Source organism: Bactrocera oleae, chromosome 2, assembly GCF_042242935.1.
Source record: "Bactrocera oleae isolate idBacOlea1 chromosome 2, idBacOlea1, whole genome shotgun sequence".
Taxonomy (NCBI): domain Eukaryota; kingdom Metazoa; phylum Arthropoda; class Insecta; order Diptera; family Tephritidae; genus Bactrocera; species Bactrocera oleae.
In genome coordinates, this window is record NC_091536.1 from 72,130,205 (window position 1) to 72,705,909 (window position 575,705).

Consider the following 575,705-nt stretch of genomic DNA (forward strand, 5'->3'; position numbering starts at 1 on the left):
CTATTATATAACATATATAATTTTCTTTCACAGCTCAAACATCGCCCTAATATGCCTTAAATTTTTTAAAACGTAAATCACTTTCATTGATTTTGGCTTGCTACTGATGTTGTTTAATTATGCGCGTTTGTGCAATTTATTTTTTAAGTTATTTATTAACAAAAGAAAAAACAACGATTATACACACATCAATATAAATTTGCAACTTAAGACTGTCTGTAATTCGTATTTTGTTTAACATAATAGTATATTGTCTGCATGTATTTTTGTTATTTTGCCTCCAAAAAATTTCTAATTAGGATAGTTTCCAAATATAACTGACATTTTTATTAGCTTCTCAACTGAGATCAAAGCAATTCTCAGGCTAGCGCTTGACTCATAAAATCTACAGTATAACCTAGTTGACTAGAAGTTTCATCATAACATAAATTCAAGATTATTATCGTTTTAGATATGGCTCTTGTCATAAATTATAAAGCACATTTTTTCAAGAATGTTGACAAACATTGAGAAGCCAACGATAAAACCCAATACAGCAAATGATAAATATATTAAAGATGTTAATTAGCAAGTGATACCAGACACCTATAAATAAAAAAATTTAAGCATAAACGAAACAAAATTGTGTTTATGATTAGTTATACTGGCGTTTAGTAAGAATGTGTAAATTAGCGTTGTGAATTGATTGTTTAGAGGTGGATTATAATTATCTATAGCGAATGGGCGAACGTTGACCCACTCAGGCATAGATGACACCTTTTTTGTATTTTAGATTGGTTTTTACTTGGTTGAGTAGTTGGAAATAATTAGTATTTTTCATTTCAGAAATCATAACGTTATTAAAAAAGTTTTCGAAAGTATCCAGACTGTACTGACATAGCCGATGAAACTACGCCGTTATTTAAGGTGTTCCTATATAAGATTCTAAATCATAAATGTTTTGTTCGGATGGCTTCGGATTTATTTCATATTTTAAAACAATTAATGAAAAGTTTTTTTCCTCATTAATAATATGTAATAAACACACTTCTGAGCCCTAGGGACAGACAACAGTGATTCACCTACACATATATTTCAAAATTTGTTCGAATATAGAACTTTTTGAAATCAGGTTTAGCAGAGAAGTATAAGAAAAAGCAAAGTATGTACAACATTTTTTGTATTTTTGAAACTTTCGACATTCAAATAAAATTCCACTTCGTCCATTTCTCCACTTCACTTTTATGTTTTTATTAATTGAAATTGTCTGATGCAGTCAACTTTGGGTTTATCCCACTAGATTTGGTTTCATTATTAATTACAAGCGCTCAACAAATGAAACTTAACATTAGTATCAAAATTTCAAATTGTCAACAAATATTTCATTCAAATTGGTTGTCATGGTTGTCATTATTTAATAGGTCAAGGTCTTGAAAAATAACCAGGCCATGCCATAGCAATTATAGATTTACATGCATATATTTAATATGTAAATGATTATGGGTTGTAATCAATATTTAATAGCAGCGAGCTTAGTGAGTTAGGCGCCGAACTGGCACCAGCTATTAACGGCTGCTACGTCACTGAAATTAAAGATAACACAGTGCAGCCTGTGAAAAGTGAGGTTAGTTGCATTACGCATAGGCAAGCAGAGAAGATGAGAATAAAACATATCAATATACACATGTATGTTTGTATATAGCACAATAGCAGTCATTATATAATATAATATATTTTGTCTTGCAGTTGAGTGCATTTATATCAAGGCATTTACACCAGAACTCGATGTGGTTAGTTCTTACCAAGAAACGTTCAAAGAGCGGGTGTATATATGATTTGAAAATACTTTTTTTTTAGCATATCAGATTTGATTTTTTTAGCGCTAATGATATTCAAAATTGCTAAACAAATATTTTTCTTTACATTTGAAATTCAATAAAATATTGTCGGTTGAAATATCCACACTTTTCAAACAAACTTCTTTAATAACCTGCAAATTTATTTTAAAACATGAAGCATTCTAAAGACTTTGATATATTTTTCAATCAAAGCCAATCCTCTTTTAAGGCATTACCACTGTTAGCCTGGGTAGGTAGGGTAGGTAGGAGTGCTGCCTTTTCGAGCTCAATGACTGAATGCGTCATTTTGATGCACCGTGAGCCTATATTTGGATTATTTTCCTTTTTAGATTACTTCGGACTTTTAATTAGTGTTTACTTCTCACAGACCTTGAATCATCCAATCAGGTAATTTAAGCGAAAGAGCTACCATTTATTACCTATATTTTATCATCACCTTTCGTTATAATTCAATAACAATATTAACAATATTTGTTAAGAATAGTCCAACTTTTATTCAATATGGGATTTAGAAATTATATATAGTTTGTTTGAAATTACATAAATTTGTCTCGAAAATTACTTAGCAAAACAATGTTTAAGTTATGCTCTTATCGGGTATATTGTGGGAATATCTTCAACTATAGTACTAAAAATTCTGATATTCTTAAAAAAAAAACAAAGCTTAAAGTTTGAAGACGTAAAATGATCACCGCTTTAGAAATCATAGAAATATATAAAAATGTTTCACATTTCTGAAAGCACAAAAATCCTTGAAAAAAAAAATAAAATGACGTGCCAAATCGTCGAACTTGCTAAAGCAAAAGCATAAAAACTTCAAGATACTATCTTAATAGTTAATTATTAATTTCGACTGTAAAGTTATGCTATCGACAAGAATTCCTGAATTTGTCGCATGAATTTGCATAACTAAATTTTAAATGAGAGCAATTTATAACAAAACGGAAATGTAAAAAATTGAGCTCGATCATAAACGAAGCGCAGCGTGACTGAATTGTCAATGGTAGAAAAAAAATAAAATTGAATTTTTGCTAATTAGTGCATAATATAAAATATAAAAGTAATAAAATTTTTCATAACAAAATTAACATAAATAATTTTTTATTGCTTTTGTGGCATTTATAAAGTCGCCAAATTACGAATGCATATACGAAAGAAACGACTGAATTTAGCAAAGGTCAATAAAAGTGGAAGAGGGAAATACTTGTAGAACATTTTGTGAACAGTATTTGCGGTAAAGAGCTAATTAAAAACATGACTTTAAAATCTAAATATGCAGTTATTATTTTATAAATCTTGGTAGATGATGACCATGAATGATAGCGAAGAAAGAAAACAAATTGAAAAGACTAATTCCGATAATTTTTGACGAGGCTGAGTATCAATTCAAATCAAGCATTTATACATTTTCTTAAACTATTGACTTCAATTTGAAATATATATTATTAATTCCTACAACGAATTAATTTTTACCACTCAATTGACATTATGGTGGTTATATTTGTGTAGTACAAACAAGAAAAAGTCACCTAAGATAAAGGAACTTAACCTGAACAATAAAGTGGTTAGAAGGTGGCTTTTGTCCGTATGTTTGTCAAGCGTCTCTTTTGCGATTAAAGATTTTGTAATAACTTGACATTTCGGTAATGCTGATGCGACGATTGACGAAACTCTTTTAACGCTAGCGGACAGGTTAGTTTTTTGTTCAATCACTGCATAGTATAAGGTTCTTTGTGAGTTCTATTCTTACTCCGTTTACCATCGATGCTGTCTTCTTTAGGTAAGCACTCTCAAACCACCAAATGCATTTCTGTAATTTAAAAGCTTCTCACAAAATCTATTAGCCTTTCGGTGTAGGTTTAAAAATAGTAGATTCCTCTAGTAAAGAACAAGATTCGATAGATCAATTAAGTATATTCCTAAAACTATATAGATATTTTAAAGGTCGTGCATACCTTTCTTACCATTGCTTCGCTTCTACATTTATTACCTTTCGCTTAAGCCGTCTTCAGTTACTTCTGATATGGAGAGATAATTTTATGTGTTGAATGCCTTTCTTTGAGCTTTTGTGTTTCGATTGCCTTTTGATTTTCTTCGCCATTATTTGGTAGACTCTTTGTTCGTCGCTTTCAATGTGTAGTTTGGTAGCGAAAAATTTGTTTTGTTTCTTGTAGTCATAAAATTAGTTGCATTTAGTAAAATTAATTTTGTAATGACAATATATACATATGTATATTTATTCAACAATGTCTGTATATATGTAGGTGTATACCATTGAATAAGATAATGGATGTTAACTGATTATTTTTAAGTGACATAATACCTGGCGCTTATTTCGTGGTATTAATTGTTTACGTTGCCAACGGAAAATAAGCAACTTTAACAGTTTATGATAATCAGCGTAATTAATAATGACTCTAAATTAGCTAAGCATACACAAATGTATTAAGTATTAACGGATTTGGGCCGCATTTTTGTATAGTCAGATAAAGCCGATTTTACTTCAATCCGCTTGTCATTCGTATTAAAAATTTGGACTTATAAATTCTCTATGGGGTCCAGTTCTTTTTAGAGTTCGAAGCTCAACGCTGAACTTTTGCTCTAACAGTTGATGAGTCACACATACAAGTCTGTCGCGTCTGATACTGATTATTAGTCATAATCTATGCGAGTTTCAGTGACTTCTGCCGTAAACATATTGAGGTTTTTTTTTTACTATTTTTTCACCATGGGTGTCATTATTAGTTTATTAAGAAATTAATTTATGATAGAAAAACCGCTTGATACAAGCGCTAATCCATCTTTAACCCAAATTTGGTATATAGCTTCAGTTTTAATTTTTTTTTGTCACTACCAGATTATTTGTGTTTTACATATTGTTGTTTGCGAAATGTTATACAACAGTTCCAAGTATTTTCGGTGTTATTCTGAGAATTTAATACAACGCTGCCTTAAGTGAAATTCAAATGAGTATCGAAAAAAATATGTTCATTAAATGCAATCAATCACCGCTTGATTAGTTATGAAAAAGAGTTATGTAAATTATTAAACAAAATATCGTGGGACTATCAACCATTTGTAATATTTGAATTTAATCATAATGATATTAAGATGAAATACGAAATATTATTTACATATGTATATCCTTAACCGAAGTCCACTTTATAGCGATTCATTAGGTACTAAAAAATACTTACGGCCTAAAGACCGCGTTTATTATATTGTCTTTAATAGTTTCTCTCTTAATTGCTACTACATCCATTTATTAATCATTATGCATAGTGTCTGTAGTTAAAGTGTCGTTTTTCAATGACAGTTTGGGCATTTTTTATTTTATGATATATTTGTCTTCCTATTGACTATAATTTGAAATCTTCTGGGAACATTTCTCCATTTGTCAAAATTTATTATTTATTATATAATCAAATGATTTGTCTAATTATCCTAAATCTAAAACCAAATGTCGGGCGATGATTTTAATTTTTTTACAATAGAGTAATTTTAGGAAATGAACCTCTCAGTCGTTTTGGCATAATTTGGTATTACTTGTAGCATTGTTGGCTCCTAAAAGGGTTAGAGGAGAACAATTGAACTCTGCTTCATGAAATTTTCGAATGTGCTTGTTTTTATGATAATTGCAACTATTATATTTTAATCAACTATCGCCTTGATAGTATTAAAATTAATTTTTCCAGTAATTATTAGGGTGAGGTACCTGATCTCCACTCTCACGTGGAAGAATATTGTTTTAATTAATTTGTAAAAAATTTCCAAAGTTTTTTGTGGTAAATTAAAAGTTTGAATACTTAATAAAGCAGTTAAAGATTTTATCAAAATTATGATTGTTCTGGATAGTGAATCGTGGAAAAGTTTTGTGTTGATACGAGTATCAAATCGAATTATTTCTGAAATCATCTGGATTAATTTTCAGATAATTTAGATAAATATAGTGATAGAAGAAAGGTATAAGGTTGAAAAGATCATCCCATGATAGCAGATAACTGCTGGTCCTTAGAGAAAGATTGTCGACAGAAAAATTATAGACAGAGCTCAGAGCGTTTATTTTATTGAAATATGTACAACATATGTTTTCCACATCTGTCGATTTGTTTACTACTATACATTCTTAAACAAAACTGACATTAAAAATATATCTGTTAATATTTTCATGTTTTCTGATTTTTGTAATGTAATACAATAATAAATATTTAAAAATAAACGAGAGCAAATCTTACGAAATCTTTGACAGTTTCATGAACTTTGGGCACAAATATATCCGAAATCGATCTTATATCTAGAGCAACAAAACCATTGTATATTAGTATAATTGCTATAATACAAGTATAAACAAGCGCTGCATTAATTTCGCTCTTTCTAAATTGAACCGAGAAACTATATTAATGGGTCTGGTGGAAGAAGTGTGTTCTACCATTAAGTTCTCACGCTGCTGTCATAACTGTACCATTCGGCTGTGCCTGCAAATGAGGTCGATAAAGATAACTTTTTATAGCAAAGTTTGCTCAGAGAGGTGGCAGCTACAATCCCATATGTATAAGTTGGTTCCTATGCTGACTGGACTGAGGTCGTTCAAATTGATATCATAGTTGCCTCATCAGGCCTTGGAAAAGCAGGTTTTGTCATAGAATCTAGCAATATATGCAATTTTGTGTACAACTAATATTATAATAATAATCGTGCGTCGTTTTATCTACCCATCATTTTATATTTTTGCAACTTTATGCATATTATATAAAAATTATCTTTAAATGATGTATATGCGATATAAACTCAACTAAACAAGCTAAATTTGTTATAATGAGTTGATGTGAAAACCTCAACCAGAGGATCGTAATACATTATTTAAGGAATATAAGGTTTGGAGCAATGTCTAGGCCAATTTCATTCATATTCTGATACAATTTTTAAGAAAACTTGTTTATTTATTTTATTAAAGTATTACACATTTTTTGGTGCAAAGTCGGATATTATTATACAGGCTATATTGGGGACAGAGAAAGGTATGGACTAATTGAATTATTTATATATATATAGATATGATATACTTGAGATCATCTTTTCAATCAATTTTATAAATATAAAACTCACACATTGAACGACATGTTTGGCATAAGGTTTGTAAGAATATCGAATGTCATTATAGGTAGTAGTTGGAAGTTGGGGTAATTCGTAAATTCATATATTTTTAACTATAGTATATTCAATATTATACGTTGAACTATAGTATATTCAATATTAATCAGTTAATTTTGCTAAGATATCTTACATATTGACTGATAATACGCCAACAACTGTTATTGTATCGAATCTATTCAAGAAAGATTTAAAATTTTGCAAATATTATATTATATATTGCAAAAATTAAAATCGAAGCATAGTTTTAGGATCTACAAAACAGAAATTTCGCAAAAACATAAAAAAATGAACAAAAAGGCAGCGCCGACTCGCTATTGGTTGAAATTGTTTGGCAAAGCAGAAGAAGCATAAAGAAATGTGCAAACAAATATGGCGAAATGACAGCACGCATGCGCACAGACACACACCTGCAAAGTAAATACGAGAGCCCACGACAAAAACAAAATGAAGTGGCGGCGCTATTAACATGTTTTACATATCCATATTAACGCGTGCGTGCACGTATTATGTATATATGTGGGTGTGTGTGAGCGTTTGCGGTGAAACACACTGCATTTCTGCATCTAATATATATGTCGGATATTGGAAATTTTCCTACAATTTGTGTGTGTAGATGTGCGTTTGTAGTTATATATAATTATGCAGTTTTGGTTGTTGGGGCGTAGCATATTGCTACACGTGCTCGAATTCGAATGCAAATGCAGCTCAAGGTTTTTATACGCTTGCAACATGTTGCTACAGAGTATAATAGTTTTGTTCACCTAACGGTTGTGTGTACCACTTAAAACTTGAGTTAAAATTGAGATCCCCCAATGACTTGGTATACTTGTTCCTTGGCAAAAAAATGAGTACGAGTTCGTAGATGGGCGTAATCGAACCAGAGCCACGCCCACAAAACGCCATTAACCGAAGCCGCAAATTAAGATACAAAACTGTAATTTGGTGCATCAAATCCTAATAATAATAAGGACACATGTGTAAATTTTCAGAAAGTGGGAGTGGCTTCGCTCCCTAATAGGTTTAAGGTATATATTTCCCAAACCTTTTATATAAATGTATTCAGATACATTTTTGCCCAACAAACGCCTTTGAGGTGTGCCATCTCAAGTGTAACAAACGGACCATAACTCTTCACGCTCCCACTTACCAAAAATGTGGTTCCCAGTGCGTATAACTGACTTTTAGTCGAAAATAACGGTGCTTCTATGGGATATATACCTGGACCTCGGGTAAATTGTTCCATTGACAATAATATACCCTTACTTCAAAAATGGGTTCAATACTTCTCGAAAACTTACCTTAAATCAAATTAAGTGGACATGTTTTCTTAAAAGTTATAAAATTATAATTACTAAATATAAATGAAATTGGTTTTTGAATATTGCCAATACCAGAATGTTTTTTCCCTTTTGATTCTTACAAGTTGCAGGAGTATAATATGTTTGACTACACCCTAACTTAGCCGTTCCTTACTTGTTTTAATATATATTTATTTTTATTTTTATTTTTGGGAATGCATTTTATTAGTGCCATTGAAATTTTCCTGTTTTAACCTGCACAACATCTCGCACTTCGATACCACACTGAAGCACTCTGATCACATAAGGAATGTGTGGACAGCACGTGTGGTCTTAATTGTAGTAAAATTTTAGATGCAACTTTGTAACAGACCCGCTGCTGTAAAGAAATGGAAATAAACTATGTACCAATTAGATTTATTGGTGACACACATACAAACAAACAAATGCTGAATTTAATTAATTTATTAGATCGAACAAGTTTTGCTCTTGAAGCAGCTGCATTTAGGCGCAACCTGTGTTGGTGTAGTGCGTATGGCGACGGCAGCGGTATAATTCAGCAACCATGCGTAGCTGATTGCCTATAAATAGCGAGTGCGCGGCTTTGTTAGGACATAAACAGTTCGATACTCATTTAGTAATAAACGCTCCGTGGCAAAACCTTCTCTATAAACAACAAAATGCGTGTGATTGTGGTGAGTTTGCAAACAAACAAAATTATTGAAATGAAAGGATTACTTAAAAACAACGAAATAGTTACTAGAAATGGCTTAAAAAAACTCTAATAACTCTCCTTTCCTTTTCGCGCTTTACAGTTGCTTTGTTTGATTGCTGTCGCTGCTGCTCAATACGAATATGCCGCCAATACGCAGCCGCAAGTGGGTGCTGCTCCACTCTCCCAACCCGCTCAACCAACCAACGAATACAATAAGGAATACTACACTTACTCAGCACCCGAGCATGAATTCGATGATGCTGGCTCCGCTGACAATATCGGCAATTCGTTGAAGAAGAACTTGCGTGTCATCTTCGTTAAGGGACCCGAAAACACCGGACTCGAGAATGCTGCTTTACAATTGGCCAAATCGGCTGGAGATGAACGTACCGCTATCTATGTGTTGACCAAGCAAGCTGATATCGGTGATTTGGCCAACAAATTGAACTCTGTACAGAGCACAGGCAGCAAACCCGAAGTACACTTCGTCAAGTACCGGACACCAGCTGATGCTGAGAATGCCCAGCGTGCTATCCAATCGCAATACGACTCATTGCCCGGTGCATCGAGCAAACACAATGCCGGTTCCGCTCCCGTTTTGGACTTCGCCAGCAAAGCAGCTCCAGCTCCCGCTCCAGCGCCACTGGTCGCTGCCGCACCTGTACCCGCTGCCCCCGCGAACACCTACATTCCACCACAAACACAAGCATATTTGCCACCCGGCAGAAGGTTGTAAGCTACGCAAGTGATTTCCAGCGAATGTCGTGATTAACTGTTGTCTAGTTTTAATATACTTGTTTTTGTTTTTTTAGTTCTTAAGTTCTATTTCATATTAGAACAGCAATAGCTGTGTGTGCAGGTTAAATAAAAATGTGCAAATTTTGTAAAATATGAACGATTTTCTTTTCGTAAATTAGAAGGAAATATTCTGCTATTTATTCAGAAGTGAATTTAAGAGGCCTGAGAGAGATTATCAGGGGTTAATATATGTTAAAACTTGCTTATATATATATAACCAAAGTTAGCCATTTGTTAGAGCTTTTAAATGGCCTAACCTCATAAGTGCAAGATAATAATAATAGGATATAAATACTGTATAATATAATCTCCGAATTGATTGGGTTAAAGACCACCATCAAAAATGCCTAATTTCGTTCAGTGAGAACTAGATTCGAGAAAAATAATATTCAAAATATATGAATTTTAAGTTCGAAATCATATGAAGTATGCGCGACAGTTTTAGTTATAAAATCGTTAAAATTGCGATCGTTGAAAAAGCAATCGAGCTTGACAATCAAAGTCATAGATTTTAACTAAAACAGATTCATTAAAAATATACTTGTAGAATAAAAAAAAATTTTTCTAAATTCGATTTTATACTCTTGCATAATGTTGCTACAGAGTATAATAGTTTTGTTGACCTAACGGTTGTTTGTATTACATAAAATACTTGAGTTAGATATAAGGTTATATATTATATATATAAATGATTAGGATGATGAGTCGAGTTGAAATCGGAGTGACTGTCTGCCCGTGCAAGCGATAACTTGAGTAAAAATTGAGACATCACACGCGTTCCTTGGCAAAAAAGTGAGGACGAGTCCGTAAATGGGCGTAATCGGACCAATGTCCCGCCAACAAAATGTTATTAATCGAGAACCTATTAGTTGCAATAACTAATCCGTAATTAAGATACAAAACCTTAATTTGGTGCAACGAATCGCAATAATGATCGGCACCTGTGGGTTGAAAACTTTTAAAAAGCGATGGCGGCCCTATTAGGTTTAATTTATATATCTCCTAAACTATTCAAGCTATATCACCCAAATTTATACAGGGCATATCATATCGACATTTAATGCGACAGCATGAAAATAGGTGAAATCGGATGATAATTACGCCCATTCCCCATATAACGGTTTTGATAAAAATGCGTCACAGACATTAAATTTTATATCCGAGATGACTTAAAAGAGTTGGTGCCAAAATTGGACAATGGCCATGGTACCGCCTACATATTTTAAAAAAATTTAAAATTTGGTACATATAATTATTTTGACATTCCCATGTAATAGTGCAAAAATGAGCAACTGTAACCACGCCTACTTCCTATATAACACAACTTTGGACAAAATATGCCTTTGAGGTATGCCATATCAGGTCTAAAAATCATAAATATCGGACCATAACTGTTCAAGCCCCCCCATACCGAATGTGTGAACCAGAGTGCATATGTCTGAATTTTTTTCGAAAATATCGATCAATCTGTAAGATATGTTATTGAAATTCGGGGAGAGTATTTCTTTGATAATATATACCTTTATGTCACAGTCTTTAAATAGTGAAAGCTTCTTCATAACTCAAGGAGTTTGCTGTGTTCTAAAGAAGCTCACAGATGAACATTTTGGTAACAATTTTTTTGAATTTTCAACTTAAAACTATTTGTTTTAATATAATCTAATATAAAGTAGAATAAAGTACTCCAATACCAGTATTAGTTACACAAAAGTTTGTTATTTAAAAGGGCTTTTCCAAATGTGATTATTTGATGTTCGAATTAATGACATAATCCAGAATTGTTTCGAAACTAGAAAAAGTATATTAGTGCTCATAAAACGCCATACTGTACATATCATAAAACATGATTCAATTATACTAGGTTGTGTATATATATAATGTCAAATAAAGTTTTATATATTTTTCTCATACATATATTTTTTGTTAATACTTGTATGATTTTGGGTGTTTTACAATCTATTCATATTCATATTCTGTTACCACTTACACACATTTTTATTAGCTGGAATATTAATAAAATAGATAGTTCAACTTACGTTGCTTTGAGACGAATATTGTAAAATAAAAATGTAAATATCGTCATTTACGAACCGGGGTCCAGTGGCGTTACAAATACTAAATCGCAGTTTTTGAACACGTTACGGTTATCGGCGATCGCCGAATGCGATTTGCATATCTTGAAATTTGATTAGTGGTTGTGAATCGCGCTTTATCAGCTGGCGCCATCAAGTTGGAAAAAAGCAAATTTAACAAATACATAGAAGAAGACAAAAATACTAATTTATGCGCCTAAAAGTGAGCAACATTTTGGACGATCGATAAAGATATCCAGTCTGACATAATATCTTGGCAGTGACTGTTGTCTTAGTTTTATATCATTTAAAACTGCAGAGGGAAATTAGGTTGCTCACAAAAAATAATGCAGATACTAATAAGAGATGGGTAGCCAACACGGAGCTCGGTGGTCTTGAAAGTATAAATGACTAATTAATGTTTCCGTTATGTTTTGGGTGGACCAGGTGTTAAAAATGTTAAGGTCTTGGTAATCAAATAGCCTAAAATATGAGCTTCACATTGTTAAATGGTGATCGGTTTCAACCCAACTGTTATTCTCTCTATTTACTTTGCTAATAATGAATAAAGTAAAGTGATAGAAAATTAAATCTAAAATTATTATTAAGATAATGGATGGATTCAAAATTTAGTATCAGATATTAAATGTTTAAATGAACAGAGTAGAAATAGGCCATATAGACAAAAAAATTTTTATTAAATTAAATCAAATAAAATTAAAATAAAGTTAAATAAAATAAAATAAAGTTAAATAAAATAAAATAAAGTTAAATAAAATAAAATTTAAAAAAATAAAAAAAATTAAATTTAATAAAATGAAAAAATTAAAAAAAATTTAATTTAATAAAATGAAATGTAATAATATAAAGTATAATAAAATAAAATAATATAAAATAAAGTAAAGTGAAATAACATAAAATAAAATAAAAATAATTAAAGTTAAGTATATTTAGAACAATAACGTCCGTGTTAAATACTTATGTTCAAGCGAAAGATGATCTATTAAATTAACAAAGTTCAAAATTGCACTATTTTTATACCCTAAACAGTGTATATTAAGTTTGTCCGAAGTTTGGAACACCTAGAAAGAAAGGGGTCGGAGACCCTATAAAGATATCTTGATATATAAATTATAAGTGTGACAAGCTGAATTGTTTAGAGCATACGGCTGTCATGCAAACCGATCCAACCGGTCAAAATTAAAAAAAAAATAAACATATTGCAACACCCTTGTATGTTTCAAGAAATGCACCCGTGAATTTTGAAACTGTCGGAAGTGTTTTTTCTGGTTTAGAACTGAAGATGTAGACAACATTACTGACAATAAGGCCTCTACTACCTCAATATCAGCCGCTTAATTGTTAGGTGTTTTCAGCCATATTTTTGACCAAGCTTATGCTTGTATGAGTATCTATTGAAATGCTCTATAGGATCAAGTAACAGTTCCTGCATTGAACTCCACTCAGCTAAGATCAGAACACAACATGTACCGTGTAGTAGTATCGCACTCAACACATCTGACTACGGCAGTTGCGCTACATAATTTTTGATAAAAATCCGCCAGCCTAACTATTTAACATAATAATGTAATTATCTACTATTTAGTAAGGGAATAATGTGTAATTGAGTCATAAGACCATATAAAGTCGAATTGATTTTTGGTATTTACTAGCCTGACTAACTGTTGATAACGAACACGCGGACACGATACAAAATGCAGAAACTACAAAAATTATTTATTTTAATGGAAATTTTTCTTTTGCTATGTATGAAAATACATATTACTAATACAGCTAGGGGAGTAAGTGTAGCATGGGAAAATTTGGTAAAAATAATATTTTCATAATAAAAATATCTTTGTAATTTTGCAGCATAAATTATCAATCCAGTTTGAGCGTGTCGAATGTCGGGTTTATGACAAGGAAATCGTTAAGTCATTCAAATGCTCGCTGCTTAGAGACGACGCAACCAATGAACTATTACTAAATTCCGATCTTATATTGGCAAAGGAGGTCCATGATATAAAGCTACGCTTCAAACTTATCTACGACATAAAAGGTAAAAAGGTAAACTTTCCAAATGTGGAAGCCGATATTTGTGATGCGTTGACTCAGCGCTTCGACTTCTCTGTTCTGCGTATGGCGGCCGATGAAACAATCAAAAGATCGAATATACCGCTAAAATGTCCACTAAAGAGCGTGAGTATGAAATGCAGCTTTCAACTTATGTATCGACATTTGCTTAAGACGCAGCAATTTCTTTTCTTCGCAGAATTTTTTATATCATATGCGAAATTTCACAACTAACCCGAAATATTTCCCACAATTCTTACCGGATATGAAATGGTCGACTTACTCTAATTTCAGTAACGAAAAACGCGCCATCTTTGGTTTAGATGCTTTTGGCACATTGAAACGCAAAAAATTATAGTCGTTGAGAGAAATGTAAATCCATTCATTGGTGTCTATTTAATAAACTTATGCAGAAGTTAGGATTAAACTTATACTTAATAGCCAAGATATTTCAGACTTCATTTACTTTATTTTACATTTTTTTTTTAAATTTGCCTTTATGGTATTGCCAGGTCTTAAAATTGTCAAAATCGGATCATAAATATTCAAGCCCCGAGGAACTGGAGCCGGAAATGAGGACCCCAGTGAATTGTGAGATATGTTATTGAAATTACAAGAGAATTCTTTTCTTATAATAATATATCTGTATGTTGAAAATTGGTTGAATCGATTTAATATTTCCCTTAGCCCCCATATACCTAATAGTAAGGTTTTCGAAGTTCCAGCTGACCTTATACCCCATATATATATACATATGGGCCAGTATGTGAGTTATCTTAAATGGATAAAATCGGGTGAAAACCCGATTGTACTAACCCCCCTAGCAAAATCAACTGAAAGTATACTGGATATATAGTAAAGATTAGTTTAATGCCGAATATATTTAAAATTATAGTACAATATTAATTATAGTATAATAATAATTTCCGTTATTCTAACGAACGGCTGGTCTAGTCCTAATCTCATATCTCTAACATCATAAATTGCGATCTTCTGGTTGGCATTTTGCACATCCTCAATATATTAAATTTATGCTAGATATATCTGGTTTGGGAATGATTTTAATATAATTTTTGCTGTCTATGTACTATAATATAACTTAATAAAGTACCAAATTTAGTCGTAATTTATTTACGATTTCGTCGAATAATGAATGTTTAATTCTTTCCAAACATTTTCTATATGAAGTTTGCCAACAACTGAATTTCTTTTTAGGGATTTGGTTCTTGCAAGTTGCAAGAGTATAAAATGTTCGGTTGCACCCGAACTTAGCCCTTTCTTACTTGCTCTTAAGTTAATTTATTAAAATAAGCGTACAAAAATTGGCATGTCCTTTAGAAAAATCCAATTGTGTGTAGAGATGCTAAATAGATAGAAATCTTTAAAAAAATATTTAGCTCTATGTTTTTGATAACCTTTAGTTATTATACTGGCCGACCCATAAAAATAATTACTTTTTTTAAACAAGAGCTTTCTAGAATGACTTCAGTTCTAAAACATGCATAAATGGAACACTTATTTGAAAATTAAAAATTTCTGATATTTAATGACATTTTTTATAAATGTTGCTGTACACTTAATTTTAGCGGAAATTATAGTTTGAATAATGATACTTTGCCAAAAATTTCCGTTCCGTACAAATACCAAAAATTACAGGCTGAGATAAAAAATGTGAATAAGTCTAAAATATTTAATTGACATTAAGGTTATGGAAAGAATGCAAGATACTTTAGCAGCCATTTTAAAACGTTTAATAATAGCAGCCGAATGCATTCAAAATCAAGGAAACAGGGTGTGGTATGAATTGAAGCCAGTAGTTTTTGCATCGAATTGTGATTGGTGATGAAAAATGGATCCATTAAAACAACCCTTAACGTAAAACATTATATGTGAAACGTGACCAACCACCAAATCAACGGAAAAGCAGAATATATTGTACATGATATCTACATATATTTGGTGTAATCAGTAGAGAAATATTGCCAGAATGATGAGAAAATATTATAGCTTCAGATGGGCAATACTTTTAGTAATACTATTGTATACGCTTTTCTCAGTAAAAGGTTAAAACTAGGAAAAATAAACAAACGAATAGTATTATAGACGCAATATTTGTACCCAGTTAAGGAATGCAACTGCTTTGCATCAAATTCTGTTTCCTACCAAAATAGCTGCACATTAAAGAACACCTGCATTTTAATTACAATAGAGTCACGTATTCATTCGCAGCAGCAATCAACAGCATAGGTCAAGCTAAGAATGAATATGTAAAATTAAGGCAGACTAAAATTTGGAGTTCTACCTAAACGGTGAAGAGTAATTTTATTAGTTTACCCTGAACAGGGTATATTAAGTTTGCTGCGAAGTTTGTAAAACCCAGAAGGAAACGTTCTTATAACCAGCATGCCCAGTTGAGTCGATTTAGTTAAGTTTGTCTGTATATACGCAAACTAGTTCCTGATTTATTGAGACATCAATCTTAAATTTTGCACACGTCCTTTTCTTCCTAAAGAGCTGCTCAATTGTTAGAACCACTAATATAGGTCCACTATAGCATGTAGCTGCCATACAAACTGAACGAACGGAATCAAGTTTTTGTAAACAACCTTTTGTATTTATGAAGTGTATTATGGCCTCGGTGCAACCGAAGTTAACGTTTTTTCTTATGTTGTAATTTTTGGGTATATATTTTAACTCTTATGTTTCAACTGTATAAAATATTCAATTTAAGTATATAAATTATATCGTTTATTCTGACACAATTATTGGTTGTGATTATATTAGCAGGGAGGATAGATATCACATTTGATATATGCGAGCAATACTAAGTGCACATTTTCTTCAAGGTTTGTTCAGCAATCTTTCTTTAAGATAAGTCAAAACCATTGCTGAAATTATATGGTAAATTAAGTTATACGGAATGTAAAAGCGGCTGTGGTCAGAGTTTGCTCATTTTCAAATGATTTAAAAAGCAAATAGATAATGTAGTAAATTTTGATCCATTGGATTTTAATATACACTCATGATCAATTTTAATCCGGATATGTCCATATAAACTATGTGCGCAAGCCGAAACGATAAAAAAAATGTTCATAGATTGGTACAGTCCTTTTGATGTTCGTGTGAAGGTTGATCTATGTCAATTAGGGTGTGTTTGGTAGATGTTTTTTTATGCCGCGAAAGATGCGTCAGGCGATTTTTGCCATGGAAAAAGATTCAACAATGAGATTGTTTGAAGTTTTGTGTTTTCAATGAAATCACGGCTACGGAACCATTAAAAATGTTGCACAAGTGTTAAGGGAATCTATTTTACCACGAACACATGTATTTGAGTGGCACAAAGCATTCAGTAAAGGTCGTGAAATCAGCGAAAACTTGCTTCATGCTTGTTGTTCATCCACCTCTGTTAATGACGATAACAATGAAATTTGGCGTGTTTACATCAGAGAAACAACAGAAAACCTCTCTTATTGATCGACATCTCTTTTTGATCTACTCAATCATTTCTGGTTAATATTTTGGGTATGAAGCGTGTCAATGCTAGACTCGTACCAAAAGACCTGAATGTGCTGTCACATTCTAACATCATTGTGATTGACTTTTGGAGCAAGCATGAAACAACAGTCATCGGTCAGCCACCGCTTTCGACACATTTGGCGAGACGAAGGGACATACACTGTAATATCAATTTTTATAATGCATTATTTTGATGTAGAAACTATGTATGGAAATTATCTCAATTTGTTCAAAATTATATAAATGATCATTGTTTTGTTGGATAAATATCATTTGCAGCCAACTGACAGAGTAAATAACGAAACAGAGTTACCGACATATCGTTATCTAAAAATAATATGTTTTTTATAAGGTTCTTTCATAAAACTATTTGGTCATTTGGTAAATTACTTCTATAAATGTTGTAATATTTTTGCAATTAATATGGTAGTTTGATTTTTATTTCATAATTGGTAAATTACATATACATTATATTTATGTATATATTAGTGTGGAGCGAAAAGTTTTTATTTTATTTTTTGCTTAGCCAAAGGGTAAAATTTGTGGATTATAAAAAAAGGAAATTTTCGGAAAATATATTATATTATATATGTAGTTTATTAAGACAGCCATTCGGTGAAATTGCGGGTTTGTAAAGGGTGTTTTTTTTAGAGGTATAGAACTTTAAATTGCAATAAAACAACGATGGATTATTCGATTGACATGAATTTTATTTATCCGAAAGATAATCTTGTGGCATTACATTATAAATATGATTTCTGGCATAGTCCAATCTGGACGTCCAATTTTCGATGACTTTTTCCAACATTTGTGGCCGTATATCGGCAATAACACGGCGAATGTTGTTTTCCAAACGGTTAAGCGTTTGTGGCGTTACATAACCCCACAGAAAGTAGTCTAGCGGTGTTAAATCACAAGATCTTGGGGGCCAATTCACAGGTCGAAAACGTGAAATTAGGCGGTCACCAAACGTGTCTTTCAATAAATCGATTATGGCACGAGCTGTGTGACATGTTGCGCCGTCTTGTTGGAAATACAGCTCCTGGACATCATGGTTGTTCAATTCAGGAATGAAAAAGTTAGTAATCAGGGCTCTATGTCGATCACCATTGACTGCAACGTTCCGGCCAACATCGTTTTTGAAGAAGTACGGACCAATGATTCCACCAGCCTATAAAGTGCTACAAACAGTCAGTTTTTCTGGATGTAACGGTGTTTCGACATACACTTGAGAATTAGCTTCACTCCAAATGTGCCTGTTTTGTTTGTTGACGTGGCAGAAGTGCGCTTCATCGCATCATACGATAAAATGAACGTAGTGCGCGATACGTATTCCGCACAGACCCATTAGTTTCGAAATAAAATTGCACTATTTGCAAGTGTTGTTCAAGCGTGAGTCTATTCATGATGAATTGCCAAACCAAACTGAGAATAAATCACTTGACAGCTGTGAAATCGGTCGCCATCTTGAACAGTAATGTCAACTTAAAGTTCTTTACCTCGAAAAAAACACCCGTTATATATATAGTCTGTCTCAGATAACAAATATTTAAAACTAAGACGGTGACCGATCTTTTTATACGAGCTTCAGCACAATAATTGCACGGTAAAATTAAATTCAAAATTTTCATTTAAAAAAACAAATTCTAGGAAAAACAATCAATCACGTTCTACAAGTTTCGCCTTCGCCATTTATGTGTAGGGGCCCACCTGTCTTGTTAGTTGCACAATTTTACCGCGTTATACGTACATATTTAATAACAAATAATCATAAATCTGGAGGTGGCATCTAATTAGAACTGTTTGGGAATGCGCATCAAATTCAATAAATTCTTTTTAATTAGCACACTTTTTCTGCTAATTGCCACGATGCATGAGAGCGATAGCGCTAAAAAGGTAAGAATTTCCTTATTGTACCAAAAGTTTCCTTTTTTTTTACTAATAACTTTGTTTTCGGCATCAAGTGATTGTGCAATTTTGGCGCGTTGTTTGCCGAGTTTACAACGACACTATCATAGAGGTTTTTAATTGTTCTTTGGCTACGCAGGACAGAACCGTTAACCGATTTGAAGTTAAAAAACAAATTGTTGTTAGACCGCTCGGGCACCATAACCAAGTTATACGATAAGGAAATAAACGTTTGTACGGCATATAGGCAACGCTTTAACGCAACGCAATAGTTACATCGCATATCGAATTTGCCGTTACAGTGTCCGTTCAATGGAGTAAGTATTTCATAGAATTTGCACATAACAGTTGTTTCGTAACTCCATATAATATTCGCTACAAATAATATTAAGTTTATTTATATGAGTGCTTCATATTTCTTTCGGGAAATCTGTCGATGTGTTATTTTGTGCAAAGATGCTGAGTAATGTTCACGAGCTATCACATCTACCCCTAGCTCTCATGTACAAGAAATATTAGGTCAAGTAAAAAGTTCGTTCGGTTTTTATCTAAGAGATGGCGTTATTGTCCATAGTACTAGTGTTACGTGTCGCATCCGGACCTGACATCAAGTGATTACCATCTTTTCCTGTCCATGGCGAACGCGCTTAATGGTGAGAAGTTCGCCTCAAGAGAGGCCTGTGAAAATTGGCTTTCCGAGTTTTTTAGCAATAGGGACGCAGTCTTCTACGAGAGGGGTATAATGAAGTTGGCAACAAGTTTACGAACAAAACGGCGCATATTTGACTTAAATCGGACAAATGTACACAAAGTTATCATCTTTTGAAAAATCAATAAAAAACCGAACGAACTTTTTACTTTACCTAATATAATATATAATTGTGCTCTAATAACAAGTATATACAAGGTATTAATTGTTAATTTAATTTTCTGAATGTTTTATATTATCTGCGTAACTTTACGATCAACACAAAATATTTGGATGCTTTTGGTTCGGTCATGCGTGAAAAAGCACAGTCGGGCAAAGTAAATATTTTCTTCTCATCAATCTTTGAAAAGTAAAGTGCAATATATGATACATAACTACTTGAATCTATATTTTAAAGTAAAGGTATCGGTATGGAAATACTTGAGATGTTATAAATGCAGTTGTTTCTTAAGTGGATCGCAGTAGATTTATTGAACTACTTGCTCTTAGCATGGCTCTAAGCGGATAGTTTGCGTTAAGGGTAAAAAAACTTGTCGGTGGAAATAGAAATCTTGGGTAGGTGGAAGTACACATTCGTTTTCACTCCATTGTCCAGCTTTTGCAAAACTGTGACTAAAACATCTCGACAGTCATAACTTCGCCGAACCCGATGAAATAGCTCAAATTGATATTAGCCGCCCCAACAAATTTGTGACTGTCTTCGTCAAAAAGCTGTCTAAGCAAGAATTTTGTTGGTCTTTGTAACAACATCGACCTTTTAACCTAACCTTACCTACCTATAATGGCGTCGACACAACTCTACTACAGTCAAATTCCCTAGACCTGAAAACTTGTAAATGAAACCTATTGATAATTAAAGAGAAAGAGAACAAAAAATTACGAAAGTTGTACTCGATAATCAACTTGCTGACACTCGGGTGTAGCAAATTTTTATAAAGAAAAAAGTTATTGTCCATCTACTTATTTAGAAGACAAGTCTTTATATAAATTTATCTACGGAAAAACGCCATGAATCCATTGAGGCGATAGGAAAAAATGTATTGAATGAACTTAAGGCCATCTCGACGAAGGTCTTCAAAAAATAAGTGGAGAATTTATTATTTCTTTGCTTTGCTCAAAAGAACTTATTTTAGGGTCATTCCTGAGTGAGAGCTTTGCTTAAAAAGGCCTCTCTTTGACTATTTATTCTCAACTTAAGGGAAAATAGACGAAACCATTTTCAATTATCTTTTATATTGATATTTTAATAGAAAATGGCGGTTACTGGGCCAATCTCTGGAATTACTTTTTTTAGGTGGACCTATGTCAGCGACGGTGATTCTGAGAATTCGTATAACCCGCTTATAAAGTTATGTGCTCAAGCAACAACGTTCCTAGTCAACGAAGTCTTGGAATTTGCAGCGGATTGGACAGGAAAACATCCTTTTCACCATTCTACTAACTAAATAAAGTTTTTATAATTCTATAGTGTACTTAGAGCAAAAAAAAAAGAGTTTCGATTTTACAAAATCGTAGACTGATCTGATGTTAATATAAATATAAATATAAATATAAATATTAAAATATTTCAGTGTAAAGTTTTGAAGGTCAAATGTTTATTACAAACGCCCAAGCAATAGTGAGAAAATATAAACCAGAAGAATGCAGACAACTACCATATGAATGGGTTTTTTGATTTTATATTAAATTATTCTCTTTTTGTTTGCATAAAAATCCGTGCAATTAAAAACCTGAATGAATCCGCCTACTATTGTCGCATAAATTTGCATTTCTCATTTAAATGCAAAAATTAACACAGCGCCATGCTAATAGCCAGCGAGATGAACCATAATATTTTAATTTTTTGCTGTCTTGTGAATTTTTGATGGCTATGGTGCAGAGTTGAGACGGTGGCAAATGAAATGATCTATCCATATATATCAAAACTAAGTCAAACGCACTGCAATGAACTGACTAATGCCAAAAATGTTTTGCTCCGCTTTCTGAAAGCGTTCACACCTCCAACAACTTACAATGAAGCACCACACGGTCCGCTGCATATTTACATATGTACAAATACTGAATAATATCAGCTTGGTCTTTAAAGCAGTGTTGGTGTGTGTGTTTGCGCATGCGCTCGCGACAATATTTTATGTTATGGTTTGTAGAGAATTTTGGCATTTTCGATAGGACACGTAGTTATTATTAATATTAGTTTTGTTTCAATTGGTAAATTTGGACGGTAAACATTTTTATTGCATTCGAAAATACTTCGCGTTTTTGTACTGAAATATTTCTTGTATAAATTTAGCTGCAGTTTTGCTTAGACCAACAGAAAGCAACTGAACTGCAAACCGATACAGTCAATCAAGCTTAATACTATCTGCAAAATGCGTGCATTTTTGGTAAGACTTTCAAGTTTGACACGCCGTATTTCCGAATGAAATTAACTCATGCGCTTTCTTATCACTTTGCAGATCCTGTGCTCTGTCATCTCTGCTGCGTATGCCGCTGGCCTTGGCTACAACTATGAGAGCAACAATGGTCCAGCGCTTGCTGGTGGTTTTGTTGGTGGTCCCGTGCTTGGCGGACAAGCTCTTGCTGGTCCCAGTTATGCTGGTCAAGCGCTAAGTGGACCCAGTTTTGTTGCCCAAGCTATTGCCAGTCCCAGTTACAGCGCTCCGGCTCCAGTTCCAGAGGTTAACAAGGAATTTTTCAGCTACACTGCACCCGAGAATGAATTCAATGATATCGGTTATGCCGGTGACATCGCTAATTCGTTGAAGAAAAACTTGCGTGTTATCTTCGTTAAGGGACCACAGAACTCTGGACTCGAGAATGCCGCTTTGCAGTTATTGGCTAAATCGGCTGTTGAGGAACGCACCGCTATCTATGTGCTGAACAAACAAGCTGACATCGGCGATTTGGCTAACAAACTGAACTCAATCAATCATCGTAGCGCTTACAAACCAGAAGTACACTTCGTCAAATACAGAACACCAGCTGATGCTGAGCATGCCAAGCATGCTATTCAGTCACAATACGATAATTTGGGTGGTAATACTAGCAGCTACAATAGTGGTGTGGCGCCAGTTTTGGATTTCGCCACAAAGCCAGCCGCTCCTGCTGCTCATCAACCAATTGGTAGTGTGGAGGGAGCTTATCTGCCACCAAACAAAGTTTAATAAGTTCACCGATATATTATAGCGTATAATGATGTGGATTTATCAAACAATTTGTTAAATATTAATTTAGTCCTGATGTTCCTTGTTAGCTAAATGTATAAGTTTCTTCATAATTGCAAAAATATATGTTTAAGAATACCAATTTAAAATTAATAAATTTTTATTGCAACGGACTTCGATACACATTGTTATATACAACTATAATATAAACTTAGTTGGTAGTTGTTTCCAAAATATTTTGCTATCCCCAGCCTAATTGATCCAAATTTAAGTCAAATATTCGTAAATGATAGCCATTTAGAAAAGCTAAAAGTTATATGATTCAGTGTAGGCGTGCTGATTTATGTAGAATTTGTGTAGTTCCTGGTATTCAATATGCTATGCGAAGACTTTGAAAAACTAAATGGATGTCGAATTTATTGTCAAAAAGTGCTCAAGTTCTCTCATGACATATTTTGTCACATACATATAAAAGAAAGAGATTTATAAATAATAATAAATTTGGTATTGATCATATAATTTTATGTATGACATATAAGTACTTGAAGTATATAGGCATGAAAAAAGTATATTAAACAAACGATGTAAATATTTCTTTTCCAGACTAAAAGTCGTAAGTAAATAATATGATATAATTTCCACTCTTAACAGTGACAATATCATCCATAACTATTGCTTCAATAAAGTTTTCTTCACACTCTTTCAGTTTACAGCTATGTTATCGTCTTACGCAAACTGAGTTATTTCAAAATAATTTGTTTAGCAGTTTCACAATTTTTCAGGCTACAATGAATGTAATAAAATGATTGTGTGAGATGATTTTATTAGTTACTCTTTAAGCGACGGCCAACTTGCTTGTGGAGGCAAGAAATTTGAGGTCAATGAAATAAAGGAAACGTGACTACGAACGTCGCATCAGATTTAATCACGTCTAAGAGACAACGGAGGAAATTAAACAAATACAATATTTACTCTTTACCTAAAGGGAGAATAATGGACCATTGGTGGGTTATAGTATAGAAGTCGTTGTGTTCACCTAAGCGTCAGAATGTGAAGTAGGCACAAGAGCAAGAGCCCAAGTGGGCTACTGGTTTAAACAGAAAGTGTAGTAACATTCTTGCGAATATCAAAGCGGCGTAGCGCTGAACCAACATGAAATCTCATTTGGTATATGAAGAACGAAAACGCAGATGATTTGGTACGCTCTGGTAAGGCCGGGAACAGTTTTCATTATTGCTTCAAGAGGGTTATTGAAACAATGATGCTTGAGGAGTACCTTTGGTCCTGAATCACCACTTTAGGGTAGTGTGTGTGGTAAGTAGACCAAAAGGCTTCTTCGTTTAAGAAAGATCGAGTGACGTGGTAGGTCATCACGGTGCCCACCTAACGCGAGATCTTATCTTCAGAAAATAAGTGAAGGGGAATATACACAATGCAGAGCATACGCGAAGGCGTCTTCAGCTGGTTGAGAAGGGATAACTACCAATCTGAAAGTAATTGCTGAGCTTGGATGGCAAAGACTTCAGTGAATCGTGGAATGCTGATGTGGGTTCGCTTTCGGTTAGGCGTTATTTCGTTTTGATTTTCATATTAAATTTTAAACAGTTTGCTTTACTCCATAAAAATATATGTAAACCCTATAATTTAAATTAATTATAAGACTTTTATTAAATCTAAGCGTACAACAAAAACACATATATTATATTTACACACATAAATTAATTACCAAATAAAAATGAAATACTTCACTCCGCAGGCGGGAGATAGTTGAGTGGCGACGATGTAGCCGCATTTGTAACGGCATTATTCTCCGTCAAGCGCTGGCGTGGCTCTATGGCTGCCTGGGATTTAATAAAATTATGCGTTGGCACAACGTTTTCGAAATTGAAGTGATTGGGTCCATTGAGCGATTCGTATTGCGATTGAATAGTACGCTGCGCATGCTCAGCCTCCTGACGCGTGCGATACTTGATGAATATCACTTCGGGTTTTTGTTTTGCTGAGGCGGGTAATTGTTGTAATTTCTTAGCCAATTCAGCGGCACTATGTTGCTTCGTTAGCACGTAAATGGCCGTCTCTGGTTGCTGGCTGTCCTTCACCAACTGCAAGGCTGCTTTTGTAAGGCCGTTCTGTTCCGGCGCTTTGATGAAAACAACGCGAAGATTCTTTTTTATTTTGTTTAATTGATCATTGAAGTTATATGGGAGTTCATAGTTTTCCTGAGGTGCAGAAAGATAGTAGTACTCCTTGTTGTAGTATGCGGGTTCGGGTGCGCGAAGGAGTGCAGATGCCTGCTGTAAATGTATCGATTGAGCTGGCTGTGGCAAGGGCTGAGGGGCGGATGATTGTTGTTCTTGTGATTCGGGTTGAGACTGTAGTGAGAGTTGGGGTTGCGGTTGTGGATGCAGTAAAAGTTGTGGCTGTGGCTGTAGCTGCACCGTGGGTTGAACCTGCTGTACAAATTGAGGTTGGGGTTGAGACTGTTGGAAAAATTGCGGTTTAATTTGTTGCTGAGATTGAGGCAGAGACTGCGGGTCTGGTTGGTATTGAGCCTGAGGCAAAAATTGAGTTTGAGGTTGTGACTCTTCTTGAACTTGTGGCAAAGGCTCGGGTTGAGGTTGTGGCAGTGCCGAAATTTGCAACTGTTGTTGAACTGGCAGCGGAGATTGTATCTGTGGCTGGACTTGAGGTTGTGGTTGCGGTAGAGCGAGAGGTTGTGGCACGGGCAGGGCTTGTGGTTGGGACTGAGACTGTGACACCTCTGAAACCCCCTGTGATTGCGGTATTTGTTGCTGTTGTTGTCCGTGGCTTGCTAGTTGTATTAACTGATTGGCGAATTGCGAGCCTCCAGCTGGTGCAATATTATGAGTCTGAACAGGAGCTTGTTGCTCCGAAATGTTTGCGGTTTGTTTTTGTACGACTGATTGTTCATGTTGACTAGCGAACTGCTGTAGTATCTGTACTTGTGAATATGTCAAGGCCCCGCCATTATTGGGAGCGTAATTTAATTGATAGTTGTAGCCTTGTGGCGCCGCCAGCGCCACCCCTACAAATAGTAAAAACTGCAAAATTGAAACGGTTCGAAAATATATTAGTTAACTGTTTGCGACTAAGATTGTGAGAAATGTTTTTTTTTATTTTTTTGGTTTAATTGCTTAGAGTTTAATATTTATTTAATAATTACTTTTAATTTTATTATTGTTATTATAATTTTTATAATTTTTTTTTTCATTGTTATAAGAAGGAAACCCAAAAATTTATTTATTTTGTTTAATAAATTTACAATTTTATGATATTCACTTGACTTCAGTTTGTAAAAATCTCATGAGCATTATCTTTACAACAACAACACAAAAATTTCTAAATTATTAAAACAATTTTCATACTCACCACTAACAAACGCATCATCGAGTTTTTTGATATTCGTAAGTCTCCCTCCCTAAGTCTTTACAATGTGAAATTTGAAATGTAACTGTTAATCAAAAGAGACAAAAGTGCACTTTTTATATGTCGCCAAATTAGGGAAACACGGTATGTAACGATAAAGCGATAGTAATGCAGACCCAATCACAGCCAACATCATAAAAATTCAAAAACTAAAAAACACCATTAACTACAAAAACAAAGTTTACGATCTCCGAGTGATCAAAGAGCATTACTGGTGAACGTCAAAATGCATACATTTTTATTTCACATAATTTTTGTGCTTTATTTGTGCCTACACACATATGTACATACATACATATACTCAAAAATGTAGAGATTATACATAAATATACATATGTTCATATGTCTCCATATGGGTATCTACTGAGGGCAAAAGAAATTTTATGATCAAAAACAGAAAACTATAATTTGGCACAATTTTTTAATCCAACCCAGAAAGAGCATTTGCTGGAAGGTGAAGAAGTAGCTAGCTGCTAATCCAAACTCGGCGTCTTAGCAATTTGTAGCGAATTAGCAGCATGAGCGGGTGTTGACGTGAATAACCAAACGTAGCTTAAACTCCACTTAACCAAATGCATAATAAGTAATAATTTTGTTTGTATGTATGACTGTAGATCTTCTTAAACAAATGACGCGCGACCCCTGCTGAGCGGATAAATATTAACAGCAACACTTTCGATAACATCTGTAGATGCTTACAGTGGAGCAGGATTGAATAAATTGTGCAAACACATTCTTTTAACAACTCAATTTTGTACCGATAATTTTGATGTCACAGATGCATACATCGCTAGTGACTCGCCACAAGCTCCAGGAGCTTACTTTGTAGTACGGATCTGGTGCTAACTGACTACCGCCTGTTTCCGTCTAACGCGAATGATTTTGCTGGTGAAAAATTTGCCTCAGTGAAAATCGACTGTCTCAGTTTTTTGCCAATAGGGGCTAGATTTTCATTGAGACTATCATTATGCAATTACTAAACGGTGCATATTTGACCTAAATGGGATCATTCTATATAAATTCTCCAATTTCATCCAAAAATAATGGTTTCATAAACATATGGTTCCGTCGAGGAAGTTGTGTAACGTTCATGATTTAATGCCTAGAAAACATACAATTGTATTGGGAAGGGCTCGAGTAAAACAGACGACACCACCAAAATATATAACGTCACGATATTATAGTAAATGCGGATATCTCGACTTTGAAAATTTTTCATGTCGTACCAGCTGTAGGTAACAACATGAAACAGTTTTTTTCTCAGCTGGCAGAGCCATGTAAACAGTCAAGACAAAGATAATGAAGGGTTTCTTACTCCAAATATGTTAAATACATTTTTGTTAAATTTGTGAATATAATTTTAAAAAAATTTAGAACAATAATCCAGTATTTCTTAAATTTTTGTTATAATTCGTAATCAATACAGGGTTGCAACAAATTTACACGAAATCTAAATTTCCTTATTTCAATATTTTTTCTAATAATTAAATTGACAAAGGATTGTAGTCTTATTTTTTAAAATTGTTCGGTCACGCATTTCTTCCAGCGCATATTTTCATGGTATATATATTTTTATAGCTGATAAACACAACTTTTGAACACTGTTTGGCTTGTTTATTGGCTTAATGTTTGGAAATGATTTACCCTGTCGATTTTATTTATATTCGATTATATTTTATGTTAATTTAATATCGCATGTTTTGTAGTTTTGTATAACAACTTTTATTGAACTTTATTGGTTATTGTGAACAGAGGCGTTCGCAATGGGGTACAAAACTATTACCATGCTTTGCAAATAATATAAATAAAATATATAATATAGAATAATTATATATATTCCGTTTAATTTCAGTTTATATATAGTTATAATAATAATATATGTATATTAATATATATTGTATATAGTAATACAATATATTTAATTATCGGTTAACTCCAATTAAAATATTTTAATTTAGTTAATTTGAAATTTATTATTTACCTGAAATATATAAAAACTTCGGCTGCAACGAAGCTATAATAACCTTGCTAAGTGCATTGTTTATAGCAACCATATTAATATATGACAGCTACAGTATGGAGATGGTAGTGTTGCCTAGGTCAATGTTGTATGCTAAATTTCGTTTCGTGAAGATATCTTGAGAAATAAAAAAGTTTTCCATACAAGAGCTTGATTTTGATCGCTTAGTTCTTATGACAGCTACAGCTGGCAAAGCTGACAAACTTAAAATATGGTGTTTATACTATAAAAAATACAAATACTATACCGCGCAATTTGTAGAAATTAAAGAATGTGATGTTTCCAAAACTTTAGATGATTTTGACAGTCAATTAAAAACATATCCGGTATCTTATTAATTTATATTACTATATATAGATTACTCATTTAGCCTCATTACTATATCTTCTTGATTTCGATATCTATGTTAAAATCAACATAACTTACAGATATCCCTGTAAGTTAAATGCGTGATTTCATTTCACTCAGTTTAAGCATCAGAGAATTTATATCAAATAAAACATGGCCACCAAATTGTGTTGTGATATCTTACACATCATTATATTCGGAAAAAAGATGCTAAATGCTGGATTTTTTTGACTACAGTAAGACTACCCTGTGGTATTAATATTAATATAAATCGAGTAATTTTTGATATTTCGGTATAAAATCTGTCGTAAGTACAGATAACCTTATATTTGATATCTAGGAAGCACAACATATAAATACATATCCATATAACAAAAACTTCTTTGTACTCAACGTTTTTTTCTAGTTTTAGATGGATTTTTGTATATATTGTGAAGTAATATAGTCTAATGGCATTTAACTCAAGCCGCAGCATAAAGTAGTGAAGCAAACTAAATTTTGTTCATATTCCGAGTTACCACGGACGCCTCTGTATGTCGTCGCTTACAAACATACTCAAGTTACATCTGGTCAACATCATTTGCATAAGCTCACAGCGTTGAATTGTGTATTTCTAAGAAGAAAAGGCAGTACAATTTATGAGCGTTTTTGATGAATTCATACATAATGCGTTCGCACTCCATCGAATGCGTTTAAATGATCTAAACATAATTAAGTAGTAGTGAAGATCGATTAAGCGTTTTTTAAAAATATCGTAATATGGTAGCTGGCTGTGTGGCAACATGCCTATATATTTACATACGTAGGTGTAAAACAAAATAAATTGGATTGTCATTTGAATGGATTAATAGTTTTTTAGGGTCTGCAAAAAGTGGTGGACGATGATAGGTTAACGAAGAGATAAACATAGGTATACTATAACTTATCATTATAAATTTATTAATTATACATAAATGTATATATAAAGCATCCCTTATTGCATCACTACGAGTTCATTAAATTATTTTCACAATTTCTTTTTTTTTTTTTAATTATATATATTTTTTCCATTTTTTTAATTGCAAAATATAATAATTTTTGTCTGTCCTAGATATAGGCAAGCGGAGATATTTGCTTACTGTGCCCGCCTCTCACTGGCGAAACAGTGTATTTTCGTATGACATAATCTTGATTAGCCCTGAAATTCCTGCAAACGATAAATGTCAGTTGTCATTAGTGTGGTGCACAGCTGTCAAATGGCGCCAAACAGACAATTAAATTCACAATTTAAATGTTCAACCCTGCTGTGCAATGCTCCCTCATTCTGTGCTCTTGTCGTCATTTCATTTGCATTTCTAAACATATTTGGGTTTTTTTTATATTTTCTGAGGTTTCTTTATGTTTGTTTTTGCAAATTGTCAAAGCACACCAAATCGATTGTCATTTTATGCTAAATATTTATGGACAATAAAAAATAAAGTAATAAAAATTGCACCTACTAAGCAGTGGTGCCACATACAAAAGAGCAACAATAGCAAAAACATTGTTGATAACAAGACAGTTGAGCATAATAAAATAGTCGTTTTGAATGAATAGATAAATATCTGCCCTGTGCAGTTTGCGTCGACAGCACTGAAATTATGATAACGATTTGTGAATCTCGCAAGCCCATCGTATGTATTTGCATGAAATCATGTATAAATTGTATAAATCCGCTTAAAGATTATTTTTATACGCTGTTGATTTTTATTTGGCTTTCGCTATTGTTTTGTAGGCCAACAAAGACTCATTGTTGGCCATTTGTTGGTCACTTGTTGTTCGTATTGTAATTCAAATGAAATTAAATACATATTTATGATCTTTTTATTGATTATCGAGATGACTCTAATACCAATCGATATGTTCGTAGTTATTGTATTGTATAATTCGATGTCAAAGTTAACAGGTGGCAGTAAGTTAAACTGATGACTAAGTTAACAGTGGTGGTCATCGGAGTTGGGAGATGGGAAATGATGGTGCAGAATTCATTACAAAACAAGAAAAAACGTTTTCTTCGGCGGCACTGAAACTATATTACCCTTTGTAAGTGCATTTCTTCTAGTATAAAGGGGTAAAAATATATATTTATTTTGATTTTGGTCGATGAGTTTGTATGGCTAAATCGACCCAGTAAGTCACGCTGATTATTTATATATAGCGTGTTAAAAAAATAACGGGAATTTACGTTTTTTGGAAAAAAAATGTATTCCTTTGTCTGCATTAAAGGTTTCCGTCGCCATCGATATTGTGCACTTATGCCAGCACTTCTGCTTATCGTCAAAACTCTTCTCAAATTCGATTTTTGGTAAAAGCCTTTAGCTCTTTCAGCGATGTGCACTTACATGTTTCTGCGCTCGAAATTAAAAAAATATTGTGTTTGGTACCTAATAAATTTTTTTATTCAATTTAATGTCAATTAACTTCAATACACTTATTCCAATGATCCTCCAATAATTTTATGCCATCCCTACAAGTATAATGATTTTCCGGCAGCTCTGCAAAATACCCGTATCCGGCTGTAATAGCTTCTTCATTCGACGAAAAACGCTTTTTCCTAAGGAATTTTTTCAGGTGAATACGGTGGACGCTCAAGCAATTCGTATTTTAATTCGCTCAATTTTGTCAGTGTTAAAACACCTTTGTGAGCAGGTGCATTGTCTTGAAGAAAACTGATTTTTTGTGGTGCAAACCAGGTCTTTTATCACGAATTTTTTTATCCAAAAGTCTGCAATAATATTCAACGTTAATTTTTTTACCTTTCTTCAGCTGAGCAATCTTCATTGTGACTTCACCTTCTTTGCAGCTGAACAACCAATTTCAGTCCACTGTAAACGTTCTTGTTTCAATTTAGGATCATGGCAGTTTTTTCTTTCCAGCTATTTCTTGGTGAGACCAACTAACTTTTCAACCAACCTAATCATCTATGCTTGTAAAACGACGGCCCTTTAAGTTTTTTTTTATTTTTAAAAATAAGAAAAAGTCACACGCAGCCATGGCTGGCGAATATGGACGCTAGCAACAAATTCTTTGATCCATTTATTTTAACAAACGAAAATCGCCAAATTCATAAAAACACGTCTAACTTTAGCAGCTGCAACAGACAGCAATGATTACAGCTGAAAATTGTACCGTACTGCGGGTTCATGTATATCAACATAGTAAAAAAATGTTGACAATTGGACTCTCCAAACCAGTGAAATGTTAATTTTAGAATTCCCTTAGTCTTAGACATTTCCTTCTGGGTGCTACAAACTTTGTGGAAATCTTAATACAAAAATATATGTTTATACATTTTTTTAATTTGTTGGTTTGAAATCATATTTACCGGTTATGATTCTCAGTTCAGAAGTACCCGATGTGATCAACCGTTGGGATAAGCGATAATAAATTTCAAAGGTTTTTATTGGTCTCTGAAATCCGAACTCGATAACAGTCTTCCAGAGTTTCGTTTACTGTTGAGCAACAGAGAGTGCTCCAAAAAGGTCTAATTTTTAAATTCTTTGTCTAATATTAATTTCCTTTCCTTTCTTTTATCATCTTCAAAGAGAACATTGTAAGTTTAAGAATGAATACACATATGGTTAGCCAAATCGCTAAGAGTCTCATATGCAATATTTTCCAATTGCATTAGTACAGGACATAAAAAAAAAATCGATAAGACGCATTGAAAAATTATCGATAACGATTACAAAAGTAAGTTTCCTTCAATCCATTTACAATTTACCATAAATAGCAGAGTTACGTAGTTCCTACGGTTATATAGAGGTTTTTGTGTGACACTGCATATCAATTGAAATTCCACGTCTTAAAAATTTCAGCAGATTATTATTAAAACCTTTAATATTGGGTCAAGTAAAAAGTTCGTTCGGTTTTTATCTATGAGATGGCGTTATTGTCCACAGTACTAGTGTTACGTGTCGCATCATGTCATACTATACGGCGCTGAAGACGTGTTTATTTGCGCTAAAAGTTTGTTTTTGACAGTTTTTCGATTGATTTACTCAGTTCGTTGTGAGCGCTCGTCAAAGATGGACACCAACAAAGAGAAAATTCGCTATATTTTACAATTTTTCTTCGATCAAAGCGAAAAAGCAGCCAAAGCGGCTGAAAACATTAATTTAGTTTATGGGCCCGATACTGTAAACGAACGTGTAGCACAAAAGTCATTTGCTAGGTTCCGTTCCGGTAATTTCGATGTCAAAAATGTACCACGCGTCGGGAGGCCTGTCGTCGAAAATTGCGATAAAATCATGGAAATAGTGGAAACAGACCGTCACGTGAGCACTTATTTATGAGGAACTAAAGATAAGCCAGAAAACCGTTTGGAACCATTTGCATAACTTTGGATTCAAAAAGGAGCTCGATGTTTGGGTGTCAGACGAACTAACGCAATGATGGACCGAATTTCAATTTGCAAATCGCTGCAGAATCGCAACAAAATCGACCCGTTTCTGAAGCGGATTGTGACTGGCGATGAAAATTGGGTCACTTATGACAACATCGAGCGCAAACGGTCGTGGTCAAAGCTCGGGGAAGCGGCCCAGATGGTGGCCAAGATCTGATTGACTGCCAGGAAGGTTTTGCTGTGTGTTTGGTGGGATGGGCAAGGAATCATCTACTGCGAGCTCCTCCCCTATGGCCAAACGCCCAATTCGGCCCTCTACTGCCAACAACTGGACCGCTTGAAGGCAGCACTCATCCAGAAGAGGCCATCTTTGATCAACAGAGGCCGAATTGTGTTCCATCAGGACAACGCCAGGCCACACACGTCTTTGGTGGCTCGCCAGATAACCCATCTGGTGATTAAGTTACCAAAATATTTTTATGACGGTGTTGTTGTACAATGAAGGGAAATAAAATAATTTAGCTAATCATAAGTTTTTGACAAATGTCCAGTTGCCTTGTTAGTATTCAAATGAGCTGCACTGTTGTTGTTTTAAATTAAATTGAGAAATACCAGTGAGCATTTGTAAGCTATTGGTATGCTTTGTAAGTACAAGTGGTGGCTTAATTGTTTAATTGGATTTGTTCATCAGTCATTTGGTGCTTGCGTTTCAACACAGTAATTATAATATTTAATCAATTTAGTTTGTTTATTGATAACTTGTTTTCAATGTAATTAGTAGTGTTCGTACATTAGTGTTCCGAAATAACGAACACATTATTTGTCAGGCCACAATTCAAAGCAATTATGCATGTTACCTCAAAAGAAGTGTTTAATGTTCTAAAAAAGCAAATTAATGAGAACAAAATATTTGTATGTATATCAGTAATATAAGTTTCTATAGCTATGTAAAAAAATTTTGAATCGTCCTTTGCTTCGTTGGAATACGATTACATTTGATGACTTCTTCCTGAAGTTCTGTCAAAAAGTTTTATAAATTGTACTTGTAGGTAGATCATCTCTTCAACAAAATTAGCCTGCTTTTGTACCTAGTTGAAAAGGAAAAGAAATACAAAACATAAAGAAACATTATTATAATAATTGTTTTATTTGAATGTTTTTCATGTCCTGTTTGGTATTCTGTTTTCACCACTATTTTATTTATTTTTCAATCCTTTTTATATATGTCTTCTTCATGTTGTCTTTGCTTGTGCGTTATAAGCGGTTTTCGTTTAAACGAATACTCGTTATTTCGGAATACTACTATATATTGAAATGCTGCCTTCAAAAATTTTTAGGTTGAAATTTTGTATTACTAGGCTTATTGAAGTGTTTGTTGATATGAAAAAAATTTCGTAAAAATAATTTAAAAATCCATAAATCAATATTGTAACTATGAACGATTGCGATAAATATTTTTATGTTAATTTCTATATTTAAATTCATAAAATGATGCATTATGCTTGGTACTTAACCTAAAAATCTTGTTTAATAGTTCATCTTTATTATGCGTTATATCGTTAAAATCCGGTTCAATTTCAATGACAATATAAATTTAAATGTGATATTAAATCAAATTGTCTTGTACGGTGTGTCACTGAATTGACAGCTTAAAAATGCAAGCTGCATAGTGATATGCTGCACATTAAATATGGCAAAAAAATTTTATTAGTTAAAAAAATACCTGCTTAAAATATTAAAAAAAATGAAATTATTTTTTGTAAGAAAAATATTCAAATAAAACTAACTATATTAATAATATTCTTTATAAATGAGTGAGTTCTAAAAAAATGTAGAAACTTAATATTATCCTTAATAAACTACTAAAGAGAGACCAAACACATTTCGGTCGAGCTTAATGTCTGAATTCAAATCGCTATATTAAGCGGTTGGTCTTTTACTCTTCTTTTCTTAGGCTCGGTTATAAGATCTATGAGAGCATATAAAGATGGCTTAGCGGCTTAGGCTTTCAACCAAATAAATCCATACTAATTTTCTGATAAAATATTGGATATATTTTCGTATCTTATTTGAGTGGTACAAGCTAACAGTTGATTCTCACTTTATGACTAATTTTATATTTCTTGAATAAATACAGGTTTTATTTCAACTCTTTAGCATGGATACCGCATAAGTTATAAATGACTTATACCAAACCAATAAATATCCTTTGTGTCAGATGCAGAAGTAATTAAAACAATGAAGCTAAAAAATTAAATTAAAAGTAATTAGCGAAACGAACAAACCACAGGCGAAGCAAAATCGAAGGCGGTATATAATTTTAATGTGGCAATCCATACTCTCTTGTATTGAATTCAAATGCATAACTTTGTTACTTTTGCTCGCAAATTATTTGCAAAAAGAGGCCTGGCGAGCAGAAAAGTGGTATTATCGCGCATAATTCACTATGGTGTTTCTAAGGGCCAAAGGCGACAATTTTCGTTCATGAAGTTCAATTGGTAAACAATATACAGGTAATATTAGTTCAGAAGCATGTGTCAAATTCCTTCATAGATTGGAATATTCGAAATACTAGAGAATGGAATTCAGATATTTGAAAATGTATTCGATTTATCTTCAACGTCGATATGTTAGAGCAAGTTATCTTAACATAAAAGTTAAGACAATCACAACTTTAAAATCAAAGTTCTGGCAAATTGCCACTTAAATATTTGTTTACCGAAATATAGTAGTTCAACAAAAGTAACAAAATGACAGAGATATTTGGTTTGAAATTATATAAAATATCTCTATCATTTATTCAGTACAAATACTGAAAACCGCATTAATATAACATTTAATGACTTTCTTTAACCCAATATTTCTTAATAATAAACACTACAATTTTTATTTAAACATAACGAAACCGTTGCACATAATTTTTAGTTCTACACAGATTTTAATAATCCTCAACCATGGCATAGAGCACGATGTTGCAGTATGTAACTAGCAACATGTTGCTGAACTTCAAATGTTGTGCAGCTTGTTGTTGAGTGAATCGAAAAGAGAAAGAGAGAGCGAAAGAGCGTAGCAAGTGATGTTGCGCAGTTATGTTTTGGTAGCTTCACTTTTTATTTTGTTGTTGTGATATTTATGAGGGTCATGTTTAATAGCTGTTAACATGGCTAATGGCCAACTAAACCTTTTTAAGCATTTGTAGCGGGAACAGCGCTGATTTCACGCCAAAGCAGACGGTCAAACAGGAAAAGTGAAAATAAATGAATGGCAATATGCAAATTAGAATTATTCAAATACCAACTGTTGAGGCGCTTGTTGCGTTGCGCTTTTGGATCTTTTGTCTCCTCAGCTTTGTGTTTATATTAAAAAGATTTTACGAAGACTATAAAATAACAATAATAATATCAATTTTGCATTAAATTAACCATAAGTGACACAACTTTAACAATTTCATAATTCGGCGACGAAAATAGAGAAAAAAAACTTGCCCCAAACTGAAAAGAAGGTTTACAATTTTACAGTTTCAGGGTGCGAAGGCGCGTCTGCGAGTGGCGAGCTAACGCTGGCTTGGCTTGTTAGATAATCGATTAAAGTGATGCCAGCGAACGACCTTATGCTAAGTGGGATGCATTTTAAAATGGAATAGGGGACCGGTTGAGTGGTCGATTCCACGATGTGATAATCACGGTTATGTGACGATTTTCGGTGATACATGTAAAGGTCACACGGCCGTGCTGCGTATGCGCATAACGGTAATAACGGATGTGAAGCAGCTTCAGATTGGTGAATTAATTCGAATGCGAATTGATTCAGTTTGCTGAGAAAGATTTCGATTACCATTTGGTTCCCCAGCTATAAAAGCATTAACTGGTTCAGGGTTAGGTATCAGTCAAGCATTTGAACTTGTCAGAGAAAGCGAGTAGGATCACAGCGAAAAAAATTAACAAAAAATACTCAAATATGAAGGCAATTAGTTTACCATTGGTAGGTTTAAAGATAAGAAAGGATCAGCCTATGAACTTATTATCACCTATAACGTCAAACTTTAATAAATAAACAATTTTTCACCACATAGTATTTCACCGTACTCGCCGTGGTCAGCGCACAACCAGGCTACAAGTATCAACAACCACAAGTTGGACCATCTGCACCCGGTGTACCAGCTGTAAGTCATCAGCATCTTCACCATCATCATCATTCAGTACCGCAAGCAGGTCCAGATACACCTCTTTCCGGTCCCATTTCGTCACCATCACCACAAAAACCAAATGTACTCTACTCGCCGATCCAATCACCACCATTGCAAACATTCAATCCATCGCCATCGATTCCATTGCAACCACCATCACCACAAGAGATTCAATTGCCATTACCACAAGCGGCACCAGAAAAAGCCTATTTTCCACCGCCACAAAGCGCTGGTGTGTCATCAATCTCACAGAACCACCAGCAACAATTTTTGCAACAACAAGTAGTACAACAGCAGGCACAATTCGGTGCTGCACAACCACAACAACAATTAGGCGGCGGTGCTTTCGGCCTCCCCTTCGGCGGTCAAGGTGGTTTCCAACAGAACTTCCAATCATTCCAGCAACCACGTCCACAGACTGCCATCATCACCAAGGATATTTACATACACTCAGCACCCGATGATCAGGAAGAGACTTTGCTGGGTCAACAATTGGATAATGCACCAGTACGCAAAAACTATCGCATCGTCTTCATCAAGGCACCCACACACAATATCAAATTGGCCGGCGCTGCTTTGAAGCATGCCCAGAATGCTAACGAAGAGAAGACCGTTATCTATGTGTTGTCGAAGAAACCCGACTTGACTGAGGTGCAACAGCAATTGCAACAGGCTCAAGGTGATCAGAAAACACACAAACCCGAAGTGTACTTCATCAAGTACAAGACTCAGGAGGAGGCTCTACGCGCCCAACAGGAAATCCAAGCTCAATACGATGCTCTTGGCGGTTCTACACACATTTCCGATGAAGGTATTGCTCCCCTTACTTCCGTCTCAGGTGGCTCACTGAACTTGGGTGGCAACATTGGCCAGCAACAGTCGTCTTTCGTGCAGCAGAACTTCCAATCGGCTGGCAACTATAATTTGCCCACCAACAAATACTTGCCTATCAAGAAGAAGTAAACGAGTTCATTGGAACTCAGAGAATTTTACAAAATAATTTAGTTAATAGTATTTAAGACACTCACATCATCGCTGGCTTATTCATGTATTTTTCAATCTACACAATCTATTATGGCTTCCATTTTCCTCTGAATCTTCTGAATTATACGAGCTCTTCAAATCGTATCATTCATACGCCTTTTACACATAAATAGTTTGTATTAATTTATTTAATGAAATAAACCAAAATATTTTTTGAATTTATAATTCAGTCGTTTGCATTTTCAAACAATTTTTTTTAATCCACCACAGCTCAGAAGAACCTTATCTCTTTTTATATCGCTACTCTGGCTTTTTCTCTCAAGAGAGTTGCGTAATACCTTAAGAGGAATGAGGAAATGTTTAACCTGAAACTCTTCTTAAAATATAGAGTTAGGTTCACTAAAAGTGGTCTTGCACACAAGCACCCGTTACCTTTGTAATTTTGTAAGATTTTCCACAGCCAACGAAGAAGCCATTTGGGTCAATGTTTTCTCGATTGGTCTTTTTGAATATACACACAATTGTTTTGCATAAGTGTGTAATTATCTATTGTAGCTTTCCAGTTTTGATTCAATTTTAAGGACGTTTCAGATTCAAAAATTTTTCCGAAGAATTATTTACCGTCCGATCTATACAAACATAGTTAAGACCAAAACCATTTTACCTTATATTTTCGCTTATTTAATTTCGTGCTTCTTTTTACCGCATAAAATTAAATATTGTGAAAAATAATGTAATATATAGTGGCGCTGACGTCAAAATATTTCTTAAATCGTTATTTACATTTCGAGATAGTTTATATTTTAATCAAAGTGTATTAAGTTCACAGAAGAAAATATATACAAGTAAGAAATATATACTTGTAAGTGCATATGAATAAACTATAACGTTGGTATTTCAGGTGCTTTATATTCAAAGTTGTACATAAAGCATTGAAAAGTTGGAGTAATTTATATGCACATGTTGGCGTTTTCCATTCGGTGGGAAATTTCATTGCATTAATGCCATATTTATGACAGACTGCGTCAAATAATCCAATATTTTTTTGTGTTTTCTTTTTTTAAATTTAGTTACAATATTCTCTCGGTTTCTTCTATCGACTTGGGTCTTGATAAAATAATTGATTCACGCTCCGTAATAAGCCTAGATAGTCAAATAAAGAACTGAAACTACAGTAGTAACAAAAATTTATTTTTTTCTTACTTGTCATCATTAATTATTCTACCTATTATTCAATCATATTTGATCTCGTTAATAAAACATAAAACCTTTCAAGTTGGTATTTGTTTCAGTGATTTTTTTTTTTATTTGTATTGAACTATTATTTTATACTTGACAGCGGAGAATGTAATATATATGATAATTCAAAGTAGTAATCCGTACGCGCTTAAAACTTAACAACGGAAGTACACGAGCTTGAAAATATACATTTCCATAATTTCGAGGCATAATTTTAGGCTTCATGTCTTGAAATTTAATTTGTCGCCACCAGTGTAAAATGATAAAGAATTATCAATTAATGTGGAATATTAAATGAATACTATTTACTAAAATACGTAATTTCAAATTTCCGATACTAAATACCCGTAGTATTAAGCTCATTTTATATATATAATTAGAGTACTTAAGTTGTGTATTGACACCATATCATTACACAGAAAGTGAAATCATAAAAATATTTAATATCTTAAGGATTGGTACATTACATAGATTTTGGATTTCAGAAATTCTTTAGTTTTGCTTGCGCTTAAAGCGGTGTATAGGGAGCCGTAGCTTTTCGGTAGGAAAAAATTTAAAATCGCGCAGTGATTAGATTCTTTGTTTTGGAAGGTTTAAAAGCAAAGGAAATTTATGAACAATTGTCGACCACTTCTTACTAAGCCTGAAGACGACCCACGCGAAGGACGATCAAAAACCTCCACCACACCAGAAATCAATGAAGAAGCTCATAATACTTGTATTGTTAGTGAATACCCAAGTTTGACTAAGCGTGAAATTGCTATTGCCACTTGCATCTACCACCATGATCCTTAATTGAAACAAGAACGTTTACAGTGGACTGAAATTGGTTGTTCAGCTTCAAAGAAGGTGAAGTCACAACGATGATTACTCACCTGCAGAAAGGTAAAAGAATCAACGCTGAATATTATTGCAGCCTTTTGGATCAGCTGAATAAAAAAATTTGTGAGAAAATGCCTGGTTTGCAGCACCAAAAAATCAGTTTTCATCAAAACAATGCATCTGCTCACAAAGGTGTATTCACCTGAAACAATTCTTCGTGGAAAGCGTTTTTCGTCGAATGAACACGCTATTACAGCCGAAGACGAGTATTTTGCAGAGCTCTCGGAAAATAATTTTAAGATGGCATAAAATTATTGGAGGATCATTGGAATAAGTGTATTGAAGTTAAAAGAGATAATATTGAATAAAAAATATATTTCGTACAAAAATTAGTATTTTTTCATTTAAAGTGCAGAAAATTTTCAACCAACCTGTATACGAAATGAAGGTTGACTTCGATTCGCCAAAACTTACAGACTTGTAACTCGAAGAAATCACTAAGTAGCTTAAGTCAAATTCACTTTAATAAAGCTTTACATATTTTTATGTATCGAATTTAGCAAGAAAACTCTGTTGTTGCTTTCACATGTGAATTTGTGTACAAGAGTATTGTTCCGATAGCAATAAGTGCTTTTTTATACAGCTATTCGATTTATGCAACTTAGACAAAGAAAATAGGCACAAACATCAAAATAAATTATTAAGAAGGGCTTTTGTATGGCTGAGAATCTTTCAAAATCAACAAAATAAAAGCAGAATGGTTTGATTAATGGTTAGACGACATCAGTTGTGTCAAAACAACAGTAATGCCGTATTAAAATAGTGTAAAAAGATATTTGAAACCACATTAGTGCAATATTCCAAATTGAAACACAAAATCTATAAATAATATAATAGTTAGTCGAAATAGCCGATTGGTGCAAGAAGCGTTGGCGTATTGTTATGTTGTTATTATTTTAGCTACTTTTATTCATGGGCTATTGATGCATTTTTTATGACGCTGTTAGTTCCTTAAAGTTTGTTATTTATGTATTTGTTGTTTTTTCCACTACTAAAGTTTGTTGTCTTTGATAGGCAGTAATTCCATGCTTTTAACGATTATTGCATATTTTACCCGTTAAGCTAAGCCGCTTACGTTGTATCCAAGCACCTCATTCGCCAGCGTCGGCACCGGTGTTTTCTTTACGATTACGTGTATTTGTCCGCATGTTTATTGCATTGTTGTTGGCTACTCCCTTTAGCCCACTTTCGCAATAGGTATTACACTAAAAACGTGTAGCTCAAATGTTACAAAGGTACTATACAATTTGGAATTTTTAAAACCCACAATTTCAGTAAATATTTATATTTATATGAAGTATATTTCTGATATAGGTAGGGCGAGTTGAGTAGGCGAGCGATTTGGGAGATGATTGTGTGTGACACAGATATCGTAAACGTGTATTAGATAAATAAGGAAATTTGGCAAAAACCACCGCTAGGTAAACATAATTGTAGGAAACTGTGTCAAAGCATTTATTTTATGGATTTTTACCATATTTTATGGATGGCTTTAGATCTCAGGTGACTAGTGTAAAAATTATTAGACTGTTATGGAATAGACCAGGATTCGCGGTTGATAGCCTTTCAATAATCAAACTTGGTGATTTCACGGATTCAATATTTGTCATATTTTTTCTTACCAACTGATCTCATTTGACCCGGACTGACTATAAGCCTGGTCAGGAATGGCTTTCAGTGCCTTCAGAGAATCTTGATTATTTCGGTTTCGGCTAATTTTTGGATCGCTAAATCTTCAAAGTGTTTCGACCTTATATTCATAAACCTACGAGTTAAATTTTTTTTTGAACAAAATAATTTTTTTTTTGGTTTAAACTCTCCACATTATATAAAAATTACCGAATTTTTGACTCAGAATTTATTTTAACGCTTAAGGAAAGAATGTATTCGTTTAAGACTTTTTTTAAAACTATAATAATGACCACAACATTTCTTTTTAAAATGACAACTTTTAATTGACCAGAAAGAGGACTCTCCACAGCTTCTAGAACTCTTATCAAAATTGTTTACGAAAAAAAATTTTAATTCGAAATTTACTTTAAAAGTGATGTTAAAAAAAAATTGTTTGAAAAAAATTTTGGAAAAAATGTTTTTTTTTTTGTAGTCTACAAATTTTTTTTTCGCTCCACCCTACTGAATACACACTAATTGACATATGAAAAACAAACTACGCACGAAGATAAAAAGTATGGTATAGCACCATTTTTTTAAATGGACCAATCCGGATTAAATTTGACCAGCGATTTTTATTAATGAGATTATTTTATGTTCGGTAGCACTCGTTTTTGGTCGCGATAGTTTTCTATAAACGTGAAGAGCTTGCAAGTTAAAGCACTTACGAAAAGTTTTTAAAAACGAAGAGTTACACCTGTGGAGATATCACTGATTTCTTTAGTCTTTTATTGTACGATATATTAATTTTAAAAAAGTTTACAATCATTCGCAGAAGACAATCTGTCAATCAACATTGAGGAAAACTGTGAAACTAATTCTATCATAGGTATTACCCAATTAAGGAGTTGCTTGGTTAGCCAATCAGAGTTGTCAGAAAACGCCTGCCGCGCACTCCACCCATTAATTAAGTTAATGAAAAGTTGTATATGCCACATTCCATATGTATATTTCAATACTCGTACTTTCAAATCAACGTCCTAAATATACACCTTCAATCTGACCAGTTTCGTCGGTTGGCATGCAAATACATGCAGCATACTCGTACAAACATATCTACATAGTCAAACTAACCAAAAACCTCCTTAGTATTTTTTTGTCACAGCTCATCCATCGGCTACGCTTTTCTTGTGCGCAGCAAATTTTTAACTTTATGGAAATGTTCAAGAGGTGTTATGTATGAATTTTCGGTGTCATATTTATATTGCTCAGTAACGCTCGGATTATTCACAGTCATCACTGTCCGCTACTGACAGTCGGTTTAAGGCGCTCGCCAGCCACAGTATTCACACATGCCTATGCATATATTGACGTCAACTTCCTTATAGCACTCTTAAGCTATTCAAGTGTGACATTGACCCATTGTATGGACTTAGCGGTAACTTGTCGCGACCACAATGCAAATTTTACTGCCGAAAAGCGTAGAGTCAATACGACACGACAGCCGAACATTCCACAAGAAATGACTTCAGGTACGAGTATGCATGTATGGATGTGTTCGCTGTCTAAACAAAAGTTCAAGCGATGAGTTGAGACTTTTTATTGTTGTTTGCATGTTTGTAGCATTTTGTATGTGTTGAAAAAATATTAGTTTTAAAACAAAGCACCAAAATTGACAAAAGTAACCGAAAATCAGACAAAATTATGTCGTTTGAAGATAAGATGCACAAATACAATAGTTGCGGGGGATGCAATGTGCATTACCGTAATAGGTTTTCTTCAACATTTTCGAACGTTGTTTAACTAATAACTTGATTTTCATTTGAGTTTCATACGAGAAATATTTAAGAGCTTTGTTTTTTAATAAGATGCTAATTAAGTGTTAAGTAGTCTTTCAGTTGCCAAAGCAACTTTGAAATATTTTCTTATAGGTATAATATAAAGTTTAGTAGATGTAAAAATTTATTTCTCAAAAAAAAAAAAAAATCGTGCTATCAATAATTTGTAAGACTTTAATTGTCTCCCTGACATATTTATGACGTATAGCGTGAATATTTTGGCAACTGAAATTTCCGATTCACTAAATGTAATCGAGAACAGCAAGATTTGAGTTTAAGTCTACAAAAAAGCATGTAAAGGATATTGAAGAGAATATAAAGTTATACGACAATACTCTCTTGGTATTCATTTTGTTTATCACTCATTAAATTTTTAACGGTACTGAGAATTTTTTTATAATTATGTTTTGAGCAATTCAACCGAGTTTCAGCTTCTTATGAATTTATGTAACCTTCCTCCTTATATTAGGCCTAACTTGACCGGACTATAAGTTTTAAAGATTTTTTTCACCTGATCCGATTTCTGAAAAAATTTAGATGTGGTTAAGTTGAGGCCTGGAAGCTTTTGTGAATATACTTTCATTTATTTGGTTTGGTATTTATTTGAAATTATACAAAATAATTTCCTCCAGAAATTCTACTTTGTAATCACTAAAAATGTCAAAGATATTGTGTCGGCAGTATTGTTATGGTCACACAAACTTACCCTATATTAGTGACTAATTTGTTTTTTAAATGGTCTTGATTGTATTAGAAAAGATCACAGGCTCTCGACACATATCCAGAGTTGGTGCAGCACATTTTGTTAAGAAACCTGAATTTTTTCCTTAGACCACAGCTTCTTCGACAGATTTCACTCTCTAAACTCTTTGTGATCAATTTCAAGTTGCTTTACATTTGGTCCTTTTCGAAGGTCAATCTTTCAAGCACATTCTGGTAATGTTTTTGAAAATTCGGTATTCTGAATTCGGCTCAAATCTTTGAACAATTCTCCGAACTATTTGGGGATATTATTCTACCACTATAACAACAATAACAAACAAACTCATGGGTAATCAACTATTTGACAAGAAAGTGGTATATAAATGTATCCATCTGATTTCGTAAGCCGCCGAAGCAAACTGTTCAAAATCATTAGTTGAATATACGTTAGGAAAACATATATGCGGATTCCTTTCATTTTTGGAACCAACTATACTTCATTCGAGTAAACATCTTTCATTATTTCCATTATGATACTTCACTTAATGCTTGAGATCGTAGTATTCAGGATTCAGGGAAAGTGGCACAAGGTTATTCCGATGATTTTTGGTTAGCCTTGTCACATAACTGGGACATTATTTTTGAAATACTTTATTTGATTCTCTTTGTTGACACCGAATTTATCTATTTCAAAAGCAAATAATTTGATGGGGTTCATGTGTAGTTGAGTGGGTCAAAGAAAAAACGAATATTTGTTTTCTCTTGGTACTCTGAAAAATAAGTTTTTAAGCACGTCTACGAAAACCTCTTCAAGTATGAGCTCTTAATTGTTGCGGAAAGGTCCTCCGCCTTACAGTTTTCTATTTTTGCTTATTATCAGATAGAAACATGCATATCGCGCTTTCAACTATTTGAAAAAATAACTCGTTTCATTGATTTTGTAGGAAATTTAATGTTGTACAAAAATATATTTTACAATCTTTTGTAAATCTAATCGTTTAAGATATATTAACGATTGAAATTTGATTATATTAATGCAAAGTCTTGCATCGAACTTCATAAGAGTTTATAGTTTACGGAATATGCAATTTCTTACATCCATCATGAATTTGTTGAACTGATCCACACGTAAATCTACAATAACATCCTTGTGGATAATTTAAAGATAGTTTATTTTGATAGTGCTTTACGCAGCTTAATATGTATATTGCTTTTATTGACACTTTATTGAAAAAGTAAAAGCTCAGTTTAATGCTACTCTTTTTACTGTTACTTTTATGAGACCTTTTTTAATTTTCTAAAAATTAATTAAACGAAAAGTCAGTTAAAAGTTAACACTTATTACAATTCAATAAAATTTGTAATGCTGCTGCAAATCACGAGCTTCCTCTGCTCATATATATATGCACGCACCCATTGTTAACTGCGGCATCGTCTTAAGACAGGTCAGTTCGTGCTCTCGTATTTGGACAATTTCTTCTTCTCTTCTTGTTTCTCTTTTAAACTAAACTCATTTCAATCTGTTGCTACTTTTTTATTGTCATATTGTTGTATTGTATTGTTGTTTTTTTGTTTTATAATGATAAAGGCTTCAAAACATTGACATTTCGACATTTTCGCTAACGCCTCTCCTTCGTTCGCGCTTACTCAACACCATGCTAATTTCTCCGTGTCGAAATTCGGCGTTAGAAAATAAATTATGACATATCAAATTTGAAGGCAAACAATTAAACCGGTTTGGACTTTTTTTTACAAAATATAAAAATATAATTATATATTATTTATGCACAATAAGGCGCTGCGTGACGACGGCTTTTCTATTTTACACACATATCTACCGAAAATAGTAGAAAAAATGGCAAAATGCATATTTATTACATAACAACTTACAACTAAATTTGTATAGATACGTTTCTTTATAATTTAGTTGGCATTCATCGCTTCGAGCCTTGCCGATCGACTAGCGGCGGATGGCCGGCTGCAGCAGCAGAGACACGATCATTTATTATATATGAGTATACTCGTATATAAAGGCATAATGATACAAATTAAATTAACAGTAAATAACAAAAATTTAATAAGAAAACGAAAACTAAATAAATAAATCAACAAAAGAATATTTTGCCAAAAATATCAATTAACAAATTAGACAACAACAACAATGGTTGCATTGTGTTCAGAGCATTTATAAGCATAATGACACAGATACAAGAAGTTTAACAATAACAACAAAATTAATTAACAGACTTTATCATCAAAATAGGCAAAAATAACGAAAATCAACTCTGATTTGATTCGCCTGCATGCGGCAATGCAAGCGGATATAATCGAGCGAATATAAACGAGTGTGTTTGTAATGTTGTATATTTGTGTGTGTGTGTTATTTTCTTGTGGGTTTTTTGTGTTTGTGTGCGTGTATTTTGTTTTTGTGAGTCATTGTTTTCTTTTGTTGTGCCATAAAATCGCTTTCAGTCGATTAATTTAATATCGCTAAAAAAATTTAATTAACTAAATTTAAAGTCCTGTAATTGGGGGCAAATATTTGCCTAAACTGCCTCCTTCACTGCTGCTACTGCTGGCACTGCTGCTAGCGCTGCTGCTGCTGCTACTCGATGCGCTGGAACTGCTGATGCTACCGCCTGCGCCTGCGCCACGTGGATCCAGCGAGCCTATCACTGAGGTTACCGGTGCGATGCCCTCGTCGGAGACCTGTGTGGTGCCACCTAATTGATCGTATTGCTCTGGAATGTGGAAATTCAGTTAAAGTGTATAGTATTTTAATATACGATTTTTGTGCATTATTGATGATTTTATGTTGAAAAATATGTAATTTAATGAAGACGAAGTTTGGTTACGCTTTTGGGAATAATTTTAAGGACAGTATAGTATAAAATTGTTTCGATGACAATCATTTAATAATTTTATTATCTATGCATAATGAATTGAATTATTGAGATAATTATTAATTAAAAAATTGAAACCTAGTTGTAAAGATCAGAGAGGAGGTAAGCTCTCAGACGTCCCATATTGTCTTTCTAAATTTTGTCTAATTTATGTGATGTTTAACCTTGAATTTTAAAACATATCGTCGATGTGTCTTCTGAGAAGTGTTCACTACTTCTAAACTAACTATCTAACTATGCTATAAATAAGTTGTTAAAGCGTTCGTTTATATATATATAGTATAATGATTGAGTTTAAGTAAAAAATTACGCTGAAATATTGACCGATTCTTCGAGGGTTTTTCGGTATGTAGCTAGATGTCAGCTAAATGTCATAAAAAACAGCAAATGAGACGTCATATGAATATTAGAGACTGGGAAACTGAATTTTAGTTCGATTGAATTTGAAAGCGGTTTTAAATAGATCCCTTATATTAGACAATTTATAAATAGCGCGAAATCACAAATATCGAAAAAATTGACAATTGAATGGATTAAAAAGCTATCTGTAAGTCCTCCACATCCAAAAAAGAATTTTCTCGAGCAAATAAAATTAATTCATTACTGAACTTCCAAGTTAAAAAGAATGACAAATTCTTATTAACATAAGCTTTTTTTACTAAAAAAAAATTTGGAAATTATCTAAATAAAATCAAAATGCTTTGATCCTGACCTCACTTATTATTTGGTAAAAGAATATATTCGATCCATATTAAAAAGATAACTCAAAGTAGCTGCAATGGCCTTGAACATACAACGCTCGATTGTTTGAGTCAGCGGTATAAAGAAGTGCTTCGACCTATGCCAATAACAACAAAACCTCTTATGATTGCATACATATTATTGATGTAGATCAGAGATGCCGCTCGGCAGATTTGCATACAAATTTAGGAAATAATAACAAATTTACATAAAATGCCTTAGATGATTTAGTGAGCATTGGCAACGCCATTATAAATCGAGATTGTGCAACAAAAACAAAGCAAAGTTAAGAAAAACTGAACAACAAAGACATTATAGCTAAATATATATGTTGTTGGTGTTGCTAGGTGTGAAAATGATTCATCATATCGGCGTTGATTTGGCAAATTTTTGATGACGTTCTCCGTCATAAGGCGGCGTATTAAATTTGCATAACAAATGTCGCAGAACAGGAAATAAAAGACAAAAAAGCAACTTTTCGAAGTCAAAAATTCTGCATCGGAAATACAATCGGTTGCCAATCTAAACAGAAAAAAATTGTGGTGATTGTGACCTACCTTGGATGGTGCGTTGTGCATGTTGTGCTTCCTCTTGTGTGCGATACTTGATGAAGTAGACTTCCGGTTTGCTGGGCTGTTTGGGCGCTGCCTCTTGGTAGGCCGCCTCCAAGTCGAGTGGGTCCGGTTTGCGTGTGAGCACATAAATAATGGTCTTCTCCTCGGTGGGCGCTTGATTGATACGCAATGCTGCGGCGCTCGGTTTTGGCGATGGCGCCTTAATGAAAACGATGCGGTAGTGCTTGCGTGGTGGTGGTGGTGGCAACACTGGTCGTTGGTAGTGTTCCTCGTGCTCTTCGGGAGCAACATGCACATAGATGTCCTTGGTGACTAGCGATGATGGCGCTGGTCCAAAGCTGCCACCGCCTTGTTGATATTGTTGTTGTGAGTATGTAGCAAATGTGGCGGGCTGTTGCAGCGGTCCATGACTGGGTTGAAAGTTAGACTGAAATTGTGGCACTTGTTGTAGTGGTGCGTTCTGATAGTAGTTATTTTGTGTGGCAACGCTGGGCGCTGGCGCTGGTACTGGTGCGCTGATAAGCGATTGCGTTAATTTGGCATTTTCTAGCGCTTGTTGTAGGAAACCGGGTGTTTGCGGTGCGCTAGAGCTGTGCTGTTGTTGTTGTTGTGCGCTTGAAGTGCTGCTTATGCCAGGCAATTTGATTTGAAAGCTGTTCTGCTGATTCTGGTAGCTGCTTTGTTGGTTCTGGTAGCTGTAGCCCTGTGGCTTCGCGTACGCCGAAACGAGCAAGCAGAGTGTCTGAAATGGTGGGAAGTGAAGAGGAGAGAGGTGTTAATGACATCTTGATGTTTTTCCAGATTGTAGATCCCAGAGAAGTTTTGAGACAGTTTTTCATATCAGAAAAATAGTCAGTTACCTACTATTTGGCACTATTTTACAGTTTTCCACAGATTTTGAACTAACCGAACTGTTGTGACGAAATTAATATATTCTCATCTGGCGATACGGGTGTTCAAAAGTTCATTGTACTAATTTAAGTTTCCTTGCAAAATCTAGTTTTGAGCAATAATTCCAGGAGTCCCTTAACGGGTCAGTAAACTATTGGAGGAATCGTAAACCATAGTGAGATGTTGAAAAGAGGTATTCATTTTAAGAAAAAATATTGTTGTGAACTGCTTACAAAAAAAAAATCCTCCATCCAAAATCCATAAATTGGGATGTTATGGAATATTTTACATTTTTAATAATAATTAGAAAAACTATAATTGCAAATATTATTTAGAAACCTTTTTAGGATAATTTTTTAATACCTTTCCAGAAAATAGACGAATATAACAATTTTGCAGAATTGTTTTTTATTACCAGATTTTGAAAAAAAACTAAATTAAACTCTAAGTAAAACTTTAAAACACACATTTATTAGAAAACTCAAGAAGAGGAATTTAGTTAAACTCAAAAATTCCTACCAATAAGAATAAATAAAATAATAAAAAAATAAGAAAAAAATTTTTTTTTTAAATTTCATGGAAAAAAATCCAATTGAACAAAAAAAAAATTTTTTTCCTATAAAAAAGTTAAATTCATGTTTTTTCTATGAAAATAAGTTGTTTGAATTATTTTTCGGATTTAAATATTTTTTTTTTTAACTTTTGCGAGAGGGTAGACCTTTCTTTACATTTTTTTTTTGGCAAAATTGATAATATCACTTTTATTTTTATTAACTCTTATGACGTATCCATTTTGTAATCCGACTATTTAGAAACACCACAAATTTGCATTATATAGTGTATACATATAATATACTTCAATAATTTAATACATAATTTATTTAGACACCAGCTCCAACTCTTCTTTTATCACATTTTAAATATGTTTTTATCAACTTACAATAAGAGCGCGCATTTTTTCCACAGCACAAATAAATTTTAAGTAAAGACGTAGGCGTCACAATTTTCAACACAACCGAACTGGTCCAATTGACAAGCACAAATCAACTAAATGCTAATCAGTTGAACGCCAATCTTTTATATCACAGTCAAAAAGTAGCGCCACAACAACATTTTCGACAACCAAGACACACTAAAACAACAATAACAATACGCGCATAGTACAGATGTTGGCCAAAAAGCTAAGCACGTTACTTAGGTGGGCCATTGCAGCGGGAGATGAAGTCCGAGATGGCGCTCAAAGCGCGCAGATCAAGAGTGCGATCCAAAGTACCTGAAATGAGCGCTAAAAATTGCAGAGCCAAGAAGTGGCACTGAAGCAGCGAACAAAGAAGAAGAAGATTAAGAAACGCAGATAACGTTTGGCAGCTGTTGCAGAGAGTGCACGCGCATAAAAGCTCAGTTAACAAGCGATGCTGAAGACTTTACTAACGCGCTAGCAGTTTACAAGTGTATTTGTGTTGATTCACCATATAAATACATAAGTACTTGCGTATGAGTGTCAGCGGTAATGTAATATAAACAAATTAAGGCTACCGCTGCAATTCGCTGTCGCCGGAAGTCAAATTGCCAAACCAACGAGCACTGGCGCATTGGCAACCCTGCCCTGAGTGAAATGACAAACAGCTGAGTTGATTAATTTTCCCATCTTGAATTGCTTGAGCAGCGTCCCTTCTCCGGATCACACATGCAATTATCGCCTTGAGAGACAAATCCTCTGTTTCCAAGTTCGCTTATGCAACCGCCCGCCATATACTGGTTGCGTTGTATCGAATTTAATTGCACCGTCTGTGATTATTTTCAAGTTTGCATGCTTAAGCCCGCTTTTGAGTAGATCGCCGCGGTCAACTCTGCTCAAACGCTTACATTGCAACGTTGCCTCACCATAGGGCGCCCCAGGCATATAACACGATTGCCCAGTGGGTGTTCGGCGCTGTGCAAACTTTTTACAATCAAGCACTTTATAATGAGCGGAGTTGCGTTGCTTTCGTAAATGAGGCGGAACGATCAGCATACCTTGATACGGAAATTAATGCCAAGTGTAAGTCGTCCAGTGGGTTTTCGTTGATTTCAATGAATGACCGCAGACGCGCCCTCCTCTACTGAGATGTGAATGCGCAACCGCATTCAATTTGGGTTTTGTATATTTTGTTTCGTAAAGTAAGCATATTAGTCTCTGACATTGTCTGCTGATTGAGGGTAATGACTAGTCGGTGATGAATTGGATGCGAAGGCGGTTACTATTGCATATTTAAAATTTTAACATCTTAAACCAGACTCGAGTTTTATATATATATATTCATACGGTATAATAATCATTGAATACGTAATCATACGTCAAAAGTCAAAAGCCAATAAGCTTAATGAAAATATTTAAAACTGCTATTTTATTTTTTATTTTTTTCTAGAGATGAGCATTATATGTTTCCACGTGTATTTACGTTATGATTCGTTTCTCAAACGGTTTTTCGTTTTTTTTTCGTTTTCTTGCGCTTCTTTACCTCTCCTTTACTACCTTAGGTGAAGATTAAGAGTATATACCCCGATAGGTAGCGCTGTGTTCTAATTATTGCTAAATTATTATATATGAGATATATTTTTGCAGAGGAAACGGACATTCACTTGCAGAGTCTTGTACCATTAGTTGTTTCCAAGCCGATTTACTACGTAACAATAGGTTATTTTATTTGAATTTGGGAACATTATAACTTTGACAATTTTTAAAGTTTTTTTAACTTTGAACAGTATATATTAAGTTAGTCACGAAGTTTGAACACCCAGAACTGACCGTCGGAGACCCAATGAAATATATGCATAAATGATCAGCATGATGAGCTGAGTTGATTTAGCCATGTCCGTCTATCTGTATATATACGCACTAGTCCCTCAGTTTTTCCTTTCCTCTGCTCTTTCGGACATTATTGTGGTTCTGCGCACCTTTTTCGTGCATACAAAAATTACGTGATTCCCACTCTCAGGGCACTTCGCGAAATTATTCGAAAGGTTTAAAAAAAATCAAACGTAGACTCACAGTGTACAAAAGGTATAATGAAAACCTTCCATTGGGTTTCAAAAACTATTGGCGTAACCTCGAAAACAATGAAGCTACCAAATCCTCAGAAATCAGTTTACCAGCGGAAGTGAATGGGAGTTTGAAACATCTACTTCAACGTTATTTTCTGAAAATGATGATGAATAATTAAATTTATAGAATATTTCCGAAACTAAGAATGGAAATATTGAAAGGTAGAATATTTGATCATGGTCCTTAAATGCGGTAATTAATGAAAGAAAGATTTTAGCAAGGTTATGACTGTTCTGGAAATTGAAGCTTGGAATAGTTTATTATTGATTGGCTAGATGAGTTACGCCACCCCCCTCTATACACGCCACTGCGCGCCAACACACCACATCAACACGATCCACAACAAGACATCACACCACTCAAACCACCCACACATACACATCACATCACAACACAACTCTACACAACCCAACACTCAAAAGGGACTAACAGAGGACCAGATTCTTTCTTTTTCGTTAGCAATTCAAGCGATAGAGACGTCAAAATTTTCCGCCGTATCGACCGTGTCCGTTTGGTTTTTGGTGACTGAAAGTGAAAACAAGTGAAAAAAGGTGAGTGTGCAACCGGAACAATTATTTATTGATGGTCGAAAATTACATAGTTTACCCTTACTAACCAATTATGAAGAAATTTAAAAAATTTGCTGACAAACTTTCAAACTATAGGAGCAATTACGAGTATTTATTTAGACTATCTCCTGAAAATTCCCATAAAATTTTGTTCAGCATCATTGCAAATTAAACATAAGACATATGTCTAAAAATGTTTATGCAGAAAATAAAAACTAATTGAAGCGTCAAATAACTGCATATTTTCGGCTAAGACCTTCGCAGTAATTTGCTTTGCTATGGTTTATATTAATTGTGCACAAACGACCAATGAAACGAGTAAGATAGATCTAAGTTCGGGTGTAACTGACTATTTTATACTCTTGGAAATATTTTATATAAGAGAAATCTATTTAGGTGTTGGATAATATTTCATAATCAAAATATTAAAAAAGAATTTGAAAACCATATTCGATTTTCATGACTTGTATTGAAAGCGAAAATTATAATAAGTAGTACATGGGATTTGGGAGTAGTATCGACGCGATTTAACTATTTTTGCCAATACCACATACTAATAAAATGCTCCCAGGGTTTCATTAAGGTACCATCACCATCATATAGAGTAATGTCAACCGAATGATCGAAAATTTTGATATTAGTTAAATAGGTAAAATTTTCAACCGATTTTATCCATTTTAGGCACAAGATATTGGCCGATATAGGGTCACCCGGAAGTTCTAAAATCTTTACATTATCCATACATATTTTATTATTACATATCTCACACATTGACCGAAATTTTCGGTAAAAAGTCAACTATAGGCACTGGGTCCACATATTCGGTACTTAGGGGCTTGAACAGTTATGGTTCGATTTGGACAATTTTTAGTAATAACGTGACACACTTAAAATGCACTATTTGTGCAAAGTTTTGTCCTCTTATATTAATTGGTGGTTTATATGTATGTTATACTGAAATGTAAGAGGATCAGATGGATTTTACAATTGTGTTATGTGAAAACTAGGCGTGGTGGTAGACCACTTTCCTCCATTTTCGTACTGTAACATAGGAATAGGCGGTGTCACGCTCATTGTCGAATTTTGATACCGGCTAGTAGAAATCCCTCTTGTCCTGGGTGTAAAATTTAATATCTCTGACGCAATTAGTTATTGATTTATCACACTTTTAGTAGTTTTTAACAAAACCGTTATATGATAAGTGTGCGGGGTTGTTATCCGATTTCACCAATTTTCACACTATCATAAGGGTTGAAAACATTCGTCCTGTGCATATAGCTTTATTCGTTTAGAAGATATATCATTAAACCGCAAGCGCCCCTCTTTAATGTGATTCGTTGTGTCAAACTTGAGTTCTGTATCTTAATTTATGTCAATTATACCTATATGCATTTATTCGTTTCCGATTGATAGCGTTTCGTTAAGATATCTTAGTTTTTACTCAAGTTACAGCTTGCACGGTTAGCCGAACGGGCAGACAGACGCGTTCAACTCGTCTCATCATCCTGGTCATTTATATATAATATATATAACTCTATATCTATCTTGATTAGTTTTCGGTGATACAAACAATCGTTAAGTGAAAAAAACTATTATACTCTGTTGCAACATGCTGCAAGGGTATAAAATGAAACTATACACACAAACGAATGTTTGCCGAGTGCTATCAGTTGTGTGTTTATGTTAAAAAAAGAACCAAAAATTGTATTGCAATTTAAGCAAAAATTATTATTTGAACTCAAGTGATTTTATAATTAACGGAATGCAAGCATTCCCAACACTATTTTAGCATAACTATGTAGTTAAATTACATGAGCTTGCGCTCTTGCGGTGCATTTCAATGTCGAAATAACATTATTTCATACAATTAAATACGATTTATTGTTAAAGTCTTATGTCCAATTTGTATATAACACACTTCAACTACAACCTATTCACAGTTCATTGCTATCAAAACAATTCGTGGCTACAAATTCGGCTATCTCCGAAGCGATGACCCGATTTGCTGTCAATGACAGCTCTTTACTGACACTGACACACGACTAAGCTGGTTGCATTGCCAACCTCTGTGATTTGATATATTTGGTGTGATAAACACAGTACGCTATTTTTTTTCCTGCTGTGAAGTGACCCTCTCGCGGTTGTTATGAACAAGTGGATGGGTGGAATCATTATAGACTTGAAATAAAACACAAAAAGCTTGTAAATGAACGCAATTAATTGCACAATAAAATGGTATAATGAAAAAGAAGAAATAAGTAATGCGCGTCTTAAAATTAGATAATTGGAAGCGTGGAACACATTTTGGTATTAATGTGTTGGTCTTAGTGAAAGAGGTTTTGTACAATTCTATACAAATATCATAGAGAGTGATTAACAATTTTTGTTATTATTATTTATTTCGAAAACTTTAATAAAGCCTTCTTTATAAATTTTTAGAACTAACGCGTGGAAACTGTTGTCTATTTCCGCTTGAAAAAGGTTAAATTTTGAATTACTTTTGAATAATCACACATGCTGTGAGCTTTTTGAAATTTATCGAAATAAAAGGAGAAAATAAAAAACCCGTCAAAAAATCAAAAAAGTCTTCGGCTGAGTACATGTGTCGATGTATGAGTATCAATATTGCATCATTAAAGCAAGTGACCTAAAATATTATCTAACATGTACTTACATATAAGTATTGGTGCATTTGTATTTGATATCTTAATTAAAAATATATTTCGTATTTGCCTTTGACTTCATAGTTTTGATTTTGCTAGTAAAGTTTTGAAAACAAATTGAACGAATATATGATGACTAATGAAGAGTGTTACTCACTATGCTGAAAACCCCAAACTGCTGATATATACTTGTACTTTGAATTTAAATTGATCTAAAAGCTGTTAACTCTTATTACTTTGCGATGCTTATGCAATAAGCTCGATTACTAGTAGGTGACTATTTTCAATAAGCACCCCAGCTGGTATGACGGGCTTGAGTCAGAGTTTAATCTGTTACAGTATCCAGAATAAAGTTGTGCAAGTTTCACTCTAGATTCGCGAGACAATTCGAGTTCTTCTTCTGCTATGAGTGGTGATTTCCAAGGACGTCATTTACTGGAAAGGAGTCAAGGACTGCTATTTCGGCGTTCTAAGCACATTTTTATCTTGAGTAGTGATCGTAAAAATACAAAAAACACTTGAAATGCTATCTAATTGAATGATAAAAGAATAAGTGATAATCGTTAAAGATTCGGATATTATACAAACTCGCAGTTCGTAAGTAATATTTATAGATGGAAAACATTTTTTGTGGAAATTGCGAATCGTTTCATCATATTAGTGATGGGGGAAGGTGTGGACCGACATGGCTCATGTTCGTTTCATGTTATTGAAAAGTGGTTGACACTAACCATTAAATCGGTTTTGTGTAGTATCCACCATCGGTTTTGTGTAGTAGTTTTGTGTAGTAGACGAAAATGATGCTAATAGGTATTTGGGCGCTATTTGAAGACCTCAACTCAATATATATTTAAGATACCGGTAGAAAAATGAACTCATTTTAAAATATAAATGTACTTATCTTTTCGACCATATATGAAGTAATCAGCAAAATATGCCCACATTATTTGAATGGGATATTACAATCGTTACTGTTATATGGTGGCTGGAAAAACTGTGGACCACTTTTTGTTTTGTTTTTGTTACAAAAAAGCCACGTACTAGAAGCGTTATGAGAGTATTGCCCGGACATTCTCGATTCTGATTTTAGTTATCAAATAAGGAGTTTCGCAACAGATATAAGAATAACGTATGCAAAGATATTGCGATTCAGAACTTGGTTATACCATGAGTTAATGCCTCTTATACCATAACTTAATAGGTTGGGAATGATCGATCTAAGTAACTATAACGTTGGATGACAATTTTTATTGGCTCTCTTGTTTAACGACGACGTTCCCCGTTACTGTTATTTATCATGTATGGCCAAATCATGTCACTATCAAGTGCATTTTCGTTTAGGATATAAAAGTTCAATTCAAACTGCTATAAGCTTCCCCAAGGCTCACCGTGTATATGATCAAAATTTTAACAAATTAATACTAATCTGCTGTGAAATTAAGAAAATTAATTGCCGCCATAAAATTTCTCGGTGCAAAAAGCAATACACAAATTTGCAATTGTTAACTGAACTCTTGCGAGTGAAGGAAAGGTATAAAAAACAGCAATTTGTATGTGGTAAGCCATTCCACCCGCTGATGCTCGCTATCGGCTCAGCAAGGCGATGAAATATATGAGTACGTGTGTGTGTATGTGTGCGGCGCTTAAAAAGAGGTCAACCAAGCAGATATTTGCGAGACAGTGGGCTCAACACAATTACTTTCTGCGCTGTAGGTGTGTGTGTTTGTAATGCCAGACGTATATATTACAGGTTTTGATGGATGATTGAAGTTCAGAGTTATGGAGAAAAGTCTTACGTAATAAAGCGAAGGGAAACATATATGAGTAAGTATATAATAAATAGTGATGATGCAGAAAAAATTTTAAAACAAACTACAAATAGCAATAAAGAAAAATGCACTAATGAAACACACACAGCTGCACACGAGAAGCGCATATCAATTGCGTCAAAGAAATGTGTATGTATAAATGTGTATATATTGTAATAATCCGTCGAGCGGCAAGTAATTATTAACTGTTTGAATTTGCATGCAGGAAACAGCGGCTTAGTTGCTTAAAACTTTGCTGTTTCTTTATTTCGTTAAAAAAAAACTTTGTTGAGTGCTTGTGTTCATCAATAATTTTACTTTTGACATGCTAATTTAATGGCTAAAACTTAGCCATATTTATATAAACACTTGTAAGCAAAAGGTGCGAATATTTGGCTGGAATGCGGAGCAAAAATGCACAACTAACATGAGGTTTGTTGTCTCCGCAAACATTTTTTAACTATTATTAAATACGATTTTTTTAAATGTACTATTTATTTTAAACGAAAATAAAACGCTGGCTCAATGCTAATTTCTTACAATAGTTTTTTATGAAAAAAATCGCTGACTTAATTGAAGCATTTAATTGGAAATAAAAATTAAATTTCAAAATTTTATTGCATGTGATTTTTTATATATTATTATTTTTAATGAGAGTATATCGGTGACCTGATTGTAGCATTTAATTGAGAACAAAAGTAAATATTACAAAATTTGATTGTATGCGATTTTTTTCTATTTTTTAGTTTTTAATGGAAAAACCACCTAATTGTTTCATTTACTTTAGGAAACAAAAGCGATAATTTTAAAATTTTATTGCATGCAATTTTTTTAAGTTTATTAATTTTTAATGAAAATACATAAGTTGCTAACTTCAATGAAGTATTCAATTGGGAACAAAAGGTAATATGAATGTGGGAATGAAAATATATCGCTAACTTACTTGTAGCTATTAATCGGGAACAAAGGTCAAAATTTTTAAATTTTTATTGCATGCGGTTTTTTTGTAAATTGCTTTATTTTAATAAAAATAAATTAATAATTCAATTTACCACATTTTATTGGTAACAAAAGCGTGTATTTCAAAATTTTATTGCATGCCATTTTTGAAATTTCTTTGTTTTTTAATGAAAACAAATCACTGACTTAATTGTGGCAATTGATAGTAAAACCAAAACTAATGCAACCTTAACTCTTTTTTTTTTGTACTATTGCATAGTACGCATAACACTTTGGTTTAGGCTTTTGTTAAACGCGCAAAGGGTTCAAATAAACGCTCACAACGGAGCCAACCGCCGCAATCGCTAATTTTAGCCACTCAAAGACAAGATCATCAGCATTGAATGGGAGGAAGTCATAAGCATAAGCGCCATAAAAAATCTATTGCTCAATATTTTCTGAATTTTTATTTTTTTTTATAAAAATGTGTGTCTCTGTACAATTATGACAGGAAATGCTTTTCGGTTGATCCATTTTAAAGCTGACCGCAGGCCAACTAGGCAAGAAAGAGAATTAATGATTTGAAGGGGCAATAATTGTTCATACCACATTACATAATCGCAAATAAAACAAACGTGTTATTATAAAAAATTCCATCAAACAATATCGGGGCTCCTGTTCATAAAAAAGTGCATACAGTTGTATATGTATGTATGTATGTGCACACATCATTATCCCACTCAAGCGTTCACAAGGTGTGTTGTAACACCTCTCAAGCATGTCATTGAAATCGAGAAAGTCCCTGTGTACTTACATAAGCATATAAATACTGTTATCTACCTACCGTTATATTGCTATATTTGACGTTTCTTTTGATTAAAGTGCAAGCGAGTTTTTTTTTTGTTATGTGTCACACCCTCATTAATCGTAGCCAAGGGAGTAAAAAACCATCCACTTTTCACTAAAAAAACGTTGTGAAGAAAACAAAAGCAGTAAGCACTTATTCATATGTTAAGTAATAAGCGGTTCATTCGAAAATAAACGCACAATTTTTACTGAATGTTTGATGCCGCAGGGCCGGTGATTTGCTTTATTATTCATTTATATTCAAGTCATTAATATCAAATGGGTATATTAAATTGAGGTTGGAGATGAGAAAATTAATCGTTCTTAAATTAAATGTTTTTTGTTTTTTATGCGAAATATTACATGAAACATGGAATTTCAACAGGTGCGAGGGTGGTCCTAAATCCACAAACAAATTTCGTCGTGTGATGTCACACCGTTAGACTTTGTGCTGTGGGGATATGTAAAGTCTAAAGTATATGCGGACAATCCCGCTTTGATTCAGGCCTTGGAGCAAAACATCACGCTTGTCATTCGTTAGTTACCAGTCGAAATGCTCGAACGAGTCATTGAAAATTTGACTCAACGGAAGGACTATCTGAGACGTAGCCGCGCCAACATTTAAAAGAGATAATCTTAAAAAAATAAATGCCAAAGAATGTTCTTTCGAATGATAATAAACATTCCCTATTAAACTTAAATTTTCTGTATTTTTTCTTTAAAAAAGTAAGAAACCTCGATATGAATCACCCTTAATTTTCGTAAGAAGAAACACGCTTTTTGGTAACACAACCTTACATAATTTAGTCATGGCTTAGACCAAATGGACTCAGTACGGTTTTGCCCCAATATCAATGAAAAGCCTCAAAACAAATATTTATTGTCGACACCGCAAGAGTGAAATAAAGTAATAGAAAAAATACATAATAGCTGAACAAAAGCTAGAGATATAATTAAAAAACTGCTGAGCAAAATAAAAACGAAAATTCAAGATAATGAGCGTGCGAGGGTGGCGAAAAAACGCTTAATCATCGTTACGTAACCAGCACACACTAGATATATCGACAAGTAAATAAGTACTTATTTTGCAGAGATCACCGAAGACAAAAACGGAAAAAACGTGTTAAACCCAAAAATAAGAAGAGAAATTCGTATTCAAACGGTACATATTGGAGTCAACCAACAACAGCTAAAAAGCGCCCACACAATGACTTTTGAAATAAAAAATACCATATAAACAAAAACTCAAAATATTTGTTTTTGTAAAATTTATTATTTATTGTTTGTCAAAAGCCGATAGCTGATTGAACACAGCAGCTCAAATGATTTAGAGTTTCATTCAAACATAAAAACAAGAATAACCTAATTATGTAAGTGAGGCATTTGAGTACACTACTTACCCCGGTTTGGATGAATAGAAGAAATTTTGTTGCTATGAAGAAATTACTTTTAGTTGCAATATTGTGATTTCAATAAATACTTCTATATGCTAAAATAATGACCGTTTTCTTTACATTTGACATTTTTATTTGTTTAGTGAGCGATTTCAGACATTGGATCAAAATAATTGCTCGTTCGAGCTATTTATTTATCTCTCTATCGTACATAAGAGTGTTGCTCGCAGTTATGTTTACTCTTATTTTTATTTTTTATTGTAGATATATTATTTACCAGCTTTTTGTTTGAAGAAATTGTATTTTACACAAATCTTTTTCTGGTCTTATATTACTTTCTATTTTGCTGGAATCCAAATTTCATTTTGGGGATAATGAAGTTTTTTCTTAAGCCTTTGGCTTCAGTTGCGCTCAATTAGCTTTGTAATATTGCGTTGCCAAAAGCTTTTGATTGATAGAGGGCTAGTTGAAGAGGAATAAGCTACTTGTAGATATTATGCAATGAAAAAGTGATAATTTGTTAGGATTTTCGCATATTATAACTTAATTATAAAAAAAAGTTGAACCATATAAGGAAAGGCTAAGTACGAACGCGGATGAAAGTAAGTTAAACTCTCAAGTTTCGTTCCGATATCTTTATTGATTAAAAAAAGCGACTTTTGAGAAAAAACTAGTGAATCAATTGTTTTAATGTTTCCAATGTTTATTTATACATACACACGCATACAGTAAAATTTTTGAAAAAAAAGCCAAATTTTTTTAGAGCTATAGGCGATCTCCGAAGACGCTAATAAAAGTCCTCCTCTGCATCAATTATTTCAACCTGCTCCGTGGATGAGCCTTAAATAAAATTTTTTTGAAAATAACCTACGTACAACTTTCGTTGTGTTACCTCACGGTGCTCCAAAGCACAACGTATCAATACAATGCGTTGATAAGCGCCCCAAATAATACGAGCTATTTGCAAGTATAAATTTGGTTACCAGTGGCAGTGTGTCTGGGCAGACACTACCATCTTGGTAAGATTCGAGGCTGACCTAAAACCTCTTCCGTTTTCGGGTACGGAACCCAGTTGCTTTTTGAAACTTGTTTTTAGAACTGAAAAAACAGTTAGGCTGAATTTTCAGTTCTTCCTGCATTTAGGTTTCAACCACAATAACCTAGGCGGCGTTTAATAAATTCAAATTCAAAAAATGCTGTTTCGAGAAAATGAGTTTAAATACAAGTATAAACAAATGGCGCTGATTGCAATGAGAAGATACACTTTAGAAACTCCAACTCCAAACTCCAATATTGAAATAAAATTTTTTATTATATTTTTAAAGTAGATACTAACCAAGTATGCAAAAAATTTAAATTATTTTTTTCAAATTTTCAGACAAAATGTGCCCCTTAAGTTCACATCAATAACTATATATCAGATTATATAGCAAATGTTAAGCATTGAGGCGCTATGCTCGAGTGAGAGATACATATAAAATGATTATGATGCGGATTTTGGCATGTTAGGAAAATGCTTTATGTGAAGAAAACTAATGTACTCGGCGTCTGACATATTGTAAGAGTAAAACTGGAACGCACTTACTTTCAACTGAAGTTTATTGAGTAATTTTTTTTCAGTGAATTGTTCAATTTGTCTTTAGTGGCATTTTTTTTTAAACTTAACTCGTATACCTATACGGAAATATTACCGATGTTGGAATAAAGATTGACATATTCACAAAAATACCTATCTGATCAGCGTAAAGCCACATGCGACAGAAGTGAATTTGAGCATTGAATACAATAAATAGAGTATAAATCTGACTACCGTGATTTAAGTTAGTAATTTAATTAATTAAAATTTTTCATCAGGTAACAACCAGTAACCATTTTAAGGGATTGAAGTGAGTTTTTTTATATAATATTTCAAGGTATAAATAGTTCAATTAAGCAATTGTAAATAAAACAAATTTATGGGAACGATTAATTTTTTTTTTTCTTTCTGAAACCAATGTACCGTGTAAAAACAGAATTAGGTGTATATCATAAATGTTGCCCTAAAATTTTAAAACAACTGATAAAGAATTTTTTTTTTTTCATTTCCTAAAAATCATCTTATTTTAGGCGGTAACACTGGGAGGGCTCTTACATTTCGTTAACGTTAGTGCTGAGAGTTGCAACAAAAAAAACATGCCCCACGTAAAGTAATGGCAAGATTCAAGTGTGTTTGTACCATGAAAAAGGCAGCTATAATCCATTTGTTTTAGGCGGCCTCAGACTTTGATTTAAGTTAATTTTTTTAAATTATGACACTGTTATATAAAATACTGTGTTTATAACTTTTTTAAAATTAAGTTGAAAATTAAATAAAAAATATAATTAATTAATTAAGACGTTACATAGATATTTAAATGCATTGTTTAACTTAATTACTCATTAATTCGTGTATCATAAACCCGTTTTTATTCGGACATATATATTTTTGTAGGCATAGTTGTAATGTTTTCCACCTCTAATATACATATTCCTCGCATTAAAATCTAAACTGTTTGTGCTTCAAAAACTACAACAACATTCACGCTGTTAAGTACATCAATCATCAAATTGTTTATTCAGTGGCTTCAAAAGACATTATATGGATAAAGGCGTTTGTATCTAGTATTACGAGATGCTTGTCCAAGAAGTTGATTTTCTTTCTAAATATGTTTCTTTTCTTGTTTTGAATAATTATTTTTCCAAAACACAACTATTTACCAAATTTAACATCTCATAACTAGTAGTAGACGCTTTTTTTGTAGAAAATCAACTAAAGACTTACAGTGAACTACAAAAGTGTTCATAAAAACTGAATTTTACTTCTCTTGTTATATTTATTTCATTTTTAAAAGTAATCATTTTAGCTTAAAAAAATTAAAAAGTATAATATTGAACATATATATATATATATAAGGTTTTTAAAGTTGAATGAACTCTATTGTGACTTGTGTGTTTGGTGCATCGTCCGTTTTACTTTTTTTTTACTTATTATGATCGCCCTTAACTTTAATAATAAGATTCATTATCTGAGGCATATTTTCAAATAAAATTATTTAAAATTTGTGAGCTTTTATTTGACCAAGATTCATTGACGACCACTCAAAGTTCTACACCATTTTGAGGAACTGAATTTCAAATACCTAACTTTCCTTTAATATATTTCACAAATTTTCAATGGGTCGGTTTTGTCAGCGGGCACAGTCGGCCAGTTCATAACTGTGATTTCCTTGGTGTGGAGCCATTTCAGTGTAATTTTTGGCTTGTGTTTAGGGTCACTCTCTTGCATGAATAGGGTGTCCCCTAGTTCGCAGCCAATTTTCTCCAGACTCGGTAGGTAAGAGATCTTTAGAATAATAATGTAATCTTGGTTTTTCATTATTGCATTCATTTTGTTAAAAATTCCTTGTTTATTGCCCTGAAAAGCAGCTCTTAGCATAGAATAGCCGCCACCATATTTTAACCCCTGTTGACTGTTTCGTTAAGTTATTTACCATTTATCTTGGCCTAATCAGACCATGTAACCAGCTTTCATTGTTTAACATCCCAGTTTACATGCTTCTTAACCGTGCAGCTCTGTGTTTTGATGTAAGAAATAGTTTCTTGACTTTAGTTTTCACTTTCATCCCGGCTTCTTTGAGTCTGCTTCCAACAGTTTCGTTGCAGACATTATTATTTAGTGTCTCTAAAATAACTTTATAAGCTTCTAACAAAATTACGGCTCCCAACAACAATAATTGTTTCAATGATCTCTTTGCACACGGAGTTAGTTTCTGTGGTCTCTCATTTTGAACGATATTTTTTGGCATTTGTTTTTCGAAGTTTTTGAAACAAAACATACTTTTACTTTCCATTATGCGGTGCAATATAATTTTCGGCATTTTTTCCTATCAAAAATTTCATTAATAATTCCTTTAAAATTGATATAAGTAATATAAATTATTTAATCTGATTCAGCAATACATACACATATATATGATAAACTAGAACTTAAATTGCTCATAAAATACACAAAAAGTGAACTGATTGCACCAGCTACAAAAGTGTTCACAAAAACTTTGTAGTACCGTTAATTCTTGCGAAACCTACAACTATCATTAAAATGACAATCAATATAAGTGCGGCATGAAATCAGCAAGCATACCTCTCACAAAAATTTTTAACAATAAATTTCAAAAATAAATAAATAATAGGTAGAAATATCACTTTTAATGAACACTTTTGTGGCTCACTGTATATACATATGTATGTATGTATAAACGCTTGTCTGGGGTGCCAGAAAATTGTTTTTGTTTCGCTTGTGCACATCACTCACTCCCGAAAACCCATTGAAATGCAAAACAAACTTTTTTATGTATATTTTTTAAAATGTCTACAGTTTTTGTGCATAACGCTTATTTACATATATTATATTATTGTTGCGTCAAGTGCAGTACTTCAAAATTTGAACGTTGCAACTACATACGCACATAAACACATATATATATATAAGTAAGCGAGTTTTTATGGGTAGGTAAGACTTGTAGACATTTCCGGCAGATAATTTATGTTCATAAGCATGTATTACATAAGGAACTGCATAAGAAAATTCAATAGCATTTTAAGTACACCTAGTCATATCTGTTTAGTTGTTTTAGGCGTACATAGATTTTAAAATGCTTAAATAAACATCAGAGAAGTGAGGAAATTTAGCTTAATAGAAAATATTTAATTTTTTGAATTTATTTTCGATTCCATTATTTTTTACTAATACTTAGTAAATTATCGACAGTATAATATATACTAGCTCGTCTGTGACCATATCTTTATTAACACTTCCATTTAACTTTTTCGTATAGAAAAAATATTCAAAAACACGAAGAGATTATGAAGAATATTGAAGTTACAAGTTTCAAGAAATTTTCAGCTAATAAATCCTGGTGCATGACTAAATCAGAAGCAGCGCAAGTATATACATATACAAGTATTATACCAACGCTGCATTCTCCACTACAAGCCTGCTGAACTAAACCAAATTTTTAAATTTCAAAGCATAGAAATTCACCACTGCTCGTTTGTCCATGTGGCAACACTAAAAACTGAATACTTAAACCAATGAGAGCTTTTTGGTGCACAACGTAGCTTAAAGCCAGTTATGGAGACAGCTTTTGCTTGCCAATTGTAATGATGGTGAGTTTGTGGAAAGTTTCTCAATATATACAACGTACACAGTTTTTTGACTGGTTAATAGTAAATCGTTATTTAACTGTGTAGAAACTTTATTGTTTTCATCTTTTTTTAATATTTTTGTAACAAAAAAAATTATTAGTTAAATTTACCCAATTTAATAAAAATAAATGTAAAGATCTCCAAATATAGCACTCTCTGCGATATCGATAGTTACTGCTGTCAATAGTTTACGAAGAACTTTCGATTTATAGTAATCTATAATACGGCTGTTGTTTTTGCATTTTTGTTCTAGAATAATACGTAAATTTTAAGGGTACTGAAGAAAATAAAGACCAGGTTAAGTAATTCTATGATGTTTGTTTGTTTCAATACCTTTGTTGTTGTCTCAGTTGTATACAGTAAATCGCAGTAAAATCCAAATTTTTTTCTATGGAAAGTAGGTTTGATTTCGGTTGGGTATTTTCATGATGCTACATTTCAATTAAGTAGGTTAAGAATTTTATGAAATACAGAATATTACATTACATACATAATACAGAATTTGGCTGTCCTGTAACTTGTGGTGTATTAGCCGTTTCATATGGAAAACGAATTTAATAACCTGCTTATTATTTATATTCATACCATTTAAAAAGGTCGAGAAATACTTATTGGATTCGCTTATTCCTTGCTTGATATGTGGAAGCTTACCTCTTCTTTTAAAAAAATATACCTCAGAAAGCAACAAGAAAGTTTTCATATTGAATTCGCTACTTTTGGTGCCTTTTGACTTCATTAGACATAATCGCTTGTAATGTTATCAGAAGGGTAAAGCTTTCCAAACCTAGCCAAATATACTTTCAGCTTTTAGATGAAGAATATATAATATGTAAAATAATTAAAATACATAAACTCTTATACATCTCAAGCACATCAGTGGAATTAGAACACCATTTCAACAAGATTTTTTTCGATGTTATGGGATATAATAAAAAATTTTAAAATTTAATATAAAGTCCAATAAAAGTTCCAAAACATCTATTTTCGAGTTTTATTATAAAAACCTCAATGCAAAAACTAACTAAGTCTAATAATATGCAACTCCAACTAAAACAAAATATGTTCACCTTTCAACAAATTTGACGCATAAAATATGTAAAAAAAATTTACATATGCCTAAAGAAATGTTTTCTCATTTGCCTCAATGAATTTTAAAACTTCTTCATAATCGCAACTCAAGTAGAGATTGATTGAAACTACGCATCGACAACAGAAGTGGCTGTCCGGCTGTCACTTTAGGTGCTGCATAAGATAAATCAAATATTGGATTCAGTCGGCACTTTTTACACATAAGTAGAGTGTAATAAAACAGACATTGACAAGTAGCGTCGTTGCTGCCGGTTTTCGGAGGCAAAAATAACGCATGAAATTTCAACGCAATTTGCATAATACGATTACTGTTTAGCTAATAGACTATTGATATGTGTTTTAGTTACGCACATATATCCACATAGCACTTGTTGTTTTCGTTTTGCGGGATAACTTGACGTTGGTGCGTGTTTTGCCTGCGTGCGAAATACCCTCAGCGGTATTTTCTCATTTGATTTCCGCTTGGCGCGGTTTGTTGCATATTTATACATACCTATGTGTATGTGTGCGTGATGGCATTTGCGATTGATTAATTGCAGTCGTAATCAAGTGGCAGCATCCGCTGCGGAAAACAATGAAGTGGCATTGCAGCCCCCAAAACATTGACCCATATCCGACCAACTGCAGCGGCAGAGGGCTGACCACAGCTGCGCATGCACAGCCTGCTCGTGCCGTAGCTTTCGGCCAAGGTCAATATGCCTGCTACCGCAAATCATCGGCATTTGTTTCAACACCACAATTGCGCTCAAATATTTTGCGTACGCAATTACAACGAAACCTATTTTTTTCTCAATTCCATGCTCTTGGATTCATTTGCTATTTCATTAGCGTTAAATATTGGTGTACACACAAGTTTTTTTGTTTATTTGATTTCGTATTAATAATGGATTAATTCAAATATTTTGGATTTTGCGAGAGGGGAGTTATGATGAATAAATTAATAAAGTAGAAATTATTGGTTTTAGTTAGTTATTGTTACTTCAGTATCTGACGTCATTGCTTAATTGCGAATTACGATTTTTGTGATATTCATACAGTAAATGCCAACGCAGCCTTCAAGAAGTTTATTGTAATTTATTTCACGAGCGAGCTTATCGAGAATTCATCAATAATGCAAAAAAAACCTCGATCGAAAACTGAAAACAGCACCAAAATCGTGTATAGCACACCTTTAAATAGCTGTTCAAAACTATAAATTTGGTTTCATCTAAAAAACTTGGTACACGTGTTCCTTGGCAAAAAAGTGAGGACGAGTTCGTAAAAAGGCATAATAAAAATACTGCCACACCCACAAAACGCCATTAATCGAAAACGTATAAGTTGCTATAATCAAGAACTAAATTAATATATAGAACTAAGTGCGTGGCCCCGCCATCCAAAAGTTTTAATGTGCATATCTCCCAAACTATTCAAGTTAAAATAACCAAATTCGTTGAGAACTAATCACTTAAGAACTTTTACCAACACAGTCCTTTCCTGATGTATATACTAATATGTCTGCATGTCAAAAATGGATTGAATTAGGTCAATACTTCCCTTAGCCCCCATATACGTAACGGAAACATTTTCGACCTTCCGGGTGACTTTATACCGCATAAATCAGCCAATATGTGAGTTATTTTAATTAAATTGAGAGAGTCAATATCTCACACATATATCTCATCTGAAGGAGTTTTTAATATAATTTTAGCACACACAAACTAAAATTTAATCATAAAATTAAATCTAAAGTAATGATCTTCAATATAAGTCAAGAATATACCAAATTTGATTTTAATTTCTTCGAATAAATAATGCTTAATTCCATCGCAACATTTTTAATATGAAATTTTACCAACAACTGAAAGCATTTGATAATGACTAGTTGCAAGAGTAAAAATCTTCGGTTACATCCGAACTTAGCCCTTAATAAGTAAGATTATACTCTCGCAACAAGTTGCTACAGAGTATAATAGTTTTGTTGACTTAACGGTTGTTTGTATCAGCTAAAAATAATCGAGTTAGATGTGGGGTTATGTATTTATAAATGATCAGGATGAAAAGACGAGTTGAAATTCGGGTGACTTTATGTCCGTCCGTCCGTCTGTGCAAGCTGTAACTTGAGGAAAAATTGAGATATCTTTATGAAACTTCGTACACATGTTTCTTGGATAGCGTATAGGACTGCAGATGGGCGTAATCGGACCACTGCCCTGCCCACAAAACGCCAATAATCAAAAACAAATAAATTGCCATAACTAAGCTCCACAACAAGATACAAGACTCTTATTTGGTATACAGGATCACAATAGAGAGGAGCATCTGCGGTTTAAAATTTTTTTAAAAAGCGGGCGTAGTCCCGCCCCTAATAGGTTTAATGTGCATATCTCCTGAACCGCTCAAGCTATAATAAAAAAATTCACTACTAAAAGCGTGATAAAGCAAACAATAAACTCGCCAGAGAAATTCAATTTTATCTGTGAGATGGTATGAGATGACTTTATGGGAACCGCGTTCAAAATTAGACAGTGGGCGGGGCATCGCGTACTTTTAGGTGAAAACCCATATCTTGGGATCTGCTTAACCGATTTCAACTGAATTCGGTATAAAACATTCTTCTTATATTTCTATGTTATAGTGCGATAATAGGCGAAATCGGATTACAACCACGCCTATTTTCCATATAACACTATTTTAAATTCCATCTGATTCTTTACTTTCCACTATGCAAATCAAGCAAAGTATATAAAGAAATCTCAAACGAGTAAATCGTGTGACTTTGCGAGAGTATAAAATGTTCGGTTACATCCGAACTTAGCACTTCCTTACTTGTTTTTTTTTTTAATTCTCAAAATCGCCTTTCTTAGGCTGTTACACTAGATGTTCTCCTTAATATTAAAAATAAATCAGGAATAATAAATAAAATGAATTTTCCTACAGACCATATGAGTGCTGCGTAACCTCAAAACTAATGTATATCTATGCCAGCACAACACATATCGCTTATATAGGTAAGTATTTTCAGGCCTACATAGAAGTATCCTACAATAAATCAACTTAATTTTATTTGCTTGTCATGTTTTCAATTTACCAAAATTTCACAAATAAGCATTAAATTAATTAAGAAATACTTACAACAATAAAATTAAAAGCATACTTATGGTAGGCTATGTGAGCATGAAAAGCCGCAGAAACATAACACTGACCTGCCGCAAAGGTAACAAACACAAGACTCAAGCAACAAACCTACCAAATACAACAAAAGAAGTGAGCGAAATCAGATCGGAATAGAGCATACACGATAAAAGACTGGTTGGCGGAAAAGAAATATGAATAACTGCAATTAATAGCAACGCTTACCTTTTCTGTGTATTGCGCCTAATGAATCTACTTATATAAGTAGGCGACCTGAGGTCCGGATGGGTAATGCGCGGTGCGCGATAGGCTGAAAATTAGAAAACGGTATAAATGAGACATCATAAGTAATTCAATACATACAAACACACGTACATGTATTTGTGTGTACTTAGCAGCCGCAATCAACGCTTCAGCATCTTCCGCTCTCTGCTGATGTTGCAACAATTGCAGGCGCAACAAGTAGCTTGGAAGTACTTGAGTGGTATGACGGACACCAATCAAAAACAGATTAAAATATTTTCGAAAGCGAAAATATGATAAGTCTTAAAAAGAAAACCAACAACAGAAGCAGGTAAAAATCATCTGAAAGTTTTAACATTCGAAAATAATGGGAAAATGGTTTCAAGTGTTGCTCCAGAACGGGCAAGCATGTTACATACATAGATACAAATGTACTTATGTGCGGTGCCGCACAAATGGTTATATATGTGCATGACAATACAAGCGGTAAAGTATTGGATTAATGAAGCCAACATGATTACAGTGTCTATGATAAATGGTCGTAGCAGTCGTTAAAGCTCTCTAAAGAAATGCGGTGTATGAGTTGTTACTAGTTGCGTGCTAAATATATGAAAATGTAAATTAAAAAAAAAATTATAAATGAAATTTAATTTTGCAGTACATCAATGTTAGCATTTGTAAAATTATTAAAAATACATTAATAATAATTCTTATTGATTTAATCATTTCAAATTGATGATCGTTTGATCGCTTTATCCCGAATGTATGTTAATATAGGGTTATATATATATAAATGATCAGGATGATGAGACGAGTTGAAACCGGAGTGACTGTCTGTCTATTCATCTGTTTATCCGTTTATCTGTACAAGCGATAACTTAAGTAAAAATTAAGATATCTTGGTACACGTGTTCCTTGGCAAAAGAGTAAGGACGAGTTCGTAGATGGGCGTAATCGGGTCACTACCATAACTAGGCCATAAATTAAGATACAGAACTCAAATTTGGTACAACGAATCAAATTAAGAAGGGGCCAACGGTTTGAAAATGTTTAAAAAGTGGGCGTGGTCTCGCCCCATAATAGGTTCAATGTATCTTTCTCAGAAACCATTATCACCAGCAATATCACTCAAATTTGCACATAACAAATCATTTCAACATCTCATGCGCCAGCGTGAAAATAGGTGAAATGCGTCAGAGACATTAAATTTTACATCCGGGATGGCCAAAGAGGGATGGGCGTGGCACCGCCCACATTTAGGTGAAATCACATATATCCAGGCCTCGGACTAGTTTTACATTTTCATGTTATCAAAATTGGATTACTACCACGCCTACCTCCCATATAACATAACTTTAAATTCCATTTGATATTTTCACTTTCCAGTATACAAATCATGCACCAAAAAAGTTAAATAAAATCTCGAGCAAACAAAATTGGACTCAAACTCACAAAGTGCAACATAGCTCCTTTATGTAAGGCTATATATAATTCAACATAGTACCGCATGAATGCTATAAAATCTGAAGAGTCTTACTCTGGCTAATGTGTTAAGACCGAAAGTACTGATGGAATGGAATACACACTGTAAGCACATTTGTATTAAATTTAATTGGGTTTAAGTCACTCCAGCAACTAAGATTTTGCGGATTTCACTCGTAGATGGCTTCAGTTGAATTTTTAGGTTTGCTGGCGTAGTCCAAATGTAAAACACAAAAAGTTATGTGCTGTTTATGGCGACGAAGCCATAAAAGAACGGCAACGAATAGGATCGTCACAGTACAACAGGTGAGATTGCAGGAAAGTTTCAGGTATCACATACATGCATTGAAAATCACTTAAAACAGCTTGGCTATGTTCAAAAACTCGATACATGGGTTCCTAACGAACTGAAAGAAACGCATTTAACGCAACGCATTAACAGCTTCGATTTGTTAAAGAAACGTTTACAACAATATCGAGCGAAAAACAACGTGGAGCAGGCTAGGTGAACCAGCTCAAACAACATCAGAAGCTGGTATTCATCAAAAGGTTTTGTTATCAGTTTGGTAGGATCAGAAAGGAATTGTCTACTTTGAACGCTTACCGCCCAACCGAACGATCAATTTTGTTATCTAAATTGAACAACTAACGAAATTAATCAATGCAGTTGAAGAAAAGCGGCCCGAATTGATAAATCGAAAAGGTGTTGTATTGCATCATGACAATGCAAGGCCCCACACATCTTTGGTCACTCGGCAAAAATTATTGGAGCTTGGTTGGGATGTTTTGCCATATCCGCCATATAGTCCTGACCTTGCACCATCGGATTAATTTTTGTTTCGATCTTTATAAAACTCCTTAAATGGTTAAAATTTCAATAATGATGATAATGTCAAATCGTACCTGATTCAGTTTTTTGCTAGTAAAAAAAAGAAGTTTTATGAAAGTGGGATTATGATGCTGCCTGAAAGATGGCAAAAGGTCATTGATCAAAATGGGCAATACGTTACAGAATAAAGTTATTTAGTTCCATGAAAAAATTGTCTTTGATTTTTTAAAAAAATATGCAAATACTGAGTTGCCAACCTAATATAGATTTATGTTAGAGCGATTATACAGACATGAGCCTCAACAACATACTGGGCAGTGTCAGGTAACATTTTAGGAAAACAAAAGCACTCAACTTAAACTTAAAGAGACTGTACTGTTTCCTTGGGCTTAAATTCAAATTGTTTTTTGTCTTTTAGTGAACAGGTCAAATAAACCTTTTACAACTCTTTGTGAAAAGTGAAGAATTTAAAATTAGGCTGGTTGTTTTTCATAGCAGGTTACGTAAGGTTAGGTTCAGAGGTCGATCCCAACAGTAGTCTCACTTGGACAGCTTAGAACGGCGGTCCGTTGTGGTACCTAGTTATATACTATAGCAGAGGACTCTTACAAATCGGCAAAGCGCTTTAATCTTATCACAGTGAGACGGCTAATGTCAGTTTGGCTATATCTTCTGGTTTGCCGAAGGTAGGACTACCGATATGTCTTAGCCTCAAACTTTTTAGCCTTACCGCATTAATGCCTATTGGGTAGCAGTAAGATCTCCTACGATTGCGGCAAGATGAACTTTGCTCAAGTCAAGTTGTTAGGTAGATGTCCTGCGCGTAGGAGCTGATCTTTGATTACCGCATGCTAAGCCCCCGCGTGGTCCATTGAATCAGTGCTAGAACGCAAAACGTCAAGGGTATCCAACTAGATTCCATTCCGATGTCAACGGAGCAAGGGAGCCACCTCTGGCTAGCTTATCGGCTTTGCAGAGTCCAGCGATTCCGCTGTGATCAGGTACCCAAACGAGTCTGATGATGAAGTAGCTTGATGCTATTTCTAGTGGTGACATACTCTCCTTGACTAGCTTAGAGTACACAGTTAGCGAGCTTAGAGTTAGTATTACCGCTCTGCTGTCGGAGTAAATGCTCACCTCTCTGAAAGTGGAAGCACTTCATAGAAGTTCGTCTATGGCCACCTTGATATCAACCACTTCTGCCTAAAAACACTACAACAGTATGGTAGCCTAAAGCTAAGACTGACGGAGTGCTCCTTACAGAAAACTCTCCCTCCTAGCTTCGGCCCATCCGTGAAAAAGCTCAACTCGCTGCCCCATCCACATATTCCTCGCCGGCCGCGCCGAGTGGACTCTGCGACGCAGTGATCCAAGTTTTCAGCGGAGTAGATGAAGGTGGAGAGAATTTCAGATGTTTCATTAAAAATGTTGCTGCTCAATGAACATCCACTGCAGTAAGCAAATAATAAACAAAACCAATAAAACTGCGAATACTATCTCCCAAAAGTATGATGCATCAATTTGCTATCAGGACTTACATACATCGTTACTACTGTAAGTGGGGTGCAATTGTGGGAAATAAATTGTTGGCAAGATAAAATAAAATTGTAGATTCCAACGAAAACCAGCGGACCACACATACTTTTATATAAATTTAGCAACAGTTTGTGCTATTTCTGCAGTTTTTTGTTTTTGCATTCATAAAACCAGCCGCATACTGTTAACGCTGCATCGTTCAAATATGATTTTCAATTATTCCAACTGCGAATGCGTTCGAACAAACAAAGCGCAAATTGGCAGAAATCACGTTAACGCTGACCCATCAAAGCAGGGTGGCACAAAAATTGAAGTTCACAATGGAATTTTTTAATTCCTTTTGCGTTTTTGAATTTGTTGGCATTAAAATTATTAAAGTGAAAGTTTTTGGTTTACAAATTATTTTTGGATCTTCTGGCTATTTAGGTCGGCACATTTTGAAGGTGATCTTTGGGACATTCTTTTGGGAGCAGCAAAAATCTATATACTGGTTTAAGCTTGTCCATGTAGTTACATATAACATCCGTATACAATTTTACAAAACATTATTGGAAATAGACAAATAATTTAAACGAATAAGAAAATTACTATTTTTAGGATCTTAAATAATGATGGCCACTTCCGCACATGTCTCAGATATATTTTTAGGTAGTAATAAATTAGTCTTCGAATAACACTAAAGCAGTTCCGAAGAAGAAACTACCTTAAAAATTATTCGGAACTAATCCCTAAGTAATTGAATTGGTTTCCAAATAAAACTGGAACTAGACACAAACTTGTTCCAAATTGTACTAAATTGGTTCCAAAATGTATTGAGCAAGATGTTTTTTTGCGAATATTTCCAATACACTTAGGCAAATTATCATAGAAAAAACCTTGATTGATGACCTTTCAAGCTCCTTTGCAATTACAAAATAATTGACTCTCTATGTGGCTTACATGCCGTGGGTCCCTACATTTTACAACTAAAGTATTAGGTAGATTGTGACCGAATCATATAAAGACTTGGCCTGTCAACCGGTACGGTCGCAAGCGTGGTTACGACTGACGAGTTGACTATGCCTGCTTATGCTATCGGCAGGGCTGCATTCATAAAACATGAACATATTTTTGTGAGAAAGGGCTGAAAAGTTCATGTCTCGTTTCAAAATATGTGACAGGCGTATTTTAATTATTTACAATAAATAGAATGTCCTGAAATTTAAAAGTCGCTACTATTGTATTTTATGTTCGAAGAGATTAAACATGTCAGAAATAGGTCCAATCATGTATTTTTTTTCTTTTGATATGTTTTTATATTATTATTTAAGAACTCCTTTCCCTTTATTGATAAAATTTGCTGTATAAATATCCTTGTGAACTTGGCGTAGGTATCAGGATTGTTAAGTTCTCATATCTGAAACAGATTTCATGCAAAAATGTACATTAAGGACCCATTTGCTGAATTAATTAAAAAAATAACATCTTCAATAAACTACTAAACTACTCAAAATTTGTTTCTTAGTAAGAAAAAAACGTTAACTTCGGCTATATCAAAACTAAAATAGCCTCTAGCTAATAGCAACTTTATGTATGTATATATTGCTAAATCTGAGAACGTCATCGTCCAACGGTTTGCATACAACGATAAATTATTTGCTAGCATTTATAGGCTAGTTATTTGAAATTACCTAAAAAGAAAATAAGATCTTTTATGAAGACCCTCAGCTTAATTTCCATCGGTCAGTTTGAAGAGCAGCTACATATACATATATGCTATAGTGGTTCGATTTGGACAATTTGTTCTTAGATGATAGCTTTGGCTTGACCAAAAATCTGTGATAATTTTCTGAAGAAAAAATGTCAAATAAAAAAATTTTCCATACAAGGGCTTGATTTTGTACACCTTGTATGGCATCTACATTATTTAGTGAGTTGATATCGACAGTTTCAAATAAGCAGCTTCTTAAGAAGAAGAGAACGTGTGCAAAATTTCGGATGGATATTTCAAAAACTGTGGAGCTAGTTGGCGTATACAGAGACGGACATGACTAACACGTATCAGCTCTTTACGCTAAGCTACTTTATAAGGCATCCGATGTTTACTTCGTGGTATTGCAAGCTTTGTGGCAAATCCAATATAAGTGTATACAAATTTATATATTTGATAAAGATTTGAATGCAATATGAAATACCGAATAAACAGAGACACTGTTACAAGCACCTTACTTCTCTTTGTTTTTGTTCACACAATCGCTACTTGAAGATGATTTTAATGAGTCAGCAGGAATCAGCTTTTGATTCATAATTTATCTACCACTGTGATGGCATATGTAAATAATATTTATACTGAATTATAAACATGAATAAATATATGTATAACAAGCAAATGTGAATGGAGATCTGAGGCAAGAAGCCACTGGCTAGATGCCGCCCATTAACTTTGATTTAGCCCCTTTTCTTTTTTTTGCCGATAATTTCGATGCACGCGCAAGCATTTGTTCACGGTATCTGCTGAATCAACGCCGAGCTGTTAATGACAATTACAATTACAATTTAATGAAGCTTGTCAGATAAATTAACGTTTAATAAAAAATTTTGTAGAGCAAACGGCATTTGCACCGAATGTGCCTATAAAAACCATGTGTGATACCTTCGAGGTACATAACAACCCACACAATCGTTCAACCAGCAGCAACCAACCAAGCACGAACATGCGTGAACTTATTGTAAGTGCGGAAGACAGGAGCTGACGCTGAGCAAATTTTATACTATAATGTATATTTCTTATCTTTTTCTGCAGGCTTTTTGCGTATTTATTGCCATTACCACAGCAGCGCCACAGCAGGGATACCAGTATGCCCCCCAAATGGCTATTAGTGGAGAGTTGACGCGTACGGTGCCGCAGCCACATGTCCAGTATAGTGTGATGTCACCGGAAACTGCTCAATTTCTGAAGGATATGCAAACCGTCATGGCCGTGCAATTAGCCAATTTGGCACCGAACTTGGAGCTCAACTCCCAGCCGCAATTAGTTGGTTTCAATGGCGAGCAATATGCTGCGATCAATGGCGCTAGTGCCGCTGCTTCCGCGCAGGCTTCTGTAGGTCAATCGCACGCTTCTGTGGCGCAACCGCAAGCCCGCTACTTGGTACCCACTTCAGCAGGTGGAAACTCTGTGCAGCAGCTGCAGTCCCAACAATTGATTTCACATCAGTACGCTCAGCAACAGCAAATCCCACAACAGTTGCAATTGCAACAACAACCACTATCGGTGCCACAGCAATCAAGCCAATATACACAGCAACAACAGCAAACCGTCGAACCTGAGACAGTTATCTCGAAACGCTTCTATCTGCATGCTGCACCTGAAGACGATGATGAGGAAGTGAAACAGCATCATGTGACCGTTGGTAAACCACGTAAAAACTATAATGTTGTCTTCATCAAATCGTCCGACAAGTCCAGATCGAAGGCGTCGTTTAAAATCACGCCCGCCGTTAATGAAGAAAAGACCATTATCTATGTGCTGAACAAGAAACAAGATGCGGCCGACATTGATACACAGGTATATGAGCCGGTCACCACCACCGCCAAGCCCGAGGTATATTTCATTAAGTATAAGACAGCCGAAGAGGCGGCACATGTCCAACAAACTATTCAAACACAATACGACGCCTTGGGTGGTTCGACTCAAGTCACTAATGAAGGTGTCGCTCCGGTCAGCTCCGTCATTGGATCTCTAGATGCTGCTAAGCAAGCAGAAGCCGAGGCCGCCGTTGGCTCTGAAGTAGTCCAATCTGCGCCTAACGCTGAAGCTGTGCTGCCAGCTGCTGGCGCACAATCATTAAGTGCACAGCCAGAGGAGCAATTGCAGATCGTTGAGCAACCGCTCTCACAAGGTTCCAACACTAACAAAGGTTATTTGCCACCATCCAGATATTATTTCCGTCAATGAAAACGCTCATTGTTTCGTTCGTCGATGTTTATGCTCGTATTATTGCCATGTGAATACTATCGTCGCGATAGTTTCATCCGAATATTTGCTATATTGTTTTTGTTATATGACCTTGTTGTTGTTGTTGTTCTTATAAAGCCATGCTCTGCGGCTTAAATTAAGTTTGTTAAATATATTGTACTAAAAATGTAAAAAAATAAGAATACGTAATTTTTTCGGTTCAAAGTTATCGCGGTTTCGAGTGAGATTGTAAGAAAACGAACCGGGGTTTCACAGAGTCGTAGCATACACTAGATGGCTGCTACTATGATCAAGGTCTCTAGTTAAAAGTTGCACATATCGTACAGATTTTGCACAGATCTTTTAACTTCTACAAGATGGACCCGGTCGAATATTATTTTCTACGTTACGAACTTATTAGACTTACTTAGCTAATTAGAAATACTTAGCTTTGCTACATTTTAAAATATCTATAGCGTTTTGAACTTATTCATGGTCAGAAATGTTAGATCAATTCTCTGACGTAAAGTAAGCCTTTATCGCTACTAACTAATGTGATTCCAACCTAGCCGATATAGATCAACAGCAAAATTCAAAGAGAATAACATTCTGTACATCATATAAATATAGTTCCTGAAAAGGATAGCTCCTAAATCTGGAACATAAATGCCAGTTCTAGTTAAAAAACATTTTAGTACAATAAATAAAATGTATATATGTTGAAAACTTCGAAAGTTTAGATCTTATAGATTATCTCTGGAAGAATATTAGCAACCAATTATGTCGAAACTTGGGTTCTAAGTTAAAAGTAACTTGTTTTAGCGGCATTTGTCCTTCGACCTAACTTAGTTTTTCTATATTTGCTAGACCTGTAATTAAGCATTCTTCACTAAATTTGTAATTACGTGTCCGAAATGGAGCTCCAGAGTGTTAAGGATATTGTCGATTATAATACTGAGTTCTTGAACTTAGATTTTCCTGAAAAGAAATAATATATTATTTTGTTCGCGTTGCGCATATTTTTTCTTCCAAAAATTAATCCATTATTAACATACAATAAAGCCCGAACTAAGGCACAGTTATATGATAACTGTAAAAAAAAAAGTCTTACTACAAAGACCCCAATGGATTTTAACGCCCCTTTCAGGGTATCTACATAGTCTAACCTACAATTTCAGCATTCACACGTGTTGCACCATACCAAAATTTACGCTGTCAAAGTTCAAGTCCATCAATTGAATGCCCCTGTACATGAAAATGATTTGAATGAAGATATTAATTAATTTGCGATGCGTTACTAACATAGACAAAACTATGTAATTTCACGAACAAGGTCAAAAGGAGGGGGAAAAAGTGAATGGTGTAGAAAAAATGTGCAGAAAATCGAAACACAAATGATTAATTATGATTTTCTATTAAATTTGTGAAGCAATAAAAGCGAAAAATAATTGAAAGGCTAAACTTCGCAACCAAATAAAAAAATACCGAGTGAAAAAGTGGCGAAGCGTTGAACAGAGCTTCGTGTTATAAAATATAACTGCACTGTCAGCCGAAAGCTAAATAAAAGCTAAGCCGTGACAGCGATGAGAGCGAGAGGAAATTTGACAAATTACTTTAATGAATTTTTTTAGCAACAAAGCAATTTTTTTTAACTGTAACTTTGTTAAATAATAATTTAGTTCAAACATGCAACTGTGCGTTTATTAATATTAATTTGAAATATTTGTTTGCACAGAGTGAAATTTTTTAAAAATTATTCCTTCGTTATAAAAAACTAACTGTCAATTTATCACAAACTTTTTTGACACTTATCATTCAGTTTATTAGCACAGGTATGACAGCCATATTTGCTGTCACAGGTTACACATTTTATTGCCTGATAAAAAAAGGCAAAAGTATTAAATTTAATTAAAAAACTTTTGTTGCGTGTATGCGAACGCACTCACATATACAGAAATGCATACTCACACAATTATTTCAGTTAGGTCATGACATTATGAAACAAAATAAAAAAGAAAACAAAAATTAAATAAATTTTATTATTTGCGCATCCTATATTACCGTAATTAATTAGACAAACATATAAAGACCAGACTTTTTCTTGTACTCCACTGCGCAGCGACCAGCCTACAATAACATTGAACTAATTGTGTTTAATTTTTTATTTATTATTATTATTTTTTTTTTCTGTTTGTTTGTTTAAAGACGTTTTTGTAACACATTGTCTTGAATTGAAGCAGCATCGAATCTTTAATTATTTTCATAAAATTTAAAGCTACTTATTAGCAAAGACCTTACATTCATCAAATGCATCATTATTGGTGACGCAAAGTGGGTTTAAACTACGATGGCGAAACTGTCCACCCAGGCGCTCAAAAAGAGCGGAAAGCAGAAAATCCAAAGTTCGCTGAAGGCACTGAAGGTGATCTCAGCCGAGGATTATGGATATATTGTATTCAAGGCGATAAAATATTTGTGTTAAATTTTTAAAGGTTTATAACTTTTTATACCCTCAATAGAGTATATTAAGTCAGTGACCCTACAAATTATTATCCTACTATTCAGGGTATAAGAATGTCTTATTGTATTAGACAGACCTGCAGAATGCGGCTTTAGAAAAGGTTGGAAAAAGGAATTCTTGTGAACATAAGGAATGGTGGAAAAAAGGTCCCCTTGCGCTTAAACAGCTTATAACAGTTATAAAAAATCTTCTTTCTGCTGATGTCATATACCCAATTTGCAGCTATTTTCGGCTGCTTACTTTGCACGATAGAAACTTCATCGATATTCCAAATTCGAATTGAAGAAAATTTTGAAATATTTTTCATATTCCATTGAATCCTTTTATTATGTCTAAAGAAGTACCAGTGGCACTTAATAAGCTTATTTCCCTTTGATGCCTTTTTAGAAAGACACGCAGCCAATCTCTTCTAGCGCATTCTTTGATTACAGAAAATGGGTTCTCATCAATATTGTTTCGTCTTGCTAATTGGAAAGCAAGCTAGCGGACGTCATTCGAGTTAGTCCCCAAAACTTTGCCATTTTCTTTCAAATATCTTACTAGCTTCCCTTCCACATTCCGGTTAAAAACAGGCTTATATCCCAATGGCACGGCTAGTATGTCGTCGATTGCTTTATAACTGCGTGCAGCTCTTTACACCGTTACAAATGGCACAAAATACGCCAAAAGTATTCCCATATTTTCGCCTCTTACAGCCTGAATAGCCTTTTTATATATTTTCTGCATCTCACTATCGAGTTTCGCTGTTCTTAGGCTTAGTCTAAAGGTGTAATAAGGAATTGTTACTTTTAATATTTGCTTATAATAATTATATATTTAAAAATACCAAAATATTACGTGAATATAATCAAATATATTTACGTAAGAACCAAAGTAATTTTCAATAAACCAAATATATGTAAAAAACTCGGAGTAATCGTATATCCAGGCGCGGACTGAAATATTTGTGTCAGCACTACTGAAAACTCTTTTGCACGCTAATAGCAAACCAAAGCTTTAATACCATGCGTAATCTTGCCACAACAGGTTTTTACCGTTACCACGTTACGTACTCACGAAAGAACTTTGATCAAAATATGTATAGTTTTTGAAAAATGCGGGTGTATTACTTTAGCCCAACTTACTCTATCTAGGGGCTAGGTGAGTTGTAGAGTAAACAGATTCATCGAAAGGTTTTAAGTGCGATTATATATCAATTACATGTAATTATTTACCAAAAACAATTTTTGTTTTTATGGTATATTGAATTATTTCCAATTATTTAAAAAATTACATCTCCCTTAAATCTGCCCAACAACTATATGTTGCATGTTTCTGCGCTGATTAAAAACGTGTATTGATCATTAGCTCTAAGATAATATTTTTAGCATAACATAATTGTTGCAATTCAAGAGAATTTATTTAATCTCGAAAACACAACCATTTAACCAATGCAATAATCCAATAATAGTTATTTAAGCGTCTTAAAAACTTTCAGCGCTCAAATAAAGATTTATAGCATTTGATATGCATGAAAAAATGACAATATAATTATTCACGAAATTAAGATAAATTATTTTTTATATGCATACATATATACTCACATATATTATTTACAGGGTGCGTGGTTTGTATGGATATTAAAAACTTCAAAAAGCAATATTTTTTTTGGATGTGATTTCTTTAATTTATCTTTTTACATATGTTATTATGAATATATTGTATGTATAAGTCAAGCTAATAGTCTGCAACATGTTCGCTTTAACCTCTGGAGCCTCGGAGGATCGCTGACGTACGCTTTTCTTTTCAAATAACTTTGCAACCGTATGTCGAAGAGAATCAAATTTGGGCTTTAGTGTGATTAGGGGATTTTCGTTGCTCCGCAGTGTGTCATGGTGCGCTGTCTTGGTGTAACTAGTAACCGTCCTGCCGATTTATTAGCCCACATTCATTAATATCGATTTCTTTTGATAATTTTATATTGTATGGACATGCAATAGCGTTTCATGGATCCTAAATCCCTAAGTCGGGAAGTTTTTTCAAGTTCAGTGTCAACCATTTAATCGACTGGGTGATTGTATTGCAAGCAATCTGAAGAATAAGTTGTCTGTACTCGTTGTGGTAATTGTTTTTCAAAATCCCTCCAATCATTTTCAGTAATTCCAATGAGGTCAAAACTCAGAGTAAGTCGACGAAACGAGTGTGATAGATACTGGACAACACTCTTTCTTATGCTTTGAGTTTTTTTTGCCGTTGATTCATGTTTATCCTGTGATGACCTCTCACTGGTCCGCACGCAACTAAGTTCGTGACCAAACGTGTTTACAGATAAGCCTTCGGTCACGATATTTTTGCCGATATAACTGAATTCTGAAAACTGAATATATACATACATATAAAATGTAATCGTGTGAAGCGGTTCATGAGTGAAATTTTCGAAGTTTCAAATTTGTCTCATGAATACTAAAGTTATTCAATGTTAACAACCGATGCAAGCGAAGAAGCACCCTTTATGCCTACTATATATTATTGTTTGTAAGTTAACAAACAAATTGGCTCTTAGAAATAGCCAGTCTTCATTTGGAATGATTTAAACATAAGTTTATTTGTTTTGATTTTGTTGTCAACTAAAATGTTTTAGTATTGGCCATCAATTTTAGTGTCTTTTCATGACTAAGTTTCAAAATTTGTATACTCTTGCATCACGTTGCTACAGTGTATAATAGTTTTGTTCCCCCCAACCGGTGTTCGTATCTCCTAAAACTAATCGAGATATTCGTTATTTCGTCCGTCTGTCCGTCCATCTGTGTAAGCTATAACTTGAGTAAAAATTGAGATATTTTGATGAAACTTGGTACACATGTTGTTGTAGATGGGCATAATCGGACCATTGCCATGCCCACAAAACCCCGTTAAGTGAAAACTAATGAATAGCCTTAACTGAGCTCTACAAAAGGATACAACGCTGTTACACATGACACATTAACATTTTTTTAAAAAGTGGGCGTGGTCTTTAATAAGTTTAATGGGTATATCTCCTAAGCCGCTAGAGCTATAATAACCAAATTCAAACAAGTCAAATATTTTTAGCACCTCTACCGACGGTGAGAAATGGGGTGAAAGCGGATAATAAAACCACCCAACCTCCATATAACGGTTTTGTTAAAAACTACTTAAAGTGCGATAAATCTATAAGTAAATGCGTAAGAGGCATAATCTTACATCCGATATGGTATAAGAGGGCTTTATTAGAACCATTGTAAAAATTTGATCTTGGGCGTGGCACGGCTCACATTTAGGTGAGAACCCATATTTCGGGAGCTACCCTGCCGATTTTAAATTCGGTAGGTAACATTATCCTGATTGATGATTTTTTATGTTACAGTATTAAAAAGAGCGAAATCGAACTAAAACCACGCCTACTTCTCATATAACACCATTTTAAATGTCATCTGATTATTTCACTTTCCAGTATATAAATCAAGCACCAATGAATATAACAGGATAAAACATTTCACGAATAGTCCGACCTTATGACCAAAACTTGTCCAAATCGAACCAAAACTATTTATGCAAATAGGTATCGAATATGTGAACCCCGGTACTATTGCGAACGTTTTATCGAAAATAGCGCTCAATCTGGGAGATATATTATAGAAGTTCGGAGATATTATTGTCTAATTTAGCTAAAATTGGGTCAATACTACACCTATATCCCATATATTTGATAAAAGATTTCGAAACTTCTGGTTGGCCTTATACCGTATATATCGGTCAATATTGTATCCAAGATATCTTAGCAAAATTAACTTAATGAAAATATGAAATTATAATATACTACATGTAATAATTTCTGGTTGACGTTTTGCACATCAAATATTATATTAAACTGGAGAGGCTTCAGTTAAGTTTGTATTAAGTATATCTCGTTTGAGGCTAATTTTCGCTGACGTTAAGTAAAATATAGTTTCACACCTAATTAAGTCTATGACCTATAATATAACTTATTAAAATAACAAATAATAAATGTAGAATTCTTTTGAAAAATTTTTTAATATAAAGTTTGGCCAACACCTGAAGGTATTTCCCCTGCTTTAAGCATTGTTGTCAAGTTGTAAGAGTACAAAATATTAGGTTACACCCGTACTTAGTGCTTCCTTACATGTTAAATTTGTTAATTTTTTTATAAAAAATATCTATGTATTGATTTTGCATAAATGTCGGTAAATCATCAGATTATTTTAATAATATATAAGTAAATATAAAACGAATCAAAATGAGCAAATTGCAAATAAAAATCGAAAGCAACAGGAAAAACTATAAAAAACAATGAAAAATATAAAACTTATAAAAAACAGAACAAAATGGTAATCCAAAATAAGACAAAGTTATAATTAGTGCTCATAAATGGTCAATTTACGGTTAAACGACATAGGTATCTACAAAAACAATAATACAGGCATATTTTTTTGCAACAAAAATGTACAAAAATAATAAAAAAGTGATGATTTGTAGTTTCTCCAATTAAATGGAAATAAGTTAAAAGGCCAGTAAGAAAGAGCTAAGTTCGGGTGTAAACTAACATTTTATATTTTTGCAACTTGCAATGATTAAAGCAGGGGAAATACCTTCAGGTGTTGGCTCAATTTCATGTTAAAAAATGTTGCGCAAAAATTCTGCATTCAAATTTCGAACAAATCGTGAATGAATACGATCAAAATTGGTACTTTATTAAGTTGTACTATAGGTTATACACTCTGTTAGTTTTATAACAATATTTTACTTACTGTCATCGAAAATTATATTAAAATAATCCTCAAATGAGATATATCCGACATAAACTCAACCGAAAATTCTAAATTTAAAACACTGAGTTGATGTGTAAAACGTCAACGTCAAAGAGGGCAATTGATGATATAAGGGATATGAGGTTAAGACCAAGGTCTATATCAACTCCAATCATGTTCATCGGTTTGTTAGAATAACGGAAATTATTATTATATATATATATAATATATTATACACAGTATAAGCCGAGTTGTCACGATTTTATCTACTTTTGGCATTGCTACATATTACCAGAAGTTCGAAAACCTTTCAATTAAGTATATGGGGGCTAAGGGAAATATTGACTCGATTTAACCAATTTTTGGCATATATTACTATGAGGAAAGGATTCTCTCCTAATTTCAATGATATATCTCATTGACCGATAGTTTCAGTAGAAATTCAGTCATAGGGTCTGAGGTCCGCATTTACGGTGTCTGGGGGTTTGAAAAGTTATGGTTTGATTTTGAAAATTGTTATACCTGACATGTCATACAATAAAGGCAATATTCGTGCAAAGTTTTATCTCGATATATTAATGATGATTGATTTGTATACTGGAAAGTAAAAATGTATAGATTTATCGGAATTTTAGCAATTTCTCACCAAACCATTGTATCGGGAGTGTGCGCGGTTATAATCCGATTTCACATATTTTCACGCGGGCTCAAGAAATGTCGAAATGATTTGTTCTGTGCAAATTTGGGTGATGTAGCTTAAATGGTTTGGGAGATATATACATAAACCTATTAGGCGGCGGGACCTCGCCCACTTTTTGAAAACTTTCCTACCACAGGAGCTCCTCACAATTAGAGATTTGTTGTACCAAATTGCTGTTCTGTATCTCAATTTTCGGCTTAAATCAGGCAATTTATATGTTTTAGATTAATGACGTTTTGTGGACGTAGTAGTTATCCGATTACACCCATCCCGTTTATACTCTTTTGCCAAGGAACATGTGTACCGATATCTCCATTTTTACTGCAGTTACAGCTTGCACAGGCAGACGGACAGGCAGACAGTCACTCGGAATCCCACTCGTTTGCTCATCCCGATTATTGATATATATTTAACTCTATATCTATCTCTATTAGTTTTAGGTGATACAAACAAGCGTTAGGTGACCAAAACTGTTATACTCTGTAGCAGCATGTTGTAAGAGTATAAAAATATTCAAATTAAATACTGCAGGTACGATGACTTTACGTACATATGCCCTTATGTATTTGTTGTTGTGTATATGTATGCATCCAAGCTAAACGCTAAACTAATAAAACAAATTCGCTGATATGTAGTACATATCTGTATGTATGTATTTGACCAATTGCCGCAGGTTATATTATATATGTAAGTAACTCCATGCTTCGGAAGACGCGCGGCATGCGGGATAGCAAGGCAGTGGCGTTCAAATCTACACTAAAGCGAAACAGTTGAATAATTACTACATATGATGCAAGGCATGATATGGGTTTTGAGGCTCTGCTGTGTAAGCGTGTACTTATGTATGTATGTGCCCAATTTACTCACCACCTCATTCGCTATGTCCGAAATATTACGACGCTTATCTCTGATCCGCGCTGATCGCCAATGTTAACTAGGTGTCAGCCGAAGAAATGTTTTTGCAATGGTCGCTTCGAAACCGACCGCACTTAGCCACAGGTCATGGGGGATTTATAGAAATTAGTAGATTGAAATTAGAAATACCTTCGATACGCTAGATAATCAAAAAAGGTGACCTTTCGTTGGTTGAAGTGAGCTGAGTAAATGACGCAAAATTGGTTACTGCGGAATAGATTGGTGCAAGCAGAGTGCCGAAAATTGAAAGTCAGCGTTGCGAGGGCTGACAACAACAAGAGTAGGCAACAATAAAAGCGATAAGAAATCCATCAGCTGACGAAGAGCGTGGAAGTGCAACAACTAATACAATTTACTAAGCCCAGCAATGTGGCGAATGCTGAAGAGACGTTGCGGCTGGCTAGATGGTGCAGAGCGGTAGGAGGGCGTTGCAGTCGGGTTCATCACTTGCGTGACGTGATGTTAGACTTTACGTTACTATAAAAGAAGTACGTCGTGCCACAGTTCATCAGTTCAAAGCAAAGCTCCAAGCAAATCAAACAACTTCAGTCGCAACAACCACAACTATTCCAACTAAAAACACTTAAGCAGAGAAATGCGTGGATTAATTGTAAGCATGTCTGCAAAGGATTATACACAACATAGATCTCCGCTAACATCTCACTTAATTTTCTTATATCCTCCATCCAGGTTTTATGTTTGTCCGCCGTGGCCATCGCCGCGCCACAAGGTTACAACTATAACCCAGCTTCCGCTGGACGTGGTGGTGCTGGTGGTGCAATCGCACATGGAAATAGTGGCTTCGGCCAGTTCAGTCAGTCTTCCAGTGCTGGTGGTGGTTTTTTCGGCGGCAGCGGTATTTCAGGTGTTTCCAGTGGTGTTAGCGGTGGACAAGGTGGCTTCTTTGGACATGGTGGCGCTGGCGTGCAACAACAGCAAGCTGTGGTATCAAAACGTTTCTTCATCCATACCGCACCTGAAGATGCCGAAGAGCAGTACCAAGAGAAACACGTGACCGTTGGTGTGCCACGCAAGAACTACAATGTAGTCTTCATCAAATCACCAAATCGTTCGCAAACAAAGGCTTCCATCAAGATTACACCCGCAATCAACGAAGAGAAGACCGTCATCTATGTGCTTAACAAGAAGACCGACGGTACCGATATTGACGCCCAAGTCTTGGAGCAGCCCGCTGTTACCACCAAACCCGAAGTATTCTTCATCAAGTACAAGACCGCTGAAGAGGCTCAACATGCCCAACAAGAAATCCAGGCTCAATACGATGCCCTCGGCGGCAGCAGTCAGGTCACCGATGAGGGTGTCATCCCAGTGAGCTCGGTCATCGGTTCATTGGGCGGCGGCGATGGTGCTGGTGCTCATGCTAGCGCTGGAGCTGGTGCTGGTGCTGGCATCGGTGGTGGTTTCGGCGGTGGTGCTATCGGCGGACATGCCGGTAACAATGCATACTTGCCACCCAATTTCAAATAAGCTGAGATAGTTGTTGTTTGTTGATATTTTAGTACTGTTGTTAAATATTTTTATAATCGCTTTACGCTTTGCGTTGAACCACAAATGAAGCGCAGAGCATTGTTGAAATAGTTGTATTGTTTACACTTTAATACGCACACATTTTTCGTTTGTCATGCGAGTGGTAAAGAAATAAATAAGATTTTTGTATGAATTGAGACTTTAAGCTTTTTGCAAATCAATATTATTACAGGGCACACCAGTGACCCACTAGTATATCGGCTTCAAGCTACAGGTAGCGCAATCGAAAAAGAAACAATTGCGAGTTTCCAATTTTTTGGACTTTGCAAAATAGCAAAATCATAGCTTTGCCATTTGTTGGCTTTCCAGCGGCTATCGACGCCCTTCACTCAATATCTCGCTTCAAGTGACAAGCTTACCCGCCCCCACATCATCACTCACTGAAGTTTTGTTTACTCCTGTCCGACGTAATGCGAAGCGGTTCGTTCGCGGCGCGTTTGTCAATCAACTGCGGTCAGAGATATTCGGAAATATTCACAATCTGTTAAGACATATGTGGCCTAGTAATGTGTATGTCTGTTATATGTATGTGTATGGGTTAAGACTTCCACCCTTTTTTTACTTCTTTTGCAATTCGCTTTAAATGTAATTATTTTCTTACAAAGCTATAATGGATGCTCAATATTAATTTATTTTGCAAGGCAGCAGGTTTGCCTCCCCTATCCGCCGCTAATACCGAGGTCGGTCCGTTTTTAACGATTTCCAATACACAGGTGCCCCTTCTTAATGTGATTCGTTGTATTAAATTTGAGCTCTGTATCTTATTTTGCGGCTTAGTTATGGCACTGGTCCAATTACGCCTATCTAAGTGCTCGTCCTTACTTTATTAGCAGGGAACATGTCTACCAAATTTCAATAAGATATCCTAATTTTTAATCAAGTTACAGCGTGCGCGGACAGACGGAGTATATCTATTTCAATTAGTTTGGTGGTTTTTTACGTGATACAAACAAAACTATTATACTTTGTAGCACAAATTGCAAGAGTATAAAAATATTCGAATTAAATACTGCAGGCACGATGACTTTACGCTTATGTATGTAAGTATGTATGTATATGTATTTCTGTGTATATGTATGCCTCAAAGCTAAACGGTAAACTAAAGCAAATTCGCTGACATGTTGTACATATCTGTATGTATGTTTGTGACCAATTGCCGCAGGTTATTTTAAATATGTAAGTAACTCCATGCTTCGGAAGACGCGCGGCAAGCGGGGTGGCAAGGCAGTGGCGTTGAAATCTACACTAAAGCGAAACAGTTGAATAATTACTACCTATGACGCAAGGCTTGACGTGGTTTACTATGCGCTGCTGTGTAAGCGTGTACTTATAGGTATATGTGCACATACACCAATTTGCTCACCATCTCATTCGCTATGTCCGAAATGTAACGGAGGTGTCAGCCGAATAAATGTTTTAGCAACGGTGGCTCTGCAGCCGAGTGCACTTAGTCACTGGTCATTGGAGATTTGTAGAAGTTAGTAGATTGAACATGGAAATACCTTCGATACGCTAGATAATCAAAAAAATGGAGCTTTCGTTGGTTGAAGGGCGGCGAGAGCATCGAACTGAGTAAATAACCCAAAATTGGTTGCTGCGAAACAGATTGGTGCAAGCAGAGTGCCGAAAATTGAAAGTCAGCGTTGCGAGGGCTGACAACAACAAGAGTAGGCAACAATAAAAGCGATAAGAAATCCCTCAAGCGACGAAGAGCGTGGAAGTGCAACAACTAATACAATTTACTAAGCCCAGCAATGTGGCGAATGCTGAAGAGGCGTTGCGGCTGGCTGGATGGTGCAGAGCGGTAGAGGGTGTGGAGCGCGGTGTGCTGTAATGGTGATGCGTTACAGTCGGGTTCATCACTTGCGTGACGTGATGTTAGACTTTTTATTGCTATAAAAGAAGTACGTCGTGCCACAGTTCATCAGTTCAAAGCAAAGCTTCAAGCAAATCAAACAACTTCAGTCGCAACAACCACAACTATTCCAACTAAAAAAAAACTTAAACAGAGAAATGCGTGGATTCATTGTAAGCATGTCTTCAGAGGATTGTATACAACATAGACCTCCGCCAACATATCACTAAATTTTTTTATATACTCCATCCAGGTTTTGTGTTTGTCCGCCGTGGCCATTGCCGCGCCACAAGGCTACAACTATAACCCAGCTTCCGCTGGACGTGGTGGTGCTGGTGGTGCAATCGCACATGGAAATGGTGGATTCGGCCAGTTCAGTCAGTCTTCCAGTGCTGGTGGTGGTTTCTTCGGCGGTAGCGGTCTTTCCGGCGTTTCCAGTGGTATTAGCGGTGGACAAGGTGGCTTTTTTGAACATGGTGGTGCTAGCGTGCAACAACAGCAAGCTGTGGTATCAAAACGTTTCTTCATCCATACCGCACCTGAAGATGCCGAAGAGCAGTACCAAGAGAAACACGTGACCGTTGGTGTGCCACGCAAGAACTACAATGTAGTCTTCATCAAAGCACCAAATCGTTCCCAAAAGAAGGCTTCCATCAAGATTACACCCGCAATCAACGAAGAGAAGACCGTCATCTATGTGCTTAACAAGAAGACCGACGGTACCGATATTGACGCCCAAGTCTTGGAGCAGCCCACTGTTACCACCAAGCCCGAAGTATTCTTCATCAAGTACAAGACCGCCCAGGAGGCTCAACATGCCCAACAAGAAATCCAGGCTCAATACGATGCACTCGGCGGCAGTAGCCAAATCACCGACGAGGGTGTCATCCCAGTGAGCTCGGTCATCGGTTCATTGGGCGGCGGCGATGGTGCTGGTGCTCATGCTAGCGCTGGAGCTGGTGCTGGTGCTGGCATCGGTGGTGGTTTCGGCGGTGGTGCTATCGGCGGACATGCCGGTAACAATGCATACTTGCCACCCAATTTCAAATAAGCTGAGATAGTTGTTGTTTGTTGATATTTTAGTACTGTTATTGTTGTTAAATATTTTTATAATCGCTTTACGCTTTGCGTTGAACCACAAGTGAACTTTTCGTCTGCCATGCGAGTGGTAATGAAATAAATAAGACTTTTGTATGAATTGAAACTAAAAGTTCTTCTCAAATCACTATTATTACAGCGGACATTAGTTACCTACAAGAACATCGACTTTAACCTACAGATAGAGCAAAAACAAAATAAACAATTACGAGTTTTAAATAGTTTGGACTTTGCAAAATAGCAGCTATCGACGGACTTCACTCATTGTATTGTAGCAACATATTCGGCAATATCTCGCTTCAAGTGACAGGCTTACACGCCTTAAATTCATAACTCATTAAAATTTTGCTCACTCTTTCCATCGTAATGTTTCAGCAGTTTTTTCTTCGCCGTATTCAGCTTATATCAAGGTCGCTTATATCAACCGCTGCTTTATTTTTTCGGATTGTAGTGCAATTACGAATTTCTCTTATGAAATGTAAACAATTTCTTATTCTTAGTCCGTATTAAATTGAAAATATGAATCTCTGCTATTGAGCATTTCTGCATTTCGTAAAAGTATTCAGGTGCAAGCGAAGTAGTCTAGACGGACCAGATTCAAAACTCTAAAAACCTAAGTTTCGAGATTGAATTAACCGTATCCGTCGGATATGCTCGCTAAGTGAACTTAGGAGCTGTTTGAGAAAGGTCACCAATTTTAGCCGGTCTCAAGCGATTTGGGGGATAAATGACTACTTTTGGGTATTCAAGTTGGTGTGTCATGATATTTAGAGCTTAAGGTCCAATTTTAACTCAACGAAAGTTAAACCAATCGTCACGCGAAAATTTTGCCAAAAGCCGAGGTTACTGACGTCGTATACGCGTTGATTTTTAACAGACACACCAATAGGATCATTGGTTATACAAGTGTTTAAACTAAGCGGTTTAGTAAATGTTGTGTGTAATATCATTTTGAGAAGGGTTAGCAGCTGTTATTCTTTTTTAGTAAATTGTTAAACTTCACTAAGCACTCGAAAGTTATAAAGACATTATTGCAATTTTAGTATTAAAATTAAAATTAAAAGTGTTGCCATTTGTTTCTAAATTGAAATAAAAAAATAAATTCAATATAAGTACATCGGATCAAACGAATAGAAAGAACTTAAATTTCGTTATATATTAGAAAATCGTCTGTCTAAAGTATTATCATATAACTTTAATTACCACTAATATAAGACAATGGTCAGAAAATCTTAAAATGTTTGCAATTCTGACTAAGACTATAAACATGCACATAGTGTAGTAAGGAGTGAGTACAGGGAAGTACCATAAACAGTATAGAAAAAACTAAACGTATTGAAAAATTATTTACTATCTTATTATCATAAATTAGAGAATAGCCATTGCAGTCCCACAGAAACAAATAACATATACCAATCATAAAATGGTATATATATGGTAAATGAAATCATGCATGGAGTGTAGTCTAATACATCGTACTCTACGCATCAAAACCAAAATCGCTTTACGAATGTACATAAAGTTGTAATAATTACTGCTAACATAATTTCTTTTGTAATGCGGGTGCTATTGCTTTAAAAAAATATACCATTAATCATTACTGGAGTACTGAAGTAATGAAGTCGACGTCAGCAAACAGTTGAGCTCAGCGGTTAACAAATATGTATGTATGTATGTGTGATGGACTTATATAAATATCCTAACGCTACATATGTACACAATTAAATTATTACTTCCAAAAGTTCATTATATTTTTCGCATTCGCTTTTGCCAATGGGTCAAAGTGCTATTAGCTTACTTTCTTAATCAGTTATAATTGTTAAGAAAACTTCACATAATTGGTGAATGAGCTGGTCATTATTTATATATAGGAAATGATTAACGGTACTTGCAAGTATATATAATAAAGTATTATATGTAAAAACGTATGTGGATGTAAGCATGTATGTGGAAAATATGTCGAAATATAACAAATTGAATGCAATGACTAATTTCGAACTTGCTCTCCTGTGGTTTTTGTGTTGTGGAAGTATTAGCATTGCTTTTTTTTTTTGCTTTTATTTCCATATTAATATTATTGAAGTAAACATAAATAAACTGGGTTTTGTATGATGGGACATATAAGTATTGTATATGTAAAACTAGGTTGGTTTTAGCATTTCACTGATTTAATAACGGCTTATCTGAGCATCATTTATAATAATAATAATAAGACAGCAGATTTCACTCGAATAGAGTATTGAGTAATTGAATATTTTTCTAACTAAGCAAAGTTGTATGGGCCACACACTTTAGATACCAAGCAACATCTCTAGAGAACGAAGAAAACCATAAGGCGAAATCCATATTCGATATAATTAAATTGTCATCGCACACGAGGTTTGGCTTTCAAATACTGTTACTATAACTTGAAGAACTAGTTTGCTAGTCAGTATATAACAAACCGACATGACTTAATCGGCTCAGCTCGTCTTGCTGATCATTTATACATACCTTTTTATAGGACCCCTTGCGATTCCATCTGGATGTTACAAAGTTAGTGGCAAACTTAATATACTCTATTCAGGGTATTAAGATATGACAATAAGCATTTTCTATATACATACTCAAAAACACATCAGGTGTCTGCCGTTTTTTGTACCTTTCATTGCGACGATTTACGTGGGTACTTGCTGATGACAGCCTTACCCCACGGTGCTCAAAAGCACAGCTGATCAATACCAGGCATTTTTCAGTTCCGATTGGTAGCGTGGAGTGGACACACTAACCACATTGATAGGGTTCGAGTCCTGTCTAAAACCTTTGCCGTACTTTGGGCCTGGCAAGCGGATTCTTCCCGCATTCGGGTATCAAACCACAACCACTACAATACTTCCCGAAGGGCTGCATGAGCAGGTTGGAGCGAACTCCAAGGTCCCCTGCTTCCCGTGGTACCAGAATTAAGTTTTTGGTCAGACCTCGTAGCCGAAGCTAATACCTGTTGAGTTTCCATACTGTTCTGGACTGGTAACCAGGGATTGAACACCATATGCACATTTTATGCAAACACCATTCACACAAGAAGCTAACCCTAATCCTTAGTTAAACGCCTTCGCCGCCTAAACAACTTACGCGCAAATGACCCTAACTGTTCAGTATTCCGACTAGTGTAGATCACACCGCTAACATCTAAACGTCCATCAGTCCAGCTAACCCCCATACCGCCGAGATCGCTAATGTACTAGTACATCGGGCACTCCCCGATCACGTGAATCCAATTCTCACACCGCGCCCCACACAAACATCCCGAAATATCAATTAGGTGCCTCTGTCGGACATACGTATTCGGAATGGGTCTCCGTCAGGGACTGCCAATTCGACACCATTCCTAAACATAAATTCGGAAACGCTTTATGTCATTGCAAAAACAATAACGTTTTTAAAATTTCGATCCGACAAATGGAGTAAACCCTCCGCCATGCATTTCCCTGCAACTATTCTCATACAATCATCGACAAATATTCGCCATATTCCATATTTCAATAATTAATAGCAAGTTCCTTCTATCGACAATGGGTAGCAATTAACTTTTTAAGAGAGTCATTATCTGCATTATCGGCCTGATTTTAACGGTAATTACCCTAACTGTAATTAAATGTAACAATAGTGCGCGGGAATTAGCCTGTCAACATGTAATCACAAACAAATTTAGAACCCAATCCACAGACCTCCCGTCAAGCCAATGCTCTGAGTGTAACTGTTAAATAATTGAAACTGTAAATTGTCAATTTCAATACAATGATTACACCAACATTCAGCGACAAGGAAAACACGTAATTATAGCATCAAATGTGACAATTAATTACATGTCAATTGTGTGTCCGTTTAAACCCTTAAATAACTGCGTCACGGCGTTGCACAATACACAATAGAAATGGCCAACACTGCGACGATGTAATAAAACTCTCGACGCAGCAGAATAGACAATCAGAAAGCCAAAAGTCAAATATCACCACACAAAGAGCTCTAACTGGAACGCGTAAGCACTCGAGAGCCGGTTGACAGTCGCCTTGGTTGAAGTTGAAGTAGTCGTAGTCGTAGGTGATTCCCATATTACCACAACCGGCCCATAAGTAGACGTCGACTCAACGCAAACAATGCCTGAGGATTTATTTAGGATACAACGCAATTGTCTGCGTGTAATGGGCCACCAAGACATCTTCGATAACAATGAAGCGCCGAGCGATCAGCAAAAATCGAAGTCGAAGCAACAGCGGTGGTGCCTTCACCATTGCCAAACGTTGAAGTATGTGCTGTTGTTGTTGTTTATGGTGTCGGCACAATTGCCAATGATGGATTACATTATTTATCATATCGACGATTTGGCATTGGCGACGGCTTGCCTAAGTATTGTCTTCACCAATGTGCTGACGGTCATTAAGACCTCAACATTTCTGACTTACAAGCGCGAGTTCAAAAGCCTAATGGCCGAGTTCGAAAGTATGTACGATGAATGTAAGTAGGTAGCAGTGTGAGCAAGTGTAATTGGTGTTACATAACTTTCGCTCTTCACTTGTTTATTGTTGCTATATTTTGAATAGTACACGAAGCGGGTGCCAAACGGTGTCTGGTGACGGTCAATGTAGGTGCAAAGAGATTTGTCAAACTGTACTTTTACAGCGTCTCATGCACGGGCTTGTATTTCACAATAAAACCGTTGGTTAGCATGACTTGGGCAAAATTTCAAGCTAAGCCGATAATATTGGAGTTACCAATGCCAATGAGGTAAGAAAATTATAAAAAATTAGATTGCATTTTTTGATATCTTCGGTTTGAAATTAAAAAGTGTATCTTACGTTTATACACTTGTAACATGTTGCTACAAATTATAATAGTTTTGTTCACCTAGCGGTTGTTTATAACAGATAAAACTAATGCAGATAGATATATATATATGTTTTTTATATATATAACTGATCAGGATGGCGACACGAGTTAAAATCCCCTTTTGACAATTTGTCTGCGCAAGCTTTAACTTGAGTAAAAATTGAAATAATGTCACGAAAGTTTGTACACTTAGTCAAATCAGGAAGACGAGTTCGTAGATGGGCATAATCGGAATACTTCCACGCCCACAAAAAGTCATTAATCGAGAACGTATAAATTGCCAAAAACTAAGACAAAAACTAAGATACGAAACTGTGCTAGAGCGAATCGCATTAAGAATGGGCAACAGTGGTTTTAAAATCTTTTATAAAGTGGACGTAGCCCCGACCCCTAATATTTATATATTATTAAACGCTAATTTCGATAGGTCTAGCCTTAATGCTTACTAACCTTTTGAAACGAACTTCTTCTTCTGATTACTTTTCAAGACCTCGAAGTCCGAGTCTTAGTATCTATCATATTTGTCTAAGGCAGAAGATTGCCTATTTTAAGTGATATCGATTTCTGTTAACACGACCTTACGATCTCTTCATATACGATTTTAGACTTCGCATTACGACAGAGAGTATACGTCGTGTTAGGATATTATTTCCCATTCTCTAGTAAGTTGTAAGTGCTTGAATATATTTATTCTTCTTTCGGTCTGAGTGATGATTTCAATAATGTTATCTTATGCCTCAAGTCTAAATATCACTAACGGTACCATTGCCATGAACTATGATTTCAGGCTCGGGTACTGGTACGTAAACCGGCGAGATAGAAGACCAGTTTTTATGCCTACAACCCAAAATAATATTGACTAGAATGTCAATGCAATTCCCATTGCAGTCGGGTCTACATAATCGGGATGGTACCGAATTTATATTTGATCAAGGACTGCCGATTTGTCTGCCTCTTCCAATATTTTTGAAATTCTATCTGCCGCCAACAGAACAGTAGCTAGTTTAAATTAGCGAATTCTGTGAGCTTGTGGTGTTATTCCTGGCTTATATCCGTTGAGCTACCTTACAGGCAATTTTTACCATTATAAGCAAGTTTCATTAATCCATTGATTTGTCATATACATATAGCCTCCGGACTATAGTTTTTAAGATGTTATACTTTTGATCAATTCGCGTTCTCTTATATACTCCTATGAGTAATTTTTGCTTAAGACTTTTACTTAATTTTATTGGTTTTCAATAACCTCAATAATTACTTTTAATTGCATCGTTTATATTTTCCAAGTCATTAGTAACCTATTGCAATATACATTTTTTTCTACCCCCTTCCTAGGTTTCCCTTCGATTTCGAGTCGACGCCGGGCTATCAAATCGCCTATATATACACCATATTCATCACCATAGTGGTAGTGATGCATGCAACATCTGTGGATGGTCTCTTCGTTTCGTTCACCACAAATCTGCGTGGTCATTTCCAAGCTTTGCAGTATTTCATCGAGACAAATACATTCGACAAATCCGAAGCGCTCCTACAGCGGGAACTTCGCATCTACGTGCAGTATCACGTGCAACTGCTGGAGCTCTCGAAAAGCGTGCAGCGTATATTCAAGCCAATAATTTTCGGACAATTTCTGATGACATCGCTGCAAGTGTGTGTCATCATTTATCAACTGGTGATGGTGCGCGCCTAATACCCACTCCTCCACCCAACGCTTCATTTTACTATTGTGTTATGGTCATCTATTTTCTATACTTTCTTTCTTCTTGTTGTTGTAGAATATGGGCGTTATCATGGAAATGGTTATCTATTGTACGTTTCTCAGCTCAATTCTGCTGCAATTGCTGATTTACTGTTACGGCGCCGAGTTTCTCAAAATTGAGGTACACATTTTTTTGTTGCTATACGCTTATCTGTTTGTATGTATTTTTATTTTGGCAATTTCTTTCTTGACTTTTATTAAATTCGGGAATTTATTGCGGTGCAGAGCTCTGCCGTGAGTACGGCCATTCAGATGTCGCGATGGTATAATTTACCGCCTCGTCATCGCCATGTCTTTCGACTGATGATGCTACGTTCACAGCGTGAGATCATTATTAGTGCCGGGTTCTACGAGGCTTCGCTGGCCAACTTCATGAGCGTAAGTGCCACATAAAAGTGATGCGTCGTTTTCATACTTAATTGTGTGGCAAGTTATTGGATAATAAATATTTTATCTGCAGATTTTGAAGGCCGCCATGTCGTACATCACTTTCATACAATCCATTGAGTAGTGTGAGATCAAAAGCAGTGAAAGAGTGATTGCAAAAGCAGCTGCACGTGAGGTCACCAAAATCTAAGCCTGCAATTAACTTAAGTTTATTTATAATTTGGCAGATATTATGAGATTGAGGCAACTTAATCCTTTTGAAGCAGTTTGCATGGATTTAAACCTTCGGAAAAGTGGTTGATTTTTCAAGTAATATCAGAAGTTTCCGTTTGTTAAGATCAGTTTAAATTGAATTAGTTTAGATTATAAATGGATCAATATTCGAATAAAAATAATATATTGTCGGATTGGTATACGAGTATTGAATCAATATTGGAAATTTTTTAACAGACTTAAAAGATTGTTCGATTCAACAAACGCTGTCAACGAATACACATTACAAATATTGTATAATGCCGGGTTCCACGTTCAATTTTCATCCGAAATATGTATTATAATATCCTAGTACTTAAAGGCTTTGAGGGACACCGGAGATATTCTTGATTGAATTAGGTGTTTGTTATCAACTACTTATTCTAGTATTATTTAGTCACAAAAATTAAAGAGTTTAAGTAAACTCTATATAAGTAAATACTATATTGAACGAAACAGCAATATATAATGCTGCAGATCTGAAATTATGTAATAACCTTCGAAACTTACTTTAAGAAAATGGAGGTCGCTAAATTCTATTCTAGAGAAAAAGGAATTACATAAAGTCTTTAGAAAACAAATCGTTCTAATCAAAAATTAATTTACTGGTCGATATTTTTGGTGGCGTATCAAATCTATAACTTGAGCTGGCTTACAAAAGACACTTGGTGACCATAAAACTCTAAAAATATTGCCGTTTTTAATACGCCAACATCGGTACTATAGAATTTTTTTTAATCAAAAGGGTCACTGAAATTTCTTTTTCCTTGGAAGCTCAGTTGCATATTGTTCAATGCATTTGTAGTAGGCTTCATATGTTGTTATAATCTATTTCTTCTTCTATATTAAAATCATGCTTGAATGCGAATGCTTAATCGCAACTTAGGAAATAGAAAATTATGAAAAGGAAATGCTAATATGTAACTGTTATACACGTTCATAAATATTTAGCTGTGTTACGTACCGCATATGTAATTACCGTTCTTCAGTATGATAACTTTTTTTCGTAACATACTTTTGGGAGGTAATAATTAGAAATTCGGTGTTGAGTTGATTCACGACAAATTTCCATTTTTGCTTCTATTTGGCAATTAGCACGATTTCCTCAGTTCCGCTTGTGCATCCGTCCGGTGAAGTTGAATTTTTTCGGTCGTGAATATTTTTTTAATATTTTATAAATGTGAAAATTTATATATAAAACTTGGTATGCATAGAATTTTCATTAAGATTTGTATGCCGTGATATCGTGATCGAGTGTTGTTTGATAAGTATATTTTTGGCAAGAACTTCCTTAGAAGTTCTTTAAATGAGAAAATCATGTTTATAAAATGGCGGTCCATTGACATGGAAGCTAAAAATGCCTTGTTACGTAATTTTTTATTTAATTATGAAAAGTTCTTATGATGCATTGCTAATGTACATATTTTTGTATGTAGATACAAACATATTATAAAAATTATATTATATTGTTTGTATTATCAAAAAATATGTTATATAATGTATATAATATAAAAAAAATAAGATCTTTATATTTAAAATTTTTTTGACCAAATATCAACAGCTTAAATACATACATATCTTAACATAATCTAACGTTACACGTTGTATGCTAATCCAAAAATGAGGAAACTAATGATAAAGAAAAATAGGAAACTTAAAAACTGTTATACTAAGTGAGATTTGTTTCTATTTAGCCAAGCTTTCTACCTTTATTATGTCTGTTGTGAAGCGAGTGTGAAATTTTATTTCAACTTTTGCAAGCTATTTTTAAGTAAGAGGTTTAAGTTGAAAATCTAAAAAACTTAAAAAGTAATTGGAAATAAATTTCCAATTTTGTATTGATTTTTGAATTATCTTAATTTCTCCAGTTCCGTTTGTTCATTCGCCCGGTGAAGCTGTGATTTCTTTGATTGTGAGTTTTAGTGGTTCATATTCTGAAAATGTGACTTATATGTATAATTAAAAGTTTGGCTTAAATTTGTGTTCACTATAATATTAAGATCTGCAAGAACATAGTAATACTTTTGTAATGAATTAATTAGCGGGTATTACGTCCTTCTACGACCGGACCATAAACAGCTGATTGACTTGTGGCAAAGAATTAAGAGCAAGTAAACTGCGAATGATGGAAGGAAGTCAAGTCAAGTCTTTTGTATATGTTTAGTAGTATACAATTATTGGCTTCTACTTTCTTATTAAAATAATTTGAGTAATTAAGCATAAAAAAATTCAATAAAATTAAATAAAATTTGATAAAAAATAAAAATAAAATAGAGAAAAAAAAATATTGCAATTATTTTATAATAAATGTTTTTTTACACATTCATTGTAATATATCTACATATATTATTAATTATATAATCACTCGTTTATGGCAGCTTAATGAAATTAAACTATTTAAAATTGTATTGTAATTAATCGAAAGGAAATACTGCGCATTAAAGAAAATCTTTCCGGCCCATTTCTTCTATAATTGGTGGATGTAGTCGCTATAGACTTTTTTTATCAACTTTTTTGTTTAAATTACTATATACACATGTATGTACATTTTAACGAACATCGTCTTAGCCTCTTAGGCTAATTTATTCAAAATTCAGGTGCAATCTTCTCAAACTTTCCAGGAAAACTAGTTGAAGAACTGTACATATTCCCGTAAAATGTTTCAAACAGCTTCTTTGTTGACCCCAATTTCACCACATTCCTTAAAGCCTTTCTTATTTAGGGATTTTCCGAAATAAAATGAAGTTCTTTCGGCCTTCCAAATACCTATGAAGCGATCTGTAATTTGATTTCAACATCCAACTTGGACTCTACTTTGCGATGTGCAGATTTGCAACGCACCAAGCTTTCTACTAAAATCACTCTAGTGCGTGATTTCTTCGGAATAGCAAGTATTTTGTCTCCTAATAAATAAATAATGCGCTTTCGTCTATTATTGAACAAAGAAAATATTTAAATGTTTTTTTTTTGTATTAAAGTATATTCGTAACTTAAAATGTGTATCGAAAAACAACTCAATGCTTAAATGAGTAATTTTTAAAATAATTTTTACCATTATTTAATGTAGAAAAGTGGAATTTTTCATAAATAATTTTTTTTCCAACATTCTATATAAATTTTAATAAAATATTAAATTTAATATGTGTTCCCCTAAAAAATAATTCTTCACTATGACAACCATTTCCATATCGATAAAACAAATAACGGTGCATAAACGATCTGAAATAGCAATTTTGTGTGCATAATTCAGTGAAATGAAAGTGAGTGAGTGAGTGAGTGAAATACATGGAATAAAAAGTGTCCATTCGCTAGAGAGACTTTTATTGAAATACAAAGTGAGAAAACGGCAAACGTTTAACTTTTAAATGCAAAAACGGGAAAGTGAAACTAAAAACAGTGACATTTCCGATGGAAATAAAAAAATTGCAATTGAAGAAAACGGTAAATTATGAGCTGATGCGCCAAATGGACGCAGTGAAAATGATAAAGAAATTGAAAGAAATGTTGTAAATGTAAGAAAAATGACAGATAATAGCACAAGGGATTGTGATATTAACCCTGACAACGAAGGCGAGCACACTAGCGAGGATAATTTACTTGGGGACGAGGAAAATACTCGTGATATTGGACCAGACTGTGTTGTTCCTTGTGATACTGCATTCAATGTATGTGTCGTTGAAGAGAAATTGAATAGTGTTAGTCTCGACTGGCATTTATTGGACGATGTCGAAGTATATAGAATCGAAAAATATCACCGACGACGCGGCTGGGAGCAAGTCGCTTGGTAGGCACATTTAAAACAAATTCACACCATAAAGTATGACAAATATTTTCAAAGGGTAGGCACTGCACCTACGACCATTGAAAATTTGGCCGAGAATTTCACATATCGGTTGCGCATCAAGGGACAGCGCTTTTCTGAAGCGCGTGGACTATTTGAGGATTGTAAAATGTCACCAGAGTTTTTGGTAACTACCATTAAGTTTTATATATCCGTTCCTAAAACTTCTACTTCTAATATTTAGGCCACCACTTTGGCACCTTTGCCAACCACACTGTGCCTACACCGCGCTATCAAGAAAGGTCAACAGTTTTTAGTTAAACGTATACTACGGCGACGAGCCAGCTTAATGGATTATCCCGGTCCGAATAGTTACTTGCCGCTGGCGAATGCCATTATGAGCGGTCAACATTGTGTTACCGATGTGCTGCTGAGCCATGGCGCTAGTGTACATATCGGCAATCCGCTTAATGGACGCACTCCACTGCAGGTGAGTGTGGGTTTTTAGAAAGAGAAGAGAAATTCGGAGATAGTAACGATAAAAGCGTTAAGCTCACTTAACTTAACCCCTTTCCCAAAGTAAAAAACAAAAAAATATCCACAGAGCCTCCTCACGTTAACAAGAAGCGTTTTCGTTAAATTTATTTCGCTTCGAGCGTTATTTAAACCAACAACTTTCTGAATTTCAGAGCGACGAACTCTTTACCTATTGTACTGAAAAGTGAAAATTATGAGTTCCTAATTTAAATTATATATTTTACATATGTTGAAGATCAGTACAAACAAAACATTGATCACTTTCAAGAGTGCAAAGATTATTTTGCGCTCCCACAAATGAAACGCGTAAGAATGTTATATAGTATTACCGTTTAACAAATTTGAAATTTAACACATTCTAACTTCAAACGCGTCTCCTGGTCTCTCCTATGCATGCAGCTCGCTTTCTACCATGGCCGCTTGGCCGTCGCACGCATTCTGCTAAATCGTAAGGCACAGCTTGAAGCCACTGACATTAATGGCATGACTGCTTGTCATTTTGCCGTCGACGCTAATCAATTGGAACTGCTTAGATTTGCGCTTGAAAACGGTGCCAATGTGAATGCAGCGGATGCTTGCGGCTGGTCATTACTGTCACGTGCAGGTAAGTACAGTTCACGTTCGAGACGATTACTCAAGGCTGTTGCAGCACATTTGCATTTACAATTTGCCATTTACAGTTGTTATGGGCGCTGACGCTTGCGTTCTTAAGCTGTTGCTGACATACGGTGCGGATGCCAAGTCCGTGGATAAACTGGGCAAGACTTGCGTGGATTTGGCGAACATTTACAAGAACACTGTTGCGAGCGATTATTTAGTGAAGGCCTTGCGGCCTAAGTAAAATTAGTAGGTAGTAAGAGTATTATTTACAAGTTCTTATAAAAGTATAAAGTTTTCGTTTTTATTAGATATATAGTATAACCTTCTTGTGATAGCTAACTAATCGAGATAGATATTGAGTATATATATATATGTAAATGAAGGGGATGACTAGACGAACATTTACTTTGGCATCAAAAATGGCATGAAAGGAAACGGTATCAAAATTGGAAAATGCGCGGTGTCCCACATTTAGATAAAGGAATTGCTCAACTAATTTCAAACAAATTAGGCAGTTAACATTATCAAGTCATTCCTGTGTAACAGTCTTCTAAATTCCATATATTCAAGTTAAACACCAAACAATATATTGGGCACAATATACTATTCACAAATAATGCTTTTATGATATGCTATCTCAAGTCTATAATTGATCAGAATCGGATAATAATTGTACCATCGCCAGATACCGAATACTTATGTGAATATGCCGATGGCAGACTTTTAACGGAAAATATTGGTTAATCTGTGAGATATATTATTGAATTTCGGAGAGAGTGTTTTCCTGATATTAATGTACCCATGTATCAAAAATGCGTGAAATCGACTCAATATTTTTTCTGGCTTCCATATACATATAGCATATATATATATATATATATATATATAGATTATTAAAACTTTATGTTTGTTTACTGTATAAATTAGTCAATCTGCGAGGTTTCTTCATGAAATACATAAAAAAATATTTTTTTTTGGTTAAATCGCTCAATATTTAAGATAAGATATCAAAATTAGTATTAGATAGATTATATTTAGTTTAATGCAAAAAATGGGTAAAATTGGTCAACGAATTATCCCAACTACCATATATTACATACTTGTATAATGATTTTCGTTACTTTAGCAGACTTTATGCCGCATAAGTCGGTCAATGTGTGTTATCTTCAATTTCATGGAAACATGTTTCCGAATATACTTGAGTAATATTACACGTTAATGCAGTCAGTCCAGACCTTCTTCTAGCTCAAATACACCTGCTATAATGATCTCCATATTTGGAAAGAACTATCTTGCTGACTTTAAGACAGACTTTATTCAATAATTTCATAAAAATAATGTGGTTTAGCGCTGAATATAAATAAAGGTCTAGGATTCAATATTCCGAATATGAAGTTAAATAGAGTAATGATGCTTAGTGAGTCTAGAACCGCTAATTTATTAAGATACCAAACATAATTGTAATCCCTTCAGCCTCGTGTCGAATAATTAATGTTGAATTCTCTCGCAACATTTCTTAATATAAAGTTTGGCCTGCCCCTGAAGTTATTTCCAACGGGCAACGTAAACTGCATGAATAATATATTTAATGATTTGTTTACCACATGGTGAAAGTCGTAAAAGTACAATATCAACCTTGACAAAAAAAATTAAATTAAATATTAGTTTCGAACATGCCAATCCTAAGCCATACGATTTACGAGTATTTGACTTGTCTCTACAAAATGTGATTCTGTCAAAAAAAGTTCTTTCCAAATATGGTTTTACCGGCTAACATTCTAAATAGTGAAACAGTTGCCTGTTTACGATGAACCAGCATTTAATTTGTTAATAAAATAATAGCAGATAATATCTGGTGCTAGGAAGGTCTTCTTTGGTAATGCCCCACTCATTGCTGAGTATTACTTGATTCTAAAACGTAAGTATAATTTTGCCACATATAATATTAGTTTTCCAAAGTTCACTGATCATAATTCTTAAATATACTATATATATAATATTAAAAAAGCATTTCTTTGCATCTTCACCTCCTCATTTGTGTGAAACTTTTCTCTAGTTAGCGTAAGACAAGGAACAAGTTTTTTTTGGTTTGGATATGTATTTTTTGTATAGCCAAATATAAATATCTTCTCTTCGCTTTACTAAGTCTGTTTTCAAAGCTGAAAGCATCTGTCTAATGTACTACATAGGAAGCTACACAAAATAGCTTAAATTATTTCTTTCCGTGCAATACTCGTTAATGAAATATAGATTCAGATGTCATATACTTATATGTTTTCAAAGAGAACTAATTTACTCTTTTCTTGAAATAGTTGATTACAGTTTTATAATCTATTTCACATTTATATGATTTCGTAAGTGTATTCAAAGTCTTATCGATGAGTTTAGCAACATTTTGAGCTACTTTTTTGTTGTTTCCAATATTTGAAAGAATATTGCTATAGAAGTACAAAGCAAAACAGATTCAACAGATCGAAAAACAATGACAATACCTACATACATATATACATACGAAACTAAATGCTTATCACCCAAAGCAGCGGAGATACGTAATTGTATAGAAGTGAAGCTCACTGCTCGTTCGATTAGCTTAAGTTCGCAGATTAGCGCCACAGCGTGTCAGTGGCAAGTGACTAGTGGTGGCAACATTTGCATTGTATCAGCGCTCGTAAATTGTGTGTCACGCTTAAATTAATAAAGTGAAAATCGCGCACAAAATTTCAGAAATACTTCTAATATAGAGTAGAGCACAAGTCGAAAGTACACAAGTCACGCGCTTTATGTAAATAACCGAATAATTGCCAAAGTTTTTGACACAAATCAAAATTGAGTGGCCGCGAAGTGTTCACCAAAGAAGTGTGGTTAGCGCGCTACAGAGCCCAACTAAGTTTCGTAAAGTTGAATAAACTATTAACGGTTTATGTGAGTGATAGTGACGTGAGTGCATTAGATTTGTGATTCATAACAATGTTTTCGCTTGGCCAGAACATTCATCAATGTCGCCACGGTCACAGACGAAGCGCGCATTTGACACACAGCATCCTGTTAGGCGCTCTGGTGGCGCTCATGCTATGCCTGACTGTGGGTGGGGACGATTTGAGAGCATATAAATATGTTTCCAGAGCGCGTGAAAGGCAGCTGGAGAATCTGGCCATACGCATAAATGAATCCGTCAACCCAAATAGATATCCGTGTGAGAGCTTCTACGATTATGTCTGCAGTTATAGTAAACCGTTATTCACGATACTGGGTGAGTACATGCATATATACAAAGATATAAATTTACATATGTACATGCAACTTGCAGGTCATTTGCCCAAACTCGACGATCTCATGAAGCTATTTACCGAGCTGCAGCAAGATCCCGAAAAATTTACAGCCAAAGACAAGATGTTGGCTTTTTTCGTTTCCTGTACCTCGAAGAAATGGCTGGAGGATTGCTATCGTGAAACATTCGAATATTTTAAGCCACTCTTTGGTTACATCATCAACAAAAATCATGTCGGCAGCAATTCGGCCGAACATCAGACCTTCTTGCAACTACTGGATACTTTTCTGTACAAGGCCGCGCAAACGCACAACTTCATGCATCATCCAATACGTCATCGCTTGCTGACGTTGAAAGAGAAATTCCGCTTGCCGCAGATCTATTTGCGGCCGCACGAATTAAGCGAGGAGTACGAAACGTTAATGATGTATCCCGAGAGTTATAAGCATAATGTGCGTAATTTAGAGTTGCATCGCAGACGTAATTCCACCTATGAGTTGGGCGTCGAGCGTACCATATTGGATTGGTCATTGTATTTGTATCAGAGTCGCAATATGCCCATGTCCTATTATTATCCCACATTAAATGTACATCTGTGGATGACATTGTACAATACGACGGAGCGTGATCGTGAGCCGAAGCGTGTACATGAGCTCGCTGAGTGCTTGAAGTTGCCACCGTATGTACACGTGCTGGATGAGGCGCGCGTTTTGGCTCTGGTCTATTTGAAGGCTTTTCAAAATGCTTGGGTTGATTACAGTACTTGGATTAAGCCCGATCGTGCAAGTATAAACAATGACATCTATGATCATGAGAATAGAATACTGTCGCGCTATAAGTTGGATAACAAGAAGGTTTTCTTCATTTTATATGGACAGAATTTTTGTGAGTTCGGTAAAGAGTTGGCGGAGAATATCTTCTATTTGGGCATGAAACAGAATCGCGATTTCTCCGAAAGCTTCGATTGTGTATTAGCACCAGAGCCGCGTATGCCATGTAACGTATAGACGTGAGCTGTGTAACATTTACTAGAAATTAAATTATATAAAAAAAAAGATATTGTCAAGTTTACTTACAAACTCTGAATTATAAATATACAAATTGGATTTTATTCTTTCTAATGTCCTACTAAAGCGATATTTCAACCTACTGAGATTTGATATCAATCTCAGCTACTATTTCTTTGCAGAGAGCCTTCTTTATAGGAAACATTTTTCTGAGAGCAGGACACATTATTCTTTTTCATTTCTCTCTCTCTATCTCTCTCTCTTCGTATGCTGTGGAACTCGAGATCTTTGCAATTTATTTTTGAGAATTCCCGCTAACATTTAGTCGTTTATTAGAAAATGCCCCTGCACTGTCGTGAGTGAAAGGGATGTGCATGGTTTTTTCTAAAATTAAATCTTTGACTAAATAATTGGTATGATATGGATTTCAATCTATTCGGGCTTAGCTAGCATAGTGATTTGTAACATTTCCCTTGTCATGATCATTCTACAGGACTCTTGTTTGCATTAATTTTTCGTTTTTGACTAAGAGTTAAAAAAATAATAGCAGGAAATATAGCTGTAAAAAAACTTTATAAAGTCAATTAGTCGTTCTTTGATTTAAAATAAGTAAATCTCTTAACTTAGGTGATAAAAAAGTAATTCCCTGGATTCAAAGCACTTTTGTTTAGTAGTGCACTTAGTATTAGAGTTTTCATTCCTCTCCCATGTCCAATATACAATATGTATGTCCATTTACTAGCTTGTATCTCTGACACTAACCCTAAAAATCTAATTATTTCCTTGAATTATGTTGCTTTTCGGTTTTCTAGTTAGAATATTTATTAAATTTCAGTGAATAAAATACTTGCTGCATACAATTTTGGATCAAAAATTCCATACTTACAGTAAATATAGCACAGATGAGCACACATAACCTCATTTGACAGAAATTTACCTGCACCAATATACATACACAGCTGCATATATGCATATACAATTATCTGTGAGAGTTACATTATTTAAATTGTGTGTATTAGTTTTGTGGTATGCTGTCATTTTGCGGCTTTACAAGAGCCACCTACTGAGGTGCTCAACCGGACCGAATACAACGGACATACGAAGTGCTCTTTCAGACACAATTTGACAAACAGAAATCCACCTAACTGTACATGCACTTCAATACCGCTTTGCCTCTATGTTTGCTGCAAGTGTGAATGGCGTCTGTTTACCTTATGCAAGTCCCACTTTTGTGCAAATTCTATTTATTTAAGATCCAAGCCAGCACGCAGAGACCACTCGGAAGCCGCACCTAGATTACGGCACCATTTTTCGGCAAATCTCCATGAGCAGAAGCGACGGAACGAACTGAACTACTACAATTTAGAACTTAATTTTCCAATTTCCATATGAGGGTGCCAACGCCAGAGTTGGGAGTGAGTTGGGGAGAGGACGGTGGGTGTGAGAGCGTGTGGCAGAGGTGTAGTTCAAATCGCAAAAGGTTATGTAACATTTGTCTATGCAAACTATTTGCTATCAGTGTTGCCGTCGGTGCACACATATGTAAGACCACACACTGAAAAGTGCAAAGCTGCCGAGGAGAGGTGGAATTAGCACAAGAATCTGCTGACTAGTAGCGCGTTGGTGTTGAAAAGCCAAAAAAAACACTTTCAAAATGTTAATAACAAGTATGCAGTCTGAAATGTGAGTGAAATGAAGTGGGGCGTGAAGTGAAGTAAAGAAAGAAAGCTGCAGCACATTATGCCAAATATATCAAACGAACTAACGGAAAATGAAAAGGCATTCCGTTAGCTACTTATAAAGTGTGTGCATGTGTGGGTGTGAGCGTACGCGTTTGGCTGGACTGCAGGCAAGTTGCATACTTTATGGCGTTTAGCCAGCATGCTGCTGCATAGCCAAAGCCGTTAGCCTTACAGAAACACACAAAAGCGCACACACACATACAAACATGGTACAATATTATGCATTTTATTTTTATGTTCTCAAGTTAAGTTTTATTTTCGTTTTCGTTTTAAAATTTTTTTCCGAGATTTTTATTTTTGGCAGTTTAGTTTTTGTGTGGAACTTGAAATATGAGCACAAGGGAAATTGCATTGCCAGTATGCAGCTTTGGCTCCGCCACGCTTCAACTCTCAACTCTTTAGTTTGCCAGCCAAGCATGCAATTTGGAGGGATACCCATATCAGAGGCTTCCAACCAACAGTGGGTCCGCTAGTGTGTGCGTATGAGTTCCCTTTATAGAACAGCATAAAGACTCTTGCATATAACTCAACGGTATATGTAAATTGTTGTATATGCAAATATATATATATTATATGGTTGTTGTTGGATAAACAAAATATGCCCTGCTTGGTAACGGTTTGCTTGCTTTCTTTACTGGTAAATATGCTTATCATACTCATATCTCAGCATTGCACTGACGCCTTTTTTGCCAAAGTTAGTCATATAACAACGCACTGTTATGCAGCGAAGTGGAAGTAGACGTTCCGGCATTGGTGCACAAAATGAGCTGGTTGATAAAATATTTCTGGGAAATTTTATTTGGCTTTCAGTAAATCATATAAAAATGTCGACTACGTTTATCCATATTTCCTTTCAAAGCTTTGGATTTTCGTTTTGAAGGAGTGGTAGTTGAAGCACTGATTCGAGTGGTACGATAAAACATATCTATTGAACGATTTAAAAATAAGCAGTGAGATTTTTATTCCATGCAGAAAGCATAACTAGTGGGAAATTTTGAAAAAAAATATTTGTTTTATATTCCGAGAGTGTAACCCTTAAAAACTAACATACCTACAAGTATATTTAAAATTAATATTTAAAATATTTTTTGAGTTACAGCATTCTAAAGTGTAACCGCTCAGTTCTATTGTATTAGCCTAACCAGTTTATCTTTAAAAACGTTTTTCATGAAACAGCACTTTTCGAATTTGCTGCCGTGATTACTCGCAGACAAATGACCCGTTTTGTGAATTGATCAAAAAACCAGATTCGTAAATTTTTTTCGACCGTAGGTCATAGTGTGGTCAATATCTTCTAGTAGTGATTTTTTTTGGCTTTCATCTATGGAACAGGCCGGATCCACTGCAGCAGTGAAGTCGTCGAATACCGCTTACTTTTGCAAATGTCCGTAATATATTATGTGTTAAAGGCTGCTAAAATGGTAAACAGATTTAGCGTATGCTATAAATCGCTACAAAGCTCAACACCTTTTTGAGAGCATCAGTGATATTTAAACCACTTTTCGTAATTGTTCACAAACAAAAGGCGTTAAGAATCAAGAAAAGTATGAAAAGTGAGGAAATTTTAGATTTGATAAACGCGGAGACTTCGAGATATAGTCGAAACAGCTGTGTTTAATATCGATTTAGAGATATTAAAAGAAATTTTTGGTAATCAGATTAAGAGAACTTTTTATACTTAACTCCTCTCGCATTTTTCGTATTTCACGACGGTAAAATAGTGTTAAAATAAGTATTTGGTTGTTTTAAACATGTATTTAAGAATTATTATTAATTTATTAAACTAGAAATTTATGAAATTTAAACGCAGTCTTAACATAGTTAGATATCATAAGCTGAGTAACTGAAATAAGCAATTAAAGTGTAAAGGAATTATGTTGCTTTAATTTTGAAAAAGTTTGAAATATCTAAAAAATATCATCACACCGGAAAGGCGAAATTAGTGCAGAAGATAATAAAAAGTTTGAAATTAATTCGAACAATATATTAGTGTAGTTCCATAAATTGGTATTCTAAGCCTGATTTGGGTGGATAAAATACACATAAATTCAAATACGCAATTATACCACTGAAGTCTATGCTTTATGCATCTATAAGTATTTGGCAGCTTATTTAACCGTCTGTGATTCTTTAATCCTTTCCTGACCTATTTTGACACAGTCAGGCAATAGAATCTGCTCTTCGTTGTTAATATGTTAATGTTATTATATACCATATTGTATTTAATTGAAAGATATTAATTAATGAAAGACCATACATTGTAGTAATACAATAGCCTTACCTTACCTGAACTGAAGGTCTTACTTCATATAATCTTATAATATTTACCCAAATTTATTGCAACATCTTTTTTATTTTAGCTTTCCAATGGAAAAGTCAAACAACGAGGTTAATTTCATATGTTAATATTTGAAAAATATACTTGGCTCTGCTTCAAGTTTGTATAGTTCATAACTTTGCTAAAGGGAAATCGTAGCAACAGTGTATTATTTTTTACATACATTGAGCAAGAAATAGTTTGGATTAACATTTTTAATTAGTATTGGACGTTGTGGTCTGTATTTTCTTTAAATCATATTTCTTCAATATTTTAGGCTTCACGTCAGAGATAGAATTGTTTAATATTTTAAGTCAACAAATTTCTATTTAAAAATTTTCAATTACTATGTGAAGATACATATTTATACCATGAACAGGGTATATTAAGCTTGCCACAATGTTTGTAACACTCAAAAGGAAACGTCGGATACGCTATAAACCGCAAATATGGATGATCAGCATGACCAGTTGAGTAAATTTAGTCATGTCTATCTGTATATATACGAACTAGTCTCTCAGTTTTTGAGATTTTGAACTTTAAATTGATTTGAAATCTTAAACACGTCCTTTTCTCCCCATGAAGCTGCTCATATGTCGGAACCGCCGATATTAGACCACTATAACATATAGCTGTAATACATTCTGAATTAGCGGAATCAAGTGCTTATATGGAAAGCTTTTTTATTTGACAAGATATATTCATTCAATTTGGCATAAGTTATTCTCTAAGACAGTGGTGATATCTCTGGAGAAATTTTTCAGATCGGATCACTATAACATAGAGGTGTCATACGTACTAATCGATCAAAATCAAGTTCTTGTAAGGAATCGTTTGTATTTGTAAAGCTATAATACTTCGGGGCAACCGATTTTAATGTTTTTTTCAGATTTTTTTTCCAATCACTGAGTTACTTTATTAAAGCAATATATGCATAATCAATAATCTCACAAACCGCAAGGCTGACTTGGTTATAAAAAATGCAATTTACAATCGATATTTGCATTCGTAATCGAATATTACCCTTGTGGGTGAATTAATATGATTTACTGATTAAAAATTAATTTCGAACATTTTAATATGCAATCAGGCCAAAGGAACGCAGAAATGTCTTCATGTCCACAGCAAACAGATGACTGGTTTCTTAATTACGCTTTATTACAGCATTTTACCGTTAATGCTGTTAAAGAATACTTCAATTTTCACGAATGCATTATTTACCTTTGCTACAGTGAAATATTCATAACAATTTTTACGAAATGAAAAATTCATTTTAATCAAGTAATGCAAAGGTAAAGCTGAAGGCATAAGGTAAGCGAAAGCGAAACAAAAAAAAAGATTCGAGCACATGATGATAACGACGATTAAAACGAGTGAAGTGTGCTTGTGAAAACTGTGAAAGAAAGCAACTGATGAAACTCATGACACACAATAAGGTATGCGGTGTGTGAGTGTGGCTATGTGTGTGTGGGTCTGTGGCGCACAACAAGCTTACAAGGATTGACGCATTAAAAAGTCATTTACATTTGTCAATATCAGAACACACACACACAAACGCGCAGAATGTATCACGTAGCGTATAAGCGCGCGAGCGAATTGTAATATGAGAAGAAATGTGAAAAAATCGCAAGAAATAATACAAATGAGTACAATATGTGTATATAATATAAATACATACATACGTATATACATACATCATACACTTATACAGCTGGTTGTCAGCTATAGAGGTGCGCGCAAAATGTCCATCTGTCAGACCTGTAAGCCTTCTCTTGAAGCCTTCGCCTACCAAACTCGCGTCAGGACACACAAAAGTTAACACTCGCTCTCATGCGGAATTTAATTTTAAAAATTTTTGCTTCAATGGAAATTCTCGCAGACACACACTTTATTGGCGCGTGGTTGATAGCGATCGGCAGTGAGTTGTTGTGCGTAAAAATGGAAGTGCTTACACCCGCTTCAATATGTGTGCAGATGTATACTATATGTTGTGATGTTATAAATTACAGTTATTTAGATGGCGGCATTCATGATCTTGTTACAGTTATGTATTCATATTGGATTTGCTTTTCAGCGATTTGTCGCGCAGAGCGCCAACACAGTTCGACAATATGTCAATTGCGCGCTACTTTCACTCACAGAGTGGATGCTGCGTCTTCATGGATACCAAATATACCAAATGTAACGGTACCGCGCACAAAGACCTGCTGATAATAATAACATTGTATTTAAGATTATATAAAATAGCTTCCGTTGCGGCGCAGAAGTGCTTACAAAAGCCAGTGTGTTGGGTAGTGTATTGTCGCAAGCACCGTTATGTTACGGAAAAGGAAGCATTTACGCTGAGATGCGTGCGAGCGCCAGGCAATGGTGGCTGCTATGTTACCTGACTTTCCGATGGATTTTATGGTTTACACGCGCAATTTTCCTGCAAAAAACTTTTTATTTTTTTTATCATAACGATTTAGGAAATTAACGGTTTCCCTGAAAACGAGGAATGCACACACACTTATATTTTTGCACGCATTTTACTGTAAGTTCTTTTGTGCGTATGAGTAGCTTGTTCATGCGTGTTCCTTTTTGACAAACGCCACCTTTTGTGAATACTTTTGTCATTGTATTGCTTTTGCCATTTTCTCCACTTATCTTTGTCATTTCTTTTTCTGCTGATATATTCGAATTTCCTTTGTGGTGCACATTCCTTTTGTAAGCAGATAAGTTTTTCGTTAATTCTGTCATTTGCAGTAATCAAGGAAGGTTTATATATTCGTATTTCATAGAAGAAGTGAGGTTTCAATTCAAGTATATACTTAACCTCACTGCTGTGTTTGGCTACAAGTATACAAAAATTAAATGTTGACTTAAGTATATTCGGAATCGAATTCGATGCTCTAGTCACAAGAATATATTTAATGAGGGAACTTATAATTTCTAAGCCAATTTGTATAGGGTAGTCTCCACTGTAGATTGCAGCCTAATTGTGAGAACAGATACAGATTTTGATTAAGCACTTGATAAAGTGGTGTAAGAAAGGTAAGATAAGATAAGGTATTACTACCCGATTCCATAATCTTATAGATAATTTTCAATTGTCAAACTTCTTTCCTAGATGTTTCGTTTTATTTTACTATTCAAAATAGTTGTTTATATTAGAATTGGGGAGATAATTATTTATTTTAAGATTTCCTAAATAATACCTAATATGGCTCAAAGATGCATATATAAAGAAATTTTTATAGAAGTAAACCGATGTCAGAACCTAGGGTCAGATGGATTCCTCAATTATTTTTTATTAGGCTTCCAGTTACAAACGCATTTGATATTATACGTACACAGATAGTTTTGAGAGTTATTACAATTTTCAAAAAAATTACGAGAATTTCTCAAAATTGACATGTAGTTCCAGTGATTTACCTAAATCTCTGAGTACCTTATTTTTAACTGGAAATATTATATAAAAGACAAATGATGTATAAATTGGTAAATATTCTAACAGAGCAGACTTTCTATATCTAACTCACTCCAACTTATTTATAATTGAGGCTTGACTTTAACACATGATATCTGTGTACTGTAGGGTGCATGGCACCGTAGTTATTTATATAATGTTATTATACCTTGTACAGGGTGTATTAAGTTTGTCAGAAAGGTTGTAACAACCAAAATGAAACATCAGGGACCTTGTAAAGTATACATATAAATGATCAGCGTGATGACCCGAGTCGATTTAGCCATGTTTGTCTGTCTGTCCGTCTGTCTGTATATACCCGAACTAGTCTCTCAGTTTTTGAGATAATAATCTGAAATTTCGCGTACGTCCTTTTTGCTACTGCTTATTTATCGGGAACCAACGATATAAGACCACTTTAACATGTAGCTACCATGCAAGCTCATCGATCAAACTAAATTTCTTATATGGAAAACTTTTATATTTGGCACGATATCCTCACTAAATTTGGTATAGATTATTTTCAAAGACTATACTGCAATCTCCGACATCGGACTAGTATATTATATATATGCCATACATATTGACGGATCCAAGTCTAAAAAAAAAAAAGATTTTATAATAGATATTTTTCTGTTATAATATTATAACATTATAGCTTCGGTACAGCCGATGTTAACGTTTTTATTGTTACTTAAGTTCATTTCCTATAAAATAGTTAACTCATATATTCATCTCTAAACAAATTTTCAGTCTAAAAATCTACGTGTTTTTGCTGGAGTCGAAAAGTTTCTAAAAATAATTTCTACAGTCCTATTTATCTCTCTCTAGTTTCTTAGTTGCGAAGAATTCGCCAATATTTGATGAATCAGCTGTTCAGCTTCAATTAGAAGTTTCTATTACGTATTGCGCTGATGATGACATTTGTGTTTCCAGTAGCTTTTGATTTGTTTCACCGGCCAACAATCATTCAGTGGACTGCCAGTTAGACGCATGTGCGTAATGATGTATTCATGTTCCATCCATTGTCACAAATCACTGCCGAAACTCATTCTTATTTTGTTTGATCTGTGCCAGGTTGGCCTTTAAAAGTCGCATACGTTTATCCACTTGATCGATGTTCCAAAAACATGGCACTCATCGCTTGCAAATCATTTTAATTTGTCAAAATTTGTGAATGATATGATTCATGCGTTTCTTTGAGATGTCAAGTATACTACCCTTACTCAAAACATTTCATTTTACCAATCACTCAACATAATTTCACAAATTATCACAATGTTTTTGGGCGTCAGTGCTGCTTGTGACGTTCCTGAACTGGGTAAATGTTGGTACTGTTACCGGTAAATTTAGTAAACTAGTACCTAATGAATAAATACGCTGAAACTGATTGGCAGTAATACTTATTAAGCCATAACTTTGCATCAGCGCTGTTTTGTCGCTCTCAAATTTTTTTTTTATCAAAATACAAAATTACCTATCTACCGTAACCCAACAAAGAGGTGGCGTCTCTGTGTGACCAATGTCTTGAGAACGATGGGAAAAGTAAACGTGAGAATGTCATGAAGATTAAAAGGTACTGTGCTTGTTAAGATTATAATTCAATGATAATTGTAAAGATTTATTTTCCAAATATTTTTCAGCCCAAATAATATTTTGATAATAAATATAAAAATTTTAACTATCTTCTACCTATTTTCATAAAAATTATAAATAAGAACTTTTTTGGCGAAACCTGTATGATGTTCTATCATAAAAGATCTACTCAAACAATTATAGGTGGCATCTCGTTGAACTCCTCCGCCAATGATAGCCCAAAAGGAAACGTTGGATACCGTATAAAGTATATACTTGTATATATGTAATATGTAAATGATCAACGTGACGAGCTGTGTCGATTTAGCCATGTCTGTGTGTCTGTCCGTCGGTCCATCTGTATATATGCGTACTGATCCCTTCTTTTCCTCAAGGAGCTTCTTATTTGTCAGAACGGATCACTATAGCACATATATTCCATATATTATTATCAAAAACATCAATGCAATTTCTGAAGAAATTCTTAAGATCGGTTCACTATAGCATATAGTGCAACTGAAGTTAAAGTGTCTCCTGTTTTCAACCATCTTAGCTTCGAACAATTGGTAAATATGACAGTGGAACTTTGAATATAAAATTGGTACAAAGGCACAATCTTTAATTTTTTTCAAATATTCGTAAACACACGACATCATCAATCTTCACCCGTCACGCACCGTTTTATCGAAATATTCGGCAAGCCTTTGCATATATACGTACGTACAGACGTACCAGGAACTTACCATATTTGCTAATTTAAGCGCTTTAAAGGCGCCTCCTTATTGTGGTCGCTGCTGTGCAAGCAAGCCTCAGCGCGATGCGGGCGATTTAATCTTAGAGCTTAGGTGGATTTTGGCAGCCAAGCGCATAGGCGGCAAAATAGCGTACGCTTCACGCAGCTCACACACCCCCCTTCACCCAAAGGCGGCATTTATTCACACGGTAACCGTTTGGCTTCAGGAATTTAATTGCGCGCTGCCCTCGGATGTGCACAAATGCTTAGAGGCAAAACGGCGGCAGAGCTGCTCATAAATTTTCACCGCCACAATGCGAGGCATTAACGCCCAGCTGAGGAGGAGCTCGGCCAAACAAACAAAATGCCAAATTGGCATTTTAAAGTTGCTTCTCTGCGCACTTTAATGGTTGTAGTACTTTATACTGATTTTTTTTCTATGATGCTTGGGTGTGGCTAGGAATAAAGCAGAAATTATCTCATTACATCGTCATAAAAATTCAGTTTCCTTAATCGAGTCAATGCTCTGCCATAATTTAGTTTTGCCACATTAATGCCAAAAAATTATCGAATCAACAATCAATTGCATGGAAACATTAAATTTTACGCACGCAGTGCTCGTGCAGCGAATTCTCGCATTTTGGTTTTTAACAAAATTGGTAAAGAATATTAATGATAGATTCCATTCGCGTTGATACGACAAGCGTAGTTACCAGACTACAATTGCTTTACCGTTAGCCTGGTTTGCGCCATTAGTTGCCTGACTTCTGAGCTCCTCCAAGGAGACAACATAAATCTTGCTGTTGTCATTTATCAATGTTCATTGCGTACGCTGATATTTATCCGAATGCTATATATAGTTCCCATACCCTCCCGCCTTGCCTCGTCTGATTGCGACTACATTCCAATCTCATATTGCAAGTCGTCCATTAAGCTGCTTGTACTGCAACGCCTCTGCACGCAACGCCGCGTCGCCCCACGGCTTATTGGTTGGCCAAAGCAATTGGTATTACTGGTTGGTTTGGCGGCTTGGTTGACAGTAGCCGATGGCTGCGGTTGATTACCACATTTCTACTACTTCTCTTATTGACGTTCTCCAGAGAGTGTTCAAAGCTTCGTGATGATGCTGCTATTTGTAGCTTCTTTGATTGGGAAAATATAATACTTCTGCCGGAGCTTGTGGTTATTATAGCTATTTTTAATTCATTAAGATATATTTGGAGGAAAGAATATTGCTTTATATAAAAGTAAAGTCGCTTGAAGTGAAATTTAAAGTAAATTTGCGACGTTCGGGGCAATATATTTACGAAATACTTTTAAATTCTTTGAGCAATTAAAGTAGCTTTGAGTTGCTTTCAAAGATTTCTCAATGCAAATATCTATAATTTAATTATTAACAGATCTTCGGACATTTTTTTTATAAATTCCCAAATGTAGGCAATGCTCCCCACTTAAAAAATTCGAATTCATTGTCTAAAATATTGAAATCATCTGTTCTTTCAGTAACATTTATCAACTAAATATTAATAAGTAAATATTTATTTTCGACCTTGCAATAACGCAAATTTAGTAATTACTGTAGCTTTTGTCTGAAGTAACTGTTCGGTTAGCTATAATATTATTACTCACTTGGGTGCATGTCTACAATAAGAAAACACCTAAGTGTAAGCAATATTTACTTCGCAACAGTTTTGTGCGTGTAAAATTTTAAATGATAATGTGCTTATCAAGGAAGGAAGGTTTTCAGATCCCAAACACAGACATTCTGAAATAATGGAATTATAATGTTATTAATTACGCAATGTTGTGCAGAATAAATATAAATTGTATTGCCCACAACGTACTCTGAAATAAAATTGTAATATTTCGAAATTCCTTAAAAATATACAAGTATTATTTTAAATAATCCACAGAGGAGTAAATGAAATTCTTCATATGTTTTAGTTATTAGTATTTGGAAAAAGTTTTAGGCATATGGCTGTAGCGTTTGCGAGCTATGAAGATTAACCTTTTGGTCGTATTTTACATCCTTTTACCAAAATAACCAGTACATGCTGCATTAAAGGTACTGTTCACTCTAATAAATGACCTTGTCATGCAAACCTCACTGGAAAGTAACTTTTTCTGAAGGCAACGGAACCTGGGGTGGTTCTAGCGGGTTGTTCGCTCTCCAGATACACAGTACCTCGATGCTGATTGATGGGAAGTTTTGTAAATAAATTTCCACATTTTTTGAACGTAATTCTAGTGAAAATGTCGGCACGGTGCTTAGCCGTTTATTTATTTATTATTTCATCTCTTTTTCGTATTTTAGAAACATTCGTTTTTTAATTTCTCTGTTGAAGAGACTACAGTGGTTCTGCAACTGAACAAGGAGTTGATAATTTTTTTTGTTTACAATCAGTTTGCAAATTAACTCAGCTCTTTTTTCATAATGACTTTAATTTGATATTTAATAATTTTCCAAAAACTTAAACAAAATTAAAAATAAAATAAATTTAATTGTTTGTCTTGAAAGAATTTGCTCGTTAGCTTCATTGCATGTGTAATGTTGTTGCTGTTCTAAATCCAGTTTGAATTTAATATAACATATTTACACACAGGGATACAGACATGGTTTATACACAGTTATTCTCTGTCGTATTTTAAAAACATTATTCCATTTCAAAAGATTTATGAGCTGCAGGTAACCAAAAACTCACTACTCGCCACCGAAATTCCCATCGGAAGCATAAATCACTGAAAATATGTCTAATTAAGTTCGTGAAAAAGGGGATTAATGAATTTACACACACAACGAACATATATTTACCTATACACAGACAGAATAGAATTCTATACAGCATGTTGATTATGAAAGCGAGTGGATTAAAATTTTTTTAGTTTACACAGATGTTAATACGAATAATCTGATTTATTTTACACAAAAGCACTAAGCACATTCACAGGTTTATAATAGTGAGTCAGTATATAGTTGTTGTAGACGGTGTGTTTTATTAAGAATTTTTTATGAATTTATTAAACTAGAAATTTATGAAATTTAAGCTGTAAGCTTATAGGTATATCATAAGTGGGGTCAACTGCGTTAAGCCATTAAAGTGTAAAGGAATTTTGTTGTTTGAGTTTTGTAAAAGTTTGCATTGTGTTAAAACACACAGAAAGTTAAATCTGAGTGCAGAGGATGATAATCTAGAGGTGGGAATTCACTCAAACAATATACATATGTGCTAGTGGAATTTTATAAATTTGTATTTGAAGCGTGATTTGGGTAGGTGAAATTCAAACAAATTTAAATCAGCAGTTAGAGAGAAATCCTATTGAAAGGAGTACATTTCTCTTTCTCTTGAAATTTTCGCTATAATATACTAAGATTTCTAGTGAATACTCACCTCATAGTTATGTGTAGAAACTTTACACTTGAACAGTTACATTCTCTAATAGAGTTGTGTAATTTAGTATGACCTTGTATAAACTTGAAAAAGTATTGACAAAAATTGTTTTTTTCAAAGAATGGATTGGTGCACTTAAAAAATTTATTTAAAGTATTTTAAAAATTGAACAGAAGGGATGGCATTTGTGGACATCTATATAAAGATTCCATTTCGAGGTTCCCTAATTTTTTAAAATAAAAACATGGACAATTCAAAATAATTGGGGAATGTTTATAATCATTCGAAAAATATTCTTTGGTATTTATTTTATAAAGATTATCTTTTTAAATGTTGGCCGCGGCTACGAGTCAGCTGGTCCATCCGTTGAGTCCAATTTTCGATGACTCGTTAGAACATATCGACTGGTAACTGACGAATGACAAGCGTGATGTTCTGCTCCAAGGCCTGAATCAAATCGGGATTGTCCGCATTTACTTTAGACTTTATATATCGCCACAGGAGAAAGTCTAACGGTGCGATATCACACGATCTTGGTGGCAAATCGACCGGCCCAAAACGTTAAATTATTTGCTCACCGAAGTGTTCTCTCAATAAAGCCATTAACTAATGTGATGTGTGGCAAGTGGCGCCGTCTTGTTGAAACCAGAAGTCGCCGAGATCAGGAGCTTTAATTTCAGGCATCAAATAGTCGGTTATCATGGCGCGATCATTTTTGGAGAAATATGGACCGATGATTTCAGCGGCCCGCAAACCACAGTTATTGTTCTGGATGAAATGGCAGCTCTTGCATCTCTTTTATTTGCTCTTTGTCTCAAATGCGACAATTTTGCTTTTTTATATTGTACCAGAAATGGGCATCATTGCTGAACAAAATTTGGTTTGAAAACGGATCTTCGGATCTTCTTTGAACTTTACAAAAGCCCCCAGTTCTTGCACAAGCTGTATTTTGTACGCTTTCAATTTAAGAGCTCGATGTAAAAAGCGCCAAGTCGTTCCATACGTCATTTCGAGTTGCAGCGAACGGCAACGGCCGATATATTTCTTCACTGCATGCTGGACGTGGTCTATTCGGTCGATTATTATCCAATAATGAATGCTGGGTCTCAAGATGGGTGATGGTGTTGCAAATAGTACGCTCAGTAGCCCGATTATGTTGACCATAAGTTGAGCGAAGCGCGCTGAACAAATTCTTTACAGCGTGAATTTTGGTAATCAAGTTGAAAAACTTGTAAACGTTCTTTCGACGTAGGTCTTTCCATGATAAAATACCAAATAAAATTAAACAAAAATTGCATGACAGCTTGACACTACTCATGCGTAATCTGTTAAAAAAATTTGATTGAAAAAAGTACCTCTACTTGAATCATGCGTTACTACCAAATTTAATTTTCGTTATTCTAGCAGACCTTGTGCCGAATATATCGGTCAATATGTGAGTTATATTCATAAACTTGCGTGAAAACATATACTCGAGTATACTTTAATAATGTCAAAAGTTATAACAATCAGTTCAGACCTTTTTCTAACCCCAGTGTACTCAATATTCTGATTTCTAACATTCCAGCTGTCTTTAAATATTTATATATTTATTAAGTAACACTTGAAAATATGACACGGCTTTAATCTTCGTAAATTGCGTGAGTATAAAATGTTCGCTAAAACTCGAACTTAGTCCTGCCTTATCTGCGCTTATAATTGTTCTTTGCTGCGATCCTTATTCTCTTTATAATAATGAATACTTTATTACTGAAATTGAAGAACTTTATTTTCTTTTCAAAATTTGCAATAAAGGAAATTGTTATCAAATTATATTATAACATTGCACGAACTTATAATGTTTAGTGACCCAGGATTGATAAAGGACTATTCATTGTATTACCATATAGAAAAATTCAATATTTAATTAATGAATTCTCAAATCTACAAACTATTTAAAAATTATAAAGTCAAACCCCTGAATTCAACGAGACACGTTTATTCCGCATTAATTTCCATATTCCAACAAAGTATAGCAAGCCTATTAAATAATTTTATTTGCATAACACAAAAAGCTTCAAACTTCTCGCAAATTATACCCTGATAGTTTACCCATTTGGCAAGTGAGCGGGAGAAGGGATTACAAAAGTTGTTATTTTAAACCATTTCAACTGTTTTCAACGCAAATCACAGCGGAACGGAGCTGTAGAACAAGCCCCTCAACTCCATTGACACCTTTTTGCCATTGCATTTGGCCAATTGTTCGAGGGTGCAAAGCGCAAAGTATATGTATACTTGTGTGTAAGTGTATATGTGTGCGGTTATATGTGCGGTATGTGTGGTTGTAGCGTTTTGCGATTAAATTTGCAATTTCAAAAACATTTCACGAATTCAGCTCGTTAATTTGCATTGAGGCAAATTTAGGAAGTCGAAATTCGGCAAAACAACGCCGCTCACGTACACTCGCTTGTTTTGATGCTGCATGCTATGCAAATGGCGAATGGTGAATATTTTACAACATACACACACACACGTAGTCATACATATATCGCATGTTGTCTTGTCAGTTATATAACAATACAAACGGAAGCCTGGCTGCCGGCTGCCAATTTGTAACAGTGGCATTGCGAGGGCGTGCAGCACACCCGAAGTGCAATAACGCGCAAAACAACAATAAAAAAAAACAAGTAAGGAAGAATTAAGTTCAGGTGTAACCGAACATTTTATACTCTCGCAACTTGCAGCGATCAAAGCTGCGGAATTACCTTTAGCTGCTTCCAAAACTTGATATAAAAAACTGTTGCAAAAGTATTCAACATTAATTGTTCGACGAAGTCGAGAAAGGATTACAATCAAATTTGCTATCTTACTAACTTATGTATTTATATTATAAGTCAGACACTAACTTAGTTTTAAGTATTAAATTTTGCATGTCCGAAATATTAATATTGCGATCAACATAATAAACTTAAATGATATATGTGTGATTTAAACTCAATCAAAGCTACATTTCATATTTGGGCTATACTATTAGGAAAATATCAACCAATAAATTGGAAATACCAATATGTATTATATGGAAGCTGGGCTAATTCGTGGAATGATGGTTTACTCAATATTATATTTCCACTTAATCTGGTAAGACATCTTAAATATTGACCTATATATGGTATACGGTATAAAACTAACCGAAAGAGTAAAATTCTTATATTATTCTTCTCAAACTTTTGATATAAGGTATATGAGAGCAAGAAAATATTTTTACTCAAATTTGTTCAGTTTTGGCATTACGACATATTATTATCAGAAATGGAGTCTCTCTGAATTTTATTAAGAAACCTCACAGACTTAATCAATATATAAGGTATGCAGTCAAGCGGTTTTTTGAAAATCCCTATAATTGGTATTTGGGGACCAGGAGACCATTACCCTGATTTCGTCCATTTTAAGCATGAGGATATACTGTATTTTTAGAAAGATATTCTCTATAAATTTCATCTAGGTTGCTCACATATTGACCGATCGATGCGGTATTAAGTCAACCGGAAGTTCGAAAATAATTATATTAGGTATTAGGAAGTATTGAACCGATTTTATCCATTTTTGGCACAAGGGCTGTCATTTAAAATAATCTAATGGAATATAAAAGTCTGTTATATGGGAAGTAGACGTGGTTGTCCTCCCGTTTTTATCAAAAATTTGCTGTATAACTTTTACACCTACCTACACCCTTCACTACCACCTTGGTTGTGAAATTGAATACTTCTAGCGCATTTATTGAGTGATTTATCGCACTTGTAGTAGTTTCCAACATCACCGTTATATGGTGAGTGGGCGTGGTTATTATCTGATTTTATCCATCTTCCCACTGTATGAAGAAGTGCTAGGAGGGCAGCAAGTTTGCTTAATTTAGTTTCAGAGGTTTGGAAGATATTAAACTACAAGTATATAGCAGGCGGAGTCACGCCCACTTAAAAAAAAAAAATTGTTGTCCAAACTTGTCCTTCGCTACTGCCAAGCTCTGTATCAAATTATTGTTTAGAATCTCAATTAAGTGCTCGGTTATAACACTTAATAAATTTTCGTTTAATGGCGTTTTGTGGGCGTGGCAGTGGTCCGATTACGCAAATCTCCAATACCAACCTCTCTTGGGTGTCAAGTAATAAACATATGTAGCAATTTTCATAAAGTTAGCTCAATTTTTACTCAAGTTATCGCTTACAGACGGACAGACTTTCAGTTGGATAATAACTCGTTTTGTCATCCTAATAATTTATATATGCATATATCGAACTCCATATCTTTTCGATTAGTTTTAGGTGATATAAACAACCTTTAGTTGAACAAAACTATTATACTCCGTAGCAACATGTTGCAAGAGTATAGCAACAACTATGGGTACCAAAATAACCGCAATTGGTCGCTGCAAAATTGAAAGCTAACAAAAATGAGTTTTTCGTGAATTATTAAACGCATTAAACAACGTTGTAATGATGAACACCACTGAGAGCGAGCGGAAAGCTTTTTTTATAAATACCGCTACTTTAACTAAATGCTAATGTTGAATTTGATAATTTTTTATTTTTTACTATTTTTTGCATTTAAAATGTTGGCTAAACTAAAAGCCAGAGACAATGAATGTTCTAGATATGTGTATGTATAAGTGTGCGTATGTGTCAGTGTGTTTGTGTACTCATATACTGGATTATAGTTCGCTAAAATCGCTTCATTAATGCTGGCAGTCAGATTTAGCTACGCTCTTTACTCTGTGGCGCACTAATGAGCTAAATAACATCTCTGTAATTGCGGGGAATTCGCAGAAGCGGTTCTTTTGAAACATCTAGAAAATGCTTTCATCTGCGCTTTCGTTCTGTGAAATTAGTGCGCGCGTACAGCTGGTGGATCTTTTGTATGCAATCTCTTTTTTATTATTGTTTTTGTGCACTTTTGCGTGGTTTTACTAATTTTTTGGCTGCCAATACTAATGTAAGTGTTTGGAAACGCTTAAAATACATCTTCAAAAAGGACCGTTATACTGATTAGCCCTTGAGCATATAATAATCTTAACAATTATTCGAAATCGCTGGTAGCATTCATAATTGCTGATAAAGTTTAAAGTTAAAGTGATCAATATATCATGTAAGTTTAAGCATAGTAATTGCAGCTGTTTAAAAGCTTTCGCGAAAACTTCGCCTGAAGTAGGTTTGAATAATTGTTGAAATGCCATGATTTTGTGATGCTAAAATAATGCTTGGTTTGTAACTTAATTTCAAATTTAATAATTTTCCTGTACATCATCTTTTTGTGAGCATTACTTTTTAATTGGAACTTATCGCAAGCGCAATATCAGAATATTTACATAAAAAGTGACAAATAGTGTTTTATAATGAAAATTAACGTTTGTTTGACACTTTTGGCGATTTATCAAGTTTTTTGACGCTGTCAAAAGGAAGAAGAAAAGGCGACTATAAAACATCTTCTATGAGAATACAAAACAGTGTACAGATAAAGAGCCTCGACATTTAATCGAGAGTGATGAACTTCATCAAAAACACAGGGTGTTTCAAAATGGACGTAATAAAGTGAGAGGGTTTTAGCGGGGTTCACAATGGGCCTCCTAAAGGTCTAGGTGCTTTGTCCGACATCCACTCTACCTAACTACCAACAATTTTATGACTACTCTATATTAGTATTTCGAAGAGTTTCGACAAACGTTTGAAAATTAGAGTTATCATAACTATATGTAACTTGACCGTCAGCTTGTTTTTTCAAACTGCCGCCAATTCTGCCTGCTAGACAATTTTCATGTTCTGCTTCGGTAAAATTGTATAAAATTGTTGAAAGCTGTGGCCAGTGATAAAATGAACGGCTTTTAACGTGAGCATTTTTGGCAAGCGAAAATCATGTCTAAGTGACTGTGATAACGTATCAAATCCTTGAGAATGACCAAAAGTATTAAGCATTGCCGTATGTAGAGACTTCTTGTTTGACTTGCCGATCTCATGTTTGATGAAATACGGACCAATGATGCGCTCTACTCATAGAGAACAATCCTTTTTTGAGACTGTAACGGCGTGTCATCACTCCAATGCGACAATTTTTTTTATTAAACGCTGAAAAAAAATTTTCTTGTGAAAATCGGGATCGGTGGCCATCTCGTTTTGGGCCCATTCACCGAACGGGCGACTTGCTTGATCGTCGTTCGGCTTCAATTCATGCACGAGTTGGATTTTGTTAGCCCACAAACCAAGATCCTACCGCAAATTCTTCCATAAAGTGGTTAGGCACCGCTCCAATTGTTACCTGCAATGGCGGATGGACTCATTCGGGTCTTCTTCGATACTCTGCTCTACAGCAGCAAAAGCGTCTTCGGTGCGCTCTGTACAGCGTCTTTGAGGATGCGTATTATCTGCTACAGTAAACGTGGTGCGAAACTGAACTATGTTGGCTCTAATTATTGTCTCTAATGGTGATGGTGGGCGATTATATCGATCGAATATTGGACGCAGCGCGCGAACCGAATCGTTATTTTGGTAATAAATTTGCACTATTTGCAAATGTTTTGCCAAAGTAAGTCGGTTTATTATGAAATTGCAAACCAAACTGAGCACAAATAAACTAGGAAAGTTCAATCCAAAAATTGCAGCGAGGAAAAACTACATTCATTTCTTTGCTGTGATAAATGTTTCTTACATACGTACATACATAGATGCATAAATGTAAGTGTAGAATTATGACCATACATATGTAAATACAATTTCCTGAGCATTTCTTTTCGTAAGCCCCAGTGATGGCAAACTCGACATCGCATTTGTATGCATCAACACAACAACGCCGCCAACTAGCGTTTCTCTGACAGCGCCGTTGGTATAAATTGCATATTTCAATTGCATTAAATCACCGCTAAGAGCCAGATCACAGCTCAATGACAATCGAGTGCAAAAGAAATCCAACACTTAAGGCGATTTCGCTTTGCTGCTTCCGTTACTTCGGTTGCTGCAGACCACACCGCCAGCGCGCCAGTAGATCTCTGTTTGTTTTGTTTTGTGCCGTCTCAGTGTTGAAGAATTTTTCTACTTTGCTTTTGCGATTGTTGTTGCAGCGCAGTGGTGTTGTAAAGGGACTTAGAAAAATGTCAAAACTTTCGCAATTTCCGCCACAAACAAAGTGCAATCAGTTTGAAAGCTCAACAATGGCGAGCGCAAATGGAACGAAATGCGCCAAAAGTGGACCCAGAAGGGTCGGAGACGACGTGCTTGAGCGCGCACACATTGACACCAAGTTGAATGGCAGGCGTTTCAGTTTGTGTGTGTGTGTGTGTGAAAGGCGTGGTGTTGTTGGGCTGGTGGGCGGCGCTGAGCCAACAGTCAGTTGTGCGAAACCCATTTAAGATTTACTGCACTAAAGTGCACTTGCCACACTCGACTCACGGCTGCAATGCACGCTGATTTCCGCATCACAGCTGTTTGTGGCATGCAATCGCCGAAGAAGAACGCCCGGAAAAAGTGAGATTAAAGCGGTTTCAATGCCCAAAACAGAACGGTTGCCGCAGCAACAACAACAAGCAAGGGTTTATAAATATTGGCGCTGACTACAATTGCTTAGAAGTGGCAACAACAAAAACTGCCGCATCAGCAACAACAGCAGCCAGCGTCAGATTGTGCACACACCATCAGTTCGTCAAATAAAGTGTAAGTTTCAACAAAAAGTTTACAGAAAATTAAGCTTTTTTTTTTAGATTTTCGTGCAAATTTATCTCAAGAATTCGGTGTTAAATTGTTTTAATGTTTCACCCCAACGGCGTGTTTCACCACCCGCAGCAGGTAATGATGCCGGCGCAATGGAGTTGAAATGCAACGCTGCGCTTGCATCGGCAGGCGCATTAAATGAGATAGTGTTGCAAGTTTGCATTCGTCTTTCAGCAGCTTAGCCAACGTGCTGCTGCTGCTGTTGCAATCTACGAAAGTTTTACAACTTTCTGTTGGTCTTTGCCGGCTTTTAGCGCGCTCAGTATTTGTTTGAGACGGAGGGGAATTAAAATTTTCACTTTTGTTTTCGCTAGTTTTTGTGGTTCTTCGCATTCGTCAAATGGCAGGCGCAGCAACGAAAGAAAAACAAAAAGCTCGGTAATTCTTTCTGAACTAGTTGAGAGTAAATAATCCTTTGGCGTAGTTTTGGTAAACAGAAATAATTTATGCAATTAAATCGTGAGAGTAAAGTTAGTTTGCTTTCTAGATGTGTATACTTAAACGGGTCAACTTATGTTATAGTTATTTCTGAAAGAGTCCTATTAGCGCGCCTTAGTGATCTAGTTTTCCAAGGCCTTCATGTCTGTTGCGACATTTTAAAATTACCGACTGATTTTAGCTTAATATTCCCACACCGGTTCTTTACTATGAACTTAATACGCTTAAAAGCGATTATGGAACTGGCTGTGGTACAGAGGTTGTTACCAAAGATATTTTTAATTTTTAGATGAACATTGCTTGAGAATAAGTTCGAGCGCAATAAGATAATATTATTCCACATAAATCGAACATGACAATGTGTTAAGATTTCTAACATTAAAGGCCTCAATCTGTTAATCTTAAGGGGGTATTCCGGTTAAGAAATTTAAAAAAATCGATAAATTTTTTTTTTTGCATTTTTTTGTAGGATAACCTTTTAAGAATATGTCCCAAAAATTTTTTTTTATGCGCCGACAAAATCGACTGGCAGCTCGGCGCGAGCTTTAAGTTCGTTTTTTACAGAACTAGTTTTTTAGAAACGGTGTGCATGATATCTCAAGTTCTTCTCAATCAATTTACATGAAATTTTATACAGAGTTTCTTCATACATTATATTATCGCACAACGAGTGGACTTTTAAATAACAAAATGTTTTATATATTTAAAAAATTCCGAACGTCAAAAAGCAGGGAAATAACGAAACATATTTTTCAAACAGCCACCATGTTGTGAAACAATTTTTGTTCCAAAATTCTCTCGTAGTGCTATACCTACATTCCTCGTCTTTAAGGATCACTCAAAAATTTACATTTCAGATTACTCGAAGTTCATCAGTTTCCACTTTGCCAGCCTGGAATTTTTGGAAATTTTTTTTTTTTGTTTTTATAATATTGTATAAATGATTTGTATTCTTTAAATACCAATAAAAATCATATAAAAAATTTTACAGTAAAAATATTTGTTGTTTTTTTTTAACGGGTCCGAAAAAAAGCCTTAAATTCGGGCTTTTAAACCAGAATATCCCTTAATCCCCGTCTCCCATCGCGCCATCCTACAACTTTTCCTTAAGCCATAATTTCTATGAATGACGTCATTTGTCTACCATTGTTTGTCCGAGTGCCTTTGCAAATTTATCTTTAAATTTGCTCAAAATAATTCTAAAAGACGTATTTTAAACTACATTTAATAACCTTTCTTGCTAAAAGAATTTTAAAAAAATTGGTATAAGAAAACTATAAATACAAATTTCTTGCAATGAAGGTACTCATACTGAGAGACTACCAGTTATATTGAAATCATATATAATAAACGATATTTAAGTGATTTTTTTTTCCTAAATTAGTAAATCACGAAAATTGTGTACACTGCAAACAATATTTTTAAAAGTAAGTAAGTAAGTAAGTTCATCAATCTGGTGAATATATATTTCGCAAACGTTTTTATCATTACATATTTCTTAAATACGACTCTTTTAAAAGGTGCGATCTCAGCTCCATTTAGCGAGGTTTTGACTGAAAAATAATCAGCTGAAAGTTTAAATAAAATATATTCAGCATTTTTGGTTTTATTTCGAATTAAAACACAGATTAGAATATAGAACAAATTGCGGTATTTTACAGAGAAGTTTCTAACGAGATACTGTTTTGAACTTTAAAATAATAATTATTTGAATTTGATAATAATATGTTCGATTACTTAGCTGCTGTTTTTTGGGTTTCTTCTTTTATTTGGGAAATGTCTTGTGAAATTATTCCTGAAATGGTAAACAAGTTTTAAGCTTTCGATAACAGAATTTAATGTGGCTGTGGCTGTGTTTCTTGATTCTACAACAATTAAAATTTGAAGTAAAAGAAATGGTAGATTATAAAAAATGCCATTTCGAGTCGGAGTTGACATATCTGATATTGCCCGTTAAAAATATGTGACGATAATGGTGCTTCGAAGCTCAGACGGACTATGCGCTTCACAATTTAAACAAATAATTTTAGAACAGACATGGTATTTTTTAGTATCTAGTTGATTGCAATTGCTTTCTATTCAAAGTTTATACATTTATCCCATTGCCAGTTGAAAAGTGCCTGGGATGGTCTACTCGTATTTGAAGCATAATAGCTCGGTAAAGCGGCCTTGTGGGGTTTAGAACACTATCTACTTTTCCACTTTATCATTAGAACAGTGCTTTAAAACAACATATTTTACTAAGCCAATACAAATACTGACAATATTTTCGCAAAGTTTACCTGTCAAGCTTTTTTTTATTTCTGGTGTGAAATTATCTCCATGATTCGTTCACTATTATTTATTACAAATATTTAAACTATTAACAAAGTTTAAGAGTAAACAAACTTTCTGAAATTTTAAAATAAACAATAAGATTAATTATACTAATAATTAGAAAAATAGTTTAAATTCATTTTATATCCATCTCTTTATAAAAATCTCGAATATAGAATACAGTATATTTTTTACACTTATACATGTATATGTATGTATGTGGCTAAATTTCAGAGCAATAATGCAACATCATCTCACAGCTGGTGTCCAACAGCAGGCGACGTCAAAGGAGTAATGGCGGACAGCTTATAAGACAGATACATGAACACTTTGACAAGTTGGGTGCTGGCAAAGCGGCGTGTGGTGCCGTCATTGTACGAACTGGCGGAAGCAACGTGGACATAGGACAATGGTCTCGGGAGTTTTGTAAAACGATTACAAAGCAATTTACTTGCTCGTTTAATGGAGTCTTGTAATTCGATTATATGCGAACCAAACGAGCAGGACTCAAATGCTAAAGATACTAGGGCCTGGATGGTTGTATGGGTTCACAAGAGAGCTAGTGCGAAGATGTTGGCTATGCGTATTGCTTTGTAAATTTTGTAAACTTATTTTTTTTTGTTTTTTACGGAATGGAATGTGTGTGTGTTGAAGTTTATCAATCTTTGCCCATTGGCAGCCAACACTAGTACGGGAATGTTTAGATGTTGAGATCTGCTCTAACTTTACTAGGAATCATAATAAACCAAACGCTTGAGTAGAAAATTTTTACTAAAATATCATCCTCTACTCGACGACGTTTTTGCAAAAATTTACAAGTCTAGTATTTACACGCTTCCTACCCAAAATATTAATCAAAATGTGATGAGTTGATCTATAAGAGATATTAAAATCTTCAACTATCTCTCTGACAACAACAAGACGAATTTCAAACACTGTTTCTTTATCTTTCATCGATAATATCGAATGGTCATTAACAGATCTAGATGAACGAATCGCATGAGTCAAGTCTTCGGTGACTTAACAACCTTCTCTGAATGTTTTGACTAATTAACATATGGAGATCAAACTAGACACGAAAGGTTTTACCATTCTAGCAAACATTTTTTAACGATAAAGGTTATGCGCGCAGTGGACCAGTCCGATTCAAGCTGAGCAGATAATATTACTTCATGAAACGTAAGTGAGTCTGACGACAGCATTCATATCTCCACAGCGGGTCGACTATATACATGTATACATCTAGTTCCAACAAATACTGGATATTACGGGATTATATATTATATCTTATACGATGATAATTTTTCTCAAAAAATATTTATTTGATTATCAATTTATATTTTGTCGTCTTCAAAGTAGTCCACTTGTACCAACCGATATACCGACATTTTCAGCAACTTCCCTTATAGTGTTTCGACCATTCGTTTGAGATATCATAAGGGTGATTGGGCTACTGTGCAGCTTAGTAAAAGCGCTTAATGTTGAAAATTTACATCATGAAGGAAAGGGAATCGGTAAACATGATAGTCATTAACTATCCATAGTGCAAGTGCTCTTTATGCCGATCATTCGTTTGGAATGTGAGAGGTTTTACTACCATTCTGTACGTTGCGTGTTTAAAAACCAACGTCCCACTCTAACTTATGGGACACTCAGCTAAAAGACATTCGACGCGCGACGTCCATTTATTATTTATTAAATAGTTTAATAATTTCTCAACTGTATATAAATATATTATTTTTATTGCTGAGTCTCAATACCTGTGCTTACTGGGTTGCAGCAATGAGTTAGTGTGTTTTTTTTTCTCATACTAAGACTTTGTTAGCTTTACAAGAAAATGCAATTTAGCTTGAAAATATTGCCTGGTTTTGTTTTTTACCCCAACTAGCTGAGCACTAGCAAGAGTGCAGAGGGGTGGCTAAAACAAAGAAAAAATTCACGTAATGCCGATGCAGACCAGCAGACCAGCAGTTAACATTCAGCGTTGTTTGTTGTTGCCGACGGGCGAACGGCGAAACGGGTTAAACGAATTGATGTCCAGTACTTGTTAAGTCGTTGCAAATTGTCAAGGATTTTATTAGTTTCCAATCGTCTCTTAATAAATTTTGCTTAAACTATGGACATGCTACATTTTAATCATGCAAATCGAATTAAGCGCTGAGACAGGCTGTTGGAAAAGGATAACCGAGCAAACAAATTTGAAAGTGTCAGGAGTAAGTTCCATCGTTGTCGATGCAAGTAAAAGTGAGCGATATTAAAAACTAATATAATGGTGCATAAATAAAATTAAGACTCATAAGCTATGCAGCTTGTAATAGATAGCGGTATGATGGTTTTTTATGAACCCAGTGTGCTAGATTTTTATTGTTATGTGAGTACTTGCCTAAATCGCATCGTGACAGCCATAAAAGTGGTCACATGCGGACACATAATCGTTTTTAATTTTGCATGAATTGAATTTTCATGCAAATCCAATTGAATTAGGCCATTCCCAGAAGTGCCTTGAATGCCTTCGCCAGCTTCGGCTGACACAAAAACCGGTCAGTTTGTCGAAGAAAGTAGCGTGCAATGCAGGCAATATAGAATTTCAAAAGCGTGTCCATTCGAGCGTTGCTTTTGTCTGTCTCGCTTATTTCCCATAGGCGTCATAGAAGCTGATACAAATTTCAACAGAATTTAATGTGTCCAAATTCGGTTGCTAAATTTTTAAAAGCATTGAATTAGAAATATAAAATATTAATAAAAATACTTACGGTAATGTAAGCAGTTAATTTTTCAAGAAAACTCACATGCCCATACATATGTATATAAGTATATATAATATATATGCATGTATAACCGTTTGTGTAGAAATTTTGTTTAGCTGATGCATGCTGGGACTTTTATATTAGCCTAGTAAAAATTCCTATTTTATAGCTTTTATTCTTATTACTATGAATTCATTAATTTGACTACGACAACTTTTTGTGCGTATTTTATTTACTGCGTCATTTTATGAGCTATTTCCAAGCAAGCATGCCCTTTACTCGCTGTATTTCTGCTTGAGTTTTCAAATTCTTAACTTAAGATTTATTATTCTAATATGTGTATACATATGTACGTTTCGAAGTAGCTCCCTTACCATGGAATTCGAACTTTGTGAAGAAGTGATTTAAATCCTTTTGTGCTGAGAGTCGCATAATAAACCCGTTCTACATATATACTCAACGGACGATGTTAAATGAAATTCTTATGAAAAACTTGAAAAATGGAAAACTTACTTAAATAGAAATTGAACTTGAAATAAATGAAAATACAAAATAAAAGATATCGGCGTGTCTTCAAACCTTTAAAAAATTATTTCCTTTATTGATCAAAATGGCTTCGTAAATGAAGAAAAAAAGAGGGTTAGTAGATGAGAAAATAATGGTGTCAAAGTGAATAACTAGAACCTAATTTATGACTATGAAAATAGCTAATAATTCTCTCAATTCTTTTAACCAGATGTTGCCTGTATGATCTCACATGCTTCATTTGAGAATATAAATGATATATTTCGACGTTTGTTTCCGAGAACGGAATATCGAAAGAATATACTATAGTTGACATGATTATTGAATGAGAATTTTATATCATTCCACGATCCTTATACTTACTGAAATTTAGAGCTTGTAGAATCGCAAGCTGTTATACTCGTATGTAATTTATGTTAAACTACTGGAGCGTAAATCTCGTTGGATCTGCTTTTCATAACCATAACATGCGAACTTTTGTGGGCTGAATAACTGACTTAGCAAATTATTCTGGTGAGGAAGTTTATAGAGGCACTCCGCAGGGTGGAGTGCTGTCTCCGCTCCTATGGAGTGCTATCTCCGCTCCTATGGACATTAGTGGTGAATAAACTATTAAGGAACTTAGACGGAAAATCTCCAAAAATAGTGGCATATGCAGACGATATTGCCATATTAATAACAGGAAGGTGTATAAACCCCATTAGCCGTTATGACAGTCTCAACACAGTCCAGAATTGGACATGGTAAGAGGGTCTGAGATTAATTCCGTAGAAAACGCATTTCCATGGAGGTTCCCTTCGATACATGAGCACAACTCTCTCTCAAGGACGGAAAAAATAGTGAGAACGGCCCGGAATGCGTTATACGAGTAGGCAAATGATCGGCACAACCTTGGGACTTTCTCCCTGTCTCCTGCACTGCTGCTACACAGCTACTGTAAGAACTATTGTTCATCTACATTTTAATAACAGCAACAGCAGCACTTAAACAGCAGATCATAAGAGCAAACTTTTCTTTCCAAAAATCTATTTAATTAATTAAAAAATTTGTGAGGAATTACCGAAGCAAATAATGGAGGTTCCACAAATATTCCATAAAAACGATTAATGTACACATACATATTTCAGCAAATAAAGGTTAGGAAGATAATTGATTTAAGTCAAAATTGTTCCTTCCTGGAAAATACATCGACAACACAACCAAACACATGCGCTCAAACAATCGACAACCAAAATCTGGCAATAAGGACTTACAAGAAGCAGGTGGCGCTATTTGACATCTAAAACGTGGGAAAGATAGCAAGATGAATAAAATGAAGTAGAAAAGGAAGTAATAACTGGGAAGGAGGAACAAAGTAAAACACGAAATATGCTAACACATAAGGCTGCAGCTACTTTACGAGCCAAAACAACGGTGTAGAGTGCTCACAAAGCATGGTGGGAGGCGATGGGGTGGCAAATACGGCGGCGTTATGGCACACCAAAACAACCACTCACCCATGAAAGCGGTAAAAATCAAACAACAAAAATGAATACGAATAATGTGAAAAATGAAATCAGAGTCAAAAGCACAAGGAGAGTAAAACAGCAGGTGAAGTGAAGAGTGAGAGGCATGAGAATATACGCGAAGAGATGTGAGCGATGTGCTAGAAGCTAAAAGGAAAGGAAAGAAATTAAAAAGTGTGTGTGTGTGTGTGTAAGCTGCACAACACACACATAAACGGCGATACAAATCTAAATTACAACGAATATGAATGCAAACGCGAAAAAGCGAGCGAGTGTATGAGCAAGCAAAGGAAATCACTTAATTTTTGACATTTTCGCAGAGGCAGTGAATTTCGCCAAGCGAATGAAAAATATCAGCATATCGAAAACACCAAAAATTTTAGCAATAATAATAATAATCGTAAAATTATATTAAGGAAGTTTAATTCTAATAAGCGGAAGAAGGTTGTGTTAGTACTACGTGTACATATATATTCATATGTGTGTGTATGTGTATTAAGTAAGCGCTCATGTGTATTTAGTGTTGTTCTTATACAAGTAATGCCGTCGTCTCACTAAATGTTGTTAAAATAAGCGTGAATTAAAACGTCGGTAAAAAATTGTGCACAAAATAAGTATAAAGGTAAAAAATCAATGAATTGAGTTATCTGTAGTACGCCGTGTGCTGAGCAGTTATATCTCATCTACGTGTGTTCGAACACATATGCATGCTTTGTTCCGAGTTGTGGCACATTTATATGGCTTATATTTAGTGTAAATATATAATTTCATATCTGCCTGCATATATATACATATATGTGTGTATATATCCACAGACACAGTCAAATCAACGCATAAGCGAATTTGTACAGGTAATTACCGGCAGCGGAAGTAATATATAATTGCAGAAAAAATTTCTTTCGCCATTCATATAATGGTTATGAATTTTCATTTATATGCGCCTAAATATATGCTTTGAACTGTCGTAATTTACACTAATCTGCTTGTTTAGTGGCTATTACTATACTCCACTACCAAGTTTACCGCTATCGTAGGAAAATATTCTCAAAACATCAACAAAACGTCTAAAAATACACATTGCATTTTTATAAAATGTTACTATTTTCAAACAACACAATCAACAAATACCTAACCTCATAATCTCACTCACTACCGTCTGTCAGTACGCTTATTTATTTATTTTGTTTCACTGCAGCAAAAGCTTTCGGAAGCTTTTCGTTAAGCTTTCGGCAAAAGGATATGTTTACAGTTTTATTATAGTCCACTCTCTAACTGTCAAAATTGAAGTTTGACAATTGGCTGCGTCGAGAGACAGCCAATGACATAAGTAAAAATAAAATAATGCCGAAAACACGCTCCCACTAACACCCAAACGCCCAACAACAGCAACTGTGTGCGCCATTTATACTAGCAGAGGTTATTGACAGACGTCACATATCGGAGTATATGTACTTTTGGGTTGAAATGTGTGGGTAGTAAATGATGGTCAATTTGTTATGCATGCGACAGCAAGTAAGCAGTGAGCGTCGAGAGAACGAGGACCTCAGTGGCAGGCGCTTTTAACAAACTCAAAACGTAACAAAGTGCCCAGTAGAAATAAAGTTTGCTAAATTGAATACATTGGTTGACGTGATCTCGCTCTCTCGTTACGCTCACTCGTGGTTGCTCTGAACTGAGCTGGAATCCTGGATTTGAAAATTCTAAAAATCAGATTTGTTAAATATTTTATGGATTTCTATGATTAACGAGACTTCTTCGAAAATTTATATTCAAAAGTTGGCTGATGTCTCTCTGGTAGACTTTTCCAGCTCTTTGTTCTATAAAGCTCTGACTTTTACTAGTTTATTTTTTTGTTTTTTTGCTTGGGAACCAAAATAGGTACATCAAATGACAACTCTGGCATCTCTCTTAAGGAACCGTTAAAAAATGTATCATAAAAAAAGCTAAAGATATTAAATTGAAAATGTCTTAGCATATGACTCAGGAAATCTCTATTTCTTACTAAAATAAAAATCCATTGCAGACATTTAATGACCAAGTTTGAAAGATTTTATTTTTTAAGTTTTAAATTCTCAACGTATGAAACTGCTGCATTGATCGGAAATCGATGAGCTAACAGAATTGTTGGAGGATATGCTTTTCTAAGCAATCTTAAGTAATTTTGCCGAAAATAAAATATATTGTGTTTTTAGGAACGTTGGTATATTTATAAGAAGCTTTGTTAAAAAAACAACTTTAATGGTTTAAAAGCATTCGTGTAAAAGCTTCTGACTCGAACCTTTACTAACATATATAGAGATATAGTATATATCATATAACTTAGCTGCAATCTTTCTTTATAATTTTCCTGATCAATTTCCAGCAGGGTCTGACTTATTGCGCCATCTTTTCAAGTTTGTTTGTTTGCTCATTGCTTCACCTGATGTCCGCCTTTGTCCTTTGTCCTCTACTTGTACAGTACGGCTCTCTGCCTTCTAATTTCATGTTCTCTCTCACACTCATTTTGCCGCATTTCTACTCTATCGCTCTCTGCCAACACACTGTGATTTCATTTTGACAGCACATTGAATTTCTTGTTTTTGGCGCAGCGTGGAAAATGCAAAGGAAACAGCAGTTCAGCAGCAAAGTACAGAGTGATAAATAAATGTGTTTACAACAAAGTGCCAGTGGCAGTGTGAAGAGTAACTGTGAAAATTTTTATACATAAGCTAAAAGCCGACTTCAATAAAAGAAATAAGCAAAAAAAAAATATATATATATTCGAAGTAAAACAATTCTAATAAAATTTACTTTAACATACGCGGACATTGCATAAAAGGTCATTAGAACGAAAAAAAAGGGTAAAAAGTGTGTGCAGCGACAAAAGAGGCAAGAAACGTCGATATTTTGGAGTTGCTCTAGTGCTGGCAGTGGCCTGTGAAAGTTATTGTCGGCGCAACCAGACGAAAAGGTAGCTAAATTTTATTGTAGTGTGTGAAATTTTTGACGAAAATAGCTGGAAAGCAAGCGAAACTAGCATTTTGTGAGCAAAACTTAATTAGCAATAATAACAAAAACACCAAAAAACGCAAGCGCGTTACCAACTACACATCACCAGCACAACGATAAAAAAGTCTTCTGCTAGAAATTTTCAACTGAATTTGGTAGTAAGCAGCACTAAATGCATATCTAAAGCAAGTCGAAACACCAATATTTGAGTAATAAGTAGCGAAAATAGTTTTGGAAATTATTAGCATTTAAAAAAAATTGTTTGTATAGTTGTAAGCTGTATTCCCTGTTAACCAATAAAATAGTTTGTAGAATTCACGCGCAACGCACACACATAAACACACTCGTGTCTCCATAAAACGTGCCACACGTTGTGACCGCCGCGACCCCTTCCCCCACTACGACGACGACGACGTCATCATAACGCCAACAACAACAACGACTAATAACATCAATTTGCCGCGACACTATAATAGTTTCCTCTAACACATTGAAGCGCAATATAAAGCAGATAGCAAGCAGACACATTCGCAATTTCAGATACTAGAGCAAACTATGAGGGTAGTGCTGCTAACGGTAAATAGGGTGTAGCCGCCGCCGCCGCCGTCGCTAAAGCCGCTGAGGCGCCAAGTGTATTGTCAGAATTGTTGGCATAAAGCATTCACGCAATCACAACGCCTGAAGAAGCGCAAGGAAAAATACGAAAAATAACAAAAAATAAACAAAAAGTAAAGAACAAATTGCTGCAAAACAAAAGCATACAACAAAAGTGAGCGAAAAAAGGAAATGGTAAAGGAATTTCGTCATCAGCAGCGAACATTGTGCAGGCCCACACCCTTGAAACCTTTTCTCTGCCCGTCACAATCAGCGCTCACACACATACACACACACACACGGTTGCTTGTATGCGTTTATAGTTGTAGTTGTAGTTGCATTAAGTAGTTGACAAAAACAACACACTTGTGTGTATAACCTTCATCGCCAGCGCACCGGTTTATACAAAGCGGCGACCCACTAATCCACCGGCCTACCATCGACTTCATCGTCATTATCCCTAACTCCTCCATTTCAACTATCTTGCTGCTGTCTCAGTTGGCTGTGTGCTAACTTAAGCCCACGGTCGAATCGGCGCCTCAGCGACCCCGACCTCAGTCTAAAGTGCACGTCATCGCTAACGGTATTGCGTCGTCCTAGTCATCGTCAGCGCGAGCCTAGCCACATTGACTCTGGCACTCTCCGTAAGTCTAAATGTGTTGGTTGCTAGTTGTTGGTGTTAGCTGTTTCGGTGTGTGTTTGCGTGTATAGTTTTGTTGTTTTACATACACTTATACATACATATATACATACATAATATTTATTAAGCTGTATGTGTTGGCTTTTTGTGTAATTGTAAATTGTATGCATATGTGTGCCCACACACTATCGCACATTTGCGTGGTTGTACATGTAAACAATTGCCTCATTGTTAGGCTTATTCAAAAGGCCACTCTAAAGCCTCTTTATCAGCGATCGACCGCCAACGGAGAAAACCGCATTTCTGCAATTGTGTACGCACAGTGGTTATCGGTATAAAAGCTTACTGCTGTTTGTTTCTAATTAAAGATATTTGCTTTTTCTAAATGTTTTGACTTCGTGAGAAGAGGAAAAGAGGAGAATACAATTACTTACTTAAAAGAATGACGGAAATACTATTGAAGCAAACAAAAAATATAATTATTGTGGTTGCAATATTAATAATATTTCCAAAGAGATAATTAGGAATGCTGTTGTAGAGATAATTCCTATGCTTATGAGGAAAAACAGCATAACACGGTTTTGAGTATTTCAAAAATTATTGTTTTGGGTTTAAATCATGTTTTATGGTCTTATATCTTCAGATTATGATATCTCAACAATGTATCTATTTAAGCAAAATTAGATTTCTAAGATAAAATAATAAATGTAGCGAAGCATTTTTAACAATGTCGCACTCGTGTCTTCTTTTTTGAGCTTTGCAGTTATGCATAGAATTAATAAACATATTTTTGCGCTGCGCCAACCGTCGCCGCTATGCATCGCATTTATATACATATGTGGTTTGTTATATGAATTTTCATTAGATCCCACTGTGGATAGAAACACAATGAACCAAATCGTCGTGTTGAATGAGCACAATAACCATACATGTTTAAGGTCTACTACAGATTTGTTTTTGGGTGCAATGTTTTTTCATTAAGGTCTACAATTTTTAACTTTCAGATCGTTCCCTCGATAATTAGTTCAACCTAACTTAAATGGAGACTAATTTTAGTACGGCAAATGGATCTAGAGTTCCTTAAAAATATTGTTTGAAGAAAATTTTGTGCCGTTACAACAACAATAACAATAAATTGTGTGCTTTACTGCTAACTATGTTTCCAGCACTAAAACTTTAGTAAGATTAAATAATACTGAATGCAGTTCTATAAATGAAAAGTCAAGTTTAACACAAAGTCAGGCTTTAATTGACATAGCTTGGTAATCAATTATTTTCTCTATAGCTTTAATTTTTGTTATATTCGATTTTTTTTAGAGTTTCTCTTTTCATGCTCTTATTCGCTGATAGAACTATTCCCAGTCGGTACGATATTTGTTCCTCGACATATTTTCTACCTATGAACTATTATCAAAAATTCACCTTGTTAGGCGAATTGATTGATAGAACATTTGTACGATCCGATGCCACGATAGTCGAGTATACGAAACCGGAAAAAATTTTAATTTATATGCGGGTAAAACTGTCACTAGAGAAGTAGAGAATCAAAACATATATAAAAGAAATTATGTTATAGCTTTTGAATACAATTTTTTAAAGCATTCGGGAATTTCGCGAAAACAGTGTCGGTTAAAAAATTGCATTCCGGTTATTACCTGAGTTTACCTTCTTAAAATGTGTGACAGTTCTCCAATTTGTAGAATATTTTTCGGTTCCAATTCGGTGTAATTTTGTTCAAAATGGGAACCGCTTTCCCTACACCAAAATTTTGTTGGAGAAACTCATGATTTCAAGCACTATTTTTTAAAGTCAAATTCTATAATTATAATTTAATAACATTTGGTAAACAAGCAGAAATAACGGTTCTGTAAAAAATTACTATTTTTTAATAAAATAAAATTAATTAATTAAAATTGATTCGACGGCACCGAAGCAATTGTACCCTTCACAGGTGTATTTTTTATAGCAAAAAGGGGTCTAAATAGTTCCGTATCTTGATTTTAACCGGTCAGTTTATATGGGAGCTATAAGATAAAGTGATCCGATCTGAACAATATGTTTAGAGATTGTAGCAATGTATTCCATAATAATAATTGGCAAATTTCGTGAGGATACTTTGCTAAATAAAAAACTTTTCCATACACTTGATTTCGATCGTTCAGTTTGTATAGCAGCTACATATATGCTATACTAATCCGATCTTCAATTTCTTCGAAGAATACATTGTTGCCCTAGAAAATAACTTCTGCCAAATTTCGTTAAGATATTACGTCAAATAAACAAGTATTTTATACAAGTACTTTAGTTCGATCGGTCATTTTATATGACCGCTATATGTTATAGATATCCGATCTGAACAATTTCTTCGGAAGATAAAAACTTAAGCACTTGTTCGTTTATATACAGACAGATGGACATAGCTAAATCGACTCAGGTCCTTAATATACCTTGATCAGGGTATAATAAAAATTTTCACATACCGCTCCTTAAACTCTTGAAAATTTTTAAACATATTAATATTCGGAATTTCTGTATCAAATGCTAATGTTAATAAAATTTCTAAAATTTATTTATAAATGTTGCAATTTGTCCCACTGTGGGCGCACACTTTCATATATGTAATAAATTTACTCATACCCACGCATCGTCGCTGCGAGTGACTGTGGCGCCATCAAAAACCACCAGCACCACAGCTCGATGACTGCATCCGACCGCTTTATTCAGCTTTTGGCGTTTTCTGTCGATTTTTGTCGCTCGAAATCACAATGCAAATTCAAGCAAGCATATTGTTCTGCCCACCCCGCACTCGCGTGTAGGCGCTTTATTATGATTTTCGTAAACATCGATAAACTTTGTTTACATTTACCTCACAGCTTCAGCAAATATTAATCCTGTAAAAATTTGCGTAACAAATTTCGCACAATCGCCTACCAGCATGAGCCGCTTTTACTTCATGTTTCCTACACTCCCCGCTCTACTGCATTTATTTTTGCGTTAAAAGTATTTGCCGAATTACATGTTTACTTTGTTGCTGACTTATTTGCTTGTCTGCCTTGCACAGATTTGATTACTTAACTTACTCTTTGTGCTTTGCCTTATCCTGGCGTATTTTGCTTTGCTTCACATCTCCATTGTGTGCGCGTTGTTTCTTCTTCGCTGCTTCCGTTCAGTTATGCCAGTGATTTCTTAAGTCACTCTATATTTCTCCTCACGCTTTTATAACTCTTTCTGGTGCTTCTTCTTCTTAGTGGGTCTATAAGAGTCTATTTTGTGGAGTGAGTTAGCGAGTGTGTAAAGCATTCTTTCCTAAACTTTTCGGTATGCTAATTTTTCCGGTCTTCAGCTATGGCTTTTGTGCTGCGTCACTTTTTGAAAATCTTGTTTCCTTTCTTCCGTACCTTTCTTGCTCGCTTTATTGCCCAGGGTCTGCTTTCTTTGTTTGCATTGTTGTCATCTCTTTTATCGCTTAATTTGATTAAAATAATTTTGCTCAAAATTTCACTGTAAAAATTCAGCCATTTCACAAATGACTTCGCAAGAAATCAAAATTTTGCGAATTCGTAAGAGATTTTGTTGTAAAAGAATTTTCAATCGGCAAGTGACAAAAGCAAAAAGTGTCCCCCAATTTAAGTAATTAGTTACTAATTTGTATTTATTTGGCATTAAAGTTATGAAAAATATTCTTCAAATCAAGGAGTTCCTTGCAAAAATTTGAATAAATTTATGCTAAGTTGCTTTTAATATTAATTACATAGATAAAAGGCGATATTTACTTTTGATTTTCAGTTTATTTTTAATTATAATACTCGGAAGTATACATTATTTGAAAAGAGTATAATAGTTTTGTTCAATTAACAGTTGTTTGTATCACCTAAACCTATTCGAGATAGATATGGAGTAATAAATATATAAATGTCAGCATGACGAGATGAGTTGAACTCTGAATGACTGTCTATATTAAGTAAAATCAACTCAAAAAGCTAGTAATTTTGCTGCCAATAATAATGTGATTTTCTGATGAATTATGCAAGTAAATTAGATTGAGATCAATTCATTCTAATAAAACCTCAAAAATTTTTGTTAAAATTTATGTTCCATATATTATCTTTCCATTAGAGTAGCTAAGTGCGGAACAATACAGAAATCTGTAAGTGGAAAAATTCAATACTTTCTATAGACCCACCAACTACTGTCTATTATATATATATACATGCTATTAAAAATATATTTATAAATTTATATATAAATTACACGAAAAATCACATTGGCTGCCCAATTTCACTGCTGCACATAAAAAGTACCTACTCACATCCAAATAAACAGATTTGTGGGCTTTCCTTTCTCGGTTTTTCTGATTTGCCCTCATTTATTTATTTGGCATGAACATGGCCAGCTCGAGATGTCAGCGACACGTGATGTCCATTTAGGGTAAGCTCATCAATTAATGCAACATCTGTAGTGAACAATAAAAATAAGAATAACAAATAGTAAACGGATGATGTAAGAAAACTGATGAGAAAATAATGGAGCTGGCAAAACGGCTTAAGGCGTCAGTGACTAAAGCGAACGTGTCGGCCTAAATTGAAGCGTAGGAAAAAAGTGGAGAAAATAGAAAAAAAGGTAAGGGATAAACGTGCATTATTTTGACATATGAAGTAGCTATAGCTATATAAACGTGTATATATAAACGGGTGTTTGTAGGGTTATTACAGAGCAATAAAGAAATTAGTGGAGGGAAACAAATGCGGAATGTAATTTACAGAGCTCGGCAAACAAATTATATTTTTCTTAATAAAAATATTTTTAGAAAGATTTTAGCTCAAAAACTCAATGGAACTTCATATTATTGTTGCACAAAAATTTAAATATTTTCCTATGAATTTTGCAGAATAGTTGTAGCAATGTTCTGATTGATTGCTTTTATTCAAAACTTCGCTATGTACTTATAACTACTTATAACATAATCCATCAAAGTCTCTGATGCATTAAATTATATTATTACATTCACACACACTAAAATATGAGTGTGTGCACATTCTCATGTAATCATTGTGGAATCACCCAGCGTCAAGCTACCGTGGCGTATAAGTTACTTAACTGCTTTTCTATAGCATAATGCACATGCATACGACTACGCTCCCACTTTTAAATACACAACCATCGAGTGCGTTGTGAATGCAGATAGCACTTGACGTAAATTGAAAGCTTTTCTGCGCGACTAACGGCAAAAATAACGTTAAATTCTTGACAGAATTTCACCAGTCATCAGCGCCTACTTTACTCAGCGTTGCTTACATGCCATATGTTCGGCACACTAACACATATGTACATAAATGTTGACATACAACGTGCCCTTGAAAGTAAATGAGGGCATACAGTTTATCAGAGATGTTGCAAATGTTGGGACATTACAATTTTCTACTTAAGTACATAAATCAATAAAAATGCTCCCATACACATATGTACATATGTATATACTGCAACGAGTTTGTAACGAGATAGTGTGCAAGTATTTTAATTTCAATTTGGTCACATGTTTTGTTAGAGAAACACAAAAATTTATTTTTATATTATAACTAAAGAGGAAGAAATTTCTTTTCCTTTAGTCATAACCTCAAATCTATACAAAAATTACCTCGTAATAAGGCTTTCAAAAAATTACGAACCGATCGTAATCCTTTTAAGAATTTATTGAGGGTTGAAGCTTGACACACAAAATTAGTTCCACCGTTCAACTGCTGAAGATTCATCAGTTCCACGATAACTGAGTAAGCTCAGAAAAGAAGTAATCTCAAAGCGAAGCCAGTTCGTTGACCAATTATTTAATTTGAATATAAGCTCTTTCCCAACTAAGTACATTACCTGATATTAGGTTGAAAGTTTTAGGTTAATTAGAAGCAACGCTTCTCGTCTCCAATATCAAAGACTTACATAATTCTAACTCAATCTTTGGTAAGTAGCGTTAAAACATATCTCTTTCTTCATATAATTTTTGAAATATGGGGTAATGGTGTGGTCTCCTAAGCTTTTGCAAAAGACCTTCTCAAGTTTAAGTCTAAGCTCTGAATATTTGTCAGACTTTGAACAATGAAAACATATATTTTGTTGTTGTTGTTGTAACGGTAGAACCGAGTTGACAGTCCTTGGCCGGATAGAATCCGGGTCCGTTCCGGTTGCGTAGACTTGATTGTCGTAGGAACGGGGAAACTTATATTCTGATCTGCAACTGCGAGCTCTCATGAGCTTTAGTAAATGTGATTTTGATGCTTTTTTAATTTATCTAAAAACAAAGCAGTGTTAGTTTCATAAACTTGCTTTCAAAGGTTTTTAAAATTGTTTTTTTAAGCTTTGTAATTTTTTTAGGTGAAAGAAGTTGAGTTTTGTATGACAACTTTCTTAAATGACCTTTTGGAGCTTTGTTAGCGAAAGCTAACCCCGGTGACCCCTTATGAGCTTTCATTTCTTTTTCAAAAACTGAAAGCAATGCATGTTTGTGTGACTGCTATGAACTTAAAAGTAATTAGTTTCTTCGATATGCCTTATGTCAAATGAAGTCAGGTTTATTTTATTATCCCTAATATTGAAACTACTTGTGGTTGTCTATAAATTGCTGAAAATCTTAATTCAGCACGCCTTAAAAAAAAGTAAGAATATAACGGGTGTTTGTTTAGAGGTATATAACTTTAAGTTGGCATTACTGTTCAAGATGGCGACCGATTTAACAGCTGTCAAGTGATTTATTCTCATTTTGGTTTGGCAATTCATCATGAATCGACTCACGTCTGAACAACGCTTGAACATAGGGCAATTTTATTTCGAAAATAATGGTTCTGTGCGGAACACGTATCGTGCACTACGTTCATTTTATCGTGCTTAGCGATGAAGCGCACTTCTGGTTGAATGGCTATGTGAACAAATAAAACTGCAGCATTTGGAGTGAAGACGGCCCAACATGTCACACTGCTCGTGCCACAATCGATTTATTGAAAGACCGCCTAATTTCACGTTTTGGACCTGTAAATTTCTCTCCAAATCCAAATTGTGATTTAACACCGTTAGATTACTTTCTGTGGGGTTATGTAAAGTAATTGGTCTATGCGCATAAGCCACAAATAATTAACCATTCGGAAGACGAAATTCGCTATGTTATTGCCGATACACGGCCACAAATGTTCGAAAAAGTCATCAAAAACTGGATGTCCAGATTGGACTAAGTCCGAGCCAGCCGTGGCGGTCATATGCCAGAAATCGTATTTTAAATGTAATGCCACAAAACTATCTTTCAAATAAATAAAATTCATGTCAATCGAATAATCCAACGTTGTTTTATTGCAATTTAAAGTTCTATACCTCTATAAATAACACCCTTTAGTTAGCCCTAATAACCCTATCACATTGATATCAATGCTTAAAAGTGCTCATAGTTAGCCAGGGAAACCTTTTTTCCTGGTTTACTTCCTTTACATTTACTTATATCCGGCACTTACCAAGATAGTTGTCAATATTTCAAGCATATATTTATAAATTGCACACATTTCTCATACAGAAAATACATATGCACATATTTCTCTATCTCTTCTCACAAGCCCAACAGCTTTTTTTGCCACAAAATCATTTAGATAGTGTCTATCAATTTCCAATCGCATTGCGAACCCTTCATACATTCTACTCGCACAATTGCCAATTCTTGCTCGGCTTTTTCATTTTTGTGGCATTTAATGAAACCGAAACGGAAATTTCAATTTTGTGAACATTTGTGCAAATCAGCTGACAATTTGTAATAACCAGCAATGTATTTCCCACAACTTTACACTCACACCCACACTCGTCAACACAAAGATGTATGACAGAGTAAATGAGTTTGGCAATTTAGCCAAACCGAAGAGGACTGAAGGCCTTAGATGGCCATGTGCTTGTATGTGTGTCAGTTGCAGGCATTGTGAATGGCAAAAAACTTGTGATGAATCTGAAACACATAGTAGGGTATCAGAGACACGGTAGTAATGCAATCTCCTACAGCTAAGGCAGGCCCCACTCTGGTTCGAGTATTGTTAATTGAATTTTCATACATTTTGTGGAAAACCACAATTTTTTTTCTTGCATGGGGACGGGGCTTTCATCATAATTTTTCATGCATAGCTACCCTGAAGGAAATAGATGGGTGGGATGCAAGGTGATATTATTACAAATTTGTTACTCTGCTTATGGCTTTGATTGATCAAAAATATAAAGTTGATCAAATACCTACGAGGTCGCACGCGGCAAGTATGTACATGCACACTACCTTAGGCGAACACAGAGATGTGCTTCATTCATCTCTACTAACACTTGTAGTTGTTATTTGCTCTTTTTGCATTGTTGTTCGTTTTATTCCACAGTGTTGGCTTTTTGCATTCGCCTGCCCAGTTTTCTCTGTCTTTGACGTTCTATTCAACTCTTTAACGGAAATTAGACAATTAGTGTTGCCATCACCAGCACTTTGCAGTGCTTTGGGTCCACTCATGTGCTCTTTTATATTCGCTTGAATTGACATTTTTCCGTATTGAGCTTCAACAAAGTGTCATGGCCTGGCATGTTACTGTTCTCAGAGCATTTTTTTGTTTTACTTTTCTAAAATGTCATTCATGCGAGTACTTACACAGTAACCAAGACTTTTATGTAAGTGTTAGTAAGAACCTTCACTTAGTTAACCTTTTGCCTCACTTTCTATAGGCACTCGTGCTGAAAATACCCTTTTCACTTGTCAGACCTTCTAGAAGCGTCTTGCTGAGCATAGATCGCTGGGACACTTTTGATTTGCGCTACTTGCATGGGTGGGATTTTACAATAGTCTTGACAGGCTCATTATCTGTTGCCCGCGTCTCCTCGAACTTTTACAATACTGTTGAACGTAAAATTAGAAAAATATATTCAAGTTTTGGATGATTTAGATCAACTAGGTGACATAGGTTATCTCTATTTCTTTACAATCAGCATTTTTTTTCTAAGGCTCTTTGATATTCCTGCTTCTATATGTTTTTTGAGAATTTCAAGCCAATATTAAGCTTTTGTGAGCTTTTTGACTTTTGAACTGTTTTTAATAAAAGTAAATTTGTTCAATTTTGGTCACTGGAAAGTTTAATACAAACTGTTTTCTTCAATGTAGAGCTTTTATGAGCTTTTGGAACTTGAAATCCAGGCAAGTGAATGCATATTTATATGATTTTCACCACTAGAAATGTGCTAAAAAAATAATGTATCTATGCTTGTAAAACGACGGTCCTTTAGGTTTTCTTGAATTAGGAAAAAGTCACACGGAGCCAGTCTGGCGAATGTGAAGACTGGGGTATCATTACAGTGGTGTTTCTTTCCCTTGGTCTATTTTTTTTACCAAACGAAAATCGCCAAGCTCATAAAAACACATTTAACTTTAGCGGCTGCAGACAAAGTGAGCAATGAATACAGCTGAAATTTGTATAGTACTTTAGGGGCATTTATATCAACATAATAAAAAAATATTACAATTGGACCTTGCAAATAAACGAAATTTTAATTTTAAATGTTATTTTTTGAAAACGCCTCGTATTTCCTTCAAGGGTGAGCTTTTATGAGCTTTCTTAAAAAAACTTTTGAATGCTTGTAGTTTTGTCTAAGTGAAAGCAATGAATATTATTATTTGGACTACTGGCAGCTTTGAATTATGTTAATCAATAGGGAGCTTTTATGAGCATTCACAAATTTACTATTGAACGTGTATTATTTTTCCTAATTGAAAACAATGGATATTTGTATGATTGGAAACTGTGGAAACTTAAAGGTAAATTACTTACATCAATGGGAAGATTTTAAGAGCTTTTATAAATTAATACTTGCAATATTTCTTGAGTGAAAGCAATAGATATTATTATGGTTTAGACTACTGGCAGCTTTAGGTTATATTATTCAATGGGCAGCTTTTATAATCTTTCAAAAATTAACCCTTGAACCTTTGTAATTTTTCCTAATTGCAAAAAACGGATATTTATATGATTTGCACATTGGAAAATAAATTATTTTCTTTAAAGATGACTTTTCATGAATGAACTTTTGAATATGTGTAACTTTTTTAAGGGAAATCAACTGTTATTCATATGAATTAACCCTGTGAAACTGTGAAGTGGGGTATTTTGTGCAATGCAGATCATTCATAAATAGGGCTTAGAGATGTGTGATTTTAATAATTCCATGATTTCAAGCACTTTAAACTTTAAGATTCCTTATTTTCTTCAATGGGGAACTTTTATGAGCTTTCATAAAGAGCGTTGAATTTTTGAAATTTGTTTAAGAGAAAACAATGAATATTTGCATGATTTTTTCCATCGGAAATGTTAGCATAAAAGATATTCTTCAATGGTGAGCTTTTATTATCTTTTCTGATGAGCGTTTAGAGCTTTGAAACATTAGAAATTTGCATGCTTATGACATCTGGTAACCGTAAGATACATTTATCATTTATTTCTACTCATACTCTACCTACTATATACCCTGTTCAATATTAAGTTTATCACGATGGTTGTAACACTGAGAGCATATTTTAATGAAATTTGGCATGCGTTATTGCCTAAGACAATGATAGTTTTTCAGGGTATTACAGCTTCGGTGCAGCCGTGGTAAACGTTTCTTCTTGGTTTAGTATATATTTTTGCATCTTTTCGTATTTCATTCAATTATTTACGATTACCCCTTCTTGCTGAACACTATTTACACTTTCGTGATTTGTTTACCTTGATTGTCTTTGTTTACTTATATATTCCTGTTTTGACCTTTCGTGGCATTGATTACCTCGGAAGTAACCTCTGAGTTCATGCCCGCATACACATACACACTCTCACATAGCTTTACATACGCATATTGGCACTGCGCCAAGTCCCTTTAGAATTGAGATTGTTTGGCTTACTGCCAAATTTATCACGTACGCACGCACAGTTGCGTAAACAAAGTTGGAAAAAATTACAAAAAAAAAAATCGAAAAGTACAAGTGCAAATATAGATTGCGTGCCTATTCTCAGTGGAACGCCACGCATACGCAGGTATAAGCATACAAATCCAAAACTTGATATGCAGAAATGCAATGGCATGCAGCGGACAACACTGGAGCAATCAAAAATTTTGTGAACTTCACAGTTTTTCCTTTTGCGCGGCGCTTATTGACTTTCGATGCATATGCGCCGATGATTGCTGTTGCAGCTGAAAGTTACCTTGCTTACATTTGGCACGAAAAAGTACATCAATCACAAAACAAAAACAAAAATAAAAACAGATCCAAAAAAGTTATAATTCAGTTGTGAGGCATTTTTTTTAAGTATAACTGTAAATCTTTTTATAATTGTAAACTAAGGTATTTTTAGTATAATTGTAAAACCGTCCACTCTTGTTAAATGAGTGTGTGTTGTTAAATGTGGAGCAAACCGCTTACATAAGCGCACGCTAAAATCAAATGTGTAACAACAACATCACAAATTTGAAACTACCCTAGTAAAATGTGCCAACACAGACTTAACCAAATAAGCAAACAATAACATATTCCATTGTAATAAGAAATGGCAAAGAAAGCAAAAGAATAAACAAATTACAATAACAAATCGATACTGTGTGCCACATAAAATAAGTGAAGCAGCAGGCCACATTCACCACATTCCACCACACAGCCGCACTCATACATTGGTTGTTGTTATCGCATGCTCTAATTCTCTTTGCGCATGCGCTTGCTTGTTCGCCTAAAAGTATGCAATTGAATTGTAGCCCTAAATGCATTCGAAAGCTGATAAGCACACGCTGATAAGAGGTTCCCACTGTTGGCTTATACATGTGTATGTGTCTGTGTCTATTTGGCATAAATTTGAATGCATAAAGTTTCAAGAGTTGCCAAGTAAGTGTACTTTCCATTTTGAAGTGGGTGTCAGTGGCAGAATAATGAAGAAAAGTTGGTTGCGGCCCAAAGTATGTTTCGTTCGTAAATTAGAATTTTATTTTAAAAACTGAAAACAATTTTTTTTTTGTTAAACAAGCGTTAAGGATGATCATAAAATTTATTTTATAAAAAAATGCAATGCCAATTTTGTATGGACATTTTTTTTTACTATAATATTTTTTAAATCTATATATGTGTAATATTTAGAAACTTTTAAAAATAGAAATAATAATTACTCTCTTTTCCTTGAGCCAATAGTTCAGAACACAAATAAGGTAATAAGACATGAGTTACACTTAGGAACATTATACTCAGTTCAAAAGCAGTTACTGCCAGAAAATCTACACTTTCTGGATAGCATTTGATCCGGAAGATTTACAATTTCATCATTAAAATATCCGATTTTTATTTAAATTGGCTTCAGTTACGACTTGACTCACAAGGGTTCCACTTCACTCTCCGCCTCTCCCCATATATCAAAATACCAAATCAATTAGCAATAAATAAAAATAAATGCAATAAGTTCTCAAGCGCCTTTTTTATTGGTAGGAGTTATACCATGTGTATAAATGTATCTTTTGTAGATTATTGCCGAAATTGCAGATAGTTTCTGTAACTCCATTTCAAAGAATCAGTGAATATCATAATTATCATCATTTCGCGCTAAGAACTTTCTTAAATATTTTAAGTTTCTAATCTTTCCTGAAATAATAAGCATAAGGACTTGAGCTGGAATATTCTTACCATTAACTGAAGACATTTAATATGAGCGTCTTTATGAAGAATTAATACCAATGTTCCAAAAAAATCACTTAGAAAATTTTTTATCAAAATGGTAATTGTCCAAAAAATGTAAAATTTTAAAGATTTTGCGCTTCTTCCCGTTCTTAAATTTATTCAACTTGCTCCTAAATGTAGGCAACATTATGAATCCGTTAGCTTACCATAAATGGCATCTCTTAATACGAATAATTCGAAATTTTACTTGTAATATCAGATGTTTTGTGGCCAGAAAAGTTCCCTTAATGATTTTGTTTTTAATAATTCGTGATTCGCAGTCAAAGAAGTCCCGCCAAATTTTAAGTTTTTCTTACAAATAATGATAAAAATAGTATTTGAATTCATAATACTATATGTAGCTCAAGTCGGAGTATTTCCAAGTTAAAATATTTGAGATAAACTTAACAGAGTGAAATTAACTTACTCTCAACTGACTCAACTTGAGTTGAGTTGAGCGCCGAAATGAACTTTTTCCCCTTAAAGAAGCGCTGAGTAAAATGTGAGTAAAATAGTAATGGTAAAAATCTAGTTTTGAGCGCAAACCTGAGCTATGCCCACCCACATGCTTCTTCACCTTTTTGATAACACAATTGTTGGCGAAGAGAAACAAAAGCGGCAAAGACAGTAGCTGAAGCGTTTTCACAAATACAAGAACCTGCAGCCAATAAGCTTGCTTACTCACTCGCGCTTATAGCGAAGCTAGTAGTGCGATAAAAGAGCGCGTACGCACATCATAAAACTGAGAGTACCAGAGCGCCAATGTAAGGTTACTCAAAGTGAGGACTATTATTATTTTTATTTTACTCAATTTCGAGCTCCACATTGCGTAAAAGGCTTCGACATTTTCGAGCGAGTTGTTGTTGTTTACATTTCAAAAGCGTTTGGTATATCGGCATGCGAGTTTGTCGGTGCACGAACGTCGAGTGGTGGAATGAATGCACGTGTGAGCGAAGCGCACAATCGTGTCGTGCTCATGCGGACGGTGACGCCAATGCTTGACGGTCGAAAAGTATGCTTCGAGTTGAACATGTTTTTTCTTTGATGAAAATGTTCTTCGATATTTTGTTTTTGCTTTCATTAGCGTCGTTGCTGCTTGGCATACGAACATGTTATGAAACGATTGCTGTCGACACGAAAGCGCGCTATTGAACGGCGACGAGCGCTTGTTTGTGGTAGCGTTTGACGACGCATCGTCGATAATATTCGCTGTTAACGACGGTGGTAGGAAACAACGACAGTAAGGGCTTGTGTATATGTGTTCGCTGTTGTTGCCAACATCGTACTTACAATCGCTGTCGTCCCAATAGGTACCAGCACACATCGCTGCCTCGCAAACGGCCGCTTAACGGCGACAGCGAGACTGGCGAACACACGACCGAAAAGCCGTACTCGTACATGTGTTTGCATGGCGGTGCGCCTTACAGTTTTGGGAGCACTACCGTTAGGTGGCAGTAGAAGAGTGCGCACGAAGCAGAGCAGCAGCACCACATAGCCTCAGAAGCACAGTGTTAGACAGACAGAAAAGTGTATCGCACGGCGCACAGCGCACAGCATAAACTCGTATCGAATCCAATCGTCTCTGAACGTCAGCAACGAGCTCCTGCTAGCAAGCCAATAAAAGACAAACTAATTGAAAGCGTGTGAAGTAATCGCAAATTGAATTTTAAAATAGTCAAAAAAGAACAATATAGCTTACTGGCGAAACTGATTAGTACATAAAATAAGTAAGACAAAAAAAAATTCGATAAAATTGTTTGGTGTTTAAGAAGCGGCACGAAGCAGGATAGCTGTAAAACGCATCTAAAGCCGTCTTGTTTTCTATTCAATTGATATGGTGATTTGGTACTGCCTATAGCGGTAAAGAGTTTGCAAAGCCGAAAACAGTGAAGCCTTTAACGCAGCTCAAACATCATTTTTTTTCTTTCGGTTGGTGCATATGCAACGTGAGGTGAAGTAAACCACACAAGCCGGAGGACAACACGTAGTGAAAAAAATTTACGGTTTTTTCCGTTTGTTTTCTTCCATCTTTCCGGTTAGTCGCTTGTCATGGTTGTCTAATGCTTTTTGTATATTTTTTGTATTTTAAGTAATTTATGTAATTGCTGACTGTATAAATATGTGTGTGTAAATAATTTTTATTAATAGTTATATGGTAGCAATTTAACTAAAACTATGCTTAAAAATAACTTTCTTTCTATTGAACCCAAAAAAGTTTGCCTACAATTAGGCACAAATAATTAAGTTTTTTGAATGATTTGTAATTTCGTGACAATTTCTATTTACTTTTGCTGGTAGCTATATTTACAGTTGTGTTAAAGACAGGCTTGGGACACCTGGTCTCTTTTTAAAGTATGCCAAGTAGAGCTATTAAGTTTTATGTTTTTACGCATATATAGAACTTTATAATATTGTATATAAATCGACATCCTACTCAGAATTTTTTGTTATATTTAAGTTTAAGCTTAGGCGTTCTGAATGTGATTCTGTATATAGCTTTCATCTACGTCTACTTCTTTTTAGAAACTTTTAGCAACTTGTTTACTCCAGAAAATTATGAAATTTTATTGAAAAGAAAATCTACTTTTTCTACATTCAATTGTGATTATGGTTTTTCTACTAACTATCTTTTAAAAAATTGGCAAATAGGCTTGTTTGCAAAAAAATTCTAAGTACTTCATGAGTGAAGCTAAGACGAATGCTTATCAAGCTTTTATGTGCATACTTTTAGGTGTTTTTGTAAATAAATGTATATTGAATAGACAAAGGTTCCATTTTCGAGACATGAAGGAGACAACCTAAAATTCAGCTTGTTTCTTCCTTGGGGTTTGTTAAAAACCAATCATTAAAATAATTATACAAAAAATATAAAAATATTTGCATAACTAAAGGCGAAACCATAATTATTAATACAGCGTACCAAAGGTTTGGAGGTTAGATGAATATATTGAGACAATTTATATTATTAATTCTAGCTTCGTTTGCTGCTTTCCTGTTATTTCATAAATATCGTAGTTCACCGGATGAAGAAAATACTGAATAATCTCAGAAGCATTATTATTGCTATGAGGTATTCAATTTTATTGCAAATATGTTTAGTTTTGACATTCATAGCATTAGAATACTGGAAAATAGTTTATCAAACATGGAAATCATCAATGACACCCCAAAAGTATGCACTTACTTTCGTTAATCGTAGAAAATAGTATACAATTGAGAGTTTTCTGAAAATACAGGCTTAATAGAGTATTATTAGTTACAGAAAGTGAATCTACATATATTTTTTTATTATTTTACAACTACTATAATCGTTTAAACATAAAGTGATTTTTTAGATCCTAGATCGGTGGAAATATTTACAAGGGGTAATAACAATAAGAAACAAAATTTTATTTCGAGTAAAAATTATCGAAGTATTAAAAGAGGGTTTTAAAATAAGGTGAAATGTATCATCACTAACTTACTATTTAGTTTCCTAAAGGTATGCTTCGCGTTTAAAAAAATGTCTCTAGGTTATCAGAAATATTAATAAGAATTTTCATGAAATAAAAGCACCTCGTGAGTGGAATTTTTAGCTGCATTCTGGCTAAGTAGCAATAATTTTTTTCTACTCTTTGATTACTGCAACAATATTTTAAAATTTTCAAACTCTTTAATGTCTTTCTAAAACCTTAAATGAAAAGTCAACATTAAAGTCTACAACGTGCCACTCTTTAGATAATCAATTCTTAGCTAACCAAGACCCTTTCGCCTCTTACTCACACATTTTTTTCAAACCGTTTTATGCGCTCTACACTTTACCGTATTTTTCGCAAACAAAAATAATCGATTTGTACGTAGCATATGTTCACAATAAGCGACCACTGTCAGCTCGTCAGCTTACCTGGCAAATCACATGCTTTACAGCCCGAAAGTATGCCACAATATGTACTTTGACCGGGTTAGAGACGATAGACGACAACGCTATTGGTAAAAGGTGCTGGGTAAACGTAAATAAACAGCGAAAAAAGGGGGCAAAAAATGGTAGTTAAATACGCAACAAAAAGCTCGAGGTACTAAAGTATATAAAGTGCAGTAAAAATGGAGAGTAAGCAAATAAGCAAGCTGTAGCCACATTGGCGCAGAACGCTTCAACTTAATGCGTCGGGGCCACTCGCAGCGCACAAAGTGCACCGTCATCATCATTATGATCATCACGATGATTACCGTTGGTGGCCGCTCACCGCACACCCTGACCGGTGTTACGGCAGCACTCCTTGCTACTTTTGCGCCGCGCGCACTGTTGACGTTGCTTGCATTTTTGCACAGCATTTTCAAGTTTTTATTGCTGTTTTTGCCTTCTCTGCTAGCACTTTTTGCCATTGTAATGCCGTCGTCACCGCCGGTGCCCTTTCCCTATCACTGTTTATTTGTCATTCCAGCGGTTCTCTTGCTGTTTTTATTTTGTTTTTAATTTTTTTGTGCTGTTGTTTTTCTGTTTTCTAAGTCCGTTTTTGACGTAAAGTAGCAAAAATTTAGCTCAGGATTTTAATCCTTTTAGCAACCGGGTGCGCGCTCCAACTGCGTGACATCCGCTTGCCGCGCTGCGTGTGGCTTGGCCTGTCTCTGTGTTTGTGTAGGTTGTGCTCGTGTCTGTGTGTGTGTTGGAACAGAGCAACGCCACGGCGCACTTTAATGTTGGCGCAATTTGTTTGAAAGGCTTAGGAGTAAAACATCTTAATCCAATTAGTAGTAATGTTGTGCGATTTGAACGCCACTGATGATGCTGCGTTTCGTTTGCGGAAGAAAAATGAGGTAAAATGCCGGCAAGAAGTGCGCTGCTCACCGCTGACCTAGGCTGAGGTTTCTGGTCTTGTGTGTACTTCCGTGTGGAGGTATCATGTGATTTACAGTAAAAATTATTATAAAGTTGCTAATAAGAAATATTAGAAAGAAAAATTAAATTAGTTAAGCTCTTTAAGCTGCTTTGAAATAAGGAGGTTAAAAAAGAAGTTGCAAGTTGAACTCAGATACAAGTATAATATCATTCTTCGCTTAAGTGTTGGTATAATATAAGGAAGGGAAGAATTTTAGTTCCTTCGAGGCCTGAATTAATTCTGATTTTTTACATGTAAAGCGACTCCAAAACTATGCTTGACTGACTCAAAACTCAATTTAAAATTAAGATATCGACTTTTCGCTTAAGAGAACAGCTGACGCAAAATTAACAAAAAAAAAAGATACGTGTGGCACTCAGGGGCTACCGCGGTAAAGCTATTGCAAAGCACTTGTTTATCAACTTATGCAATTATAATTATTTATTTATTTTTTATGCAGTATTTTTTTTTGTTCATATAAATTCAAGTTTTTTCTTTGATATTATTTCAAATTACACTTGCTGAGCATGGTGACCGATAAGCAAACAAATTTTTAATTTTCTTGCCTAAAATATTTTTATTATCTTACAATACATGTAGGTTATTCAGGAATTTGTATCATTACAACTATAGGTATATTTTAATTGAAATAAGAAACATAAGTTTGAGACTTGATATCCGTTAAATATCTGAAAAAAAACCGCGGCAGTGGTGGTCCCATATTTTGTTATGTATTCTGGTGGATCATTATTGATTATTAAATTAATTTTTCCGAAAGAAAAGTTGTTAATTGCTCTGATTTTTTATCAGCGAAGTTGATGTTGAAATCGCCAGCCAAGATAAGTGGAAATTTATTATTATTGATAACCCGATTGAAATACCTAATTTTAATTGTATTGTTCAATTCAAACGAGATACTGTTCCAAAAGGTGGAGTAGCTGTTTACTAAAATAATAAGAATGTCACTTATATTATGCCTCCGAATGATGAATAATTTATTTTTTATTAATTAAATATTTATTAAATTCCATATTATTATTTGCCATTAAAGAAATTGTATCTTAAATACTATTATTTCTGAATCATCTTTCTTTTCAATTGATTTGTTCCGCTTGTGATATGCGAAAACGCAATATGCCCAAAAGTATGCAAATATTATGCACATACGTGATCGTGTTAGGTGTATTCCCGTTACAGAAGTACTTGATTCAGTCCCCACGCTCAAAACCCGCGGTAGAAGCTATGCAATAGCTTAGAAATATTTTTCTCATATAATGTTAGACTATGGTCTACTTTTAAAAATAACATACTGTAAGTTTCAATCGATAATTGTAATAGTTTTCGAGATATAGCCTTCTGAAGTATAGCCACTTAAACACTTTATTCTCGAAACAGTATTTTTTTTCGAATTTGCTGCGTCATAACTAAGGAACCAAACGATTTGATATTTTCTGTACATTTTTCCTTAAACTTTTGCTTACCTGTCGACTTCGATATTTTCTATGTTTTGTAATTGGACATCTTTCTACTAAATACATTAAATAAATATCTATTGAAATATTAGATCCATCATATTTTAATAGGTATTGTATTTTCAAGAGCTGTGACAAATTTAATAGATTCAAGTATAAAAGTTGTAACTAGTTAGACCTTTCTTTATTTATTAATATTTTTATAAGAGATACAGTGTCTTAGTTGCTTCTTCAAGCCAAAATATTGCAAATAAATCAAAAATGAAATTGCAATTTCACAATATCCAATTAAGGTCGTATGCACTTGCGCTTTTCAATATTAAGCTTATCCTTACAATACATATTGATTTAACAAAGTTAGCTGTAAATTCGACATTTCCAATTTAATGTTAGAACTTTGCTTAAGCAACGTATCTGAGCAACAATTCCAAGCGTTCTTGTTGCTTTTCTTGTTGCTTGCTTTGGCCCTTCGATTTCTAAACACAGTTGTGAAATACACAAATCGTTGGGAAAGCAAACACTAAATATTTTATTGTATAAAAAGTAAATAGACGCATATACAAGGGCATGAACACACATATATAACAGTAAATTTAGGCTACGAAGGCATATCAGTGCTGTCATTGAATATTTTTGGGAAAATTTATTGCATTTGTGATATTTGTCAGCAGCAACGCCCAACCCTAAACACTCCACACGCTCCTTATGCTCCATTCGCACCATAACCGTTATGTATAGATATTTGCAAAAGTCTGTAAATTTATATTTATATTTATTTATATGAATTTGCATGGCACACAAAATATCAAGTAAATCTAAGCGCACTTATGGGCCATGCAAATATATGAATTCATATGTAAAATAAGGCAACACGGCAATATATTTAACTGTCAGTTTAGCAGTCAAAGGATTGGCATTGTATTAGTTTATATGCATGCCGATATCGGGTGTCATATATTTATTTGTCTACATAAACATTTATTATTGTGCGCACACATATATTTTATATTGTTCAGTTTTCTATACAAATTGATTGTCTCGTGTGACATTTTAAATGGAAATTCTTGTCGTAGATTTTTTACACTCCAAACTGACATTTGACGTTTTGGTACAAACAGTACAACAAAAGCAGATAATCGTTTGCACGTGTGTACAAAATGGCACATTGGTATTGTTTGGCAATCAGCTTTTTGTTGTAACTACTTATGCAATCAGTATAATATTAGTCTAATCGATTCGTTTTCTTGCTGCTTTTATCAGCTGTCATGTAAATATCAAGAAATTGTTGTAAATGCAGCAGTTTGGTACATTTATTCAGTAGAATTTACGGAAATCTTAACTGACTTTCACCTTCTGTTGCTGTCAGAAACATTTCACTCTCACAATTGGAATGAAATTGATACCAAAATTGCTTTTATATTAAACAAGGTTAGTTGTTAGGATTCATAGAACATGATCTTTAATTCTCTGAACTATTAGGCATCTTTGAATCGACTCTTCCCTGGTCTTTTGTTTAAAAATTAAATAAAAAAAGTTTGCCACTCTCATAGCAATTCTCACACCATATTTCATTTCAAGCGATTTAGATATCTCTAAACTAATTTCAAAATCTCAGATAAACAAAAGTTTTCGACCAATTGAGTGGTATATTGTTGAGGTAAATAAAAGCGAAGATCAAGTTAATAATTTCTTTCAAATATATCTACATGCTTTCTTATTTTTTTAAGATTTCTGTCCACTGTTCAGAGAATAAGAGTTCGGTATAATTTTCATCAAGTCATTCAGTATAGACAGTAATCGTAAAATCATTTCGACACGATTTTTACTTAATGTCTTATTTTATAAAGAACAGATTTTTGCTCGATAACAAAATAACTTTCTCAAGTTGAAGGGCACACCTATACTGGGAAAAGTTTTGGAATTAAAAAAAAAAAAAAAAAATTGGATGAAACCTAAAAACAAAAATTCTCTGCTAGAAGTCCGCATAAAGATCTACGGATAAAAAAAAATTACAAACTGGCGGCGTTTTTTAGAAAAAATTATGAAATTTTAACAAAATTTTAGTCGAACTTGAGCTGTCAAATTTCATTTGTGGTCAGATCAAAAAACTGGTTAATCATTCTGTGTATTCTATATACAGAACATGAATTTGTTAATAATCTAATCATTTGTCTTCGAGTAATCACTCAGCAAACTTCAAAAATTTAGTTTTGAGAAAAACGAGTTAAAGGTAAAATTTAACTTACAAACTATCCGAGATATTGGCTTGAATTTTAGTATGCTATTTTTCGAACATTTCGAAATTATAAAATTAATAATTATTGCAGAATAATCAGTTCGGCTTTTTCACCAACAACTTTTGAAGAACTGTAAGTGTCTAGGAAAATCGAAAACACGCTTTTTTCATAATAAAATAAAGTTCTCTAGATTTGGGAGTATTATTATTAGCAGAAATTTATAGTCTAAAAAGTTATACCCCAACCTCAAGTGGCTGCTGGATATTAAGCGAAAATTTCTTGAGAGAGAAATACACAAGACGTTGACCTTTTCTTAAAATTAATCTGATAACTGAAGTATTGAAAGACATTTGAAAATTTTCAATTTTGTATTAGCCTCTATCTAAATCTATCTTTAAATAAAGTAGTTCCCCTATTGGTTAATTTTCATGATGTAGTAAAACATTAAATATAAAAAAGGAATGTAAGCATCTGCTATTTTTCTTGGCAGGACAGAGATATCGTATAACAAAAAAAAAAACAAGAAAGTCTTCAAAGTGATTTACTTATCACTATGCTGCATTATTGAAAACTAAAAATAAAAAATCTGTTGCTTTCATTAGTTATACATATACTTCATAGCAACAACAAACAGTTTCTGTGAATTGAGTTTTTAGTGAAAGATTTTCAAAAGACAATTTTGAAAAAAGAAAAGAGCGAGTATCCAAATCAAACCATTTACTATAAAATTTAATCTAAGTAATTATCTGTCAAGTAATCTATATTGTAAATAGCTTCTTAATTAAAAAACAAAAAACAATTATAAACTTGTTAAGTACCCTTTTTTTAGAAAAGTATGTAAGTTATCAAGAATGAAAAGAACTTTGTTGGAATTTCACAAAAGTCAGTCCAAATAATAATTGTTTAAGTTAAATACGAATATAATACCATCTATATTCTGACGAAAATATCATAATCTGTGTACTACCACAAGAAAGCCTCTTCCTTACAATAACAATATTGTTGCTAGACATTAACAGGAACATAAGTGGATTATATCAAATATTTACTAAATATTTCAAATATTATTTTAAATATTTACTCGGAATGACCCAATTATATTATGTCTGTATATAATAATAGCTTTTACTTATGAAAATACTATTCCTTGATTTGCCTAATCTGACTTAATAATTAATGCATGAAAAGCCGCCTCTAAGCTGTTGCTTTGTAATTTATCCCTCTTTGGCCACATAAGAAAGTGCACAAAAAAGGTAAGACTAAAATATGTTTCATTCTTTTACACCCGCCCTTACTCTCAGAACACTTACAAATTATCCCAAGTCGGCCTAATCCATGACATTAAGTATCTCATTTGTTTAAAAACGGCCGCATAATTGAATTCACTGCGTCGGGTTGCAACATGCAGACGCCGTTAATGTCCTTAGTGCGCTAATACAATGAAAGCGGCTGTGTGCGGCATTAAGATCAACGTATTGTCTATAATTTTTTTTTTCTGTTTGTGTGAAGGCGGCTTTGTTTTGCGTTTCGCACTATTCTCCACAAACGAGCCTTTCCTTCGCGCCGCAATTCTGTTGTCAAGTGTGGGACTTGCGGTCGTACGGGCAACACCAATGTCACTAATACAGTGTGGCAGCTTCCCATAGCAATTTGTTTCCATTTCGTTGGTTCCGTTAATTTGTGCAGACAAAGAACAGTGATCTTAGGGGAAAACAAAAGCGTGCCAAGAGAGTTGTAGTTGTACAAAGAGCTGCGAAAAAAGAAAGGAAGCAACGAAAAAAAAACAGAAAACCAAAAGGCACTTTAGCGCCCCATTAAATGACTCCACATACTTAGTACTCCTAGTAGGCTGTGAAAGTGGGGCAAAGACACGGAAATGAACACACCAGTGCGGCATGCAATGGTGCTGAAGTTTCATTGTGTGACATCATTGTGGCACTGTGATAGCTGAAAGTTGGCCATGAAAGCCGCAGAAAAAATAGACACATAAAGTGTTGACAGAAAAAAGGGGATTAACAAGTTAATCTGAAACACACATGGAGGGAAAAGTGGGAAAACGTGGCCGCTTAGTTCTACAACCATACATATGAGTACGTAGATATTTTCTAAATGTATTAAAAGTAGTGTATCTAGTTTGTAGGACAATTGCCTAAAGAAGATGAACTTTTACAAAGAAACAAAATCGGGCTTAGCTCTAAGATCACTAATACGAGCTTTGGTGTATGGTTGATCTCAGAAAAAATGGCAATATTAGATTTCTATTTCTTGAAAACTTAGCAAGTAAGTAAAATTTAGCCTTGCATATACTAAAAGCTTTTGAAGCTTTTCTAAAGCTTTTTAAAAGTTGTTTTTAAGATTTCTGAAGCATTCCTTAAACTTTCATGTTATTAGTTGCATACGACCAATGTAAAGCTCTATAATGCGCAAAAAAAAAACTGTTATAATGAATGCTTATGATTTTCTACTAATACAGGTATATATCTTGCTTGTTAATAGTAAACATAACAAAATCATGCTTCTCAAAACACAAAAGTTTGGAAAATACATTTTGAGAAGTTGCTAGCCGGTAGCCACTTGAAACTTTTAGAAGCTCAATTTTTAGTAACAAGGTATGGCAAAAATCATTTTGATATACGAGTCAGGAATTTCGATGGTCTTTTGGTGTGTGTGCTTGATAAAATTTAGTTTAATAGTTTTAAAAATGTCTAAAAGTTCGAACGTTTTTGAGATGTCTCCAAAAAGAGTTGTTAAAAAAATTTGCAAGAGGATTAAAATTCTCAAATATATGAAAACCAGCTTACATTAGCTTTTTTGGTGAAAGCTCAAAAGCTCTGAAACTTTCGAAACATTTTACTGCTGAGAATCTACTATTTTTTGCAATTCTCACATAGCATGCTTTCTTGAAGATGTCATGCTTTCTTGAAGAAACGTGGCTCTAATTGTTTTAAGGCAAATTCAGCTGTTTTAAGCGACGTTAAATATTCTGAGCACCTTTTGGTATTTATACTTTCTGTGCTTACAAGGTTTTGAGCTTTTTAAGGTTTAGTTTGTTTCTTTAGTAATTTTCAGATAAACTTTTACGTTTTAAAAAAAGTCAAATAATATTTTAAGTTAAACTAGGAAAGGATTATATTTCAAGTACTCAATGTTATATAAGTAATTTTATTAAATTTTATATTATTATATTTTTATATTATTACTGTTTTAATGTACATAACATGTCATAAAGCATAACATAATTTTAAAGTACTTCTCCATTGCTCATACTTTCAGCATCTATCTAGCTGCTGTCCTCTTCTCTGATAGTTTTCGCTGAACTTGACAGCCTCACTAAAGCTATCTCCAGCTCTTGACGCGTTTAGAAAAAAAAGCTGTGCTTTAACCACAATAACAACAACAAACGCATTAACTATACTAACTTCAACTAAGGCAAGAACTTTTACAACACAGCTGAGGTAAGTTTCTGTACGCAATTAAATACATGCAAATTTACCACATACACACAGACACACCTACATGTGCCGAAGTAAATCATACAATATACATATATATGCAAGCTCATTATGCAAACGAGTTGGAGACCAGCTAAAAGTAGACTAAGTGGAAGTTTAGAATATTTAATGTAGAACTTTCCAACTACAATGGAGCAGTTTAAAGTTGTCAACTATTAAAAACCAGAAGCGAAAGTGCGACTAAAAACCTCAATATGGCAGAGAAAAAAGAAAAATTATGAAAAATGAGCGCCATATATAATATTTAAACACTTGCATACTTTGTGGCGCTTTGGCGTAAGAAAGTTTCACTCGCACACTTTAAACAAAGAAATGACTTTCCTTTCTAACTAAAAAAGAAACTCTTGCATTAAATTTTCACGCGAGAAGTCCACAAAATAGAAATTCGACGCGCACATAAATAAGCATGATTTAATTGTAAGCGTTCTTACATGAATCAACGCACACGACAGCAATCACCGCTGAGCCCGCGGCGCCTCGCAGAGAGTGCGGCGAAATGTGTAGTGGCATCATTTATGCAGCGCTTGCCGCATAAAAATTTCATAATTTACAAAATTAAATGCAATCGCATGCAAATCCAGCGTATTCACTGCCTTGTAGAGGCTTGTAGAGACGAAGTTTTGGTTAGGTATGCAGGCACTTAGCATGCGGCAGCGTGTTTGCAGCAACTTGCAACATTTGCGGTAATGTGTAGAAGTGCCAGAGAAGCACAGCTCTTGCACACACTTCGCAAAATGTTCGTACGTCACGCAATTGCCGTTACGCGTTTTGCATTTTAAGTTATGTCATTTATACGCACACATACACATGTACTGTACTAAGTGAAAGGACGCACAAACCCTAGCGGTGGCAATCATTTGGCCATAAATTTCTGTAAAATGTTACTTTCACGAAGCGGTTGTGCGCTCTACGGCTGAGACGGTTCTTGTGAGGTATTCGTTATATTATACGCTCCAGTTGCTTGATGCTTAAAATTAATTTTGTCGTTAACCTGCTTTTCTTATACAAATAAATCTTAGCTTCATTGATGTTTCTTATGTCCTTGCATGCATCTCTTGAAGATCAATCACAATTGGGCTGAGTTCGTGCTTTAAATCCGTAATATCCTTATAAGAAATTATTTCTAGTTTTCTGCTTTACAATATTGTTTTGCATTTAGATCTGATCAGTGAATTTTAAACTTCATCGTTATAATTTATTCTTCTTCAAGCACTAGGTGCAAATCAGTTGTTTAATATATATTTTTTTACTAACTTTTCATGTGTGAAATATTTCAAATATGCAAGATATTGTACCTGAAACTAGTTTGTGCAATTATCAATAACATCGTCGTCACATCTTACCATATATTTCGGGAGAGCGTAACTTAATATTCTTGTCTACAAATCTTTTCTAAAGAATCAGGCCTCAATATGAGGTCGAGTACAGAGAATTCAATTGAGAGATACATCTATGAGAAATTATTATTGCATTATCACAATAAAATCTCTGGTTGCTTGTACTGGTACAAAAATTACTGATTTAAAGGGTAAAAGAGCAAAGAGAATATAGTAAAACTAAAAGTAATTTAGAAAGCAATTCACTTAAAGAGCTCTTAAACACTCAAATAAGGGTTACGTTGTAAGAACATATTATTATATTTTGTGTTATACAAAGAAAAATATAAACAATTTGTTGTAGTGAAAACTTTAGCAAACTTAAGCAAACTTAATTGCGCACAATCGCCAACTTTTTGCAGCCGTTTTATTATATTTACAGTTCATAAAATTTTCGCTTCATTTGACGAAGTTAATTATTACTGAAATAATTGACTTTTTCTTCCTTCTTCTTCACCACCCCTACAGCACCCTCATCACCATCACCCTCATCAGTGCTGTTTACCTACAAATTTTCGCCAACACACTTTAGACCAACAATTTTTGGCGTGTGTTACACCACACTACTCACCTCCGAAACTGTCGTGGCGTTTGCTTGCAATGAATTCCCTTTCAAATCTTTGTAAAATTTATGAACGCCAGAAAACAAAAAGATATTTATTTGACTTTTTCCACTTTTGGCGGCAGGCGGCAGCGGTGCCTTGTGGCATACGCGTGTGGATGTGTGTGTGTACTTGTGCATGAAACTGCCAAATTTAACGGCAGCGCCACGTCTCCTTTTGCTCTTGCTGCTGGCTGTGCTGTTGCTGCTGCGGCTCTTGTTTTTCGGCGAAAACTTTGTCTGCGTAACCAAGCGGAAGTCATTCAGGCGCCATCGCCACGACTGGGTCCTCTCACGCGCTCACACAAACAGTTACTTATGTGTGTGTCGTTCAACGGTGCACGCATACTCACGCTTGAATGCTTACTTTGCGCCGTTATGCCTGGCGAAAAGGCAACGGAAAACTAACATAAATATATTTGCGAAAAGTGAAAAATCAAGCAGCGCTATGGGGGTCGAGGAGGTGCGGCAAGTGCAATCATTTTTTATTTTAAAGTAATTCATACTTGTGGCAACATATTTCTTTTTAACTTTAAAGTGTGTTTTCGGTTTTTTTGGCCATTTTTTATGCGCGAAAATCAATACGAAATTTAATTTCCTTCGAGCGGAGAGCGGAAACATAGAATATGAGCGTTCGCAGAGATACACTCGTCATAACATGCCGTTATTCATGTTATGAATTGTATCACAAAGCTTTTCTTTTGTTAGCACGTAAATGAAGTGAGATGTGTGTGTTCAACGTTGCGTATACGTAACAAATGAATTTCACAATTCACACAACGCAGCGAATTGAATTTGTAGCGTAGGAGTTGAAAAATTTTATTAAACTCGTCAATATTTTTTTTATTACTTTATGCATCTGTAAAGGGTTTTCCATATTTTACAAATATTAATTTAAGAAAAAAAATTTAAAAAGATCGCAAAAAGTTTTCCTAAACTTGACAATTTTTTAGGCATGCTGAGAAAATGGCACTCGAACGAGTTGAATCGAACATATGCAGCTGGAACGTTGCCAACTACTTGAAAATTGAAAGTAAAAAAAACAAAATCTGACAATGACAGATTGCCAACTGAAAAGGTATCATCATGATTACAGTTAGAAATTTTATTAGAGGTGGGTTGCCACCTATATAAGCCTTTGAATGTAATATTTTAGGAATCCTAATTCAATGATATTTAAAGGATAAATATATTTATTTTAGTATAGGTATCAAACTAAAAAGGTTTAAAAAGTTTTATAGTTACAAATATATTGATTAAGCTTGCCAAAATTAAAAAAAAAATTATTACATTAAACTCAGCAATGGATAGCAAAAGAAAAGAAGCCTGAGAATTCAAATACATAATATATTTAAAAATATGTTTAAACAAACGTGCCACTTGGTCAAAAGTTTTCATACGAAATGATAAAATTATTGATATGTCATTTTATATTGGCAATATAAATAATTTTTGCATTACTGAATAAAAGTAGTTAATTTCCTATTGATTTTTCAATTTGTTATTGAATAAGTTTGGGTAAAAAGAGAGCTTTTGAGAAAGCTTTTCCGCATACATATACATCATTTTTAAACTTCGAAAAAATTTTTAAGTCACAACGATACATTGTTTTTTAAAAAACACGCTTTCTCGTTTTTGTTGAATTAGGTACATGGCGGCTAAAAAGAGGCTTCATCCGATTTAAAACTTTTCTGACATACAGGTATACTGTTATCAGGAAAGGACTTGCTCCGGATTGCCGTTATTTATTTAATTTTCAATAAATAACTAATACTTTGTAAATTTTTTTCTAACGTCCCGATTTTTAGGTTTTAAAAACATTTAAATTTGTGAAAATACACATCTTCTGGTGAAACCAGCTTTCTAAAACAGTTATATTCTGCAATGAATATTATATTACGCAAAAATTACGAGTTTTCGCTTATATTGGCAACTTTAAATTCCGCACAAGCCCAACGGAAGGCGTTTAAATTTTTTAAGGCGTCGAAAGAAATTTCGTAAATACAAAAACAAATACTTACTAACACCCCCACCGACTGAAATAGATATAGAGCAAACAGCCAGATGTAGTTGTTGTCGAATAAAGCGAAAAACTTTGCCGCCCATAACTCACAAGTGGCAACACACTGATAAACATATGCGCCCACACAAATGCACAGCTGCGGCACATAAGGTTACGGTCGCATTGCAGGTGAGTGCAATTTTTCGGCAGCAACACCCGACCAAATAGGAGCGTGTCACAAAGCAGCGCACCGCAACACACCATGCCAACAGATCAGCCACCTCAGAGGCATCTTAATTTGAACGAACTTTTGCGCAATATAGCCACACATACATACATATATTCGCCATTGTTTGTATGTGTGTGTGTGTGGCTGTAAAGTTGCGCTTGCCAAGTGCATACAAACCTACACACGGCTACTTATATACAAATTCATATATGTTTGTGTGCGTGTGTGTGTGTGCACACGCACCTGCGCAGCGTTCATCTGCAATTTTATGCCCCACAGCTACAATGCATTTATGGCCTTAAATTATTTGGTGTTGTTGCATTTACGGCGCATTTACGTGCCATTGCATTTCATTTAGCATAGGCGGATCTATGTGAACATGTGTTCGTATGTGTGTGTGTGCAATGTTGTACAAATGACTTGCTGGTTTATTTTGCGCCTCTGTCGCTCTCGGCGCGCTATAACCATTTCCGAAATTCACTTACTCCACTTTGACGTAACTCGCTGCTGTTGTTGTAGTTGTTGCTGCTTTTATTACTAGCAGCGTATTTGTGCTTTGGTATTTGCAATTGCGCACTTTGACATTGTCCCTGCCGCACGCCGTCCCCCTCCAGTTGGCTTGTTGTCGCCAGTTGGTTGTTGCTGCTGCCAGGGGACCAACATGCCAACGATTGCCGCATACATTTTTGACTTGCCACACTCACGCCTCGCAGTAGTTTGGCCATTTCAATGAAATGTGTTTTACAGATTTTCCATGATTTGCGGTTTTTGAACGGTATCTCCGGCAACGCTCGAGGCCTTGCCGTTTTGCGTCAACCCCCGCAGATTTTGTGTGTGCGCGCGCTCGCCTGCTTGTGGCCTTACTGCCACATATGGCGGCATTGCAATTGCATGCAACAGCAACAAAACAACACTTAACTACACACAATCAACAACAACAACAACAACTGACTTTCTACCAGTCCACCCAGCAGTACTTAGTTTAAACCGCTGTTGTAGCTTTCTGGTATGTAGTGTACGTGCGTTTGTATTTGTATATTTGTGTGAATTTGTATATGTGCATATGTATATGCATGTATGTGTGTGTGGTCTACCACCTACCGTATATCACTTTTATCGCAGCTCGCTTGAGTGCAATCCTTTGCATATTTTATTCAATTTATGTTACCAAAAATTTGTTGTTATCGTTGTTGTTGTTGTTACCGTGCTGGAAATTAAACGGTTACGTGACACGTTTGCATGCCCCAATTCTGTTGCGCCATTCATAGCCGCGTCGGCTTTTATATTTAGTTACACATACTGCCGATTGAGAAGTCGTTGCCTAGATGGGGGAATCGAGGTCCGGTGAACCGAGTTGCGTGTGTCTTATCGTCAGTTGTTGTTGCTTCAATAAATGTTGCGTGCATTCGTACAAATTGAAAATGAACACAAGCATTTAATTAATAGTATTTCACTTGAATATTAATTACAATATAAAATATTCAATTTGCGTGACTTAGAAAAAAGTCGGCGGCTTGGGGGGTGCATGAGCCGATTAACGTCTATAAGAGTATTAATTATGTGTTTTTAAATACACTCGAAAGCAAGTCGGTGCGGTAGTGAAAGGGTGCATAGTCATTCCCTGTTTACAAAAGACAAATTTTCACCGGTCAGCTGTCTTGAGATTCGGTAGCATTACTTACACAATTTAAAAAATTTCCATGCAATTGATCAAGAAATCAATCAGTATGTGACAAGGTAGCAAAATCTTAAAGGCTCGTATCGTTTAAAAAAAATTAAATTATTTAACCAAATTCGGTTTGAATAATCATACTAGCAATCTGTTGATACCATCTTTGTTATGTCATTGGACTTTTGCCACAATGTAGACTTCAGCTTTATAGTGACTATTTTCGTAGTTTTGACAAGAGCTAAAAGTGGCTGAGGTCTAAACAGACGACTATCGTGTAAGTAACCCAAAGCAAAAATAAAAGAATATTTTCATTGATTACATAATAATAACCCAACGGCCAACCGACGCGAGGGGCACAATCCGCATACGTGGGGAATTAGCCGAGTCAGAAAAGGCAGGAGAGTTTTTTAAGCGTTGAGATCTAAAACTGCTCAGCTACAGAAACAAAAATTTCAACAGCTAAGATCTAAAGTTACAATATAATAAATTGTTACATTTTCATTTATTAAGAGAAAACAATAAAGTCTTTTTAATTTTGAAAAGTGAGTCAGATAAGTCAAATGTGGAATGAGAACTAAAATCATGACATGCCGTATATGTATGTATGGAATGCCTCGTTTAGTTCAAAATCTTATCTACAGTATTTTAGCAGTAAAGGTCTAAACAGCCTCAAAAATTGAACCGGGATATTAAATTTAATTTCAGACAGGAGAAAAGAACTGCAAATTGTTCCATTCAAGATTTTCACTAAGAATATTATGCCAAGCATTTCCCTACGACTAGAAAGTGTAGGTAGATTAATAAGTTTAAACGACTAGTGTATGGAGATAGACTTAACCTAGAATTCCATCGGAAATGCGCTAAGGCGAAAAGTAAAAATTGTTTTTGAACAGACTCTAACTTGTCAGAATGGATTTGGTAGGTAGGGATCCATACAACAGAGCCATATTTCAATATAGGTCTAACCAAAGTTGTATAAAGTGTTTTAGTAATATACGGATCTCTAAATTCTTTAGACCAACGTTTAACAAAACCGAGGACAGCTTTTTCTTTCAAGACCATGTTATCAATATGAAGACTAAAATTAACCTTAGGGTCCATATTAACTCCCAAATCAACATAGTTAAAAATTTGCTCCAGAATATGGTGTTTTATTACATTAGAAGAGGGGTGCTCAGATCTACGCGAAAAGCACATCGTATTACATTTATCCAGATTCAATGGCAGATCATTTCTATCACACCATGCAACCATATTGTTTAAGTCTGTTTGCAACAGACACCTTTCCACAGTTGAAGTGTATGATTTAAACAGCTTTACGTCGTCAGCGTATAATAAAATTTTTGAGAATTCTATTACTAAAGAGATATCGTTAATAAACAACAAGAACAGAATCGGGCCAAGATGACTACCTTGCGGAACACCTGAAGAAACATTAATTGTATCTGAAAGTGTATTCTCAAATATCACTCGTTGTGTTCTATTATAAAGATAAGAAGCTATGCATTGAATAAATCTTGGCTGAAAGCCCAGCAGATATACCGTGTGTAAGAGAGGAATTAAATATCCTTGTCAAAGACAAGTAAATATATTTGGCACTATTTTTTAGGAAGCATGGTTTTAACTTATTTGAATAAAGTAGGACGTCTTCTTCAGAAATAATTGGAGCGTTAATTTAAGTATTCGAATTATTACAGTAGTTTGACTTGAAAAATTGTGCAAACATATTGGATATAATATAATTGTCACTTGAAATGATAGATTTGTATTTCATCACGGACGGAAATTTGGAAATCCTGCGTTTGGAGTTGACGAAATCATAAAACTTTTTTGGATTACTTACAACATTCTTTTTTACTTTATTTAAGTAATTGTTAAAACATTTTTTATTTTAGAATAGTCGACAAGTGAACCGGTTTTTTTAAAATGTTTAAAGGCTCGAGTTTTTCTGTTTTTCAATTTATGTAACTCTTTCGAAAACCACGGACTTCTACTTTTACTTTTATTAACAATTACTATTGGAGCATACTTTTCAAATAATTTTGTAATAATGTTATTAAAATGAGAGATACTTAATTCAATATCACCATTATAATTAGGCCATGATATTGTAGAAAGTTCTATATTTGCCTTTTTAAAATTAGCTTTTGCAAAGTTGAACCGAGTACAGAAGCACGAAGTTTGATAATTATTATCCCGTACTTCTTGTTGATTAGGCCATGGTTTCTTGACTTCATACTTCAATGATTCCAATGAAGTAGTCGTCGTTAATGTTTTTTGTTTTTTTTTTAACATAGTCTTTATTGTATACGTATATGGTTCGTTCGGATAACTATTGATTGAACTCCATTTCTACCATTGCTACATGTTGTTGCAAACACTCGGATTTATTACAACTAAGCAGCTAAATTCAACTTTTTGTTATTTTTCAATGCCTTTGCGCTCACTTTATTGAAGTTAGCTATCTCTACTAACTTAATTTCACTGTCACCCAAATGTAGATATTTTTGACATTTTCTTCTGAATCCTTTCTTATCTTTAGCATTCATATGGCCTGCATGGAATTAAGTAAACGTAGCGAGGTATCAGAGAAAATCAACATGCCATTTTTTAGCATCAGCAGCATTTTTCACCCAAAAATAAGTCGAACAACTCCACCAAAAGGGAAGTTTGGAATGAATGCTTTCTTATGGTTATATTTAACTACACAATATATGTATTGATTTTCAGTGGAGTGCTGAAATAGAAATATAACGAATTTTTATTAAAATGTCAGTTTTCCTGGTTTTTGTAATTTCCACATAAGCGAATTACGACTGTTCCGTAAAAACTTTTGGCAGCTTCTGTAATTTATGGCAATTAATATACTTTTTGCTTTAAACTTGTTGTTTTCTAAAGATAATAAAGTGAAGCACCAATTTTCGTTTATAGAAAATCACGAGTATTTCCATTAGTTTACTGGCATATCGGCGTCATTGTAGTAAATCCCAAATTAAATAAATAAGTATATATACTATTTATCAACATTTTATATTCCACGCGGCTACCTTAGTTTTGATCGGAGAGTAGAAGTTTAATTTTGCTTCCAAATCAACTTTCCTTCTATGGAACAGTTAAGGGGTTGTTCCGAAAACTGTTCTCAGTTAAATTTTACTCAGAAACATTAACATTGAGTATATCGTTTCAAATGTTCTTTCAATACTACTATAATAAAGCTCAAGCTAAACTTACATAAAACCGCTACACGTTCGCCTTATTTTTGACTACAATAATTATATAACTTCGTTTAAAACACTATTATTTTTTACGAATTTTTGTTACTACTTTTATTTTCCAAATATGTTTAGAGAATATATAAGAATGTATCTTCGTGGACTTAGCTCATAAAAGCTGTTAATGAACTTTTAAAATTTTTGTTGGAATTAATTCGAAAAAAAAACTCTCAAACATAATTTCCACACCATATGCTGTTGACTACTAATACCTATTTTAAAAAAGGGCGCGACAGTGTGGCTAAATTAGTAAGCTGTCACCGAATACCCATTCACAAAACCAATTCACTTTGGCCACCAACAGATAGCCCTAACTTAGTGCACGTAAATACTATAAGCCATTATCGCAGTCAAAGTATAACGGTAAATTCAAAAGCAAATAAATTAAAAATGACAAACTAAGTGAAAATATTGCGATGCCGTTAAGTTGATTTAAGCCACATCAAATGATAGGCCAAACAAAATTTGGCGCTATATATACAAAGGCATACGCAAAATGCCACCAAATCTAGCAACGAAAATGACAAGTGCCTGAAATTACAAAATAAACAAGCCAAATAATAGAACAGGGCAGGCGGATGCCTAAAATGTGCGCTATACTTATTGACGGCACGTTAAGCCTCTGTCAAATAACGCAGCTAAAGTCGACGCTCGAAGCTTTAAGCTTTATGTCATTAAAATGAGCGCTTAAAATAAACAAAAACAAAAATTTAAATACAAAAACAAAAACAAATACCAACGGCGAGAAATAAATGCGAATAATGAATTAGCAATTTAGAGAGCAGCGGGTGTGAAAAAAGTTTGGATTTTTATGAAAAGTTTTTGAAAATTCGCTGGAAAAGTATAGGGTATAGTGATATGCATATATTGTGTATATATTCGTCTTTATATAGAGCACATTAAGCTGGCGAATAGCCAAAGTATTGTTTGAAATTAAATTTAGTGTAAACTTTCAATTAAAGCGAACTAGGAAGCGGACATTCACGACTTTTACTAAAGTGTATGAAACAAAAGTGTGCTGATATGTGTTTGTGTATGTGCCGCTGTATATATGTAGATATATGTATGTATATACAACATATGCCACTGTCCATTGAACAGCAGAGCCAAAATGTAATTACACTGAGGTGGGAGAACAAAATTTATGTGCTGGGGGGCGGACAAGTTAACGGAAAAGGTAATGGCTCATAAAAGTTACGCTTGGCGGGTAGCCGAAAGTGTCAACTCGTGTCGCCATAACTTACAAATGTCGTATGCAAATGAGCGGTGCAAACAAAAGCTCGTTTGAAAAGGGTGAGTGGGAGTAGAAGAACAGCAAGTGAACCTAATTTTTGTGAAGTAGTTGGCCATAAAAATAGAATATACAAAAAAAATAAAAACATTTACACACACAATCACCACCACTTTATTACAAACAATTAAATAGAAGTCACGCAGTTTCATTTAGTTTAGTTCTTTAATTGCATTAGCACATATAAAAGTTTTAACTAGCCTTTTTCCATTAAATGGACTCAGTTGGTTTCAGCTGGAAAGCGTAGAAAACGCATTTGTTGCAACAATTAAGCTTGGCATATGCGCCTAAACGCACACTTCATACTCTATATAAAACAATAAAAGTCATAGAGCGTCACACATATTACATCACTTTTTCCGCATAAAAAAATTTATTTATAAACTGAAAATAAAAAATTCTGAAGAAATTAAACGCCTTAACGAAATGCCGGAAAAACGCGGCTCGTCTGTTTGTACGGAAGTGCGGCGCTGGCACTTGTTTAAATTAAAATATATATTAATTTATTGCCATTTCTTTTATCATTGCTGTCAGCATACTGACACCGTTAAACTGTTGAAGCACATAGTGCGTGGTAGAGTCTGTGCTTGGTATATTCTCTGAGGGTTTGGAGATACGTTTGCTGTTAACACTGAATATATTTGACTGTTGGTTATATAATATTATAAACTGATGTATATGCTGCGAGAATAACTGGAAATCTTAACAAATCATATTTTTACATTCTTTGGACTTTTTGCTGTTTTTTTTTCAGAAATTCATTTGGGCACGCATCTGATAAAGATTTTCTGACAAATAATTTCCGAAAAAATACTTAAATTTCTACCACATTTTTGAATATGCCAGCTTTAAAAGCATTCAACATATTTACCGTTTACTATGTATATGTCCCCATTTTTTCTAGCATAGATTTGGCTGAAAAATATAGTAGAAGTAGCTGGAAGACGTAATTTTTTTGAAAATAAGTAATTAAATTGAAACCTGTAAATCTTCTATATAAAACAAAGAAGAAATTTAAAGTCACCCTCGGCAGTAAATTCGAATGGTGTAGCTTTACTCTCAACCTACTACTGAGAGATTGTATTATAAAATAGTTTACCGACGGCTCGAACAAGTCGGAAGGCGTTGGTGTCTTAATCGCAGGGCTACACAATAAACTTTCCGTACCCATGGCACATTTTTCAAATATATTTCAAGCAGAAGTCTTTGCTGTCGGTATGTAGATATAAACATCCAGTTCAACGAGCGCAATGAACGTATTGTTATACTTAGCGCTTAGTCAAGCGGCTTTCAAAGCGATGTCATCTAACGAAATGAAATAGGTACTGGTGCCGTAACTACTGAACAGCTAATCATTCTGCAATCGAGTTCATTTTATCTGAGTGCCGGGTCCCAAAGGGGGAGACGGGAACGAACACCAAATGATAGCTATTCCGTAAAGCGGAGAGAGTAGTCAAGGAAAAATATCGGCAGAAATCTATAATCAGCCGAAGATGCTAATGAAAGGTTACAACCTGGTAAAGTTCAAACCAATGGTATAATAAACTACCACAGAGACGAATTGTGGCATTCTACTCGTACACTGGTCATCGCAGGCTCAAAAAACATCTTTCCAATATGTGTATATCCTCTTGTGAAAACTGGCAAAACTGGCGGTTTTGCGACATTAAGTCAGAAACTTCGAAGTACCAGATGGCCACAGTATGTGTCTTGGTTCTCTATACCCAAATAGCGAGCAAATTACTTCAATAGCGCCCAGTAGTATTCTGAAATTCATCGGAATGTTTCCACAAAATTTTAGTAAAATCACGATGTGCTTTTCCAAGTTACACCTTTATAACCAATTGCTTGAAGAAGTAAGAGAATGCGATTGATGTAGGATACTGTCAGATTTTCCATTGAAGATCCATGAAACGCTACTATATTACCAAAAAGATTCATTGTTCCGGGATTTGCATTTATGTTCATTCATAAGATCTGTCCTTAAGCAGCTACTTTCACACTTTTGTGTGAATTATGTTGTTCCAAACAGTTCAGTTTCAGCAGAAAAAATTCCTTGGCCATGAGATTAATCTGCCAGTTTTGCAAGGCAGACCTAACATTTCTCTTGAGGCATTATTTAAGAAGAAATCTGCAGAGCTAATGTGACCTGTAGTTTTTTGTAAAAAAAAAAAACGATTACGGAATATGCTGAGAAAGTAAAAACTGGACAAGGAAAATTATTCAGAACTAAGATACTAAAAAAAAAAATACAAAATGAAACAAGTATATAATTCTAAATATATTCAGGCATAATTTTATTTTAACCTTAAAATAACTACAGCAAAATTGCATTTCGAATTTTGGTGAAATTGTATTTTTAATTTATAAACTAACATTTGCTTAAAATACGAATTCATGTCATACATTTTCATTTTTAAAACCTATTTTGAACTCACTAACGAAGACACACTCACATATGTAGGTATGTACAATATGTGCATTGACTGCATGTAACATAAAACACAAAAGAAAAAAGTAGAATTTTTCGCAACGACGTGTCTATTTATGTACGTATTATTATTGCATAATAAATCCTTTTAAGTACCGAATATGAAAACACAAACTTACGGTAAAACTACATGAGTGCATTTAGAACAGCAAATTGCGCGCACACAACTGCACACCTGAAACTGCAAATACATAAGCAATAAAGGGTGAAATAGGTCAACAATGCAACAAAGAGTTGGCAGCGATTACACTTGTACATGCGTAAAATTTGATAAATTCAAATTTACATATATATATATACATATTTATATAGGCTTTTTATGCCTGTCGCTTCAAATGGTTTCAACAATTTGGCCATTTACCAAATTTATTTTTGTACTTTGGACAGCTTAAATTCGTGCGATGTCTGTGGGCGCTATTAAAAAATATCACAAAATAGGTATTTCGCAAATTTGAACTTTTGATAGGCAATCAGATGCCATTTAGAATTTTCCATGTTAGGAATTAGGAAATGCTGAAATAATTTTTGAGAGACATTTAATTATATTTAATAGTTTTTTGTTTTGTGGTAAGCCAATTATGGTTAAGCAAATTGTTTGTCACTCAATGTGGAAACAATCAGTACATTCAATCAAATGTGAATAATAAGTGGAATTAGGCAAACTTCAGCTTTTTTCTTTGATTTTATATTTATAAAAAACATTTTTAAAATTAAATTAAAAAATGATAAAAAAAAATTAAAACATGTTCAGCTCAAATAACGTTGAAATTAAAGAAGAATTGATCCTAGTTTAATTTAGATATATTTTATAAAATATTATAAATTTTTGCGACTGCATTTTACTCCTTATGCTTTGAAATTTTCGATTTACATGAACAGAGCAAGCTTTTTACCAACCTTTAGCTCAATATTTTACATTCTCTCCCAACATTGTTTATTCGAAATTAGTTTCTACCATTTTTTGGCTTTTCCAATTTCTCTCCAATTATCTGTGTACCAACTATTGTAGCTTGTCGGTCCTTAGTGGTCCAGCGTCATTCATGGTGTGTGTAAATATTTAAATGACAATAATTTCCCCGAACTCCCCAGTCGATCAGCTGGAATTCAGTTGCTGACATCAAAATTTCTGATTGTCACTGAAATGTCTGCCAAATGTGCGGCAACAATCACAACTTGACAATAGATAACACTGCATATATGTACGTTTACCAACATTTGTATTCACCCATTATGTAACGATTCCTGTTTTTGGGTTGTCGTAAATTCTGCAAATAAATTTTAGTTTGAATTGACGTAAAATTCTGCAACTAAAATGTGTCGAATCGTTTGACATGGCATTTTTGAATGCTTCCAACTCACACAGATGCAAATCCATTTGCACGCATAAAATCTTATCACGCACATACTCACACAAGTACTTCTACTCGTGTGTTGCAAGCGCTCGTTTTACTCTTTTGCGTCATCTGCACCTCGGTGCACATAGTTTCTGTGATATTTTCACAACTTGACAATTTGTAATGGTGTCATTTTAACAGAGAAATTCGGATTTTATTGGCATAAATACTTTGCATGTAGCCCCGGCAAGCTGTTACTGCATATACATACATACAAGTATGTATATGTATGGGAGAGTTGCGGTTGTGGTAGTGAAGTTCATGTTGGAAGCGCGCTAAATCGGGTTAAATAAACTTTACGTTCAGTTAAAATCAATTCATATTGAAACATATAAATTTAAGTTTTTGATGGAATTTCTAAAATTTTCCAAGTTTTTTTTTTAGAGATTTCTATTAGATTTAATATTTAATTAAGAAATGACGCTTATTTGCTTGTAAAATATTTTAGAAGAAATTTGTTTATGCTTCATTTAACTTATTTCTTTATTATTTCAACTGTTTTCCAATTGAGGTAAATTTAATTTGATTAATAAATCTTATTAACCGAGACTCTCAGCAGTTATATTTGACCCGGATTGATCCATATAAAAAACCGCAAACCGAATCGGTACAAATTTTTATTCTAGATCAGTACAACCTTTTTTATGTTCGTTTGAAGTTTGATCTCCATAAGTCAATTAGTGTGCTTTTGACAGCTGCTTGATTACGAAAAATTCGTTAGGCGATTTTTACCATGAAGAAAATAAGAACGTGATTGCTTGACATTTTGTATTTCTAATGAAATAACGGCTACGGCATTATTGAAATACCCGCTTTGGGTAGTATACTTTATTACGAACAAAAGTATTCGAGTGCCATAAAGAATTTATGAGTAAAAGAAAAGTTCTTGAAAATCGTCATGTTGGCATCAGAGAGATATCAGAAGATCACAACATCTCATATAGAACGGCTTAATATGATGCTATGGGTATGAAGCGTGTCAATGCTAGACTTGTACCAAAAGACCTGAATCGTTTGCAAAAACGACGTCGAGTAGCGGTCGGAACAGAGATGCTTGGCAACATAGCTTAGTGTATGAATAATTGAATTAGGTGTTGGCATGCTAGCATTGGCTCAAGAGCTTATTTTTTTTTTAAATAATTGAGTAAAAGTTTTAATTTTGTTTTTTGTCAGTATAGGTCAAATTTGATTGGACGATTTCACTAAATCTCAAATCCTTTTTTATTCATTTCTGCATATTGCAACTTTATAACCCCCTCTTGAAACTACTCTTATTAATACTAAAAAATATTTAATATAAAACTAGACTAGACCACTTATTTGGAAGAATTCGAAGATAATTTTCCCTGCACTCACCCTTAACTGTCCCGAATTTGCAAGATTAAGACTCAAACATCTAGTAACTTATTCTTTTAGCCATCCAGGCCAACTGGCTGGAATCGTTATGAATTACCTAAGCTGGTTTGTGTTATTTTCTAGGCGATTTATCGTTGTGTAAAGATTTATATTTATTTTGAGCAATTAGCAGCATCACAGATTTTTTTTCTTCAAATTATCCCAAATCCAAAAAACAATAAATGTATCTACAATTGATGAATATAGGTAAAAAGCAAAAGTATCGATCAAACGACGATAAAAATCTTATTACTTGGATCATCACCTGACCAAAATATCTAAAAATGTTGTGTGAAATTTTCGAGTCAATCAGTCAGCTCAAAATTGTCGAAGAATGTTTTCAAACATATGTACATTAGATACATATGAGATAAAATATGGTTTTTATATTTCGGGCTAGAATAAATACTAAACATTAAAAATCGCTTTCTTGTTTTTCAAAATATTCTCCATTAAGATCTATACACTTTTGTCACTGTGATTGAGATATCTCCAAAACATTGATGTTTTCAGTACTGAAAAATGTAGTTGTTTCAGTTGATGTGTGAGAACTCGCAATGTCGTGGTGAAGAGTGATCTGTCTTCGGCGGTTGGTTTTTCTGAGTTTTTGAAAGACATCTAGAAGCATAGAAATGTCGCAAAGTTCATCGATGCACTGTTGCTGAGTTAATACACGACGAAAGTTGTAAAAAATATTCGCGCGAAAATGTTCGCAATTTAATTCCATTTTTTGGTCGAAATGAATATTTTAAGTTACTGTACACAACAAAAATAGCGCACGTATGTCAAAATGTAATGAGTATGTAAAACATGAAAAATGTCAATCTTTACGTTAAAGTTGTGTGTTGCCAGATTACAACACTAGGGTTGCCAAATCCTGTAAAATAAAAGGCAAACTACGTATATGCAAAAACGCCGATTTTTTTTTAATTCTCAGGTGCATATAACCACTTAAGCGTTCTTACTGATTCTAGTCATGGATATTGCTGCAAATATTGCTTTTAGTCACTTTTAAATAACAACAAAAATTAATGATGCCATTTTTAAAAATTTTTATATATTTTGTTATCAGCGAAAGGTTTCCACCTCTCTTAAGCGTAGACTGCGTGGTTATTTGCGCTTTTAAAAAAAAAATTTTGGGATTCAATCATAAACTTAAACCAAATTCTATGCAATGCATTACATTTTCAATTACTTACATGGAACTGCCTGTCACAGCAACTCAATGGAGAAAACTAATATGCATTGATAACAATGATAGCAAAAAAAAAATATCGACTTTCAAAAGAGCAACTTCACGCAGTCAACAACTAGTGTAAAGTGCTGGAAAATATGGGTAAACATTCGCATTTAAGTATACAAATAGTTACAGAGTAATCTGAACTTCTCGGCCTTACAGCAGCACAATGAGTAACGAAGAAAACAAAAAGCAAAAACAAGAAAAATAGAAAAAAAGTAAATAAAATAAAAAAGGAAACAAATAGCAAAGCAAAAGTATTGAGCAATATAATGCACATCTATTTGCTCATGCTCATGCAAATGCCAACGAGACGTGCGTCCACAGCGTATACGTAACTTAGTTATACGAGCTTATACGTACTACGGTTGGCAAAGGTAAAGGTGAGTGTGGTTAGCTACTGCATCTGTTCTGCTGCCGGATATTTGCTTGGCACATTTTTACAAGTATTTGCTGAGAAGACGAGTATTTTTCTGCAATAACAAGTTATTTATTATTACAATTTTCCTTATTTTTTATTTATTTTTGCTGCGCTTCGTTAGCTTTATAAATCAAATAGAAATACAAGCATGTGTGGTTGTTGATCCTTAGGGTCGCACGGCACATAAAGCGCACATATTTGTATATATGCTTGCATACATATATGCACATGCGTTTACTATTTCATTGCGTTTCGCTGGCAGGCTCCTTTGCTGCGGCGCTGCGCCAGCCATACTCGCATACTGAATTAAAAAAAAAAAAAGAATTGAATTTGCAAAAAAACACGACTGCATTTGCATATTTTTATTGCACCACGGAGTGCATTCAAACACGTAATAGGGTGTTACACTATCTTGCCACAAGCATCCATTCAGCCATATCATACGCTGTTGATATGAGGGGTATGTGTGCGGTGGTGTAGCGGTGCATAGGGACCCATGCACAATTGCTGTTCTTATTTGCCATGCTACAGATTGTGCACAAGTCCCCCACACATATATATTTGTGTACTAGCACATCTACCCTCGTTATGTATGTATGTGGGTAGGGCTTGTGGCAGGGTGTAGCGGATGATCGATGTAAGCCGCTTAAGCATTTAGCTTTAAATTGAGTTTCATCAAATTTCCGGCATTAAGCGGACAACGCAGACACTTGAAGTAATAAACAGAACGGAAATGCAGAGATTTAAGCATTTTTTACGAAAATACCATTTTAGAAGAGAAACGAAGTTAGAAGAGATTTTTAAGTATTTACAGTGAAGAAAATTACAGCAAAAATGTTAAGTCAAAAATAACACGATTTTTGCTGAGTTTTTGTTAATAGGTTTGGAGATTTCTAAATAAGTTTATTTTAATCTTTGGAACATTATTTTTTGGAACTCTTTATTAACTGCTAATTTCAAAAAGGTTATTTTCAAGAATTAATAATTTATTGTATTTTGAATTTAATTAAACAGTTATGTGTAATTTTTCGTTATCTTAAGAAAACTGGTCCGTTCAGAAAAGTCAGTCTGACAATTTGTTTAATTGCTTTTACATTCGTTTAGCTAAAATGATACTCCGTCGGCCTTATAACGTTTTGCGAAAGGTATTGCCATTTGATCCTCCTTTTAAATGGCAAACTAAGCAACAATTTGATTTAGTTAGAAATATCGATTCATTATATTTTACTGTTATCTATTATTTTGGAGGATTGGTTTTTTAATCATTTAAGGCACCAACATTATCTTCGCTTATCTTATCGCCACCTTATTTTTTATTCTGCTTTAAAGAATTTTTTTCTAACTAGGATGTTTTTCTACTTATCAACCTTTCAAACTCTACTGTCTTCTATGTTCGACAAACCAGCTGTTATTTCTTTTTCTGCTCTCAATTATATTAATTTATCAATTAACGATGTTAAGATGGATTTAAGGGGAACATCTTTTCTATAAAACATTTCTCGTTGTACTTTTTAATACTCTATAAAAGTGCTCTCAAAGAACAATAGTTTAGTTTAACCGAATAAGAAGGAAATGTCGGAGACCCTATACAATAGCTTTTGAGATATCGATCTGATATTGCACACATCTCTATGTAATAAGGTAGCTGCTCATTTGTCGAAACCGTCGAAATCAGACCACTATATAATATAGCTACTATATAAATATATACAAATTTTTTATTTGACAATATATACAAGAATATAATCACGAATATACACGAAATTTGGCATATATTATTGTAGCTATTAAGGCTGCAATCCCCGAACATATTTTTTGGATATATGATAGCTGCCAAACAAACTGTCCGAATCAAATTGAGATAAATATCTGTTTATACCCATTAATACCTGTGAAGAGTATTAACTTCTGTGCAGCCGAAGTTAACTTTTTTCTTGCTTTATTTCATATCTATGTTAAAATGTTAAATAACTTCGCTTTTATAATGATAAAAGCAAGATCGGTGTATATGACAGAAGTTGGTGATGGATTTTCTCACACATCATAATTCTGCAATTAGCTGAACAGTTTCTTTTAGATGAACTATACACTTTCAAAACAACAAAAAATTTAGTTATTGGACTTGGTTTTTAGTATTGTAATATTTTCACTCGAAGTCACAATTTTACATTAAGCAGAGGTTTTGTTGAAACTATCACTTTTTAAGCAGTCAAAAAATATTCCCTAATGAAATATTACCACATCTCGTGTCTCCTCTAAGTAGAAAAACTTCTTTGAATTTGAAATTTACAATCTTGTATTTAGACTTTTCAAAATGAGGGAGAGAACGATATTATATAAAGTAATCAAGTATATCAGCTTTAATAATTTTACTTTAATAACGAACTACCAACACCATTTAAACTCTCTAGTACTCTTCACAGCGACCAACCGAAGCACAGAGCTTGTTTAACAATTCTCAATAAGTATTATGTAAGTCCACGTAAAATAATTTTTGTAAACATTTGCACTAAATTATGTTAATTATCCCACATTGCCTGCATTGCGGTTGCACCCCATGGCCACCAGCGAAGCGCCCAGATTAACAAAAACAATGACCAACAACCGCATGATCACAATAAATATCCGCGGCCCCAGTAGTTTCGAGTGCACTGCGGTGAAAAGTGAAATTACAAATTGTAAATTGTTCTCGCACTTGAACTTTCGCGACCAACTTTTCCAGCAGCACTGCATTGTTGCGGGTGTTTTTTTTTTTTTTTTTGCCGTTGACAATGCAATCATTTGAAACTTTTGCGCTTGCCATTAGCATTCACAGGCACCACCATTGTTGTTGTACACACTCAACTATATCTGCTTTCGCGGATTAACAGATTTTCATGTTAATTTCATTGTTTGTTAATGAGCGGCAGTTCGTCCATTGGTGGAGGGAATATAAAAGTTGATGGTAGAAAAGTTGGTACTGAGGACTGATATGAAAACAGCATATGTGGAGAGGCAACTAATGGCTTGATGGAGTTATGTTTGACTTCAGGGTTTTCATGTCTATATTATACAAAGGCCCCTTACAAGAACTTGATTAGGAACGTTCAATTTGTATGGCAGCTATATGATATAGTGATCTGATCTGACCAATTTCTGTGGAGAATAATTTATTGCCTTAAGCAATAACTCGTGAATAATTTCGTGAAGATACCTCGTCAAATAAAAAAAATTTCCATGCAAGCACTTTACTCCGATCGTTCAGTTAATATGGCAGCTATATACTATAGTCATCCGATCTGTAAAATTTTTTCGGTGATTAGATAAATGCTTTAAATAATAATACATGCCAACTTTCGTGAAGATACCTCGTCAAATGAAAGAGTTTTCCATACAAACACTTGATTCCGATTGTTCAGTTTGTATGGCAGCTATATGCTATAGTGGTCCGATATCGGCCGTTTCGACAAATGAACAGGTGCAAAATTTCAGATCGATAGCATAAAAACTGAGGGACTAGTTTGTATATATACAGACAGACGGATTCATCATGCTGATCATTTATGTATATATTTTATAGGGTCTCCGACGTTTCCTTCTAGGTGTTACAAACTTCATGGCAAACTTAATATGCTTAAACACTTTTTTTCATTTTAACACTTGTTAAATGTATTATATAATGTAGTAAATTTGCATATTTATAACAAGCGTGGTTGAGATTTTCAATCATGCAACCGAATTTCATTGTAAAACAGGAGATCGTAAACGCTGAAAGCGCAGCAGGCCTTGGTTAGTTAAAGGAAATTCTTCTAACATATGGTAAATGGACCATCACTACTTACGTCTATGATAGTTTTGAGTGGCGTTTAATTGTAAACAAACGTGAGTTTGTGTTGCAATTATTCAGATTCTTCTACTATCAAAGCTAAGAGGTTCGTAAGTTCATTCATTTGCTTCATTGGATTTTAAGGGTTTTGGTGCGTCGTCGTAATAAAGAAAAAAAATTCTGCTATATGTCTTGATTGACATATTGTAAATGTATAGCTTTTCGAAGGATATTTCTGGCAAAGAAAAAAACAGCTAAAAATTATTGCTAAGGAAGACAAATGACTTAAGTTCTAAATTTTTTAAACGTTAGTGTTAATGCTCACATCAAAAGCGTCTAAAAAGGTATCAAACCTAATGGCGTTTTTGTTTGTATACGCATAGAATTGAAACCATCTATCTATCTTTATTTGGTATTCTAGTCTAAATATTTAAAAATTAACCTAACTTTGACTATTTATGCTGGGAGTTAAGCAGAACTCGCTTTTGCTTTTTTTTTCAAACTTAAATATTTGTGAGTATAAAAAATTTTCTATATTGAATCTTGATACAAAATGACAGCCACTGAGGCAATCGTTGGAATCACATCACTGAAATCACACGAAAGGGTATCTATAGACGACGATCATTCTCTGAACTGCTGCTACCTGCAACGAAATATAAAAAGTGATTTGAATCTAAAAAAAATTGGTACTTTACTAGCAAGTAACCTGCTAAAGTGGATTAGCCAAAGCCTTGCTAGTAAATAAACAATTTTTTAAATTTACATACTTTCTCACAAAATGGGGATTTGTAAAAATATTGATATATTTTAGTAATTTTTAATTTATATTAATTCATATTTCATGATTACACAAAATTTAAACAAAATAAAATTTTTTTTAATAGAGTTATGGGAAGTAGAGGCAGAGATAAAGATTTGAAATATATAAAATCGATGGATTCTTGTTTTATACAAATTTCGTGCGAACCGACAAAACGTGGCGTCTTCTCAAAAATAAAAGTTGGTAATTTTCAAAAGCAAATTTTGAAGTTCTGAAGCTGACTGATCAAACCGCTTCGACACTACATCGGTTTGACCACTTTGCGGTATTCTGCCAGTTAAAAATGTTTCTAGGGAGTTCAGTGTACTTTCTGCTGGAAAAAGATCTCGATTTTCTTAAACTCCACAAAAAAATCTCCTAAAAAATATCTAAGACGTATGATAGTCATTGTTCAAGCAGCTTTTGTTCATATTTTGTTTCTGCGTTTTTGGAAATACGATTTCATATAACGATAGCTGTAAGCCAAACAACTGCTCGAAACGGTAATTTAATTATTCAACTGTCTGTCTGTGAAATTCAATTCGCAAATATTACAAATGCATTAACTGACATGACGCTGCCGCTGCTGCTGCTGCTGCCTTAGTTGGCATCGCTTTCGACTTTCAGTTAAATAGAAATATCCAACAAATGCAAAACAAATGAAACAAAGTGAGAGATAAAACGATGCAAAAATGAAAAACAAATATGCAGAAAAATAGAAAATGAATAAAATAGAAGATTGCATAATAATCCGAATTTGTATGAAATTAAATTTATCTGATGGTAGCGAGGCGCCAAGCTTGCAATAAGTTAAGCTAGCGCCGCTTGTGGTTGCGGAATGCCTGGTTACCGAACAGCCAGCTAATATCGCTCTGCGGATGTGTATGTGAGCTGAGCTGGATGGGGGTGCAAGGGGCGCACTTTTCCTAAATTCCACATCACTGGCATTTCGTTAGCACCAAAATCTACATTTTGTTACATAACATGGCATCAATGTGTCGCGCGAGGTAAGCGCGGGTGTCGGGTAGTGACAGTAACCGAGAGAATTACTGTCAGCTGGGTGGCAAAAAGAATATACAAGCTAGTACGTATATTTAATGTGAGGAAGAAAAGAGTGGCAGCCTGCAACGGCGGCAAAACTATGTAACTGTAATAAAGGATAACAAAGTGCTGCCAAAAAAGAAGTAAAAAAAAAAGAAGAAAAATGAGTGAAAAATATTTTCAAAAACGAAAAAAATGTTTGCGCAACAGCGGTGCAGCGGGGTGCAAACAAATGCTGAATGTGGCACAGTGAACTCGTTGCTGGCACGTTGAAGCGCGCTGGTAGGAAAACTTGGCAACGATCCAAAGCATAACGGCACTACCGAAAATGGAGCGCATCGAATGCGGATAAGAGCCGAAAACAACAACAGCCAGCATAGCCACATCCGAAGCCCTGCCGCTGAGGGAGATTGTAGGAAAGCGAGGGAGAAAAATACTAGCGGCCTCCACAATGGCATCAACATTGGCAACGACTATGATAATCAGCGGCCGAGCATACACGCACACACATACACACAGATACATGCACAATGCTGTCTATCTCTCTTTTGTTTGCCGGATTGTATGAGTTTCTTGCAAAAGTTGGCGCACACATTTATAAAATGCATGTCCCCACAGCGCGCGCGTGTGTGTGTTGGTATGTCGGAGGCCGTTAGTTTTCATACTCGAACGGAAGCGGATGCTGGGTGACGCGGCTGAACTCAGGCATAGATTGAAGGGCGCCGAAAAAGCGACAAACTTTCAATGCTGCACATACAACCTCACATACTCATACAAGCATTCAATATTATCTACATGCGCGTAAATGTGTTTACTTGCTGGTAGTTGCGGGTAAAAAATTCAGGGAACTGCGCCGCCACATGTACAGCTGTGTGTGTATGTGTATAGACTCACTTATTCATCATTTTCGTTTTGTTGAAGTTCAGAAAAAAAATTAAAAAAAATTTTTAAAAGGAAGAGACAAGTGATAGACTCAATCCACTTGACGCTGCGGGCTACGGTGGCACCCAAAATGTAATGACGTTGCAATCCGCACTCGCTCAACGTGCGGGCATGCAACTAACGATTACATGAAAGTTGAACCGCGACGCTGACATCAGCAGTTTCATTTCCTACCACTTCAGTATTCGTCTACCCACTTTGATAGCAAAAGCAATCACAAATATACAATCTAGAAGATCTTCATATATATTTTCCTTAGTATAGGCCAACATTAGCCTACTAGGCGCCTGCTGGTGTACCGCTTCCTTTTCCTTCTGCATTCCACTCTGGTGAAATGATGCAATCATTGATTTTTTGGCACTGCTGCCGTTCTAGTGATTTTACACATACATACGCGTACAAACAAGCAGAAAACACTTACCAGACACAAGGCGGCTGTGAAGAGTTAGGGAACTGCTGCAAAGTGCTTATATTAATTTTATTTTTTATTTTTTTAGATAAAATTTTTCTTCTCTGCATAGACACCACAATTAAATGAAATGTAAAAAATCTGAGAGAAGGAATTGTTGCTTGAATGTGAAGAACTTTTTCATTTAATTGGAGCGCCTGCATTGTAGAAAAGTTTTGAGTGCATGAAAATATAAAAACGAAATGCTGCAAACACTTACCCATATACCTATTGTATGCTTATGTATGCGCCAAAAGTTTGTGCTTGTTTTCCAGCCACATCAGCAATGCATCCGATATCGAAATAGTTGCTTGTGATTTATTTTTTACTTGGCAACGACCTACAATTGCTGCCACGAAAAAGTTGCCAACGCTTTGTGTAAACTTTAAGCGCACAATTAGTTTTTTTAAGCAGCGGATGAGCTACTTTATTGTTTAAGTACTGCCACAATATGTGAACAACTTGTTCTTGTAGAGCTTTTACGTGATTTAAGTACATCAAATGAATATATATTTGGGCATTTCGTATTACATAATTCTATATACTTTGCATTATGAGGATATAATGTGATTCTATGTAAAATGTGACGTTTTTAAATATGCTGGGAGTTGCCAAACTATTTCCAGATGTGTTTTTCTGACATGATATGATTGGTATACCTTGAAATGATGTGATGTATGACCAAAGATTCTTGGTAACCAATTCATTACTCATTCGAAAATTTGCTAACATAATTTGGATTGAAAAAATGTATTATATCACGTGATGTGATACTGTGACTTAAAAATGCCTTATAATAAATTCTTAAGCCGATCAGGCTATTCAACATTTAAGGTTCGATGGTCTTTTTCTAAATTTTTAGTGGATTTCTGATTGTTATTTAATAATAAATTATGATAATTGTCATGAAGACTTCATTACAACACAATGTGATATGATGTTATTTTAAGCACATTACGCTATTGTGATGAAATTCGGAACGAAGCATGTTGATATTATGAGATTTAAATCTTCAATACAATAACTATACATATGAGAGTTTTTACCTCAACGCTTTTAATGTTGATATCATAATGATATAATATAATCGATATGACAAGCTTTAAAATAATCTAATCCGTAATAATATGACCATTCGACAGGCCCTAAATCATGTTTTTATATCGTTGAGGTCATGTGATCCAAGTGATGTGATGTGATTATGTTATTTTTTTAAATGTTTTCGTCTTCATTACGAATATATTTCAGGTCATGAAAAACTGTGGGATATTATTTGGTATGTTAAGTAATACATAATGACACGTGGAGTTATGATGTGACTTCAAAATATTTTATAAAAATTACTTGTTATTATTAAAATCAGACCAAATTAATAAACCTTGTAAGCAGTGATGTGACTTGAAGTCTTCTGAATGATGCTTAAAAGTATAAAATATTTTTGAGTTGATTTGATCTAACCAAAGTGACTTTAATTGAGATGAGGTGATGTGATTTTTACATACATTTCATATTTTATGTTTAAATAGCGAATTGATGGTAGTTTATCTGTATAACATTATTTTGTACTTGTATGTAAAGTAATGCATGACATCAACGGAGGTTATAATGTGTTTAATGATCAATTACTGTTGATGTGCAGTAAATTCTTTAAAAAGGAGTTTAGTATATTTGCATTAAAGGCTGTCAGTTCTGAACATTGAAAAAAAGAGACCTACAGAAAAAAATATGTAAAGCTAATGTCATAATCCAAAAAAATATTCAACCCGCATCCTTACTCCAACTTCCTGCAGAATATATGGTATTCAAGCGAAATAGTTTTGTTGTTTGATCCAAAAGCGCACGAAGCTCCAACGCTTCATCGCCCGCAATATAATTTGCATTAGCGGTATAATAAATTAGCCAGCGTGGATGATAAATAGCAATGTCATTTAAGAGAAATTTATCACTTCGATGTGCTAATAATTGTAAGCGCTTGTAACCGCAAAATATATTATACCTTGAGCAGTCGAAAATATGCGTCAATAAGAAGAGCTTGCACAAACACCACGTTGCACTTCTGGAAACTATGTGAGGTTATATTACTAGGTTATACACTTATATACGCTTTGTGTGTTAGTAGTTGTGTGGCACTTTAAGTGACACTGTCAGCGGTGCGCACAATTTTCAATTAATCATTGTCAGGTTAGAAGCAATTTAATCAAAATTGAATTGCAAATTCATCAACATAGAATGCAAAACACTCACATATACGTATCCATACCTAAATGTGTGAAAATACATAACTCGTGTAATATGTGTTCAAGCTCAGTTGCAAAATGTTGGACCTGCGGGAATATAGTTCATAATGGAATTACTTTTTAGATGCTAATTAGTCAAGATTGCCTTTAATACATAATAAATATAATAGCCTAGTTTTAGCGTAGAGATGATCAAATATTGTATGTGGTTAAAAGTAATTCTGAATAGTCAGAGCAGTAATTACTTTTATTGCTAATGCTTTGTAGTGTTGCAGTGGGTTTATTTTTTTGCCGGACTCGGTATTCTTAGTAACGACGCTGTTTTCAAAAAACTCAGTGTCCCACGAAAATATCGAAGTATTTTGGAAGCGTTGAGGTTTAGGTTTTCGTGTTTTCAAAGAGGCTTTTCTTCCTATATTACCTTATTCTTAGGCTTCGAACTTCTATCAGAGAAAATTTTGTGTACTACTTTTAAAATAAAAATCAAAGATTTTATTGAGTGCGAAATGAAAAAAAAAAATTTAAGAGATATATTTAGGTGTGAAATATATTCAAATATGCTAAGTCAAGTTTGTGACCAAACAGATAGATCTTTTGGGCTCTTTATTCAGCAAGCACCAGAACCTTTTTTCTTTGATAATAAAAAATTTTTAAAAATAAAATTTTGGTCCAGTTTTTACAAGTTATATATGACAAATGCTTGCCTTAGCTAACTAATGTTAGCTTTATCATAAACTCTAGAAGTGAGAACTGTGGTCTCTCTTGCTTTATGAAAAGGTTGTCTCTGACATTACAATTTAAAAATTTTAAATACTTTCCAAAAAATGTAATTAATTGTTTTCTGTTAAAGACGGGTAATTTCAAAACAATAACAAATGTTCTAATCTTCTAAGATAATCTAACCCAATTAGTAAGACAATCTATTTAATCTAAATGCCAGCCAAGATACTTTCTTAATTAAACAATTTTTTCTCAAACCCATATTATTATATTACTAAGGGTAATACCAAAACAGGATTTTCGTTATCGTGACAATGTCATGTGCATAATGCAATTTGTATTGTTTACGTTATGTATGCTCTGCATACCTCAACATACCTCTTCTTATTTTTTTTTTTAACCTACATGCAAATATACATAGACTCGCTTTTGACAACCATTTCCGTTGCCGCTCTTAACTTTTGTAGTTTTTCATTATCTTTTATGTGGCAACATCAAGTAAAAGCATATTCACTTAGGCGATAAACGATGATACACTTGTATATATATATATATGAACGTCGGTAATATCGTGCTAACAAAGCCAAAATAAACGAAGACTAACGTAAATGCAGGAAGGCAGACAAAATGTCTGCCTCATTTAGATAGCCCCAAAATGTAGGTAATAAAAAGGCACAAGCAAATGGCTCTCCTTTATATGAATGCGTAAAATGTGCTCAGCGAGGTAACCGTAAGAGAGAGGTAATATAAAACAAATTTTAGTTGGAAGACAGTTTTGTTCGCTACAAAGCTGACCTGTCTGACACGTACGTAAATGCAGACTCATAAAACCGTTAGTTTAGAAAGCTGGCAAAACGTAAAGAGGCATATACGAGCTGGCTCATATAATCATATTACGAGTGTAAATAAACAAATGTGCATTTTTCTGTGTAGAGATCATAAACAAGCGCATACTCGCCGCTCACTACATACAAAGCGGGATTCTCATACATATATAAGTACACATATATATATATTTTTATATGTACATATGTGAATTTATGTTATACTTTCCATTCAACCTTTTCTTTGACCTTTCGTGCACAAAATTCTTCAGTTAGTCCGCTAAAGTTCACCATTCATTTTCATTTTATACCATTTATATCCTATTCACTGCGCTGATGTGTGCAAGCCTTAGAAAAAAAGTTTCAATTTTATACACTTTTACTTTTGCCATTCAAACACAATCTTTTTATGTATGCCAATTTTCTTATTATTGAAAATTCGTTAGCTTTGCTTATTTGCGTCTGCCTTTGCACGCATCAGTAACTATTGTGGTCCTTGTGCTGCAAGTTTAACAAGCAAAGTGTGTACGGCATAGTGCACAAGCCATATTGAACGCCCAAATGTAGGCTATGAAGATTATTGGCTTACCTATTTTAGTGCTTGACAGGCTTTTTGTTTATTTTGGTTGGAACTTTGAATACTTTGCCACACTAAGGAGCTACAGTAGGGCGTTTTTCCTGCTAAAACTGGAACTAGTTCAATTAGATATACTTTTTATGGAAATTTAGAGCGTGCATCAGAAGGCCAAGACAAAATCTGGAAGTTTGATCGAATATGATCATGGTACCAGTTAAACGAGTAGTGCGCTACTGCTACTGAAAAAAAATTACACAATTTTTGCAGAAATCAAAGTTGAACATTAGACTCTACGAAACCCTTGGAACTTTATGAAAAAAAAATTAGGTATTATCTAACCATCAAACATTTATTTTCACTACAGCGTGACCTGAACTCTGGCCCACTCCTCAAAGCAAGAATTCACAGCTATCATTGTCTACCCTTATTCTCCTGACCAATATTATTTCAAGTATACACAAATGGTTATGACCGACCATTTATAGAGGGCATAAAATAGTCAGAAGTTCTGAAATAAAGGCGTTGTAATGACATTGGCTATATTAAATGTGTCCAGCAACATTTTGCAACTCGTCTTTATGATTCTCTGCTTGTTAAACATACTTCCACTTTTCATTTCCAACCCATTCGACGATTACGCCCTGACTCACACTCCTGCCAAGGTTACACAAGCAGATCGTTGGTGAGTTGATGACTATCCGCTCGTTTGGAGTTTGCTTTATTTGTTCGTAGGGTGTGCCCTTTATTGCTTTATTGTCGCCGTTCAAGTTTATTCGAAAGTCATAGCTCACACAGGCAAGCGTATAAACACATATGAGGATTTGTATACACTATTGAAGGTGCAGCTGTCGAAAGCGATGTGGTATAACGGAGGTTTGTGCAACTTTAAATTCATTTAAACTGACGACTTAAGTAGTTTAATAAAGGTTTTGTATTATTTCTGCCTTTTTTTGTTAGGAGCTGTGATTAAAGTACTTAATCTTAGTTCAAAGTGATGTTCTAAATAACTACTTTTAGAGCCATAAGCTATCCAGTCTGACAGTTTGATTTGATATTTTCTCATGCTACACTTCCGAAATACTTTTTAAATTGCGAATTTATCGTTATGTGTTAATGTTTAAAATATTGCTGCTAAGCAGCTACACCGAGGGTTTGAGTCCAGTTTAAATGTCTTATTCAAAGTTGCTGATTATTCCAAGGAGGGCTATTTAGGCAAATATTAAATTTTCGATTACTCTTAATAATGCAAACGATTATTATACTTTAGTCATCAAAATGACTAACTCGCGGTAATCAATAAATATCCTAAATAATATGAAACACTACCATTACTATCTGATTATAATTATTATATATAAAAAAAAGTAAGCACAGAAAGATAAATAATTCAATTACTTTTTTGGCTTACTAACGATTACTTTAGTTGCATTTAATTACCGTTGTTACGTAACATTAAATTCTTATTTTTTTCAAAATAATCATAAATAAACGAAGGTAATCACAAAAAAATAAATAATTAAATTTTTCGGATTACTAAAGATTACTTTAGTTACATTTAATTACCGTTGTCACTTAACATTATAATCGTAATTTTATAAAGAATAATCATAAATAAACAAAAGTAATCACAGGATGATAAATAATTCGAAAGCTTTTTAGAATTACTTTAACTACATTTAATTACCTGCGTTACTTAACATTAAACTCGTAATTTTTTCAAGGATTTCTTAAAAGTAAGTAAACTAATATATAAATAATATTTAAATACTCTGATTAAAGATAAATTTTTAGCGAGACGTCAATAGTTTTCGAAGGTAGTCATACAGTTAAATTTTTTTTTTAATTAAACGAAGGTGACACAGTGAAGTTAATTTGGGCGAATTTATTTTTGGTTTCTAGTAATTTTAGAAGAAAAAAATAGAGAACCAAATAATGCTAAAAAATACTGCAAGTCACTTATTTGCAGGACGACGAACTAAGAATAGCAAACGATTGGTATATACACGGATTTGTGTTTAAATGTATAGACTGCCTAAACAACATTTACTATACTTGCATATATATGTAGATATATGTATATACTCTTACAGAGTTACAGATCGAATAGTAAATGAAATATGTGTAGCTGTATGTTGCATATGTATTGGCTAATAAAAGTGTTTCTCACCCCAAACAAACTCGCCTTACTATATAAGTATGTATTGTATATGGTACTAGTGTATTTATATACTTGTATAACTGTTATACACTCAACTGAATTTGTACGCTTTGTAATCTACTCGTTTGGCGCCACCAAAACCCAATAAATGTGCTTATATAAGATTCAAACGTGCAACACGGTGGAGGGAATGGTAAATTACAATAAAATAACAAAAAAATACTGAATAAGCTGTACCTGCATTACACAGTACTGTGTGTGTGTCGATTGTGTATGACATGTGAATATCAGTTTGCCTCTTTATGATCACATTAGTTTGTAATACAATTTTCTTTTTATTGGTTTTTCGTGTCAAAAGGTGAAATTTCTAAATTAGTTGCGACGACATTCGTTCAGGCGCTGCCCCAATTCAGCTGCTTTCAGCGTTTACGGCGCCGCGCCCTTTGATATTTCACTCAAATGTAACATACTGCAGTCTCTTTTCGCATACACACCTACGCACCAATGCTGTGCGAGTAGAGAGAGGAGGAATATTTGTGCATTTTATTTGGTTTGCTCATTGATGATGAGTGTATGTCACTTAGTCTCTTTGGCGTGTGTCAATATGTGCATGTTTGAGTATGTGCGCACACTGTAGTAATCAAATAAATGTTATTTTTATCAAAGTCATCACTTCGTATATTGAATTGCTCTAATGAATGAGTGTTTTTGTCGTCATTTTAGTTTCGATTATATGTTCACCAAGCATTGTGGTGTTCTCAGTCGGTTTGTCATTCCGTTGCTTTTATTTCTTTGTGTGCGTGTCACAGGTATTTATAACTGAGTATATTGCTATATTAACCGTATCAAGCGTGTGCTCTTTATATCACTGATCGATCTTAATTACCTTTAAAATGTGAGAGTTTGTATTGGGACGCGAAACTTTTTTATATAAGTTTATATCAAAATAAAGCATAATTTTGGTATGTCTGGTATTGAATTAATGGTTTCAAATAGAAAATGATTGATTTCTTGAATTATATCTTAAGTGTTAGTTTTAAATTGTTTTTCTAATGATTAGCTTAAATTTTGAAAATTTTTCCAAACAATATGATCCTACCCTACCCTATAAGTTCTCACTTTTATATAAAACAGCGCAAACTAAATTCACTCTGTATTTTTCGAAACGGCTTCTAGATCGCCTACTCAGACTTCTGCTGGTTTTGTTCTTTTGGAAGATTTTTACAGACTCTAAGTGACATTTCATTGGTTGATGAATTTTTTCGTAAGTTTTTACATATCAGAGAGGATTTCTCGATCCTTGATCACTTTTGAGGAAAAGATTATTCAATTCAAATGGTTTTTAAACTATATAACGTGATACTTATATAAAGTTTAAGGAAACTCATCACTCCATAATTCAAATTGCATACTTCTCGAAAACTTAACCCTGCAAACTTCACCAGAGTCTTCTCAACACACCTGAACTAGGACTATATATAAAAGATAACTAAGGTGAGTTAAATTTAATGAAGAAACGATCAAGACAAAAATGAAATGTTAATTTAAACACATTTCACCTGAAGTGCTTCAGAGAGACATAAATATAAAAAGAAAAGAAATACAACATTTGACTTGTTTTGAATTCACCTCACCAAATCTCACCACTTGAAGCTTACCAATTAATAATTGATGGTGCGAATACGCAAAATAAAAATTTTGAAATACACTCTACAAACAAAATTAATTTTTCATGGAAGTCTAAACGAAAACTGGCAATCATCTTTGTTCGTTTATTTTTTGCACTCACTGTTCTCTCTATAGTCAACTGCCACGCGCCTTAGTAAATATCATCAAAGCGCTTTGGAAACCAATCAAAATGGAATGCAACTAGCAGAGGCAACAATATATCACCTCTACTGGCTGAAATTGGAAACAAAATGCTAACGGAAAACAATGAAAGAATAGTTGTTTGCTTTATCGAAAAAATATGAAAGAAAGTGGGCGCTGTTTTTTTTAACCCACACTGCAGTTTGCTCTGTTAGTTTCCCATGCCATGTCAAAAAAGGTGAATTAACAGTAACAAACGTAGTAGAAGAATAGTAAAGGCAAACATTTCGCTCGGGAAATAGCGATAAAAATTAAAAAAAAATATTCAAGCAAGCTTGAGTTGTGGTAAAAAGTAATTGAATATTGGCGGAACAAATTAAAACATTTAGTGAAGTAGAAGATACTGAAAGTAATACGAAGGTAAATATACTTAATTGGCGAGTAGAAATAATTGCTTATGATAACTGTTGACAGTTTGGATAGTGGAAGAAATAATAAGTAGGAAAAAATAATTGAATTATTTGATCTCAATACAAAATATTTGTAATATTTACAGCAGTAAAAAAAACACTTTAAAGAAGAAGATGAAAAGAGATACGGGCCTTCTACTACTTAATAACATATCGAAATCCCTATACGAATGCCAACAATATGTTGATAAAAGCTATACTACAACAATTCTGCATTATGCCGACACAAAGACAGCGCAAAGCGGCTTTAAGGTATATAGTAGCTTTCGTTTGTATCATATCAAGCAAACGTAAGTGTACACCAAGAGCAGAGAAAACTCCAGCTGTCAAAAGAAAGTAGGAAAGGAAAGGAAAAAGGCAGAAGTATAACAAAAACATTTGAAAACAAGCAGTTTGTGTGCTGCTTGTCGTGAAAAGTAGCAAAGAAGCATTACATTTCGAAGGGTATACCCTGGCGTATAAGCAACAAAAAAGTGTTTAAGTTTCAAGTATTAGAGGACAACATAAAGAAGTCCACGGACTAAAACAAATTACAAATAGAGACATGAATAGAGAAACATCAAAGAAAAAGTATGAAAATGAAACTTTAGCTCATTAAATTCACAGAGAATAAATGAAGCTCTGGCATGTCCACGAGTGGGAGGAGTGGGATTCACAAAACAGATATTTCAACATAAAAAAGAAAAAATTAGTTCTTACAAATCGAGCACTTTAATTTACTTACCTTTCTTTAATGAAGTGGCTATATGGCAGAGCAATTGCGGAGCAGAAGGCAAAGGACTCAATCACTTTGCAGCCAAATGGCATAATATTTGTGGCAGGACAAAATCTTAAAGTTGTTAAAACAAGGGTGGTCAATTTTAAGAAATAGCAAGCGAAAGCAAAGGCAAAAGCATAAGCTGATTTGCTGTGACAAGTAAAATGAGAAGTAAAACAGAAAACTCGATTGGAGACTGTTTTGCAGCAAGCCACACGCTTAGCATTGAAAGGCAAAGAGCAACAAAAAAATTTAAAATTTTAATGCCTTTAAATTGGCAATTTCACTCGCGAGTAAATTAGCAAACGTTGGCAAGCAAAAAAATATTATAATCACAAAAAAAATTAAATAAAAAAGCCGCAAGCTAATTTAAGTTGTCTGCCACAATATTTTTGAAAGCCGGACCAGCAGCACAAAGTTACTCAAAGCCTTGTGCTGCAGTGGTATCAGCTTACAGCAAAGATTTTCGTCAAAGGTAAAGCAAATATATAGAGAATAATTAAATTGACATGCATTAAATGTGACAGTGAAATTCGTATACTTATGCGCTTCATTTGCTTGTGGCAAATTAAATTCGAATAAAAAATTGCGCTCACATGTCATACCAGAACCCATGTACTCAGAGTCCTTTACGCTTCTCGTTGACGTTCCATGGCAGTGACAGCGAGTAAATGAAATAGCAAAAACAAAAAATAAAGAAATAATAAATTAATTACATGCATCATTATTTTTGGCCACAGTTTTGCTGAAGTACATTTTAAGAAATGAATGTGCATATTTAAAAAGTATATACAAAAGTAACTCTGAGTAATAAAAGGCTGCAAGTATTTTTGTTACCTTGTGCAGGGTATATAAAGTTTGCAACGAAGATTTTAACCGGAAAGATTTCGGAAACCCTATAAATTATATGCATAATACTTGTATATATAAGTCAACAGCGTCAGTTGACTTAGCCATGTCCGTCTGTCTGTATAAAACCTAGGAACTGCTCATTTGTCAAAACCACCAATATCGGACCACTATCGCGAATAGCTGCTATACAAAGTGATCGGTAAAAATTAAGTCCGTGTATGAAAAGTTTTTTATTTGTGAAGAGTATTATAAATTCGGTTTTTCTAGCTTTTTTCTATAATGATTATTGAAATGTAAATAGAGAGCCTTTAGTGAAATGGTGACTAACGAGATATGAATAGGTATAATGAATTCGTAAAAAAGACTCTGAGTTAAATACATTTGTGCGGGCTGTACCAGATAAGATAGCAAAAGTTTAAAATAGAATCCAAAACCATTTCTATATATATTTATTGCTTGCTTTGTTTTTGTTTATTGCTCACTGACAAGCCGAACTTCTCAAGATCATATGGCTTATTATTTTGACTGTAAATTAGTACTTTGTGATATTTGAACAAAACTGCTTAAATTTTTTATGGTATAGTGGAATATTGAAGTTCATGCATTTTATTTAGTTGCTAGAATTGAAGAAGAAGTTATATCCTCACTATACATAACATGTATTTTACAGTCTCTGCTTTAGATGAGGCCAACTCTATCATAAACTCTTTGAACTCTGCTAATAAATATATCAGCTTTTTCCACGAAATAGCCTAAAACCATTTTGCTACTTTCTTCATTAAGTTGGTAAAGGAAAGGATATACAAATTTTTAATATTCCTGATTCTACATTGGATTATATTCTATGACCATCAATATAGACTGAGGCAAGACAATTATTTCATATAATATGAGATATACTCGTTCGTTTTGCATAAAGACTAACCGAAATTCTTTCACTACCAACATCCTTAAGGGGTTCGGTGAGTCCAGGGCCTTGAACAAAGGCCTAAGTTTGAAAATTTTACCTTGGAGTGAGGAAAAGGCTTCGGAATTCTCTCTTATAAGCTTAATTTATCAATATTTATTTATTTCACTGTATAAAGAAAGTTTATATTGGCATAATACTTCTGGCCAAAGAGACTATAACATTTAAATAGAGATTCATTAAAGCGCATGTTCCAACTACGAGTAAGTACGATTGAAATATTAAATCATTCGGGCGTGAAGAGTCCTAGCACATATCCGCACGCGCTAAATGAATATTTTTAATGTTTCCACAATTAAAGAAAATATACATACTGTATACATACACGTAATATTGATTTACTTAACTAGTATGCATATACGAGGTCTGTTCGAAAAATTAGGTGAATTTTAATTTTTCACCAAAATTTTTTATTTATTCATCAAAGTCTAGATTGTCCTCTTCAAAGTAGTCCTCCTCAGATATAATAAACTTCGGAGAGCATTTTTCAATCTTCGAAGCAGTCTTGATATGCACTTTTTGGTATGCCCTTGAGCTCTCTCAGCGATTTTAATCACAGTGGACTCACCGATCTATATTTTCGACAGCGGGAAACGAACACTTTTGTGCCTCTCACAAACAAAATAAACATGCTATATAGCTGAAGCTGTGATAAAGTTCACTTTATATTTTGAACAGACCTTGTTTGTTAAAGACAAATAAATTTCCTTGAACATTTTATGCCAACCGCAATTCATCTATGCCTGGAATTTCTAAACACGCCGCCATGTCAACAATACTACAGAGTATTCACACATACGCCAAAAAAATTTACATGCTAACATTAATACGCGTCAGCTTTGCATAATTTTAATATTTGACTGCCACACATGCGAAGTGCGCTGCGTACCGCGACGGAACGCGACTCCGCGCAACGTCACACGAAAGAGCAGCGAAACTTTATAATGCGCACTTTTACACACTTCATGCATGCATGATCATCATCATCGTCAACATCCTTGCGGCAATGATATGCGTGATGTATAACTGTGTGTATGTGCATGCGCGTTTATATTAAGGTAATTCGTTATTTGTCGCCGACACATTTTATTTACCTGTAACGGCATATTGTGCGTGTTTTATTATCGTCGCCGGTGTGGCATGGTGGCCTGTCAAAACGATGACAGTTGAACGCTTTACAGTCGCATGGCGGAGCCGTTAAGGGAAATTTACATATATCGGGTTTTCCAATAGGGATGATATGCTTTCTAAGTGTCATTTCGGTCATTTTTAATATATCATTATCTTTATTATTTTTTAATTGTGTTCAGTAATGTTTAAAATTTTATTATGGAGAGATATACACAAGAACAACGGTTACAAATCATTCAATTTTATTATCAAAATAATCGTTCTCCAATTGCAACTTTTCGTGCGCTTTTGTCATTTTATGATGGTTATGGTTATGGTGAGTGATGCAGTACATAAACAAAATTGCCAATTCTGGTGCAAAGAAAATTCACAAATTATTCATAAACAACCACTACATTCATCTAAATTGACAGTTTGATGTCGATTTTGATCTGGTGGAATCATCTGGTCGAATTATTGCGTGAAAGGTTTGGAGATTCGATAATTCCAAGAAATTGTGACATTGAATGGCCTGCAAGAAGTTGTGATTTAACACCATTACACTACTTCTGTGGGGTTTATATGAAATCATTGCTGTTTAGCAATAAACCAGACTCTCTTCAAGCTTTAGAAGTCGTGGTATTCCTGACATACGACTTGATTTTCTGGAAAAAGAACTCGAAAATTGAGTTCATCAAATTCGTTTCCGCAAACGAAGACATGGAGGACATTTGATAGATATATTCTGAACTTAATTATATCGACTGTACTTCACATTAAATAAAAAAAGCATTTAAATTTCCTTAGCAATTGGTGTGTTAAAAAAAAAAATATCACTCTTATTGGAAAACCCTATATATGTATATATATAAATATAAAGGTATATATGTGCTTAAGTTGTAAGAAAGTTTACATGCTTATAGGCCAAGCAGTGGCGCCACAAAATATGCCATTACACAAAGATGGCGTCACAGTTGAAGGAGCAGTGGCAACCACCAACGGCATTACCACACTCATTTTTATTGCGGTCAATATTTAATTTTAACTTCTCCCGTCACACGCATTTCAAATTTGTCTCGTTATTTTGCATTTATGAGCGCACAAACGCTCATACACATATGTATGTACAGTTATTTATATATATATATATATATATATATATATATAGCATATATATTTACGTATTTGCGTTTGAATTTGTATAGCACGCTTTTGATTGCCGCGGATGTGCTGGAAATGCGGGAAAAGCTTGTTAAAATTATTTTGCACAAACTCGTAATTTTCCGCAATTGAAAGCAAATGCAATTTAAATAATGAATATTTTTGCGCATTCTCTTTATTGACATTTTTCATTTTCTTCTCTCACTCTCTCTCTCTATCTGCTTGCAGTTACTCGAACTTTGCTGTGTCTTTGGTAAGTGGAAAATCATTTCAATGTGCAGGGAAAACAAATTACAAGCATTTGACAACAAAAACAAAGTACTTTTATTATTTTAGTGTAAGAGAATACAAAATATTTTGTACGAAACTAATGACAAAAATATAAAAAAAAAATAATATAAAAAAAATTAAAAATAAAAGAAAAAATATTTATTTTTACAAAAGTATAAAAGTACCTTTGCTATGTATGTGGCTTTCTAGTTAAGAAAAAATTAATGCCAACAGTTTCAGTTTCACTTACTAGAAATAACATAAAAAGCAATCTCTCATTTTATTGCTCAACTTTTGGTGCCTGACTTGACTTGACTTAATAAAAGCTCAAATCTTCTCTTATTACTCACACTGATTGACTTACATACGAATTAAATTTATATCTCTTAAATATAATACAATTTTACACTCAACGCATAACGCTTACTCATGTCTCTGGCAGAGTTATCAAAATTTGATTTGCTCATTTGGTTGATGGCTAGCGGTAATTTTGGTAATAGCCAATCAGTTCGTTTATAGACTTGTTTATATAAAAATTAATGTATTGCATTACAAGTAATCACAAATAATATAATTGATGATATCTGCTATTAACAACAGAGCGTCAGCAGCAATTGTTGGAAGTGTGCGTCAATCATATCAATCCTGATTCATATAATTTCGTTATCCATTACATACTTAAACATAATATATATCGACCAAATAATAGCCCTTTAACTAAATAAAGTTAAATAATTGAGGAACTGCTTAATTATATCTTTTATTACATGTTTTAGTTTCCTTAAGTTATAAACACAGCACACTTTATTAATTCAGTACAGGGTGTTGTTTAAAAAGTAATTACGGATACAAGAGAAATAAACACATTATTTACTCACACTAATCTGCATGACTTTAAAATGACAAAGAGTTCTTTTGAGCGTGTTTGTAACAAGTCACTCAATATTTATAGAAAATTAGTTTACTTGTCATAAATTTTGGCTAACATATTGAAACTATAGCACTACTTTACTCATACGTGCATTTGCTACTCCTCCTTCTTGTAAAGTAAGGTAGGTTACTAAATTAAAATAAAGGTTAGGTAAATTATACTCCAAAATACCGGCGGTCTTTCGAGAACCTTTATTCACTCATAGACCTGTATATCACTCAGAAAAAAATAACATTGAAGAAACATTGGGTAAATAACACGAAAATAACTCCAGATGTATGAACCAAAGAAGTTTGAAAATATGGTTTATTCTTTAACATAATTTCCATCAAGAAGGTCCGTTACACCTCGAACATTTTGCTTCCAATTATAAATATAGTGTGAAACTTTAATGCTTCCAAATAGGCAGTTATTTCCATCTTAACCTCCTCATTTAAGTGATACCTTCCTTTAACGCGCCATGTTTTGATTATGTAGTAACAAATAAAACGTTACATTCGGCTTCACCTAAGCTTAAATTCATTTCACATGTGCTTTTCTTATAGCAACTGTATGTAAGACTACTATATCTGAAAACGTAACCAGCGAGCGGCTCGCATCCAACAGAAAACATTTTTCTAGTTCATTTTAGCTACGTTGTTTGATAGAAGTAACCCTCAAGCCGAATTATGGGTAATGAATAAGGAAAAAATATCTTTAATTCGATTTTGATCGGTCAGTATATGCGAGTGCCATATGCTATAGTGGGCATATACGAACAATTTCTTCAGAGAGTGACACGTTGCCTTGAACAGTGACCAGTAACTAGTCCCCAATTTCTTAAGATATCTTGTAATTTAAAAAAGTTTTCCACTCAAAGACCTTATTCGAATCAATTTGTATTTATGGCAATTATATGGTGGTTCGATATCGGTGGTTCCGAAAATTATCAGCTTCTTCGAAAGGAATATACGTATGTAAAATTTCAGATCAATAACTCAAGAACTTAAGGATTAGTTTACGTATATACAGATAGATGGAAAGCCAGTCCGACATGGCTGAATCCACACAGTTCATCACGATGATCATTTATATAAGGTTGTCAAATATCTCCCTTCCACTTTTTTGCTCTTCATTCAATGCTTTATAAAAAGTGTTACAGTGATCGGATTTAGTTAAAATATGCGCCGTTTTGTTCGATGATGTTTCCATCTAGACGGCAACTTCATAATACCTTCCTCGTAGAAGCCCCCCTCCTTATTTGCGAAGAATTCGGACAGCCACTTTTCACAAGCCTCTTTTGAGTTCAACTTCACACCACCAAGCGCATTCGCCATGGACAGGAACAGGTGGTAATCACTTGGCGCTACGTCCGGGCTATATGGTGGATGCGATAAAACCTCCCATCCGAGCTCCCGTAGCTTCTGACGAGTCATCAACGAAGTGTGTGGTCTGGCGTTGTCCTGGTGGAACACTACACCCTTCCTGTTGGCCAATTCTGGACGCTTCTGGTCGATCGGCTGCTTCAAGCGGTCCAGTTGTTCGCAGTAGATGGTAGAATTAAGCGTCTGGCTATATGGGAGCAGCTCATAGTGGATGATTCCCTTCCAATCCCACCAAACACACAGCAAAACCTTCCTGGCCGTCAATCCCGGCTTGGCCACTGTTTGGGACGATTCACAGGCCTTCGACCACGACCGTTTTCGCTTGATATTGTCGTATGTGATCCATTTTTCGTCGCCAGTCACCATCCGCTTCAAGAATGGGACGAGTTCGTTCCGTTTCAGCAGCATATCGCAGGCGTTGATTCGATCCAGAAGGTTTTTTTGCGTCAAATTATGCGGCACCCAAACATCAAACTTTTTTTTTGTATCCAGCCTTCTGCAGATGGTTCAAAATGGTTTGGTGACTAACTCCCATCTCCTGGGCGATGTCACGAGATGCCATATGCCGGTCTAACTCGATGTATTCCATGATTTGATCGGTATTTGTCGTCACAGGTCTTCCGCCGGCTGGCTTATCCATGGTGTCGTTTTCACCGGCTCTGAATCGTCGAAACCATTCCTCCGCGGTTCGAAGTGATAGAGTACCATCCCCCAAAACACCATTAATCTCACGGAACGTTTCTCTAGCGGATTTGCCTTTAACGAAGGAAAACTTTAAAATAGCGGGAATTTCGGCGTTAGTGAACTCCATGTTTACACGTCTATAACTGTTGAACGCAATATCCAAACTAATCATGCATAGCGTTGTTTTGTAGGTTATGTCAAGACCTTTCAAATTATGTATAGTGTTGCCAGATACGAGCTCTGTAGCGCTTTGTACATAGCCGCGAAATTCAAAAGACAAAAAAGCGGATATTTGACAACCTTATATAAGTTTATATATTTTATAAGATCTCTGATCTTTCTTTCTTTCGGTGTTACGAACTTCATGATAAACTTTACATAATCTGGAGATAGCGCGAAATATGGCACATAAGGTTAAAGTAAGACGAGCATAGAAATTATTTGTTTGTATAAGGATCTTTTATCTAGCCAGAAACTTTGCTGCATAATTAATAAAAAATATTCTTAATAATGCCTCTTTTATTTCAATGGATTCAACTTTCACTCTGTGGTGAAGATTTTTCACTACAGCTTCTTAAAAAGATCAAGTTTCGATCTAGTAGTGCACGGGTATATACTCTTTGGCTCACTTCACTAATTTTTGCAGCTAGCCATACAGTTTTTTCATACCATACTTTGTGAAGGGAGACATATATTTCTATACATAGTTATTTTTATGAAAAGTCATTATAATTTTGAAAGTATCATATAGCAAGCATATTCGCTGAATAGCTAGTAAGGCTTCCAATTAAAAATCCAGAAAATAAATTAGCATGTTTTTCTCTACTATCCAAATAGTTCGCTCTTAAATCAAGTCTTTATTACGAAAAAATTAAAATATACCCACTCAACTAGTATAGCGGCTGACAATCGCCACTATCCAAAGCTGCTCAGTGCATCTCAAGGATACCTAATTAAGAAGCTTGGGCGAGGTCACACAACAAGGCTTTTGGTTTCCGCTAACAACAATAATGCGAACAACAACAACACAATAAGTATTGTCTTAAGCTCAGTTATTACCGCTATCTGCCAGTGTTGCTTAATGCCGCCAGCATTTGCGTTGACATAATCATGCTGCAGCAGCAACAGCAACAACAGGAACAAGAACGCTACAAGCACACAACAGCAATGGTCTATCTCATCATGCTAGAGTGAATTTGAGCTTCAGTGAATCTGAGATTTGCACAGTAGGAAGTGGAATTGTAATGCGAAATACGATAAAGAGTCGGGTATGTTTAGTATCACGAGGTTGGTTAAAAGGGATTGGAGTATGTAACAGAGGCAGACGCAAAGGCATAAGTGGGTTGTTAAACTAGTGTTAGTTTATTTACTTATACCGTTGTTTGTTTGCTGCCGGTTTCTGATACTCGTGGTGATGGTGGTGTTGGTGGTGGTGCTTCTTGCTAGCTTGCTGGGCTTTAAAGGTTTTCGCTTGACTAAATTGCAGTGAAATTGTAAATGCCACGACCTTCGGCCCAATGCAACTCATTGACACAGACATATTGTTGATTGCAATGTATTTTCTTGAATTTTTCAAGGCGATTCTAAGTGTGATTTCAAAAACAAAAAGTAAAATATTCATGAAGGTATTGCCGTTATGTGGAAGAACTTAAGAAATAAGTAGTGAAGAGATTTTTTTTTTGTGGGTTTTAAGTGAAAATTTTACAGATTTTCCTTTACAACGAGGTCACATAAAGTACATCAAATCTGCTTGGAAACCCATATAACTCGATTTCGGACAAATACACATGTACAACAAGAATTTTTAACGTGAAGTTGTAACATTTTCCAAAATTTGTGGCAATTCGCGATTCCATTTCAAAAAAATTGATTCCATTACAAAATCGTTTTTCAATGTGTTTTGGCTTTAATTCATTTGACACCCAATTTCCTTACTTTTGAATGTATGATGATGCTGTTAAGCGTTTTGAAATGACTGTCTGAGTAACTTCCAAGAATAATAAGAGCTTTTCTTGTGTTTGGCAACAATCTTCACCGAGTAATGTTTCCAGCTTCTCATCTTCAAACTTGTTGGCCGCTCAGAACTTTCTTCACCTTCCGAACCAAAATTTCCACTTTAAAATCGTGCAAACCAAATTTGGTACTTTCGCCCAGCTAGAGCATGTTCACAATAAACTTTTACTAAAATACGATGACTTTCGGCAGCGGTTTTCTTGATATTAAAGTAAGAAAAAAAGTTTCCTCGCATAAACACTTTTCAGGCACAAAATTCGACATACCTATTTGAGTGAAAAAAATTATTCTAGTTTCGTCATTCTCTTGGCAAACTCACGAATATAGTTATAGAACCGATAATTGCGCCTAAGAGCTTTCCACATTTTATGTGTTTTACTTAGAGTAAATGACTTTCTTTTGGCATTTTTTTTATATATTAATTTTTTCTATTCGTACTCACAAAACTTTCTTTTTATGGACTATTTAAAATTCAATAGAATACATCTACTCAAGTGCTTTGTAATTTAGTTTAGTGAGTTAATTATACTATATACGGTTACTTTGTTACGAGTAGTTGTCAAATGTCGTGAATTTGGTTTGGCACTCTACTAGCTTTCTTGCAACACAGGCGTACTTTTGTGCGGCTTCTTTGCAAAATAATAAAATTTTAATAACAGGACGAGGTATAGTCAAAGACTCCGTTAACCTACAAGTCGACTTGTTATTAAAATTTAAACGCTCAACGTGTGTTTAATTATTTCATTTTAATTATTTATATAACATATACAGGAGTAAAACTAATACTGTAAGGAAAGATTTAACGGAATATTCTGTTTTAAAATCTTAAAGCGAAACTTTACACAGCTTTAGTAATGATCTTAGTGAATCACATTTATGCCATTTAAAATAACTTATCTTCATATCAACCTATAATACGACGTATATATTATTATGGTATAACATAATGATGTTTGGTGATGCATTTTAAGCCCATTTTAACAATAAAGAATATTTTCTGACCGACATTTTATGTACTTTTTTTTTTTTACTTCCATATTTTTTAGACGCAATCACTTGTCTCACATTGAGTTTATTGATCCTCCTCTGAATTCTATTGCACAAGTGAATATTGCAGCGGCTAGACACATTGTCATTTTCCATAAATGACAAGCATTACCCATTATCTCCGTGAGTATGCATATATGCATATATACCTATATACTTTTCGTCTGGCTGTCCCTTTTATTTGATTTCTTTTCAAAGGATTCATACTTATTGACTGCTTCTAACCATTTGCAAATTGGCAATTTGCCTATGGCATCAAATTGATTGAAAAAGCAAAATTTTCAAGAAAAATAAATTCATTGCTACGATTTGTTGCTTAAATCACATATATGTATAATAAATATATTATATATGTATAACGCTTCACAGCTTTAAGTCATCACACTCAAGCGATTTTCAATTTGACGACTGCTGTAACATTTGCGCATAATGTTCATTGCATACTTTCAGGCGTGAAAGCATATAGCAATAATTCAGTACATTTTACCAAAGCGAAAATTCAACAGAGATATGTGTAATGGTATGAATCTTTGTTTGAAGTCGAAAAATATTGCGCATTTTATCAATGAAGTTCGCTTTACTTAGATACGTCTTCAATCGACCATTTTTGGCCAACAACGAAATATATTTGAACTTACGTTAGTCATGCAGCCAAATAAAAATCGACTTAACAACGAGACGCATGTGAAAACATATACTCGTAGGTATCTGACGCTTATATTTGTTTATGTTAAAGTAAAAATTCTACTCCCTCCTGTTGGTATGTGACACTGTGGCACAAAAATTTGGATTTAATCAAAGCAGAATTTTTGCGTTTATAAGACCGCAGTAAAAATGCGAGCAACATATTTGCGACGCAAACGAAAAATGTTTTCAATTGTTGTATTATTGCCTTGCAGCAGTTTGTGAAATTTATTTCTGCGCTTTTTATTTTATTTTATTTATTTTTTTTTTTTTGCTTGTTAGATGATTTTTTTTTGCTGTTCATTTTCAGAGCCAGTGTTTTATTTGTATCTTTTAAAATTGATTCAGATTGTTCAAATATATATATTGAAGTTTTGTTTGCTTGAAGCTTAATATGTTCTCTTTTGGATAAATATTTGTTCCATTTATTTTATATTTGACTGTTCGGAGTAGTGTTCTGGACTTTTCAATGGTAAATGTGTTTTGCTCCTATCCTCATGTTTTAATTTATAGGCATCATTTCTAAAGTATGAGAAGTGTTTTTTAAAGCATAGAACCTTTTAGAAGAGTAGTTGCCAAACAAGCTGACAAAAAAAATAAACACTCTTTAATTGAATTAAGTTTTTAATATCGTATAAATATGTTTTCAACCGTTTCGGCTTGTATGGCAAATTTATATACTTGAAAATCAAAATTCTCACACTTGGATTAAGAACAATCCCCATGCGAATTTTTCCATGTACAAAAAAGAGACATTTAGTGTGGTTTGGATGTCAAGTACATTTATTCACACTTTTTAATACTTAATGTGAAAAAAAACTATCGTCAACGACGAACACTACGGACATATTATCAACAACTTTTTGTGGAACGAACTTTTTATGACCGAATTATGAAATTGATCTACAATTTGTAGACATATGTCCAGTGAAGAGGCTTTGATGATAAACCAGCAAGCATTGAAAACTTGAATTTCAGCGAAAAAAAAAAAATATATAACACCTTATGTATTGCAATTTCTTTAAAAGATTTTAGCTTAAATAAAATTTGTTCTGAATACATTATTTCGAAAAGAATTGTAATAAAAACTAAATTTTTATACAAATAATTGAAGGTGCACACCGAGAGGACAGCCTAAAAAATGCGGTTTTTGAGCATTGAAAAAAAGCATTGTACTAATTATTTTAAAATTGTATGCTTAAATTTATACATACTCTGAAATGATACAACGTAAAATGTTTTAAGAAAAAAACTAAATATATTTAGATTTAAATGGAATCTCTGACGGCACAAAAAATGTACTTCATAGCTGCAATGAGTGAGACCTTCTCTCTGGATGAAGCCTTTGAAGAAATTCTCTTCTAAAAATTATTGTTCGTTTTTTTAAAGTTGTTTTAACCTAATATTTTGGCTGTTTTTAGCATGCCAAAATTCTATTTTTGATCCGATCAAATAAATGGTAGGTCAATGTATAGGGAACTATATACAGAGCACTCAAAAAAAAAGTACTAGTGATCGGATCCTTTCTATCTGAGAAATTATTCAGGCAAACTTCAAAAATATAGTTTCAAGATAAACTGATGAAACTGATTGAACTGTGCATCTGTAACTCTAAAACTATTTAAGATATCGATTTTCTTAAGATTTAACCTATTGAAATATGAAAAAAATCTACTTTTTTTACATTATGTGTGCAGTTTAAAATTGCTTACCAATCAGTGAGTGATTTAACTTTTGCCCAAAATAAATTTAACTCTAACTTGAACTTGAACATGAAGCAATTCTTAAACTTGGCGCTGCGGCGAATTTCATACTAAAATTTCACCAAATAGTTATTCGCAGATAAAATTTATAGAAATTACAATAAATTTCATTTCTTCTCATACCCTGCAGTTATTACGCAAATGTAAAGCTAAGCGAAATGCTTACACTTTTTTCACATCCGACGCACAAAGCACTCAAAGCTTTTATTAAAGTAATTGCAATAATTGCAGAGCTTAAACGCTTCAAACTAAAAATTTCAGCAAGAAAATAAATTTTCGCTGTTGGCTGTGTAAGTGATATCTCTCCCTAATTGCAAAGTAATCCTTTTTGAAGCAAAACCACACAAACACATATAGTAAATAATTATTTATATAACACCATAAATATATATATACATATACATGTATATATATATTTATATTAGTAAGCAGAAAAGTACTCCATATTTGACGAACATTGTCAAAATTTTGTCGCATGCTAGAAAAAGTGTCAACATTTCGCAACGTATTCGCATCGCATGTGCTGGCAGCGCGACGGAAGAGCATATAAATTACGTATACGCCATAGCAAATACACTAAGTCATACCGAAAGACACGCTCTTTTCTATATAAACCAAGCGAGTAGTGCAAAGGCAGGCAGCGTATAGTGTTTGCAATTTGCAATTTTCGTGCTGAGATGCAAAATTAAAAATTTCAATTAAACTGCCACAGGCGACTTCCCCTTTCAACCCACCGGCACAGTGGCAGTGAAGTGGGCGGCAGCTTCTTCTACTCGTATGTAATGCACTTCAGCACTATTGTTATTGTTGTTGTTGCTGCTGTTTCTGCGCATTATGTGCCCTTGAGTGCATTTTCGCGCTTGCAAGTTTAGAAACATAGTGACAAGACTTGTGCAGCCTGACGATGAAGCGAGAAGTTGAGGTTGCGCGCAAAAACAATGGTATGTTGCACATTCACAGATATATATACATACTTGTAAATATATTTAATATATATAGAAGGTAGAAAGAAACAACGACTCGCTGTAAGACGTTGCTCGCAACTTGAAAATCACTTGAGAGTCGCTGTGCTCAAAGATTGCTCTTTGATGGCTCTCGTGTTGCTTATGTGCTTGGGTAGAGTGAAGCGTTGAAAACAAGTACTGTAGCTCAACACGTTCTTCGAATATTTCCCGCGGAGTCTGCGGCGTTAATGCAATGACTATGGGAATTAATGAAAGTGTTGTAGTGTAGTGTAGCATATGAAGTATGCTCGTAAAACACAATAGACTGCAGGCAGATAACTAACGTGTTGCAAGTACATAAGTGGAATTTATAGTAATGAAAGTAGTTGTAAAGGGTGTTAGATTTAGATTGCTTCTTCAGTTTTTTTGTTTTGAGTTTATAACCAAATTTACCAATTTTATGATCACATTCAGAGATGCGATTTAAATTAAGTATACATTTTTAAGTGATTTTATGAGCAAAAATTAAAGAAATTAGTTAAGGTTCTATGTATAATCGTTTTGAAAAAGGAAACTTTGGTTTTGCGTTCTTCTAAAATGCTTGGCACTCAGAACTTTATAATAAAAAATATGATTTTAATGAGTGGGATATTAAAAAAAAAATCGCTTTTTGTCGTATTGCTATATACCTTTATAATTAACATACGAAAATTTATATACAAAATCTTAAATAGTATTTAAGTTGCAGCAGTCTTAAGTTTAACCGCTCAGTTCAATCAACTCTATCAGTTTTTCTTTAAACTCGTTTTTTCAAAGCCACATTTCTCAAATATGTTTGAGTGATTACTGCGATACAAAACACCCAAACACTATCAATTTTCTTTGCTTGTTTTGTATATATGCTCCCTTCCAGTTTTGTGATCTGATTAAAAATCGACTTTTGGCAGGCCAAAAAGGACCAACATTTTAATAAAATTCAAATGTTTTTTAAACGCAACCAATTTGTATATTTTTGTATTTTTGCGACCGTAGTTCACTGTATGCATAAAATCTTATAGTAAACAATCTTTTTATACCTTGAGCAGGGTATATTAAGCTTGCCATGAACCTAAAAGGAAACGTCGGATACCCTATAAAATATATATCTAAATGATCAGCATGATAAGCCATCATTCCTCTACACTAATGTTGTCGCCTTCAAAAGAATCCGCTTTCGATGTTATGCACTTATGCCAGCGCTTCTTCCAATTGTCGAAATACTTCTCAAACGCGATTTTTGGAATAGCCTTTAGCACTTTCAGCGATGGGCTTTGAATATCGTGTAAGTTTTTAAAATGATGGCTCTTTAAGCAACTATTTATTTTTGCAAATTGAAAAAAAGTCACAAGAACCCACGAATGGCGAATATGGAGGTAAGAATATAGTTACAGTATTTTTCGTGGCCAAAAATGCACGAACAAGCAACGAAGTGTGAGCTAATTCACATAAAATTATATTTTTCTTTATCCTAAGAAGTGGAACTATAATTACCGTCTCATCGAATTCTTGACTAGATAGGCTTAGAAATTAATTTATTGTCATTTATCCCCCTATTAAATAATAATAATCTAATACCTACAGAAGTCTTATTAAAGTACTTTTTAACTCAATCTATAGCTTAAGCTGTTTTACTATTTGCCGACATAATAAGATATTTAAATAATGACCTGATTACACAAGAAAGCTTCATTTATAGTATTTTAATAACTACTTCATCATTATTATTAAAATGTGTTGCCGCACCCTTCCATTTCTGAAATAGTAACACCTAGAAGGAAACTTCGGAGACAAACTGAGTGATCAGAGTCAAGTGCTTGTATTTAAAACTTTTGTATTTTTTTTCTTTTTTTTATAATTGGGCAACGCTCACAGAAAGCGAACGGAAAAACGACGAACCATTGATTAAAATTGTTCCTTCTGGGATATTAATGATCCTCACCTACTCACACACTCTTTAATACAATTAGTTGAATGTAATTAAAAGAACGGCTTAGTTAACTTTGCAAAAAAAAACATTGTAAGCTAAGATATAAATACTACATTCAAATTCAAAATAATTTAAAGTTGATCTCTTATGCCATTTTCCAAACCAATACAGAGTCATTTCAAATAATCTAGTCTGAAACAAAATTCACATTCTTCACATAAAAAGAATCACTAAAAAACTTATCTAGAAATAATAGAGCGCATACAGGACGTGAAGACATCATCATTTTTCGCTTAAGAGGAGCAACAACAAAGCACTGCGACAGCACGAAATAGATAAAACTGAACTACAAAAAGAAAAGAAACCGGAAAAATACGAGCATGAATTTGTAGCAGTAAACAACAAAAGGCAAATAATAACTGAAAAAAATAAACAAAAAACTAAATAAGTAAAAACAACAAGAAATAGAGCAAGCTTAGCAAGAAGACAAATGCGCAATTAAGACGCGCTGCGCTTTGTCGCCTTCGCCGCATGCAAAACACCACAAGAGAAACTGTAATTGTTTAGCAAGAGTGAGTTTGTGAGTATATGTAGGTGTGCATGTGTGGGTGTGTGACTGCGCATAGATGTCAGCTGCAATTTAATGGCGAAATAAAGAATTGCTGCAGCGGCGGCAAAAGTTCAAGGTTCATGCGCTAAGTAGTGTTGTAGTGCAAGAAAGTGAAGCAGTGTGAGGGAGTGAATGAGTACAAGTTGCAAAATGAAAAAAATATGAAGACAACTCCAAAGAGATTTGATGCCAGGAGCAAATGCTTTTCAAATTGATGCATAAAGACTTGCTTTTCAAATTGATGCATAAAGACTTGCTTTCATTTGACAACATTAAAAAATTATGAATTAAATGAATACGTACTTGTAAACAGGTACATATATATGTATGTATGTAGACATCTTTCATTTTGAATTTTTATTTTAATTCACGAAAATATATTTTTTTTACTATTGCTTTGAAATTAATTGTATGTCGTACACAGCTTTCGCTCTTATTTTTTTGCTAGCGATGGCACAGCTCTTTTTTATACTACAAGTATGGTTAAAGCATTGCATTGATGTATTTCACATTTCTACGAAAAGATATTGCCATAGGCAATCCGATGGGAAGGTTGAATATAAAGCCCAAAATACAAATTTTTTGACAGTTTTTGTTGGCCTCTTTTTATTTTAACAAACATTAATGATCCCTTTTTTTATTAAGTTTCTTTGGGTTGGCATATCTTTGGGGGCAATTTAATAAAGTCTTGAACATTGTCAAATCAAACTTTATTTTAATTAGAATTTAGTTTTTTTTTTTTTCTCTTATAGTAATAACGAAAATCAGCAAAAACGTTAACATCGGGTGCCCCGAAGCTAAAGTACTCCTCACAGGTGCTTTCCTAATAGCAACTATATGTATTAGGAAATCTCAAAACATAACTGTCTAACGGTGTGCATCCAACGCAAAATGTTTTTCTAGTTCTTTCTAGCCTTTCTAGATATTTGTCTAGATTTTGCTCACTTTGTATGACAGCTAAATGCTATAGTGGTCCGAGTTACCACATTTTCTAAAAACTTGAAAATAAAGAAGTAAAAAAATGAATATTCCTAATAACAACCACTAACCGTTAGGCATTCAAAAACTATGTTTATGTATGTTGAGTAAATAGTTATTTAAAGATCCAGAAAATTATACAATAAGGAGGTTTTCTGAATATTCCAAGCTTTTAGATATCATCTCAAAGATTACGTTTTTTTACTATCCCTAGACTAATGTTAAATTATCATAGTTTTCATATCATGGGTATGAAGGCGAACCGCCTAGTGCCGGAACTAATTGCTTTAATATTATCACATAACACATATAATATGTATATTATATTCATCCAAATCGAACACCAAAATTATTTAATTACAAGTATATGCATGAAAATGATCCAAACGTGGTAGTTAACCCTCATATAGCTTACTGGCGTCATGTCCAAGCTAAATCTACCTTAACTAACATACATTTCATGTATTTAGTTGGTTTTTCATATTTTCGCCATCAGTAATTAATTAACAACTCAAGAACCGCAAATTGGGTGCAATTAATACAACGGACACATGAGTACCGGCATAACGCACACACACGCAAATATACTTGCGCACACCGGCTACAGTTGTCAAAATTAATTTAATACCCACAAATACGGACTAAATTCCACACTAATATCAAACAGTGTAATTGCAGTCATTAACCAAGGATTAAATATACATTTTTAAATGCATTAGAATAGTGGCCACTAACTGTACATACATATGTTGGCAATGCACGCATCTATAACGGATATATATGTATGTATATGTTAGAGTTTGCACATCAACCGAGTCGTGTGTATTTATGTGCGTATATTTGAAATGCGCTGGCAATCACTTAGTCAATATTAAATTACATCGCTGTGGGAATTAGTTTAAAAGGTTAGCTGAAATATTGTTCGGTGTAGCGATGGATATTTGATATGTCAAATTGAAGTGAGCGTTGCTTGTGAATAATGGAGGCTATCATTGGTTGAATTAGGCAGACAAAGGCATATTTTAATATATACCCAAATACAATATATCGATGAGGTAATGTAACAAATTTAATTGGAACAATGTTAATTACGGCATTTGTAAATATTTGAAACTGAAATATTTGCCCGACTTCAAAGCTAAAATTTCAATTTTCGGTTTAATTAGGAAAAAAAAATTTTTTTATTACCAAAAATATATTTTAGAGTAGCAAAAGTCATTTCAAGCCAGAAGTTTGCTTAAAAGTGAATGATATCATCCATTTTACTATTTGACAATGTGCTATTTGTTTTAAATTTAGTTATTTATAAAAATAGTCAACTTCGATTTGAAACAAGTAATATTCTATATAATTTAAAAAAATATCTATTTGCTTATCCGCGTTTCTATATTTTTGCAGTCATTGTTAAGTTTATATTAGAGGACCGTTCTGTAATATTATGTGATCTTAGGTTTTTAATTAAAGGCATTATACCGGAAAATAAAAAATCTGAATAATCAATAGTATGACAGATATAAGTAATAGTTGTCCGACAAATGATAAGCACAATATAAAAATGAACCTGTGTATTAAATTTCATTTCGATATCTCAAAAATTAACGAATAAATTTTTTTCATCTTTAAAAGCTTAACTTCGCCTCGAGCATCGCTAGGTCGAAAGCGGTTTTAGACTACTAGTTTATTAGGCAAAGTTGTACAGAATGATCCATAGCATAATTTAATAATTTTAAGTAGTTTTTCTACTAACTTGAACATTTTCTTAAGAAACCACCATAAAAATGAAGTGACAGCCGTTTTCATTGGACTGACTGTAACTATCATTGCATTTGCAATAATGAACTAGATACATAATAAAATTTGCTTGCACAAATGTTAGTATCAATAAAAAATAAAAACAAATATTCATTATACTAAAAGTCTGAATCATATTTTTTACCCTCCTGTCGCAATATTTAAAGTTAGGTACTCCTTTTGCAAAATTTTGGCCTACATTTGGGATGATATAAATTGAGTAAGTTAGTAACATACAGTCTGCTAACTAGCTAGGCGTATTGTCGCACTTTTTGACAATTAAAACCGGGTCGAAATCTTTTGTTCCTACAGTTTTTGCCTCTAAGCCTTTTGACTTCTGAGAAAAACATATAGGTTATATGTCAGTGAACAGTTTTTAGTATTTTAACAATTAAAATCACGTGCTATTTTTCATCTTAAAATAAAACGAGCATATAGTTTTTTGGGGAATCATATTTAAAAAGCTTTGATTTCCATAAAACTAGGAAATTCATACGCAAAATGAAATGCAAAGCATTAAAGTGCCAAATATCATTTATTGTCACATGAGTATGAACAAAATTATAAACTAGTGTCAGGAAGCAGTACTTGAAAGTAATAAATGTTATTAACAAACGCAAAAATAAAAAAAAAAATGTCACTTTCATACGAAACTATGACAAAGAAGCACTTGCTAAAAATGCGAGAAATAAAACTGAAATATCTGAACTTTATTAAAAAGTATTACATTGCATTTATATGTATTTATAAAATTACATATATATACTTTTGCCACGTGCCGCTTATTGCAAGTTGCAAGTAGCACTCATGTCGGTATTAAAAACGTGCTTATCACTAGAAGTGTGCAATTTTGTTGCAATAAGTAGAGAGAATTGTTTTGCTGTAAGTGGCGAGCAATACAGTATAGAACAATTCACACATGCTGCAATCTTGTATTTGTGTGAGTATATATGAGTGCTGCAAATTGTGGCAAGTATATTGTTGATTTTTTTTTAGAAAAAATATAAAGAAAGCAAACAGAAACAATAACAAGAACTGAGAAACGGGATGTGCTTAGGAGCTTTTTGTTTTATTTTAATTCTACGAATTTCTTTTAAAATATGCGCAAATTAAATTGCAATACTTTTGTTAGTATTTTGCGCAAGTTAGTAAATCGAACTTTATTGCTGACTTTTAGCTTTAAATATTAATTTGCAATTGTTATCTCTAAATTCAAGTCGGTTCAGGTCTAGTTAACTTAAAGCTTTGTTGCCAATTAAGCTCGATTATTAAACCCCCATAGTGTTTAATTTAAGATGACTGTGCGTGTTCTTAAAAAAGTGCTAATTCTAATAATGCACTGTTACTTGAACAATTTTTTCATGATCCAGAAAATGATATACGTATAACAAGAATGAGTTATGGTAGTTTCTTTGTTTCGATTTTACCAAATCTGTGCTCAGTTTCGTTAGAGTATGCCAAGAACTAATATGACAAAGTCAAACATAAGTCAGAAACTTCGGAAAGCCTTTTTATTATTCGGGCTATTCATTGGTTGGAGTAAAATGTCTGAAGTATAGTTCCAACTACTTTATAGAAGCCGAAATACTTCTTGAAAGTTTACTGAGCAAAAAAAATAAAGATTGAAAATATGTAAAACGGAAAAGTGCAGCATAATATTAATATTATTTCTTTTTAACAGAGTCTTTCCAGCTGTAGACTTCTGAGGACATGTTTTCAAAAAGTTTAACTCTTCTGTAAGGTTTAAAATGGTGGAATTTTGTATATAATAAAAATTTGAATTTCGTATTTTTCAACCATCTCGTATTGAGTACAGAGTATTTCAATAGTTTAAATGCATTGCAGTGCATTTTTTTATCGCTACCTATAATTCATGAAGTCCTCGTCAGTCAACACCACTAATAAATTTCACCATGTCTTAACAATATACACACACAACTCTTTTCAGCCCACTATCGCAGTATGCCGAAACTTACTTGTTTAGTTAATTTATAAACTCTCTAAAACACATGATCCCGGTTTTTAACCCTTATCACTCTTTTCCTCCCTCGATAAACTTTTAAACTTTGTAATACTGTTATTTCTTTCAAAACTGTTAAAAGAGCAAACATTACACGGATATATGCAGCATTTATTCATGTAGATCAAGGAACCCTAAAATACCTGCCATAGCATAGCATACGCACACAAATTGCACTCGGTACGACTCGGTTGACTGTTAGAGCAAGTCAATTTATTAAAATTGCAGAAAAGTTGTCAGCAATTACAACGTTGTAACTAAATTAACCATCCATCTACCGTCCTCGGCTGGTAACTTATTCACACTTTTATAATTTTAATAGCTTTTTCATGTACTTAATTTTTCTTCATGTTGTTGTTGTTTTTGTTTTTTATAGTGTGTTTTTATTTTAGTTTCTCGTTCCTTGTGCAAAAGATAGCTGCCACACTGAATAAATAGACAATTACTAGCTGCGCAAAGGTCGCATTGCCCTCAGCTATAATTGCAACTTAAGTTGGCAGTGCAATGTGAAGGCAGCAAAAACAATACACGAGTGTGCTGCTAGAACTCACTTCAGTTTGACTTTTAGTTCGTCTTTTTGGCGCATTTTCGCATGTGCATGTATGTATGCGTGCTTTGTAAGTGTAAGTGCTGCTATTCGCACGCACACCTTCTTAATTTTATCAACTGTAATTGACAGCGCCGAAGGTGTAGGAATTCAAGAAAGTGCTGCAAGTTAATTGTGTTTCGCAGTAAAGTCATACCTGACACGACATTTTTGAAAGTCATGAAAGTAAGCCGTTATGTCAGCGCTTGCGGTGCCAAACCCGCACACATGAAGTCGGTGCATCATTATAAGCGTTGTGGTGGCGTAGAGCGCAACAATTTGTCAAATTGCAATGAAATGTTGCAAAAGTCATTGCTATCTCTCAATTATATGAGTATGTGTCTGCTTTATTATATATATATATAACTAGTACATGTCATTTGTAGTGAACAGCGAAGAGGAGAATAATAATAAAGCAGATTGAATGTGATCAAGGCTATGAAAATAATTATTTTAATTTGTTGTTCTTTCGTCGTATAGAAAACAAAAAGGGAAATAACATATATGTTTTTGTTAGATAACATAATAAATGTTTAATCATATAACTGAGTGTGCTTTCCGTATCAGAAGCTGTCAGGCAAGAGTACGCTTTACTCCAATTTGTATTAAACTCTTAAAAATCTTCATTAAAACATAAAAATAAATTAAGAGTAGATAAAATTGGGAGCAGTTGCTGCTAACCCGCTGCTTAGAGTGTAACAAAGTTAATGTTTTTAAAAGCTATGAAATATGATAACTAGTCTCGCCATAGGTGGCGCTGGGATCTAGGGATATAAAAGGTTTGCTCTTCCGATTGGTTGTGTACTACAGCCATAATCGATTCGCTAATTTATTTGCTCTCATGTTAAAAATGTTAAAAAATTGGCATAGAAAAATAACAGGAAAACTAAAAACATGAATTCCATACAAGAGAGTATGCGTATACTTAGCTTTGTTTCACAACTTTTTTTAGACAAGCTCTATTATTGCGAATGAGTTAAAATACAAAATATTACCAAATATGACGATTTTAAATACGTAAGACTTGACATATATATGAACACATCGGCCGATACTACTAACTACTTCTACTCTCAAGGTTTCATCCAATTTTTCATACACTTGTTATAAGCATCCACTGGGATAGGCTTGAGCGCCTTCTGCGAATCTTGGACAGTTTCCATATCATATTTATAAAATCACGTTTGGTTATTGATAATGATGCGTTTGATGAATGTAGGTTCCTCACATACCTTGGCAGGCAGATCTTTTGCGACATCTACCTGAACCCGTTTTTGCAAAAGATGTTGGCATTTATACGCTTCATAATCAAATAATTAACCAAAATGTGTTGAGTCGAGCCTTTGGATATGTTAAGATCCTCATCTATCTTTCTGACGCCAACACGAGGATTTTCAAGCGCTGTTTCTTTAAGTTTTTTAATTTTGTGTTCACTAAACGAGATGGATGGGCGACACGCTTCAGAAGCTTCATTGAATGCTTTGTGCCAATCAAATACTGTTGTTCGTAATAAAGTTCACTCCCCAAAATACCTTTGCAATATTTCCAACGATTCCGTAGACATGATTGTATTAAAAATACCAATATTTATGAAAACTTTAACAAACTTTTGTCTGCGTGCAAGATCAAACTTCACAAGAGCATAAAAAAACGTTGTACCAATCTTAGAAAAAATTAACTATCGCGAGCAGTTTAAATAGGTCAGTCTGGGTCAATATTGATCGCATTATGTTAAGTGAAGCCTTTGCGAAAAATATATTGCGGGTGAGTGTGATGAGTTTCACAAAATATACATATAAGTATAATAGTTGAAGGAAGTCACGGTATTGAAAAAATATGCATGACATTGGAATTACCATAAAGTCAAAAACACTATTTGGTAAAAGCTTTTAATGCCTGCAAAAGTTTCTCAAGCGTGTGAGTATATCTGATGATAGGTAAACAGAGCTTTATTAATTTTTTTTACAATTAATTTGAAATAAAACTCTATTATACGACCCTTACTTAAATCTCCTAAAATATTATTTGAATTTTCTAACTGAATCTATTAATTATATTTTAGTTCAGAGAAGAAAACTTTAAATTATCATGAACTTTAAGCTTTCTCCATTAACAAATTGATTGATTCATGCCACCCGCGCCACACATACATGAACGCGCATATCTCGAATGTATTTAACTAGTTCGCAAACACAGTTGGCAACTCTTACTGCACATAAATCAGGCGTTACAAATTGCGATTAGTTTGCTTAAGCATCTAATTAATTTCCAAATGCCTTGCCAGCGAAAACGCGCGCGCGTCGATCTGGGCCAATAAAATTTTCAGCCAACAACAACGCCATATATATACTTGTATACATAGAACTATCTCTTGAAATGCTGACCTTCTAGCGTTAAATAAACATATACATACACATACACGTATATATTTTATGGATTGGTGTTTGTCTATTGCGATATTGGTGTGGATGTGGGTGTGTGCGTGCGCCACTTTAACGACGTGATGGATTTGCGAAACTTTGCCGCGAGCTAAATTGTAATGAAACAAAGTGTTCGGTATTAAAGTGGCGTCAGCGCAAAGATGCAATGAGTTTCCCTTACTTAGCTGGAATTCAATTGGAGATTATTGCATGACTACAATTGCCACAGCGTTGCTTACGCTTCGTCCGTTGAAGGAAGGGAGTATACACATTAGGGTAGAGCGAAAAAAAAATTTTGTTTTTGCTTAGCCTGGGGGTAAAATCTGTAGATTATAGAAAAAGGAAATTTTTGGACAAAAAAAAATTTTTTTTAACATCTATTTTTGATTTTAACTCTTTACATTTATATAGAAATTACCGAATCTGACGGTTTTTGACTCAAAATTTATTTTAACGTTTAAGAAAAGCATGTTGTCGTTTAAGACTGTTTTTTAAAACTCCATTAATGACCACAAACATTTTTTTTAAGTTGATAACTTTTAATTGGCCTGAAAGAGGATTTTCCAAAGCTGTTAGAACACTTATCAAAAATTTTTACGAAATAAAATTTTTAACTCGAAAATTTACTTTAAACTTGAGTGCGCCGCCTCTAGATAGTCCAAAGTTTTTCTTTTTCTATAATCTACAATCTAAAAATTTTCTTTTTCTGTAATCTACAGATTTTACTGCCAGGCTAAACAAAAAAAAAAAATTGTTTCCGCCCCACCCTAATACACATATACTTTGCAGATACACACCCTACATACATATATTGAGCAGGAGCAGGCTAACTTGTAGAAAATCAATTGCGCTCAAAGTTATTGTTTTAATTCGCCCTTATTCTAACGCTCTTTACCTTCGTCTCCTTCTGCTAATTTTGCTGTATTTATTCACTCGCATTTTCATGTTTAGTTTTTTTTTGTTTGTTTTTGTAAAATCAGCGCTTTGTTGTATAATTTATATACATATTTTTTAATTTCTTCACCAGCGTAAAGTTCAGTCTTACGATTTTGCTGTTCATCTTATGTTTCTTACTTTCCTGTCTTGAGATAATAAATTTGCACCAGTCGCGTAGCTATGTGCGGATATGAGCGGAAGTCGGCGTTATTTTATTATTTCCTGTTATTTAAGCCGGAAGCAAATGTGTGCACATCCGTATATAAAAGAATTATCGCGCGTAACGGGTGCATTGTGCTGCTGGAGGCGTTGGCTGCAGCCGTCTTTCTCAGTAAATGACTGCAGTCGTTGGTGAGGATTTTTATGGCGCTTGTTTATATTGTTTTTAGAGTCTGTCATCATTTGTCACGATTAATCTTAGTTTTTGTTGCACCGTTACCTATTTTATTTAAAAAAAGCATTTGATGGCTATTATACATATTAAATATTGTTTAGCAAAAAAGCTGATATTATTTTGGGCTCTAAAACATCTAATCATGAGGAAAATGCCTAGTTCTCTTTTAATTTCACGACCCTTTATTCAGTCTACCATTTAAAGATTTAATTAAAAAAAATAAATAATAGTCTTCCGGATCTGTAAAGCTTCTTCGAATGGATTATTCGTTAATTCCAATTACGTCTTTGGTTTCGCATCAATAAAGATCAGTTTTCTACTGCATTAACTCATGTTCTGAAAAGCTTTCGCGATGAGCGAGTCTAAGAATATAAACGAAAGCGGATAGCTTTGTTACTTCTCCAGATCAAGTAAACACTGGCCAACACTGTATTCTGAAAGCCTACCATATATTCGTATGGTATCTATTAAGGTCCAGTGAAATATGTAAATATAAATTAACGGATATGCTGTCGAGGGTTATTATTATAGCGTATCATTTTTATGGTACAGCTTGTAAAAATAGCTCTCAATCTATGTGGATATATCTTCACTGGCGTTATGTTTATTTAAGCTAGCTTCTTCTAGGGCTCTGAGATATGGGAAAAATCTTTGGGGATCAGAAACCGAGAATATGGTGGCAACGAAAGCTGATTTATGACACAGTCAATTGATGGTTAGTGAGCTGAGCTTTGGCATTTCCAAATTTTGATGAATGATATATCCCATGCATTCCTCATTTAGGTATTGGCTCATCGGTTTCATTGCTTATATGATTTTTACGGAATTTAACATACCCCTAACGAGTCATACTGTGCATTTTGTATTTGTTTTAAGACAGTTTTTCAAATCAGCAGCTTGTCTTTTCATTAAAAACTCTTATTTATCTATTTTTTATTAAATACCAAACCGAGTTAATTCAAAATCTTATATCACAGAAATACATTTTCCGACAGTTACGATATTAATACACTTCTCTGTGAATGTTAGGCCTAACCACTGAACAAAAATTTTCAAGCTTGTTAAAAGTTGAATAGAAATGTTACAATTTTTTAGCCTGTTATGTGTGGTATACTCGATACTTTTTCCACACTCTAGAATAAAGGGAATATTTTCTGACATTTTTTGAAAACATACTTCTGATGTTTTATTTGTTCTATAAATTTTTAATTTCCGTTAAAAAGGCAACGAATTCGAAATTTATTTGTGTATTCACTCGAGGCAGTTAGTCTGATTTTTTTATACTGTAGCAACATGATGCTACAGAGTATAATAGTATTGTTCACCTAACGGTTGTTTGTATCACCTAAAACTAACCGAGTTAGATATAGGGTTATGTAAATATAAATGATCAGGTTGAAGAGACGAGTTGAAATCCGGGTGACTGTCTGTCCGTCCGTCTGTGCAAGCTGTAACTTGAGTAAAAAATTGAGATATCTTTATGAAACTTGGTACACATATTTCTTGGTACCGTAAGATGGTTGGTATGCTTATGGGCGTAATCGGACCATTGCCACGCCCACAAAACGCCATTAATCAAAAACAAATAAATTGCCATAACTAAGCTCCACAATAAGATACAAGACTGTTATTTGGTACACAAGATCACATTAGGGAGGGGCATATGCAGCTGTATATTTTTTAAAGTGGGCGTGGTGCCGCCCCATAATAGGTTTAATGTGAATATCACATAAACCGCTAAAGCTATAATAAGAAAATTCACTGAGAACAAATGCTTTTAGCATCTCTATTGACAGTGTAAAAATGGGTGAAATCGGGTGACAACGCCGCCCACTCCCCATATAACACTGCTGTTAAAAACTACTAAAAGCGCGAAAAAAGCACTAAAAAAGCCAGAGACATTAAAGTTTATCTCTGGGATGGTATAAGATGATTTTATTGGAACCACGTTCAAAATTAGATAGTGGGCGTGGTACTGCCCATTTTTAGGTGAAAATCCATATCTGGGGATCTGCTTAGCCGATTTCAACCAAGTTCGGTACATAACATTGTTCTCATATTTCTATGTTATAGTGGGAAAATATTTGAAATAGGATTACAACCACGCCTATTTCCCATATAACACCATTTTCAATTTCATCTGTTTTGTTCACGTTCCAGTATGCAAATCAAGCAACAATGTTTGTATCGGGCACTTTGCATGAATAATACGTTTAAAATATGCCACCTTGTGACCAAAAATTGTCCAAATCGAATCAAATCTGTTCAAGCCCTTAGGTACTGAATATGGGGACCCCAGTGCCTATTGTTGACTTTTTACCGAAAATATCGGTCAATGTGTACGATATATAATTAAAATTCATAGAAAAAAATAAATAAAGGAAACTCGCAATAATATTTTGTTTTGTGTCAAAAATGGGTCGAATCGGATCAATACTTCCTTTAATATAAAATTTTGCCAACACCTTAAGTAATTTCCCGGGTTTTTCAAGTTGCGAGAGTATAAAATGTTCGGTTACACCTGACCTTAGAAATTCCTTACTTGTTTTCAAATATTTTTAGTAGGTAGTAGTAGTAGGTAGGTTTCTAAGTGTTCGAAAAATATTCAGCATACTTTTGTGATTTTTGTACTCTTAACGGCCGGAAGGTTTCTTTATTGCGAAATAAATTGATTGGCAGAAATTCAAGATAAATTTATGAAAGCTATTAATTTAATCATAAAACAAGAGACAAAAGGCTACCTTTTGTTGCACCCAAAATATAATAACCTTCACAACAAAAATCGGCCAGTTTGTATGTCAGCTATATGCTACAGTGATCCGATGTGGAAAATTTTTTCGAAATATATACTATTTATATTATAACAAGTACTTCATCATATTTATACCCTGAACAGGGTATATTAAGTTTGCCGCGAAGTTTGTAACAACCATATATATAAATGATCAGCATGATGAGCTGAGTTCATTTAGCCATGTCCATCTGTCTGTCTGTCTGTCCGTCTACAGATACCAACTAGTTCCTCAGTTTTTAAGCTATTGATCTGAAATTTTGCACCTGCCCTGTCCTCACTAAGAATCCGCTCTTTGTTTGGAACGGCCGATATCGGATTACTATAACATATAGCTGTCATACAAACTGAACGATCGGAATCAACTGCTTGCATGGAAAACTTTTTTATTTGACGAGGTATCTTCACGAAATTAGATCGGAATCAAGTTCTTGTAAGGAAATTTTTGTATTTGTTAAGGGCAACCGAAGTTAACGTTTTTTCTATAATTTTTCGTTTAGGCAAACCCCTTTTTTTATTTTTATAAAAAGCATTCTTAATTCACTGAAGCTAGTTGGAATTAAACCACTAACCACTATTCCTTTAATATTCGTATTTCTTTAGCTAATTTTGAATATTTTTAAATAACCTCCGTTATCTGTTTATTCGCCATATTAATTAGCTTGATTAAAATGTCATCAAAAAAATTTAATCATTTTGCACTGCAATGAGCTTGCATAATCGCAGATTATTGTATGGTAGCCCAGAAAACAAAAAATATATTAAAATACGCTAATACACACACATGTAATGCATTTGTATTTATAGAATATTTTTGAGTGAATGTCATATTTCTGTGGGAACTATGCCACAACCCATAACACAGACATCTTTAATTCATTGTAATTCTACACGATTAAATATGTTTCCATATAAAATACAATTTACATTAATATTTAAGCATTTGCACACATACACAGTTAATATTTATAGATGAAACATTATGGACATTTTTTGTATACGAATATATTTATATGTCTATATGTATATATATATATGTATGTATGCCTATTCAAACCCAGAAGAACAAACAAAACCACTAACCGAATATCGTAGAACCACAAAGCTTCCACATAATCCGAGTTGTAATCTTATATATAAAAAAGTATTGAAAGTGTTCCCTTGAACCAAAGGGAAAAACACAAAACAAACAGTTATACATATTTATGAAATGGGTGTGTTTGCAAAAGCCTCAATATTGGTCATTACCATAAAGACTGTGGATGACAGCGAAAATGTATTTATAAGCGCTGCTTTATATGCTTACTTATGCATTGATATGTTTTATTTAACTGTATGTACATGTTTGTGTGTTTTGGGAAGTATTTGGGTTTGCATAGGCGCTACTGTTTGCCACTCATGCCTTTGCATTTCACTGAACTATGATTAAAAGCCGATTAGTATGGCGCCGGGGCAGGGGTAAAAGCTTTCATGTTTTTCGTTCCATTATCAAAACAAAAGCAAAAAAAAAAATAAGACTTTTTTTGTAGTAATACACCTGTGAGTGGGGCATATTAATGAGTTCTCATATATATACATTTGTACATCTGTATATAATAATATACTAATAATAATATACACTCCTTTGTGCCTTTCTGGCAGATTTCAATGGATATTTTAAAGATCTCTTAAATATTATTCTGTGATAGGTTTTATTAAGAGACAAAAATTCAGATTTGTGTTAAATAAATCTAAATATGTCTGCTGTAGGTTTCAAATCATAATTGTACAAATTGTATTTAAAATTTTCTTCCAACATGGTTCATCTAGAATGCATGAACTAGACCTACGGTTTTGAAAATGGTTACCTAAACAGTTTGTTTCTGATTAAAGGCTAAAAAAAGAAGCCAATGGTGGCGTTGACCGTTAAGATAACAATTGTCGTTCTCATATACACGTGTTCAGGATACATCTATATGTTGTACACAAATTTTGGAGCTACTCGTTATTAGCTTTTCATCAATACGATTTCTCTTCAGGAGTTTTTTAAAAAATGAAGGTTTTATATGTAAGACCTAATATCCCCTAAACCAGGTCTGTATCAAAATGTTAACTAGCTAAATTTATTATATCTCTCGGTACTGGTACCCATAATGTATTTTGCGATGAGCAATATTAAAATAATAATTTTTATGACTTTGAACAAAATTAATTTTAAGAGCGTCAAAATGCAGGGTACCAGAACAGCTAATATATCCACTTGAGCAAATTATATTTTTAAAGGCACACTTTCAAAAATTACAGCTCAATTTATGTCTTTAATTAGGAATATTATTTGTTGGCTGATTTAATGTGATACATCTGAATGTTATGCGCATACGCTCGTGCGCGCTATTAACATTTTCTTTTTTGGTTTTAATCAAAATTTATACTAATCCATTATTAACTTAATTTCCTTCTTTGCAGCTCGTAAACTTTGCAGTTATAACAAAGGTAAGTGCAGAAGTTGTGTGAGTAAAGTGAATTTAATGAGGCAATACGGAGGTTTACGACGAAATTATAGAAATGAGCAGGACTTTTAGCTTTAAACCATACTAATTGCTGGCGGGTACACGGCGTATAAGTGTATGGAGAGTGGTGTTGGAAAGATACACAGCGAGTGGTTAGTGAGGCCATTGAGTTGGATTATTAGCGATGCAGTAACGAAATTTATGTGAATGAAGATTTTATTGAAGAAAAGCCTTTGTATTGTCCACTTAGGTGGATATAGTAATGTAGGGTCTAAGGAGTGTATAAGACATTAACCGTTTTAGTGCCGGGATCCGATATATCAGCTCCAGCTGTACTTGCGAAAAGTGCCAGAGCCGATATATCGGCTCGCGCCTTGTAGCGGTTTACTACTCTCATTGCGGGAGAACTCTATCTCAAGATAAATTTGTAATACGCTATAAATGATCTAATTTCATTACAAGATAATTTAAAAAAATATTTTTTTGTTTGAACTTTTCGTGAACGACGTTTTGCCTGTCGCTTGGAGGTACCGAAATCTAACATAAACACCGTACCTTCAAGTTGTGTTTTGTGTTTGTTATTTAATAATGTTTTGATTGTTAAAAAATATGTATTGAAAATACAAGGTACCTATATACTTTATAATAGCCGACCCATATAAAATTATGATGAAAATATGACTGTTTGTATGTGGAAATCAGTTTTGTAAAATTCAATTAGTTTACAAACGTTTATACCTTTGTTTTTTCTATAATTTTCAAATGAGTTCGAAAAAACTAGTGGCATTGTTTAGTTTTGTTATTTATCCACAATACGCAGCTTTTTGAACCTTGTAAATATTGTTTCTCGTTTGGTTTTTACAAGCATTTTACCGAACCCTTGTAAAACTGTGCAATTCGGCTGGTTTTTTTCACATATGCACCTCTATTTCGCCCGGCACTAAAAGGGTTAAGGCTTAAGAAAAATTGTTAATCAAATATAAGTTATAGAATACGTGGCTATATTGATTCATGCCTAAAGTGATGGCTGATTTTTATTATCTACTTGTATTATATTTTTATACTCTCGCAACCTGTTGCTACAGAGTATAATAGTTTTGTTCACCTAACGGTTGTTTGTATAACCTAAAACTAATCGTGATAGATATAGGGTTATATATATATAAATGATCAGGGTGAAGATATGAGTTGAAATCCGGGTGACTGTCTGTCCGTCCGTCCGTCCGTCCGTGCAAGCTCTAACTTGAGTAAAAATTTAGATATCTTTATGAAACTTGGTACACATATTTCTTGGTACCGTAAGACGGTTGGTATGCATATGGGCGTAATCGGACCATTGCCACGCCCACAAAACGTCATTAATCAAAAACAAATAAATTGCCATAAGTAAGCTCCGCAATAAGATACAAGACCGTTATGTGGTACACAGGATCACATTAGGGAGGGGCATATGCAGTTAAAATAGATACAAGACTGTTATGTGGTACACAGGATCACATTAGGGAGGGGCATCTGCAGTTAAAAAATTTTTTAAAGTGGGCGTGGTCCCGCCCCTAATAGGTTTAATGTGCATATCTCCTAAACCGCTTAAGCTATAATAACAAAATTCACTGGAAGCAAATGCTTTTAGAACCTCTACCTACAGTGTGAAAATGGGTGAAATAAGGTGCTGTTAAAAACTACTAACGGTACTGTTAAAAACTACTAAAAGCGTGATAAATCAAGCACGAAACACGCCAGAGACATACAATTTTCTCTCTGGGCTGGTGGTATAAGATGATTTTATAGGAACAACTTTCAAAATTAGATTGTGGGCGTGGTACTGCCCACTTTTAGGTGAAAACTCCTATCTTGGGATCTGCTTAACCGATTTCAACCAAACTGGGTACGTATCATTCTTTTTATATTTCTATGTTATAGTGCGAAAATTGGCGAAATCGGACTACAACCTATTTCCCATATAACATCATTTTCAATTCCATCTAATTCTTTCACTTTCCACTATAAAAATCAAGCAAGAATGATTACATCTTTGCGTGAATAATACGTTTAAAATATGCCACCTTGTGACCAAAAATTGTCCAAATCGAACCAAAACTGTTCAAGCCCCTAAGTACTAAATATGTGGACCCCAGTGCCTATAGTTAACCTTCTACCGAAAATATCAGTCAATCCACAAAGAAATCTCAAACGAGTATACCCTTCCTAACTTATTCAATATATTTTTGATAGTCTGGCAACACTTTTTTCCTATTTAAATATTTTTTTCTTTATAACTTGAAACCTAATTGCTTTTCAAAAAAAAATCTTTGTCATCAACCCCTACCTCGCAATGCTTTCATTATCAATGCACTAAGCAAACTTTCCCAAAAAATATAAATATTTCCTGTCACACTAAAGGTGAATTCACGGCTAGTCATCGCTATTTGTATAAAGTAAACATTAGCTCGCCAGCCAGGACATTGTCGTCGGTCCGGCTGCGCTGCTTCCTGCGCCACCACTAACCCGCTTTTGATTTGACAAGTAAAATTAACGCAGACACACTAAAAATGGTGGAATTTTATCCATTGCTTGCTAGAGCGCTTTTTTTTGTTCAGGAAAAAATATTTGACATTGTTTGACATTTAGTGTGGTGGACGCAAGTCCGAAAGTAAAAAAGATTAGAAAACGGAACAAACACAACATAAAAGCGTTAAATTGCAGTCCGCCGCCCGCCGACCTGACTTGTGCTTAATGACCGCGCAGCAGTTAGATAATACACAAAAACAACAACTACATGGACTATGGAGTGTATACCTCCAAACAAACTTCTTTTCGCACTCGCCAAAAAAGTAAACAATTGCTTTGCCTGCTCAACTCGCTGACACGCAAGCACACAAGCGAGCGTTACACAACTCTCAAAGTGCTGTAAATTTACATAATTCAAATGTAATTATCAGCTGATATTGGCTGAAAGCATCCAAACAACGTCATGAAAGTTAAACTGAAAAAGCTGGCAGCGAAAGGCAGGGTCATTTCAAAGAAAAGTTGGCGTGTTTGCGCAGCACCTCAGAGATTCGACACGTCTGCTTTACTTACTCATCCTCAGAAGTAGGCAACACAAAGGATTATGGGTGAACCACTGACCCAAATACAAAATAAAATTTGAGTTAGGGTATCTACGATGATCTTTCCATGCCACTACAACCAGCTCGTGTTTATTTGGCGGCTTTAATTTGTTTACCCTCCACATTAGCCGCGAATGTCGATGGGCAGCGCGCGGATCTGTGGTAAAATGAGGGTGTCGAAAGATAAAATAGACCATGAGGGTAGTGGTACCACACCTTAATGCACTAAGTTTAAATTTCTCCAACTGTAATAATATGCACGTAGTTGTTTCTGTGTAGCTGAATTTATAAGTATGCGCACCATCAACACCGCTGAGAAAGCATATCAGCCTACTTTTAGTTCGTTCCGCGTTGTTTACCATTTTGTGTGTTTGTATGTGAGCTGCCAGCACGCTCTTCCGGCCAACAGCCATTAGCTACATGCGCTTGACACGCAAGACGGTAGCTGCTAAGCTCTCATACACGGCATACATTGGCAAAAAAATCACGTATACGCCATGCCCGTCGTCATATGTGCGAATTAAAAGCGTGAAAATTCAGGTTGTGACGTGGAGAAATATTTACGAAATGGTGAGAAAAATAATGAAAAACTTGGTGTGCTTACATAAAGCTAGCAAGTTTAGTTAGAAAGTCAGGCAGCTATGTCTACAAAAAACAAGGCGACTTCCTATCCGCCCGTCACAGCTAGCGTACATAAACAACTGCCGTCGCACACCCCTATGGTGACCTATTAATTTCCGCATTTTTTTAAGAGCGCTTTTTCTTTGTAGCCGCCTGTACATTTTTCTACTTCATCGAATTATCGCATGTCTAAGCGCCGTTTTTATTCGCTTTCCTATTGGAAATACAAACAAAGTGAAGTAATAAATTTGAAAGTAAAAGCAGAAAAAATACAAAACAACAATTTAATGCCGAGAGCAAGTACTTGTATATGCTTTAAGGCATTTTAATATGCTTTTTTGTATACTCTATTACGTAAACATAAACAGGTACAAAAAGCATGAGAGTAAAAAGTCACAAGTAATAAAAATTGTTATTTGCATTTGTAATTAACTTTTCATAGCGGGCGCAATTTTATACAGTTAATGAATGTTGTTGCTTTTTTTAAACTTATCACGCGGCTGAAAAAGTCTTTAAAGAGTCCTTAATATTAGCGCACATTCATTATTGGATTACTTGATTTTGAAGTTACCGTAACGTATATGGCTCGTTTTCTGAAACTATAAAGTTTCATAAAGCTTTCAAACTATTTATGAATAACTAAAATATCTAGCCAAATAAAATATCCATTTTTAACAAAGGCCTAAAATTTTTTGTTATGTTACGACCACAAACTTTTTGCAGCAGTATTGTATACTTGGCCTCTAAGTTTGGACATTCAGTAAAATAATTTTCAAGAAAAATCAGTGAGTTGAGATCACCTTCAAATACATTAGGAGGATAACTGCATGCTATATATACAATATTATCATCAATTTTACTATAGCCAATCTATAGGGCTTAAATTTCGCGGTAATTTGTTATTTTTCTGTTATCATGTTTAAAATACACCACAACACGACATTTATCTTGATAACCTCATCGACTAATGCGATTGTATTTATTTTCTGCGAAACTGAAGCTGAGCTCAGTAGCTATTATAGTGTCGATTATTTCTCGTTCTCTCCTAAATGTATGCTACGAATTATTATAGCTGTAAGTGAGTATGAGAATTCCATTATATATGTAAATCTTTTAACAACTGCTAAGCATATATTTCGGCACACTGTTATAATTATTTGAAAAGAGCAAGCAGTTTGCTAGGATCAAGTTATAACTCACTGCAAGTGAAATTATGAAATTTGAACCTAAAAGCGCATAAGCTTTGTATTATTAATATTGTAGTATAGCAATACTTGACCCTACAAAAGTACTTACTCTCTACAGTTGCTAATAAGTATTACGCCTAAATGTATGCTCTTAATAGCCAAGATATACAAGCCAGCAAGTGAATATGAAATATTACTAGCAATTTGGCCAAAATCTATCAGATAGATTCAATCAATATCAAACACTTTAACCGATTTCTCACTCCAATCTGCTGCCAACGCATTTAAGCTAATCTAAGTCTTCGCATTTGCAAACAAAAGAAATCAATTTATAAATAATGGATAATATAAAATCAATTTATTTAAAAAGTAAGTATTAGCTACTGTCTAAGCACAGTTACAGACAAATTTCCAAAAACAATAAAAGCGGAAATCAGCCGTTTGACCAATATTAATTTCTGCTAATCGAAAGCAGCCACACACCGGAAACAGACAGCAATACAAATTAGCATTACACAGTACTATTATTTCTTCAGCTACCCCACTCCGCTGTTAGATTGGCGGGCAATTACGCTTGATAAGCGCTTAAGGCGATATCAAGAATAATACTGAGAACTGGATAACATCGACCTAAAATGCAAAAAAAATAAGAAAACACGCGGCAACAAAAGGCGAAAACTGCTGAACGTAATTTACCCATGCAGGCCCTAAGCGCAGGCCACCAACAAATTTCGCTTTGAGTTTTTCCTTTGTGCATTATAGTTGGGCGTTCACTCGACGCCAACGGCGACTGGTCGCCGAAATTAATGACGTTTACTTAGCGAAATAATTCGTAAATTATGCTTATCAGCGTGAGTGGGTAAGAAAACGCGCACAGGCCGCAAAAGCGCTGAATTCACAATGTTTTAACGCCATTCAGTTGCTGGCGATTTCCAAAGCCCATCGGTGCATTGGTGCGAAAAAAGGTCGCTTAATGCGTATGCTGTGGCTGGCAATACCTGCGCGAGGCAAAACCAAAAACTACAAAACGTGCCAGAAATTGCCTCAAGTATGAAAAAAATTGTGTCTAATGCAAAATTATGTTGGAATCGAAATTCGGGGTATATCGTAAAAGAATGTGCACAATTTAAAGACTTTACAGTACATTTTGCCCGAGGAATAGCAGTGATTTCAAGGATAATGAACATGCAAACGCAATTGGCCAAAACGACTGGGAGTCTAAGGGGTTTACTGACGCGGATCGCCTGCAGCTGGACGCTCGCTAATATTTAATATAATGCTAAGCTAAGTTGTTGTTGCCACGAGCATAATTTAATTTAAAAGCTGCATATATACAATACTTAAATATTCGCATTGTTGCTGCCATATATTTTTACGTTGGGCAAAATTATGGGAAAATTGTTAAATCTTTTATGGTGTATGGGATCATAATCGTGATATGTTCTTCTGATTTTCAAAACACATTGGGCTCTTAATTTGATTATGTTTCCGTTTTATATTGTAAATGGGTGATGGTAAATTAGACTATTAATGTTCCAAAAATATTCAACCTAAAAACGAAAGACAACCCAACGTGCAGAATATTAGTAGCTCTGTCCCAGTCAATTTATAATAGTTATTGCCACACTAGCTTTGTTTTTCTAATACTGAAAATTTCCACAATTGTTTTTAAGAAACTTTTCTTCGAACGATTTCGGTTATGTGCTCTGAAGACCAGAACCTTAAAAGAATATTCTGCATTATAGCTTTTATAGTACTCTAAGTACTTAGTATTGCTACCATGATAAATCAAAAATTATGATTTTGACTAATCAGTATATTGAACATTATTCCAAGTAAAGATCACTCTTTAGCAATTATTCTCCACTTATGAGCCCTAAATACCCACTTTTGATACCATGATGAGTTCACGTCTAGAAGTTGTTAAACGAAAGCTTCGGTAGCCGTATAACCTGTAGAGAAATTATCAAGAAGCATATTCTGGACATTATATTATGGAAAACTCTATTGATTATGATTTTAGCTTTAGACTATGCCTCGAGGGAGAGATATTGGTGTACTTTGACACAGTTTGAGCTAAATAGTAGTTTTTCTCTAATTACATGTGGTTTCTTTAGAAGTTCCACCTCTTTTTAATTTTATCTACTCGAATTCGTTTTAGTCCTATACAAAGCAAACAAGATATTTACCTTCAGTCAGGTTTTGAACCACCCTCTAGCAGCATAGCTTCAAACCAGTTTTCCTTCGCTTTAAACAAAATCATTTTTATCTCCCTCTGGTTTATGTAATTTTTGATATACCCAGCATTATCTTTTATCAACCACACAATACGATTTATATAGCTCACATTTTGCGGCTGCTGCGTTGTTGTGTTGGCAATCGGCACGACCACACAGCGATAATTAAACATTCTTAAAACGTTTTTTATTGCGTGACAGTCGGTACTTTCAGCAACATCCGAGGAACATTTTTCAATGACTTTTTAAATTCCGTCTATTTTTTTCACTTTCCATTTAACTTTCGTGCATTTCTCTTTCGAAGCGCTGCCATTTATGTGCCACCATTTTGATGCTTTTTGCAATTTTAATTTTTCGCCATAAACAAAAAAGGAATAATAATAAAATAGAGAACTTAAAATATGCCAAGCATGGCGTCTACGTGTCATCAGAGTCATTTACGTGCAGATTTTTGTAAATTACTTTATTTAACGACAAACATCAGCAGCAATGACTACAATAACAACACCAGCAATTGCTACAGCGACAACATTCACTTCCTGCACGTGCAGTCGCGTTGCTTCTCATTTACAGCGCAGCGGCGTTTCTCACTCACTCACTGCTTGGTGTTGTTGTTTTTACGGCACATTTCGCGCGGCAGATAAGCAGCTGAGATATACGGCGAATGGCAGCCGTTGCACGTCCAACCATTCCGCATTCAGCGTAATTGCAACGTAGTATGTGGTAGGGACGAGTTTAAGAAATGGCGCATACTGAACACAAATGGCGCTGAAAGCCGTATTTTTGTTCACTCATCTAAAGCGTTGAATTAAAGTGGCGATAATTTTTAATGTCGCCAATGAAAAATGTACACCGCATCGCTTTTCTTAACTTTCTATGCGCGGGCGGGGAAGCGAGTGGTGCTGTAATTTTAAATGACACAACTTTGTTTTCGGCTACCTGAGGGCGGGAGCCTAATAGTGGCGGTGCTGTTGTTATACTTGGTTTAATTCCTTCTTTGATTTGGTGTTAAGCTCTGCTTTCCTTTTTAAATTTTAAGATTATTCTGACGCCAAACAAAATTGGTTCAGAAAACTTTATGTCCAATTTTTTTTAAGATATCATATCCAAAAAATTTGCGAAATAAATTATTTCAGGCAACATTTTGATGCTATATTTTTGGATTAAGTTGCTAAATAGAGTGTAATTTCGAGAGTCGGAGAATTTTTTTTATATAATAAAATAAATTCTCACATTCGAAAAAACGGATTCCAGAGATTTTAAATGTACAAAAAAACATATTTTTAAAGTATCAATTTCATCAGCTTAATGTGAAGTAAGACGTTTTTCACAGAGATTTTCCAACATTTCTTCTTCCGGATATTGTTAACTGAATTAGCTTTTTCGTGGTTTGGTTCCAAATATTTTGAAAATATATTTTTGACAATCGTTTACTTTTTGAGTAATTTAAAATTAAATTACTGGCATGAAGAAGAAGAAAGGTTGCGGAAAGCAAAGTGTTAATAGAACTCATATTAGCGCTGAAACAACACTACCAATGCTGTAAGTAAAGCTGTCCAGCTGGTCGAAAGCCAGATTCAAAAGAAGCACAGCAAAATCAGAAGGGCTGTATCCAAGTTTAATTCTAAGACATAAATCAACTGAGCACAGAAAAGAGTGTATAAAATCATATCCGAATAATATTCACCTTAATTACATATACCTCGTTAGAACCGAAAGACCAAGCGTTTTGAGTTCATTAATTTCCCATGTACTGAACTTATGATCACCTAACAGAGAGACAGTTTAACTTTTCCAATGTGAACTCATTTTAATACCGAGAAAATTACATCTCCTCCAGAGTTCCATACGTTACCTATGCCGTTTAGCAAAAAAATTGCTTAGAAGGAGTATTTCGAAGTCACTGAAAGCTCAGCCATACTCTTTTTCTCCGAAGTGTACTATGAGAGCGGTCTGTTACACAGCTTCACCGCATAATGCCGCCACTTTCGCCATATTTTAGAAAAATGTAAAAACAGCTAATTCGGTCGGACACATATTCTCACCACATATTCACCTCTTTAACGGAATTTTCCAAGTTTCTTGCGACTTCTTCTTGTACTCGCATCTAAAAAAAATCACACGTCGGGCAAACATTTGAGTCGATGAAGTAGTTATCGAGACCACGGAAATCCATTGCAAAAGAATCATCGAACTCAAGGGATCCCTATTATTCCAGTGTCGCGGTGTTTCGCAGCTGCGACGGACTAGATGTGCTGTAGCTTTCTGGAAAAAGGTAATAACCAGCCAGAAGACATGTAAATGACTCCTTGTTCAATCTTACTTTTATATAATTTCTGATATCGGCACATCTCTGCTTCAGACCTTATTGTGTTCGGAGGAATGCACTCCCTCACACACACACATGTATTCATGCGATTGTTATCTTGCATTTCATTACTTTTCACCATAGTGGCGATATGTACTTTAGAAACCTACCAAGTGACAATATCTCAGACATCAGCACGAGCTAATTTACGGTACAACAAATCAACAACAACACAACCAAATACAAATCAGTTTAAGTAACCAACCAATGTGGAAATCAAGTGGGCATAGAATTGTGGCCTACAGAGCAACCAACATGAGAGCGTTGGCACTGAAAGCAAAAAAAGCCGCTCACAAAATGAACAGCGGAGGCGACAACAGAACAGGCAGCAGCAGAAGTTTCCGGCCAAGCGCGACAGTTCTAATCGGATTTACTTATCGGCGATCCAAATGACAGTCGACAAGAGATGCCAAAGTAAGGCAGAGACGGCGGCTGTATGGGAGAGAAATGCTGGAATAGCGAGCAGCGTGTCGGTGAATAATGAATAGCGCAATATTCGCAAGCAACGAAGAAATACAAGCAACCACAATTTTGCTGGTTTAAGCTGGTGATCAGGGGTGCGTGGTGCGGCTACTTACGGCATGCCAACATTCTCAGCACGGAATTGCGTAAGTCTAAAAGTTGAAAATCATGGCGTGCATTGTGTATGAAAATTCATTCTCCCCATCGACCGCTTCATACACGGCGCTCACCTGCCAAACAACTACATATGCACTAGCACGGAAACTTACGACCCTCCTTGCTTGCTACTTTTTCGTAGAAGGTGGAGGTCTCGAGTATTGTTTATTTTGCAGTACTTTTAACTGCTGTGGCATTTAACTTAATTTGCGCCACATTTTTATTCAAGTTGTCTTCCTTAATGCCTTTCATCATCTTTATGCTCTTAGTTATCAGCTTATAAAAGTGGCGTCTATTAAGATGCTACCAGCATTCTGAGCGCGGTAAGGCAAGTTAGGCAAACTATAAGTTATTCAAGGCATGCTTAGGATGAGGCTTAGCGCACATCCCTGTGTGGTGTAGACATATGAGTGCTTATGTAATGCTAATGGGTGTAGAGGTTGAGTGGTTATTGAGATTATTGTAGCATCAAGTCTTTTCTCTGACAGTTTGACTTATTGATAACTTTGCTGTAGCTTCCTGACAAACTTAATCTGTCTTGACTGGCAGTTTTAGTTTAGAAAAACCGTGACTTCATGATGCACTGGTACCTTTAATATTTTGATTATGAAAAATTATGTCGTAACTTTAGTGAAATTTCTAGATTAGCAAAATATTAGATCGCGCTTAAATTTTGTTACTACTACCCTTAATTTCAATGCCCTTATAATCAAGGCCAGTTTCAGTATAAAACTTAAGTTCAGAAAAAATTGCTTTTCGGTGCATTTCATATTATATTTCGAAAGTATCCAGTATCTTCAAAGACACCACAAATAACGTTAACTTTGGTTGCACCAAAGCTGGAATACCCTTCACAAATAAAAAGAGGTTTCATACAAGAGCTTGAATTTGATCGGTCGGTCGTGCTGATATCTCGTCAAATAAAAAAGTTTCGCGATCAGAATTTCACGGATAGCTACACATATCAGCTATTTGCTATAATGATCCGATCTGTTTGAGGTTTGTAGCGTTGCCTTAGATAATAATCCATGATTTCATGAAGATATCTTGTCAAATAAAAAATAAATACAAGAATTTAAATTTTGCTTGTTCGATGGTGGTCTCATATCGATGGTTCCAACAGTGATCATCTTTTTGGGGAGAAGAGGATGTTTGCAAAATTTCAGAATGATATTTCAGAAATTATGCGACTAGTTCCCGTATCTACAGACAGACTTATATTTTTTAGGGTTTCCGACGTTCCCTTCTAGGTATTACAAACTTCGTGACAAACTTAATATACCCTATTCAGGGTATGACAATCCCATAAGCTTACTTAATAAGTATAAGTCACTCGAAGATCAAATATAGATTCTTTGAATAACCCTTTCTTTATTTCAAACTAATTATACCACTTGTTTTTTGGTTTGGATCCATTAAGGCTTTTTGTAAAGCAAACTGACCTGAAACAGTAGTAGATTTAACAGTTCCTTTGCAGATGCGTATGAGAATAGAGTCCGGTTCTGATATTGATAAAGAAAATGCGCGAAAGATCGTGAGAAGTGTAGATAAACAATATATAGCCCTGCTTTGAAGTGTCAGTGGAACGATTTACGATTCAAGTTCATCGGAATTTCATTTTCAGTATTAATTACTCTAAGTGAAGTTTATATCATGTTAAAACGGAAGGATTGTGTAAATAATTATACAATGAAATTTAAAATTTTTTCTGTCAGTGATTTTTATGTTTACGATTCTAAAAAAGTGATTTTAAATAAATATTTTTGGCGAAAAACTTACTAAATTGAGCAGATTAGTGAGTTTGCTCAATTAACAGCCCTGAAAAATGTATAAAGTTTTATTTTAAATATAATACATGTATTGTAGTCGAAATCGACGCGAAGGTTTTATTTTCATACATCCAAATGCCAGTAATGAATTTGATCGACATTTTTGCATAAATGACTTTAATAATATCCTGCTTATTCATCTTTATTGACGATAAAGGTGGTTTGGTAATAATTCTAAGCTTCTATTTACCTTTTCAGAAATTTGAGCGAGATTGTCAAATTTTTATGAAATTAAATGGTTCCTTATAGATAGTCTCTATACTGACTCAACTGCTTATGCGAATTCAAATATTTATTATTCCAGCTTCAGCAGTCACGGCATAACTTTAATTAATATGACTTACCTCACATAAGAATATTTCGTCATATTCAATTCTTGCGCATACAAACACGTGCGCCTGCTAATTAACAGCACCGTTCTTCCTCTAAGTTGCCTTAAGGCCTCTGCCGTGAAACTATCTGCGGCGCATGAGAAATACGCCTGTCCGGCAAGACATTATTATTAAATTATTCTACTTCGCTCCAACACCGTGCTGACCTTCCAGGAATAATCTTTATGTATATGTAGCTGAATATATTTGGTATATACCAGATATATACTATATACGGTATGCTAGAGCATATCCGTAGAGTTACCGTAAGCATATTGACGCTGGCGCTACTTCGTGTATCCTAAAACACACAAAACCTGCTGGTTAAGGATTTCCGCTCTTCATTAATTCATCTTCCCCATTCCTACACACCCAGCCACACTGACATTGCCACTCATCTCACTCAGTTTAATTAATTTATTCAAATTGTATGTAGTTTATCTCGATAGGGTATCACATAACTTTCAGCTGACAGTGGCGTTCACCATTCACTATTCACCTGCCCATAAGACTGGGCATTTGATTGCTGCCACTGCGGCTGTTAGCGACGTCGATGTTTACGTTTACACGTACACTTCCATACATATTTATTAGAAATAAACCTATAGTACCAATATTCCAAAAGCAAGAATATAAGCACCTGTCTGTGCTCTCGAGTCTCCTCGTTGCTTATGTTTGTATGTACCAACTTTGTTATCGGGTGTTGTTATGCATAATTTGCTTTATTTTGGTCACTGTGAATTTTACTTTGTAATTACGTCGTTCCGTGTTTCTTATTTCCCTCCGGTCCTATCTCGGTAATGTTGTTATTTTTGTTAAACAGGTGTGGGTACCAGTGTTGACAGCAGGTGTTACGAAATTATTAATATTTTTCAATTACATATTAAATGGGCTTGGTTTTTGTAATGGCCAGGGGCAAGGTCGGGACCATAAGGCTCAGCCGCTTTTTCCAAATAGTTTTTAACCGGCCGAGCCTTGACAAGGTGGAAAATAATTGCCTGATATCTAGATACAAATTCCAGGCGTTTATCGGCAGCCGCTCGCTTTAATTTGCTAAGTTGTTGTCGATAGCGTTCCCCATTAGTAGTTTCACCTAATTATAGAAGCTCATAATACAGCCCGCCCTTATGATCTCACCAAATACAGAGCACTATCTTGGCGTCATATTATATTTGGCTTTGTGCTGTATTTGGCAGGTTGGCCAGGTTTCACATATGATTTTTTGTGTTTCGGGTTGTCGCAATGGATCTATTTTACGAGTACATCATCTGACACAATTACTTGAGTAAATACATATCTTCATCGAGGAATGCTTCCAGTTCCTCATTTTCAAACTGTCTTATACAACCAGGACCTAATTCCTCTTCCAAACCAAAATCACCACTTTAAATCGTGCAAACCATTTTTGGCAGATTCGCTCAACTGCAACATGTTCACCATAAACTTCCAACAAAATGATGTGCTTCATATTAAAGTAATGAAGAAGCACTCCTTTTTCAGGAACAAAGTTCGGCATATTTGAGTAAAAAAAAATTGTATAGTTAACATTTCAAATTAATGACATGTTGTGAAAAAGCACAAAGGCAGAGGTTGCAAAACAGCCAAAATTACAGTTATGCTCCCATATATAGTATATTAGTATATAACTAATAATAAAATTATTTTGTAATGCTAATACAAATTGACATTGTCGATGCTATTGTTATTCTGCGAAACCTCTTTACATGAACTAGATTTATTCATTATAAGCAGCGTCACAGCTAAAATCAATTTTTGAATTGGTGAGAGAAGTAATGTAACTTTATTTTGTATTTAATATATTTATTCAACTACATAGACCATCATTATCATTACGCTCAGTTTCTTCTTATATTTCGCAGCTTAAAACTTCTTTATTTTAATGACGCTCTTATACTCAAATATTCCGAAAACATGTTCAGCATTTTTAAAACATGAAATCACCTGCCATTGTCTCGTGCTGGTAGCAAAAAACAATTATTATCAAAATAGAAAAAAACAAAAGTTCACATTTTGCTAGAGCGCAGCGCCTTTCCAATGGGGCGATGAGCGCACGGAAATGCAGTTGATAACAGTTAACTTTGCTTTTGCACTTTTAATGAACTTCCTGGGGGTCATTGCAAGCTAAATGCTCGAGAGTAAATGACTTGCAGGTAACTAACTGATTTGCCGCAATGACTTTGCCACTTTCGACATTTCATTTAAAACTTTTGTTTGCAACTTTGGAAAATTCTTTTTTGTATTATGGATCTTACTAATTTTTACTCACGATTTATCTGTATAAGCATAAAAGTTAAATATAAGTAATAAAATAAGTAAAGTTTTATTAATTAATACGTATTTAAATTTTTTATGCATTTCAAAAATTATATAAGTGATATTAGTGAGAGTAAAAGCTAACAAAAGCTTTTTAGTGGCAAGTGAAAGCTTACTTAAAAGTTGAATTAGTTTTATAAACAAATTTTAGCGGTTTAGTATTAAGCACATTCGAAAGCTCTAAACTGAAACTGCGGAATTTTTATGCAAATATATATGTCTTTTTATATTTATATATACTTTAGATTTACAATGTCATGCAGTGCAAACAAAAATTTGAATTAAAGCTTACAAAAAATAATTAATTGCAATACAAATTTTTCTTATTTAGTTGCTCTTAATTAAGAAAACATCTCTGAATGTATTTTTTTTTTAATTATTAAAAATTATGTTATTTGAGAAACTTTTCATTTACTGAGCGCTTAAAGCACATTCGAAAATTCTAATACATGTCAAAAAAAATATTTGGAAATGATATTAAACTTTTGATGCATTTCAGAAGAAATTTTTGAACTTTTCGAAAAATTATTTAACTTGTGTTAACTTTTTTCATAAACCAAAACTGTAAAATTTGTAACCAAAATCTAATTTCTGAAATTTCTACCATTTTTTTACCAAACTATTTTTTTATATATATATATTTTTATATATATTTTGAAAAATAAATAAAACTAACAAAGCAATTAATTATTAATTATATCCACATTCAAAGTTAATAGGTACATGTTTATATTATATAATATAAAATAGCCTCAGATAAAAAAGTAACCTTTCAAAAAAAATTAAAAAAAAAAGTTATTAAAATCAATTTATTAAAATTATTTTGGAATTCATATCAAACTGCATGCAATAAAGCAAATTTGCTTTGACAAAATGAAAAAGTGTGCAACTGCTTGGATTGTGATGCAGTGTACATGTTACGCTTACGCTCTGACGCGTTCGTCCGCACTCATGCATTGGAATTTTGTGCACAAGTACAGAAATGCCAGAGTTGATGGAAATAGCACAGTGACGTTGATGAAAAATTCCTATATGGAAAACGTGCAAAATTTCTTTGCTGTTGGAATTTAATAATTTCCCCTAACAGTTCAGCAGTTGGCAATAAGACTACAAACACACATACGACTATATAGCAAATGTTTGTATGTGTAGAGGGTATATGTAGGATAAATGGAGGAAATGTGTGTATTGGTGCGCCGTAAATATATATATATATATATATGACTGCTGTGACATGACTTGCACCACTGCGCCTTGGTGAACTTGGCCACTTTTTGCTTCGGCAGCCTAAATTTGAAAATTCAGCAAATAATTTACCAGCGTGGAAATTCACTGAAAAGCGAAACATGTTGAAGCAAGCTATACTAAAATGTAACAGAGATTTTTTGGGTTTGAAAATGGTTTGTGTATAACTTTGTGGTGACAATGTCTTTAAAGGTACTTCAGTATTTCAGAAAACACATTCAAAAGGAATGGTCAGAGTTGAAATGCTCGATTGTTATCTATATTAACAGATGCTGACTCCTTACGCCTATCCTCAAATGCAAGGATAACGTGTTGGCGTTTACTGGTTTCAGTTGCTTCAACAATATTTCCTTGTCTACCTGTTGTTCATAAGAGGTGATATTGGCTCACTTCTGGGCTATCGACTCTAACCAATATGTTTAACAGCTCCACAATTATAGCTCATCAGTCACCGATATTTCTCCCTTCCGTACATACCGCCCGTATCGAACCAAATCTTTTGTTTTCATTACACCAATGTTGCCTTTGTTCTATTTGTATACACGATTTTTCACATTTTTTTTAGTTATAATTTTTCATAATGTAAAAGCTCAAAACTAAAATCCAACTATTAAAAATAGTTTATCTATTTATAAATAAATGTATTCTACTGTGATTTTGAGTTATTTTCAGAATATTTCAAATATATTCAAGTTTACTTTTTAATTACTTCAAAATGGAATAGAGGTTGGCAACCCTGCGTTGCAAGAGATTGCTCTCTCACTCCCAGCTGACTCGTTTCAGTTACATTGCGCTCTCATAAGATAGGTCGTATCAGCTAAAGTACGCAAGGAAAGAATGTCGGTGACTGTTTGAACTATTAATTGATAGACAAGTTCAGTCTTGTCGATACTCAGCAGGCTACTGATTTTAAAAATCATTGTATTCAAATAGCAAAATTTAAATTCCATCGTCTTCGATTGTAAAAATATCGTAGTGGCTCCACTTAATCTAACCGGCGTTGAATAAAAGCTTGATATTAACTAGTACTCTCACTCTTTAAATATTGAAGCCAAGATTATAAATATTTTTAGGTACAAGTATATCTACCTCTGGCCATACTTATTCACACTTCCTTCTAAATGTAGGCAATATCAACTGAAGAGAAAAAACCTATAATACATTTAGCCAATATTAAATGATGAATAGATTTAGTGTTTTAAAAATGGTTTTAACATTATTCTTCGCTCAGGATACTTCTGTATTTTAATTTTTTCGTTCTGTTTTGCACCTTAAACCGCCTCTGTCTAAAACAAAAATATTAATTATTTATGCACCTTAATTTATGAGTAAAGCATCGCTTAGCTGTCACATGTCATTTTAAAATTTCAATGGTTTATATATAATATTATTTGAAACTTTCTGCGATATCATTTAGTCTTTTCACAGAGGTGTCGTTTACTTTTAATCATTCGTGAGATAAAATCTTTTTTGTGGCCGATATATATATAAAAAATAATAATAACTTTTTTAAAGTAATATTATACTCTTGACGCTAATAACTAGGCGTCACATTAAACGCGGAAGTAGGTAAAAATTGAAATCCCTTTGGCATGGAAAATAGAAATAAAATTTGAAGTATTGGCATTAGTCATAATTTTCCGCCTACAAAGGAAATTCGCTCGTCTTGTTAACAAATATAATATAATTGATTTCCCACAAGGAATGCCGACTCATTCACAAAAGTATTTTTTTGGAAATGAAATTAAATTGTGTATCAATAAATATAATCACAAAAGGCATAAGCCCCAAAAATGAGAAGACAAGAAAAAAATGAACACTTCACAGCAATTTCTGCCACTTCAGTGATAATACGCGCGTTTTCTTAACGTGGCAAGAGTAATCTGGTGTGACCTTTGCATACAGATACGGCGGGTATATTCAAGGCGAATACACACGTTGGCTTCTACAACATATATTAATATTGTGGTTAGGCCGCAGATTTAGCACTCGCCCATGCCGAGGATCTTCTCAACTTATTGTCGGCGTTGTGGTTTTGGTTGGATTACTTACATACCTTTGGGCACCCAAGCAATTCACAATATTCTGCGGCATTATCACAGGCCGCCTGTGTGTAGCATACATAAAATACGCATATATGTATGTAAATGTTGTGGTGGCCGCATATGTATGTATATGTAAATATGTATGTAGATGCTAATATGAACGCTTTTATACTTACACCTTTATCAAGTAAATATATATAATATATTTGTATAAGTATTTATAATTTCTTGAGGTCTTATTTTATGCGCCGGCACAAGTAGCTATATCCAGTTGGTTACTTCTAGTCTGCCGTTATTTACACTGTGTTGCGCAACTCAAATATATTTACTAAAATATATTATATACTCATGCGAACCTTTCCACGAAAATGCTTTGCCGGCTATTTTTGCATAAATCTATTTACCTCATTCCTTATTTAGGTAAGTAGCATTTATAGCGGTGGGAGTTTGGCATCGGCAGTACAAGCTGAGTTATTCCCAGAACTCCATTATATTTATTTACGAAGTCACGGATGCTGTTAGCTTGATTGCGAACAATTTACGTTTAATTCTTGTCCCCAAATATTTTCTTAAATACACATCTCAGTTATTGTTGACAATATTTTATTTGCACCTGAACGCAACGAAGTGGCAAAAAGGGGTTTGAAAATAAATTTATTCTTAAATTAGAGAGCACTCGTGCAACTGGTTTAAAAATGTGGGGTTTTTGTGAGAAAAACGGTTCAATTTAGACTTTATCACTGAGAACTTATCTTTATAAATTATTTGATAATGAGCGACAAATTTAAAATGGCCATTCTGTGAGGTTTTTTTTGTCTTTTGATTTGATAGTTAATGGATTGAAAACTTAAAATAGGGATTGTGCCAGATTTTTTGTGTTTTTGCCTCGCTCTAAGGTCCAACTTAGTTATGATTGTTCCATTATTCTAACTTCTTTCTGAAAATAAGCAATGTATTATTGAAACTTTGCGCATATTTTAGTGAGATATTTGGTTAGTTTTTCTGTACAAAGATTGCTTTAATTTCACCTCATTAGTTTGGCGCTTCAGTTTTACTTTTATTATTTGTCAAATAATGGACCCACTTCCTATAGGTAGCTAATGTAGTATTAAAAATTGCATAAGACCATTTCGGAAATCATATATTTTTGTTTGCTCAGAAACTTTCTACTAAAATTGTAAGTATTTTCTCGATATGGAAGTCGGTGTTGAGTTTCGGTATTGCCTTTGCTTATTCTTCACGCCTACTTTCCATATAACACCATTTTAAATGGTTTTTCACTTACCACTATGCAAGTTAAGCAAAATATATCAAGAAATCTCAAACGAGTATACCGTTTGACTTTGCGAGAGTATAAAAGGTCGGATACATCTGAGCTTAGCCCTTCCTTACTTGTTTCTTCCTACTTTGTATGTGATTTTATTTTTGGCCTACGCGGCTGTGTCCCACATAAATATTTGTGCACGATAAGCGGAAATAAATTTCCCATTTTTCGGGTACCTGTTATCGCTTACTTGTCGCATGACATTTTGCTGCAAAAACAATAAAAATGGCCAATAAATTATGGCAGCATATTTTTATTGCTTCAGCAAAAAAAAACGGCTATAAATTACGGTATATGGAATCCTTCAATATCCGTTTTTAGTCATTCGTCTGCTGTGCCCCATTGAAATATATTAGCAGAAACTCTTAGGTGCTTTTACCGTTATTATTTCATTATTTTATAGCAACTCATTCAAATCAATTTTCGGTCAACGAAAATTATTTATTTATTTAATTTTGTGTACAATGTTGAAAATTTACAAGAATTACATCTCTGCATTTGAATGAAACTGCATGAGGCAGCGAATATTTGAACCATTTTAATGGCATACTAACAGGCGATTTCTGTATGATGGAATTGCCATTACAGGATTTATTATATGTTTACTTTTTTTAGCCATTATTTAATTGGCATTTTTAGGATATTTCATGGTTTTATTATTATTTATTTGATGTGAGTGATATCTTGTTTATGTTTTATGGTATAGAAAATCGTATATGAATATAAATTTTACACAAAAAAAAACATAATATTTTATATAAAATATAAAGGTAGCTTGATATTTAGTTGCCAACATACCGTTAGGATTTTAAGCAATTATTAATTACCAAAACTACGTGCCATTGAAATTACGAATATCTAAAAATAGCTCACCATGTTTTTTTAGTGTAAAGTTATAAAAAATTTGCTTGTAACTACTCATGCCGGGCTTATCACTTTTTAACCACTTGAAACCTTGCGCTTTTCCATTTTCAATTAAATACGCATTTATTTGCACCGTATTGCAAGCGAAAATATTTTTCATTAATTCCAGATTTTTAATGCTTCTTTTAGTGGAAAATGTTGAAAAGATTACCACCATGCTGTGCGTAGGACTTTCGGTACTTAACTCAATCAACATTTATCGTACAAACGTACAAAAAGTTGCACGCGAGTTGCATAAAAAATGCGTAGCATGTAAAAGTTGAAAATACACATACTCTTACAAATGCATTTGCATAGCACGTTCGAAACCAATGCGTATTGAAAAAAATCAAATAACATAGATACATTTTTGGGTATATTTGCACACACACATTAGGGTGTGCGTTATTACCCAGTGGATTGTTTTCTTGCAAGCGCCACTTGAAGTGTCAGTCTTTGCCCAAAAAAAATTATCCAACGTAAGCAAGCGTCTTGTTTTCAGCTTAAATCGTGCCTAAATCATTTTACTTTTAACATATATTTCATATGGAAATTCTTCATCTTTTGCTATAAATTTGAGAGATATTTAAAACAAAAAAATGTACAACTTTGTAAAAGTATTGTAATATTCTGATACAAAATTTACGGTTCTACAAAAAATGTCTCTCAAAATTTTTTTCATACAAACATTCCTTTAAAAATTACATGCAGTTAAAGTTATGCAATTTGTATTGAAAATAAAGAGCATGTTTAAGTAGGATCTTTATTTTTAAGGCAAACACTGAAACTTCAGAAGGTGTTTGCAAAAACTATCAACTCAGTAAATAACGGACACCCTAATATCCAATTTGTTAGCTCTCGCTGGGCTAATTTTTTATATTGAAATATAAATTCTTTTAGCGAATTTCGCAAGTCTCCTATAAACATTAATATATTTTACACATTTTTTGCAATGCAAATCCATCAGCTTCAGCTACAAACCGTTAATGGTAACAAGCTTCCCGTTTTAATTCATATGCAGCAACTAAAAACCATTTTTTTCCCGAACGCTCGATTACAGTGCCTCCATTTTGTACAGTTCAATTAATCGGATGTAATCAAAACTCTTCGGTTTTACTATTTATTTTGATAGAGTATATTCATGCTTTAAATAACATTTGTATACTGGTTATTATATTCTGTTCTCGCCGCATTTGCTTTGGTAACAAAAAGACTGCGTGTGTATTGAGGTCACAGCAGTATAAAAGGGTGGCATATGTCGACAGTAGTGCTATTGAAGACAGACGGAACTCTTTAGTACTATTGTACAAGCCTTACTGAACTGCGGAAATGGTTCTTTAGTGCTTTAATCAATCATCGAATATTCAAAATTCTTCATAATTTGTAATAATTTCAAGAACATCGACCTAGGCTTACCAATATATCGAGAATTTTAACATATTTAAGTGAGATTCTTTCCACTTATTATCAGTAATATGGATTTCATTTTCTTTTGTCAGATAAAATAGATTTTTATAGCTTTATAGCCATTGGTTCAAATTTAATATCTGCTATATAAAGGCGTTCGTGATTAAGGCCCACAAAATAGTTAATTAATAAATTAATAGTTATAAATGTTTGTCAGAAAATATTACACAAATTGTGATTGGTTAGAATTTTTAGTCTCCCCAACGGTCATGTGTCAGATTTTAGTTAGCCTTTAACTTACCTGTTGTCAGATCTTCTGCGCTCCAATTTTACATGAAATCGAATTTTAACAGCCTACTGAGATTATAATTGATGATGATTGATATGATTTTGATAAAAATGTGAAATTTAAGATTTTACAAAGGTTAAGATTTAAATAATATTCCGTAATATTTTAATTTTTCTGAGCAAAATTTATCAATATACAATATATCTCAATTATTAACAAAATCTGAATATGCCACATAACTGAATATATAGTTTCGCCAGCCTTTAGGATCTCATAAAAAAACTTTAACAAACTTTTTAGTAACAAAATCAAAACTGAAGGTAACCACAAAGAAATCTGCTCTCCTGCTTAAAAAGCACCATCGTCATACTTTTCTTAGCTGCATTCTTGTTTATTACTTGTTTTTTATTTAAAGTTGTACTTTTTTGCTGCGTTTCTTTTGTTATACTATAATTTTTTGCTTTCGAAAACTTTTGCTAACAACTTCTGTTAACTGCGAAATACATTGCTCGATTGCTGCGCAGAGACTTAAAACTTTCAATTCGCTTGCTACACAAACTCAACCTCTCTGTGGCGTTATCAGCGGAGATAATGTCTCCGGCAGGCGCATATGTCGGCACCAACTTCCAAGTCAGCAGACGGCTCATCGACGATTTGTATCTCTCAATGATGGCATTAACTAAAACTTTTACGATACACTTGTTTTCGGCTTAAATTGTGAAACTTAAAAAACTGGTTTGTGAGAAAGTAATTTGTGCTTATCTATGTCGCTCATTGTATTGTGAATTATAAAGTATGGTGGCTGAATCTTTATTTCTGATGATGTATAACGACTTGTATATGCCTTGCTAAAGACTATGCAAAATTTTTGTCTCTCATTGTAGAATTAACGTGGTTTTGTGGACGGAAGCTAATGTAGAATTCTTCTAATATAATATGTGTCTGCGGACTATCGTGGTATGAAATAAAATAATTCTGCGTTTAAATTATAATTTATTGGGTGCAATTTAATATACTTCTATATAAAATTTATTACTATGATTATAATTATCATATATGTATATATATATATATAAAGTATATATATATATATGTATAAAGTAAATTAAATATTAAGCCAAAATCACAAGAGGTGTACGTCGCGTATGAGTGATATGAGACCCAACATATTTTCTTATTACCTTTTGTGTGGTCTTATATGTAAATATTAATATGATGTTAATAAAATATATTTATATCTTCGTAGCAATTGAAACGTTGCTCATTTAAACTCAAATTTATTCCAATATATCCCAATAAATATCCCTAATTACTCGCATAACGCCAATATCTGTCCATCTCAGTCTCCAACAAATATTTAATATGTTTGAAAGTCATATAGAAGTTGAGAGCAATGTCACAAGCAACTCTTTGTAAACACTTACCCACATAAAAACACATACGTTTAGCAAATACACGTATATACCAATATTTATCAGCACATCGAAAAGACATAATATATGTGTCTGCCTTGTGTGTCATCCTTGCACATTTGTCCAGTTGAGCGACTACGCTCAGTCTGTTAGATCTACATATATTATACGCAGTGCTTTTCGCGTTATTTTATTTTGACTTCTTTCAACTCGTTTCTCTTTACTTTATTTTTGTTTTCACATCTTACTTCCTTTATTTACTTGCCCCGGTTTATTCAGCTAATTTTGTCAAGCAACTGAGCGCACATACACAAATCGTGCTCAAATAAGCGAAGAACGTGCAGTGCTTTAACAAGTTGACTGATTGATGTGTCAATACCACGAAGGTAGGTGCATCGTGTATATTGGTATATATACAAAATGTAATTTTGTAGCCAAGTAGACTCATATGTGTGTCTGTATAAGACTGGTGGAAGTCAGCGTGTTCTCTTTTAATAGAAATAAAATAAAACGTGGACAATCAGCGTAAAGAGATGAAAGTACGAGTAAATAAAGACATAAATAATGGAGGGACATACCACTTAAATAAATAGCTTTTGAACTTTAATGGCTGAATTAATAATATGAATTAATAAACTAGGATAAGAAAATTATATTTAAATAATTTATTTTAATGACCTAACCCCACTTTTGGTGTTTATTGCCCCTTGGGAAGGTGTTTATTGCCCCTCGGGGTTACTGTAATAACGCATAGCTTAAAGCTTTATTTGGTCGCGTTATTAAAGAACCTGCTTTCAATAATGACCATTTTTACAGTTTATAATTGTAAACACATACAAATATCTAACTAAACTACAAGTGTCTTAAACACCCCATTGATAATATTTGATAAACTTGAGTTAAGGCCTGTATATGAATTATCTATTATTTTGTTTCTTGAGTCTCAATTTTTCTTGAGATCCACTGATAGATTTTAATAAACTCGAGTTTAGGCTGGAAAAAGTAAATGTATAGTTAAAATTGACGAAAAAAACAGAAAACTGGTCATGTTAAAGATAAATTATAATTCTAGAAAATATAATTTTTTATATATTTGAATGAAATTCAGCGGTTTTCTGTGAACTTCATACTTATAACTCCTTCTTCGAAAGTGAAAATAAGTGGATTTTATGTTTGTATACGACTTTCAAACACTTTTCTGATATTTTTTTATCCTTTTTGTCTTAATAATCTGATATATGTATATAAATAATTTTTATGCCCTTAACAGGGTATACTAAGTTTGCCACGAAGTTTATAACAACCAGAAGGAAACGACGGAGATCCTATAATGTATACAATTATATATAAATGATAAGCGTTGTGAGATAAGCCGATATATCCATGTTTATCTATCCATGTGTCTGTATATGCGAGACGTAGTAACGCAATTTTTGCGATATCTGAGATTTTGCAGCTGTCCAAAAAAGTTCATATCGGAACACTATAGAATATACGCTATCATACAAACTGGTCGATAAAAATAAAGTTCTACTAGGGAAACTTTTTTATTTGACAAATTATTTTCAAGCAACTTGACTCAGATTACTGTCCAAAGCAAACCTATATTGTTCAATCATATTATTCAGAGCACACCACAGTAACATAAAGCTGCTTTGATCACCTATCAAAACCAAAAAAATTGTTAACTTCAACTGCACTAAAGCTTTTATATCCTTAACAGGTGCATTACCTATAGCACAAAAGATATATATTATATAATATGCTACGCCTTGCGTAAAAGGGTATAATATGCTATGAGTAATGCACCTGTGAAGGATATAAAAACCTCAGTGCAGCCGCAGTTAACGCTTTTTCTTATTTTTATTAGTTTTTAAATTTCATAAAAATATATTTTTTTTAAATTTATGATTTTTTATTTTTCCACAGCTTTTCCGAAATGGCGGATAATATTTATTATGCAATTAAAGGCAATGTAATAACACAACTGTGATTTAAATGCGCTGACAATGTAACTATACGCTTGTGGAAAGCAGAGTAAAACTCAAATACCACAAAACTCAGTGCGTGCGGTTTATAAACATATATATACATACATATATTCATCTGTATATTTGTAGACATCTCGGCGGATTTAAACACAGCTAAGCATCTCTGTATATATACATATATATAATCGTATATACTCGTAGTATATGTATGGCTGCATTTACATAAATGTGTTTGATATCAAACGCATACTTAGCTTCACGCATACATACATACGAACGCCGCCATGTGGCAAGAAGCGCATTGCATGCCGCATTTGACTACTCAATCTATGCTTCGCAGCGTTTGCATTGGGGAATTTCGCACAATGATATTTGCTGGCCGGTTCTGTTTGCATTTAATACTGTCTCCAGTGAATCCAACTACATATGTATGTATGTACAACACATACGTATGTACAACAATGATAGCCAACTCATTTCAATAATTCATGGTCGCTGCATCGCTCGGTTAAACTTTACTATGTGTATTTAAGTGTAAGTTGCCTTTTAGCCCCCACTGTAACTCATGTGTGTTGGCTAATATGTTTTCACTGCAAATCTCGCTGTTGCTTTATGTTTCGGCCTTTCACTGTTAACTTGCTGGTTGTCTTAATTATGATGCATTATTGTGATTTATTTATGACCACGTAATGGTGCCATTTTACAAATACACTACAGTTCACACATATACATGTGTGTGAGTGATTATATACAAATATATTATAGCTCTTGGTATTCGACATATCGACTAACCGTATTAACCGCATAGGGCATTATTCGTATAATAATATTCGGTTTGCACTATCCGGAGCGTCGTAAGTTGTCGACTATTCGAATAGTAAGCATTCATTGAAAACATCAAAATAAAACAAAAAGGCAAATATGAAATACTGCTTGAATTTCAAACAATTTTCATTTATTCAAACGCTCGCAGCAGAGCATTATTTTCGAATAGTACTATTCGGTTAGTATTCGTACAAACGGTTACAAACCGGATATTCGAATAATCGGTTTTCGGGTTATTCGAATAATTTCAACAGCCCTAAAATATATATATGTCCATAGTAAGTGATATTTTATATACATGTAGATTTGAAAATACATCACTTGTCGGCACCCAACTATTGTACTTGCGGTTACACGTTTCGTGCATTAAAGAGGTGTTCAAATAAAGGATTTACGATCCACATATAAATCCATTAACTTTTTAAATGTGTTATTTAGGTTATATGTGAAAGTTGTTTTACTTTTTTTCATTAAAAAAATTTATCAAAATTAAAAAAATATGTATAAGTATAAAATACAGCTTTTTTTTAGTATTTTAATTTAATTTTAATTATTTTATTAAAATTTCGAACCGTTCTACAAAAATAACAGGCCTTTATATTTGCATATTTTTTTCGGAATTTTGTAATTTTTTTATTTAAAATCTTACTGAAATCAATCGCTAATGTATGTCTAAACTACATTTTTCCTTCGATATAAATTTTTTTAGAGCATTTTACTCACATTTTATTCGTATATGTCCATTTAGTTATATGCATGCAAAATTTTTTTTTCTGTTAATATTGTTTCAAAAATATAATTAAAATTTTTACATAGTTTTATAGTTGGCTAGTTACAGCAGCTGTTGTGTTTTTTGTTTTTGCAGTCGAAACAGGATCACAAATTTATGTAAAATAACGAAAAAAAATCAAAGATTGCAAATAGGCAATAATACAAGATACATTATATAAAAATAAGGTAAAAAATAAATAAAGAAAGCCGAAAAAATATAAATGCAAATATCTAGCACATGTCACCATAAATATGGTATTCCACAATGTGTATAATATATTTATGTGTCTTGGTTTCACATTTGCATTTTAGTAAAAATCGAGTTCAAGTTATTTTGATAGAGTTTCATAGTAAAGCAGCTCCACAACACGCAAAATCTACACGAGACAATATATTGCAGTCAAAAAGAAAAAAAGTAGTTGCAAATCATATTTAAATGAAAAGATTTTCCCATCACTATTGAATACCGCTAACTTCGGCAAAGTTATAATGTGAAAATTTGGGATGCAAACGAAAACGAAAATCCTTCCTATCTTGGGCTATTTGATTTATGAATTAATTTTTAAGCTCTGCGCTGGCAACGTCCAAGTTTTCTACAAACGAGATATTGAGTAAAGCAAATGAAAGTTGAAGCAGAAGTTTGGTTACTGTATGCATCTAGCGAATACGTGTGTTGCAGCAGTGCTGAGTTTAAAGATAAAGTGTGCGTTGAAGCAAAAATTTCTTTTTGTTTTTGAAGAGACTATGAATAATGATGACTATGTATACATACTTCTTTTAAATATAACCGCAAGCTTTAAAAATTAAAAATAAACAAGAAAAAATGTAAATTTCGGCTGGGCAAAGCTATTATAACCTTCACAGGTACATATTTTATATATATGCTATAATAGTCTGAGATAAACAATATGTTTGAAGATTGTAGCGAAACATACAGGCATACGGACATGGCTAATTCCACTCAGCTTGTCACGTTGATCATTTATATACATATGTATACTTTATAAAGTCTTGAACGTTTTAATTTGGGTGTCACAAAATCGTGGAAAATGTGTATTAAGTTCCCATTCCGGGTATAAAAGGCCACATTCCGTTATCACTACATATCTTTCATAATTTTATTAATACAACATCTGGTTTTAATATCGAGCAATTTTTCGATTTACTTCCACTTAAATATTCTATTGTACATTTTTCTTAATTTGCTATCATAAATCAAAAATTGTGACTTTCATCTACAAATATTGACAAGCTGACATATGTACACATATCTAGATATATTTTATAGACATTTATTTGCGTAAGTTTTTATAAATAGGTTACCTTTTGGGGAATAAGTTTAGTGAATTGTTTATGAGTAAGCAATTGACCTTTCGATGCTTAGCTTCGACTCTTATTAGTAACACTGCATGAGTGCTATAAAAGTATATAGTATATGCACAACTATCGCCTGTTTGCACGTATGAATTTTATGTCTAAACGTTTCAAACTAATGGCGCCCATAAATCAGTTGGCACATACCATACACAAACTCGGCTAAAAGTTGAACAAGATTACATAGGTACTTGCTCAAACAAAGTAAAATACAGACGCCAAAAGCTACAGGCTAAAGGAATAGATAAGGGAAATTGTAGAAAAGCAAGCATGTCCTGTAGGAATTATAATGACACAATTCAATGGGTCAATATTTCTTTCCATCAACTGTTTAATTAATTTTTAATTCGTTCTATAGCGGTCATGCTATATTCGAATGATTTTCTATTCCCTAAACGTCGTCGAGATGTGTTTCCTTTTTAGGGACTATTTTGAAAGCAGATCGTTGTTATTTCAGCGTAATGCTTCAGAGTTAAGCGATTCATGGTTAAAATTTGACGAACGAAGGTTTTCGAAACATATATCAACAAAACAGTGCTCAGTGACTATTAAAGCGATTCAATGTTGAGATTGCAAGACTGAAAAGAGTTGGAAATATTGCAAACCATTTTAACTATGGATACTTTTGAATCTATGAAGCACACTTTTTCGAATTGTTGGTCATATTAGATTAGTAAAATTTCTACGATACATATATTGCTTGTATTTTAATCGATGTGTTGTAACCACATTAGGTGCGTGACTTTGCTAAATGTTCAACTTTATCGTACAATGTGCTTAATTATAGGCAACACTTTGTCATTCCGGATTTTGTTGCTTGCATTTAGGAGAATTTTACAAAAATTAAAAGAGTACGGTAGTTTCCTGCTACAGCGTAACTTTGCTGCAATAAAAATCTATCTAAAAAACCAAATTTTGCCATTATGTGTCATCCATACGAATACATTTTCCCAGAAGCCCTTAGAAAGCATATAAATACGTACTTTTCAGCGCATACAATCACGCCGTTAAACGCAGGTGCTCCATTTTTGAAATGTAAGCGAGAATTAAGGGATCGGCGAGGGTCACACATGTTCGCACACACATTGTTTTTTCTGTATATGCGTGCTTACACGCATTCCTTACCTATATGTACATTAGGGTGGAGGGGGAATTTTTTTTTTTTATTTGCTTAGCTTGAGCAATTTGTAGATTATAAAAAAATAAAATTTTTTTATTATCTAGAGGACACTCATTTTTAAAGTAAATTTTGAGTTTTTGGTTTAAACTCTTCATATTTTTATAAAAATTACCAAATTTGAAAGCTTTTGACTCAAAATTTATTTTAACGCTTAAGCAAAGCATGTTGTAGTTTAAGACTTTTTTTTAAAACTCCAATAATGACCACAACATTTTTTTTTAAGCTGATAACTTTTAATTGGCCAGAAAGAGGACTCTCCACAGCTTCTAGAACATATATCAAAATTTTTTTACGAAATAAAAATTTTAACCCGAAATTTTACTTTAAAAGTGAGCTGGTGAGATTTTAAAATTTTTTTTCCAAATTTTTTTTTTATAATCTACAAATTTGACCCTCAGGCTAAGCAAAAACAACTTTTTTCGCTCCACCCTAATATACATTTATATATGGTATATCAATGTACGCGTTTTTCGGATTTATGGTTGTTATTTTCAACTTTTATTGTTTTCGTTCGCTTTTGTTTCATACTTTTCATTGTGTGTTTTCCGGGCCTTCATGGCGCAAAATGCATTTTATGGGCAAATGTCATGTTGGAAAAACATATTGGCACACAATTTGATATTATTTTAGCAGCGTATAAAACAGCTCCAGTTACACAGTGGATATTGAATTATTGTTATAGAGGTGCAGCACAACGGCGGCGAATTGTGTGTCAATTGTATTTCGGCGTTTTTTTGACTAACCAAAATCTGATGCCTAACTGGCAGCTGCCATTCACAATTGAAAATAATTTGAAAATAGATTTCTCCATCTATGGAATGCTTTTGATGAAAACAATACTTTTTATACATTAGATATTCAATACATATACAATACGTTTATTATAAATCACCATCAAATATAAATACCAAATTTACTTAAATTATTACATAATTTTCCTTAATTTTTTCTTTACAGAAATAAACCCCAAGCAGCCGTTCTTTAAATACTGTAATAATTTCATCTCAATTTAATTTCTCTATTTAAATTCAATCACGATGCTCAATTTAATGCTCAATTTAATATTTAAACTTTAAGCATTACCTACACTGTAATCCCACTTCGCTTCCCGCAAATCCTTTTCAATGATACTTGCGCTTTCTAAAAGACACCTTTCAGGTGTGGAAAAGTGATTCACTTGTTTTTAAGTGTTTTTCCAAATGTGCTGTAATAGATTTGTATTTGTATTTATTTTGGATTAAATCCGCCTTATACCACTTAAGGCAATCGGCAACCAGTTAAATGCAGTATTTCAGATTTATTGTCATATATATAGGCACTTATATAGGATTATATAACTACAAAATAACTTAAATAGAAGAAAATTCTACAGAAATTGCCGGAATTACTGAAATTACCATATCAAAATAAAATGCGTCAGTGGGCGTGTGAAATGACTTTTCTAGTCAGTGAGGGTAGCCAAATAAAGTCAGCGATATCAAGAAAATGTATTTCTATTTCACCCGAATGTGTGTGAGTTACTTTAAATAGCTTTTGTCAGCGTGTGAACTATAACACCTGGCAGCTGTGTGTTATGTGCTGAAAGAGGCTATTTTTGCTTGAAAAGTGTAAAGCTAAACGCTGCGTATACGCAACATTTGAATCCAATATATTATTCCAGCATTTCTTGTTAAATTTGGGGAAGGAACTACTCAGCGCGAATGTAATTTAGCATATTGACAATATTTGTTATATGTAAATAAAGACAAATAATCGTTGAGCAATAAAAAGAGAGTATTGAAAATAAATTTGTGCAAATAAAATGTAAAAATAGAAGTAGTACTTCAAGTGGCAGAGGCAAAAGTAAATAAAAACAAACAAGAATCTTCACTACATGACTCTCCAACTATTATACGCCATAGCTTACTCTACTATTGGCTGGTTGGCGTCAACCAGCTGCGCGTGACACATTAAAATATATATGTAAGCGTCACATTGTCTAGACGCTTGGCGCCAATGCGGGTGGCTGTCGATGCTGCATATGCGCGTGTTCCTCTACATTTATTGCTTTGCTGCCATTTCAAGTTTTTGATGCCACAGTCGTTACGATAAAAGCAAATAAAAAGATAGCTGGATATATACCAGGCGTACATATACATAAATATATATTATACGTGGTTATCTTTGAATTCAAATATGTGGAAGAGTTGAAGAGCTCACTGAAGTTGTCGGTTCTGTGTGTCGGAATGCACATGCATATAAAGATATTTGTATAATTTTGAACGAGCAGCAATAATGTTTGTCTCATTTCTTTATTTCCTTTTCATGTTTGTGCTGCTACTTATTTGCTTGTAGCTAAGACTAGATAATTTTTAATTCCATTCTGCATTTTGTGCAATCATTTATTCAGATATATTTTTATATATAGTACCCTACATTACGTTAGTCTTATCTTTGCACCAGGAAATATTTTAACCCAAAATAAATAAAAAATATTTACTGATTTATACATTTTTATAGAAGTTATATTTTATTTAAAGATTGGCACGGATTTTATAATGTATTCAAACCTGATTAATATTTTTTAGTTTAATACACTTTATTGACTTTACAAAATTGTTTGGAAGTACCTTCGATATATGACTTATAAAATCGCCAAAGGGTAGGCAGCTATACATTCCAAAATGTACTACTAATATTTTGACAAATTGTTAGTGTCTACATTTAGGGTAACGACCAGAATTTATTCGTTTGTAGTAAGTGTTATTTGGTTAAATATTTTGGTGTGTGATAATATAACCTCATATTTATATTTGTAATTTCAATATTATAAATAATTACAATAATAATTTATTTTAATTCATTGTTTTAGGTTTCGTTGGTATTCTAATTCAATATTAAATTTTCACTAATTTTCCTTAGTTTTAAAAGAGTCTACGCAATATTTCTTAATTTTTTATTTAAATGCTGCAATTAATAATCCGACTTTTCGGCTGTTTAATGCAAAAGTTTGACTGTCTTTTTGCCAATTTTATTAATTTCGAGATTCAACAACAATGCATATTATTGATTGAGTGCATCCCCTACCAACTAGCGAACGAAAAATTCTTTATTTTTCTATTACTCACATATTTACGTGATTTTTTATACCTACAGATTTTAAAATTTAATTTTTCTCTTTCGAGTTTTCTTGTTTACTCAAATATTTTTTCTTATTTTTCTCTAACTGAACGTGCTCCTTAGCGCATAAAATTGCACACAATGCCATAAAGTTGGCTATTCAGTCGGCAAATGATTGTCAGTTAAGCGAGTTTCGCACAAATCCCTTGTGACATGTTCTTATCCGTTCCATCTCGTCCCCTAAGTCCTGCTTTAACTCGCACACTAATACAGTTGAATAGTTGATTTATTGATTTTACATTAAAAGTAACTTGAACTTTCTCTTGAAATATGCAGAAGTATTATTTGGGGATTGTGGAGCAGAAATAGCACAGAATAGCGTCTCATGCAAATGTGAGTGATTTTGAAGAAAATTTAAGGAAAGTATATGAGGAAGTATTTTGAAAAAAAACAAGTAGATAAAATTTCTGCCGAAAATAATATGTGATGTGTTTTTGAAGCTATTTGACAGTGAAAATTCTTTTTCTAGAAAAGTTTCTAAAGGCGAATGTTGTTAAATAAATAGTCTAAAGTAATTTTGAATGACTTTACTATATTACAGCATAATTTTACAATTAATAAATATACTTTGATAGTAACTTCCAATACTTACTGTACTCTTTCTCGTTTTTGTTTTCTTGCAGAACTCATCACCGACAGCACTTCTCATCGTGTGAACGCAACGAGCATCTTCCGTAAGAATATTGTTTAGAAATATCCACCAATTTAACAGCAGCAACAACAACTACAATATTAGTTGCAGCAACAAAGTAGTAGTACATCATTGGAAGTAGATAAAGAGTAGCAATTTTTAGGTAAATAAATTAAGACAGCAACAATAACAGGCGCCTACTAGGAACTACCACAGGTATCTACAAAAGAAGCAAAAGTTGAGAGGAACCAAAACAGGCAGTGAATTAGAGGGAAAAAAGCAAAATGGCAGCATTCATAGCGAAACAAATGGTTGGCAACCAGCTAAGCGCCGTTAAAGGTAAGCTGAAATTAAAATTGTATTTAGTTTTGAGAATAATTGAGTGCGTTAGAGTTTAGATGAGTAAGTGGTGTAAAACTTGTGAAATTATGGAGTCAAATTTTATTAGAGTACCAGATGCTCCAATTGTTTGTAAAGAAGAGAAAAAAATTTAAGTAGTTTTAAATTTGAGTTAAGTCTTTAAGTAATTTTGATTTTTAGGTAATTTTTGCTTGTATAATATTATGGATACTAATAAGCGCAAAATAACCTTACCTTATTTACCATACTTGTATATATATTGTTAGCCAGCCTTACAGGCTTACTTCAAAACAAAGGTCAATGAATTGATATTTTAAGAGTCTTTACACTTCATCTTTTGGTTCAAAAGGAAGGTATCCTATTCATAATTTTAAAGATAAGCGTGGAAGCAGAGAAAAGGCTTTATTTGTCACTCGAGGGAAGGCGACCGCAACGCCATCTCTCTGGTCAACATTTCAACTAAATTAATTTTTTTCACCAGCTAGTATAGAATTTTGACCCAAGTCATAAGGTTGAATTTTACAAATTATTCGAACTCAATTGCACACAGCAGATAAATTTTGGAAAATCATACTACTATTCAGAACTAATTTAATGTTAGAAAATTAGTAAGATTTAGATTTTATAGTGACTCCAACACCATCTCGTTGGGTTATGTGTTTAAGCTTTCAAGAATGATATAAGACTACAGAATTAAGCCACGAAAAAAAAAGAATATATAATTTTTCCTTAGACATGTCCATTGTTTGCTATTAAGCCAATACCTTAACTCATCTAACTATGAGACTGCATTTAATGAAATATAACAGCATGTAGCCTTTCCGTACTCAAATAATTAAATTTCCTGCATATGGACAGACATAATTAAAACACCTCACCCCTAGAGCTGGTTATTTACACAAGGCATATGAAGCGTTTAAGGTTAAAGGCATACAATTGGCCACTTAGAAACCGCTTCGAGTAATCACTCATTATAGAACACTGTCTACCATGCTTTGACGCAATTGCCGCCTACACGACAAACCTACGGTATTCAGGCAACAACAAAAACAAATAGCTTCAAAAAAGCCAGACAAAATCGGTCAAACAACAAAACGTTCGCTGTCAACTCGGAGCAAAGCAATAGAAGCCCCTTCGCTGCAGATCCTGTCGAGTGTATCATGCAATTCGAGTGGACCCTTAAAATTCAAAAGCAAATGACAAGCGCAGAGTTTAGAGCTTAGCACCCACCGACCGAACAATCGAAAGACCGACCGACCCACTGACGGCTTGTCTGCTGACATTGTCGATGTAGAGGCGGAACGTTGGATTTGATAATAAGCGTAACGCCTGAAAATTAGAAAAACGAGTGGTGGTCTAAGATACCAAGTGAGGTGTGTGTATGTGGATAGCTGTTTTGGGCAACATAATTACGGAACTTTGAAACAGCCACAATGACAATGATGACAGTAACCTACAACAACGACCTCAATTGAATTAAGTGCTCGACTGACCTTGGGTGCTGTGCTTGAGTGGATGCATATTACTTTATGCACGTTGTGCAAAAGCTGGTTCAACAGCTGACTCGTTTGTACGGCACACATGGCACTTAACTGTAAGTGTTACTTGAAATCGCTGTATAAAACAGTGTGTGCCGCTGTATTTGAGGTACTCAGTTCATTTTACCGTACTGTTATTGGTAGCAGCAATGGAGGCGCGAAAATAACAACAACGAAATTTTTGTATGCTCAGATAAAAGAGATAAAACACAGAGGCACTTGAAGTGCACGAACACGTTCATTAGGATGTGCACAAAAGCGAAATCCTGTTTCTTATTGATCATTCGATTTCTTTTTATACTAAGTCAAAGTTTTATTTGAAAAACTAAGATTGCCGTAAGGCTCATAAATCTTTTGGAATAAGATAAAGATTTGTCATTTTCAAATTATTGTAAAAAATGTTGGTGGCTTCTTTTTCATTCAGCTTAAAAGTAGGCTACAATTATTTTTAAAACTTCGCTAATTTTAAAAGAAAACAATTTTTATCTGCAATAATTTTTACCATAATGATCATATCTTACTAAATTTAGGTAAGTTTTTTATTCCGCACGTCCTTGCTCACCTTTGTAGCTTTAAATTTCGAAAAAGTACATTATTATCACATCTTTGTTCACAAAATTTTGTTAATCTCTTTTTTCACGTTATAAGTAGGCAATATTTTTTTTTCAAAAGCAATCACCTCACCCTTAAAGTGGGTGACGTTTATTTTGAAAAAAAAACTCATTTACCCTAGTGTTTATATAAATTTCAAATGTATAACCCATCTACTCAATAGAAATAAATTTTTATAATTCCTTATCCGAAAAGTTAGTAGACTAATTCATTTTAAAATATTCATTCACCCTAATGTTTACCGATTTTCCTGTTTGTTTTCTCCCTGATTTTCCTAACCAACATTTGTGTTCGTAGAAACATGAGAAAAACTATAATTAACATCAGTCCATCGCCATAGCAAAGATACCGGCACATGCCTTGCTATGAGGAAGTAATGAAACACCTTGCTCGTGCTTCGTTATGCACAGTTATGTGCGATGCTAGTGCCGCAGGCCAATCAACACAAGTGTCTTCTACGGCGCCGTATTCTCATATTGAATTATTAATGCGACCGCAAGCTCGCAGAAAGTGGCTACATAAGTGTGTGTGTATATATGTATAGGCATTTCTAATATACCAAACAACCAAACATATAGGTATGATTGCATGCGTGGGTGTGTTGCCGGCGCTGTTTTTCATATATTTGCTTAAGAAAAGTGTCCTATAAAACATTAATGTAAATTCGAGTCAATTAAAGTGATTTGCTTCGCTTGAAATTAATTTTAATTGAGAAGAGAATACTATAGTATGGCGACAAAGTAGCAAGTTGGGGGTTTCTATTTAGGGAAAATAGTTAAGTTTTACCTAAAATAGCTTTGGGGTACATTTAAATCAAATAGTATAAACACTGAAGTTAATATTGAGAGATTCTATATAGAGAGGATACAAGTTAGGTTGGTATGTAATTAAAATATTATTATATATGAAATAAAAAAATATATATTTATTTAAAGCTTGTTATGAGATTTTTAATTTTATTCATTTTGCCAAATGACCAATGTAAAACCACATAATTCGATTTAAAAATGTTTAGATAAAAAAATAAAAAAGAAATTTTTCCTATTATTTGATATATACGTATTATATTTAACTAATATTATTATATTTAAAAATTAAATCCTTTTTTTTTGGTCAAAAATGTTTCATTTATTTTTATCTCTCAGCAATGTGACCCACATATAAACCAGTTAATAATTCAAACATACCATACATAAATAAAGCTTTAACTTAATTGCCACGAAATCTGCAAAAACGGCAGACTGTGTGAAAAATTTGGTTGCAGGACAGCTGACAGTTCATTTAAGAAATGAAACTATCGATTTTGGAGCGTTGCCAATTTGGCAGCCGGCCAACTGCCAATAGAGTACACACACACACACCCCATAGCGAGATAGCACTTACACACGCCTTTTTAAATGGTTTTATATACAAAGACTCACATAACTGTATTTGTGTATACACACAAGAGCTTATTTGTGTATGAATATAGCAAATGAGTGACCATATACTAAGGCATTAAAAAAATAACAAAAGCGAAATCAACAAAAATTGCCAAAAATATGCGACAGATAATGAAATTGCAGAGAGACAACAACTGGAAAATATGCAGTTCGAGAAATTTCAATTGTGTGTTTGAGAGTGTTTGCATAATTCTTTGCATTGGTCCATACATAGCCTGCCATTTTTCTTTTGTGTATACATATATACTCAAACAACAAAATTTTTTTGGATATGCATACAGGTTGGTTGCAAAGTTTCTGCTCTCATCAAGAAATAGCACTTCTAGCTCCAAATTTTTTTCTCAAATTGGTGCATCTGTCGTGAGAACATATGCAAAGTTACCAGGCATTCTGTCAATTAATTCCTTATTTTCAAGCTGCAGATAACATGTTGAAATATTTTTTGATTATGGTAAAAATTTAATATCGCGCAGTGATTAGATTCTTTATTTTGAAGGGCTTAGAAGGAAAGGAAATTTAAGAACTTTTATAAGAAGTGTTTAAGGAGTCCTCACCTTCAAAACACACCGTTGAATTTTAGGCTGGTGAATCTAAACGTGGTCGTATCAAAAACAGTATTTTTTCACATCGTGCGCGGAAACTTTTCAATCAATCTGTATATGCTCTCATAATAAAAGCTGTGGTTTTTTTGTTTGCTGTTTATTCGCTATTTTATGCAATTTTTCCAACAGAAGCCATAAATCTTTATAATAAAATGTAATAAATTTGGGAATAAATAGACAAGAAAAAAATTAACATGATTTTATTTTATTTTTTTTGACTCAATGTATATAAATATTTTTGTTCATATACCAAAATTTTAAATTAAAAAGTTACGTACATGTTAATAAATCTACACATAGTTATCTTTAATTCGAGCAGTACGTACTTCGCTTGTACTAATTCCATTATCAAATGTTATATTATATATATATATATATATATATATATTATAAAAAGAGACAATCGGCTGAAAATTTATTTATAATTTAATTGAGACACTTTTAACATTTTTTTCGTAAATTTAATTCTTCTCTGTTCCCTACTCAAACGTATTTTTTAGCCAAATTTCCTGCCGGGTTTTGCTCTGGGCTGGCGAAATATTTTTGTGTAGACATTTTCGTTGCGTAAGCGAACAAGTAGCATTTTCGCAAAAATAAAGTGCAAGCAAATGTTTTATTGTTAACAAACGCACATAACCAAGCCCCACCACAAACAGTGTACAGTGGGTTAAATGCAATGATATTCGTGTTTTCAAAATTTATTATAAATTACTTCCAACATAGAATATGTAAAAATTATTCGCAAAAATAAAAAGCAGAAACGTTAACTTCGTTTTCATCGATTCTATAATACTCTTCACAAATTGAAAAGATTTCATACAAGTTCTTGCTTTTGATCAGTCTGCTCGTATGGCGGTTATACGCTTTTCGTGAGACTTGTTAATAACAGTTACTCGTTTGTTACTGTAAACTGGATGTATAAGAACCTCTCAACCAAGCTTCCGGAGTTTCTGGTGAATCATTATCGAAATATCTGACCTGACGTTGCTCTGATCAAACACAACCTATCTCCTATGGGAAAGAGCTTGCCGCTGATAGACGTTGGCAGAACAACAATACTGAGTCAAGCAATTGCAAAACTGTCTGAGCATTTTTTAAGTACTACTACTTTTATCTATCTTTTAGCTATATGGCGAAACCCAATCGTATTTTATAGTTTTAAATTTTTGCTATTTCACACACCAACTCTAGAGCACTGTGCGATGCACAACAATGACGATGGATTGCCGTACATTGAAAATAAATATACCGCTAACATAAAAGCGAATAGCGAATAATGCAATGTTAACGTATTAGTGTTTAAGTGCCTCGTCAAATGCAGAAACAAACACACACATATATACATATGGTACATTTGCAGCAAATGGCGCAAGAAAGCGTTTTTGTTGCAAATTCAGTGTCTGACTTTTTTTTGCATTTCTAAAAGGCACTTCCCAATGCCGGCTGCATTTTATCGTAAGGATATTGTAAGTGCCCATCATCTATTGTTCTGCAAGAGCGATAATGGCACAGCGCGAATTTCGAAATACGAGCGGCAAATAGCAAGGCAAGTGAATCGCAATGAGGGCAGTAAAAATTTATTGATTTCCTAAATACGTTCAACGTTTAAGGTTCTGCAATTCAGCTTTTATACTATAACGATGCGAAAGGCATTAAGCAAGCTCGAAGCACGCCCCGTCAAATGCAATTGTGTGCGAAATTCACTTCAATATTTATTGTGCATTTCTATGCGCATATTTATATATATTTTCATAGGAATAAATAGATGTGAGAAATATATTTTCATCCGGTTGTGTGTGTGTGTGAATGTCGTTGGCAAAAGCTTTTACTGCAATTCGGTGGATCTATTGCGAAGCAAGTGGCTAAACTGAGAACTAACATACATATAAAGCTACCCAAGGTTTTGGTAAGATAGTAAAAAAATTGGCGATACAAATGCCAGCAAATGGTAAAGAATAAATTTAAATAACTGTGTTGAAAAGAGTTGCAGTAAATTACCCAGGTTGCAGTTGTGTACATAAAATGTATAGTAAGGGTGGCAAAATGCTCAGATATATATTTTTTTGAACCCCAAGAAATTAAACATATTAACAACAGTATATGCCTTTGCACTTTAGAAACTATAATGGTTTTCATCCTTCCGAAAAAAAGCATTTAGAGTTAATTAATTGCATATTCCCCATGTAGCTTAGTCGATCACAAATTTTACCAATAATAATAACCCGTTACTAAACAAATCCAAAGAGTTCTTCTAATTAGTTTGACACGCATTTTGCAATTTTCTATTTTAGATAGGTGGCAACTCTTTTAAAAAGTGTTGTCATCTTTAGGCTTTTTCAACCTCTTTAGTTACACATATAGTAGTATTCCTTTATCTTATACATTTTGTTGACTTTAAATAACGAACAGGTGGCAACCCTTCTGAAAAGTAATTTAGACAGGAATATTTCTTAAAATTTTTAAGTTTAATTTTTAATAACATAACTTGTTTTTCTACAACTCAATTGAATAAAACATTTAAAACTCCTCAAAATACAATTTGTTAATTATTTAATTTTTTTTTTTAGTTTTATTAAAATTCAACACTGCAAAGCAAACATTCTCAAAAGTATTTTTAACGCTTAGCCATTGAACCTATATTAATTTGGTACCCATATTTCTTACTGGTCTAACACATTTTCCATTTAAAGTTTTCATGAATATGGTAACCTATTTAAAATATTTTTTCGACAGAAATTTTCTGAACAGTAAATTTATTTTATCAATTTAATTTTTAACTCTAAACAGGTGGCAACCTTCTTAAACTATTTTTTATGAACAGTTCATTTAAAGCGCTTTTTTACATTCATTTTTAAAAATGTAATTTACTCGGTCGATTAGAATATAATTTAAACACAGGTGGCAACCCACTCAAACCAATTTTTAATTGCTAATCTTGGTGCACATATTGTTTAACAGTCACATTGTAATAAATTGTTTGTTTCTAAATTATATTGCAGAAAATTTGAAACAGCTGGCAACCCTGCTGAAAAGATTTTTTAATAAAAGCTCTCTCTAAACTCCCTTTCGTAATTGTGGTTGATACTGTTACTCAAAGCCTTTCACTTCCAATTAATTCACAAAAGTAGTTAATAAGTTATTCATTTTATGGTAAATTATAAATATTTATATTTTTTGAAGAGAAATAGATACAGATATACTACCCACATGGTCTTTCCTTTCAACGTCTCAATAATTTACTTTGTCACAAATTAAACTTTTCACACATTTTTATTTGCTTTTAATTTTTCTTGACAATATTTAGTTTCATTGCCAGTTTACTTTTCTTGTTGTTATTGTCGCCACTCCAAGCCAAATAACTGATGACGATTTTCCACTTCCTCAGCACAAACATTAATGCACTGTAACTTGTTGCAGTGCCGCACCACTCTAAACCGAAAGGATTATTTAAAGCCTTCAGCAGACTAACACCCATACATACATGAGAGCCACGCATTCACACTCCCATTGTAGCAATCGGCAACGCCACTCCTATTCTTTCCACACCCACTATGCTTATCGGCATTGTGTGCTATCCATTCTTCTCGTTACTTGCATTTCACTTCCAATTTAAAATGTTCGCCTTATTTGTGCGCACAAGCAATTTCTCTTCTCATTGTTCAATCGTTCGGAAAATGCATTGATTGGATTAAAAATTGTAGTCGTATTGTTGAAAGCTATGCATTTTATCAGTTGCGTAACACTCACGCATTTAGTTAGTGCTCATCTATTTACTTATACCACATATGTACATATATTCGACATACTTCAGTTGCAGGCAAGTGCTTGTGCTATGCGAAAATATTTGTTATATAAACTCAGCTTGTTCGAGTAACTTAAAAACTTGTGCCATGCACACGCACATACATATTGACTTTAAAATAAGAACTTTCAAAACTATCGATTTCATATACATGCTTTGTATAAGCAACTACTTGATATGTGTGATCAGGACAAGTCATATGCTCAGGGTTGATAAAAAAAAGTGAGGCTACGTTCTTTTGAAAATTTACTGTGGTCCAGCAATAGTTTTTGCTTGCCTTATATAACATTATGGCGAGCAAAGATATAAATATATCTATATATAAACATTCAATAGCCTCCGAAGACTGACCAAATTGAGGGATCGATAATTGCTTCATCTAAAAGATATTTTTATAAAGAAGAAGTAAAGAATACTTCATAGCCTACGAGAGCCAATGTAAAAAGTCTTAATTCATATCTATGAATGACTAATATCTCTTGACTCCACAAGGAAGGATTATATTTCACTTTAAATTTTTTTTTTACTATCTTGAGGCGGCCCACTTTCAAAGTAAATTTCGAGTTCTTTTGTCCAAAAAAAATTGATGAAAACATGATTTTTGATCTACAATTTTTACTATCAGGCTAAGCAAAAAAATTTTTTCGCTCCACCCTAATATATTATATATATATTAGAATGAATCGAAGAATGGGGAGTGTAAGATGGAGTCGGGAGCTCTCCAACAACTCTAGCTACCAAATCACTAAAGTGCCTTTCCTTGTCATCAAGCTAGTAGTAGTTGTACTGCTCCCAAATGCAGCTTACTTTCGAAAGGTGTGGATTTACTCATGCATACTTGTATTACAGGAGTGCTTAACTGCTCTATAATAGCGGCAGGCTACTTTATTATCCGTCTTATTTAGGTGGCCGATCAAAGCACCGAAAACTGCGCAACCGATGAGCCGGGTGGTCACTTGGCACATGCTTTTTGTCGTAGTTGTGTGGAGAAAGGGCAGTTGGCATCATTTAGGCACTTGCTTCTCTACTACTCCGAAGTTGCCCGTCTGTGATTGATATGTTTCGATAGACACACCTTCGGCGAACTTCGCGAACTGCCAGGGGTTGAACTGCCTTAACATAACCATAAGGAAGCTCACAACTATACAAGTGAAATCTTGCGGTAACTTTGCTACGAGGATCAACCCTACGACCTAACCTAAACTAGTTTACAAATTTGTACGATTTTTGGGTATTTAGATATCCACCTTCCAAAAAGGGGTTCCTTTTTAAAAGCTGTTATGTTGTTCTCAACTTATAACCTACCAACCGATTTATGCCTAGAAGCAATTCAACTACTACTATTGGATGTATCATTGACTTCCAAACTTAGCCTTAAACTAACAAATTTAATACTCGTTTGACCTATGAACTATCCAGTCAACCATTTGTAAGAATTAAAAGTATTATTTTCTGAATGAGATACTAATGAGATCACAAATAAGTTTTTAAGAAGTTAAAAATTATCAATAGTAGACTCTCACATTCTTTTAATTCAAATTTGTTCTTAAACTTATAAGAGAAATATATCTGATGAGTAGTGCTTTTGGTATCAGAAACAATGCCTGCGTCATACTCATGTCTTTCTTGAGTTCATCATAGTATATTGCCTTTATTTTCCCACAAATATGGGAAAACTATTATTTTTTCCAATAATACACTGTAAGTGGTTCATAAAACAGGGACACCACTAAATTCATTTTTCTGACATGTTACTAAATTATTACTTCTAATATACTTGTATTACTAATATTTCTAGAAAGGCCTAATAAAGAGCTCACATTGCAAGGTATGCCAACGTCTAAGCACTAAATCAAAACTGTTAGCACTAATGGAGAGGATATTAGCACATATTTCAGAACAATATCCGAGCTCCTTGCTTACCATACATACATACTTACACAGAAGCCCTCTATATTTTTTCAAGCAGAACTGCAGTGGGTGCATGACGCCTCTTGTTACATATCCTCTGGTTATTTATGTTCTAAGCCAAGTAACAGACTGCATATACTAACATACTTAAAAATATATATTTCATACTTACCTACATCTAGTATAATGTTTTCTCAAGTACACAAAATGTAAATATATAGTGGATTAAGTAAGTGTTCTTCACAAGCTAGACAACGTCTAAACAACAACCTTGAAATGCAGCTGTCCTTCAGAAATTTAGTATTTTTTAGACTCGCCATTGTTTTTAAAGCAAAGCGCCTACAGACGCTCGCCGCCTGCCTGCTGGCCTTGGTGAAATTGAAATGCCATCCTTGTGGCCCTGCAATTTCCGCACTTCCTCCGTTACCTCCTTAGCAAAACCAGCCTCGATGGTTGCTAGCCTTTCGCAAGCCCAGAAGCGTTGTTTTCTGTTTTGACTGCGTGGGTATGATGAATCCTTGCCTGACTCGCTGACCTGCAGCCGAGCATCTACTAGTTATGTGCTCGCTCGGCTGGCTTGATTTGGCTTGCTTGGTTGTCCGTCCGTCTGAATTATTACACGCGCTGTTTTCGCTATTTTCCTGCTTGGCTGACAATAATGGCGGCGCTCATCGCCAACGCCGCTCATTTGCCACTTGAGGCGTTCTGCTGCTGCCACTTATCGGAAGCAGAAATTTCTGCATGAACGCACCAAAAAGTGCTTCTTAAATCATTATTTCAACTAGAAAATATTGCACTCAATTTTGTACGCTTCGATGGCGCTGAGTTGAGTGCAACTCGCTGCTGCCACTTCACTTGCCGCTGCGTACGACTTCCGCTAGTTGAGGAATGCGCTTGTGTTGTGCGTTTATTTATATATATTTTTTATAGCTTTTTGTATTCTTTGTTGCTTTGCTCTTTTTTCTCTTTGCTGGCATCTTTGCTGCCTTTGTCGGCAATTTTATGAATTCTTTGTATGAGTTATTGAATAAGAAGTTTGCTAATGTGATGCCAAGGGGTTTACTAAATATATATCTGAATATTGGTGCCTGCAATTTATTGCCAGTTGCATTTCTCCTTTTTTCTCACTATATAAAGTAGCTGATCAGCCATTCTTTCCAGCATTCCCGCTAGTGAAAACTGCTAATTTCCTTAAGTGCTTCAGCACTTCCTCCACTGCATACTTCTTATAAATATGAATATGCAAATATGTCTGTAATAGCCGTTATTAGTCCTAATGGCTTAGTAGTAAATTGCAACCCATCGCTAAAGTTCGAGTGACACTTTCATCAAAAAATATGGCTGCTATGACATAATTATCATAGTAATTGCACACTGAGTGTGAAAGTCTTAATAGCTTTACTCCGGTTGCTCTATTGATTTCTCGCTATGAAAAATGTTTAAGTGCTTAAATACACTTAACGCGAAATTAGCAGCAAGTGCATTAGCTCAATACAGCACTTGGTAATTATTAAAATTATTAGCCGCCATTGATTCGTATAGCAGAGTAGAGTCAGATCAATAAACTCACAACATGTGATAGAATTAACAAAGTCAAATACATATGTACTCGCATAAGGTATAACCTATTGTCGATATGAATTATACAAGTTGGTTGTTCGATTCGCTACATGGAAAGTCTTGGAGAATCGAAGAAAGCTATTATTAGACAAAACAAATACTCGGAATTTATGCAGAACAATTTTTAGTTTGTTGAAAACATTACTTTCTGCCGTTGATACAAAATTAATGCTTAACTTGAGGTTTAAACAATTCCTTTTTAGTCCAAGGTGTCTAATACCAGTTTGAAAATGAACAGGCTTTCTTTACCTTTGCAATATCGAGCAAAAGTTTGGAACTACTACGCTTGAAACCATTAAAAATTACGACTAGCTTAGATACAGTTAACAATTGACTCATATTTAAGGAGTTTATCTCATGAACTCGTATAAAATTGTTATAAAAAAAAATTTGCCAAAAACCTTGCATGACACCACAGCAAGATGAGAGTTTGGAATGCCCAATTAAACCCTTTGTTATAAAAAATATTTATAATATTTTGCTAGTGTAATATTATTAGCAAGAGGCATTTACGGAACTGTGATCTAAATTTAATTGTAGACGCTAAAGTAATTGGTGAACTAGATGATGTCTTTGGTTCAGTATGACGTCATTTGTCTACTTGTTCGTCAGCTTTTGCCACTTCTTAACTAAGAAAATTGTTTGGTGCTTTTGGAAGTGAATTTATGTGTCTACTTCATAGTTCGAAACATTAGTAGGAATACTAGCGATGATGCTGCTTTTTATTTTGTGTTCTAAATAATTATACAGGTAGGATATATGTCATTACAGGCTCTGAGTTTGTACAGAAATCTAAATCCATACAAATTATATTTTAAAAGATAATTCTGAATTTTAGTTTATACAGATTTTGTTATTTTCCATATATTTTGTGATTCAATGTTTTCCTCATTAAATCGAATCAGTTTTCTATAAAATAAATGGTTATTGAAGCTCTGCTTTGAAAGACGGCAAGTAAAATATATTCTCATCTCATACCATCCCCAGTTTTAAGGTCCTGTCTTCATGCTGGCAGATTTTTGTTGCCAAATTTTATGGTTGTGCTTTCAAGGTTATACCTAGTTGCCCCTACATACCTCAGCTTCTAATAGGTTGTAGTTTTATATTAGTTTTTAGATATCGATCTGAAATTGTATACACGACCTTTTCTCTCAAATAATAATTTCTCTCATTTGTCGGAACCGCCGATATTGTACCACTATAGCATATTTCTGCCATACAAGAATTCATATTTAGATATTCTTATACACTTTTTGTCTATAAAAAATGAAACTGTGTATTATAGCTTCAGTGCGGCTAAAATTAAAGTGTTTTCTTGTTTGAACTACTTTTTCTTTTGTCCACTTATGTAAACCATACTTTTGCAAGCTTCCCGAAAAATATATAAGGCTAAAATTATTGTTCTAACATGTATCATGGTACTCCATAGTAATATAGTGACGAGTTAAGAACCCGCTAATGTTGAGAGACAGAGACTTGCAAAGCAATTGGTGTGAATTATATTACACTAAACTTCTCAACTGGTTACTAACTTAACTTAGTTCTTTTTGACAAGAGTTATTACAAGTTTGCACTCTCCATTTAAAGTTTACCAATAGTTTTTCCTCCGAAGTAAAGCTATCAATGTCAATTAACTACATAAGTTTCCGATATATGTATATGTAAGCACTTCTATAAAACAATCTATAAGTATACGCTTTGTTTCATTCATATCGCACGCTGCACCTGCGCTAATTTACGCCGAAGCAGCGTTCAAATATGCCTAGAACATATGTGCATATCTTCATATTTCATAACCATAATGATTAATCAACTAAGTGCACGAGTAGTGGATAAATGAGGGCGCCGCGCGGAAAGCCAATATTTTGGTGCAAGTTCGGCTAACTGCTAATGACATGCTATCAATTTTGGTATTAAGTCAAATAAGCGAGAAAATTTATTATCGCGGCAGTGCACGCGCACATCCACACAAACAGAGAGGCATGCACACATCTTTGTCATTGCCAGCGCCTAAATGCTGCTTCTGTCATTTGCGCCTCGTCCCTAAGCCATTAACTTGAATCGTGGAGGGGGAAATGGAGGCAGCGCGCTGCTGCTGCTGTACAAATTTTAGTTGCTATTGAAATTATTTAGGCTGTGGGTTATAGACATACATATATACTGCCTGTCAGTTATATTATTGGAATTGCCGAAATAATGCAGCCTTGATCGGAGTGGATTAAAAAAGTTTGGCCGCCGCAACGCTTCGAACAGCTAAATGAAAATTATCCATGTATTTTAGGCAAACCGCGCTTACAGTGTAGTGCCATACTTCATTGTAGCCACTGCGCGTGCTTTGCTGTCGCGTCCTGTCATTTGCATGTGGGCGCTTACTGTCCTTGCTGTCGGCTCTTCCTCTTGACTGGGCTTGGCATGGCAAAAGGTTAGCGCTGAAAGTTTAGAGCGCCGAATTTTTGCTTATTAATTTTTATTTTCTCTTTTTTTTTTTGATTTTGTGGATTTACGTTATTGACGTTTTACTGAATTTTCATGCTTGTGGGTGTGCGTGGTGTGGATTTTGCTGACTTCGCGTTTTTAATAAAACTTTTCACATTTTGCGCGAAGATAAGCTGCAAATTTTTGACACTGTGAAAGTTCGCTATGCATTTTCAATTTTCCCCAAAATTTTGGATTTTCCGTATTTTATGTTGTTGTTGTTTGCATTTTTGTTGTCAGAGACAGTCTTTTGTACTAGTTGAATGTATCGTGGATGGGGTGACAGCCGATTTGGTAATTTCTTTTATGGCATACACCAAAGCGCAAATGGTGGTTTAAGGCTTCATACAGCATTTTTCTAAGTAATATATCTATTGTATATATAATATTTTTGAGTGCATTTCCAGCTGTAAGTGCTGTATAAGCGATTACTTTTCCATTTCAGTTAGTTTGAAGTGGTTATTATCGCGCGAATTCCACAACAATAACATGCAATGCCATTCGTGCTAAGCGTTTGTTATTTTAACTATCCTTTTAATTTAATTTCTCTCGGAGTCACATAAAAAGTTCATATTATCATAGCCAGTATGCTGATTTTATCATTTTACTGCGCCGAGAATTGCAAATATGTGCAAAAGTTTCGTCCTTTGCCGCCCCCTTAAATCTATATAACACACACTCATATTGTCCTTCAACTTTTTTCGGTCTAATAGAATTTTCAGTGTTGCCGTTTTACGCCTTCTTCACGCCATAAACGCTGTCATCCTCGACTAATGTCATCTATCGTCGTTGTCACTTGCAGTTCCATAGATTCACTTCAGCGCTACTCGAGCGTTTAGTCACTCGGCGAAAGGACCTCGCTGCGCTGCGTTAGGTTTACACAATTTTTATTTTAATGTGTCGACAAGGCGCATAATTTCTCGATCCATTAAACTGTCAGCAACAATTTTTCAGCGCCGCTCAGTGGCGTACACTCGTGCGTTGTGGCACGCTTTCGACGGTGTTGGGGTGTGAGAGTGTGGCTATGTCTAGAAGGTCGTTTGCGTTGCATAAAGGTTTTTGCCGAAATTCACGTGTACTCAAGAAAAGCGTTAACTTCAAATCTTTTTTTGTTGTTTGTATTTAATCCCATTAACAAATAAGTTTTAGTGCTCTCTTCATCACCACATGCTAATTCACTCTTATTTAAGCAATTCGATTTTGCTAAGCTCAATTTCAATATCTGCCAGATATTTTAGATGAGCTTTTGAGCTTTGAAATTGGCACAAGTATGCTTTTAGGAAAATAAGCTTAGCATACCAGAGACTTGTTAAGCTAAAACTTATATTATTAGCATTATTTTGACATGATGGAACTATTTTAAAATAAACTTCGTGGCAATGTGGCATATATTGCTGTTGTTCTGGCATTATAATCTTCTAGAAATATTTGTGATTAAGATTACTTTTCTATCTTCCTCCCCATTACTCGGAGAATTCTAAGTTTCAAACACTAGTACTTGACCAATTTCAACCAGTGGTGGGTGCTTAGGATTGTATCAACATCTTTATATTATATTGTGAAAAAACGCGAAATCGGGCAACAGTCACGCCTACTTTCCATACATAAATAATTAAATTCTACATTATTAATTCACTTAAGGTACATAAAACGAGAGCCAATGTCATCGGTGCAAAACCTTGCACAAATAAATAGTTGCAACCGATACCGACCCCAGTAGCTATGGCAGCCTTTGTAGTATATTTTTGAAACTCAGATAGAACTTTTTCCTGATATTAAAGTGCCCTTGCGTCAAAACTAGTTATAATCGTCAATATTTCTCGTAGCCCCCATGTACCTAATATAAACATTTTCTAACTTGCGACTGACCGTATATATCGGTCAATAGTTAAGTTACTTTAATGAAACTCAGGCAATGTCTTTATCTGATAATATGTGCGCCATGATGCCAAAAATGTATAAAATTAGGAAAATACTAGCCGTAGCCGTTCGTTACTCTATCAGACTTTTTTCCGAGCATGTCGATCAGTGCGTGCGTTATATTCATAAAATGTGTCGAACTATGTTCTCGAGCATACTTGTACTCGAGTAATCTCAAAACTTAATGCAGTCGGTCCAGACCTTCCTCTAGCTCCAATCAAACTTTAAACTCTTAGTATTAGTCAAAATGTGTGATATTTAATTGAAATTTACTTGACATATTTTCGTTACTCTAATGTGGTCTAAATCCCACTGTTGGGTTAAGTTTTAAATCTTTAATAAAAGTATATGATATAGAAAACATATTAATATGATAGTTATAGTGATTTATTAAAACTTAAGTAGAAACGAAACATAATTTTTTCTCACATTCAAGTAATGCTCCAATATATATTCATTAATTCGTGTCTTCAAATACTCTTAAGCAAAGAAAACCACTCAGCGGTTGCACGCTTATTCATTTGACTACTTGGAAATTCGCTGAAATCAAACAGTAATTAAGGCTCAAAGACGCACAAAGTGCAAAAACGAGTAGAAGAGAGGGTGGAAGAAATGCACGTGACTTGCATTAATGTATGTAGGAACATGTCACCACCACATATGCACTCACTTAAGAGCTTACTGCAGGCAATGACCATGATTAAGGTCTTCAAGAATAAATTCGTTTAATTTATAAGACCTGTAATACATGCATTGAATTAAGCACTCACTTGTGTGTATGAGTGTGAGTGTGTGACTGTATAAGTGCCCGCATTTAGTGACCTGTAAGAATACCTACCCGAACTAAGGGACCAGAAAAGGGTATATCTTTTTGAAATATCATACTCCTCATATGAGTGGCTGATCGATATTATGAAGCAGTGAATATAATTTTTTTTTTTTAATTTTTATTAAATCACACAGTTTCGGCAATAATTATTATGATAAATATCACACCAAAAATAAATGATTTTCGCATAAGAAATAATAAGTTTTCGAAATCCGATTTTTATCTCAGAAATCACCGAACTACACAAAGTCATCGCATTCATCAAACTTCGGTATTTTCTAATTAATTTCTTAATTTCCTACGCACTTTTATGTTGTTCCCATAAACTTTGTAACTTTATGTATGTATGCAGATATGTTCCCATTGTATACATATTTATGGTTTATACATATATAAGTTCGTGTTACGCATAGACTGCTCAAGGCTCAAATTAATGTATTCCATTGCTGACTGAGACCGACAGCGGTCGTGTCCGCATCGAACTCGGTGCCAGGCCAACACCAACACCACAATACAGGCAAGGTACTTAATGACAACAACAATAAGAACAACAAAATATCAAGAATAACAACATGAATGAAGACAGCATCTATCGCAGGCACTTACTGTAGTAAATTCGCACGCCGCACGGCAGCAGATCGCCGCCATCGTAATTGGGCGCGGTCGTATGCAATAAACCGAAATTTCAATTGGCAATTGTGCCGCGTCCGAACCGCCAAGCCAAACCAGGCTATGCAATGCACTGACCAATAGTCTGCAATGGACACAACACATCATCACGCAGACAGACACATCGCAGTGCGGGATTACCGTGTGGTAATTTCATATGTATGTATGCGTTTGTTGATATTGGTAGCAAGCATTGTAAAGCCAGCTCCACGTGTGAATAGTGCATTGCGGATCTTGTAAATAGCCAACGTAATTGTATGCGTATTTATGTTGTGTGCATGTTAAGTCAGCGTTGGCCCACACAATCGGCTAATTGAAGCGGCAGCGTATTAAATTCGCAAACATAGATATGTATAACGACTGCAACTTAATTTACACACACAAAAGTATAAGGAAAATAAATACCATTAAAATATATACATTCTGCACATAAAATTGCTAGTTACCAGCCTCATTTGCGCCATTCACGCTGTCTATTTTTCTCTCATCTCTCCTTTAACCATACCATAAGTCTTGACTATAAGCCGTGTTGCCAAGTATTAAAATTTGATTTGGATTACTCTTAACTAAATCAGGCATTTTATTTCTTGTTCTTAATTATGTTTTTGTTTTTTAAAAGTGGTTGATGATAACGTAAGCGAAAAAGATAGCTTTAGTACTAATGTGGAATCTATACTTTACGTAACAATTTTTGAGAAGTCTCCATTCAAGAATACTGTTAAAGTTAGAGACAATTTCTACCAAATACGGTATAAGAATATATAATCTACCGAATTTTCAACTAGACATGTTGATATTTTTTTCGGAAACTCACTTTATCTTAAACCTTCAAAATATTATAGAAATTTTATTTCATCTCTGGAAATATTATTTTGTTGAAATTTTATAAAAAATGAAACATAATTACTAAACCGAACCCTATATATTAGTATATTATTTCTTGATTTTAAAGCTAATTTTATTTTTCAATGCTGTGGCAACACTGTCAACCCACATTTGCATGACATGGGCGTTGAGTGCTCTACATTTATTTATTTGCATAAGAGAATTGTAACGCACACAATGGCACTCATAAGTGAATAAACACACATACATACACATATTTATATATACGTATTCAATAACATATACATATGTGAATCTGTATGTGAATATACATGTATGTCATATCGTGCTTTTGTGCCTGCGCATCATTTGCGTGTGTGCATTTCTTAATTAAAGTCGTTAATTTCACTGTTGACTTGCAATGCTCGGTTGGCATTGAATAAATGGAAAGTGGCCACAATTTACTTGCGTTGCTTTTAATGCTGATTGCTGCCGCGCCGCCCTCCTGCTGACTACGCTAGAGGTAGGTATATGGTAAAGTTTAAAAATGAAAACGAAAATGAAAAGGAATTGAAAATTTCGTGAAAGCTTCCCGCTTACATAATGCTACAAAACAACAAACGAAGAATGTAACAAAAAAATTAAAAATTACATACATATATATTTACTCTAACCTTGCTTTTGCTGGAAATTGAGAAAAGCATCTAGAAATAAGCAGTAGCACTTATAATTTTTCTTTTCTATAATATGTACAGTTAATGATGAATGAAGAAACTTAGGGTATAGTAAGCTATTTATGGCAAGTTTTTTTTTTCAAAAAGAGACCAGAGCTATAATACCACACACAAACAACATTTATAAAAGCAAGTCAAAAATTGAAATGTGAGGAGCTCTAAATATTATAACGACCTTATAATACATGTTTTCCTAAATTTATGTGAAAAAGTATCGCAAACTAGTTTATGAAATATTTTGCTCCTAAATGTACTATATGAGTCCTTTGGATCCATTTACTTATGTATTAATATATTTTCTGAAACATTTTGCCCCTCAATGTCTTATTTTATCAAATATTTCTGGGCTCAAAATTAGTCACTAAAATACTATTAAAATCATAACATGAAATGTTCGTTGAAATAGACTTTCGAATATAATTGTATATACATTACAATTTATTTTAGCAAATAATTCCACATTTCATACAATTGCCAAATTTCCACTTCAAAAAGTTTCAAATTATAACCAAAACTAAAAGATATGAAAGGTCACAAATAAAACTATCTTTAGTGTATTTTGTCTACCGAGCTTTCTTCAAAGAAATGACTATAGCAGGGTGCCTTGAACTAAATATTCGTGTGCTCAAAATTAGCATAGGAAGCATTATTCTCACTGCCAGTAGGATTAGTGGAGCTTAATTTAGGCCAACACGGGGGCCTGGCCACAGTGAAATCGGTGGAAATCGAAAGCCTGATGTGCCTGCAAGAATAGGCACTATAGTTTAATTAACATTACAATAGAAACTGGTCCAGACGCTAAAGGCTAAGAACAAATTCTTACGGTTTAGAAATGTATAGGTAAACCTCACGTGAGCATGACAAGTGCTGGTCAACTACTCTTAGATGTGAATTGTAAAGGGTCAAGTAAGGAAGTAAGCAGTACATTCTCTTAGATAAAAAATTTTACCAAATGAAAGTTGCAGAATTTGCTTGGAAGACAACGAGGCGTACCACATTTTTTCAATTCCTCGCTTCTGCAAGATGAAGTCTTAAATCGGTGGAAACTGACGGTTTCAGACGTCCATTGAAGTTGTAGGAGTAGAAGTAAGACGTGTAAGCGGCGGATTTGTGATAAGCTCAAGGAGCATTTTTGAGACCTAAGACCTAAGATATATCCTTATCAGTTCAAGAGAGATGCAACCATTTTTAAGGATCCTTCCAGATCAATAAAAAAAAATTGCAATTAATATTTTCTGAAACAATTAAATTCCGAAAAACTCACAGAAGCACGAAGCCCTTAAGTTCCATTAATATTCGAAATCGTTCATAAATAAATACCGAAGACAAGCTTAAAAAATCCAGACGGGCTGATCACAACCCCTCGTGAAGTTTTTATATGTAACACACAATAATAAAATACAACCAATTTTCAAAGCAAAAATATGAAATTACAATTTCCATAAATACGTAGCTTCAACCGGAAGCACTCTCTTCCAGTTGAAAGTGCCTTTACCATTAGAAATATGTCGCGGTACTTCATTTGAAAACAATCGCAGCACAAGCAACTGAGCAACGGCGCATACTGTCTCTGCCACTTAAATGCACTTCATTAAGACACTCAGCACGCACTTTGCAGTAAGCGGTCAAAAGTGTCCGAGTGCCTGAGCAAGAAGACAGTATTAAATATTTGTTGCTATTGTTGTTGTGCCAGCTAACGCACTTTTGTGCATTTATTTCCACGCTTCCATTTGCACAACATTTTTCACTTTCAACTTTCGTCCAATAAGCGAAGTGGTAACATTCGTTGCACTCACTTGACACCCACAGTGCCAACAATAAGCCGTTACAATTACAACAAAGTGAATACTCACTATTACGCAATATTTTTGTGCATTCATTTCACATATTTTATTGCTTTTATTTTTTGTTTTTGTAAAATACTTGGCACTGATAAGGCCATAAGCACTTACTCGTCCCATTTATTGTTGCTATTATTGGTGTTGTTTTTGCACTTGCAGTCGTATAATTCAAAAATTGTTTCGTTGCAATCACTTTGTCATTTTGTCATCAACACGGTCGCCGGTAGTTGGCAGCTGCCGAGTCGCACTTAATGCATTGCGTGTTGCACTTTGCCACGCCCCAGCAGCTGATGTTGCGCTGTCATGGCATTCTGGCGTGCTTATGTGCAGCAGTGACTACTTTTGGCGAGCATTTAAATGTGAATTCGTATATATTTTTTTGCAGTGAGTCAGTAAGGCATGCACATAACTAAGTGACGTAAGGCAGTGATAATTTGTAGAAGAGATGAACTGCGAATTCATTTGTGGCACTTTGATGTTTTGAAATTATAGTCTAGCTTGAACTTGAAATTTTCCTAGCTTTATGCCATTTTAAAATATCTCTTCTCTATAAAGCTCTAATTTCATTTATAAACCCAAAAAAAAAAATGGATTACACTGAATCTATGAAACCCTTTACATATGCATTTCTTATAGCAACTGTATATATAAGTAAATTTGAAAACGTAATATATATGCTACAGTGATGGAATAGTATTATACCTGCAAACGGAGGATCGAAGGAAGACATCACCCGTAAAAAGAAGGCTAAGCAAGCTTTCGGAACTACAAAAAAAAATATTCAACTCCAATATTAAGTCCCCACTTGTATATGTTTGCGAAATATAGAAACTCATAGACATCCAAAAGCTGCAAGTTTTCACAAACCGATGCCTTGGCAATATTTGTCTCATTTTCTAACCCGTCACTGTCTCTAATACGGACATATGGTTACGCATAAGCCAAACACTCCTGTGGGCCGAATTTATCTAAACAAAGTAGGCCTCGATCGGGAATATTCTGAGTCGAGATCCAGACACAATCACCCGAAACATTATTCTCGATCAATACCTATAGGCATTAGGGTATGTTCGCTTTGTACTCCGGAAAACTTGTTGGTAAACACCTCTAAGAAAGTCTCTCCAAGTATGAGCTCTTGATTGCTAAATCATTTTAAATTGTAAACGTCTCGTAGGATATTTACTGCTCTACAAAAATGTTCTCTTTTTTCTCTTTTTTGCTTTTTTTCTGCTGTTTTTTATTTTCATAGGCATGTCGGTTAATATCTCGTAAACGCTCAACTTAATCGAAAAATTATGAAGATTATATATCCGGTCACACTAGAAACCATTTTAAATCGATCGATTGAATCTGTTGAAGTTTTCATCGCACTCTCTGCTATCGCTTCAAATCATCTGGAGGTGTTTTTTATTTAAAGCTTACAAAACGTAAATTAAAAGCTACTTATGATTTGCATACCGTTTGCATTGCAAAGCAATGGTTTTCAACAGTTCAGTTTCTTTAATGTATATGTGGAAGGTTACGTGAGATTCCTGAAGAGAAACTCCTGCAATCAAGACTGCCCTACTTTTGAAACACTAGTATAGTTTTACTTTAATTTAGTAGTTTCCGAACAATACCGAGGTAACTTTCACTAACAGAAGACGAAAAAGGTACATTAACTTTCATTATCAACTATGACTATAATATTTCTGTTCTTCATCTGCTAATGTATTCAATACACTCCAACATACACGCTTTTACTAAGCGATTTTAAGTCACATCACATGAAAAAGTGGGCATGTACTTCACACTTTCATTAAAAACACATCAAGCATTTTATGCTTTTTCCATTTTATGTGAGTGTGTTTTCATTTCATGTCTTTCGCTGTTGCCTTAAGCCGGTATATAGTAGAGTTTTTACATACATTTATGAATTTTTATGTAAATGTGCGACTTTTTGGTTGTTTCCACATCACGTGCCACATATCTTCCCTTAGACATTTCACATTATTGATGTTGGCACTGTTGAGACTACTGTGACGTTACAGACGTTGTATATGATAGATATTTTTTTGTATAGCATTTTTTAATCAAATGGAAATATATTTTATATATAAACATTTTTTTAATAATTTCTATATGATTTTATTCAGTTCTACTACATTCGTGACTACCAAAGAATTTTCAAAAATATTGCTTGTGGAGATTGACTGAAATTTTTGGTATTTTCATTGAAGCATTTTTTGAGCAAATTTTAACTTTTAATGCTGTTTTGAGAAGAATTGGCTTTTAAATTTATTATTGAACCATTTGGTTCATTTTTATTGCATATACTAGGTACACAAATATATATTATATTTGGATGTTTAAATGACGCTTTTAAAATCAAATCTATAATAAATGAAGCTATTGTGTGAATATTTATTATCTAAAGTTTGTGCGGCAAAAATACTATTCGAAAAGAAACACCATACACTGCTCTATCCGTAAATTATCCTCCAATAAATGTAGGTTAGCCTAATTGCTGTAAAAAACACATAAATAAACAACGCTTGTATAGGTACATATGCAACTAAAAATTTCTTGCTGGAATCTCTGCTGCCAATAGAAAATGAAAACATTTCAAATATGTATTCAAAATTTTACAAATTTCATTCACATTCAACTTTACCGAAATTTATTTAGGATTTTCAGTGCAAAGCGATATTTTGAGGCTTCCCGGTACATAACGCCTCCAAAGAGTGAAGCTATTCAAGCGTGCCAATGTAAACTACAAGATAATTTAGCAAAGCATAAAAACACGTACATACCTATATGCAAATTTAATTGCTTACGTATAGATGAATATATAAACAGCTCTATTTGAAGTCATAAAAATTAATGTGCGATGTTAAAGCAAAATAACAAGTTGTTAGAAGGTTTCAGCACTAAGCCACAAACGCCAGTGTGTTACTTAAATATACAGTGCTAGTCATGCAATTGTGTGCAACATATAATATAATATATATATGCATGTATATATGTGTATATGCAAGTATATATGCTTGACTGCACTTGTATGCAAGCGCTTTCGTTGCGAAAACATAGCCTTTACGCTTTGGCGCCCAGCCATTACATAAAAAAACATCTTTTGAATTTTAGCACATACACAAATACTTGCATATATGTATATACCTATATGTGTGAAAATACGACTGTATATAACCGAAAACTTGTGAAAAAGCAATGCAAGTGCATAATATGCATGCGGTATATGTATATGCTACTTTCTGTAAACACTTAAGTACTTAACTGTGTACGTTCTGATATAGCTATTTGGTAAGGGTTTAACTTAAGCAAAAATGCATGCAAATATACACGTATCTAGTTATTCATATGATTTTATAGCGCACGGATTTGAATTAACTTAAAAAAGAGCAGACAAGTTGCAGGCATGCTACATACCCATAAGCTATACATACGTACATAGATACTTACTTGCATGTTGGTTCTTGTGATATAACATTATCCTGCCAGTAGTGCATATATATACATATATGTAAAAAAATCTCACTTAATTTTGAATATTAAATTTCAGAGGTGATTTCTTGCATTACTTATAGCTTTTGGGTGCTTTTTAACAAAATTATTTTCCTAAAGCAATGTCTATTACGATATTAAATGAACATATAAACTTTAGTAACGACAGATCATAATAATGTATGTTCTGCCTAACAATTCCTCTTGTTTCGCACTCAATTTCAATCTAAACCTCTGTAAACTAGTTTATGAGCTTTGTAGAGTCAGTAAACGTATAATTAGGATTCAACATTAAATTATATTCATAGTTCAGCTTCATAAGATTTTATTTAAACCGAATTATCATTCAGTAATACCACCCAAAATATATTTCGCTTTCTTGCCCTGTCAAAACCAAATGATTTTCACAAATGCTGAGCTTAGCCTGAAAACACAGTGAAGTGGAGCACAATACCATAGTGAAACGTTGAGAGTGGAAGAGCTTAAAGACAATTTTTGTGCATGTTTTCTTGGTACTATATCTTATATCATTACTGAAAACAATTATATTTGTGCTTAAACTCATCAAGATCAGCAAGTTGGAATGTTTATACTTAAGGCTTGACTGAAGTGGAAGGGATGAAAAAACTTATTTTATGTTAATATTAGTTGCTTCTGAGGTTCTCATACACCTAATAATGCTCCAAAAATCATATGCTAGTGACACTGAAAGATATATATGCAATTAGGTATTTTGGATGGGATTTCCATTGAATTATGAGTGCTGGCTATTTTGACAAATAGTTTGAAATTTCTTCATTAAAGTCAGCAATTATGGAAATATTTATTATACAACCAGTTCCAAACGAAGAATTCTTTATACAGAATCTAGTAACTAGCTCTCAGGCTAATAATTGCCTTAAATGAGGGATCCGTAATTAAGAAATTACTAGCTACTCTGATTTAATAAGTTTTTAAATATTCTATACAAAATGAGCTGTAAAAGACGATAAAAGTCACACACAATAAAACTGAAAAACTAATTTTTTTTAAAACTTGTCATCTTAACTTACAATTCCCTATAATATTTACTTTTGCTTGCATTCTGTAAGCTCTACGTCCTACTTTGTACAGTCAAATGCCCGCCATGAATATGTATATAGTAAATATTATATAAAAGTGTGTGTAGGTATAAGATTACAGGTAAAGTTGAATAAAATGCAAATGAAAATTTTGAAATTTTATGCATCGTTAGTGGTGTCAGCGTTGGTCGTTCAGCGGGCGAAAAGGTAAAGAGCGAAAAGCATGCGAAATATTTTGAAAGAGCGCCATATAAACACAGGTGTAGCTTATAGTCATATATGGCTGAATGTATGTATATAGGTAGTAGTATGTGGTAGTATATATATATATATATATGTGTATAAAAGTTGAGCTTGCTAGAAACGTGCTACAGCCAAGCAAACAGCTAAGAGCCAGTACTAACCATTTTTAGTAGATGTGCGAATTTATATGCAGTATGCAAAGCATTTGGTAATTGCGGCGGAAGGGTGGAAAGCAAAAAGTAGCAGATTCATTGCCTCAAGATGCAATTTAGCAGATTTACACATTAAAAAATACGACAAGATTTACACTTACCAAACGGTTGAGAGTGTATATGAGAGTGTGATAGTATATACATATGTAGATATATGTGTCTGTGGATTAAACCGAGTTTTCATATTTTGCACGCCAAAATGAGTTTGTATGCAGATATGCAATTACTTAAAGGCACATGTGTGCCACGCGCACACATATACATCCTCGAATATCTGCAGCTATAAAAGTTCATTACACATACTATTGTATTTGCGCATACTGTAGGCAACCAACTTTTTAATACATTATTATTTATTTCCTGCTACAGCAAAAACTTTACACTTGCACTGAATAACAGTTTTTTCACTTATTTTTCTTCCATTTCATTGCAGGTAAGCGTTTTTCCATTGCCACAACACTTCAGGTGTACATATCTCATATGAATTGCGGAGTAAATGAAACTAACATGTATGTCTGTTTGTGTGTGCATACGCATAAGTAATTGCCAAACGCTCATATGTCACAAAAGTAAACAATGATAGTTTAATATGCATTTCGTACGGCTGTGTGCTAAGTGAGTAAAATATTGTGTATTTGTCATAAATTCGGAGCTTACCGTTACGTGCGCTGCAGCAATGAAATAATTCAAAAATTTTCCTCAGATAAAAGTGGAAAGTTTTAAGTTTTTATATTTGCAATGAGATAGGCAAGTGCATATATATATATACATATATTGCATGAGTGCTAAGGCGATTATGTTGCAAAATTTTAGTAAAATAAATTGCTTTATTTAAGGCAGTAGTGTGTGGACTTATGAAATGGAGCTGAATTAGACAATATAAGTGCTGAAAGAAAAAATCATTTATATCACTACCAATAAAACACCTTATTTGAATGGTAGAAATATAGATAATATTTTAAGTTGGAATAAACCAGAAAAAGCAACTACATTTGAGGTCAAAAGTTATTAATTTGAATTTCCTCTAAAATAATATTATTTTAGCACTTCAATTTTGTTTTGTATTGTGTTTTATATATAATATAAGTATTTAATAGTTAAACGAATTTACAATTTAAGATTTATTTTTTTAATGCGTTTTTTATTATTGTGGTGCTTAAAAGTTGATTACTATTAAAGTTATTGTTCAGTAGTCGATGAATATATAAACTGACATTTCAAAATAAATACCAAGGAATTAGAAATAATATCACAGGTGCAACTAATTAGGTTAATCTCTGTGTTATGCTTTTCTTTTAGCTTTATGCTTGTTTCAGAGAGAGAAGCACAAGTATATAAATTCCAAACAAAATTGCTGGCAGAAGTAGATATGTTTGTTTTTGAGACATATTTCGTGCTATCATTATCTTAAAAACGGGAGCCACAGTTTTGGTTCTGTGAAACAAACACATTTTTAAATATACCTAATTTCTTCTTTTATTGCAGTTGTCAGTTCTTTTCAACAAAGCTACAACTGCAAGTTATACTGAACCTCAGTAAGTAGTCAAAGATCTGTGCTACCATGTAGCTAAGCCAAATTCTCAGAGTAAAGTTCTCTTTATGTTGTGGTATTCCACTATACTGTTCCAATTTTGTTGAAAATCTTTGCAGAAATTTTGTAGACCCTCCCACATTTGGAAGATTAAGATTAATAAACGCCAATACTGACGCAGTTGTTACCAAAAAACAAACTTGAAGCGCTTATTGAGCAATTACAATTTGCTTACTCTTACCTCCTTTTTTTAGTTTAGCTTTGAGTTCTACAAAATGAAGTGACAACTCCACGCCACTTGAGCTGGAGTAAATAGTAAAAGAACGGAGCTACGTTTGAACCTTACCAAGTAGCCAAAGCTCATTTAATTTTCTTCAATGCTTGTTGATCGATTTTTAAAGAAACTGTATAATACAAGTTTTTTCGGTAGCTGTCTGGCAATTTTGGGAATTCTAAAAGAGCTTATTAGCAAAAAACACTCAAGAAGCGTAACCAAACGAGCTTAAGTTACAAAGTGATAACAAATGAGCTACTAAAATTTTTAAGACTATTTTTAGAAACTAATTTAAAGACAAGAAAACCCGTTACCTTCGTTTGCACCGATGCTGTATTTGCTTTCACAAATAGAAAGGTTCCTTACAAGAACTTGATTCCGATCTAACTTCGTGAAGATATCTCGTCAAATAAAAGAGTTTTCCATACAAGCGCTTTATTCTAATTGTTGAGTTAGTATGTCAGCTGTATGCTATAGTCATCTGATCTGAACAATATCTTCGGAGATTACATTGTTGCCTTACATACAACATCATGCCAAATTTTTTGAAGATATCTCGTCCAATAAAAAAGTTTTCCATGCAAGCACTTAATTCCGTTTGTATGGCACCTATATGCTATATAGTGGTCCGATATCGGCTGGCTCTTGGCTGGAAGAGAAATACAGTTAATCAATTTTTAATGTTCATTTATGCCGCATAACTGATTAAGGTAACGTCATTTTAGCTTAAATGCCAACCATTGCACAAACTAGTTTTATCACATGAGTTTTTTGTACGTCTGTCTGTATATGCACGAGATAATTCCTCAATTTTTGAGATATTGGTCTGAAACTTTGCAAACGCCCTTTTCTCCCCAAATAGCTGTTCATTTGGCGGAACAATCAAAAACTAATTCTGGTATAAAATTTTTTTTATTTGACGAAATATCTACTTGAAATATAACATAAGTTTTTATTCAAGACAACGCTACAATATTTGAAATTTTTTTCCACGTTGGACTACTTAACTTATAGCTGCCTACAGAGTGAACGAAAAAAATTAAGTTCTATATAGACACTTCTTTATTATGAAGAGTATTCTTGCTTCAGCGTAACCAAAGTTAACTTTATTTTATTTTTTTTCTCTCAAGATGTCAAAATAAACATGATGTCAACATGAAACAGATTTACAGAGACCTAAAAAAGGATTATAGAGAGAGTCCAATTGCAATTTACTGAGCATTTGAAACTCAGTAGTCAAAATAGGGAACTCTACATTAAGGACAGGAAACCATTAAAATAACATTGAAAGGGAATTTTATTGCGGAAATATATTACGCAATTCAACGACGCACGACGTCCAGAGGAAATGACAATTTTCTTTCACCAAGTAGCACAGGACGTATGAGTGATTTTATTTTGGTTGGTATGACACTGCGTATGAGTGATACGCAGTGATTGCCACTATGCAGCATTAAAAAAGAATACTCCTATTACCAAGCTTACGTTCATTCAACTCGTTTTTACACAGATTTTACTTTGCTTTACCTTCGTCAGCTTGATGTTGACATGCTTGTCAATTTATCTTTTTGCGGCCACTCAGCGCCGCCACAAACTCTTCGCCGCTTTACGCTGATGCTTGCTGGCTGTAATTTTATATGATCATTTTTTACAATCCTCCAGTGCTGTGTGCCAATTTAGCAATTTACTGCGCGCATTCAGCACTTTGCCACTTACGCTTTCCTTTTCGTCGTAATACTTCATTACACTTTGCGAAAGCGATAAAAAAATTCCAGCGAACTTCTTGCAAGTTTACCATTTTGCATACTTCTGTGCACTCGTAAGTTATCTACAGGCATTTTTTGCTTAGAGCTTGCAAATAATTTGCACAACACTTCGGCGTAATCCGTTTCAGGGCACTCAATGCGTTCTTCGGTAACTTTTTTACTCGCTTCATAAAAGTATGCGCCCAAATGTATGCTTCTCTTTGCTGCTATTTTACAATTTTTCGTATTGCTTTGTGATTCACTTTTACTTTCAACACGTTTTGTTGCAGCAATAAATTTCGCTTCATTTTCTGTTGTTATTTTTGTTGTTGCACATAGTGTTAGTTTTTATTTCAAATTACTTTTCGGTCGAGTCAATGGCGGTTTGCGGTTTCGAATTTGTTGGCATTTCACTTTTTAGGGCTGTAAAAGTTCGCAGTTGCGGCGCAGTTTTTTGCGCTCTGACTTACAATATGGAAGTTTTTTGTATCATTTATTATAGTTTTATTTTTATGCTTTCGCACGAAAGGATTTTTATATAATATATTTACATCTTCAGTTTTTATTTTGTTAGTACGGTCGTAAATGAAATTTATTTTAGATCCAGCTGGCACCTGACACACAGCAATTTAAAGTGTTAAAGCTACGAAGAAATAAATATTTTGTCAAGAAGTGTTTGTGAAATTCTTTTAATGAAATTATGGAAAAATTTCAGGCTTAAAATAAAGTATTTTAGTGTACTATGCTTTATTTGAGTTCAAAAATCTTGTTAGGTCTGGAAAATATGGGACCGTAAGCTGAAAAAGCGAATAGAAATCAAAAAATAACGTTCTAGTTTTCCAAAGTGTGTGTAACATTTAATGGGAAAATGTTTTAATTATAGAAAATGCATTGGTTTTTACTGCTGACGTTTATTCAATACTTATTCCAGTCTCCCGCGTAGTCCATTGTAGTCTGACATCCTGCAAGTAAATTTACCACATATTCCACAAGAAGCAACTTTCAGGTATGTTGGAGTTGCCGAATAAAAACTTTTGTTCACGCAAAATGTTTTCTTGATATCTTGGCTTTTATTTCAAAGCCCAAGTATTCTTTATTGAGTGGAGTATTATGACTGTGATGGCCATTTTAAATAAACGATATGATTCAATTAATCACATCATAGCATACGTAATTATCACTCAACCTACATCGTATGATGTTAGCATTAAACTAAACTCCATGAAATGGTTAAAAAATTGTTACATCTGAGCCTACAAGTGACACCACTTTTTTAAAGGCACCCAGACCTTTTTCAAAGCTTAAAATAAAAATCACACCATCCCACTCTATAGTCGCTATCCTCTATATATTATTAGATTATAGTATATATAATAGATCTTATTCATATTATTATAGTACGCACTGCATCTGCCATCCATTACGGGTTTTAAAATTGGAAAGTCGCTTAATATGACATCACATCACCCTATTGAAAAACCTTCTTTCCATCAAGTATAAATTAGGTTATATCATTTTGCAGCGATAACATCTGTTGTTTGATTACATCACATGATCTGTTCATAACTTCATAACACATTGAGTATATGTTTAAGTGGTATCTTATATAAATATAAATATACAATTATTTATTATTATTTAAAATAATGAATGAATAAATTGCTTAGCTCAAATCACTAAAATAACTTTTTGTCATTATTTAAATAAGTTATGAATATATGAATTAATTAGAATCTGTGTTATTTTCAAATTCCTCTGCATATTTTATGACCAATTGAGCTTGATTTGAGCACAAATGAACCCACACCATTAAAGAAGCACACTTTCTACGTAACAACTTTTTTCCGAATAGCATATTACGATTTAAATTTTTTTTAGATTTTTTTTAAATACAAGCTTAATTAATCTTTATCCACTTACAAATAAAATACAAACAAGTTTGTAAGTGCCCTAACGGCACACTATTGCCAGCAAACTCCATACTTACTTACGGTTACTGAAAAAGCAAACACATTCTTTCAATTTAGTATAAGCTATACACTTTGTTTGGGCTTAAATAAAAATGAATAAATGTTTTCTTTCTTAATTTCCATTACGGTTACAAACAACGCCACACTACCCTAGCTTACCTACCGCTCTCACACCGGAACAATCACTTTATGCTCACAGTTACCAGCATCGCCGTTAATAGTATTTTCATGTTCACTCACGCACACTGACACACACACACCTCAGTTACGGCACAAATAAATTTCACCTCTTATAAGCACGTAAAATTGCCGCGTTCATATGCTGAGGATATGAGGACCTCATGTGACATATGCCTCGCTATCTTCTGCAAATGTGCACACCAACACACATATACATCCATGTTGTTGCATGCGGAATTAAACGTAAAAGTCCACAAGCACAATGGCCGGCAACAACAACAGCACAGGCGATATTCCATTACTATCTGCATACCGTTAGCTGTCACTGGAACACAAAAACCGAAGCGTTTTATTTGTTCACACTCACTGCTGCAGCGCCGCTTATTTTTTCAGCGCTTATTTTCAGGTTATTTCCGCTCGTGGAACTTATCCTTCCATTTGCGGCCACTACACTGACCTGTCATTTGATTTTTTTCTTTTAGATTTTGTTTCTTTTTATTGCCGACAGTACTTCGAGTTTTTGTCTGAGTTTTGTGCAAATTCTTTTTGTTTCTTTTTCTCTGTTTGAATTACGCTCGCATTTGTTTTTGTTGTGTCTATTTGCTTTATTGGAAGTTTCGCTTTCGTTATTTTTTTTTGTTGTTGCGGTGTGACTCAGGAGATTTTCTGGTTTCCGCTGCTTTTCGATTTGCACTCCGCGGCCTTGCCATTCCTCACTTTTATACACAATTCATATGAGCATAGTCTACAACAAATAAATATAAATGTGTATGTTTGTGCTTGTGTGTGTGCTATGACTTTTTCCATTCTTCTTTACCAGTTTATATGCATCTTTATTGCTTTCAGTATGTATTGTTTTAAAATTGTATTCTCTTCATTTATACTGAACTCATTCTCAGCTTGTGTTTTGTGGTTTCACTTCGACTGCTTCATTTGTTTTGAATTAGAAAAATTTAAATAAAAAAATGTATTGCTTTTCTATTTTAGTGTGGCAACTCTGACCTCAAATCGCAATTTTCGATTTTTACAACGACTTGTTCTTATTCGCATGAATTTTCTTGAATGTGGAATGGTCAGTATCACAATAAGCCCTCAGCCAATCTACTATTCTCTTTAATAACTTACTGATTTAATTAAAATTCCACAAGTTGCAACCAAATTCCAAGGAAAAATAAATTAAAATTTAAACTGAATTGGTTTTGTGCAATTATTTCGATAGTGATGCAGTTAGCTATTTTGAAATGCATATTTTATTTTCATTTATTAAAACAATAGTCGGAGCTTTGTTCAACATGTTATGTCTTCGTGAACACATCTTAGCAAAAAAATTTAATTTGTTGATTTACATGTATAAATAGACACCATGCTCGAAAATAAAAAAGAATAATTGCTAGGTTCTTGAACTGTTGTGACGTAGGTTTTATAAGAGATAATTTTGGAAAATGTTGGGTCCCCATCAAACTAAGGCTATTTGGATCTGTTCTGCCTATTTGACTAAAACTATTTGTAAGAAAGTTGGTTTCCGAAAATTCGAACCAGCTTTTTTTCGAAATCTATTCAAAAATTTGACCGTGGTATGTTTTCACCCTATTTCTAATTCAATATTTGCCAGTGTTATCTTATTAAGTGCTTTCCAAGCGGAAAGCGATTTTATTAGAATAAATTGCATTATTTACCATTGTTATTGCAACGTTATAATGACTATTTTTGTTTTTATGTCTAAAAAGACCTTTATATTAGCCATTAAAAGAGTTCTAAACATACCGACTGAACCAATTTCGTCAGAAACACGTTTATATGAGCAGAAAAGTGCATGTTCAATATATTCCATGCAGCCAGATTTTATTTACTTTTTAAGAACTCGGATAATTTTTTGACCACTTGCATTGAATTCTAGAACCAACCTAGACAATATGTATGCAAAGTCCTACATTCAAGTTCTGACTCTACATGTTGATAGAGGAAACGTGATACTTTATTTGTCAAAAATAAGATACATTTACAAGAAACAACAAAAACGTTAACTTCGAATGCACCATAGCTATATGTTAGTATCCATCACAAGTACATTTCCATCAGCAAAGGATAGGAGGGTATTAAAAGACCTTTATCTTGGTTTTGATCGTCAATTTTGAGGGCGGCTATAAGCTAAAGTGGTCCGATCTGAACAATTTGTTGGCATATTGTAAGGTTGCCTTGGATAATAATCTGTCAAATTTAGTGAGGATATATAATTAATTGAAACAGATTTATACACAACGAACGAACAGTTTGTATCGCATCTATATCCTAAAGTGGTACGATACAGCAGTTCCGACAAATAGTTTCTTCAGAAGAAAAGCTAGTGTGAAAAATTTCAAAACGATCTCGCAGAAACTGAGAGACCAGTTGGCGTATATACAGACATACAGACGGACATGGCTAAATCCACTCAGCTAGTCACATTGGTCATTTATATATAAATTTTATAGAGTCTTCGACGTTTCCTTCTGCGTGTTACAAACTTCGTGGCAAAATTAATGTAATCTGTTCAGGGTATAAAAAAGTTTCATTTTCTAATAGAGTTATCACATATATCATAGATAAAAATTACGCTGAAAGGAGTGACGGTGCTGCCACCTATGTACCAGATTTGGCATCGTCCAATTCATTTTCAGTACAACAATTATTATATTACATATCTTTGATAAATATCAACCGATTTGTATTTTCTAATAAATATATAAGCATCAGAGACATCTAAATTGAGGGAAACTTGAGAAACCTATATATTTTCTAGTATCACAATTATCATACTACATTTTAAATCTTCTTCGACAGTAAAACTGAATCTGAATTCGAACTCAAGAGTACATGGAGGATCTTTAAAACTGTTAACCAGAGACTGTGGAAGTTCTAAGCAAGTTTCCTTGTTCATTAATCAAGTGGCTGGCAGCCCTGCTTCCAGTAATCAAATGAAATCTTCAATTGCTAACGGACATTTTTCCTTTTACCACTCAAGTAGCAAAATGAAATAAAATCACGAACGATTTCAACATTTTCAGGGAAGTAAAAAGGAAACGGAAAAATAATAAGAAATCCATTTCGTGCCTACAGAAGTATAATGATAACGAGCAAAACCAAAAAATGAAACCTTCTAAGTACTAAAACCCACCCACCAGCACTTGCGCTCACATGCCATAACTTTGGCCTGCGCTTCAAGTCCGCATAAATCAGCATCAACATCAAATCCTGGCATTTGCCAACAACTTGGCCTCCACGCATATCCATTAGTGCGTCAAATATGTACGAGTGCCACTCACATTGTAATCATTTTGAGTATTTCGGGTAGGAATTCATTTTATTTTATTGCATTTTAGTATTAAAACTAGACATTTCCTTACGCATTCCCTCGGTATGTAGAAGATGAGAGAGAGCAGTATCGTGAGTGGTCAGTTAGCGTGAGGAATTGTTGGCGCGTGAGCGGCGCTAAGCTGACTTTATTGAATTAATGCGACTGGCTGAGTAGCTTAGTTGCCGAAAGTAAACGATTTTAGGCGTTTTTTTTTTTTTTGTATTCAGAGGAAGGAAGAATAGATTATTATAATATTTTCTGACTTTGTGACTCAGATTAGTTGTGTATGATAAAGAAGCGCACTAAATACCTTTAAAAATGCTGCCCCATATTGTTTTAAACTTAAACAATTTGTTATATTTTAATATGCATAAGCATAATGGATATAGATATAAGTAAGTGGACATTCAGAGAGTTGTAATTGTTTATACTAGAAACATATTTAGGTTAGAATCAGCTTCTTTTTTTTAACAAGTAAAACACTGAAATATTAGAGCGAAAATCTTTTGAAATTTGGCGTTACAATAGAATTTCAGACATGTGCTCATGGCGACTGAACTTTATGAAGAGCCTACCTTACCCTGTCGGTTTAAATTCGCTCATCTCCAGCATAGCTAAATTTATCTTATCTGACTAAGTGTGCTCCAAAAAAAAATGCGATGAAGAGTTAGATGATCTGGGTGCCATTTAAAAGGCCCGTTCACTGATTTGTTTTCCATTGTCAAAAGTTAGACCCAGAAGAGTGTTGACTTCACCAGCTGTATAGAAATTATTTGGGACACCAAAATAATGTCCACTCCACACTTGGTTAAAAAAAGAATTGCATCAATAATACCATCGGCATGTAAACAACACAAGACAATAAATGTGTCTAGGGGACGTGGAAGATCCCTTTGAAATTTTCGCAAACACAAAAATTTGGTTTTTAGGCACCCACTTTTAGTTACACCCATGTTTTGTGCATAGAACACTACTTTTAATAAACGTTAAAAAGGCACGTTTCCTAAATTTTCTTCACTTTCAAGACTTCACAATCGAAATGTCTGAAGTGTTAAGCTTAAATGTCAAAGCTTAAGTGTCAAATATAAGTACTTACTTTGACAACTGATTTGACAGCTATCCCTGTAGGAAAATATATGCCTCTAAATGACAGTACCAGGGTTGAGAAGAATTTTACAAAAGTATCCTAATTTAATAATCGGATTTTAAGACTTTGCTCTCATAGCTTCTTATATTTTATGTCTCAGTGCTTTCACTGTATCTGCTTGGGAATCAGCAGGGAGAGTGATGAGATTGATGTGAGGAGCCAGCCTTTTATATGGGCGTCGATTATTTAAGCAACAGATGTTCTCACAAAATTTGCATAAATTGAGAAATATACCATTTAGAAAATTTTCGAACTTTTTTTCCAAGGTAAATAATGCATCAACTGTAATCTTAAAAAAAAAAAATATAAATAAATAAAACAGCCTTTGTAAAATTTCGCGAATATAAAAAAATAAATCTATACATAGTTGATTTATAGCATAGATCTTTTAATCACTATATAATATAGCCCCCAGCTCTATTCCCGTCACAATAGCATTTATAACTGTAATATCCCTCAATTACTGCCATTACTTAGAATTAACGCCGAATTTGAGAAACTTGGCTTGCCGCCACTTGCCATATATTACCACCTACTTAAGTTTTACGCCCGTGCTAATATAACACATACACATTAGGGTGGAGCGAATTAACATGAGGGTCAAATTTGTAGATTATAAAAAAATAAAATTTTCGGACAAAAAAATTTTTTTTTAGAGCAGTTTTAAGTAAATTTTAGAATTAAAATTTTTATTCCGTAAAAAATTGTTGATAAGTGTTCTAGAAGCTGTGAAGAGTCCTCTTTCTGGCCAATTAAAAGTTGGCAACTTTAAAAAATCTTTTGTGGTCATTATTAGATTTAAAAAAAAACGTCTTAAACGACAACATGCTTCCCTTAAGCGTTAAAATAAATTTTGACTCAAAAACCGTTACATTCGGTAATTTTTATATAAATGTAAAGAGTTTTGCGAAATTGTTTCGCTCCACCCTAATACACATATACATATACATATAGGTAAATACATATATCTACACAAACGGCAAACATTAAGTACGATTAAAACGTAGTCAACAATGTAATTTGCCAACAATGTACGGTGTAATCAATATTTAATATTTACACATACACACTTAAATAACTACATATATGTATATATGTGTGTTTGGGTGTAAAGTAACAGTAACACATGTGTTACCGACAGCTAGCACACATGCCGCAAACAAAGTCTTGAGACAACAAATTCACATTTTCACACATGTTTGCATACATACATACAAATACACACATAAATGTATATGCAAGTGTGTTGATTCATTTATTTAACGGCAAAATTAATGCCTTCTATACACACACCCACACATGCGAACTGCTGAAACAAGCATATGTACATGTCTTTAATGAGTTTTCCGATTAAGTTTACTGTTCTACGCGCATACATAAATACACACACACACGCCCATACAAAGCTTCATTTTCACCTCAAAAATAAACCTGTCTTAGACGCTCGGTCGGTTGGTGAAAAAGTCCTTCGAAGCTTTCTGCCTACCAGTGTCCAGTTCGCCTTGGCATTTGCAATTTAATGGCAACTCAACATTTTCTTCGAACACACACACATGCACGCACCTTTAGCTGTACAGGCGCAAGCACATAGTTTTACACGCATTCACCTTCAAGAAGCGTGTACTTAATTGTACAAGTTGCAAATTTATAGCGTCATTTTGGAGTTTATGGAATCGTGCAGCAAATGTGTGTGATAATGTGCGTGCGTGTGAGCTAAGGCGGCCTTCTTTGAGAGCGTTAATAAATAAGTTGCTGGTCGTGTGGGGTTAAGTGAAAATGTAAAGTAGCTGCTGTGGTTAAATTCTTGCGGCAGCAAATCTAATTAGCTTTTAGGAATTATGTGGCAGGTTTAGATAATTAGACAGTAATTAACAATACATTACATTTATTATAAGCAGATGCTATTTTTAGTGCAAAGTGGCACATAATTTGTTATTTCTATTAGTTTTTAACAATTTTGATAAAAAAAAAATAAAATTGTTGTTATAATTTAACTTTTATTTACTCTTAAAAAGAAAATCTCATATTTACAACAACAATAAAAAAACCACGTTTCTTGGCTGATATAAAAAACTTTTATATTACTTACCAGAGTTAACCTTTTTTACTCAAGGACACACTATTATCAGGTAAGGGTTCTCTCTGAATTTCAATCATATACCTCTGAGTTTTACCGGTATTTTCAATAAAAAATCAGCTATTGACACTGAGGACCACATGTTCGGTATCTCGGTAGTTGAAATATTTTGGTTCGATCTCGAATATTTTGGATATGATATATTATTGTATATCTCAGGGGCACTTTCTGCTCAAGATTTTATATTTATTTTGCTTGATTTATATTCTATAAAGCGAACAATTCATATAGAATTTAAAAACTTTTATATATTAAAATGTAACCGCATTATCATTATATAATATATTGAAGTAAGCTGATATACAAAATTTGGTTAAAATCAGTCTATTAGTTAATGGGATATATGTTTCACCCAAAGTATGGCGGTACCACGGACATTATCCAATTTTGTTACCGACTTCTCTGAAATCCTGACGTGACGTATTTATTTATTCAAGTTTTAATATCGCCTTCAAAAAAGGCTCCTTAGCTGGCACAAGCGTGCTCAACATTTAAACCAATTTTCCGTACACTTGTTATAAGCCTCGGCTGGTATGGCCTTCAGTGCCTTCAGCGAATTATGATTTTTCGGTTTCGCTTAATATTTGGAACACTATTTGCTAGATTTTTGAACAATTTGGACGTCGTATTCATAAACTCACGTCTCGTTACCAATAATGAAGCGCTTAATGAACGCAGGGCCTTCAGTTACATTGTCAGTCATTTCTTTTGCGACCTCTACTCGACGTCGTTTTTGCAAAAGATTCAGGTCTTTTGATATGAGTCTAGTATTGACACGTTTCATACCCAAACCAATAACCAAAATGATTGAGTCAATTCATAAGAGATGTTGAGATATTTTGCTATGTGTTTACTACCAACATGATGACTTTCAAGTACTTTTTTTTTTAACTTGTGCGTTATTATCGTCATTGACAGAGGTGAACGACTCGCATGAGACAAGTTTTCGATGACTTTACGACCTTTCCTGAATGCTTTGTGTCACTCAAATACTTGTGTTGGTGGTAAAGTAGACTAACCAAAGTGATTCTGCAATATTTTCAATGATTTCGTAGCCGTGATTCCATTGGAAACACAAATTTTCAAGCATTGTACAAATCTAACGAAAATATATTTAACGATTCGATTTGTCTGGGCATTTTAAATGGACCATACGCAAGCGAATTTGATCAGAAAGTTAACCACCTTAATTACTGATTTCTGGAAAACAATGCGCACTAATCACTGTTTTCAAGCAAGTAATACATAAAAGAAGAAGCATTAAAGCAACAATAATTTACGAAGCATGAGCAAAAATTTAATGCAAAATATTTTCCTATAAATTCGGCACAATTTAAGTTCCTATAAACTGGATTTCAACACATATATATCTGTATATGTGTGTATAAGGTATCTAATTAACTAAATATACTCGAGTCATCTATGTAAGTAATTTTAATTAAACCGGTTTCGCCGAGATTCCATGTAATTTGCATATCAAAAGCATATTTAGCAAATTTCAACCAAATCGAATTTAGTGGATTAATTTCAATTTAGCAAGTTATTGTAGCAAATTTCACTTAATGCAGAGCAGAGAGAGCTTTAAATAAATAAAATAAAATGAAATGAAATGCAGAGAATAAACTGAGATTTGCTGAGCATTAGAATGCATGTCACACCGCTTGTTTAGCAGTGAAAATTGTGCATATTACACACACACACACTAACACAAGCACGCGCATACAAGCAGACAAGCACATGTAAGTCCATAAACATCTGTGCGAAGCATTTGCGTCTATAAACACATACATACATACATACTCGTTCGTGCACTTATGCAACTTGCATACAGATTAGTGATGTGTTGCATTGATTTCCATTCATTATGTGGCATAAAACTTATTATATGCAGCGCTGCAATTGAAATAAGCCTAGGCAAATTTCAATTATTGCATAACTATTAATAAATAAATCATTTGACATTTCAATTTGCGTACCTCCAACCTACGGATAAAACTGAAATTGCAAATAAGTACTGACCGTATATGCCTATTGTTAACTGCAGGAGGGCGGTTGCAAGCATATTGTAAATATTTAAGTGGCAAATCAGCATAAATACAGCAACAATGCTCGATTGTTGCTAGTTAGCCATAAAGTTATTGAGCCGAAGCTGCAACACAAACGCTTACGTTGTGCACATAGCACTCGTACATTTTGAGGTAAATTTTATAAATTCGTACATAAATTATATACAATTATCATAGGTTGCTCTGAAAAGTATGCTTAACCACAGAATCTAATTATATTTTAAAATCAATGTTTGCTTCCATAAAATATAACAGAGTTCAAGTATTCGAAATAATATCATCCAATGTTGTGCATGTGGCATAGGAATGTCAGGATAATGTTACCTATCGAGTTTGGTTGAAATTGTAGCAGTTGTTAACAAAACCGTTATATGGGGAGTGGGCGAAGTTATCAACCGACTTCACTTATTTTGACACTGCCCTAAGAAATGTCGAAAAGATTTGTCTTGTGCAAATTTGAAAGATACAGCTTAATTGGTTTGTGACATTTATACGTTATACCAATTTGGAGGCCACGCCCACTTTAAAAAAATTCTTCCGTAGATGCCTCTTTCTAATGCAATCTGTTGTACTAAATAACAGTCATTTACCTTATCGTGAAGCTTAGTTATGGCACTTTATACGTTTTCGATAAATGGCGTTTTGTGGGCGTGGAAATGATCCGATTCTACCCATCTGCAATACCAATCCTCCCTGGATGCCAAGAAACATGTGTTCCAAGTTTCATCAAGATATTACAATTTTTACTCAAGTTATCGCTTTCCCGGACGTACAAATGGACAGACGTACGGACGGACGTACAGCCAGACAGTCACTCGGAATTCAACTCGTCTCTATATATCTATAACGATTAGTTTTAGGTGATACAAACAACCGTTACTAAACCTGGTACTAAATAAGGAAATAATATGTTCACAAATTCACCTTAAAACGAATAACACTTTCCAAGACTTCAAATTTTTCAAAGAAATTTTGTTTAGTTGCAAATAGATTTTCTTAAAGCAAACATTAAATCCGAACTATAAACTCTTGCCGTTATTTTCACACAGCCATAATAGCATCTTTTATTTCTGCATATTTCCCACTATTTTTTCGTCTTCTTGTCCTTGTACTCACTATGATGTCCTACACAGCTGATCCTTGTCATTTGTGTTTACTTTTTATGATTTCGGATTAAGTGCGTGTGTAGTGTCATAAATTAGACTTAAGTGCACATGTGAGTATGTTTACACAAACACACATACAAACTATGGTAAGCACACACAATGAGCACGAGCAGGTCTTTGTGTGTATGGTTTAGTGTGGTTTTAATAGAATTACATTTTGGTTTGGCTTGGCTTCGCAAAATGCAGAGTGTCAACGTCCAGCAGCCATCATTCTTGGTCGTCGATCCAGAGGCGGCTAAGCTGTTTGCCATTTATGGTGACTTATTTGTATTTGTGTGTGTGTGTGTTTATGTTGCTTATGCTTGGAATATGTGTTGTGGCAGTGGCTTAAATGCAATTTGTAAATAAATTCATTTTGCGGTTTTAGTGCAAATATTTTATAGAGCGGAAATAAAATTGTGAGCGCACACGTATGCAAAAGCGTGCATGTATTTGTGTGAAAATATGACTTAAGATGCTAAATACTTCACACATTGAAGCGTAGAAATTTGAAGTTATATAGAGAAGCGTGCATAATTACATTAGTTGATATGTGCATAACATTTATGAAAGTTTCCTTTTTCTCCGAAATTAATTAGACGTGACTTTAATTAATGGTTATGCTTTGTGGCAATCACTCAGTTGCCTGTCAGCACACTTTTATGTGGCCACATAAGTATGTACGTATATATATACGCGTATGTATACATTTCAACCGCACTGGCCCTTTGTTTCTCATTTTATTGTTATGGCTGCTTGCTCTTAGGATTTTATTACAATCTTTTTTGATTTTTACAGTTTACGAGCGTTTCTGCTGCTCCCTATAGCTTACCTACTTTCCGATTTACTACCTTTTTGACGCTTTCGGACTTAATAGTTTTTGCTCCATTGCTTCTATTTCTAATCCAGCTGCTTATAAGATATATACTATATATGTCGAAATATGTATGTGTGTGTGTGTATGTTCTTCTCATTAACGGTATTCTGTGAAGCGTTGCTTTTCCGTTATTTCACAGCTCATTTGTGTTAATAAATGCAGTTCGGAAGTGATTTTGTCGCATTGGCGTTATTTGGCTCGTTGATTTTTTGATTGTTGCCTCTTCCCAAATTACCAATTTTTGTAAAAAGGCGGATTCATTTATCAGCAATTAAATGAAAGTGAAGTTGCTGGCATTGGCAACTTGGTGTGAACAGCTTTTTAAATAGTTCAGCTGTTTTACTTTTCATTACGTGACATTTTTGTTTTGTTTTTGGGACTTAATCTCCTTTAATTTTAAATTTTGCCATCTACTTGTACAATATATACTTAAATTTCATTGTTATGTAATATATGTAAAAAAAAACTTCGTACATAGTTCAATTCAGTATAGCAATATCATTCTGACTATTAATAAAAAATATGTCCGCACATTTTTAGACTCTCGGAACTTATTCTAACTTGAAAAAGACTTCAGTTCCTTCAACAAAATTCGAGTCATGGCTCGGCAAACTTCGGAGCGCATAGCGCACCTAGATGAAAAGCAGGAAGTTTCTTATCACTTTCCTAAAATACATATGCTAGTCGCACGAATGTCCGATTCCTCTATATCAAATTTCACCAAATTGCCCAATTAATTTCATATACTTCATCGTAAAATCCAAAAGCTCAGAGTTATTAAGTATGCATATACTTAGATCCAGATAGAATCAGATTAAAGTGTACTTATAAAAGCGTCGAAGAGGAGTTCGTTTCTCTCAGATGATGAGACAGTTTTTAAGTAAATATTCGTGTAAATTAGGTCTGAGCACAACTTCTCAGCCGCTGTTCTTCAAATAATTTTTAAATCGTCTTGCAACATGAGGCCGAGCATTATTATGATGGAAAATTATTATATTCCGGGCGTCATCTCTTGAAAAATCGCGGAAATATACAATTTTTTAAAAATATGTTTGGACCGTCAGCCATAAATTGTGGCGTTTTTAAAAATCCTTCATAGACAAAAAGTGAATGAGAGGCAGAAATGTGCTACGAGAGGGAAAAAAGGAGCAAAGAAAAAAAAGTGAAGGAATGTGTTCAATCACCCAACCAATGTTGCTCATACCACATGTGGTACCTTATACTGCGGTTTAATTTTTATGAAAACTGGCAAGACTAACCAAATTTTTGAAAAGAAAAAACACCTTTTAGTATATTGTAAATATGGAAAATGTTATTTTCGAAATCTAAAAGAAGAAATGTGCACAAATTTCGTAGAAAAAATTTCACTGCTGTTATTATTATTGTTGTGGCCATCATTTAGTTATCAGTAGCTGCAATTGTTGTTATTGTGGCTTGTATTTGTTAATTCATTGGTGTTGCTGGTATTGCTTTATCTCAACAATAACACGAAATGTAGTGACAGCAGCAGAACATGCATTCGTCAATTACAATAATAACAACAATATATGAATATGCGATGCCAAGAGCAACACGAGTAAAACAATAGCACTTGGACAGCAGAAATCATGCTGCATCGCAGTAGCGAGTGTAGCAGCAGGCGCAAAACATGACAACATCACTACAACTATGTTTAATACAACTTCACCTGCACAACAGCATATGTGTTTGTGCATACGAACATTTATATATATTTACATATATAGGTATATATATATATGTATACATACAGGCATATGTGTGTCTGCATAGATGCCACATTTGCTTGTGTACATTGTGTACACTTATGAACGGATATTGTTATCCTGCGGACATACATGCCACAACAATAACAATAGCAGCAGCACTGCCACCGGCCAATAGAAGTGCATTTACAAGTGCAAAAACAACAACCCCAAGTAAAATACACAGAGCAAATAGAGCAGAGAACCCAAAACAACTTGAGCATAAAGAAAAGCAAACACTCATAACTACCTGCATACACAGAAATTTGTACACGAGCACACGAATACACATACACACACACACATACGTAGAGCATTTGCAAGTAGATTTGCTTGGAGTGTCTACATGACAAACAGCATGTACATTTCTGGGGTACATGCGAACAGCTGAAGTGGCAGTTTAGAAGTGCTCGCCAACAGCAACAACAATAAGATGTACATAAGCAATGACTGTGTTAAGAATGTTAACGCTATGCATGAACAATACAAGTTAACTTACATACATGCATACAATGTGTATTCCCAGTATTGTATTTTTTATAAGTATGTGTGTGTTTGAACACATTGGCATCAATACTACATTGATTTTCATTGAGTTGTTCAACTGTCCGTTATATTTTTTTGCTTTTTCTTAATTCCTGTATTTTTCTTGTCTAGAATTCCTTTGAAATCGCTACTGTTGGATTATCTTTTTGTTGTAATTATACACGTGTTTCGACACTTCGTAGCAGCAGCACACCTCAGGCAGACAAAAATGCAGATACATACGAGTATGTTCACAAGAAATATAGCACTTTATTTTGATTTGGGACAAGTTGGCTGCTCACATCTGGTTGATAGTTGAAGAATATAAAACTAAAATATATAAAAATATTGACTCTCCTCTTAACTTGACTGCCATCTTATAAAATTTGTCTGTTTTGATACATACCTTCTTCACTTCTCATATTACTTCCAAAACAAATATGTTTCTTCTGTGTCAATAAAATATTGTCGAGTTTGCATAAACTTTTTGCAGCGTTTAACTGATCTAAGGTTTAATTCTTTTGTCAAATTCCTTTTTATACCAGAATTTATTCTTGGTGAATGTTTTAGTTCCGGAAAACGGAGACATTATTCCAGTGATAAAAGGTGGCTGGCGATGAGCTTTATTTATGTGATCACTTGTCAAGCTAGTCTCTTAGAACCTATTTGGGTCTGGTTTCGACATTATCTTAATCAAAAACAAGAAACTTTGGTTGCCTCCGGTCATTGCACGTAGGCCATAATACCCTTCGCAAATAAAAACGTTTCCATACAATAACTTAATTTTGATCGCCCAGTTTGTATGACAGCTTTATGATAAAGTGGTTCGATCTAGAAAATTCTTGAAGATATCTCGGGAAATAAAAAAGTTTTCCAAACAAGAACTTTATTCCGATCGTTCAGTTTATATGGCTGTAATATGCTACAGTGATTTGGTAAAACATATCAGAGTGATATTTAAAAATTTGAGGGACCAGTTCGCGTCATATATATATACATTTATAGAATCTCCGACGCTTCCTTCGGGGCGTTGCAAGCTTCGAATTTAATGTACCCTCTTCAAGGTATAATTAGCCCAATTCTGTTACGTAAAGTCTCTTAAATATCAAAACAAAAAACAAAAAAAATTTTATGTGTATGAAAATACGCCTCCACGCTTTTGATGTTAATATCGCACTCTTGCATTTTAAGATGCTTTTCTAATATAATTTTAAGGCTTTAAATGCAAGAAACGCTGAAAGTCTGAATACTTTGCCTTCATAACCCAAGTCAACCATAATTTTCTTAAGAAAAAACAGATAAAAAAACAAACAATGAAATATTTAGAACAAATAATATCAGCGATATTAGTTTTAATGTTTATTTTCTTCAAGCTTTTTTTCCATTTACTTTAGGTTTCTAATTTCAGACATTATTTTAACTTTATGAAACTTTTAGTGACAACTCCCATTGTTCAGCAGTTTTCATACAAATAACAGTAATTACTTTGATGTCAGCATTTGTTTCTATTTCCTTACATCTTTAATATCGTTTGGCACAAACTTTTGAGGATAACTGTTAATTGCCGTTCCAAATTTAAATGCTTCCATTTTCGTTTTCTGCTGATTGTCTGTCAAGAAAATGTTGAGTTCCACAATAAATATATTTTTTCAACCTTATAGCGTAGTGTCAGTAAACCAAAAGGAAGCAAGTAAGAAAAATATATTGAGCAATCAGCCGTCAGCATCTTAACAAGTGTCACATTTTTAGACAAGAGTGACCCAAATCAAATGGTTAGCCTGCCTTTTCCATACGTTTAACCGACACTTTTATCTATCTTTGTCACATAATTTATCAATGTAGCACGGTTGACCTGTGGTTCCTTTTTAGTATTCGATTCTTTGTAGTAATGTTGTTTATTATTACTAAGAAAAATTGCCAATATTATTAGATATTAAGAACAATCAGTAGATTAAATTTTTTTGAAGAATTGACGAAGAATTTTGATGAGTGACAAGATAACAAACTCAATTCGGTAGTTTAGAAAACTGTATATATTTAAATCCGAAAAACCCATTAGTCGAGTGTAAATATTTGAAAATTGTTAAAGGGAAAACGAGTGCATACGCATGTACTGTCTAATCAGCCATAAATGCTATTCGATAATGTATTGTTATAATAAATTTGTTCCTACTATTTTCGTTTCGTTATACCTCTAAAGGATATTTCTAATCGAGTTCGAACAAAACTAAATCAAAAAATCTACTTGTAGGTATTTTGAACACAGAAACGAAATTACTAACTTAAATTTTCCTAGAGAGTCTATCAACCCAACTGTCAATTGCTGCAACTCTCTCATGCGCTGCTAATTAGTGACAAAGAATAAACAGATGAATGGAAGTCATTTTTAATACACACATATATACGTATATATTTCTGTATACATACTTATCCATATAGATATTTGGCCATGAAAATAGTCTATATCAACACAAGAGATGTTTTTGAGCTTATTTTCATTCTGTCTACTGAAAGTTCGATTTTGGCATTGCCCTTTAATTTACTCAATTTGTATAGCAGACAGTTGTTTTGTCATTTTTCTTTGAAATTACTTTGCAGATTTTTAAAGTTGGGGTGTTTCTAAAGCCAACATTTTTTATTTAAACTCTTAAATATACTCGTATAACATTGATCTACTTGTATAACTATAATCGATCAATTTATTTTTTCAAGTTTTAACGTTTATTTACGAAGAATATGCACATTAATATAATTAAAAGTAGTGCTTTAACATTTTTGTAACTTTCTGGCAATTTGTGAATTCCAACTCAAAAGAACTGTGTAGGCTTGGCGGCCAAAAATTAATGAAACCAATAAATGGTAGTAATAAAGAGCAAGGTGTGGGCTAAAAGGCGGGTGAAGCAAAACCAATTGCTGTTTTCTAAATAGTTTTCATCTAGTTTTGAAACATGATGACGGGTGTTGCCATGATAGAAAACAGTCACTCCTGATCCCACGATGGCCCTTTTAGCTGAGGGTTTCTTTATATATAAGTGATGAAGAGAAACTAACCAAAACACATTTTCAGGCAAAAAGGTTGACATATTTGAGTGAAAAAACCGTATTGTTGTTTATATCCCAAATACTTGTAATATACTGAAAAATACGAATAAGGATAGGGGCTTTCTAGCGTCTACTCGGAATATTGGAACAGTGGAATAATAAGCAAGTTACGTCATCTCTTGGCAAACCGCTCTGATGTACTTATAGACTCAAAATTTACAAAACGTTACTAGTATAAAATTTCAAAATATATCGGCAATCATTTTAATGTTCTTAATATACCTAAATTACTGAAGAAATATTACTAAGCATATAATTTTATTACCAAGAAATGTACTAAGTTATTATGATAAACGTCCTTGGAAATGTAATTTCGTTGACAAACCCCCACATATATAACCACACTTTTATTTCATTAAATATTTATGCATGCACATATTCCCAGCAAGCTCTGAGCACTCAAATAGTTCACACACCTCCCAACGATATAATTTTCTAACCTTCGTGAGGTTCATTAAAATGAACTCATGCAACAGCAAAGCTAAAAATAAATTAAATAACTGTCTACTTACCAAAATAAAAGAAGATAATTGTAACCTCAAATCGTCAATGACTTCTTCGCACAAAGCCACCTCTTATAAACTCACCAAAAATAGTCGCAGTCAATTAGTATTAAACAGCTTTGTACCTCCAACACCACCGCAATGAGAACCTTTAACATTTCTCGTGTGCAATTATTGATTTTTCGTCATTTCATAAAAAAAAATTGCCTTTGCTCTCAGCAGTTCGTCGCAATGTTACAACTAATTATACAACTTCCATGGCGTTTACGCCACAATCGATCGGCTCGCTCACACCACAATGTTTTTTGTAGCTTTTAATTGTTCATTTCCAGTTAAGTGAACTGGATGAAATCGTTTCTCTGTACTATATTTAGTATATTCGAGCTCATCGAACCAATCAAAGCATTCCGTTAATTATAATTTGTCGCTGAAGACTCGATGGTTAGTTTCAGGCGGTGGAAATTACTATTTATATATAATATATTTAAGACACAATCCTATTTACTACAGTAATTTTTAAAATTTAGGAAGAAGGGAAAAAATAAGCTTTGAAATTAAAGTAGACATATGTACATAAGGCAATTGAATTAATTTTCAATTATAAATATATCGTATGATATAATATAAATTTTTCTCATTCAACAGTATCGATGTGGTCAGCTTTTTGGATAGATTTTTCTTGAATAATTCTGAAGAAAAATAACACCAAGACTGGATCGAGCGAATTATGCTTATTGGAGGATGAAATATACTTTTGCCTTTCGAAGAAAATACGGTTAGACCATAGCCTTAGTCATCTATAGCACTATAGATTGTATTTAAATTTCTACCTATGGGTAAGGTGTTTGGAAAAGAGTTGCAAGAGTGAGCCTTCGCACCAGATAAAAATTAATTTCTTAAACAGTATAGCATATAACTGCTACACAAACTGATCGATCTAAATCAAGTCCTGTTATATTTTAACGAGATATTTTAATGAAATTGGGCATAAATTATTTACCAAGTCAATTCCACAATCTTTGAAGAAATTTTTCAAATCGGCCCACTATAATATATAGCTGTCATACAAACTGACCGATCAAACTCAAGTCCTTCTAAGAAGAACTTCTTTATATCACAAGATATCATCACAAATTTCGGCACATAATATTGTTCAATGCAACGAGACTATATCCAAACAAATTGTTCAGATCGAACTTTATACTTTAGTATGTAGCTGTCATACAAACTGACCGGTCGATCACGTTTTTGTATGGACATTTTTTTTATTTGTGAAGAGAGTTATAGCTGCATTGCAACCGAAGTTAACCTGTTTTTTGTTTATTGTCCCTTAATTTTAATCTCCATCAAATAAATTAAATACTTAATTTAAGTTTTAAATATGTTACTTATATAATATTAACAAACCCTTAAGGTTTATACGGAAGTGCAATTACTTCACAAAAATTAATAAAATCGATTATCTCTTGCCGAAATTTTTGAATATGAAACTTTACCTTACAAATTTCTACAACCGCACATTTCAATCTCATATATCAGCAGCAAAATTTTCATATGTAAATATTTTTCAACTGTAAACAAATTTCAGCAATATAAATTACTGCGACAGAAGTTTGTTAGCTTGAAATCGTACACAAATAATTGCAAGAGAACGAGCGTAAATAAACACATTCACACACACACATACTGATGTGAGTGTACGTGTGTGCGCAGTGGCTTATATGGTTATGTACTAATGAAGCGCACTGTCGCTTAGAAAATTTACATGAGCACAAACAAAATGCGCTTCGAATAGCACAACTACACACTCCCTCATATATATTATATATGTATATGCGAAGCGTATAAGAAGTGTTAGCTGTGAGTGTGAGTGCGAGTGTTGGCAATCAAAATGTTGAGAATTGACAGTCTACCGAGTGTTGACGTAGAGCTTCGTGGTTGTGGTTTTTTTCGCGCAGCTGTGACTTAATTTATGTAACCGAGAAACGCGCGTTGTTGTTGGTCTTGTGCTGCGGTCTGTTGGCAAACGCTCATAAATTCAGCAAAACAAACGTTGTAATACAACAACAACCAACCCAAAGACAATGCAGCTCATAAATATACAGTTATGCTAGTAGTTTCGTATATATGAAAGTGACATAAAAGTCATGTGATAGTCATGTATTGGTTGTTGTTGCTGCACTTGCTATGACTGCTGTCATTGCATAAGTGAAATTCTGACAAGTTTGTTTACACTGACAACGGACCTGCGTGACGAGGCGTTCGCGCTAAGCGTAGTAGCGTTAAGGGTCCCATTGCAACGTGGCTCTGCCAACGCAACACGCCAACGAACCAACCAACCCAGAAGAGAGTACTGCGCCAAGCCATCAGTCGCCTATAAGCCAAACAATTCGCCAATCAGTCAGGCAACCAGCCAAGTAGGGTTTCATAACAAATAAACAAAAGTTTTCGCCAACAAAATCGACAGGAAGTATGCGCTTCAGCGTTGACAAATGGCGCGTTGAGCGGCAAGTATAAAGCGACCGCCACCGCGCTGCCGACCTCTCGATATTGCAGCTATTTCAGCAACTGTTGCCGCCCGCTTGATTGCTTGTCATAATAAATACTCATCATCATCAGTTGAATGCCAAAGTGATATCAACGCAATTGTGTACGCACCAACAACAACAAGAACAATCACATAGCATAACAAATGCTATTGTAAATTCTCAACTTCCGGCGCAGACGCCGAGGTTTGGCCTGCTGCTCCTTGCGCTTACTCTTATTGGTAGGCACAGCATTGTGAGTGTAATTGTTTTTGTTGTTCCTAGTGCTGGCATTGTTGCTCATGCATCAATTTTTTATTGGTACTTTCCCATTGTATTTGTTATTGTGTTTAGCTTATTTTGTTGTTGTTTTGGTGTAGCTGTCATATTATGTCGCTTCTTGTCGATATCAGCTGTGTTTTGCATTTAATTAAGATTTGACATGACAGCCGCGCAAAGGCGTACACACACATGCCTACACATGTAGACGCACACTTTCTTATACCAATCGCACCAACTAAGGGGTTTTCAGGAGGTGATACACAAACATATCTACATACATATATGGCTTGTGGAAACGGAGACTCCATGTGAAGTTTTCGATAACCCAGTAAACAAAACTATAATATCTCGGATCGCACAGCTTCTTTAACTGTGAGAAAGTGTGAAACGATTGATGTTTTATGCCCAGATTGCATTGAATATGAGTCAACTGAAATCACCATCAGCTAAAATATTATGTTAACTGTATCCAATTAGTCTGTATTGCGTAAAATATTCATCTCATTCAGCAGTTGTAATAATTGCTGAGTAAATCCTTTAAAATTTTATAGTGTCTGTGTTCACTGTAATATCAGTTGGTCTTCAACGAATTTTGGGTATACAAAGCGCTTGGTGACAAACCACCAATGAGTGCTGATACATATATATATACATATATATATCTTATATCGTATATTATATATTATATGTTAAGTCCTTAATAATTACTGTAGTTAATCGATGTTATGTTAATATTAAATCCAGAAATCCAAAAATGTTAACAACAGTTCAGGTAAGGCGATCTTCAGTCTAGTAGCCAAATTCTTCTTATTCTAAATTTCCAAGACTAACCACTTATCTTGTAAGCTAGTGTCGCTCATGCATCTCTATCGCAGGTTTTATGTTGCCTAATATTAATTTGAGAAGCTCATACATTCGTGGTTACGTTTGCAACTATAGGCTTTACATAGTTCATCCTTAAAAGATCATATCAATATTTTATTGTATTTACAAAAATCTTAAAAGATGAGAATTTTGGTTCACTGTACTATCATCTAATTGATTGAAAAACTTGAAGTATTCAGTGAACTTAGCTAACATGTCGTATATGCAAATTACTCAATTTGAAATCAGGTACCTGAGTTTTCATATTTACATACGAGTATAAGGAATATTACACACGTATATAGCTTTATATGTAATATATTTAAGCGATTTTAAACTTTGCCAGAAATTGCCTTGCCAGCGATGTTCAAACACACCAGCATTTATCCATATGTACGAATTTAAAGTTAAGTTGGCAACACCTGCATGTGTTGTCGTACGCCCACCGCTATTTTTTCTCCTGCTGCTGCTGCTGCTAACTTTGTTGTTGCTGCTATTTTATTAAATTAAATTTAATGGCTGTGAGACACGCCTCTTTTATGTAAATTCCGCAGTGACAAGTGGCATTTTTGCCGTTGAAGAATTGCTTGCATATCATGCAATTTGTTGAAAATGTTAACATGTCAAGAATTATGCGCTCAATTTGAATTGCAAACATCAAAGTGGTACGCTGGATACACGCATGTGTTTAAATTATTTAATTAAAGGAAAAAAATACAATTTTTTGTGGGTAATAAATGGATTTTAATATTGTATTGTATATTACTACTGCTTAAGTGTAGATTAAATCGCTTATAGATGTTATTGAGGAAAGTTCAGTCTTTCATAAAATATGCCATTTTTACTAACAAAGAGGGCTAAATAATAGACGCGCAGATAAGCAGACATAGTACTATATTTGTTCGACTATTTTAAGGTTTGTGAAGTAACTGCTACGATTATAAAACTGTTTTGCTGTTGCAAGGTTATAAAATAAGTACATATATATATAATTACACTTTGAGTTTTGGTTTTGGTTTTGGTCGCCTACCTACGCACTATGCTATAATGGTTGTTGTCACAGCTAAAAGATCAAAACATATAAAGTAGTGATCCGATTTTGATGTGATCTTATAAAATTTCGAAACGATGTCTCTACTACAACCTTGGCCGCAGCTATATACAAACACTGGACATTAGTTTGATCCGACGCAGCATCTCCTATGTAATTGATTTAAGATGCACACATAACAATAACAGCTTAAAACTAAGTTCGGGTGTAACCAAACATTTTAATTAAATATAGGAAATATTGCATATATTATTTACAATAACAGGCAAGAAGACACACTGTTATTAGAAAGAGTTTATTTAAAAATTTCGTTAAGATTTCTTACAAATGGTATTGACCGAGAGCCTAATCGAAAAAATCAGCCATATACACTGGTGTCTACATATTTGGTGTCTTCATCCTTAAAAAGTTATTGTCCAATTGCGACAATTTTTAGGCGTAAGATTAAATACCTTGAAGACACTGATTGTGCAAAGTTTTACTCTAATAACTTCATTGATGTTTGATCTGTATACTAGGGCGGAGCAAAAACATTACAACTTAGCCTAAAGGTAAAATTTGTAAATTATAAAAAAAAAATTTTTGAAATAAAAAATTTTTCTAACATTTAGAGGTTTTTTACTTCCTAAAAAACTTTTGATAAGTGTTGCTGCGGAAAGTCCTCTTTTTGGCCAATTAAAAGTAATCAACTTAAAAAAATTGTTTGTGGATATTATTAAAGTTTTAAAAAAAGTCTTAAACGATAACATGCTTTCCTTAAGCGTTAAAATACATTTTGAGTCAACAACCGTCAAATTCGGTAATTTTTAAACAAATGTAAAGAGTTGAAACCAAAAATAATTTTTTCTTGTTCAAAATATATTTAACTTGAAATTTACTTTAAAACTGAGTGGGCCGCCCATAGATGTTAAAAATTTTTTTTTCTCCAAAAATTATCTTTCTCATGATCTACAAATTTTACCCTCAGGTTAAGCAAAAAAAAATTTTTTTTTCGCTCCACCCTACTGTGTACTGTAAAGTAAAAAAATCAGATGGTCTTTAAAAATTATATGGGAAGTAGCCGTGGTTGTCAACCGATTTCGCCCAATTCCAAAGTGTACAATTGGCTAACCTCACACACTAAAATTGGTTTAAATTAGTCAGGTAGCCACTGAGATTTTCACTTCCAAAAATGTTTATCCTATACTCTATCAATTGTTTTAAACTTGTAAGGGTATATTTATACATATTTTAAGAATATACTGTACATTTTTGAAGAGAAAAATTAAATATTTTTCGAGTTAGATGCGATCTCCGGCAGCGCTAAGAGCCAAAATTCACCATCGATTCTGGCTTTCTCCTTGGATGAAATCTTAAAAGAAAGATAATCTGGATGAAAGTTAAGAAAAATAAAATTTGAAAAAATGGCAGTGTTTTAATAAAAAACTTTAAATTTCCCAAAGTTTTGGCAATTTTTGGCCTGCCAAAATACAATTTTTGATCAGATCAAAAAACCGGTAAATTATTATATGGAGAGCTAAACACAGAACATGCAAAATATATTTGATTATCGGATCATTTGTCTCGAAAGATGCTGTTTTGAGTAAAATACATTTAAAGATCAAGGTGATGGAGGTGATGGAAATTCACGGCTACACTTTAGAACGCTGTAACTCAAATAATATTTGAGATATATATTTAAAAGTTTGTTATACCATTTTTAAAGATATAACCTATTTAAATAGGAATTTATTTATGTTCTTTATTTCACACCAGATGTGCACCTTAAAAAAAATTATTTGAAACCTGAGTTCCAACGAACTACTCTTATATATCTAAGATAATAGCTATATCCTCATTTTTCTCATACTTCTCATCCAACACTTACCATCAGCTTAATAATGCTGAAATCCAATTCCACAAAAACTTTAAGCCGGTCGTATTTACCAAAGAATACGAATGAGCTTCAGCTGACAAGCGCACTCTCCGTTCGCTTAATCCACTGCATATGCTTCACTGGCGCTTATTCGCATTTTCCAATTCTAATTACTCTGCTTATTGGCTTTCTTTGCTCGCATTCATTTGTCAACGTTGCGCAATAGCTACGAACACACATTCTCAGAATACATTTTAGCACAAGATATGCATGTGTATGTGTATGTTATACATAGATTTGTATACAGATATGTATATATATTATGTGTAAAGGTACTATGTGTGCGCATATGCTGGTGTTTATGTAAGCCAAAGTTATTAAATGCGACCACAACTCGGTGACCACCATAGCGCGGTGGCATATCTCGAATACTTCTCGGTTATTATTAAATAGCTTGATTGGAAATTTATTGCTCAGCGAGCATTTTCTATGCTTGCGAAATATTTGCAGCTTTTCCTTCAGCTCGCACATTTACTTACCATATATTACTTATGCATATATGTATATGTAAACATACATATGTATGTGTATGACATACTTATATGTGTGTCCGTATGTATATAATCTATCATCAAGCAATATTGTATATGTTATAACACGTTTTACATATGAACACTTGCATGTAGTAGATGTGTGTTCACTTCGAGGTCCACACAATTGAGTGTATTTCCCTTTTGAATTATTAATAAGTAAGTCGCCTTTTGGCTTATTTGTTTTCCTATTGATTTTCGTTTATCAGCTTCCAACAAGCAAAAGCTAATACTCACGTACACCCACACTCACAAACATCCACCGTTATGTCGCACTTGGGATGGTCGCTGCTTATGTACGCAATGGCTGGAAAAATGTGTTCGCTGCAGTTGCTGCCATTCGCCATTTGACTTGTGCAAATAAGTCTTCATTTGAATTACAAATAATAATCGAAATCGTTCAGCTTTCGAGTGGTATTTGCTGTTAAGTGCCAATCGTGCGGATATTTAATTACATAAGCCAAATCACAGAAAGCCATTAAATCTATGCGGCAGATGTTGTGATTAAGTGGCGTACGCGCTAAGCGCTTTTGTTTATTTCTTAGTCAAAAGCTAATATTTAGTGTTCAAGAGAAGAAAAAGAATCATAATTAAAATGCGCTAAGTGGTGAAATCCCTCTACTGAGGTGAGGTGAAATAAGGTTGCGGTCAGTAACTACTTAGAAACTTGTACCTGTATCTTACAATATTATGGCGCAAAAAAATAACTTTTTTATTTATTTTTTTTTGTACAATTATTTATCATCTACCTCAATTAATTCTCTTTTTGAGACAACACGGGTACTAAATCTAATTTTCCATTCATCTTGAAGATGCTCCTTGATTCTTTCAGAGAGTTTTATGATACTAATCGACTCAGGCGTGTACCCCGGAGTAAATATTTCAGCTCAGTGGTCTAAGAAAAATCTCAGAGATCCAATTTGAGAGAATAACAAAAAAGGCGTTAATTTCTGCTACACCGAAGCTAAAGTAACTTTTGTAGATGCATGAAAGGGTGCAAAAAGATTTTTATTTTATTTTGATCTGTCAGTATATATGACAGCTTATGCTATAAATATCCTGTCAAACTAAAAAGTTTTCTATATAAATACTTGATTTTCATTTGGTATAGTGATTCAAATCGATTTTGGAGATTATAGCGTCATCTTGGACAATTATCTGTGCCAAATTTTTTGAAGATATCCTGCCAAATGAAAAAGTTTCGATATAAGGACTTGATTATGATCGGGCAGTTTTTATGGCAGCATGTGCTATAGTGGTCCGATATTGGCGACAAATTAGCAGGAAAAAATCGGGTGGAAAACTTCAAGCATATATACCTCCAAACAGATGGGCATAGCTAAATCGACTCTTAAAATAAAAAAAAATACACTAAGTGAGTCGGTAAAAAATATTGCGTTACAATATTATTGCCGAGTAGAAGTTATTTCAATTCATAGATTTTACAATCGTTTACAGGAAATGACTAACTTGTTGTCCTATATACAAGTACGCTACATATTCTTATAAATACACAAATTTAAGCTACACGTTTACAAAAAACAGACACAGTATTTTTTCCAAAGACACACGTCCGCATTCACACTGCGCCTTAATATATCCTACAGTTTTTGTTATTATCAAAGACCGATACCCAAAGCTGCCCGCAACCGCGTGCATGCAAATTATTTTAAGAAAACAAGAAATCCAACTTTAATATCACGTAAACCGCTACCCCAGAAATGAGTTCGAATTACTTACTGTGGGCGAAAAACAATAAACCGAGCAACAAGAACTTTCCTGTAAACTTTACAAACCAAAAAAAGAAACCCACAAATATTTTGAGATCAGTTTTGAATTGGCCTATCCACCACTTTCACCACACACTGCCTGTAGTTGCACAAACAAACGGACACATATGCATATGTACAAGTAGTTGTGGCAAATAAACTTAGCTGTCTGCACTGGATTCGAACTAAAAGTTTATTGAAAACCACAAGAAAGTGAAATTGCTATTGACATCACAACAATACAAACTGCAACCGCAACTCAACCCCCCTTCTTCCAGCAAGCTGACATTTGGTCATCTCAAACAGCTGCTTGCCACCAATGACACACATGTTTTTGGCCAAGCAGAGCGCCGCACCACTTAACCAATGCTTAGGAAATGTCCCTTGAAACTCGAAATCGTGCAGGGCTAAACACATTAAATATTTATTATACAAAGAAGATGAGCAACAACAATGGCGGGACGGTATGGTTGGGTAATTTTGGTATTGTGGGTTTGTGGGAAGATTTTACGTATACAAATTATATACATATATATGTATGTGTATGTAAACTACAAGTTATCGACAAAACCGCTAAGTAAAAATGCATGTAAATTGGCCCTGAGCTGTAAATGATGAAGATTTTGAGAGCCGCTGTTGAGAATAAGGGTCGCGATGTTTTCTTGTTGGTTTGTGTGTGGTAATGTGGTACCCAATTGACTAAAATTCAATGTAATACAATCTGATAAACTTGTCACAGCTGGTTTGATTAATTATACATCATCTACATCTCCTTGTGTTTTTCCATGAAGCTTGGAACTTTATTACATTTAAAATTTACGGCTTTTTATTGTTGGATTTGATAAAGTTTGTGGTGGAAATTGCGGAATTTTAGAAAACTAAATAATAGACATGTAATTTGGAGTATCATCCTAAATGTAGACAACATTTTGCATATCGTGTTTTCTCTATTTTGTTTGGATGTAGGCAATTTTTTAATTAAATTTGTCTAAACCTATTGAACAGAGTTATCAAAAGCAGGCAGATTACTTCAGTGAATTTATTATATTTGCAAAGAGTTGCCAACTCTCTGTAAAAAAAAAATTTAGGCACTATGTAAATTCAAAACAGATAAAAATTTGGTTATAAATAAAAAAAAGGAATTTACAGTCAGTAAATTTAAAGTAAGCTTCGGGTTAAAATTTTTTCAAAAAAATATTTTTTTATAATCTACAAATTTTACATTCATGTTAAATAAAAAAAAATAAAAAAATTTCGCTTCACCCTAATGTACGAGTATATCTGCAAAATTGTTTTGATAACGAAAGCCCTTTGTTTTTAACTGGCAAGAGAGCACTATGAGACCTTGTTCCTGTGCTAGAGGGCGTTAAAATCAGATTCGAATTAATAGCTAATTTGCCTCGTATTTCAAAAGAATAGAATGCCCCATTATTCATATTCCAATTATACATCTACAAGATAGGCCAGTGTTGTCCCAATTAAATCGCCTGTGTTCCAGCGCAGGACCTCTGGACATCGCGTGAACCTGGCAAGCGCTCGCCAGCTCCTGTGCGCCTGCAAAATCTTTCTAGCCTAATGCAGAACGCGGGAGTTCCACTGAAAATTTTGCTCTCAGTAAGCTCATCTTGCTTCAATAGTAGAAGTTTTTAGGTGCATGGAAGATGGTGATGTGGAAACCTCCCGACACTTTTTTCTCCATTGTCCAGCATTTGCGAAATACGCGGCATATAAATTCCGACAAATTTGTGGCAGGCTCAAAGCGCTTTGTCGATTTTTGTGATTTTTATCAAACTTAACTTATAAATATTTTGGTATCACAATCAACCGGCGTTCTTAGCTGTCCAAGTGAGATCCGTTTTTTTTGTTTTGTTTTTTGATCGATCTTTTAACCTACCTATTCCCAGAACGTTAGGGCGAAGAGAACACGAAGTTTTATCTGATCAAAGTCTATCAACTGGGAAAAAATCTCTCAAAATTATTTCAACGAATGTTTGTTAGCACTACAACAAGAAGAAAGCATGTCAAACAAAGTTCAACTTCTTTTCTTCCGAGATTGTAGCGTCCGTTTGGAAAATAATCTATGCCAAATTGAAAATATCTCGTCAAATAAAAAAGCTTTTCATAGGAGGACTTAATTCCGATCGTTCAGTTTGTTTGGCAGCTATATGCTATACTGATCCGATCAGAACAACTTTTTGGGAGAATCCATTATTGCCTTAGATTAGTGATCCGTTTAAAATTTCGTGAAAATATCTTATCAAATGCAAAAAATTTTCCATACAAGAACTTGATTCCATTGTTCAATTTGTATGGCATATATATGCTATAGTGGGAGAAAAGGACGTGTGCAGTATTTCAGGTCGTTATGTCAAATACTGTGAGACTAGCCTATTCTTCGCCTATATACTGACAGACGGCGGACGGACAAACAAACGGACATGGCTAAATCAATTCAGCTCATCATGTTTTTTCTGGCTATAAACGTTGTGACAAACTTAATATATACCCTGTTAAGGGCATAAAAATGGAAAATATATGTTTGTTTTCGGTAAGCCTCTGAAGTGATTCGCAGTTTTCGAAATCCGATTTTTGCACAGTCATTTGAACTATAATATTTTCCAGGCAATCGCTTAGTTTATACCTTTTATTCCTTGCGTTAAGATTTTCTTCTTGTTCTTGTAACTCTAACCAGGAGTTAACAAAAAATTTTAAAACTTAGTCGATTGCCACATATAATAAATGTTTAAATTCTTGAATGCGTTAAAATAATATTAGTCACATTAATAAATTTTTATTTTTGAGCGAAGCGACTTTTCATTTCATACAAATGACGCATTTCCGTTTGAGTAATTTCGAAATATAAAAGTGAATGTAGGAAATTGCGCAAGAAAATGGCGCACAAATTGCTTGAGTTTGAGTTCGTTATATAGCTTTCTATTACACAGCTCTGGCATTTGACGCTAAAATGTAATGAAAAAGCAACTTGCTATTAGAGTGTATATATGTTTGTATATACTCATACAAATATATTGTATATGTATGTATATTATATATATTTTTCTCTCCACTCTAAGTAACAATGTTTTGTTATTTACTTCAATGATTGCTTAGAGTGGCTTTCCCTCGTTGCTTTCTATCTCTTTCTCAGTCTCATTTCACCATGAATGTGCAACAAATGCTTTTTCAATAATTTTTCTTCTTTGTATAATTTTCCACATCCTCAATTGGCATAATTTTCTCATCGACTTTTACTGCTAACAATTTACACAAACGTGTAATTCACGCACTCGCGCACTCTCACACTTGCTCATGTTTTTATGCAACACATTGCTTACAGCACAACTACATCTTACGCGCAATCAACCGCAGGGAATGCGAAGCCCGGCTGACTGAAGCCGGTGGCAGCCGAAAGCTATAAGCAACCAAGATGTGTGTATTGAACGGCATTGATGTGGTTGCGGGTTGTGCGCGGCAGCAGCAAGGTGTGCGCTAATATGACCGCAGACTCTGTATGTATGTGTGTGGGTGCGCGGCAACCCCTCCGCCAGCCACTTTCGCATTTATTAGCTTCAGCTGCTTGATGAAAAGTGCATATTTATGTATTGGTGTGTGCATGTGCGTGTGTGTGTATGCGGAAGTGTGTAGCACGTTATCGGGCATATTATGATTATTTTTTGATGCTGGCATTATTGTTACCGCTGTCGACAAGTCGTAAAAAGTCACCGTGAAGACGCGAAGTAATGATTTCGACTTCATCGAGCAGACATTTTATTTCCCCCATTTTTGCAACATTTCGGGCGCTTGCGTAACAACGTTGCTGATTGCGAGTAAACCGTGCAATTGAGGGCGTGTGAATAAGGTGGGGTGTGGTTGCGGTGTCGCGCGCGCATTCGATGTTTGTGCCTTAAAGTGTTTAATGCGACATAATTTCTGCGGCTTAAGTGCCGTCAATTGCGTAAAACGTGTTAAGTGCTCGACGGCAAGGCGATTGAGTCACCGCAGAACAGCAGCAGTAGCAGCAGCGACAGCAAAAGCACTGACAAAGTCAAGTATACGACTCGTGGCCAGTAATAAGCTCATTTACTCTCCACGCGTACGCTACTCTTTAATGGGTATTTCTGTGTGTATGTGCTTACCTTTAAATTCTGTATTAACAAGATGAGGGTGGTGAGCTAATTTATCGCATTTTATGTTTATGAAATTCGTAAAAAATGCAATTTAAGAAAAGAATTTTACTTTCTACGCTGCAGCATTCATTTATGTATATTTGAAAACATGTTTAATTGTGTGTATTGGTGTGTGTGCTTTCCTGCAATTTGTTTGCTTCATTGCATGTTTTATGCTTCAATTGCTGGAAATTGTGCAAATTTGTCAGCAGTGTAAAGCCACACACACACCCACGTGCACACAACCACTTATAAATACACACAATATTTGTATACATATGTATATACCATATACAAGCACTGCATAATGCCAATAATAACAATAATAACTACAACAGCAGCAATCAACCAGATGAAGTCAGTGAATTGAATAAAGTCAGCAATCAATTGTTAAGCCATTGCACTCAATTTGTATTGCACAGCCACACACACACTCACTTGTACTAAAATATTGTATATATGGATAAAATGTGGAATAGAGTACTGCATGCATAAGATATGTACATTAATAATGTATGAAAAGTTTGTATTTTATGTGCAAATGTAGAAACTATTTTCGTATTTCTTAGAGCAGCTGGTGTTTCCACGAGTTTAAAGAGCATAAGACCGAATACTGCTGTGTTATATGTATATATTACATATATATGTAAAAAAACTTACTAGATTTATACAATATATTGAAATTAATTTAAAATTTTACAGGTAAAAAAAAATTATTTTCAAAAATAATACTAAAACAATATATGTACATACGCATTGCTCACTCTATTAACTTTTGTGATTTAAAAAATGTTTGGCTTAAAAGAAGCTTTGGACGGAGACAATTATTTCGGTCAATCATTGTTTGGAGCTTAGCAGAGCTTATATTAACAATTAAAATTTTTGCTTAAAAAAAATGTATATCCATTATGTTGCATATACATGTTCGAACTCAAATTTTTATCTCCACTCCTAGTATGACAACCTAAAAATATGAATTAGGAATTAGAAAATAACTACAGTATCAAATATTTTATAAAATTTTAAGACCCAGTACCCAGAAAATGAATTAAATATATTTCGAGTTACAGCCGATCTCCGACAGCGCTAAAGAAAGTTCCTCCACTACAGCAGTGATTCCAGCTTTCTCCCAGCATGAAACCTAAAAAATATTCTCACTAGAAGTTATTCTCCATATTATTATATATTAAAATAGTGCTACCTACAATTTTTGGCATTTGATCATATGAAAAAACTGTAGATCATTATATGGAGATGTTTTTAAAGAATATGCAAAAAAAATAATAGTGATCAGATTATTTCCATCACTCAAGTCAATTTAAAAAATATGGTTAAGAAACGCGTCTCACTCAAAAAATATTTGAGGTATCGATTTAAAATTTTAGTAGGTTATTTTTAAAAGTATATGCTATAAAAATTTGAAAAAATTGTTATGTAAACATTTCATAATAGTCAGTCACTTTATTTGAATAAGAGAGATCCAAAGATGTTCTTAGAATTCTTCACACTCTAGAAGACATAGATGCCTTTGAAATGTCGTGTAAGTCTTTATATAATAATTTGACAAAGTGCTCCGAATTTAACAGTTAGTTTGTACATTTAATTCTCTAGGAGCTTATGGTGTTATCAAAATATCTTATATTCGCATATAAGTTTCGTATAATGTACCACTGGTTGTGTGCAATCGCCAATGTATGAAATATTATATCCATATCCAGAAATTATAATGGGAATATCGCAGCTGTATTGTGGAAGAAAATATCTGATCTTGAAGAGAGTGTATGATAAATTCGCATAACATTCTTCCTACGTACATGCAGTATATTAATTCTAATATTATTATTGTTTTCTTAAAGACAAGTCACGCAACTTTAGCTAGTACTGCACTGTTCTCAGCTAATTATAAAAAAATTCTGAAACATTACCACGGTTTCAAAATCACATCTTGTTTTTATAATTAAATCTAATTCTACAATTCATTATGAACCAGTTCTGATCTACACATAATTTGGAACCCTTATACTCATTTGTATTTATAAGGTGTATTGAGGATTTACATATTTGTCATCTTATTATTGTACTTGGAGGTGTGCGCAAAGAGTGGCACTTTGAAAAATGTACAGTTCTAAATTTAAATGATATTTTAAAGCTCGACTTTGTGTGAAACTGCCTTTAAATTTTTTAGGCCAAATAATTTTTTTTTGTTTGAAAGAAATTTTTAAATTCATTAAATAGTTTAACAAATAATACTTCCGCTATCTAGCATTATTCTGATTTTTCAGTGTAGTACCACCTTACTTCAATATTCTAAAAATATATGTAAATATAAGCGAATGTATTCTCGTGCCCTTTCCCCTATACTCGCAAACATTTTCTTGTCATGCAATTCAATTGAACTGTAAGATGTTCTGCGGCTGCATGCAGCACTCACAACCATTACGTAACGCTGGTAGTAGTAAATACAAATTAATAAATATTATAAACAGGCATACAATAAGGTTGTACACACAAGCAGCGAAATGCAAAAGTCAGCGCACCTGCTGTGCAATGAAATGCATCTGTTAAGTGAAAACAAGGTATATGTGTATAAATATAATATACCAATGTGCACGCAGCTGTAATTTCTTGCCATTGTGTCTGCATATACCTATAAGCGGCAGCAGCGAAGGGTGAAAGTACATGCAAGAAATATATGTGATTTTTTTGCAAATTTGCTTTGATTATGTGTGTGTGTGTTTGATTTCTTGAAGTTGTAAGGATTCATACTTTGTACACTTTTGTTTTTTCGAAGCCATAAAAATCATCGCCGCTGCTTCGAGCTTTGCGTATTTGCTGTTACTATAAAAATAGACAATCAAATGATAATCGCCAGGTGTTTCAATGTTCCACGCAAACATTCTATTACATTTTTAAACAATTTTTCATCCAGTATTCCCTGCCAACATTTCTAATAATTCCCATAAATAGTGGTTTTATATATATTTTTCTGCACGCCAAAACAAGAACTACAAATTGTACTAAAAACTTACTATGTCCAAAATATGAGAGATTTTTTTTGTAATAAATATATTTTTTAATAATCTGCGCTGAAATTTATATCCCACATAATCTATGATGTATAAATTTCAATATGTTTTCCAAATAAAAAAATATGGTGGCATTTTAGGCGCTGGAGGTAGCAACGTTGGCCAATAAATGTGTAGGATTTTAATTGAATGAAATTTCAGTCCGCTCATTGTTGGCTTGACGCCTGCGCTATTACATAAAATATTAAATAACAAACAATTGGCATATTAGCACAAGTAAACCAATTGTGTACAAAAATAATTAAAATCCATGGATTTAGTTTAAATTAAATAAATAAAATTCGCTTTATCCAGCATTTATTTATAAATGAGTTTGAAAAAAGCATTATTAGAAATAAAAAATAAAAATTGAGATTGTCACATTTCACAGTTTGTCTGCCAGTTCTTCCACATCACTATTCTATCTTCGTTGGTTGACTGAAAAAAACGGCGTAGGAGCGCATGACCGCAGACGGCCGAACTTAAGCTATCATTACTTGCATTATTAAATAAAATTCCTGATATTTTCCTCCCCAACTGAAAAATGCCATTTAAGTTCAATTCGTCTCAACAAGCTACATACTGGTATTCACAACTACTCCTATGTTACTTAGTCTTCCTTAAAGTAGATTGTTTTTAGGGCTTGAAAGCCCGAATTGTAATCGTTTAGCTTGAAGCTAACTTCTGCGTATGGATTGGTACAGAAGAAGCCTGCTCCTATTCCTGATTCACCATATCATTCATCGATGAATACTTAGACTTCGCCATTGTTTTTTGTTTTAGTTTAAAATTTTGCGTGTTTAGAGAGTTTAATCGTCAAACATTTTTTTATTATGTTTATAAACATGCCACTAAAGTATAAATTTCAGCTGTAAAAAAAGAGAATGGCCGCTTTTTTTTTTTTTTTTTTTTGAATACACCTTGTATATTTTAATACGCGACGGATGACACGATTCAATCTTAACATGATTTTCAAAATTACATCCCAAATAATTTTAATAAATATTTGCATATAAATTAATACACTTTTTCTTAAAGTTCTTTAAAGCATGTTTTCCAGTCTGTTTCGTTTTAAAGAAAATCACAACTTTAATGTTGGGCAAACCTCTATACTAAACATATGATTTTGCAATTATATATACTTTTTACTGAGCCGCCCCGAATCTATGCAATTCTTCTCGGTAAAAAGCCAAAGTGGATGAATGGATGAACAGTGAGTCTATAGCGAATTATATTTTAATTTTATTTATCGCGTATAATTATTCCGACAGATAATGCATATGTAGTAATGTATGCAAAGAAGTGCTGTGCTATCACTTTGTTTGTGTTGCGGTTTTGTGGCTTCCCTTTTATTTTCCTTTTGATACACATTACTACAAAGTTGTGCACACACACACATATACATATATATCTACAAATGCGCAGTTGAAATGAGATACTTCTTTATAATGTTAATTAACAATGAAGCAAACACATGTTAATTTAATTAAAATCACCCACAAACGTACAAACACATATGTATGACATGTTAATAAAGGGCTTTCCACTAAGAGTGATATAATTATCAAAAAAAAAAATATTAATTGTTACGGAAGAAATTTAAATGTTTTTTATTAAATGTGATAAAACTCAGATAAAATAGAACCTTATCGGAGAAGATGATTTTCTTAAAAAAACCTTTATCGTTTTCAAGTTGTTCCAAGACGAAATCGCGATGTAAATAAAATGTATGCTCGAAATTTTCAACAACAAAGATCATGATATATTTAAAATGACCGAAAGAACACTTAGAAATCATATCATTCCTATTGGAAAACCCGATATTTAAAAGCATACTTAAATATATTTGCTTAATTACTCCTGAGTGCATAAACATAAAGGAGATGCCACACCCTTATTTACTTACCTAAGCCATAACTACACATATACGCACACATCTGGATAAATATTCATAATTAAGATTTGCAGGAAAGCATGGTAACATACATGCCATATAAGCTAAGCTGGCTTCATATATATATAAATATGTAACTGGTTCTCAAGTACGTTATTGTAGACCAAGTTGTTCTTGAAGCAGTTGAAAAAATAACATAAAAAGTTGTAAAAAGAGGCAAGAACGATTTTTGGAGCATATTTTCAGAGTTTGAATACTGATTTAAAGCGGCATTGCCGCTTAATTAAAATATAGATAATGATGTTTTTTTTTAAGGAACTTTTATAAAAAGGAAATGTTTTTTATCAAGCAAATGGAAATAATTTTTAATTTTTAACCACCAAAAGTAAATCTGCTCCGCAATCCACTTGTTCCATACCAGACCCCTTTTTTCATTGCAGCATGTTGCATTTCGTAAATTTATTATTATTATTTTCTAGGCACAAATATTTGCACTATCACTGTTAGTTTAAACGCTTCAATGTTTCTCCTCGTTTACTGCGGGCCTGCCCTTGGCGTTTTTTTTCCCCACCCTTGGTGCTACTTTCCATCCACCTCCACCAACTTTTTGCACACGTTTGCTGAATTTGTTTGCATTTAGTAAACATATAAATTACGGCAAACACTTGCATATATAAACGTAAGTATACTTATGTATGGAGAATCGCAAATATTTACTTATTTACATAACTACAAGTGAGTGTGTGTGTGTTGTGGGAAACCAGCCAACTTGACTAAATGTGCTCCTTTCCTGGTTGCACTTCCTTTCTTCACTGTTTTGCATATTCCTTTTTTTTTCTACTAAATTTCTACGAATTTATGCAGAGTCATGCACATTCGCTTAATTGTTGCACTAATTGCAAATATCTGACAAGATACCTTGCTGTTGACGATCATTAACACAACTTGATGGAGCCGTGCAGGTGTGTGTAAATAATATGTATATGTGTGTATGTGAGTGAGAGATACACTTTGCTAACATTTGAGTCTGTTTAATTAATTGTTATTCTAATCCTTCCTAAAAGTGCTTTCAGGGTTATTATCATAATTTGTGAAAATCTAATTTTGGCAAATGGTAGCAAATGAAAAATATATTATTTGTTTGTTTAAATATATGAATAACATTTTATGGAAGAAAACTAATTACTATTCATAAAAAAAATTGCATAAATTCATGAAAATTGAGCGTTTAAACTTTAGTATGGCTTAAGCATGGAAAGCTTCTATTAAATTTCTTATATCCAGAAGTAAACATGAAAGATGTTGTAAATTAATATCTGCAATCATAAGTGCAACCACTTCTGAGCTCAAAATCTCAACAGAAAGTCTATACTACAACGTTGCTGTTGGAAATAAATCACTTTAACCTCACGAAATGCTGAAAATATTATTAAAAAAAAAAACTTTACAAATCCTACCTGTATTATTGCTGAGTGCAAGATTGTACAGTTATTTCATAAGACTGGCATGCATATAAGCAATATTCATTTGAAATCACGTTGATATAATATATTATCTAATACCGACTACCTATTCAAATCAACAATTCAATATTTTGTCCACAATTCCAACCGTTGACTGCAGCATTTTCAGACACATATTTATCCGATTTTTGATCTTCCCACATTTTCAGACATAGCACTACTCAAAATTTCTCAAAAAATTTTCTTATCTGGTGAATTTTCTTTTTTGTACTTGTATAATATAAAATGGCACTCGTACTCTCATAGAAGTCCAGTGTGTTTTGAATTTTGATGTATTGACGTCTTCCGCTCATTTACAATGCATTAAAAATAGTGGTAACATTTTTTGACCCGGTAATATCAGTTGACATCGCTCAGAAATTTCTTTTTGCTAATGAGTCTGTAAATCGGTCATTTACAAATTCGTGAACTTTCTCTACAACCATTATGATTCTGCGGCAGGGGAATTTTATAAGTGAGATTCTTATAATTAAATTTAAAATTTCTGGATGGCGCCGAGGCATGATATGGAACCCTGGAAGCTGCAGTTTATACAAATGTCTTATCCTTACATTACCTTGAGTATTTCAATTAGTAATTATATTCTTGCCTCTATTCCAAAATATTTTGCTTTGAAAGATAGTAAAGGTCAAATACGCATAGTACTTGGATATGTGCTAGGTAATTAGAGTGGCTATTTGAGGATGCATTTAGGCCTTTAGGATCCCATTGTGATACCACCGTGACTGAAATCTCTTCACTTTACTGTCTGTGCAATCTCCGAAATGTTATATATATTGGAATATAGAATCAACTAAAAATTCTCTAATACGTTTATGAAGGCGTTAGTTGCTTTACCGAAGAAGCTACGTCTACTGAATAAATCTACGGTAAAATAACTTATACTTATATCAACTCTCAGTTTTATTAGAAAAGCTCATAGAAAGTATTAAAATATTGACGCTATGAGCTTAGTGAATTTACTTTCACTCTATTAAGCAAATACATTATTCAGGGGCTCACACCCGATCCAAAAACTAAATAAGAAACTACTTGGCATGCATATATATAAATAAAAAGCAATTATGAAAAAGAACTAAACACAAATGTAGATAAATATTTGATATATTTAGATATTCTCCCCTTTTTCGTAATAATTTGATTAATAGTTGTAAAATACTGCGAATTCCTTCGCGCATGCAGAAAGTAATGTAATTATTAAAATATTTGTTTGAATGTAATTATGGTAAATGCCACTGCGTATACGCAACTGCCGATTTACTCATTATTGCTTTATACAAGTAGTTTGCATACTACTTTATTTGTATAATTATATTTTTGTTGCATTTTTTGTAATTGTTTTTTGTAATTTAACTTTGCTCATCATATTGCTGGCATTTATTTCAATTAAATGGTTTTATTTATTTTTTTAAGGCACGCGCTCACTCCTTTAGTAAAATATACAGCACACACACATAGAAGGAAGCAAGTAGTATGCAAACAAAATTGATAATTATGGGTATAAAAAGATTTCCGCACGGTTTATTTTAATTAAATACTGAAGAGCTTTTATTGGGCATTTGCCGGTTTTGCGTTTTTTTCAAGTTTGCGCTTATTGCGTAACTCTTTAGGCGCAGGATATGCTGGTCACATTGCATTAATCTTTTTATAACAAATTTTGTATTAATAAAAAATGGTGCAGATGTTAAAACAAATACGCTGCGGTAATGAGTAAGTAATTAAAATGGCAATTGTCTTTTTTATATGTCAAAAGTCGGTGAAAGTTGAAGTAAAAAAAGACGTAAGAACTGGTTTTCCTCAATATACAATATATGAAATAAACTTTATAGAAAATAAGAAAATTTATTGACGATTTTGTATGCAATTTATTAATAAGAGATAATTCATCACAACCAAATATTAAAATTCAGTGGCTGCCACAACAATCCATGCATTATGCTGCACGCAGCCACCGCAGCAATGCAATCAAAGGATTAAGCCACACACTTCAGTGAATAAGCGCGCACACTCATACGTATAAATGTACATAAATGAGCTTAATAAACACTGAGTAGGCTTTCAGCAATATAATTTACAATTTATGGAATTACGACGGTTTTCAACAATTTCGAAATTGCTACAAAAAAAAAATCACCGACTGACTTCATTTTAATAAAAGCTCATTCGCTTGGAAAATGCAATTTCCGTGACAAAAGCAAGCAGCTTTCGGCATTTTACTACGCAGAATAGGATAATATTAATGAAATTGATGCAATATAATTTATTTAATGAAATCACACACGCACTCACTATTCAATAAATGCACACATGTGTGAAAATATGTTTGTAGTTGTGTGCAGTGCACATACGCAGAGATAACAGTATTTTTTTCTTGTGACTTAAATAATTTTTTTTGGGAAATTTGTATGCTTTATGTATTTTCATGTTGCTGACTTGTTGTCCTCGTTACAGTGCAAAGCAGATAAAAGTTTCGTGCAAGTCTACAAAATTGACTTTGGAATCAACCACACAGAGGGGCACTTGTGCAAAAAACCGATTGTCATTGAAAAATTATTACAGTGTATGCGATTGTTGGTTGTAGTTTAAAATAAATGTAAAGTGCTTTCTTGCTTGTTTATTGAAGATGTTTTTGAAATCGGTTTAACTATGCATAAAAACTTAGACAATGCATGTCAAGAAGTGATAAAAAATACAGTGAGTTGGGAATATGCGGTTATTGTGACTAACTGCTGTAATCAAGATAGGCAACTGACAACATATATAGGTTTGTTTGTATACTCTAGGGATCGGAAAAAATAAATGATAAAGCAAAAATGTTATTAATTTCCTTTTTAATATATACACTTATTTGTGCTGTAATTTTCAACCGAATTTAATATATGTACACTTTAAATAGTAGTTTTCAGCTGATGAACATCTTCAAAAAGTCTTAACGTTATGATATAACTAGACTTTAGTATTCTTCATTATTTGTTTAAGTAAAACTAGACTATTGGATTCCCCATTATGTACTTTCTTATATTTGCTAAGTCGAGTTCATTTCAGTACAATAATTTTCAATGTGTTGGAAAATCTCTAAAAATGCGATGGCATTGAATGACACTGCGTATACGTAACCACTAGTTGCTCACAGCGCTTTATGATAATAATTATTCCATTTAATATCGGATATAATATTGGAACTGAAAAATATTATTATAACATTGGTTATCTTTTGCAAATTTTAATCCTTTATATCATGTCGGGAAAACAGCTACTAACAGCTATCGTTGAAATAGCGTTTTTCCAACGGTACTTTTATACAGTTTTGTATTGCTAATTTATTTTCTACGTTATTTTTTTTTTTGTTTTTTGCTACCAAGAAGCGAAACAAATTTATATACCATATATACATACATATTTATATATACATATGAATATTATTTCTCAGTAGTTGTTTCTGCAAATTTGCTGGTCATAACATTTCAAAATGTTATACGGATAATAAAAAACAAAAATATAATAATAACTAAGACTCAATATTAGGCATCAATATGATATTTTACTACAACTGGTATAAGACGCCACTGCATATACGTAATAAAATATGTTTTAGTGGTGAATTCTGGTTTACTTAACTTTTCTTTTACTATAATAAAATATTTTTTTCAACTCGAAAATAACCCTTAAGAGTAAAAAATTAAAATTACTGTACAATTTCTGAATTTTTTCAAATTTCAAATCACTTGGAATCAAAATTCTTATATTCTTTACTTCCAAAATATAATTTTTGCTTTTTAAAACATTTTGAACTAACTTTAACTTAAAATTTAAAAAACCTTAGAATCAGCTCTTGCAGTTATAACTTCTAGCTAATATTTTTAAGAAATTTAACCTTAATAATAATCAAATATAATGCTTTTGAAAATCAGCGCTTTATAAACAGGAGTAGCCACCAAAATGCTTTTAATACTACAAAACAATGCAATTAACTTGCCGGTTCATGTTTTCCACAAAAAAAGTCCTTATTAAACATATATAAATACATATGTACGTTAAGTATGCTTACGTACATTTCATATTTTATTCATGTATCACAGTTGTTCAGCAACTGTCTAATCTTCGGCACTACCGCAACGCGTAAATGATACCGAGAAATTAGATGAAGATTAATTACATTACTACTGTTATTAATGAGAGTAGAAGTAAAGACGAAATAGTTAATTACACATGCGTTTGTATATAAATATATTTCAGTGAAAGCGTACAGCATCCATGCGGGAGATGTATGAGCGCATAAGTCGGTTTGCCTGTGTTCATATTCTATTCTGATTAGTGCTTGTTGTTGTATTATAATTAGGTGATTAAGCAGTAAGTAGCGGTTGCTGAAGTATGCGCATGCTGCAAGCGCGCACTGTGGGTTTTATACAGCTTTAAGGGAGCATATTGTAGGAACTTGTAAGCAATAGAATAATGAGATGACCATGCGAATAATACTATGGACGGAATTAACATAACTACTAACTACTTTTCATTAATTATTAACAAACAAAAAAAAAAGTAAATAAAAAAAAGAACTTTCGTTTTATAACTATAAACGATATATTTATATTATATATGTATATAGGTAAATTAACTTGTTTTATATAATAATTTATAATTTAGTATGAAAACGTCTAATTTTGCTTCTATAAATTACGCTTTATCTAACTTTAACTGGGCCGAAGCTACATAATTTAAGACCAGTCATCGAATTATCTCTAATCCAACATCATAATTTTCTTTTTCCACCTCTAATATTTACTATCGTATATGTATATATATATATATATGTTGAAACTGATACAAACACTAGTGAGTGAGTGAGTGTGTGTTTGAATAGTGGAAAAGTAGCTGAAACATTAATAATGCGTGAACTACATTCAGTAAATTAAACTAATTAGAAACTTTTTGCATTCACTCATACTAATTATGCAATTTTACTCTCCACTCTTTCTCTTGCAGGTAAGCGTAAACGTAGCTACATCATCAATTACATACCCACATATACGTGAAGGCAAAAAAGAACCCATACTTCGATTAGCTAATCGAAAAAAATATGTCAAACCACCGTGCCTTCCTAAATTATGTATGCCACACATATTACCAGCTGGTATTTAATTATATATTGCTTTGGATCTACCCTTTGTATGTCACGTAAGTTGTATGAGTCCGTCGCCCATGAAGACCCCTCTCACCAAATCTCCATCTGCAAACGCATAAAAAACACAGGCACACTCACCGCTGTCACCAACGCCCATACACACATATACACAATTCAATATCAACACCGAAGTGCCGCATATCCTTTCAGCTTTCAACTCATTGAACTCGCTCCATCATGTCGCATTTTACGAGCACCAGGTGTGCCAGCGAACGCACAAAAGTCGAAATTAAAAATAAAAATTTTAAGTCCGCGAATTATACGAAACTACTGCATCGTTGTATGTATGGAAATAATAACGTTATGGAAATGAAAATGACAGAACGACAACTATAACAATAAAAAGTTGAAAAGTTAAGCATGGAAATTGTCTGAATCGCTTTTGCGGTTGCCTCTGCTGTTGTTGTTATCTCCGCCATTGCTGCTGCATTTATTTAACTTTAGTTTTGTTTGCCGCTGTTGTCCGCAAGCGCTCGTTTGAGTGTCACTCGGCCTTGAGCGGAACAACGCCAGCAAGCAGACCAGCGTAAGTAATGGCCTGAATGCAACTCTGTGCAACAAACAAACGGAATACTGCGACTCATATGCATATATGCAATGTTTCTTTTTTGGATTATGCATGTGGCAGGTCAAGAGAAGATAGTCAGTAAAAGAAAAAAGTTACGTTTAAACAACGATTCCTTACTCATAAAATAAAGCTATGGAAATATGAGAGATTTATGTAAACAAAACGAAAAAATGCTGTCAGTATAATTATTTTTGGAGTGCAGTTAAAGAGAGAACGGCAGCCTATATGATAAGAAAAAGTCTACTTTTTCGCATTTCAATGAAGCAGTTATAAATTATGTAAAAGTTGCAAGGTGAATCAGTGAAATTTGAGACAAATAAGCTTGTAATGTGAAGTCTACAGCTTAGAGTTTATCAAGTGAAAGGCATAAAAAGGCAGAACGAGTCAGCTATGTCATAGATCTCTCAGCAATAAATTCAAATGGTAGGACTCCAATTAAGCTAATATGTTTGACCACCCAAATAAGACATATAGTAACTTTAATTTTCAAATCGTTTATCCACAAATATTTTGTGTATAATTTCACTGAACGTGAAGAAATTTAAAAAATTCAAATAATTTAAAATTTTGTTTTCGATACGCGTTCTCAGTATTATACATTGCTTACTTAGGGATTTTGTAAAGTAAACTTTAGGTTCAGTTGAGATATTCAGTTGCAATTAGCTGGGTTCTTTCGAATTCCTTTAACATTTCATCAGCTTAGAATTTCTTGTCATATTCGTCTCAGCATATTAAGAAGCCTCTTTCTCGTTACAAACCTTGAATATTTCCTTAACAAAAAGTCCGACTATGCGCGAAAGCTTCAGTAGCTACCAAATAACTCTTAGTTTGCTTTATACCTCTAAGAGCTTATCGACTTTGTTTGGTCATACAATCACTTTTCTTACAGGTTAACCATTCTAACCAATTTGTGCTTTGAGAGTCGTTCTTCTAAATAAGACAAGTGCAGTATAGAACTTTGTAGAAACAAAACAAAGCTCTGAACAAATTTCGATTCACAACCAGACTAAAGACATTCCTTTGCATAATTCAAGGAATTAAAGTATTTAATTAGCAACTCACTCAAAAGCACGCAACTTTTGTATAACCCATTTTGTGTTCCCAAAGCGCAGTACTTAAAAATAACTGTACTTTCTTCGAGTGAAAATAAAAAGTAACATGTCAGCAAAAAGTAATGATTCGGGTCATTTAAAAGTGGTCAGCATACGTAGGCGATATGTGCAAAATACCTTACAGCAACACGCATTCACGCACACAAAAATAATAGCAACAGCAAAGCGCAACATCTGAGCAACAACAAGACGAATGAACCCAAGCGAATGCATTACAAACAATCGCACTCATAATAAGGCTATGTTGCTGTACTCTATATATATATTTACACAGCTTAGTGTATATGTATGTGGGTGTTTTTATGTTATGAAGCAAATGGATTGAGGTGCGCCCCCTACCATGCTGCTTACTTTCATATCACGCAATACACGCAATCGAAATTGACCCCATAAAGGCTGCTATAGAATTTTTCAAATATGCATATGTGTATGTACTTGTAGTTTATATGTATTTGTATAATATATGCGTAAGTATATTAATGTATAAGTTTGTTAACCAGGCAAATAAATGTGTCACTAGTGCTCATAATAGCTCATCCAGTCATACATAAACAACGATTATATACAACATTCACATTCACACACACAATCACATACACATTCGTGCGACACTGTTGTGCAGCACTTATCGCACTTACCGCCGGTCTCGAATTGCCAGTTGTCATTTGCCATGCTGCACCTGCAACGGTGAATCAACTCGACTCAATTCAACTTTACTTGACTCGACAACTGCACTGAACTCGACACGATAGCACAATTCTATTATGGCTCTTGCCATTGTTGTAGCCGTTATTATTATTCTTGTTATTGTTGTTGTCATTGTTGTTGAGTTGCTTTTATCGTTGCCGTTGTCTGTCATTTAATTTACTTGATTTTTGTTGTTGCGCTATCGCCTTTGCTGCCGGTGTTAAGTCGCTGCCTCGAGTGGTTCAAACATTTGACATGACCACTTATTCGCCAACCGAATTGTTGACCGAACAACAACAAAACAAGAACAACAGCGCTAGTGTGCAGCACATATAAAGTCATTGTAGGGCAAAAATGGTGGCAAAACAATGAAAGATACATGGCATATTGCTCTATACATATACAAGTATGTGGATGTAGATGTGTGTAGGGGTGTGTGTGTGTAAGTACTGCACTCAAAAGAACCCACTATTCGGTACAGCTTTTGGTACTGAAAAGGCCATACTCGACCCAATTACATGCACATATGGAGGTATACCCATATTTATACACGTTTACACACACGTAGACACGTGTATAGATCAGAATGAAAATACTCTGTAGGAAATTATTGTAAATGTTTTTATTTCTAGTGTCCATGTTTTCAAAACGAGTCTGCTAGTTTTCGGGGAGTTTTTGCTACTTTCGAAGATATTTTGATACCAAATACTTATTTCTCCTCCCGGAAAGTCTGCTTTAAAATCCCGAGTGAGTTTACTTTACTTGATAAAATTACTCTCCAGAGTGCCAAAAAGCCTTGCCAGCTTAGAGTTAAGCTATTTTTTTTCAACCCAATTTAACTTTCGTAAGCATTTAGGAGCTTAAAACATGATATAAATACACATACTTCACTGTTCCTTTAATCCATAGACATATCTTTCTATGAAATAATTATACATATATTATAATGCTAGGTCAACGCTTTAGCTAAAAAATTTCAATCTTATAAAACAGCTTTTTAATTATTTTCCTAATGAGGTAAAATATATTTCGAAAATATACTTTGTGAGTATAATACAATACTTGCGATTAAAAATTATGTTTTCGTAAGCGTCAAAAATTATATTATAGAAAAATGTGACCTTAGAGAACTCTTAGTGGCATTCAATTATTCTGTAAAAGACTTATTACTAAACATTACACCACAAAAAATATATTTTTTTAAATATTTTCAAGAAGGTTTTAGTTTTACCTACAGGGCCTTCCCTTGCTAGCAAATATTTTGCCAACTTACCTGCAATGTATGAGCAAATGCCTACCCAAGCAAACGCACACACATACGAACAACACACATAATATAGTCAAACAAATCGGCAATGCAGGTCGCTGCTTAACACTTGATCCACAAACATATATATGGTGCATACGAAATGCTTACATATACCTATGTATACACATATACATATGTATGCATTTGACTTAACATATAGATTGTGTGGACTTATGCAGGTGGATATTTTACACGCACTTATTATGTTAAACTCTCAAAGCATACATACATACTTGTACATGCACACATACATATATACCTATTTGCAATGTAATTACAAGGCTACCAATGCACTTTTGTTTAGAGGCTATAAATTCATATTAATATGTACATAGATATGTAGATAATAATAAATCTAAATTTAAGGCAGATTGCAGCAGCAGAGTGTTTGTATGTATGTTGTAAATGTGTAAGTAGGGCAGGTATTATTTGCGGGCAATATATTTTAGCAAGGATTACAACTTCTATATCTGCAATAAATATTGTTTTTGTAGCTTTGTATATGTATTAATGTGCATATATGTTATATAAATAGGAGCATATATTATAGATATATATCAGATACTTATCAATTTAAATGAGTTTTAGTTTCATACTATATAGAAATTTAGTTCACAGTATTTTACCACATAAATTTGGACGTTAAAAAATATAATTCATATGTGGAAATGTGTATGTTGCAAATTAAAATATATCATAAGTGTCTAGGAGTTTTATTAAAATATTTTAAAACATGATTTGTGGGGTACTTTATCTAAATAAATGACATAGCAGTGATATATATGTTGACTAGAATGTTTAAATTCGAATTAAATTTAGCGTGACAGCGTGAAAAGGGCGATATTTGGAAGTCATAAAAATGAAATATATAAATTGTTTTAAAAATTTAAAATAATATTAATACATATTTTATGGATACACAATAAAGCTTTTAAAAAAAATTTTATATATACGTTATATTTTATGAATTTAACGCTTACTTCAGCGGCGCTAAAGAAAGGCCGAAAACAACCAGATATTGACCATGGCGTAGCTTAAGAACATATTGAATTGTATTCAAGCATTTTAGTAAATTGTGATCCAAATTCGAAAGAGTTCCTCGGCAGGCTTAACAAATATTCAATAATACAGCCACTCGAAGTCAGTAAGTAGTAACTTTCTATAGAGCACGTCTCAACATCAAAGTGAATTTCTCATGTGATTCATATAAAATATACATAAGGTGTATGGAACATAGACATAAGTATAAACGTATTTTTATATACACACATACACATATATTATATATCTTCTAATATATTTGTAGATGTCTCGAGTATATATATTTCTATAAGCATTTCTAATAATATTTGTTATGAATCTTAAGAATTTTTATAAAAAAGGTATGATTAAAATATAAAAACATATTTTAGTCACTTTAGATATGGATTTATAAAAATATTTTGCTTAATTATACCCCTAAAATTTATATAATTCATACGAAATATCTCAGCGTTGCTTAGGATTATTTTGTTTTTATCCAAACGAAATGTAATACTACTATAAATAAATAAGTAGTAAATATGACTAAACGTAAGTAATTTAATTATAAACTTACTTACAGTATACGGTACACAAATAATCATGAAAAGCGGTAAACACATGATTCCTCATACTTTTAACACTCAGACACCTACACTTACATATTCAACTGTCTTCACATTTCATACTACTTTAAAAAAAAAACCACTGCGTTAGCAAAAATATTCAAGGAAATTATTCCTCTATCATTTCTCACGCCCAAGTCTCAAAATCGTTAATAATCGTTCATCCCCTACGGCGTGTCTACCAATTTATGGTTGTAACTCAAACCAGTATTCATCAAATTCACATACCCAAACTACTTTGCCAACTCAAAAAATTAAAAAAAAAACCAAAATTTTAAATCTTATGTGACATATATTTGTATACGATCCCTGTTAATTTATGTAATTATGTACATAAATATGTTTGCATTACAACGTACGGTTGAGAATTTGAAGTGTTAACTAATGATTTTCTGTATATTGTATTTTCAAACACGCACAACAGATGCTGCCGGCGGTAAATTGTTTTTAACTTTTACTAATTTTTTTATAACATAAATAAGCAACAATAAAAAATAATTATTATAGCGCATTTTCTTATAAAAAAAAATTGCATTAATTTTCAATCGACAGTTAAAAAGAACACACTTTTTATTCAAATTTATTTATATGCCATCTTTATACCATGCATTGCGAACAATTTCCAACAATTTTTATACCGCTACTCATTTTTTAAATCCACCAAAGTGCATTAATTTGTTTTCGATTCCATTTTGAATGCGTTTAAATGATAAATAAATTACTCAGCCAACAACAAGAGCGCAGGCTAACAATGGCGACCAATTAAATTGTTCATAATTTAAAATTTCAATTACATTTATTCAGCAGCGAAATATAGAACCAAATTTGAAAATAATAAAATCGATCTCTGAATGTTTTGTTTAATCAAAATATTTATGTTATTTGCTGTTGCACTAAATTTACAACACAAATCAATTTAACGCAAATTTTCATTTAAATGCATTAGTTTGCTTAGTTGAATTACAAATATGTGCATAATAATTGCAAATACACAAAAAAAAACCCACGCACAAGTAAACAATCAAACTACGCTAAGCGAATTGCAATGATTAACAAATGCGCCTAATTAAATATTTACAATTTTCCAGCAATTCAATATACTAATAATAATAATAATATTTATTTTTACGCTTCTGCACATAAAATCACACTTTTTGCACCAACTACTATGGAATTTTTGCTGCAAAAATTTTGCAAAATCAAACAATTTAAGTTCACATATTTAAAAGTATTTACTTGCACATGGTTGCATTCCAACTATACTTATTTGTTTAATTATCATATTAACGTGGAAATGTTGGCAATGCGCTCATAATTAGTTTGAGTCAAATGCGAATGGTAAAAGTTGTGTTTAGTTTCGACATAAAATTTGCATGCAATTACGCTAAACTTCAAGATATTTATTACACCGATTATGCGTCACATAATACACACATTTACACCCAACTAAAATGTATATAAACCCAATTGATTCAACAGTAAAACACACAATGAGTGAGCTTATAATCAAAGCTTAAAAATGTACCCATAGTAATATTTTACCATTTTATTAACAAATGCGAAACCTTTGAGCTTTTAGAAGCTATCAGATCAGCTTTAAGCTTTCAAAAATTTGCAGAGAGCTTTTCTAAAGCTTAAAACTACCAAAAAATTACTTTTAGCGATTCAGTTCGACGATCTTTGAAACTTTAAAAACTTTTTTAATGAACTTTCATTACGGCAAGAAATGCAGCGGTATTTCTTAATTATAAGAAATCCAAAAGCTTTCACAAGCGGTATTTACTTGTATTTTATGGAGATTTTTCCTTAAATGATATATCCCCAACAATTGAAATTCATTAAAACATGGCTCGGTTTAGTTTATTTATACGCAACATGCTACGGAACTTTCACTACATATAAATTTTTCCAAAAGTTCCTTTCCGACTCTTTTGAAGTAGTAAATCGAAGTTTGAAGCCTTCGCTAATATTTGTAAAAATTTTAAATAAAGTCAACAAAATACTAAAAAGCACAAGTTGAAGTTCCACATATAAAACACTAAAGATCAATGGACAAATTAAGGAAAACTAATAAAATTTTTATTAGGACACAATAACAAATTATTCATTAGAGCATTTGGAAACGACATAAATTTTAAAGCTCAAAATATTATATACTGTGGTTATATAATTTTATAATATTTTTTGAGAATTAATTTCATTTCCATTGAATAAGGCACTAAATAAATGTTATAAATGTTAAGTGACCAAATTCAATTCGCAACCTTTTTAACAGGAATACTCCTTTTTAGGCCTAAAATGCATTCATAAAAATTCATACTCGTATACCATAAAGCATCAAGCAAATAATTTTCTCCTATTTATTATTGTACATAAATTTTTTTCACATACTCTTCCGTTAATATATTTTATATATACTTACATTTTACCTAACTAGCCTCGCATATGAATAGAAAGCTACATATGTGAATAAAAAATATAATAATTTCATACTTTAATCACATTTACATATATACATATATACATATATACTTGCTATGTAAATTGCAAGGCCAACCCGCAGCACTCGCACAAAAGTATGCAACCAAGTATAATATATGCTGTTCAGCAGCTTATGTATAATAACATAACAAATATTAAGCTTTGAAAATGCACGAGCTCCCTTAACTTGGCTTCGCCGTACACACACCTACACACACTTTAACCCACCGCAAACTAATACACACCCAAGATATCACTTGTACTCCGAAACTACCAACAACAGTAAACAAAACGTTGTACACTTTTCGTAAGTTTGCGACTTGTTTTTCTTTTTGTAAGCTCATTATCTGTTTAGCATTTTCCGCTCTTACTCTTTACACTCTTTCTCTATCGTTAACTATGTTTTTGTTTATGGTTATTTTTTTGTCGGCTCTGTTTAAGTCTCTGTTGCACTGTTGCCTTTGATTTCGATTTATTAAATTGATATCTTAGTAACTAATTGGCTTGCGTTAATATTTTTATGATATTTTAGCGTTTATTGCAATTAATTGTTGACGAGCTTTCCAGCTTTCACTTATTTGCGTGTATTTCTTAATGCATTCAAATGCCGTTATATTGAGTTTTGTAACTTTTGTTCAATCGTATTAGTTCGCATTCACAATATTTTGTACAACCACTATTTTCACTTATTACACACCCACTTTTTTCGCTCCTTTCTTGTTCCTCACTTTTTCTTGCCACTTTTTACTATCACTTGTTTTCCTGTTATACTTAGCATATTTCAAAACTTTTTTCTCAATTCTCTCCACTTTTCGACTGTTTTTGATTGTTACTAACATTTCGAGTTCCTTTTTTCGTGCATTCACTTATTAACTTAACCGTTATTTGCGCTAAAGTTTTATGTATTTCTACTAAATCACGCTTCATTTACTTACTAAACAAAATCGTAGATAAGTAAATAAAAATATTTTCATTACAAAATTTTATTGACAAATGTTTTATTGTATTTTAAGATATAATCTAATTCAAAATCAATGCAAAAAAAATAAAAACAAAAAAATCATTCAAATCGTTCCATTGAAAACAAAATACAAAAAAAAATGAAAACTGATTAAAGCTCATGCGAAACTTTTTGCATAAGAAAATTGTGAAATAATGTGTTTTTCATAAATTTTTCTATTTTTATCTTTCTTTCTTAATTTGACTCTAATTTTTGCTTTTTGCCGATTTTGTTGAATTGCTTCTTCTTCTTCTACTACTACCTCTACTACAACTACTACTACTACCGTTACTACTACTACTAAAACTACCGATTAACAAATATATATGCGGATTATTACTATTTACTACAACTACAACAACACCTTCTCTACAACTACAACCTACTACCAACAACAACAACTACTACTACTACAACAACAAATCCAACAATCTAAACAACGTCATTCATAATGAGGTAAAGTATAAATAAGCATCCAATACAACTATGTGTATTTCTATAACTGTAAATATTTGTATATGTTTGTGTGTTAATGTATAGATTTTTGTATTTTCTAAAAGTAGTATAAGGGTCATTGCGGTTGTAATATTTACTTTGAAGTCACTCTGTGCAGGGAAAATTTACATACTTTGACCATTCGAGCTATTTTGTCGACCTTAATTTCGAGAAAAAACACAGTTATATTTAAATAGTGAGAAACTATCTATCGCCTTAATATTTCCTTAGCAATTACTGTGTTTAAGAAAAATCTACCTACTTTGACCCTTTGCGCTATTTTATCTAACCTAATTTCGTGAAAAAACACAATTACGTTTAAAAAGTCAAAAAACATGAATGTTGGCGGTTTCGGAAACTTTTCATGCCTTAAAATACTGCATTCAAATTCATAAACTCGTTTTCTAAATATTTTCTGATTATGACGGAATGTCTATAAAGCTTTCCATATTTCGGAAAGCAAGTGTTCATGCTGAATAATTTCATATGGTAAATATGAAATCCATATAATAGATATAAAAATGTTAATTTCAGATATTTTTTTAGAATTAAAACTTTCGAAGCTTCATGTAAAACACATAACTTCCATGACATGACAAAGAAAGAACTGGAAGATATGATATGACTCTTGAACTAACCAATAGGAATTATCTGTAACAATGAGAGCTTTCATAAAAGTGAAAGCCTTCAAGTATGTTACTGTTCTGAGTAAAACATATCAAAAGAATACAACTTTTCAATCCTAGTTAATTTCTTATTAGAAAAATTTCTTATTTTCAACAAAAATGTATATTCAAAACATTTCAGCGGCAACGCTTGCAGTAATTGACTACTGGAATTTTAATAGTAAACATAAAATTGGCATATGCTACCAAATCTCCAAATTCATAATTTATTATTGGCAGTTGCCACCATAAGCCACTCTTTCAGCAGGTACGCAATAAATTCGCCAAATTTATTATACCTTTTACAATTTATAATTCCACTATAAAAACAATTCAAATGCAGAAAACCATGTAAATAAATAATTAAAGCATTAAAACAAAACACAATTTGATTACTTCTCTGCAAAAACATAAAATTAGCCAAAAAAAGGTGGCGATTCTAAATAAATATATTTAACCATTTAATTTCGATAGTATTGTTGACAGAAAAGTTGTAATCAATGAAGCTCTTAATTCAGTGGTTTTTACAAAACTTTGAAACAATAAACTCATAAAGTTCAATTTACATATTTTTGCAATTAACTGTAGAAATGCAAATAGGCCAAGCAAAAGTAAGAAAAATCGAACTTTCGTTTGCAGCAACATATTTGTGTAAAATCTGATTGCAAGAATTGACAGGAAAAAAACCATTTTAAAATATGTTTCGAAAAAAATTTATTACACAGTGTTTTATTCATATACATTCTAAAAAAAATTATTTTCAACATGTTCAAAACTTTTTTAAAATTTATTTTGACATCCTTCCGCTTGGAAAACGCACAAACTTCCTGTCATTTATTAAGGCTTTTCAGGCGCCTTTTTCAAATAAATAACCCAGTGGCCTTCAGATTGAAGTTTGATTCTTTTCTTTTTACATATTTTAACAATAGCGGAAGTATGTGCAAATACCTCGTTTATTTATTTACAAACTTTTTTGCGTATTTGTTTGGCGACATCCGTTTGTTGTTTGTTTTTGGCTTTACTTTCACTATTTTTCAAATAAATTCACAAATGTGACATTTAAGTTCAACACGTTGCAAGCAAACTCGATGTCAGAAAAAGAAGTGAAAAGTCCAAAATATAGATTTAATTCTGATCCAACGGCATATGTTTGAAGTTGAAAATTAAGTGTTTGCTATAAGCTTCAAAGCAATTGCGGCCATCGCGAAAGGGTGGTAGGAATACTCTCACCCAAGTTGCTACTATAACCATATGAACATATATAAGCTGTAAAAGAAAGAAGAAAATAAAACTATAAAATATTTTTTTATTATTAATTTAGTTCTTCTACTTTGAGTTATTGAAATTTGGGTTCGACATGTCGTATGAGTAACGAAATTATAACATGGCGATTCTATAGGACTGCTTTTAACGGCACATGTTGGTACTGAATTAGCATTTTTTAGGAATAACAAATGTGAAAGACTTTATGGAATTTCCAATTTAGAAAATTTAAAAAACATATAGATCGAATATTTGAGTTTTTGTCATTATACTAAGTCTAATAAAACGAAAGAATTTCATTATTTTTCCAATATATGACTTTAGTAATTTTTACCTTGCGTTGAATTATGCAATTGGGTTACGCTATATCATGTTAAGAAGACAAGACTTTGTACGAAAAAAAATCATCTCAAACAATTTCTTAATTTTTTAACTTAGTATTGTTTAACTTAGTATTGTTTGAACTCGCGTCAAAGATGTCCACCAACAAAGATAAAATGCGCCATACATATGATGATTTTGTTTGATAGCCGATTGATACAGTTTATTCTCTACTCTAGACAGAAAATGTATTATTTTAGTTCAGCAGTTAGGTAAAATTAGTCAACATGAACTAATAATTAGTGATCGTAATGTAGTACTAACTACTTAATTAAAATTAAATGGAGATACTTTTAGCACCAAAACACGTTTTTGAGGTTTTCAAAATACAAGGAAACTCAATATATAGAATAAACTTATGAAATATTTTAAAGATCTTCAGCAAAAAAAGGACAAAAAGCAGTTCAAGGTACAACGTTCTTTCTTCCATTTCCTTAAAAAAAAACTTAAAATATTGGATATTTTGAGATAGAAAAATATTACTCGGGTTCAAAAGCTTTTGATTTTATTATTAAAATTTTGTCTTCTCCGCTTTCCCTTTGTATACAATGCCTTACAATTTAACTCCTTCTATTTCTTTTATATTTTAGTAATTCAATTTTGAGTAGGATTCTTTACCAGAATCGCTTTCTCAGTAAGTAACAAGTGTACAGTATTGAGCCATAATTCTCTCAAAAATGTAAATATTTCAATATTTTTAAATCTGTCTACTCTTAACGATCTTAAGAAACCCTGCGTTTTGCCTTTGTTTACTTAAAAGTTGTATCTTCCTATAATTATGCGACAACAAAACGAGGCATATAGATAACTTGATAGACATTACTGTCAGTTAGCCTCACACTAACTGCATACCCTTAACCAACGCTAGTACCACGCCTAAGAATAATGCAATTATTACTTGATGCTTTATAAACAACAAGCTCACTAACTATATTTGCAAGTGACTTAAACCGCTCTCCAGATTGGCATAGGCGCTATACTCACACATATATTGTACATATGCATCCAAATATAACAAAGTAAGCTGAGAGCTTTGAAAGCGCATAATCATGTTTGCTGTCACTCGCTATTTACCACTAGCCTACAATAATAGTCAATATGCCACTACGGTCCATCCGTAACAGAGTCTTTGTGACAACAGCGACACCCCTTTGAACTACATAGTCTCTGCTGTTTATTGTTTAAATTGGCTTTTACACTATCTATGTATGCTATTGCCATTGTATGGGTTGTTTGTGTTGTTATTGTTGCTTAGGAGTAGTTAGCAGCTGCCAATGTCACACATCCAGCAGCAATTACGCCTAATGCGCACATCACACAACGTGCAGCATGCATTGAAAACGGTGAAAGATAGAGCCGACATGCGGAGGAAATTGTGCTGCTAGTAACGGTGCTGCTGCCTGTTCGGCTTTTATACGAGCTGGCGCAAGTAATAACGTTAATGTAACGCCTCTGGCATAATTTGGCCACAAGCCGAACGCTCGATCGGTTATAAGTGCTATATAATGTATATAATATGTGCGTACATTTTGTAATAATAGTATATACATATATATGAATATATATTCATACAAGTTTAACAGCACATGTTTCTACTGATTGCCTGTCTATTTAGCTGTCTATTTGCCAGCGGCAGATACTATTGTTCAATGGGAGAGTATGTATCTGTCATATATATATATATATATACATGTAATTGTAGCTGGCAAGTTTAATTAAATTAATATTAATTGAATTCGGAGTGATGCTCCTACATTTGTTTATGTGTGTGTATACTGTGATTTTCTCAGCGGCAAAATTCATCTGGCATCCTCCTTTACAAAACAAAAGCTTGGCGTTGAATCATTACTGTAGTCATTAGTGAAGCGTTTTCTAAGTAGTAGCCGTTATGTTTAGAAGATTTTAGTACTTCTGTTTTCTTATTTTTCTCAGTATTTCGGTAAAACATATGGTGTGCTATGTTAATATTAAATAAGTTGTTTTCAAAGTATTGGGGTTTCATAAAAGTTTGTAGCCTCCAGCTAGGATTCACATAAAATAATCTTCTACACATGTCTACATAAGTACATACTTGTATATATGAATACTGAATAAATAAATATTTGAGTTTCCGATGCAAACTTCGCAAAATGAAAAAGAGCAGTCGAGTCAGCAATTGATGGGTGAGGTGTTATTATTTTCTGCAAAATATTTTGCATTTACAAAAACAAATATTTGCTTATTAAGACAAACAATTATGGTTGTAATATTAGTTATTCTCTCTAATGCCGTTAGGGTAACAAAAATGTATTTGCCGAAATAAATGTATATGGAGCATAATATCATTCATATATTGTACATGTATATAATAATCGTAGAAGTAGTATAGTATGCTCGAAACCTGAAAGTTTTTCTCACAATCCTTACTCGGCTTTAATTGCCATTAGTTTAAGCAGGTGCTGATTGAAAAGGCAAAGTATCTTTACAAAACTACTTGAGTCATTTTGAAAAAAAATGAAAAGTCCTTGAATTTCCATCTTATTCTTTGACTTGCCTCCGAAGTAGAAAAAACCTCTACCAAGTACGATTAACAATTTCTCGGATTGATTTTTGAAGATGAATAAAAACTGCTACTAGAACTTTAACATTGTCTATTTTTTAGTCAAAGTAATTATGATGAAAACCAAGTATTCTCTCAACTAAAAGTTACGCAGTTTTTCGATGGTGAACTCCCTTAGATACAAGGTTTGTAACACCCACGTAACACGTTGGATACACTATAAAGTATATATGTAAATTATCAACCAGACGAGTCGATTTAGCCATGTCCGCCTAACTGCTTGTCGATCCGTCTGTCTGTATATACATAAAGTAGTCCCTCAGTTTTATAGATATCTATCTGAAATTTTGTAATGCACTTCTGAAAGTTATTATAGCTTCGGTGCAGGTAAAGTTAATGTTTTCTCTTGTTTAAATGGATCTTTGAAAAATAAAATTGAAAGTTCCAATAGTAAATGATTTGGTTACCACTACAGCTAAGCCTACGAAGTCTGGTGAAATAAATTCTTGTTCGTTTCGTTTTCGTTTTCGAATTTTTAAGCGCCTCAAGCTCTGGAAATTAGCAAACAATGCTTCATAGCCTGGAAATATTGATTTGGCTATAATTCACAGTACTAAAGATTCCACAAATCTTTATTTTTTTCTGTGATCACTTAAGAATGAACACTCAAGCTCAAATAGATATTGCAACATATGAAAATCTGAGGGATACAGCGGTATGTCCAACGATAAGCAACGCCAAATGTTCTAGCACTCAAATTTTAACTCGAAATTTACTTTAAAAGTTAAAAAAAAACTTTTTTTCCAAATTTTTTTTGTCCAAATTTTTTTTTTTCCAAAAATTTTGTTTTTATAATTTACAAATTTTACCCTCAGGCTAAGCAAAAAAAAAAATGTGTTTTCCTCCACCCTAATATGTATATGTACATATGTCGTATATAACTATATGTTAAGGTGATAGAAGCGGTACTAAAGTTTAGTTAGGTACATTATTATACTTGTACATATTATATTTGTCTTTTTTAACTTCTATAGGCGGCCCACTCACTTTTAAAGTAAATTTCGAGTTAAAATTTGTTTTGGAAAATTTTTACCGAATTTGACGGTTTTTGACTCAAAACTTTTTTTAACGCTCCACCCTAATACATATACATATGTATGTATGTTGTGTGTTTTCACGTATCACACCAGCAATATCACGCCAGCTGCCATAACAAGCGCCAAACAAATAACAGCTGTTCAAATATGGAGAGAAACTCACGCTGATATTGAAATAGTTTTGGTTGAATTTAAATATGCATGTCGTCCCCTGTCTGTTCATTTTGTCACATATAATCATATATAGTTGTAACTACAATTAGGAATTCTGGTTTTATAAGGAATTGGTTTTGAAGTAATTTTACTCACTCGGTGTACACTCAACATTTAATTTGTATACTGAAAGATTTAACTTTTTGTTTTATTCCAACTTTTATGTAGGTGGTGGCTGTGATATTGAAATCTCCAATAGTCTTTGAGATACATATACATATTAAATTCAGAAGTCTTTCTAAGCTGGTTCTGAATCTAAGTTCTTTACCAACTGAATTTGGAACCGATTATACATATATTTTTATAACACCATTACCAAAAGCTTTTACTATTTTGACAACAACTAAGGCCATTTCAATCTCTTGCTCGCCTATTTTGTTTAATGTGTTCTTCATTCAATGCTTTTGTGGAAGTCTATTCGAATTTCTTTAACATAAATTCCTCGGTGCAACAAAAGCGTGTTTGAATTCCACGCACCTCATTATATGCCTTTTGAAAAGCAGCAAGTTTTGTCACGCAGCACGTGCGCATATAAGAACACCACAAAGCTGCCTACCAGGTTGACTAGCATTCTGCAGTGTCCATTGTAGTCAAATTTGTATGTATGCTTATATATGTAGAGGTCGTCAAGCCTAAAACTATGATTTGGCCACTGCAGCGATTTTATGCGTTTTATGTGGCATCACAATCCCTTCGGCGGCGTGTTACTTCGCACCTTGGCATGCAGGTAGAGGCAATTCCATTTCGTGCTTGTAAAATGCCGCAAATGTTTTGTCCTTGCATGCTGCGGCTGGGAAATTACTAAACTTCTTCATACTTTTGTAGACATTCTTCTGGCGTCATTCGAGTTGTATGCATGCTATTTACTTGTCTTTTGTTCTTTGACTTTGCTGCCAGGCATATTTGAGCAGGCATTTTGCGTATTCTCGACTTCTGGTCTTTTGTGGATAAACAACAGCCACAACAAGCACAAATAAAATGGCCAACTGCTTCCTACCCACTCACCTTACATTACTATTATACTCCGTCTCTCAGCTATTCCACTCACTGCATATTGCGGGTTAAGTATTTGCATTTTTGTCATGTTCTTCATTTTACACAATAACAACAAAACAGCAGCAATAATGGCAAAGAAAAAATAATTTGAGAATATTTTATTGTTGTAAATGGTGATGGGGAATATTCAACGAACTGCGCTGGTGTTTATTAAATTCCTTTGACATAGCACCGGTAGGCAGGCAGCAGCAGTTATCCTTCCGGTTGCTTTACTTCAGCAATTCAACACCTTCGCCCCCAACTTAGCTGTACGGCAACAGCATTTATCTAAGGTGCTGTTAATGGCTTCAAATTTGTGCGTTGGCAAGTTGTTGTGAAAGTTGTCGAATGCGTTTCTGGTGAATGCCGGAATGTTTGTGGCAAAAACAAAAAAAAAAAATCGAATAAAATGGAAATAAAGCAACAACGAATAATAATTTCAAGAAATGAAAGGAGTGAATAAATAATAAATGTATTAGAAATATGTTGAAAGTTAGGCAAAAGTTTTCCGCAACTGAAAGTTCGACTTAAAAGTGAAAAGTATATGCATACATATGTATACCATATATGTATGGATGTGTGTGCGTTTGTTAGCGAAAAGTTTGAACATTCGCAGGAAATATCAAACGAAGTTAAATTAAAGAACTTAAATCAAATACTTGAAAGCTTTAGTAAATAATGCAAGAATTCTCAGAATGCCAGCTTTTCTGAACATTTTCTTTAAACGATTTTTTGCTTTAAGTTTAAGCTTTTTCAAAAATAATTGTTTGCAATTAGTATACAGAAATGAGAAAATTCATGTCTTTTGTTTTATTTATTTACTTAAAACTGTACGTTACATTAAAAAATGAATACACTAATAAAAAGCTTTCCAAAATATGCCTAAAACAGAGTTTACTTTGTTGAATTAAAACAATACTAATACTACTTTTGTCAAAGGCTCTATTTATTACTGATTTGTCTCCTTAAACTACAATACTTTTAGTTCACATTAATAAATATGTCGTAACTCAAGTGTGTTCGAATATAATTTTTAACTCAAATAGAGAAAAAAAATCAGTTAGATGTTATTTTAGATTAAAATTGTTTTATTTCGTGTATTATTGATTGCAAATGTTTCACAGAACTTTTTTCAATATATGGTAAAACTATCATAAAGCGAATATAACACCCCTGTTCTTGGCTTATTCTCAGAAAAATCTCCAATTAATTAAAGCGACTTGCTGTAAGCTGTTGGATTTGCTTCTCTGATTAACTTGAAATGAATTAAATAATTCAAATTATGAAAGATGCCGATATTTTCTTATATCGCATAGTTTATTGGCTATAAAAATATTTGGGAAATATTTAGAAAATATTTTTAATCAAAGAAAGTTTGCAAAAAGTGATATTAAAATTCGTTTGTATTTCTTAAGCTTATGGTAGATATAACTAACAGCATATGAAGATTTTTCTCCAAAGTTAAAATTAGAGAAGAATCCTCTTCTACCTCGAAGCGGTAACATGTTGGTCAACTGCACTGCCCCTGGAAAGACTGCTCAACTGTAACATATCAGTAGTTTTGCTATTATACTCGGCAGGTTTGTAAATCGAAATTTAAAAACTGGTTATGCTTATATTTCGAGCATATGTTGCAAATGCAAAGATATTCACTAGGCAATGATGCTGTCATTGTTGGTATCACTCCCATTTTACAAAATTATTCCATACGAAATTTAACCGAAAATGTTACTATCGAGCTACTACTAAGAAAACAAGAAAAAATGGATGATTAGATGTAAAATATTAAAGACGAAAGTCGACCGCAAAAGAAGTGTTACGACCTGGTATGTTGTTCACGAACTAGGTATATAATGTTAATTAATACAAAAAACGAATCAACTGCACTCTTAAAAGCGTGTCAATATTCAGATAATTCAATGCCCATCGAGTGCGGTCATATTCAGCAATATGAAAAGATCTTCCAACCCTTGATATGAGAGCTTAAAAAATTGACACAAATCGGCATAAAAAAATTTATTGGAAAATATATTCACCTATATCAAGAAAAATTATCTGTTTTTTTTATACTAAAATTCCAATATGTGTCACAGCGCAACATTAACTTTTGGAGATACTTAAAGGCCAACAAGTTACTGTATGAAAAAAAAAAATTTTGTTTTGCAAATATTTTAGTTGAAAACATTCTTCAAGGAGGATAGAAAATAAACCATAATAAAGTGTAAAATAATAGCCAGCTAACCAAAGATAAAATAATGAAATCAAACGAACAAAGCATTTGTGCTTGGCGATTGCTTACAGCGAGCATATGTAACGCTCACTTGCAGTTGACGTGACGGAAAAGTTAATACAACAAGTAAACACTTGGCTCACACTAGCGGAATTTACAAAGCTTCTATGCAATTCTATACCCGCCGTATATCTAAGTACAAGTATATGTGTAAATTCCTTAGCTTTGTATTTAGATAAGAATTTGACATTTCCATATTACTCTTGTTGCTACTCTTGCATACTCGGATTTAATTTCCGTTGAGATTCGCCGGAGAAAACTGTAAATAGAATATATCCAACCACGAACTCACACAAAAGTATTACAGCACGCGGTAGCAACGAGTGGCTGTGGCGGTTTTTTTTTTAAAGATATTTTATGTGGCTCTATTTGAAGTTTAGAAAGTAGCACAGTACATAAAATATATACATACGCACATATAATATATACTAGATTATCCTACTTATTTGCAATTTACACAATGCAAAATAAAAAAACTTTCACACTACTGGCAACAACCATATGTGAAGTTGTCTCAGCCGCAACCGCAACAATTGCAGTTTCCTTATCTCCGCAAGATGCCAACAAAAAAGCCGAATATGTGCTATTACACATAAGCTTTCTACACATGTTTGTATGTATAGGGCTATAAGTATAAGTAAAAGGAAATAAAGCTTGAATTTGTGTCTTGAGCTGCGTACCTAGTGTAAGAGTTACAAATTTGCATAAACGCAATGTAAGAACAACAAGGTACATATAGACGAATATTTTGGAAGTGTAAACCAAATTAAAACTTACTTCGAAAAGAAACATTTAAAGGTATTAGCTTTTATGGGAATAATTTCCAAATTCAAAGTCATATATGAAGTGACTATAGACTTATTAAATATTAAAAAGATTTTCTCGTAAAATTTAGCCATGTTGAGTTTGTAAATAATATAATAAATATATAATAATATAATATAAAAAATATAGTTTCGACAGGTTCTTGTAGAGGGAAATAACTATTTTATATTTCGCATTCAGTTATCTCTTCCATTTATGATTAGAAGGTGCATTTTATTCGTATAATTCGTTAAATGTTTGCTCTGAAAGACATTGAACCAAACACACAAGTAAACTATATTTTTACCTATTTTATAACTAATCTTTATAAGGGGTCTTGGCAAACACAAGCCTGCCAATAGTTTGATTCAATTTTCTATACACTTGTTATAAGCCTCAGCTGGGATGGTCTTCAATACCTTCAACGAATTTTAGTTTTGGCTCATTTTTGGAGCATCATTTGCTAGATTGTTGGACATTCTCGACCTCATATTCATAAACCTAGCTTTCGTCACCACCAATACTTGACGTTGTTTTTGCAAGAAATTCAGGTCTTTTGGTGTGAGTACAGCATTGAAACGCTTCGTACGAAAATATTAACCAAGATGTGTTTAATTGATCCATAAGAGATGTTGAGATCTTCTGCTATCTCTGAATGGTCAAAATGACGATTTTCATGTGCTGTTTCTTTAACTTTTTCGATATTACCGTCATTAATAGAGGTGGATGCACGACACGCATGAGTCAAGTTTTCGATGGCATCATGATCTACACTGAATGCTTTGTGCCACTCAAGTACTTATGTTTATTACAAAGTAGACTCTCGATAATACTTCTGCAACATTTACAACGCTTCTATAGCCGTTGGATAAATAAAACAGACAACACACAAAATTCGACATATTGAGATCAAACGAACCTGAACAAGGTTGTGCCAATCTACAAACAAAATTTTATCAATTCGCGATGCGCGCGCAGTTTGTCAAATTTGATTAGATGGTTGTAATATTATATAAAGACAAAAAACATTTTAAAAAAAATCTCTCAATTGTTAAAAATATAAAATAAAGTCCCACAAAAATATATGTGTACTATAAATATTATATATAAGTATATTATTACAAAACTACGAGGAGCAAAAATTATATAAAAATTGTTGCTATTTGGTTCTTGTTGCTTGAATTTTAACAGCTACACAAACTTTTATTTGGTTTCATTAATCAAACAACTAACAAATTCTTAAGCTCAAGATGATTCCAATCCATAAACCCGTGTCGAAATAGTTTAGAATAAACTTCATTCGTTAGGAACAGATAAATGAAATTTTCACAAACTTAAATTATATGCCTTCTTATATATTTGAACCAAGATGCTGTTTCATAAAAATTCAGATATTCAAGACTTGAAATACTAATGATAGGCAAACAAGAAGTCTCTAAGTGAAATTTGAAAATTTACCCAACCTAATATTTCAACTAATAACCCCTATTCCTTTCAGCGTCTGTTAAAAAAGTTAAAAGTAAAATATTTTAATAGGAAATTGCAACAAAAGTACGCAGCGCAGTTAAAGTGAAATAGCGAGTACACTAGAAAATGCCACTTCAACCAAATGACTCGCAGCAAATGTACTGGAAAGCGTAAAATTCGTAAACACTGCATACATGTATGTATGTATAAATAACTGTTTTGTCAGACTGCCGAAACAGCTGTTTACTTTCCATATAAATAGCATAATATACCGAGCATACAAATAAGCACATATACAAACAGCAGCTGGCAGCAATAATTGCAGGCACATCCTCAGAGCAGAGCGTCGCACAGCACGACCCACCATGGCGTATACATTACCGTTTCTATTGCTTAATTTTGCGCGTCAAACTCTATTAGGGAGCAATTAGAAATTATGTGCTAGTATGTAAACGTACATGCACACTTAAATATACACACACACATGTGTGGCGTATCTTTAGCGTCAGCGTGTATACCGTTATAAATTTGCAAATGCTATGCTCTCATAGTGGCCGCGCGCGCTGTAGTAATCACCCCAGAGACTATTTTACTCGACTTGCTGTATGGAGTGTGCAAATTTTACTATGCGGTCACGTTGTTAACGGGGTAAATTTTTGTTTCATTACATTTTTAATGCGGTTTTGCAAGTGCAGATTTTTCGGTGCATAAAATTTCACCTACATAAATGTGGCTAATAGTGAGTGTTTGCACGAGTAATTAGTGTTTGGTAAGTGCAAAATGACGCTTGGGAACTTATCTTCATTATGGAATTGCTTTGAAGTACCTATAAAGCAGAGGCAAATGTTAAAATTGTTTATGGCAGTTGAAAAAAATATATTTTGGCCTTGAACTTGTGCGTGCATTTTGCTGTGAGAATGATATTAATCGTATTTTTTGTTATTGCTACCGAATTCATTGAATAAAAAAAAATGTGCAGCCAAATTTGCTTTCAGTATAAAAACTGCTTTTCTGCAAAAACGCTTAGTATAAGAGGATTCAGAGCTCCCTTCGCATAACTATTCTCTATCAATAGGAAAAAAAAATTAATATGAATATGAAAACACACTTTTCTGACTGCCCACATTACTTAAATGCTATCGAACCGTCAAAAAAACATTTTCCCCTTGTAGCAACTCTCTTACTCAACCAAACTTTTTTTTTCGAGAACTCGAACGGGTTGTCATAAATAATTGCTCATTCCAATAACTGTAGAAACAAGTTAGCGCTCGTGCAGTTGTGTATTTGCTATTGAAAGCTTAAACTGTTTTATCAACATTTTTCATTAATTAATCGTTTTCTTATCAGTTGCTGTGATAAGACAAATAATTGGAATTAAAACAAAAGTGTGAGCAGTTTTAACTGCGCGAGGTCTCATAGTGTTTCATTTTGTGGAGAGCGCTTCCAAATAATATTAATACAATATTATTATCTAAAAAATTAAATTTTTTTCTGTATTAATAAATTGTGGGTAATCACGTTATTCAAATATATCTTTACTAGAAAATTATGGACAAATTTCTATATTTGGCAGAACCGACGCGTGCCATCGATAAAGTGTGTGGTGAGTCAATTGTAGAGTGGGGTTTCCTATCAAATTTTATTTGGTGTCCAAGAAATGCAGTGTCAGCGTGTCGGAGGGGTTTTCATTGAGGGCCAGCCATTAAAATTACCATATTTTTTTAGAAAGGCATGATTCATAGGTTAGCATATACAGGCTGGTTTATATACTGGCTTCGTAAAAAACGATGTCATAGATTACAAAAAAAAGTTTCGGCATCGTACCGTACATATGATGACTCAATACAGCAAGTATTCCTATTCGTTAAACACTTACTCATTAATGTGGTTTCCTTGGATATCCACATAAAAAAAATAACACACTACGGCGACAATTATGCAATATTTTACTATAATGTACAAGTATATCCAAATCGAGAAATATATGTACATGTTTTAGTTTCATCGCTATTAAGGGGGTTCTCTAGTTTGGAAATTTGAAAACATCCAATTTTTTTCTATATTTAAATAGTTTAAGTATTCAATATAAATATATGTTTTTAAAAATTCAAATTATTTAGAAAGTTATAGCAGTTTTAGTATTGCGGCAACTCGGCCGGTTCAGACTGAACTTAAGACTTTAAGCGCTCCTCGAAAGTGCTTTTTTCGGTGCAGTTGCCACGATATCTCATGTTCTAATCAGTTGATTTATTTGAAATTGGACATGAATTCTTTAAAAATTGCTGCGTCCTCTGAACTAACGAAAACGAAAATTTCTAAAATTTAATATTTTTTAAAAATTCGAAAATTTTTTTAAAAATAGGCAAAATTGGAAGAATTATTTTTGATAAACCGGCATATTAAGAATGTTTCGTATAACAATGTCAATATTATGTTTAAACTGCCCACCGTCTTGTTTTACCCTCTACATCAAGGAATGATAATGTTATGAAAAGTTATTAAGTTTTGTTTAAACTTTTTTGCATACTTTTAAAATAATTCATAAAGAAACAAATGTTAAAAATTGCATAGTAAACACAGCAAATGTTTTTTTATTTTTATTAATTTTCAAAAAACACTCCATACTTGGGGCTTTTACAAAAGTCTGTAATAAATTTTCAGTAATAAATGTTCAGTAATAAAATGACTTCGGCGTATACTTTTCAAATATATATGTATTTATATATATGTACATATATCGCATAAACATTTACATATTGCCTTATTAGCCGGCATATATACTCATTAAATACATAGTCTGTACGCACCTTAATGAGTAGAAATATAAAGTCAAGTACTCCAAACGCTGGTTATCAATTTTGTTGTCGCAAGCGCATATTGAAAGCGGCAATTACCTTATCGGCTAAGCGCTTATCGCAAAGCTATAACACAAGTGGGAGCAGTTAATGGCAAACGAGAAACATGAAAATCAAAACAAACATTTGCTGGCATTTCCACTGCTGTCAACATTCACTCAGCGAGGCGCTTCATTGATACCGACATATTAACAAAGGGGTGTAAAGCATGTGCCGGCTTGTAAAAATGTAACGAACACATACACACGCAGAAATTTACGATAGTTATAAGCATTAATGGTGGCAAAACCAAAAAGCGACAAATGCAAATTGATATTAGTTAGGAAGGTTTTTTTTTCCGAAACGATAACGGAATTGGCAGCCACTTTATTGCTACAGACTCAGTCACTAACAGCGCCTTTTGTTGTTACTTTTTCGCTTAACCACTAAGCGATCGCTTTTGGTGTTTCATAAATTCTGAATAAATGCTTGTGGCATTTGTCGTTTTAATTATTCCCAAATCGCCCGAAAATTGGCTATCATAAATTCCTTATCTAGCCCCATGTGTTTGTCAGCCAAGTTGTTGTATCTGCACATTTTATGATTGCTTTTCGGTAAAAAATATTTTATCTAAAATAAAAATCGCCCCGACTTAGTCGCCTTTTGTGAGGCCGCTCCTGGCGTAAAACCCTTTTTTAATTAAATGCAAATGCCCAAGTATATCGGCTTAAGTTGGAAACAATTCCTTAGAGGGGAACTTAATGAAGTCTAAATTTCCTAAGTATTAAAAAAGGATACACTTAATATCCAAAAGCGAAAAGAAATAACAAATTGCGACTGTGTCCACCGAACGAGGCCTACGAGCAACCTTTTACGCAAATTTTCTTAAAGTCGAAGGAAAAAAAACAGAAAGGAAAATGCCTTCATTTAGCTCAATGCTGTGCGTAGACATCATTTTAATTAAAAGGTGTTCGTCTGTATGGCACAAAATGCATATTTGCGGTGCTTCGCACGACAACTTCCGACACAAAAGCTTGGCAAGCCTCTTTCTTTCTTCTTCGCCTTGAGATACACACTTATTGGAAAAGAAGTGAGAGAGGTATCGGCTTTTATATTATACGTATAGATGCACCTTTTTTTCATTTCTTTGAGTTACTTAATAGCTGCTTTAAAAGGGTCGGCGGTATGCAAATAAGCGTAAACTCAAAGGGAACGTCAGCAAACTTAAGTGTTGGACTTTCAAGTTGCGGTTGCTTTGTAGTGCTCGAAAGGATGTTATGCTTTAAAGTTTTTGTAACCACGCTCCAAAGCACAGTGTAGGGCAATATCTGGCTAATTTCTTGACAAATGCGTCAAAATTAAAATTTCTGCTTGCATTAATAATAAATTGAATTTAACGCTTCGTTTTTTTTTGGATAAAAGAAAAAATTAATTGTCTGAAATAGATGTTGGCGCAAAATTTATTTAATTCGAATCCAAATAGAATGGTCGCAGTCTAATTGAAAAATAATTCTAGGAAGTGAAACGGACAAAGTGATTAAGGTGTCAAAGCCATAAACCACAGTATGCATTCTATGTCAAAAATAATGCCTCTATTCATCTGTCTCTAGCATAAAGTCAACCTGATCACCCAAAATCAATTTAATCAGTGTGTGGGTACTAAAAATAAAGAAGTAATACGATTTAGTTTACTTTTAGCACCAGAACACATCAACCTCAGGAAAAGGTGCCCATTTAATTTCATTAGCATATCTTACAAATCAACTGATACTTACGGTGTAGAATCGACCATAGGCAACGTGGTCGTAAATAAGGTATCAGGCGCCTTAAAAAAATGTGGTCCGATTTTTAGTTGAGACTGGTTCTTGAAATAAATATATAATATAAAGTTCACGCACTTGATAAAATTTGATATAATATTTTTACATATCGAATGTAGGCGTAGTTGTAGTTCGATTTCGGCCCAAACCATTCCATTAAAATTTATAACGCTGTGCAAAAAATATGAATGCAATTGTTGAAGAAATTGCTAAGATGTTGTGATTTTACCTAAAACTTGGTAACGCCAATTGACAATTATTAGGCCCTCAATGGCTTCCGAAAAAAACATCTTAAAAGATCTCTTAAAATATTTTGAGCAGAAAGGTGACTAAGCAATCATTTAGATCTTCGAAGAAGTACAACATATCATATATTTAAATGTAAACCACTTTGCAAAAAACATATATTATCTATACAATATCTGCCATGGAGCTATAAATAATAAACTCATCTAAGATTACCGCGGACCCAGTGTACTCGAAAGCAGCGAGTTGAGAATAAAGTTGGTAAAAGCCTTTAAAAGTACTCTAGAGTCATTGATAAATCTTGATACCGCAACCAAATCATGTTGCGAGACATATATACTCTTGAAGTGAGTCACTTAATTTCATTCAAAAAGTATGCTTTTGCTTTAGACTATGTATGTTGTACTTTTGTTGACACTCGCAAATTAAATTTTTTAGACCCGCAAATTACACACAAAAACTAAATAAACTCAGCTCGTTAAAACTTATTTGACCACTTGTCCGAACACATAGTCTCTTGCATATAATACTGCCTTATCGCCATTCTAAAATACTATTTTCTATCTGATTCGAAAAATGTTCTTTCACTAGCTTAACTTTCTTTCCCCCAAGGTCATACGAAAACCTGTCATTTTTGCGAAACCATTTAATTGTGCTGCATATCCTGTCGTACCCATCTTTTAAAATTTTGCCCTTTCCGCTCAACCACACGCAACGTCTGTTCATCAGTCGCGTTATCGTTTTCAGCTCATTTTACTTTGGTAACATCTTCTGAGCTTACTTTTCTCTCCATTCGCAATTCATTCTCTTCATTATTTTGCATGCCTTTTTTTACGGGTTACTTCCGTCCGTCCGTTTGTCCAGGGAAAGCCTGTCGCACTACAACTCTGCCAAGCATTTTCCTTACAGTTTCAGCGTTTCAGCTCAACGGCGCACTACTACTTAACTATCCATCTACATATGTCTGTATGGCTGCTTGTAGTTGCTCATACCACATGGCATCTCTTCAGGTTGAGGATTCTGTGCGGCAGCTTTTGTATCTTCTTCTCATTATCTGAAGCGTTACTCCGCTGTCGCTACCATCTTATTTTATATTCAAAAGCTGCTTTTCTTATCAGAAATTTTTTTTGCCGAGTTTTACTTTTTTCGCTTCTATTATTTTCCATTTCATATCGCTTTTCTTACAACCTTCGTTGTTTTACCATCATCGCCTTTGGGGCATTTCATACTGACTGCTGATGATTTTTTCCCGATTATTATTTCTTTCTTTTAGGATTTTCTTCTTTAAAATTTAAATTGATTTGTACTTCATTTTCCCGTGGGTTTTCCCTTCATCGAATATCAAGTCGGACAAGTGCTTGGAAATCGCTAAAATTGCTCGATTAACTGCATGAAAGGGGTGGGTAGTAAAAACAAAAGCGTAAACCGTACATGTGTTAGTGGTGCCTTGCATTTGCTTTTGATGTTCGTTTTAAATTTAATTAGCTTAATTGCAACGAATTAACAGTGAAATTAAGATGGCCGTAGTAATCGTTGGGAATGTCTTACTGCCAGCGGTTGCCAGCTACTAATGAAAAAGATAGCGGCTTCTCACAGTTTTGAGCGCTTACATCGGGCTTTACACCCCTCTAAGGGCAACAAAATTTGTGCTCAACTGTGTTAGGTACTTATTTGGCCAGAATATTCTATGAATTGGCTATTAAATGCAAAGTGTTATGAAAGCGTTAGTTATTGTATAACTATTGAAAATGGCCACGAACACATGCCACGCATATTAAATGCTCAGTTTTTAACTGCCACAGATAGCAGTTATTGGTTTTTGTTATTACTTTACAATTCTATTTATTTGTAAAACTTCATAAAAGATACATATATAAAATTTGGTTATAAAATTAGAAATGAGAAATTGAGTATATTTAAATTGGCTTAGTACGGAAAATATTAAAATTGTGACGCAATATAATGATTGAGACCTTTTAATGAGTGAAGGTGTTATAATGTCTTTTAATATATAAAACAAAGTTTCTCAATAAGGAATAAAAGCCTGAATGTTTAAGTTTTTATGTAAAAGTATTTGCTAGTATTTTTGATTATTTAAAGTAAGCTGCCGTCAAATTTTTTAAGAATCTTTTTAAATTTAAATCATCATCTAAACTGAATCATGACGAAAAGTAACCTTTAAAAATATTTACGTACATAAATAGAAAATAAATAAAACATATATCTAACAAAAGGCAAGCAAGTTTCAACTATGTAAATTCTCTCCCTAAAGCTGCTATGAATTTTTTGTGAAAGTTATTAAAACTGAAGTATACCTTTAGGGTCGTGTATATATGTAAAGCAATAAAGCTGATGTTATGCAGTTTCACTGCCTTAGGGAAAATTCTATGAAGAATAAATTCAATATTTTTAATAAAATTCTCTATTATAAATTTTAGATATATATTTGTTTAGACAATTTTTTTTGGTTTTTTCTGCGTTCAAAAACAAATAAAGTTATTATTATACATTTGTTATGTCGCTATGGTTTCATAAAATCCAATTTTAAAGTAACGATAGATGTGACACTGCTGTGACGCTATTAAGTAAAAGTATTTAAAATTCTGTAATATATTATATTTCTGTAGCAAGACATAAAGCAAGACTTTCTAACAGAGTTTTAAGTCAAATTAAGATTACATTAACAACCCAAATATGTTTTTTAATATCTTACTTACACCATTACTCCAATGCGCCATTCTCATTCCTTTATTTTCTCTGAAATATATAGAGCTCTATAACTGTGTCGTATTTGTAGGTTTATATCAACGCGCTGCGATGTAGCTAACAGAACTATCATTTATTGATTCTGAAAAGTTAGAACCACATGTGTTGATGTAAAATTCTGTTGTGTTTAATGCCCACAAATAAAATTGTTATATGGGAAATTAAATTTAATTGAATTGTTGAAACATTACTTTAGGAAAATGGAGACCTTTACAAATTTCAAAGAGGGGTATACTGGAATATCGACAGCCATAAACGGAGAGTCAATTAACCCTAAACCTCATTTCCAAATCTAACCCTGAAATTATTGCATTGATCCCATGTTTTCCTGTTGGCCATGGATCGGGCCATTTTATGTATATGTATTAAGAAACTGATTATATGAACTGATTTAGATCAATATAAAGAAATGCGTTACATAGATGAAAAATTAGACCATCTGAAAAAATCCAACCGCTAAGAGGCGTAGCTCCTCTACATTTCTTTATAAAAGATTCACTAATCCACCAATTTTTTTCCATATTTAAGTGCAATAAAAATTCATTCTAATTATAAAAATATTATATAAGGATGCGAAGGACGCAGTTTTCATTAAACGTTTGCTTTTCGAATGACTATTAACATGGCACAAGAAGGGGTGCTAAATACAATTAGTTATGATCTAAGAGTTATTCTATCTCGCAAGAGCAACTTTATATCGCTTTCAGCTAGAAGATTATGACAAGAATATTTAAATCAATACATTCAGGTATGGGTTGGATCTTTTCTCTCGCAGCCTGTGCGTGAGCAAGTTAAAGTCGTGGCCAGTAGAAGCTAATGAGGTACAATCGTAGGTGTCTACATGATATGTGTGTTTAATATTTATTCCTATGATTTAAAACATATATTGTATATAAATAAACTCTAAACTCTTTGACCTCCAATATTTATTTTATCATAAATTCTTTATTCTCTCTCATTACAGGTGAGCCATAAAAATCTTAACCATAATATTTATGAGTACTAAGCCATATAAATAGTAAGTAAAAAGTATTCTAAATATCTAGTTTTATAAATCAGGAGCAAAAACCTAGTTACAAACATAATTGAAAACTAATAAAATGCCGTAAGAGAACAATTTCCAATACGATAATATTTTTCCTTTGATAATTTTATTCAACAAAATATTTCAGATAATTTCCTAACCGTAATACTAAAAAACTTATTTGCTCTCTCACAAAAATACATACATATATATGTTTATCAACATGAGTAAGTTATATAACTTTTCGTCAATCTAACTGCTAAACGTTGTGACAATTTTTTGCGAGTTTATCAGTCTATTTCTTTTATCCAAAATTTTTTTTATAACTCTGTTTCTCTGAAATCTCTCGAAAATTACCGCCAAATCTGACAAATCAATCTGAGAGTTGATGTATGTACATGAGATTGGAAGTCCACTTTAATAGAGATACTTGTAATAACAATAAAAATAAAATCACAAAATTCACCAACTATGTCACAAGCAGCCACAAGTGGGCGCTCTACTTCAAGGATGTGCTTTCATATATAGTGAATTATATCATAAAATGTTGAGTAAATAGTTGAGAACTAGAGTGACAAAAGCTATCATCATCCAGAAAATAAAACGCGATTGTGCTTCGGCTATTACATATTTATCTGAAAAGATGATATATGTCGCCAAGATGATAATGATAACGACAACGTCAATGGCAGCGACAATAACTTTTGAGAGCAGAGTGATAATGAGTGTATAACCAACACATAGAACTGATACAAATACTTAGTTATTATCCACACATACATACATGTATACATAAATTCACACTACACATAGTTACTTTTGCTGTCAACTTTCTACAGCGTGACAATAATGCTGAGAATGATATTTTAGTTGAAGTTGATAAAAAGTGAACACTTACACATCCATACATATTAAGTATTAAATGTATATGTAGGTGTTTGTGTGTGTAGCTTTTCCTTGTACCTATGAAGTCAGTTGATTGCCAAAAGATGACAAAGTAAAAAACTATATAAATGATAGAGATAAATATGCTTGTCGACTGCAGATACATTGACAACAACTGCCACAGATAGTCACCTATTTAACCGAAAGCGGAAGAGCAATAAACGAATCATATGTTTGATAGGGGAATGTTTCGTTGCGATTCTGTAGTGACAGTGGCTTTATTGCGAAGATGAAGTTTAAGCCCAACCCCCATATTTTTATTTCAAATATTGATAAATATCGTTAACAAATTTACGCAAATTAAATTATAAGTTCAACTTCAATTATATGTGACTTGTGGCAATTATATTTAAATTTTTTATCATACCACATATTATATGAAATCTATTATATAAATATTTTTAAAAATTTAAAATTTCAGCGAGAATACAATACGATAATTAAAAAAGTCGATAAAAATTTATAAAAAAAAATTTCTTTACAAACAATTATATATAAGTGTGAACTTTTTATTTTAATCCAACTATTAAAACCCCTTGAGAATAGGAAAGATTTCGTTTTGGAAAAAATTTGTTTCTATACGAACTAAGCCCACTTCGAAAATTCTATCAATCTGTTTAAAAATTATCATCATCAGATTCATCAAACAAACACAAAAGCAATCGATCCATATACGTGTATGAACATCAACGAGATGATTTCTCTAACTCGCACATTTTTATTCTCCCTCAAGCGCTAGTATTAGAAATGGTACTACAAAATAAACTACCTAACTCAATTAATATTTAATATTCACTAAATATCCGTTGAAATTATCACAATAATCAAGGTTGCATTGACTCCAGAGCTCGTAGTGCATCTAAGGATATATCACCATTGACCAGTGACGTCAGATATACCGCTGCAGAACTCTTTTTTGGATAATATTAAATCTAAATTTCATTGCAAAAATATGGTAATGTTCTACCAGTACATAAAAGGTCTAACAGTGTGGTATAATCCCGATTGCTGTACAATCGTTTTACGAAAAGAGTAATATATCATTGTTCTGGTAGAAGCTGCTCAATCTGCTTCCACATTTAAAAAAATAATGATAGTTTCATATAAAGAGTCTAGTAGAGTCTTAGTTTCTGCTTTACACAAGATATCCATATTAGTAGTTGAATATCTCAACTTTTAGAAAACTGTGATAGTCCCAGTTTTAACCAAAAAATCTGGTATTGAACGTTTTAAAACTAAATTTCAAGAACTAAAAAAGTTGTTTTAACGTGAACTACCTAAATATATTTAATTCAGTATACTTAAGCAATCCGAGCTAATAAAAAAAAACAAAAAAAAAACCACTTAGTTGAATCGAAAAACTATTTGACCTTCTTCTTACCACAAACTAGTTAAAATCTCACATCTAACTATGATTGCCATCTCATTAAGCTTTTATCAAAAATATGTAATAATAAGAGCTTTGAAGAAATTTGTTTGGTATACTCGCACGATATGTACTTTTCAGTACAACATAACATGAGCACATAACAAAACTAGTTACTGAGGCGAATTTTGAACAACTCGGCAACTCTGTAAAAAACTATAGTAGCTTCCCCATTGGAAAAGCATTCACATATATTCTATTATAAAAATATATATCCATGTACATATATTATATATATAAGTATATATGTGTTTGTTAGTATAAACTTTACACAAAGCACCAGGATTGCTTGCCAACAAGAACAAAAACAACAACCACAAACTTTTGTTGCCTTCATTTATTTACATTTCGTTTCGTATTTCAATAGTTGCCATAACGCGTAATGAATATCCCCATAAGCAAAGCAAAAACAAAACAGACTAGTCAAGCAAAGGACTGGACTCTTATCAAAAGTGAATGACGACCGACATTCCTGCGCTACTTGCTATATCTTTCTGCCACACAACTGAGCATAAAAGGTGACACAATCAGGTTTTTTACCTGCAAAACATAGTTGTTGGTAAATAAGTTTGTTCGCTTGTTGATGACACACAGTAGTTGTGTTGCAGTTGTGGCATTCATTCAATGTTGCAACGACATTGACTTGCTGTTGACAAAGCAAAAGTTGACTGATAAAATTTTTGAAAAAACAACAAACCGTAATAAATAGAAGAGGAAATAAAAGTAGAGACATGGAAAAAAATTGCGGTAGCAAATATCGGCTACATTTTTATACATATGTGAATAGGGGTGATGGGTATTGGAGTTACCCTGTTGGGAAAAATTAAATGGTTTGGTGTGAACTTAGATGCTAAAATTCTTTTTAAGTGAAGTTAGTACTAGACTCAAAGCGTTTTGTCGACAAGTAAGGGTCTTTTGATTCAGCTTTGTAGGAGTTTTAAGGTACCACAACATACCGGCGTTGAAGCTGTCCAAGTTCGATCCTTCTTAGGAGCGACCCCCTGACCTAACCTAACCTAGTACTAGGCATAGCTTATACATATGTGTATCAAACCTTCAAGTGTTGTATAAAAGCTTTATATAATGATTCTTAGTATTTTGTATACACTTTTTCCAAAAGAGATATATAGTAGGACTAAAATTTTCCTACTGGCTATTTACCACTTCCCTGCGCTTTACTCCTCACTGGCTATCAAATCGCTTTCATATGTATGACTCATGCATGTATGTATGGATGTGTATGCGTGTATGGTATGAATGCAGGTATTTTTGAAAAGTAAATATTTTGTTTCATTGAATGCGTTGCGGCTGTCTTGTATAGATGAATGGTAGCACAGAAGTTTGAATGACATTTGAGTGAAGCACAACTATTCACACATACTTATGTGCACACTCATATGAACGCAGGCAGGCATACTTTTTTGAATGCAAACCAGCGGAAAACTCATTCGACTTGATGTTGGTGCAACATTGACTATACCATGACAACTTTGTATCAAAAAGCAATACCAGCTTGATGCGCACAAGGATAAAAACAAAAGGAGGTATGTGTGTGTGTGCTGTGAATGTGTACCTGTAGCATAGTATAAATGCATGTTCTTTTGCTGCTATTTATATAGGTATGTGTCTATTCACCATAGATAACAAGTCCAGGCCATCAACAGGGCTCTTAGTAATATTTGATTGCAAAAAAAGAATAAGGCAGCAAAGGTTATTTAAAAGTGCATTAAAATATTATAACTTTCTTCTTTTAATGGTTACTTGTAACACAATTCAGAGGAAGGTCAGTGAATGGAGATTCGTGTTTTTGTTAAAGATGGAAGTAAAATGTGTACGTAAAAAACCAGGCGCACGAAATTTTTTAATTTATAGTCAAAACTTTTCTTGAAGTTCCTGTCATGGTATGAAATTTAAATGCCACTTACTATTCTGTTATATTTCGCGGCTATTCGAAAAAATCTTTTACCGACACATTCATATATATGTCGATAAGTTCTGCTTTGTCTGTCGGGTGGGTTTATAGTTTCGTTTCGATGCATATACATATAATCGGTTTATTTGAAGTCCAACATTCACATTACTATGTTATTGAAACCTTCAAGTAACAACAATAAATCATATTGTACACTAATTTCCTCATACCTGTCTCCCTTGCAATAATGGTGTGCTTTTTGAACCATTAAATGATTTGATTACCTCAATTTTCTCAACCTTAAATCACTGCTCAGTCTTGGCATTCAGAAACTGTTTTGATTGTGTGCCTCAAAAATAAGTTTGTAATTGTATTCAGAGTCCATTACAAATATGAAGTGAGGCCTATTGTTCGATGATGATGTCCAGAGCAGTATGGAGGCTCAACTGTTAGTAGCTTTAGCTACGAGATCTGACCGGAGACTGAATTCTGGTACCACGGGCAGCAGGGGCCCTTGGAGTTCGCTCCAACCTGCTCATGCGGATGGCCCTTCGGGGAGTATCGTGGTGGCTGGGGTTGATACCTAAATGCGGGAAGAACTTACGTTTTGTCAGTTGAATGTGGAGTTGCATTGCAACCGGGTGCCGGACCCAAAGTACGGTAGCCATGTAAAACACACCGGACGTTGTTCGATGATGATATGATATTCACTTCATTTAAATGTAAAACAAAGCGTGATGATATACGTATGACTATAAAACTGCATATTGATATAAATAAATTCTTTAAATTGCAAAGTCATTGAATTATTGAGAAGGAATAATTATTCACAATTATGTCAATTATGAACCAAAACATTCACTAAATCCAATCTGATTGTACTCTGAAGTTTTCCACAAAGCTTCTAACAATCAAAAGGAAGTGTTTGAGACCTTCTAAATGAATTAAAAAAAAGTGTATGTACATATATGATCAGCGTGACGAGCTGAATCTGTTTAGCCACTAACGTCTGTCTGTTTGTATATACGTGAATTTGTCTCTCAGTTTTTGAGATGTCGCTTTGAATTTTAGTGCACGTTTTTTTTTTCTTCAGTTTCTTGTTCTCATCAGTGAGAGAGGTGGGTAGACGACTCCCATGAGGCAAATTTTCGATCACTTCACGACCTTCTTTGAATACCTTATGCCACTCAAATACTTGTGTTAGTGTTGAAGTGGAATCCCCAGAGCACTTATGCAATATTTAAAAGATTTTTTAGCCGTGATTTCATTGGAAACTCGTTTTTTAGTTTTTTTTTTTGGGGTAAAAATTTCCAGACAAACTTTTCGTCGTAAACACACTAATTGGCATATGATAAACTTCAAACGAATATAAAAAATAAATTGAACACACCTCAAACAAAAAAATTAATCGATTCGATTTTCGCGCTCAGTTTAAATGGAGCAGTCCGCGTCATATTGTTTCAGATGGTATACATATGACTTATAAAATTCATATTAATCCATTTCAAGCAAAGCAATGTCTTCCAGAAGTACTACGGCCATACAAATTTCACTCACTTTGTGGCAACGTTTTTATAAAATTTCATTAAATGTAATAAAGAACTCATTCGTAATTTAAAAATTTACTTTCCGACCCCATATTGATATTATTGCACGACAATAACCTGTAATCAATTTACTGTTAAATTAATCAAGAACAAAAAATGCGGAATATTGCCTGAAAAATATGCAAAATATGCAGTTTTATAGGAAAAGTTGGAATTATATTTTACCAACAACTTTGTGGCAGAACTTTTCGCACACTTTTTGGCTCATTTAATTTCGCTGCACTTTATTTTTAATTACAATCAAAGACCTTCACGACACCCACCCGCTTGGTGTGCGTGCAAGACGAAAGTTGCAAGTATTTTTGCACATCGATGTCATCACTTGGTTTTGTTGTTGTTGTGCTGCTATGAATGGCATCAGCTTCCTTCCTGCTTATACACCGTCAATGCCGATAACGCACGCAAATGTTACAATGTTGCCAAAGTGCATGCCACAGACACATGCACGCACACATACACCAACATGCATAATTACGTGAAAGTTGCACACACACATACGTGTATGTGTAGTGGTTTTTGTATATTTTTGTACGTATTTACATAATAGCATTATTATTATTTTCGCACACACACACACACAGGCATACATTTTCTTTGTGCAGTTTTTATCATGCGCCATTCGCTATTGTGTGCCACGCCCTTAACCTTCGACAAATGTGTGCGTGTGGATTTTTAAGTGCATTGGCAAAATAAGTAAGGCGCATGCTGACATAATAACGGTACTTCAGTGCTCATGATGCGCATATACACGTACATGTGCGTGTGTGTGTATGTGAGTCAATAGAATGGCACAATCACCTATTTTTCGCAAAATATTTTCAGTGAGTGATACTATGTGATTGCTTCACACACACACATACTCGTATGTATTGATATATGTATCGTACCTAGCTGATTTTACTATTTCGCTAAAACGAAAGTAGCAGGAACACACGCATGCACGCACACAATGCAGATAAGATCCGAGCGCAGCACAAATTAGTATGTGTTTGTCAAGAACTTGGCTACGATGTTGCTTACAACAAAGTCACACATATACAGTTATGTATATGTATATTTGCGCGTACTATGTACTTTTCAAGTGATACTTGTGTATTTGCTGCACTTTGTATGAAATGCATTTGTAATCACTATTTACCTGTATGGCGTTCACTAACACACACACACGCGGACACAGGCACATGCACTTGATGCTACTTTGAGTATTTGCACAAATTGGATTAAATACTTCTGGAATTACTTTCGCCTACATGAGTGCCTGTGATATGCGTACTAACAGGTACCATAAGTTGATTCGCTTTGAATGGGAGCAGAAGTAGTAAAGGAGTACAAAAATGTTTTGTGGCACTGTAATACGCTCTTTCTACTACAAAGCCTGACATTGATTTCATACTTATTTATAATTTCGGAGAATCACGAAAATATAATAGTTACATGAAAGGGAAATCCATAATCATGAAACTCAATTAACGGGAAAATCTAAGGTATTAGTTTAAGGCCTTATATTAATGATACTTGTTTAACCTTCATTACCAACAAAAGTAAAATCAATTTTAAGCCAATGAATCGCTCATTTCCATCTAACTTATGCAAGAACCACACTCCAAAATTTGATTTGTTTGCGGAGATGTTGATACGAGACAAATCTAGTAATAATAGTTCCATCTCTAGCTAAGCAGAATGTCAAAAAAAAAATAAAACTTATAATAAACAAGACACAAGATATCGGTTGCAGCGAAGCGTACTCACAACTAAACAAATATGCACACAAAAAAATTAATTTTTATTTTTCAGTTTATAGGACAGCTATATGCCATAGTGACTCTTATATTGTTGCTTTGAACGAAAATCCGTATCGAATTTCGTGATACTTGTTCTTGCTTGTATGACAGCTATATGATATAGTGGTCCGATATCGTCGATTGCGCCAACAGAGCTTGATTTGAGATTAATATATTTTATTTGAGATTTATATATACATACAGACTTGTTACGTCTTCAACATTTCTTTCTGGGTAATACAAACTTCTTGGCAAACTTAATATACACCGTTCAGGGCATACAAAATCATTACAAGGATTCATTGTGTATAACTAATAACAGCATGTTTTGTCTGAATTTATATAATATTTGCATTTCAGATCACATTTACTATTTTCCGATAGGTGTCACTGAGGTCGAAATATTTCTACAAACATTATTTATCATGCGATTTAGAGCATATTTGAATCACAATATCAACACATGATACAGCATACATAAGGCTTAAAGCGGAAGCGGCAGGGAATCGAATTATGTCTATAATGAAAATATGATGTACTCACAGATGATTGAGCTGCGCTTCCTGTCTTAAAATCAACCACGTTAAATTGACAATAAGTAAAATATAACCATTTCGATGAGTCTCTTAATGCATACATATCACGTACATGCATTCATATACATCCCAAAAATTATATGGCATATATGAAAAACAAATGCTCAAACCCTTCATTTTGAATAAAACCGACTACAAAACTTCATAGTTACATCTTCTCTGGTTTTTACCAAGTTTTCTGAAATTTCGACATAACATAAATTTTGAAAACAACTGTAAAAAAATATTTCTAGCCCCAATTTCGATTAACAAATGAAATGCTTGATACAGTACCACCAAGTCTTACCTTTTTGTTTGCATATAACTCTTTGAAATAGTGGTTACTAAAATGTGTTGTAAATTTTAAATAAAATTTTTACATCCGTCGGCTATCACGTACTTTCCTTCTAAATTACACTTTCATAATTTTTCTATAATTCAACGCCATCGAACAAAAACGAGCGACCATATCCCGCTAACTTACAAAATTCATGCTCCCTCAAATTTTAATCTATACAAGTTCACATTATATTAGTTTAAAAATAAAAGCGCACTAAAATATGTTATAAGTCAGTAGCAGATACCAGCAATAGCGCCCACGCCTTAGCGGCAAAGCAGACATATCCCTTGAACTTACAAAATTATAAATGAGAAAATAAAAACGATGCAAGCATTTCCTGTACACACACATATAAGTTTTATAACAATGCAGCTGTCGCAATCTATTGCATAGCATAGCATAATATAAGAGTGTCATAAACTAAAATCTATAAGCACTTGTGCCGCACATCTAAAATGCGCAAAAATAATTTACTTAAGACGTGCTTGGCATACAATTGAGACATTTGTCATTGAGGCAATGCCAAAAGTCTTCACATAGCAACAGCCACGCATGCATGGTGGCATTGGCGGCTGGCGCATCAGCGACAATACCGCAGGCACGTACACACCGACAGATGCATGGATGATGCTCAGCTGTGCTCCTCACGGTCGCTGGTAAAACAGGGAGTGACCGGGGGCTAGATAGTTGTAGGGAGTTATGAGTGCGTTGGAAAAAGCTACAAAGCCACTATATATATATAATATATTGTAATATGCATGCACATATGTATGTGTGTAGCATACTTTAAGGCACACTGCAATTTTTTCACTCCTGTTGGCTTACACGCTTAAACTCTGACGATTATGCCTCAGTAGTAAACCATTGGTGAATTCGAACGAAATCACTTGCGCACAAACACATCCTCACTTTTTGTTTACCAACGTAAAACAACAACAAGCAGCACATACGTGCCAGCAGCGCAGGCCCCTGGCGTGTGTAAATAGAAAAAGGATTTTCCATGCTCATATATTTTGACATAAAACTCTAGTTATTTTTGTTGTTTTTTTTTCTTACGAAGTTTGTTATTTTATTTTAAACACTTTCTTGCCATATTCTGCAGCTGCTTTTGAACAAAAGTAATGTTTCATGGTGGCAATGACAAGTACTGTTAAGTGCTGTCAAAAACACCACCCGCTAGTGCTCACTCATACTTACCGCCGACACGCACACACATACATATTCATATAAGCATATGTGTGTAGTTCGGCAGTGGCATCATATCAGCTTCGACCTTTAATGCTGCCAGAAGTTTACGCTTATTTTATTGCAGCAAAGCATATATTTATATGAAGTACAAATAAAAGTAAAACGACTTTCGGTCTGCAGCATTGAAATGCATTGGTGAGTGTGTGTGCGCAAGTTATCTGACAATTTATGAGCATCGTCAGTGGAGCAATTTCAGTTTTCGCATTTTTCTCGCAATTTTCCATTGAACTCAGGCTTATTGGCAATAAAAGTAAAATTTTATTTTCATACCACCTACCCACTTGGCAGTTACATACATTTCGTTACTTTTTGAAACACAATTACTAAGCAATCAATTTTCCACTGTTTTAACATGCAGAGCACTTCTATTTTCATGGCGGCTAGTGAGTGTTAAGAGGCATAATAATATTCTATAAAATTTTATTGCGATGCTTTTTAGATTAACTTAGAAGAGCACGTCAAATTTAAGTTACTTTTGGGAATAGTCAGTAAGCCTATAATTTCTCGTAAGAAACATTTGAAAATATGAAAGAAATATATTTGTTATCGTGCAGTATGTGTTTGCACAAATGATATTAGTCAACACAAATATATATATATTTATCTTAAGCTTCATTCTTGAAATTCAAAAATTCTAAAATTGAAAGTAAAGTAACTCAAATGTGTTTTACCTTTTTTCATATTATGACGAATGGTTCAGCAGAAAATAAATAGTTTAAAAATATTATTAAACAATATAAAAAAATTTTACCTAACTGTATATATTATATGTAATGTATATGTTGAAAAATTAGTGTCCCCAAGCCACCAACTTGTCACTTCATCGTTAATTTTAATGGCTAACGATTTGGTAGCGATGTTTTTGTTCACCCTCATCATGCTTTTGATAGAGAGAGAGAAAGAGTTTTTCAAGAGTTTAGAGTTTTCAAAGTCAACGGGCTACTCGTATTTCGTTGAAAACACAAGTGGTATAACAAAGGACCTAGAACTTACTACACTTTATGTTCAAAAAAAAAATCAGAAAATAAATTTCACTAAAATAAAAATTCGAGTGCCTCCAAGTGCTTTCGTAAGCTTGTGTTACTTGAAGAGATTTTCAATGAGCGTTGCAAAAATATTAAAAATCCTGCACCGAAAGTATTAGAATTACTTATTTTTAAACAGCATACTATTAAATATTGGTTGTTAATCATGTATGTATGTTGTACGTAAAAACGGCATAAAAATTCGAGGCTCAATTTTGTTATTTCTAAATATATACTCGTATAAGTGAAAAAAAGCGCTTCTATGACGAAAAATTTTGATACATAAGCGTAAAATTTATGTACAACAAAATACACTTTTCCTGCTTTTTGTTTGAAATTTTCGAAAAATAATCAAGTTATCGATGGATTTCAACTTTAGTGAACTAACTTAATACATTTTTTCTTGAAATCTAATAAAAAAAGTCTAATTGGTTCAAAGATAAAAATAAATATGGCAGAGTATCAACTTCTGTTCGTGATTAGTCGAAAAAGGTGGCTTCTTTCCTTCAGCACCACACTTCATACTCCAAATATTAACCAAAATACAGTCAATCCATCAATAGGAGATGTTGAGAACCTCTCTTATATCAAAAATATTTTTACGACGATTTTTGGGAGCTATTTTATAGACTTTTTTGATATCTTTGTTAACAGAGGTGAATAAACGAGAGGACGAATTTAAATTTTTGAAGACTTCTCGACTGCTGTTTACCGAACCGAACAGGGTTCGAACGCTGAAATTGCATCGCTTGAATAAAATCCGGGTCGCCATTGTGGGAATTGACAACTTTGCGATCATTAATGAACGCTTCATGCCAAAGAAAATTACTCTACAACGGGAACTCCATAAAACGTTTGCAAATTTCAATGAACCACATTTATTAGAGTAATTTGTTTAATCCGCTTCAAAAGGGTTTTACCAATCTTGGAAACGAATTTAAGCAAAATACATTATATTTTAGAATATGCGCCGTTTTTCTTATTTTTTGTTACCCAAGAAACGCTCTGACGTTGGATTCAGGCTTCGAGGACATTCATATGAACTTTATATATATCTGCCTCGCAATTTACATATACAAGTATGTATAAAAAAAATAATGTGTTTAAGTATCACAAAATACATTATCCAGTTGCCGTATAAGTACTTGAAATACACATCAGTTATTTCCATTATGCTGCATGCAAATTTACATAACTGCAAGCTATAAGTAACGTTACTTATTATATATCTGTGGCACTAAATGTGCTCAACCAGCAATTTATTTACCGCTTATTATTTTGTTATGCCCTTTCTGTTGGCGCGCAAAATTTCACAACGACTTTATTTCAATTAATGTAAATACCACAAATTGCAGCAGCGTGGCAACCATAACCAATATCATTGAATGCAATTATAACTTTGTATTTTTGTATTAAATTGGCTTATTTCAAGCAGTTGCATCATTATTTTAATTGAACACAATCAGCACGGTAATTTCGCGATGAATTATAAAAAGCATGTGTGTGAAAATACAACAACATTAATGGAAAATATAGTGAAAATATAAATTTAATGAAAATTTAAGTAAAAACTAAAATTAAAATTCAAATTTACATAAATATTAAAATAAAAACTAAATTTAATATTAAAATTAAAATTCAAGTTAAACTTGAAACCTGTATTAAAATTAAAATTAAAAAGAAAATTAAAGCTTAAACTAAAATTAAAAACAAAATTACAATTAAAATTAAACACTAAAACTGAAACTACAACTAAAACTAAATATAAAACTAAAACTAAAACTAAACATAAAACTAAAACTGTACAACTAAACCTAAAATGAAAATTTGAATTAAAATAAAAAACTACCAGAATTAAATGAAGTAATGTACAAAAAAATAATATAATGAAATATATAAATAAAATGTAATAAAACTAAAATTTTAGTAAAAAAACTTGAAACCCAAATTAAAAATTCAATGAAAATGTATACAAAATAAATATAAAACATGAAAAGACGTTAACTTTGGTTGCACCGAAGCTATAATATACTTTACAAATAAAAAAGCTTCTTACAAGAACTTGATTCCGATCGTTCAATTTGTAGGGCAGAGATATGATATAGTGATCTGATCTGAAAAATTTTGTGAAGATACCTCGGCAGATAAAAAAATTTTCCATGCAAGCATTTTACTACGATCGTTCAAATAATATGGCAGCTATATGCTACAGTCATGCGATCTATTATATAATATAATTTTTTCGAAGATTGCATTATTGCCTTAGTTCGATATCGGCCTTTCCGACAACTGAGCAGCTTCTTAGTGAGAGAAGTACGGGTGCAAAATTTCAGATCGATAGCTTAAAAGCTGAGGGGCTAGTTTGTATATAGACAGACAAACGGGCATGTCTAAATCAACTCAGAGCATCATGCTGATCATTTATGTATATATTTTATAGGGACGCCTACGTTTCCTTCTGGGTGTTACAAACTTCGTGGCAAAATTCATATACCCTGTTCAGGGTCTAAACACAAAGGCGTGAAAATGTATTGTGAGACACTGTGTGCTGCACAAAAAACTATTGTGTTGGTATTTACTTTATATTTGTCATATTTATTGCTGTTGTATTTTTTTTTTTATATTTTTGCTACCGTATAAACGTTGCTTGTGTTTTCCGTTAGCGCGCTAATTACATTATCGGCGACACAATTAAACGCGCCAGAAAAACCTCAACAACAAACAGGATTGTTGTAGTTTGGTTAACAGATATTGTAATTAAGAAACAAAATTTACCATTAAAAATTTTACAATTTTTTTTCGCCACCTTTCACCGCAACGCGCTCAATACTCTTATACTTAAATATATGTATGTGTATGTGTATGGTTTGTATATAAAATTACTGAAGAACTGTGATGGAGGGTTTCATAGGTGTAGAAGGATGCGTTGGATTTGGTGTGAGTTAAATTTAATTAAGTTTTGTGGTATGCGAAATATAAAATTTGCGTAGGAATGCCGCTGCTAGGTAACCCGAAAGACGAAGTGTGAGTGAATATTAAAAAAGTGATGCATACAAACGCTTTTATTTAGTCTGTCGTGACTATCTGAACCACAAATACACTGTGCTGTCCTTTTTATACTCGCTTTTTATATGTGACTGTTGAGAGCCAGCACTGTGGGGAAGGGGCAGCCCACAGGATTCGTTAAAAAATTGCGTGTTAACTATTTTTCATATTCAGCTAGAACAAAGTCAAATGATAAACATATTTTTAATTCAAATAAATGATTGTAATGCGACTTGAGGGAAATGGCACATGCACACACACACACACACACAATCACAGAAGGGAGTACGAAAGTACGAGTATGCTTATAAATTCAGAGTCTTTCACCGCATAAAGTGCTTGTATTTAATACTCACACACACACATACTTACGTACATGTGTATATTACTATATAATGTTTTCAAGCACTTAATAATTCCAAGCATTTTCACGCCGCAACGCACACATACATACGCACAGCATGAGCGCTTCATTCACTCGCACTTAGACACCTATTAATATAGTGCGACTTTAGGCGCCATGGGAGTAGCCGCAGCTGCGGCAACGCGTGGTACACTGGCGACAGCAAGTGTGCGTGCATGGAAAGGAATTCATGCATGTGTGTGTGTGTGTGTATATGTGTATTTCAGCGCCTTAATTCCCTTGTCTAGTTTAATACAAATACATATTTATTTGTATAAAAAGTTGAATACTAAATAGTTGAAGTTTCCAGAGCGCTTGCAGCGGTGGGTTCCGACTCGCTACAGAGGGGAGGGCTTCGGTGCATGCCTGACGTTTGTGTAAAACATCACGTTCTTCGCATTGAATGCATTACTTCAAAACGTGACTTCTGCACTCTGATTATGAACAAGCCAAGGCGTGCATTTGCCATAAGCAAGAACAATATCAACAACTACAATAGCAAAACCGAGATGCCCACAATTTTCCACACCACAGAGTCCAATAACAATTGCGGCCGACCATATCGTGCTCTAATCATCATTGTCTACCGCGTCCACCGTTATGATTCTGATTAAAGATTTGCTTACGTGTGTGCGGACGTACAAGTGTGTGCTGCTGCTGCCGTCACAATTAAAGTTTGACCATTTATCTTGCATGGAACATTCGATTCACTTCAATTCGCTGTGTGTCAGGCACCCCAAGCGCTCCCCTGCATTATCGCACCATTATTCATATAATTTGCTTTATTTGCTTCGTTCATACTTTCTCATTTGCGGTCGAAATTCCTTTCTAATCCGCTTTATTGCTGCCAAACACCAACAGAATATTACCACTTTGAAATATTCTTCCATATCAACTCTTTTGCCTATTATTCGACACGCGCACACATACGCCCACAAACATTCAATTTCTTATAAGTTTATCAAAGCTAATGTATGTCAGCATCCCATGGTGGTCCATGCTGCTTTTTACTCTTGTTCTCTTTGCGATATTGTTTCTTATTTTGTCCTTGCCTCGCCTATTGGTGCTAAGTGCTCTGCTTTTGTCATTTGACTATGATTGATAGGCGAAATGTGTGACATTGGTTGCTCCTCTTGACACTTCTAGGAAAGTAAGAAAAACCTTGCACGGGATGTTGTCTTAATCGCGCAGTCAAGTGTATGAAGCGAGCCATTCGCAGCGACCGCAATTAGAGAATACAGATTTTTTTTATATTTTGTCAGAATTGTGCCAAAAATTATTTCGGAATAATTAATTTTATGGTGTTTGACATTTCTACTTAATCTATACTAATTTTAATTTGGAAGGTCTGTCCCTAGCGCCAACTTCGCTTAATCATGGTAAGACAAGGAAAAACATTAACTTCTGTTGCAACTGACCCAAATAATCAAAAATGCAAAATCAATATCTTCAAAACTGAGAAACTATTTATTATATACCATATACAGACGGACATGGCTAAATCGAATTAGCTCGTCACGTCAATCATTTATATATATACTTGTATGTATATACTTTGTAGGGTCATTGAGCTTTTCTTTTAGGTGTTACAAACATCGTAGCCCTGTTCAGGGTATAAAAATTAACCATTTATTAACTGTTATTAGTTAGGTATGTAGCTTACAGCACTATGTAGTGATGGAATCAAGAAGCTGTTGACTGAGTTATTTTTTTTTTATCATGGAACCCGAATGAATTGTTTAACTCGCTAAGAAATGGAATGTGTGTGCTGTGCTATGAACTACACCTATTTTGGTTTCCAACTCTATTTGGTATATATGGTAGACCCGATTGAAATTTCTGACACCTATGACTCTGCAAAGATTTCTGTCAAACTTGCGGAAGCTGAGTGTTCTCACGGCGCTAGGTATAAACTTTCTGAACTTCTTGACTTGGACTTTAACCATACTTTTTTTCTTGCGGAGTGAGAGACTTGGACGGAGCTGCTAGAGAAGTTGAGCAGTTAGCTGCGTTAGGGAAGGTTCGTACGAGAATCTACTGTTACGACCGTTTCACCAGCATTAGCTTGAGACGTTCAGAACATTGTAGGGTTTTCCGGCAAAGATGGATATCTAAAAGGGAACGGTTGAGTTACTGTTTAGTTTACACCGAAAGTAAGACAAGTGGTTTTACAGCTGCACACCATTATTCTGGGCTCAAATAGGGACCACTTGACTTTAATCTAAACGGCAACAACTAACTTCCTCATAGCACTCATGTCGGTGGTCGGAGTCATAACCGCATCGCTGAATACTGTAATAATGAAAATGAAAAATATTAATTGACTGAGCGCTCATATGTAAAAACAGTGAACCTTAGCTACTGAGCCAAAATCGTTCTAACTGTTCAGGCTACGAATTCTGCTCATTCGCTATTCTCTTCAGCTTCAGTCAGCCGATTTTGTAAGAAAAATGGTTGAAACACCTTAGTTTTGTAACATACATAGCTATACATAAAGACTTCTTTTATTTCATGAATTTTGGCATAAAAAATATATTGCTAAACCATATCTAGTTCCCGAAGCAACGTAGTAAAATAACCTGACTTATACAAAATTAGATCCTAATAAATTTTACTTTAATTAACTTCTACTTTTATGTTATATATTACTAAATGAATTTAAATATATCTATGTGAAATACAGCAGCAATGCTCTTAAATATTTCAGAATAAATATGTTTTATTGTATAAATACTTTTTTATTATATAAACTTCAGTTTACGAAAATAAATTTAATGCGAATTACTTTCTTTGACACGTCAAATAATTTATTAATTAAATTCAATTTCAGAAAACAAATTAAATTAGAAGGCATATTAGTTTACCACTAACCACTAAACTCGAATAAGGGTGAGTTCATTACTCATATAATTCGACAGAAACGTCATATGCAGCATATTTGCAATAATATGGATTAAGCAAAAATAGAAGAATAATAATAATTTCATACAAGTGCCACTCAAGGACCCTCACCCCCACATACATAGTATAAACGCAAGCATTCACTTCCACATGAGCCTTTGGCGTGTGCGGCAATTTAATACGAATTAAAATTGAAATTATGACACACGTGCGGCGCCGCTAAGTGCGCTAAATTCCATGATGAAAAAAGAATCGCGAAGAATGCGAAATTATTGCTGATTGCTTATATGAGGGTGAAGAAAAGGCAAATGAGCAATGCTCTTATCCATTGTCATACTTCAGTGCTAAACACATATTTCTCATATAAAAGAATATTTTGTATGCCGATGCTTCTAAATCTGGATATGTATATGCATACATATATATTTTAAAAGTTGAGCATTACCTTAAATGTCAGATATTCTGATTGCCAAATGAATACTAGCTTCTGATTAAGTGACAGCCAAATTTATATGAAATCGATTTGAGCTAGTTCAAGAGAATGAAGTTATTGACTCACCTGTTTTAGTCGGGTACACAAAATATACACTGATATCTTCGAGGCGTAGTCTTGAACTTATTTTTTTGTATGGCCGTTTGAAATGTTTTATGATTTTTTTATTCTAAAAAATTAATAACTCAGAAGATTTGTCTCTTCGCTACTACACTTACTGTCTTTTCAGCGAAAAAAAATTTAGATTTAAAAGAATTGTCTGGTGGTTTAATGGCACTTTACTTCGGTGTCATAGTTAACTGAAATGCTGAGGCTTAGATCTTTGCGGAGTTGTCCTAAAAATCAGCCTTAAAACCTGAAAAAAGAAAGCGGAAATTATCATAAAAAAGGGTACCTGCTCTACAAATGTACAGATATGTATCAGCTATTCTCAATAATAAATTTCACTGAAAGATCTGGGAAATAAGTTGAATAATTTGCCAATATTAAAAAAAATTAAGATATTGACCTCTATAATAACAGACTGTGGTCTGCAAATATCACAGATAACTAACTCAGTGGATATTTATAGCTAAATTTAATAAATTATAAATATCTGCTGCTTGATTAGTATTATGCTCTTGCCCACCCCAGTCATAACCTGTACAAAGACACAGTACTCCATACTTATACCAATAGAAAAAAAAAGAAAATAAAGTGCTGTAAAAAGTCAGAACATAGATTACGAATTATGCCTTTTACTAACAAAAAAAAAAACTAAAGCTTAGCAGAAAAAATTTAATAAATTATAATATTTGCAATTCAACTCTTTTTGGCTAACTGCTGTCGCACCAAAACCTTCATATAATACTTCCACCCATTTCCCCCAGAGCATTGGTTCAAGCTTAGATATTGTTACTCAGCAATAATCCCGCATTTTTGCTTTCAAATTTTAATTACTAAAGCATAAACTATAGTTGTGTATGTATGTATGCATAAGCTATGGTAAGCCGCTACACACTTTAGTTATTGAAATTTGCCGAATTCATCCCCCCTACCTCCGTCAAATTGCCATCACTGACTTCGGCATACATTATAATGACATACTAATGCATATTTAGTCGTTGTTGTTGTGTTTGTAAGTCATAGTGGTAATAAAAGGACAACACGTTGCTCTTGGCGTTGGCAGCAGCTTAGCCGAGGCGAAGCGGCTTATAGCTAGGCACTAAACTACAAAAAAGGCAAAAGGCCTACAGATAATTGTTCGCATTTTCTTAACATATTTTCGCCTGATTGTCTTCCACGCCAAGGAATTTGCGTCCGTTGTACAGAAATATTAAGCATTTTTTCTAGTTCTTATGCTAAGAAAGGATTATTTCTGCGGGCTGCTCATATAGATAGTACGACAGCAGTAAGAAAAATAAGGCAGAAAAAAACTTAAGTCGTGGGTTCAACTAGCGCAATCATCTAGAGTGTGAAGAATTGCTGATCTTCGGCGGAAGTCGCATTAGAGTGACGGAATAAAAGTTGTGAAGTGTTTAGGAATTAAGTAACCTCATCATCAGCATGACACGCCACAAATACGTAGAAGTGTATGTGTTAATGTCCATGCTTCTTTGGATTATAGTGAGTAGTAATTGCAAAGTCCAATGGGCATTGCTTGGCGCTTGCTTGCTTAACATTCTTATTCATGTATGTATGAGTGTTTGGGTGCGTGGGTGTTGTTGACTGACTGACTTTCTAGCATTCAGGTATTTCTAATCAGACTGGCATGAGTAATTTTCAATGCATAATAGTAAATAGTTCAACGTATTCGCATAATTTAGTTGTAAAATTTTTCTATTTTGACTGTGTTTGTATAATTTATACTTTTTGCGAAACGTAATAAAATCTGCTCGCTCGTCAAATTTCTGAACTACTTTCAGTTATTCCTAATTTTATAACATCTTATTGGCTAGAAAGACAACACATGACATCACCAACAATTTTTGTGATTGATGTATAATTCCAGAAAATCAATTTCGAATACATCTCTTTTGAAGCTATACGAATAATTTAACCGAAATGAACGCATCAGTTATTTATTGGAAAATATTTTTATAAAACCGAATTGAGAATAAAAAAGCTTTTGATTTTAGTACATGCAAGAATATTTTCAAGCTGATATGAATTTATTTCTCCCAGCAAAAAAGCAAAAATAAATTTCTCTGTTTTTCAAAGTTAGCCTCCAAAATCGAAATTCTCGCCATTAAATTTATTATTATTTTGTTTAATATAAGTTACCGAAATAGTAAAACTATAGGTATGTTACATAATTTCTTTTAATCTCAGTGTATGATATTTTTCGATGCAGCTAACACTACTGATACAATAAAGAGTTCGAAGATTCGAAGAAAAAATAAGGTTTACTTATGAAGAGGTTTGATCGCAAAAACTACACACTGCAGACATTTTTCTACACAGAGGAATTGATAACACTAATAATTTTATTGTACTAAGCTATAACGCTGCGATTTTATCAAACAAAAATGTCGTATTAGAAAATTTAATGTCCCTAATTTTCCAGAAATATTTTTTATAAAATACTTGCTACTTTTATTTCAAAAAAAATTATTATATTTTTTACCAATAGTATTATTATGCAAATCTACTACCTATTTATTTAACATTTCCAAAAAGTATACTTTACTTTATAAACTTTATAATAAAGTTTAAAATCTTATCTTGAAATAATCGAGTTTAGGACTTTTGAGTAAGGACTCATTACTTATTCACTTGATTAAACCTGTCACTCATTCACTCTGTACACAAACAAATTCAAACCACTCAGGTTCACAAGAATGAATTTTCCACTCACGCATATCTCGAGTAGTTTACTAACACTTCACCTTAAACACATTTGCCCTGAGTTAACACCGCATGGCGTTTGCGCCTAAAAACATACTCAATTTACACCATATGACTGAAATTGTTGCTATCACGTGTGCGATAAAAGCGATCCAAACTCACTCGAAGGCTATTAGCATGGCGATAGGAGAACGGTCTGAGAGCGTGCCGAAGTTGAGCACACAAGCTGATGGTACTGTAGCAGCAGACGTTGGCGCTGGCAGCGACGCACTTCAATTTTGATTGTGAATGTCGGTGTTCTACAGCCATCCCTCTTACGCACATCGAACACATTTCCGTTTTCACGATGTGCTATGCTTTCGATAAAAACACACAAACAACTGCAACACTGCTTACAAAGTAAGCGTTAGGACATGTGACCATTACGAGCCAACCGAGTCAAAGATACACCTACCTCCACCAAAGATTTAACAAGCGCTCTCTCTATTTTGTGTGCTCCCATGCAGCGAGCGAATGCGCACACTCTCGTCGGGCAGAGCGCATGTAAAGAGAACACGCGCTCCTTCTCTCTCGCTCTCGCCGGCATATGTAAATACTTTACCACCCACAATAGCGTAGATGATCAACTGCGCAACTCTCACCGTAAAGTACATGCCCCACCGTCTCTCTCTTGCAGCATTTAATACGCATTGCTTAACGCCCTCTGCCTTCAATTTTAACCCCTGTATGAATGCTTTTCATGAGCATCGCGCCGTTATCACTCGTTTCGACAGACAATATAGCGCTTGCTGCTTTCCACGGTTTTCGGACACGTAACACCTCCACCGACAACTCGCAGCAGCGTTGGCACCCACATCACACGACTCCATCTTAGCGCGGCGATGCTGTGCTTTAACACAGACTCCGATAGCAGCAGCAAGAACTTAACTTCGTAATCGGGCTTGCGATATAAGCGTGCGAAGTCGAAGGGCGCCCAAAATCATAGCGCACACTACAGACAATGAACAGTTGAAGTTTGAAGTTTAACGCAACCAGTACAATGCACAACAGGCGCCCCAAAGTATACCACATTTATGAAGTGCGCGTTAGCTAAATAAATTACAATAGCGCCTAAAGGTATAATACATAAAATAACTTCAGACGGCACTCCAGTGTAGTAATCGAATTTAAGTTGCTTCCCATCAATCGACTCAACCTTTCCAGGAAATAAGCCTCGCCAAGTTGTTTGCCAACTTAAATTTGAATTATAACGCTAAGTCGGTCGCTCGGTCAGCAAATCAGTTAGTCAATCAGCGATGAGCTCGGCAAATCACTCGACAAAACACTTCGGCAGCTTGACGTTCGCTCGGCGGTGAGCACACTCCAACGCCAGCGCGTCGTTACCGCTCACCGCCGCTCACCACTACGAACGCACAGCAACCCTCGCGTCAGCATGCCGCTTCGGCCGTTCAAAAACAGCAGCAGCAGCAGCAGCAACTTTCCTGCGATGCTTCGTAGATGCGACTTCAAAAACCAGTCACTGCAGTCGTTGGGCAATCTTCTGGGTCGCCAGTTGACAGCCAGTGCCATGGCCGTCGTCAGTTCAGTGCACAAAGTGCGTCAGTCCAAGTTGTACCTGGTGGCAGCACTAGTTGCCAACACCAACATCACTAACACAAACCGTACAAGCAGTAACAGTCAAACTAATACTACAACAATACTACGAAAAAATAGTGACACAGTGTTTGACAAACAACGCAACAACATCGGAGTGGCCGAATGTAACGACGAAGAAGAACGCGACGACAACGACAACGATTTCGGCTGAAGGCTGTGAGGCGTGACAGTCGCTGTGCAAGCCATAACGACGACGACCAAATTCAGTGGCCTTAGTGACGGACAGTCAGACGGGTAGACGGCTGCATAGCATAGCACAACATATAACATTGCATTGCAGTGAAGCAATAGTGCAAAGCGTAATTGTGTGCGCCTATAAGTAGATTTGGTGAAGCGAAACGCAAGGCGGCACAGCGTAACGCATTCAACACACACATACAAAACGGGCTCAACAACGAGATAGTATTTAGTGAAAGCGCCAAGGAATCATGAATTTCATTGGTATGATTTGGAAAATATTTTTCGGTTTTTTTGTAACAATGTTTTTCAGTGTTGAAGTGAAATATTAGTGCACTTTGGTCAAGACTTTCGAAGTGCTGTGTGGACTGAGGTAGCGTTTTTTTTTTTTTTTTTGTAGATCGAGCATCAGATTTTGTTGAAATGAAAGTGAGGAGGAAATGAAGCGAGTTTTTAACAGTTTACGAAGTTTCTAAAGTTTTCATAGCTTCTTGAAGTCACGCAAAAAAGTTTTGAAATCCGATCTGCAAACATAAGCTATTCAAAATTTAGCAAACTCTTTTATTTACAGAATGAATCAAAATTAGGTGTACCTAAACGAGAAAAATGTCTGTAGATATATTTTTCAAATGTTATTTAGCCCAGACACACAGATATTTATTACATATCAAAGCAGCATATTTCATAAAAGACTTCAGACTCTAAAAAATATAAAATTTTCTCCTCAAAACTTTTCTTAAATTACATAGCTGCCTACTTTTTTCTTTAACTTTTTACAAACTCAATTTCCCACTATTACTTCACACTGTCAACAATTATTGCATATTCATTTGGCCACTATCTACAACTGAAACACTACTCAACTTCAATTTCAAAATTTTTCTTTAAACTTTACTGCGCCTATTACTAAATACATATCTATACGCCGCCTGAAAACAACGCCACACTCACTCTAATATATCGACGACGCAACAAACAACTATAACTACAAAAAAACGAGATGTAAGTGCTAAACTTAAGTGTATTTTTAAAGTAAAAAAAAACAAATTTGCCACTTCTTGAAGCAGCCTAAAAGTAGGCCAGGTAAATGGCGTGCAAACAGAAACTTGTGCGAAATTACATTGCTACCACTCAATTACGAAGCATACCTTTAGGCGCATTGCAAATGCAAAAACACAATTTCTCGTGCGTAACTTAATATTTCATAACAATTTATTGCTTAGCGCCAACCATGTACCAAGTAGCCAGCAACTGTGTTACTTACTAGCGCATAAAATAGTAAAAAATATTATATGTTTTTACATTGCTACACAAAGCGTGCAAAGCAGACTCACAAGTAAACAAGCAGCGCCGCTACCATGTGACCGTTTGCGCTCATTTCGAGCACGTTTTTTTCACATTATTGATTTTTTCTTGGCACAAATTTGCGCCTGACAATCAACGCAGCGCATTAAACCAGCATATGTATGTATATATAAATATATATTTATGTGTGTATGAAAAATTGTGCTTGTGTGTGTTTTCTGCATGTTGGCATGCTTCTTGAAAAGCAGGACGTGGCAACTTGGCGCTCTGTGTCGTTAAGACAAAAACGCAATAGCAAAGGTTCAAGGTTCGTGCAAAAGTTTAGCTCCCCAAAGTCTTTGGCGCCAGCAGAGCTTAAACTTTTGTGCTGCTTATTTATTGTTTCTGCTCAGCTCATATTATTGTTGTGCATAGAATATTTGCTTTATTTGCGGACCTCTTTTCGAGTCTATTCACAAAACTAAATGCACACAGATGTAGGGGAAAAAGAAGAAAAGCAACTACTAAGTAAAGCCAGCAATAAAGCTTTCGAAAAGTTGGCGCAAATAAGTAAAGGCATTGCAAAAACAAAAATTGAAAAAAAGAGTGAGAAAACAAAAATTATTTTATATTTCTAATTTTTTTGTCTATAAAATGCTTTTATAATGCAGCACAGCTTTAGGCGCTTAACATAGCAAAACTTGCTAAAACACTAATTTTTGTTGCACAAACTCCAAAATTTGCCTTAAATTTTGCCTTATATAACATACATATAACGAGTTAGAGAAAAATGCGCGTATATAATTGCCCACCTCTGCCGCTCAACACTAAATGCTGAATTTGTGTCAATGTGTTAGTGCGTTGCTTGGTCATAAAATTTTGGTAAGTTGCCAAAAATTTAGCGCTTCCGAAATTCCAGCCAGCTGCGACCACAATGGCCGTCGTCAATGTCGCTTGCAGCGCTGAAACATATTTTTCGTGTGTCTTTGTTGTTTTCTATGTTTCTAGCCTTGTGCCACTTAAATAATTTATGCAGCGCACAAAACTTTTAGCCACACATATATACATACGTACACATTTGCACGTGTTTTGTTTTTGGCTGTGTTTAGGCATACATACACCTAAAAATGTGTGCTTTACTAGCAACAAAACACGTGAAGAGACGATAAAATCATTGAATTTGTTGCCGGTTACATATGCCGTTAACAGACACACATACACGCTTATAATTTATAGATGTGTGTGCCGAAAAGCTTGGTATCTAATTTATGCATGCTCTTGCGGCAGCCAAAATGCTGAAAAGAATATTCTTGCTATTTAACAGCGGCCGCACATGTCACATGAGCACATGAATAATAGAACATAACCCGAAAACGCTCTAATGTTAATAATTCGAGTACACACAAAGTGATAGACGCTGATAAAGTAGCTCTTTGCAATATTCATTCAGGCATTTATTTGTGCATATATAACATGGGAATTTCTGCTTTAGCACAAAGCGACAAAAGCAATTATTAACATTCAGGGACTGGGGAGACTTGGTGTTTGAAATAATAAATCTTGGTGAATTCAAAATTTTAAAAAAGGCTAATGAAAAGTGTAGCAAAAATATATTTGCATAATTTTTGGCACTTCATCATATATACGCCTTTTATGACTGTGGGCTTTAACCTCCCAATTTTTATGTCATACACTCGTACAATTGAAAAAGTTTTTTTTTTTTGAAATGTATGCAACAACATTAAAAGTTTTCATACAGTTAATTATATCAAAACGAATAAAAATTAAATATCTGTCGAAACACCTAAATTATGGCACGAAAATCAGCGAGATATTAGTCTCTTGTCAGTTTATTATGAATATATAATATTAGAGAACAAATATGTCATATTAAATCTTAATATTTAACTAAAATTATTTTTTTGTTTTTTAATTTAAATCGGTTTTTTTTATAAATATAGTAAATATACTTAAAAAAATACGTAGTAAAACTAGACACTGAACAGGTTTTTGCTTATTTGACTTGACTTTCAATTAAATATATGAAGATATTTAAATATTATCATTTTCATATTTGAATATATTTGTTATCAATAATAATCGGTGCTTAGACTTTTGTAAAATTTATGCGTTTATTAAATAAGACATTTCTCCGATCAGAGCTTCAATTACTTTAAAACTATCACAAATATTTTGAAAGCCTAAAAGATGCCACGAAAATAACAAATCATCCGCACTTGCGCTACAATAACTATTAATAGAAAATTCAGCTCAATTGATACCACTTATTTGAATAATTCTAATATTTCTCTAACTAACCACAATAAAAATTTACTCAACAGCTATAAATATAATGCCTTTTCAAATTGTTACTTTTCACGTATATAAATATATATATATAAGTATATATATGCATAAAAAACCAAACAATTCAAATATTCGACTTTTCAAATTTCAAAAATTTTCAAAATATTATTAAAATTTACATTTGTTTTTGCAATACTTGGCTCAGCTGTGATAAACGTGGTTATTTATTTTTTCTCAATATTATTGTTAATAATCGAACATGAATAACTTAAAATAATATTTAAATACATCAAGCGTATAAAAGATGCAAAATAATTAAAAAAAAGTATATCATACTAACAACTAAAATCTATTTGAAGCTACTGATAGGTGTTACACCGATCTCAAAGAAGCTTTATTATGATCTGAAATTTAAATTTATATGCTTTTCTGCCATTTAAAGAGTATACGAATGCGCAGCAAACTTGTCCCCTCAAATGTCAAAGTTTTTATATTTAAAAATTCATCAATCACATCATTTCATCACCGAAACACACGAATTTCATCAGAAATATATAATCAATGTAAACATGAATTAAAATAAATAAAATTACAAGTTAGTTTGTGCGCTACAAATTATGCAATAAATTAAAATGCTGCGCACGAATGAACTAAATTGAATTTGTTCTAGCGTATGTGTTGGTTACATAACGTGCCACAAATTTGTATTTGCGTTTGCGAGCAATTTGCAGTGCAATTTTAATTGTCACCGTTTTTGCCACATAATAAATGCCACCAATTTTCACCACACTATTTGCAGTGATTTTCAATCGACAAAGAGGTTTTTTTTATATTGCACCATGACAACAATGAAAACCTCGCTTACAATTTCGTGAGCTCGCGTGCATGTAAAGCGCGGCAGCTGGTCAAAATCGTAAATAATTTGGTATTTTTGCAGAAAATTTGCATAAATTACTTTTCAATTGACCGTTATTTTACTATTCGTTATGACTTCGTTTACAGTAAAATAAAAGCATTGCATACACAATCGCATTGTTGGCGAGTTTTATGGCGCTTTTTGTTTTGCAATGAAAATATGGTCAAAATTTATGCGAATATTTATTCAGTTTTTTATTTCAGTGTTTGCAAAATAACACTTTTTTTGGCAAACATATAAATTTGTCATAAATAGCTATCAATCAAAAAGTTCGCAAAAATCTATGTAACAGCTTTATTTCTATGAGATTTTTTCATTTTGCATTACAATTTCATTTTTTTAGCGCCTTATAATAAATCGTAATCAAATTATGATTTTAAATATTTCATTCAAATTGCTGAGATATTTGAACTACCAAAAAATCTTTGTAAATATTGTTTAGCCCAACTATTTCAGACGATTTATTGTAACAAATTTTCAAGAGAGGGCTCAATAGACCCTAGGTCGCGGTGCAAACCTCATACAAATTCTAACTGTTTTTAAGAGGTCAAAACATGAGGTTTAGACAGAGGTTTAGACAGAGGTTCTTAGTTTAGTTAGACATTAAGATGATATTTCAGATTAACCATAATATATAGTACCTTAAGTCTTCTTGTTCCAACTGCGCAAGCAATTCTCATCGAACCTGCTTCTATATTATTATATATACCAGACTGCACAGAATTTGACAATATTTCGTTGATTTTATGAAACAATTTTGGTTTTGGAACTGAGTTCGCCTATGTCAAGCCGAAATTATGATTAGTTAACATGCATATTTAGCTTTTTGTTGTACATATATACATATAAGAAATTTTTCAAAAAATGTAGAAAAAAGTTTGTTTAGCTTTCGGTAGCCATAAAATAAAAATGTATATATCCGGAGAGCTCGAATTCAAAATGTATAAAAATATTTATCGAAATAAAACCTTAGCAAAATTTGGTAAAATTAAATAATATAGAGCTTTTATTAAGCTTTAGAGCTTAACCAAACCTTGAAGCTTTCTCTAAGCTTTTTTTAGTATAATTGCAATTCAATTTCTAATAAACACCACTATCCCAAATACATTACAACTCTAAAATACCACTCATAGGTCCATTAAACTAAATGTTAGAGCAATATAATGATATTAAATGGTTTCGCACAAATTACGCTGCAATCGAAAACCAATCGAACGCATCAGTGAAACACACTTGAAATTCACCGAAAGCGAGCGAATATGCGAAAAACAAATCAACAACATTACAACTAACATTGATTGCCACTGGCACACATTTACTAGAATCGTTACGAATCATTGCGATTGCAGCGAATATGCCACAATGCATTTGCAACTAACCACCAGCAGTAGAGCAACTAACAGCACACGAAGTGCTTGACACAAGACGTGAGCTGTGCAATCAACGCTGCCACAAGAGTTTTCATGACGCTGCCACGTAGAGGGTTTTTAGTTGCTTATAACAAACACACATAATACATGTTTGTATATATATTGTAGTTGCTAGTTTGCTATGTGCCGTTTTTACAAGCGCTTGCAGTGCACACATCCATACACATGACTATTCATGCATATTGCCTTTTCGGCTCGGTTCCATTGTTTGTGCCACATATTTCTAACACAAAAGAGAAACCAAAAATACTTGCCGCATATTGCCTGCAATTCCATGCAATACCGCATGCCACAACTGCCGCTGAAAATTGCTGGCTTAGCTGCAAGTTTGCATGCGCCAACTGTGGCAGCACTTGAGTATTGGCATTGTTAGCGGCAGCATTGATTGGCAAGCGTATTCGATTGCTATTGAATTTCTGTTTGTCGCTTACCAGCATTGACATTGAAAGGCTGCGCACGTTTGCTTATCTTTGTTGAAATTATAGCAACAAATCTTTGCAAGATATTTTAAGTTGCCTCATGAATGCAACAAAATCAGTTATTGTGGTTGTTCAATGAGCGGTACATGACAAAAGTTAAATTTATTTTGCGTATGTTATTTATTTTTACTGCTTTCTTTAGTGTCCTTGTGAGATACCATACTTGCAACGTATTTTTTATTTTTTTTTTGGTTTTTACAAATGCTTGCGCAAGTACTTTAAAATTCGTGTACTGATTACACATAATGGAATTTATGAATATTTAAAAAAATTGATGAAGTTCTATAACGGTCAGTAGAATTTCTGAAATTCGATGGAAAATTTAAATCTTAACACTTTTTTCTTCACAATTTGCTATTTCTTAATAAAACAGCATTAAGTCATGACAATGCTGTTTTAAACTTTCATCTTAGGTGTTAATTGGATTAGCGACAAGTTAATACTAACCTAAGATAGGCCTAATGAAGTGTATTTCAAAAATTCTATTCCGGTTTTTGAGAAATTGAGCTGCAAAAATAGTTTTCGCTAAAAAAGTGAAAGCTTCTTTGTCACATCGCCTACCTGCTTGTTTGAAATCGATACCAAATAGTATGTTTCACTGAATTTATATTAAAATTAATACATTTAATAATATTAAAGAGAAACCTTTTCACACTTACAGTCATGTTAAAAAATGTTCGATTCATTTTAGTAGTGAAAGAGGGTTGCAACAAATTTTTTAATTTATTAACTAATATATTCGGTGATTTCGATTTAATTGTAACTTGGAACGACGTTGCCACTTTATTTAATTTTAATATTAATATTAAAGAAATCTCATTATACATATGTATTTAGGTCTTACTGTCATTCATTATTAGAAATTATTACTTATATCTTTCTTTCCGTGCTTACCTTGTCTGTAGCAACCGAAGAAACTAACAAAATTTAGAACGGACTTTCATAAAAATTATACACATTTCGAAATTCTTTAATTTTTGGAAATGGAATGGAAAAATCAAAGCAGTAAGACAATTTATTTTTTAAAAACTTCGAAAATAATAACGGAAACGTTAGCTTATGTATTAATAACCAACATTTATATGCAAATAAATCAAAGTCATGTTAGTTACACCAAATATAACTCAAGCACATCTAATTCGATATTGAGGATCACAAGGTTGTAATAATATTATCCGTGAATAAAAATTGTTTACTTTAATTAATGAAATTGAAAAGTGCTAACTTTTTCGTGGCTTTAATTAAAAATTTTTTAAGGGTGCTACTATAAAAATTTTTATACAAAAAAAAATTAATTTCGCAGTAAAATCTCTGTACCTTCACCTAAGGAAACCGCAACTCTAAAAATAAAGCTAATATTTCTAGCACTTCACCATATGAAGTAGCTTACTTTGTTAAGAAAAGAATAACTTAGAAATAAATACGCATGAGTTTCACCATTTCCAGCACGATATATTTGCCTATTTACGAGTATGTTGCAGTTAAAGCAAAGTCAAGCAACTCTTTTAGGACAGTTTCATTCACTGCGCTCGTAACCTGCTGACTAACGCTGTGACATTTAGTTAAAAACTCATTGAACTACAGCTAGAACCACTGGCTAGCGCTGGCTAGGAGCATAAAAACAACTTTGCAGTGCAGGTAATTTAGCCGAACGAAAGCTGCGCACAGTCAGAAAGTCGAAAAGGCACGCAACAAAGTGCTGTCAAACCGGAAAGTGCGAGCGCCGAGGGAATTAAAAGAGTTACATTACATTGCGCGTTGCGTTAGTTGGCAAAAAATGTTAGCGAAACTTAAGTATGCGTGAGTAGTAAAAGCAAACGCAAGCAGTGTACGTCGCATTACAAGCAGTAAAGTTTAATTAAACGTCGCAACGCTCAGCTGCGCACAGGGAAAAATGCACACAAACTGCCAAGCGCCACGTTGTAGCCAGCTGACCACAGTGTGTCTCGCGCACACATCTCAAACCAAGCGCTGAAGATATGGCGTACAGTGCCAGCGAAAGCGCTTGGCAGCTCAGCGCAAAGTTTTCGCAGCAAATTTACATTTATGCAACGAGTGTACGCGCAAACAAGCGTGAAGTGTAAAGCAACGCAACAAAAGTGCAACTAAAGTGCAGTTCAGAAAGTAATTTTTACGCTCATGTACCAAATATGCACTATCTTCTGCTCTTCGCGCCAGAAGTTCGCAGCTGTTGGCGGCAGGTGTTGCCTTGGCAGTGGCTGTGTTGGTACACCAGTGCGTACGAGGAACAGTTTGTTCAGTGGTGTGCACTTGTTTTATGTACTCTGCTGGCAGCGTTGTGGCAAGTGGTAAACATTTGCTGATGCATTGTTGACAGCAATGGCAATGGCTCCCGACGGTTATGGATTATAGCAACTAAAACTTAAACAAAAGCGCTTACAGCTAAGCAGAGTGTAAACAATTTGACTGACGACGCAATTTGGCCCCGAAATGTGCGCAGCGCTTGTTGTGGGTGGCGCGAACGGTGAAGTGTTGTCAGCTAAGAAACTGTACAGGAAATTGGACAACTTGTAACTTTTTTTTGTTTTAATTTTACTTTTTTTGGCATTATGTAACAACAAGCTAAGATATGAAGCTAAGCACGAGCAGCGGTACACATGCGTTACTTTGAAAATTGCTTGGGTAGCTATGCAAATTTATTGAGGGTGCAAATAAAAGTATATAAAATGTAGAATATTAAGTATAAAGTATTTAAAAACCTAAAAAGTATATATATTTATAAATAATTTTATTGAAACTCTTTATGTTTGCCGCTTCAACTCCTCTTATCGTGCGAATGTTAGAAGATCGCTGCGGGTTTCTTCCTTTCATTGAACTTACTACTGTTTACTAGATTTTTTTGTTTAATGTTTTTTATTCGACCACTTCCGCTAGTTACCAACGTCACTTTGTACAAACCTAGAACTTGAGCAAAGCGCACGTCTGGAAGACTTGTAAGGATTCTGCGCATTTTTCATAAAGTAATCAGGATTTAGAAGAAAATAAAACTTTGAACCAGATTTAGTGCGATAAAAAATAAAATATGTGAAAGCAACAGTACAGCTAGCAACGTTAAACAAAATCTATAACAACTGATTTCAGACTTCAGCTTAACAATGGCTTCTATTTACACTTTTAGTTTCTTTACAATAAAACGCTATTTCTTTGCCAAAGTCATTCTTCTAATGCTCTTATTGTCATTGCCCGTTAATAAAATGTCTTCTATGCAACAAAAACCCTTTTATAAACTCTTCTCTCGTTTATTTTCAATGCCCACCTTTTATTTCTCTCTTCGTAAATTTCTTCCTCCGCGCTTTTGTACTTTGATCTTAACGCACTTGTATTTGCGCATTATTTTGTGGTATTTTTACATGCAGTTAGAGTTGTTTCATGTCTATTCGAGTCCCGCTGCAAAATCATCTGGGACTTTTAGCCACATTAACAGAAAAACTAAGCTGACAATGAAATGACTGACAACGTACAACAGATTGCTCTCGGTGATGATAGAAAAAGAATTACTAGAGTGTGTGATTATAAGGGTGTTGTGAAGAATGTACTTACATATCTCCGGGGAACATAAAATGGATTAAGAAGACTTTAAATATTGTATATATTACCAAAAGATAAGCATTGATTAATATACTGAATTTATTTTCTAGGAGAAGTGGCTTGGTATTCCAATATTTAAAATTCTATGTGGTAAACTTAAAAAGATAATATAATATTTCATAAAAACTTTAAGCTCAAAATTAAAGAAAAATATAATTTTTTTTTAATTTTCTCTGTATAAATATATTAAAACTAAAGTCCTTGTATGGAAAACTTTTTAATTTGAAAAGATATCTTAAATTAAATAATTAATAATTATTATTATAATCAAATTATTGAGATCAGACCACAATATCAAAAAGCTGCCATACAAACTGACCGACCAATGAGAAGACAAAGACATTTTATGCTATAAGAAAAGCACCATCAGAAGATTGATACACCGAAGTTTTTTACTGATTTTATTAAATTAAAATAATTTTTAAAAGCATTTATTTTAACGGCAGAGATAGGTATAAAACAACTGAAAATGTATTTCATATACGTAATCCTCATTCTTTTTTGTATACCATTGAATTTCTTTAGAAAAAAATAAACATATTTTGCTTATTATAATAATAATAATTATAGTTAATCGATTATATTGTTTATCGATATATTTCGATAACAACTATTGTGAAGCTATTGTCTGCCTCATTTTATTAAATAAGTGTTGAACCTTGGTAATCAACAACCCCAAAGCATTTCACATGTACGAGGTTATGTTAGATTAAGTAGGCATACAACAGTGTTTTAGAGAGCATAACTATATTAACACAACTTGCAATTAAAACCCTTATCTATTTCGACCATAAATTTTTTAAAATTTAACATTCACCAACTTGAAATTATATTGTCCATGGCATACACTTTGGTAAAGAATTTGATTTTGATTTTTATTGTTTTTCCAACATTTTACAAAAATTATACTCATTTTTAGCACTCTTAAATTTTGTTGGTGTTAAAAAGCCTTACACACATGAACTGTCAATTAGGGTTGCAAATTTGATATAAGGACCAACATGCAATATTGCAAACGCGTCAACAACGAAATGACATTGTTAAAGAAAGAAAGAAATGCCAAATACAAAGCAATGCCGTCAATTACGAACGCACTTTTATAAACTAGTCAAAAATCTAATTAACTAGCAAATCGCTTGAAACGGCCTGGATAAGGTAACACTCATGCATGGAATGACGCACTACAATACACTAAATTTTCGCTTCAATGAAGCAGGCTGTCGAACCATCAGGCTAACCGCCAACAGCAGTAATAAAGTGCCTTAAAATTTACGATTTTGCAGAGTTAGAAATCAAAAAGCCAAAAACACAAAAGTTGTAATGCCTTTGAACGTCAAGTGAAGTGTGACACAATGCCTTACACTTTACTTCACACTGCTACACACCTCAAGTACTCAAATGCCAATAATGTCAGTGGTCACAACAGCGTTGCCACCAACATTTTCATATTTAAAAACTATTATATAATAAAATATTGACAAGCTGACAAACGCAATGCGGCAGCGGCGCACACCACTCAACGCCAACCGGCACATAAACGCTGTTACAATCTGCAATTTGCTTCAGCCATGCGGTTACTATTTATGGTATACAATTATAGTTTTTGTTGCTGGCTGTTTGTTGTTGCAGCACGTTAGTATGCGTGGCAATCACTCAGTCATGCAACAGAATGTCGATTGTACATCCGGCGCATAGCAATATTAGGCGAAGAAAAGGCAACACAACAATAAGCCAACAACAAAAATGTAATCGTGAGTGACAGCTTAGGTGAGCAGCCACAGACCATTGCAGCAGAGATGTATTGGGTGAGTGGCGAAAGTTTTCAAGCAATAAATTGGCAATAAAGTGTAACCAAGTTAAGTGCCACAAAACTTAGTTGAACTGGTCAACAGCTAACTAGGTCGCCTAAAATGCTGCGTGGCTGCCATGGCATGCCTGCTTGTGCTTGCCACACTCAAGTCAACTCAATTGGAATGGAAAGTGATTGAGTTGCCATAAGGTGGAGCGCATAAATGGACGACAAAGACAACAAAGCGAACGTAACAACAACGGATATTGTTGGTTACACAGTAACAAAGCAATGTTTCACACAGACACACACACACACAAAATAATTGCAACGTTCTTGTTGTTGATTTTAAAAGCAATTTAACAGCAGCACCATATAAAGTATATTAAACTGACAGCCACAGTGAATTATAACGATAAATGACAATAGCAACAATGGCAGTTAAAAATTGTAAAACAATAACAACAAATTTAACGCTGTACGGCACAACAACTACACACATATGAATTGTGCGCTCATTTTAAATGGTCAGAAAGTTTGCCAGTGCGTATGAGTAACCACTGCGTTGCTAAGTGCACTCAACAACCCAACTCACTTCTCTGAACACTCAATGCACATCGCTCCCTAGTCGAAATATAGATTTCACTAAATTGGTTTTAATATTTTCCAACGAACTTTCTTCTTTGACCACAAAGTGCCCCACAGCCGTGGAAGTATAATTCGTCAACTGCCTGCGCTCTTATTACGTCACAGCGTGGCATGCATGCCATTCAGTTCACTGCAAGTGGACGAGTCCACTTATTTTATTTATCGCTTTGTCTTTTCCCCCTCCCACAGTTAATTTTTCGATCAATTTTTAATGAATCGAAGCAGGGATGATTCGTGCCATTGGCTTTAGCTGACAAACAATGGCAGGATTTCTGTCAAACGCATTGCATGTTGTTGTTTTGCGTACTTTTTTTTATATTTTTTTAGTTTAGCGATTACCTACAACTCGCTGTCCTTTTTAATGACGCTGGCCAATGCCGACATTCTAGTTGCAGTCGTGCAATCGCGAATAAAAATCATATTGAAGCGCTTTAAGTCAGCTCAGTGCATTCGAGTTTTTCAAAGGTGTTGCGTGATTTTCGTAAAATGATGCAAGGTGTGTTAGCTGCAGAGATTTGTATTTAAAGAGTTTGTTTTTTAAGAATAGATTTCAAAGCTTTGTTGTAAATTTTTTACAAGTTTTCGCTGGTATAATTAAAGAGTATCAATTTGCATTGCTGCCCTGAGAAAATACATAATATCACAACAGTTTATATTGACAGTATTTAGAAGTGTAAATTAAAGATAAAACTTGAAATTGTCAAACATTGCAATTTTTAATAAAGTACTTGCTGTCTAAGTCTAAATTTCGAAAATGGGTTTTATAACACTACAATAGCTTTGCATTTGTATATAATGTATATTAAGCCAGAATTCAATTTAACTTTCGCAACTCTAAAGAAATATATATTTTTCTTAAATCCTAATTTTGAGCACTTAATGTGCACATTTCAACTAAAATTATCAAAACATTGTCATTTCATCGTTTCAAAACTAATTTTTTACTAATGAGTTTTGTGTTTGTTTGTATGTACATATTTCATTTCGTTATATTTAATTTCAAGCTGAAATAAAAATTAGAAGAAAAAACTTTTTTTTTTAATTTTCAGAATATTTTTCAAAATTCAAAATAAAAATCAACTAAAAGTGAAGAAAGTAATTTTACATATATATCCTCGCACTAAAAAAAGTCAATAATTGATATTTTTTATTTATATTTTCACACATAAATATATATATATTTTTTTTAATTTTTTATACTCTACTGCTTAACATTTCATTTACTTGCTAATATAAACGTACATATGTATGACTACCTCAATAGCACAAAGTACATAACAATGCTGATTTATTTAGCATCTTTAACTGTTGTGGGCTTACTGCACTAAAAATTTATTTAAACGAGCAAACAACACCGCTGCAATACCTATTCCACACTCAATGAACTCAGAGCACCTTGCAGGTGTTGCGCGCGTTCAAGTCATCTGCGGCGCGGCAGCGGAATGATTGTCGAAATTTCACCGAATTACGTAAATATCCCTTTAGTAGCTGCTTCTGTGCCACGCTCTGATAAGTGCCGCACTCAGTCAACACTGAGCCGATGTAGTAAAGCTTCGTCATGGATAATTGCAATCGTCCCGCCGCCAAAAGCGTATCCAAGCGACGCACCAAACGTTCATTGCCTTGCTGCCATTGCTCGTAAGTCTGTAGCGCCAAGTGCTGTGCCAACAGCTTCAGCAACAACTCATTCAAATTATATGGCAATTCTGCTCCACCTGACTGCTGTTGCACACACTGACGCAATATTGCGAATTCACGCTCAGACTCCATGCTACGCCAAGCGCCCGCTGTCTGTGTCGTGCTGCCGCTGGCAATCATATGTTCAGCAAAGCGCTCACCCACCAGCAGCTGACCCAGTGGTGCGGTTAGATTTTGCTGTTGTAATAACGCGCTAACGCTTACGAAAATACGCATGAAATTCGCCGCTATTTGTGTAGTGTCTGCAATGCCGGCGCTACCAACGCGCGTGATCATGCGTTGACTTTTACCTTGCTGTGCGAGCATGCGTTGTACCTTCTCGAGATTGCGATAGAAGTTGCGATTGCTGATTTGTAATTTAGCGTAATCGGCATCGAGGCTATCATCGCCGTTGAGTGTGAGGTGCATGGCACGGCCGAGAAAGAGATGCGAATTCTGCTGCGACATTTCGTCGATCCAAGCAGTGGGTGGCAGTGATTCGTCATAAGCGCGTCCGATGTTAGAGTAGAGTTGCGCCATTTGCACTTTATCCAGATAAGCGTGTTCTACAATATGTTGGTGTACGGGCTCGAAAAATTGTTGCGCCAACTCTTGGCAGTGCGTGGCACTTTTATCTGCGAAAAAGAGAGAAGAAATGCTATTTTGTACTTACTACCTCCGACTTATAAATCAACGACTTACCCATCAAGTAGTCGATCCATATCCAATTGAGCAGCCGTGTCAATGAAGTTTGTTGCAAGAACTGGAATAGTTTGCTCAGTTTGGTCTTCTTATGTACCACCACTATATCAGTCGGTTTCAGCGGCTTACCGAGTGTATTCTTGAAATACTTATCCCAATCAATCTGCACTGACGCACCAAAGCTTGAAGCCTTAAAGTCAACGTAATTGTACTCTGTGTTGTCTTCTTGCTGCTCATCTTTGAGAATTTCACGCCGATTTCTTTCAAAAGTTAATATTTCTAAAGCGATCAATCTACCCCGATCCATATCCACACCATACTCCGCGAACACCTCACCAACTAATTGCTCAAATTTGCGCAACGTTGAGCGCATCACATCCCCCACTTGCAGGTAGACGGTACGCTTGTTAGACTTAATCTCCACGCGTTGTGTAAAGAAATAATTTATACCGGCCTCATGAAATGCGCCTACGACATCCATCCAAGTCTTGCCGCGTCGACGACGCAACATCGCCGCTGAACCGTCAATTGCCGGCCAACCGCCACTCTGCTTATACATGAAAGACTCCTTCAGCTCTTCCACGGAGCGCGCATTCTTGCAAGAGTCATAGAATTGTTTTAGCTTGAGTTCAGCGTCGAGCAGGTTCTCGTTGTTATTGGCGCTCAGAAATTTATCGAACTTCTCCTGTTCACGCTGTAAACGCGCCTCGAACTGTTCTTTCGTGCTGTTCACCGTCTTGCCACAGACATAGCCGTAGAAGTCCTCGCACGGTCGCTTATCAGTATCGAGCCAACGCTCTAGTTCGTATGAGAAACGTAGCACCTCTGTCTCCATATTCACATTGGGCGCGGCGTTGGTGGCAGAGGAGGCTGGCGTGGCGGCTGTGGGTATTGTTGCCGCCATTACAAACGGCGCTAGTAAAATATGCAAAATTAGTATAGCGCCTAGTAGTTGGCGGCATGTTGATGACATTTTCACACTGGTGCGTAGCCGCTGGCTGATGGCAAGTACTAAAATGTTTTAGCTACACTATAGAAAAAGTCGCAGTCGCAAAAAATCTGAACCGCAGCTGCAGCGCAAGCACGAAAACAAAAACTTTTTCTCTTATTTACTTTTATTTTCGAAAACTTTCAAATTAAAATATCTTGCATGCAATAAGAAATTTTAATTTCGTTTCGTTACCACAGCTGGTGGTAAGTAGACGAAAAACAATAGCGCTGCTGATATTTGAATGTCCACCGGCGCGCGTTGCAGCACTTTTGTCCGAGCTCTCGAACGCTTTCTGTACAACTAATGAGAAATTCCGCACTGAACTTTTTTCAAGCGATGCCAAAGGGCGAATTTTTGTGGCCTCACCACCAATACCGCGTGCAAAACAAAGGCGCACAAGCAAACAAAAATAAAAATGTTCAAATGCAGTGTATGCCGAAACTCAACACGACATTGCCCTTCCGCGCTTATTTGTGCGCAAGTGGTTTGAATTTTATTTCAATATTTTCTCTTTCTTCACCACAAATAATTCTATTCTGCAGCTTTGCTTGACTTAAATTAACTTTCCGTCGCCTTGTCGCGATTTGGTCGTGGCTGAAATGACACTGAGCGGAGCTCAGCTTTAATTTTGCTGGCTTAGTTTTGGTTCTTTCTACGTGTGTAGGGCACAAAGACATGTGCCTGAATATATGTTTCTAATATTTTTCCGGCCGGTGAATTGGATTAGTTTATTTCATCGCTTGTAAAGCCTAGCATAATTGTCTATACATTCTCACTGATAATGCCGAGTTGTCGCAGGTCACACTCGTATTTGATACAAACGTCTGTTTATATATATTTTTTTGCCCGTTTTAAGTTTAAAGCGTTATATTTTTATTTATAGCGTATCTATGTAAAAGGGATCACAGTGAATGCGCTTCGAAAGAAACCCTGATTTCGGAAGAGAGAATTTTAAAGACGTTCCACAATCAAAGAGGTTCAAGAGTACTTGCAAAGCGGAGTTTACCAAGTAGGTAGGTAGGTAGGTAAAGTGGCTGTCATTCGACACACCTAGGCCTTTAGGAGGCCCATTGTGATACCACTGTAACTGTGGTCCCCTCACTCTATTGGCTCCTCTCTGAACCACCCCGTACTTCTGATGAACTTCATCAGTGAGACAAGTTTTATCCGTGCAACCTCCGAGACATCGTCAAGAGACCCACGACCGATGGTTGCGATTCTTTTCCTATATAGCGCTGCGCAAGCGCATAGAAGATGTTTAATGGTCGCCTCCTCTTCTACTTTCTGACAGCTTCTAAAATAGTCGTTATATGGCGTACCAAGTCTACTTGCATGTCTGCCTATTAGACAGTGGCCTGTTAGTACTCCTACTAGAGTTCTTATATCATTCCGCTTGAATTTTAACAGTCGGCATGTGCGGCTCATATTCCATTCTTGCCACGTTTGCCTGCTAGTTGAGCAGGTCAGGGACTGATTCCACTGACACTAGGCTATGTTAAGGACATGTTTGTCGATTAAGTATCTACAAGTAGCCAGAGGCATATTTATGTCCTTCTTACCGGGGTCTAGTTGTAGGGTGGTGCCTGTTCTGGCTAGTTCATCTGCTACACAGTTCCCGCGGATGTCACTGTGTCCTGGGACCCATTGCAGATTTACCGTGAAATAGGACGACAGATCCGCTAGAAGATCATAGCATGCTTTCACTGTCTTCGACGAAATCCTATGAGGCATCAGAGATTTCAAAGCCGCCTGGCTGTCTGTGTATATAAATATATTTCTTGTTGTCATCACACTTCTTGTTAGTACAAGAAGGCTTTCTTTAATTGCAGTGACCTCCACTTGGAAGACACTGCAGTGGTCTGGTAACCGGAAGGCGATTTTGGTATCTAGTTTAGCCGAGAAGACACCGCCGCCTACTCGGTTATCCAGTTAGTTGAAATCAATGTGATTTAGTTTTAAAAAACTAAACATCTTTTTCAAAAACTTCTATTTATTTATAATATATATCTTTTTTTTATTAATATTTACTTTTTTTTTACCAGTATTTTATTATACTTTATTTTTTTTATATATCAGGTTGTTTTATTTTATTTTATTTAATGTTGTTTTATTTTATTGTTATTAATATTATTATTATTATTTTTATTTTTTTACTTTATTTTATACAACTGACAGTCACATCACCGCAGCCTTATCAAAATTCAGCTCAAATCTACTCATATACACTATATATGTTTGTTATACTATGTCCATTCCAAAATGATAAGAGTATAATAATAATGTATCAAATGTAAATAAATGAAAAACAACAATGTAAAAAAAATCAAAACAAAAAAGTGATCTTGACCGATATATCGTAATATTGTTGTGGAACATGTCTGTGTAGTTAACAGAGAGCTGATAAGCGCTCACCACATAATAATCACATACACTGTGACATTCCATATATAAATAAATAAATAAATATATTTATTTATATATATATATATATATATATTTATGCGTGATATTTTCATCGAAAGCTTAGTTGGCGCTTATCACATCTGAACTTATACTTGTAAACTATTTTATAATGTCGTAAATATAACAGTACTTATGTTGCTCTTCAGAAACAGTATAAACCAGAAGTAATTAATTGATAGCAATATGTAATTCATTAAATAATAAGTGATAATAATATTGATTTTAAGAGCAAGGTTCCAAATATTTTTAGGGCAATAAAAAGTAATCGGCTGGCAGGGAATTAGGGCAATGTTCTTTGTTTTATTTTTCATTTTGTACAATATTTTTGAAATGCGTTGGTTTCTTTTTTTATAAAAGTTTGAAATCACAATATTTCTCACTATTAGTTTTATTCGAGAAATTTACATTTTGAAAAATCAAAAAAAAAATATCTGACATCTGGAAATATTTGCTAGTCAAAGCGGAGTAGCATAAAGTAGGCAACAGTTAGATAAAGAAATATATAAGTATTGGTAGCATTATTACACATATTTTTTTTCTAAAAATACTTTCATTAACAAATGTCAATTGGTTATTCAGTGATTCCTTTCTCGTTCGCCGAAGACAGCTGTACATGTAACCACTCATTAGACAACTGGCACTTCCTAATGAGTGTCTAGTCAAAAGAGAAATAATAAAACAAAATTAAAATTGCTTAAACTGGATTAGAAAAAAGTGTTTTCTATAAAGTAGATTTCTTTTTATAATTGAGAATTTCCAACTAGAAGTTATTGCTTTAATTCTAGATGCAAAAAATATTATTACTACATCCTAAAAGTAGGCAATAGTTTTTTAACTGAGCGCGTTCTTTTTTATTCAAAGCCACACACCTGATGTTAGGGTTTTTATTCTATATTTCAAGAGTTCTGAATTTGATAATATTAATTTAGTCATGCATTTCGGCCTTAAAAAGAACGACATTCTAAACCAAAAATATAAATTCCTATTAATATATGTATTTTCACCAAAAAATAATTCTAACACGTCATATTTGAAAAATTTAATTTATTTTCTTTCTATAGAAAACCAAAAATTAGAGCAGCTATACATTGAAGTTTTTCTTCTATACATTTTATATTTCATTAGTCAGTAGAAAGCTTTGAGGTTTTCTTTATTATAGCACATAAAAAACTTAAGGCGCCTAATCAGCACTCCAAATGATACCTCAACTCATATCCTTTTCTCTCAGGCATAAATTTAGTAAAAGAAATATGTTTTTAGAGCACTTCCTCCTCATTTCTTGCTTTTTTGGGTATTTTCATTTTAGGTACGCACACATACTTCTACAGCGTGTGCGCCCATTTTCCTTTGCTATCTCTTAATTGGCAGCCAAATGAAATTCAACATAACTCATTATGCAACCAACTGCCTATTTACATACATACACTCACATAAAGATTTCATTCATGCTTTCTATTTATTCAAGCTTTCACCGCTTCCTGCATTGTTTCGTTGTTTGTGTTGTGTACTTGTGTGTTTGCGTTAATTTGCTACGAAATTGCTACGTATTTTCCTTCCACCTTATCCACGCGCACACAAACTGTTTACCTGTGAGTTGTTTTTATTTTTGTTGTTTGTGCTTATGCCAAGCAAGTAGCGTAATTGCAAAACTGACCGCCTCATCAAAAATGTAATGAGCAAAAAATTGCAAATTCCTTACCGACTACGGATGTTATATGAGTTATCACAGTGGATTCTCCGGAGCGTTACCAACTTTTATGCACAGCATTTTTTATTCATTACATTTTTGTAAACCTTTTCACCTTTTCTTTTCAAATTAGCCCTTGCGGCGCTGCAATATTTCTTTTAACTTCAGCGTAAACTTTCAGCTTCACTCAGCATAACTGTTATATATATATATATATTTATATATATTTATATATATATATATATGTATGTGTGTGTGTTTGGATATATTTTTGTACACAATTCCCATTCGCCAAAAGCGAATGATTGTTTACATGAATTTTTGCTCATTTTTTGCGCTAATTAAAGACAGAAATTCCCTTAATTGGCTGGCAATATTTTCTATATTTATTGTTGTTGCATTACTGGCTCTTGCATGTGTGTATGTATGCGTGTATTGCCCGCAATTGGTAAGTTAGCGAAGAAAAACTTCACGGAAGGGTGCAAAAATAGCGCAAATTAAAAAAAAAAAAATTCTTTCGCAAACACTTTGCTTTGTTTACTCGGTAGGCAATTAAATGACCAATTATCTGCTGGGAATGCTGCGTGTGCGCATTCAATTTTGCGTCATTTTTTCCACAATGTCCGCATACATTTCATATATAATATTATTTTGTTGTTTGCTCTTTTTATTTGATGTTTTCAAAAAAATAAATATATTGAAGTTGCTCGTTTAATTTTACATATTTATTTTTTCATATAAAGTACATATATGTGTGTGTTGGCAAATATAAATTCGTGCCACCGTCAGCTGTTTATTTTAATTCCAATACTTTTTCTTCAGCTTTTCTTCCAGCAAGCGCTCTCGAGTGCTTGGTTAGCCGCGCTTGATATGTAAGCACAGCTGTGCTTGTTTGCTTGACGCTTAGCAAACGAGCCACTTGACCCACTCGGTCCACATAAACCACTTATGAGCATATCGCGAAAGCCACTTAGTAGCTGACCTGTAACATACTTACTAATATTAGCATAGAAGTATGAATATAATTAGATATTCAAACATATTTACATGTATATATATTTATATATATACAAAAAAATATATATCTATGAATACAGACCCTTCACAACACCGATTGCCTTATGATAGCCTTCCTTTTCCCCCACCTCTCTAACTGCCCCTCCTCAATTATTCTCTGCTTCGCATGCTTTTCAAGCACTTAAGTGTATTCTTCGGTGTTTGGTGAACTGAAAGCTTTTCAAATCGATTTTTTTATCCTTTGTACTATCTGTTTTATTCCTGCTTTCTTTGTGCTTAGTGTCCGACCCTCTTCATTGCAAAGCCAATAGCTGTCATACTTATACGGTTATATCGCTTCAAGTTGGATGGGTTTATATATAAGAATGTTTGTATGTACATATATGTATATTTATGCAAGTTATTCTTAATAATACCTGGTATAATGCTTATGACGCAGATCGAACAAAACGCCCATGCAAAGAAGTCTTTTTGTGTCAATTCAAGTCAATGGTGGTAAACATTAATGAGACTCTCTTCCCCCTTTTATGGGCAATAGACACCACAAAGTAGAAGTAATTCGTAATTGATATTTCGTTAAATGTGGAAAATTATACAAAATTGTGGAGAGACGATTATGAGAAGGATATTTATAAAGGATCAATAATGCAGTCCCTTAAGAAAAATAGAAAACATATGTATTTACGGTATATACTTACTTACTGTTGTTTATGTGAAAAGATATTTGAATGATGTATCGTATCGTGGAGAGCGTAAAGTAAAGATTTTTGTTATAGTTGTAAATTAAAAAAATTTTAGGTGATATGCTTATATATATTGAATATATGCAGCCTCTCTAGTCTCTATAAAAACGAATAAAATAGAGAAGTGTGCTATAATAGCAACGTTAATGAAGAAGAGCTCTATGATTTGTGTGATGTTAGATAGTGACGCATCGAACAAGCAAATTGCATAAATCAAAGAGACAGACAGTTATTGCACTTTACTGAGGCACCATTCTATTCTCTTGTATTGAAATAAACGGAATAACTTTACTTTTTCTGTAATTTTAAAAAGGAGCAGCACGCCCTATATACTTACATAGATATATATCCCCATAGTGCTTAGGTGACATATAGGGCACACAAATAGCTAATATTCTTTCATTATACCCTGGACTGGGTATAATAAGTTTTCAAGGAAATTTGTAACACCCAGAAAGAAACGTCATAGACATTATTAAGTATACTTGTATATATATGAATGATCAGCATAATGAGCTGAGTCCGTTTGTATATACACGTACTATTCAGTTTTTGAGATATCGAACTGAAATTTTGTCATTCCCTCCCAAATTACTGCTCGTTTGTCAGTACCGTTGATATCGAAATATTATAGCATGTGGCCGATCAAAATCAAATCCTTGTATGGAAAACTTTATATGTGATAAGATATTTCAGACAATTCGGCGCAAATTATTCTCCAAGGCAACGCTACAATTTCGGAACAAATTAATCAGATCGGATCATTATAGCATATAACTAGAGATTTTCATAAAATGTATTCTTTTTTTTATTAAGTAGCCTTAGTTTGACTTCAAAGTTTTTTTTCTCAAACAATTTGGCGAGAAATAAGTACCAAAAAGTTTAGATTCTGATTTAGTTGAACATACTTATAGCCGCTATCCAAAGTGCTAATGTGAAAGGTATTATAGCTTTGTTACAGCCAAAGGTAAAGTTTTTTCTCGTTTATAATATTTTTTTATTTCATCCTGACGAAGAAACAGTATTTGTTATGGTTGTGTTTGATCTTTCTCATAACAACATTTTACTTAAACCTCTGAGAATATTAATCACAAAAAATAATAACTGAAGCATTCAAATACTTTTTAAAAACAAGGCAAAAGTATTTTCCAATTACGATTGTATTGCTTTATTCAAGAATATTTTTTTTATTCAACAAGCTCAAGTCTTCCGGATTATTTAACGCTAAAAATTCTCTAGCTATAAAAACTCAAATCTCACATAAGCAGATTGTTTACACAAAAGATATTAAATAGATAATAATAAGCAATGCGTTTATATTTTAATCTACAAAAACAATCTAATTCGGCATTTTAATATTGAATAAATGTGTTTTCATTTAGTTTTGGCAATAAAATTAAAATACTTATATGTATTTTAAAGATTTCAGTAACAAAAGTTGGATACACTACCGAAAGCAGCACATACTACATATTTAAGCAAATATATTTTTTTAAGTTTTTGCTTTGTCTAAAAGAGTTTTAAGTGTATTTCGTCAAACTAAATATTTGCTGTTGAATTTACCATGTAATAACATGAGCCCTGGAACAAAAGCTCTAAATCAAATAATCCAAACTAAAGCTTCAACGTATAAAACTTTAAAGAAAACAAAATGTTCAACATTTACAAATGTCTGTGTGTATTCAACACACTAATACTATGCAAACTTAAAAACAACACATAAAATATTTGCATATGTTCAATTCTTTAGAGAGCTCATAGGCGTAAAAAGAGCAAGTGTTGGCAAACAACCGAAATTTGTTTATACATCTATAATATTTTAACGCAGAATAAAAAAAAGCTTAAGTACCATACATACAAACAAAATTTACATATTACAGTACAGTTATTTTTGGGTAAAGCCCAAAACAATGATTGTGTAGATAACTACATACAAATAATATTATATATATAGCTGTAAATATTTTCATATACATAAGCATGAGTAAAACAATAATCACAAATTCACTAAAATTTTGCAATAAAAAAAATATTTTTGCTTACAAGTATATTTATAATACACACTCGTATGTCAGCCTATTAACGCTTGGACAGCAGCTTACCGCGATTTAACTTTGCTTAACAAGCTCTGTCAACGAGTTAAATGCGGTTATTTAACGATATGTAGACATGCATATAAAAACAAAAATTTCGATTTAATTTAAAATAATGTATCTATTCACACTTACCTTTTATTGAACTTACGTAATTAAACATATTTATGAAGAAAATTTAATGGATTTGCACTGCGTAAGCAAGAATAATAAACGAATTTCCTAAAGCTGAAACTATGAAAAAAAAAATAAAGTTAACTTTGAATTATTACAAATTATTGCAAAATATTAACCTATGTATATATATAAATATTATATAAATATAAATATAAACATAAATATAAATATAAATATAAATATAAATATAAATATAAATATAAATATAAATATAAATATAAATATAAATATAAATATAAATATAAATATAAATATAAATATAAATATAAATATAAATATAAATATAAATATAAATATAAATATAAATATAAATATAAATATAAATATAAATATAAATATAAATATAAATATAAATATAAATATAAATATAAATATAAATATAAATATAAATATAAATATAAACATAAATGTGAATAAAAAATATAATTGTGCGATTTTTTGAGCCTAACCACATTAATATCCTTTCCAAAATTACGAAATAATGAAAAATATTTGCAAAGTACTTGTCAAATATATATTATTTATTATATAAATTTCTAACTATATCCGAAAAGTATACAAAAACTCGTTTTCAAGTCAGAACTGCTCACCTTTTGAAAGAAATTACTACAAAAAATTTTGAAAATTAACTACTACATTGAAAATTAACTACTGAGCGAAAATGTATTACATAACCTCTTATAACAGCAGTTGAGAAATCAAACATATTTATTCATTTGAAGTAGGGAACTGAAGGAGCAATTTTTAAATAGCTCCAAACTAGTTTTTCCGTAATAAAATTTAATTTTCTGAGCTGCGAATTTAATTAAAAATTAATTTAAATTTGTTTACAAGTTTTAACATATGTAAAACCTCATTTAAGCTACTATTCACAAACGACAGTTGAAAACGCCTTCGCATATGCTACACTTGTAATGAAAAATGCTATTAGAATCACTTTTCTCAAAATACTAATATTTTCTACATAAAACTGCGAAGCGAATCAAATAAAATCCAAACAAAAGTGCCAACAATCAGCACTTCATCCAATTCATCAGTCAAACTTTTCGTAATTAAGTCAATTAAAAACACTTGAGTTCAAAAACTGTTGACATTTATGGGAGTTGTTGCGTAGTTTTGAATTATGAGCTTGAAGGCGGCAACTACCTCAATGACCAAATCAACTGAGCCAGCCTGGTTTAGTGGTAATTTATACCGTTATTAGTTACATTGCAGATTGCTGTTGGTGTAGTGCTCCCTCCACCCTCTTACATTGCCTGTGCTGCTCTGAATAGCTTCTAATTGTATATTAAATTTTCCACTTCTGATAATATTGCCACTCAACCCCACCTTCGACAGGCGATGTAGTAAATTTGACAGTCAACTTGAATGGTCGGATTGATTTCAACTTTAGCCTCTGCAGTAAACACAAATACAACAACACGCTTTAAGACGGCCTCGGGCCCACACTTCGGCACTCGACTTGAGGCCAGGAGCAGCAGCAGCTAGCACTCATTAGGGCATTAGAAAGTTTTTGGCGCAATAACAAAGCATTACTTTTAATTAACTTAAATATTGTGCAAAGCAACAAATGTAATTAGTGAAAGAAGCGTCGTAAAATGAAATTCACTTTAGTGGTGTGTGAGTGCTATATGCTGGCAAATTTAAAAAGTTAGTGTGGCGTAAAAAGTTTTCCTATTAACTTTTCTTTGCACATGCACATAAATAACCATTTAATGAAATTAATGTAGAAAATTAAATTTAAAACAAATATGAGTTTGATTAAAAATTGTATAGATTTAAAAATGCTAATATTTGAGGTAGTTAAGTTAGACTTGAGGTGCTGAACGCCGATTATTGAACTTAACCTAGTGCAAACGGAAATCTCGGGGAGTAGGTGTTGAAGAATTGCCACTTGGCTTATTTGGAATGGTGTTCTAACTAAATTCTGATAATCAAAAAAAGAAGAATAGACACTGTCGATAATATAAGTCACAGCTAACGGAGAAACATTGTCACACTTCTGATTACGCTCAAATAGATACCGCTTTATACAACTACACCTTCAAACTACAAACACCTGATCTCGTACATACCGAAAATTTGAATATCTAGCTTAGCTGCCACAGATTATTTTGACACAAAAATTTAACAGTTTCTATAAGATTATTTCTTGAATACTTTCAAATTTTTCTCAAACAATTTCTTGTGCTCAAAATTAAACGATACTTTTTATAATTTTAAGAAATACCTGAAGCATTTCTGACATATACAAATTCACTTACTTACTTGATGCCTACATTTCGGGGCCTAATAAAATTTACTATTACACAATATTCGAGACGCCCAAATGTAGGCCAAACTCCAATATTAGTGCAAGTAATGTGGTTAATAAACACGAAAGCAACTAAGAATTTGCGAACACTTATTACAATTAGGTATTAAGGGCCTTCACAGAACAGATTTCGCCATAAACTTAAAAATGAGTGCTCGAAAAAATTAATTAAGGACAAAAAATCATATCAAACGCCCTTCATACAGACAATAAATTTCAATTGTCAAGTTAACATTACAACAGAGGCAAATAAATTCATAATGTTTTTTTTTAAATACAATATTTTTACTTGTGAATTCTTGTGAATACAAAAAACTTAATATTTATTTAATGAGCAATCACTTAACTATTTATAAATGTTCAAGCATGTTAAGCGCTTACCTCGCAGTTAAACGCATCAAAAATACATTATGTTTGCCACAATTCAAATTAATAAGAGTAGCAAAGTAGCAGAAAAAGTATTTATAAAATGAATAATTAAAATTCATTACAAACAGAATCACAAAAAGTGACAACAATAGTAAACAGTTGTAAATCAGTCGCGCAAAACCAATAAACAAGTATTTACAGGTGACTTCAGTTTCAATATAAATAATTTTTTATTTCGAAGTAATTTCAAGTTTTTATATTGCATATCATTTTAATCCACTGTTTGACAAAAACGACAAACAATAGTACCTTTTTGTAGAAAATATCAGTTGCAATTGCGCAAATTAAATTCATCTTTTAAAGGCATGACTTGCCACAGCGCTACAAAATCGCATAATGCTCCTCAATTTTTTTGAATCCTATGAGGCAACCAGCGTTAAACAATGGCTGCGTTTAGCTCGCACACTCTATATATACAAATAGTTTCTATGTGTGCGTATTAATGCACAAAATGTCTTAGGTTTCAATGCAAAGAAAAGTGTGCAAAATTGAGATAAGCGCACATGCGTGTGCGTGTGATATATGTATACAAATATAATTTAAATAAACCCTATTGTGCTATAAATTTAGATATTTATTGATAAGCTTGCGCCTTGATGTATGCTAAGAAAAACCGCATGCCTAATGGATGCTTTCTTTATTCGATTTATTCAACTTCAAATATGGCAAATACTCTTGTATGCGATAAATTAAATTAAAAACCAGAAATTTGATGCGCTCAGAGTTATCATATATATAACAAATTAAAATTTATTTAAATTGAAAAGTTAAATTGAAGAGTCGACAAATACAGAGATGAAGATGTTTGCAAATATATTTAGTATTTAGTATGTCAATAGTAAAAATTTAAGAGAATTAAATTTCATTGACCAAATAAGTAGAATTTTAATGGATTTAAATGCAACTAATTTAATCCCATTTATAAAATTCATATATTTCGATATATAGTGGCAACACAGATTATTATTATATTACATGAACACATGTTGTTTAATTGATTTCATTTCAATTCAAGTTATTTCAAAACTAATTCCGAATTTCATTCTACTCTTCCAGGCGCCGTAGGTGGTGATGGCGGTGATGATGGTGACGATAAGGAAAAGGCAGAGGAGGAGGAGAGGGAGCGTCAGGAGGCCATACGTGAGGCCGAAGAGCGACGGAAGGAAAAGCATCGTAAGATGGAAGAGGAGCGCGAAAAGATGAGACAAGATATTCGTGATAAGGTAAGTACTAGTTATACTACCAAGATAGATATTTTTTTTTGTTACCAAGATAGATATGTTTTTCATAAAACAACATTTTTGTAAAAATAATTTGTCTAAGTGGTACAAGCAGCTTTCATTAGAAAATGAGCTTAAATTATTATTTACTGAACTGTAAGGGAAATTTTATTTACATAACTAACATATATTAATTAACGAGCTTAAAGCTCAAAACAGCATAGCTTAGAGTAAGCAAAGTTTAAATTTAAAATAATATGGTACGCTGAACAGGGTATATTAAGTTTGCCACGAAGTTTGCAACACCCAGAAGGAAACGTCGGAGACCTTATTAAGTATATATATAAATGATCAGCGTAATGAGCTGAGTCCGGTGATGTCCGTTTGTATATACACGTACTATACCCTCAGTTTTTGAGATATCGCTCTGAAATTTTACACCTGCCCTTTCCTCACTAAAAAGCTGCCATTCGTTGGAACGCCCAATATCAGACCCTTATAGTATATAGCTGCCATACAAACTGAACAATCGGAATCAAATGCTTGTATGGAAAAAGCTTTCATTTGACGTGACATTGTTGAGTTATGGCAGGAAATTGTATAAATCGAATTACTATAGCATATAGCTGCCATATTATCGGAATCAAGTTCTTGTAAGGAACCTTTGATTTGTGAAAGGTATAGCTTCCGTGCAACCGAAGTTAACGTTTTTTCTTGTTTTGTCTTCCATAAATCAAAAATTTAAATACAATTCAAATATTATTTAAATAAGTATTGAAATAATACATATAATCTCCTTCATAAGCTAAGAAACATTCAATTACAGCTTTAAGCGAAATTCCACAAATTTTAGCTAGCAATTAATACACACGAGAAATTTGTGTAATTCATACGCCAACACTTTACTCCCAAAACTCTATTTACACTTTGAAAATTGAATGGCTTATGGCAAAAACTCCGCATCACACCACGAAAATCGCTGCATAATAGCAAAATGCATGCAAAGCACTTGTTTGAATCAACATAAATACGTGTTTTTTACTGACGCTCCATTTAGTGGCTTAAGCTGCGCGCGCAGCACTCTCACGAAGCCGCCGACAACTCGTACAATTTGAGGGCATGGAAAGTTTTTGCCAGCAAAAGTTGGTGAAAGTATGACGAAAAAAATAATGCGTCAAAATTGCTACTCTGAAACTTTGCCGGTCAAAGAAAGAAAAACTCATAAATTGTTGCCAGTGTTGGCAGTTGGCGGACCGCGCCTGTTTTTATGCAACGTTTCATGCATTAAACTGTTCACTATTCTCATAAGCTGTTGTGTTGGCTGTTTTTAGCCGCTATCATAGCTGTTTAACGGGTTGTTTAACAACTTCCGTTGCCACTAATACCACCACCACTAATGTACTATAGGCAACGTTGATGTTAACAGGCGACTTGTTTTAACCGCCAAATGTTGGCCAGCATATATATAAACATACTTTTTGTTAGTATTGTTTTTCAAAGCCTTGTGCACAGCGTGTTTAGACACTTCTGAAGGAGAAAAATACAGTCGTCGAGAAAAATACAGTCGTCAGAGATGTGGTTTAAATGCATAAATTCGAAATTTGTTTAAAATAAGTTGCAGTGGAAATAAAATTAAATAGCCACTATAATTTTCTAGTATTTACCTTTTAACTTTAAAACGGTTATAAAACTAAATTTTTATTAATTATTATTTTGCTTGTTTTTAATAAAAAAATATTTTTTATCTCCTACAAAATAATCGATTTTTTTTATTTTCAACTATCTTCAAAGTTTTTTTTTTTCTGCTTACGCTACTTTCCTCTACTATTAAGGAACAGTTCAAACTTTCTGTCACTAACTTTCGTAAAACATGTGGTCGTAAATTTTGTCAACCAATCGTGGAAACTTTCTCATTAAAAAACTTTCAGTAAAGAAAAGTTCTTGCAGCAAATGGAGTTAGCATACACTTGAAAATTTACATAACTACACGTATATATGTATGTACTGTTGTGCTACTTGCAATTTTTTATATATTTTAGCACTGCCCTTTTTTAAAGCTCATTTAGTAGAAATAGGATAACTATTTTTAATCAGATAGTTTCTGGTTACATAAATTTTACTTTAGTAGTTAAAAACTCTTCTTGTAACATAATTTTGCACAGCAATGTGTTGATGGAGCGTGGAAGGGTCTTCTTTATACAACTTTTTATTCGTGCAGCGCGCCACCAACCGACACGTTTTCCTAGTTAGCTGCATTCGCAACTTTGTTTTGAAATTTTCATTTTTAATTCTGCTTTCATATAATTTTTCCTGCTACAAATGTCGGTCCTCTCCTTTAAAAGACACTCATACACTAATAAATGATGCACTCGTATGTCTTACATAGTTGCAAGGCGCTTCCTTAATGTAGCGGTGGAATACCAAGCGTGATAAAAAATAATGAACATGAAATGAAAAGTGTAAGATTATATTTAAGAAAATAAAATAATGAAATTGTATTCAAAAACCAAAAATAAAATTAAAACAAAACAATAAAAAGGAATTAAGAGAATTAAAACGACTCACCTCCTGTATGACCTAAAACATCTCTAATAACAATAAACAAAACACATATAACGCCATTATAAATTAAAAGTAATAAGTAAATTTTATTTTCCGCTCAAAAGTATCTAATCCAACTAAAAACTTGGAAAAAATCAAATATAACGAATTCAAGTTCAAAGCTTTTAATAAGAAATTAATAGTACAAATATATATATATATATATGTATGTGAGTGAATATTTATAAAAAGTGCTGTGAAAAAACAAGTGCAGTGCAAAATACCTTTTGTAGTTCAAATTGACTCTAGTAGGGAGTCCTTTTAATGAGCGACTCCCTAACGGAGTCAGATTGATCTCCGCAAAGGTCGACAACAAACTGATTTTTTAAATATTATACAGAAGTGAAGCATGAAGAAAAAAATATGAAAATATAAAAACTGTAACATAATAAAAATTAAAAATTAAAAAATAAAAAAAAAAACACAAAAAACTAATATATAAGAAAACCAAAATATTGTAGAAACAAACTTAAAATATAACAAGTAAGGAAGTTCTAAGCTTGGGTGTAACCGCACTTTTTATACTCTCGCAACTTGCAAGGATCAAAGCCCAGGAAATTACTTCAGGTGTTATTAAAGGAAGAATTTATCTGATTCAACCAATTTTTGACACAAAACATACTATTATCGAGAATTTCATTAATTTATTTTATTACATGAATCTCAATTATATATTTTACACATTAACCGATATTTTCGGTAAAATGTCAACTATAGGCACTGGCGTCCACATATTCAGTACCTAGGGATTTGAACAGTTTTTGTTCGATTTAAACAATTTTTGGTCACAATGAGGCATACTTTAAACGTATTATTCACGCAAATTTTTACCCCGATATAATCATCGTTGCTTGATATGCATACTGGAAAGTGAAAGAATCAGATGGAATTTAAAATGGTGTTACATGGGAAGTAGGCGTGGTTGTAGTCCGATTTCGCCCATTTTCGCACTATGACATAGAAATATTATGCACCGAATTTGGTTGAAATCGGTTAAGCAGATCTCAAGATATGGGTTTTCACCTAAAAGTGGGCGATGCCACGCCCACTGTCTAATTTTGAACGCGGTTCCTATAAAGTTATCTCATACCATCCCAGAGATAAAATTTAATGTCTCTGGCGTGTTTCGTGCTTGATTTATCACGCTTTTAGTAGTTTTTAACAGTACCATTATATGGGGAGTGAGCGGAGTTGCCACCCGGTTTCAACTATTTTCACACTTTAGGTAGAAGTTCTAAAACCATTTGCTTCCAGTGAATTTTGTTATTATAGCATTAGCGGTTTAGGAGATATGCACATTAAACCTATTAGAGGCGGGACCACGCCCACTTAAAAAAAAAAATTAACTGCAGATGCCCCTCCCTAATGTGATCCTGTGTACCAAATAACAGTCTTGTATCTTATTGCGGAGCTTAGTTATGGCAATTTATTTATTTTTGATTAATGGCGTTTTGTGGGCGTGGCAGTGGTCCGATTACGCCCATCTGCAATACCAACCGTCTCACGGTACCAAGAAACATGTCTATCAAGTTTCATAAAGATATCTCAATTTTTACTCAAGTTAGAGCTTGCACGGACGGACGGACGGACAGACAGTCACACGGATTTCAACTCATTACTTCATCCTTATCATTTATATATACATAACCCTATATCTAACTCGATTAGTTTTAGGTGATACAAACAACCGTTAAGTGAACAAAACTATTATACTCTGTAGCAACAGATTGCGAGAGTATAAAAAAACATAAATTCATAATATCAAAAAATTTAATAATTGAATTCGCGAAATATTCAAAATAGTTGCTAAATTTTTTTCATTTCGTGAACTAATTTTCCTTATTTAATTAAATTTTTCTTCTTTATAAATAAGCTTAATATTTTTTAAAAGAATAACTAATCTAGGGCATTCTAATCATTTTAATAATATATTATACCTATCATCAAATAAACTTACAAGAACTTGATTCCGATCAATCAAAATGTATGGCAGCTATATGGTATAGTCATCCGATCTATACAAGTTCTTCGGAGATTGGATTATTGTCTTAAATAATAATCCATGCGATACCTCGTCTAACAAAAAAGTTTCCCATACAAGTGCTTGATTGCGATTGTTCAGTATGTTTGGCAGCTATATGATATAGTGGTCCAATAAACCGACCGACAAACGAGCAGCTTCTTAGTGAGAAAAAGACGGGTGAAAGATTTCAGATCGATAGCTTAAAAACTGAGGCCTTAGTTTGTATATATACAGTCAGACGGATAGTCAGACCCTTAAGGCTAAATCAACTCAGCGCATCATGCTGATCATTTGTGTATATATTTTGTAGGATCTCCGACGTTTCCTTCTGGGTGTTACAAACTTCGTAACAAACTTAATATACCCTGCTCAGGGTATAAAACAAAAAAACAATTAAACACTCCCACAAAGCTGTATATATAATATAATACTCAACAAGAAACTTTGCAAAATAAAGCAGACCTCGAATGATGAATGGTTGCACTGGCACAGCTCCATCATTTACTGCATTGTTCACCTTTCATCGCCGGTGGCGCCACAATCTCAACTTAACTACATTCACACTTAATTAATCGTATACAAGCTTAATTAATTACCGCAAATATGCATACAAATATATCAGCTGAGGTCATTTTAATTGTTGCCTGCGTGGTGAGTACCTAATCCAGCCGAGTAGTCGAGGCATCCAGAATTTACATGCTGACATTAAATATACCTATACATATATATATATATACTTGTATATATATAAAAATGTACAAAAAAGCGATAAAATATGCTTCTCACTTCACACAGCGCAAACGCTTAATTCTATCTCCGCATACCACAAGGCGATGCTAATTAAGAACACAACAAAAAACAAGCAAAATAATAATTTATGTTAGCAAAAATGTTTAGAAACAACAAAGATTTCGGTGGACTGGGTGCAGAACATTTTATAGAGAGTGTAAGAAACTTGTTTAGCACAAATGCTTACAGTACTTCTACAAAAGGTGACCAAATAAGCATTAAACTTTGTAATGGCTGACTACAAGTAGGATTTTTTAATTATGGTGGTTTCAAGAAGCTTTTCGTTTTACTGAACTTTTAATTTACATGATTTGTTTAAATTAATATGTTTTTGTAGTTTTTTAAGGGCCACACGTAGAGGGACAACCTAAAAAGAGCGATTGTTTGGGAAATAAAATAAAACGACTGTATAAATAGTTTAAAAGCTTCGAAGGTATATTTATGCATAATAAATATTTTTGATGGAAATAATTAAAATTTTTTCGAGTTACACGCGATATTCGTCGATGCTAAAAAGGGCCCCATTGCGGCCTTCTTCGTGGATGAAACCTAAAAAAAATTCTACTAGAATATATTGTCCATCCAATGACATGCAGTGAAAAAAATCAAAAATTTACAAAAAAGAGGATTTGCAAAAAAAGAGTTGAATTTTACATAGCATTGTGATCGTTTTTGTCCTGTTGAACTTCGATCTTTGATCAGAACTGATAGATTTTATGGAGAACTGTATATAATAAAGTTTATAACGATCGAATCCTTTGCCTATCATTTGTTTTCGAGTAATCACTCAAGCAAATTGGTAAAAGCTCTTTTGATATTACTTATCTTTAGGGATTAATTAGGCGACAACACTTTTGAACGCTGTAACTAAAAAAATTTGTAAATTTAAATAATTTAAAATTATAGTATGGCATTTTCAAAGACATTCTGTTAGACTATGGGAATATGCAAAAAATGTCACACTGGACGTGCCCTATAAGTTTCTTTCCGATATATTACTACAGTTATTGTCGAAAACTACATAAAAGACAAGAAAAGTGGTATGTTATATTATTTTATATCTGCGTTTCTGCTACTAGATTTAAGAATGACCTTCCATATAAAAGCAAGGATGTTTTAAAGTTTCACAAAAATATCAAATTAAATTAACACAAAACATGTATTTAGTAAATTGTTTTCCCTACAAAAGCTGTATTGTCTTTAAGCACTTCCCGTCTTCCTAGAAAATTGAAATACTGATTATAGTCTCTATTGTTTAGTTCTTAAATACAAGTCACACCAACTATATAAATATAAGAGCATATGTATACATGTCAGTGCCTACCTACTGCCCTTTATCTTTAAGCTCACTGCGCTAACTAAGCAATATTCAATGACTAGTGTCACACAAGGGGAAATCGATACGTGCTCAATATTATCTAGACACGTGTTACGACTATCAGCCTACTTTAACGCATAAGCACAGCACATATATATGTACATGATGCACATAACAACGTATAATACATAAAGCAAAATCCCGGTCATTTGTTGAAATGTGTGTAAGCGTTAAAGGCGAGCGCACAACAACTTTGCCGTAAAGCATATTATCTGAAGGGGAGAAATGTAAATGAAAAAGAGGAATAAAACACAGAAACATATAAGCACAGTGAAGGAATAACAAAAGCAAAAGCAAAGAGCCGTTGGCATTGACTGAGTGCGAATATGGTGAGGCGGTGCCAAAGGGGACTTTTCGAGCTGTCCAACAAAGCCAACCTTTGTTACACCTGCAAAGCGATATGATACACTCAAACACACATACACACACACATTGCGGCAAACCTCAAAGCTGCTTGAGGCCCCTTATTGTAGTCATCCGCGGCTTTAGAGGAGTTGTAGTCGGCGTAATTGTGCTGAAACTTGCCGGTTTATGTTGTGGGTTATGTGCTGATACCAAATGTGATAGGGCCGTTTAAAAGACACTAAAACCGTTTTATATACATGAGAAGTAAATGTAACCTACAAAAGACCTTGAGTTGTTTTAAAAATAGAGAAATAAGTATAAAAGCCGCATATCAATGCGAAATGCTTACTGACACTGAATGAAGGGACAAGTTTAAACTAATATCCATTGCAAGGTTGTAAATTTTTGTATTCAAAAATGAAAATGAATTATCAAAAATGTTATTTAAATTTTCGATTTCGAATTTGGAATTAAAAATTAGATTTTAAATTTAAATTCCGATCCGCACTTTTGATTAACAATTGAAATTTTTATTTTTAAATTTAACTTAAAATATTTAAAAAAATCTTGGATTAAAAATTGAGAAAATATTACTTGAATTCAAAACTTGGAGAAATAAAAAAAAAAAAATTTCAATTTAAAATGTGGAATGAAAAGGAGTGAATAAGACAGATTTAAATATTTCCAATTGAAACACTAACAAAGTACTTAAAAACAGTTAGGTATATATAAATAAGACAAAAGCAGCTAGCATATGTTAATATTTCGTTGAAAATAAACTTTCGTTTTTAAAAGATAACGAAAATGGCAGGACACAAAATGCATATAGTTTTCTTTTTTTAATTTCTATTCATAAGCTCCAGTAGCTTTAAATGCAATCAAAAACCATGCGAAGTGAGATTCGGGGTACTAATTTAATAATTGAAGAGCATTTTGTATTAAATTTTCAGTAACGGACGAGCTTTCACACTTACAAAAGTACTTTTAATATAATACCAAAAAATAAATAATATAACTGAGTACTATATGAAATAGCTTAAAACCAAATCATGTGAATACTTATATCTCAAATTCACAATAATCTGAACACTGATGATAATACTTGAATTCCAAGAAAAATTTAATATCTTAAATAAAGTGAAATAAAATGAAATGGCTTAAGACAGTCCATGGCAACGTCTTACTTAATACAAAAACACCAAAAATATGCTCACAAAATTCCATTTAAGTACCTTTAAAGATATCTCAAGTTAAGCAATGATCACATTGAAAATATTCATAAATCATATATCAAAAGTTCAAGATGAAACTGGGTTAAATAAAATTTAATTCAGAAAAAAAAATGCGCAATCACATTACCGCAATGACAGCAAATAAAATAACAACAAACACGATGTTCACCTGACTTTACATGAAATGTTTACTCTCATACATATCACACATACCGTATAAATATATCTATTAGAAGGGGTTGCTTGACTTCTTGTCTTGCTGAAAGCTATAGAAAATACCACTTTGGTGCCACTCGTGGCGGTATCGAGCTGCAATGTAATTCAATTTGTGTCAACGGAAAAATGACAGCAGAATAGAAAGAAAAGAATAGATGAAGAATTTAATAATAAGAAGTGGGGTTAATAGAAATCTGTAATCTCCCTGAGAGCGCTTCAGGGATGGAAGTTGAGAGGAAAATGTTAGAGCGATTTAAGGTGGAGTTGTTGCTGGATTCTAAATACTTAAATTTAAAAGCTTGTAGATTAAGTTTAAAAACTCTAAAAAAAATTAAATATATTTAAAAAAATAAATTTAAATTTGTTCTTCGAAGGGAAATGCAAAAAAAAAAATATTTTTATATAGTTCTCGGAGTTATTTTTAAGTATTTTATTTGCTTGAAATGCTACAAAAAAAATAAATTTAAAAAACGTTAATTTTCACTGCACCGAAGCCATAATACCCTTCACAACTACAAAAGCTTCTATACAAGAAATAGATTTTGATCTATCGATGGACAATTATCCTTGCCGAATTTTGAAAAGATATATTTTAAAATAAAAAAACATCCCATAATACAAGAACTTTATTCCTACAGTTCAGTTTGTATGGCAGCTATATGGTATAGAGGTCCCAAATCGACGTTTCCGACAAATTTGTAGATTCTTCGGTTGAAAACGATTAGTGATGAGTGCAAAGATCGATACATCGATATCTCAAACACTTAAGCACTAGTTCGCTTACAGACAAAGGGACAAGACAAATTCTACTCTGAACCTGTTCCATATTTAATGTTTCCAGTTATTTTAGTCTGAGAATACATAATATTGCATATTAAAATAAATTTCTCTAGTAGTTATAGCAAATAGTATTCTACTAATTATTTTTCACGAAACAAATGTCTAACCCTTCTCTTCCTTGTTTTCAGTACAACATAAAGAAAAAGGAAGAAGTTGTCGAAGCCATGCCCCAAGAAGAACCCAATCCGTTGATGCGAAAGAAAAAGACGCCCGAAGAGTTGGCTGCCGAAGCGGAACAAGAAGAGTTGGACGATTTCACAAGTAAGTTGAATAATTTCCACGTAATTTGCAGACAAACTAATAAACAGAAAAGAAACTTGATTCTTAAAAAAACGTAATAAAGCATCAGAGATAAATTTGACACAACAACACAGAGGAAAAAAGTTATCTTTGAAGCGCACCAATTTTAGAACTACTGAAAACTTTACTATGATTCTTCTGAACACTTCCTTACTACCACAAAAGTATCAAAAACTAATACTTTGAACTCAATACATTTATGCTACTACTAATACTAATGCTACTTATATTCTCTTCAATGTTAGCTAGTTTGATGTGTGTGCCGCAAAATAGTATTTAATTTAAACATTTTCTATTTTTTGTTACGAAAAATTTTATAAACTTTTTTAATTTTTTTTTTTATTTAATATGAAAACTAACAATTTCGTACAACTTTAAACTATCGCTTGAACTATTTGCGTTAATAAAAATTTAATACGTGTAGTTGAATAACCCAAAAAACACTGGCACTTAAAACGCAACGACAACATGCTCCAAAACTAAAACACTAGCAATCTAGCCTAAACTTACAGCAAAAATACAACGCCAAGAAAAAAATGCCAATACATTTACTTACAAAAAAATTAACGCTAATTACTTAGAGTTGCATAAGAGATTAAGCTAAAGTAAAAATAATAATAAATTTCCAACGACAAGCGTGTTTTTGAGCCAGCAAAGCAGCGGAAGTACACAGCCGTTATTTTCAACTTGGCGTTTATTAACTTAATTGCCTTTGTAATAACAGCTATTAAATTGTTTCCTACAGACTTACGGACGCGAATTCACATGATTTAATTATCTTAAAAAAAGTATACTTAGTTTGCTGGCCAGCGTGACTTGCCGGTATGTAGAATAAATATAATTAATGAAGTATATAAAAATCGAAAAAGCTTTTTAGAGGAATTTAGCTCGAATTTTTGTGGCAACCATACATCAGTAACTATATAAATATAACTTTAAATGTGGATATGTAGTAGTTTCTTTCGTATTTTAGCGCGTTCTTTAAGCTCAAAACTAATACTCAGTATAAATGAGCTGAAAATGCCACAGCTGTTATGGCAATACCGCGCTATTGCAAACTGGAAAGCAGGTAGAAAAATGCAAACAAATCAAATCAATCAAAGGCGAAAGCAACCACATAAAATAAACACTGCAGCAACAACAACATGTTAGTTGGAAAACAAAAAGCGCATTTGAAGCATCCTCCGCTAGCTACTAAAGCCATGTATGTGGTACCAAATCCGTCAGCAACACGTTCTCTTCCACTTTCTATCGTCTCAACAACTACTCTACTGATTTACTTATGTACCTTTTCATTAAGTGCTTCTTTGGTGTGGTCCACTATTTTTATTTACCAATTTTATCTTTGTCAGTAGTTTATTTTTTCAGTACAAGTATTTAGTACACCTGTCTACTCTTTCACTCGCCGTTATACAAGTTAAGCGAGACAGCAAATGCACTCAACTAAACAACTAATTCCAGACTAAAAATAAACTAAACCAAACACTAAAAGCAACTATTAAGTAAACGCCAATAAAAAAAAAAAAACTAACACAAAAGCAATATAAAAACAATGCAATACCGTTATCTCTACGATTTGTTGCTATCAATAAACAGTTGCAATGCAGTAAAACCGTTAATTGTGCGCAATTTTTCCGCTGCTAATCCCTTTTACGTTTTAGTGTGGCTGTACGTTTGTGGGTGTGTGTTGTTTTTAGTATTTGAGTTTTCCAATTTTTATTGTTTTTGTAATTTCTACTTTAAAATTGATTACGCTTTTAATTTTTAATGCACGTACGTTTGTATGTACACACATACATACACATATTGGTATTAGATCATTTACGTTGATTGAAATTGCAACTAAAATTGTCGAATCGCATTGAAATGTAAGCAATTAAAGTTGTTTAGTATTTAATTGATATTTAGTTTTCCATTGTTTATTATTTTGTCTTCTATACCAATTTATTTGATACGTTTATTTTTAAGTTCTCAAGGATTCGCTAATAAATATACATTCTAAAAGTGGTAAGGGAATATATTGTATTGCAGTATTAAAAAACATATACACAAGATCTAATAAGACCCGGATTGGGCCGTAGAATAGCGCAAATGGAATCGTAAGCGCAAATTGATTTTGATATGATAAGTAGAGTTCGTCGAATCATAAAATATAATTTTATATGTAGTATACCTCATTTAAAAATAAACAAAACGTGGTTCAACCTTTTATATTTCAATTTTTGAACCTTGATAATTGAAACAAATTGTACTGCCCTCAAAATTTTAGGTGCCAAAACTATCGTTTTACGATTAAACATAAAATAGAGTTTTTTGTCAAGGCCAACTTGCTCGATGGTTTCGCTCCTATTTGTGCATTTCATGGACATGAAAGAACAATTATACCAAAAAAAATGGTTTTATATGTTCAACGTAAGGAGTTTTAGGTATTTTATGTAGCTATTTGCCTAAGGATATCGAAAAAGAGGTGTCCATAACGGAGCTCTGTTGCATAATTCAAAATTGTTTAAAGTGCTTAAATTTCACATATATTTTTCTGCTACTACCGCAAACCGAAACTCCATGGGCCTCTTTTTTTTTGTCATTCCAACATGCCTAGATCCACAGGACAAACATGTGGTTACGTAAAATCTTATTGCTAAGCACCATGTATTTACTAGCAATAGAACGATCCTATACCATTCTACGACAATTGGATTTATGCATGCAGAGACCACCAGTACTAGATTAATTCTATTCATCCTTACTTATCTAAAATATAGTAGTTATCTTTTTACTTTTTCGAAAAATTTTTAAGTTGGCCCAATATAACAAAAATAAATCACTCCAAAATGTTCAGGATTTGGCTCTAATTTATTGCCGAGATGATTTATGCAGAGTTTCATCGGACTACAGCTCTGCAACTAGCATTGAAAGCTAAATTTGTATAGGTGTCTTTGTTTCTTGAAATACTATTAAGGAATGTCTAGATGGAATGCATAATATGCATACAAAGTTTTAAAGACAATCTTCAACTAACTAGTTCTCAAAAAATTTAAATACTCTACTGAAAGAAAAATTAACTAATAAAATTCCCATACCATGCCTTTAGATATAATATACAAACAATTCTAATAAAGAGGATATGGACAGTAGATATTTTAAATAAAATATACGTATTTACTATATATTCTTCGCAACGAGTTTTCCCATTTGAACGTAGATGTAAAAAGACTAGTGCTTTTATGAAAAGTAGTTTTCTATTTTACACTATTTACGCAAAACTGGTGAAATTATTGTTGAAACATTGCATTGTTTTCGCTGAAGCTATTTTTTTTTTCAAAACATTAAAGTTAAGACCGCTAAGAATTAAAAAAACATCCGAAATAGAAATGCTTACAAAGAAAATATGTCCAAGCGTGGTATGAATGGGCTCTCTCTAATTCCGAAAGTATTTAGTTGCTGGAAAAATATTGACCGTTTCGATAGTCAAATATAACAATTTACAATATGAGACTACAAAGAGAGTCACGATGGACCATTATTTTACTGTACAGAAAAATAACTCAAAAACAATATAATTTTCTTTTAACTCAATTATAGCAGAATACACTGTATGTAAAAAGAATTATTTACTTGCAAATTGAAATCTGATTTTTTTCTATCAGTAATTGAACTTCAATAGAATTCTGAAAAAAAGCTTGCAAAACATTTTCGCAAAGTGAAGCTATCAAAAATGGCAGATGGTGGCTGCCACAATTTTGTAAACTAATTGACATGTGTTTCTCTAGAAATTAAATGGAAAGCAACTTGATGGGTAAAATTGAATCCAAAAATTCTAAAGAAGAAAACAGAACCAATCATCAAAGTCTAGCAAGCTACTATAAATGATATGTAATTATGTATATGCGTAGAAGCTCGAAAAGTACACATTTCATTCTCATTGCGTGTACATAAATATGTGTACAGAGGAACACACGGCTGAATATCGAACAAATTATCTTCCATATAAAGAGCTTGAAGCAAATTAACAAATTGTACATATGTAGGACACTTAATTTTCTGTAAATGAGTTTACGCATTTTCTTGCTGTCAAATATTTGGAAAAGGCATGTAAGATTCCATTTCAAAGTCACTGCCGTATATTCTACTTAAAAAGCGACTTGTAGCTTTTACATCAACAACAATATTTATTTAGTCAGTTAATGCAATATGTATGTGCAGTTTTTGAAGAAAGAAAATTGGTTATTTTTAGTGGGTTTTACAATATTTAAAATCAGTAATATTTATAGCTTTGCATTTAGTTTGATTAACTTGCACACGAACCACTGTATTTAAATGAACTTGTGAAACACTTTAAATGCTTTCGAGAAGTGTTAGTTGTAACAGTTATAGCGTCAAAAAAGATAGCGTGTGTGATCTGAAGATAATGCGTAACAAAAGCATAGAAAGGGAATAAAGATGAAAAAACGTTAACTTAGGCTGCACAAATAAAAAGAGTTTTCCATACAAGAATTTGACTTTGATTGTTCAGTTTGTATGGATGCTATATAGTATAATGGTCTGATCTGAAAAATTTATTCGCATACTCTAGCATTGCCCAGAACAGTAATACATGCCAAGATATTAACGGTTCCAACAAATGAGCATATTTAATAGGGTATCCAAAATTTCTTTCTGGATGTTACAAACTTCGGGTCAAACTTAATATATTCAGGGTATAATAATCTCAAATTCTTAAAATAATAGGCAACAAATATTAGGATGTTGTACTTAATCACTGAAAACTTTATACAGTTCCTCAGATCCAGCTACTCAGTCAACCATATTCCACAAATAAAATTCAAATAGATTTAAAGCTTGCCATACAACTTTAAATTAATTTGCACTGTAGTGCATGTGGACGTCCTTTGTTGCTTTGCGCTTAATTTATTATGTAAAATGTTACAACAGCAGCATAATGAAAAAATAATGAGTTCTTAAGTTTTACTAAATGCGCCAACGCATTCCATTCAAACAGAGGGAGACTAAATTTCAGAAAATGCAATTGCCACTTGCTGAGCTGCTGATTTTCCCAACTTGCTTCAGCTGCGAACTGAGATGTGCTTACTCAAATAGCATTGAAGGGACCAAATACGGCAAACAAATTAGAATGCCCAACAATGGCAGAGCAGCTTTCTTCTTCTTTATTTTTATCACTCGTACGCAATTATACATGTATTTATCTCATTGCAATGCAGACTCACTCGCTTGCCTTGCCGGCAGCACAAGTGCACTGGGGCGTATACGTAATCAAAAGCAGTTTGCTTGCATTTAAATTGAAAATTTGCACTTGTTAACTATGCTGAAAGCAACAACAACAAGATACTCAGCAAGAAAATGAATAATCTAAACGAGCAACAACAAAAAAACTAAATGCCAAGTCAGACAAGTGAAATGCAAGAATAATAGGAAACTTACCATAAAATGAAATGAAGAAATAGCAGTTAACAAGTCTAAGTTTGTATATACATATAGGTATATGTGTGTGTGTGTGTTAGTGCAATTGTAAATGGCATATGCAAAGCGACACTAACAATCTGTCGAGCAAATGGCTCTTATCAACTTATCTGCCACACTCAACCAAGAAACCAACTCGCCTTGACGCTTAAAGTTGCCGCACGCCGTACTGAGTGCCACTTGGTGTAAATTTTAAATTTAATCTCTTCTCTTGTGCAAATTAAAAGTTTTTGCGGTTGAGTGAAATCCAACAATCCGCAATTAAAAAACTGCATCTAAAATCTTAAGCGTTGGCCTTGCTACTTCGGCGCACCGCAGTCATTTGCATTTTGGCTACTGCAGCTGTGGCAACCGCACCAATTTACCACGGTTGCACTATTTGCGCCTTGCAATGCAACTATGAAGATTTCCTTTTTCTATTTGCCTGCGAAATTCAATTAAAATTCAAAAGCTTTAAATAAACTATTTTAGTTTCTTCTTTCAATTAGGTGCTCCTAGCAATCTACGGCTAAATTTTATTCAAATGCATTTGGCTACACTAATTTTAGGTAAATACTTCAATTAAGTCATTTCGTTGGCAAATATTGGTTGTGTGTGTGTGTGTGTATTCTAGCACATGCTCAATTTGTAGCCAGGAGTGTAGAATGGATGAAAAATGTAGTCATGAAATTTATATTGACCTATGAAAATTTTAACACAGCAAAGCTTTGTGCTAAAGCTAATACTTTCCTAATTTTACGAAAAAACAAGAAAAAACGTTAACTTTGGTTGCGACGAAGCTAGCTATAACACGCTTCAAAAGTACAAAAGATTTGTTACAAGAGCTTTGATCAGTCAGTTTGTATGGCAGCTATATGTATGATCGAGTGACTCGATCTGAATAATTTGGAATAATAAACTAGGCCCAATTTCTTGAAGCTACTTTGTTAAATAAAAAAGTTTTCTATACAGTAGCTCCATTTGGATCGGTCGGTTTGTATGGCAGCTACATGCTATAGTGGTCGGATATCAACGACTCCGACAAACGAGCAGTCACTTAGGTAATAAAGAAAGTGTACAAACTCTCAGAACGATATCTCAAAAACTGAACGCGTAGTTCATGCAGACAGACGATAAATCGACTCAGCCCGTCACGCTGATCCTTTATACTTTTAGATGTAAATATTATTAAAAAAATTGCGCAATTTATGGAATTATAAATAACCAAATAATACTCTTTTTATTTAGGGAATACTTCTTCTAGTTGATTGATAAATTTATTAACAAAAATTCGTTTACGTAGATATTGCTTTTAGTTCATTAAATGACCTTCCATTATCCTTCCGTTAATAATAGTTGAAAAATATTTTTTTAAATACAAAAAAGTTAACGTATTTTCAAGCAATTAATCCACTTACTGACCTACATTTAAATATCAACCGCAATCACTCTAATGGCAAATGCTCATACAATAAATCTAAAGCACTTCTGTTCTGCGCCACACCCGGGCATAGTAGCAATATATTGCCAGCTCGCCTATGGTAAAGCACGCATAATTAAATTGTTTATTGAGCCATTACTAGGCCGCAGTTTCATATTTTAAAATTCATGGCTCGCCCTTAACAGGAAAAAATCTACATTAAATACTTATATTGCGGCTAGCTTAAGTGATTCTAAATAATGTTGTGATTTCAGGCCAATAGCTTGCTGCGCCTTGACCAACAGCTGGCCATAAATCAAAACGACTTTCGTGTAACATGTGGCAGTGCAAACTCATTACCATTTTTCATATTTATTATAAGGTAATAAATTTGTAAGCCGGCAAATTACCATTAACGAGCCAATAAAGGAAAGGATGCCGACGAAATTAATGAAGAAATTTATTCATTAAGCATATAAAGGCATGTCAAAATTTTGGTTAAAAAGAACTGATGTTGGTTGATAAAACAATGTTAAAAATATGTGAGAAAATTTATACAGTGGGCTGAGCTGTCGTCCTTCTTTGTTAGTTGTTTAATTAGGCAATGGTGGCAGCTATAGCTAAATATTGAGTAGGGTTTTATTAAAAAATTAGCCACATATATTAGTAGCTATAACTATTTGAAGGAAATACTTGTGGTATACTTTATTTATTTGTTTTCCTTACTCTTTTTTGTTATCTAAAGAATGACGAGTTTCAAAATTATGATATATCAGGTAAGACGTTTTTGAGAACAGAAATACAAGCCTCTAAGTTTTTCGCTTGAAGACAAACTGCCAAGCCGATTAGACGCCATTTTTTCCAAAAAAAATTTAGGAATTGCATCCAATGACTTCTCACAAAGCAGTTTGAATTTGACATAATTTGAAATTTTAGTTCTGTTTTGAATTTACAATATTTCGCAGTTTTGTTGAGAAATAGTTTCGAAAAGCTTACTTAATACACCTATAAACACAATTTGTAACAAAATTGCTATATGAATGTTCCGTTACAACTACTTGCTACTTTAAGTGCAACACTGTCACTATAATAAAATCATCAGTATTAAGGGCGTGTTAAAACATCATTAAGCGTGCAAAATACTGCTACTATTGCTACTACTACTTTTACTCTTAATGCGGGTACTTACTTAGCGGACTGTGCAGCTTACGAATAGCTGCGAAAAGTGCGCTTATTCGTCTTACATTGAAGCGACAAAGTTTTCACATCAGAAGCAAGTGTAATTAAAACCACTTTGAACTTTGTGGCGTGATGCTAAAAGTTATTATATTGTATTGAGTTTAGCATCTAAGAGAGTTTTGTTAGGAAAAGATTTCAAAATGCGTTTTTTTTTTTTTGAGAATTGAGAAAATATGAAAAAATAGTTTAACACTCAAGTAAAAATTTTGAAATAATATATTAAGTAGGCATATCGAGTTAACTTTTCATAATATTAACGCCATTTATTATACGACAGTCACCATGTCGTATGAGTAACATCGTAGCCCAACTCTGGTACAAACCAAATTATTGCATTCTATACGAAGTTTGTGCAAAACGATTATAAATTTCTGATATATAAGATATGGCAAAAGTTTAGAATAAAGCCTAATAATGAAAAAATCGAAAGAAAAAAAAATTTTTTTTTTAATTTACCAAGAAAACGTATAGCTAAATTAGAAAAGTCACTTTCGAAAACGCACTGAAACTAAATCTTAATGAGTTTTTATATTTATAATATACTAGACCAAATTTTCAATGTCTTAATGAAGTAGATAAAAACGCTGCTTAAGTTATATTCACATACATTTCATAATAAACCTTAGGATATGAGCCTACATATAAATTTTCCATGAAATTATACCAAACCTCCACGATACAAAAATAAATTGAATGGAATGGTTTTAAGATTTATATAAAAAAATCTTTTTAAATTTTTTTAATAAATACTCATAACCAAATTTACTAGCGAATTCTCTTGAAAAATTTAATTTTTTTATCTCCATTTAATTTTTCTGCAAGTTTTGAGTAATTTAAAACCAAAAACTAATCTTGTAACATTATATTATTTTCTGAGTTTCTCATCTATTGTTTAAATATCTTATTTTACCTAACTACCTTATTTATGAACTGCGTCTCAATAACAAAATAAAAAAAACATATTATGAACACCATATTTCGTAAAATAGTTTTAATATCATTTTATATATCTTCCTGATTTTTGAATGCACTTTATTTATTTACACTTCTTCAATTAACAACTTAACTTCACAAACTATAGTTTAGTACTGTACTTATAATAAAAACTAAACCAAAACCAATGTATAATATAACTTTCTATCTATCAAACACTAATTTTGTTACGTAAATATGAATTTGAATACCAAATAATCACACATAAACCAATTTCATCATAACGAATAAAATACAGCAACTGAGCTTTTTCCCTCTTGCAACATGTGTGTGTACTCTTCACTATCGCCACTCCCTCAGTATTCCTACTACTTACTATCTAGTACTATTGCTACTACTTTTGCTTTGTAACACTCACTATCCACTCTCTCTATATATATATGTATGTATATGTATACGTATATACCATGCACCCAAAACATTTGCGCCAGCCATAAGCCACCGTCGGTGGGCCAACCGGCTTTATACCACGAAAAAAATAACAACAACAATCAAGGTATACGATTTGACGCGTGAATGCGTTGAGTGCATGAACTTGTAAGGAACAATTTCGATTCTCTATATAAATTTTCTTGATGTGCTCTATTGACACAACTAACTACTCTACTTGTGTAAATGTTTAAAGTACACCACACACAATCAACAGAAAAAAATAATAATGAAAATTAAAAAAAAAAAAAAACTATTTTTAAAGAAACGAAATTAACACAGTAAACAGTTTATTACCAACTCTATAACAACAGCGATATTAAATGTTAAAACTAAAGAAATGTAAATGGTATTTTTTTTGTGTCTTTATGTAATATTGTAGTCTATCCTACAATAACACGCTTATTTATTGCTGTTTCCATTACTCAATTTCTTCTTACAGAACTGAAAAATCAAATAGAAACGCAAGTAAATGAGCTAAAAACTCAAATAGAGGGAAAATGTGTCATGCAGTGATATGTCATCATATGATTATGAATACCAAATTATACCTACATATATAAACAAAACAAATACAACAACAAAAAACACAAATAAATGAAGCAACCAAATGCGTACGCAAGAAATATATAACAAAACATAACAAATATATAAAAATATATATATCTAAAAAAATATATATATATAATTGAAAACATAATAAATAACGGTAAAAATGCTCTAATATAAAAAAATACTCAATATATAACAAAATTACAACAACAAAAATACTTACAACAAATTTTCCCCATTTCCCAAACAAACTTATATAATATATACATACCATATATATATAAATATATATATATCTACCATATATATATATATATACTCAAATAACAACTGCAGCAAAAGGAAAGCAGCAGAAAATATATAAAAGCCGACAACCATAACAAAAACAAGCAAAACCAGAAAACACCCAAGGACATACAACCAAAAAGCTGATAGCAAATGGCGCTATATACTAGCGTATAAATATATACATACATAACATATAGCAAATAAATAATTACCTACTTATATACAACTAAAAGCAAATATATATAATTGAAATGAGTAAATGATTAATTGTTTTAAAAATCATTAAATAAAATAGCAAATTACCAAATCATTATTTCAACCAAACAATTAACACTACATTTACGCAGGATTATATATACAAACAGCAAATCACAGTAAAAATTCTGATTATTTAATAATTTCGAATGGAAAAGATCTCTTATAATATAACACAAACAAATATTATATATAAAAAACAACAAAACAATTAAACATATTTGAGTATTGTTTATAAATATTTGCCCACAAATATGCGTAAATGTACAGTAATTAACAGACACAAAGTAAATAAAACGAACCACAAAATAATAAAAACACACACCGAACAAATCAGAAAATTAAAATAAAAAGCATAAAAACCGTTAAATAATTGAACAAGCGACGCTATTCAGCAAGATTTTCGCCATAAAGCAGATTAGGAAAACAATTAAACAAAAAAATATATATAAAAAAACCAAAACACACAAAGCCCGCAATGCAAATTCAAATAACAACACTGTCAACGAAAGCTACATGGGCTATTCCACTAACAACAACAAAACAGTGCCCAAAAAAATACACAACCAACAATAAATATGCAACAGCAATACGGACAACGAGTTCAACTGACAGAGCGAGTGACGCTCATTTGAGAACACTACGCGGTAACACTAGCGAGCATGTTCTGTTCACCAAACGCTCGCGAAGTGAAAACAAAAAGGAAAGGTTACTGCAAAGCAAAAGCGAAAGTCAACTTAAATCTAAGTAGGAATAGCGTAACTGTTTAGAAATTGCAAAAATAAAGAAGATACGAAGTAATAAATGAAGAACGAGAGTGAGAGGGAGAGAGAGAAAGAAAACCTAAAACGAAAATGCCTTCAAAATTTAAATAAAATTTAAAATACAAACAAAACAAAAACAACTATAATTTAATATAACGAGTACGCAAATTTTGGCATACATGACAACAAATATCTAATACAATAACAAATGAAGCATAATAAGTTGTATAAAGAACAGTAAGCGCTTTATTAGTAAAGAATGCTCAAAAACCAACAAAAAAAGTTCTATTTCACTCTACTCTAACAGAGCCTAAAAAGCCACAAGCAAGATCTATGCAAACGTAACACTCTTGAAGATTTCCAAAAGAAATACCCGAAAAACTCGTAACTAAACCTAAAGCTCCCAACACTGAAGCGTAGTTGGCTCTCTTACTTGCATAACACTAATCAAACATACTCGCAAAAGACAACGTTGCTGCACCGAATGCAGCAGACTATATACAGTATAATACTTATGTAGTTAAGACAAAACTGTACGAAATTGCATTTTTGAATTGTTCAAAATTGGTGATTTGTTATTAATATTGGCAAATTGTTATTTAAAAACCAATCTATGAGACACATATTTCAGCAAACAACTGGCTAATCTGTACAATTTCTTTCTTTTACTAAACTCCCTCAAAATAAATAACATATACACAATGAGCCCTAACCTCTGAGATTACACTGAAACGAAGAAACTGCAAATGTAAGTAAAACTCAAAATTTTTTTCATATACATTTTAGTACTCATTAAAGTAATTTCTATAATATTTGAATATTTCGTTGATGTGTTTACCGATTTTTTAAATATTTTTTTACAAACTTTATTTTTTTTAACCAAAACAAAATATATTTAAAACACCTCATCAAGTAAATCACACAAACACATGAAAGTAGATATTGTAAAAAAATTTTATTTCCATAAAAAATAGTAAGCAATTTATTTAAAAAAAATCAAAATGAAAAAATTTGTTTGAAAGCTAGCATACTTATACAATTATATATATACAATTTCAAAAAAAATCTTAAATATTTAAGGCAGAAACTTTTTTTTAATGTTTAACATAAAACCGGTATAGCAGACCCCATAAATACATACCATATTCTGAAACTTACTAATACATATACAAATTATCGTCTACCTACTCCATATTTATATATCACTCTGCATTATTCAACCGATCGTAGTCAACAAAGCATATATAGTACCATTTATAGGAATTAATAGTTTTAATTAACTAAATAATAAATAATGTATTAATACAATTCTGTTACTGCCAAAATATGTAGCTCTTATCGCCCAGTAAATCGGCAGAGCGTTTATGTTTTAGGCAGCAAAACAGATTTAAGCAAATTTGTGATAGATAATAGCAAAACACAACCGAGAAATCTTTTGAAGAAAATATCAAAATAATGCACCACTGAATACCCCGCCCACATTTTTGGATACAGATTTCAATATCACAAAGAATAAATACCCAAAAAAAATACGCCAGAAAAATTATTGCATACTTTATTCCCTTAATAAGAAATAATTTATAATAGTGTAGCATAGACTTCGTAATAATTGTACCAAATATGTATATATGTCTGTGTAGTAAAGGAACTTTGTAAAAATTAAGTAGTTTGAGAATTTATGCCAATATATAATAACATACAATTGTATGTTTATATTGTATGTCGTAGGTTGTAAGTTAAGTGAGCAAGTGCAGCTGTGATAGGTTTAAGTAAAACATTTAACCTATTCATCGAACGAAAAAGGAAGCAAATTTAAAATAAAAATTTTCATGAAGTTCTTCTTCAACTTAGAGATATTCATTTTTTAGCACAAAAGTGGCACTAAGTAGCTGCAAAACTCATCAACGATATATATAAAGAGGTGGTAATATATAATAATACGTTTTACTAGTCCTTCACAGTATATGCATATGATACATACTTTTGAAGATTTTTTTCTTTACCGCTAGATTACTAACAGTGTGCCCAATGTTATATAAGGAACTATAAATGCGTAAATTACTTTTTTCTAATCCTGAAACGTATTTTTGTCCTTTCGATGAATGAATTTTTGTTTCTCTAACGTTTATCATGAGTGCGCTAGAAGTCTTACAAATTTTTAATCCAGAAACGTATTTTCGTCCTATCGATGATAAATTAATTTTATTCACCCGTTACATTAAGAACATAAAAAGTGGTTCAAAAACTTTAAAATTTAAATAAATTTCGATGAATTTTCCGACAGTAAATTTGTTGGATGAATCGTTATACAATTATTTCCAACCAAACATATTTTGGATAAAAGATTATTTTCTTTAGCGCCTAATTAACTCACTGGAAAAATAATCAGAAGTTTATTTTTAATGCATTTCGAAGAATTTTTCAACCATACATACTTTAGAGGAAGTGATATTTTTAATTCAACAATTTTCTATAGAGAAGTTTTTTAAGATATTTCCATGAATAATATACCAATTTACAATCCCTTTGATTAGCCAATCTATCTATCATTATTCCTTATTCGATATCAGTCGACTGATGCACCCATCATTACTCATCTTGTTTCATAAACAACGAATATTTCATACATTTTTTATATAAATGTTTGTATATATAATATATATAACTTCTACATTACATTTATAACAACAAATATGCACATAAACATTTAATTTTTAATGCACTGCTGCACATAACACAGCGATATAAGTACTATGTAAGACTTGATTATATACTACTTGTATAGTCATACATAAGCATACTTCGTGCCACTTTTTTGTAAATACATACTACATTACATATATATGTATATACAATATATAAGGGTAATGGTGCATGTTTTTCTTTTTACATTTTTATCACATACATATACCGTTATTGAAAGTAATGTTTTGTCTTATTTATATTTTTGTATTCATATATAATTACCGTATTACATATATATACTTTAAATATACAATTAATAACATAAGCATATATAGTATATATGTATATACAATACTCTATATACAAACTTAAACTGACATAAAAATATATTTATCAATGTCACTTACTATCTCTTTTTTCTCTATTTTCTTTATCTTTCTCTCTCTCTTTCTCTTTTCCTTGCTGTCACTCGTTTATTTTCGACAATTTAATTGTGCTACTTGTAAAAAAAATAACAACAACAAAACATTTAATGATCTGTATGTGAATGTGTGTATTTATTAATAAATGTTTTATGGTCTTACTATGTGTAACTGTTATGCGCTCATAATTAGTCAGTGTATTTGAAAATACCAGTATACAATAAAAATCGTTGCATAAACAATACAAGCTCGAATATGAGGCTTATTGAAATTTTTGCTGAAATTATGTACATATGTATATGTGTTAAGAATTATGCAAGACAAATGTAAGCGACAAATCACAAACATTAAGACATGCGTGCACAACAACAGCAACAACCATAAGAGTTACAACCACAAACTGGCTTGAACATGTATCCACCATTTTACATCTCAACACTTCGATACTCGATGTGGAATTCGTCATACGCAACCGTAAGCACACACACACACAGGGATTGCGATACTCAATACAAGCGATACATATTCCTACATAAGGCAACACTCTGCAATTAGTATAAAACTTATATCTGTAAGTGTATTCTTATATTAGTCGAGCTATATATGTGCTCACGTGACTTATGTGTAAAGGCTTTTGTTCATAAATTCGTCCATTGGATGAGTTTTGAAAAAATGTGTATTTTAGTAAGAGAATTACATTACATTACATTCCTGTAATTTTCTATTAAATTATAGGTCGCCAAATGGTATATTTATAGAAAATTCGTCGAAAAGATTAATACACAAATTAGCTTCAGTAAATGCTGGCCGCACTTTGTATATACAATTATATGATGTACAAATCTTTCTGAATTTATCAGTTAGCCCAAAGTGAAATTAAAACATGGAAGTTCGTCTAATTGCTGAACTGCAAAGCTTCCTCGAGCAAAAGTTTTATTAGAGCATATTAACAGCTTCTTAAAAAAAGCATTACATAGTACGTCTTTCAAGCTATCGATGATTTCGAAAAGCCAATAATTCTTCTTATGCATTTTGTCCCCGCCTTTCTGTCACTTTCTCTCACTAGTTCTTTCTTTCTTATCCAACCTTCTCATATAGGTTCTTGTATTTGCTAATAAAAACGTAGGTTGGGAAATAGGCTTGTGTGTAGTATTAGGAATGTTACCAACTGTATGAACGAAAACAAAAAATATTTAACTAAATACAAAACATGGCACAACTTGGCACAACTTGTGTCCATGTTTTTCGCTATTAATACGAACAGTTGTGTTAGCTTATATAGGACAACTTTGTTATTTGATTTTTCAAAATAATATAAATAAATAATTGTTAAGCTTTTTCCGTGTTGATTTTAATTACATGTTAATTAATTTTAATAAAAAGAAATATATTATGTTACCTATTAGTTAATGAAAGATTATTAATTAATTTTAAAAATGTTGGATTAAATTATTAGTGAAAAAATCTGATATATATGAAAGCTACTCTTCAAAAAAATTTTACCAATGATATGTCAGCAAAAATAAAAAAAAGTCACAAATCCGGTAATACCATGCATATGCAATACAATAGGTGGAAAAATTAAAAGTTGAAGCTGATTTCGAAATACACAGAACTTTTTATATTTCATTTTTTTTCTTTCTAATAACTATTATGAGAAAAAGTTCAAAAGCTTCAGTATTTTCGTTCTGTATCCATTTTACTACTTTTAATTAAAACTTAAAATAATTTTATATACTATTTTTGTTATTAATTTAAACATTTTCTGGCAACCCTCTTGCTGGCATTGCCTCGACATAAAAATAAAAAAAAAGAGCTCTGCATGTTTGTTATAAAAAAAAAAAACGAAAATAATAACAAATCTAGCATATGTATTTATTGTATGTATTGTATAAAAAATATATTTCTTTAGCGCAATGTTTAGACTTGTTGTTTATGGCTTTGTGATGTATTATAGTACGATACTTATGAACAAAAATAAAAAAATAAAACTAAACGATGCTCTTGCTTAAATCTAAAGAGTCAACAAAACTGTGCGTAATTTAAACAGCCATAGAAGAGTTTCACAAATAAAAGTGTTGCCACTACCATATTAAATACACTAGGTTTGTTAAAAGCTTCCTGATAGCAACACCTTAACCAAATAGAAAAATATTCCGCAGCTCTGCGCATTGTTACACTTGAGAAACTCCGAGAAAGCTACAGACAATTTTTAAGAGATTATGCAAAACTCCTTATAACTTTTTTAATACCCTTCAAATCAGATATCTAAGAAATTTCCTTGTATTCATATCTAATTAAATCCAAAACTATATAATTTTTTTAAAAAACCATCAAACCTTTACGATTCTCAAGTAGCCTGTTGCTCCAAATATTTTAATAAACTATATCTACTCACATTTCTTAGCACAATAGATACCTAGAGCGCAAAGCATAACTACTACAAAGTGTTAAATAACCCCAAAAATACTCTTTTGGTAAATATTCCAATATAAAATACTCCAAAAATTTGATTTTTTTCTTCTTTTTTTTATTAAAAAAAAATTTATTTTCTTAATTGAAAGATAATTGAAAATAAATTTTAATTTAATAATGACTCCTAAACTACTAAAGCTTTACATACTAGAAAAAACCTTCGAACTCTTAACTTTCATACTAGAGATTGTTTATATAATATAGAAGCTGACATTAAAAAAATATATCCTAATTAGTAAGCAAAAAATTACAAATCGAAGCAAAGAGCACTGGCATAAATTAGGTGAAGCCAGAAAACAGAGATTTAATAAAAACCAACAACAGCAAACATATTTGTTGTAAGCCTTCTTCATTTCATTTGAGTGAAGTGCATAAAAAAATAATAATATATATACATATATTCAAGTATATACATATGTACTATATAGAACAATTTAAATAAAAGTTAGGCAAAAATTAAAATGTAAACAAAAAAAAACACAACATAAACAGAAACAAAAACAAAAACTTTAACAAACATACAGTTCTATATACACAAATTGGATTGGTACAATACGGAGTCAAAAAATTAATTTGTAAATGTATTTTGAAATGTGTGTAAAATAGTATGTGAAATGCATGAAAAACATATAGCGAGTGTTACAATAAACCTGCAACAGGCTAAAAATACATTCACAACAAAGCAGCATGTAGCAAACGAAAACATACTTACATGCAATGCAAACTAAATAATCGCAACTAAAATATACAGAGACCCGAATATATTAACAACAAAAGCGAAAACATACATTTATACAAACACATACATATATATTATAGTGAGCAGTTCTTAGAAATCCAACATTTCAACACACAAAAAACCACCAAACAATTGCTAAAAAACAAAAACAAAGCAAAGCAAGAACAAGAACAAGCTCATAAAAATACATACATGCAAAATGTGAATTACAAAACAAAAAGAAGATGACGATACAAAAAAAAAAATACAAAAAACAGAAAAACTGAAAATGATGTTGCATTAATTAAATTGTTACTTTGAAAATTTAACAAACAAAAACAAAAAACAAAAAACAAAAAAATTAAATAAAAATTATATAAACTAAAACAAAATCTGAATGTTGTTCTTTTATTTCTTAACGTACTCGTATACTACTGCTACTTATTTACTCTCTATATAACTTTCTTAGCAAATACGTGCATAACTAACAAAAAAACAACAAACAACCATGCGACTAGCTTTCTATTGCTTTTCAACTTTCACTTAAAACTTGTGCCATCACTCGTCGTTTCTAACGCCCACACAACTTTTGAACATACATATTATTTGTGAATATATTGCTACAAGAACTTCACATACATGTACATTTTATATAAATATATATATTTGTATACATATGTAAATTTGTGCAACCATTTCTGGTTCCCTTAACAATTGAATAACTTGCTCTAAAAAATATCGCTTCTACGCCATGGCGTACCTAGAAACATAGTAGCGCTCATACGCCAAGGCGTACCTTTTAAGATTTGTTTATTTCTGATGTTTTGTCATTCAATATCTAGTTTCCTTCACTTATTTCAAGGGGTACTGGACACTGTATATAATCCAAGCCTATTCAACTCTGAAGTTTCAAAAACTCAATAGGGTTTTTAGAAATTTTTTACCTTGACTGTCAAATTTGCTCTCAGACCCACTTATTAATTAAGTAATTTTTTATACATAATCACCTTTTTTACTTTTTGTCATTTAAAAAATGTTTAAGCTTTTTTGTTATTGTCTTCCTTTATATCACTTCTAATTTTCACAAACTATTACTTATAGTACATCTATATTGAGAATGTCATTTTTCAAACACAAAAAAGTCACATCACATTCACATTCTAACAATGTTTTCCGGCCCTTGCTACCTTTTTCTCAATTTTAAAATCACTCAGAAGTAATCAAGTTAACCCAGGTTTCATACTTTGGTCTCTTATGAGCAATGTATGTATTGCATACCATAAAATTGATTTATTAAAGATTTTCCATTGAGTGACAACTCTAGTATATTGTTCTTGAAGGTTCTAACAAAAACTCAAAACTTGTTTTGTAATGGACACTTAAACCAAATTCTATTTTCATATTAAAAATCAGCCTATCTTTAAAACTCGAAAAATGTCTTGCGTTCCGCAACATATCTTTTACTTATTCTCTCCTTATCGGTACACTTCTCATTTTGTTTTTTTTTTTCTTCTCTTAAAATTTTGTTATTTTTTATCTCATCTTTTTTAATATTTGCTCTCATCTACTACTCAACCTTTTTCTGACACACAACTCTTAACCAAATTAACTTGCGACTTGGAACATTTTCCCTAACTTATCTAGACCTCTTTTTGTGCTCTCAAACTTTTTCCCGAAATCTTCTCCATTCTCCAATTATCCACACACTCAACACTTGAAAACACAAAAAATATATTTTTTAGCATCCATATTTCTGTCTGTCACTAGCTGTGTACATGCGTACATGCATACTCATTGTATATAAATAATCACGAAAGTAAATTACAACTTTGTTATGCCTGTGAAATGTGCAAAAACCAAAAACTACAACAACCAAATTAACATTTATTACATACAAACTACATGTGTACTTCATTATCGAATAATATGTCTTTGAATATTAACTACTTAAATTATATAACTTTATATTATATATATTGTACAAGTCTATAAGGTAAGTTTGTGTGTGTGCCTCTCTTATAATTTCAGCTTGTATGAAAAAGATTTGGCATTTCATACGTAAAAAGTTTAAAAGCATTTTTTAATTGGTAAGTAAGTGAGGGCAAATTTCGACGCGACAAACGCGCTGTCAAGTTATTGTTGGTGGTGGTGATGATGATGGTGGTGTTGGACGGAACACGTTAACTGCTTAAAAAAAAAACATTTAAATCCTGGATGCTCGTCTCTCGCCTGGATCTACATTTACTTAGCAATATGATTGAAGCGAATGTCAGAGCCTTCATTTTAACTGTAATTAATTGTTGCACATAAAGTCGTGTATGAAATTGAACTGTAATTATGAACTGTAGATTGCTACAATTTCACCACTCTTTTACATTGCACTAACATCTTGATGTGTAGATTCGCACAGGAATATCACATACTTATATATTTTTACATATCAATGACTTCACCATATACTCATGAATATTTCACAACACAACGCAAAAAAATTGCAGCATGTGGTAGTACAAGGCATTTCTAAAAGTCAACACACTTTGTGTGAAAATGTCTGCTAAGGATATATTTCGAAGAAAGACAGTTTAATTGTGCTGATAGAAATGAAAATAATCTACTAGAATTGTTATTGGTATATAAAAAATGTTTATTATAGAACAAAAATAGTATTGTTAGTATTTGAAAAAGGAATCCCTCTAATTTTGTTGAAAGTTTCACTGCAGAATTTATCAACGCTCAGCCATAAAAATGTATGTAGTATATAGTAGAGCGTTAAAGTTAGGGTGATTAATACGATACATTAAAGAATGTAGTTTAGCCGTTTTTTGCTATTAACTGGTCGAAAAATTCCGAATCGTGCATGCATACATATAAATGCGACTTATGCAGACATATTTAACAATCATGCATGCAGGTAGGTAAATTCTTCTTAATTAACGACATTGGTGCATATGCACGTCACTATATAAATATTATATATATACATATTATACTATTTATGTACATATATAACTTTTTTCACATTCTCTTCAATAATACCTATAACTATTCAACTTCAAAATATCTATGTACGTAAAGCATATACAAACCATTTTATATTTGTACATTTTATTTAAAATCATAAAAAAGTAAATCACACAGCCTATATACAATTAATATCATACTGATTTCATGAAGAAAGAAGTTAAGAGATGTAAAGGGAAATTAATCCTAAGAAATCTCACTTTTTCATCGAAAAACTACTTAACTTCTATAAATCTGTACAGAGTATAGTTAAGCTTTCGCAAGAGCATTTTCAGTAGCAAAAGTCAGAAGAGAATAAAATATATACTTTGGGTCTGTTATTACAACTTTCTTATATGATGAAATCGTCTGCGAATCGAGCCTTCACATAAAATGTGTAACGTTTTTATTTTATATACTTGTAACGTTGAATATTTTTTGACTACAACTAAATGAATAAAATTCAATCTTGTATAAAATTCTGTGGAACACGCCGATATACTTAGACAGTTCATTTTAAGTTTTATCATAAATAAAAAAGCTGCTCAAATTAAGAAAAATTTAGTTTTCAAAAATATATTTGGGTAGCTTGAATACTATTTAGTTTTCAATGTTGCACAGTTTTCAAAAAGATTTCACAAGAAAATTCACTGGCTTCACCTCGATTAATCAGTCAGCTGGTTATCGATTAATGCACTACTGACACGCCGAAAACGTTTAAAAGAATATATTTCTGCACAAAAAATGTAACTGAAAATATTGTAAAGCTTTCTCTTGCATACGTAGTGTATAAAAAGTCTACTTTCGTAAATTTCAGCCTCTCTTTAACAAAACAAAAAAATATTATTCATTCCCTTACACGGAATCAATCTATTATTTTCAGCTGCTTCTTAACTCTTACTTTTATTTACTTTTCTCACTCGTCTTTTTTTACAGCAAACAAATGGAAATATTTCACAAAACTTTAACTTCCAAAAAAGAAATATAATTAAATTTTTATTTTGGTAACTTAAAATTTTGGTTTGATTTTAAAATTAATTACTTTTCGATTGCTACAACCATACATACATGACATTCGTTTTAATTTATCTTTTTCATTTCGAATTTACTTACAGCTAAATTGAAAAACCGTCTCAGTGATGCTTTTAAAAATTGCCCATTGAAAAACCTGTTTTAATTGCATTTGAGAAACTAAAACAAACAAACAAAAAAAAAAAGCCGAATACAACAAACATAACCAAACAAAGCAGGCAGCAACAATAACCTACTCTAACAGTAAACAGCGTGCAAATCACAAAAACAAAGCCAAAGCGCAAGCCACACATACAAAGCACTATTTCATTTGCGAGTATTGAGTTTTACAGACAGTCCCACCCACACAAGCGTGTGTATGCGTGCAAAGCTCAAAAGCTGAAACAATACAAACAAAAACTTTTCGGAATGCGGTTTCAAAATTTCCAAAAATGTCAACATACAAGCCAGAAAAATAATAAACAGAAAATAAACGAAAAAAATGAAATATCAAAAAATAAGCATTAACAAAAAAACTTAAATATTCTTCTTGTAATTAAAATTGCAAAAAAAAAAATAGTGAAGAAATACAAAAAAGCATATAAAAGTTTAAAACGCAGCCTAGCAGCAAAACTTAACGATATACTAACATATAATATTTACAAGCTCTAAACAAATTAAAATCTGTTCCAAATTTATATATTATAATAATTTATTGGCCTAATTTGACATATAAGCAAAAAACGAAAATTTAAATATATATTCATTATTGAATTAGAGTAAAAACAACCACCAATAAATTAGACATATTGAAAATACTTCAAATTTAGATATATGTATACATACATACAGACCAATTGGTTGAAAATACAAATGTAGGTAAAAACTGAGCTTATTATAATACAACAAAATTTTGGTTTTAGTAAAAATAAATGCTCTTTGCCAAATTTTTGGCCATTTTTTATTTTTAGCAACTAGCAGTCATTACATTTTGTCGATAATTTTTCATTTATTATTATTTAGCTTCTAATACTACAATTGAAAGCTTTTAAGTGGAATATAAGCTTGTCAGTAGCTTTCACAAATTTTTGATTTTAATTTCTAAACGTTTTGAGAGCAATCTAATTACTACACATTTTAAAGACACTGTGAAGGTTCTGAAGCTTAAAAGCTTACCATAGCTTTTTGTTAAAATTTATGAATAGGTTCAGAAATTTCATAGGCGCTTCTGGTAGATAAAACTTGATCTAAAATTCAGAAGTAATATGTTCGAAAAAATGAAATTAAGTTTTCGAAAAAGATATATGTTTACGAAAACGCTCTATGCTTCTATTTTCAATAATTTTATTAGTAAAAAATAAATTTTCAGCGATGTTAAATTACTATTTAGTATTAATATATTTAGTTCTTTAATTTACTTCCAAACAATAAAAATTTCTATAATTTAATATTCATAACTTATTAAGAAAACTAATTCTTGTTATAGAAATAGATCTTTTCAGAAATAACTTATGAATTTATTTTTAAAATCAATCGAAGTTACTTAAATTTAACAAAAAAAGAGCTATTATTTCTTTTTTTTTTGTCTAAAATTTTAGTGTCTACAAATGCTAAAAAAAACTTTATCCGTGATTTTAAGCTTTCATACCATTCTAACTCTAAACTACATTTTTTTATCTTTTTTAGCTTATCTATAATTTTTTTATTCACTGTTATTTTTGAAAACCTTATTGCATCTATTTTTAAGTGAAAAGAGCCAATTTGAAAAGTTGCTATAGTTCCAAAAATAACCAAAGAAAAGTAATGAAATATATTATTTAAATGAATTACAAATATAAATACATATAAACGATGGTACTTAGAAAAATAAAAACAAGGTTATGGTAAAATATTCAGTAGATGGCTACAAGGAATGGCAAATGGCATTGAAAATGGCACTTCAATAAACAACGATATTAGCATAAGTTCTTAGCATTATATTTAAGGTTAAATAAATATATACACTTGCATATATACATACTTATATATATACAAAAAAGTAAGCTGATAAATATATATTTAAATTGTATATTAAAATATCTATATTATATTATAGAAAGAAAGATTATTCTTTACAATAAATAGCCGTTAAAAAGGACTAGTTTGAACCTCCTTATATATGCGTAAAACCAATAGTAAAGGGAGAAAAAATTAAAATCAACTCCGAAAATAGTTATTGCTACTAATTGCGTAAAATTAAAATTTGAAAAAAAAGAATAAGTAACAAGTTTGCTGCTGAACCAGTAGCGCGCTTAAAGAGAAAAATGAATTTAGTGAGTAAACTACTCATATCCTTATACATACATACATACACATATACATATATACTGCATAGCATACACAAATATAAACATCAAGGGTGCGTGAAAAGTTACCAGTGCTTTTTAAATCTACCCCCACTCCTAATATGTAGTCTGACTCCGTTATCTGTAGATCGGACAAAAGAGCGCAAAAAAAAAGGTCGAATCGTACTAACTAGCCGCAGATTATATTTAATCGAACATGAAAATTGTAAAATATTTCTATAGTATTCTGTCAAGGAAGTTTTAGAATTAGAAAAGGTACCAGAACCGTTAAAAGTGCTCTAAATAATTTAGTCGATTTTTCAGAAATCGTTCTGCTTTTTTTGATAAAGGCTAGGATGTAATTTCTTAACAATAATATTCGCTACAAATATAAATAATTTGTAATTTCTTAATTTTTGTAATAATATTTTAACTCAAATTTCATATTCCACATTGAAATTTTGTACACTCAATGGTCACTGTTAGATACAAATGAGTGAGTAAAGTTTATTACAGTCTGGGAACCAATTAAGATGAATTTAAACCTTTTTAGCTTGTACTTTCTATGTGAAATATAATTTACGCAGCCTAAGAAAACACAAAATATAGAGAATTCATGAGTGGCATTATTTCTTATTATTGTTCAGTTTACTTCGACGTTGCATGTATTGCATAAATTAAGCGCGCAATTTCATTTTCGATCAAATTTTCAAATATTCACTAAGTAAATTTTTCCGCCGCAAACTTAATCTCTCTAAAATAAGTTAACTAATAAAAAAATTCAACAAAACTTTTTCGAAAATCAAAATACTACCACAACTTTTTTAACAAAGCAAGCGTATTTCTAGGCGACAACTAGCTGTGATAAACTGCAGTTAACTTTGGGTTGTCACCAAAAACTCTTCAAAATACTTCTGCAAACACTTGCGCATACCAATTTCGAACAAATTACTATAGAAATAATAAAAAAAAACTAAAATTCCAAATAAAAATGATTGGAAAACCCTGCCGTTACAAAAAACAAAACAAAAAAAACTAATTGCATTTTTTCTCCCAAGCATACATATAGCGTTTCTCAAAAAGCTTACTAAAGCTACTTAAACTCTTCACTTTTGAAATATAGCGTTTAACAACTGTCGACATTTAAACGAAACTCTTCTTAAAAGAGCAAAGCAAAAATACTTATGGATACATACATATATAAAATTAACGTAATATATACATATATAACTAGTAAACCAACAACAACAGCAACCACAAATAAAAGTGTTATGCAAAACAAAGATCGACTGAATTATTGTTAAAAAGTTTTGTGAATTATATATTATTGATATAATCAAGCATTAAAATAAAAGCAAAAATTAAGCAAAGCAGAACCAAAAAAAAAATTAAGAAAAATATAGTACACTTAAAATAAAAATTAAATGAATTAATATAATTACATATAAACGTATATACATTTTTAATAATAATTTGATTGAGAAAAAAGTTAATGAAAACTTGCAAAGGCAAAAGAAAAAAATAATAAAGTTTAGCAAAAAGTTGAGAGTTAAGTAAAAAATTAAATAATTTACATTCGTCAGAACAAAAAGCACAAACACACACCTACAAATACAAGGCAGCTAGCAGAGGACCGAGTGAACAAGGTTAGAATTAAAATTCAGTAGTTTCCAAATGAAAATTAAAAAATATATAAAAAATGTAAAATCAAATAAAACTTCTGTATATAAATTCAGTAATTGAATGCAAATTTAAAAACTTTTGTAAAATAAATTTCACTCTTACCACAAGAAACACTACATTTCGTTTATTTCAACAACAATAAAGGCTGCAACACACACAAAAAAAGACAAGCATAGCAACATATATACCATATACAAATATACAACAGTAAGTAAATGCTGCAGAACACAAAAAAAGAAATAAATATAAAAAAACAAAAAAAAACAAACAAATTAAATAAATAAATATAAATATATACAAAAAATTTAAAAAATACAAAAATATCTAATCACACTCAAACCAACACACAGATAAAACAAAAAGTCAACAACAAAAAGTTTTTAAAAACATAATTAATTAATTTTGATGTTTTTTCAAAGAGTTGCGTTCGTTTCATGTTTAGCAATACAGAGTGTATAATGAAATCTGATTACAAAAAAAAAAAAAACAACAACAAAAAATTTAAATTTGTATTCAAACAATAAAAATGTATAGCTAAGCATATTAAGTGGCAAGCTAAATCGAAAGATGCATAACGCAAAAAAAAATTACAAAAAGAAGAATATTTTGAATTATCATTACTGTAGTTAAATACACACTTTTGTGCATGTATTTGCATATTTGCGTATTTGTATTTATTGTTGAAGTATAAAACAAAAAATTATAAATAATAGTATATGAAAAAGAACTTGAAAAATCTAAAATGAGAAAATAAAAGCAAATATTTAATAATACTAATAAAGTAAATAAAATTTGAAGAAAAAAGAAAACAAATTAATACAAATGTTTTAAATGAATTACAACAATAATAAATTCGCATAAAAACCATTTACATCTAAATGTATTTTAGTTCGAAGGAAAAGTAGAAGCGGTAAGTAACCAATGAAGCACTCAAAAGAAGAGAATAATTGAAAATTTTCAAAATGAGATATTGAGTATGGCACTAACAATTCTAAAAGCACAGAGCCCATATAGAATGATCTACTATCAGCATACTATAAAATATGGAGGTGCGCATAAGTAGCAGCGAATATTAAACCCTAACTATCATTACTCATGCATACTCGATATAGTAGCTGTCTTCGATTAGCCCTAACTCTGCTCCCTTCTGCTTTCGTGTCACAAAATTTACATGTAAAAGCTACAATAAAGTTATGCCGTTGAATTCGTGCAAGAGAGTGCGGATACCTTATTAAAGTGGTATAGCCGCTATCTTCAGTGCAACCAAGTTTTGTTTTGCATCATATATTATAGATCAGTTTTACCTTCATGAATGACAAATGAAAATTCAAATTTCTTTTTTTCTTGCATTTTGCTAACTAAAGACTTAAAATCAATTATAGTATTTTATAGTAAGCAAACAAAAAAGGTTACAGCAATGTTTTCTAACGCGAAAAAAAGAATTTGTTCACTAAGAAATAATCATAACACTATTGCCCATGCGTCAGAAGACATATTAGCACAGTGTTGCACCACAAATGCCGCCCGTTTGTTTTAGCATCTGGTATAGTTTGTTCGATTCGTTGAAGAGGAATGCTTGGTGAATCGAAAAGAGCAAGTATGTCTCGTTTGATGCTCGTAAAGCCTCGAAAAACTGAAAATGCAAAGGGATAGACATTAATCATTATCTGATAAGATAATAGTGCCTTTCAACCGACAGTAGGCTCCACATAAACGAAGGAGGCCTGGATTTATATATGAACAAGACTGTCAGCTCAAGGTATTCCTTAAATTTATGAGGGGAATGTTTTCTGCTACAAAATATTAATTAGAGTAATAAAAATCAAGCTAATGATAATTTTGATATCACAGGTGGTGGAAACTTGAAATTCGTAATTATGATATGATAATTCAGATACTAAAATACTAACGCGAAGATCTGGTAAAGCATGTACATGAATTTTTTTGATTGAAGTTTCAGTATCTTATGTAGTATGAGGACAAATTTTAATTAGCACGGCTATAAGAAATATTGAAACGAAAGATCATAAGAAAGCGAAGGTCAAAATAGCGAAAGAAATAATAATATTTACCGCAGAAATGTAGACGACATGCTCTCGAAATATAGTGAAAGTTAGGAATCCCTAATTACATTGTAAATATTCGGGTCAATAAAAAAAATTATTTAAAAGGCATTGAATATTAGGGCCGCTGTACCTAAAAACCGAATTTATCCATATGTCTGTACGTACGCAAACTAGTCCCTCAATTTCTGAAATATCGATCTGAAGATTTGCACACCTTTTTTTCTACCCAAGAAGCCGCTTATCTGTCAAAACCACTGATATTGGATCACTATAGCATATAGCTGTCATACAAACTGATCGATCAAAATCAAGATAAAGATATTTTTTCAGAAAGTATATTCTTTTATGATATACCAATTGCACCTGTCATGGCCACTATAGCTTTGGTGCAGCCGAAATTAATGTTTACGACTATTATTATTTTGATATAATGGTAACCACACTTTGCTAAAAATAAAAAGCTAATTAGCAGGTAATTATAATTCTAATGGATAAATAGTAGCCAGTTTAAATTTATCGGCGTTTCTGTAAAGAAATACTGGCCGATTCAAATTGCGCAATTAATGATATTTTAATCTGTTATTTAACTTAATTTCAAGTGATTTTAGGGTAAGTAAAAGTTGAAATTAATAGAGAACGTAGCTTATTAAATATTATTTATGTGCCAGGCGTGGTTCGAAAGGATACTTTCTTAGTAGATTAGTCTTAAATACTCACTTTTTAATAACAAGCAACATGTTTTCTTGACAACAAACATAAAATGTTATGCACCCACAAAACCGTATATTCGTAGATAGCACGCATATTAAATATGATACACATCAATGAAAACGCTCTTAACCTTCCCGCAACCACTCTCACCAAGCTTCCTGAGCATTTAAGGCTAAAACCTAGCAATGCTGCGTCAGTTAAAGCAGCTGCTGTCAGCCACATGCGCAAGAGCCAGATACAGTGGCAAACATTTGCTGACATACATGCAAACACACACACATACAAGGTGTGTTCAAAAGAAAAGCCGAATTTTGATTTTTCGCGGGCTGTGTACATTCGATTATCGATATTTTGTTTTTATTATAATCGGAAACATATGTTTATCATATGCTTGCATTAGAAGCCAATTTATTTTAATAGTTTATTTTTGACACTAGAAAAGGTTAGTCACGTTTTTGTGTGACCTGCGATTTTTGACTTTTGATAAAAATTGATAAAATAATATGTATTAAATTTTGCGTTAAAAATAAATAAATAAAGTAATCCAAGGTACTTGAAATGTTGACTGTGGCATTCGGTGAGCTAACTTTGTCTCAAAAAAGTGTTTGTAAGTGGTACAAGCGCTTTACAGAAGGCCGAGAAGATGTTGATGACGATCAGCATCCTGGAGGTGTGACCACGTCAGCAAGCAAAGAAAACATCGCAAAATGCACCAGCTCACACATCATTGCTTATTCGTGATTTTTGGGCCAAAAACAAAACCGTAATTATGCGTCAACCACCGTATTCCGTATTGGTTACCTGCGACCTTTTCCTACTCCCAACACTGAAGAAACCAATAAAAGGAAAGTGTTTTGCCATAATTGATTAAATTAAGTCAGAATCGAAAAAATAGCTGATGGCCATACCGAAAAGCGCATTTCAAAAGTACTTCGAGGAAAAAAGATTTGACATAAGTTTACTATATCCGAGGGGGATTACTTTGAAGGGGACAAAATAGATATTGATGAATAAATAAGTACTTTTCCAAACTTCAGCTTTTCCTTTGAACACACCTCGTACGAGAATGCGAGAGAATGAATAATTTTATACAGTTTCATTTGCAGCAGCGAAGAACGTACAACACCGCATAACTGTAACGCATTGCCAGCGCTGCATGTCATTCGCACAGACACTACTTGCCACAGCAAAAAGGAATTGGTAGGTTGCACTTAATTGGTGAAGAGACTGCGAATTGCAAAGGAGTGCAACTGAGATGGGTGAATGAAGTGCTTGATGGCTTTGTAAGCGTTGTGAGCTGCATTGCCTCTAGCTTTTGCATTAATTTTCTTCCATATGTTGCCTGTTGATAACAAAGCATCGCAAATGTCTGAATGACGGTCTTTTGCTCAATGTCATTACTCAAGTGTTGCGGGTGTGCACATGTGTGTGTAGGGATGTAAGGTTGTGGTGTATGAAATATATTGCCACAGTCACTATATGGTCCATTACGTCACTTTCCGCAAGACGCATATGCAGTACATCCAAAAGCTATTCTGTTTACACCAACAAGAGCGACTTTAAATTAAACACATTTTATATTTTAGTGGCTCTATCTTAAAGTCTCTCTAAATTCTCATTCTTTTGTAAGAATTTTAAGTCCATTATAGGAAAACATTCACAATAGTATATAATTTTTGCAAGATAATAATCCATAAAATATTTCAATAAATTAATAAGGTACTCAAATAGTAAAGAATGGAAATGTTGCTAAATAACTTGGAAACTTATTAACTCCGTAACTCTTGCACTCAAACAAGTGGTAAAAGTAACAATTCTTCTGCATTTTGTCAGAAAAAGTTTTTTTAGGACTTTGATATCTAAGAGTACACTAACAGTTGTAAGACTCATGCAAGTAAACGAAACTAAAGTGATTTTTTATTTATATTTTGCAAGAGGCTACTCCTTTTGGGTCTTCGCCATAGACAAGAAGACGTCTTGACTACAAGGTGGATGCAAAGAGCTTTTTGGCGATTGCTTTATTTAATCGATTCAATTGTTGACAGTACAATTAGGAGTTTTGACGTAAGGGAGCGGCAAATAGTAATGTTTTTCTTCCAGTCCCATGAAAGATAAAGCACCTGACCGTCAGTACTGGGCTGCCCATCATTTGCATTGGCGCCGGCTTTCCCGTTGATTTAGTTGGTTGACCAGATTTCACATATGATTTTTTCAGTTTATGGTTGACCTTATGAATCCATTTTACAAGTACATTACCTGTCACAATTTAACGCAAAAACAATTTCTTTTTGTAACAGGCAAGCAGTATTTCTGACACACAAAATCGTCTATCAACGTCTCTTGGCTTTAATTCAGCTGGCACCCAATTTCCTTACCTTTAAATGTATCCGGCTGCTTTTGGCTGTCTTGAAATATTTGGTAATAACATAATTCGCTTTAAGTAATGATTCCAGTTCCTCATATTCAACCTTTTTTGGTCGCCCAGACCGTTCTTCGTCGTCCAAGCCAAAATCATCATTTTTAAATTGTTCAAACCACTTTTGGCACGTTTGCTCAACTAAAGCATGTTTACCATAAACATTCACCAAAAGACGATGACTTTTAGCTGAGAGTTTCTCTATACTAAAGTAAGAACTGCTCGCCAAAAAACACTTTTTGACGCACAAAGTTCAATATATCTACGTGGAATTTGCGACTAGATACGATGCAATAATTTTCCATCATGAAAACGCTCTATATTTCCTCCATATTTCATATATGCACTCATTGACATACATACTCCTATGTTCGACTCATATAGCCTTCAAATTTAAATTATATACATATATACGAATACATTTACGAATAACTATGTATAAGTAAGTATATGTACATACATATCGCCATCCACTTGTGCAAATGGCACAAAATTTAAGATTTGTCAGGATAATACCACAACCCTGTCGGCTCACCATGCGCTCTTGTGACTGACTTCTACTTGACCCAGTGTATTAGGTGGTCAGGCTAAACCATATTGACAACGAATACATACATACATACACATACACGAATGCATAGGTTTAAGAAAATCAAAGGAATATAATGGATGGTAAGCCAAGTTAAGTCATTGTCAACGGGAACAGAGAAGCTCTTAATACTTTGCCTAACAGTTCTACGCTGTCGCTACACGCTCCTCAACGTTCGTTGCACACAAACTGCATTTAAGCTTTCAGATAATGCGGCATAGTTCCTAATCTTCACCTCTCTACTCCACACTATATCAATATACGGCTATTGGTTACATTTTAAAAAAACTATTCATCATTTCTCCTGCCGTTCGCCTGGCAATCCACTTTCTATAGAGAATTCCAATAACTTAGTCAATATCTTTTTCCAGTGCGAAGCAAAGTTTCAATATCATTTGTGTGCTGATTTTGTGAATGCTACGATTTCAACTGTGCAAATTGATTGCCTTCACTTTGGCGCCTGCCTCATTCTGTACCATGCAACACACTACCAGTAACTTGCAACATACTGCAAGTGACTTCACAGCTTCGCTTCATATTGTGCAATCAGTCAACAGTGTGAAGGCATTCAATCTGTGCAACCTTCGATTCATCAATGCTTACACTGCTGGCGGTGGTAACCTCCTTATCTGCCTGTCAGTCGACTGTCTGATTGTGATTGCCGCATTTGCCATCGCCTGACATCCTGATGCACTGACTTCGGTAATGGCAGTAATTGTGTCATTGACTGCAAGTACTCGCATGACGTGTGCACTTCTAGCATTTAGGCGGTATTTCAAAGACTCTTTCGATTCGGATTTGACTTCTCATTTAGGATTGCAATTATCACTGCGGAAAATTGGATGTGCGTTTGGCATTAAAGTCAAGCCTTTTCAATTAATGAATTGTCACAAGCTCCTTTGTTTGTTTAATCAAGAACTGTCTTCTTCTACTTTAATCATTAATTGATTTTGGAAATAAGGGATATGAGACCTTTTAGTGAGGTCTGTTTGTAATTGAGCTCATAGTAATGTGTTAAACTGTATAAACAGCGTTGTATGTGAAACTCATTCGTTGTATTAAGTCCAAAAAAGTAAATCAATTCTTTTTACAATAAATTAAAGGTTTTATTTAGCATAGTTATAACGATCCGATTTTAGTTTTGTATGATAACGTGTTGACTTGTGACTTGAAGCTACTTTCATAATGCCGCCTACTACAAAAAATCGGTACAGTCAATTTCCACAAACTCTCCTCTTGAGGCAAATTTTTCACCAGCAAAATTATTCGCCATAGACAGGAACAGGTTCTTACTACAAGGTGAATACACTGATTCTGGCAAAGCACTATCGATATGTGTGGCCTGCCGTTGTAATGATGGAACATAATTCTTCTCCTATTGGCCAAAGCAAAGAACTTTTTGGCGTTTGCTTCATTCAAACGATTCAATTGTTGACAGTACAATTAGGAGTTTTGTTGTAAGAGAGCAGCGTATAGAGTACATACGTAGATAACTTTCTGTCAATCCCATCAAGCACAGAGAAAACCGATATTTTCAACAATTAATCAATTAGAGCGTGGTATATATATTTGACATTAAAATTACCGGCACGGAATCGACAAAATCAAAATTGCGCGTCATTGGCTCTTATGTTACAGTGTCAGGAAAAAAGTTAGGTTAAATTGAGCATAATTTTTCTATGAAGGCTTTTATCTTTGTGGCTCGCTCAAACAATAGTGAGTCAAGCAATTAGTCAAATACTGGTTTGGTGTATCTCGTTATAACCATATCAGCAAAAATGATACACCCGGTATAGAAAGGTGGTAAGAGAGGCGTAACGGCAGAAAAAATCGCTAAAATTCGTAAATTTATTGTTACTTATTTGTTTATTAAGTGAAGTAGTGGCGCATTTTTGAAAAATCGATCAAAAACAAAAATGTGCAATTATGGCTGAGTTTGAGCAACTATTTTTGACATTGTATGAACTTTGGACTACTAATGGACTTGTAAGTGGAAAGCACTTAACCGATCTTCATGAAACTTGGTCCACATTATCCTTAAGGTATTAGATAGTACATATGTAGAATACTTATTAAAAAATATATTATTTACGAAAGGTGAGAAATCTTATTTTAGCAGATATAAATGTTTGTCGAAAAATTTTAGAATCTAGCAAAACCTAAAAGGTCTCAAAACGAAAAAATCTAATATGTCCAGAAACTCGTCACGGGTCCGTGCAGTAAAAATTGCATGAAATCAAGAATCGTACGCTAACGCAGAGCGCAGAGGAGAACAGCAAGAGAGGTGAAAAAATATTTTAAGATCGGCTGGAACGCCTCTTTCCATATGAGTTCATGTAATTAAACAAGCTGCACAAAATTGAGCAATAAGAGCATAAGAAACGCAAAATAATTATTAATGCAGAAGTGCTGGTCATGCAACATCGAAATTTGAAGCGTGAAGATTAGTCTTATTTAATATATGTATATCCCGATATGAATCCTCCCAACAAGCAATGCAGTCTATTTTGAATTAAAGGAATTTAAGTGGCACTGTTTGAAAATATTTTGGCTGAGACCCTAACTAAGAACCTTCAATTACGTTACATTATATTACACATTATAAAAACTCACCCCAAAAGTATTGCCGTAAATACCAAAGCTCAAGTAGTGAATTCTTCATTCGTTTCCAAACGCAACTAAACAACTCTGCCATGCGAGGTAGTTAGCGAAAGAGATCCGCCATCAGCATTTAATTAAGACTATCAACGATAACAGCGAAATCAAAGCGACAACGGCAACCGCGAACGCAAATAACCGCGCACAAACACACACATACAAACACAGCTAGGTGAGTAAACAGTCAGTAGCACCGGACAATGACAACAATGACAACAATGCAAAGTATCTACAATGCGAAAAAAGTCACAAGTTCCAGCATTAACAAGCGACAACAACGGCCAAACACATCCTGCATCCTTGGTATCCTTACAGTGTGTCCTGCCAACAGTGCCAACCGCCGGTAACAAAAATATGCTGCTACAACTTCCGTGCAGCGTGTTCTACACCGGCGCTTACAGCCACTTGCATAGATTATTTTTGACCTGCAATACGCCGCTATACACACATGTGGATACTAGTACAGTGTTGTTGTTTGTTGTGGCACTGTCGTGCTACTCTGCTTGGCTGCTCCTTATGTATGTGGTATTTGCATAATTTAAGTGTTTGTAAATACCACCATACGGGCTGGGGAATTGGTGGTGGTTGAAAGCGGCAATGCGCACCCATTTGCCACCATTATTGGCCACCATTATCAATTTACACAGCACAGCACAGGCAGTGGGTGGTGCGGTGGTAGTGCAGCTTTAGTGACATTGCATTTATTTACCTAAACACACATTCACATATATACACAAGAGTGTTTAGTGTTTTTTTTGCATTCACATTTTTCCTGTTTCCGCTGTTCACTTGTCTGCTGCTGTTGTGCTGCGTCCATCCGGTTATAATCAGCGGCAACATCTACAAAGCCATATGGCGATAATTTTCCTGTTTCTCTCGAAAGTCACATAGCTCTTGTCCACTTACATACACTTGCATACATACGAGTATATAGTTGTAAATTTTGCATATTTATTTTACATTTTAGTTCACCTTCCCTGCAGCTTCTTGCATTCGTGTGACTGGTTTGGCAAATAGTTTTAATTAAATTTACGGTATTTTCAAAGCACTGCGCTGCTTGGCTCTCCGTCGTTGTAACTTTTTTCGCTTTGAAAAATTTGAATGCAACATTTAAGTAAATACCGTTAGCGCTGGTAAAATGTTATGCGAATATGTACTACCACTTAATTTAATTACATACTAATATTTTCTTCACATTTTTGTTATAATATCGCAGACTTTAAATAAAACGTGGTCTTACAAATACAAATATATTCTAAGTCAATAGTAGCTTATATCGCCCCTTAAAGTTTCAGTAAAAAAAAAGATTCAAAGCCTAAAACTATATTTTTTTCCATGTAGTTTTGTGATATTTTGCATTATGCAAGTAAATCTACAACTTTGAAAAAATATTATTCTAATAAAAATGTTCTGCTCTACAAAAAAGATGTTATTGGTTTTTACCATAAAAACATTTCTTTCAAAGTTTTACGCAGTTCAGATGATCATAGAGATAGTCTAACTTAATACTCATATTTGCTCCCAGAATCGTTTGTCAGTATATTTTTTAAAATTTCTTCATAATATGGTGATTTATGGTTACCAGGAAACTTTTCGACCATCAACACAAAACTTGAAAAAGTTCCAATATCCAGAACCGTCATAACCTTGATAGAATCTTTTTCATGAATTGATTAGCACCAAATATTGCATCTTTCCACTTTTCCCTACCTAGCTTGGGAAATTTTCTACAACTGCAATTAAAACAATATCCATCCTTATCCACCGCTTTGAAAATTGGCTATTCCATTCCTAACTTGGTTCTAATTTTGAGAAATTAAATTTTACGTAGATGTTTCACCCTCACATTCACTTCCTCCGGTAGACTGTACCGATTTCTAAGAATTTGGCGACATCATTTTTTCTGAGTCGATGTAAATCAGGACATTTTGTAGACAAGTTATTGTAGATACATCCACGTTTTATTTTTATTAAAACATTTCTCATAATTTTTCGCATATTTTCATTAAGGTACCTGATAGTGGGGAAAGCGTAATGTTTGTATGCGCGAAAGAGATGAGACGGTTCCTAATAATGACTGAAAGAGATCTTATTAAAGTGAGACAAATATCGATAGTGCTAGAAACGTCAACTTAAGTAGAAATGGTGATATAATAAGCAATGTATGCAATTTACGAAAATTGAGCAATGCACCTATTGTCAATTACTTCCGATCATAATTCATAATTCATAAAACAATATTCAGAAAAAAATAACCTCCATCCCTCACGCAGATTTCGAATAATATGAAGATAAATCTTAATCTTGGTTTGGTGACAAAAATGGTTAGATCGGTAAACACTAGGGTAGAGCGAAAAGCTCCTTTGTTTAGCCTGAGAGTAAAATCTGTAGATTATAAAAAAAAAAATTTTTTGGACACAAAAAACAAATTTTTAACATCTAGAGGGGCCACCTCAGTTTTAAAGTAAATTTTGAGTTAAACTTTTTTTTGGACAAGAAAAAATTATATTTTGTTTAAACTCTTTACATTTATATAAAAATTACCGAATGTGACGGTTTTTGATTCAAATTTTATTTTAACGCTTAACTCGTTTAAGACTTTTTTTAACTCCAATAATGACCACAAAATTTATTTTAGGCTGATAACTTTTAATTGGCCAGAAAGAGGACTCTTCACAGCTTCTAGAGCACTTATCAAAAATAGTTTACGAAATAGTGAGCCTCAAGATATTAAAAAAAAAATCTTTTTTTTTTTGCCCAAAAATTTTCTATTTTTATAATCTACAAAAACTATGAGCTGTTGAATTCTGCGCCAGGCAGTAATTTCATCAAAAACTATGAGCTTTTAAACAGTGCTCACTTTAGACTCACTTAAAATCGAACTCTTGCGATCACGCATGACCATGATCTCCTTTTCCAATCAATGCACATTATAAAATAATAACAAGAAGTTATGATTACATGCATTAATTATCGGATTATTCCAACGTCTTTCAAGTATTCTTGTAAAATCTCATCTCGTATATATTCCAACTTTCAGGGTCATAAATTTAGGATATATAAGTTGCGAGATAGCAAACAAGATTTAAATTTTGTATGAGGGTTTTTTCAAAGTGTTGGACTCACCTTCTTTGGAGATAAAAAACTTAATGCAAATGATCAAAAAATTTGATTTTAATTATTAAGAAATTATGAAATTATTATACATAACATATAAATTAATATTTATACTATCAAAAAAAGTAAAATTCCATTTCCCACTGGAGGCTGATGAGTTTTCAGCAAAAGTCTTATCATATCAAAATTGACCCTTGAGAAAAAGTCGATATTTTCTATAACTGAACTAAGTGTTAAATCAATTCAAGGACAAGTAGCACTATTAAATGCTATATTAACCAATATATCATAAAATAAATTTATAATTTGTTGTAGGAAAAAGTCTGAAAACCCGAACTTTTAGTAGCTTAAGTGGTTTAAGACAGTAAATAAAACAATTTCACATGAGCTCTAAATGTATGCACTTTAATTTTACCTAATTATTACTTAGTAAGTAGTCTCATATTATCTAACTTTGATATTAATCGCAGCAATTACCTTCCTTATTAATATACTCATACTACTCCAACTATGTGTACATGGCGTATACGTAATTATTTTATTATAATTAATGAATAAGAAATATTCGAGTGCAAGAAGTGTGACAAAAAATATATTTTAAGGCGTCAAATCCAGCATAATAATTACTACGAAATGTTGAAATAAATGTGGACATTATTTATTAATAAACCAAGTGAATGGAGTGCTTATCGCCAGCTCTGCGCTCACTAATTACTTCACTGCAATATTAAACGCCGCCGAGTGCAAAGCGACTAAGTAGAAAGTTACGCAACACATAACGCACAAATGATATTAAATTAAAGTAGAAAAAAGTGCGCAAACTAAGCATTAAAACCAATGACACAAGCACCGTTACTTATGAATTATGATGGCTTTGAAAGCCACAAAAATAGAAAAGCGAGAGAGTAAGTTGATGCATGAGCTTACAAGTGACCCCACTTAGCTGCTAATGCCGCTAGTTGAAAGTATTTCCACAGTAAAAATATATACGATAATATATATTAAAAAAAAGTCGAATGAAATACGGGAAAAAGCGTGCGGCACTCAAGGAAAAAATCTTAATGAGAGTAATCCGAAAAGAATTGACATAAGTCGGAATAAGTCATTTAATTAAATGGAATTTGTGTGCTGTTCTGCATGTCAAAACGGGCAGATAAAGCGCCTGAAGATGCTCGTGACAGCCCAGCGTTGACCAGCTGATGCGCAATGAAGGTTAAGTGGCGCTGACTTCCGAGAGAGCGCCGCAGTAGCCAAGAGAAAGTAAAGTGATATTAAGCGTGTGGCTGTGTATGCGTATATGTGTGTGTGCGCAGATTAAGTTTGCGCTAGTCAGCGACAGTTGAGCTGAATTTATTATTGTCATTAAATATTTTCTACTTATACAACTTTTCTCATATCTTCTAGTATTTTCATTATATTCAGAGGATTGCTGATAAACTTTTATTTTTATTTTTTATTTTTTTGACTACATGGCAACATTTGCGATTTTTTTAGCTGCTAACGGCATGCTGACTAGTCGTAAGTATTAATACCTAACTAAAAGAGAAGTCCGTACAGTTGCAGCAAATAACTTCTGCGTTCTTGAAATAAGTAAAAGGTAATAATCTGCAATGATTAGTGTGCGGTTGTTATTAAGAAATAAATATTTAATATGTATACCACAGCAACATAAATAGACTACGTAACCACTGAAATTCGCTTATTGTGCATACATCCACTTGGTGGCTCTAGCGACGCTTTTCCGTTTCGAATTTGTCTAGCTTGCTGTCGCCTTGTTGAACTTTTGATGTGAGCCAAAAATTAAATGAAAAATTTCAATTAAATTACAACAAGAAAAACAAAATGTCAACATAACTCTCGAATTGCAGTCCTCCCTTAGTTACACACTTGATGATGCTCAGCCGACACACTATCCCGCTCTTTACATCAGGGTCTGTGAAAACTTCAGCGTTGTCGATTTTCAGCATGCAAATACAGCATTTAGAGCGATTTTTAATTCAATTGACAACAAGTCAAAGCAACAAAAAAGAGAATTAAAGTACGCAACAACAACAACAAAATGCACAATTCGATGTGACACTCAAACGAAGTTTCTCGAACAAGAAATTGTTGTTCGACAGTGGAGTATTTAGTTTTTGCTTGTTAAAAGGCTAAAATAATTGCTTTTACTGGTAGTTAGTAAAAATTAGAAATAGTTGCTATAGTATTTAATTATATAAAACTATTATGGATTATTTAGAGCTTTTGAGTTTCTAAGCAAGCGCAATTTAGCAATTCAAGAGCTTCGAATTTCTGCATATTCCTATTGGTGATAAAATCTATTAATAAGTTTCACGTACGCTTTTTCTTCTTGAAAAATATAAAAGATATAATTTTATTATAGCTTTGAACTTAAAAGCTCGGTACACAAGCTGTTAATGAAGTCGCCTAGAACATAGCTGTCTCAACAATTCGACATTCACCATAAATAAAACTTTACATATAAAAACCACAATTTAGCTAGTGAATTGGCTTAGATATAATAAAGTGCATTTGCTTACTTTTTTTAGCTTTGTTACAGATTTCAGATTAATTTTATTATTGTTAAGGATTTATATATGGTAAAGCTGTCAAAATTACAACACAATACAATAAACTGTTTTTATTAAACCAAAAGTATTGTATATATATTTATAGAAGAATATTGGGCGTGAAAATTTACTTCACTAAAAAAGTGTGTACATTAAAAGAGATGCAATATTGCACCGTAAGTGCTGTCAGTCAGTTTGAACAGCTGGTATAGTTTGTTCGAATCACTACTCACTCACAATAATGTGTGTCTCTTAAAACGCTCTTCACTGTTGTCGAAAAAATTGAATTAAGCTCCTTAATTTTTTGATATTTTCTATAATAAGCTCTAAGCCGAAGTGTTAGATATTATAGACGGTGCTTATTGCGTTGACGTTAACATAAGATTAAAGTACTAAAGGACATACTACGGTAATTGAAACAACTTGTTTTTCTTACATTTCAGTAGTTCCATAAATGGATATAGGTAGGTAGGTAAGAGTATCGTAAGACCTTATACAAAGAAACTCCTTGTCTCCGTTATGCTGTTTGTAGATAGACATTCAAGGTTTCATATCTCATGAATTCCAAAATTTTGATATCTGATTTGTGATAGAGCTGGGCGCTCACAGAGGAAATATAGCACCGTCCCCTGCTCCCTTCGAGTTTGCAGCTTACGGTTATTATAACATAGAGCATACCCATTTTTAACTCATGTTCTCTAAATGACCAGTGCCTCGTTATGGTAGGTATAAGTCTGTATATACTTCTCCTGGATCTATGTAATAAGTCCTTAGTCTTTGTCTTGTCATAATTTGTTCCTAGCGGATTGTCTCTCCTCGGATTCGTCCAGACCGGGAACCCATATTATGGGCAAGCCTTCCTCACTTTGTTTACTCCACTAGAGTTGATCTTTGGCGATGACAAGGCTGGTAGTGCCGCCTGGCTGTCTGTGTAAATAGTCGCTTTCTGTATCATTCCGTAATTGTTCAGTAGAACTCAATAGCCCTTGTCTATGAATAGTCCTTGCGTCGGGAAAATGCTAGCTTAGTTTAGTACACGGAAAATAGAGAGGTATCAAAATCCTCGGATTATACTCCCGTCCCTACACCGCAGTACATTTTGGACCCGTCGGTATAAATTGAGGTAATAAAACAATATATGTTAAAAAAATTTATCTACATAAAAAATATCTAAGATCCACTTCTAACGGGTTGACCTGCATAGCCTATCTCGAATCCTGGTCAAAAACAGTGGACGATCTTAATGCACTGCATTTTAAAATGATACTTAAAACTTATCAGGAGTATTTATACACACAAGACGTATGCAATTTTCAAACAAACAGCGAGTAAGTTGGCTAAACTCAGGTTCAGAAGCGCTTAAAAAAAAATAAGTTTCCTGCTATTTTTTCTTTAAATACAAATAATAATAAAATATATAATATATATGGATAAATTAATTTGTAACTTTTAGTTTTGTTTATTTCAAGTTATTTTTGTATCACTGTATGCATCTAAAATATCCTTCAAGTATGTAAACGTGGCAAAGAAAACACCGCACCCCCATGTCCGCACAGACAAAAGGCTGGCTAAGGCTAAATAAAAGTGTAACGAAAAGTTTTCTAATTACCATGGAAACGACTGAACAGACAAAAAGTTGAGAGGGCCTGCGGGGCAAGTGACTTTAGCACCAGCATCTTGTCGTCAACATCAACAAGAATACAACACCCGCCTAGCTAGTTGAGTTGGCGAGAAAGCTTACTCGTTCAACACTTGAGTCAAATCGTAATTTGCATGCGATTGTCGTTATTCCGAATTCAACGAACCAGATACCAACATGTGAAGGTGAAAAATCGTGAAGTCTCAAACGTGCAAATATTCCACGAACAACCGTTACGTGTACTTATACATGTATATGTGTGCATTTGTGTGTGTCTCGATAAAGTGAAACATGTTTTTGTTTGTCTAAATGCGTGGCACAGTGTGCTTGAAGGCAATACAAACACGCATCTGTATCTTTCTCTTCGTATGTGTATGGGTGTGTGTATGTTGTGTGTCAAAACAACCGCACATGCCTGAAAAGTGTAATCAAAGTTTTATGAAGTCAACTTAAATGCCGAATCGCCATTGCCAATTGATTCCTTAACTGTTATCGCAATTGTCGTTGTTGTTATTGCAGTTTCTGCTTTGTGTTGATCTTTTTATTGCAGTTGTCGTCACTGAGTCCCATGTTTGTCTTTCCAAGTACCACAGCTTGGAATCACACACCTAAAAAAGGGTACGTATGTGAATGCAGAATAGCGCCGTTTTCCTAGTTGTCTGTGTGTAAACAGCGGTGCTTATCGTCCGTGTAATTCGCTTCATGTGTTGGCAGTTTTTAGAGTGTCTTTTTTACTTGTTTGTTGTTTCTACCAATAAATGTGCTTTGAGTCAAATCATTAGCAGGTTAGTCGCTTCGCTTCCTTTCTTATAGATCATTAAGTCGGATGTGTCTAAAGTGAATATATTTCTCTGTAAAATTATAAATAAATTTTCTTTAGAATTTAGAAACATTTAGAAACAAATCGTTTAAGTAAAAACCGAAGTATATATTATCCTATAATCTAAATATAACTAATCTCCTTTATAATACCTTCTCTACTCACTATTCAACCTTATTCAGAAGATTTATTTTCGGAGCGATGTAAAAAGAGATTTGTTTAAGCCGCGGCACCCCTTGTCCACATGTTTTCGAAATTAGATGATGACTTCTCAAGCCTCTAGCTACTGAGTATGAGAACCTCAGATCATATTACTGACTTTATATCGAAAATATCTATGAATCAGTAAAATATTTCAATGCATATAAGTGTACATGTTGTTCTAATAGCGAGGTTCTCTGATCCTAGAAATGGTATCGTATCTAATATATAGATACGGTTGACTTTATAGTGTATATTATAAAATATATTACATAATACAAATTATATAATATATCTTAGCCTCATTATGAAAAATACCGAAATTTTCGACTTTTGACATTAGAACGTTAATTTGATCGGTATGTTCGATATTTTAAAGAAACTAAATGATAAGTTATATCGCATATATCGGTGTTAACCTTAGATAACGGCTGCTTTTATCAACTAGTGGTTTTTAATGAGGCATTATTTTTTTCGAAATTGGTATTTTTGACAGCTGACAGTATAAATCACTCACTTTGGTTTGCCATTTCATATTAAATAGACTTATTCTGAAACAACATTTTTAAATCGTGTAAATTTAATTTATTATCACGCATCAATTGAAGCTATGTCCATTCATTTTATGGAAGACTCTACAGAAGGATATCTATTTGCAAATGACCATCAAGTACGTCGCAGATTTGATTGATGGGGTGAAATCGAGATGGTCGTTTCTTCAAAAATGAAGCCGGCTGTAATGTTACAGTCAATGAGTAACGCTATAGAGTCATGATTAACAACTTCTTCGTGCCTGAATGGGAAGATGTTGATGTGGAGGACCTTTGGTTCCAACAAGACGGAACCATACAGTCAACGAAACCATGAACTTATTGGTGAATGCATTATCTCGCGTCGCGGGTCTGTGGTGTGACCTCCAAGATCATACGATATATCACCTCTGGACTTTATTTTGTGGGAATATGTGAAGACACTTGTCTATAAACAACACGATAAGCAAATAAATTTCTAAAATAATAATCTTTTTGTCAATGAATATAAGCGAAAATATCAAAAGTTACAGTTTTGTCAACATCCGAAAATATTTACCTCTTAAATTGCGGTAGTATAAATCGTTCGGCTGCACCTGACCTTAACCCTTCCTTACTTGTAATAGCTTGTCAACGTAATCATAAATCATTATTAAATTAAACTTGTAGTGCTTGGTAATTGAAGTCAATATGATGAGGTGTCATTACCTCGAGCAACTTGTGAATCTCGGTTTTGAAAGACAGCCAACATATCTTAAATATTGCTTACGTCTACAGAAACTAATACTTTCTGAAAAATGATACTAGTTACTTTCAAAATACAAAATGATATATGATTATAATATATATTTTAAACAATTTTCACATTTCACCAGAACACTCATACATTAAGCTAATGCATTCAGCTTCTAACACACTCAACTCCGCACGCATCGAAGAGTAATATTTCACTTCTAACGGTATACGCCCGCACTTTGGTCACTTAATCGCAGAGCAGTGACTTGCAGTGGAGCACATTAAATGTATTCAAGCACTGCCAAGCAGCAACATAAATAACAGAAGCGGAAAAAAAACAACAAGCCAAGAAAAAACAATTCATTGCAGTTAACAAACCATAAAATGTCTAAAGACTGCGCTGACAAGTCATTGTTGCCAACTTGAAGCAGGCAAGCCAAGCATATATGGGGGTTAGGCGAAGAGGAGGCGCAAAAAGCAAATGTATAAGTAGGTAAAATGAAAATAGAATAAAAATGTATAGAGGATATGCGCGTACATGCAGCGACACAAGGCGGCCATATGCTGCGTATGAGTAACATTTTATAATATCAAAACCACTATCGTCATCGCCCGTTTCCGCTGTTTAATTAACAAAAGCAAAGTAGATAGGGGACACAAGAAAGTAGTACAATGAATAAATACACACACACACACATGCACATGAGCGCACTTATAATAAGCTATAAGCATAAGGCGCGCGCGGAAAAAAAACGCTTTAATATTAGTAAGTATGCTATGTAATGGCGACAACATTAATGCGGCTGTGTGGGTTTGTCGCCACTAGACTGCTACCCCAAGTATAGGGGTGTGTGTGTCCAGCAGCCCGTTGAGACTCACTTAAATTGCGCGTAATGCGCGGGTAAGCAAGGCTAATGCGGCTTCAAGCCCGCACTTATAAATCCTATTATTTTGCAAGCAAACTTTTTTTCAAACACATATATGCACAAACATGCATTTATGTTTGTGAGTGTGTATTACTCGCACACTAACTACCATTTGCATGCACATTTGCATATTTGTAGCACAAAGAGTTTAGAGTTTATGTTGCCTGGCACCAAAAGAGCTGAGCGCCAAAGTTTCAAGCGTTGAATTTGTATATTTCAAAAAATTTCACGCTTCGCATGCCAACTCAACTACAAAGCCCAACAATGTATTTACTATGCATTCACGCACGCACAGACTTGCACACACAGGCAAGCGCAGTGTTGTATGGGCGTTGCATTTGTTTTAACGTTTGTGCAAATTTGCATTGTGTAGCGGCGCTGTCAGCGTAATCAACACAGAAAGAAAAAAAAAACGGTGAAAAATGTGAAATGAAAAATAAATACGGAAATTATTTTGTAGATGTGGCTATGCAACCAGCAGCTATGGCGTAGATTTTCACCATTTTTCGTTAGTGTGTGTGTGTGTGTGCGTATTTATTTAACTGCATTTATTATTCCACATGCCATTGTTTAATGTCGCTAGCCAAAGCAAACCACCACGCAATGGTAAAACAATTCGAGCAGCGCCAAGGCAAATGCAGACAAAAGAAATGCATACATTTGCGAATATAGGTTATCCTGCCACATAAAGACAGGGTGAGCCACACACTAAACGTATTTATGAGTTATAATCTTTTTTTCTTAACTCAAACTCCACAGATATTAATTGAAACAATAGGTTTTTTTAGAAAATAAATTTTATTCGCTCTTAACACAAGCACAATATCATATTTTAAACCAAATTTTATTTTAATGTATTTTGATGGTTTCTGTAATTAAAAGTGCACATAAATGTCTGTAATCTGTTGAATAATTGAATTAATCTTTGATAACAATACGCAACACATACAAACATGACGTACGCCCTGACTTTTCACCCAACAGCTTCGCTATTACAACACCTTACGTGAAACGGTTCGCCTAAATTCTACAAAAAACAAAAAAAAAATGCGCAGAACAATTAAATTCAAAAATCCTAAAAGTAACTGGTCACAATATACTGATCACCTAGACGTTCACGCTTACTTCAGTATCTATGAACTTCTTGCAAAGGAATCGTCAAATAATCACCTAATCTCGCTGTCTGCAACCACACATAAATAATATACAATCATAACAATAATCGCTTAAATATTTTAAATAATGAATCAAATTATCACCGAAGTTTATTTGGGTAGGAGGCGTGGCACCGGCATTTTTGGACGAAATTTCATATCTCAGCAACTACTCGACTAATCTTAATCTAATTTGTTGTCATCTTTTGCAATTACATACAAGTATATATAATACATAAAACGGACAGAAGTGCCCTCAAATCTAAAAATGGTCGTAATCAGCTTATAACTTTCAGATAATAATGAGGTCTGATCCTAAAAATGGTTAAAATCGGGTCAATACTTCCACTAATGTCATCTATGATGACTTTATTTACTCAAAGAGACTTTGTCGATCGCAGTGTGAATTCTCTTATACAATGTATACTACAAAAAATCAGTTAAATCAATCTAGATTTTTTACTAGAACCAAAATATCTAATGTAGTGACTTCCCGGTTGAATTTATGCTGATCATATCGATCACTATGTGAGCTATTTTAATTAAATAATTTTCTCGAATATATTTTACTTAAATGCTAAAAGTAAATTAAATTGATCCAGACTTTGCTTTGTTATACAAAACTCTATCCGTCCCTCTAGTTGGTTGTAATCGATGCAGAATTTCGACGGATAACGAAGTCTTATGCCGCATTGTTAGTATATGCTTTACCATAATGTGAAAATATATATCCGCCTTTGATTCTTATAACTTGTGAGAGTACGAGTATATAATATCCGGTAAGCCTTTTCTTAATAGTTTTACATACATAAATTTACTTAAGTGTTTTCCGACAATAAAAGTGAAATAATAATATGCGCAATTCAATATCCAGAAACAAAATATTTAAAAAAGGAAAATATTTGAACAGAATCCTTACCAAGAAATATTTGTATATGTATATATATTTTTTATACAATATTATATTAATCTACCAACCCTACATCATTCGATTCGCGCAACCAAAGTAAGTCATCCTGTATATACGTATATCTATATATACAATACATATATGATATTAATGTACCAACATCCGTATTTATTTAGAATCCACTCATGTGATGGTTCAGTATAATATGTATAATTGGTTGGCGTAAGTTTGTAACTTTTGACTCAATCACACTCAGCGCAGCGAACAGTCGCAAATTTCACCAACACAAACACCCAACTTCCCACACACACACACATATGTATTCATTTGTATATAAATACACTGCTTGGCATCACCCTTGGGTCGACAACAAAACTTGGAAATAATGATGCAAATAAAATGAAATGAAACTACAGTAAACTATTAGAACGCTTGCAGTCACACACACCCACACACACATGCACACATTCAGCGGCAGCGCTAAGGATACTTATGTATATGTGCATATGCGAAACCACATATGCAAGAAAAGCCGCAGCCGCTTCGCTCCGCAGCGTCAAAGTTGGCAAAACATTAAATGTGAATTCAAAGCATAATTACGAGCGCATTGAGCACAACAGTGGCAGCGGCCAGCAATGCGTGCATTGTATTTTGTTATACAAACACTTAAATACATATTTATATACGCATGTATGTTCACACGCATGTATTTGCATACATATAGTAAGCATTTATTATGCAGATTAGGGGCGATCTGGTGGGCTAGGGATACAAAACTGATGTGAGTTTTACAAGCAGCGAACATATTATATTTATTATGTATTTATTGGGTAATTAATTTTAAATATTTATTTTCGAAAAGGTCAAATATATAAAATAAATTTTCATAAATTATGTTATAAAATGTTGTAAAATAAATATATATGCATATATGGAATAGATTTTGGACTGGAAACATTATAGTTTTTCTTTACAATATCGACGACGATATTTTATTGTTTTCCCCAATTCTCAGAACTCCGAATTATGGAGGAAATAAATCTTGAAAAATTCAACTGAAACAAAATTCGCGCATAAAATTTTTATTGGTATCCAAAAAACTCACATTGCTTCGGATTAATTTCTCTTTCTTTGTTAAAAATAATTTCGCAAAAATTATCCTAATGAAAAAAGTATTTTTAAATATTTTATATAAATACACATTTTCTATATGCTTCTAAAAGTAGTAAAACATATTCATATTTTCACATATTGGAATACCCTAATAAATGAATCATTATGAAACAGTATATACCTTTAAAATTTTATCATGAAGTTGAAGCCGTCAGAATGATGGACATATAATTTTGACCTAAATTGAAATAATGCCTCATTGTGAAAACTTTCCATGAAATGCAACGCTGTGTTTGAAACAATTTATACAATTAATTAATCATGGTATTAAAGAGAGCAAATGCAATGAAAATTTTAGCAGAAATCATCATTTGCAAATATATACATTTTGATATAAAATCCACAATTTTCGTTCATGGGTGGAAAATATACACATTCAAGTTTCTTTTCTCATCTTCAAACTTTTTTTGGCTGCCTTGGACGTTCTTCGTCTTTCAAGCCAAAATCAACACTCTTAAATCGCGCAAACCGATATGCTCAGCTAGAGCATATTCATCATAAACTTCACCAAAATATGATGATTTTCGGCTGATGTTTTCTTCATTTTAAGTAATGAAGAAAAACTGCACGCAAAAACACTTTTTCAGGCACATATTTGAAAGAAAACAAGAAAAAACTTTATCTTCGGACCCTACCCTTCATAAATACGAAAATTTCTTTACAAGAACTTGACTTCGAGCGGTCAGTTTGTATGGCAGCTATATGCTATAGTGATTAGATCTGAACAATTCTTCGAAGATTGCATTGTTGACAATAACCCGTGCTAAATTTCGTGAAGATCACTCCTCAACGAAAAGTTTTCCATATTAACACATAATTGCAATCGTTCAGTTTGTATGGCAGCTATATGCTATAGTGACCCGATCCGAAAAAATTCTTTGCAGATTAAGCTATTGCCGTAAGTAATAACCCATGCTGCATGTCTCTGCGTGTCAGAAATGCTGCTAAGCGCTATAAAAAGAAGTAATTTCTGCAGCCGATTGTGAATGGTGATAAACACGGGGAGTTGGCGAACCAGAATTTAAAGACAAAGCCACCTATTTATGATGCAAAGGTAATTATCTGTATTTGCTGGGATTAAAAGGGAGTGCTATATTATGAGCCTCTAAAACCTGGTGAAACTGCTAATGGAGAACGACAACAAGCCATCAAATTGAGGCGAAACGCTCGGCCACATGTTACAAGACTGGTTAAACCTATTTAGAAAACAATGGCTGGGATGTTTTGCCCCACCCGTCTTATTGCTTCTGGAATTTGAAAAATTAAATAATGATTCTTTTTGAAGAGTACACTAATATTGCTACCTATTTTGCCAAATGCAATGTTTATCAAATTGAAATTAGTAATTCTCTCCATATAACGGTATTTTTGAAACCAATCACAAAAACAACGAACAAACAATTTCCACCAAAAGCAAATTAACCAAGTGTAACTAATTGCAAATATTTGTAATCACACTGTGAAAATGCCCACAAATCAGAGCAAAGTCATTCCATTCAATGCTTTGGTACAAATCATTCAGCTATTTGTTACACGACACTTTGAAGCAATGACCGAAATATGCAAATTTTAATTAAAAGCAAAATACAGGAAAAATGAAGCAAAGAGATACTTGTGGTTGCTGCTCGTGGCTTTAAATACTTCCAAATTTATATATGGAAGAACAAACATGAGAGAATACTTGTAAATAATACAATGCAACAAATAAATGAACCTCTACAAGTATATACACATACATACCTAACCACAAATACCCCACCCACAGGCACTCGTTTCTCGCTCATTAGCTCAAATAAATGCCGTTTGTAGCATTAAAGTGAAATATATGAGCCCAAATAAATAAAACACGCGCACTACTTATATACATATACATTTGTACAAACAGTATTCATGTACAAGTGTATTGAATTGATGTAAGCGATACATCTCCGTGTCCCCTTGACTGGTCAAAGACGCACCTCGCCGCGAAAACGCGCGCCAATGATGCGCAAGAAAAGCAAAAACGAAACGAACGGGAGAAATTATTTCTTGAATTGGCGGAAACCGAACGACATAAAGTAATGTTAACAACAGCAAGGCATGCAACAACAACCGAGCATAGTGAAAATGAAATTTTTGCCACGTACAGCGCAACACCGCCGAAAACAAGGCTCATTTCCGCCAACAGAGCGGAATGACAATCAAAAGTAATTTGCAATTTTACGCTTCAACAAAAAGCCCAACAACACACGCTGCACAACAACGAATCAAGGAGAAACAGAAGAAGTAGAAGACGATCGCAGTCAAATAAGCAGAAAATGAAGAAAGCGAATAACAAAACAGTGAATGAGCACGCACTTTTTTGATGTTCGAAGAGCGACAGGATTTCTATAGAAAAAGGCAAATTGTATTAAAGTGTATTCTACTTTCGAGTAATAAATACCAAAAATCACAAGCACAGTGTTGAGTAAATTTTAATTACACCTAAGTTATTTTATTCATAGCACGAGAGATATACAAAATAACCGTTTTACGAAAGTTACAAGAGATATATAGACTTGAAAATATTGTTATAGCCGAAATATTTCATATTATCATTTCATATTAGACAAGCGTTATTAATTTTTGAAAATAAAAAAATTCATACAATGATGAAACCCATTGGAAACGATAGATAAAATAATTTGCAGTCGATCTAAGGTCGGAAATAGTAAGGGTAGGGCGTGATTAAATTTTTAAAGGTAAAAGCGATTTATTCCCATTTCCGTAAAAAAAAAATTCGATTAGTTGTAAACATTCCAAATTAAATTTGAATTTTCTGTGCTTTTTCTTTAAATAGTAAGCAACCGCAAAATGGATCACCCTTTACATTGCTCTGGTAAGTCTTCTCGGAAAAATGCAAAAAATACCCCACTAAACAGAAAGACAATTGAAACTGTTTTTTTTATTTCATCTGCCTATTATTTCGTAGTAAAAAAAGCAGTTTTCAATCGTTTAGTGGGTTCCCTTTTTGCGTTTTCTGAGCAAATCTACCATAGTAATGTATACATTTTAAATACTATCAGAAAGAAACGATTTCAGCAATCATAAGGCCAACTCACATTAAAAAAAAATCTAAAATTTCGAGCTGAGAGTTTTGAATGAAAATTAAAATTTTTTTTTTTGATATTAGGTCAGTATAAAGAGAAAAAATAAATATTTTACATAAAAACATACAGTGTGTTTGGGATATAAGCAAATAAGCACCACATTTCGTGAAAGAAAAAACATTTTTTTACAAGATTAAAATAAAAAATCGAGAAACTTCGTTATTTTAATTTTTCACATAAATTTTGAAGTTATGTAAAAAGAGTATATAAACAAAGCTATAGATATTTTCATTACCTGCAACATTGCTAAGATACTTTTTTCCACATTACTCATAGTTTTGACGGAAATATGGATAAATCGTTTTTAATCTTAAAAAATTCAATTATGCCTCTTCCATTCCTCATTCCGACCTCAAATCGTCATTAAATTATTTTTTCCTAATGTTTTGTTGTATTATCTTTCGTTTCCGATGAGTTTTTATTATAATTTTTAAAGACTTCTGCAATATGTTAGTCTATATAAGTTTTACACATAAGTAAACAATATACATAAATACTCGTACTAAAAAAATACAAATTATTCTTCGTATCATGAAAAAGCTCCTTGTCACGAAACCAGCAGTAGGCACAAGACGATATACAAATATTGGAAAGGTGCTCCTTGAGCTTACAATGCAAATACAACTAGTAGTCAAAATTTGTTGTCTCTGGGGAGGTTAATGATTGTTCTAAACCTTGTGAGGTGGTCACCAGCCATTCGAAGCTTTGCAAGTCGCAAGCCTGTAGATTACCGCCTCCTTGCAGACCAACTATTTTACCAGCAATACATGGTTCCGGTCGCATCACCTTAGAAGCGACAGCTCGCCTACTCCTTTATGACCGAGCTCCCGGATAAGGTGCACTTGATTGCAGACACTGTCCAGCCATTTTATAGACTCCTGCACCCATAGCGATTTGTTCTCATTAACTAAGATCGCTAGACTAACGCTAAGTATGGTGATAAGTTGACTGCGATAGTTGCGTTGGAGATTTATTTCTACACACTGACTTAACAAAGACTTGTGCTTAAAATATGGTCGGAAAACATCCAATGGGCGGGGAATGTTTAGTGCGCGGTCCTGCAATGTCTACACCAATGCCTTCTAACTTTTTTAAGCCGTCAGTGTACCACTGAATAGTGCTAACCCTCGATAGTAGAGTCTGTGTGTTACAAACTTTCTGGCAAACTTAATTTAACCTGTTCAAAATATACAAATTTGTATTACTAATAAATAAGGTAATGCGCTTCAAAAATGTCCCAAGAAAGGTCTATAGTTTGAAAAAAATATAATCTAAGCGGGCAATCATTGCCCTATGTAAGCTGTGATTGAAGTAAATATCCGGTTTCAGAAAACATGTTTGATTAAGGAAAGTATATTTATTGTATTATCTTCCTCTTTAACTGCAAAAACAAATTTTGTTGTTATGATAACAGTAATTTGATAGGTATATATTTTTTTTTTTTTTGTAGCCATATGATTTTTTGCATAAGGAACCTGTTTTTCTTTATATGCTAGTACCTTATCTATACATCAAAAATTTCTCTCAAGTAAATAATATCATATCATGCAAATATAACTTCACATCGACATAACGAAATAAATATAAACATATTTTATTTTAAATAAAAATTAGGGTATATAATTTAATTTAGAATCCAATTTACTCACATCACGCCCAAATGCATTTATTTTTATTCTTTTTTTTGTAGCTAAATCCAAAAGCGCTTATAAATATAAAGTGTAACGCCAAACTTTTATTTATGACCTAAACGAAAAAAGCCTATTAAAACTTTACAATTTATATGCAAATGCGAGAATTTGCATTTATGTATGTAAACTTTCGTCATTTTAAACAGCGTGCAAGTTGTCTAAATGATGAATTAAATGCTTACTTATGCAAAAGCAACTTTTTGCGAAAGTAAGCATTTAATTTATAGGTTTACCGATGTAATTGGTAAAGTCTCTTTGTTGCTTTAAACTTAAATGAATATTGATTCTATAACAAATTATTTGTAGTACTAATTATCATAGTACAGTGAAGATAATGGAGAAAAATAGGCGCAAAGTTAAAGAATTCTTAAATAAATGAAACATTTGTAGAAAACTTTAATTTCGAAATATCTATATTTTTGTTTTTTGCTTATTTCGAATGTACATACATATATTTGAGAGTATTCTCCGTAAGTTGGAAGTTGATCTGGGCAAATAGCTTCGAGAACATGAGCGTATTTGTAAACATTGTTTAACAAAGCGTAATCGGCTCCCAAAAGTATTAACAACTACTCGTATTCAATTGCATATTAATTTATAATAAAATTTTACAAAACCTGGAAATAATTATATTCAGTATTATTCTTCAGTATATTAAAAAACCGTAGACCTACTAGAATTGCAGTAGCATGAAAAACCTACAAATCTGCAAAAAAGCTAATTGCACCTACAAAGCAGTAATGGCACATAAAATTAAAGAGTTTGAGTCTTCCTGTTTTCTTTTTAAATGACTTTTGAAAGTGAGTTAGCACATAATAAATTGAAACTAAATTAATATTAAACCTATTATGATCATATTGGCCACTATTCTACACACTATATTCAGTTCTTGTGTACATATTACTGCATAAACCTTTAAATGAAATTATTTTGCGAAAAATACATACGCATACTTTAACTGAGATCAAAAATGAAAATTAAAGCTTTCGCTGACAGCTGACGTTTGCTTCATCACTCATTGCGCAAAACTACCATGGCAGCCATAATCCTTACGACTCTTTGTTTCAAGGCTGCGGACAATATTGAGCAATAACTAAATATTTGCACTGAAATTTCTGACTTCTTTATGTAAAACTTATATATTTATATAAAAAAATTTTTTATTGATTTGAGATAACCTCCTAAAATTATATTAAATTGCAATAATGTTAGAACTTGATAAGCATGGAAATACTTATAATATTTCCATGCTTATATATAACACTATATATATAACACTTATAACTTTCCAACTTTATTTTATCACATTCTTGTATCAATATGCGTAACTTTGCATCAAAATGTAGGCAACAAAAAACGTTGCACATTGTGTATTTAGTACCGTTAACGCTAAAACGGTGCCTACATTTAGGACCATGTGAAGCCTAAATTTATTTAATGACTAAGCGCATATTTAAATAGTGTACTGGACTTGGAAATTAATTCGAAAACTACATTAAGATGAAACATATTTTAAACCAAATATTTTCAAAAATAATTTCGAGCTAAAAAGTTAATCGAAATAAAAGTATAGTCCTAATAATATTTTCATAGAGAGCATAGCCTCTTTATGATTGTCGTATTATTTGAAAAATCCGTTTTTATTTCCACAGTGTACCAGCGCAATGCCTAGGCAAAAAAACCAAAAACACACACAAAATGCGCCAGAGCTGAGCTGCAAAAGGAATAATAAAAAATTTAATCGAAATAAAATTCTCCGTTAAAGAAAAACAACCCCAAACAAAGAACGTCAACAAAACGGCAGCGTAGTGTCACACATATTGTGACAGAGATTAAGCGCATTGACAGTGAAAGGCGAACACACAGTAATGTAAGCGGACTGGCGCTTGTTAGACCCCATTTGGATGTGTGAATCGGTGGTAAAAAATTGTAATTTTAAGGCAGCTCACCGCAACGGGAAGCTGTCAAGCGCATCACTACACACACACACGCATCCTCATATTGGTAGGCATCAATATTGCCACACACATACACGCTCGAATTCAGCGGCATTGAACAAACAAATTGCAAAATGCATAGCGCCACAAGGTATGCTACATGTTTGTCCCATTACTGCACGCTGTCAACCAGTCATCAGCTGACAGTCATTTGGTCAATGTTGACCTCAAAACGGCTGACGCTACCGCAACCACTTTGCAAAGCTGCGGGCGCCAAATTGTAGTTCTAGTTGGTATGGCGAAAGTTTGTACAGTTCCAAAGTTTTTATATTTAGCTGCAATTCCGTAAATTGGCTTGCTTCGTTTACCACTTTTTTTCCATTTTTTCGAAAGGTATTTTGGCTTGTTTCTGTTAAATTTTTTATTACGCAATTTGGCTTCCGCTGTATTTACTGTTGACAGCACAAAGTGGCAGCATTAATTTTCACACAAAATTTTCGGACTGATTCAATTAATTCTGCTTTCGGGCTGTTAAGCAAAACACCGCTCGTTAGCAACGTTGCTGCTAAATGTTAGGTGTAAATGTAATTTGTTGACAATTTTTCGTGGGATGCAGCACGAAGTGGCAAATAAATTCTAATTAAATTTACTGCAATATTTTTTTAGAGGTTTTCATGCAGAAATAATTAATTATTACATACATACAAGCACATATTTTTATATTTATATATAAATTTAAAGAACTAAGTAATAGCAGCTCATAGATTCAACTGCTAAATACAGACACTTCCGTTGCAAACTTAAAGAGGTTAAAAATTATGTGCCTTTTCGCCGACTTCCACACAGCTTGGCTCAGGGGCACTCAGGGGCCACCACCTTTCATCGTCGCAGTGACCGCAAAACACTTAGCAGTCACCAGCGCTGCCTTGTATCGCCATAATTCTCAATTACGCGACCGAACCGAAGAGGTAATGGAGACGGCGGTCCATCCGTCCGTCCGTCCGTGGCCAATACCGCATCGTCCACACCACGCACTGAAAAGCTTTTAAACAGACGAGGCTAATTGAATTGTATACGCTAACACGGTCACTACTTGTCGTAGAGAAGGAGAAAGGAAGAGTGGTGTAAGTGGTAAAGGAGCCGGGTGCTGCAAGACGAAAGAAACGGTGGTGGCCGTTAATTGGCCTACTGGAGTGCCTCTAATACAAATAAATGTACTCAAAGTACTTTTAGCCAACCAAATTGTGTCAAAAGGCCATATTTTCAAACACTTACATAACGGTAGTTGTATTTACGTGAGTTTGTGCCTTTTAAAATAGAACTCAAAGGAAAAAGAAACAGTTGTATTGGGAAAAATATATTTTTTTTTTCATTTCTATAAGTCTAACGGGGTATGCTAAAATTGCCAAAAAGTTTATAATACACAGAAGAAAACGTAGGAGGCCATATATGTACTATGCGTAAGTGATAAGAGTAATGAGTTGAGTCGATTTAGCCATGTTTATCTGCCAATCTATATATAACTAGTCTCAATTTTTGATATATCAATCTGAAACTTTGCACACATCTTTTTCTTTCAAAGAAGCTCATCCGACAAGTGGAATCGCCGATATCGAACCGCTGTACGATGTAGCTGTCACACAAACTGAACGATCAAAACCAAAAACAAATATTCACGAAATACTACATGGTTAGTGTCCAAGGCACCGCAACAATTTCTGAAAAAAGTGTTTAGATCGGACCACTATAACATATAACTTCTTGTATGGGTTTTTTTTTTAGATTTATTATTTCGTAGCATGGTTGGTTCATATGGCTAAGCAACGTGAAGATTGAGCAGTGATAAAAAGCGATTGTCTGATAAAAGTGGCGATAGGGCTCATCAGGATAAGTATTGCCTGTTCTTAACGATGCAAAATCAGATCGAGAATCTAACAGTTCCTAAAGAGTTTGCACACGTTTTAGTGGTATAAAGCACTCAGTAAAGATTGTGAGAAAAAAAGAAAAATAAACATTTTGTTATTCGTTTTGCTGAGAGTACTAACCTTCAGTAGAATAATGTCAAAGTTTCAGAATATTTCATACTACTAACCTTCAGTATAATAATGTCAAAGTTTCAGAATATTTCATACACCCTTCTCAAGTTATTGATCTGCCATTTTTGTTTGCAAAGGAAAAGTGGCGAATTTCGTGTCTTGATGAAACAATGCACACCGGTAAATATTGTTTATGAAAACATCGACGCTCTTTTAGCTTTTAAAACAACTGATAAATTGAAGAAATTATGCTCTAAGCTAGTCCCCCACCCACCGTCAGTACCAAGATTTGCTGCCGATTTCACACAAATGAAGAGGTAAAGATGGAAAACGCTTATTTTGAAAGCCACGAAGCTTCACATGTTCGAGCAAAATAGATGAAGGCTATGTCGGAAAATTACCAATTTTTTTCAATAATTGTTAGTTCAAAGACTTTTAAGATGTCTTCGAGTATTTTAAATATTCCGTTCTCATGCATTATCGAAACGGGACCTGAAATATATTCTACTAAGGAATGCCAACTCGGTCGCTAGTAGGGTTGCAAATAATACATTAAAAAATAATTGAATTATCATTAGAATTAAACTTCTTTTTTGTAGCCCGAAAAAAAAATAAAAACAATAAAAAAATTTAATCCCAAAACCCCCACTACCCAATTGAAAAACAAAACAGAACAAATTTAATTACTGTTTGATTAAGAATTAAAAGAAGAATTTGTTTTAGAATTAACATTTGTTCGCGTGCAAATTCAATTTTTAATATCTAATTAAAAAACGAAAATTTAATTGTTAATCCCAACATCGGGGTTAAAAATTAAAAATGTAATGTCTAATCCAAAATTTTCGAATTATAAACCACAAAAACAAACATCTAATCAAAAGACATCTAAGGCTTTTTGATTGATTTAGGCAAAGAAGTGAGTCCATTGTGAGACAATCTCTACTACTGAAGCACAGGCTCTATCAACTTTTAAAATTTTTTGCATAAAACCTTCGAAAGTATTATTACAAGTAGATAAAAGGCGTACGATAGCTTGAAGTATTTATCAGCGTTCCACCAGGGTAAGATTTTAATAAGTTATCTACCAAAATTTCAAATTTCCAAATGCTTTCCAGGACATAAAATGTTGGCTAGACACAATAATGCTAATAATGCTATAATTAAGTTAATTAGTGAAGAAAAATCCCTAACGATCTTATGAACAACTAGTAAAACGACTTTTACATTGGCTACATACACACACACACACACACATATATTCATGACAATTTAAATTTATAATGACTGCAGAGCTCAACTTACATACACATACACATAACTGCATACATAGGAGTACGTAGCCACACACATTGCCGCTGGAAAAAAGGTGCGGAAGTCTCCACGTTGCTACGTTTGCAAAATGTCATAACCTATTTAGTGGAAACTTTTAGTTTTATATGTTGAAATTGGCCTAAAGGCGATTAAAATTATCTCTCTAATGCGTTGCGTTCAACTAAAAATTCCAAAGTTTCTCCAACGCAGACACACATATACATTCAACCGCAACATATATACCACTCATACGTACATACATGTGGTTATCTGAAGCTTAAAATGTGGTTGAAGCGGTTTTTGAATATTATAGTTTACACTTAAGTTTCCCAACGCACCTTGGCTTTGCCTAAACTTTCATAAGTAAATTAGTTTATGACAAAAAGTTAAGCAATTCTGGGTAAAAGTTAAAAATCTTATCGCATTACTTCTAATGTGTGTGTTGAGAGATATTCTAAATCGATAAAACTATTAAGTTAACATTTAGGCATATAATGAATACTTGTTGGAACTATGCGTTACTTAAGCGTTACTAAATTGCATTGCGTTAACTTATTATTAAGCAAATTGATAGACTAAGAGTATAGTTTATGACAAGTTTAAAAAAAAATCGTAAAGTCATTAAATATTGCAGAATGGCGTACAGTAAATATGAAGTTAGGTTCGGGTAGTTTTCGAGGATCCAACTTGATTCAGCCAACCACGAAGCAAATGTTTTTAGCACTTCTATTGACGGTGTAAAAATAGTTGAAATCGGGTGGCAACTCCGCCCACTCCCCATATAACGGTACTGTTAAAAACTACTAAAAGCGCGATAAATCAAGCACTAAACACGCCAGAGACAATAAATTTTATCTCTGGGATGGTATGAAATGACTTTATAGGAACCGCGTTCAAAATTAAACAGTCGGCGTGGCACAGCCCACTTTTAGGTGAAAACACATATCTTGAGATCTGCTTAACCGATTCCAAATTCGGTGCATAACGTTCTTTTCATGTTTCCATGTCATAGTGCGAAAATGGGCGAAATCGGACTACAACCACGCCTACTTCCCATATAACACCATTTTAAATTCCATCTGATTCTTTCACTTTCCACTCTGCAAATCAGGCAACAATGACTGTATCGGGATAAAACTTTGCGTGAATAATGCGATTAAAGTGGAATACTTGTGGCCAAAAATTGTCTAAATCGAACCAAAACTGTTTAAGCCCCTAAGTACTAAATATGTGGACCCCAGAACCTATAGTTGACCTTCTACCGAAAATATCAGTCAATCCACAAAGAAATCTCAAACGAGTATACTATTTGACTTTGCGAGAGTATAAAATGTTCGGTTACATCCGAACTTAGCCCTTCCTTACTTGTTTTACATTACATTTTTTAGCTAAATTTGGGCTCTGCACAAAGGATCATCTTGGTGGTAGCGAAGCAGGGTTAAGATTTTTCAGTGTTAAATCGCTAAAAAAAGCTGTGATGTAATAATAATAAATATATTAAATATTTTATATAGTTTATTTTTTTATGTAAAAGATGCAGAGTCTTAGAAATTTTAAGATTTCCATTATAATTGATATGATAAAGATTAGTTCATATAACCATCAATACATCAGAGATTAAAATTTCATGTGGAGTTCTCTAAACTAGTAACCAGTAACAGATACTATATAATTGATACCATGAGAACCTCTCAGCCACGCTTCCGGATTTCCCGGCGAGTCATTGTCGATGTGCGCAGCCAGGTGTTCTTCTAATAGAAGATAATTCCCTTCCTATTGGCGAAAGCCGGACACTTCTGGGTAAATGCTTCCTGCAGACATTCCAATTATTGAAAGATCAGCTTATTGTAGATATTAAAAAAAAAATGTGTCTGAAATATATTCCAAACCGTTGCTATAAAATAGTAAAAACAAAATTTTTAATTAATAAATCCAAAGTTTAATTTATTTAAAGAGAGAACGCTAATTGGCAATATTTTTCCCGTCTGACGCAAATTCTCCATAAGTGTGTATGTGCGCCTAGCCACAAGCTGCTGACAAGCAGATCAGGTGAGCAACTTTATGACGCACAGCGTGCAACATTTAACAACGTGTATGTATTTTATATTCACAAATTTGGTTAATTTTAAAAAATGTGCACACAATTTCATTACACTTGTTCACACTTCCCACGACATCAGCAACGCCATCAGCCATTACCACCAGTAAAAATCAGCATCAACATCAGCGGCAACACCAACACCAACGGCAATAAGAACAACAAACACCAGCAGCAGCAGCAAGCAGCATCATCATCATAACAATCAAACGCAACAATGCAAAATGCATAGAACAAACAAGGCAACAGGAAGAAACGAGCAACTTGAACTCAAAAAAAAAACGCAAAAGAAAATGATAATGAAAGAAAACGCTGCGTTATAATAAAAACATAAAAACTCTTAACGCCCCAAGCGCCAAAAGTCAAGGCTTTACTACCACATGTTTTTTGCCGCATTATAACATGATTACCCGCACAGGGGCAAGACAATGGAGCGGTTACCCACAGCAACTGTACACATTAGTATATATACTTATATATATATGTGTGTGTGTGTGCGAGTATAGCAGCGGCAGCAAACAACTGCAGAACAAAGAATTTCCGCATGCAAAATAACTTTATTCGCCTGGGTATACAAAGATATAGAAATAAATATACATATATATATTTATATATACAAGTATATACATATTTATCACAGAATATTTAGCCTTACTAGTATATGAACACTATATTTGTATCTGGAAAGTGGCAAAAGCAAACAAAAATTTCGCAAATAACTGAGACAAAGATCCCCCCAAGAAATTCAGCATATTTAACGGGAGCAAAAAAAGAATGCAGTTTGGCAAACAGTTGACGCCGACGACGCAATTGTGGCTTGTTTAGCTTCATTTAAGGAAATGTCACACGCTCGATGTGCCAGCTGCCATGGATACATGGATACAGCGTCGCAATAGTGGGGCGTATCAGTGAGAAGTGAGAGGGGAATTTTCACAACCATTATAGAATGTGCGTTGCCGCAACAAGGACGAGACGCAGCGCAATACCCAAAGGAGCAAAGAGCGGGAGTGGCGCCACCAACGGCAAAAAGCAAATAACTGCAAGCAAGTGGCAAAGGAGCTGCTCTCATATGCATATACTCATTATGCACACGCACTAGACATTCAAATACAATATAAATATATATATATATATGTACATATTTGTAGATGTGTGCATGCTCGACTACACCCAAGATGCCACAATGAGCTGTGCCGGAATTACGCACACACGCATACCGGTATCAAATAGCTCAATCGAATGCCCTTCGAAGTTAAAGTTCTTGATAGATGAAACCGTTACTGAAACCTCCACGTTTGACACTTCGGTATGCAAGTTATTGCAATTAAGCGCGTGCGTATAAGTGGGCGTTAATTTTTTTTAGCGTGTGACTAAAACATCGACCTGTTCGACATTCTCTTACACTAGGATAAATAATATACCTGTATGGTAAAAATATGATTATTAAAAGCACAACCGACATTTTCATAAGGCAATGCCAGATATGAGGTTTCCAAATTTCGCGAGCATCTTCTACTCCAATACGTATATGAACTTAATTTACAAGTTCACGTTCTCAGTTAAAGAAAATATTCAACACACTTAGAAGTGGGGTGAGAAGAAACTAACTAATCAAGAGAACTCCGATACAAAACAGACGTCTTATCGGCACGAGAGTTAGTCAAAGACTGACGCTTAAGATATTTATATTTAAATCATACAACATGAAACGTTATCTATTGAAAATTTTCAGCATTAAAAATATACATTCATCCTCTTTCAAACGCCCCTAACTTCATGTAGTAAAACGGATGATAGATGTTAATGTTACAAGCATATAAAAATTTGGTGTTAAGGTGAAAAACAAAAATAAAAACGGAGTCTTAGCAAGGACTTCAGTTTTTACCCAAAACGTTATCTATTTTTAGGCCAAACTTGTATAGTGATTAATTAAATTAAATCTATGAACTATTTGCACACCCACAGCCGCTTGCTATGCATTACGTAGTCCAGAAGGCTAAAACAGACCACGACGTACTCATAATTGGTCATCAAACACTCAGTTTTCTAAAATCTTTTTCCGACCCTTACTCTACCCTAAAATACCTGAATCATAAGACTGTTAAGAGGCTTCGCTATCTCTCTAATGTCGCCTCAAATCTTCACAATGTCTTTAACATTAACAAGTCCGTTTTTCTAATACAATTTCCTCCAAATATTCGATGTCGTTGCAGTTTTTGAAGGTAGATCAACTTATCGAATTAAACAAAAATCCAGAAATTTAACCACTTTCGTTGAAAAAATAGAGCAGATCAAAACCTGATTTTAGAATGCGTCTTTCTTAAATATTTCGAGTCTACAAGGTACCAATCGTTAGTGATAAACTCTCTCTCGGCTATGTCGATAACTTAATTAGATGTAAAACGTAGTCAATCATTCCCTTAGTCTAATAAACCATATTTTAGAAAACACAACAATAAGATAGAAAAAGAATCTTCGATTATGACGTAATATTTTAGATTATCCAGCACTTACCCTAAAATTCAAGCGATTTCATTCCAATTACTTATGTTTCACACGGTGAAAAATCAACGAAAAAAGTTGTATCTGTTTTATTCACCGTTCAATAGGAAACATGCATGTAGAAAAATCTCAACACTTTCTCCTTGACTTTCCAGTCTTGAATGGAATGTGGTGTATCATCTTGGAGGTCATAAGTTCGGTCAAGCAGGCAAACTGGCTGGAGCCGAAATAAATTTGAAACAGGATAAAAGTGCATCGCCAATAGATGATCTACACCTAAAAAATTTCTTTGACAGCGCAGAGAACCGGTTTTGCAGCTGCCCATATAGGATACTCGGGACCTCAGTCACGGGAATGAGCCTGGAACCTTGCCTACTATTTCCAGTAGCAACTCTATTTTCGCACACCTAATTGAGTTTAAACTTAAAGTAATGCCTTATTCACTTATATACCATATGTATAAAGGTAGCAAATAGTCGCCATTTCACAGTATGATTGCTGTGGCCAACCCTCACTAGAATGACAAAAATTGCAAAACTGAAAAGCTGCTGCCACATTTCTAGCGCTATCAACACATTCGCACTGGCACTCAAGTGGCTAGATGGATATGAAAAGTTTATTCAAGTCGATGCATATGACCCCATAAAAATCTCATTTGCAACATGACCTCGCACACTACGAGCGCAGTTTGCAAACCACCAACTATGCGTGTGGTATGCATGTGTGCGTACGTGACAAGTCGTGACAATGTGTTGGCGCCACAAAAGCGGCACAAATCGAATGAGCAACCAGTCGATGCAAAGTACGGTTTCTATTGAAAGAGACTGGTGCAATACATATAGGCCACCAGCAAGCAACACTAGCCAACATAACAGTTAACCAGCAATATGAAGTGAAACTACAACAATAGAAAGCTACAAGAGCGGTCGACCGACCGACCGACCCACCGATTGACTAACCACCACCACCGCAAGCTTCATTATACGCGCTTCACTGTGAAGAGCAAACCGGCTAGTGAATCAGGTGGGGAGCGCGGAAGTAGATTGCGAACGGCGGAAAAGTAACAGTTGCATAGGCTCAAATTAGACACAATTACAAAATCCGCTGCGACTGAATCCTTTCCTGTCCATCGGTGACGTCAGTGCTCTAGGATACGCAACGGCGGCCGAGGGTGTTTCGTGGTATAAAAACCGTTAGGTTGCGCCAAAGCATCGAACAGTGCGCTGGATTGTTTTGCCGATGTTTTGTAATTGTATGTGTGGATGTAAGTGAATTCGGTACTTGTCGGCCTTGCTTAACAAAAACCGGATTTCCGCTGCTCATAAACGGATGTACCCGCTCAAATGCACCGAACAAGGGGCCACTGGTCGTCTAACTACGCCTAGCATCCTCTATGCATACATACTTTTGTATGTGTGTGTATAACAGCAGCACTATCGGTATGAGAGTTCAATGTGGTCGCCAAGGGACCGTATCGATTGCAGCAGAAATTGACAAAATGGCAAAGTGCAATTGACAACGCAACCAGGTAGTGTATTGGTCATAACTGTACAACTGTGTGAGGTATACCTATGTTTCAGTATATGTGTGTGCTAATTGTGTCATCATTTTTACGACTGGCAGCGCATAGCGTCACCAAAGCGCAATTGCATGGAGTAAGTAAATTGTGGTGGAACACCTTTGATGCTGCCGTTGATGATTTTGTGATTTTTGAACGCGCATTAAATTGACAGTTTTGCATTGCAACTCATTCAAAAAATTACTACTTGTTTGTGCGAATATTTATGGAAGGGTAATGCTAACGAAATTATAATAATAAACCTAGACCAACAATAAATATACAGGGTGTGCCATATTTAATAATAAAAATAAAAACCGTAACTTCAGTTGCGTCGAAGTTATAATACCCTTCACACATGCATTTCTTATTGCATAAACGAGTATAAAAAATCCTTATCTTGATTTTGATCGGTCCATTTGCATTGCAGCTATATGTTAGCCCAATCTGAAGATTTTGTTCGAAGTTTGTAGCGCTGCCTTGAATAATAATCGATTTAGTGAAGCTATCTACTCAATTAAAAATGTTTTTCATTTCATTTCATTTAATGGCAGCTATACGCAATAGTGGTACAATATCGGCGATGCCGACAAATTAGCAGTTTCTCATTGAGTAAAGGACGTGTAAAAAATTTTAGAACGACATCTCATAAACAGAAGGACCATATATACGCGAAACACAGACAGACAGACAGGCCGACACGATTAAGCTGAGCTTTTCACACTGATCGCTTATGTATACACTTTATAAAATCTCCGATGCTTCTTTCTAGGTGTTACAAACTTTGTAGAGAACTTAATACCTATACATGGTATACCATATTATGCAGCGTGTACCATTTTTTATTTAAACATTAAATAATTATTAAATAATTTAAAAAATTTTCTAATAACATATTAGAAATATATTTATTTAGTTTTTTACTTTACAATTTATTAAATATGCAATAAATATGGACCAAAGATGATTTAGAGAAAAATGCCGAATTGAAGAGTCACTTTGCTCATAAAATTGTTTTTCTATACCAAAATTCTACTATAATATCTCCAACACTGTGAGATAGTGTTATATTTACCAATGTTTTGGAATTTTTTTGATATTTTTAACAAGAATAAATTTATAAATATGTCATCCAACGTGTTAAAAGTACAAGAAAAGAATTTTAGAGTAACATTTGCCATATGAAGGCAATTCTGAAAAATATTAAAATCACTTTGCAACAAAATCCAAAGTTTTAAGAAAAAAATAATCATTTTCATTAGTATCCAATAAAATACAAACTTTCTAGATTAAGTAATCATATTTCTTCAAGACGCATCTCAAAACTTTGAGCAAATGCACGGCCAAGTAGCTGTTTATAGTGTTAGCGTGAATTACTCTACAAGTGGGGATTTTAATATTATATCACAGTTTCAAATTTTGAATCCGTAAAAGTCATCTGCACACATTTTTTACATACATACCACGTAATTTGAGAAATGGGGCTTAGTAATACTGTACACTACTATATATATTTTTTCAATATCTGGTCGTTGGGGCTTAAAAAACCACATTCAGAGTCTACAAATTTCAAAAAGTGTATCGCCACCTAAAATGCAAAATATAGTAACATTAACAAAGAAAAATAGTATAAAATATAAACTACTTACATATATGGCATTGAAACGAAATTTGAGTTTTAGTTATAACTTGGTTATATCTGATAGCAGTTCAAATACTTGTACATGCTTATATTTAATATGATGTGGTGAATCGTAATCAACATATAACCTACTTTCGAATTTTTCGCTGATATATTGATTTGCAATATTAAAGAATATGTATATTTAAAAATATCTATATTTGATATTAATTGAATGGAAAATTATTAACTTTCTGTTTGAGATCTTTATATCGAAAAGGTTTATAGAATCATACGCAGAGAGTAAGTTCCTTAAAAACTTATACCGATCAGCAAGAACCCTTGTTTCTTCGTTAAAGTAATTGATACTGAAACTTTTTTTATACTCTTGCAACATGTTGCTACATGCTTGTATCACCCAAAACTAATCGGGTTAGATATAGGGTTATGTATAAATAAATGTTCAGGATGAAGAGACGAATTTAAATCCAGGTGACTGTCTGTTTGTCCATCCGTTTTTGCAACTTGAGTAAAAACTGAGATAACTCGATGAACCTTGATACATATGTTACTTGACATCATAAGAAAATTTGTGTTGTAGATGGGTTTGGGAAGTAACATATCCTTACATGTGTATGTTGCAGTTGCATTACAACCACGCCTACTTCTTTTATAACACAAATTTAAATTCCATCTGATTCTTCCACTTTCTAGTATACAAATCAAGCAACAATGAATATATTGAAATAAAACTTTGAAAAAATAATACCATCTCAAGTATACCAGGCGGAAGTCTCCTATTATGGGAAAAATGTCCTTAATTCTTTTATGTGTATTATTCTGCTCAAGAACTCTTTCAATATTCCAACTTATTTGTAATCTAATACAATTATTTCCAACCTTAAACCCAAGGGTTCTAGTTTCATTTCTTTATTGCAATCTCTGCTAATTAATTTCCAACAATTAGGTTGGATATTAACGCGGATATCTCAAGACGACATTCCAAATATGCACAATTACATGTACGTCCGTTATGCAATGCAAATATGCAGTTGTTGTAGTTGTATGCGTGATTGCACGCGCGTGTAAAGCTTTAAACGCTAATCTGCGCTGACCTCGTTTGATAATGTTGCGTATACGCTACGCTGCACAAATAACCGAAAGTGTTAATATCCCGCGGCGATTTTAATATTCACAGTCAACAACAACAAAAACAATAGCAACAGAAATTGCCTTTCATTGTTCATCAAGTAAGCTTGATTAATGTGGACATAACACTGTTGGAGCAATTTAAATCACGGGTACAAAAGACTGAGCACTCAGAAGTCCAGTTTTTTTTTTTTTTTGGGCTAACAAAGTAACGCAGTGAATTGAATTTATTAAACTTATATTATTTATTATATATATTATTTTTATACCCTGAACAGGGTATATTAAGTTTGCCACGATGCTTGTAACACCCAGAAATTAACCCTATAAAATAAATAAATAAAAGATAAGCTTGACGAACCGAGTCCGTGTGTCTGTATACCATATGCGTGAACTAGTCTCTCAGTTTTTGAGAAATCCGTCTGAAATATTGCACACGTCCTTCTCTCACCAGGAAGCTGTTCACTTGTCGGAACTAACGACATCGAACTGAACAATCGAAATGAAGTGCTTGCATGGAATGCTTTATCATTTGACGAGATATCTTCACAAAATTTGGCATAAATTATTGTCTAAATCAATGATGCAATCTCCGAAGAAATTTTTACATACATTACTATATCACTTTCTTGTATGGCATGCTTTATTATTTGGTAAGGTATCTTCAAGAAACTTAGCACAATTAATTACTCGAGGGTTCATTACAATCTCTGAAGAAATTTTCTGCCATATAAACTGAACGATCAAAATCAAAATAAAAATCTTTTCTAACCTTTTATGCGACACCTGTGAAGGCTAATACGCATCGAAGAAAGTGAACGCAATGGACCAAAGAATACACTAACATAATAAATACTCTCTTCATGTGACTGCCAACTGAAGTTTATGATGAATAGGTTTGTACGATTTAATAGTGGTTATTTTGACTTGGTAGACGAAGAACGCCCTAGAAATGCCCAGTTTGAAGATGAGGAACTGAAAGCATTACTCGATGAAGATTATTGCTAAATACAGGAAGAGCTCGAAGAATTATCATTGCTGAAATGTAAAAGATGTATAACTTAACTAATTATACAGTTTTGAAATTGTAAAATTTGGTTATAAAGAACATCAGATGTTTACTTAACAATGATATGAATATGTCACTAATTTAAGATGATGTACTATCAGATCTCAGAAAAACTTTATTAGCAGAAATACGGATGACAACTAAATCAGCACCTGAACCGTATCAAGGGTTTCCTTTGACTGTCACAAACTTATATAATACTATGTATTATCACACACACTCCTTCCCTTAAATCCAAGCAATCTTGAAGATTTATTCATATGCTACACTCGTAAAGCCTTTAACGTCACCGTCCTAAGTGTTTGAGGATATTAAAGTGTCAACGTGCGAGTGTTGGTAAAATTTATGTCTGTCAAATGATTGGCCAAAGTAAATCTTTGGTGCCAAGATTAGATAGCTACAACGGTATGCGCGTGGGTATGGTGTGAATATAGCTGTTAATATGTTATTGCGAGTGCGTGAAGCAATAAAATTCCACTTAGCTACGAGTCCGATATGTTTTTCTAATCCTCTGATCTGCAAACAATCGAAATAAAAACAACCGCCCACAAGAATGACAAAAAAAAATATTCCTTTTCAGATACATGTTTTTGTGAGTCGTATTTCCATTCCTTTTTGGTGAGAAGGTAAAGACACTAAACCCCACTCGGTGTAGAATTGCCGGATTGTGAATTGCTCGCATATATTTTTGTACATTTGTGTAGAAATATATTAAACGCGTAGTTTATATGATTGTGGTGCTTTGTACAGTAAGCTGAAATGTAAAAGCACTAAACACTTAAAATGTAGATGTATTGTATATTTCACGTCCTTAATTAACCGAAAGTGATAGCTAAAACTCTCTCCAAGAATAAGCAAACCAAAAAATTCGTTTATCTTCTGATACGTTTTACATTTATAAACATTTTGTGTGATACCGTTATAGAATGCAATAATTGAACACCTCTTCTATACCATAAGAATACAGCTGTCAATTTCGAGTATAGTTTTTAATTCTTATCGGCTTAAATTTCCGTTAGGGTGTACCTCAGTCTAGGATTCTCAAAAATTAGAATAGTGAGAAAAAGTTCCATTGTTCAAAAAACTGTAGTTCCGAAGCCCTAAACAGGTTGAATTATATTTGTCAAGAAGTTTAAAACACCCAGAAGGAAACGTCGGTGACCCTATAAAATATATATATATAAATGATCAGAATGATGAGCTGAGTCTATTTAGCCATGTCCGTTTGTCTGTCTGTATGTTTATGTGCGAACTAGTCCCTCAATTTTTGAGATATCGAATCTGAAAATTTGCATAAGTTTTTTTCTTACCAAAAAGCTATTCATTTGTCGGAACCGCCGATAACGGACCACTGTATAGCTGCCATACAAACTGAACGATCGGAGTCAGGTATTTATATGAACAACTTTTTTATTTGACTAGTTGTCTTTACGAAATTAGATCGGAACCATGCTTGTAAGGAATGTTTTGTATTTGCGAAGGGTATTATAGCTTCGGTGCAACTGAAGTTAACGTGTTTTCTTGTTTCATTTTGATTTTTCAAATCGGCGAATGAAGGTACTTGGAAACTAACGAACATATTTACTTGACAGTTTAAGCGTCGCGACAGTAACATAGATAAGATTTTTTGTTTTTAATTAAGAGCTGGTTTTTGATTTTGTTTCAGACGGACGAGTTCCTAGAATCATCGTCATCGATAAAGACTCTCTGAAGTGAGTGAAAATGAGAAATTCAATTTTGTGCTCTTTACTATCAGAATAAAATAGCAAAGTTAGGCCTAGACTGAGCTCACCCTTACATATTTATATAGGGTAAATATGTATCTATGCTTGTGGTGACTAAGTGGTTTTAACTTCACCTGCGAACAGCTGGTATGCCAGTTATGGTTTAGACAACCGCACGTGGCATTGTCGCCACTTAGCAAGAATTTTTTTCTTATGGAGTGAGATGAGTCAGCACATACTTATTTAAGAAGATTTAATACATACGCATACCTACAACTTGACAACAACAGCACTAACCTACAAATTCTGAGAGAGGTAAAAACAATACTTATGAAAACAGCCATTAAATATGCAGAGGTGGAAGCAACAACAAAAGTTATGAATTATTTCAAAAGATGCTGGATAAAAACCACATTACTGTGTACTCATAAGTGTGAATTGTGCATATGTGTGAGTAAAATAAGGCAAACTGAAATATAAATTCACGTTAAGGCCCTATTTAACACAAACAAAAACCCTCGAAATAAATCACTGTTATATACAAAACCGCAATATGCCACTAACAATCACATCAATGCCTGCAAGATATGTTCGTTCCAGCACACACATTTAGCAGCCTCGAGCGGTTGTACGTTTTAAATTGAGTTGAAAAATATGTGGAAAATTCTTATACTCCGCTCAACCACTCACCCCTCTACCGCTTGCTGTATCCTTCTCCGCAATATTTTTCTACCTTTTTTTGCGCCTCTTTTCACACCTCAGTGCGGCTGTCTGTCGCGTGGGTGCGATAACGACATTATAATGTTTTATTACTAACAATGGGAGAACAACATGTAAATCCTCGACCGTCCATATGCCGTTAAGAATGGACTAGCGGCGCGAGACCGACTGACACTTTTGCTGCAGCAGATAACGGCAACCTTAAACGCTTAATACACCACACTTTCAGCAGATTTACGTTGCTGTTCTTCATTGTCTTCTCCATCCAGTCCGTGAGCTTTACTTTTGTCTTGTTTACATCGTTTTTGTTTTTATTAATTTCGTGCCAACAAAATGCTCGCAGATAGACACCTTCGCTGGGGTTTTTCTCATTTCCCATTTCATATGTTTTTACGGGAAACGCTTGCGCTGAGGTACTTGGCCAGTTGACCGGTTTATTTGTAAGCGTATTATCATGCACAAAATAAGCTTATTAATGTGTCATGGAATTGAAATCTTGAATATTTTATTCGTTTGAAAAATTATTTAAAACAAAAACATCGTCTCATTGTCAACGTAAAACGCTTAAATGGCTTGGATAGTTGAAACACTGGTCTTTTATGATGCCAAAAACTCCTGGGTATGGATTAAGAAGCAAACACTTGTCAAGGAAACGCTTTGAGTTCTTCAAAAATCTTTTGTGGTGGCTAATTTCGATGCCACATGAGGCTGGTTTGTCGAATATATGGAGGATTATTAATCCGCATTAGCTAGTTAAAAGTGAAAAATAAAAAAGAAGGCTTTTTTATCTCGCTTTCTTTCAGAGTTATCTGTTAAGCTTTCCTCCGAGTTTTTAGCCTCGTCAACATTACATTAAAGAAACAGTACTTGAAAATCGTCGTATTGGCATTATTGGCAGATAGCAGAGGATCTCAATATACTTTTTGGATCGAATCAATCTTTTGGTTAATATTTTGGGTATGACGCGTGTCAACGGTAGGCTTGTACCAAAAGACCTGAATCGGGAAATGGTTGACAACGTCGCTGAGGACCCTACATTCATAAAATCCTTCATTACTGGTAACGACATCTAAACTTATGAATATGACGTCGAAAAGGTTGAACAATCTACCAAATGGCGCTTGAAAAATGAACCGAAACCAAAAAATCAAATTCAGCGAATGGTTGACTACTGTAATGTAGTTATTTTGTCAGTCCGGGTCAAATTTGGTACGAGTGTAGATATTTAACATATTTCAACAGCGCCTCCTATCGACTAAATGCTTAATTCAAATATTTTATTTAATGTGATCAATATGAGATCCACACATAAACTAAATCGCATAGCCAAATGGTTGGATGAGGTTTTTGTTCATAATCGGTTCCGGTTTTACTTATCGGACAATAAACGTACTTCTTTGGAGAACTCTTTCTCTCTGAATATATTCTTGGTAATTTAAACAAAATTGGCTAAATCGTTCTCAAATGTTTCTTTTGCATACAGTTTTTCAAAATGGTTTGTAAATATTAAACATAAAAGGAAATATTTTATACAGTCTCTAACAAACAACAGAATTAGTAATGAGACTTCAATAAATTAATATTTCAAAGCACCTTAAAGGGCACACCTAATGTGAAAATTCGAAAAATTCTATTATTTTTTTTCTTGCATATAGGTATTGATATTCTATATCTTCCAAAACATCATACTAAAATATTTCAAATATTTTTTATGTTACGACCAAAATTTGTTCCTCCACTGAACAAAACGAAATCACTGCTGCAGTGGAGAAACTTTTTGGTGTAAGTCGAAAAACATTCAAGTGTTTTATTCAAACATTTTACCTTGTATTCTAAATGTGCATTTATTTATATAAATATACCCATAAAGTTTTAAAACAGTTGATACAGTAGGCTGTTATTTTAAATTCCCAACAATCGCCGTTTTTAATCTGTCACACTAGATGCGTTCCTTAAATATCTATTCTATGCCCTAAACAGGACATATTAAGTTTGCCACGAAGTTTTTATATACCTGAACTAGACCCTCAGTTATTATAAGAAGCAAATTCTTGTGTGGAAACTTTTTATTTTTTTATTTTGAAGGGCTAGCTAGCTTTACCACAACCGAAGTTAATATTTCCTTGTATGTTTTTAATATGAACTTGGCTTGAGAACAACTATAATATAATAATTTAAAAAATTACGATATATACTGATTTTTATCTGTATTATGACCGAAACTGAAAGAAATATCTCCAATCTAAAACAAGAAAACCTACAATTGGAGTGTTAATTGTAGTGCACAAGTTATATTTTAACAAAATTTTGTATTATATGTTTCATAACCACACTTTTTAACTTTGCGCCGAAATGTAGGCAACATTTTTTAATCTGAAATCGATTATCGGCAACTGAATACGACTTTTTATATTAAAGGCTTTAAATTTTCTTATGATAATTTTCAGTATTCACAAACGGGTATTTATAAGATAGAGTTGCCATTTTGAATACTCGCAGCATTGAATATTAAATTGTCGATATATTGAGAGAACGATTCTGCTGGCATACTTCAATAACGATTCGATTTTCTCTTTTGTATTTTAATTTTTAACACAAGCACAATAGATTTAATACATTTTCAATTTTAATTCTTTAAAAAATAGTACATATTTGCACATTCCATAATTTCAAAGATTGACCACATGTGTGGTATGTTTATTTTTGTTGGCATTTAACAAAGAATGTAATTAATTTTGTTAATTTATTTACACGTTTAATATTTTTAAAATGTCATTTAAATATTTGTCACATTACCTAGTTGTTGTCGCATGTTGTTTTCGTAATTGCCGTTTCAGCTACAGTTTTGTGCGTGTACGTATGTGTGTGTGCCAAAGTGTATGCAGCCAATTGTGGCCGCAACGATTAACAACACATATTAAACAATGGCAAAATCATGAATTAAATCAACAACATTGAACAAAAACAAGAAAACAACCGACCAACTGGCAACTGGCAACAGCTACGTATACACGCACACACACGCAATCAATAGTTCAATAAAGTGAAGCGGAGCGGAGTGCGGGGGTAAATAGCAGCAATATTGGCAGTTCGGCATGACAACAGAATGGACAAGTGTTAAATGTTGTTGACACAAAATCAATATTAGCTTGAGTGAGTATGTATGTGTATAACGGAAAAATAAGCATGTGATTATATATGTGTATGCATGTGTGTATGCGTATTTTTATGGACGTGCCACGCTTTCGAGCATTAACACTTGGCGCACCTATTTGTATATGCTTCATGTGTGTGTGTGCGTGTGTGTAAAATTTATTTGCGAAGTTACTGTAAATGCATTAAAAAATCACACAACAATTTATTCTATTAGCCAAAGTGCAAAGCGGAGCGTATTTCCGCTTAGAAAATGTGAAAAACAGCAAAGCAATTGTAAATAAATGCAAAAGTATACGCCATTTTTTCCATCCTTCGCTACAAAAGGATAACAAGAAACCCGGCTTAACGGCTGTTTGTTGCATAAAATATGCACGCACTGACTTACCAACGCGTTCTTCCAGCCATTTGGTCAACTAAGATTAATACATGTACACTTACGGCACATAGGTATGTGTGAGCAGATGTGAGTATATGTTAGTTTGTATGCGGTTGTGTGCGTTTGTTGGCAGCGGTCATTCTCCAATATTGGCTGCTGTTATTCCTTGCTCACACTTATTGAATTGCAAATCAGCTAGATAAGGCAGTCGAAGAATAAATAGCAAAACCATATAACATATACTTAACGCTTTACGCACCTAGCTGGACTCCCTCCCCGACGGCTTAAGCATTTACAACATGTGTGTGAGTGCGTGTGTGCAATGTATGTATATATGTAAGTTCAATAATGCCAACACTTGTTTACAAGTCCGTTGGTTGTTGGTCAACAGCTCCAACGGGTCTGCTACAAAGTGTTTAAGCTTAAACATTTGACCGACTTGCTCATTTCTTATGCCAATGTGTTTGTTATGTCTTCCTGCTACTGCTGTTGTTGTTGTAGCGTATTTTGTTTGTATTATTATTATTCAAAGCGCTCTTGGGCTGTACTCGGAATTTATTTCAATATCAAATTCATCTTTGAGACAAACAACGAACAACGTAGCTGCCTCTTTGGGTGACTGCCATAACAAATTTTCCTGGACTGTATAGTTGTACTTGTAGTATGTGATTATCCGATAGCGCGTCAAATTTATGCTTACAGCGACGCATAATCTGTGAGAGGTATACGCCATTATAGAGCTCGATAACAGTAGTGCAAAGTCGAGATTATTTTTGCTTCGAAAATGTATGCTGTTGTAAACATGAAATAATTCCACTAAACTGGAACTTTTTCACTTTTTGACCAAAATTTAAGAACTTTAGGACCCCAAGAACTACGTATTTTTATACCCTGAACAGGGTATATTAAGTTTACCACGAAGTTTATAAGGCTCAGAAGGTAACGTCGAAGAATCTATGAAATATATATATACATGATCAGCGTGATGAGCAGAGTCGATTTAGCCATGTCCATCTGTATATATGTAAACCAGTCTCTCAGATTTTGAGATATCGATCTGAAATCTTGCACACTTCCTTTTCTTTCAAAACAGCTGCACGTTTCTAAGAACCGCTTATATCGGATCACTATACCATATAGCTGCCATACAAACTGAACGTTCGGAATCAAGTGCTTATCTGGAAAACTTTTTTAGTTGACGAGATATCTTTAAGAAATTTGGCACAGAATATTAACCAAAAAAACTTAAAAATCTCTGAAGAAATTGTTCATATCGGAACACTATACCATATAGCTGACATATCAAGCTTCTACATAAAATTAAAAATATTCAGAATTTTTTTAATTTTCTACTCACAAAACTGCTCTGGAGTAACATTATAACATATGAATGTGTGAGTTTATGCTCCGAAATTACTGAAACGAAACACGGTACAGCAATAAGAAGCCTGTGAGAGAAGCCACTGTAAGTAAAGAGGTGCCAACAGTACTGGCTTTAGTGGCTAGTGTAGCCAGCAGTAGACTTGCCTCTGGCCTTAATGCCTGGACAACGGTTTACACGCACACCGATGTATGTTTATGTGTGTGTGTGTTTATGGGATCCACAAACTTACTCTGTATTGTGTAGCATACTTGCTTTATATGCGTATATATAATTGTACTCGTATGTGGCAGTAGCAGCTAAGCAGTCGCCAACACTCGGCTACTCTTGTTCTTGCCGCTGCTTATCCCTGCGGATAAGCGACAATACATGTGCTGCTATTGCTGTTGTTGCTGTTCATCTTGTTGTAAAGTTAACCTTTTAACACGATTTATTTCTGCACACAAGTCACTTCCGATTATGCTTGCAACATTGAAGACAGCAGTCGCCCACAGCTTGGCACTAACACCAATAATACCCTAGCGTCAAATATATGTATACGTATATGTGTGTGTGTCAGTGGTAACAGCAGGATGTCTACTAAGGAAATAAATTAATACATACTTACAGATATGTCTGCGCAACATGAAGGTTGCATGCCACGTTGTACGTATGCATATGTCTATATGTTTATGAGTTTGTATGTGAGTTACATGCATGCGTATATATATATATATATATATTTAACATGAGATTTCACCTCACACAGTCACCCTGTGCATATGTTGCAGCAAGTTAACAATATCTACTTGCATACAAATATATATGTAAGTACGCCTGTCAACCCCCGTTACCTTGCTGATCTTTGATATTTCTCTTTTGCTTACATCGTCAGCCGTCTTCTTAGTTTTGCACATTGTTTACTATATATATAGTTTTTATTTTCCACCCATTTCGCGTCTTCGCTACACATATTTGTATTTTGTTGTAGTTGTTGTTTTCTTGCTACACTTCCAATTTGCATTGGTAATGAGCACTGCTGTGTGGATTTGAACCGAATGCATTCGCATTCGCTTTGGCAGTGGCCAACGTCGTTAACCTTATGTGAGTTCGTTGCTGTTGTTGGTGTTGGCGTTGAATAAGCCGAAAAGCTGATTTAACTTAATTGCATACCTTTTAATACACGCATTACTTATGCTTTTGTGTAAATAAAAAAGCAGATATCCACGTGTACTTACTCATAGCACATACTAAGTACATAAACTCATATACATGAGTACACTAGAAAAAATTAAATGTGAGTTTTTTGCATTTCATATAGATTTTACGATATTTTGAAGATGATTTCTTAAAAACTACGCTAATATTTTTAATATTTAAAATATATTTAATAATATTTTATAAATCTAAAATCTCTTATAATTGGATTTTATATAATGAAACCCTACAGCATTATTTTTAAATGAGTACAGAATCTAAGAAAAAAGTAGAAATATATTCTTCTCTTCAACATATTTACCTTCACTTTTTCTTTTGTTCGGTCGTCGGGTAGAGATGTGTTATGACTATTGTGGTGAGCACTAATAGTAAGCAACCCAAAGAGAACTATGAGAATATATCCTTTCTTGTTTCTTATTGGATCGCTCGATCGGTAGAGTTACTGTGAAGTATAAGGTGTTATAAAAAGGAGCTCATTATTTTTCCATTAAATTGAATTGAATTTTATTTAGCATAGTTCGGATAATCTGATTTAGATCAAAAATTTTCCCTTTTGATCAATTACTTGTTCTAATTTGAATTAGATTTAACAAGTTTCTCTCAAAGCAAATTTTTCACCAGCAAAATCATTCGTCATAGACAGAAAAAATTAGTATTCAATTGGCGCCAAGTTTGGACTATAAGGTGGATGCATATGACCCTCCTAATCAACTTGAAGTCACCCTGATGGGGGGATGGGGTATATAGGCATAGTAATATAATTTTTTAAAGTTAACTTTTCAAAAATATATTTTCTTTGTGACCAATGATAATGGGTATCAATTTTATATTCACTTATCTTCTAAAGTAACAACTTCTCTATAAACTGCAGTGTATTTTCTTCGAGTTCTTGCAAAACTTCGAATTCCTGCCGCATGCTTGCACAATGATAGACACTTTTCATTAGCATACAATTAACTTAATTGGAAACAAAGCGTTATTTCGTATTGCTAAACACCTAAACTGCCTTTTTATTTTCTTTTAGCAAGGTGTTGTTCAAAATAGTGTCTGTAATTAATGTATTAGTTGCACTCGTGGTGTCAATATCCAGCTTATTGCCTACACACAAGAGTTATGTAAATGAATTTTGTTGCTAGTTATTTAGTATGCGCCATAGTGGCACACACAAGTTACTGTTGTGTTACCTATGTATGCGGAACAGAAGATGGTTGACTAGAGAACTCAAGCATCGATGTGATATCAATGTGTACAATATTTCGATTCCAAAGTGTTCAGAATATAGCTCAAAAACTATTGTAGTTAACTAGTTTTTTTTTTTCTTCTCGAACGATTGACTTTCCATATTTTTAGCATGAACCTTTTCAGTTCTTTAAGTATATTTACAGAGCAAAATATTATACCAAGAATACGTATATCTTTTTCTATTACTTCGATTAGTCGTAGCTCACAACTCTACAGTTAGTCCTTTTTTAGTGTCTTTACCACCAAAAAATAAATAAATTATAATCTTACAGCGTTATCGTTTTTCGATAAAAAAGTTGCTTCATCATAAGCCAACATTATATAAATGCTCCATTAAAGAACATGCCAACAAACAAGCCTGAAAAATTTTTGAGAAAAGAATACATAAATTTGACAGCCCGAGAATGGCGCAGAATAAATGCAACAGTATTGTGAGAACAAACGCTGTTAGAGATCTGACCTCACATTTCATTCATCTTAATGTAAAGAGATGAGTTTCCATAACCATAGATATACGATAACTTTCTTGGATTTTAGTGCAAAACAAAAACTTCATTATTTATTACGAGCGCTCATATTGTTCAAAGGTGTCTACGGTAGTTTTTTAGATGGCAGAAAAGGTACAGTGCGTTCAAAAAATGCAGTTTTTCCTTTGCGCTATCAATTTGCTAACGCGTACAATTTGGTCAGTTTTTTTTCGGTCTTTTGGTACGAATGTAGCAATGACACGGTTTTGAAGCACTGCTACATTAACTTTTTGATATTATCGTCCTTAACAGAGGTGAAGGGATTAGTTTTCGAAGGATTCACTGAATGCTTTGTTCCACTCACATACTTGTACTAGTGATGTAATACCTGGGCAAATTTAGAATTATATATAGGAATCGTCGGTTGGAATAGTTGCTTAAGTAAAGCTAAGTTAAGAATTAGTTACCACATTGATATTATTCTATAGTAGATAGTGAGATTTTAAGGTCTTTTTAGAGTTAACCTTTCACCTAAAACTGATGTACTGTACAGAATTAGCATAAAATTGCAATCTAGTTGAAATACCTTCATGCTTTGACATTCAACTTTTCAGCCGGACATATATACCTAAATTAAAACGAAAATCTCTCTAAAAATCGTTTACCACTCCAAATCGATAGTACGGATTAGATCATAAATTCTTTGACAACATTTTACCCGAATTGGTGAATTATATAAAATATGTCAACCAACTGCAAAATAAAGTACTCATACATTCGCTAAAATAACGCAAACTTCAGACGTACATATCAATGCATGATGAGCTCATGAGGCTTACATTTACATACATACACACGCAGAGCTTACCACACAGAGCTTTATAAAATCGGCAACGGAATGAAATTAGGAAATTACATTGGGATTTTTCGAATCGCAAACACATTTCACTCGCCGTTACAATACACTAACGATGGCAAGCAGTGCCCATCTAAACTCGGTACAGCACTAATGAAATCATATAGCAACAACAACAATGAAATAGATACGCACATTCGAAAGCGTGCTTTGCCATCTACATCCATACATACGCGTACTTGCGTACATGGCAATAAATGATACGAAATTTAGTCGCCTGCGCATGAATTTCAATTTGGCTGTGGCTATTTTGTGGCTGCCGGTCGAAAGCAATGCGAGTGGTGGGCAAAATGCGCGGCAGGAGCTGCAAAGAACACCACAAAAACTTCAATCTCATCACTTGCCGGTTGGGACATACATCACTCATCTCAGGTGTCGCAATGCATGCAATTTATGAAAGCCCCGATCTATTTAGATGCCGCATGAGCAAAATGCGTATTTGTTTTTGTGTGCAAATATTTTGGTGGAAAAACACATCACATCACGGGGCAATTAAATCTGTTAAATCAATGAACGAGTGATTTCGTATTCTCGCATTACTTGCATGAAACATAACGGTTTTATGAGAATATAGTATTTTTTGAAAATACGAGGGTGCTCCGTCAAATATTTAGTTTACAAAAGGAAAACAAAAATATCACCATAGTCTTCTTTTAACTCATTAAACATGACCCAGCGATGCTTCAATTTCTTTAACTACTTTTTCTGTAGGTCTACAAAGTACGCCTTCGTGTTGGAGATAACTCACCTATTCAAGTTTCTAGTGCCTCAGTCTACTACAAGTAATACGAGATCTTGCACTTTTGTAACCTCTGTGACTGTGTTGTGTTATCCTACGTGGTAGCCGTTTTCAAGCAGCTGGAGATGGGTTCTCAAAAACGGATGTAGAAACTCGTTAAACGAATTTTTGACAATTGCCATCGAGGCAGCTTTTCCTTCCATAAACAAGAACCGAATCATTGACCCAAATTTATTTTTTTTTCATTATATTAAAAGCCACGAACAAACACGTTTCCATACGCGATTAAAGACGCGAGCGATAGCTGAAATTATTAGTCAACATGTGTGTAGAGACGCTGAGGACAATATCCTAGTTAAAGCGATCTGCCTACTAAAGCGTCGATTTCCTTTAAGAGACCATTTTTTGAGCCTTGATAATCGGAAAACAGCCACTAGAAGCAATTTGAAGCTCTATTCATGCAAATTAAATTTTGAAAATGGTGAGTTCGCTTGCTATCTAGTTTGAATAGAACTTTCGCGTACACAAATTTTCATTTCAATCAAACTTGTTCTTTTGACTTCTTAAAATTTTTCTAATTTTCAGTTTTATGTATCTTTTCATCTTCTTCACTATCGAACATTTTTACTCGATATTATTGAAACAAATTATTATTTTACTTTTGAAATATTTGTTATATTCACTTGCAATAACCAAAAGCAACTCAAAGACAGAAATGTGAATGTGAAGAGCATAAACTAAGTATACACAAAATGGATCAAAAACTGTTACCAACATATAAACAATGCAACGTATTTACAAATAACACTTTATCATACAATTAATGGCCACCAGAGCCACCCAATCCACCTACACTGCTAAGGAGTCCAGCGCCACCACCACCACCGCCGCCACCGCCAGCACTACCAGCACCGCCGCCTCCACCGCCACCACCTAAAATACCAGCAGCGCCACCACCACCACCGCCGCCGCCAGCGCTACCAGCACCACCGCCTCCACCGCCACCACCTAAAACACCAGCAGCGCCACCACCGCCACCGCCACCAGCACCACCAGCAGCCACAGGCACAATCTTCACCACTGGTATCGTTGGCACCGAAACCACAACCGGTGCCTGTGGTTCCAATACCAACGGCAAAATGCTAGCTTCATTCTGCATCACACATACCAGGCATATCACAGCCAGTGTCAGCACCTACATTGATGTTATAAATAAGATGTGGTATAAGTTGCAATTCTGAAAAAAAAGAGTTATTTGCTTCAATTTATTGACTTACCACAGTATGCTTCATTTTGTCTTAATCTCCTTACGACCGCTCGACGTTCTTACCAAGTGTCGATCGATAGCGTTATGCCAGCTTCAAGAATATCCAACGCTTTTATAGGTCTCCACTAGCAACAAGGTTGGCATGATTATCAGATGAGTAGGTGTCGCTGCAGGCCCCTTTAATTGCAATAAATCAATATATAGCGTGGAAAAAACAGTAAAATATACTTTATTTAGTTCACAATGCACGGGAAGAACTTCAGCTCAGGCTGCCTTATAATTATTCACCGCAATTTTCTGCAGCCAACTTCAAATACAAGTTCATTGCGTATTTTCTAAATATTTCCCGTTCAATAGCATTTTAGCGCTTTCGATATACAATCCGGTTAATGAAGCGCGCCATTGCTCTCGTTTCATCGTAAAGTATTTCAATATTTTGCATAAAAATCCAGTAGCTCGTAAGCATACGCTTATATGGAGATTAACCGCAGTGGTCAAGTCAGCGCAGCTTATTTGGTCTTCTGATTTACAACACTCTGTGATTAATTTTTGCAATTTCTTTAATTTATGCGCAGAAACTGGTTCAAATCAGCTGTTCGAGTAGTTAACACCTCACTTGCTAGTGGTGTAATAAGCTTTAATTAAATCATATGCGGCACGTGTTGGACTTGGTATGGGTAGGAGCGAAGCTTGCACTTGATCTGCGCGCAAAAGTGGATTTCCTTTTATGTAAATTAAGCATTTTTGTTGATATTATCGATGCACCATTGACTAAGTGGTCCGCATGTGGCAATAAATTATACCATATTACTTAATACGAACACGCAAATGAGTGCTTGCTTTGTTATGGTAAATAAACAAAATACTTGGAATTTTATTTTAATGAAGGTGCAAAGTGCATAATGACAAAGAACTTGAAGAATGATTGGGGTTTTGTTTGTAAACAGGCGGAACTGGATCATAATTGATAAATTGGAATTATAATTTATGACAGATAGTATTACAATTGTTTGAAAACAATTTAAAAGTGGGCGTGCATTTGAAGAAAATTATCTATCACAAGTTATGCGAGTTAGCAATGGTACTGGATTGCTTAGAAAATCGTAACAGTACTATAAGAAATGAGATAGCTGATAATCTGCCTAGGTAAGCGACGGTCATCAAGCCGATTGGACTGGAGCAAATCATTTTATAAAAAAAAGCTTCGAAAAAAAGAAAAAATTTAAGTAAAATTATAGTTCCCCAAAACTTTTACGGTTAGACAGCCTCCCCAAAGAAACACTAAGATAGATTATAACAATGTGTACTAGCCACTGCAGACTGAGCTGTAAAATGCATAAAATGAGAATTGGATAGAAAATAATCGATTCTACGACCTCGCGACGAATACACCGAAGCAACTACTCTTTGAATGTCCAGAACTACAAAAAGAGAGCCGTTCCGATGGTAGTAGCAGTAAATAGAGTAAGTCACCACCATCAGCTCAAGCACGTTGTTAAGTTTCCTTATGTTAGCTGACGAGATGTGGTTAACGGATGGGTAGATAGCATTTAGCCTTTAAAGATGAAAGTAAACAGCTGCTAGAGATTGCAGCCAACAACCCATCGTGTTGTAATCACCTCACATTCGACTATGCCAACATGAATAAACAGAGATCTTAAACTGTATCTATCTTAAGGACTTTATACTGTGTTGCGCTACATTATACCGTTATCACAATATCAGCATTTTGCTTCTCACCACACAAAAGCTTCGATGGTAATAATATTGCCTTTTTGGAATGCAATTAAATGCCTTCGGTGCAGATTTGGCAAACTCTAAGCACAAAGGCATGCAAATATTGCCAAAATCTGTAATTTTAGGAGATAAAACAACAACGACAGCAGTGAGGGGAGTATAGCAAGTGCTCAAAGCATTGCTGCTCATGCAAAATTCTTACCACATTCTATTTTATATATGAGCTTTATGAAAGTATAACGGTGTGTAAAGACATAAACTATAAATCATAAAACTATTGCTACTTTTAATAATAAAAATGTATTCAGAAATGTTGAAAAAAAATTTATTGTGTAACCATAAAGAAAGAGTAAAGATGCTGGTGTATTGCGTTGTAGACAAAGTGTTGTTTGGAACTATTTACGCATAATTTTATCAATTTAGCTACCTTTTTATACTCTTGCAATATGTTGCAAATAGTACAATATAATCGTTCTGTTCTTCTAACATCTAAAACTAATTTAGAGAAATATAGAGTTGAATAGATCAAACTGATAGGGTTGCTGAGACGACGTCCGTCAGTCTGTCTCAGCAAACGATAATTTGAGTAAAAATTAGGAAATTTTTATAAAACTTTGTACATATGCTCCTTGGCACCCAACACAGTTTGGTATTTCAAATAAGAAAATCGACCCGTTTCCACGCCCACATAACTACTATATAAAGTGATGTAACTAATCAATAACAAATTACAAATGATACAAAAAGACATAAATTTGGTACTGAAGAGTGGCTTAAACATTTTAAAAACTAGGAGCAGGCCCGCTTACTTAAAGGTTTAATGTACCTATTGTTTCTCAAACTCAAGTTATATCAACCAAACCTGATGGAAACATATCGTTTTAGAAATGTATGTTACAATATGAAAATAGTCGAAATCGAATGACAACCACGCCCACCTGCAATGCAATTGTCATATTCAAAACCACTAAATATGAAATAGTTCTTTAGCGATCAAAGATCTGAAGCATTACATTTAACATTAAGGATTATAAAGCTCGTTTGGGTGTGCATCAGTACCAAAAACTAGACAATAGGCCTGACACCGCCCAGTTTTAGGTAAAATCTTTTACGTCTAAAATTACTCGATCTAACTTAACATTTTGCTGCCATTTTTTATTAAAATTTCAAAATCAGTTTATTTGGACTACAACAACGCCTATTTTTTGTATAAAAAACAATATTAAATTTTATCAAATTAATTCACTTAACAATAGAAAAATCTAACCTCATTAAAGCATATAGTACTCGACTGTGCCCAAACTTATCCCATCCTTACTTGTTTCAACATAAATTTAGAAATATGCTTTGCTGACAGTTTACCGAACACAAATACAGCTGTCGCAGAGATATCTTTTATCTGCAGATTTTTCCATCATTTTCTCTTTACCTACAACAACTGCACTGTGAAATAGGAATTTGAAGCACAAAGTAAAAGTTCTATATCAATTTTATGCCAAATGCGCTTTTTGAATTTTAACGTATTTTTTTCATTTTCAGCCATCACCCCCTGCCACTACCCCAGCAGTACGCTACATTCAAACGAAAATTGTATACCCTTTTTGCGGGGCAAACAAAATTTATACAATTTTTACCATTGTCAAAACTTGTTGCAACGCTTATATTATATATAAGCATAAATACATACATATATGTATATTTTTTTAATTTTTTGTTTCCTGTTATTCGCTACGTTCCATGCCTCTATAGATTTCTAATCGCAAAAATTTGAATACAAAAGCGTCGACGATAGCAATCCTATATATTAGAGTGTGTATGTATGTATAAGTGTATATATTCAGTCTCACACATTTCAATACGTATGTGCCCCACATGCGTTGCCTGTCACATCCGATTATAATTTTTATTACATTTACCCACCTTTTTTGGCCTTTGTGGGTTCTTGTCACTAGCGACCGGAAATGGGTAGTAGTGCGTGTTGGCTAGGATCATAGTTCGCCACACTGCACACAAAGCATTAAACTGAATTATTTTTGCCTTTTTCGGTGTGTGTTGTGGGTGTGAATGTTATTGTATGTTTCCGAATTTCGAATATGCAGAATGCTAAATCCTTTTTGTGTTTGACTAGAATTTACAATGTGCGCTTACAGGTTCTTTCTCTCCTTCTATATATTTCACACTTTTTTTTTCCTTTCTTTGCCTTTTTTGCTTGCCAGCACTTTGGTATGATAAACGCATTATGTCATACCCACAGACGAAGTTTAGGTTTGTAGTACTCGTGTGCGCGTGACATTATCTCATCGGCTGCTATGCAACTATTCGCTTCGTTTATTCAAACAAAGTGTAAAGCGAAGCCCACAGCATTTATAATATATGTATTTATCTTGTTACACTTTTCGTGTTGCACGAATGGGTTTTTGAATGCAAAAAACACTCCCGCACTTTGAAGGCATACCGCTTGTTGGTTGTCGTATATCTGGATATGCATATCTTGGCATTTGATATGGGTCACTAAAATACTTTCTTGGCAAACGTAAAAGGATTAATAAGGATGAAATATGTATTTATTATCACCGTTTCACATTTAATTTCTAGGCATTTTTACGTGTTACCTTTTATTTATTTAAAATGTCCGCCTGCATTGCTACTTCGCTCCGCACTCGTTTTGATTGGCATATAACCAGGCTGCAAGCTGACAATCAACATTCGTCCACAGATAACATCGACACTTCAACGCTATTAATGGATCGTCGATCGTCTTGTCGACAAATTGGCGACCTTGCGGCCTTTTCTGCCTTCCCTCGTGAGGTTCGGACGCTTAACTGTTACACATACGTGTACAGCCATAAATGTAATCTGCACATAAATCACTTTTTCAGGTAGATCCACTAGCGTGAAAGGTTGCCAATAACTGCGATAAATTATTAAGTTGAAAATTTGTAAACGTGTGAAGAGCTGACAGCCACTTTTCAAAGTTGTTATTTCAATTTTTATGACATGTTACAATACCTAACGGCACTCTGTACACTTTAAGTGTTTAAGTGGTTTTCACAGGCGCATTTCTTATAGCAACTATATGTATAACTATGTGGTGTGTTCAAAAAATTACGGGATTTTTAAAGTTTCACGTTTCAGGAGGGTCCAATTCACAATTTTTCTACGTTAATCATCATTTATTATGTTAAAAAAAAAGGAGGATAACATTTTCAGCATCAGTATTCATTGCTTACTTTGTCTATAGCAGTCGCTAAGATTTAACCCATTTTTAAGAGTAAATTTGAAAACGCTAGTTCTTTCTAGCCACGTTGTTTAATATATGGTAAACGAACTTCAAATCGAATTAAGGTTACTTATGAAGAAAAAAAGATATTTATGAAGACCTTATATCGTGGTCACTTTGTATGACAGTTATATGCAATAGTGGTGCGATCTGAACATTTGGGTCGGAGATTGTAGCGTTATCTTAAACAATAAGCCATGCCGAATCTTATAAAGATATCTTGTCAAAAAAAAAAGTTTTTCATACACGAGCCTAAACTGGATCGTTGCGAGATATGACAGCTATATTCTGTAGTGGTCTGAACTAAACAATGTGTGCAGGGATTAAAGCATTTTATTGAGCAATAATCCCTGCTAATTTTTGTGAAGATATTTTTCAAATAGAAAAGTTGTTCACGCAAAGACTAAATTTCGTGTGTCAGCTATACCCTATATTGTATAGTGAATGACAAATATGCAGCTTCTTGGGGAGAATAGAATGTGTGCAAACAGACAGACAGACATGCCCAAATTGAATCAGTTCGTCGCCCTGATCATTTATATATATGCTTTAGAGGGTCTCTGGCTTTATATAATTAAGGATAATCGTTGACCGAAATAAGTCACTTGAAAATTTTCCAATCATAACACTGCTCGAAATTCAATCCACTACATATTAGATGAATTTACTGATCTTCAGTTACGATTGGTTTGCGTTGTGCCGATCCATAAAGATATGCTATACACATTTCTAGAAAGATTTATAGCGGTGTACGTTAGAAACACTTGATGAAGTTCTGTTTTAAGAAAAAAACATTTAGTGTTTCGGTAACAGCAAATTCATAGGCATCTTAACCTTGTTGTCTCAAAAAAATTTTGAGGAATGCTACTGAGTTGACAGCACTTGTCCCAATAATATCCATGTCAATTCCGAGTATGTATCCCCAACTGAGGTCTAACTTCCAGTTCCTTCGTCTTAAATATTTCGTTTTTTAGTTACAAAAAAATGTATTAATGCTTAATGTTTTCGAATTTTTCCTCTGCCAAATATTAGCAGGATATCTCAGTATTTTGTGCATAATTACTGCAGATTCAAAGGGAAGTTAAGTCTTTCAAACCATCTTTGATTTAATTTTGAGAGCGTGAAAAAATATGCGAATACTCTCGATCTACATTGAGCTATTTACATTCATATAATTATCACAAAAAATGCATAATCTCACAGAAGCAAGTTAAATTCACTCGTGCTAATACTGCTGTATTCGGTCGTATACGAGTACTGCAGTGATGTTCGAAGAAAACTAAACTTTTTTAATTGACAGTGAAACCCGAGTGCTTATGGCATGTAGCTCAGATCATTTCATTTATTCCACAAGAATAAAAAATAAATGTCTATTGTAATGCAAGCTGATTATAAAAGTCTCTCTTCGCTTATCTCGTTAACTAAATCTTCGGCAAGAGGGCATATATGTCATGCGTACATATGTACCTGCAATTATATATATTTAAATGTTTATAAACTTCACTGATAATGAATATAATCATAACAAAATGTAACCATGCTACTTAATCTTTTCATTTCGAAATTACAATAGTTGCCACACTGAAGTTATTGGCATTAAATTTTTCAAAATTTCAAAATTTAGTATCCAAAACTTACATATACAGATTGTATTAAAATCAGAGTATCGCTTTTCGTAGCACAAAAGAGCTCGTCATTAAACAATTTTTAAAGAACTTTGAGGGAATTTTTGTCTGTCAGCCAGTTATTATCGAAGTCAAGTATGTGGTTACACTCACACCAATATGGTTTAAAAATATGTGAAGCTAGGTTCGATCATAGAGCCATCATGTAACAAATCATTTTATTAGCGAAATCTCAGAAAAAATGAAAACTTGAATCAACCAAGATCTGAATATTTGCCAAGTATTGTTTTATTAACTTGATCTGGTTTTCACTAGTTAAAAAATTACAAAGCTTCCAAGCTTAGCTGAGCAGATATTTAATTTAGTAAGCTTTCGAACTTCTATCAGCACGAGTGTTATATATATACTTCCTGAACCTCACAACCTCACAACAACAACATCAAATAAAATGAAATCATTATATTTATTGATTTTATGCATTTCTCTTGTAGCCACGGATGAATATTTTCAAACGAATTACCAAATACTGACAGATAATATGGCTCTAGCAAGTAGACCTCGGTTGTATTGCAAACATTTTGATCATCGCGGCCGGTGTATCGATGAAGAAGCTAGACCAAATTTATTTCGTAGAACCTAGTAAGAAGCTGGTGTACAAACTTACTTAAATATGCTTATATATAAATATGTACAAATATTGCGAATATATAAATAATGTTGTATATAGAATAATATTTGGTGAACTATGGTGTATACGATTAAATCAATTAAATAAAGAATGAAATAAATATGCATTTACTAATGGATCTATCAATCACTTAACTAAAAGGCATAACTTCAGTGAAGTGGTTTTCGGTTTACCTTCCAGTCACAATTTTAACCAATTAGCATGCGTTTTCTCAACAAATTCATCAGCTCGTCGAATCGTATTTTAACTTGTTATATGTAATATCTATATGAATTGATTATACTATATGGCAATGTCGACTTGTTTTTTTTTTTTGGGTATTGGTCAAACCAATTTTTTTCAATTACCATACACTATACAACACTCGGCTGGAATCATACCAATTTTTTCGAGAAAACAAGTCATGCACAAAAATTAATTTCTCCGTTTTTCGAAGTTAGCCTTTAAAATCGAATTGCCTTCGAATTTTGATATTGAGTTTACTAAAACCATAAATATGGTTATAATACGTAAGTTTGTAAAAAGTTAAAATATGGATATCATACACATTTTCCTATTATATAGGTCAAGCTCATAAGACAGATGCTGTAAATTAATATATTTTTTTGTCGAATATTCAACAATTTTAACAAAAATATTGATTTTGGATTTTCGAGAAATTGTTTTTTTTACTTATGACTCGATCTCTCGTAAGAAATATTTTAGGCTAACACCCAGCCAAGTGTTGTATAGTGTTATTATATAGTGATAACGACTATGTATTACATATTAGTAATAAAAATTTGCTATAAAAAGTTTAACTGATAAAAGTGTGCTAGTTTATTTCAAAATATACAATGGCTAAAAAATTTAGTAAAAACTTGAAAGTCCATAGATAAAGTTATATTTTTCTGTCAAAAGCTCCCAAAATCGAAAATATACCATAAAAATGAGATTCATCTACTTAATAATGGTACTAATCGCATATATTGGAATTGCAGCTATAAGTGCTGAACGCAAATACCTAATTCAGGCAAAGGAAAACTGCTGGAGAGATCACCGTGGAAATTGCATTCCACGCGGCACTAAAGGAAATGACAACAATATCACAAAGAAAGTCCCAGAATCGAACCCAACGAACTAGAATACACAAACGATTATATCGTAATATCAAGTAAAACATTGTTATATTGTATATCATTTGTGGAAAAAACAATAAAGAAACCAGATCGCAGATATTTCATAATTTTTTCTATCATTTTTGTAAAAACGTTGAGATAATTTAACATTTTTTAACATTTTAATTTTTTGTTTTATAATTTTTATAGCAAATTTCGAAAAAGCTTTTGAATATACAAGTATGTATATATTGCTTGAACACACTCTAATGATGATATACAAGTAATGCCAAGCAATCTCAAGTAATGTAAATTTAGTAAAGGCTTGATAGCCTCTGTGTACAGTTAAAATTTATTTTGCTCCGCTCATTTGGAAAAAGAAAACACAAATATGAGACTCATATACTTATTAATCCTATGTATTTATCTGGTAACGGCAGATGAAATTGCACAACTTAACAGGAGCAAAACATTTAAGAGTGTTTTTATATCGAGAATAAATACCAGGTGTCAAAGAGTTAATCATCGTGGCCAATGCATTGGTGAAAGCTCTAAATAAAACAAATATATAAAATAATATAATTTTTAATTTCAATTGCTTATTATGATTGAATACATGAAATTTCCAATGTAATTTTTCATTCAATTTTCATATTTATTTTATTTTGTTCGTTGTCCAAAAATCCAACAAAATTTGGACAACGCACAAAATAATATAAATATGAAAATGAAATGAAAAATTACATTGGAAATTGCATGCTAATTAAATCTTAATAAGCGATTTGAAATTGTCCAAAAAAGAAATTATGTAGACATTACTGAAATTGAATGATACTCTAGTTATATTATTTCGATAATCACGGACTGCGACTTGAACTTATTTTAAGATCTGCGCTTTTAATTTATGTTATACTTTCATAATCTAAACGTGTTTTTTTTTCTAATCAAAAACTTGACGCCTCTTAGAAGGTGCTGGCTAAAATATTATTGAAATTTGAAAGTGAGATGACTCAAATTTTAAATATAATTGGATGTGATTTCGTTTATAGAAAGCTCACAGCAAATGGGCAGTAATAGAAACTAACTTAGACAGACTGATGATTGAACAGAGTTGAAAAAAGAAAACTTGTAATAGGCTGAAAGAATATTACTATGTGATATCGTATATGTAAATATAGAGGTTGACCGTAGTTATAATGGAAATTTTAGATCGACATCTATTGGTAAGCATGGACATGATAAAACTTCTGCTTCATTATGATGAGTTTTCTGGCTGCCAAAAAGTACCAATAGAACATGCTTGTCTAGCGACAGCATGTTATCGCAATTGCTGCAAAAGTTATCCGTTGCATGCACAAATGAAAGAATGAATGAACCGACGAGTAAACTGAAGAAAGGATACTAAGACACACCGATATAAGTGGGACCTTTTCAAAATACTTTCATAAATATAACGCTATATCTATATGAATTACTTTAAGTTAATACAAGCGAGCACACACATACCATCAAGACACATATATCAAACAGTTATGATATATAATATAAATAGAATTTAAAATTTTAAAGAAGCTGATATATACGTAAATGCATAAGTACCCAAGTTCCGAGAAGAACAGTCACACAATCGAAACAATTTAAGCTTTTTTAAAGCACTACTTTTAAGAATCTTCAGTGATCCATATTTCACATTTATACAAATACTTGCTGACATACTTGACATATATATATTTACACTTAGAGATTTCACTTTTTGAAAACACCCTTCTAATAATCATGCCGATTTGTACAAACACACGTTCAGATATTTATTTAACAATGTTCCTTAACTTTCTCCATCTTTTGTTTTTATATATATTTTGTTGAAATAATAGAAAATAACGAACGGAATTCGATACGACTGAAATTTTGGCAATACATACATATTTAATGTGTTAAAGTGGGTAACCAGCATCAAGTGTGTGGTCCTTTTGATTTACCCCGCCGCAATACACTTACGATTTTCTCTAAGTACTGCACTGCTGCGGCTTTCCGGTGGATTTCAGGCCAAGCGTGTTCGGCTCTTTAATAAAATATTCATTGACTTTTAACAAAAGAACTATTAACCGACGACTACTTGCACATGTGTAAATACTTTCTTTTGTGTGTGGGCAGTTAGTTTGTATCTATGCTATGTACATACATAGGTACACATGAGGTTAGACATATACATAGCTATGATGTGAGCACTTCAGTGGTGTCCAGCAGAAGCAGTTGGCGGTTGGTCAGGACAGCAATTTTTTTGCGAAAAGATAAACGGTGCGAACGAGTAATTGAGAATCACAATGCTGGAAAATCACACAAACCATATAAGTGAGTGACATAGATATGTACGTATATAGTTTCATTGGAAATACGTAGTAACCGTAGCGTGTTTATGTACATATTGTCACACTTGGTCACACATGAGCGGCTAAGAGCAATGGAGAGCCTGTGAAGATGTGGACACTATTGAAATGCTGTTACTATAAATAGTGAGCGTTATCACATGATGTTGACCGACTTCCCCGGAATTAAATGAAATTGGCGCAGACGATCTTTATTTTCAACAAGACGGAGCGCCGCCGGAGTATGGTAATTCAAATGTTTACGCCAATCAACCAGCAATGCTCGAGGACGAAATTAGGAACCATGGTAGCCATTTTGTGGACATTTTGTGCAAATCATAAATTATCTGCATAACAAAAATAAAACATAACCCCTTTTGACCAAATTTAAGTGTTTTATTTCAGTTTAACATCACATCGCTTTTGTTGGTATACCCTTAGTGTATAATGTGGTATACCCGTAATATATCGTCAGAAATTTATTTATTGGACTTCATTGCCGGATCCAGGTTTACAATGTAAAAGAAAACTATGAGTCTTTCATGCCATAAAAATCAATAATTTAAAAACTATGCTGAAGCCTCTGAACAACTTTTACTACACAGAAATTATCGAGAGAAGATAGAGCTATACAAAGTAGTCTTATCTAGAAACGAAAATTTACGGATATCACTTTAGCAAGGATGATATCCATCTAGAAAGCACTAATCACTGCTGGCTTAAGGGCGCATTCTGGTTTTCCTGGACCTGATTAAACAAAAAACAAGAAATATTTTTACCATACATTTTTTTATATGTTTTTTATTGATATTTAAAGAGTATCAAATCAGTTATAATACTAAAAAAAGAAAAAAAAATTTCAAAAACTTCCAGGCCAGAATATTAGGACTCCCAAAAATTATTGAGTGATCCTTAAAGATTTTTTCACAAAATGGCGGCTGTTTAAAAAATATGTTTCGTTACTTCCCTTTAAAGCTCGCTCCGCGCTGCCAGTCGATTTGGTCGACGCATCACAAAATGAGCTGTAACTCCGAAAATAATTGAAATTTCGAAAAATCTTTTTAGGGGCATATTTTTAAAGAGTTATGCTACAATATATGCAAAAAAATCGATATTTTTAAATTTCAAACCATAAAATCCCCTGACTAACTAATTTGTGAGAGCAAATAAACTATATTAATACTCCGTCACGTTCTTTTCGAATGAAAACCCACTTAATTTTATCGAAAATTTTCGACCTAAAATAACACAATGAGAAAAACGGCAAGATATAGAGTGGCTACTACTACTACTTTTTCAGATTTTGTAGACATTTTCAAAGTAACGAACAAAACGTTTCAGGCTACGATTTAGTTTTGCAAGGGTATATATAAATTCTCGAAATTAATATACAAGCGCGGCTTTGACATTTATTCCCAAGGAACGTCGGAAGTTGTTAGAACAATTTATTCTAGAGTTTTGAGTCTAACTATATAAAATTTTTTCCTTAATTCCTAAAATATGCATGCTTAGACTGTAAGGTATGAGAGAATTTATTCCACAAATTTTAAACCAGCACCGAGGAGATAATAGATTTTGTAAGCAGTATTTTCCTAATCCCAAGAACTGGGATGGAATGTCAATGTGTGTTATTAGTAAATTCCATTATCAGAAACAACTCTTTGAGTAAAGGCAGAAACTGCCTTCAAATTCGGATCCACTGATCCCGTTTGATAACTGTGGCATGTATCTTTAAAGGGAAGAAAATTTAAAAAAATGCCGACCCTCTTGACAAAACAAAGTCCTCCTCTTAACAAAGCACATTTCATTTGTTTTCAAAGGTGTGCGTCATGTATTTGAAAGTTCACACATACACACACATACCATTGGATTGTGAATCGCGCCTGCAACCAAGCGAGAAAACGTTTAAACGAACAATACAGAACGTATGTAGACGAGCAGAATCTACTCAAGTGTTGGATAAACGTGTAAATGGATGCGACATCGAAGACGAATGGAATGCAATTCATTTTCGAGTGGTTTTTAACGAAAACACCAACCGATGTACGCACAACGCCTGACTGGTTGCGGACAACACCGTGACACCACGTCGAGTGTGGCCATAGCTAGTGAGCTGCGCGGGGAGGGAGATGGACACAATACATATAAACCGGTAATGGAATTGGTGGTGGGCGATGCTTACGTTCTGTATAATGGAATTGGTGGCGGGCGATATTGGCATCTCTGTTGAGAATAGTTAAACGATTGCATACAAATTCACCTTTAAGCGGGGCAGGTATTTATCAGACCATAGCTCGACAAAAGGCGAATTGGCCGGTGCTTTTCATTAAAATTATCACTTTTACTATGATGCCATGCTCGAACGGTGGGTGATACCATGTGATATCGAGTTAAATTGCTGACAAATGTGTGTAATGGTTAAGTACTTATCCTCTTTGTTTTTGTATATGTAGTAAGCAATTAAATATGTATGCAGTAGGCAGTTGGTTGCATAAGTTAACAGGAATGTAATTTAATTTCTTTTATTGCATGCGAGTGAAATATGTTACAATATCTATCAATAACTATGGACTATAAACAATGGTTTTAATCAAATTTCTTTAATTATCCAGACTTGAAATGATCGCGAAAAATCAAATCCGTTGTAATTATAAGGCGATTATTTAACTTCAATTCCTAATTCCTACTATAAGAGCGCCCAATCACGTCACCCTGAGAGCAATGAATTCAAATTTGGTTTAACTGTCTAATTTGTTAATGCGGACGGCATGTCTAATTTACTCCACTTTCCGAACGCTTCGTTACTATAGCGCATTAGACAAGCATTTTTTTTCACAATACTACCTATCGATTTGTATTTTTATGACCTTAAAGTGCTCTTTCAGCCAAGAAAAATTTTAGTTTTTCCAAAATTCTAGACTGACCCAACCTGGTATGGATAAGATCAGAACCAAACCACTTTCAAGATAATTCGTTTGCCTGCAGACTTCCCATACTATATATCCCTCACTTCTCCCTCGGCTCGGCGGGCAACTGCGCTCTGGCTACTCTTAAGACTGCAGTAAATTGCCAAGAGCAATTACATTATTTAGCAACTCAAAATTTCGTCTTCAAACTACCATAATCGACAACTCTTGCGGTGTGAAATGTAAGTTTGATTGTTAAGATGATTATTGTTGCTTTGTCCAACAACAAACTTACCAATTACTTAGTATATGAGCTGCATGGTTTGTGCATATTTTAACTAGAAAACTGCGTTGCTATTTCAAATAATTCACTGGCCGCACTCCATGAACTGCCTCCTCAACAAACGCTTAACTTTTGTATTACATTTATCTCGAATTCTGTAAATTTGCAAATTATCAACATAAGTAATGATATATTTGGATATATGACGGTTGCAGCGCATCAATTCTCAAACATATTGTACAATACACGCACAAATACATTATTTATATATACATATGTGTGAGTGCACATACAAATTGTAATGATTAGTACAGATTAACTGTGTCGAGTGCTAGGATGTAGTATCATTTGAGGTTTCTCCAAGTATAATTTTATTATAGCTTTTTGATATACTAAAAGCTTTGCGTGATTGATTGATCGATTCATTTGCGAAATATTGCGCATTACACCGAAATATTCAGATGTGTAAGTGGGTATTTTATTATATAGGAGTAATGCGAGCTGCAAGGCTAGGAAATGTGCATATTTAATATAGATACTTATCTCTACGTAATACACTCGTATATATTATGTTATAGAAATATTCATAAGTGCTTATCCACGCAGGTGTGTCGCTTCAAGGTATATTGATAATACATACTCGTATGGATTTATGTAATATATGTAACGTTGCAGATGAAATGAATGGAAATAATTTTCTATTTTCTATAAATATTACCGTTAAGTCTATAATTCATGCTTCTTTAATGAAGTGTACACTTAAGTATGTATCTCTTTCATTATTTTGTATTATTGAACTGGAAGAGATCAAACCCGAAAGCGTTTTTATGATAGTCAATATTTAAGTATATATGTGGTCAGATTAATAGGCAAATGAGAAATTGTGAATATTTAATGATTTTGAACACATGGAAAAAATATATAAATGCACATTATATAAAAATATATAATTGTATATGTGGATTTAACAGAATGTTGTGAAAGTGAAACTTCTCTGCTTTTGAATACCATAAGAAATATTCGAGCATTAAAGATATTTTGAAAATATGTTTTTAATACTCTTGTAACATGTTGCTATAGAGTATAATAGTTTTGTTCACCTAACGGTTGTTTGTATCACCTAAAAATAATCGAGCTAGATATAGGGTTATAGTGGAAATCTGGTTGGGCGCCTGTCCGTCTGTCTGTCTGTCCGTGCCAGCTGTAACTTGAGTAAAAATTGGGATATCATAATGGAATTTTTGTACACTTATTCCTTGGTAAAAAAGGTGGGATGAGTAGAAGGATGTTATGGAATCACTGTCACAAAATCATATAACTAAACACTAAATTAAGCTATAAAACAGTAATTTTGTACAGGAGATTGCAATAGAACTTAACAACTGTGTATTAAAAATTAAAAAAAAAACAATGAGCATGAACCCGCGCGGCCAGGCCCGCTTTTTAAAAAATTTTAAACGGCAGATGCACCAACCTATTGTTCGTTATACCAAATAACAGTCTTGTATCTTATTTTGGAGCTTAGTTATCGCAAATTATAAGTTTTCTATTAATGGCGTTTTGTGGGCGTGGCAGTGGTCCGATTACACCCATCTATAATACCCATTTTCTTATGATGCCAAGAAACATGTGTACCAAGTTTTATCAAGATATCTCAACTCTTACTCAAGTTACAGCTTACACAGAGAGACAAATGAACGGATCAGCCGGATTCCAATTCGTCTCTTCAGCCTGATCATTTATATATACATAACCCTATACAAACTACCGTAAGGTGAACAAAACTATTATACTCTGTAGCAACATGCTGCCTCCTAATAAGTTAAATGTATATACTTATCTCCTAAACCGTTCGTGCTATATGACCAAAATTTGCACAGAATAAATATTTTTGACTCTTCCTTTCACAGGAAATGGTGAAAATGGATGAGATCGGATGATAATCCTGTCCATTCCCCATATAACAGTTTTGTTTAAAACTACTAAAAGTGCAATAAATCAATAACTAAATGCGTTAGAGACATTAAATTCAACATCCGAGATGGTCCAAAGAAGTTTTATAGGAGCCGATATAAAAACTGGACGGTGGGCGTAGCATCGCCCACTTTTGGTGAAGTCACATATCTCCGGAACTACTTAACCAATTTCAACCAAACTTGGTACATAGGATTATTCCAATATTAAATTGCGAAAATGGGTGAAATCGGACTACAACCACGCTTACTTCCCTTATAGCACAATTTTAAATTCTCTATGATTCTTACGCTCTCAAGTATATCGGGACTAAACTTTGCACAAATAGTGCTTTTTAGGTATATCAACTCAAGTCAAGCCCCCCCTGCCTGTTGCTAACTTTTTACCGGTAATAGTGGTCAATCTGTAAGATATATTATTGAAATTCGTAGAGAGTATCTTTATGATAATAGTTGGATTGTATGTGAAAAATTTATTGAATCGGGTCAATATTTTCCTTAGGCACCATAAGCATAATCGAAATATTTTAACTTCCGGTTCAATTCATACCCCATATATCGCCAAATATGTGAGCTATCTTAATCAAATTAAGTGGATGGATTTTTGTTAAAATCCTGTGATTTGAATCGTGTTAAGAAAAATTTCTCGAATCAATCGAAATTCGAAATCGATAAAATGCGACTAGCAAAGACCAATTCAATATTAATGATTATGGATACCAAAATTGATCCATGCGATGACTTCTACAAATTTGCGTACGGAAATTGGAACCGCATCTACCCTGCTACTACAATCGATCACTTGACAACTGGTCTGTTTGAAGAGTTTAACCAATTACTCGACCGCAAAGATTAAAAAATTTTAACAAATGATCCAAATTTCAATTACACCGACATCGACCATAAAGTAAAGGACTTCTTTGGGTCCTGTGTGAATTTAGTTCAGAAAAAAGAACCCCTTAAACAAGACTTAATTCGGACTATCGCCCAGTTTGGTGAAATGCCTGCGCTCAGCGGGGCTAAATGGAGTGCGGATAAATTCGGCTGGGTGGAGACAGTTGCGAAAATTGTTCACAAATATGACAAGAACATCATCATAGGCATGGATATAATGGCTGATTTTAAAGACAATAGCGTCAATAAAATTTACATTGGTCGGGGGGAACTGCCCTTAGAAAGTCGTGTTATGTATTTGGATAATTCAACAGCTGTGTATAGAGATAGTTACAGAAGCGAAATTCGCAAAGAGCTTGAAAATTTTTTGGGAATGGATACACATTTGGCTACGAAGACTGCAAATGAAATTGTGGATTTCGAGTTGAATTTAGCACAAGGTTTAATTGACGACACACTCGGTCCGAATCTAGATGAGTTATTCAAACTCACAATAATAGTTCACAGAAATAGTTCTAGACAAAGTGTATGAGTTTGCTGAATCATATCAGAAAAACTTGTTGAAAATTATTCCCTTGACACCAAAAGCAACACTAGCTAATTATATTTTCTATACATTTCTCACCGATTATATGCTAGATATCGATAATTTAACAAAGAGGCAGCAAAAGAAAGCCTGCATTGAGAAGACCAAGTCATATTTTGCTAAGAATGTGGATAATATGGTCTATCGTAGATATAGTACCGATAAACCTAAACGTGATGTCGAGTATATGTTCTATAAGCTAAAGCAAACATTCAAAAATAAGTTACTTTCAGATGACCTCAACTGGATATCAGAACCGACCCGTCATTATGCACTTGAAAAACTCGATGCCCTTCGAATGGAAATCAATTCATACTCAGATCATGATTTTACCGAAGAATTTGGTTCATTGGTTACCAATAAAGACGATTATCTAGCAAATGTGTTTGCTTTATTAGAGTTAAATACTATAAGATTTATCGCAAAATTACACGAAGAGCCAAGACCCATAGAAGCTGGCGAAATACTATCCTACACGCTTACTAATATCCTCATTGAAAATGTCATCAAAGTACCGGTATCGATTTTGCAGCTATTCTACATTATGTGTTTGAATACTACCCAACAGCACTAAAATTCGGTACTTTAGGCGCAATGACAGGGCACGACATTATGCATACGTTCTACGACGCCGGACACCGCTTCGACAAGGATGGCAATAGTCGCGACTGGTGGAACGAGAGATCCACGTATATTGTAAACTCGCTTTAAAAATAACAAAAATAACATTGGAAGCTTAACACACAAATTCGTTTGCAAAATATAATAGAATCACAAATTTAAAATGATATACAAAAAGCTACGTTCGGGTGTAACCAAACATTTTATACTCTTGCAACTTGCAAGGGCCAAAGCCGGGGAAATACCTTCAGGTGTTGGTAATATTACAATAAGTAGCACAAGTTATCAACTTCATTGTTCGACGGAATCATGAATGGATTACAATCAAATTTGGTATCATATTAAAATTATTATTAAATCATTGGGTGCATAGAAATGTAAGGCCTGGTTACATTAATTTATTTTCAATTTTATAAATATATAAATATAAACATATATGTATATGGAGTGAAGTCAGCCGGGAGCTTCAAAATTGTGAATATCAGTTATAGGGAGGCTTAGACAGGTTTTCGCCCAATTTTATCCATTTAGGCACAAAGATACACTGTTATTAGAAAACACGGCCAATATATGTGGTATACAGTCTATTGGAAGTTCGCAAATCTTTATATTAGGTATATGGAGTCTAAGGTAAGTATTAACCCGATTAAACCCATTTTTGATACAAGGATATTTTATTATCAAACAAGCATTTTCCCCGAATTTCAATAATATATCTTACAGATTGACCGAGGTTTTCGGGAATGCACAGGCGTCCGCATATTCGGTATGTGGGGGCTTGAAGAGTTAGGCATCGATTTTGACAAATTTTAGACCTCTATAAAGCCCTCATGTATCATCCTAAATGTAGAATTAAATGTCCTTAGCGCATGTAGTTTTTAACAAAGCCGTTATATGGGGAGAGAGCGGGGTTATAAAACGATTTTATCCATTTTCGACTACTACTACGTTCTTCCACTACGAACTCGTACCCACTTTTTTGCCAGGGAACACATGTACAAAGTTTCATTAAGATATCTTAGTTTTATTCTTATCGCTTGCACAGACGGACGGACTCTATATCTTACTCGATTATTTTTAGGTGATACAAACACTGTAGCAACATGTTGCAAGAGTATAAAAAAAGAGAGTAATGTTTAGTGAACCTTCGACCGCCTAGTCAAAAGCAGCGTTTTTATAAATCTTATCTCTTACATGTTTTGGTGATAACATGATATAAGTGTCGACGAGATATTCATCGTCAAACATCAATGCCTATCAACAATATAAAAAGATAAAAAATAGACCATTTTCGTAGAGCTGTGAATTTTATACATGATTATGAGCTTTGCAATTTCAAATAATTTGTTTTCACTGAGTTATAAAATATAAAAGAAAACAAAAAGTTTACTCTAAAATAGTCAAACTTCAACTGTTAATATCTTTTAAACGGTTAGGTCTACAAGAAAATCGTAAAAAAACCCTTTTTGAAGACCATTCAATTTCCTACAAAATCCACTATTCAGGTTATTGGAAGCGAGATATGAATTTTTTTATCTGATATTAAGAAAACAATAGAAAACTGTTATGCGGAGGACCTTCCAGTTATAATTAAAAGCTCATACTTAGAGATACTTCCTTAGAGGTGTCTTTCAGCCGATTTTTCAGAGTACCAAGCAATAAAAAAAAAACTTTTTTGACTCAGCCTAATGCAAATGATATGCTTCCACGAATTCAACGTAGTCATTTCATTTGAAACCAAACTCAAAGTATTTCCAACATAACTGCACCAACAACCGAAATTATTCAACAACAAGTGCACACACACAAATACAACGGTGAGAATTTGTGCAGAACAAATATGCGCTTGGAAGCATTGCATTGCTGCTTAGAAAATGTAATATATCTGTGTAAATAATTACACGCATATATATTCACATTTATGAAATGCAACATGGAAGCATATTATTAACATTCGGCATAAAATTATTCCACTGCGGGTATAAATTTAATGGGAAGCCCGACTAGTTATGGCTAAGGGGCAGCATGCACATATTACTGAAATAATTGCTAATTTAAAGTTTAAATTAATTTGAATTCCGTTTTATTTTTTTTTTATTGTTAAAAAAATATGAGGAATTTAGATTTAAAGAGAAACTAAAGCAGCTTAAATATTAATAAATATTTTGGAGATTTATTAAAAGTATATCGCTGAAAATGCTAATAACCAGCGTGCGGAAATGTATGTTACCCATTTTTCGATTTCTAGAGTAAAAAAATATATAACCCTTTTCATATTTATTTTGCATAATTTTTGGCTCAATAGCGTATGAGCTCTATAAAAGCAAGTAAAAAATGCCTCGGCGATGAAATTATTCGTAATTTCACGTCTGCTGACTACTATTGTGGTAGATTTTCAGCGCTACGTATACTGGAATAACCGTCATGAAATTCAGCTAAAAAGGCCTTAAATACAAACGATGACAATTCGAGAATGAGAACGAGAGAAAGATACAATGTTTTACAAGTTCATTCACTGTACAACCAGAAGAACAGGCAACGCCACTAACAGAGATGTATCATTAACTGAGTGGTGGTGAAAGGTTATATCTGGTTCAAGAGTATCCCAAAGCTAAGTGCAGGGTATATTAAGTTTGTCACAAATTCCATTACACCCAGAAGGGGCTGGCGAGCTGAGTCGATTTTGCCATGCCCGTCCGTTTGTCTGCTTATCTCTCTGTGTATACGCGAACAAGCCTCCCAGTTTTTGAGATATCGTTCTGAAATTTTGCACACGTCCTCATTAATACTTATCACAAAACTCGAATTCCCTAGTGAACATTTCACAGCATTTGATCACGCTCACATAAAATTTGAGGTGAGGTTGATAAAACTGCTGTAATATTCCACCACAAAAGCATACGCGTCTCCTTCTCCTAAGATCGGGGGTCATCGATTAATTTTAAAATGTAATTAAAAATCAGTTAGCAATTCATTTGTATTCCTACAATTGTTTTGTATTCGAAATTAAAAAGATAATGATAATGGAAAATGACACGACCAGCGAACCTAAGGCGGAAAACTGCTTTCGTGTCACATGAACCGTTACATACACTCGTATGTGGAGGCATAAATATTCGATAGGAATCTTTAAATGACGAACATTGCAACCGCAAACTACCAACAATACCAACGGCAAGCCAACGACATTCGTGCAAGTTTCCAACCCGACTCCCTAGAGTCTTCACACACACACGGGCTTACTTCGCAGTTACACTTTTTGCTCGTTAATGACTGCAAATCGACAATTGCGAATACGACGGAAGTGAACATTTTGAATACTTTGATGGCTGCCATCTGATGAATAATGTACCACTACCTAGCTGGAGTGCATGTATGATATTACAAGTTGTGGGTGCAAAAGACGGCGGCGGCCGTAAATCAGGTCTAACCAAGTGAGTTAAAAACGGTGCCAGTGCTGGTACATATGCCGCAGCTATGTGTGTGTGTGTTTGTAAGCTGGAAAAGGCGTTAGCATTCCGCTTTGGTTGCTATCAATGCCATACAATTTGCTGCTGTGGCATACAACAACAACGCATTGTTGTAATTGATAACGCCAACAACTGCGCGAACATGGACCATTCGCCAAAGAACAATGACCAAAAAGAAGAAATGTTGTTGCTTGTGCGTCAGCAACAACAAGCTTACCATTGCCTGCTCCTCAGCAATATGGTACGTTACTCGATGAATAATTTCTTGGAATTGAAATTCTCTGTTCATTCATTTCATTATTTTCCCGACCGAGTGTACCGAGCGCTACACAAATATTTGTAGGTATTTTATGTAGAAAATACAAAATGAACAGTTAAAAAATTAAATTAAACTACAAATAAAACATCTAACCTATAAAATTTGTATTGTAATTGTTCAAGCGGCGTACCATTAGATCTTGGCGATTGCTATTTCGTGGATCAAAAACTTAAATTTCTTACGAGCTGACAATTAATAAATCGAACAACCGTATACATTTGAATTCAAATTAAATTTTAGTCTAGACATTTGAAAAAAATCTAATGGTTATATATTTCAGTAGTTTACATATTCAAGAATAATTTCCAAAATTGATTTTTTAAAATTCAAACTACTTTCACTATTATGCACTTTAAATGCGTTTTTTCACGTTTTCAATTACTTTTTTAACAATTGCCAAAAATTGCTCGAAACTCGGACCACTACCATATACTAAAGTACTCTCTTAGAAGAGGAAAATAAGCTATTTTGCCTGCAAAAGGAAATATCGAACGCTTTCTTTCTATCAAATTCTTTCATATGAAAGCATTGGACCCCAGGAGGTACTAGAGATCTCTTAAAAATGTCTAATTTGTATGTAACAAAACAATACTTTTTAAGCCTTTCTAGATAAAGTTTTGAGTTTCCCGTGAAAGCACTCGTATAATATAAAACTAAATAACAGGATTCTCGGTAAAAAAAAGACCACAAGTTACGCTTTAGTGCTTGATTACTAATTAAGCACTCACAGTACAGATATTGGATACATAAATTTTAACAGATATACTTTGACTTTAGCTACATATATGGTAGAGTTGCCATTTTTCCTCAGTATTCATTAGTTTTAGCTTGCCTACATTAATATATGACCGCTATATCGTCTCTAAAATCTCTTATAACCGACTGTAGCGGTCGTGCACTTTGAAATATTTCATGCCGCCTCTTTTTAGCGTCATTTGCCATTATTGCGCGTAGATGGAATTCCCCCCAGTGTAGGAATGTCAAGACGTTGTTAATGGAGCACAATAGTTGTTCTTGTCGTTTTCGCTCATCATCATTGTTTTTATTCTGTGTATATATGGTATGTATTGCTATTGTTGTTGTTGTTGTATACATCCATAGCTTGCTCTAATGCAATGCTATATTTATCAGCACCATTTTTGCTGTTATGACGATTGTAGATTTTTGTTATAAAATAATCATTAGAAATAAGAGCAATATGGTGTGGCTATACTCGTACAAGGTTATATAATACCGATTCACAAACCATTTCACTGCATAAACTCATGCACTGATGCTTTGAGTACTCAATCTTTGAAAAAAACCAATCAAATCGAATTTCATTTATTTACAACTTATGTTTTTAATTTAAGAGAAAGCCTTTGGTAAGGATTCTTTCAAACGTTTCCAGAGAGAAGAAACATTGAATTTTCGTTAGATTCATTTCGTCCGGTGTTAATTTTTATTCCCTAATCAATTTGCATTAAATTATTATTTCTCTTACTTTAAAATATTGAAGTACTTAAAGAGGTATCTGTCGTTTTCTTTGCTGGGAAATGAAAAATATTGCTCACACTAAACCAAACTGCTGTCTTGTCGAGTTGTACAGATCCTTTCCCGTAGCATGCCACATTTTCGCTTGACATCCTTAACGTAGCTAACTGTTCGTATCTCTGCTGTCACTCCTATCTTTTGCATTTCTTTGCGTTGTCTTCAACATATTTGGTTTTGTTTTCCTATTTGTTTTAATTAAAAAAGTTCGCCGATATGAACAATTGATTCAATATCGGAAAGAAATTTCCACACGTAATAATTAATTGCTGTTATAATGAAAGGGAGGCGAGTTGTAATTACAATACATACAGGCAAGAAATAGTCAGTATTGGAAGCACAAAAAATTAGTGCAAAGCGAAAGAATTTCAAAATAGCATTAATTGATAGACAAAGGAAAGCAAATAGCGTTTCACTTTAATCACTTAAAACATAATAAAATTGCGTTATTTTTAAATTAAAGTTATTATTTTAATTCGTTTCCTATCAAAAATATTTGTCGTACCTCGGCAGGTATTGTCAAGGTTGCGAATAATTTTCTGACATGAAACTTGTCATAGTCTTTATATATGTAGCTGAAATGATATGCATGCTTCAAATAATAGAATAATCTTAGGCAATAAAACATTATTAAAGAATAATGAATTAAAAAACAAAAACCGTAAAAAATGTGTTCAATATAGTTTAATTTAAATTTAGAAATTGTATGAGCTTTTTATTGAAATTTTAAATTTTATTTGTAAATATTTAATTGTTTGAAATCTGCTAGCCAACAAAAGAAAAGTGACTTTATGACAAAGCGCCCTTTAATAAGCATTAATTGCTAATATTTGGCCTTTACTCTTTATTTTTTAAATTTGGTTGGCGCCGAGCGTTTGTTTGCTCGCGCATCGCTAATTCGCCAAAATAAATAGTATTCAATTTCATAAAATGCTTCTTAATTGAATTCCCTTCGGTTGTGGCATTTTTTTATATTTCCTATAACTCATAAGCCAATTTAGTAGATAACGGTAGCAACGACAACCTAATCATCGCTACCGAGAAAATAAAACCACTAATCAAAGATATCTACACATATAAAAAGGTAAACCTAGAAAGGGCAAGAGAAAGCGAAAAAGAAAAAGAAAATAAATAGGCAAGTTTAAGACGCTTCTCAGCCGCTCTCAAGAGGAAAGTCAATATTTTTTTTAAATTAAATAAACTGAACCAGCACACTTGATTGGATTGATAATAATGAATGCGACGGTGACGCCAGCACGTAGCCACCAGATAAGTCCCAACCAACGCACAACAACAGTGGGCGAGAATGTGTAGATGAACGGTAAATTGTTTTCGTAAAAACTGCGAGTTTAGTTCTTTTTTTAAGTCATTACAACTCTTCACTTTACCTATCATGTAACTTTCCAAAGACAAACCCTGATAGTTCTGTATGACCATCAAAATGAAATCACATGTTCAAGTTGGCCATTCAAAAAATAACGGAAATTTCATTTTTTGAGAAATAATTAAATTAAATCATTCGTCTACATTAATGTTGCCGTTTTCAAAATAGTCTCAATTCATCCATTAACCTTTCACACACTAACACTTTTCGAAATTAATTTTTGGAATTGCCTTTCATAGATTTTCATCTTTCTTGTAAAATGACGGTCTTTTAAGGTTCTCCGTATTTTTGGAACTTGAAAAAAGTCACACGGAGCCCTATCAGGCGAATATGGATGCTGGGGCATCGTTACAGTATAGTTCTTGGCTTAGAATTCACGAACAAGTAACGAAGTGTGAGCTTTTAACAAACGAAAACCGCTAAGCTCATAAAAAAGCGTCTAACCTTAGCGGCTGCTACAGACAAAGTAAGCAATAAATACAGGAAATTTTAAATTTTAAAATTCCCGTTATTTTCTGAACACACCTCAGATAATATTACATGAACTGAAAGTCGGAGAAAAAAATAGGTATCAAACAAACCTAAGGGTTTTCAATTATTAAGTCAATAATAACGAAACGAAAAAAATGCATGTGCCAAAAAAAAATTTACTTGGTTTATGGTTTTCGACTATAGTGGGGACTTCTAACTGTGCATTTATATTTTACTATACCTTAATTTTACAATCTTTGTGTTCACAATAGTAAAAGGCGGTAGTAATTAAAACAAGAAAAAGTATTATACCCTTCATAGGAGCAACGGTTTGTAATAAACGTTTTTCTGATTCTTTCTAGCCACGTTGTCCTTCAAGTCGAATTTAGGTACGGAATTAGTTGGAAAAAATACTTTTTCTGAAGGTACTTATCTTGATTTTGATCGATCAGTTTGAAAGACAGCTATATTTATTCACATTTGAGGAATATGTTTGGAGATTATAGCATTGTCTTGGACAATAATCAATGTTCGAATTTCGTCAAAAAGTTTACCATACAAAGACTTAATTTCGATGGTATTTATATTCTATGGTAGTCCGATATCGGTTATTTCGACAAATGAGCAACTTCTTGGTGAAAAATGAAAAATTTCAGTTAGTTTGCGTATATACAGATAGACTGACATCGTGCAGATAGGCCGACAAGGCTAAATCGACTCATTCGTCACGCTGATCATTTATACAAATATTTTATAAGGGACGATGCTTTCCGATGTTCAGAATTTTCTGGAAACTCATATGCCTAATAATGTAGTTCCTTTTAATTACCTGTTTCATAAATCCGCACCGAGAAAAAATTTATACTATAATCTATACATTGAACAATCGTAAAACCTGAGTGTTAGTTATTGGGTGGTATTTTTCTTACATCGAGAGGCTGCTATAGCTCAAGAGACATTTTAAGATTAAAGACTGTTTAATCGGTTTCTGAAAAAATCAATTTTGATGGTATGACTTTTTACTAGTTTCTGGAAATTTATGAAGGTAGCCATTTAGAAGAACTTAATTCAGAGAGAACACCTATATAATTAACATTTATTCGCAAGACCGGATATTGAGTTATTTAAATGCATTTTTGTATATGGAGAAGCATTTTGAATTGCAAATATATTTTAGGGTAAAAACTGTCAGAATGGTTTCTGAGCAGATCAATTCTGTTACAATATTATAATATTTTCAACCGTTATTCGGGTCAGGGATTCGTCGCGGAACTTCTACTTCAATCTAAAGTGTAAGTATAGTGTTCAAAATTATAAAAGAAAACATTGAGAATTGAAGACTCAATCATATTAGACATTCAGTAGAAATAGAATTCTACTAATTTCGATATTATGTGATAATTACATTTTTCTATCGTTCCACAAAGGAAACTAAAATGCAAATATTACTTTTTTTCTAATATGGGTCACTGTCAATTAATCTTGACTGTGCAGCGGCAATGCTTTAAGACATTTTTCTATTAAAAATTAAAAAGGACAATTTCTTTAGATACTTCTTCTTTTATTGTTGTTGTTGTTGTTTTATTTTCATTGCGGCTGTATCCTGCTTCTGAATGCGTTGTCTATCATGAATTGCGCTCGTCAACGACAGCCTATGTTTGTTGTTGCCACTTTTGTGTTCAACGAGTGGAGCATGTCTTGTCGCTACTAAGCCCTACACATGTTGTTGTTGTTTCTGTTGGCATTGGCGCTAGCTGTAATTGAAAATAAGGCAAAAAATTATGCCGAGTGTCCTTAAAGCGACATCAGCAGCGACATTGGCAGCTGCCGCACACGCTATTGGCTTTTCCACAGCCACACCGACAGAGGCAGCCAACAGTGACAATATTCAACACTTCCACTTAGTTAGTGTGTCAGCGCCGCGCCTCCGCTGCGCTCGGCGCGAACACCAAACCAATGCGCTTCAATTGCCAGTGGTAAGTGTCGGCTTTCGCTACGGCGGTTTTACGATTTGTATTTTATTTCTCTAATTTCGTTGTTTTTGTTGTTGTTATTACTTTTGTGTGTGTGTGTGGGTGTGTGCATCAGCTATCTTGCACTTTCTCACACTGCAATGACATTTCGATTTATTTTCAAATACAATCAGCTTTTGATTTTCAATAAGCAGCAGCCATGAAGGCTTGCCTGTCTAAAAACAGAAGCAAGCATAAGTGCCGGTGTGTGGCGGCAAAAGGGCAACGCGAACCGTTCGTCATTCGCTCGTTAGCGCGCACACAAAAAGGTTGAATGCGCGCGCGAAAAGAAAAACTTGGCTTGAAAGCGTGCAAACTTCAGAGGAAATTAAGGAAACGCTAAATTATATTAAAGAAAGAAAAGGAAGCAGAAAGAGTGATAATAAGGTTAGCGCAATAACGTTGTTAGCTAGTATTCAAACGCTTCTGATGCAGCGGCTTGAAAAATTGTGGGCGTCGCTGGTGAGCCATAAGTGCGCGAAACGTGGGGGAAATGCACCAAGTTCACTGCTGAGTAATAGAAAAGTAATTTGAATCAATGTAATGAATTGTGCTGCTGTGTCAGTAAAGGATTCTTTAGCTGAAATTAAAGCGCACCAGTGACGCTGGCAAATCTATTGATTGAATGTCAGAGCTCCTAATGCGCACTCACTTCAATGTAAACGCAGCTGTGAAATTTAGAACACTTGCAACAGATTTGTATGCTCGTTTGTTTGCCGTAATTACATTTCTCTGCTTTATTTCAATGTTATTAATTTTCAATACAACATAAGCGTTTGTGCTGTCAATGTGAATGCAAAGCAGATTGCTATTTTGAACATTAGTCCTTTATCCTTCTTGTGTAGTACTCTCAGGCAGTTAATAACAAAATTAAAATATATTTCTATAATCGTTGCTTGCTATAAAACAACTCATAATCCGTCTCCGTCCGATCCGTCTGATTCGTCTATTAAAGCTAAGATACAAAGTAGGTTTAGGATAGTGGCCGGTATAATGGGAACTGCGACTCTGTGCATGAGTACTATGTTCATTTTTTTTGTTTCTTTCGTGAAACATGCATTTTTTTTCTAAACCGAAAATGAAAGCTATAACATATAACTATAATATTTGCCTAAGTGGCATGACTATACACAAGGTTATCTAGGCTAGTACAATTGTGCTATGAAATGCTGATCACTAGTCTAGGACCAACAGTAAAGCTATGGCAGATATCTGCATTTTTTTGTAGAGAGCATTTCAGTAGAAAGATAGATAGATAAATCGCTAGGAGACGTCAGCTATATAGGAATAAAAGAAGCTCATTTCATGCAAATCTTCGGAAAGAGGTGATATGGCTCTTTCATGTGAGAGAGGGAGAATATTTAAAAAAAATTATAAAATTATTATTATTTAGTATCGATATAATTTAAGGAAATGATGTGTTTGAAAGTTTGTTTCTGAAACAAATCACTTACCTAGATTAAATTCACCTTAACTCTGTATTCTTAGAAAAATGAAGTTTACAATTAAGATCTGACATGAGGCCATAAAAGAAGTTCGCTTTTATGCAAATATGTCTGATTTTGGTATCTGAGAAAAGTTATGGGAATGTTACTTACACCACGCTAGTAGATCGATTAGAATTTGGAAGACCTTTTTTGTATTAAATTTTTTACTAAACGAAGTTTCGGAAAGAGATCTTCCTTTGGTTTATGATGCTTCTGAAGTTTCAGAAAAGCGTTGAACCTGTTTTTTCAAAATGGTTAATTAAACTAAATCAATATATGCCTTGAAAACCAAAGTAAAATCTACTTTGTCAACTACTTTTGTTTTTTTTTGGGACAAAGTAGAGAATTGGGATGCAAAGTTTTGTTTCAAAAGGAAGTCTTAATGGTTTTTTCAATAGTAAAATACTCCTCCTACGAGGATGGTTTTAATAGCTTTATTAACCCTTCAACTGGCGTTGATAGTGTTCATAAAATATAATGCGAGGCGTAGACGATTACAAAAATAATATTTTGGCGAAATTGAATCACTGTGGCAATGCCGAATATTGCCTGAGAAGGTATGTATAGACCTGTGCAAACTACAATAACATCAGAGTAGCGCAGTGTTAATATTTTATATATTATTCGTCGTCCGATACATACTCCAACTCTCATGCTGTTTTTGTAATATCAGCTGGTGGTAGGAAATACAAAAATGAAAATTTCTTCTACGTTAAACAAATCGAGTGTTGAAAGACTTTACCAGACATACTTTTCTGTTCGCGAAGCAAGGAAACGACTGGGCTCTCAAGAAAAAGGCACAGATCTGCCTCAATCTTGGCTCACTTAAGCAATTAGAAATAGTATTAAGAGCTTTAGATTTCTATTAGGATCTTTCAAACTCTTTTGAGTTCTGTTAAAGGTTAGACTAGATTGGGATTTAAAAACAAAAAACATTTTTCATTATTCAATTGTCGTGTTGCCCAAAACTATATTTTTTGAATCGGGCAACAATGGATGATATTCAGAGGCTATCGGTCATATTATATTTTTTCAGTTAGAACGAGTTTCTGAATTATCGCAGTACTCATCGAGGCCCTCTTTGTATTAAAATGTAAATACAGATATTTTTTTCACACTCAATCTGCACTCTTTTATTATATTTTATTGCACAGCATTTTCCATAGTCATGAGTGCGCTGACCAACTATACTCATATGAATATGATATATGTTACACTTCACTAAAGAGTACTACTTAACAATTTAATAAAAACTATCACACTTTGCCTGCACAAAACATTTAATTCCATAAAAATATACAAACACGCGTTCATTTAAAGCGATTTAATGCGGTTTGCTGAGCTGCGATAAGTTATAAAAATATTTATTTGCGCAGCAGACCTCAGTGAGTAATTGCCAGCTTGTCATTTTCACTTGTGCTCTACGCATTAATATTACAAAGGACCAGTATGCACATAATTATACCATTACATACATATCTATGTGAATGCGAGTGCGTTCAAATGGCAATAATTCCACTGTATAATATATAACTACAAATACATACTCGTATGCATATGCATAAATATAAATCACAATGCAAAAGTATGGCACTGCGGCGGACGAGCGCGTGTGAACGCTTGTTAAAGCCAAGTTGGTTGGAATAAGCGATAGCATTGTTAATATGCGGAAATCCATCAAAATCGTAAAATGGCAGGCGTTAAGGAACAGAAAAAAACGAAAAAAAACAGCAGCCACAAGCACTGCAGAGACTGCTAAAAAGTTATGCGAGATTTTTTGTTGTTGGTGTATTTTAAAACTGCGGACATGAAATTGTAATATATATTTGTTAAGGATATAACACTATTGCATACATAGACACACGTATACACATTAGGATGAACCGAATGTAAAAATGTAATATCGAAAAATCGTTAATACGATTACACGAGCACATTAATGGAAAAACAACTTGACACGATATTTGCAAAAGATGTCAATGACTACTCTGTTCGGTAAAAGCGTTAACTTCGGCTGCACCGAAGCTATAATACCCTTCACAAATACAAAATTTTTTATAAAAGAGCTTTATTTACATCGATCAACTTATACAAGTATGATAGCTACATACATAAATGCTGTAGTGGTCTGATCTGAGCAATATATGCTGAGATTGTAGCATCACTTCATACCACATTTCGTGAAGATATCTATTCAAAAAAAGTTTGCCATATAAAGACTTAATTTTGATCGATCAGTTTGTATATATATGCTATTGTGGTCCAATATCGACGGTGCCGACAAATGAACAGCTTCTTGAGAAGGAAAGAACATGTGCAAAATTTCAAGTCGATATCTCAGAAACTGAGTTCGCGTATATACAGACAGACTGACATAGCTAAATCGAGTAAGATTGTTACGTTGATCACGATGTTACAAACTACGTGGCAAACTTAATACTTGTATACCCTATTCAAGGTAGAAAGATCGTTAGAATATTTTAAGCTACTGGAGTTATCACCGGACTTTTTAAATATTGAGCCGAAACATGACAAAGTAAATGAAGAAAAGAAATATAAGAACATTTTTTAGAAATCTAAATTATAATCTATACAATTTAACAATTTTGTTTTTTAATTAAGATATTATTATTAATCAAAAGAACCTTTTGAGCTACATTTTTTAGGAAATTTCATGCTTTGCAAGAATCTGTGGTGTAAAAATTTTTTTACGTGTTTTAAACAAGTGAAATTTTGATTGCTCTACGAGATCTTTTAAAATTAATGTTAACATTTTTTCTTGCAGGATATTTTTTTCACTGTATATAGGCTCATTTTAACCCATAAATTCGATAGTTTAGTTTTTGGGCTCACCCTAATATACATGCATTTACATACGTATAGTATAAATGTATGCATACATAATTGCATACATACATACTCGTATATATATGTAATACACACACATGTTCATACGTGTCCACTCACACCTCCCACCCCAAATAAATGCTAGGAAGTGGCAAAAGCCTGTCTATTTGCCTCTACTAAGTTTTACGTGTGCGCTTTCTATTCAATATTTTTTCTTATTTTCGGCGATTGTGCCGAAGTATCGTATTTCGTTGAAATTGTAAAATATGAGCAATAAGTAACTTTCCAACGGGAAAAGCAATTTTCTGTGCCAATGTCCCGAAACACACTTTCACTTTGCTCTCCGCGCTCACACCAGCTCCACCACCGGTGCGGCTTTTTCGCACGCTCTTTGGTCTATATTTGGTAAAATATTATGATGTATTGATAGCAGGCAGGGCATTAATAATAGGCTTAAGTTGAAAGTTGCTGCTGGCAAAGATTTATTATGGTTGTTGGTTTTTTGCCATACATGCAGGCGGGTTTTAAAGTGCCCCCCGACCTTAAGTAAACACAGCCATAAATGGCAAACCCATTTTCACACATGTTTGCATGAACACCTGCTTATGATGAGATTTTTGCTTTTTGTTGTGGCGTGAGGTTCGGGCGGTTGCAAGTGTGGTAGTTATTGTAATACAAGTATAAAAAGCGTGGAGTCAAGTCTGTGACTCTATGCATCGTCTTTGTGACGAATCAATATTGTAGGCACGCATATGCGTATGTTGTTGTTTTTGTAAATATTCGTATACGTTTGCACTTATGAAACGCCGAGTTTTGAGGTTTTTAAGTTGCAGAATAACTTCGAAGATTTTGTTGAGTATTTTTTAGTAGAATTAATATATTCGTAGTAATTCAAATTCAAGAAGAGAGAGAATACAATTTTTGTTCGCCGTTCCTATCTTACGAATATTTCATGCTACTCAAGTATTTTACGTACCATGTTCAAAATCTTTTAGATTTATGCAGATCACTTTGGGAGAGGCGCATATACAAAATATTTTTAATTCATTGAAAACTATTCCTTTATGAATCTTTAAAATCTAACGAGTTATAATTAGCTCAAAAGAAAATTTAATTTGTTTAAAGAGTAAGGTGATAATTGGGCAAAAGAGAAAATATAGTAAGAGAAAAATCAAGTTTTAGGCTAGTCAATTAAAAACCCTTTATAGGTATACCAATCCGTAAAGGTAGAATAAACGAGCGTTCCTCTGAATGGCGAAGAGGTTCAGACGATTCTAATACTTGAAGTTAAGCAAAATTTTTTAACATTGGTCCATCGTTCCGATTTGAACTTTACTGAGCCCACTAAGGGCCCAAAGGGACCTTGGAACTCCCGGCTGAGTAATAAAGAAGTGGATGTACCTTTCTTGAAAACTAATCAGCTTCGTAATTCCTTCCTTTGTGAATAAGCTCATTATTCTTAAATTTTAAAGGTTGGGTTTTTAAATAAATAAGTGAATTGAAATTTTTGTAATCAATTTTTTCAATTAACTTGCAGCAAAAAAAAAGTAACAAATTAAGATAACCTATTCCACCGAATCGATATATATATATATATATTTATAAAGGAGATTTTTATTAGTTCTAAAACTTTTAATATAAATTTCTTTTTTTTAATTTGAACTGGTAGATGTGCTCATCTATATATAGTACAGTTATTTGCTTTGGCATCAAAGCTAAATCAATTTTATTGCTCATTTTATTTATTTAAATTTTCCAAGCAAATGAAGTTCAAAACCCAAACACCACTTTTTCCCCTCCTCAGCTATCGCCTGGAACCAATTTAATATCCGAATCAAGTAAGAAGAGCTTCATCACGAATTTTGCCAATGTGTACGCAAACATGCTCATATATTGTGTAACAGGATATTTGTGTTGCACACAATATTAAAACAGAAATATTATTCCTCGGCAGGATATAGGTAAATACACCCGTACATGCTTATAAATACTTATGTGTTTTCAAACTAGTATGTGTGTATGATTGTGTTATTGAAACCAGCTCAGAACTTTCTGACTCTAAATTATGGCTCAAGCCATGCAAACGCACCTATTTAAAAGCGCATGTATACACAGACACACTGCAGGAAGTACATATATATGTAATATATTACACGTGCATAAATTTATCCAAAAATAGGTGAGGGTTAACTTAATGAAAATTTGGTGAGTGATGTTGAGTACCTTTTTCCTTAATTGCTTTGCTTTCTCGATGTTTGTCTCAAGGTGATTGATGATTGTTTTCAATTACGAAATTGAATTTGTTTATTATATTCACTGATGCGTGCTAGTAAAATCACAAGCGAATAAGCATGAATATATGAAAGCATTCAATTATGTGTTTTTACTTGTTAATTCCATATAAGCATCTACACAAATGCTTTGTGATCTTTTATGAATACGCTTATATATGTAAACATGTGTGGATACTGTACATAACTTGTAAGTGTGCTTATTGTGTTAATTGCTGTGTATTATGTCCCTTACCAATTTTTTGTATCTTGATAACTTTGTAGCATTGGTATGTGATATATATAATAAGATATATTGATAAAAGATATATTGAACGGAAAATATTTCGCACTTTTATTACAGTGTTTACACACGTATACTTAATAAATAAAAAGCCAGCGTACATAATTCAAAAATATTTAAATTTTTTTTAATTCTAGTTTACTTAAAACACAGTCAAAAATTTATAGATTTTATCAATATACAGCTTCTAATTACATAAGGATCAAGAACATACAATGATAGTTGACACTATTTTTTAATTACATACTTTTGTTTTAAGCTAACAAACCTCAGACATCTTTCTTAAAAAAACTCTCATAAAAATATTTAAAATTAAATACTTGTAATAATACTTCTTATTTCTTACGCTCTCGCTCTGTCTCTTTCTCTAGCAATAACACTTGTGTTCTATTCATATTTCTTTACGTGGTAATCCATAACCGATCACCGTCGCCGTGGTTCCGAAATAACCATTTAAAATCAATATCTATATTGACTTGTTGCACATTTTTGCTCATAATATCAAATCCAAGAACAGTTGTGTTTTGAACCACTGCGAAGGAACTAAGGCGACTACAATACTTGTAGTATGTGGAAGGTCAAGCTCGGATTGATTTAAAACCTACTTTTAGGTAAAACTTTATAATAAAACAAGAGAAAACATTAAATTCGGTTGCACCGAAGCTATAATACCCTTCACAAATACCAAAGATTTCTTAGAAGAACTTAAATCCGATCATGCTTGTATGACAGCAATATGCTATAGTGATTCGATCTGAACAATTTCTTCGGATATTTTATTATTGTCTTAGATAATAATGATTTCCAACTTTCTTGAAGATGTCTCGTCAAATGAAAAAGTTTTCCATTCAAGCACTGTTCAGGGTACAAAGATGTTGCATATGAGTACAACATTCGTTATAAAGGGTGTTTTTTCGAGGTATAGAACTTTAAGTTGGCGTTACTGTTTAAGATGGCGACCGATTTAACAGCTAACAAGTGATTTATTCTCAGTTTGGTTTGGCAATTCATCATGAATAGACTCACGTCTGAACAACGTTTGCAAATAGTGCAATTTTATTTCGAAAATAATGGTTCTGTGCGAAATATGTATCGTACTACGTTCATTTTATTGTGTTTAGCGATGAAGCGCACTTCTGGTTGAATAGCTACGTCAACAAACAAAATTGCCGCATTTGGAGTGAAGCTAATCCTCAAGTGTATGTCGAAACACCGTTACATCCAGAAAAATTGACTGTTTGGTGCGCTTTATGGGCTGATTTATGGATCTTTAAAAACGATAATGGCCAGAACGTTACAGCCAATGGTGATCGGTATAGAGCCATGATTACTAACTTTTTCATTCCTGAGTTGAACAACCATAATGTCCAGGAGCTGTGGTTCCAACAAGACGGCGGAACATCTCACACAGCTCGTGCTACAATCGATTTATTGAAAGACAGGTTTGGTGATCGCCTAATTTCACGTTTTGGACCTGTGCGCATATACCACAAACGCTTAACCATTTGGAAGACAACATTCGCCTTGTTATTGCCGATATACCGAAATGAAATTAAAAATGTAATGCCACAAGATTATCTTTCGGATAAATAAAATTCATGTCAATCAAATAATCCATCGTTTTTTTATTGCAATTCAAAGTTCTATACCTTTAAAAAAACACCTGCAATTAAGTTGTGAATCGATACATGTAGCATAAAGTCAACCCAAATTTAAAAATCATTACAATAAGTATATATATTGTAGAAGAGGGTCTATAATTTTTGAAACCGAAAAAATAATAGTGCGATGCAACCTATTGGAAAACGAAGAGAACATCACAAAAATTGAAGGAAAAGTAATTTACGGGCAATCTGGCGTCAAAATATATTAAATAGTACTTTGCAAAAATAGTGCTTCTTTAATGATGCTTGTTTTATCTATTATATATATAAAGGATCCGATAAAGTCGAAGACAAAAAAATCATGTGTAAAGAATACTCGGATAAAGGCCAATTATAGTGTCCAACCATATCTTGTAGTAGAAATAAAAATCATTAAGCTAAAAAAAAGAAAGAACAATGATTTTAAAAATATTAATGATTCTTCTCTATGGAAATATTACAGCTTTACTTTTTTCTTCTTTGAAAGCCATATATTACTTTTTATACCCCAAACAAGGTATGTTAAGTTTGCCACGATGTTTATAGCACGCAACACCCAAACTAAAACGTCAAAGACCTTATAAGGCCTCCATCTAATTAATGATGAGCCTGACGAGCTGCGTTGATTTAGCTATGTTCGTCTGTCCGTCTGTCTGTAGATATGCGAACTAGTCCCTCAGTTTTTAAGCTCTCGATCAGAAATTTTGCACTCGAACTTTTCTCACCAAGAAGCTGTATAGACTCAAGTGCTTGTATAGAAAAGTTTTACATTTGAGGAGATATTTTTACGAAATTTTGCCTAGATTGTTGCTTAAGGCAAGCATGCAGTCTCAGAAGAAATAGTTTAGATCGAGTCACTATAGCATATAGCTGCCTTACAAACTGAACAAACGGAAACAAGTTCTTGTAAGGAAGGTTTTTGTGAAGAGTGTTATAGCCTGAGTGTAACCGAAGTTAACGTTTTTTCTTGTAATTTCTTTTATTTATGCTGGATTTTGCTAGGCTGCCCTTTATATTATAAATAGAAGCATTTAGTTGAATGCCTGCATGGTGAGCGTTATAAAAACAAAAATATACCTTTTTTTAATTAAAAGATTCAATGCTTTATCAATTTATAAAAATTATTATCATTGTAAATTCTTTAAATATATATCAAAATTTCATTTATTAGCATGTAAAATACTAGTATAACCAAAATTATCAAACTATTTGCAGCAAGCAGTTAGGTTATTATTCAACTTTAAAGCTACATTACAATGTAACTAAATACAAAAAATTATATTTTTACTCTGTAATACCAAACAATTAATATTAAAAAAGCAAAAAATCTGCTACATAAATAAATTATGCGTTTTCAATTTATGAAGCTTTCATTTGAATTAAATATCAATTGCAAACAATTGAACACAGCTGTGTCACGAGCAAACTTACTCAAACACACTTATTTGCTAAAAAAAAAAACCAAAAGCAAACAACTAAAATATAAAATCAAATGGAGTATCTGCTCATGCATTAAATGCTGATTGTGGTAATACATAGCGTATACGTAATCAAAATTGTGCACTTGCGGCTGCGGCAACAGAGCGCTGCCGCAGCAAGCACTCACTTACACGTAAGTGTGGATGTATATGTGTGTGTGTGAGAGAATGCAATATAGACTAGAAGTTTAACTAACTGTACCAACTGGCTGGCTGAGCGATTGGCAAGCTGCTTGAGGTGGCAAATAAGCATCGCTTTGTCAGCGCTGCTGTTGGACGCTTTGGCTGATTTGAATTATTAAGCGCCTTTTCAATAAACAGCTGTGGCACTAGCACTAAAGAAAAATACTATAAAAAAAGTACTCCGCATGATTTACAACAACATTAGCGAAGCGCACGCTTGGTTGATTGCCACAATGGACGATTTAAAGCAATTTAGAGCAAAAAAGTGGTTCTGGCAACAAAGTTTTATTTTTATTTGCATTGTTTTTTTCCTTCATGCATACGCTGTGTTAGTGTTGGTAGTCGCTGCGGAAATAAAAAACTAAGCATTGATCAAATGAAAAAAGTACAAATAAATGATGTCAAATTAAGCAGAAAGTATGGAAGAGAAACGACACACGCCAAGACGATATATTTTTATGATAATTTGATTATCTTTATAAGCCTGCATAAAGATCCATCAACGAACGTGGCTGTGACGGACACCTCTGATTATCTAAGCTCCGCAGATTAGGTTGCGGCAATGCGTAGGTCGCTGTGATTTTTCACAACTTTATTTTCCAACCTTGTCACATGCGGGTGTATGTGTGCGCGCGTGCGTTTTTGCGCGGCCAGACAAAGTTTCCCACTTTGTTAATTTAACAAGTTTTTGTTTTTTGCTTAGCCATGAAGGAAATAATAACAAAACGCAGCGCGCTACATTAACCAAAAAACGGCAACGGCACACAAGTAAAGCGTAAAGCGAAAAGCGCGTCGGCAAAAGCCTGTATGTGGCTTTGAATGGATGCCAAGTTTTTTTTTTTTTTATTGTAGAAACAAGTTTTTAACTTTACTTGCCGTTTGTAGGGTGTTTATGTATGTTGCATAGACAAATGATATATAATATAATTTTTAAAATTTGCATATATCAGACGTAAATAACAATAAAGCTTTTACATATACGTATATGTGGTAAATCGAATAATAGCCATTTGAGGAATTTTTATGTAAGCGGTTACCGGAAAACTACTTTTTTACGTAGGAAATTATTACCGATTACCCCAAATTTTGTCATAAATTCGATAATTTTCACAATTTTTTTCGAATATTCTGAAAAGTCAGGTGTAATTGCTTTAGAAAAGCATTTTAATTCCTCTATTACACTGCACAACACTCGAGCAGCTTTTGGGCCTTTCCAATTTTTTACAGTCATTGCTTGTCCAACATTTTTCGGTTACAAAGCGGGATCTTCGAAAACGATAATAATTTTTTATTTTAAAAATACTGGCTCGACTTTGAAACATCATAACATCAGTCACTGTTATTTACCATTACTTTGTAGGAATTTATGCACATACTGTAATTAAAAATGATGTTTTCAATAAACTGAGTTTCGAAATTCTAAGGCAAAAATTTTCATCTTTAAGGCTAACTTCGAAAAAAGCGAAAATTTATTTCTTACTTGGAACAAAATCTCTCTCAAAAAATGGTTTGATCCCAGCAAAATGTCGATTTGGCATATAATGTTATACACATATAACTATAAACAAAATTGAAGGTCAAAAGGATAAATATTGTGGATGTCATCAGGATATTCTAAAATAATTGTGACCGTCTATGCTATAAAGAGGTATAAAATATGAAAAACTAATGAAAGAGGAAAACATTGAAATTAAAAAATTTAATTTTTTAACTTCTTTCAACACCCACTAAAAATTACACAACGCAGAGTAACGATTATTGTTTTTGTTTTTCTGTTTAAAAATTTTTTTTTTTGGCTTAAGTTTTGTTTTGCTTTATATAATTCGTTACCTTGTGGCCATTTAAAACACACACTGCTGCACGAATAAAAAATAAAACATACCTACATATGTTTACACTCACATATACATAAAGCACTCAAGCAACCAGCTGACTGTCTCAGCGCCTGAGCGTTTCACTTTTCGTCTACCAAACGCGCTTTGACGACTCGCCAAGGCTTTTTGTTAATGGTAAGTTGCTTGAAGCGAATACCAACTTTATACGCTTTTTAAAATACTACAATGCTGAGTACTTTTTTTTTGTTTGAAAACTTTTCCCACTTCTCTGCCTCCACCACTTTCTCGGCCTCATTTTACACTTGCTTTGTGTATTTTACGCTTTTAACTTTTTTCCGCGCATTTGTCTCTTCTGCTATAAAGCATTTTATTTTCCGGCTTCAAAATGAGAAACTCACATACATACGTGTATACGTATATATATATATACATATCTACACATGTGTTGTTCAGTACGCCTACTCATACGCCATCTAGCCATGTACGTTTGTGTGTGCGCCCAAAAACTTGCTTCAAGGCAAGCAAAGAGATATTTTTCGCTTTTATTTTTACGAGTCTGCAACTGTGAAACGCCAGCTTCTTTGTTTCATATGTTTCACGTCCAGCCCCATCCGCCTCCTTCTTTTGCTTTTGGCCGAAGGTGAGCGTATTTGCGCGAAACAAATTGAGAGTGCTGATATTCAAGGACGTTAGGCAGCGCTCAGGTGCAATACGGTTTTTATCGAAGTGTATAAGGGATGTAAAAAGTATATCTTTATAATTTGAAATGTATGTAGTAGATATATACATACTTATGCACCACATGTGCCCGTGATTGCATAGAAGACGAAATATTTAACTTTGAGATTTTTAGCTGGATCATGGTTAATATTACTGCATTTCGACGAGGTGCTCTGGGAAAAGAAAACATGTAATATAATATACTGTGTGTTGAAATTTTAGTAAAACTTATGTAGAGCAGATTTTTAGTTTTTCTTTCTCATTGTGGTCATGTTCAGTATTGTTTAATTTAGAGATCTTTCTCCTAGAATATGAAGAAGTTTCGAAAAAATACTTCTCACCACTGAAGAAGTATGTCAATAACGTTCAACGAGAAAAGTAATCGTATATGTGTTTAGACTGGCTTGTTTAAAATATTCAATGGAAGCCCATGACAATCATATCTATATACGAAATTGGAATGGACCCGGTTTTTCATCCGACCAAGCACTGTAAACACGGTCGCATTCTTCAAAACTTCTTTAGGGAATATTCTTAGTCTCTACAACAATGACAGTGATAGAGTTTCAAGACCGTAAAAATGAATAAGAATGTTGTATGACAGGTACCAAAAAAAATTCAATAAACAAAAGCGATTGAAGGCAGAAAGAAGCTGATTGCTGAATCGTTATATTAACTTTTATACTGAAGAAATAGTAATATAATTCTGATTGAAAGAATTAAATTTTACTAATTATTGAAACATTCACCACACCATCGCAACATTACATGTTTCCCAGACCGTCCTTTATAATTGGACTTAAGATCTCTAAAAACGCCATTTAACGTCACGAAATGAAAACAAAGATTTAAATTATTAAATTTGTTATATTTTTAAGATAGGAATTTTATTAAGAGTTAAATAAGACTTTTTTCTTTCAATACATTTGGTTCATATATAATATAATACATTACATTTAAATAGGTACAGTAACATTTGTTTGTTCAAAAGTTCACTGCAATTTTTCATATGTAAACTTTTAGTCTATTTCGTGTTTTTTTTTTCTTTTTTGGGTATTTGTTTTTTTTTATTGCCATGAAGATTTCACAGATTTTTATGACTTGTTAAACTGGCCCCGACCCTAAAGAGCATTATATTGTGTTTCCACACCACCTTAGGCAGCTTTTGAACACATTGCAAAGAATACGCAAACAAAGAAAAATTACATTTTCCACCGAATACCTTTTGCCGACCATTAAAAAGGCTTCAGGCAATTGGAATGGAAATATGTTCGGTTTTTTTTTTCAATTTTTTATTGCCGCTTTGTATATGTGAATATATGATTGTTGAAAACACTCAATCTCAAGTTTATTTTCCTTGCATAGCTTAAGTACTTTTGTGCTGTGCCTCCTTTGTGCTTTGGCGCGCCAGTCCACTTTAAGTGCAAATAAATTTCCTTTTGGTGCTAATCGAAAATTCAAAAGTTTCTTTTACAAACTTTGAATAGTGTAGAAAAGCGGCAGAAAAAAGTGTGGCTACTGGGCCCACACTAAGAAGGAAAACGGTTTACCTTCACCAAATAATACCACACACAAGTGCGTAGCATACATCGCGGAGCTGGCAGAATTTGTCCGGCACTTTTGCCCCTTTAAAAGAGCCATAAAAGCTATTGTCGTTGTGTAAACGAAATAGCAGAGTAGCTGAAACTCTATTAATGAAATAAATAAAACCTCAACATATAATAATAAAAAAAGATATATATATAAAAAAAATGTAAAGCTTAATAAGAGTCGTTTTAGTATGTCTATACATTAAGGCTTGGTTATACATACATACCATATATAAAGAATTATAGCACATATACACGCATATGAATTTGCGATATCGCACATGTCCAAACACTTTTTTTTTATTTTCTTTGTGACATTCAAGCTTACTGATTTCGTGCCTGACCAATTTTTCTGTTTTATTTCCCTACAAACATTAGAGGAAAATCATTTAAAAAAGTAGGCAAGCTTATGGTACTTCACTAGTTTACTTAACACTTAAGGTCTTGGTAAATCGCGCTCAAAGGACATTAGCGTGTGTGTATTATACATTTCGTGTTATATATTTTTTCTTTTCTTACTACTTTCTAAAGTAAATCGTGGCTAAAATGAGAGTCAGCATATGTCAACTAAAATTATGCCAATTGTTATTGTGTGGCTACGTTGCACAGTGTCTCGGTTTCAATGAAAACTTCCTCTTTTTCTTCTTATGGTTGGTCGTTTAATTATAGCATGAGCTAACATATTTTGGTTGATGTTCTGCATATGAAGCGGTGGAGGTGTTATTCATATATACTCAGAGCTCTGAAATTACCCTGAGTACACGGATGGATTATTTAAATTTTAAACATTTAAATCAAGCATTAATGAAGATATCGGAATTAAACTAAACACAAATAATGTATCTTATATGTATATAGGAACTCTCAACTCAAATTTTGTAAATATCACACCTTTTATCTGCATATATCGAACATGAGAATCACAATGTCTACAAACGACTTTATGCTGAAAATATCGGTTAAATAGTGAAACATTTTAAGGAAATTATGTGAACATCTTTTGCTGACAAAAAAGTGGTCTGGTGCTAAAAATTTATCAAATTGGTTTAGTATTTCCGCAATCACTCAAATACCTAATATAATGATTTTAGTAGTTAGAGCTGACTTTTTGCCGTATATATCGGCCGATATTAATTAAATTAAAATACTTTCTCAGATATGCTGATTTTCGTTATTTTAATTGACTTTAAGCAAAATAGAACGGTCAATGCATGTGTCATCATCATAATAAAATGTTGAATAAGGGTAATTTAATTCTATGCCCGAACTAAATGATATCAGTCCAGACCTATCCCTAACCTCAATATGCTCCAAATAGTTAAATTTGACTTTTCGATGGACTTTACACTACAGAAAAAATCTTTCTTGAGCTAAATGCTAGATTTTTCCACAATTTTCTAAACAACCAGCTCACGATACCTGCTAAAATCACAGTGTCTCATTTCTAACTGTAATCATTTCATATCCTACTCTCGTATTTTTCGTTGTATTCATTGATCGAACTGATGTTTCTACGTCTAGAAGCCACTAACCGCTGCGCGTTGATTATTGTTGTTTTTTATTGTACCCTGAGAATAGTGTTAGCTAGATAATACGGAAAGGTGACTGTTCGTACAAGGCAAGGCCGACACTCTGCCACGGTGAAGTGGCACCGAAGTGTGAAAGCAATGTTTCCGCAATTTATTTATTTTGCTAGCAAATTGCTTCAACTCAATCAAGTTGTGTCTATGGCAGCAACAATGCGCGGGTTGAGCAAATAGACGTACACTGAAAGCGCAACAAAAATATTCAACAAACACAAATAAGTTGTACCTCAAATAATAACAACAATTGCTGTGAGCACACAATCATCAATAAAGAGAAAATAGATTGGAAAAAATGAAAAGTCAAATAACGACAAACACAATGGGTAAAAATTGTGACGTACGAACGATGAAATGTACTATTTACGAGGGCAGTCCGGCAAGGATTTAGCTTCACCGCCCAAGCGCGCCGCTTTCACTATAGACTCGTAGATGGCTACTGTCAAAATTTCAGCCGAATCGGACTCGTGGTTTTATTTTAACCGCGGGCGTTACCGCGAGTTTTTGATTAATGGCAGACTAGCAATATCGGTAGATGCTTCGATTGTTGTTTTTGGAAACTAAATCAAAAATAAATTGGATTTTATATCCGGTAACGCTTTTCCTTGAATGTTGGAAGTATTAGGCAAGAAAAAAATGTCGGCGCGATGGGTGCCGAGTTTGCTCAATCGGGACTACAAGCGCAACCGTGAGATCACTTCAGAGCAGTGTTTGATGCTGGTTAAACAAAATCAGAAGGCAATTTTTTGCTACATTTCGTGGCCTTCGATATATGTACCTTAGACCATGGAACAATCGTATTAGTGGACCTTGCCCGTAAGCCTACTCATAAAAAGACACATATTGTCTTATCGGTCGGAAAAGTGTCTGGGATACACACTTTTTGAACCAACCGCGTTTATGTATATTCTAACGCAACACTCGAGTATACCGCCCTTGGCTATTCTTTGCCGCATGTCAAACAGTTGTCAAATGCATTTAGCAAATCAGAATTTGAAACCCCCATCAAAATGCCTAGCCAATCAATTTTGCCTTTCAATTCCGAAAGTGTTGTAGCCGTCGTAATGTATAGAATCAACATCAAGCACTAACTAATACACATACAATAATGTGCTCTTTATTAATTAAGGCAACAGCAATACAAATAAATGCCATTTCTATGCGACAACAACAACAGCAACTGATGCGTCTCATTTTAATTCCTTCCGAAAAGTAGAGTATTCTTTTGCAAAATTTACTGCCAATTCCCAGTGCAATTAATTACGCAGCTTCAGAAATAAAGCCGCAACAACAATAAAAGCAACAAAACGGATAACGCTTGATAAAAATGCGTTGTCCGTCAGCTCCCTTTTTTCCAAACACTTCCGACACTCAGCATTCACCAACCAATCCTTGCCATTTGTAACGTACTACAAGTAGAAAGAGCGAGAGTGTGAGATAGCGAGCGAGAATAACAGTTAAGTGGAAGTATAGTAGAAAAAGTCTCCAGACAGTGTGCGTCTCCGCTTAATTAGTAAAATTTAAGTTAAATGCGTCGCTTAAGTTCTCCCGTGCGACTTATTTTTAATTCCAATCGAAAAGTTGCTTCGGCCAAAGTTTTCTGCACGCTTCCCTTGTGTGACTTGCGACTTGCAACTTGGTTTGCTTCCTTCCTGCCACAGCTACTCGAAGTGCCCTTTAAGCTGCTGCTTACGCTACTTATTACGCACAATCCGCACTGGTTGTTACTCGGCTCTGCTTTTACTTATGTACGTATGTATGTTTGTAGAGCACTGCTAAGAGCATTCTATCGATAGCAACAATAACAAGAAGAGCCACTAATAATTGTAGTAACGCCAACAGCAATTGAAGTGCTTGCATGCAGCCGGGAAGAGTTACACGATAGCAACAATCAGCGCTGCTACTGACCAACACTCACAGCACACGCAACGCACGCAGCACACCATCGAACAAATTTATCATCCTGCCTGCTTAGGAAACCGCAACTTTTTGCCGTTAAAGCTTCAATGGGCACACTTGCATTTGAGTGATTTGAAACTAAGCTTACACACACAATTATTACATCCTTACAAAACTCTGCATCCCAGCGCAGACGCTAGCGCTATTACACGCTTATCCTGCTGGAAAGTTCAACAGTTCAGAACAATTTTGGTTCTTGTTCATTCGCATTTCTCTGTTCGCCAACATTGTTCGCTACCTTGTGGTCAAAAAATTTAAAGGAAAAAACAACAACAAAGTTAGAGAGTTGAATTCGAAATAAGAGAGCATGGTGATACCTCATTAAAGAGGTATACCGCTTTCTTCAATGTTTTATTTACAGTTTTTAGACCGTTTGTACTATTACGAAATGCTCAAATTTGATGATGTAGTGAAACTAACACTCTAACATATCTGGGAGCAGTAGTAGTAACATTCGAAGTAGTGAAAATTCAATTAGTAAAATGTCATATGTTAGAATGTAGCCTTAGCACGAGTTTTCCTAGTGGGGATCTCACAACTCACACGAAGACATATGGACTGACCATACTCTAGCCAAATTACCTTTGCTGTGGAAACAAGCAATAGCAAGAGTAACAACAACTTAACTTGTTCTTGGCAACCGAACACGTACGAGTAAGTCCATGTAAACGCAGGCAGACGTTGGCTGTGGCAAAGCGGATTTTCGAGTAGAGAACTGATTCACCGGTGCATTGTTTCTCGCACAACGTGGCGCTGCAGTGGGAGCATTTATTTTGCGATATTAATAATGCTGTCTCTAACTTTCCCTTTGTTGTTATTAGCTTGTAACTAATGCTAGTATTATTGTTATTGCCACAAGGGAATAGATGGACATAGTGGAAGTGGGTCGCTCTGGTAACTATAGTTGCCATACAATTTTTATTGAACGCTTTTAATTAAAGGATGAGATTTATAGTTAGCAATAACTTGGCTTAAACATGGAACTAAAAAATTTTTTTATTGAGGAATGAAAGAAAATAAGTTTTTAAATTTATAGTATATTCAGGTTTTGTTTTTTAATAAAAGATATTCAGTTAAAAATCAAATTATTTAAAATAAAATTCCTTTGAAATTACATTTCAATGTTTAAATTATAATATTTTGGAATATATAACACAATAGAGTAGAAGAGTTAGATAAATAACAGCAAAGGTATACCAGGTGCCTTATCACGGTGGAAAAGCGGGAATGCTAGCCAGCACCGTTGTCAGGAGTGAGCAAACAAGGCCCCATTGCATCTTAAACTGTCTCATGCCCAATATTTCATACAAGATACACACGCGGTACCTACAAAACTACGAGTTGGTTTCGGCTGACATTAGCCGACTGGCCGAATCTGCAACGAGTCTACTAATCTGTTATTTTATTTTTTATATTCGTCTAGTTCATCATTTTTTCATTACTTTCTTGTTATCAAATTCCCATTTATACAACAATCGAAAAAATAAAAGTACTTTTCCTTCATCTTTCTTTATCTGCATTCATTTCATTGCATTAAAAATTTGTACTACATTTGTAAACTGATTATATTAAATTATTTAAGGGTCATCTAAGGATTTAAGTAATAAAAATTCACATGAGCACTTTCAACTACCTAACTAACCCAAATCGTATGTACTTATGCTCCGCATATTCTTAAATAAAATCCCATATTACCACTATTGGTATTGCAGATACACAATAATAGCAGCACATGTACTTGTAAGTATGTATACGAATGCAATATGTGCTTAAATAAAACATTTATTTGAGTTGTATTCAGAATTCATAAGCAATTGCCAATTCCAAGTCCATACACGCGCCAACAAATCCCATTGAAAAGCAACAAAATTTAAGCTAAAAAACAGGAGAACAAGCCAAAGGGAATAAAATGGAACGCAATGTATTGGAATGAACCTAAACGAGGCGAAAAAGGAATTTACATTTTCCGATTATTATAAAAAGAATTTCATAGATATTTCATGCAATTTTAAGCGAGCAGCTTCTCCCTCCACCCATTTGCGCCAACGCACGTATGAGCTGCATGGCAAAGGATGCGTGATAATTCCATCGATAAGCGTAATTTTCAATTTGATATGGTTTGAGATGAATGTAATCAAAAATAAAAACGCTGGTGAGGTCGTGAAAGGTGGGGGAGAGGAGGAAAGCCTCAGTGAGTGCAGCATATAAAGCAAATCAGCAGCGAAAATAGCAGCGGCAGGTGTCTGACGCAGCATATATGAAGCACAAGGTTGCTCATACGCCATGTATGGCGGAGACGAGCGCAATGATTATTGCATATTGTTGTATCTAATGATGTTGTTGTTGTTGAGTATAATAATGAGAATAATTCTACGATTTTGCTTGAAGAAATTCGCGCTGCTACTTTTGCATACGAATGTTTTTGCTGTTCGAGAAAGAGAAAAACGTCAGCATATAAAAATTCTTTCTCGTCGTAAGTTCGACAATATTGATTGCAAAAGGTGTTTCCACTCTCGCCGCGCAATATGAATCATTTTGGTTAGATTTTCATTTCCTCCATTATCTCTTAACTCGAATTATTACATTTTCTATGCAATTTTCCAAACAATACGTACTCTAGCTATTCTATGAAAGTCTTACAAGGATTGCAAAAAGTAACAAACCGTTGAAGGAAATACACAAATTTGTTAGCATCAATGAAGATGGAAACTGCAAAATAAAGAAAGATTACAAAATGAAAAATAACTTTGGACCACTAACGGTAGCTTTGGCAATCAATAGTTGTGCGATGAACGAATTGCAATCTTCCAAAAAAAAAGGTAAAATTAGTGAAAAAAGTAAATTTCGTGAATCATTTATCGAAGAAAGTATTAGAAGCAAATTATTGGCGAATTTTTACCTTGCCTTTCGCTTTCGTTTACAAATACGTACAAATATTTTCACTCAATTTCTTACATATAGCGTTAACAATGATGAATGCTAGCATTATATTTTTGGACACTTTTTTCCAAAGGAAGCATAGAAATTTGAACCTCACGCGAGTGTAGAACTGCGTTTGTTTGGTTCGCGTTTTTGTGGTTATATATACTATTCTTTCCATAATTTCGGCATTTTCCCACGAGAACGGAATTTTGCCATTACCACCTTATATGTGAGAACCCAGGCATTGTGACTCGTGCGTAATTCCTTCAAACATCCAAGTGGAGCTGCGGATATAGAAATAAAAGACTTTTGCAAATTTATGATTCCCACTGTAGAGCACTTGCTGGTTTCACAAAGGAGTCCAAGTGTAATCTTGATCTTTGACATCAGCCGTAGAACATAAACTAATCTAGCCTTCGTCGGTAACTCCGAATAACTTTGGCTTAGATTGAGTGAATTCTTTCGAAAAAAGAGTTTTAAATTACGTTATCTTCAAGCTTCGAAACAACAACATTTTTGTTAAAAGATTTTAAATACAGTAGCAACACTGAAAAAAATGCCATCGTCCACATATATTAAAAGATACTCCTGCTGAAGACAGCATTATTATATAGGAACCTTCTCAGTTTCAAAGAAGACCAAAAAATAAATGACTTAAACTTCATTTAACAAACATTCTAACTCACTGCAATCAACTTGGTCAAACTTCGCTTAAACGGGAACAACGCCAGTAAAATGAAAGAAATCAAATATACGAGTATGTGAACTATTATACAATGCAGTATAATCGAACGTAAAACTGTGAACCTGAGTGGAATATAAAATGATTGCATTTGCCAACGACGGCCAAACAACTGTCAGCAATAACCGACAGCTGAAATAAAATCAGGCCACAGCAGCATGACAGCCAATCGAATGGAGCCTACACAGCGCTCTGCGACAATTCAAATAGTTCGAAGTAAGCAAAAAATTATTTTTTCGCATTAAACGACACACTGAGCTCAGAATATGTATTTCAAAAAAAAAACAACAAAAAAAAACACTGAACCGTAAATGGAACTAACGTTTGGAGAAAAAACAACGATCTGCAAGTAAAAACAAAATGGGAGCACTTGCTGCGTGATATGTGCATATTTTTGGCAAAACTACCTAAGTAAATATGGAGCACACACGATGCTATATTTTTATTCATATATGTATGTGGTTGTGTTTAAAAACTGGCACACAATTGCAATGTTAAATATTTTGGCCACAGAAATGAAAATCAGCACATACATATATGTATGTATATATTGTATATCAGGTTTAATATTACCGAGTTTGAAGGCAACTGCATGCACACACAGCTATGCGTATGTAGTTGTAGCATGTGGCAAAAGTATTGGTTTATTCGTTGGCATAACCTGAGCTCGTACAAATTAGTACCATTTAGGAAGTAAACTACTGGCACGACTGGAGCTTATCACCGGCCCGGCCTGTGTGACCTTCTGCACGTGCAGCAACACATGCACCACTACACATACACAGGCAGACACAATTTGGAGAATATAGAGAGCTGAGCAGAGTTTACACTATTTGGTGGTCACCTCCTTTGCCATCGACCAGCCCCTTCTCATAGTGGTCATCAAGCCAAGCTGCACATGTGGCGTTGCTGCCAGCACAGCCATGCGATAACTCGTAATTTTTGCTTTCTGGTTCGATTTTCTTTACTTTGGCTATGGGCAACCAGAAATCCACGAAAATCAAAGAAGAAATTATTAATGCTCGATATTGCTGCTGCATTGGCTCGCAACCGCTACGGGCTGTGTGTTGTGAGAGAAATAAATTGTGTTTCAGTTCGTTACATTTTCGATTCCAAATTGGCATTTGTATTTAGCTGTGCGTGTAAAATGTATGATTGACAAATGGCAAATACATGTTTGCAATGTCAAAGTGACATGGGTTGAAGTGTTGCAAATTATGCAACTAGCGGTTTTTGCGATTGTCAGTGAGCTACTTTACGGCATGTCATGCGTTAGTGGTGAAAATGAAAATGTCATTGCAGAAATGTTGGAAATAAAATTTAATCGTATGTATGGTATGTAGAATACATATTTATTTGTAAGAAATCTAGAATTCTAAATATTAGAAAGTGAAGTTGGTCCTTCCATATTTGCAGCATATTTAAGGAAGGTTAGGGTCGAGTCGAAATAAATCCATTATGTTTCTAATAGATATCTTTAGTAATATGTATTTCATTTTGAGCAAGTGCGATGAGGTTGTGCTATATGGTGTTAAAGAAAAAGCTGAGATTTCGTACAAAAAAAAATTCCTCAAAGAGTTTGGGGATTGCTTGACTCAGTATTGTTTGTACATGTATCTAAGATGAACACCAGCAAAGAGAAAATGTGCCAATTGTCGCAAATATCGATAAAATAATGAAAATCGTCGAGTTCGTCAGTCATGTTAGCACTGTTTCAATTGCGCAGAAACTAAACATTACACAAAGAACCGTTTGAAACCATTTAAATTCAATTTCCCATATGTGAATCGCTGCTGAATCGTAACAAAATCGAGCCATTATCACTGAAGCCGATGGTTACTGGGCATAAAGGTGGGTCACTTACGAGAAGGTCAAGCTAAACCGATCGTGGTCGAGTTGCAGTAAGCCAGCGCAGCTCAAACAAGTAATAACGGTTAGGAAGGGTTTGCTATTTATTTGGTTGGATTGGCTTTGCCCAGTAGAAGAGGAATCATGTTCCATCAGGACAAACTTCAGGCCACACACATCGATAGTGACACGCCAGAAGCTCCGACAGCTTGATTGAGAAATTTATATTATTGTTATGAAGATTTATTTGAAGTTATTGCTACTGCTGTTACATTTTTTCCAATAGAAACGAGAGTTTCTATAATAGCGCCATTACCTCCATTTTTAACCTTAATTAAATTATTCTTAATGATCTAAATAAAACCTTAAACTGAACCAAAATATAATGGATTAATTTTTACTAGAAATTATATGAACTTGGCAATATCAGATGCTTTAAAACTAAGTCAGGTTCTAGCATAATAATTTTTTCAATACTGCTAATACTACTAAAATCACCAATTGTATTGTATTATTATTTTTACAAATGAAATAAATGATTTCCAGCGATGAAAATTGAATTGGACTTTTTAATGTGCTCCCAACAAATTGCGCTCTTATTTAGGCGATAAATCTTGGCACCTCGTAATGCGTTGAGGGCCGACCATCGGCGCACGCATTCGATATTCCCAATTTATTTAGAATTTCCCAATAAACCTAACTCGCTCCACATATAAATATATGTGTATGTGTAGGTGTGTTAGAACGGCATGCATATGGGTGTTACATATGTGTGTCTGCGTGTGCATATATAACCAATTTATGTACTCGTTTATCTATTTTAAAGCTATATCGCCAATGTCCCCATGCTATTCGTTGCACGTTGCCTTTATTGCCTTGTTGTTGATATTTACAGTGTTGCCACTGCGTTGTCCATAGCATTAACGTAATTGTGTATTTATCCGCTAAACATGAAATGAAAAGTTATTGCAATGTATGGCATTAAGTTAATATACTTCACGCCAGCCGAGCGTTCAGCTCTGGACCATTGGTTAACGCGTTAACATACAATTTTAGCGCATACACATCCGCACAACACCTACATCCATACATACCATATGTGCTTTTTAGGTTTTAGCAAACACTTGTGCACATGTGTGCTTGTGGGTTGCCACCCTTAACTGTAAACGTGATAATGTTTGGGTTGTTATTGCACGGCATGAGTTCAGCCTGCGGCGTGTTTTCGCACTCACAAAACAACAACAACAGCGAAAAGAAACATTGAGAGCGTATAGAAACAACAATTATAGCAACAAAACATACCAACATGGCAATTATCGCCTAAATTTTATTACCCGGCTATAGGCAAATTCTCTGCCAAAGAAGGGGCAATATATTTATATTGTAGAAGCGTATACACGCAGAAAAAAAAATTTGTTTTATCTTACAATCAGAAATATAAGGCTAATGCTTCCTAATTCAGATAATGATTTAGAAAACCTCTGCAGAAACCACTCAGAAGGAAACGTCGGAAACCCTATAAAATATATACATCTATATATATAAACATGAAACCCGTTTCCCGTTGTCACGCCATAACTTGAGAACGGCTAGACCGATTTGGCTGTTTTTTTTTTGCAGTTTTCTAATACTCTGTAGAAGGTTCTTCCGAAAAAAAATGTTAAAAAAATGTCTTACGAAGATTGAAAAAATACATTTAATTTTGCATATTTTAAAAACACGCCTAACGAATGTAATCGTCATTCACAGCCATAGAATATATGGAAAGAGTATCGTTTGTTCGGAAATGTGATTACCTAATTAAATTCTATCGCACTAATTTACTAATTTTTTAAAATTACTCACCACAATTAAATGTACCGAACTTGGCGGTAATATTAATAATACCAGTGATGATTTCATTTTAATGTAAGTATTTAATAATAATAAAATATGTATACTATGAGTTAGATTTCAGAATAGAACTTAGATTTCATATACTAACTGCAACCAAATACGAAATGCCCTAAACTTCCACCCACTACATTTCAGCACTTTTGTACACGGACAAAATTAATTAATTGTCCGTATTTTCCCAGTCGCACAAAATAATTATTTAAATCATAACTGGCTCGGTAAACGAGCTATATAGACAGAAAAAAATGCTGAAATTAGTTTTGATAATAACATTTTACTAAATTAAACTGCTTACTCAATATAATTTAATTATACCTTAGCCACAGCAAAGCGTGGCCGGGGTCTTTTAGTATTATATATAAATGATTAGCCCATCGAGCTGAGACGATTTAGCCATGCCAGTCGTGAGAACACATGCAGAGTTACAAGTCATTTTGTTAATTAATTATTTGTTTACAAGCCATTTGAAGTTGACGTATCATAGTATTTGTTTAGTATGGAAAAATTGAATATCGCACAGTAGTTAGATTCTTTGTTTTGAAAGTTTTAAAAGAAAGGGAAATTTATGAACAATGGTTAGATGTTTATAAGGAGTCCTCATAAACGTGGTCGTGCTACGCTGGAAGACGATCCACGCGAAGGACGACCAAAAACCGCAATCGCACCGGAATTATTAAGCAAGTTCATAACATTGTTAGTGAAGATGCAAGTTTGACTATGCGTGAAGATGCTAATGCTATAGGCATCTCAGACGAGCGAATACTTCATATTTTACATGGAGAATTATATATGAAAAAGCTATTTGGAAAGTTAGTGCCGCACACGTTAACAATTCAACAACAACTGGATCGAAAAACAAAATTCTCAGCATATGTTGAAGCATTTTAAGCAAATTAAAACCAATTTCTTGCATCGTTTTGCAATTATGGATAAGGCTTGAATCTACCGCCATGATTCTAAATTAAAGCAATAACGTTAACAGTGAACTGAAGCTGGTTGTTTAGCTCCAAAGCAGGTGAAGTCACAGCGATCAGTAAAGCAGATCATGGCATCAGTTTCAGCGGAATGAAAAAGTTTGTGAAAAAAGACCTGGTTTGCAGCACAAAAAAATCATTTTTCAAAAATACAATGCACCTACTCACAAAGGTGTTTTAACAATGACAAAATTCAACGAACTAAAGTACAAATTGCTTGAGCATCCACTATATTCACCAGATTTAGCTCCCTGCGACTACTACCTCTTCAGAAACCTGTAACAGTTCCTTCGTGAAAAGCATTTTTCGTCGAATGAAAAAGCTATTACAGCCATAGACGCGTATTTTGCAGAGCTTCCGGAAAGTCATTAGAGGGATGGAAAAAATTATTGGTGGATCATTGGAATAAGTGTTTCGAAGTTATGGGAGATTATATTGAATAAATAAATATATTTCGTGTCCAAAAGAAGTATTTTCTCATTTCGTTGTTCATACTGTCCAACCTACCTGTATACACGGGAACTGAGGGACTAGCTCAGTTTTTGAGATATCGTTCTGAAATTTTTCACAAACTTTTCCACCCCAAGAAGCTGTTCATTTGTCGGAACCGCGTATATCGCATCACTATAGCATATAATTGCCATACACACTGATCGGTCAAAATCAATTTCATGTATGAAAACTTTTTTATTTGTGAAAAGTATATAAGTCGCCGTTCGGTGTAACAGAAATTAATGTTTTTTCTTGTTTTTCTTTAGCTTACAGTTGTTACTTTAATTTAAATCTCTAAGAGCAAAGTTTAACTCGAATGTGAAAACATCATAGATCTTAAGGACCTTCTTTTCGCTCTAATGTTAACACAATGACTATTAAGGAAAAACTAAAAATCTAGAAATTCTCAGACCAACTTTTATTATCAAAAAAAAGGTTGGCAAACACTGTCAAGTATCTCAACGTTTCAAGTTAACAAAAAGTTCGAAAAATTAAGATTTTGAAAATAGAATACTAAAATTTTAAATTGATATCTTAAATCGATTTTGAGTTACAGAGTTTTAAAGTGTAGCCGCTCAGTACAATCAGCTCCATCATTTTTTCTTTAAACGCGTTTTTCTCAAAACTACATTTTTCGATTTTGCTGCAGTGATTACACAGAGACAAATGATCCGATCGCTGTAAAAATTTTCTGCATGTTCTGTATATAGCTCTCCACACCAGTAACAAAGTTTTGATCTAAATTAGGTAAAATTCAATTTATTGTTTTTTAAACGTCAATATTTTGTCAGATTTTAATTGCTTTCTAACCGTAGATCCTTCGCAGTGAGTTTTTTTTTAAGTTTCATACACAAAGAAAACCGAAATCACTACAACACTGGAGAACCTTTTTTACTGCCATCGCAGATCACTTGTAAGTTGTTTAAAAGTATTGAATTTTTTTCTTCAAAAAATTTGCTGTGTATTCTTAAATATGTACCAGATAAATATAACCTTAAAATTCTGAAATAATTAATACAGTAGTTTTTTCTTCAAATTCCCAAAAATAGTATTTTTTATGTTGTCACACTTCATGACTCAGTTTATAAATATTACTTGGGAGCTTTTAGCAGAGAACTTCCTTTCTCTAACGTTCATCGGCCACGTCTTACTCATTCCATATTCATCTTATATTGGTCACTGAGAGGAATTGAAGCACTTATCCTAACGGACAACAACAAATTCAAAGTCCCGCCGAAAATCCGAATTCAGAGTAATAAAAATGTATGCACAATTTCTCATTGTACCAACATGGTTTAATATCTGCTATATACATTTGTATGTACATATATGTATTTATTGTATATTATATGTTTGTTATAAGTACTTTTGTACGTGTAGCGAATGCTTTGCTTATTTTGCTCCTCATGGTCATAAAATAAGTTAGAGGAAATAAACGCAACTTCGGGATAAAGATAAATTTCACTTACGCCCTTAAAGCAACGAATCGCCAACATTTTATGTTGCCTCCTGCTACTACACTCAATTTGTATAGATATTTATAATATGCATTAGTCAGCTTAGCCAATTGTCGTAATGAAAGCCATAACAAGTGTAATAACACCAACAGCAGCAACAGCAGCAACACAAATGTGACGATCACTGCTTAACAGTACATTGAAGTGCCAATTCCAATTTGACTTAGGCATTGTTATTGGTGACACAAGCAATCACTTCAGCTTCCAGCCGACGGCATATAACATTTAATTGCATATCGCCTTCGGTATGATTAGCCAAAAGCTATACATTCATATTAATTGTTGTAAATGTTTATCGTACGAGTGATATACTTATACATAAGAAAGTTTGAGTTTACTCATGAATTTGTATAAGACAAATGCCTAAAGCTAACCTAGTGATAATAGGCGTCTAATAGGAAAAGCATATTCAATTATAAGTATGTGCAAATGTATGTAAGTATATGAGCAATCATTTCTGAATATTATTTATTAGAAGATTTAATTTGTTATTAACGTTTTTTTTTTTTTTGACAATAATTGCTTGAAATAACTATAGGTAATCAAGGAGATCATAGTGAATGTTGGGAACAAATGAGTCCAAGTACAAGTAATGGACCAATAGTCACAATCTAACTCCTAACTAGGAAGTGGCCATTAAGTGGCATAAATTTGAATTCATGTTACTCAATACCAGTAATCTTCAAAATAAGCAAAGATTCTAGAGCCGTCTTCACATTTTGCTCTGGTTATTTAAAGAAGATTTCAACCTCACCAACATCAGAATTTGTGAGAAGTTTCCATGTCCCATGATGGCTAAATCGACTTAAGCCATGTCCGTCTATCTGTATTCGCATATATAGTACAATATATAGTAGGAGTCTCTCAAATCTTTTATACATCGATTGGAAATTTTGCACACGTCTTTCTCTTATCAAGCAGCATTTGGCATAGATTTTTGTCCAAGGCAACACTATAATCGCATAAATCATTCAGTTCGGATCACTGTAGAATATACATAGCTGCCATACAAACCGATCGATCAAAATCAGAATATCAGATCTTTGTCCAAGGTAAGGCTATAAGCTCGGAATAAATCATACAGATCGAATCATTAAAGCGTAAAGCTGCCATACAAACTGACCGATCAAAATCAAGTTTTTGGATGATCGAAAACTTTTTTATTTGGAAAGATAACTTCACGAAATTCAACACAGACTATTTTCAAAGACAGCCATATAATCTTCGAACAAATTATTCAGATTGGGCCACTATACCATATAGCTGCCATACAAACTGACCGATCGAAATCAAGTTATTAAATGGAAATTTTTTTTTATTTATCAAGGGTATTATAGCTTCAGTGCAGCCAAAGTTAATGTTTTTTCTTGTTTAAATTCAAGTCATCAGTAACTACCTTTAATATCGTCTGAAGCTCTTTAATTACTAGCAAACTGTTGTAAGATTGCTTATCAGTTTTTTTTTTCAACTAAAACGTAAGTGAAACCTAATTTCTGAAACAACATGACTAGTAAGTAAAAATAAAATTAGAAGAAAAGATTCAATTTTATGAGCATACGTGACAACATCGGAAATTGGATACACACAAAGTGTATACATACAATGACGCATAAGACGTAGAAATGAAACTTGTTTTTAGCTTATTCGAATTATTTAGCTTCAAAATAAAACATAAAACCTTTTCGATAAATTATCTTCAACATAGTAAATCTTTAATATTGCAATACATATACACGCGCATACATATGTAAAGACAGAAAGAACTGTACAAATAAAACTTGTATATTTTAGATAATTTTGTCTCTGTCATGAAAGCTCTATACTCTTTCGTTTACAAAATCGTTAGTATATCATTAAGGTTTCATAAATATTTATGCATATAATTAAATATTAGATCGAATACTTAAATTGTTAGATTAGCCTTCAATGTTAAATTTCAACTGAAGTTACAGCGAAAGTACACTTGGTGTGCAAAATATTTTTTCTATAAATAATTTATGTAATATATTATATTTTCTCCAAATTGCCAATATAAAGTTTTACAAATTATATGTATGTATATATACAAAACTTGCAAATGTGTTTTTTAGCTAATCAATTTTTTTCCTTTTTATAATGTTTGCTTCCGTTGTAAAAGTTTTTAATTCTTCGCTTGAAAAATTGAAATGTACGAATTTTCATGAAATGAAATGCACGTAAGGAACGCAAACGAACTGTTTTGCAGCTGTATTCGCTAACAAACTTAAAATTATATTACCATTCGTTCGGCGCTTACGTCAGCGTTTTTCAACAGCGCACTGCAGGCGCTTATGATCGTAGCGATGCTAAGCGATTTTGCATTTCCTGCAAATCTTCCTCTTCCTCGCCAGCCTCATCTTCAGATTCAATTACTGTGGCAGCGGGTACTTCATGTTTTTCTGCAGCAATGCCTTCGGGTGGTAAAGGTGCCTCGCCAAGTTTGCCATCCGTAATTTCCCACAAGACTTTATCTACTTCCTTGGCCGCCTCCTCTTCCATCTCCTCAGACTCTTCCAGCGAATCCATTGTCTCGTCGAGCATTTCTTCAATTATGCCAGCTTTCATCATTTCTTTCGACATATCTCGCATTATGCCCGCTAATTCTGGATAACGTACTAAATTCTGCATAGCTTGCATTACTTCCGTGGATTTTTGTAACGAGCCAGCCACGCGTAATGTAGCTACTCAAAAAAAAAACATTTTTTTGTGTTATTTTAATGCTTATATTTGTATGTTAAACGCAAAATATTTACCCAATTGGTTTTTCATTTGTAGCTGTATGGAGTTAAGATGTGCCTTAGATGTGTAAATACGATTTATCGCTTTACGTGCACGCACAATTTCTTTTGCGAGGATGATACAAGTGTCCCGATCATTTTTTGTTGCTGCCTGCTTTAAGGAACGCTTCACTTTCTCCTCCTCTCGCTGTATACTACGTATCTGCCGATCCAGTTGATTGCTTTCCTTGCGAATTTTGTGCGTCCATTCTTGCACCTAAGCGAAGCAAAACAATTTGGTTAAATCATATGCAAATTTTATTTCGTTTTGTTTGTTTTTAACTTTAAATGGGATGACGTAGTATACATAAATGGTTTGCCTTGGGCATGAATTCAACCACTTAACAAGTAGGCCAAAAATTGTACCAAAATTGGTATTGTACAAAAGTTATTACCTGCTCTTTTGGATCTTTGGTATGAGTTTTGCCGAATAATCCCATGTTTATTTCGTGGGCACACTTGTTTCAATTATTTAATTTATTTTTTTAAAGAATTTTAAGAAAATCTAATAAAATGACTCATTTATGAAGTTTCTTAAGCCAACAAAATTAAATGGTTTTGTTTGTGTCACATATATGTCAATTGGTTTGTTTTGATTTCACTCTGCGCAACTGCGCAGTAACAGCGAGCAGTGTTGCTATCACATTTATTTTATTGGAAGCGATACGCTATTAGGAAAAATTCTATACTATTCTTTTACGAAATCCACTACAGTGAACTAAATAAAGCATCATAAGGTATTTCGATTTATTTATTTTTTCCTACGCATCGCATTTTTTATACTCAACGACTAAAGATAGTTTTTAATTTCCCTCTAGCGAAAAATTCCTTAAATAAATTTTTGTACCAATCATTTTCATTCGTACTGTATACATTTTACACGTTTTCTGACATTCGCCTTATCATAGTTGAGGTTAGGTATTTATTCTATCAGCTGTTCTCCCATTCCACTTGCACGCACAAACAATTGCATCACGACTCTCCCGGCTAGCACAATCGTGATGACAATTTGTATATATTTTTAATTAATATTACTATTAAATATAATAAAGGATCGTGTTGATAGTTTTGCTAGGTGTGTAAATTATTGTGAAGTATGCAAAATTCTAAATGTAGTATTAATTTACTTAATACTCTCACGCGAAATCTCAATCTACGTGCATCAACATCTCATTCGCCACTAAACGTAACCACTCAGATTGCGACCAAATATGTGCACCTCAGCAGTTATGTACAAGCGCGCAATAAGAAGACTGGACCACAGCATGTTTCCACACTTTTCAAACCCGTGCCAATGCCACGAAATGCAGATGAACATGATGTGGGTGCAGAAATGGTTGGCAAACTGGACAAAGCAGAATTGTTGAAAATTCTCAACAAATTTACGCAAAAACGAGAAATCAAACTCCTATGTGTAGAAAATGGACTCGATAGTGAGTTTCTTGTAATTAATACTCATTTGCGAATTAACTAATTGTCGATTTCCAATAGCTTACTTGCAACAACAAGCATTTGCCTCATTTCGCCGTTACTGTATTGAGGCAGAAAACCTTCCAGTGGACCTGCACATTACCGTTAGTGATATACAACATAATGCGGGGCACATAGATGACATATTTCCATATTTCTTGAGGCACGCTAAAACCATCTTTCCTCATTTAGACTGTATGGATGACTTGAAGAAAATCTCTGATTTACGTACACCAGCTAATTGGTACCCGAGTGCACGCGCAATAACCCGCAAAATCGTATTTCATGCGGGACCGACAAATTCTGGAAAAACATATCATGCTATGGAACGTTTTTTGATCGCAAAAACTGGAGTATATTGTGGTCCTTTAAAACTACTAGCCACTGAGGTGTTCAATAAAGCTAATGATAGGGTAATAAACAGTTATTTTATAAAAAAAAATTTAAATAAAATATGCTTTTACAATACAGGGTACAGCCTGTGATCTTGTTACGGGTGAGGAACGTAAATTTGGTATTAATGAAGATACGCCAGCAAATCATGTAGCTTGTACTGTAGAGATGACTTCGGTAAACACGCCTTGTAAGTTTAATAAATATTTGTTTTGTTCTAATGGCTGTAAATAATTACCATTTGCCACCAGATGAAGTTGCTGTTATTGATGAAATACAACAGTTGCGGGACCCGCAACGTGGCTGGGCTTGGACTCGTGCCTTTCTTGGGCTTATCGCTGATGAGGTGCACGTTTGTGGTGAGTCTGGTTCTTTGGAACTACTGCAAAAAATTTGTGAAACTACAAACGAAACTGTGGAAGTGCACAACTACGAGAGGCTTACCGAACTAACCATTGAGGATTCACCATTAGGAAGCCTGGACAATGTGCAGCCAGGTGATTGCATTGTGTGTTTCAGTAAAAACGACATTTACTCAGTGTCGCGCGAAATTGAAGCGAGGTAAAAAGTTGCATAGCAAAACTTAAAACAAAATTTAATTACACTAACAATAATTATAGAGGCAAAGAGGTAGCTGTCATATATGGCGGATTACCACCAGGCACTAAGTTGGCGCAAGCAGCAAAGTTCAATGACCCCGACAATAGCTGTAAAGTGATGGTCGCAACGGATGCGATCGGTATGGGCCTGAATCTGTAAGTTATGTTTAATCACTGTTTACATATATTTATTTATTTGATTGTATGCATTATAGGAGCATACGCCGTATAATCTTTTACTCAATAATCAAACCCTCAATGAACGAAAAAGGTGAACGTGAACTTGATACAATCTCAATATCTTCAGCTCTGCAGATTGCCGGTCGCGCTGGACGTTTTCGTACGCAGTGGGAGCATGGTTATGTGACCACTTTTAAAGCGGACGATTTACAGACCTTACGCAAAATTTTAGCTCTGAAACCTGAACCTCTGAAACAAGCTGGACTTCATCCTACCGCCGAACAAATAGAGCTGTACGCTTACCATTTGCCAAAATCCACACTTAGCAATCTGATGGTTTGTGACAAAATTAATTACCAAAATATTGGTTTCCATATAACTGTTTCTTTTTTATTATTATAACTTTTTTTTTATACCGTTATAGGATATATTTGTTAATCTGTGCACAGTTGACGACTCGTTATACTTCATGTGCAATATTGAAGATTTTAAGTTTTTAGCTGAGATGATTGAACACGTTCCGCTGCCACTTCGTGCCCGCTATGTGTTCTGTTGTGCGCCCATAAACAAAAAAATGCCTTTTGTGTGCTCCATGTTTCTTAAGGTACTACTATCTTACAGACATTTAATGCTGATTAATATTATTTTAAAATGCTTTCTACAGATTGCCAGACAGTATAGCCGCAATGAACCAATCACTTTCGACTTCATCACACGGAATTGTGGTTGGCCCTTTGCCTTACCCAAAACCATCATTGACCTTATGCACCTGGAATCGGTATTCGATGTGATGGATCTATATTTATGGTTGAGTTATCGTTTTATGGATTTATTCCCCGACGCAGCAGCAGTACGTGTGGCGCAGAAGGAACTTGATGACATAATACAGCAAGGTGTATTTCAAATTACGCGGTTGCTGAAGAATTCCGAAGCCAGTCAGAGTGCGGCCGATGGCGATATGACATATAATATACGAAGATCAACATATATGCGTGGTAAGCAGTGAAATTTTCAAAAATTATTTGTTATGTGTAAAACTTTAATTTCTGTTACATAGAACCACGTATTTCAAACTCCTCACGTGGTCGCCTAACAGACCGTTTAATCGCTCAAGGTCTGCTAACGCCTGGTATGCTGAGTGAACTGCGAAAAGAATGGGATGCACAGCAACAATCGCTAGCGCAGTCCACAAATGAAAGCGCCTTCAATACGGACGATGAAGAAAACAATAATGAGTTCAAGAAGATGCGACGAAAGCGGCGCAAGTGAATTGCAAATAAATTAATACAAAGAAAAACAGACTTTATTTATGTATAGTTTCTCATTTGTATGTATTTAATTGCGAATAATTATATAAATAATTAATTTCTAATATACGTAACTGTTAATCGTTACATCGCTCCAACAAATAATAAAAAAGGCAGGCAAACAGAAGAATAGTTAAACAATTTCAACATATTGGTTTTGTTTATACCCCAAACAGGGTGTATTAAGTTTGCCGCCAAGTTTGTAACACCCAGAAGGAAACAATTTTCATTGTGATTTACGTGAATACCTGTCAGCGACGGCCTAACCTCATAGTGCTCAAAAGTACAACGGATCAAAACAATACGTTTATCAGCATCCCAAACAACGCAATCTATGTGCAAGCATTATTTGGATATCAATTGGTAAGGTGAAAGGGAAATCTATTGCACCTTGGTCGGGTTCGTGCTATAAGTCCGTCACCCGCTCGCAATGTGGCTCCACCCAATGAGCAGATTGAACCGAAATCTAAGAGCTCCAGATTTAAGTATCCGGTAAGACCTTGTAACCGAAGCTACTGCCAGTTGAGCAGCCATCAAACTCAACGACTGGTGACATTTGTCGCTTGAACTTCAAATGTCTTTTCATTAGAAGGAATCTCATTCAAAGTCTATAATATCAATTAAGCTTTACTGCGGGCAAATTCCACCCCCAGAAGAAAACGTTTGATACCCTATAAAATGTGTATATAAATAATCAGCGTGGCGGGCTGAGTCGATTTAACCATATCCATTTGGCTGTATATACACGAATTACTCCTTCAGTTTTTGAGATAAGAATCTGAAATTTTACACACGTCCTTGTCTTCTTAAAAAACTTCTCATTCGTCATAGTATATAAGTAGCTGGCATACAAAGTGACCGATCAAAATCAACTAATTGTATGGAAAACTTTTTTATTTGATGATATGTCTTCACGAAATTTGGCTTAGACTATTCTCAAAAGCTGAATTAATTTTTCAGATCGGATCATTACAGCATATAACTGGCATACAAACTGAACGGTCAAAACCGAGTCCTACCGATATGGACAACTCTTTTATTTGACAAAATATCTGCAAGAAATTATCATCACCAAGGCAACGCTACAATCTCCGAAGAAATTTTTCAGGTCGAACCACTATACCATATAGCTGCCATACAAACTGACCGTTCAGTGCTTGTCTGGGAACTTTTTTATTTGTAAAGGCCATTCCTACTTCGGTCGAAGTTAATGTTGTTCTTTTTTTCAAAATATGTACTGAAAACTGAATTATTCATTTGGCTTTACATACATATGTACCTATCGATAAGTATCCACTTGTAGCATCTGATATACCAGATAACGTAAAAATAATGTAAATAAAACAAAACAGTTTTGTTCTTTTCATCTTTTTTATTATCCATTCATTGGCAAAATGATCATTATCTTCATTTTTTAATTTGTATCATTAGTTCGTTATGGGCTTTAAGTTACACAGAAATTATAAAGATTAAAAATATTTGTTTTTGTTTATTTTCTTGTTAACGTTAGGATACAAAAAATGGCTTTGAATTAGTTTTTACACAATATGTACTGACTTTTGTTTCATTTTTCCATGCATAATTCGACAGAACGTGAAAAATTTAACGACTAATACTAAAAAAGGTTTTCAAATAACATTTCTCTTAACTTGCTTGCTTGCAGATTTTAAATATTATTAAATTAAAAAAATGAACTACGTACTTCTTTATATTCGCATTATAATTTTTATGTAGAAATAAGCAATATTTCTCACATTTATTTGTTATTGTTTTTAACATTAAAAACTTAAAGGCATTGTTATTTGGCTTCAGCAATGTGCTAAGCATATATAAGTGTTAAAATTTGGTGAACAAATTGTTAGTGTAAATTAAAACATTAGTTGTCGCTATCTCCTTATAATTTCTTATGTTCGTTATGTAATGAATTTTTCGTGTTTATACATACAAGTATATATGATATAACAGAAATTTCAAATTCATATATTAATTGCTGTATGACCAAGTACCAGTATGTGTATGTGTAGGTAATAAAGTAAATATTTAAAAAAATCGCATAGCACAAAGTAATAGTTATTAATCAGTTGCTTATAAAAAAATATTGGTTTTCGTTTCAAATTACGACAGTCTCAAGACACACTTCAGTTCAAGTGAGCAGCAGGACAATTAGCGCACTAACTCAGTGATTGCAATTATCCTGTAAAGCAACAATGTATATGATGACCACTTCACATGCACACATTTGTATATACTTTAGGGTGTCCGTTATTTTCCAAACTGCTTTTTTCAAACGCTTCATGAAGTTTCAGTCTTTGCCCTAAGAATAAGGATCCAATGTAAACAAGCGCTTTATTTTCAATTTAAACCGTGTCTAAATTATAGTCCTTTTCCCTTGTATACATTTTTTGATATTTGGCGTTAAGCAAAAAACAACTTGGAACATTTTCAGCTCTACAAAAAAGCTATAAACTATTTTTTTTTTTTTATAAAAATACCTTCGTTTAAAAGTTATACGCAGTTAAATTTACACATTAAATGATCTGAGTATTCATACAGTGATACATTTGATGCATAATTTTAATTGCGTATAACTTTTGAAGTATTGTTTTTACAAAAAAAAATTGCCAAAACCTTTTTTGTAGAGCGAAAAATTTTGTATTAGAATATAATTTCTTTAAGTTGTAAGTTTATTTGTATTGGAGATAAAAAATGTATTGCGAAAGATCAAAAAATCCTTGGTAAAATGGAAAAGTGAAATGATTTAGGCACAGTTTAAATGAAAATAAAGAGCTTTTTTACATTTGATTATGATTTTTAGGGCAAAAACTGAAGCTACAGAGTGCGTTTGCAAAATAAATTGAACTTGGTTATTAACGGACCACCTAATGTAGTTATGTTAAATAAATGGTATGTATATGTTAAGCAGAGTTCTTCTTCATATTATTATATATGTAGATATACTTCATATTATATATATATATATGTATATATATTATTTTTTAAATTTACCGCTAAGTATGTTAATTTGATTACTTTGTTACATTTACTTCAATTATAATAGTTTTTTCTGTGTCTATACCTAGAAAGTGTTGATTAGAGAGCAACAATGCATGGTGTTCCATAAAAAATTCTTTAGGGAGGGTTCGGATATTAGATAGTGCTGACTTTTTAAACGGTTGTTTTTTATGAAATATATGAATACACTACTTAAATAGCCATGTAAATACTTTTGACATACTTGTACATATAAATATGCGGATAACAGCAATAAAAAACATTTAGGCCGCTTTGGGTCATATTAAAAAACACATCTATAGTCTTGAATATAAAAATAACTTCATTTCGCTAAAAATGTATTTTAAAAAAAATTTAACATTATCTTTTTAACGGCTTAAAACGACTTGGAATAGCTTAATGAGCCATTGCAAGAAAAAGTTCAATTTTTTGTATTTCTCACAGACTTTCCTTCAATAATACAATACAATACTTTCAAATTTTTTGTCTCCTTTTGTGGCTATCTGCTCACATTTTTTCCAAACTTATTTGTACTTCTAATTTATGTATGTATATATGTATTTACTGGGGGGAATGTGCAGCGGCATAGTAGCAACATTCAACATTGATAAGGTAGTAATTACAATTAGTTTGTTAATTAAAGCTTTTATGTATGTTAATTATAATCACGCTAAAAAAAAGTATTTATACTTTTATTTTTGCCATTCGACGCTGGTGACAATACAATTGCAACATCATGTTGCTGTTTTGAACAAGAAAGAAACTCTTTTGTTTTCGTTTTGGAAAAAGTGTGCAACTTAGCAATGAGTTCATTGAGCTCAATTTTAATACATTTCATTCACGTATAGACGGAATTGTAGCCATACCCTGACTAACAGTACATTTTACTAACAATTTGGTATTTGTTAAATATAATTCAAAATGTTTCGTTAGCACTTTGTCACTTGTACCAAGTATACATTCGACATGACCTGTTACAACATCATCTTTTTATACATAACAATGCATTTTTTTTTTTAGTTTTTAATTTGATTTCTGTTTCTTAACTTTTCCAGAAAATTCCATAAATATTTCATCTAATACTTTTCATATTTAGTGGACACTGCTCACCACATTTTCATAATCTAAATACTTGTGTTTTAATAGAAACTACCTTCTAATGTTCCATTACGTTTTTACTTAAATATCCAGATATTTGATAAATTGTTTTTATGCCATAAACTCTTGCAATATTGTTCACATAACTTTCACCCTTCAAGTACAATTTTGTGCGTATCCTGTAGATTTCTTAACATCTTCTAACTGCATTTTCATATTTGCTTACTTATATTTATTTATGTATGTATGTATGTATATTAACTTTTTCAACTTTTCAAGGTACTAAGTTGCAATAATACTTGGAAAAAAATTACAAAAAAGCCATTTGTCAACAGGAAATCCTCTAGAAAGCAAAGGAAAAGTATTAATGAAGTAAATTTAACTTGCAACAAGAAAAAAACGTAGGCCACGGTTGCACCTGGTTGCATCTATAATACCCTTCCATTAAGAACTTCATTTTGATCGTTCAGTTTGTATGGCAGCTATATACTATAGTGGTTCGATCTATACAATTTATTTAGAAATTGTAACGCAAGCTTGGACATTAATCCATGTCAAATGTGAAGATATCTTGTCAAATAAAAAGCTTTTACGTACAAGGCCTGGATTTTAATGGATAATTTTGTATGGTAACTATACGCTACAAGTATATAGATCCGATATGGACAATTTAAGGAGATTGTAACGTTGTCTTTTAAAATAGTTCATGTCAAATTTCGTGAAGATATCTTGTCAAATAAAAAACTTTTACATACAAGGCCTGGATTTTAATGGATAAATTTGTATGGTAACTATACGCTATATAGATCCGATCTGAACAATTTCTAAGGAGATTGTAACGTTGTCTTTTAAAATAATTCATGCCAAACTTCGTTAAGATATCTTATCAAATATAAAAGTTTTCCATACAAGGGCATGATTTTAATGGGTTTAGTTTGTATAGCAGCTTCTTGAAAGGAAAAGGACGGTGCAAAATTTCAGATATCTCAAAAACTGAGGGACTAGTTCGC

General features: G+C 33.7%; 16 protein-coding genes, 2 long non-coding RNA genes and 1 pseudogene across 32 annotated transcripts; 13 read left to right on the plus strand and 6 right to left on the minus strand.

Annotated features, from left to right (window-relative positions):
- Positions 1-8,911: 8,911 nt before the first annotated feature.
- LOC106617754 (uncharacterized) lies at positions 8,912-9,900 on the plus strand. Its single transcript, XM_036368066.2, has 2 exons — positions 8,912-8,985; positions 9,106-9,900. Exons 1-2 carry the CDS (start codon positions 8,971-8,973, stop codon positions 9,739-9,741), a joined length of 651 nt encoding a protein of 216 aa, XP_036223959.2. The 5' UTR covers positions 8,912-8,970; the 3' UTR covers positions 9,742-9,900.
- Positions 9,901-22,429: 12,529 nt separating this feature from the next.
- LOC106617755 (uncharacterized) lies at positions 22,430-23,372 on the plus strand. Its single transcript, XM_014235141.3, has 2 exons — positions 22,430-22,465; positions 22,538-23,372. The coding sequence occupies exons 1-2, from the start codon at positions 22,451-22,453 to the stop codon at positions 23,243-23,245; spliced, it is 723 nt and encodes a 240-aa protein (XP_014090616.2). The 5' UTR covers positions 22,430-22,450; the 3' UTR covers positions 23,246-23,372.
- Positions 23,373-24,888: 1,516 nt separating this feature from the next.
- On the minus strand, positions 24,889-26,713 carry LOC106617742 (uncharacterized). The gene is made up of 2 exons (XM_014235129.3): positions 26,636-26,713; positions 24,889-26,307 (listed from the first exon to the last, which is right to left on the minus strand). Exons 1-2 carry the CDS (start codon positions 26,651-26,653, stop codon positions 24,991-24,993), a joined length of 1,335 nt encoding a protein of 444 aa, XP_014090604.2. The 5' UTR covers positions 26,654-26,713; the 3' UTR covers positions 24,889-24,990.
- Positions 26,714-37,380: 10,667 nt separating this feature from the next.
- Positions 37,381-38,702, plus strand: TwdlF (TweedleF). Its single transcript, XM_014235130.3, has 2 exons — positions 37,381-37,404; positions 37,496-38,702. The coding sequence occupies exons 1-2, from the start codon at positions 37,381-37,383 to the stop codon at positions 38,570-38,572; spliced, it is 1,101 nt and encodes a 366-aa protein (XP_014090605.2). The 3' UTR covers positions 38,573-38,702.
- A 7,188-nt stretch (positions 38,703-45,890) lies between these two features.
- TwdlG (TweedleG) lies at positions 45,891-51,056 on the minus strand. The gene is made up of 3 exons (XM_014235131.3): positions 50,916-51,056; positions 49,067-49,826; positions 45,891-47,606 (listed from the first exon to the last, which is right to left on the minus strand). The coding sequence occupies exons 1-3, from the start codon at positions 50,928-50,930 to the stop codon at positions 47,380-47,382; spliced, it is 1,002 nt and encodes a 333-aa protein (XP_014090606.2). The 5' UTR covers positions 50,931-51,056; the 3' UTR covers positions 45,891-47,379.
- Positions 51,057-77,363: 26,307 nt separating this feature from the next.
- On the plus strand, positions 77,364-78,879 carry LOC106617745 (transcription factor sma-9). The gene is made up of 2 exons (XM_014235132.3): positions 77,364-77,503; positions 77,578-78,879. The coding sequence occupies exons 1-2, from the start codon at positions 77,417-77,419 to the stop codon at positions 78,730-78,732; spliced, it is 1,242 nt and encodes a 413-aa protein (XP_014090607.3). The 5' UTR covers positions 77,364-77,416; the 3' UTR covers positions 78,733-78,879.
- Positions 78,880-88,157: 9,278 nt separating this feature from the next.
- LOC106618624 (pupal cuticle protein 36a-like) lies at positions 88,158-89,319 on the plus strand. Its single transcript, XM_014236428.3, has 2 exons — positions 88,158-88,244; positions 88,325-89,319. The coding sequence occupies exons 1-2, from the start codon at positions 88,230-88,232 to the stop codon at positions 89,120-89,122; spliced, it is 813 nt and encodes a 270-aa protein (XP_014091903.2). The 5' UTR covers positions 88,158-88,229; the 3' UTR covers positions 89,123-89,319.
- A 1,808-nt stretch (positions 89,320-91,127) lies between these two features.
- Positions 91,128-92,229, plus strand: TwdlV (TweedleV). The gene is made up of 2 exons (XM_014236429.3): positions 91,128-91,210; positions 91,291-92,229. Exons 1-2 carry the CDS (start codon positions 91,196-91,198, stop codon positions 92,086-92,088), a joined length of 813 nt encoding a protein of 270 aa, XP_014091904.2. The 5' UTR covers positions 91,128-91,195; the 3' UTR covers positions 92,089-92,229.
- Positions 92,230-96,115: 3,886 nt separating this feature from the next.
- On the plus strand, positions 96,116-99,519 carry Or82a (Odorant receptor 82a). Its single transcript, XM_014236425.3, has 6 exons — positions 96,116-96,629; positions 96,716-96,899; positions 98,337-98,682; positions 98,780-98,884; positions 98,989-99,141; positions 99,224-99,519. Exons 1-6 carry the CDS (start codon positions 96,272-96,274, stop codon positions 99,272-99,274), a joined length of 1,197 nt encoding a protein of 398 aa, XP_014091900.1. The 5' UTR covers positions 96,116-96,271; the 3' UTR covers positions 99,275-99,519.
- Positions 99,520-102,694: 3,175 nt separating this feature from the next.
- On the plus strand, positions 102,695-104,712 carry flip (flippy). The gene is given in 5 exon segments (XM_014236426.3): positions 102,695-103,186; positions 103,241-103,370; positions 103,428-103,673; positions 104,120-104,324; positions 104,401-104,712. Coding segments are annotated over 5 exon segments (1,161 nt in total). The 5' UTR covers positions 102,695-102,767; the 3' UTR covers positions 104,562-104,712.
- Positions 104,713-106,920: 2,208 nt separating this feature from the next.
- On the plus strand, positions 106,921-108,694 carry LOC106618623 (uncharacterized). The gene is made up of 2 exons (XM_014236427.3): positions 106,921-107,570; positions 107,628-108,694. Exons 1-2 carry the CDS (start codon positions 107,288-107,290, stop codon positions 108,593-108,595), a joined length of 1,251 nt encoding a protein of 416 aa, XP_014091902.2. The 5' UTR covers positions 106,921-107,287; the 3' UTR covers positions 108,596-108,694.
- A 28,690-nt stretch (positions 108,695-137,384) lies between these two features.
- Positions 137,385-453,681, plus strand: cpx (synaptic transmission protein complexin). Of its 15 annotated transcripts, none has more exons than XM_036368038.2 (11): positions 155,419-156,020; positions 165,824-166,005; positions 204,352-204,376; positions 230,761-230,787; positions 264,025-264,195; positions 264,249-264,371; positions 343,041-343,052; positions 417,217-417,374; positions 426,924-427,056; positions 437,076-439,240; positions 441,792-445,190. In XM_036368038.2, the coding sequence occupies exons 6-10, from the start codon at positions 264,317-264,319 to the stop codon at positions 437,147-437,149; spliced, it is 432 nt and encodes a 143-aa protein (XP_036223931.1). In that variant the 5' UTR covers positions 155,419-156,020; positions 165,824-166,005; positions 204,352-204,376; positions 230,761-230,787; positions 264,025-264,195; positions 264,249-264,316; the 3' UTR covers positions 437,150-439,240; positions 441,792-445,190. The 15 variants fall into 15 exon arrangements, with proteins under 15 accessions (XP_036223928.1, XP_036223926.1, XP_069961733.1 ...); XM_070105626.1 differs by adding an exon at positions 261,200-261,232 and having other exon boundaries at positions 155,420-156,020; positions 264,025-264,371; XM_036368035.2 differs by lacking the exon at positions 155,419-156,020 and adding an exon at positions 137,385-137,908 and having other exon boundaries at positions 264,025-264,371.
- On the minus strand, positions 402,996-405,893 carry Nepl11 (Neprilysin-like 11). The gene is made up of 2 exons (XM_014236430.3): positions 404,238-405,893; positions 402,996-404,170 (listed from the first exon to the last, which is right to left on the minus strand). Exons 1-2 carry the CDS (start codon positions 405,208-405,210, stop codon positions 403,245-403,247), a joined length of 1,899 nt encoding a protein of 632 aa, XP_014091905.3. The 5' UTR covers positions 405,211-405,893; the 3' UTR covers positions 402,996-403,244.
- Positions 410,082-410,727, minus strand: LOC118681819 (uncharacterized). The gene is made up of 2 exons (XR_004977570.2): positions 410,478-410,727; positions 410,082-410,360 (listed from the first exon to the last, which is right to left on the minus strand). It is a non-coding gene; the product is annotated as an uncharacterized lncRNA (long non-coding RNA).
- A 54,009-nt stretch (positions 453,682-507,690) lies between the features above and the next one.
- LOC106619052 (PE-PGRS family protein PE_PGRS61) lies at positions 507,691-508,430 on the minus strand. The gene is made up of 2 exons (XM_070105633.1): positions 508,321-508,430; positions 507,691-508,238 (listed from the first exon to the last, which is right to left on the minus strand). The coding sequence occupies exons 1-2, from the start codon at positions 508,333-508,335 to the stop codon at positions 507,864-507,866; spliced, it is 390 nt and encodes a 129-aa protein (XP_069961734.1). The 5' UTR covers positions 508,336-508,430; the 3' UTR covers positions 507,691-507,863.
- Positions 508,431-515,155: 6,725 nt separating this feature from the next.
- LOC118681818 (uncharacterized) lies at positions 515,156-515,754 on the plus strand. The gene is made up of 2 exons (XR_004977569.2): positions 515,156-515,316; positions 515,444-515,754. It is a non-coding gene; the product is annotated as an uncharacterized lncRNA (long non-coding RNA).
- Positions 515,755-524,908: 9,154 nt separating this feature from the next.
- Positions 524,909-526,456, plus strand: LOC106619037 (membrane metallo-endopeptidase-like 1; annotated as a pseudogene).
- Positions 526,457-565,520: 39,064 nt separating this feature from the next.
- On the minus strand, positions 565,521-567,216 carry Vps24 (vacuolar protein sorting 24). The gene is made up of 3 exons (XM_014237009.3): positions 567,032-567,216; positions 566,613-566,853; positions 565,521-566,540 (listed from the first exon to the last, which is right to left on the minus strand). Exons 1-3 carry the CDS (start codon positions 567,074-567,076, stop codon positions 566,149-566,151), a joined length of 678 nt encoding a protein of 225 aa, XP_014092484.2. The 5' UTR covers positions 567,077-567,216; the 3' UTR covers positions 565,521-566,148.
- Positions 567,217-567,577: 361 nt separating this feature from the next.
- Suv3 (Suv3 helicase) lies at positions 567,578-570,732 on the plus strand. The gene is made up of 9 exons (XM_014237007.3): positions 567,578-568,069; positions 568,128-568,519; positions 568,578-568,689; positions 568,751-569,060; positions 569,120-569,254; positions 569,314-569,614; positions 569,703-569,882; positions 569,943-570,273; positions 570,336-570,732. The coding sequence occupies exons 1-9, from the start codon at positions 567,733-567,735 to the stop codon at positions 570,545-570,547; spliced, it is 2,310 nt and encodes a 769-aa protein (XP_014092482.3). The 5' UTR covers positions 567,578-567,732; the 3' UTR covers positions 570,548-570,732.
- Positions 570,733-575,705: the final 4,973 nt, after the last annotated feature.

Coding starts and splice junctions, on each gene's coding strand:
- TwdlF (XM_014235130.3), top strand. CDS start 37,381: ATGAAGGCAATTAGTTTACCATTG. Junction 37,405..37,495: donor AGGCAATTAGTTTACCATTG/GTAGGTTTAAAG, acceptor TTCACCACATAG/TATTTCACCGTACTCGCCGT.
- TwdlG (XM_014235131.3), bottom strand. Junction 47,607..49,066: donor TGCACAACGCACCATCCAAG/GTAGGTCACAAT, acceptor TCCACATTCCAG/AGCAATACGATCAATTAGGT.
- LOC106617745 (XM_014235132.3), top strand. CDS start 77,417: ATGTGTGATACCTTCGAGGTACATAACAACCCACACAATCGTTCAACC. Junction 77,504..77,577: donor CGAACATGCGTGAACTTATT/GTAAGTGCGGAA, acceptor CTTTTTCTGCAG/GCTTTTTGCGTATTTATTGC.
- Or82a (XM_014236425.3), top strand. CDS start 96,272: ATGCCTGAGGATTTATTTAGGATACAACGCAATTGTCTGCGTGTAATG. Junction 96,630..96,715: donor CGAAAGTATGTACGATGAAT/GTAAGTAGGTAG, acceptor TATTTTGAATAG/TACACGAAGCGGGTGCCAAA. Junction 99,142..99,223: donor CGCTGGCCAACTTCATGAGC/GTAAGTGCCACA, acceptor TTTTATCTGCAG/ATTTTGAAGGCCGCCATGTC.
- LOC106618623 (XM_014236427.3), top strand. CDS start 107,288: ATGTTTTCGCTTGGCCAGAACATTCATCAATGTCGCCACGGTCACAGA. Junction 107,571..107,627: donor ACCGTTATTCACGATACTGG/GTGAGTACATGC, acceptor TGCAACTTGCAG/GTCATTTGCCCAAACTCGAC.
- cpx (XM_036368035.2), top strand. CDS start 264,317: ATGGCAGCATTCATAGCGAAACAAATGGTTGGCAACCAGCTAAGCGCC. Junction 417,375..426,923: donor GACAAGATATTCGTGATAAG/GTAAGTACTAGT, acceptor CCTTGTTTTCAG/TACAACATAAAGAAAAAGGA. Junction 427,057..437,075: donor AGAGTTGGACGATTTCACAA/GTAAGTTGAATA, acceptor TTCTTCTTACAG/AACTGAAAAATCAAATAGAA.
- Nepl11 (XM_014236430.3), bottom strand. CDS start 405,210: ATGTCATCAACATGCCGCCAACTACTAGGCGCTATACTAATTTTGCAT. Junction 404,171..404,237: donor ATGGATCGACTACTTGATGG/GTAAGTCGTTGA, acceptor TCTTTTTCGCAG/ATAAAAGTGCCACGCACTGC.
- Vps24 (XM_014237009.3), bottom strand. CDS start 567,076: ATGGGATTATTCGGCAAAACTCATACCAAAGATCCAAAAGAGCAG. Junction 566,854..567,031: donor CCAAAGATCCAAAAGAGCAG/GTAATAACTTTT, acceptor TGCTTCGCTTAG/GTGCAAGAATGGACGCACAA. Junction 566,541..566,612: donor ACAAATGAAAAACCAATTGG/GTAAATATTTTG, acceptor TTTTTTGAGTAG/CTACATTACGCGTGGCTGGC.
- Suv3 (XM_014237007.3), top strand. CDS start 567,733: ATGCAAAATTCTAAATGTAGTATTAATTTACTTAATACTCTCACGCGA. Junction 568,070..568,127: donor TGTAGAAAATGGACTCGATA/GTGAGTTTCTTG, acceptor GATTTCCAATAG/CTTACTTGCAACAACAAGCA. Junction 569,061..569,119: donor TCGCGCGAAATTGAAGCGAG/GTAAAAAGTTGC, acceptor CAATAATTATAG/AGGCAAAGAGGTAGCTGTCA.